The 544,282-nt window shown below is 40.4% G+C and overlaps 33 protein-coding genes, 2 long non-coding RNA genes, 2 other non-coding genes and 1 pseudogene across 70 annotated transcripts; 16 read left to right on the top strand and 22 right to left on the bottom strand.

The window, feature by feature from the left end:
* The first annotated feature begins 45,447 nt into the window (after window positions 1–45,447).
* On the top strand, window positions 45,448–47,149 carry LOC123989019. Of its 2 annotated transcripts, none has more exons than XR_006830403.1 (3): window positions 45,448–45,689; window positions 46,874–46,960; window positions 47,066–47,149. It is a non-coding gene; the product is annotated as an uncharacterized LOC123989019 (long non-coding RNA). The 2 variants fall into 2 exon arrangements; XR_006830400.1 differs by having other exon boundaries at window positions 45,448–45,863.
* A 13,840-nt stretch (window positions 47,150–60,989) lies between these two features.
* On the bottom strand, window positions 60,990–66,752 carry LOC114872043 (protein suppressor of forked). Its single transcript, XM_029178789.2, has 13 exons — window positions 66,565–66,752; window positions 66,258–66,449; window positions 66,037–66,069; window positions 64,413–64,510; window positions 64,181–64,334; window positions 63,864–64,097; window positions 63,409–63,792; window positions 63,091–63,337; window positions 62,940–63,009; window positions 62,764–62,860; window positions 62,432–62,690; window positions 62,223–62,357; window positions 60,990–62,132 (listed from the first exon to the last, which is right to left on the bottom strand). Exons 1-13 carry the CDS (start codon window positions 66,586–66,588, stop codon window positions 61,918–61,920), a joined length of 2,142 nt encoding a protein of 713 aa, XP_029034622.1. The 5' UTR covers window positions 66,589–66,752; the 3' UTR covers window positions 60,990–61,917.
* A 355-nt stretch (window positions 66,753–67,107) lies between these two features.
* Trnan-guu lies at window positions 67,108–67,181 on the bottom strand. The gene has a single exon. It is a non-coding gene; the product is annotated as a tRNA-Asn (tRNA).
* A 9,171-nt stretch (window positions 67,182–76,352) lies between these two features.
* Window positions 76,353–84,151, top strand: LOC114878913. The gene is made up of 4 exons (XM_029193211.2): window positions 76,353–76,966; window positions 77,116–77,197; window positions 83,694–83,864; window positions 83,934–84,151. Exons 2-4 carry the CDS (start codon window positions 77,191–77,193, stop codon window positions 84,092–84,094), a joined length of 339 nt encoding a protein of 112 aa, XP_029049044.1. The 5' UTR covers window positions 76,353–76,966; window positions 77,116–77,190; the 3' UTR covers window positions 84,095–84,151.
* Window positions 84,152–88,373: 4,222 nt separating this feature from the next.
* On the bottom strand, window positions 88,374–333,762 carry LOC114878768 (Krueppel-like factor 5). 3 transcript variants are annotated; one of them, XM_029192933.2, is made up of 7 exons: window positions 331,381–333,762; window positions 320,028–320,601; window positions 254,451–254,540; window positions 231,825–231,990; window positions 107,563–107,860; window positions 105,309–105,511; window positions 88,374–94,255 (listed from the first exon to the last, which is right to left on the bottom strand). In XM_029192933.2, exons 2-7 carry the CDS (start codon window positions 320,037–320,039, stop codon window positions 94,083–94,085), a joined length of 942 nt encoding a protein of 313 aa, XP_029048766.1. In that variant the 5' UTR covers window positions 320,040–320,601; window positions 331,381–333,762; the 3' UTR covers window positions 88,374–94,082. The 3 variants fall into 3 exon arrangements, with proteins under 3 accessions (XP_029048766.1, XP_029048757.1, XP_029048776.1); XM_029192924.2 differs by lacking the exons at window positions 320,028–320,601; window positions 331,381–333,762 and adding an exon at window positions 238,797–239,130 and having other exon boundaries at window positions 254,451–254,526; XM_029192943.2 differs by lacking the exons at window positions 254,451–254,540; window positions 320,028–320,601; window positions 331,381–333,762 and adding an exon at window positions 232,270–232,560.
* Window positions 97,573–98,371, top strand: LOC114878783. Its single transcript, XM_029192955.2, has 2 exons — window positions 97,573–97,985; window positions 98,074–98,371. The coding sequence occupies exons 1-2, from the start codon at window positions 97,883–97,885 to the stop codon at window positions 98,256–98,258; spliced, it is 288 nt and encodes a 95-aa protein (XP_029048788.1). The 5' UTR covers window positions 97,573–97,882; the 3' UTR covers window positions 98,259–98,371.
* A 784-nt stretch (window positions 333,763–334,546) lies between the features above and the next one.
* On the bottom strand, window positions 334,547–339,985 carry LOC114878999 (fatty acyl-CoA reductase wat-like). Its single transcript, XM_029193449.2, has 9 exons — window positions 339,879–339,985; window positions 339,220–339,399; window positions 336,750–336,843; window positions 336,432–336,677; window positions 336,219–336,364; window positions 335,835–336,134; window positions 335,240–335,521; window positions 334,921–335,178; window positions 334,547–334,839 (listed from the first exon to the last, which is right to left on the bottom strand). The coding sequence occupies exons 2-9, from the start codon at window positions 339,384–339,386 to the stop codon at window positions 334,731–334,733; spliced, it is 1,602 nt and encodes a 533-aa protein (XP_029049282.1). The 5' UTR covers window positions 339,387–339,399; window positions 339,879–339,985; the 3' UTR covers window positions 334,547–334,730.
* Window positions 339,986–341,548: 1,563 nt separating this feature from the next.
* LOC114878984 (WASH complex subunit 2A) lies at window positions 341,549–349,553 on the bottom strand. Its single transcript, XM_046289809.1, is given in 13 exon segments — window positions 341,549–343,184; window positions 343,337–343,458; window positions 343,565–344,078; window positions 344,080–345,073; window positions 346,894–347,216; window positions 347,295–347,593; window positions 347,668–347,853; window positions 347,920–348,049; window positions 348,133–348,454; window positions 348,525–348,685; window positions 348,759–348,947; window positions 349,053–349,181; window positions 349,393–349,553. Coding segments are annotated over 13 exon segments (4,863 nt in total). The 5' UTR covers window positions 349,396–349,553; the 3' UTR covers window positions 341,549–341,693.
* Window positions 345,440–346,487, top strand: LOC114879131. The gene is made up of 3 exons (XM_029193741.2): window positions 345,440–345,759; window positions 346,088–346,190; window positions 346,277–346,487. The coding sequence occupies exons 1-3, from the start codon at window positions 345,699–345,701 to the stop codon at window positions 346,380–346,382; spliced, it is 270 nt and encodes an 89-aa protein (XP_029049574.1). The 5' UTR covers window positions 345,440–345,698; the 3' UTR covers window positions 346,383–346,487.
* A 989-nt stretch (window positions 349,554–350,542) lies between the features above and the next one.
* On the top strand, window positions 350,543–354,082 carry LOC114879107 (YY1-associated factor 2). Of its 3 annotated transcripts, XR_003789853.2 has the most exons (4): window positions 350,543–351,170; window positions 351,258–351,732; window positions 351,854–352,247; window positions 352,317–354,082. XR_003789853.2 is itself a non-coding variant. In XM_046289609.1 (3 exons), the coding sequence occupies exons 2-3, from the start codon at window positions 351,556–351,558 to the stop codon at window positions 352,190–352,192; spliced, it is 516 nt and encodes a 171-aa protein (XP_046145565.1). In that variant the 5' UTR covers window positions 350,543–351,016; window positions 351,258–351,555; the 3' UTR covers window positions 352,193–354,082. The 3 variants fall into 3 exon arrangements, 2 of the variants coding, with proteins under 2 accessions (XP_046145565.1, XP_029049522.1); XM_046289609.1 differs by having other exon boundaries at window positions 350,543–351,016; window positions 351,854–354,082; XM_029193689.2 differs by having other exon boundaries at window positions 351,854–354,082.
* A 190-nt stretch (window positions 354,083–354,272) lies between these two features.
* LOC123988832 (periodic tryptophan protein 1 homolog) lies at window positions 354,273–356,839 on the bottom strand. Its single transcript, XM_046289580.1, has 11 exons — window positions 356,617–356,839; window positions 356,427–356,485; window positions 356,235–356,350; window positions 355,981–356,157; window positions 355,804–355,911; window positions 355,565–355,739; window positions 355,333–355,491; window positions 355,146–355,254; window positions 354,988–355,078; window positions 354,680–354,916; window positions 354,273–354,573 (listed from the first exon to the last, which is right to left on the bottom strand). The coding sequence occupies exons 1-11, from the start codon at window positions 356,677–356,679 to the stop codon at window positions 354,401–354,403; spliced, it is 1,467 nt and encodes a 488-aa protein (XP_046145536.1). The 5' UTR covers window positions 356,680–356,839; the 3' UTR covers window positions 354,273–354,400.
* Window positions 356,840–356,888: 49 nt separating this feature from the next.
* On the top strand, window positions 356,889–357,847 carry LOC114879124 (ragulator complex protein LAMTOR3-A). Its single transcript, XM_029193729.2, has 3 exons — window positions 356,889–357,033; window positions 357,229–357,456; window positions 357,552–357,847. The coding sequence occupies exons 1-3, from the start codon at window positions 357,025–357,027 to the stop codon at window positions 357,687–357,689; spliced, it is 375 nt and encodes a 124-aa protein (XP_029049562.1). The 5' UTR covers window positions 356,889–357,024; the 3' UTR covers window positions 357,690–357,847.
* Window positions 357,848–357,891: 44 nt separating this feature from the next.
* On the bottom strand, window positions 357,892–359,819 carry LOC114879102 (glyoxylate reductase/hydroxypyruvate reductase-like; the record flags this gene model as incomplete). Its single annotated transcript, XM_029193675.2, is given in 7 exon segments — window positions 357,892–358,388; window positions 358,587–358,740; window positions 358,742–358,878; window positions 358,944–359,107; window positions 359,182–359,371; window positions 359,521–359,648; window positions 359,731–359,819. Coding segments are annotated over 7 exon segments (978 nt in total), but the record flags the coding sequence as incomplete, so codon positions are not given.
* A 788-nt stretch (window positions 359,820–360,607) lies between these two features.
* On the bottom strand, window positions 360,608–373,091 carry LOC114879096 (protein roadkill-like). Of its 4 annotated transcripts, XM_046289595.1 has the most exons (10): window positions 373,013–373,091; window positions 365,577–365,784; window positions 364,962–365,260; window positions 364,600–364,848; window positions 364,052–364,199; window positions 363,714–363,974; window positions 361,198–361,372; window positions 361,059–361,070; window positions 360,937–360,957; window positions 360,608–360,770 (listed from the first exon to the last, which is right to left on the bottom strand). In XM_046289595.1, exons 1-7 carry the CDS (start codon window positions 373,013–373,015, stop codon window positions 361,338–361,340), a joined length of 1,203 nt encoding a protein of 400 aa, XP_046145551.1. In that variant the 5' UTR covers window positions 373,016–373,091; the 3' UTR covers window positions 360,608–360,770; window positions 360,937–360,957; window positions 361,059–361,070; window positions 361,198–361,337. The 4 variants fall into 4 exon arrangements, with proteins under 4 accessions (XP_046145551.1, XP_046145549.1, XP_046145544.1 ...); XM_046289593.1 differs by having other exon boundaries at window positions 360,873–361,070; XM_046289588.1 differs by having other exon boundaries at window positions 360,937–361,070.
* On the top strand, window positions 361,336–371,924 carry LOC114879093 (tudor and KH domain-containing protein homolog). The gene is made up of 8 exons (XM_029193645.2): window positions 361,336–362,252; window positions 362,328–362,736; window positions 362,808–363,020; window positions 363,096–363,259; window positions 363,335–363,555; window positions 369,114–369,291; window positions 369,430–369,705; window positions 370,083–371,924. Exons 1-8 carry the CDS (start codon window positions 362,157–362,159, stop codon window positions 370,329–370,331), a joined length of 1,806 nt encoding a protein of 601 aa, XP_029049478.2. The 5' UTR covers window positions 361,336–362,156; the 3' UTR covers window positions 370,332–371,924.
* On the top strand, window positions 372,161–375,128 carry LOC114879113. Of its 2 annotated transcripts, XM_029193716.2 has the most exons (3): window positions 372,161–372,270; window positions 373,574–373,741; window positions 374,494–375,128. In XM_029193716.2, the coding sequence occupies exons 2-3, from the start codon at window positions 373,625–373,627 to the stop codon at window positions 374,794–374,796; spliced, it is 420 nt and encodes a 139-aa protein (XP_029049549.1). In that variant the 5' UTR covers window positions 372,161–372,270; window positions 373,574–373,624; the 3' UTR covers window positions 374,797–375,128. The 2 variants fall into 2 exon arrangements, with proteins under 2 accessions (XP_029049549.1, XP_029049540.1); XM_029193707.2 differs by lacking the exon at window positions 372,161–372,270 and having other exon boundaries at window positions 373,278–373,741.
* Window positions 375,129–375,482: 354 nt separating this feature from the next.
* On the bottom strand, window positions 375,483–395,993 carry LOC114879026. 8 transcript variants are annotated; one of them, XR_003789846.2, is made up of 9 exons: window positions 388,265–389,832; window positions 386,809–387,047; window positions 385,454–386,374; window positions 384,166–384,517; window positions 383,091–383,496; window positions 382,437–382,708; window positions 382,114–382,298; window positions 380,581–380,818; window positions 375,483–377,343 (listed from the first exon to the last, which is right to left on the bottom strand). XR_003789846.2 is itself a non-coding variant. In XM_029193542.2 (9 exons), exons 2-9 carry the CDS (start codon window positions 388,364–388,366, stop codon window positions 380,755–380,757), a joined length of 2,541 nt encoding a protein of 846 aa, XP_029049375.1. In that variant the 5' UTR covers window positions 388,367–388,645; window positions 395,906–395,993; the 3' UTR covers window positions 375,483–380,754. The 8 variants fall into 8 exon arrangements, 7 of the variants coding, with proteins under 7 accessions (XP_029049375.1, XP_029049347.1, XP_029049330.1 ...); XM_029193542.2 differs by adding an exon at window positions 395,906–395,993 and having other exon boundaries at window positions 375,483–380,818; window positions 388,265–388,645; XM_029193514.2 differs by adding an exon at window positions 393,886–394,005 and having other exon boundaries at window positions 375,483–380,818; window positions 388,265–388,645.
* On the top strand, window positions 389,978–395,543 carry LOC114879018 (Golgi apparatus protein 1). Its single transcript, XM_029193486.2, has 13 exons — window positions 389,978–390,487; window positions 390,586–391,566; window positions 391,668–391,769; window positions 391,844–392,128; window positions 392,209–392,378; window positions 392,463–392,580; window positions 392,676–392,872; window positions 392,956–393,175; window positions 393,256–393,582; window positions 393,657–393,836; window positions 394,305–394,533; window positions 394,607–394,713; window positions 394,785–395,543. Exons 1-13 carry the CDS (start codon window positions 390,164–390,166, stop codon window positions 394,947–394,949), a joined length of 3,405 nt encoding a protein of 1,134 aa, XP_029049319.2. The 5' UTR covers window positions 389,978–390,163; the 3' UTR covers window positions 394,950–395,543.
* A 104-nt stretch (window positions 395,994–396,097) lies between the features above and the next one.
* LOC114879068 (carboxy-terminal domain RNA polymerase II polypeptide A small phosphatase 1) lies at window positions 396,098–403,255 on the top strand. 2 transcript variants are annotated; one of them, XM_046289605.1, is made up of 5 exons: window positions 396,098–396,934; window positions 397,059–397,157; window positions 397,868–398,301; window positions 398,384–398,569; window positions 398,652–403,255. In XM_046289605.1, the coding sequence occupies exons 2-5, from the start codon at window positions 397,088–397,090 to the stop codon at window positions 398,841–398,843; spliced, it is 882 nt and encodes a 293-aa protein (XP_046145561.1). In that variant the 5' UTR covers window positions 396,098–396,934; window positions 397,059–397,087; the 3' UTR covers window positions 398,844–403,255. The 2 variants fall into 2 exon arrangements, with proteins under 2 accessions (XP_046145561.1, XP_046145557.1); XM_046289601.1 differs by having other exon boundaries at window positions 396,100–397,157.
* A 548-nt stretch (window positions 403,256–403,803) lies between these two features.
* Window positions 403,804–407,190, top strand: LOC114879063 (DNA-directed RNA polymerases I and III subunit RPAC1). Its single transcript, XM_029193577.2, has 7 exons — window positions 403,804–405,715; window positions 405,790–405,846; window positions 405,921–406,111; window positions 406,183–406,367; window positions 406,445–406,633; window positions 406,720–406,968; window positions 407,051–407,190. Exons 1-7 carry the CDS (start codon window positions 405,632–405,634, stop codon window positions 407,164–407,166), a joined length of 1,071 nt encoding a protein of 356 aa, XP_029049410.2. The 5' UTR covers window positions 403,804–405,631; the 3' UTR covers window positions 407,167–407,190.
* A 461-nt stretch (window positions 407,191–407,651) lies between these two features.
* Window positions 407,652–409,128, top strand: LOC114879075 (GILT-like protein 1). Its single transcript, XM_029193601.2, has 4 exons — window positions 407,652–407,923; window positions 408,283–408,476; window positions 408,561–408,881; window positions 408,979–409,128. Exons 1-4 carry the CDS (start codon window positions 407,809–407,811, stop codon window positions 409,066–409,068), a joined length of 720 nt encoding a protein of 239 aa, XP_029049434.1. The 5' UTR covers window positions 407,652–407,808; the 3' UTR covers window positions 409,069–409,128.
* Window positions 409,129–411,471: 2,343 nt separating this feature from the next.
* On the bottom strand, window positions 411,472–415,653 carry LOC114879079 (calmodulin). The gene is made up of 4 exons (XM_029193623.2): window positions 415,421–415,653; window positions 413,182–413,356; window positions 412,723–412,965; window positions 411,472–412,576 (listed from the first exon to the last, which is right to left on the bottom strand). Exons 1-4 carry the CDS (start codon window positions 415,421–415,423, stop codon window positions 412,548–412,550), a joined length of 450 nt encoding a protein of 149 aa, XP_029049456.1. The 5' UTR covers window positions 415,424–415,653; the 3' UTR covers window positions 411,472–412,547.
* A 3,958-nt stretch (window positions 415,654–419,611) lies between these two features.
* On the bottom strand, window positions 419,612–424,798 carry LOC114879269 (tetratricopeptide repeat protein 7B). Of its 3 annotated transcripts, XM_029194049.2 has the most exons (15): window positions 424,516–424,798; window positions 424,065–424,216; window positions 423,834–424,002; window positions 423,338–423,400; window positions 422,810–422,992; window positions 422,380–422,509; window positions 422,112–422,248; window positions 421,788–422,026; window positions 421,478–421,666; window positions 421,213–421,391; window positions 420,702–421,141; window positions 420,393–420,631; window positions 420,206–420,310; window positions 420,043–420,134; window positions 419,612–419,970 (listed from the first exon to the last, which is right to left on the bottom strand). In XM_029194049.2, the coding sequence occupies exons 1-15, from the start codon at window positions 424,637–424,639 to the stop codon at window positions 419,838–419,840; spliced, it is 2,574 nt and encodes an 857-aa protein (XP_029049882.1). In that variant the 5' UTR covers window positions 424,640–424,798; the 3' UTR covers window positions 419,612–419,837. The 3 variants fall into 3 exon arrangements, with proteins under 3 accessions (XP_029049882.1, XP_029049892.1, XP_029049900.1); XM_029194059.2 differs by lacking the exon at window positions 423,338–423,400 and having other exon boundaries at window positions 424,516–424,797; XM_029194067.2 differs by lacking the exons at window positions 424,065–424,216; window positions 424,516–424,798 and adding an exon at window positions 423,496–423,556 and having other exon boundaries at window positions 423,834–423,992.
* A 147-nt stretch (window positions 424,799–424,945) lies between these two features.
* On the bottom strand, window positions 424,946–428,090 carry LOC114879293 (KICSTOR complex protein kaptin-like). 3 transcript variants are annotated; one of them, XM_029194091.2, is made up of 9 exons: window positions 427,807–427,954; window positions 427,597–427,604; window positions 427,278–427,487; window positions 426,935–427,200; window positions 426,634–426,800; window positions 426,397–426,569; window positions 426,250–426,325; window positions 425,890–426,181; window positions 425,007–425,822 (listed from the first exon to the last, which is right to left on the bottom strand). In XM_029194091.2, the coding sequence occupies exons 1-9, from the start codon at window positions 427,911–427,913 to the stop codon at window positions 425,751–425,753; spliced, it is 1,371 nt and encodes a 456-aa protein (XP_029049924.1). In that variant the 5' UTR covers window positions 427,914–427,954; the 3' UTR covers window positions 425,007–425,750. The 3 variants fall into 3 exon arrangements, with proteins under 3 accessions (XP_029049934.1, XP_029049924.1, XP_029049944.1); XM_029194101.2 differs by lacking the exons at window positions 427,597–427,604; window positions 427,807–427,954 and adding an exon at window positions 427,961–428,090 and having other exon boundaries at window positions 424,946–425,822; XM_029194111.2 differs by lacking the exon at window positions 427,597–427,604.
* A 14-nt stretch (window positions 428,091–428,104) lies between these two features.
* Window positions 428,105–434,444, top strand: LOC114879285 (heparan-alpha-glucosaminide N-acetyltransferase-like). Its single transcript, XM_046290182.1, has 15 exons — window positions 428,105–428,265; window positions 428,500–428,668; window positions 428,993–429,215; window positions 429,322–429,357; window positions 431,519–431,646; window positions 431,928–432,061; window positions 432,135–432,250; window positions 432,480–432,645; window positions 432,717–432,921; window positions 432,982–433,143; window positions 433,203–433,324; window positions 433,392–433,552; window positions 433,615–433,789; window positions 433,857–433,969; window positions 434,194–434,444. The coding sequence occupies exons 4-15, from the start codon at window positions 429,354–429,356 to the stop codon at window positions 434,373–434,375; spliced, it is 1,668 nt and encodes a 555-aa protein (XP_046146138.1). The 5' UTR covers window positions 428,105–428,265; window positions 428,500–428,668; window positions 428,993–429,215; window positions 429,322–429,353; the 3' UTR covers window positions 434,376–434,444.
* Window positions 434,445–434,553: 109 nt separating this feature from the next.
* Window positions 434,554–449,489, bottom strand: LOC114879305 (annotated as a pseudogene).
* Window positions 449,490–450,156: 667 nt separating this feature from the next.
* LOC114879013 (DNA ligase 1) lies at window positions 450,157–452,954 on the bottom strand. Its single transcript, XM_029193476.2, has 2 exons — window positions 452,838–452,954; window positions 450,157–452,750 (listed from the first exon to the last, which is right to left on the bottom strand). The coding sequence occupies exons 1-2, from the start codon at window positions 452,883–452,885 to the stop codon at window positions 450,495–450,497; spliced, it is 2,304 nt and encodes a 767-aa protein (XP_029049309.2). The 5' UTR covers window positions 452,886–452,954; the 3' UTR covers window positions 450,157–450,494.
* Window positions 452,955–453,933: 979 nt separating this feature from the next.
* LOC114879006 (ionotropic receptor 25a) lies at window positions 453,934–459,340 on the bottom strand. 2 transcript variants are annotated; one of them, XM_046290071.1, is made up of 16 exons: window positions 458,715–459,340; window positions 457,775–457,927; window positions 457,412–457,615; window positions 457,169–457,335; window positions 456,907–457,098; window positions 456,655–456,825; window positions 456,370–456,567; window positions 456,075–456,296; window positions 455,853–455,952; window positions 455,615–455,792; window positions 455,352–455,535; window positions 455,159–455,280; window positions 454,941–455,088; window positions 454,617–454,786; window positions 454,433–454,554; window positions 453,934–454,348 (listed from the first exon to the last, which is right to left on the bottom strand). In XM_046290071.1, exons 1-16 carry the CDS (start codon window positions 458,797–458,799, stop codon window positions 454,071–454,073), a joined length of 2,694 nt encoding a protein of 897 aa, XP_046146027.1. In that variant the 5' UTR covers window positions 458,800–459,340; the 3' UTR covers window positions 453,934–454,070. The 2 variants fall into 2 exon arrangements, with proteins under 2 accessions (XP_046146027.1, XP_046146028.1); XM_046290072.1 differs by lacking the exon at window positions 458,715–459,340 and having other exon boundaries at window positions 457,412–457,595; window positions 457,775–457,921.
* A 1,015-nt stretch (window positions 459,341–460,355) lies between these two features.
* Window positions 460,356–462,283, bottom strand: LOC114879228. The gene is made up of 2 exons (XR_003789880.1): window positions 462,195–462,283; window positions 460,356–460,780 (listed from the first exon to the last, which is right to left on the bottom strand). It is a non-coding gene; the product is annotated as an uncharacterized LOC114879228 (long non-coding RNA).
* Window positions 461,463–500,756, top strand: LOC114879158. 4 transcript variants are annotated; one of them, XR_003789866.2, is made up of 8 exons: window positions 461,471–463,577; window positions 490,304–491,014; window positions 493,389–493,560; window positions 497,331–497,392; window positions 497,464–497,596; window positions 497,839–497,947; window positions 498,117–498,644; window positions 499,023–500,756. XR_003789866.2 is itself a non-coding variant. In XM_029193817.2 (7 exons), exons 1-7 carry the CDS (start codon window positions 463,484–463,486, stop codon window positions 498,213–498,215), a joined length of 1,350 nt encoding a protein of 449 aa, XP_029049650.1. In that variant the 5' UTR covers window positions 461,463–463,483; the 3' UTR covers window positions 498,216–500,756. The 4 variants fall into 4 exon arrangements, 2 of the variants coding, with proteins under 2 accessions (XP_029049650.1, XP_029049634.1); XR_003789865.2 differs by having other exon boundaries at window positions 498,117–498,948; XM_029193817.2 differs by having other exon boundaries at window positions 461,463–463,547; window positions 498,117–500,756.
* Window positions 500,757–503,078: 2,322 nt separating this feature from the next.
* On the bottom strand, window positions 503,079–509,454 carry LOC114879138. The gene is made up of 14 exons (XM_029193751.2): window positions 509,365–509,454; window positions 508,976–509,046; window positions 508,763–508,901; window positions 508,501–508,678; window positions 508,342–508,443; window positions 507,992–508,261; window positions 505,301–507,919; window positions 505,111–505,225; window positions 504,835–505,042; window positions 504,575–504,758; window positions 504,331–504,489; window positions 504,113–504,265; window positions 503,953–504,048; window positions 503,079–503,866 (listed from the first exon to the last, which is right to left on the bottom strand). The coding sequence occupies exons 1-14, from the start codon at window positions 509,407–509,409 to the stop codon at window positions 503,667–503,669; spliced, it is 4,539 nt and encodes a 1,512-aa protein (XP_029049584.2). The 5' UTR covers window positions 509,410–509,454; the 3' UTR covers window positions 503,079–503,666.
* Window positions 509,455–509,568: 114 nt separating this feature from the next.
* LOC114879174 (protein AAR2 homolog) lies at window positions 509,569–511,367 on the top strand. Its single transcript, XM_029193828.2, has 5 exons — window positions 509,569–510,053; window positions 510,123–510,238; window positions 510,304–510,457; window positions 510,530–510,805; window positions 510,880–511,367. The coding sequence occupies exons 1-5, from the start codon at window positions 509,863–509,865 to the stop codon at window positions 511,286–511,288; spliced, it is 1,146 nt and encodes a 381-aa protein (XP_029049661.2). The 5' UTR covers window positions 509,569–509,862; the 3' UTR covers window positions 511,289–511,367.
* Window positions 511,368–511,396: 29 nt separating this feature from the next.
* Window positions 511,397–513,968, bottom strand: LOC114879193 (apidaecins type 73-like). Of its 2 annotated transcripts, XM_029193884.2 has the most exons (15): window positions 513,866–513,968; window positions 513,655–513,760; window positions 513,475–513,558; window positions 513,322–513,402; window positions 513,154–513,234; window positions 512,986–513,066; window positions 512,818–512,898; window positions 512,650–512,730; window positions 512,483–512,563; window positions 512,315–512,395; window positions 512,147–512,227; window positions 511,979–512,059; window positions 511,811–511,891; window positions 511,643–511,723; window positions 511,397–511,566 (listed from the first exon to the last, which is right to left on the bottom strand). In XM_029193884.2, the coding sequence occupies exons 2-15, from the start codon at window positions 513,739–513,741 to the stop codon at window positions 511,555–511,557; spliced, it is 1,074 nt and encodes a 357-aa protein (XP_029049717.1). In that variant the 5' UTR covers window positions 513,742–513,760; window positions 513,866–513,968; the 3' UTR covers window positions 511,397–511,554. The 2 variants fall into 2 exon arrangements, with proteins under 2 accessions (XP_029049717.1, XP_046146029.1); XM_046290073.1 differs by lacking the exon at window positions 512,147–512,227.
* Window positions 513,969–514,336: 368 nt separating this feature from the next.
* LOC114879204 (mitochondrial import inner membrane translocase subunit Tim17-B) lies at window positions 514,337–518,467 on the top strand. 4 transcript variants are annotated; one of them, XM_029193927.2, is made up of 3 exons: window positions 516,959–517,248; window positions 517,562–517,696; window positions 517,789–518,467. In XM_029193927.2, exon 3 carries the CDS (start codon window positions 517,804–517,806, stop codon window positions 518,290–518,292), a length of 489 nt encoding a protein of 162 aa, XP_029049760.1. In that variant the 5' UTR covers window positions 516,959–517,248; window positions 517,562–517,696; window positions 517,789–517,803; the 3' UTR covers window positions 518,293–518,467. The 4 variants fall into 4 exon arrangements, with proteins under 4 accessions (XP_029049777.1, XP_029049760.1, XP_029049770.1 ...); XM_029193937.2 differs by having other exon boundaries at window positions 517,775–518,467; XM_029193944.2 differs by lacking the exons at window positions 516,959–517,248; window positions 517,562–517,696 and adding an exon at window positions 514,337–514,777.
* Trnav-aac lies at window positions 514,700–514,772 on the bottom strand. Its single transcript has one exon. It is a non-coding gene; the product is annotated as a tRNA-Val (tRNA).
* Window positions 514,990–516,856, bottom strand: LOC114879179 (tropomyosin). 4 transcript variants are annotated; one of them, XM_029193861.2, is made up of 5 exons: window positions 516,607–516,856; window positions 516,033–516,399; window positions 515,744–515,962; window positions 515,359–515,670; window positions 514,990–515,287 (listed from the first exon to the last, which is right to left on the bottom strand). In XM_029193861.2, the coding sequence occupies exons 2-5, from the start codon at window positions 516,354–516,356 to the stop codon at window positions 515,060–515,062; spliced, it is 1,083 nt and encodes a 360-aa protein (XP_029049694.2). In that variant the 5' UTR covers window positions 516,357–516,399; window positions 516,607–516,856; the 3' UTR covers window positions 514,990–515,059. The 4 variants fall into 4 exon arrangements, with proteins under 4 accessions (XP_029049694.2, XP_029049685.2, XP_029049676.2 ...); XM_029193852.2 differs by having other exon boundaries at window positions 516,033–516,362; XM_029193843.2 differs by lacking the exon at window positions 516,607–516,856 and adding an exon at window positions 516,494–516,583 and having other exon boundaries at window positions 516,033–516,362.
* Window positions 518,468–518,529: 62 nt separating the features above from the next.
* On the bottom strand, window positions 518,530–519,076 carry LOC114879224. The gene is made up of 2 exons (XM_029193954.2): window positions 518,942–519,076; window positions 518,530–518,869 (listed from the first exon to the last, which is right to left on the bottom strand). Exons 1-2 carry the CDS (start codon window positions 519,074–519,076, stop codon window positions 518,690–518,692), a joined length of 315 nt encoding a protein of 104 aa, XP_029049787.1. The 3' UTR covers window positions 518,530–518,689.
* LOC114879145 (homeobox protein Hox-B1a) lies at window positions 519,005–532,666 on the bottom strand. Of its 2 annotated transcripts, none has more exons than XM_029193780.2 (2): window positions 531,143–532,666; window positions 519,005–521,314 (listed from the first exon to the last, which is right to left on the bottom strand). In XM_029193780.2, the coding sequence occupies exons 1-2, from the start codon at window positions 532,095–532,097 to the stop codon at window positions 520,821–520,823; spliced, it is 1,449 nt and encodes a 482-aa protein (XP_029049613.1). In that variant the 5' UTR covers window positions 532,098–532,666; the 3' UTR covers window positions 519,005–520,820. The 2 variants fall into 2 exon arrangements, with proteins under 2 accessions (XP_029049613.1, XP_029049622.1); XM_029193789.2 differs by having other exon boundaries at window positions 519,005–521,311.
* Between the last annotated feature and the right edge of the window lie 11,616 nt (window positions 532,667–544,282).

Raw genomic sequence — 544,282 nt, 5'->3', positions numbered from 1 at the left:
TAGAATAAACTGGTTTTGCGTATAACGGGTAAATAATTGCACGGTTTTTGTTGGTTCTGAGAAAGAACTAATCCTTTCACAGTTGCGTAGTTAACAGACGTACGTTTCTTACAATCTACCAGTGAAAACTTTTGATTTAAAGAAATAAAGGTTAGTAAACACGCTTTAATGACTGCTCGTTAACCAAGCGTTAAACAATACCGTATTATTATTACCGTTATTGCATTCGATTCATAACCATACTTTTACCTCTTATACGAGCAATCGTATATTATTGTTGTCAACATAATGCAAGTTAGAGAACACTTTTTAAAGGTTAAAAATGGCGGACACATTCAAATCATTGTTATAGAGGGCTCCACATTGTGAGATGAAAAGTAAAAAATTTCTGAAATTCGTTTGTTCAGTGAATTATATTAAAATCAATATTAATCAATATTTAAATATTTCCATAGTAACCAGAAGTAGGTTCTTTGTAGATATGTATTTACATATCATGAAAGGCATAGTTTTCTATTGATACACTGTGTCATACTTTCATTGACCTTTGTATCTACACTATAATTTGTATTTCATATGCAATTAAAAACAGTTATTTCTTAACAAAAATAAGAAGACATAGATCTAATTTTCTTTTCAATGTACATATGTAGGTCGCGAATAAATTAATTTAATTATTATCTAATTCTATTAGTACTATAATTAGTAGAACTAATTTCCTAAAAAGTGGTACAAGAAACTATATTTTGTCCATTAAATTATACATCACTAAGCTATACAGGTGTAACTTATTATTATACTAACTAGAAATATCGCGATAAAAGACTTGTACTCACGAAACAGGAAGAGTTATTAATTATAACAATCAGAAAAACTTAAGAGATTACTTCACGGTTCACGGATTACAGATAGTCCGAGAAGTAGGTATAACAATATAAGAAAAGAAACTAAAGATACGTCGGAATAAGTAGAACCGTGCACAGGTGTTTCGACGTATGTAGGTTCGTAGAACGTTAGCTTTTTATTACAAGTAACTTTTCTAACTCGTCGGGTGGTGTTGAGGTCATCGCTGTCCAGCACGAATATTACATTAATTTTGTAAAGTAGCAAACGGAAGGTTGAAATTAAAAAATGGAACAATTGTGTGAATAATTATAATTATGCATAGCGTGCCTAGCTACCTACGTATTTCTTTGCGGTATTTAACATGTTAAGTCGATAAAAATATCGCGCTCATAAATAATTAATCGCTATCGAAGGAATAACGACTTTATGGTCCACAGTGGAGGCTTGCGAAGAAATTATCACAGCGTAAAATCGAAGGAAAGAGGCTAAACCTACGCGATAAGAGGTTTACTTACAAAGGTAGAGCGATACCGTGGAACGAGCGGCACGGTTTACACCAGATGCAGCCTCGAAGCGTGCAAGTGTACCACCATGTGCATTATGACAATGCTTTCCTATCGATGTTTACTCGGCGATAACGTTGCTGGGTCTTACGAGTACGATTCAACACGATGGCGTACGTGACCGATATGTCGAAGGTGTGCCACCGTCTGGGTCCAAGGGAAGCTGCAACAGCATATAATACCAAAGGAGACGTACTAAGGACCACAGTTACGGAATTTATCAAGTAAGATAGTACCTACTTGCACTTTACTCTATGCATGTTATTCCAATGAGAATAGAGGAAACGGTGAAACCTAGCCGTATGTATTCCCTTAACGGAGCCACTTAAAAGTTTTATGTTCTTCTTTACAATGAGTTTTAGCACGAAATGTAAATTCATTTCCTTTTTTCGATAAAGTTTCCACTTTGGATAGGTGGTACGATTTAAAGTTTCACGACAGCCGCGTTTCTATGAGAGCGTGTACGTAGCAAAAATTTTCCATCGAAATTTTATTTCGAGTTTTCCTCTTTCTCTGGGTATCTAATTGGTCCGCGGCAGTTATTGCATTCTATGTTTAGCTGGCTAACGATCGATAAGAATCGATGCTGCTTTAGTCGACCAACTCGGTTAACCGTTATAAACTTTTTACTTATGTTTCTCTTTCGAAAGGTAAAATTAGGTTTATCGTACGACATGCTTAGTTCAAACGAATGGTGGTTGCGCGAATATTATCGTTTAAGTGTATAAGTTAGGGATAGCGAGATCTTTAAAACGAAGTTCTAGTTTGCGGTCAAACGATCTCCATACCAGACCACTTGTTTCTGTATTATGATAAAGAAACATTTCTACGAATTCGGTTAATTGAATTGGCGGATCTACGCATAATCGTGTTATCAGAAGGCGGTCGAATTCTCTGCTACTGTTCAAAATAGTCGCTTGTTTTGATTAATAATTTCTTAGAAAGGTTTGTAAGTAATGGATATCGGCACAAGGTACGCCTAATCAAAGGCAACCTAAATTACATCGGTGTACTGATGTTCATCCTTCGTGATAAATGCAGTAGAACATGATTCGAACTCACTAATTTTCTCTTTGATTAATCACCGGTAACTGTTACGGGTAAAATATGGACTAAGAAACGAGCAAGGTATCTAACCATTGGATACTCGAATCTATATCAAAAGCTTCCAGATTACGACTTATTCGTGAAAAATCCCGAGGCTAGAAATTTTCGCATATCAATCCTCCTATTAACATCGAACTTGTTATTACCGTAATCAACCAGAAGCATTCAATCAATCCGGATTCAAGTCACGTGAATGCTCGCCTAGTATTTTGATCGGTCGCTGAATCCTTTCAATTCATCCAGTCAAAGCAAATATTTATTTAATATCAAAACTGCTTTTGTTACGAACGTACGTTTACATAAACACAATGACCAAATGATATTTTTTATTTAATTAAACCATGCGGTTGCTGAAGCGTGATTAGAATCAATATCAGTTTCAATAACCGAGTTGCAAAATACACAAAGAACAGGGAAAATAAATTTACACGGTTGTTCGTTGATCGATCGAATTTGGTTATTCTATTCGCAACTTTTTTTCTACCATGCATATTTCTCGTTACGCGCGCTTGTATCGGCTTCGGTTACACGGCCGATAGCAAAGTTATTTTCGCGGTAAAAAACCGTAAAAGCTTAAAAATTATGTGTTGCGAGCTGTTGACAATTTTACAACCGCGTTTTAAAAGCTATGTACTCGCGTACACAGACATAGACGCATGCACGTGTAGGTCGTTGTGCATTGGTTTTAAAAAGTCATTGGAGCGAGGATTAAGGCAGTAAAAAAGTTGCAAGAAAATATCTTACCCTTTGTTATAGGTATTGTTGCCCGTAAACATCGGTACTTATAAAATACATTGTTTTCGACCATCGAAGTTAAGTTCTTATACGAAGCAGGTTCTTGTGAAAAACATCTTCGTTAAGTTTGTTTAATCAATATTAATGAATTCAACAAGAAGTATTTGATACTATGAATGGTTTCTAGAATCTTAATCTCATTGAATTTTAATACTTTCTATATTTGTCTTCTGAATCAGCTCCTGCTTGACATGGATTTATATAATCGTACTAAAAATATTAACGTTAAACGTCGTGTCGGGGAACATTGCGCAAAAATAGATTAACTGTTTCCAGGTTGTCGTGCTAACTGGATTGTTGTGATCCTCTTAACGTTGTAGGTAATTTAAAAGTGGTAGATAGCGATTTACTGAAACGCAGCTATCGAACTTTGATTCGTTTCGTTGCTTACAATTGAGGGAAAATTTAATTACTTTTCACTATTTTTTGGAAAGCACTAAATAATTTAAAATGTAACTTCTCTAACGTGTGGGAAATAAAGATTGAAAAGCGATTTGCAAGCTTTAAATAAGATACATGTGAAAATGTATCCTTCGTATAATGAATGCGGTATTTAATGCGTATCGGATACATCAATGACGGAAAAATAATGAGGAAACACGGATTGATAAAAATCGAGCTGTTCCACCACCAAATAAATTCCTGCTACAACGCTTCTGTCGCGTTTTAATTTAAATCCAATTAAATATCGGATATACATGAATTACAAGCGTACATTAATACGCGTTCATTTAAAATTTTCGCATGGATATTTTAATCTCGCGTGTCTCTTCAATTTAATCTCTTGTTCGTTCAATTTATATCCTGGTGATGATAATATTTTAAAAAATTGCTGGTCATTGCAATGATCGAGCAAAATGTATTTCTTTAAAACACCTTAAAATATTTCGTGTCATATTTTTTATTTAACCTATTGTCATGAACAAGCGTGAGAAAGGAAGGTTTAAATAAAAGCTGTCTATTCTTCAATGACAAACACTTAGTCGAACGTTTTGTACGAGGGAGTCGATGAATTTACCAGTGCAGTTACATCAGTGTTCCGGTTTGTACGCGAAAAGGCATTTAATATTGCTACAAATATTTCCCTGGCGTACACATAAATCGTGGATTGCTGCCCTGTGAGTTGGTAACGCCGGACGTAGGTATTAAAATATCCCGCATACCCATCGTGCAGGTGTATATATTACTTCGAAACTCGGCTCACAGTTTCCTACGGATTGAACGTACCCGGTATTCGTCGGGAAATTGGATACACGCAGAAGGAAAGAAAGCAACATAATTCAAGAATGCGACTCTTGCCGCGTTAACCGTGTTCCTTTCTTGGTACAAGCACAGCCGAATTCTCCGTTGAGTTCCACAAATTTCACCTGAAATCGTCGGCCAGTCCATCGGGATTGGAAAGCATAATTAGCTCGCGTGTCGGTACTAAATTAAACGTATAAATCATGGAAGAATCGATCCAACCCGTTCGCCTGTAATCTCCGATGATTAAGAACCAGCTATACGTACCGATTACGAGGGGATTCTCGCGTTCGCTACCTATCATTTCCGACTGTTTATTGTCTGTAAGCCAACAATCGGATAAACCGATGGAAAGTGTGTCACGATGTTTGCACCGTGAATCGGTGAAATAATTCGGGAATTCGTTCGAAACGAAACGCGACGATCGGAATGGTAATGAAAGGACGAAGACGAGATTCGAAGCAACGCGTTGTGATTACCTTTGAAAACTCGCGAACTGTTAATTATTTGTGATTAGTTGACCGGTGGCATATTTGATTCACGCGGCCGCGGACAGTGAATTAGAGTAGGTGGTGAATGTCGCGCGGAGATTGAATTTCGATGACAAGCGTAAAATATGAATTAACTGGCAGTGTATTGCTGTTTTGTTACGTAATAGTTTAGTACTTCGATGCTGGTATGTAGAAATTGGAAGCAATCGTGGAATAATTGCGCGTAATGGTATCGCGAAAATGTTAACGATTCAGTGAACATGGTGGCGCGTTTGCACATCGTCGAAACTGTCCGATGAAACGAGTACCATGATTATCAGCGTCAGAGTATGGTTCACGAGGGTCGGACAACAAGTGAAATACATTTGAAAATACATCGAGTTAATTTTAACGGATGGTTTCACGTTTTCAATTCATGGTTGAAGAGATAAATCGAAATCGCCACTAAGAACGTTACGAACGGCTGGGAAACTTACGCGTCAGAACAGACGCAGCAAAACGCAAAGCTAGATCTGCGGAAAATTAACTGCACTCAGTTTAAAAGGGTACTCGTACAGCGACGAACGATCGATTTGCTTCCCTATATCGCATACGCGCGTAATCGCGTTTGCATTCTGTACTTTGATACAGAGCGCTCGTAAAATCCTCTTTCGAATGTTCAATGAACGATGCTATTACACTACGAGCCGACGATCTCGTTTCTCAAACGTGCGCAAAATTGTTACAGTTTTCACCTGTGCGTGGACAAATTTCGCCGCCTCGTGGAAATACCGAATTCCTATTCGCGACACGCGCGGAATATACGTTCGTGAACAATGCGAAACGATAAAATTTGTTTGTCTGCCCTTCTCCACGTATTTCCATGATCCATCGAAAGTTCATTTAACGGAGCGAACGAGGAAGACGAAGAAATCGAAGAGCACGTATCGCGGCTAAGTTAGCAACAACTTTAGGATCGAATAGTATGACTCACATAGGAATCGTGAAATCGAGACTATGTATCGATGAAATTACCACCGCGAGGGATGCCAAAATGTTTCAGCTGCTGTTTCGTAGCGAATCAAAGTTTCAGAGAGATTCAATTTCACGGGGAGCAGGAGAATCTACTTGAAACGGGTGCACGAACCAAGGGGGGAGGGAAAGGAACTTACTTCTTCGAAAGAAAAGTTGCTCTAATTCGTAGGAAAAGATTAGCGAGCAACGAGTAATCTGATTACTCTACTTTAAAATCCCGCCTTGTTTCCTCTGCTGCTGTCTCTGTTAATGACCAGGATGCAGTAATTACTAAGCAGAGTGTCGGCTTGCAATCGTTCTACAGTTAATACGAGACGCAAGGAAATCCGTTTGTATTTTCCAAGCGGCGGAATCGAATAACGATACTCTTCTCGTTAAGCTTTAAATGCTTGCTCTTTTATCTTTCAGTTATGCCGTATCGATGAGCTAAAATTGTTTCCACCGTTTTGATGTTATCTGTGCGGATAATGAAGCGGAACGGTTGGTAGGAATCCGCTGAAGGATCGTAACAATTGTAAATGATCCGGTCAGCGAAAATCTGTTCAAACACGAAATATTCAGAATAATTATTACAGAACATCAGAAGCTCCGTTAATAGTTCGATGTTTCTGGTCTGTAAAAACATTGTACTTTGCACTTTGCACGAGTGTTATATTTTATGGATTTCGAAGCGACAGTTTCAGACTTTCCTTGTTTCGAAATCGGTTGTTTAATATTCAACAACCTGATGTAAGCAGCTGTTGGAAATGATTTGTAAACTATACTAGTGTCGACAATCGTCTGTGTAATTTTGATCGGTTACCTGGCCGAAACGCGATGGATTCCAGTCACGTAACAATACGAATCAATAAGCTTAGACTTCGAACCTGACAAATACACGCTAACGATTCTTAAATAACAGAATGGAAAATAAGTAACCGTTTGTGCGAGAAGTATATTATATATTTTTCGGGGCTTGCGAAAGAAAGCTTACCGTCTACAGAGCGATACAATGTATAATTCATACAATACGATCTTATAAGGAAGCCGATAATTGGATGTATGAAGGCCCTATTGAATTCCATGTGCTGGTGCGTCTGGCTTCGATTTTCAATACTTGGTTTTGACAGGCACTTGCTTCTCACGACACAATACCTCACGTATATACGCATAATATGATCAATTGGAATCAAATCGAATTCCACCGTGTATTTTATTTTCCCTCGGTCCGGTCTGCTTTTTCGAATCTGTTATCCGTAAAGCGTCTATCATGATTAGTTGGAATATTCAAGATTTGGTTATAATCGCTTACGAATCAGATCGATTCCAAGAATTCCACGAATCCGTATTTATTTCGTGAATCAAGTAGCAGGGATCAGTTTAATTCGGTCGAGGTCGGAAAAGCGGATATCGTCGGTAATTGACGGTTTCCGATTCCAGTTACGTTTGATCGCGTGCATCACGTTATCTTCGTTATTTTTGAAGACATCAGTTGCATTACAGCATGCGGAAATGTAGCAGCAAAGTCGATGAAACGCTGTGTTTAGTAAAATCGATCGAAACGCCGTATTAACAACGCGTCAGCAACGTCACAAAATTAAAATCGACAGCTGCGGTTTGCTTTCAGCGTCAAGATTGAAACGTTAATAGACGTAAAAATCCTCTAGGAAGTGCTGGATTAAAGCGGGAAGACCAAAAGAACGGCGGACGGGAAAAGCAGGCCGGCATGCATGGCAACTTTTCGTGATGGTCTTAATTAAGCGAAATTGTAATACGACGTGATGCACCCCAAAAAGAATCATATGTAACGTAAATTAAAGGACCGTGGGTGAAATTATTTTAAAAGAATCTCCACTGATATTGCGCACGAAAAATTCAAAATTATCATTAAGATATATATTTTTATTTATTAAAGAATTTTAGCAAATTGGCCTCGGATATTTAAAGGAAATCAAATCGTTTAATTCGAACGTACACCGAGGTTATTTCAATAAGGAATACTAGAATCGATGAGTTCCGTTTTCATTGCAGATTTTATAGGCTAAATTCCTTTCATTCGCTTCTGGCAAATGTTTGTCGATTGAATCGATAAGATTGTTGATTTAAAAATTAACGGAAATATTGGAAGGAAGGCACTGGTGTTCATTAGTCGAGGCGAAGCGTCACGGCGTTTCCTTCGTTTTCATCGACAACTGTGAACGACTAATAAGCCGCTTCGAACGAATCGAACTGGAACTCTATCGATAGCGCAACCTCAGGTGCGTTATTACTTTTCGAAGCGCCATTGAATAAATCCATGGCCCACTTTTATTGTACGCCGTGTACTCGTCGACTTTCACAGATCGACAAACAGTAGATAACGGTACGATATAAAAATCGATCGTATATTCTTCGAGTTAATTGAAAATTATTTATGCGCCTGTGACTTCGATTCTGCCGTTTAAATATAACCAGCGGTATTATCCCCCGTTCTAGATACCAAGTACTTACTTGATGATTCTGAACATATTTTTTCAAGTTTCACGTTAAAAAAACGTTACCAAAACTTTTTAAGAGATGAGCCTTGTCGAATGAAAAGTAGAAAGAAAAGAGATAAATAAAGTAAATTTCTGCTTTCGTCTGTGACAACAACGACCGAGTTTCTTGACACCGGAAATACGAGCAGCAGACGGTGTCTCTCAAATTTAATATCATTTTCATTTCGTGAAATGAAACTTTCGGTATCTCTAGTATGTTTCTTTGTTTTTGGACATTGCACTGTTCGACCACTGCCGCATACTCTCCTGTGACTTTCCTTACATTTAATCTTTATTTAATTTTTTTTTTTTTTATTTCATCATGGACTCAATTGATCAAAAATAAACGCGTAATCTATAGGATAAAGCAATTTATATAAATAGCTTTCATGTTTCTTTCTCAGAAAGCTCTATTATTCACGTTTGCCTTATTTTAACTTTACTGAACGGATAAAGAACATATTTTAATAATGAAAAAAGTAAGGAAAGATTTGGTAGACTGGCGCAATGAACGCCACCAGACGCGGTTCGATCGCGCGGAATTTCGAGAGAAAAGCAGCACGTTGAAGCGGAAACGTATAAGCTCGGTAAACGAAAAGGCAACGGAAAGAAGGTGGCAAGAAGCACCATCGATTCCTCGGTAGTACATCCGTGTAATCCGGGCTATCCGCGAGTCGACTTTTTATTGCCAGTTCGACTAATTTATCTCTCTAAGCCCTGGTGGCGTCTCATACATAAATCCTACTGACCATCTCTGCGCCACCCTCGTGTTCCTGCGATGGTCATCCCGTACACCGGCTGAATCGCGTCGGCATCCACTTGTCCCTCCCTACCTCTTGGTAAATTAGAGAAACCCTTCTAAATGTGGTTGGACCTTGCAAAAAACCAGAACGATTCTCAGGCATACTGTAAGAGGCAACTTTAACCCCTTGGGACGTTTAATTTTCTTACGTCGTACACTTGGTCCATCTTGAAATATCGAAATTACTTACGTTTCTAATTAATGGAAAATTTTCGTGTCTGATGTAAAGAAATTCGTGTTTAAAGTGTTGCATTAGATCGATAAAAATTTGTAGAAAATAAGTGTCGGTATTTTCCGTATGCATCAAGGTTGCATCGTGCGGCCTGATTTCCGCTGCAGCGATGGTTGCGGCAAGAGCATTAAAATCCAAAACGGAAGCGGCCGAGTGAAATGTAATGAGAACATTATGGCATGGCAGGTAGGCTTTTAAGTGCCCACCCCTTCTATCCAGCGATGCTTAACTTTGCGTCGCGAAATGTCCTCTCTCTATGCGGATGTTCTGAATTCTGTCAGTCGACTATAATTCCATTACTCAACGAAATCGAGCGCGCGTAATGCGGCTGTATTCCGAGTTTTGCGAAAGGATTAATAAGTTCCGGTGCAATGCCATATGCAATCGGAGTTTGCGTTATCCTTGGCGGGTAGCTTAGTTTCGTCTAAATGATCGCACCTGAAGCTGCAGCCTCAAGTATAGAATGACTATGAAGTAAACATAATCTGTAAGGTATTACAAAATATTTTCATGAAAATCGTAGCAGATACTGGTCTTATTCTTCCTCTAAATTAAATTCCATTTCGATCGTTCCACTTTAATTTCAGTTACAGAACCAGTTCGTTAATTCATATCATTCAAGGTTAACGCGTGAATATATTAATTAACGAATATCGATCATTCTTTCAATGCGGGCTGGTATTCTATCTATCTTAAAACATAAGGGTGTAATAACTCATCGCGAAACCCCGTGGTATAGATAGTTTTTCTGAATCAGCTTTATATTATATACTGACCTATATGTTTCCTCGGTGTCGTATATAGATGGTGCTTTTTTCATGTACATCGAACGTCGTTAGATAATCGGTGTCCCTGCCAGACCCTCATCAATCACTAATATCAGCGGCCAAAACTCATCCCATCATAACCGTGTGCGCGAACAAACTGCAAAACGATTTATCCCCAGTCTGTACAGCGCAAAATCTGATAATATTTCCCTCCGTTATCAGATTTATTTTCTACTGTAATAATGATTGCGGTCGGTTAACGGTGTATTCCAGAATAAAAATAGGAATTGAAAAAAAGTAACAGCTAAGTTCTCTTCGCAAAGCACCGTTCTGAAATTGATACAAAGATAGGCGGGAATTCAATGCTTTTGCATTAAAGCGTGTATCAGAAAGGTTCGTTTAGAAATTAGAGCAGGCTATAATTTGCTGAACAAATTATCGTGCTCGATAGTAAGTCGATGAACTGTTCTCTTTTCAAGCAGTTTCATAGAACAAGCACCGGATATGTTATAAACGTAACAGCTGATAACGCGTACCTCATTGGTGCTTAGAGAAAATGGAGTAACTACCTCGCTTGATAGCGCCTTCCACATGCCGTTCTTTCTTAATTTCATACCGGGTCTTATCTTAGCCCACTGTTACTCGCTACTCGCCTCGTTCCTTTTTCTTTTCTTCTCGAATTATAAAACGTAAGATACCGTAGAGTCAGTCTGGCAGCAGCGTTCGACGCTGAGGAGCCCCTTTTTTAAGTGGCCCTCGCTAGTTATCTCCAACAGAGTACAGCTTTGCATAACGATTATTACTTTCTTCCGGGCTAAGCTTTGACCGACTCCGTGGAGTTCCTATTTTTTCCACGTGTCATTGTCGAGGTTAATCTTAAATAAATTAATCATCCGACCGTCGAATTATTAAAACATATTCACTTGATGTAAAACGCAGATCGTAGGTGCTGGAAAATCAGCACATTTTCTGCTTTATCATCAAAATTTATCTATTCAGAGCATTGGCTAATATTGCCACCCCGTGTGCTTTTTTATGATAAAATTAGACGTTAGCCTAACAAACAAATTAACCAACTATAATATCGAGTAGGCGGTAGTTAAATACCGCGATTTAGGGTAAGCGTTATAGGAAGGTTCACGCGATTTCTGCACGAATCGACTTTCCGAACTCGAAAGCGAAACTACGTGCAAATTAAAAGCCAGTCGTATAATTCTCCATTATAATTTTCAATTATTCTGTGCTATGTTTCAACGTTCCGATCAGTGGATTTGTTAATTGAAGCATATTGTAATAAAACATAGAGAGAATCGTACGACTGATTATTTAAATGGACACGAGCGCGACACTGGGCAAGGCATTTCAATATGCATTAGAATCGTATTGATTTCAAGTCACAATATTTATATATCGTCTCTTCCGTACCCCAGATTGATCGCTTTTTAAACATTTGTCATGAACAATCAAAACGTATCCTACCAACGATGTTGCCGATCGATCAACGTTTCAAGCAAACAATTTTCTCTATTCGTTGATTGATTTCGATGCAAAACATTTTTCAATTTTCGGCAATGTAATTATGAAAAGTATGTGTAACAACAGTTTTAAATTATTATATTTATCCACTGGATTGCATAGAGGCGTTTATTATACCAGAAATGGATGATATTCGAATAGGTGGTTGTCGATGTTTTCGCAATTACGGGGATCACTTAACGAGTGTAGAGAAGCAAGAAAATCGCACGTCGAAAATAATAGGCGTACCTCGATCGATGCTTCGCGTGTAGCTTTTAAAACAATCCACAGAGCAGCTTCGTTTCGATGCGAACTATGGCTGGTGTTTCAGGATCGATAGTCAATTTTGCGATCAGCCACAAAGCTCGTGCTAAAATAGATCCTCGTTTCACCGATGAAACTTTCCATTAGCTTTCTCGTTTTAAATTACAACACGACTTGGCTGTACCTGGATCGATGGTATCAGACTTCCCGAGGATAAAAAAATGTCTTGTCTCCCGTCTATTTAACACCGTCTATTTCAATCAACTGATCCGTAATTTAAATCGCGATGTCTCCAGAAGTCATTCGCGTTCGTAAATATTATCAAATATTAAACGATAAGTTGGAATAAAGATTAGACAAAATCGAATGAAGCGTATTTATTTTGTTCGTTTGAGGAGATTTATTTATTCGACACTAATGACGAAAGCACCTATAAAAGGGACACGTATTTCGATTTAGCGTACCACCGCTGCCGCTTATAAATCAAACGTTTGACGCTCTTTCGAGGCTTTTTCTCGGTCTCGTTTCCTGTTCCGCGCCAACTTTCATTCACGTTCAGTATATATAAACCAAGACGCGCGTGTGGACGTTTATCATGGGCGACTTGTCGTCTTTCTTTTCACTTTTGCCCCCGCAAAAGCGGCCAAACTTCGTGCCAGCAAAACACTGGCTTCCTTGAAAAGTAAACCGTTGACCTATGAAATACAGAAATCTTCTATAAGGAAGAGCAGTTTATATCCCCCCACCTCTCATGCTTGGAGATTTATACCTATATAATTTTGTCCAAACTGCCACTGCGATTAATCAAATAAAACATTCCGAATGCTATTGGGTATTATTATCGAGTACCTCGAGGGATAATGTTTAAGTACAACGATGTATAAGTTGAGAAGGAAACGTTAGTCGGTCATCGGTGAAACGTGCAATTGCAGATGTCAGGATCTGTTCAGTGTTGCTACTTAAGATACTAGTCTCTTCCGGATCAGTGGGCAAGCAGGTAGAGAGAAAGAGATCAATCTTCGACGTGCCGCACCTCGAAATGGATATTACCCTGGTTTCACGGGCCCGACGGAGACACCGATCCGATACGGAAGAGTTACGAGCGACTCTCACGGGGAAGCTATGGTTTCACGTGATACCTTAAAGTTTAATCTCGATACGGTGTACGTCACCATGTAGTAGCTTGAGCCGAAAAACCAGGGCACTCGAGTATGTACTTCTCGAAAATTATTAGCCGTTTTCAGCTTGACAAAGATTATTGATAGAATATCAGATAACATCGCAAACCAGAAATAACTATTAATTAAAATTCTGACCCAGCGTGTCGTTTATAAAATGCTGTCGTCTGACGAGGGTTGATGTCTATAATAATTTAAAATCACAATTCGTCACTTCAGATTTGGTTATTTTTACTGCAACGGCCAACGTATTATATTTGGTGTCTTCAAAGAATATATTCTTAAAATAAAAGACTATCACTGACTCGTTTATGTTAAAATAGAGAGAAACATGGGTTTCGAGTTTCAGTTTCTCGTTGCATGTGTTGCTCGAAATTCTCTGCCCTTCTCGAAGATTGACCGCGTCGTGTACTCGGTTTCGCGTGTAGCCACGAAAGCGTATAATTCGAAGTGGCAATTTACGAAAATAATGCAACGGCGTAAGTGAATCGCGCCAACGGCGGAGCGTAATAATTCATTGGAGTTTAAGTGCAGTGGAACACCGACAGAAACGACGGATTCTGTCGTATCAAGATTGCGGTTTCCACCTTCGCCTCGCAGTGATCTGCATCGCTTAACCGTAGTAGCACGGCCGCAATGCCATTCCCGCGACGCGACGCATGAATCTTTAAAAATTCTACCAACAGCGGCAAAGTTGGAGCGTGCAGCGAAAAAAAAAAAAAAGAAAAACAGACTCCTAGTCGGACGAAATCCTATTTAACGACGTATTTTTAACACGTTTCCACGCTGGCAAACACGTCCAAGCTGGTTGGCGAAGCTCAGCGCGGCTGTAACACGCTCAGAGGATAAGCAAATCTATTTTTCGTAACTCAGCTGTGTAGCTGACATGGGAGTATAATGCGATTCAAAATGAGGAAATTATGCAAAAGATTATAACCAGGGTATATTCTGTCAGCTCCGCGAATACTTTGAGTCTGTTCATTACGCTTTAATCATATTCTGTTTAATGGAATTAATTGAATATTATTTTTAAATTTTTGGGAATTTTTAACGAAATAGTTTAGAAATAATACGTGCGGAATAGTATTTGTTAGAATTCCATTCATCAATGTTCAGTGAAAGGTAGGAGAATGTCATATTTAACGCGCAAGTAGTATAAGTCAGGCATTGGTCAGACGGCGCAGCAGGGAAGACAATTGATTTGCTTTCAATAGAAATTTCTGTGACTCCCTTGAGAAATCTTTCATTAACATATCAAAGAGTGGTCTGTTTATTGTAAAAAAATTATACCAATGCGTATTACTTTAACATAAAAATTCGTGCTTGATTAATTTGCCGCTGAATTAATTCATTTTTCAATAATTACATGTTACCCGTTCCGAGTAGTATTGGACGGTTCTTTGAATTTTTTATTACAATCGTTATTTCCACGGCTGGATCTATTAAAAATTTTTACGAGTACCGTTAATTACACATACTCCTGGAGGTAATGATAATATTCGCGTGTGTAATTTTAATCGAAGCGCAAAAGCTGTGACCGTGTAACCGAAATAATGCGATAACTATCGAAGAGCGCGCATTACTCGGATAGCTAATGAAATTTTCTCCCTGGAACATTGACGCTATTCACTTTGAGGTAAATCGGAATTAAAACACCGTCGCGTTACATTCAGGAAAATGGTCTGCAATCGCGATGATAACGCGGCTACACAGCAATAACGATATTGAATCGCTGGCTCGCGCTATTGGATACCTTTTCATTAAAAATTACAATCAACCTTAATTTTTGGCAAATTTCAATTAAACGCTACAGGGAATCACAAAACAGATTAAATTTATTTTGACAAATAAATTCGAAGGGCTATAACTTTGAAATAAAATCCGTGTACTAAAATCGCGATACGTAGTTCTGTTTCTCAAGAATTTGAATTCTTAGCTTCGAAGATGCCAGTCTCTAACCACTATAACTGGGAAATCAATTGCAGTCGCGACCAATACTGCTAGTTATTTCCTCGCAGAAGCGTCAGGCCGTCCAACGAACAATAGCGAGCATCGATCGATCGGTAAGAGCCAATCGACTGGCATCACGACCGCGCGGCATTACACGTTCCGTAATATTTTCAGAATGATATACTTTCGTAGTCGACCGCTCGATCTCCACGTCGAATTGTAAGCTATGATAGTACGGAAACGGATGAGATATTTTGCATTTTATGCGTCTCTGCTATCGCGATGCATTTACCTAGCTAGCCTGCATCATTGCAGACACTCGTACAGCATGTGACACAAGGAATTTCGCTTGCAATATTTCTAAAAGCGCACTCCACTGGATTGTGGATAACGTATTTACATTTTCATAAAGCAGTCTTGTTTTGCTCGCGGACTGTCGACCATGTTCCCACGAAACTTACGCCTAACATATTACGGTTATTCCGCGCGTACCACGACACTTAATATCCTGCTTTAAAACTTGCAATTTGACAAGGGATAAACATATTTCACGAGTTCATAACGTTGCCCGCGATGAACTAGTAAATAGATAGTAGGATTCGAAGAAGCACCAGCTTTTTCTGTTGATTAAGAATAACTGCTCTTCTTCGACGATACCTTACCGTTTCTTAAATTTAGCTGGTACTGTACACGAAACATGGTCGCGTTTGTGTTATTTTATATCGCGCCGTGTTTTTCTTTTATTTTCAAAAATATGACGATGATACATTGTTGGTTTACAAGGCAGTAATTTAAATAATCTCTTCTATCATACAGATACCGTAGAGTACCGGTGTAGTTGTGTTTTATAAAAGTATCCTAGAATTTTGTTCAAACACTTTTGTCATGGTATAAAAATGATTGTTCTTGGACGAATGTATACTTATGCTGTTTCGTGTAAACTTCTCCATATATTTGACGATGTTTCTTTGCATCGATGGTAACGCTTTCTGAACGAGAGAACGTAGCTCGAATTTGTGGACGGTTAAGACAATACAACGAAGTCGCTTCTGGGAATGTTTGGGCTTAAAGCTCGGGGAAAAAGCAGCGGAACAATAAACTCCTTTCCTTCTTGTTTCCCTCGAAAGCTTACGGTTTGACTTTCGCGCTACCTGCTCTATAAAGCTCTGTGGCAGACTAAGTGTTTTACTCTGTTATCCTCTTACTTCCTGCACAGCTGTTTCCATGCTCTCCTGGCCATCATGAAACGTCATTTTAACCGCGATATTTTCACGTCGTTTTTTCAAACCGTGCATTACCCCATCTCGGAAAGGTAAACTATATATTCTAGGAACGTTCAGTGAAATTCATAGCGCGGTTCCAGCGTCGCAATGTTTTATTTCACCGACTGGTTTCAACAGAACTAATCGTCGGATCGTTTGCTCGCAGATTTCATAAACTCCTGCTAATGGCATCGATATGTTTGCAAAAGCAAATTCATGGTTTCGCTCGCGAATTCGAATCGACTAAAATCCCGGGCAAAAGTTCCCGGGAAAACTTTGAAGAGCCACTCAATGGGTTGACGAAACGAAGTATAAAAGTGAGCGTATCGCTTTACAGTGCTCTCCTCGTGCGGGATGGAAAGGCAGTAGGTGATCTCGTACTTTTAAACACTTTTGGAGACATGATTTACCCGCTGGCACAGCATTTAACGTGCTTGTATTCTGCAGCTTACACACACCGAAATATTTACGTCTTTTGAAGTGGTCGAAAAATGTTCTATACGCTTGGTAATTAGCAACGACGCGGCTGGTAAAACGGCTAATAGGAAACCAGTCGTTGCTTCTACCAACGAGAAAAATATATATTTTACTTCGCAGGGTTTGACCTTAATTATAGTGTAACTGCAAAAAGAATTTTCTATGCAAATACTGATTTAAAATGTAAAATGGAAACTTCAAAAGTTGCTTTGGTAATTTGTAAGTTTCAGTACCATTAATTAAGAGGAAAATTGATGAGAATAGTTTGCTGTTCTCCGGATTCTCCTTTAAACTTTTAATTCTTGAAATACTTGACGAATTTTTCATTCAAGTTTTTATAAAGCCTGAGATATTCAGATACACAAGAGCGCGAAGGTATTTAAGCGGAAACTAAAATCGACATCAATTATTTTACCTAGATTTTCGACTTATTTTTCTTCGAAGAATTACTTTTTTTACGGCTGTATCGCGATTACTACCGGACCCTGTATCTCTCTGTCGCATTCTCCTCGACGATTCTTCGTTGCATTCGCGTCTCCGCTTGGTGCACACTTTCACGTTGTGCCGGGCTTTCGAGTGCGGGTGCTTCACTTTTAAAGGGGAAATGCCGGCGTACGTGTGCCGTTGGTCACGGGAATAGTAGCTGGCTGGTGTATAGCCAACGGCGAAATAGAACGGATACACAGGAGAGTACACGCATGGAAATAGCAGCCAGCCGCATTTGCATCCTCAAATCCGTGGTGAGCCCATCCCGTTGCCGAGGACGCGCGTTGACACGATGTAGACTGACTTTACTCGAGATAAGTAGACAAATACTAGTTGTATCCGGCTTCTCCTGTACATACGTGTACATACGTACTCGCGTTTCTACAGAAGATCGCGGGACTACATCTATATCGATTGCCGTGTCTCAGAATGCTCGTAACCCTGTTCCAACGAATTAGCACATTCACGCTCCTACAGCTTTGTGAATACCTTAGACGCTGATTAGAGTAACGCAGCTGCGCGCAGTTAAATACGAGACCGCTTTAATTATACGACGCTTCGAATTTTACTCGCAAATCCAGTTTCGTCTTATCGATGCTACTCCCGAAGAACGTATTTTATTTTGAACCTTCACTTCGGGGTCAGGGTAAATTGATGGAACCAGCGTCTGTTCCTCGCGAGCTTTAATCCATTTTACATACACCGTCCATTTTTCCGTTCCCGTTGGACAACGCATTACACTACATTTAGCAATTACACCCAGATCCGCGGACTGTCTATCGAACTGGAAATGAGAAACGAAGGTAACCGACCTTCTTTCACCGCGCTTGATAGCTGCTGTTTCAAATAATAGCCCTGACCTTTTTTTCCTGTTTTAATGAAAGGAGTATTAATCCTACTTTTTGTGATCAATAATTGAACGCATTCATCGTTACTGACGAATGATCGTAGAATTGCTTGTTTTTCGAAAATTTTATTTTGTACGGTTATTGGAATACGAACAATTAAATGATTGGTTTGTCGGCGTTTAGTGGAGGGGGAAGGTAGTGAGTCTCCCCGGAGGGCCCTTAACTCGGGTCGGCGACCGCCAGGTGGCAGCGGGATTGAGTCTGTTCTCGCTGGCGGTCCTCCGGCATGAGTTCCAAAAAGCGGGGTTGTAGGCGTCTGGGGTCAGGGATCGTCTGTCGTCAGCCCCATTGACGAGTCCGGCAGACGATCCCGAGATGAAACGCCTTTTCCGTCTCCCTACAGGTTACAGTTTTTTTGGCTAACTCGCGCGACACGCGGGTTCAACATTCAAAGGATTAACTGTACCGTCGCGAAACTAGTGTCACGAGTCGTCCACGAAAATCCGTGAAATCGATTTCTGGTATTATACCGTCGCCGAAAAGAATCGAACACCCTCATTGTACGTGGCTGTACTTACACACGCGCACGTACACTCAGGAGACTTGACGAAATTTCAGTGTTCCACGATACGGTGCGGAGTTTTAAGGGAATTTAAAATTCCGCTGACGACGCTACCCTATTCACGTGTACGTTACGTGTGGCTACACGTGCCAGCCACTAGGGTGGGAAATAAGGGACACGGCACACATACATACGCGTTTTGCCGTATTTTAGCACACAACAGAGTTTGATGTCGACCACTGCGAGGGTTATTTCTCGGTCGCCGCCAGCTCTAACTCGTATCTGCTCAATCAATGAGGGTTGGCAGACTGTTACGGGGTTATGAAATACTGGCCAGGGACGTGGTAGTTTTCTAGAACTGCCGAAAATCGAGGAGGAACACGGAGTTCGGGTAGATCTTCCTCTTCCCGTCGAGAATACCGTGATTCTGGCTTCTACATAGCTGGAGCAATTCTTTAAAACGCGCCTTTGGCGATCTATCCTGACGATTCCACGCTTCTCCACCATCTTTCCTATCCGTCTACACTGTAAATTCTACATCACGAATGCTGGTTGCGTAATCAGTCCTAACCAGAGGATTCTCGTTTCCCAGTGACTGGTAAACGTGGCTTTTAGCAATGCTGAGTATCACCGCTTTTGAAACAGAATTTCGTATTAGTAATTCTAACAGGGCTTAAAAAGACGAATTATTATGCATTGAGGGCAAAAGTATCTTGTAACTCTTTTCATGGCCCTAAGTATATTCTTCATGAAACTGTTTATAAAGAGAATCTTAATTAGATGTAGATTTATCGTTTAATATACCTCACAGAAGTGTTGAAGAAGAAGTTTCAGGTACGTATTATGAAAAATTCTGAGTTTGCACCTGTCTGACAAAATAATACGCGTGCTTGGAGGATCTTTGAAGCAGAATAGATTGAATTTTCGAAACAAAGGCGACACCGGCAGCCAAAGTGTTAACTGGGTGAAACGATCAAATCGTATCAATCCCGTTACAGCGCCCGCCTAACACAAAACAATATTCATTTCTCGTGCTCTTTTCTCCCTCATGCTTTTTCCGTGAAACTCGAGAAAAGAGGAAATAGGCAAATCCTGCACCGTCCATACACGCAGATATCCTGCTAACCCATTCGTCCGCAGCGAACCAGAGCGATGTTGATTTTTTTATCTGCTTGAAAAATCGTCCGTTCCCCTTTTGTACAGGTGCAACATTGACACGGCACGGTATATAGCCCAAGCTGTAAGCCGCTTCGTTTTCCCTCGTCTCCATAGCCCTTGCTCTCTCACCTTTCTCTGTTTCTTTGCGCTCCGTTGAATACGAATGTTACGATCGATACTGGTTTCATAAATTAACTGTCTCTCGTCTCAACGTCCGCGCTGTTTCGTTTTACGAAGGTGTATTATTTCTTTCCTCCAGAAGGATTTCATCTCGAAAGGTAACGAGCATCCAGGATGAATCCGCGCGATCGATTCCTCGTTCGAAAGTTTCTCGACGCGGTCCGTGTACTTTAGAAAATAAAACGTGCGAATTTACGGTCGGCCGGCGGGCGAAAAGTTCTCGAGCTTAAGGGCGATTCGTAATTCGAAAACGGCGGTGATGAGAACGCCGAGGAAATGTAATCCGGTCGACTTGGAACTAACGCTATCTTTTGCTCCTCCTTTTATTACGACACCAATATTCCCTGATTTTACAAAAACTTATTTACCAAGCTAGGCGCTTGTTTACGCGTAGATTTGATAGATGTAGGAAATAAAGAATAGTATTTCAATTATAGTTACCCAACAATGGAAAGTTCCATGAAGAATTTTCAGCCTGATAAATCAAATAAATTCGATGCGGGCGTCGAAGGTCGTTATTCTCAATTCGATTCACTGAAATTCGATTCTTCTCGCAATTTTAGCGCGTGTGACAGGGTTTTAATGCGTTGACGTGACGCTGTTTAAACACAGCCGTTCGAACGGGAACATATTTCTCTTTCGTCGCGGGCTGACATTTAACTTGCCAGCGAACGGTCGGCTAAAATCAAGCAAACGTGCCTCTGACAGTTATTTCACGTGGCTTGAAACGAACGCGCACGGTACGTAGGCGATGTGAAATAATTAAAGGGACGATTATTCGGGCTAGAAAGTAAATGGATCGCTGCGGGATCGGTAGAGGCTGTGCGCTAACTTTAGCCACGTTCTATCAACGCGTAAAGTATCGATTCTGTGTTATCAAGTCCCGACGACACCAAGGAACTCGTGCGGATTCCATCTGTAAGTGGAATTGCGACGAGGTCTCGCAAAACTTGCCGGTCTCGCAATAATATTCGAGTTTTCAACTCAATAAGCGCTTGATTAAAATGTGCCCTTGCCCCGGTTTTCTTTCTCGTTTCTTTCCTCCGTCGTTCGGTCGTTGTCGAGCGGTGCCAGTAATTTGAAAATGAGACGCGCCTCCGCGAAACTTTTCAATACGATCCTCCGCGTTTCCCCTCGTTGTTCCTCCGCCGCCTGGTGTTCTTTTACTCTTCTTGCCACCGGTCGTCTCCTCGTTGTTGTTCTTCTTCTCCTCTCCTTCCTTGCTTTCTTCTTCTTCCGCTTCTTGTTTTTCGCTCGGCCTAGCTCGAAAAGTCGAGGAAAGCTAACCGCGCTCTGCCCTTTTCCCCTCTTCCACCCCAGTGTCGCAGGGTTCGCTCGTATAAACACCGTTATATACAGTTTCGTAGGGCGACCATTTAATGAATATTTTCGAGGCTTTGTAATCTCGACGGAAGAGAAATTGCTCGCTCATTGTTTCGCGCTTCTTTCCGTCATTAAGACGACGGAGCGCCGTGAAATTATTGTTCAAAGCCGAGAATTTTGACAGCGCTTCCGGTGTAATCGAGTTCCAGCCGAATCCCGCAACACTTTGACCCGAACGAGAGGACCGATCGCGCGTCGATGTTCCCTCGTTCATTACATCGTAATTGATATTATTTAAGGGGCTGGCGGATAGTTTATAAAACTCGTTGCAAAATGAAATTTCTCGTTGATAAATGAATTTCACCCGGGGAATGCTTTTAGTGGACGTTCGAGAAACGCGATCGTACCGTTGAAACGATCGTCGTTCAACGTTAATTAACTCGTATCTAGGTAAAATGTACCACGCTGAAAACATTATTAGCGCATGGTCTGCGATTGCTTAACGAGCCGTTACCGAACGTTCGTAATTATGACGAGATGTCGAAATCAGAGTAAATAGCGTAGCTGATTACCGGTCGTAACTCGCCGGACCAGTTGAGCATCGGTGGTTATTGCGTTTGACCATTAAAATCGATGCGTTTCCGACACGTTACAATTTTCTTCAATTTAATTTATTAATATCGTCCCGCACGCGGTATTAATTCTATGGGACAGATTTTCCATTCCGTGTTTTCGAGGTGCGAATAAACGGCGGAAATGCTTCTGTCCGTAATTGGCGCGTTTTCTTTTATTTAAATTTTAACTAACGCGATGGAAAACCTATTCAACAAACGACGTAAAAATGCTTAAATCAGCAAAATAATTTCAAGATACGACGATTAATTTGATATTCAAATTCTTGCACTGTGACAGGTTTGAAATAAAAGAACAACGAAAGGACGACCAGTATGAGCATCGTGTTTTTATAGGACTTCCGTGTTGCAGCAGGGAAAGGAAAAGCGAAAAATAAAATAATGCATTACCTAAGTCGTGTACTCTTCTTTTCTCGTCGCTTATTCCACTGTCACGACATAACTCGCGTTTATTACACGCATTGTTGCGTACTATGCAACGCAGCGCGTCTCGAGCCCGTTAAGTGTGCCGTGGTAAATAAAAGCATCCCCTAGAGAATTGTTATGCAAATCTTGTTTAGAGAACACTTATCCGCCGAATGGAAGTCTCTTAAGACGAGAAATGCAGAGACTGACAGAATGGCTTAGAAAGAGAAACTCTTGGACCGATTATAATGAAAGTTACATAGAATCAGTCTTATTAGCTTTTAACTCCAGACGCATAAACGTCGACGTACATATGTACAAGTGAAAGTAGAAAAAGTTTACCCAGAAGTTTATCAAAGGTTAATCTTAATGACGAATGCAACAGGTTCGTATCTGATGAATTTCGCCATTCAACTAAATTAATTCGATGAAAAACCGAAGAAGAGCGTCGGCGAATCGAAGAAGCCGTCGGGATGTTTGCAAATCGGTCGATCGATAGACCTAATTACATCGTCCAGGAAACGATTAATCATTCCACGACGAAGGGAGCATCGCGTGCAAAGCTGTTCGACCGACACGATGCTTTCTCTGTTTTTATTTGTCTTGCCACCATCGAGGTTGAACGGCCGACACTGACGATTGACTTTCAAAAATGTTCCCCATAGAGCGGAACTTACGGCAGGGGGAAACTCTTCTGCCTCGAAGACGATCCATCATGATGGTCTTCCTCGCGACAACTCCTTCTTCCGCCAAGGAGAGCCGAAGCGCGAGCGTAATAAAATCCGAGTCAATTAACGGTACGTCCTAGGATGCCATTAATAATTCTGCAAGCTCCATCGTGCTTCTTGGAATTCAGGCGAGAGACGGTGGATCCAAGAGAATCGAGGAGAGAGTTCGAGAGGGAACGATTAGAGGCGAGAGGGAGGAACGTTCATCCGGCGATGCTGGCTTAACGGACTCCTGGCCTCCGAGTAATAAAATCGCAGGAATCCCTGTTTTCTCCAGGAATGATTCTTAATGAAACGGCACGACAAAAACGCGCTCTTCTCTGCAGGATGTTCTGAAAATAATGGTCATGATTCGGCACATTAAGAACAGATATTTGGAAAATTAACGCGTTGAAATCCTATTCATTAAGGATATGGATAATTAATTCTCCAATTAGAGCTTTTAAGAAATAGCACAATTTCAGCATCTGACTATTTCAGACGCTGTTATCCTCTTAACAAGTTTGTAACAAAAATTAAAAAAATAATTTTTAATGAATTTTGTGATAGGCTCTATCTTTTGCAAGTATTCATCCCAGAGAATCAGCTTTGAGATCCACTTTTAAACATTCTGTACATTGAGTTCGAACTCGAATAATCTCGGTTTAATTTCTGCAATTAATTTTGTGTTGCCACCTGAAACGAGTAGTTACTCTTTCAGTGTACCGTTCCACGGAAATAGAAAGACAACGCGTGCAGTATGGTAGAGAAGGAGCATTTAAAGCCTGGCGAGTTGAAAGAGCTACTCTACTCGCAGTAGAATATGACCGGCATTGATCCGACAGTGGAAGGTCGGCGGACGACGGAATGAAAAAGGAAGGGATAGAAATGTAAGCAAATAGTCGTCTTTCGAAAGGATACCTGTATAAGCTCTTCTCGTGGGCCCTGCAGCCCTTGCAACGTCTTCAGACATTCTCTATGTAAAAAGTAGTCACGAGTCGTTACTCCCCGTGGACTTTCCTAGACCTTTCTTACGTTCATGTGTATACACGTGTACATCAATTCGACCGTGTAACTTTAATACGGTAGAAAAGTATATTTAAACGCTTTGTTATGAAACTAAAGGATTATATAAAGCTGGAAAGGTTTACTATTTTCGGTTTCTCTGTCTCGAAGGAAAAGTATCGATTGCCAGTATTTCGTCGATTAACCGGTCGCTTAGATAGTATCGGTATCACAATTTACTCGTTCGCGTTTACGCGATAAGGGAAATGTTTCCATTTTCCTGTTCCATGGCGTGTCTCGGATCAATAAGAATCGAGGGAACTCGTTCAAGCCGACGATATCGCGGGTTTAATCGCGCGTTACTATCAAGCTGACAGTACTATCGAGAGAGGTTGATTCGAAGGAACGACGCGGAGGGGACATTAATAAATTATCACTGCCACAGTTTCTCGGTGCTGTTTCGTTTTGCACTTGGCCAGGGTCTTTGGGGCGTCCTCCTTTATTACGCGATACATTTTCCGCGATGTCAGCATAAATCCAGAAATATGGTAGCTGCCACACCGTAACCAGTACAACACCGCATACGTCGGCTAAACTACAAGCAACTCCTTCTCCCCGATGTGTATACGTTTTATCTCTTGCTAAATGGTTCTGGTTTCTCTGTTGCGCCTCCATCCGTCTTGACTCCAAAGGAATAGCACCCTTGTGATCTCACTCGACGGATGAACGTTTAGGAGGATATTCGAAAACTGCTACCACTTATTTGTCGAGTAGCTATAAAGAGACATAGGTGAAAGATTCTTATGTAAAATGAAAATGAATTGAATATCGAAGTATTCATGGATCAATGAGAGATCGATCAGTCCGTAGAAGAGTTCGATCGGGTTATCTATGGAGGGAACGTCTTGAAAATGGGGACGCTGACGCAAAACAACGTCAATTAGAGCAGTGGCGCGATGTTGATTGCTTTCACCCGGTGAAGCCGGCCAGTCGCAAAAACCCTTTAATTAATTCTGCTCACGGCACGCAAGAAATAACGTGCCCGGTTACACTGATATTACTAACTTTACGCTCGGTACTCGACGAGTCCGAGCGGGAACGTTTCATTCTCCCTATAAAGAATCGTTCTACAATGAAGAAAATATTTGGTCACCGAGTTATTACGCTCGCGTAACGCTCCAAGTTTTTACAATGGAACGATGGAAATTTTTTGTGGGCTGGAGATGAGTCTGACATAATATTATTAAATCGATGGTACTTAAAGTTGATCGTGGTTCTGTTTCTAGAAATTAAAATAAACTTTGGTTTTTTAATTTTCCGTGATGAGGATAGAAGTTGCAAGTGCAGTTAAAAAAATATTTTTCAAGGAGGTTTCCTGCCATCAGCTATAACTTATGGAAGTAAAGGTTAATAAATCATTTATTAAATTCATGTTCGTTTCTCGCTAAGATATTACTCTTGGCCGGTAGCTCATTTCGTGGTAGACGGCCACCAGTCGCCCCATTACTTCGCCTTGTTCCTCGACGCTGTTGGTGTACGCGGGCCGCTCGGTTGCGGTTTAAAATTGCAAAAATTTTCTTTCCCGTGCCTCGCGCCATCCCCGCACGGTCCGTCAACGTTGAAAAGAAGTGCATCAACTCCGCGGGAGGAACACGAAACCGTCTGACGTGAGAACGCTTTTGTCCGGAACAAAAGCGGTTCTCTAGCTTAGAGCGGAAGTGTTTTCAGCGTAGAGCGAAAAAAGGTTACACGATGCATCCCGACGTTGCCTCGAAGGAGCATTGTCGTTCGTGTTTCGCATCCTTGCATATCCTTGCGACGCTCTCTCGATTTCTTGCCGCATAATCGACGACAAGACAATCTTTTTACCGGTAATTAATTGTTTCTCGACGATTGTAAACGGTGAAAAGCGGGTGGAAAAAGCTTTTGTTCCTTTATTATCGTTAACCGGTGACACTTGTGGGCTTTGATACATAATCCAGGTGTTTGTGTACCGTTTGTGCGAAAATTCCCAGCGAACCTTCACGTTAGAGATGCCTTTCTGAAAGCTCCATGGACGCGTGATCGCTTTCTGAAAGTTTCGTCGTGAAATACGTCGTCTCCTGTGTCCCTTTGCGACCAGCCGAGAGAGATGGTCGGATCCCCGCTCACTTTTCGGACCGAGCACCAGACGATTTTGTCGCGTGGTAATTTCAAAAGAGTCGTACCATTAAATTTTCTCACTTGGATCGGTTGTCATCGGCAACTCCTTGTCAGATTTATAAACTCCAACTTCTCAGACACTGTCGAACTTTTCTTCTCATAAAATTTATATGTTATTGTCGAAAATAATCGATGATTTTTAGTTTAATTCACTAACGTAAGTTAATCTTAAACGCGTCTTATCTTGAAAACTAATTTTAATTTTGTATGACTTAACATGAATAAATGGCTTTTCAAGCTGGTGATCTAAATTACTTGTAAATGCACCTTCAGCAACGTTAATTTCTCTTTCAGAAAAAGGACACAGTACTCAAGAACAGTATGCAAATCGTCAAAGTATCAAATAATTTCTTAAGCACTTAAATCGAATAAATACTAACTAAAATCTCATGTAAAATTGAAAGCAAAATTAGTTGCAATTAGATTCTTTCTTTCGAAACGTGCTTGAGCTCAAGTAACGACGAAAGCCAAGTGTATAATGATCTCGTTACGTTTACACGTTTACATCATAGAAGCTTTTGGTTGCTGTCTCTGAAAGCTTCCTCTCCGTCCTCTTAGTTTCTAAAAACTTTCACACTGAAAGACACCTTTTGCCCCACGCTCCAGTGCTTCATATCGAGGCACTTAATTAAAAGAAAAAAAAAAAGAAGCTCTTTTACCTTGACCAGGTATCGCCACACGCTAAATTAGACATTGACGATCCCTTTAAATTACAAAGGCTTTACGTAATTTATTTACTTTTATCTTACGATTCGAGTTCATCGAATAATTTGATAATACAAAATTTAATGCGATTATCAACGTTCTCCACGGTAGTCAACAGTTTCATTTCTTTTCCTGACCAAATTCGAATCTCGTGGATTCTAAACGTTAGTAACATCGATATTAGATATTCGTTTGGTTGGTTGAACGGTTGCTGGAATTACTGTGGATGGTCTTTAACGATTCCGGTTTATCTGTGGATACAAAATTGGGAAAACGACCACTTAAGCTTCATTGCGAACCACCGTCAGACTGGCGAACGGAATGCTATCCGTGGCGTGTACCAACCAGCATACAAAGTGTAGGAAACATTCGACGATAGTCATGAAAGAAATCGGAATTACGCTATCGCTTTGAATTCGTGTTAATTGCTATATTGTGTCCCAACTCTGTTAAAGTTACTTTTACTGCAAATCAATCGCTTCGTTCCAGTATGTCAGCCACGAAGCGGATGGCGGCCTAGTATTAATATTACAGTAGACCCTCGTTATATTGCCGTGGTAGGGGTAAACATTTTTCAAGCTACCAAACTCTAATTAACTAATCATTTCTATATTTATTATTAGATTGGGCGTCGCAGACTCTCTCCAAAATCACAGATAATATTAATATTACAATAGACTCTCGTTAAATAGTGAGGGTAAATATTTTTCAAGTTTCCAATCTCTAATTATACACTCGAATGACTAAACACAAATCAGTAACTATTTCATTGTTTGTTAAATGATCGCCGAATGTGAAGTGCTGACGGAGCGTTATATTTAATAGCACTATCACCTGATACCTGGTATAACGCGTGTGACGCTCGAATCCTGTGAATCGCAACGAGGAGCACGCCGAGGAAAATCAATCGTGCCACGTTTCCACCGTTTTACAAACAAACCTGTACTAATTGGACAATTTGATTTAATGGAGTCACGTTTACGCGCGCGTGTTCTCGCTATAAATTACGCGGCTACGTTTAATTGCCGGTTCCGGTTTTTCTAACGGTCCCACTGAAGATAACGTCGCGTACCGTTTCAATATTTATCGCCACCGTCGATCCTGTAAATATTAAACAGTTCATCAGTTTGTTCTATACTACCATCCAGGGTCTGCCCAATCAAGGCAGACGTCGCGACGTTTTTCACGCCAGCTTATTCGCAGACGCGTTGATGTAACCGTGGCATCGTTTGGTAAACAACAGCGTAGGAAAATCACGATGAGAAGGAATGATCTCGAGAAGAATTGTTCGATGATCGCGTCATGCTGATGACAAAAACGCTTGAGGAAATTTTTACTGAAAATTCTTCAGCATTTCAACGATCTTAGTTCGAAAACAAAGAAATATATTAGGTAAAAGGGGATATTCGAAAATGATCACTTTTGGTCGGAGTTAAATGGCTAATAAATATGCAAAGGGGTGGAATTTTAATTACGATGTAAATGCTGGTCACTTTATCACGATCCAAGGCAATTCGTCCGCTCTAGCAATATACGAAGCAACCTTCGCAAAAAGTTGGCCGCAGAAGAAACCGGCGTGGCAAGGATCTTGAGACTGTTCTCGAAATCCGTCCGAAACAGTTGGCCCGTGTACACGAAGGAACGCGGAGTCTCGCGCTGATCCAAGCGCGAGCAAGACGAAGAGAGCGCGCGCATGACCGCGCGACCACATAAATCCTCGGCTTTTAAACGGATTTATGAGCCAGAAAGGAAAGTGGAGGCAGGAAAAAGAAACGCCGCGTAGATGGAAAGAAAAACAGGGATAGAGTGTTTGCCGGGAAAGCGGGAATTTTCACCAAGACCCCTTGTCTTCGCGTGGTACCGTGGCAGGCCTCTCGGAATCTGATTAAATTCTGAGATATCTCCTATGGCTTTTCATCGATCGGACCATAATTTTGTCGACGGGGTACCTTACACGATCCGCGATACGTGTGCACGCTCGTGAAAGGGTGCACGACCAGGTGCACCTACACAGAGGGACGCGAAATCGTGTACAGGACACGCTCGGAAGCCTGCAGGCACTGCTTTAACAGCTGGATTACACTGGTTGAGCCAATGATTAATCAAACACTCCAATGTGCAACGTAGTAACAATGCACGGCTCGCCGCTCAGGTGCCATTAGACGTACGGGGTTGCGGCCTCACGGTTAACCTGTGATTAACCATGTATCCGGATAAACACAGACCTGCTGGCCGTGGACCAACTTCAAGACGATTCTGGAATCGAACCCGTTCACGGATTAAAGGGGATGATGTTGTTTCTGGTCAGACGGTTTCTTAGTGCACGCGAGACGCTTGGATAATGAGATGTTTGATGTTGAGGTGTGAACTCCGTTTCAACCTATTAGAATAGATAGAGTGTCTATTGTATTGAAACTAGATTGTGTCTTGTCGAAATTACCCTATTTAACCCTTTAACTGCAGGTATGGTTTATAAACCACATACTAAAATTATAGCCAGAGGCGAGTGTGGTATATAAACAACATGTTAATTTTTGATAATATCAAATAGTGGCTGTGGCTTATATACCACTAAAATGAAAATAAAATAAATGCAATAAAAAAAATATAATGTTAAAAGTGATAATCTCTGCATTATAAATTCATATTCTGAAGAAATCTTGACACGGTGACCCGTCACCTCGACTTTAGTACTCCTCACAAAAGAGCTGGAATCGACTTAGGTGCGTATGTGGCAGTGTTATTTAGTATTCTTGAGGGGTTGACTGGCTCTTAGTCGGAATGTCTTAGGTCGAGTGGAAGCGTGAATAGAAGGCTCTCGGAGAAGCGGGAAGTGGATCGAAGTTTCGGGAACTTTGTGCGGGTGTGTGCGTATAAAAGTGAATGACTTTGGTGACAGGTGTGCACGAAGTTTTGCTGCGGATCTGTGACTAACTGTGGAACAGAATAGAAGCGTGGACGCTTGAAAGAGCTATGGCGCATTGAAGGAAGTCTTATAGAGTTGCAGAAAGTGACCTACTTAAAGTGACTCGCGCATTTAGACCAACACTTAACAGGGTAAAATAATTGTAGGTTATTAAGTTAACCTTTGGGTAATTTGATTGGGTCAAATATGACTAGGCTGGTAGATGTTAAAATTAAACAGTGGAATTTTAGCTTGATTCATTATTTATGTAAATTTGTTGCATATCATGATTACAACACATGTTAAATAGAAATCGTATTCCTAATTGGTATCATGATACACCGGGAATAATTAATCTGTGATGGTCCTCATTAATGTAATTAAATGAGCATATTATTTATGATTACTGTAGGGTTTCAGGATTTGTTAGCGGTGATTAACAACGATATTCACTTATCCATGTAACTTACCTTGAATTTCATTCTCGTGACATTGTATACGCGATGTGAACGCTGAGCTAACACAGGACAGCCGCTCATAAATAACATTATAATAATAACATTGTCTCTGTTTATTATGCACTCATCTGTCGTCTTTTGCCGAGCTACATAATCGACACGCATCGGTACCATTATGTTATTATAACAACGCTTTAGTTGTTCGCGAGATTCATTAACGACAGCCGGGCGTAAACGATTATTATGGAATAACGCGGTAATCTGTGAAGCATGTATTTTATTAAAAAGAGGAAATTACTCTTGCAAACCGCCTTAATCGGGTATTGATTTATTCAGAGCTTCAGATTCGCTGAATAATGTCCTGTTATCGTGAATGTGAAACCTAAATCTAATACTTCGTAAATTGACGTTAATTAGAAGATTAATTAAAACCTCGTTACTTGTCTCGATATTTTTATCCGCTGTATACCGTAATACAATTTTAAATTAATTATCTCCGTATCGAAGCAGTGTATTATTACATTATTATGATGGAAAAGTGAACTCGACGAATGTACAAATCGCGTTATCGTCAACGTGTGTGCACCGTTACCCCAGATTCTGGTCGGTTTAATAAACCACAGTTTCGCGATAGAAGCGTCGCGTCGTTTCGTTCATTGTCGGTGACGTTGGCCTGCATTGCCTTCGACGTCCGGTTTGCGAGGAAATTAGTATTCCGTATCACGGTGTACGAGCGCATTAACCGATTCTATCTTCGTCGGGAGTTTCGTGGACAATGACGGATGACGAGCGTTGCAACGAATTCGTGAACGTTTAACCCTTCGATTAGTGCATGCTACTACGCGAACTATAGTTCTACCCTTTTAGTTAAATAGTTCACTCGTCTCTCAGGCGGAAGAAGCGCTTACCACAACTCGAAGTCAAGTAACGAGACTTGCAATCCTTTTTCCCCCTTTTGTTAATAAAACTCCCATCCCGTGGCCAGTCTCTCGCTTCAGTCGGCTGAATTTTCGCCGAAGGAAGTTCGTTAGCGGAGACCGGCCAGAATTTCATAAAAACTCGTTAAAGAAGAAGAAGAGTGGTAGGGACGTCGAGTGGACAGGGTCGAAATGAAGCACGGTTAGCCCGGCGGAGAGGCTGCGAAAGAAAAGTACCGCTAACTCACCGGTAAACAAGCCATGTTGTTATCGCCGATTACACCAGGGGAATATTTACCGAGATACGCCGGGGTAAGCGCTTATTGCTTGGAAGTAATTCGTTCAGTTTTTATGAATTCCACGGGGAATTGAATAAGGGTTGCTCGATGGGCTGAGGATCGAAGACGTGTCAATTTTCCATGCGATGCTACCATACGGGGGTAAATGTTTTTAAAGAATAACGTTGTGAGAATGGATTGGAAGAACGGTTCGTACAAGACTTAATAACAACTAAAAAATTGAGAGGGATGCTTTTTTTTTTTAATATTCAATTTTTCACGTTATTATTCTTCCATCTACTTTTGTCTATTCTATCGAGTAAGAATTTATATTTTTTACTGTCAATCTTGCAAGTTTCATTATGAAAATTGCGCGATAAGATTAGACAAGAAGGGAAAGAAGGAAACGGTGGATAGAAGGGAGAGGAAGAAACGAACGAGGTAATAAAATTGTATACCATAGAAGCATGTCGGCAATTCGGCCCACTTTTATCGCGGCTCCTTTCCTCGAGCAACTTTCTCGAAACGCGATGAATCAAGTAAAATTATGCCATTGAATCGAGAATGACGTTTGCTTTGCGGGCCGGGTAGTTGCTCGAATTTGCGAAGCAGTATATAAAACCGACAGGATTTTCGGGGCAGAAAGTCGTAAAAACGAACGTGATTCCCGCTCTTTCTTTCCGTCCGAAAGAAAGGTTACCATAAATGTTTCTCCTAAGTTTTCCACTCCCCCGTAGGAAAGTGAAAGCGATAAGCGGCGCGTGGAACTCTCGCGGCGCGCACTATATTCTTCTGAACGACGATTTGTCATCGGGTTTTTGTTGGCGGAGGCTATGAGACGAAGAAAAATGTATGTAAATAGCTCGCGAAGATACAAGCGGTCCGCTTGCAACGTTAAACTAATCTTCGTACCGTGTGCGACGTGATTTATGTTACGTTCCTCGGTAATATTCAAACTATGATGAAAATCTGAGAAACAATGTTGCAAGAAGAATATTGTTATTTATTAGATTTGTTGGATCGTGTATGAAATTTCATCCCTAATAATCCTTCCTGAAAGGAAAGATATGACCTACAATCTATAATATTCAATTCTTTGCAATTTAAATTTATTTTTCAAACATAAGCCCAGTTGAAAGCGTCTACATAAAATATGTGAAAATTGTGAAAATTCTAGGAAAAGAAAAATTTTTATCCTGAAATTTATATTGCTTTGCATGCTAAAGCGCTCGCTGTAATATCGAGTACATTGGATCCATCGGTTAAAGGGAATGTAATATACAGAATTGATGGGTCTCGAAAGGTTAACGCCTTTTGATGTGGATTTATCGAATTGAAAATCCAATGACAGCGAACGATCGTCAATGGTGGACTGAAATTTTCATCGTTTATCTCGAACATTACCCTTATAGCTCAATTAATTGCCACGATCTGCGGATGACGCTGATCTAGCTCGGTAACAATGCCACAGTGTTCATAGTCTATTCGCGATTGTAACGGTGGAGCTACCCCTGACCGGCACTATTTTCCGAACAAAAACAAGACGAATAGGCCAACTATCTAGAGCAGATAGACAGTGAACGGTTTCTGCTGATATACGGGACTGGAATCGAACACCAGCGCAAAAAGTATCCATCTATTGGGTGCACGCGAACGCGGCCTAATTTTCGTCCCCTTTGAATTCCATCCATCGTGATCGAGAACGGCAATCGAACCATGGAACACCAATGCATTTTTTTTGCATTGTCGGAGAATATCACAGACGTTCAGCTGGATAGAACGTTCTTCTCCTGTGCGATTTATCCTTCTGTTTAATCATAAAATAATCGTAATTAATTAAGCGGAATTTTAAGGTAATTTGAAATTTCAATAGCGACGATTATTAAATTCGTCTGAGATCTGAATAAATATAATTAAAAATTTTATTGAATTAAATATCAAGTAGAAATATAATAGGATTCACATACGTATTGTATAATCCTGACAGTCAGATTATCTTCTTTTTTTATTATAATCCTTTCTAATTACTTTCACTTAAATCCTATTATCCAGAGATTTCCGAAAGTTCTTTTTACAGTACGAGCTAGGATTATGAAATAAAATAGCTTCCAGTGAATAATTAATTAATTCGTGAAATTGGGGGAATGCTACATTCGGCTAATTAATTTTTATCTCTTAAATTTAACTCATTTATCAAATAATCGAAGTCTAACCGATCCACGCTTAAGTTTCTCACCTTTGAGCATCAAGTTACTTTGATACGATCTTCCAGTTGGTGGTAAACGAAAACTCTGAGCGGCGAGGAAGTTTGAGAGAAGCGGTGTGTCTTAGAAGGGCTAGTCAGGGCGTAGGGTTGATGGTCAAAGCTTGTATTAATTACAACTGTCAGGATTTTGAGTACACCGACTGGCGTACAAGTTTACTACTACTGGCTGCTCTACCTTGCGAGTTTCATTCTACCTAACAGCGTTTCTCAGCTCGTGTACCGAGTATATTGAACCGAAACTTTTTAATTTGTCGATTCGTTTCGTGTTCATTTCATAAAAAAGCAAGAAATTCAGAGGGGGAATTATTTAACGATAAAAGTTGCATCTCTCTGAAACTAAGAACTGCTTATTTTGCCGTACGGTCAGTTTTTAATATCCACGAAAGCTTTCGGTGAAGTGTAGTTATTTTAATTAATTAATTTTATTCCGTGTACACAGAAAAGAGCAGATAGTTTCCTGTTGATTTTTTTTGCGTTAACTAGCTGTTCTCAATCGTAGCCAGGGCTAGAATCTCTTGTAATTAAAGTTTTTATTGTTTCTGCTGCTGGTCGATATTTTTTTTGCTTTTCTTTTTTTCGGGTAAACTTTTTCGTACCAACCGAGCTGAAATACCCAAATAAAAGTTTAAAGAAAGGCGAACAACGTTCTAAACTGAACTCGTTCGATCCTAATTGAATTTTTAACGCATCAAAGCAATGTTTGATCTCGATCCTACGGTTTCGAACGATTGAAAGTTAAACGAAAGATTAAATGTTTTCAACCTTCAATGATTAAATTTAATAAAATTCAAGAAGTTGCATGTTATCTGTCTATAAATTGATTACTTTCTTCGTACGTTATCAATCAGTTCTCTAAGGAAAAGTGTAATTTCTTGCTGAAGTGTACGGCAAATCTTACAGTTCGTCATTAAAGTGTAATCATGCAGCCAGTTCGTAGACTTGGAATCATTATGCAAGGGAGAGTAATAACAGAGTACGTTACACGGGCCGCAGACAGCGGGGTGCAACTTAGGTGTAGTTATCAGTCATATGCCATACTTTGGCGTCGATATACGCTGTGCAGTGAGACTAATGGCTCGTTGGGGACTTCGGGTATAGCAAGGCAACATCCAGCCTAGTCATACTCCCATTATTTGATGTCAAACATCCGTAATTTTGTCGGATTAATCACTCTGCCTAGAGGAGAAATCAGTCGAAATCTACCATGTTTGCTCTCTCGATAACGACAAGATGATCGAAACGACGAATCATTCATTTCATGACCTAACAAATTATGCCGGTTGATGGGTGTACCTTCGTACATGATAATACGGCATCCATAACAGATATAGCATTTCTTAATTAAACACAGCCAGCTAATGTTAATATTTTTCAGCCGAATATCGAAAATAATATTTGTATTCGGAGAAAGGTTGAACAAGAGGGAACCTTCGAAACGATAAATATTTTCCTAGAGAAGCTTAGAACCGATGTTATATCAACGCATCAATCATGGAAAGCTCTTCGGTATTAAACTGACTAGGATAATCCATTACTCTGTCTAGCCCGCATAATAAAGACTTCATCGCGCTTGCATCTGGCTTCTTGCATGAAATTCCATTATCAGTGTATAGATCAAACACTTGGGAAAATAATGGAAAGGAATCAAAAGCAAGCCGTTCGTTGTCGAATAAGCCTGTTAACGAAATCGCAGCAAGAAAATCATCTGGCAGACGAGTTTTGGGTGTAGATGGGTGGAGCTAGACCCTTCAACCAGGGGGACGAGGTGGAAAACGAGCACGGGTAGTCGAGATTATTCCGTGGCTCTGTGTTCTGGCCTGTAGCAAGTAATACAGCCCGGTGTCAGCCACCCTCGGCGCATAAAGCCGCATATCAACCACCGCAATAAGAAAGCGACGCAACCGGATTTAATATGACGTGTAGCCTGTTATTGCCGCTGCTGTCTTGACTTTCTCTCGTTTCTCTTCGGCTTCTTTCTTTTGCCATTTCGCTAGTCGAGACCCTCAACCCTCTTCGCCCACGCGCAGACACGTGTGTGTACGTGTGAAGCGCAGCAGTGAATCTTGCGGCACGTTCCTTTCTTCTCGGTTTCCTCGCACGAACGCCACGGAATTTCCCCGCTACCATTTCAATATCCCTGGAGTTGCCCACTGCAGACTTTGGATTTTAATAACACCGCGTTTCCGCCCATTACTCCCGTCCGTCCTCTCCTCTTCCGATTTTTATCTCCTGGAAAATCTACCAGGACGATTTGTACCCGCTTGTTCTCAGTTCGAGAAAGCAACAATTTTTTTATGGTTTTACTACAAACGCGTTTAAATAACTTCGTCAGGAGTTGCCTTATTGCGACTTTTATAGTTTTCCGATCGAAGTTCGCGGTTTCTGCTAGGCGTACGCAACCGGATAATGAGTCGAACGCACTGCACGCTAATTAGTTGCATCAACGAAGACCTACATACTTACCAAAATTTGTATACAACCCGTTGCGCCATGTTCGCAAATTAACAGGTCTATAACTGAGCTTGTAATTGAACGGACCTTCAGCCTGTCCGAAATTACACTATTTACAACTCGCTTTCAACTCATATTATAACGTAACGAAGTACTTTAAAACACGAGCAACTCGCATCGATCAGCATAACTACATACTTATATGAAATTAATTCAGACACGAATTATACTCGTGAACGTTTATTCAACTGTGATAAAGAACGTGGTTGGCGACAAAATTAATGTAAAATTTTAGCGTTCGGGAGGAGGGTGTAATACTACTGGAATTTTTATATAGAAAATCTATTGATAAAATCTCGTCGCGTCATATCGAAATAAAGAATGTATAAAGGAGGGACAGTTAAATAAAGAGGTCGAAAATAGCAGGATTCAGTTTCGATAAACCTTGTCAAGTGTTCTAGACAGTCGTTGAATTACGACTACGAACTCGCGTAGAGCTTCGATCGGTCGAGCGAAGAGCGTCGTTATTAAAGCAGCGAACGAGTCGTTGTAAGAACCTACCCGAAATTTCATTATTCGATTAACGCGCCTATTCGTCGATGATTACGCTGGTCGATCGTTTTTTCCGCGAAACTTAACCTTCTTCGAGCAGGAAAATTCGAAGAAGATCAAAAGAAGTTTGATGTCGTTGCGTGAATTAGGAATGTTCCGCCAATTAATGCGTCCGTTAATCGAGATATACGATTCGCCCTAATTACTCGCGGTGATCCATACTTCGATTGCCTAATTGACCGAGCATGACTGATTATAATTAGCTGTCGAGCACAGCATTCCAGATTCCATTCCTGAAACGCTTTCCCTTCGCGATTATTAACGGTGCATCGGTCTGTCTATACTTAATTCGTCTTCTTTTAAATAATCTTGTCGCCAAATTTTCAGACGTTTTTTTCTCCTTCGTTACAGACGTTTCTTTCGTTTCTAGTTGCTTATATCTTGCAATAATTTTTAAGACTTACGATCGTTTGCAAGCTTGCCGGATTCAAGATTGATAAAGGAGCGTTTCGGTCTGTCGAAAGTAACATTTCGGATGGAACTCAAAAGCAATCGAAGTTGGAAAGAAATACAGACTCGAATCGAGTCGAAGGTGGATGCTTCGCTTTCCTCTACTTCTACTTCATCCTTTACTTTCCACGTGTTCGACCACTCAACGATTTATGCGTCGCGCATAAACCATTTACTATGTCGTATCTCGCAAATAAATCAGTGCCAACTGTTGCGGGGCAGGTTAAACGAGCAACGATAAATATGAGATTCAATTCAACTATCGTTCATCGACTTCGGCTTTTGGTGTCCGATATCTTCGAGAAGTAGATCTTCAAAGAAAAATGTGTATTGATTTGAAGGAACTCGTAATCATTGGAAAAAATGTGCAAATGTCTAGAGATTTCGTGTACTATAAATCACGAATGCTTAGTGTTGCAAGAATCTTGCCAGCTCGGTGATGTAAGTTTTGATGCAGGTCACCGCTAAACCGAAGAAACCAGCTGGTCTCATGGAACGTGACGCAGAGGGCACGATACTCTGAAGAAGAAACGGACACAGATAACCCTCTGTACACGTGAGATACAATACAGACTGTTTTAGTTTCGTAGAATTCAAGAGGGACAACAGAATCTGATACTGGCGACTTCGGATTCGTGGATATTGATATCTGTGATTTCAAACTGAAATTTTCATGGATTTCAGCAGATAGGATATAATTTTAAATTCGCGATATTTCAAAATGTAATTAATATTATTTTTGACTAATTTGTACGTTGGATAGAATCAAATATATGAAAAATTCTACAGTTTCTTGTACGATAAACAGTTCTGTCGACACACTGAAAAACAGCTGATCGAAAACGAATCGTGCTAGCAGTAACGTGAAGGTAATCTGCTCGGTAAATCGAGAATATGCGCAAAGTAAAAAGAGAAAATAGTGACAAATTGACCGAAAGTCTGTACCGTGTTTTTACTTTATCAACGTTGTACGACATGCAACTCCCGCGTACAACTCCCTTACTCGCCACGCGACCTGCCCGAGATATGTCCCAAAGAGTTTAATTGAGTAATAAAATTCATTATATTAGACGGTAAGCAGCAATTATAGCGATGCTTAGTGAATTTATACTACTGCAAGATTTAAGTGACCTGAATTTACGATGGTCATCTCAATTTCACCCTGTTGTACTTGCAGCAGTAATAAAGTCGTGAAACTGTTAAAAGTAAGACCATAAAAAAATAGTTGATTCAGTTTCGGAATTTTTTTTATAGACTATTACACCGTGTGCTTCGGATAGAATTGAAGTTTGTTTAGCAATTTTAAAGAAATATTGACTTATAACGTTTCATCGTGTCATAAAATTTATTTATAGAAAGAATATCGACTAGAATTAAATTACATTGTAATATCTAGCATTTCCATCGAACAAAGTTAAACGAACGATTGAACATTGGAACTTTGTTGAAGAAAGAATTGTAAAAATAATTCTTGTAATTCCCACGGTAACCTGGTCCACTTATTCGGATTTAGATAGCATAAAAATTGTTTAAAATAATCTAACGATGAAGGGATTTTGAGAGGAATAGACAGTTTAATTTCACGGATAAGAGTGGAATTTAGTTTCAGAAAACCTCCTCGGGGGCTAATTTCGCGTTACACTAAAGCGCAAGGATAATATGGATAGCGGCAGATAAGGGTAACGTTTTCTTTTCTGTCTTTGAAAATTCAATTATTCTTTTATACCTTCGAGGGTGTAAAAACCAGCGAAATAGGGAATGTAGTAAAACGAAACGTTCTTCGACTAATTTCCCTGCGATCGTTCGTCGAATTTAAATCATCTATAACGTACACTCAGGGGCAACGTAGACTAACATTGATTAAGGGAAGGTAGCCTACCTCCATTCGCTTTCGATCTCGGAAGAAGCCTGAGAAAATCTATGAAGAATTTAACATAGAACTTCCTATTTTCGTAAATAAAATATAGAACAAAAATTAAGTTCAAATTCTGTCTAATTAATGGCACTGAAGACCAAAAATCTAAGATGCAACTAAGTAGAAGTAGTAATTTCAATTTATGAACAGGGGTAAAATTATCGTAACACCGTAAATTCATGGCAACGTAGATCGTCAGATGGCCATGACGTTCGGTTTTAAAATATGTTTCCCGATCTCGATCCTGAAAAGGATGTGCTAAATCATCGCGGGGAAAAATGTCCGATTTTTTCCGCCTGGTGAAATTCCCTTTCGTGCAAACAGACATGGTCAACGGCATTCATTTTTCATCGGGCAAATTAAAATCGAACTGTTTCAATTTCGATCACAAAGTCTTTCGTTCCTCGATTCGGTCGCCAACAGTTTCGATTGAATCGTCGCTGTTGAAGCATTCTAGGTACATTTTACAAAGATTACAAAAAAATTATTTCGCGAAACAATTTTGCGTGCATTCGCGCGGAAAAAGTACGTGGTTGTAAGCGAAGTTGAACGCGTCGAAGTGTTTTCCAAGGGGATGCGTGAGAGTCGCGATGCGTTTCGCTTTTTAAGACTCTAAAACGTGCACTTAAATCAGAAGAACGATTGGAAGCCCATCGTCCTGGTGGAAGCCGATGAAATATACCCGGCAAATGGAAACAAAAGGAGGAACGCGTCGGCGCTTGTGTTTCTCGTTCGACCGATACATTGTGCACCAGGGAAACGCACGATGTGCAGTATATTTTCACTACTGGTTGCATCCATGTTGCACCACCGTTCTATGATATACACACAGTGTGCCTATAGACGTGGAGGCCGTTTCAAACGGGGTCAAACGTCTATGGGATTGAATAATTCACGTGAGAATGAGAAGGTAATGTGGATATAGTTTGGGCTTTGGTTGTATGTTTCTTATGCCAATCGATGGTTGTTCTATTTCGCGCATATCACGGGAAAAGTGGATCATATCATAAATATAAATATAGAAAGAACAATGTACTTTAATTGACGTTTAAATATTCAATATTGATTAAATAATTACGATTCTAATAAATTCATTTGCATTGTGCTAATCGAGTCGTCGAGCTTTTTAATTCGATTTCATTTTATTTGTAACGAGACGTTTGAAAATATATAGAAATCTTCTTTAAATTCATAGGAATATTCATGTTCGAAGCTCGCCATGAAGCTTTTGAATCGGTCTGTAGATTTAGGCCCGCGCAGCTATGTCCGTGCGAACAGACGCGATAATTTAGAGCGGGAAGCGTAGGTGTCTAGATAGATGCGCCGTAGAAATCGACAGGTATGATGAATGCTCAACAGGCGCCACCATACACTGCTAGCAGAGATTATTGCGTATTCCTGTCAAATGCGTCGTCGGTGGTAGCGTAACAGAAGGTGAGGGGAAAGCTCGATGGAACATCTGCATTTTCAGAGACACGGTTACGATGAAAGAGAGCTACGCCGTGTTCTTCTATCTTCTTTTCACCGTTTTATTTTTTTTCTCTTCCCTTTTCTCCCCGTTGTCTGATAGTTCGTCGTGGCAGTTCCCTATGCTCCTTCTTCTACTTCTTCTTCTTCCTCTGCCTCTGCCTTTTTCCAGCGGCGCTCCTTTCTTTTGCATTTTCCTCGACGCTCGACGCCTCTATCGAAATCCTTTTAGCTTCCCCGTTCGAGTGATTCCGGGTTTTAAGCTCGCCGTTCAATCATCCAACACTTCACGTCGCCGGATGACGTTCCCGTGGAAGAAGTCGACGACGGCAACAACGGCGAAAACGTACGGAACGTCGAAGTTCCTTCGATGATTCCCGCGGAGTTGCAGGCAAGCCTCAGCTAGGCCCGACGTGAATTGTTGGAACGAGTTTTGATGGATTATCTGCCTAGGGGGGAACGAAAGTCGGTCGATGCGAATTTATCGCGAGAACCGAAGGAACACCGTGTTCGCGGCTACCGACTGTTCGAATCTTCGTCACGAAGTTGAATCGTTACGTTGATCGCGACCAAGATAAAAGTTTTCCATTTTACTCGACTCGCGGGAGTGCTCTGTGCGTGTCCACGAGAAGTAGGTATTTATCGTACGATTTTCAACCACCCGTTGACCACCTTCGGTGGTCCCTTGTGGCGATCAATGTCACTGTACATACACTGAAAATGCTTTAACGAGTATATAGTTCACCACAAGATCGAAAAAGTTTAACCCTTTGCGGTCGAATACAAGTAGCATCGCAATTCTATTCACTAGGTCGAATGTCGCCGCAAAGGCAGCAAAAAATAATTTCATCACACAATCATTCTTTGATTAGTGATTTAAATTTACATTTACTGAAATCAAAATTAATTTCACTAAAATTTATTTTATAAGCAGATATCGCTTTATACAAAAAAATATATTCGACCCAGGGAGAAAAATTTCTCGACCTCAAAGGGTTAATGTCAAATGCTTCTAAACTTCAAATTGAATCATCATCATTTTTCCTGAAATTTTGCAACATGTTTCGTTCTTGGCTAAAAGGCCCTCGGAAACGTTCGAAGGGTGTCCATCACGATGCACGTATCTCAAGCAGGAAACGCTTCGACGTTGATTCAAATTACCGCCTACCGAAGGGTAAATAATTTATCCGGTCGATGACGCGGCGTCGCGTTCGGTAAATCATTGGGATTGGTACATCAGCCAGGACGGCAGCCTCCGTGCAATATCCATCAGAAGCTAGGCGTTCCTCGAGTTGGCCGAGGACGAGGCGAGGCGAGGCGAGGCCTACAGCGCCGGAAGGAAATCATCAGTACCTGACTCGCAGAGTCGCGGAGCAATGGACAATGAGTTATTACCTTCTGGCCTTGCGATAGTACCGCATGCTAGGCGACCCATTATGTCGTCCACATTGAAACGTCTCCACGAGGTCCGCGTTTACCTACGAAATAACCAAGATCGTCGCGCTTTGTTTCCGCGACGTTGCGTGTCGCGGCTGGACGAGCGTTTCCGGTACCGCAGCGGAATCTCATTGTAACGATAATGCTCGACTTCGTATCGGTACCGACCACTACCCTTTGCTTGTTCCCTTCGGTTCGCTTAATTCCCGCAGGATCCTCGATCCCGCCGCGTTAAGCGATTTACCCTGTTACAAGTTCGGATTATTGCGGCTTAGGGAAATTGCAGCGCGAGCCTTGTCATCGTATCATCGATGATTCGTCCCGCATCGGTGTCCGTTTTCTGAATTTTTGTAGAAACCAGGGTTTTACGTGAATCTCGATATTCAAAATAGCATTAATTTCTGAGAAACGTTATTCAGAATTTGCGATAGTCGTTTTCCATGAACACGTTTCAATTTCGTATAATAGAAGAAGGAGATTTCGCATTACCTATGGAGGATCAGCGGATTTGATGAAATCGCGAGCACGATGGAAATACGAATATGCACTTATGTATGATAGGAAATCGAATGTTTCGATCGTCGAAAGATCCCCGAGCTTATATACTTTTCCCTCATAAAGTATTCTACTTTTCTGCAGCATTTAAATCTTTTCGATTTAACGTCAACCGATTCGAAGCATCAGGTTTATTCAGTCTTGTGTAAATACCGAAGAGGGAACAACTGTTATGCTTGCATTTTACATATGAACCGGTTTATCTTGATCTTTTGTGTAAACTTTTCTTTTATTATCACTGAGATGTTTTTAATAAAAAAAAACTAGTATTTTCGTTATCACTCTTAACATAATAAAATATAATATTAATAAAATTCCTCGATCGTTCGATAAGAATTATATCGAACGTTTCGGGGAAAAAACCTGGTGTGTTTGTTTATGTTACGCTTAGCTTACATAAAACAAAGGATTACGAAACATCGAATGTAATCCAATGATAAAAGGCTCAAAGCCGGTTGAATTATTTCACCTTCTTTTATTACTTTTCAACGTAAAACTTTTTGAAGAAGAGAAACAGAAGAGTGGAAACAGCAGATACGCGTTTTATTTTATTTGGTCACGATTATTACGAACCGAGAGAGAAAGTAACATTTATTTTTCTTTCCAGTTATGTTAGATCTAACGCGAAGTGGCAACGGGCGAAGGTAATTTCCGGCAGCCGAATGGAGTAGATTGGTTTCCTGTTACTGATATTTAAATGGACTGGGTCGCGCCGGAATCGTTCGAAAAATTTATGGTTCCTTCCAGATTCGAATACCGGGACGTAATATCAAGTGTTAAATTCGTAACAGCGTGATCATGAATCAATCTTTAAATTAAGCCAATCGTATTCAGTATTTTTCCTCCCATTTGATACTTTCGTAAATGCGAAAGTTGGAAAAAATTTTCCGCTTTCAGCCGACTTCTCGACATTCCACGCGCACAGTTTAGTTGCAATTACTGTTCCAGCGATGCAAAGCAACCGCCTTTGTCTCGATACGCTCCGAAACAAAAGCAATCGATATCTGGAAAGTTTTCTTCAACTCCTCGTCCCGACTCCAAAGTACGCTTTCGCACCGGTTAGAATTTCATTCACGCTTTCAGCCACTTTAATCGGTCTCATTAACGTCGAGCGTACGCGTACGCGGCTGTTGCGTCGATTTCTGCGTACACGCCAATTGTGCTAATTACTGGTGCATCAACACCGAAACGCTAATCAAATCTTGCACCCTGTTCCGTTCTATCACACGGTTGAAACCGGCGCGTGTAACGCGTCGATGAATTTCTACAGAATTTCGATCACACTAAAATAGACGACGCTCTATTCAAGTACTTATATGTATATGTATTTTCAATTTTTCTCGTTAGAGGGTTGTTGGCACACTTGGAGCCGACATTCGGCCCAGCAACGGTAATAGACGTTCCAGCCTACATTTTCGGGGGTGTTGGGCAGCAACCGGTGTGAATTCGCGTAAATTTGTTGGGGGCGGCAAAAATGGTGGTCGGGCTAGGTTGGGCGGGTGGCGACGAAAGGGAGGAAACGGTGAATCGTGAATAATGCCGCTGGTTTAAACGGTGGCCGTCCGGTCATCAGGGGTGGGCCCCGTTTATGCCGCATCAGAGTTCGCCAAATTTATTCCATTGCTCGGTGGCCGCGTTCGCGCGACTTGCACGATGCCGTGCACCGGCCCTCGTGATGAATGCTCGCATTAAAATTGTCATTGGCGCGCGTTGCCCTGCTGTAAAGTGCACGGTTCGGTGTGCATCGCTATGACCGCTCTTCGCCACCCCTCTCGCTCACTCCCGTTCACCCTACCCCCGGATAATGCGTTCGCCGCTAAATTGTCCGCGGGACCCGTCGTTAAATAGATAATAACAGTTACTATTATTTCGACCACCATGCGAAAGGGTGGCACGCAGCTTGACGCGTCGTTTATGGGAATACCGCGTGTGTTTCGACGGCGGATCCTGTTTGAAGAGTTCTTCTACTTGAAACGAAAGAGCAAATCGAAAAATTCGTCCGTAAGCGATTGAAATTGCACTTTCTGCAATATTTCTCTATTTTTTGAGTAAAAACATTTACTCCGGATAGTTTGATGAAGTATGAGAAAATTTCTGGTGAGGAAAGTGTGATGATAGCGTTTAGGACGATGTGCCTGAACGGTGGCTAAGAATCTGTATCGATGGAGGTTCTTAAGAGCGTGGGGTATTCGATGAGGGAGAGTTTAGGATGGAGTTTAGAGGGTGAAGTTTTAGAGAGCACGGTGAGTGAAGGCAGTATTAGGAGAGTTTAAGTCGAGGGAATGGTACCTACTGTAAACTCTGGCGAGTTTCTGTTTAGTTTATTGTGAAGGGACTTGATCGCAGTGGAACGTGGAATGATAAACTGCGATAGTTGAGCTCATTGTCATAGTATGAACTTTTGTTCTAAGAAGGTCCTTAAAGGTATTATTGTAATCTTCAGCTTTGCTAATCGTCTTAATAAACACATTCGTTAATTCTACTAATTCTAAAATAGAATTGTTTGATTTACAGGTTCGTGCTTAACGAAGACGAGACCCCCTTCCACAACTGGAACTTACTTGTACCAAGCAAATATTTTCAATCCAAAAGAAATCTGATATAAATCAAGAGGAGAAGCTGCAACGACAAGTCGGCGGTTCCGACATGCCCCCATACTCGATTCCACCAAGATCATCTGGAATAATAAATAGACTTCCGAAGTTTCGTTGCAGATTATTGCGAGCGAGTATTCAAGCAGTAATTCAAGTGGAGACGGTCGAGAGGTATGCAGCGAGAAAGAGAGAACGGGAGAGAGTGTCTGAGGGGTGAAAGTTATTGAGCCACGATCGGTTAGAAAATCAGATATGCCAGAGAGTTTCGCTCCTGGGAGGAAGTGGCCCAGCCGGATGTTTACTTGAAACTCCAACCGCATCTACGACGGAGCTAAGTGAAGTAAGGTGGGCCGGAAGCTTCTTAAGTAAAACCATCCCCATCGTTCTCTCTCCTTTCTTCCTCGAATCGAATCAACCCACTCTGGTGGCGCATAAATCCCGCGGATGGCGTCCCGGAGATTTGTTTTCTCGTCGTACTTCACGCCTGGACGAGAATAACGAAGATTAATCCCGATATTCGTCACAGTTCCTACCCTCGAGGATATCCTTACGTTTCGTCGAGTCTGATCCGCGTCCTCGGTACGATGGCTTTTTCAATTTCATTCGCTCCATTAAAACGACAATTTTCCTTCGATCCGGTAATAATCTTTACAGTAAATTTAAAACATTCCTCCAAGTGCTCTGATTTTGAATCGCTATCGTTGAATCAACGTACTTCCTGCCTCGTTACGTGTACGTCTGTACAAGAGACGTTGGTTTGATGGGCGAAGACGAAGACTAGCGTCTTGTAAGCTCGGCGGTTTTCAATTTTACAAGCTACTCGTTATCCGAGGGAAAGGGAAAAAATTTACGGTGCGCCAGTGGTTCCATTGGTCGTGTTCCAACTGGACGGTTTTTGCTGTTTGCACGAAATCCGAGACTGCCGATTACCTTCGCGTTGGACCTCGTCCAACTTCCCATTTTCACCAGTTTAAGGTCCACCGTGCTCATCTGCCGCTGTTTTTCTGGCCGCTTCATGAATTTGCCATCTCCTCGATCTACGAGTGGGCTTTGTAACCGCATTTGCATCTATCGTGCTCAACCGCGTGCACCCGTATAATACTGCGCGTAGACAGACCTGCACTTCTCGTCGGTACATTGAGTCTTCAACTGATTATGGGAATATTTTATTAAGTCGCTTGATGGTTCTCGAGAAGAACGCGAAAGAAGACGGGGCGAAGAGCAATATATTTCAGTTGAAGTGTTTTTAAAATTCTACAGGTTTCTTCTGTATAATTTTTCTGAAAACTTGTTACGAATTTGGCAACACACCTCAGTTGCTTCTTACCTTTTCTTGCGAGCATTTTTATTTGCAGTTGTTCAAGGAAGACGTCGGTGAATCATCGATCAACCGATAACAAGATAATTGATTTAAATTAGAAGAGATCATCTAGGATGTTAAAGTATGTCCTTTTGAATTTATGAAAATTTAAAAGAAAATTGTATGCTCATTGATGAAAGTGTATTGATTTAACTCACTGACGTTTAAACGAACTTCCTATAAATAGGGATGAATGAAGGCTGGAAGAAATAATTCGTAGAAGTTCTTGGACGCCCAGCGTGAATTGTACGTAGCCAGGGGCGAAAACCCACGGCAGCTAGGCATTCCGAGAAGAAAATCCAATAATACACCGGTAAGTAGTAACAATGATTCTCTTTCTGGCCGGCTACGATTGTTTCGATTTCATTGAGGCGTCCATTGAGACGGGGATCGAATGAAACGGGTCATTGGGTTGAAACAAGATTGGGAAACAGTGGAGAAAGGCGGGCTGGATATTTCATTGTGAGCCTCGAAACTTCGCCGGTCCCGTAGAAATTCGTTAATTATCATCGTCCGTGAAACGTCGCTAATTACTCTTCGCTATTGTTCCGCTACAATCCGGCATCGGGTTAGAAAGAAACTGCTGCTGACCCGCGATAGCGTATCTCTGTTCTCTCTTTTCCTCCCCCCGTGATTTTCCTCCATAATCGCCGGCTACATAATTATCTCGTTGCGACGTTTCGCGACACGGAAAAGCGCAGTGTATCCCGTCAGATTTATTTAGCGCTCCCGCCTTATCCAGCATTCTTTTTTAGAAAATCCACAACGAATCCAAGCCGGTACACGCGTTTTCTACCAGCTAATCATTAATTTCTCCCTTGCATCTCGTGTTCGTTTATCGAGACTGTCCGTGTGAATAATGACGTGACGGGACGCGACACGAATGTCAGTGTCTTTGGTGGGCAGGAAGGTAAACGGGGCGAAGAGGGACCGTGAAAAATAGAAGACGGTACTGGTTAAAATGGTCGAGCAACATTATATCGTGCAACACGGGCCGTGACATAAACGCGACTGTCGGTACATCCGATGCTATGTATGCGAGAGGAGGTCTGCTTCGTTGTCGCATGGTAAATTTTTCATTACTCCCTGACGCTTTCTACGTGCGAGAAAATGACGGGGGCACTCGCGTATGAAATTGAAATACGTCTGCCGATCGAACGGCCGATCCATTTTCCCGGCTACGCTCGAGGGCCCGGCCGAGGCGAAGCTTCGCGACGCCGACGCCGAAACCACGTAAAAATGACATTGGATCACTAGCTTCCATTGCATTCGGCATCGACACTTTCCCTGTGCACGCTCTTGGCTAGCCATTCGCGATCTTTCTCGTAGAAAGTGGTTGATATAATTTTATAGAAACTTGTCTTGTGGATAAAATAGAAAAAAAATCGGTTCGAAAGGTCGGTTCGAAAGGTCGGTTCGCGAAAACGTTGCCACGTGCATGCGAGATTAAGTTGTAAAATAAGGTATTTTCTTGAAAAGGGTTTCTCGCTGAAGATTGATATCGCGTTCGGAAGTTTGTTCGAAAGCGTGAACGTGAAGGCTCGACCGTGCCGGCTTCTATTTTCATTCACGTTTCCTGTATTTCGCGCGAAATTGAAACGTCGAAACGTGCGCCGTTCGCCGGATATGATTTATATCGAGCATTTATGGAGTCCGGAGGTTTCTGATCGTTTCTTTACAAGTTGCAGCTTAAAAAAAAAAACGAAGGTAAAGCTTTCTTCGATTCTTTCTTCGATACTTTCGGTTATAACTCGTGCTACCTTGCACTCGTTTTGCTCTCTTTCACGATCTCTCTCTCTTTCATGATTTCGTTTTTGTTTTCCGATTTACATGCTTCTGGTAGAAATCATTTCCTCGAACGTTTTCGAGCGTAGTGGCCAGCATTTCGGAAGAGAGTCCACTGTCTTCGTGGGTTCGACGAGTAAAATCAGGCCACGAACGGTTACGAGCAGATTTCCACGAGATAGTCGGTCGTCCTCCCCTTTTTCCAGCTTTCCTCTTTCGCTCAATTTCATCTAACGGCCTCGCTCGCGTCGAGAATTACTTCCTGGGAATCTTCGAAAATGATGACCCCCACGGAATTCGACTCGGCGAAGCGGTATCGCCCGGATTCTCTTCCACCTTCGTTCGATTAACACGCCGCATTTAATTTCGACCAGGTTTCTCGTTTCTTCCAACCGCCCGGCCGACAGGAAACAGCCGGGAACAATGACAGTTTCGTAGTTTCAGCTACGTTGTTTTGCATTGGAACTCGAAAAACCCGGGCCCTTTCAACGGCCTCGTGTTCCCCATTAATTATTCATATTCAATTAAAAGTTTTTGCTCATGTTCCAAGAGTGCAGGGTAAACGTTTCGATTAACTCCACTACCGGCTAAATAAAAGCCGCCCCCGTTGCTGAAGGGTGCCTTGTGAGCGTATTAAGCCCATTGTACTCGTGCTTGCAGCGAATCGAACGGTAAGAGAGAGAGAAAGAGAGAAAAGAATGGGTATTGCGTAAATACGGGGAACGAGAGTCGTTCAATCGACGTGCCCCATGTTAATCAGATGGAACCGGTCTGTTTGAACGATCAATCTTGTTTGAACGGTAAAAATGGTGCCATTTTGACAGATGATAGATTACGTCAATATCATACAAATTCTAGATCATTAAACTAAACGTCCTTATATAAAATAAATAATGCTATATTTCTAATTTAAAAAAATGAAAATTATTTTGCTCTAAAACCTTGAAAAAATAACATTAGGTTTAATCGTTTAACCTTGAGCAGAACAAATTTCTTCTCTAGACACTTTTCACTAGGAATAAAATAATTACTTGAGATGCTAAGTTATGGTGAGTCATCCTGAACGGTGGACCCTATTTGAGAAAACAGCGATCGCGAAGGGAGGCACGTTTCCATTTTATCTTCTGCCATATCGTTCCAGTCTCGAGAAAGAAGAATGATGCTGAGTAAGAATCACGAAGGGTGGGCGAAACGAAGGGTTAACTCGAAGATACTTCGAAGTTAATTGAATGCTGGATAAACAAGTCTAGCAGTGTCGTCAATAACTCGCTAAACGCTCGGTTCTTTAATTAAAATGTTACTGCCAGGGAGGATCTTGTTTTCTAGCTTCCAAGTTATTTACATTTTCGTCTACGTAAAAGTTTAATCTATTCATGCTTAATTACTGAATACATTTTTCAAATATAAAATAACGTTGAATCTATTCATTCTGGATATTCGTAATTAAAATTTGAACCCAGATATTTAACAGTGTAATTTAATAGCGAATTTCTTCTAATTTAAAGAAGGGGATTAATTTAAGCAAATGAAGATCTCGTATCTTAAGATTCCAATCAAAAAATGAAAAATGAATAAAAACTAAGCTCTCACGTGATCGGGCATAAAATAGCCGAAAGTAAAGGGACGTAAAGTGTGTCGAGCGTGAATCGTGAAACGTTCGAATAAAATTTTACACGCAACCCTCTCCGCACGAAGTTCGAGAGGGCAATCGATTGTCATGGCCGTCTCGAGGAAGGTAAAGAAAACATTGTTCCGAATCCGATGAAGATTCCTCGACTTGGCAACGCCAGCCAACTCGATGGCTGTCCGAAACCGCAAGGGATCGTGGAGCCAGAACGGAAGGAAAATTTGACGTTAGCCGGCGATTCGCATCGATCGCCGTTAGTTAGAAGTTAGTGGAAACCGCAGGGTCAAGCGTCGTCGAGCTTCTCGCTGCAAGTCTTGGCTGCTCTAAGTCAATCGAAAACGACGCTCCTCTATATTATAAACTTTGCATCGTACGGAACGTTGCTTGTCAGATGAAAGAACGATCGCTTCAGGTTGAAACTGTCGAATCGTCGAAAATAACGACGATCTTTAGGAGTTACTATCCGAACATGACAATTTCCAACGAGTTACGAGAGCTTTCAAAAGTTTTCACCAGATTATCGACAGGACTGTAGTTCGTCTATTTATAGTATATCGCTACTGTTCGAATTTTAGAGCTAGTTCAATTTAGATGATAGCGAACTGTGCGCTAAACTGTTTCGCAAAGTTTGTAACCACGATAACGGTATGTCCATCTGGAGAGCGATAAACTGAGATTTATCCTGTAATGGAATGTGCTGGTTCAGATGTGAAAGAAGGAAGAGAATTACAAGAGCAAACGTTTTGTCCGAATCTTCTTAATGAAACTTCTTTTCATATATAAAAATCTCACGGTAGTATCACTATCGACAATAACTGCGATTCGTAAAATGACACCGTTCTTCTCCTCTTTTCTCCTCTATTCCGCTTTTATTTGAAGAAAAAATCTATCCCTTTGGTAAAATCAGAAACGGAAATAAGGAAAACGCGGAGGGTGCTTTCATTAAGGATTGAAGAAAAGAAAACGAAAGAACTGTTTCAGCAGAACGCTAGGCAAACATGGAAAACCTGTAACAGAGACGAGTTGCAAAAGGGGGATGATGGTAAATCGTGCGATTTCCCGGCTCGTCTAACTAGAAAATTTACATAATATTCAGGAATCCATGTTACAAGGTAAAGATGGTAGTTAAACGAAATAGAAGGCTGCATACGTCATTGTCTTGTAACATTCCTTCCAGCCGTTTTATCCCTTTCCCAATTTAATTCTTTATTCCCGCGGCTACACCGCGGTAGACCGGGCCCTTTGTCGCTTTTCACCTTTCCTTTTGCGCTCACACTTTTCATAGTACTCCCACGCGATGCTTTTGTACTATGAGTAATTAAAACATTTTGGCCGGACTATGAGGGCGAGAGTTCTTTGAGTTTTAAACGCAGCAGAAAATTCATCCTTCGCTGCCCTTACCCCGCCTCTTCCTGCATTTTCTCTATGTTCACCATTCGTTCTCTCTTTCTCTCGTTCTTTATATGCGGGTTCATGAAAGGATCCACGCACACTGTACAGAAACAAAACTCTTCGTTGAAATGATAAAAGCAGAGAGTGTCCAGCAGAGAGCTACCGGTTGAGCTTGCGCGCTTTCAACCCCCTGTGTTGCCTTTTTAAGCGTCACTATTTTGTTAAGCAACCGACCACCCTTTGGAAATTGTTGGATTGTTTCTATTGTTTCTACCGTTTCGTCCTCCCCTTCGTTTCTTTCACGCCACTTTTCTCTTGTCCATCGAAAACCGTAGAATTTCAGTTTCCTTGTTTCTGTTCGCTGGTTCAAGCGATTTTCGACGAATCGCTTTTCGATACCGTAATTGAATAATTGAGAGAGCAAAAAAGGTATCGAAAAACATACGTCACTGTTAATTCTATTCGTTGAATTTATACGGTGCGAAAACGTGTTAACGAATTTACCAGGAAATTAAAATCAAAAAGAAGATATACGTTATCGGTTGTTCGGCCGAAACGATAAATCGTGGCGATCCGAAACGTCGGCGCAATAAAAACGCGGACTGTATCGCGGGAAACTGGTCGACAAACCTTTTTCCAGCACATTTTTGAACCCTTTGCTTCCGTAACGAACGCGAACAAAAAGCACAATCGTCCCGGAGCGATGCAAACGGGAAGCGGAGCTCGCAAACAACCTTTGAACGAACGAATTTTGTCCAAGAATTATAATGCGTGCCAACGAAACGATCTCTTGAAAAGCAAAATAAAACAAAAAAAGGAACAAAGAGCCAGAGAAACGCCACGATTTCTTCGCACCGATGCACAGCTTCCAAAGGGATGTTTGACAAGAATAGCGCGTGATCAAGGAAGAAAAAAAAGCACACGCCACCTTGTACGCTTTATTCCCTGAGGGATTGTAGCGACGTAAATAGAAATACGCTGCGAAAACGAATAATTCTCGCTCGATTCGTGTAGTTCGTCACGTAGCAACAGGAACAAGGATGAAACGCAGCCGTCGGAGCTAATTAAAGATTTCCTTGGTTCTCCTGGACGAGCCGCTTTAATTCTCCTGCAAGTATCCTCGGCGAGTTGGTACGATAATACGAAGGGGCGGTTGCAATAGGGCATCTTCGCGGGAAAACAACAAAACACAAGTTGATTAATAGTGGGTGCTGCTCCGTGTAGATCTTAGAATCCTGTGTGTCTGTGTGTACCTCTGTCTTTCTCTCTTTCCTGAAACCACTTGCTTCTTCCTGTCTCCATTCCTTACACCGATCCTTCCTCATCTTTGCTCCTTCTCTACGTTCTACCAAAACTATTTATCATTCGAACGTTTCCGTGTGTTATCAATTTCACCAACTCTAACGACTGAGCACCGGCGGGGCTTCTTAATTTTTTTCGACACCTCCGAGCGTATGTGTAACAAATGGCTCGTGTCTGACACATCACGGACCGATACTACTTGCGCGCTGCTTATGTGCCCGCTCGGTCACTTTTCGTGTCAAACATCTGTAAACACCGAAAAGGTATTTTCAGTATTGTTGAGAATTGTTAATTGTAATAGGAAAATGATACTGCTGGTGCTACTTTAATTTTAAAGACGATATTCTGGTTGTAAATTTATCTCAAGGTGTTAAAAATTTAAGCCGCACGATAAATGTAGATCGTCTTTAATATGATTTAGAATCAAGGAAATAATTTTTAAAAATTAATGACGTTATTCTAATTATGGAAATTTTTGTTATTATTTTGAAAACTGATATTTTAAGTGTAGGCTTGCACGTTTCTAGAATAACATTTGTAATTTTCGTGTTAAAGTTCAATAACGTCATAACTTCAACCTTTCACCGACGGTGTACCGAAAGGTTTTTTTAATTTGTTAGCTGTTTGTATTCGTCTAAGAAATAATCAGTGTCTAACACGAGAAATACTAGCGTACGTTCGTTGTTTCATCGGTAGAGTTTGTGGTTTTCGTGCTGAGGGTCTATGAACTCAGAAAAGATTCGTTCAAGCGAAGAAACGTCGGCTAGGATAAGGAAACAATTTCAAAGGTATTCTGACGTTTGCCACGCTGCCGGCGGTATCCTAGTTTTAAAAGGAAGATACCGAATTGTTACTTCGCCTGGCAGTCTTGACGGTCATAAATTTTAAGGTTCGCGCTTTTCGAAACTTTCTGAAATATTGTGAGAGGTAAGATTTATTCAAATGAATATAGGATTGCGTTTAGTACAGTTTTTTGATTGATACAAATTATTTTACAAATGACTTTTATCATTCATCTTTTAATTTTCGAACGAACTGAAAGTGAAAAATGTAATCAGAAGATAGGGTCAAAGAAATTGCATTTATTTCTTCAGAAATAATAACGTGTGTTTTTATCACGATGATTACATCAGTGCATCTATCATGTACACGCTGTTCCTGTCTGTTCGGTTAGGAAAACGATCGATGTGTAAGAGGAACGGACAAATCCGTCCCTGAATCGCTAGGGAAAAGGGATAATCGTAAAGTAAACTGAATGTATGGCTACTTGCGTCGACAAAACATTTCACGATTTGGTGGAATTCGATAAAGCAAGCGTAGCAGAACGGCAAGGAGGACTTTTCCCGTTGAATTTTCAAGGAATTCTACCTCTGGCCAGCTAAGAACTGTCGTCAAAGTTCGCCCAGTTCTCTGTCCTTCGAGATCTCCTTGATTCTGACTGAATTCTTCGCGGCAAAGATATTCATAGCACGCCGCAATTGGCCAGACCAATTCCATTACTCCCCGAACTGAGGGATTGCCACCAGCCGGAACACCAAAGTATGTAACACTTTTGGAAATTGAAATCTCCCAAACTGGAAGCTACTTTCGAGTTTCGAGCAGTATTTGCTCGCGGACTTCGCCACGGACTTACGTGACTGAAAATCCATCGAAAATCCATTCTTCCCGAGAAACAATCATCCTTAAACCTTCTGATCCGACGCTTTTACAAGCTCGGTACTACCGTCTACAATTTTTAGAATTTTGAGCTGTTTATTTGTAATCATAGTCAACGTTATAGATATTAATTTTCATTAATTGGTAATTCCTTTGACGATTCAACTGCAGAATTTGATCAGGAATTGAAATTCCTGCAAGTGGATAAAAACGGACATCAAACAGCATTGAACAGCGGCATTGTGGGTGTTACCTCAGTCGGAAGACTGGATACCCGGACTTTACGAATACACGAATACGTCGATGAAAGTACGTGTACATGTTCCGCGTGCATTAGGGTGATCGATGATACTCGACGTCGAGCGACCGGCTGGTTGGTCAAGTACATGCATCAGCTGCAATTGCGATTCGGATTTCGATGAACGTTCGACAGTCGACTCGAAATCGTGTAGAAAGAGACGATGCTCAGAGTCATATGACGGATTAACCCTTTAATCACGGTCAGGTTTGACTGAAAATTTTACTCCGTATACGAGATGTCAATTAGCGCTAGTTAATTGAAGTTCTTGGAAAACACAAGGTACCGTACTCTGTCGTTCCATTATAGCCACCCTGTGTTTCGTACGAATTTAAATTTTAAAATCTTCTTTAATATTCTTCACTTTCATGAAATGTATACCGATACAGACAGCCTTTACAATTGGCAATCCACTCCAAATCAAAAAGGCATAAAATCTTAAATTAGTGAGAATAGAGTGTAAGTGTTGCATTCTCGATTCGTGTATAAAATTTATAACTCTCGTTATGCGAGGCAACGGTGCACAGAACGCGAACGGTCGTAATAGGATGCATCTGTTTTCATTCTGTTGCGTTCATCTCGAGTTTACTTCACTTTCTGCTTGAAAATTTATAATAGCCTCGGAAAATATTGAGCTCCGGCGTGTATGCAAGTACACGCGTATCTGTATATTAATGTTACGTTACCACGGTAAAATTTATTCGACATTTGTTCCCTGCCCGAGATTCTACAAATAGGTATATGTTTTATACACACATTTCGTGTGTTCCGAATGGAATTATGTTTATAGTTTAATTACCGTATACCGAACTTATCTTGCATTGTTAATTACCTTAATTATAACTTTACCTTTAGAATGATTATTATTTGTATATAGGAGGGAATTCGATCAATCCTATTAATTTAGTATTAACTTTCAAATGAATTAGGTCGACTATCTTGATTGAGGTATGTAAAAAAAAATAATGGCATCTAGGGATTCATTGTGGTAATTATAATTAAAAATTGAATCGTTCACCCTCTCTCGACGGATCAACTTTCGTTTTATTCATTGGATATCCTCGACTTTTCAATTTTAGAGCATTTCGCAATTAACCATCGCAGAACACATCATCGTTAAGTTTTCCCGTGTGACTCCTGTCTGTCAATTTCTTGGACAAATGCAGGCAGGAAGTGGCGCCAGCGCGACACATTCTCACTACCGACATTCACGACGTTGTCCGTCGAGGTGGATGATCCAATGTGAATTTGGCACGTAAATATTGCTGCTCCACGACAAATGGATACGTAGGCCAGCAGCTCGTCAAGGGAGGATCGTATCATTAATGCGATGGTACGGACCAGGGACATGCCGGGTAATTAATATTAACGGCGCAGGCTTCGGTGTAATTACAATTAAATAACATCCCCGTAATTAACAGTATTGTATCGTGGTGGATAGCTGCATATAAGTCCTCGTTCTTGTTTTGTTGTTGTTGACGATCTCAGTGTTTAGTGGATTTCGATATCTTACGAGCATTTTGAAAATAATATTAGAATGTAAAATTTAACGAATCTGAGATTATTTTATATTTTTTCTAAATTGCTTTAGATAAAATATTAATATTATGTCATTTTTCTGATTAGAATTATAATCCAAATCTATTACTTTGTTTTTAGAGAACTGAAAGCTTTAACCGAAAAGCACAAAATCGTTGCATTTTTGTGTTATATAAGGGGAGAAGGTAAAAGTTCGACACGTCGCGACACAGGGGTGAAATCGTTCGAAAAAATTGTATAAAAGTTCTCGGTACTGGTGGCGCGAGTTTTCAACGGCAGCAAATGCACGCAATTTGAAAATGTAGAAGTTCTTGGTGGCGGTAATGCGTTGCTCGAAAAACTGTAAACACTTAACTCCTTTCAAGGCATAAAAGCACGTGAATTTTTCGCTTTATTCGTTCATCAGTACGAGACTCCCGTCAACAGCTTTCAAAATCGTTAACGTCGTTGTTGCAGTTGCCATTCTCTTCCTTTCAGCCGCTTTATTACTTTTACTGATGGAACTTAATACTTCTAATCAAGAAAACAAAGAAACGTGTGCTCGTATTCATTTTTCTCTCTTTCACTGTAACGTTTACGAGTCGTAGAAAAGAAAAAGAAAAGAATTCTTTAAAGACATAACAAGCATCGCTGTGCTATAATAGCAATAAATTTTTGGAAATCTGTACCCCGAGTTTTCAGCGTATTTCCCGTGGAATATTTTGCAGAAAAGCTTTATTTGTAAAAAGCTTTACGACAAGCCTAAAGGTGTTACGCAACGAAATAGCAGAGAGAAAGAAAGAGGTTTAATTTTGAAAAGAAAAAAGAACCGTGAAATCTGGGACACAGGTTAAATTTTTTGTTACTTGTCCTGAGACTTAAATTACCTTTTTAAAAAGATTCGAAAGATTTTTAAAGTGACTCGACCTATATCCCTCAACGAGATAAAAAGTACGGAAAGGTTGTAAAAAATTCTCCTGTACTGCACGGCACGGACAGATGTAGCTGCGGGAGAAATCCATTACCTTCAGATTGAACAAGAAAATATTTAAATTTAAATGGATCTGAAAAAGGATTGTACAGGGAGAAGGGAAATACTAAGCTTTTTGAAGCAAATGCATTCCACCTTTTATGACAAATTGAAACTTTAATTTTGGACAAAATACTTGAACAATAGTAAGAGCAATAAACAGAGCAATACAAACCTAATCACAGGCTATCAAACGGATCATAGAATCATATTGATGTCAGAATCCAATTGATGTCATAATCCAGTAATTACTCATCTTGGTAAATTGACACGATCACTGTTGATGGCCATTCCATTGGATGGTTTCGCGTGTTAATACATTACACATCTTCTTCTTGGGGCAATTTCAACAGCGGCATGAACGGGCATCCCTCACGAAGTATAACGTGGCGTGACCGCATAAATATCCCGATGAAGGTTTATTACTTCAATAATGCATATCAAAGTCGGGATGAAGGGCATAGGTAACGAGATTCATGAAAGGAAAGGAGAGAAGGTTGTCTGAGGCGAGGCAGTTGAATACATGCTTCTTGTTTAAGCATTTTCCCGGCTCGAAGCAAACCATGACGTCGTTAGAAAGGATGCTTCGAAGAAGATCAAAACCGCAATCCGTTCGTCTTAGAATGCACCATTATCGTGAGACGGGCATAGTTGAGATAGCTATTGTCGCGATAACGATGTCGGTCCTGGATGACGAGTGCCATTGAATCAGATCCTCGATACAGATTCTAATATAGTCACAGGTGAATGCTATTATCCGTCGATACGTCGCTCCAATCTACAATATACATTCACGCACCACGACAGCAACGATGCACCCCCATAAATGAGTTATAACTCTGTTCGGTGAATATTCTTTTTCAATAGGAGATTTCAAGCAATCGTGATTGAAATCGTTTATTTCAACATTTACCTCTGGTGCTGTTAAATTTAAAGGGATCTTTAAATATCGGTGTAGAAATAGTAACATTCGGAGATTGATTACTGATGGATTACTTGGGTATAATTTTAACCGTTTCGCTATTAAAGATAACCCAATCAAATTTAATGATTCATAAATTTAATAGATTAATTCTGCTTCAATTTCTCGAGTGCATTCCTCGTTTCCATTTCAATTATCCTCATATCGTCTTCTTCGCAAATGAAAATTATACCCATCGAGACGAAATCGTTGATTAATTCGTCAAAGCAACATCAAGATTATTCCATCCTGGGAAAGACTGAAAGTGACTCATACCTTCCCTCTTTTTTATCGATTTGCCGAAGAAATTACTCTAACACGGTATCTCGTGATAGTTCGTTCTCGCCAAAGTGAGAGAATTATGCGTTTGCGTTCTATGAAAGGCCAACTAGCAGTTTCAGGAGCTCCTTTCGGCTCTTGTCATTTGTCTTCCTCCGAGATAGAACCAAAGTTTCAAAGAGCTCTCCAAGTTGCATCCCAGGCGGTTACCGGAGAACGTCTCCTTAAATTTTCCCGTTGTAGGAATTAATGGCAAGGAGTAATTTGTAAAATCTTTGTTAACCTCTCGTAAAATCCACCGAAATCTATGTTTAGATAGTTGACTATGGACGAATGGGACTAATCAGGGTGTCATTCCTTTCTACCATAATTAATCCACGATCGATGGGGAATCAATCCTGGTCTGTGTCTACAAAAAATGTTGCATTCAAACCTCGAGAAAACAAAATTTTTATATATTGGAAAAGTAATATCGAGGAATATACCGTAATTACTTTCTACCATAATTAATCCACGATCGACGGGGAATCAATCCTGGTCTGTGTCTACAAAAAATGTTGCATTCAAACCTCGAGAAAACAAAATTTTTATATATTGGAAAAGTAATATCGAGGAATACATAATTATATTATCTCATTCATAATTCAATTTTCTCACAAATGCTAGCGCTATTAGTTTCCTTTTCAAACTACCCGACTTCCGCGTTGCCGTATGCAACTGTACTTGACAGTTGCAGGTTTACCGACCAGGTCAAAGGTTACAAAGGTCTTTCGTAATTAAATACTAGTTCAAAGACCACCACTGTCGCTGTGTTGTGTACACGAAATTTGTTCGCAATTAATTTCTCTGCTTCCGCAATTTTATTACCTGGTTTCGAGTGTCTCTTAATAAATCCCATACGAATTTCTTTCTACTTCTCTTTCATTATTTTATGAAACAATAAATATCCGAATATTATTCAAAATTTTCAAATAATAAAAATTAACTTTTTTTTAGTATACAATTTTTTAAATGCTACTCAAGGAAGCTTTATAGTTTCGTTTCCCTCAATGATCCCAATTTCTGTTGCATAATTGTAACTTACAATTATTAACTTGTTGGCAAGCACATTAATCAATGTAGAACGAGGCACACCGCGGCAAACTATTGTACTTTATGCCACGCATGTGGCTCGTTAAGAACCCGTTAACATAATAGGCTGTAGCTTAGGAAAACAGGTACAGCTATATATTCCAGCAACACACGATACTGAAAATTATATTCAAACAACAAATTTTAATTAAAATGCATAACAGAACAAACTCGTACTCGGGTAGTTTATATTATGCATTTTAATAACTGCATGAACTGTAATATTTTTAAATGAATGTAATATTGAAATGACCAAAGGGAGGTGAAGGCTATAATTATAAATTATACGATCAATTTCTTCGGTAGATGGAAGTGTTTGTGGAAACGATAAAAGGGTTTCAGAATAGGAGATAGCGAAATTATTGGATCGGTAGTGAAACACCTGGATTCACGGGTTCAGGTGGTCTTGAGAATCTCTGCGACCAGTCTTCCGTTTTTCCGTATGGAATCGTCATTTAAAAGGTTTCCAATGAGAAGCAATCTTCCATTATACGCGAAAGCAATCATCGATGTTATCTATTTTTATACAAAATAAATTATTCAATCTGCTTCTCTTTAATTACGCATAGTACTGCATTAAACTGTAAATAAACTTAGCAGAATTTGTATTGATCCATGCAACGTATTAATAGAACAGAGACTATGCAAAATATGTTCGATAACATCGTCATCTTTCTACAAAACACTTACTTAGTCATCGGGAAGGAATGCAGGTAGTTTAGTTGATTTGAGAAATGTACAAGCGCTAGGTATCTCCGCCTAAGACAGATTGGACGAGAACTATGCCACAATTACACACTAAACAGTCAAGAATTTATATCTGTGTAATAGAGATTCCTTCAGATTCCACAGCTTCCAACTGGAAACGCGTAGCAGCGACAGATTATGCTGAAATATCAGCGGTTGTTTTAGGTGGTTAATTAAGACTACATAGAGGAAACTACATCTGACAGAATTACAGCTAAATAGAATTAGTTATAATAAATTAAAAGTTATTTCTTGATATTGTTTCTATTTTTCGAGTTAGATACCAGAATGTATATTTTTTTTTATTCTAACAGTAAGTTTAATTTGAATAGGAATGGGTATAATATCGTGTTCAAGTATACAAAAAAATTGTTGAAACAAAGACTGCAATGGGATGATGACAATTTATTGGTCCTGTACATCGAATTGATATAAATTGATTTAAACATACAGCGCGAAACAATTGTATTCGGATGAATAGCTTTCCAAGCATGTTCGATTCAAATAAATTTTAGAAATGAATTGTTTAATCAATTTGGTATTTTACAAAAATTGTATACAAATGTCGAAAATAAATATATATTGAAATAGAAACTGGAATGAAGAAACCAATTTCCCGAATACATTTGATTCGATACCGTGAATTTAGGTAAATCGTTCTATAAATGAAAAAAAAAAAAAATAAATCGGTTTTTTCTTTTATCGCATAGTGTACATAATAAAAATTCACATAAAACAATAGTGCTAAATAATATTTTATGATACAAATTACTTACAATTATAACAAATTACTTCTGCCCGATAAAAGACGAATATATCTTACCAATCACCTTCGCTTTTGCACCACAATTCTTATAAGGCCTGAGCAACATTTTTTTCAATATACAAATTACCATAAACAATGGTCGCGAAATTAAATCTTGATTTGAAGGTTTCAATACATAGCAAAATAGGTAACGATACAATGATGTTCGATCCATTGGACGTTCCCAATGTTGTCCCCGTCCGGGTCAAATTAGACACTTTCTATATAAATGAACACATTTGAAGAAATATGAAATCAATGGTGTAAGTATAGGATTTCTGAGTACATAGTACTCAAACTATCGTGCACAGTGTCACATAAGGAATTTAGTAGTTGCTTACATATACGTAACGTACGCTTTTAGATAATAATAGGTTTGTCCCGTCAGGAAATATCTCCTTCCGGAACAAACAGAGAAAATGTAAAAATATATGATAACGTGTATCAGATATCTCCAGGATACTTGGAGATGATACGTAACTCTGTTGTCGGGTTATCATTTCTTTGTTCATTTGACTCGTTTCTGTTGTCTTTGGCGGTATATGTCGTTTGCCGGAGGTGGTGGTAGATCTTCTTCCTCGCTATCATCACCTCCTAAACGCGTTCTTCTGCGTTTAGATCCGATACTTATTCCATCGTTACTTTCATCGACGATCCAATGTACGGACTTGGCTAAGTCGAATAATTTTGTGTCGCAACCATTATCTGCTATCGGCAATGGAGCTATACATTAGAAATTTCATAAAACCAATTAGAAACAAATTAAGAAGCTAGAAATTAAAAAACACTTGTTAATATTATTTCTAATTTTACCATGTTCCGGTAGCTGGATCCGATTGAAAACGTCCATAAGTAAGTCAACAGCTACGAATGGTCCTCTGAAACAACCTGGCGGCGGAAGCATGGTACAAAGTTGTGCTGCGGCAGGTGGTAACGGGAAAGTACCACCTGAAGTGAAAACAGGAAATAAATATAATTTTGTTACAAACATTTGTAGAAGTATAGTAGATATCAATACTAACCAGGTACTGGATGCTCTCCGGGTAATGGATTTACTTTTGGCTTATAAGGAATCATTTGCGACAAATCCGGTCTAGGTAAAGACGCGATAGCCTCTTCCGGATCCGGTATCCGCGGTAATGCACCAACTGTACTTCTGGCAACACTAGACACTTCCATATATCCGATGGATCGTAACTCCATTGGTGTACACGGATATAAATCCAGGAACTTATATCTATCTACTAATTGTGCTGTCTCCTTGCCTTCGAACTCTTTGATCTAAAAAATGAAAAGGTTTGAAATATTCTATATTATTAACAACATCGATCTTTTATCGATTTTCTAGTGATACCTTTTCTAAGACTGCGCTACGTCTTTTTTCGACTTTAACAATACTGGCTAGATCTCCGATATTAGACTCAAACTCTAAAAAGCGATTCCATATGTCACTAAAAGAAAAGTTTTTAACATTAGACATGAAAATATATATCTAATCTGTCGGAATGATTAAACGTATCGATTACGTACACTGATTTTTCTGGTTCTAAACTACCAGAAGATAAAACTCTTTCAAACAGAACCCTTGTGTTATTGTCCTCTGCAACATTAAATCCATATTTTGCACAATTAACTTAACTGAATCAAATTAATCGTGGAATTAAATGTTCATTCGTCTCACCGTTCAAATGCGATAAGTAGTCAATATAACAAAGTATATAGTCAGGGTTATCTCCGAACTTTTTTAAACCCAGTTCGAATATGCGGAAAGCAATATTTTTATCTTTAGTACAGTAATATTCCATTAACGCAGCGGCGACGTATACATGATGTTTACATCTCGGATCTTCTCGAGCTCGTTTGAAAACCGTTCTAGCAGATTTTATACCTTCTGCGCGTCTTGCAAATTTCATATATTGTACATAAGCCTACGAAAAATGAACCGATTTAGCAGGGAAATTGAGAGAGGATACGAAAATTAATATCGATAAATACTAACGAGTGTCGGGTCAATATCAGGTATATCAAGGAACTTTTGATATATTTGATGTACTTTCTCGTACTTTACTCTTCCCTCTTCGAAATCCGCGTGTGCAAAATATAATAACATATTTTTCGATAACAATGTACTTGTCGCTCTTTCGAACATAGTAGCAGCTTCGTCGCTTAAATTCTTCGCTGCATTTACATCCCCCTTTTCCGTTAATATTTTCGAGCTAAGTTCTAAGAAGTGTGCGGCTTGATGCCACACCGCCGGGTGATGACCCAAACATAGTAAACATTGTTCTATAGCAAACATTACTCTACGTGCAACTAAAGAAGTATCTTCGGTTCTTAGAGGATTGCTACGTTCCCATGCAATGTACTTTTTCCATAATTCAACCTGACGCAGAAACATTAACGTTTGTATAATTAATCAGATACATTAAATTAATAGTGTAGGAGAAATAGTACTTGTTTCACTTCTTCTGGATGGCCAGTTGGAGGTACGCTCGGTGCACTACGATTCAGTCCTCTTGTTACAGCTTCCAACTCCTTGGCAACCCGTCTTGCGTTCATATAATCTCTGGAACGTTCAATAGCCATCTTTTCTGCAATTATTGGATTAATATTTTGTTCAAATGCCATGTAATCTTTCCACAATTGTTCCATGTTTATCATGGGGTTGACGACACCGCGTTGATATACCTGTAATTTAGCAGTAATAATATAACAATCAAAATAATTGAAAACACGTTTGCATACGATGGAATATACGCGCGATTAATTACCTTCCGAACCGCGCTAATTTTCTGATTCTCGGCGTACGAACCAACAGCTTCGACACTTTTCAAAAACATAACATAATCATTCCATATACTATACGAATGTATATCCATCCCAATTTTATCCAATGCAAAATCATACGCTTGTGCCATTTTTTCCCTACAAATAGTATATCAGTTGATAGTTTAAAGTTGTAACTGCTTGATTAAATATCTGTTCATGGGCCAATATACTTACTTATACGTAGCAAGACTGGCTTTTGTTTCTTTGACATAAGAAAGGTAAAGTTTCCACAACTCAATATTTAAGATTTTCATGAGGCACCTTTGGAAAAGCTGTCAGAGAAAATAAGTATTTTAGAGGCAATGTAAGGAAACAATGTATCATCCACACGAAGCCCACTCAATTGTTGTTACAAAAAAGATTACGTATCTACCACCTTACTTACCCATACAGGCAAGTCTTTTTTTTTTTATACACATATTTGAACATTAATGATAATACCAATAAAAGTCACATTAACATATCAGAAACAGAAAATCAACAATTTATTAAAGCAAATTTTTTGATACAATCACTACTACAATATTGTTTATATATAGTGGGAGAAATAATAATGCACCAGTGCATCAATTGAGAAATGGTTTATTGCTTAAACATATGATTCAGTGTGAATAATTGAGAAATTTTTTGTAGATATGAGATTATAAAGGTAACATAAAATAAACCCCATTGAATCAAACAGTTTATTTATTTTTTGCAAGTGGGGTTAGTAGTATGACAGAATTGACCTATGTGGGATCTAGAAATGAATGATCCCGAAACATGACAAAAAAATTTAGACAGTGTGAAGCAACATAAGGTGATAGAAATAAATTGCGAATTAGTATGAGCACCGTTTATGGCATATTTCATTTTTACTAATTACTATTCAAATACATTAATACATTTAACACTAATTAGTTCTTCTTCACCTTATGCTACCTCTATAGAATTTTCACAATACCTGAGAATACTTCTCAAATACTGTTCAAGGGGAAGGTAAATTATGTAAGTCCCAAAACTTTTTGATGAAACAATGTTTGATAATATCAATTGTCTCAAACTCATTTATATAATATTGAGACAAACATGTGCACCATCAAGATTGTTTCTGTATGCACAGATATAAATATACCTCGCATAAGTCAAACATTTTTACTTTAGATCATGTTCAATAAAATTTCTACACCTTGTGTATGAATTTTATCATATGTCAGATAACATAATTCAAGCACAGTGAAAAGTGTATTGTAGGAAGGAATACAAGGCTGTTGCATTCAGGAAGCTGCCTTCATAAGTTGATTTATGCTAATATCAAATCTATATTAACTCATAGGCTAAGTAGATTATATATTATTTGAAAACATATTGCTCAACAAAGAAAACAACCTCCCAAATATACCAACACACCAATTATTAATTAATGAAAGATATGTTTATGGTGAAATACTGTTTTTATTCACCTTATATAAAATGCAAAGTGCTTAGAGTCACAGTGTATGATAATATTTAATCGCAAATTATTGAGTTAATCTTATTACACTAAAAAATTTTTTAACTACCACTGTTCAATAAGAAATTTTCCTATTTAATATAACGAGCGTTTAATTATAATTGTTCTTGATTAATTAATAAACATGCATATAACTGCAAGTTTGAATTAAAAAAAAATCCACCCAACAATTTTATTGAAAAACCAATAATGAAAATTATGTATACTCAAAACAAACAATTTGAATAATACATTGAACTATAAATTTAATAATATGTAAAATAATGTCATTAAAGTTTGAAACTCAGACAATTAGTATTAACATACCTTTTCCACCTTTTCAAAGTTGCGCATTTTCATCTGAAACAGTCACAAATAGTATAAAATAAAATTTTATTTTCTTCTAATATAGGAATCTATTTAGTTGTATTATTTAATATACAATATTATACATAGTTTAGAACAATTTATTTATAAACTTTTCTGATGGTGTTTCCATTAATATTGTTTATAGCAGATGATGATAAGGAAAGTGGTGATAGTATTACCTCTTGTTCTATATAAATCTTCCAATAACGTCCAGCTGAAGGAAAGACAGAGACAAGCTTCTCAAAAACTGGTCTTACTTCTGTAATAGGTCTGTTCTGTGCTTCTCTGATAAGGATGCTCCATGCTTCCAAATCGTACGGAGATTCGTCCACAGTTTTCTGAGCACGTTGTAACTTCTCATTTCCCCAGTCCTACGAGTAAAAAGAACGCACAATTATTCAACGTAAGCAATTTATACTACGTATTACGCAAAGTGAGGTTATATTAACACAATGCAATTTTCTAGATATTATTAAATCCACTTACGAATTCCGTTTTATCGTCTGTCATTTTCTGATCCTACGGACGATGCTAATGCCCTAAAATAAAAAACTTTTGCTTATCGAAGAGAAAAATGGCTGCAGGAAAGCCCTCAACACCCAACACGCTATAGCTTGTAACCAATACAACTCACAGGGTCGATTACGTTCGATATATCGTTGCGAGAGGGCGCTCGATACATCGAGTCGTCGACTTTCGATAATCGCCATATTAGTATTCAAATTTGAAAGGATCTTCTGTAGGAATGTTTCTCTTTATTTGTAAAATTGCATGTTTAGCGACGTGTAATGTTCAAATATTAAATAATAGTCTTTATTGTTGAATAATAATGTTTATTTTAAATACCATAGAATGTTATTACAGTATGATGTATTACGTAATAAAAACTAGCTACCAGCTACCCGCTATGGGACCAAAAGGGAACAGTTTTCTTCAGTATTTGCATTTATTTAAATTGTTACATATATATTTCTAAACAAGTTTATATTGTACAACATATTTTCTATTATTTATAGACATAAAAAAAACCGCCCCCGGGTGGGCTCGAACCACCAACCTTTCGGTTAACAGCCGAACGCGCTAGCCGATTGCGCCACGGAGGCCGTTGGTAGTAGGTCGTCACTGGATGTTCTTATTTTCCACGATTAAAATTTTAATTATTTTATCATTTAGTACACATTATAATTCTTCCCACTTGTAGTTTGACGGCAGAGGATGGTTATTTTTCCCTAAAATTGCCTATAATAGAATATTTCGTTTTTCAGTGTAAAAGTAACACGTTTATCTAATTAATCACACTTTCTACTAATAAATGTATGTTCCCTTTGCCGATGATAAAAAGAAAGAAAAAATACACCTGTGGCAGTAAAAGTAACACCAAATGCCATAATGTCAGTATGTAAAGAGTATCGCCGGTGCTTCAGGGTCTCTGACACCCCAAGATGATATGAGGTCGGTATTCCCCCTGCAGCTGGGGGGTTTAGAATACAGCCACGGTATCCCCTGCCTGTCGTAAGAGGCGACCAAAAATTATAAATAGTAATTAAATAAATTTGAATAGAATAATCAAACAAAATTTTGCAATATACCCAGGCGAAAATTAAAGAAATAAACAATTTAAATAGATATAACAATCATTTGAATAATAAAAAATTGTAAAATTAAAAATAATAATTAAATAATTTTTAATAGAATAATTAAACAAAATTTTGCAATATACCCACGCGGAAATGTAAAGAAATAAATAATTTAAATAGATATAACAATAATTTGATTAATAAACAATTGTAAAATTAAAAATAATAATTAAAAAATTTTTAATAGAATAATTAAACAAAATTTTGCAATATACCCACGCGGAAATGTAAAGAAATAAATAATTTAAATAGATATAACAATAATTTGATTAATAAACAATTGTAAAATATAAAATAATAATTAAACAAATATTAACAAATATCAGATAGAAATAGTTAAATGTAACCGGCCGCGGAACCAGTGAACCGGAACGTCATGCTCGATGCGCACGCCGGTACACGCGCGACCTGGAGAGAGGTCAAATCTAATCAGTCTTATCGCGACCGCCGAACGATACGGATCGAGCTGTCAAACATATACCGGTACGGGTTGACACCATGGATATTCGTGCATGGATTTATCAGTGTGTTACCACAAGTGTTATTGTGTGTGCCTATGGTGTTTTCTATAGTGTTTCCCATGTATTTTGGAATATTTATACGGATATATTAGTGCATTTTATGGTGTGGTCACCCATGTGTTTTGACATTTTTATACAAGTGCATTAGTGTGCTGTGTGGTGTGGTACCCCATGTACCTGCATGTGCTTTATTGTGTTTTATGGTGTGGTTTCCTATGTGCTTTGGCATATATTCACGGATTTATTAGTGGGTTTTATGGAGTGGTACCCTATGTGTTTTGGCATATTTATACGGATTTATTAGTGGGTTTTATGGAGTGGTACCCTATCTGTTTTACTATAATTTTGCAACTATTTTATGGTGTTATATGGTTTTGATCTTCATGTGTTTTGGGATGTATTTGCATGTGTTTTACCATGTTTTATGGTGTAGTTATTCCCATATAGTTTTGCATGCATATTTTTGAATTATCCTATGTATTAGCATATTAACTACAACAAATTGAAAGAAAACATATATCGTTCAAGAATCGTGATCTTTATGCTTTCAGATGAGTGCTTTGCCAGTGGGGGTACCGTTTCTTTGACGAGCCAACAGACGAGCTATGGATCAATCATGGATCGGCGAGTGCAGTGGTGCAAGTCAACGATCGGTGAGTCGCATGCTTTAAAGTTCCTCCGGTTCCCATCATGTCGTAGGACGAATGGTCCGTAGCGACACGGGAATTGGTTGTAATTTTTATTTTTTGAGCGAGCATAGTGACCCACGAATATCACTGTATCATTTTATACAATGATAATCGTGCAAATTGTTTTTTTGTGTATTTTATGCCTTAGCTCAGGATAGGGTTTTCTTGTACATATTTACATATACATATAGATTTCGAGTTTAAAAATGTAGAGAAGTCGGATGACCCTCCGATTTCACAATACACTTTCTTTTTTATATGTACAAGAATTTATTTCGCGATGAGCAGATTTCAATATCAAAGTAATAAGCATGAATAGTTTTAATTACTCCAACTACTTACTTTGATAAGGAAATCGCTCTTGAAATTGAAACGTTTTTCCGATTTTATTCGTGAAATTGGCATCAGGATAGTATATGGGCTGGCCCCCACAGGGGGGTGGGATTTTCAGATTTATTAGTGTTGCGAAAAATTTACAGCGCGAGGGTAACTATGACAATGCACTGACTAGTATTCGGTGGGAATCCTTTTGGTTTTTAAATTCAATCCAATGTATTATTTATTTAATAAAATTAGTTACAAGAATTCCGCGGCATAAGACCGTGAAACACCATCTCATGGGAGATAAACCCATGCATTACTAGGCCTTTGCAGGCGCAGCTTTAAAATACGGAACATATGAAAATATGTTACCATATTCTAAACTGTAGTCCTTTTGTCTATACTATGGGCGTCCGTCAATCTGACACCGTTGGATGCAACGTGTTGGACGGGCGGGTAGCGCTCTTAGCGAAGGGGTGCATCCTGTCCTGGCGTTACGACGTCCAGGCAGGGTGGGTGGTATGTAGCGTCGAACGCAAGTTCAGGGGGCCTAAGAACCTCCGTTGCCAGCTGATATTAGCAGTGCACCATGTTTTACGTCATAGTTGCCCAATTTTGCTTTTTAGTATTTGCTCTTCAAGCATTGTATAAAGTTCCCCTTTCGAACTTAAAATTCATTCTGTCACATTCACGGTTCTCGACCCTAACCACTCAGCATTCGCACTTCAGCATCACGAACTCTATCACATAATCATTTATCCACCTGCATACCTTTGTGTAGTGAAATATTACCCCGTTAGATATTAATGTACCAGACATGTTTCTAGATCAGGATTTTGTATTTTAATTAGTGTTGCGAAAAATTTCCAACGCGAGAGCAAATATGACTATACACTGACTAGTATTCGGTGGGAATCCTTTTGGTTTTTATTTGATATAGTTAGTTACAAGGATTCCGCGGCATAAGACCGTGAAACACCATCTCATGGGAGATAAACCCATGCATTACTAGGCCTTTGCAGGCGCAGCTTTAGAATACGGAACATATGCAAGTATGTTACCATATTCTAAACTGTAGTCCTTTTGTCTATACTATGGGCGTCCGTCAATCTGACACCGTTGGATGCAACGTGTTGGACGGGCGGGTAGCGCTCTTAGCGAAGGGGTGCATCCTGTCCTGGCGTTACGACGTCCAGGCGGGGTGGGTGGTATGTAACGTCGAGCGCAAGTTCAGGGGGCCTAAGAACCTCCGTTGCCAGCTGATATTAGCAGTGAACGCATGTTTGAGTCATATTTGCTCAATTTTGCTTTTCAATATTTGCTCTTCAAGCATAATTTAAAGCTCCCCTTTAGTCATGTTGCTAGATCAGGATTTTCTATTTTAATTAGTGTTGCGAAAAATAACGCGAGAGTAACAATGACGATGCACTTACTAGTATTCGGTGGGAATCCTTTTTGTTTTTAAACTCAATGTTTTATTTAATTAATCAAATTAGTTACAAGGATTCCGCGGCATAAGACCGTGAACACCATCTCATGGGAGATAAAACCATGCATTACTAGGCCTTTCAAGGCGCAGATTTAGAATGTGGCGGAGTACCAAATCTTCCATTTGATAAACTGCAGCCTTTTGTCTATACTATGGGCGTCCGTCAATCTGACACCGTTGGATGCAACGTGTTGGACGGGCGGGTAGCGCTCTTAGCGAAGGGGTGCACCCTGTTCTAGGCGGGGTGGGTGGTATGTAGCGTCGAGCGCAAGTTCAGGGGGCCTAAGAACCTCCGTTGCCAGCTGATATTAGAAGTGCACCGTTTTTGCGTCATAGTTGCTCTATTTTGCTTTTGAGTATTAGCTCTTCTTTCGTACATGAAATTCATTCTGTCACGTTCATGGTTCTCGACCCTAAACACTCATCATTCACACTTCAGCCTCACGAACTCTATCACATAATCATTTATTCACCCGCATACCCTAGTATAGTGAAATATTAGCCCGTTAGATTTTCTATTTTAATTAGTGTTGCGAAAAATTTCAAACGCGAGAGTAAATATGACAATGCACTGACTAGTATTCGGTGGGAATCCTTTTGGTTTTTAAACTCAATCCAATATATTATTTATTTAATGAAATTAGTTACAAGGATTCCGCGGCATAAGACCGTGAAACACCATCTCATGGGAGACAAACCCATGCATTACTAGGCCTTTGCAGGCGCAGCTTTAGGATACGGAACATATGAAAATATGTTACCATATTCTAAACTGTAGTCCTTTTGTCTATACTATGGGCGTCCGTCAATCTGACACCGTTGGATGCAACGTGTTGGACGGGCGGGTAGCGCTCTTAGCGAAGGGGTGCATCCTGTCCTGGCGTTACGACGTCCAGGCGGGGTGGGTGGTATGTAGCGTCGAGCGCAAGTTCAGGGGGCCTAAGAACCTCCGTTGCCAGCTGATATTAGCAGTGCACCATGTTAGTGTCATAGTTGCTCAATTTTGCTTTTCAGTATTTGCTCTTCAAGCATTGTATAAAGTTCCCTTTTCGAACTTGAAATTCATTCTGTCACGTTCACGGTTCTCGACCTCACGAACTCTGTCTCATAACCATTTATCCACCTGCATACCTTTGTGTAGTGAAATATTACCCCGTTAGATATTAATGTACCAGACATGTTTCTAGATTAGAATTTTCTATTTTAATTAGTGTTGCGAAAAATTTCCAACGCGAAAGTAAATATGACTATACACTGACTAGTATTCGGTGGGAATCCTTTTGGTTTTTATGTGATAAAATTAGTTACAAGGATTCCGCGGCATAAGACCGTGAACACCACCTCATGGGAGATAAAACCATGCATTACTAGGCCTTTGCAGGCACAGCCATAGAGTACGGGACATTTAAGTATGTCGCACTCCATACGCTAAGCTGTCTTAAAGTCCTTTTGCCTATACTATTAGCGTCCACCACTCGGACACGTTGGATGCAACGTGTTCGATGGGTGGGTAGCGCTATTAGCGAAGGGGTGCATCCTGCCTTAATGGCCAAGTGCCATTACGGCCAGGTGCCTTAAACAGGCGGGATGGGTGGTATGTAGCGTCTGGCGTATGAACTAGGGGGCCTAAGAACCTTCGTTGCCAGCTGATATTAGCAGTGGACGCATGTGGAGTCATATTTGCTTAATTTTGCTTTTTAATATTTGCTCTTCAAGCATAATTTAAAGCTCCCCTTTAGTCATGTTGCTAGATCAGTATTTTCTATTTTAATTAGTGTTGCGAAAAATAACGCGAGAGTAAATATGACGATGCACTTACGAGTATAGGGTGGGAATCCTTTTGGTTTTGAAAGTCAATTTTTTATTTAGTTAATCAAAGTAGTTACAAGGATTCCGCGGCATAAGACCGTGAAACCATCTCATGGGAGATAAAACCATGCATTACTAGGCCTTTGCAGGCGCAGCTTTAGAATGTGGCGCACGACCATATGTTACATATTGTAAACTGCAGCCTTTTGTCTATACTATGGGCGTCCGTCAATCTGACACGTTGGATGCAACGTGTTGGACGGGCGGGTAGCGCTCTTAGCGAAGGGGTGCATCCTATCCTAGGCGGGGTGGGTGGTGGTAGCGTCGAACGCAAGTTCAGGGGGCCTAAGAACCTCCCTTGCCAGCCCTATATTAGAAGTGCACCATGTTAGCGTCATACTTGCTCTATTTTGCTTTTCAGTATTTGCTCTTCAAGCATTGTAGAAAGCTCTTCGTTCATACTTCAACTTCATTCTGTCACGTTCACGATTCTCGACTCTAAACATTCATCATTCACACTTCAGCCTCACGAACTCTATCACATAATCATTTATCCACCCGCATACCCCAGTATAGTGAAATATTAGCCCGTTCGATGTTTATGTACTAGTCATGTTTTTAGATCAGGATTTTCTATTTTAATTAGAGTTGCGAAAAATTTCCAACGCGTGAGTAAATATGACAATGCACTGACTAGTATTCGGTGGGAATCCTTTGGTTTTTAAACTCAATCCAATATTTTATTTATTTAATCAAATTAGTTACAAGGATTCCGCGGCATAAGACCGTGAAACACCATCTCATGGGAGACAAACCCATGCATTACTAGGCCTTTGCAGGCGCAGCTTTAGAATACGGAACATATGCAAGTATGTTACCATATTCTAAACTGTAGTCCTTTTGTCTATACTATGGGCGTCCGTCAATCTGACACCGTTGGATGCAACGTGTTGGACGGGCGGGTAGCGCTCTTAGCGAAGGGGTGCATCCTGTCCTGGCGTTACGACGTCCAGGCGGGGTGGGTGGTATGTAGCGTCTGGCGTATGAACTAGGGGGCCTAAGAACCTCCGTTGCCAGCTGATATTAGCAGTGCACCATGTTTTGTGTCATAGTTGCTCAATTTTGCTTTTCTGTATTTGCTCTTCAAGCTTTATATTTGCAAAGTCGAGTCACTTTTATTAAAATAGTCTAGTTTATTTCCTCGCTATCTTCTCCATTCGCTCTCGTCTTCGACTGACCTCACACCGCGTTACACATTTCCTTTTACCCCCAATCACTCTGTCTTTCTTTCGCGGTCATCCTCCAAGCTATCCGACAATATACTCCACCCCCCTGGGGGGGCCAGCCCATATACTAAATCGAAGCCGTGAAATTTCGCCGATATTCTTACTTTTAATAAAGTGAGAATATCATCTTTAGTTTTTGCTAATTATACGTTTTAGCTTAGGCATTTCAGCACACATGAAGAAAACTGGTAGGTGAAAATACCTTTGGCCTTGTTCATTTTTATGCCCAAAGCTCATTCGGGTACTTAGATGTACTCGCGTGGGCGGAGGGCGGTGGACAAGGTTTAGTTTTAAGTGTAATACATTTTGGCGACTGACAAATGTAGTGAACCAATAGTGAACCACGATACAAGTTCCACATGTGTGTGTGTGGTTAGGATGTGGGATTTGTATCCTTTATTAACAATCTTAACTTACTATAACATTACAAAATACTTATCAAGAATAAATTGAAAAATTTTTACATTAGATAATTCAATAGAATACGAAAATGAAATGTATTACTTTAGCATAATGTTCACTATTATTTGTCAGTCGATTTCAGCAAAAAGGTATGATTTTATTAGAGTGTGAAAGTTGAATTGAACTCGGGTGTCGGAGGCGTCCCGGGACGTTCTCCCTAGGTGTAGGCATTTTTGCACCCGGGTGGTTGTATGAGAACCGTGGAGTGAATTTTTGTGAGAATGATTTTTGCCCTTTTTTAAATATAGCGATAGGCAGGCAGGTAGTTTACTTCTGGTGTGATTGAGTTTAGTTTATAAGTAGGCAGGGCCAGAGCAAGCTTTCATGTTTCTCTTCGTATTCTCCTCTAATACGTGAGAAGCTTGTATCTGGGGTTGGGAAACCAAAAATCAAGAGAAAAGATGAAAATGCAATTTAATTAATTTATCAATTAATTAATTTAGCATTCTCTCTTGATTTTTTCAAGGCCAAGCCTTATTAGTTTTTAAGTCGTAGTCGTGGTACTAGACCCGATTACAAAAATGAAGTATTAAAGTGAAAGTGCTGTGAAATGAAGTGAAGTGAAATTAAAAAGTGTTTTGTGCTTGGACATTTGCAAAAATTGTGCAGGTATGCGAGTAGCGATTCAAGGGATCGTTGCTCGTTTACGTGTTACGTTTTTACAAATGTCTGAACAAACGTAAAATTTTCGCGAGTGATTTTTGTGAGGCTATTGCCGAAGAAAGAAGAGGCTATATGCTGAAGAGCCCCGGCAAAACTTGCCCAGAAGAGGGGAACTACTAATGGCACTCCATCTTCGGATGGACAGTCATTCTGTCACTATGCTCGCTAATTTGTTTTTTCATTTTTTAGTTTTTTTTTGTATGATCCTTTTGCACATATCGTCGAGAACATATTAAATTCGAAATTTTACGAGTTCAACAGCCAGCTCATTGATTGGTCAACTTGCGTTTTTATTTCCCCTATTTCCTTTTTCTTTATTACTTTATTGAAATAAATTATTCTTTTCTCATTGATTTGCCCATCTATTATATTTCATGTTCACATTTTAAATAGGTTCAATTTATTTAAAACATAGCCTCGGTGAGTTCTCATTTTATTAAATATCTCTGAGATTGTAATGGTAATTATATTTTCTGTTCTCTACATTTTTCATTTCAATTGTAATAGAAATTATGATGTTAATTATATTTTCTATTTCAGCATTTTATTGTTGAATTGTTATTTTGTTAATTGTTACAGAAATTATGATGTCAATCATATTTTCTATTTCAGCATTTTATTTCAGCATTTTATTTCAGCATTTTATTTCAGCATTTTATTTCAGCATTTTATTTCAGCATTTTATTTCAGCATTTTATTTCAGCATTTTATTTCAGCATTTTATTTCAGCATTTTATTTCAGCATTTTATTTCAGCATTTTATTGAATTGTTATTTTCTCAATTGTTTCTAATATTAGGATGTTAATTATATTTTCTATTTCAGCATTTTATTGAATTGTTATTTTCTCAATTGTTTCTAATATTAGGATGTTAATTATATTTTCTATTTCAGCATTTTATTTCAGCATTTTATTGAATTGTTATTTTCTCAATTGTTTCTAATATTAGGATGTTAATTATATTTTCTATTTCAGCATTTTATTGTTGAATTGTTATTTTGTTAATTTTTACAGAAATTATGATGTTAATTATATTTTCTATTTCAGCATTTTATTTCAGCATTTTATTGAATTGTTATTTTCTCAATTGTTTCTGATATTAGGATGTTAATTCTATTTTCTATTTCAAGATTGTATTGTTTAAATTTTTATTTTATGTTGTCTGTTTCGAATGGTTTCATGTTATTGTATATCTAATCCTAATAATTATGTTTTCCGTTACAGCATTTTATTGTTAAATTATTATTATTTTCTCAATTGTTTCTGATATTAGGATGTTAATTTTATTTTCGATTTCAAGATTGTATTGTTTAAATTTTTATTTTATGTTGTCTGCTTTGAATGGTTTCACGTTCTTATGATTTTAGGGTGGGTCACTAACGTAGCCACCTCCACGTGGTGTGACCCGGTAATTGATATCGTTTTCTAAAGATAACTTTTAGAAAGCGATATCAAGCTAAGAGCTACTATAAAAAGATTTATATATTTTTTAATTGGGAAACAATAGTTTAAATTCAGAAAAGTATTTTCGGGATTGCAATATTACTATATAGAACGTATAACTATAGTAATTTATAGTACCTGAAAAAGGAACTTGTATGATTTTTGACTAATTACAAATGACTAATTACCTCCTTCTTTTCGAAGTCGGTTAAAAATAAAATAAAAAGAAAATCACAAAATATGGAATTTAGAAAGAACGAAGTTGTTTGGTACGCAATGGTAGAAAGAAATCAACCCTGGCGAAGATATTTCAAGCAGAAACGTTGTACATTGGAAAGGCCATGACTTTATCCATAACTCTGGTCAGACACCAGATCTCGCTCTTGTCCACAGAACACATAATTTCTGCTTTTCATTTGATAGAAATTCACTACGTTGACTAACAAATATTTTTCTTATAACAATTTTCGAGAGGAATTCATTATTGAATGAAAGTAAAAATTTGCATAAATGGAGGGTGGATGGGATGAGGTAGGGTGGGTCTCCAAACCACAGCAACCTCCTCGTGGTGAGAACTGGGCAATCGTTATTATTTGATGACTAATTAATAACTGTATCATTATTTCTATGGTACATTTATTAATTATACAACAAATAATACGAGCGAATTGGCTTTATGCTTTCTTTTCTATTTAATCTCTGTTATATATTTTTCAGGAACTATGCCTTTCAGATTCTGAAGTGTATCACATTGCAACTACAATTTTACGGAACGAAAATTAATAATAATGAATGCATGGTCAGTATTGTTTAATTATATACTTATACATATAGCTATCGTAGCATACGCGTATCATTTAGGTGTATGCGAAAGGTGACGTAGTATAGCATGCCGTTAGTTGATAGCATGCGATAATATTTTCGATGAAACATTGACTGTTTTACCGACGCGGAAGTTCGGCCGAAGTCGGTATGCAGAGAGCGCCATCGGTGCATCGGGGTCCCTGACACCCCAAGCCATCAGTTATTGCACCATCTATATAAAAGCGGCGCAAACTATTCGTTAACTTACCGACTGTCGAAAGTTCAGTCGATAAGTCGATAATTTGTTGAGTAGTTTCCACCGCTTTTGTATAGGTGGCGCGGTGGTTGAACTTTAAAAATACTTCTCAAAATATAAGTTTGTCAAATAATTATTCTAATAATTTTTCGGTCCTGTTTATAAATAATACGCGGAATTTCAGACGAAACAGTGTTATATTAGATGATCTGAAACACTTGACCGGTAGTGTATATCAAAGGATTGCAATCTAGTTGATCCTATCCATCATTTCCCAATTGAATTTCGCTTGAGATTCGATCCGAACAATCGAATGAGGACGTTTCGATTTTCAAGCATAAATAAGTATAAGAATTGAATTCCACTACGGCTGTGGTATCGGTCACGATCGAATCAAATTTGCTGTGACGAGTTCGTCGATCAGCCCCGGGCGCAAATTCAGCATCGATGTCAGGCGAACACCTACCTTCTGGATACTGTTATATCATAGAATCTTGAATGGACGCTGAAGGGATTTCTCATCATTTTGTTCAGAATATAATGATCTCGGTGGTATGAGAAAATTGATTGAACTTCGATCGTTGCGCACTTGACCCAGCACAGTCGTGAGAAATGTGCGAGATAAAATTTCCTTAACGGACAAAAAAGAATGCTATTGATAATGCATTGTTCGATAGCATCGTATCTGCTATCAGGTATGATTGATCATGGGAGTCGAAAACAATCAGTGCATGATAACAAAGAAAAAGAGTATTGATTTATTTTCTTTTTGTCAATGAAAACAATCGATACATCAACTGGTCTACGTTCGATCCCGTGCGGAGATTCATTATACACCGGGTCCCGAAGTAGGAACAGATCGATTAACGCGTCAATTTGCATTTAAGCGTAACTAACTTAATGCATACAGGCTGCAGATGCATACATGCAAAGTAACCTGTGCCTTACAAATGATGGCTCGGTCTGAGAGTACCATTTGTTACTCATGCTACGAACAAATTTCTGTTTTGCATAATGGAACAGATAGAGTAGGTACTTCTCCAAGAGTTTCGTTCGATTTCATTAGCGATCTATCAATTTTCCTATTCTCTTAGCAAATTTCAAAGATCTCTTCATTTACCGAGACTCATCTACAATTCTACACTGTACAGTAACAAGGGCATAGGATTATTTTTAATCGGTAACCTTGAATTCGTTTCTTTAATGTATTACAGACAGAAAGCAAAGTGAAATGAAAGAAAATATTGAACCCTGAATTAAGACAGTGACCGACGAAGGCAACGAGGTGTCGATAATGAATCTCAGCGTTAATTAGCCCCCGAAGGTGAGGCGATAGATAGCCGGTCGTGGCATACCGATATCTTCTTCTTAGTCTCTCACACACGTCGCTAAGTAAAGCCTAACTGAAACGTCACGCCACTTGTTACTCGTTAGTGTGCACGATGCCATCTTTACTGCTGGCCACTCGGTCGGGTTACTCCTACGGCAGCCGCATCGATACCAGCACACTCGTGTAATTAACAATGTTCCCCGCCTTTGTCCGGCCTTGGTCAGCTCGAGTTTCTTAGACGGATTTCGTCGAAGATCTGACTTATTGCTTTTGCTTTTAAACGGATCTGCTAAGTATCGTCTAACTAAGTATCACCTTCGTTCACATTCTGTTTTTAACCCCTTATCTTATCGTTTCCTTGGCAGGTGTGAATCGAAGAAATTAATGCTAAGTCGAGGTTTTTGATTTTTCAAAGAATCTCCTAATTCTTGGGGGAATTAGATGGAATTAGGGAAACTGTCTCGTAGAAGAAACTCGTATAGCGTTAAATTGCATCAAGCGGAGTTAGTTTGTCCTGTAAGAAGGAGCGTTGGTCCAATCTTGAAGGTATCTTTCGAGCGTGGACAGAGAGTGCTTCCATTACGCTGGGCGGTGGTCCCTCGTTATATCCGGGACAGGCAAGTCCGTAGCTGCTCATCTGATAGTCCGAGGATTTATGGCGGCCCTGATGGTTCATTTAACGCTGACATGACTGGACAGGGGCGGGTCGAAACGCTTTTACGTACGTGTGCGCGTCCACTAACGCGACAATACGGAAATATCTTGTTAAAAACAGGTTGAGTAACGCTATAGATTGGCCGATTTAACTGCATACGCATCCATCAAGTGCATCAATTGGGAAATAAGCCTAAACTACGCCTCGAAAAACCTTTATTAAATAGTTGCCGTTCGCTAATCGGATAGGGGAACGTTCCTTTTCAGCGAGGGAAATATTCGCGTGAATTCATGAATATCTGTGTTTCTGGTTAAATCTAGAAGGTAAAATCTCTGGTCTACAATATATAATTTATATACAATAAGTTTTATCGTGAATTTTTGTCATTTATAAAAATTGAAATAGACTAAATGGGAAAAAAGGAAGCAAAATACGAAATTAAAACAGTACATATAATTAAAATTTGGATATATCTATCTTATTCCTCGTTTCACACTTTCAATGACGAAATTCAATATGGAAATGCATTCACGTAAATTACGCCTGGCGAATAATAAAACTCGTGAAATACACATGTTCGTGGTCGAAGCATAGCAGCAATAAAATGTAACTTATAAAGATCCAGGTTTGATAAACATGGAACTAGCATAATACGTAATTTTTTAATCACATTACACACTACTTTAACTAATCACGTAGTTAATAAAGAAATTTCGCAAATTGCCGATGTTCTACTAGCTGATTATTGAATTTGACGAGGAGTCGTATAAACCGCGGGGCGCGCAGTCGGTGGCCGCAAACGACCAATAAAACATAATCTATGCTTCGTCCACAATACTGCCAGCACTTTCTTGCTCGTTTCACTGTTAACTTATTCGGTACAGACTTTGCTTCGAGATTGAGTCGTAAGATGGACAGTTGAAGTCGATTTGTACAAGAAGTTTCGAAAGAGGAACTTTGGAATTGCTTTCTTTTTATTAACTGTACGATAATTAAAAATAATTTATTTTCTCCTCTTCTATTCTTCATTTTTCAATATGGAAACGTGTAAAAGGTATCATTATTTCTTAATTTATATTCATCAAGAAGTCTCCTCTGTCAGCTTCATAAATCTAATATCTGAATAGATTCGTTCCACGATCTTACCAATGGTAATATTCAAGGCGTACTTTCGATCCAACGAAACGTCAAACACCTCGACATTTTACAGAACACATTGAAGCGGTGCAAGATTCTACGAAACCTTGATATTCTCTGTCGTGCGCTAAGTAACTGGTTAAGGTAAAGCTAATAATCGCAGACGCTAGACGCTCCTGTATACCTTTCTACAACCGATTTACGAGAGCTGCATCATTGTGCAATTGAATTCGTTCGTGATCAACCTTGGCTACCGGTACAATTCTCCTTTATTCGCTTATCGTTTTCGTACCTTGTAAAAAAAAAAATAAAAAAAGCAAAATAGATTTCATCAGTATCGAAGCTCTTCCTTCTCCGGGACGTATCTTAGACGTTTCTAATTTGCATAAACACTTCTCCATAGAAAGTAAATTATCCGCAAGAAAGATTGGACGATCTTAAGCAAGCGTTATGCAAGAATTTCAGGGCGATGGAGGAAGAGAGAAAGAAACGCGACCGAAAGTTCAGTCGGACTATTAAAAGTGCGTGGAGGCGATGGTTAATTCTACAGCTGTCGGGTAACGCGAAATAAATATAAATACGTGAGCAGCTAAGAAAGTCTGGCACGATAGAAAAATATGAACGTTCGCGGAGCACAGCTCCCTTTCGTCGTTCGCCTAAGAGGGAACTGCGAAATGCGTAAAGAACATTTTATGGCGTTGAGTTTCTTGCATGTGCGTATGTATGCAACCCGCTGCACACCGCTGCCGTGGGAAACGTGACACGAAGGCTCGCTCCTAAACCTGAAAAGCTGTTTCGAGACCGTAGATAGAGGTCGACGGTAGCCGTACCGGCAGCTCGACTTACTCGTTGCCGAAAGAAAAAAGGATTAAAAGAAGGAAAGGGATCTTTGATGGTCGGCCAATAAATTACTCATTTGTTTGTCATCAAACATGACCGAAACGTCATCGAAACGTTCGGCGATCGTTTACGAACAGATCGCGATCGAGGAATTCACCGAATGCCTGTTGAATATTTGAGGTAGATGTCTTTTCCAGAGAACATTTCAACGTTGCTTCGAAGCGGACGAAGATTGATGCTTATTGATGATTAAATAAACGATGATACTGCTTCTGAGATGGCAGAACCTTGTTTGTTTCAACGAAATTTTAATCAATGTCTCAATAATTCAACTTACACTAAATTTAAGTTACTATTATTAGAATTAGTACTCAGATACTGTTGTATTTTATTGGGAAGGTAGTGGGAAGGTGGAATGAACAATGCTATTGGTATTAAGATCACAGAACCTTATTTATTTCAACGAAATTTTAATCAATGTCTCAATAATTCAACTTACACTAAATTTAAGTTACTATTATTAGAATTAGTACTCAGATACTGTTGTATTTTATTGGGAAGGTAGTGGGAAGGTGGAATGAACAATGCTATTGGTATTAAGATCACAGAACCTTGTTTATTTCAACGAAATTTTAATTAATGTCTAATTAATTTACCTTACAGTAAATCTAAGTTACTATTAGTAAAATTAGTACTCTTTTGTATTTTAGTAAGGAGTCTGTTCTTTCTACTCTTGATATTTATTTGCATAGTTGCATTTTGCCAATTGACAAATGCTCATTTTATTTATTTCAATAATTTCTGGGAAAGCGTGGAACCTTGCCCCACCTTTACCTCTACCTACTCCAATACGTAACAGAACATTCATTCTCATCGCGGGATTCAAGTTTGTCGTTGTTTCTCGCAACGTGGTCGTCGCGAAATGATCAGCTTCCTCGTAAAGATCCGGAGATATGACATGCGTTACAGGCTAACGCGGACTTTCTGCGATGCAGTTTCGCAGAAATGCAAGCGCGCGTGTCTGCTTACCTGCACCGACGTACTCGACGATCTTTTGTTTCGCAAAGTCGCCTCGTTATCCGCGAGTTGCGAGCCCGGTACCATTGTATCAAACTCGCAAATACGGTGGCCAGGTTTCTATCGCGTCCCGGCGATGATTCCGTTTCGTAAAAGAAACGTCAGCCTTCCCTTATTCATCCGAGATCCATGCCGAGATTGAGTTACTTCTGTTTCTAGCCACGGGAACCGGTAGGGTAATTTTCACCGTGAAAACATCATTTCTTCGGTGCAATTCACTTCGACTACAGTGAGATCGAATCACGGTGTCACCATAAATGGTATTAGTATGCCGTTAGATAAACGAAAGCCTTTATGCAAATTCATTCAAAAGTTATATTCGATCGTATTGCGTGCACTTGTGAGTTTTGAAATATTAAAATCAAATTTTAAAATACTTAAAATAAATTCTAATTTCATTGCATTCAATGAAATTTTGTGTAATGTCAATTTAGTCTCGTGGAAGGGACATGAAATCTCAATTTACCAAGTCCAGAATAATCCTGCGTTCTGTATACTTCCACCGGTACCACACGCTTGTTAAAACGCGTCAAATTAAATCTATTAATCGTAGCAAGCACCAGTCCCTTTTACGAGCCGCGGACGTTTTCGTAATTCACTTTCTAATGGCCGGCTAAAATTATATCGTCACATTTACCACGGTAACGGTCCCGCACCGTGTACTACTCAGTCCCTTACACGTACACTGTCAAATAAGCTTACTACGAATGTGCACACGAGGCATGATTTATAATCACGAGTGTCGCAAAAAGATGTCTTGATTTTGCTCACGCATATCACAGAGCAACGGTGTTGGACCTCTTCAGTTCTTTTTTCTATGCTGACGTTCTCCTTCATGATGTTTCACAAAATTTACTTAATATTAAACGGAATTTTTTAATTTTTCGCGGCCAAGATGTATTGCTTTTTGACTTCATTGTTAGTTCTTAATTGGTGAGTTTAAACGTCTTCTTAGCATGTCTGGAAGTACAATTGCAAAATGACACGAGGTCCCGACGTTTCTAAATGAAACGTCTCTATAAGCAAAGATACAAATATATTTGCACCTCGCACCCACTAATGATGACAAATATGTATCCACACGAGCTGGTCGACGCGATTAATAACGAGCGCGGACACACCGGGCCATTCGTTACATACAACTTTACGCAAACGTATATTTCAGCGTAACGGTAATCACGTTGGCTTTATTGCAGGTATACCTTTGCCCAGGATTGGTGAACAATTTTTCGCGTTATCGTCCGGATGTCTATACAGGAAAAATTCAATGCGGTTGATAAACGAGCTGTGCTATGGTTTATATGTTCAAGAATATCCAAACACATCTATCCGAAGAGCAGGATTAAAAATCTCCTGTCTACTCACAGGTATGAAATAAAAATTCTATTTTATTGACATTTTTCATAGATTTTAACCATCTATCGTTATCATTACAGATTCAACAAGACTCAACGTGCCTTTGTTCTCGAGGAGTTATGATTTTGAGTCCCAGACGCTTCCAAGCACAGTTAGATCTGCATGTACAAAACACAATCAGTATGACAATCGTGCCTGTTTTACCAATTCGTCTTTTACCCCACCTTGCACAGCCTATTGAAGAGACATAATTTTTACTCCCCCTGACCCTATTTTTTATAAATTAATTAAAATTAGTACAAGACAAACTTGTATTCGCTTAATGTGTCTTGGTGAATAAATCATTTTAAAAAAGCAACTGAATTATTATTTAATTTACCCAATTTCTGTTCTGTACGTAATTTCTTTCCTGAGTTCTTTATTTAATTTACTTAAATTCTTCTCTTATTTTATTTATTCAATGTACTTTGCTTTCCTTCCCAGTTATTTATATAAAGAACTGTTTGATCTTTAATAAATTATTAACATAGTACACATGAAAATCAATCTTAAAATGACCTAGAACGAGGTGTGACTTCCACAGTCTTATACCAACAGCCGAGGGATGCGGATCAACTTGTCAAACATATATCTCTAATTTCTTTTCGGAGTTTATTTAATTTACTTTATTTATTTCCTTTTCTTATTACATAAGCTTATCAAGAGGGAATAACCCTCTTCTGGGTATTAGCCGACCATCCCTTTTATTTTACTTTCACCAGTTATTTATTATTTTATCTCTCTTTATAGGCCCACACTTTTCAGTTATTAATTACTTTATCCTTCTTTATGAGCCAAGACCCACGCTTCCTAATTATTTATTATCCTGTTCCTCTTTATGGACCAAGAGCTCTCTTCAGGGTTATTTATTTTTTAATTCTTTTCATAAGCCTCGCGGGGTCTACCCCTGAACCACTGTATCCCCGTATCCCTTATAGCACTTAATTTCTCATATCACACGCTCCCTCACATCTCCGTATCTCTTACATCCCTGCATCCCTTATGTTCCTACATCTCTTATATCCTTGCATTCTTTATTCCACCACATCCCTTACATTTATGCATTCCTTACATTCCTGCACCTCCTCTTGCATACCTGCATCACTTTCATCCTTGTATCCCTGCAGCCCTTACATCCCTTACATTTATTTTCTGCACCACAGAGCGAACAAAATCGTGCAAAATTTAGTTCTAATTTTCGCCACCAGAGGGCGCTGATTCGACCTGAAAATTTTAGTTCGCATTTTTGCCGCCAGAGGGCCAAAAATGTAACAATGTTTAGTTCCTTTTTCCGCCACCAGAGGGCGCTGATTCGACATCGAAAATTTAGTTCACTTTTTTGCTGCTAGAGGGCCAAAATTTTTGCATGATTTAGTTCCTTTTTTCGAAACCAGATGGCGCTGATTCGAGGTCGAGAATTTAGTTCACATTTTTGCCGCTAGAGGGCCAAAATTTTTGCATGATTTAGTTCCTTTTTCCGAAACCAGATGGCGCTGATTCGAGGTCGAGAATTTAGTTCACATTTTTGCCGCTAGAGGGCCAAAATTTTTGCATGATTTAGTTCCTTTTTCCGAAACCAGATGGCGCTGATTCGAGGTCGAGAATTTAGTTCACATTTTTGCCGCTAGAGGGCCAAAATTTTTGCATGATTTAGTTCCTTTTTCCGAAACCAGATGGCGCTGATTCGAGATCGAGAATTTAGTTCACATTTTTGCCGCTAGAGGGCCAAAATTTTTGCAAGATTTAGTTCCTTTTTCCGCCGCTAGAGGGCGCAAAATTTCGCACGTCAAAACAGCGCCCCCTGGCGGTAAAAAAAGGAATTAAATTTGTAGAAAATCGCAGGCCTTATCGCCGCAAAAGTTCCAACTCAGGGAGGTACTGGGATGTTTGGAATGCAGGAATATAAGTGATCCAAGGATGTAAGGGATGCAGGGATGTAAGGGCTGCAGAGATGAGAGGGATGGAGGAATATAAAGAAAGCAGGGATTTGGGAAATGCGGAGATGTAAGGGATGCAGGGATGTATGGAATGCAGACGTGTAAAGGATGCAGGGATGTAAGGGATGGAAAGATGTGAGGGCTGCAGGTATGTAAGAAATGCAGCGATGTAAAGGATACAGGGATATAAGGGATGCTGGGATGTAAGTGATGCAGGGATGTAAGAGATGCAGAGATGTAAATGAAGCTGAGATGCAAAGAGTTATGTGATGTAAGGAATACAGAGATGTAAGCGGTGCAGTGGTAGGTATGCGTAGATATCAAGGATGCAGGGATATAAGGAATGGAGGGATGAAACGAATGCGAGAAGTAAAAGGGATGGTGGATAAAATAGGAAGCATTTGGAAAGGATGGTCCCATCGAGGCTTACAAAGAGGGTGTAAAATAATAAATAAAAGAATAGTGGGCGAGGTACAGAGCACAAATAAAATCATCACTTTAATCTCTAATGTGTTTATTCAATAAGCTAAGAAAATAAATACAGCAAATTAAATAAACACGGAAAATAAAATAAAGGTATATGTATGTTTACCGGTAGATCAGCACCCCTCGGCAATCGCTATAAGACTGAGGGGGTTTCACTTTGCTCTACGATTGACGATCCGCGTCCAAAGGCGCCCGGAGCCCCCACTCCTAACGCCAGCAATCCTGATGGAGAAGCCATCATATTTAGTGTTAAGGGAAGGGTTGGATCAACCTCCCCTTGCTGCTCCTTTCTTTGATGTCGAAGTAATGTACTATTACCATCAACATGCGTTAGACTGTTGCAGTGCGAGATGTTTCACATTTTTATACTAGGATACAACAGACGTTCATTCTGAAGGGCCAAATTCAAAACCCCTTGGAAACAAAAGTAAAGGATAGTTATACCTACTCTTTGACAGAGGCATGCCTAGTCTCGTTGGATCTGTAGACACCGATGCAGATATCGTTGTTTCGAAAGTCCCCGTGCGAATGCGTTTTCCTCGGGATCTCGTTATTGTTCCGAACAAGCTCCCTTCACCGTTTTCAATTAACGATATGATCTATATAAACGGTCGCACGCTCGCCGCGCGAACGCGATTTTGTTTGAAATTGCAACGAGGGACTGTGAGCGTTCAGTTTTTATTTGTTAAGTGATTTTCTTGACGAGAACGGAATTTATGATTAACTCTTTGACGGCTGCTGTCATGTAACCGCGATTATGATGCTTGATTTTTCACGCCATTATTCACTCCTTTATCTTTATCTATACTGTCAGACAGTAATCACTAGACTGCGGATATTTATGCAAATAGTTTCACAATACATTGTCTTCTAAATAGGCGTTGAAAAGTATTTTATTATGTAAATTTTTAACTGAACATTATCGTAACTTTACACGGTGTAATTAATTGTAAATTGTATCAGAAAAATGTCTAAATTACACGCTATATAATAAAATATATCTCCGTCTCTTCACTTACCTCGATACTCCATCCTCGTACGCGTAGTAACTCCTTAATTGTCCACACTTGGTAAAGAGCTATTCATTAACTATTAAGCGTCTTTTGCCTCTTCGCGAAGCGTACCGCTCTTCAATTTCTTCTATCGACAAATACCATCAATCGGAAGACACGTGGCCGCGATGCGAATGCCTTGATCGCAAGTACGAGTTTCTTATCGTTCCTGCCATAAAGCAACCGGATCCAATGATGTTTTTGTCAAGCTCGCCCAGAAGGTTGGCAGCGTTTACTTAATTCTAAAGGAACTTCGTAAAGAACCAGCACGTAGCGATCGAGCATTCGTTATCCTCGGCTGATTTTTATTCGCGATACGACAAACGTTTTGCAAAAGAACGATGACAATGAAATGATGGGAATCAATTATACCGTAGGACAGTTCGTTCGACACGCTTTTATTTAGCGATGATCGTTCTGGACGGCGGGGCATCAACGTGAAATGGACGTCACGTCGTCGTTGATATCCTCGCGATTCCACCGGTTCCGGAGAATTCCGGAGCGGAGTGGAATCGAGGACGGTATTCAGCTTAAGTTATGACCTCGGTGTATAGCGGACTACAAATTCTCGGTCGGGTATACGGTAGGATTTGTACTTACCTAGTACGGAGAGTACTGGCTACAAGTTAGAGGAATACCAGTGTGCAGAAATCTTGTTGCCAGACGGGACAAATACGCGGACCGGGCAGAGATATTGGCGTCTCGGGGTGCTACACTCTGGAAAATAGCCTAATGATCGTATTGTGACTGGCCTAGCTTGTCACAAAACATCTGCGAGACTTGCACGGTCGCGGCTTTATTTATCGTCTCGGGGCCGTCTAACTACCGTGTAACGGGTTAAACGTTAACGAGGATGCAGATGCATTTATATGGGAACAGGATCGGTAACGTTCTTGCTAAAGGTTATACCTGCGATCGGTTATTATCCTCATCAACGTCGATCAATTTTTAAGGATAAGTTTGAAATATGGAATTGTACTTTGGATAATCAAAGAGAATCCTTAGATTGTTTTTACGATTTTAATGTCGTAACCCTGCCAAATACAATAATAATAGTAATAGTAGCAATTATAATAAGAATCGTAATAATGATAATGATAATAGGATTATCTAAAATATGTAACCATCATTTCGATAATAAGATTATCGAGAGGCGCGATATTGTACCGTACAGGACGAACGTGACGCGTCGCGTGTTTCATTCGCGACTCGACAATAATTAATTAATTAAACGTACACGATTCGGGTCGCGGATCGCCCTTACGATACAACAATTTTACTTCCACAGTTAGGAATCGCGAAGTACACAATATTAAATATTCGCTCAACCGTACCGTCGCGAAACGTGATTGAATTTTTAGGACTTTCTCGCGGCGGAACGCGACTCTTTGAGACGCGTCCTCGCCCCGATAACGTTGTATAAATATATATATTTATATATATATATATATATATATGTATAGAATTTCGTGCACGTTAATATATTTCGCTATTATTCGGCAATTAGTTTCCTCATCTTTCACGGTATACAATAATTACACGCTCTTCGTTTCGGTTCACATCGCAATAAATAAATTATCCAAATCAAGGACATCGATATATCGACATAACAGTAATAAGATTACAACCACATTTACAATATATATTCTATATTTTATCTATATATGTATAGATAGATTTTTTATTTATATATATAATATATATATTTACCTTTTTTTTTTTATCTTTTAATGCACTAACAAAACCTCCCCTGGCGACGTGCGCGATACGAAATAGCGGCCGTCCTCAAGCGACGCGATTAATGTAATAATTAGAAAGTACAAAGTTGTAATAATGCCTTCGTTTATACAGTGAGTCGTAGTATTAATATATTATTATATTACGCGGTTCTACGCGACATGTACAATTCTATTCCTTATTAAATAATAGTTGGCGGCGCGCGACACCAAAACAACGTCCCTTTCTCAGCCTATTGACACGACAGTCGAATTTTTCAGCGCACGTTCTCGTCCAATGAAAACACGCCGAGTCGACGCGAGCCACCAACACGAATTTTGGCTAGAATAACCCTTTCGTGTTCCCATTCGACGCGACGCGTCGCACCTGCTCTGTAGGAACCTGAAAGCGATGTTCGATGCTTCTCGTTTCACTCGCGACAAAGAAATTGGATCTGGTGAAAATCTGTCGGAGAAAGGGCACGTCGCGCGCCTCGCATTGTATAAATCCGTGCGAGATCCGAGAGAGAATTACTGGCCCCCATTGATTACATTATTGCGAGATAATTATGCTACGCTGATCCGTTGCTTCTTCATCAGTGATGATTAACGGATAATTTTACATACTATGTACAGTAATTTTATTGCTCCACTAGTATCTACCTTACGATCTAGTAGGTTCCGTTTCTTTTTTTCTTTTTATATTTTTTATTTCAGTGTATTCACGAGAAATTTTCCGTGTTAGAGTCGATAATCACCGGTTCGTTCGGCTCGCCTGGTTTCGCGTTCAAGGAGATCCTTGGACCACGTAAAACACCTTCCTTCGTAAACAATCTCGCTTATTAAGTAACTAAGAAAATTAACGAACCAGTGGAAATTTTCTATTCGATATTGCATGGTCCACTGTCTCCCAGAAGCAAACACCTTGCACACATTCCGCAACGACAACTTTTGCCTTCCTGCGTTAATGGATCTTTAAGAATCGACCTCGTATATTGTCCACGTTGATGTACAATCAGGCGCAACTTAGGTTTCTCTTGATTAACGCTCTCTTTAGGTTCTCCCAAGATTTTCTCCTCGATCAAGAGAAACCTACGTTGCAGCCGAGTGTACACGTACGCACGTCGAATTGAACGTGCGAAAGCACCAAGGAAGATTGAGCACCGCGCGTGATCGCATATTAAAATTGTAATTTAGTTGTGGTTTGCTTGATCAGGTATACGTGTGAGTTACTGATGTGAGCATGTGTGAGTGTGTGTGTGTGTGTATTGTGTATCTTTACTGGCCCTCGAAACGAAAAATCATCGCTACTTTGACGGACTGACGCATCAGCTTCGTCTTCGAATTACGAATAAATGAAATTCTTTTCGTGCGAAGGAAATCAAGGATTCGATCACGAATTCAAATGCAACATCCGAAATTGAAAATAACGAAGATATAAGGTGAATATTTTTGAAAAAGAATCATGCAAATTTCCCACCGACCTGTTCGCGTTTTCTTCCCATCTCGAACTGTCATTTTATCCAAAGTGTGTCAACCAAGTGTCCGACGGTCGGACGAAAGCGTCCGTTCTGTCGTAGAAGGTGATTTCGATCCGAATGCGGAACCTCGATTAGTTGCTTGTCAGTTGACGTCCGTTAAGGCACTTGAAATGCTAATTTTCCTAGGTGGGGCCTTCATAGAAAATCGGTCGCGTTCGGCTCGAGCCCCTTTATACGCGTGCTTTCCTGTTTCCTCGACGGTTAGCCTTCTATGGAAAATTGAATGGGTTCGCATTAACATGAGATACAAATTGTCCACGCGCCTTTGTCCAACTTTTCGCGAGAGCATTTCCAACTACAAAACGTCTATGCTCGTGGAATGTTCGTGTTAAGTCAGCCTTGAGAAACGTCGATGTTGAGTACACCTAAGTAAATCCTTGATTTTCCATAACTATTTCGATAATTTCACGTACGATGATTGCACGTGATCGACGATACCCTCGGAAGAAAATAGAAAGAAATAAAACTGAAGTTACTCGGGTTCGAAGGAAATGAAATTCCAAGGAAGGATGATGATTCGCGTGGAAGTTTCGTTTTATCGCCGCGTCGACAATTAACCGAAATGAATCGTCCTGAGGTGGAGGTAACGCCGTTGAGATGCATCGTCGAGAGGTGCACGACTCGGCACGAGCTCGGCACGGTGTAGAGAAAGAAAAAAAAAAAATGATAATGATCAAAGAGGGTGTCGGCATGACGTCAGTATACATTTCTCATCGCCCGCGCTGCGCTCAGATTACTGACGGCTGCTCCGGCTGAAGAAATTCCCTACAGGAAAGGTACAACGGTATCAGTCATCAAGATCGTAGAATGGCATCCTGGGTGGCACCTCGTCCATTTTCGGATTGAATTTCGCAGTGACGATCATACGAAAATTATTCATACACACCTAGGGGCGCGGTCGGTCTTTAGAGCCCACACGATATTCGTATATCCCCGGTTCGATTCGTGTCACCGAAGGAATCAATTGACGATCGTTTTGAAAGCAGAAATCGAAGAAAATCGTTGGTACGTGTAGGATGTAAATGACAGAAATCGGAAAATGATTGAATTCGAATGGTTAATTCGTTTCGAACGAACGACGACGTTGGGAGGCGAGAATAACCAAGTATCTCGTGGATACTCGATTTCCACTCGAGTCCCGAGCAAACTAATAAAGCAACAGCTTGATATCTCACTGGTCCTCCGGGCGAGGATTCGAATGGTCGCGTTATGAAACGAGTACAAGCACGAAGATTCGCGTGACTTAAGGCACTAGCAGTATACTTAAGGCCTAACGCAGCATACTCTTCCTTAACGTTAAAAGGCACTATTCCCTATCGAAATACAACACGTAACAAGTATTCATTTATCGATCATCGGCGTTAATCTTACACGTAGAGGTTCCCTTCTTTCTTTAACGAATATAAACTGGCTCTAGCATATACTGGCATCTTAGTTCGATCGATTTAAACTAGCTTCGAAGTAGTTCTCCGTTCCTTCGGCTACCTTCGATCGCGTAGCACGTAAGGTGACAAGAAGAGATAAGAAAATAATAAAACACTGGTTCGAAGAAAACAGGGAAATGTGCTGCACACGTTCTTTACACGGAGACGTCGCGTCTACTCCGGCTTTCTAAATTATTTACAAGCTCGTTCGATTTTCATGAACCTTCTGCTAAAAGATCACGCGAAATTCGATCGTAGCTGTTTACAGAATAAATTTCACGTTGCCACGGTATCTTCCTTTTATTTACTGAATCGTATTTTATAAAAATTACCCTTTTACTGCGTGTTCTTTTACAAATAGCCCCGTCAAGTAACAGCCTGATTTTATTCTACTCGATGCACGAAGTCGATGTCTTTGTTCGATCTCGATATGTCATATACGATTTGTTGCAGTTCTAATTTTAACTATGTAAATCCGCGACGATCGAACAGACGACTCGGTGCATCAGTGATACAAACCGTGATATTACGAACCTTCTTTCTCTTATATACACTTTCAAAAGCACGAGGAACATTGACGCGTTCTACGATTCAGAGAGATTTCTCATTGGCTCGTCCGAGCGTAATTTGTTTTTCCATCGTCCGCGAACTATATCTCGCAGATGCCAAAATAAAATGTGCACGGATCGAGGCTCGAAATGTTTGCCGTTCAATTAACGAGAACATTCGATTCGGCGATAGGTGCAAAAGCGTTTAAAAAATAATTCTTCGATCTACTTTCTTCGTCTTCCTTCAATGTTTGAGCGTAATGGACACCTTATTTGCACCTTCTACTTTGGCACCTTGTGTTTCGTGTGTATCTGCGTGTACGTGTACGAGTGTGGAAAAAAAAGGTTGCTACCTTACTGAACAAGGTACGATCGAAGAATGTTTGCGATCGAGTAAAGAGAAAAAGAAAATTAGAAAAGAAAGCATCGCAATAACGTCGATGATAATATACACGTTTATATTGCTTTATGCACACACGTAATACTGGCTTACAGAGCATCTGATTCCCTGGTTTTCTTTGACAATGAAAAACGTCAATGATTGTCCTTTCCTAAACGCGAAATTCTTTGTGCATAGTCGGATAAAATCGCTATTTAACGCGTTAGAAAAAACTTGTTCGACGATCACGATTTTTTGTTTAGTTTATTTAACTGAGCATGCTAAGTCCCAAGCTCCTTCATCGGAGTTCGATTATTCTCTTTAATTATTAGTCGTTTAATTACCTTAAAGATACTTTACTTCTCTTCCTCCATTTACTGGCTCTATTTCTTCGCAATAGACGATACAATATGGTGCTCTAGACTAGTTGAGCTGGCCTTATTTAATCATACGAAAAAGAAAAAAAAGGATGAAAACAAACTGAAAATACGAACGAGTAAAAATTGGCTATAAATAAAAAAAAAACAAACAAAAATAGAAATAAATGAAAAACAGTTATGCTGAACCTGCAGCAATCGATGTCATCCGCTATACCATTCTTTTCTTCTTTTTCATTTATCGAAGCTAAGCTTCGGTGATGTCTATCACAAGTAACACCAATTCAACAACAAAATAAATAATTTCCCATGGTAAAACATTTCAACAATTCTTACGCTCTATCTCTCCCGGTTCCACGAACCGAAACTTACAAGTAGAAATATCAACAATGTAAAATCGTACCCCGACTGCTGACAGGTTCGCAACTGATCATCCACCAATAATTACAAATGATGCTTTCATCAGACCTCTAAACCTAATGAACGACTCGTTTGCTTCTTCATTTTTTCTCCTAGTATCCGCCCCCGACTCTGTTCGTTCCGCGGAATCGATTCGAGAGTCTCGAAGGCTCTTCAGGTCCCGAATGTAAAAAAAAAAAAAAAGAATCATCGTCATCGTCTACGATCACGACTGCGGGTTCCGATGTTCCTCGGAACCAACGGTTCACCTTTCTTCTTTTCCTTCGTATTCTTCTACGTTCTTCCTGCCTCCAGCTAGACGCGCCTCTTTATCAGTGCCTTTTCATGTGAAGCGACAAATGATCGCTCCGCGAAAACGATCGCTGACAAAGATGGCACTTGAACGGCTTCTGGCCCGTGTGCTTGCGGTAGTGTCGCGTCAGCTCGTCGGAACGCGCGAATTTCCACGTGCAACCCTCCCACGTGCACTGGTACGGTTTCTCACCTGAAACAGACGTGGAGAAAATGATTCAGATTTTTCGAAGATATTTCAATCGGTGTCAAAAATTAGTAATCGTTTCTTGTGTAATTCGCGTTTAATCGCGTCTAGTGTACGCGCGAAACATAAAACCTCTAGTTAGGTTCGCTTTTAGATTTACGACTCGAACCGGTGAATACGTACGCCTGATCCTTTTCATAATCCTCCGCGTAGAAGGGATACTCATTTTCCTGCGCGAATGAAAGTCCACGTCCTTGGACAATTTATAGGGGTATGGGGTTTTATGCGTTTACAAATTTACGATCGAAAGGCGTAATTGAAAAGTGACACCGATCAATTGCCGACCCATTATGCACCTGCTGGCTTTCCAACGTCCTCTTAGGGTCGTTACTTACGAACAATGTTACGTTAATTCAAGGTATCGAAGGAACGAACAACAAATCAGAATGGAGATATTGTAAATATCGATTTCTGGCACAACTGATATCGAAAGTTTTTCTAACACTTATAACTCTTTAATTTCGAAGCGATTATAATAATTTGATCACCGGTTCTAGGTACAATTGAATTGATCTTAATGAAACATTGACAGAGTACGATCAGAGTAAAGATAATATCTTGCGAGCTATTCGAAAGCAGTTCGATACAGGTAGAATTTCCAAGCGTTTAACCGCGTTGACTGGCGCGCGTGTGTCCGTGCGTTTATTCTTGGCTCTTATCGAGTCGAGCCCCTCTTTCGTAAGGACGTCGTGACAGCTGTCGCGCGTTCCAACGACTCTGGATCCCTCAGAAAACTGCCCATCACTCTCTTCTATTGTATGCAAGTCACCGACGTATTCCTCGGGCCCGGTGTTCTGCACGATTCGCCGAAGAAAGAGAACGAGCCTTCTGGCGAGATGGAAGAGTAAAGGCGAATGTTAAGTAGAAAGAGAAGGTACGAGAGAACGAGAGTAAAAGGGTTTGAAGGGGGCTAAAAGCGTAGCCCGTCGTCGAGCTGTCTAGATGTAGAAACAGCCTGGTCACAACTCGATGACGCAATCGCCATCAAGTTCAACAGAGTCGAAGAAGAAGACGAAGACGAGCCAGGGAAATCGCGAGCGACCATCGATCCCATTAACCGAGACCGTGTACACGGGGATAATGGGCGACGACGAACGACAACGTTCGGTTTTATATCGCCTGGAAACCGCTAACACCATACCGGTTTGATCGATCTGTTCGCGCACCTTCAATCAGAGATCATGAATCTTGACAGCGACTAACCAACATCGTCCTGGAAAATCTATCACATTTTTCGTCGCCTTCGAATCGCTATAAATCTGAATTTAAACTTTGCTCGAAGAATTTTAACACTTTTCAATCTCTTAGAATTTGTAATATTAGAATTTATCTATAATGAGTCAAGAAATTTTGAAAATTTTTATAATTATACTCAATTAATCTAGATTATCATGATCTATCTGCAAGAAAGAAACAAAACCACCTGTAATAGAGAAATAAATAAATAATCAGTACAAGTTCGTTCTATGTTCTCTGAAAATTATTGCTTCGCGTGGGTTGGATGTTAGATATCTAAATCGATCGTTTGAACATATCGACGTCTATTGGCGGAATATTATTATGTAATTCGCCAGGAATACGAGGAACTAATGAGCGAAAAAAAAGGCATGCACTCGACCGTTACATAATTGCGAGTAATTAGTCCGTTTACGAGCGACACGAACACGTAACGCGAGTGTAGGTGCATGTGCACGCAATATCGGCCGATGTGCATGCAGCCTCGCGAATACGGCACAACAGGGCATTAATTCTCCCGTTATTAATGCATTTTGATTGGATTTTTACATACCGGCGTTACGTTTATTGCACCATAGATTAACGCCGCGTTACACCGTCCGGCTCCATTAATTAACCGCAACAGCGAGCTTAGCCCCTCATTTGTAACGTCACTCTGATGTCGCGGTGCATATTAATCCCACGTTATATTAAGCCAACGGGATACTCGTCGATCCTCCTTTTTTCCCTTCTCTCTGTTTTTCAGATTTCAGCCCATCTAATAGATTTACTATCTCTCTAAATAATAAATAAATAAATAAAACAATCCTCGCATAAAACACTTAATTTGTTTAGATTATTTTGAAACAAAGAATCTTTTTCGATATAAAGCTAACTCTGGGTGTATTATTCCTCGTTACAGTTTGTGCAAGAGATAAGGAGGTAATAACAAATGCACCTTGCATTCGACCTTCCTCTTTCAAATAAACCCTCACCCAGCCCCAAATCTTCTCATATAAGGACGAATAAAGAAAGTGTGTAGCAATACGTGAAGATCGCTGTATGTATACACGATTCTAAATTCGAATTGATCGGACATATGGAAATTTATCGTACGCGGAAAAATGTGACAGAGATTAAGGAAGGTTATCGATACGGAGGCGATAAAAACATGGATTGAAGTTGTATATAAGGTCAGTCGATCAGTCGGATCGTCAGTGTGAAGAGGTTCAAACAGCAGAAAAGATGTTCATTAAATTCTTTACGTTTCTTTTGCTGCTCGCCATCGTTAGCTCGATGAGCATCGACGTGGACACCGAAAGATCTAACGAAGCTGATTTGTCTCATGGTAAGTATTCTAAATCTAACACTTTGTGGTTCTAATTCGACGAGATTCTTCATAGTCGATAATTTCTTGGTAATTGTTTGTTATAAAGCAAGGAAATGTATACCGGGTGCACATTACTTTGATGGATGCAATTGGTGCAGCTGTCATCAAGCAGGATTAATCGCCTGCAGTATGAAGGCGTGTCTAACATACAATGCCAAAACTGGCAGGTTTGAAGCATCCAAACAGATACCACCCCCAGACGATTTCTGGGAAAAGAATGAATCAGATTAATTACGACTACTTATCGAAATAACGTGTGCTTGAACGTAAAAGAAGAAACTGATTGCAACTTTGTGTATTATTTCATTGATGTATGTAACTAAATTAGAAAAATAAAAAATTTAATGATATTTTTCTAATAATGTCTAAGAAGTTGTATGTCCAAATTTCCAAATAATTCCATTGGGGTAATTAACTAATGATAAGGATGGGTATTTATAATTTCCCTTCTCTCTGTTTTTCAGATTTCAGCCCATCTAATAGATTTACTATCTCTCTAAATAATAAATGAATAAAAAAAAAACAATCAAATCAAAATTAAAAAATCAAACAACCCTCGCATGAAACACTTAATTTGTTTAGATTATTTTGAAACAAAGAATCTTTTTCGATATAAAGCTAACTCTGGGTGTATTATTCCTCGTTACAGTTTGTGCAAGAGATACGGAGGTAATAACAAATGCACCTTGCATTCGACCTTCCTCTTTCAAATAAGCCCTCACCCAGCCCCAAATCTTCTCATATAAGGACGAATAAAGAAAGTGTGTAGCAATACGTGAAGATCGCTGTATACACGATTCTAAATTCGAATTGATCGGACATATGGAAATTTATCGTACGCGGAAAAATGTGACAGAGATTAAGGAAGGTTATCGGTACGGAGGCGAGAAAAACATGGATTGAAGTTGTATATAAGGTCAGTCGATCAGTCGGATCGTCAGTGTGAAGAGGTTCAAACAGCAGAAAAGATGTTCATTAAATTCTTTACGTTTCTTTTGCTGCTCGCCATCGTTAGCTCGATGAGCATCCACACGGGCTACAGAAGATCTTACGAACCTGATTTATCTGAAGGTAAGTATTCTAAATCTGACACTTTGTGGTTCTAATTCGACGAGACTCTTCATAGTCGATAATTTCTTGGTAATTGTTTGTTATAAAGCAAGGAAATGTATACCGGATGCAAATTACTATGATGGATGCAATTGGTGCACCTGTTATGAAGGAGGATTTATCGGCTGCACTCGGAAAGGGTGTCAAACATACAATGCCGAAACTGGCAGGTTTGAAACACCCAAAGAGTTACCACCCCCAGACAATTTCTGGGAAAAGAATGAATCTAATTAATTACGACTACTTATCGAAATAACGTGTGCTTGAACGTAAAAGAAGAAATTGATTGCAACTTTGTGTATTATTTCATTGATGTATGTAACTAAGTTAGAAAAATAAAAAATTTAATGATATTTTTCTAATAATGTCTAAGAAGTTGTATGTCCAGATAATTCCATTGGGGTAATTAACTAATTATAAGGATGGGTATTTAGAATTTCCTTTCTCTTTGTTTTTCAGATTTCAGCCCATCTAATCTAATGGATTTAGATTCATTTCTAACACCCTTTTCACTTTTCCTATTTCCTTATTTACATGTTAACTCTTTGACCGTCGCCTCGTTTTCAATAAAGAACCATCACAGTTTGAAAATTAATAATTTTGTAAAATATAAATTAGATTATAAATTAATCTAATAGAAATATAAATTAATCAACTCATTGAGAAATGAAGAAACGATAAAGGAAAGCGTTCAAAGATGAGTCGAAGGAAATATCGATGTCTTCTGTGTCATTGGACTCGCGATATTTTACGAGCGTACGTTCCTCGTAAAATATCACTGTCGATTGTGTCGACTGCTCTTTTTTATTCGACTCTCGTCCACTTCTCGTTCTCTTATGAATAAATACAGACTGGTTCATGCGTCGAATCGGCATCGAGCGCGTTCAAGCTGTATTTAAATTTCTTTTGTACTTTAGAAAACATGAAACGAGTCGTGTGAGCAGTTTATACGGGAACGTATAAAGTGTATACTTAATTATAGAGGAAACGAGAAATAATTTGTTCTTCGTGGTTAATAATTCTTCTTTCAATAAGTACTGTTAATTTAGTCGACGATCTTTCAACAGGCCTCAACTCTTTCTCACATTCATTACGGGCTAGAACATTCCGCAATTCAATTTCATTCGCAAACACTAATTCTCCAGATATTTTACATAAATGAACACGGTTGTAAAATTCCAATAAAAGTGAAAGAAGACTCGTTCCACTCTAAGAGGATATATCGTTCGACTGTTATTTATATTCTAGAAAGTCTTGCAAGTTTATTTCAGTCTCGAATAAATATTCTTAAATATCGTTAACTAAATTTAGAACGCCCCAATTATCTCGTAATTATCGAATTAAATTTTTTTCATTGATTTTTCTCAATACTTCCCGTACCTTTCGCAATTATCGCGTCAAACGTCTCGGCGAGAAGGTTGCCAGCTCGTATGACGAAGCGTGTCGGTGGCGAGCAGCGAGCTGACAAGCGACGCGAGATAAAAAAAAAGAAAAAAAGATGGAAACGAAGGGAAGAAAAGAGGAAAGAACGAAACTCGCGGCTGCTACAAGCAGCCAGGAGCTGTCCACTCTGCGTGGCGTCTGCCTAATGCGCCCTCGAGCTACTCCCGCGGTGTACGGCTTCTTGTAAATAACAACACTCGTTAGCGGCAAGAAATACTGCGTCCGTGTAATAACCGGCGAACGCGCGATTCAATTTAATCGTGATCATTACAGCCCATTAATTATTTACGCCAGTATTGTGGTTTAATAAAATGTAACACCGGGACGTTACGCGAAGTTTCAATTAACACTTGAACGTCGTGCTGACCAGCACTACAAATTTAATATAATTAAAATAACCTGAAAGAAAATAGTACGTGAATTGAAAAATGAAATGCTATTACTGAAAGATACTTAATTGCTCGATTTATCAATGGGTCGCCAGTAACCTTGGCAAAGATTTCTGAATTCTTACATCGACCATGCTACTTAAGAATTGAACGAATACGTCCGAGTCTGACAGTGACGTTTCTAAACAGTTCTAATTCTCTTTCGAGAAATCTATCCGTTTCCAAGAACAACGTGGAACGAACCTTTAACCTCTGTGTAAGTTCAATTAATATTCCATCGAGAGAACAGCTTCGTAAGGAAACTAATGAATTTTAACGCGTTACCCGCTGAGAAAGCATTGCTGCGTTCTTCGTACAGACAACTCCCTGGAAAACGCATTCATTATAAACTTTCTAATTTCGTGTTCACCGTTATTAGTTTTGTTCCGACAGAGGACACCTGCTTGGATAATGTCTCTCTCGTTTCGTGATGACACTAAGGATCATCGATGAAAGTGTTGAATAGCAATCAATTTCGATAGATCTTGAAGTTGGTTATTTCATGAAGTTTATTAAATAAAGCATAAATCGAAAGTTTATCAATTGAAAATTTCACGTCCTCGAGGCACGAGCATCACCTGTTTCTCCCTTAATAATAGGCAGACGTAATTCGTTTCGCCAATTTTACCTTCTGTCCACCCACAATGCTAACCAGCACGAATTTCTCTTTCCTTTAAAAAGAAAGAAGAGGAAGAAGAGTAAAATAAGAACCGAGAGTAGAACCGATCGCCACGATAATCAGGTTGATATCGATAATCGTGGCAAATTACCCGGTCCGAATGTCGGTCGGCGCAAGCGGAACGAAATAAAAAAAGGAAAAAAGGAATTTAATTTAAAACCGCTGGTCCTCGATAACGAGAATACGGATCATGCTCACCCAGGAAATTGTGATCCAAGAACGAAGATAATCGTAGCCCCCTGTTGGTCGGTGATGCATAAGTGCATTGTTAATGGCAGGTCTGACGGCGGATGCTTGACTTGCACGGAGGGGCGAGGATTCGGTATTATCCTTCGATGCAAGGAACCGATCGACGCTGCTTGCCTAGTTTATACGAAGGTTAATTCGCCTTAATTAATACACGAGATCTCGCCGAACCTCCTACTGTCCATCAAGACTCACGCTAACCTGTCAACCCTATTCCGTGCTGCTTAACGAAAGTGATTCTCTGGAATGCTTAAATTTTCAAGAACAAAGGGTAAAATTAAAGAAACAAATTTCTTTTTTGTAATCCAGAGAAAAATTTATGTAAACGCTGCTGTTGGTTAAGCAAAACTGCTTAACAGCACGGTTTAACCAATAACTCTAGTTAGCACACTTTGGAGTAATAATCGACGGATTAGATGGTTATTAGCGCGGTGTGCAGTATTATCCACGGCATGGATGCAGCAGAGCGCTATTATAAAGAGCTGCGGCTACCATTTACCGTATCCTTGTAATATTTCGCCTCTCTGGCCGTACAATGTAGCTTGGCCGTGTTCGTCGGCGTGTGTTCCGAAGATTCATGGTATCGAAAGCGGTAGCGCGGACCGCTATTACTCCATTATACAGTTTGCGAGCGGCACGATATAAATTCGATGCAAATTCCTACCGTTCGAGCCGTGAGAATCATCAATCATGGTTAGCTGGATGGATTCGCTGTTTTCGTTTCGAAGGTTGTAACGTTTTGAACGATGGTTCTCTATCTGATGGCGCTCCAAGAAAAAAAAACTAAACGACACGTTATGGGCAAAAGACACTAAACGAACTTGACATTTGCTACCAACGTTGAAAATGCTAATAATAAAAGCATCGATAAATTCAATATTACTATCTCTGTAAATAATAAATGAATTAAAAAAAAAAAAATCAGATGATCGATTAGGTTTCTTCCATTAAATCAAACAATCCTCGTATGAAACACTTAATTTGTTTAGATTATTTTGAAACAAAGAAGCTTTTTCGATATATAGCTAAGTCTGTGTGTATTATTCCTCGTTGCAGTTTGTGCAAGAGATACGGAGGTAATAACAAAGGCAAAGTACAATTCCGTATACGCATTTAAATTACTGCATTAGCAGAGTTACTTACGTTCAGAAATTCAAGTTGAACGGCACATTGGTGCATCGTGAATTAGGCTATCGCAAGTTCGAGCTGGTGTAATCAAGCGGAGACAGAATTATTGAAGAAAAGAAAGCCCGTGTCCGCGATAACCTTGATTCTCTACGTCGACCTTTCGTAACGATAGATTACTCGTACGAGACAAATTCCGTCGATTTCGGGAGCATAACGTTCGACTTTGGCGTGGGCACGATTCGCGATTTACGCCGTGAAATCACAGTAATCAATGAATTGGCATTTCCCACATCCAGGGTGCCGGCGTGTACGTTTGCCGTGCTAAGATATCTCGATGGCTGCATAATGCCGCGGTGTTAGAATGATGGATAGACGTAGCTAAGACCGTGCAGGCACAGTCGTTGAAACAATTATTAGAGCGAGTGCCAAGATACGACATAGAACGACCAGCTTGGTATATCAGGTTCTGGCATTTTACTATTGGGTAGATCACGCTACCAGGATTTCGTAAAACCCTGCCCGCGATAATGGCACCCTAATGCGCGAAACGTGTTTCGATTCGCGTCGTCTGGCCGCTTATTTTTTCCTCGCGGAATCCTGCGACGTTCCGGGAAAGAGAATTATACGGCGTCACGACGGGTTCGATGAAAAATTAATGAAGCCCGCTGGAGGAAACTCGGTCAACGCGTTAACGAAGTCGATCTCTGACCTTCGATTAAGAAAGGGAAAAGCGTTCGGAACGAGAACTTTCGTAACATTTGTTTACTAGTAAAAGAAAGTATGTAGCAATACGTGAACATCGCTGTATACACGATTTTATATTCGAATCGATCGGACATATGGAAATTTATTGTACGTGGAATAATGTGACAGAGATTAAGGAAGGTTATCGATACGGAGGCGGTAAAAACATGGATTGAAGTTGTATATAAGGTTAGTCGATCAGTCGGATCAGTCAGTGTGAAGAGGTTCAAACAGCAGAAAAGATGTTCATTAAATTCTTTACGTTTCTTTTGCTGCTCGCCATCGTTAGCTCGATGAGCATCGACATGGGCTACGAAAGATCTAACGAAGCTGATTTATCTCAAGGTAAGTATTCTAAATCTGACACTTTGTGGTTCTAATTCGACGAGACTCTTCATAGTCAATAATTTCTTGGTAATTGTTTGTTATAAAGCAAGGAAATGTATACTGGGTGCATATTTCTTTGATGGATGCAATATGTGCACCTGTCATCAAGGAGGATTTATCGGCTGCACTCTGAAATTGTGTCAAAGATACAATGTCAAAACTGGCAGGTTTGAAACAATAGAAAATTTACTACCTTCAGACGATTTCTGGGAAAAGAATGAATCAGATTAAATACGACTACTTATCGCAATAACGTGTGCTTGAACGTAAAAGAAGAAATTGATTGCAACTTTGTGTATTATTTCATTGATGTATGTAAATAAGTTAGAAAAATAAAAAATTTATTGATATTTTTCTAATAATGTCTAAGAAGTTGTATGTCCAAATTTCCAGATAATTCCATTGGGGTAATTAACTAAGGATAAGGATGGGTATTTAGAATTATTCTCATTTTTGAACTATTTGACTCAATTAAATTTGTATTACCGGTGACCAAAGTGGCGATGAAAGTGTTTTTTGAAAGTACGATTTTTTCCCTAGCACTAGATAAAGGCGGGGGTGGATATTTAGAACCATTCCCATTTCTCAACTATTTGACCCAATTAAATTTGTATTACTGGTGACCATCGTGACAAACCCTTTTTTTTCGAAGTACCATTTTTTTCCCCATTAGAATCCCACGGGCATCGGGGCCAGGTTGAGCACCGCGGTTACACCGTCTTGGTTGAACCATGGACCAGACAAAAGATCCTGGTTCTCACGACCACGCCCTCTCCCCGCCGCCTCTGCACTCTGTAGACGGCGGCAATGCCTTCACGAAGGTACCTATCCACCGGAAATTCTTCAACCAGCGGCTCCTTCAACGCTGTGTACACACATGTGTATTCCCTCACGTGTGTATAGAACGAGGAACGAACGGTGTGTGACCTCTTCCAACTTCTCTCGCGAGACGATAATAAATGGCCGGCTACGAATGTACCAACGAAACGCGGGGGACGTGTCTAAAAAATGCATTCTCGATAGATAGTATTCAACGTACAGCGTCACTTTGGTGTGCTATCGAATTTCTAAGCGGCTTCAGGCCATACGATTCACCATGCGAATGTCGAAGACCCTTGACCCTCTTCTTCTTCTACTCCTCCTGTTGCTTCTTCTTCTTCTTCTTCTTCTTCTTCTTCTACTCCTTCTTCGTGGGTTCCAATTGGTCGGTAGAAAAAGCAGCCTTATGGGACGGATATGCTTGGCATCCGGGGAATGTCGCATGAAAACAGACTCACACCGAATTCTCCGTGAACCGGGAACGGGTATACTGATAAAAAATTCCTCGAATGGCGCGAATTCGTAGCGGTTACCTTCCCGTGATTCCTTGTTTAACGATATTCCCTTCGAATCGGGGTATCTCGACTCGGCAATCAAAGGCGAGCGATGAGTAATGGCTCCCGGTCAACTGGTTGACCCATCCACGGCGACAAGTCGTTTAACTACCGGCGATATTTTACCGCTAAACATAATCGTTATCAGGCCGAATCTCGCCGCGTTATTCGCTAATAATGCTGTCTCCTTCGAGTTAACGTGGGAAGTATGCTTTTAATGACTTTGAATTACATTAAAGCGGGGCCTGAACCGTGGCGAGGAAAAAGGAGAATTTCCTTTTACCATTTGCGTCGGCTCGCAGGGAATATCAGTCGTACTTGCACGACGTTAACCTAAAAGAAACATAGCCGTACGGAATAACAACGGACTATGGATATTGTCTCGGCAATTAATCCCCTCCGCGTGCTCTCTTCCACGAAGTGTAACCAAGTCAAGTTTCTCGTAATTGTGAACTCACCCTGTGCCTCACCTTGGAACGGGAACGTCACCTATGAACCCCGCGTGATCTTTCACCGAGGCGAGAGAAAAAAGGACGATGATCGTGCGTTACACGATGACGAAACCCGCGTTCTACACCGGTGATCAACGACGCCGCGCGTGAATCATCGTCCGGACAATGAAACGTTTAGTACGAAATAAATGTATTGAACGACGAGCGTTGAAGAATTTATGGGAGTACTTTTCAAAATCAAACTTTTTAACAGAGTGAAACTGGAGCACAGAAATTGCCGGTTTCGCTAGATCTGCTGTCTTCTTTTAATTCGCTCCAATTTTCGTAAATGACGAAGGTTTTATTGATGTATCGATGGAAGGAAGTAGTAAAGATAATGATTCATGTTATCAGAGTGAACTTACCAGTGTGGGTTCTCTTGTGCGCCTTCAGGTGGGAGCTCTTCGTGTACACCTTGTCGCAGCCTGCCACGTCGCATCTGTGAACTTTGCGCCGTTTCAATGCGTCGCCGCATTCGCTATCGACCGGTAAACTACCGCCGTTTCCTCCGACACCGGCGTTACCTCTACCACCGATCCCGATTCCGGTCGGACGTTTGTGAAACACTCTGAAATTCCAAAAGAAACATCGTATGAAACACCTTGCCGCTGGCATACCTATGCATTAATTCTAACGATCCAATAACTTCTTCGATCATATTCCATACGGAGCTCGCATCCACGGTGGTACGAACAAAAATCCGACGAACGATTGACCGGAGTGATTTCAATTCAGATATGGATAAGACGTCTTCATCGTTATTTCATCGTTGAAACTGGCGTCTATCGACAAACAATCCTTTTATTTCTCGTTCTTCCACTCGTATCCGGGGAGAATCGACAAATCGCACCAGCCTTTACCATGGATTTATACAGAAAGTTTTTGGCATGAATTATTCATCGATCGATGTATTCCGATGCGTTATGACCGGTTTTGATGAAGAACGAGTGAAATTGCTTGCTGCATAAAACAGGCAGCGAAAGAACGTAGCCGGAGACACGTACTCGAGAAAAAGAATTCATCTATGAATAATACCACGATCGTTGCGGATGGAATGAAAGAAAGAATGAAAGAAAGATGAAAAAAGTGGCGGTCGTTACGTTAATCTGTACAGTTACGTAGGATCTTCTGGTTGTTTACTCGGCATTTTAAAATATCTCATCTTAGATACGGATTTCGCTTGAATCGAGGAAATAAAAGGTACGATCGGACCGTGGTATCCCCGAATGGATCATTGTTTGAAAGACGAAGTGGTAAGCGCGATGTTCGCTGGAAAGTCGAAGAAGGAACTGGAAAGTACATTTGTCGTGAAGTATTGCTGCAAGCTCCAGGCAGTTCCTCCGCAGGGGGGCCCTGACATGCGGGTACCAATGTACATCGGGTGCGTGTACACGTGCGTGGCCCGTTTGCGTGTAGAATCGTCGAACGTATACGTGCACCGTGACGGAAACAGACAACGAACCGGCGGAGATTTATGAGAAACGTGAAGTATAACTATCGGTTAACGGCATTGGGACACGAGAGGACAGGCCTCGATCCGTGGCACTGGTGACGATTTCACGGTGCACGTGATCTACGAACACGAACGGTCTTCGGATGCCATTATTGGCATCGATCGGCCAAAAATGGTAAAGGTAAACGATAGGAATAGAATCGAGCTTGATTGATATTCGAGAATCCCGGAGTCAAGTAGCTTCAATTTCCATCGATAGAAATACGTTTCGAGAATTTGCACGTTTCAAATTGTAGTTCGTTGTAATGGATTTACATGGGCGAGCATATAACTGGTCGTTTAGAAGGTCTAATAAAGTCATTGACACCGAGGCAATAGTCGAGAGGAGGATTGTTAGATAGGAGGGAGCGTTATGTCATCGTCTGTCATCGTGGCAGGAAAAAGAGGAGACCGAGGTGGAAATTATTCAACGCGATCTCGGCTCGCATCTATCTGGCCGCACGGTCGAAAGAAATCGTGACGACGTCGTACGAAATGAGGTTTGTTAGCGTGCACCGGTTGTCACGAGATTACTATGTTTTCCAACGTCTCGACGGCTTTCGGACGAGATCTACCCGAGTTCTCGACAATGTTAAAGACAGTCGCGAGACCGGACGAGAGCAAATTAAACGAGATTTACAGCGGGTGCACGATCTCGTCCTATTAACCCTGTACGTGCATATACATTCGATGAAATATGACGGCACCTAAACATCGCCTCGAAGACCGACTGCCCGCGATATCCTGCTGTTTTCGACCGATTGTAAACCGATAATAATGTCAGACGTCATATGCAAATCCTTTATTAATTTCGTTCGATGGTTTGTCCATCTTCAGATTGGACCATTTAAATTTTGAAGAAAATGGCTCTACAAATTCTCTATTGAAATAAAATGACTAGAATCGGCTTCAGATCGTAAAGAAACCGATTGTTAACGAGTTTCCTGAACGGTGCTATCGTATTCTACGCTCCGGCTAAAACACTTCGCGTGTGTGTTTGCTTTGGGGAGATGAAAAAAATGTCGAGCACGAAGATCTGTGAACCTCGGCCGTATATCTATCGAAAGCGTCTCTAAAATCGCTCCAGTCTCCGGGTAGAGCGATAAGATCGGTAGCAGAGTACTTACAGGGACGTTTCCTTTATCCTCTGCAACGCGAGGAGGGCAGCCGAGGAGGAAACGAAGACGGGATCGAGCGGTTCCATCATGCGGGCCGACGTGTCCCTCTCTCTGTCCCTTTCCCTGTCCCACTGTCTGTCCCTATCTCGATCTCGTTCCTTTTCTCGATCCCATGGCTCCCTCTCCCTGATTCCTGACTCCACGTTCTCCGTGCTCCTCTCTCGCACCCTTTCCCGTTCTCGTTCTCGTTCCCGTTCCCGGTTTCTCTCCCACGCTGTTTCACCGAGCGGTGGCAAAGGCGGTGATACTGAAAGAAAGAAGAAAAAAATATCGGAGGGATATTAATTAGTCGGTTAACAGGTAGAATATTACCGAGCATCGTCCGCGCTTATTATACCGTGCTCGCTTTCGTAATTTCATCGAGCCAGGTGGATCGTTAATCCATTGGCTCGAACGTGCAGATACGCACCGGATAGATCCAGCGATCGAGAGACCGGGTGGAAAATACTCTTGTTAGCGCTACCTGTTAATTACTAGAATTCGTGGAATCGTAGATTATCCGGCTAGTGACATATATGGTCTCCCGTAAAACGCCACCGACTCCGTTGCAGGAAGTTAAAAGCCCGCGACCGATCGTTCGAAACGGCCAGATGCGTCGAATGATCGAAAGGAATAACGAGCCAGACGCGTTATTAACGCTCGCTTTTTACCTGCCGTATTATTCGAACGCGCGATTTACGCCGACGTGCCTTGGCACCTGTGCAACATTGTCGTAAATCTCTCGTTATAAACGCGAGTAATCTACCAGCCGCGAAAGACGTATCTCGAGTTTCCAGAAAATCCCGCTGAAAGTTCAATCGTTTCACAGGCCGGAATCTGGTTTGTAACAAAAGTTTCGCTACTTATAAGTACTTCCTAAAGTGGGTAGACTTCGTTAATCCTGAACTCTACGTGTACCGTTTTACAGATGGTCACGGTCCAGGAATCAGAATAAAAATAAAAATAATAATCGATTACGCCCGCGTTTCGAATCGTGGTACAAAGTTGCAAAGGTTATAGATGAAAAGAAGAAACGTGAATAATCGTGCAGGAAGGAAAGTTATCTTCGGGTAGTTCGAAACAAGTCGTCGCTAAGAAGTCGTCTCGATATCGCGCAGAACACTACAATTTACATCGCAGGGGGGGGAGATTTTTCGACGACCCTTGACTCCGCGGCGACCCGGCTGCAGTGCTGCACGTCGTTGCCCTCCCGCGACCCATGGCCGACAAGCATGTTAAATGTCCGTGACATTACTGTTACTAATTAATACGCCAGGCTGGTCAATAGATTCGCGATCGATCGGCGTTGTAGGCGGGTTTAGAACGGGCGGGAAACATCGAGGCTGGTGGGGTAACTTTTGACCGCGATCGACACTGTACCGTGCATCTTTCATTTGATTATCGAAGCCACCGCCTCGATTGCCTGGTAATCGATGTAAAATCGTAATTTCCAAGGCTTACTTCGTTACGTGGTAATGGCTCCTTTGCGAGTAAATATGTGTAATTAGCATATCGCATGCTGCTTTGTTGTCAAAAGTAGAAGGTCGACTTTTTCGACGAAGGAACAATTTGAAATAAGAACACAACTTCCCCCGCGAATTCATTTTACCCTCTAATAAAAATCAGGTACCGTTCCTCTTTCGTCCCCTTCTCGCGGCGAAGGAAGAACGCGCATGCAGCGCGAAATAACGGGATTAAGAGGTAATCGATTTCGTAGGAGGACACGGTGTTCTTGGCGGAACAAACGCCACGGGAATATTGCGTAACGCGGCGCACGCACGCGAGTCGCTGGGTCGTTGGTCGTGAATCAACGAGCCGGAGATTTATGCAAACGGCTGTTGTGGTTGGCTGGGCGCACGCCACAACGGATCGCGTCCGAGCAAAGATGCATGACTGGAAAACGAACGAACGAAACCGTGTTACCGTGGCCGTGTTTCGTGGATTTGATGGATCGCGGCGGGGATTGATTTTTAATTGAATTCCGGCCTCGTATTTCTGCCGCCGTAAATACCGGATCGACAAGGCACACACGCCGAGCCGAATATCGTCCTCGGTTCGACAATTTTTGCCGAAGTGCTCCTTGAATCTTTTCAGAGAAATCAACCCCTTTAGGTTAATCATTGTAATCGAGCGATGCCCGAGGCAATCGCACGGTGTTCCTTCAAAAAGTTGGCAGACCGTGTTCGGTTGCGAGTTAATAACGATAATTATAACAGTGATCCAGGAACTGTTTTCCCTCTTTTGAGAATTCAATGAAAATTAAAGTCCTCTTTGTAGATACTTATCGCAAAGGACCGTGTTTCCTGTTATCGGGATAGTAATCTTGTGGAGACCGTGCCGGCTGATCGGTCCACTGGTATCGAGGAATCATTATGAATACAGTGAAGATACATTCTAACTACTCGCGGTATTATTAACCGTAATTTCCATGTGTTCGCTGTACTGGGCGGCTTCGCTTAATTAGCCTCAGCTTCGGACACTTTTTCCCCTCTCGTTCTGTACGTCTCGTTAGGGCCATTAACTCTTCCCGTGGCTCTCGACGAGGCCTATGATCTTCCCTATCTAATGGACCACGAAGTCGTCAGAACTTGGAACGCTCTGACAGCTCTCGTCCAACAACTCTTTGACCCCGACTTCGATCCAGGCTCTTCCTTGTTCCCTGTCCTTCGAGCAATCGTAGGATACGAATTATGTGCACGAGATGGTGTTCGCAGAATGCAATTTTGATTTAAAAATAATTCAATCGAAATGCTGTAATATTATTTCGTTTGCTAATTATTTTTTGAAAAGGATTTTCGCTCACTCAAGTTAATCCCGAGTATTATCGGTAATAACGCGGTCTTACGGTGTTTCGACTTCCTGTTCGTTTCCTCTTCCTCCTTGTTTTCCCTTTACTTCCTCTTCGACGTTCCCGGACTCCTTTCTCTCACGCGTACACGTACAGACACTTTCGTGACCCTGCGTGGCACAGTCAGGGGGTAATTGATAATGTTAAACGCCAGGGTTAATCCGATTTATGGGCAGAGTTTGTACCGTGGATTTTTCGAATCTGCCAAATTGAGGGATAATAGGCGGACATTAATGCCTTGCTGCCAGGAATCGAACAGCAACGCGGTTAAGGGAGATACGCAAGTGGAAATCGACGGTTACGTTGCTTCGAGCATCCGGTGGCGAATGAAACATGTTCGATTAATCCGCTGCAACTCGTATATTTGAATCTCCAATACCAGGGGGGGAAATTAATATACCTGCGTGACTCACAGACTTCGCGTAATGAATTTCAACCAGTTCCATTGGACAAACTTCACAGACACGTTTCGAATAAATTTTTGTTCAATAATACATACAGCACACTTCGATATATCATTAACGAATAAAAATTCACAGTGTAACAATCAACTGCGAAACTTATCAATCTTCCCGATCTTTTGATTTATCAATTCGATCCTAGACACTATCAGCAGGAAACATTCCGTAATTATTTACTCGAAGTCAAAGCTACGAGTACATTGGCACAATAGCTGGCTGATTGACAATCATTACACGCGAACCGTCAATTAATCAATATTAATTATGAAAAATCACGGTCGCATTGAAATGATAAGGCGAGCGTGGTCGGCTTGACACGGTCCGGATAATGAATCGTGTTCGTTCGCGGTAACCTGTCGTGCAACATCATCGATTATCATAGGTACATTGTACGATCGTAAGCTCGTGGTCTATGCGAGAAGAAATATGCGACGAACGATGCCTTGAATATGCGTGCACGAGCTAGCCAGGTGGGTGGACGTGCCACCCGCATCGCGGAACTCGTTAGAGCCGCGAGTTTTCAATTAAATTTCCGGCCTCCACGGCGAAATGAAGATTAGCCGATGACCCGTCTTGTACCAATTAATCGTAGATTATGATTTTTCTTCGGATGCCCGTGGTGGTTCAAATTTATCGGCGTACCTTCGCGGCCAGCCAGCCACCCGTCACGATAATACCCTTGAATTATTTCAGCCGCGCCGCTTAAGATGCGTCGAAGTTCGTTTCAAATTAAATTTTATCCGTCCCCGTGTCGAATAGATTCTCGCTGGTAATAGCGCAATTAACTTCGATCCTAGCTAATCGAACGGACTAAGCAGTCGGCGTGTTATTCGAAGTCTAGCAAACATTTGCAGTTAAATTAACAGCGATTCGAGGAATTCACTCGGACAGCGAGTACTTGTACACTCGATGTAAAGCAGACGTTTTTTTAGGAAAAGGATGAGAGAAGGGTTAGGTTATTTCATGTTCAATCGAATCTATGCAAAATTCGATATCTTGTAACTCTGTGCAACAACGGAACCGAGTAAGAACACGAAGGAATGCACAATAAAATCGCGCAAGTACGACGAAGCAACGATTATCTCCTCGCATTAACGTGTCTTTATCATAATTAACCGCCGCCTGGCGCACGCTAATTGACAAAGGCGTGATTATACCACCTCGGTGAAAGTAACGCGGAAACGAAGCTGTGCACGTGCATTCGTATGCACTCGCTGGTCGAGTTTGCAGCGGGGAACACGTGGCGCTCAGTTTCGAAGCATCGCGATCAACGATGAATCTTCACCGACAATATTGATGCTATTAAAAATTTTAATATACCCTAGAGCAATCAACCTGTCTATTGAAGGAAATTAATATTCCTTTTTATACGAAATTATCAGCACAACCTAAGGGGAAAGTTTAACCTGTCCGGGTGTTAAATCGTACGATAAAATTTTGCAACAGCTCGCGGAATTGATACGTAACGAGGAGGTCTTTATTTTATGAAATGCTTCCACGATACGAGAAGCCTCGATCGGTAATCAATGGTGTAAGATGGCCAATCTGCGGCCAGGAACGAGGGCGTCGAATTCGGGGGCATCTTAAAAGGCGATATTACCTCTCGTCAGCTCGTAAAAGGTCTGTTAAATGGCTACATCCCGAAGGTGAGAGCGCGAGAGTCGACCGTTTTGCGAGAAGATCGCTAGTGGCAAGCCTCGAATTGATCCACCTACGCTTCGATCTCTTCGTAACGATCGGCAGGAAACAACAGTGTGGAAAAGGTGAAAAGAACGTGGCCGATGAAGGATGCGAGAAAGCGAGGAAGACGATACGGGACAAAGAAACGAAACACCAGGTCCTTTGTAATTACAGAGGGCTGAAGAAAAAAAGATTTTAGGTAACCGCGTCGATACCTTCCGGGCTGAAAATGAATGATGCGTTTACGATCGAACGGTTCGAAAGCTGCGGTAACATCTTATTCGAACCACCGACCAGTGGGATCTTCCCTGTGATTATCAGACCCGGTAGAACCGGGAGTGAAACTTTCGAGGACCATATATCGCGGTTTCGTAATCGGATGATCGTGAATTTGTGATCTTGCGATCCTTCGATCGAATCATATCGTTGATCCGTTTGAGCATGATCGAAGATGCGCTTGCAACATTCAATTACTTATCGGCACAGTGAACTTACGTATACAAATTTCCTAGTTACTATTTTACATCATTAGCAATATTATTAAAAATAATGTTTTTCTCAGACATGTGTAATTTGAGGTGCCGATGGGTGAGCCCCATATTTTAAAGAATAAAATAGAAGGTATTTAGTTTTTCTTATTACGTTGGAAAAGAACTATGAAAAGATTTAATAGATCCATTAATCACGAGTTTCGTTAAGCAGTTCTAGAGAAGCAGCCTGAAATATCGTCGAAGGGGTACGTCGCGAGGTTGGCGCGCACCGATCGCGAATGAGATCGGTAAAGAATACCGAAGACAGGCTTGACAGTGGGGCTGGCGATCTTTATTGCATTATCGGCAGATCAGTCGATTTCTTCGATCGTTAGGTGAAAATGATCGTTAGCGGCGTAGCATTCACGCCACGCTCTACGATGAATCTTCCTCGTCATCTGGCCGAGACGAGACGTTCGTCGCGGACCTGTCCGTACGCTCCCTCCGCTTCGAAGGTGTATAAATTGTCGAAGCCAGGCGGGACTGGAAGGTGCCGATACTCGATAAATCTATCCGTTCGTGATAGACGAGCCAAGGTGCAGGTTGCCCTGACCGCGCCGTGTGCAGCCGCAATGATGCACCTCTCCAACGGTTAGATGCACATGCACGATGCGTCTCTCGATGCACCTTCACCTGTGATCTCTAGCGGATGAGCCCACTGAACGACAGCGTCTCCTGCTTACCCTCGCGTTCCTCTTCATTCTGCTCCTTTATTCTTCAACCTTCCCCTTCGTGTCCTTTCGTTAATTATCTCGTTTCACCTATTTCAAGCCCATGATTTCTCACTCTCGCGATGTTTCTATATTTTTATTTTAACCCACTATTGTAAACATTTCGTGGGTCTAATAGACAGGACTGACCCGTTCGAGGATTGAAAAGAATTTATTTCAGTCCTTTTTTGGTCATGGTTCATCGTGATCACGATCACAGTGCCTGATTCTTAAAAATGTTCCGCACAAGCAACTTTCGATCGACCATAGATAGATGATAGTAGATTAGAATTGAAGTGGAAGGATGATGGTAATATTTCTATGACATTCAACGATACGATACGATTAGATTGAAGACTGGTCTCATGGGATATTTCTGGACCACAGTATAAAGCATCCAGTGTACATTAACCTCGCGGATGCTAGCGAGCGAAATCGACAATGCATGAAAAACGTGCGTTCTGATCGCATAAAACAGTTCGACTTTCCTCTATGTCGGCGCGTATTAACGCCAGTGCTATCGGCACTGTTCCCTGCGACACAATAGCGCGCCCGGTGACACGCGACAACCGGTCGATCGGTGCTAGCGCCGCTTCGGGACGCAGGAAAAGGTCAGCCACGACGTTCAGCGTCGTTGTCGAGCATTGTCGCAGGTGTTTAACCTTCGCGGCAACGGGCTCAGGTGTGTTTCACCTGCGCTAGCTTGCGAGCACGCGTTCGTACGTACGAGATCCTCGCCGGTCGCTCGATAAATTCCGCGTTTTTTCCATATTCCCTGCTCCTCCTGCACTTCCGACCCGCGAGAGTTCGCATCCTGCGATCATCCTGCGGGACGGATTTTTACTCGTCCTGTCGCTATTTTTTTCCCCGTTCGGTACGGAGGAGAGAGACGGCGATAACTAGGATAATAAATTAACGCACACGACCTTATCGAGCCGTATAATTCATCACGGGCTTACGTGCCAGCTCGTAGGCCGAGGCTAGCCTCACGTGTACGTCTCTCCGTGCCTCGTGTGATCCTGCTTTTGCACATTAACCTCGTAAAACTCTAACGGCGTTCGACCTCTACACCTGTAGGAAGGAACGTTCCTCTGCCCTGGGTGCAATGTGAAAGTTCGGAGCACGAAAGAGAACAAAAAGGAGGGGAGGGAGAGGAAAAAAGTACACTCGTTAACCGAGCGTTATCGTCGGGTCTCGTTAACGATGAACCCGAAGCCTGAATTTCTGGAACTTTTATCGGATTAGAACGTACGATCGGTGAACCCGGTACCGGGCTAGGTTGAACAGGTGATCTCGGATTTCATTGAACACGACGTGGCAAGATCGATGGACGGTTTCAGAGGGCTGTGTGTTGGTTATGCGATTTTGCCCGTGGCTTAATGGATTGGTGGATGTTAAGCGATGAATTATTACCGCGGGCATGAGCACACGTGATATTTAGAATTTTCGTTCCGAGGAGGTTTTTATTGAAACTGATGCTCCGTGTCGTTCCATTTTTCAATTGAACCTCTCCGCTTGATTATATTGGAGAAGAAAATAAGATACGCTCCTTATCGTTTTTCTTATTCTTCTACTTCCTTACAGCTCGACCATTCCATATTTAAATCCTCGAGTTCCCGTTGCCCGAGGATCGTCGCGCGCTTCCTTGAACGATCGAAAAGAATCGTTAAATCGAACAACTTAGTACGCGCCGAGCTTTGACAATCGCACAATGTCTTGATACCTCATCTAAGAAAAGTTCGCAAGACGAAGCGTATTATACAAAGTAAGCGTAACTGGTCGTCGGTGAAACGAAGTAGATACGGTTCATCTTGATCGGACGGCCGAGCAATAACGCCAAAGCGGTATGAAACGGCGTAGGTAACGATTCGAGAGGGAAATAACGAGGTTCTGGGTTAGGTCCACCAATGGACAGCAACTGCCATTATCTCCAAAAATAGAAGTATCCCCGGTACACCGCAATCGCGAATGCGTTCTCTATACCCGAGGTTCATTAAACGTTCACTAAAATATCGATCAACATCGATCGGTTTCCCTATTTACCCGCCGATATCTCGGACGAATTTCTTATTGGAGCTGGCCTGCTCCGAAACGACCACGAGTCCCAGCTCATAATAGCTTCGTTAGAATTAATTAGACAGCTGTTTCCGCGCTTTAATCGGGATACGATTACGCGATCACCGTATCGGTATCGTGTCGCGCTTATAAAGCACGCGAATTTCTGATAATTATGTGGGTGACCTCGGACAGGGTGTCGCGCCGAGCTTGTCTTACTCGCCATTTACGGAGGCAATAAAAAAAGAGAAGAAAAATAAAAAACAGGAAAAATTGCATAATCAATCGTCGTTCGAGCGTTAAGCCGAACGTTAACGAGGCGAGCAATATGAACGGAAGATAATTATTGTTTCCTGTATATAGCGTGTTAACTAAAACTGTCACGAAACATTTCTTCGGGGTATCTTGAGATGTATTCGCTTAATCAATTTCTCTCACCGGTCCAGAGGATACGATCTAATTTTACACCGGTGCTCGTTCTTCAAATAATTGTATGATCGCCAGGGCGTTCAGTAATTTATGCGTACACACGGCGATGCGCGTGTTTACATACACTCATTACTTTGTAATCTGCCGGATTGCTCTAAGGCTCATGCAACGTCTTCTAAATAGAAATTCTGAATAGCAGGATTACGTAATGGTTGCTTGCGTGCTTGACGGGCTTTCAAGCGAACGTGTAATATAGGGTCGAGAAATAATTTAAAGAATATATAATTTGCTCGGACTTAATGAACCTTTCAATCTTTCCGTTCGCATTAACTTTGTTAAAGATTTCATATAATTTGTTTTCTACATTAAGTCAATAAAATGTTAGAGTATAATTGAATAATGGTCAGGAAAAGTGGCCTAGTTTATTTTCCTGTTCTCAAACTACTTGAACGGAAATTCAATTTCTCGAAAGGAAGGTAACAGGTTCGAGCGAAGTGTACCAAAGTATCCATTGGCGAGCGTTTCCTGGTTAAATCGCGGCACGAATAAGAGATCCCATTACACACGGTGCATCAACAAATCACGGGAACCGATAATCCGTTTCGACCTTCGTCCGCAAAGCTGCAAGATTGTTCGAGGCCGTGCACCGAAGCCGTATCTTCGAGCCACGGAATACATTATCCTGAAGATTAGTGTGCGAACGATACAAGAAAAGGCATCCGCAACACCAATGGGGGTCCAAGTGAACGTACCGCGAACACATCTGAACACCTGTACGCGAATACCACGTTGAATTTACGAGTAAACACGCGTGGTTACAAACTTTCGTCATTTTTTGTTGACCATCGATTTTAATGAAACTTATAGAAAATGTAATATACGTCTTCCAAGTAAAGCGTGTTAATATCAGAATTGAATTATGAAAATTGAAATTTGATACGGAGGAAGAAATTTGGAAATTAAGGATCCCATGTAATTAAGTTGGGAATCAATCCATAGGTAACCTGATGCGATTTACGTAAACGATCACCGATAAAGGAATTCGGTTATAATTCCTCGATTTCACCCGTGAAAGTTGAAAATTGTACCCCCGATCAAGCGCGAGAATCATCGTTTTTTCAATCAAAACGTGTCGCAAGAGTTTTTTAAATGAAAATCAGCCGCGCTTGTTGCTTTCCTACCGAATCTCATGAAAGATGTTGCGAAGGGTGTTGAAGTGCAGGGCAAACACTCGTTGGTAAATATCGTAAAGCGCCGTTATGGACCACCATGAACAACTATGGTAAATTCTTAGCCACACCAAGGATAGTAACGTGCGAACCGTCGACGTGGATGATCCTCTAAGCGTCAAAGACATTGTCAACAGAGCAATAGCTTGACAAGTATACACTTCCGGCATGGAGATTTTTACAATTCTTTGCTAATTGTGTTAAACGAGTCATTTTTAAATAAAATATCTATCAATACCTAGAAGTCTCTTCATTCCGATTGCCATTTTCAAATCCTTCTCTAATTTCCTAATAATTTTCAGCTTCCATCAAAATTCACAGCACGAAGGTTAATCAAACGAATAACAGATTCGCAAACAAGAACGTTCGAGCGTGTTGGTTGGAAATAGAATTTCGAGGTCGAGTCATGCAATCCGCGTCACTGCAATTCGCTATTGAACAAACGTCACTAACGAGCTATCAAGCAGGCGTGTCGATGCACCAAACGAGCGAATCGACGCTTTGCTTTAACCGTGTCCCTGCATTAGCATAATTTCAATGCGAAACAGGTGTATTCGATTAGTGAAATAGCTTTAAATGACTCAGCATCCATCGTCTGATTATGAAATTTAAGAAGTCGAATCGGAGAATTGAAAAACCATCGATTTGTACGATAATTAGGCCGCGACTATTATATCGGAGACCTTGAAACCAGGAACAGGCAAACGTCTCTTCGCGGTTCTACCATGCCGCGATCGATCGCGATTGCACAATCGATGACTACAAACGCCTGGGACCTTTTCAATTATTCCTTTTGTCCCGTGTACGCGGTTACGTCCGTTTAGTAATCACGGCTACAATTTTATGTACCGATCGTTGGGGGGAGAAGGGATCTAATAACGGGAACAATAATCGTCGGTCTGAAAGAACAAGTTCGATCCGGCAAGCGGACACTCGATACGACGACATCGAGCACGAGGAACAGGGGGTCGTGACGCGTTAAATGAACTTATCTCTCCGTGGTTCGAGTAAATTAAGTCGGCCTTTAAATTAGCCCGGAGCAAGCGGTATAAATCGGAGCGTGGCAAGAGATTCAAGCGGTAAAGGGTTGGCACAGGCTACGGCAGCAGGATTTCCTTCGATGCCCACGGCATTGCTACAACGGTATCCCTTTCATTGCATCCTCCATTATGCGCCGCTTATAGCGCGTAATCTCGGTCGCATCTCTGATTTCAATCTGACCGCTTACAACGCACAGCGTACGCTCGCGCGCGCCAGACCAATCTACAAATCAGCCTCGTTTCTTTTCTCCCTCGGCTGGAATCTGCGTGAATCGTGAACGCACGCGGCGGATACATAGGTGCACGGGGGTTGCGCAATCCTGAGTCCAGATATCGTACAATCACCCTAGCTCCTTTGCGTTTTACTTTATCTATGTCATCGTCCATGTGGTATTAGGACACTTTTGATTACTTTGTTTACAATTGTTTGGATATTCTGACCATTTCCGAGATAAAACACCCTTCTTCAGATAAAATATCAATTTTTGAACTATTTATCAATATAAATGAAATGACTCTGGACTTCGACTCAAGTACAAAGTAAACTGTTGGATGACCAACGCCGCTAGTCACGACACAATAAAGGATTTTAAATTCTTACCTCCCAAAATTCGAGCACCAAAAATTATCGCAGCAATTGAAGTGGCAAGTGTGCTGATACTCATGGACGGTAGTGTACGTAACTGGCGGAGAATGTGTATAAACAACGGGTCTTGAAATTGTCCGGCGACGACAGATATCGTCGTCTCCTCCCATGGAATCGGCATGTCCACCTATCGTATCGTATTTTTTCAGCGACAGTACCGGCAGATCGACGACGAACGCCTTCGTCCAGCCGGATTTTGTACGGGCATGATCGAGCGGGCAATTCGGTTTAATGGGTAGCGTTTATCTTGAACGGAGTGCATTGAATTACATGGAGTTTCTTCTTTTTCGGCTGGGACAGTTCAAAGGACAGAGGCTGAAATTGTGTCGATGAACAGTTATTCTAAGGAATTCTCATCGTTGACTGACTATGAATTTAATTCCATAAAATAATTAAGAAATGAAAATGCTATAGGAAATACACGATCAGTAATGATGGGAAGATAGTTCTTTCCCGCGGCTTTTAGTATAATATTTGTTAAAAGCAAATCATGTCCGTTGGCGATTCCTCGAATCTAGAAATTCCGTCGTTTTCCCTGGGAACGGAACGTCCGCAACTCCCACGAGACGTTTGCCTTGTATACGATTATCCGTAAATGGTTAAAATATCGAAGTTCCTAACGAAATTAACCTTAGAAGCGCGAAAGAGCTCGTTAGTCCGCCGTATCCATTTATTAAGCGAATTACCTTTGACTGACACGCGAAATTCATTCCGCTCCGCTCGACGATTTTTCTACGCTGTTTTTGTTCCCTTTCAACTTTAAAGCGAACTTTTTCAATGGTTATTTCAGATCGTCCAGACTCGTTAAAGAATACTTCTCGTTGAATTCTTTGTAACCGTAGAATCCGAAGAATAACCAAGCAAACATTCTAAAGTTATTATATATTGAAAGCGTCCGTACACTATTTTAATCCTCGATTGTCAACGAATCGAGATCCTTTGATCTCGAGCCAGCCTCGACTTACCTCTATCAAAGAACCTCATTAAGACCGAGTTATTAAGGCGTTGCGCAACGAAACGATTTTCGACAGTCTTTGTAGAAATAACCGTTGCAGTATTAATGCTTTTTTCATTCCGTCACGTATCCTTGGAGGCAAACAGACACCTTAGATGATGTCTCTTTCGAGCTAAGCGTTAAATTCGTTGGAGAAGTTGCAATTACGAGATTCTACAGGGCTAGACTTTGCTCGAATGACGCAAAGGAGACGATTTTTCAAAGGTATCGTCGTTCCTCGAACTACGAGTGTCCTTCTTCGCTCGGACAAAGAAAGGCCCGGGCTTTAATTACGATTCTGAACGGAGTGACGCGGGATGTCCTTCGTGGATTTTTCACGTGCGACCAGCACAATGATAGGCGGCGCGATAATCATATTGCACAAGAGCCATGTAACGCTCAAGGCTGCGGCGTTACTTTATTTCCAGCCATATTTCCCGTAAAAGGCAATAATCGAGTCCTGTACAATCTCGGCCGCTTCCCACGTTGTAAGATTCATCGAATTCCACGATGCTGATTGCAGGCAAATTTTATGCCAATAACAATTCACGTTCGAGGATTCATTAAATTAACCCCTTAAGAAAGAAATACTTTCAAACAATTAGGTTCGACCAGAAGTATACCCGAGTTCGTGTATAAAAGGAGCATCAAGCAAAACGCTATTAATCATGTGCCATGTTTCCTTTAACGTTAATGGTACGAGGGGTTCATTAAATTTCACGATTTACCCTTGGACGGCGGACCATGGAGAGAGCCACAATTTTAATACAATTTTGTACTTCATTTTCTAAATTTTACACTGTTCCTTTAAAAATTATTCTTCCAGTATATGAAACTTTTTTTTTTAAATTATACGCTTAATTTTAAGTTAATATCCTTGTACATATTTTGTAAGTTTGGGTTACGATTGATTTAAGTTAACGACGGTCCATTCGCTAATGAAGCTCCCGTTAATTGCCTTATTATCCCAATTTCCAGTCGATTGACCAAGGTGTGAAGCGGCAAATTAATTCCTGATCGAACTCATTAATTCGCGATCGTCGATTCCAATTACGAAACACGACGACGAATGAAAAGAAATCCGATCTCCCTTGGTAATATTCTTCGTTGGGATTCGTTTCCTTCGTTATTCGAAAGGGAATCCGACTTCGGCGAGGTCCTTTCCATCATCCCAGCTTTCACGATCGTCCGATCGTTTTCTCGCAGAGAAAATTGAGACGAGGGAGAAAAATCGTACTAAATTTATTGGTAATTGGTATCGATTTACCGTCGATGGGACGGGGGAATCGTTAAAATATTAATTCATCCGTAATGTTGAGACTTCGGTTAGCAGGAACGTTGTACGTGTACAGAACGGTGCGATTCCCTAGACACGATTTGTCAATCCACGTCCATTACATCAGCCGGGGGAGACAGTTTACGATCGTGACGAATGCGATCTCGTAGAAGAAAAGTGTACGACGGGATTGCAAAGAGCTTGCGCAGCCTCTTCGGGAAAGGATCTCGGTGCGGATCGCAAGCGGATCGTCTATGAACGCGCGGCAAAACCGAAACGCCGTTTATAGAAATATTCTTGATCGAGCAGTTTTTAATAATCGCTCGAGTTGACAAAGTTGGATTTTGTACAATCGTCGGGCTTGCACAATCCCCTTTCAATTTATCTCGATCGTGACGAACAGTTTCCCACGATCCGTTGCTGTCCATCCTTTTGATCGCACTATTTTTCATCATCGAATGAAATTGAATGACCGATGACATCATGATAGAAGAGACCGAGGGATTCGTCATTAATACTCGAGGGTCTAAGATGATCTTATCATTCCGATGACCGACGTCACTTCAGTACGTACATTTTCGCATTACCGTCATTTGTTTCGATTTAAGTGGTGAAAGGGTTAAAAGCAAGATTGCATCGGGAGAGGTGTATGTCAAAATCGAGAAAGAACCATCGCAAATGAACGTATCGGTTGAGAAACACTGAGAGTGCTCTACTTTCCGTCTCTCTTCAGCCGCCTTCACGTAGACGGGCTTCTCGAGTCCGTAGATTACGTATGGACACGCATATATCAGAGGGGATGGTAATATGGCTCAACTCCTTCTCGTGTGTTGCTCTTAAAGACTCTCACTTTGAATCATGATTTTTCTATCACTCTACGTAACGACTGAAGGATGGTGCTTTTAGAATCTACTGCAGTGGAGTAACATCTCAACCTCCTGCAATTTTATCTCCATTTTCTTATTTAAAATGGAACTTTCGGACCACAAAATGGACCATAACGAATTTCATTCATCGCTCTAGCGAGTGGCCATCGTGGACCATTGAGTTTCGACTGAAATTCCCGGTTGTTCCGCGGTGTCTCGGACACCTCGTGAAAGGTAATCGCGGGTAAAGGGAGCGGGATAGGTTCCGTCGTTCCATTTTTGCCCGAAACAGATCGACGAGATCGGGGTCCGGCTCTTTCTCTCTCTCCTCTCCTACTCTATCGTTTCTCTGGCCGATTTGCCAATACAGCTCGTTGATATGCAGAAAGCCCATCGTTTGAGCAGCGAGGCAAACGGCAGAGGAGGGCAAGAAGGTTTCAAAACAGGGAACGCAACGTGTACACCGACGCCGACGTCAGGCCAATGATATATGGGAATGGCTTCTGGGATGAAAATGGGGAGATGTATCCGCTCGATTTTCTCGGTGGCGGCTAGTGAGCGGAGAGAGGAACGCGTTCTCGACACGCTCTCGCCAACAGAGTCCTTGAAGACGAACAGAAGGATTTTAAATCCTTCGCTGACGCTCCTAGGAAGAGCGTTCTCGCGGCGGGCGCCTAAGCATACGTTTTAAATGTTATCGTGTCTGTCCATCGGATCCTTCGCGGTTCGTATACGGTAGCGGCGATGAATATAATAACTCATTCCCTATTGTTGAACGCAACGAACGGTGAACATCTGTAATGCCGCGAATCCTTCAACGCAAATGAAAAAAAAAAAAAATAGAAAAAACCTATAGCGATGAGAAAATACAACAACGATTAGAATTTTTCATTTCAATCAGATAACTCGAAGTAATTATTCATTATTAAGTCATCTGAAAAAATTGTGCTCCTTTGGAAATTATTAACAGAATAAAAAGCGTCTCGTGCGTATTTCAAAGCTACGAAGATCTACGCTCTATTGAAAGTTGACCGAATCGAGTGAAACATCGCTGCGAAGTGTCCGATGGGGGCATTCTATGAATTCTCACGGAGACCCGATTTGAAAGTACCAATCTATAGCAGCGGACCAGTGGTACGAGCCGCGAATGAAATCAATGGAGCAAAAGTGTTCTTCGATCTTGGGAAATCGGTTCGACCAGCCGCGAGCAGATACAAGCGCGTTGCAGATGCAAATGCAAGGTGCAAGAAACGCGTGAGCATCGTTCCTTGGCCAACCCCTCTAAATTTTCTTGATTAAAATCTATTTAATGTACGACTGTATGAAATGAGAAAAAATAATACATCTACAATAATTCTTCCAATTATTCGTTGAATTAATCACTGAATACTCAATTACATCATCGGTTGCTGAAAAAACACCTGTCCCAAATTCTACAATGTATCCAAGCACGAGCTGTAAACAACATCGACAGAAAGCATCGATACTTAATCGAACAGGGTTATCGTCGAAGAATTTTTTAAAGTGCTGATCGTTCACGAGTCGGAAAACAGACGGTCGAAGCTATGTGACGCAACGTCGTGGCGAGGAGGCTCGTTCGTTTCGAGCCGCGGGGCTAACCTCGGCTATTATGCAAATTAATGTTAATTAAAATCAAACAGAGATCCTCCCCGTTCGCCGTAGTCTCGAATCGCGCTGCGTGTTTGCGCGTGTAAAGGATCGAGAGAATCGAACGTCAAGGAAAGTAAACGTCGTTCCTGGGATCGTCTTAATTTGTACGAACATTATAGTGCACGAAGATCAAACTAAATAGAAAATTATAATAATTCAATGTTTCATTAACTTTTCCGCTTCCTTATGGTAAAGATGCATCCAAGATGCAAAGGGTTAATTGTTGCTTCGCAAACCCACGGTCTCGACTTTCTTCTTTCTTTTTTCACTAAGAACAATAATGATCGAGCGGATCTAGCGAAATCATCTCGTCCAATGAAATTCCGTTTGTTCTTTGATCGTGGGTGCTCGATCTCCGTTGGAAGATGAATGCAAACTCGCAGGTGATCCGTGCCGTGTCGTGTCGGCGCCGAAGAGAAGAGAGAGGAGGAGCGAGGTAAAAATCGGCGTCGCAATCTACATACATCGCGGGGTCACATTAGAAGTAACGAGAAAGCGGGTCGGGAGCCACGCGCAATTTACGAGCAATAAGCGAGCCTCCAGATCTGTTGGAAGAGCGGAGAGACGTCGTTAGGATTGGAATATGCACGGCCACGACCTCGGGTGAGCCCGCCTAGGTTCACCTTTCCTCGACAACTTCTCATCCGTGCCTCGACCCACTCTCTTCAAGTGCACCTTCACCGATACACGTGCAACGCCGCGCCGTGCCGCGCTCGACTTCTTCAGAGGAAGAGGATGCATCGTAATACTCCGTTGCTCGCGTAGGAGTCGATGTAAATGCGAAGACAAAAGACCTCGTGCGCTACGATGCGATTAATGCGGGCTCCATCGTTGCGCGGAATCTTTCTACCTGTCCCATCGTGTACCGGAAAGTTCTGTTAAGCATTCGCGAACGCTGCTGTTTTCGTATAATTGAATCATACCGCTGCGCTGCCTCGAATGTACACGCTCTCTTCAAGTTTCGATACCAAACAAGAGAAACCGCGATATTCTGCTTTTCCTTTTTTTTGGAATAAGCTTCTTGAAAATCGGTACAGATTTTGCAGAATTCGTTAAATTTCTCAAAGCACATTTTAACGTTAAAACTACCAAATCAGTCAAAATGACTACAGTGAACCGCAAAAGTATTCGTCCACCTTTTAAAACAAAATACCTCGTTTAAAACTGGACCAAATGACTTCAGGTTTCTCGAGAAGCTATAAAAATTAATTTACTAAGATATGTGCCTTTGTCATTTTGAAAAATTAAAATTTACCGAAATCGGGAAAGAAATAGTAAAAGGCAATTTTTTAACTTTTTTGTCTGAACCTGTAACGAAAATTTAAAATATGACATTTTAAATTAGAAATTTTATCAAGGTATTTTCGTTGAAATACCTCGTTGAAACGTTTCGTCATTTATCTATTTAATTTTCTATATTATTTCCAGCTTAAAAATAAGTGTGCATCAAACGTCGGTAGTTCTAGCGTTAATAAACTTCTGATGAGATTTTTAGAATGAAGAAATTTCCAAAAATCGTAGAATTCGAGGATTTTCTCACCTGTTCGCCGAAAGATAGGTCGAAGAAGAGTCGTGTACGTTGGAGAAGCAGGATGATCGGAATCACGGAGAGAAGCGGCATCGCGGTCCACCGAACGGCGACCTCATTGATACACGATGCACCGGAGTTCCTCGTCCCGGTAAAAGATGCACCGAGCATCGTCGAGAAGCTTAGCGGACGAAGCGGTATCCGTGGAACGGCGACATGGAAATAGTCGCGATAAATCGCTCGCCACGAACTATTCCATTATAAAGGAGCATGCCCTCCGCAACATAGCCGACTCGCTCGCGTTGCTTTGTGCACGGCGCACCTACCTGTACGTGCATCGGCTGCCGACACAGCCGGCTACGACTAACGACAATCGCGTCTAAAGGATTTCCCTGAAAGCCACCAGCGAATCTTGACGTGTATCTCTCGAGAGAGAGACGCTTCCTTGAATGAATTTTCTCCGAGCATCGGGGGAGAGGAGGTGGGAGGCGAGAACACCGTTTCCCAATTCCAGGCAAGTTTTATACGAAAACGATTTCTGCCAGCTTCTCGGAACGCTTCTATCGTAACGAGGTGAACAACTACGTTGAATTTTCTCGAGAATTGCGAACGATCGAGCTGAAATTATAATAAATCTATCATAATAAAGATCAAACGATTCAAAAAATGTTTCCTATAAAATTCAAATTGAAATCCTTCGTATCTATAATAATTTTCAAAGTATCGAACGCGTTAGAATTGGAAAATGAAGTTTCTTATTTGATTCAGAGCCATAGATCTCGGCGGACGTATACGCGTAACGCAAGACGAGGGCGCACAGCGTGCGCGAAACGCACGGACTGAATCGCACGGGTACACGCGCATCGAACGAACCAGGCACGCCTGTTATTACACCCGCAGATTGATGGAATCATGCAACCAGTCATTTCGTGGTAGAATCAGTGAGAATTAATACCGGGCTATTAATTTCTCCCCGCTCGCCGATTCGCGTAGCAGAGGATCACGAGCGGAAAAGGCACGCATTCGATCCCTCTACGTGATTTAGACAACGTTTCATTTTTTTCTTTTCTTTTTTTTTTCTTTTTTTTTGTATTCCTTCCCTTCCTCCTCGCTCGTACCGTCTTGAACTCTGTTACCTCAACCGCATCGATCGCTCTCTGATGAGGATCAGTCAGATTCATGAGCGCTTAGTGCGAATTGATGCACGAGCATTAATTACGCGATCGGGTTCTACGTTCCTCGGTCTGGATCGTGGATCCAGCCTGGTGGTGGATCCTTAACCCCCGGGATTCGTGACGATTCATCAAGCATCTCCACGGGAGTGCGTAGCAGAAGAGACGTCGATGGATCATCGTTCGCATTCTTCGATGCGAATATCGCAAACGATGGGAATTAAATGGCTGAGAGCGAGCCTCGAGTTGTCAACTTGCATTGCTTCGCTTTGTAGAATATTTAAAAAAAATACTCTTAAATGTTGATGATACTTGATTGATTAAATTACTTTTGAAATAATGAGCAACGTGTTAAAATGAATTCTTATTTTTAACTCAATACCCGAGGAAATTTAAACAGTTTCGAATTACAGCCCGACGACGTTACACGTGTAATCGATTTATAAATTAAATTGAAAGCTATTCTTGACTCAAGTTTATACTCGATTCTCTCGTAAACTGTCTGAGAAAATTAAAATTCGACGACATTATGACACAAGCGCGAATCTTTCGTATACTCGGAGTAGTCCTCGCTCTCCTAATCGCGTCGGTAATGATACCAGGATTCTCGCGTTTAATATCATTGCTCGTTCAACGACAATAAATATCAGTTTCCAACAGTTGGTCCGTAGCTCGGTTTTCAGTGTAAATGCAAAATCGCGCGTAATTTATGCTGGCAAGCAACACGCTTGGCTGCTCGAACCCCCGCGGCGAACTTGCAACGGCTTCATAAAGCCTGTGCACGATTCGTAGCGAGGTGCAACCACTAACGTGCCACCGCCGTGGTCACCACTCGTTTACACACGCACCCGATAACGTGCGTCTAGAGGACCCGGGGATGCTTGTTTCTCAAACAAACTTGCAGAAGCTTCTATAGTGATAAGGGTAGTTTTCGGGCTACTGATGGTATTCGAATATAAACATACGTACAATAGAATTCTCTTTAAAAATAACCCTGTGATTGTACAATATTAAAGTACTATTAACAAAAGGTTCTGTTGGAATTTCTAAGATAAACCTAGCTGTACAAGCTGAATGTTTCCTACCCGGGACGATCATTGCGACAAAACAATCAAAGGCAAATTTTACGAATATATCGTTGTCAAATAATTTAAGTTGATTCGAGAAAAACTGAGAATACTGCTTTATGACGGTGAGTAAGATTTAGGCCGTTTATTACTCCTCAGTGTACGCCAAAATTTAGTTTATACCTGCCCGTTTTTCTGACACTCATTTCGACTCCCTTATGGTCACCTCCTACTCACAAAATTATAACTAATCCGATCCTTTCTCTTCATTTTCACCTCCCAAATGATCGCTCGAAGCGTGCGAATACTCTCGTTTAATTACACATTCGCGCGCACTGAACAGGTTCATTTGGTAGGATGCGTAAGTACTCGTCGTCCATCTTCTACATCGCGTTACGAAACTCACTCGAATCTCATAAAACCTGTACAATTTCATTCCCAACGATTCGATTCGACGAAACATCGCGACGTATAATCGTAAACTTCAAGGGATCGTCGAAAAGTAACCGTTCACCGACCAATACGTTCGATCGAAGCAAATTTATTCGTACCTTTTAACAACCTATACGCTAGAGACCGAGTTGAAAGCCGAACGGGATGATTGAACAAGACGATTATGTATTATAAATGAAGCGGGACCGATGACTAATCAGCGTGGCGCGTTATATTAATGCGAACATAAGGGGTTCGTTTAATGTTTCTGACCAGAGTGGCGTAGCCGTCCGCGGCGGCATTACACGGTCTAATTGATTCCCAATTTCCTCTATCCGGAGGAATGATAAATTGGGCATAATGGCGCGCATTTTCCGCGAATATACGCAATCATAGTTTCGCGGCCAGTAATGGTCAATTACGGGGAACGTTGGAAAGGTAGCGGACCGTACGGGAACACACCAAATTGAGTGCCTATTGATCAAGAGAGCCTTTCCATCGCTCTCGATGCCTGCCTGCCACTGAATGAAATACTCACCGCGTGTCTAAGTGGAAGACTAATTGCGCGTGTTGTGGACAGGTGGAACCGTCATTCGTCGTGCGTCGGGACGCTAATGAGCGGCTCGAACGGAAATTTAGAGCGCCAACTTCCCTAACCAAGACGCCGTTCGTTTATCAATATTTTTCCCTGACATTTTCGCGGACAACGTTCGATATACCCGATTTTCTCACGATGAAAATTGGATCGTTAGAATTTCTATTTATAGAACGTCCACGCATAGATGTACCGTGAAATCTTATAGAGCAAATAAATTTATAGAGTAGCTAGAAAAATTGTACCTTGAACCGGAAGGGCAGAGTTGATAATAAATTCGTCGGCCATTATTAGCGAGCTCGTGTGTTTCAAAGGCATTGTTTCCTCGTTAACGCGTCGTGACATAGAATTTGTGTTCTCCTCGGGGTTCTCACGTGCGGATAAACGGTGGAACAATCGTACGCGTTGAAATACAACAGGCTGTAACGGGGACGAATCGCATCGGCGGATGCGGTGTAACGTGAAAACAGGAACTCTGGTCGCCAGCCAATAACGCCTCCACGTGGTGGTTCGCTAAATAAGGCAGCCGGTCCAGCTCGAACGTGGGTCGTTCGGTGGTTCTACCGATTTTTCATCGAGCATCGAGATAAAAGTAGAAAATTGCTAGCTCTCCGCGTTACTATCCCCGCATTGTTCCCGTTATTGTGGGAAATCGGTGTCGATCGAATCAATACGAAGTTATTAGGCTTTCCAATGAGAAAGTTTCCCTGCTATTTTCTTCACCGCGAGATTTTCATCGATGAAACAGGAAACGAGAACTTTCAACGAGCTGATTAGTATCTTTAATAATTAGAGCTTCGATGGGTCTGACTACGCGTGTGCATTTTCACTGTGGCAGCTAACGCGTTAAAATTTTCAATTTGCTAATCTAACTGTTGAATTCTTAATTATTTTACGCAAATGCAAACTCACCGATTATCACTGTACCCCAAAGTTTCATCCATTATCAACGAGAACTTACCTGAAACATAAAAAAATTCAATATTAATTATAATCAAACCATGTCCCTTATATTTCATGAATTTTATGCTCGCAAGTGTTTGTCGTAGGAATCTAAAAAAGCGCGGATTTCACGATCAGATAAGGAAAGGGTGAAAGAAGGAACTTCCAACATTGTAATCGGGAAGATATGGTGAAATTTCTAGTCCCACGGGTAAATCAAGCGTTATCGGATTCCCCAAACGATATCGTCCGCGAGTTATATCTATATTGACGATTATAATCGGGTCTGCATCGCGCTCTCCTCGCCTCGTTAGTGCCGAGCATATCGTCTTAACCAACGAGGTGTTTCCTTACTGCCTACCATCCAGATAGAGAATCTTCTTGTTCGGTCACTTGTTCTTCGCCGATTACATCGCTATGTAAATTTATCGTCGCTACGTGTGCGCGACTGCCCTTTTTCCCCTTTCTCGTTACGTGTTCGTTGCACGACCGCGGGGATTACGTTGCCTCTTATTCCTAGCGCAAGGTAACGAACGATCATTTCAACTTCCCTTCGAAAGAAAGCTGCAAATTTCTATTTCAATTTTCATGGAAGTTAGAAGAATCTCAATTTATCAATCATAAACGTTCGCCAAGAACAAACGTCGACCACGAAATCTCTTGTTAGATATTTTTCCCATCAGGAACGACGGACTCCGCGAGGGTGCCCCATTACCCCGACTCCTTGGTGCGGTAATTGCACCAGGGGGCTGGGCAACGTAATCGTCCCGATTAATACTCGATCGATTAATTAAGCCGATCAATAGTTATCATCCGGATGATGAATAGAGATTTGTTATTCGCCGATGAAGGATGTTCAGCCGCCCAACGCCGGTACGTGCGTGTAAACGCGCGAGTTCACCAATCGGCCCATTAATTATGATAATTGATTCGTGTAGTTTGGTGTTCGACCAACGAAATCTCGAGCGATTACGTGCCGTGGTAGAGGAGGCTGGAAATTTGTCGGCTTTTATGAATTTCAATGAAAGGATAATAATTCGAAGGGAATGAGAATCAGTTAACTCAAGGTGGAAATATTCTTTTATACAATGTAGAGTCTTTAAAATTCCTCTTTTTCGAGAGAGAAAAAAGCGTACCATTCGAACGAAGGACACGGAAAAGCAAGGAGGCACGCGGAAAAGAAGCAAGGATACGTCGATTTCAGGACGTTGTAATCAATACGCATCAAGGAGTAGAAAAACGTTACAAAGCGCGGCTCACGGCCGATTACTCGATCTACCAGGTGAATCAACGCTTTAATAAATGATCATTCCTATTATGAGGATGGACAGCGAGCGAATAGCTCGACAGCCTCGATCTTCCGGAAAAGGGAAAGTCGGCCTAGGCCGGATCACCCGTAAAGACGGAGATTCTTCGTGACGGCCTCCAAGAACTTCCATCGTGTCGTACGATCAAATCGACAGTCATACCGGAACACACACACGCTGCCTATCCGACAATTTTTTTTGTTCCATAAGATTTACTGCTCCTTCAATGCCTGGACTCTGAAGAATCTTTCATACATTGTATCATCGTGTTTGAAAAGGTTAAACAAATCGTTGGAATGAATCAGACGTCCAAATAGATTCTTGTCATAATTGTGCTCGATGCTTTTTGTACGAATCTTTGGCATTCGAGAGTTATTACCTTTATGAATTAATAATAACATCGATATATCACACACCGCTACGTCTATTGTAATATTATTTGTCATGATATCTCAAAAACTTTTGATAGTGAACTCTAAGATTATTAATATTCGCAAACAACTCCGTCTCTACTTTTGAACAGAAGTCTAAGTGATTCGAATCGATCATTAAATCCACTATAATCGACGTCAGAATTAGTGATGCATAACACAACGCCTCTTAATCGTTAGTACCTCGTATAAGTGGTACAATATTTAAAAATCACCCCTTATGCCTCTTTTTACCATCTTCATGAATTTATAATTGCCCTTAACGATTCTCGTAAAGATAACTTATAAAATCTATATTATAACCATCGTCGTTATAAAGTAAGCAAAAAGTAAAGGAAAATTGCGAGGAGCCGATGGAAACGTCGAGGGAATTTTAACGTTGACGTCGTAGCACCGATTCTTCGAACTTTAAATAACGAGCCACGGGTTAACTGCGGGACGACGCAAGAAAGGTACGATTAAGGAGTGGACGTACGTCTACATCCATCATCGGCTGTCATTTCGACTGGACGTTGAAAAAATTCAAGGGAACACGACGCTTTTACACCGCGCACTTTATGCTCCCGCGAAGGCAATTAACTTAATTACTGCTTGATACAGCAACGAGCCGTGATTACGGAAGACCAGCTAACTTTACATCCACTCGGTCCCTATGCAAATGAATTTTCCAACTTGTTTCGCAGTTTTAAACTCCGCCACGCGATATTTTTACGTCGGGGACATCGTCGTCAAATTCAGAAATTAAATCTGTTAGAAATTAAGAAATTAATACTCGTCGCTTTCAAGAACGTTATATCAAAATAACGAGAAATCTGCCGTTTTCACGTAATATCGGAATAATAAAATTCATCTTTCTTTAGGTTTTATTTTATCTCTAGTATCATTATCAGCTAAGATCCACGCCTATACAGCTCAGCAAGTATCTCGCGAATAAATCGACGTTTCAACTGAAACGTAGAATCATATTTACGAGCCTGGAATAGCGTCTAATTATAATGTTCAACGGGCAAAGATACGTTTCTACCGAGAGACTTTGCACTGGATAAAAAAGTTCGACGGGGGCGTTGACACCCACACTGGATGGACAATGAAACGTGCAAGAGATCATCGGCTTCCACGCCCAGACAGATATCTTTGCTTTCGTCTCTCTTTGTCTCGGCAACACGCGAGCCTAGTCAATTAAAACCTGCCTGATTTGCACCCATCGAAATATATCTTTTTTTTTTTCACCATTTAAATACCTATCAAAGGAGATCTGATCATTTCAATCAGAATTCATTAAATTATTCTTTTCATTAAATTGTCTTTGTGTAATTTCTATTATAAATAATTATACCTATACTAATTAAAAATCTTGATTCCGTTATCATAATTGCAACAATTAACTCATGGGAAATAGAAAATCTATTCGATCGATGCATACTCTGATTAGACAAAACATTTTCTCGTGAATTGTGACGGAATGGGTGTTACTTTTGCACCGACGTATATCACTAATACGACGTTAATTGCGAGCCAACGATTGTCTCGGCTAATGAGAATCGCATCTTTCCCGCAACTACCATAGGAAGGTGCACCAATTACGATTGTCTCCCGAGTTGCGGTTAACTGATTTGGAAAGATTTATCTTTAATTAGTTCGATTCAAAGCGGGATCGTATTACGCGTATTCTAGAGAAACGAGCAAGGAAACACGGTACCGATAGAAGACTTTCTATGGTTACAGTTATTCCGATCAAAGTTGTATTTTTATTAAAATTCAAAGGTCAAAATCCGGTTCCCCTTAAATTTTGATAACGCATATTGTATCTCGATAAATCTTGAAAACAAAAATCTGAAATCTTTGATATAGAAGGCGAATCCCCGAATTTCACGGACACTTTATGCCACTGCTTTCTAAAGGAGAGTCTTCTTTAATTCAGTCCACCTTCTCCTTCTCCGTAGGCGTCTCACCGGCTCGGTAATTTAAACCTTTAATACTGAATTAATGCACGATATTCATTCGAACTCGGTGCGCATCGAATGATTTATGCTCGCCTCGAGTGAAATACAATCCCTGGAAACAGGGTTTGTCGTGTCGCGGACTTAACGTCACAGAAACGATGATACCGATCCTCGGAAAAGATAAATCTTTCACAAAATATGCCACACGTATTAGAAAGTCGAAGAAGAAGAATCGGGTTTCTTTTCTCTTGCTCAGAAAAGTAGACGTCGTTTCGGTACACATTATCTTGGTCGACGTGGAAAAGAAAAAGGCGTACGAGAGAAAAGGGCAAAGAGATTTGCTCTGGGAAGGAGAAACGTAAAGGACCGTCTGGTAAATGACGGTATCAGAGGAAATCAAATCAGCAGACTCCCGGGGCGAAACGAGCCGTTTCTCTGCACCTCTGACCATCAGCCAGGATCGCGATTTTCATGGCGATGATCACGTACATACGATCGTCGGTTTCTCTCGGGAGAATCGCGTGTTTCATCGCGAAACGACACAAATCATCGCGTTTCCGGGTGGTAATATCAATTTCCACCTTGCGCCATCAAACCGGTGTACTTTTAACCTTTTCCTCCCTGAATATCAATTTTCCTGACCCGATCTTGATGTATCTACTTAAAAATTTGTTCAATTTTAAAATTTAAAACGATTATTTTCTTAGCTTTTTTCCTATTCTGATGATAGGCGATGTTCGGTCAAAGATCACTCGGAAAGGCCGCAAATTTGATTACGAAGAAACCCGGAAAGCATCGCTTAGAGGAACGAACGAGGGACGTTGATGAACAGCCAATCGGAATTTGCACGCTGCTCAAAAGTCGCTGTGTATAATTGCAAAATATACGCGGCTCGCAGCACGTATCCGCGTGCCGCATATTTTCGCGACGAAAGCGATTATTTCTTAATTAGCGAGGCACTCGGCGAGTGCCAGCTGCAACGGAGACAGCTAGATGGACGTCATGATCACTGCGTTAAACGCGTTAAAAGGAGGAACATTAATAGGAAGGGAAAACGAAACAGCGGTGATAAATATGCATCTTCGAAGATTTTTCATTTTTAATCATTTCCTTTACGTCAAGTTTCATGCAGCTTGGAAATAACTAATCGGATAATACGAAGAGATGTCTTCAATCTCTCCGTTAATAGAGACGTTTTGGATAATTTCCTACAATTAGAATACTCTTATACTTTAATGAATTACAAAAATCTACCAGTTTCGATTGAAATTGAAATTTTGCAAAGTAATTCATCCATCGTTCATTGCTTTTACCAAAGAATCCTCTTCGGCGTTGAAATAGCTGACAGCAAACGACTCGCTAGAAAGAATAGATATTGAAGCAAAAGTGGGTAGTCAAAGTGCGCGAGCGAATGGGACTAGATGTAAGATAGGTAAAAAAGCGAAACAGAGGAAGAGGAAAGGATGAAAGAGCCTATGCGAAAGTTTCGAGCAACGTCGTTGGACGCACAGATCGTAAGCCGGGGTCAAAGGGTTAACCTAGTCTGCATGCACGCGGAGTTGGATGAGGCTAAGGTTGGATGGGTATCATCGCTTTTGCCTTTTACAGTCTCTTGAACGCGTGTACATAAAATCTCCGACACCACTTCCAGCACCGACTGCCGCCAATTTTCAAGTAGCTTTATTGTTCTTTCGTTCCTATTGCCTGACGCTCTTTGAAAACGATCGCGCTTTGGCACGAGCTTTTTAACCTGCGAGCATTCCGGGAATAATCTAAGGTTCGAAGCGTACTTTTAGGGAGTTTTATATTTAATTCTGAGATCGAATCGAAATATTCCTAGCTCTGTGATTCAATGAAAAGTAAATCCGAGGTTCGAGAGAAAATCAGTTCCAAAAGAGGCAGGAAATTATCAACATAAAGCATCGAATTATTCAGGCAGATTAATGGAACGGTTCTCCAAAGAAGGAGACGCGTGCTGTTTCGAGAGGCTTGCGCGGCTATTCCTTGAATTTCCATCGCGATTCCTTCTCGCCTCCCTTTCCCGTTTCCACGAGGCTAAAAAGATTCCCGTGCCGATCAAGCTCGCTGGCCGATGGCAAAAGAAAGGACGCGGCGCGGCGGTTTGCAGCGTTGTAGAGGCCGCCGCTCGTTAGCACAGCACGCCGGCAATAAAGCGGCTCCAGCACGTATTATTGTTAAGCGCCTGCTGGAAAACAGCCGGCTAAGAGAACGCGAGAGGAAGGTGTATCTCGTGCTAAAAGTGGATATTAGAAGTCTCGTCGCTTAGAAGGAGAGGCGCGTAATCTCTCCATTCGAGCGTACGTGAGCGTTTCCCTCGTCGGCTTTTCCCACTTTAATGATTTCGCCCGTGATATTTAACGATTTTCAGCGCTACGACCGGCTTGCAAAACAGCCTCAAAACCGAGACAACGTTTATAGCCATCGAGCTTATCTTTCATTATACTGGATGTTCGTGCTTTGATAGTTAGTTTAGGTATCGGGTGAAAATTAGGTGGTAATGAAAGAATTTTAGTGTTGATAATAAACGGAATTTTAAGACCATATGTACTTTTAATTTCAATACCATGTTTATCAGAATAAATTGAAGAATTAATTAACACATTAATTGCCACAGTATTATTATCCATATTTAGTACAATACTTCATTTTTTAAATATAATGCTTCAATTTTCTTTTTCAATATTGTTCTACTGGCTTCATTTCATAATTATTTACATGATCAAATTAAACTTCTCTTGAATATTGATGATCGTCATGGTAGCCAAGATACCAATGGAATTTCAAGACTATACATATATACTTTTAATTTTAATAACATATTTATCAGTATAAATTGGAGAGTTAATTATCATGTTAATTACCCATATTTAATACAACTATAATATCAAATATGATTTTTTCAATATTCTATTTCAATATTGTCCTACTGATTTCATTTCTTAATTAGCTACATGATCAAATTAAAATTGTCTTGAATATTGATGACCATCGTGGTAGCCAAGGTGTTAAACAATTTATGGTACCGGTTCAGTCGATTTCCCACGAACTAAATCTCCAAGTCAGAAAGAAAAAAAAATCGCTAACAAATCGCAGGAAACGAACAACTCCCACCCGCATAGAGGCGTTACTTCCATTTTATCGAACGCATCGCTGTTCCGTGATAAATGATTGCACGTTCGCGGGACAGCTCGCGCGAAATTCCCAAGTGTCAACAAGGCGAAGGAAAACGACGTCTACAGCGAATTACATCGCGTCCTTAAGTGTACCGTGGCTCACGAGATCGAATAGCCCCGCGACACGCAAGCCTCGCCCAGACCGGAAGTCGTGCGTTGTACCACGATAGCGGACAAATAAGCCGTTTAACTCGCTCGGGCCTAGTCAAGACTTTGATTTGCGACGCTTTCCTTTCCTCTCAAATGTACCTTCGTGCCTTCTTCGAGCGGAAGATGATTCGTGGAAAAATTTCAAACAATCGTACGCCGATGGCCGGGCAGGAAAGTCGGTTCGTGTGGTTGCTTAATTATCGTATATCATTACGATAAAACCGCTGGTAACCTGGTGACACGCGAGGCGCAGACGTTTCGTATCGTTTCGAGCGGAAACGCGTTGACGTAGCAGCGTCACAGTCGATAAATATCAAAGCGCGTGCACCACTTTCTCGCGTATCCGCTGCGGAGAAACTCGAGATCGCGCCGCGGTTGAATAATTATTTCGACGGCCACGGGGGATTGCATTTCAACGCGGTACCAGCGTTCGTGAATCTTACTCGTATTCTTATTATTTCTTTCATGACAATTGCTAACGTGCTTCTCCTTACGATGACTTACAAAGACTATCGTTTCAAAACTGCGCATACCTCAATACAAAAATACCCGAAAAATCTCACGAATCGTTAACGAAGAAGCTCCTTGGCATTTATCTGAAACTTCTTAAAAGTCCAAGCGACCTGTACGTGCTCCATCAGCGAATAACGTGAATTGGTCAGATAAGAGGAACGTTCGAGGCATCCTCGATTCGAGCGAATATGAAATTCGTTCTTTATCTATCTCGCGAGCGGCAGCGACGATAAACATTATCGAGGAGCAAAACCGTGTCCACGGATCTGCTTAAATTTCAAGATTCCGCTTTCGCGTCGACGTGGCGGGGATCGGGAAAAAAAAGGAAAGAATCGTCGGGTGCAATTCTTTAAAGTCGCCAGGGACGGCCGAATTCCGCGGAGCTTTCTACCGCGTTACGCTGGCAAAAAATTCCGGACCCAACGCGCTCGATAACCCGGCCCGTTGTAAATTTGTCGCGGAACATGTACGTACACGCTCGTTACGACTGTGTCCCCTTGCGCATACGCGAAAAAGCGGTCTCCTCTTAAATCCTGCGACCCGCTATCAGATACGACGATCGTTTATTCGTCGACGATTATTAGCGCGGGCACCGAAGAAAGCGTTCAAACTGTTGGTTAAACGATCGTTAAAACAAGTACGCCCCACCTCTCTCGATCCGTATAATAAGTTACGAGGAGTATGTTATTTTTGTGAATTAAGCAATTTTAATAATTGATGCTGTTACCGAGCACTCGTGAAATACGGTCATTTCGCAGGTACCTTCCGAGCTGGTCCTACAGCAACGGACACTGTCTCATAAAGCAAATAAAGATGTTTCTAATAATTACACACCTTGCAGCTTCACTGACAAACTACTTTCTTGTGTTTTTTTTTCTTCGTAAGGTACTTACTAATTACGACCGCTTTCTTCGCGACACAGTTACATTGAATTTATTACTTTCTTAATAATTTAACCAGTATTCGTATCACTTTGATCGGTAAGAAATTTTTATATCTATATCATCTACCACTTACAATATTAGATTTTTAATTTCGTCGCTAAATTTCTTATGATTCAACTAATAAATATCCCGATGCAATGATCAAAGAATTCGTAAAGAATCCGGCGTTTCCCGTTTCTAATTTTCCCAACGCACGGTTTCACGGCTCGAAAACAGCACGATATTGCCCCATACGAAACCGCGGCATTATATCATTCGCAATTACGGCCGCGTAATTATAATTCGCCGGTCGGCGAACGGTGGACAGGGTAATAAATTAATGCCCGGACCCGACCGAGCGGGACTGTCGTTTACAAGGTTCAACGATCGTGTCCCGAAACTCAATAATTCCCGATAAGATCTCGCGACTGCGAAAGAGACGCGGCCTCGTCCAGGATGCATGGGGAACAGTAGACGATGGGGCGTAGCTGTCGAAATCGTCGTATGTAATTTGCGGCGAACCTGTACACACAGAAGGCTTTCGATACACGGCGAACGGTCCCGATCGGTGGAATTATACGCTGGAACATCCCCTTCTTTCCTCCTCGTTCCGCCATCGTATCGGATCGTTAAAAGGACAAGACGGGAGTCGAAACAAATTTCTTCGTCGTCCATTTGCGACAATAAATTCGTTCGCGTCGCATAAAGTAAGGCGCGTGTACAAGGGGTGAGGGCGACGTTAAGCGTCGCGCCAGCGAACATATTAAGGGGATCGGTTTTTTTTTTTTAAGACCTCGCGGCGGGCGATCTTTCGCGAGCCACCTTTCCAACGCGCGAATCTTTTCGAACACGCGGTCACCGCGAACCGGTTCACTTAACTGCACCCGTAACACGTATGCGCGCCGGCAAACATCTTATTTATCTGGCATTGCCGGTTAATTGCGCTGCTAACCGCCGATAATATTAATATTTCCCTCCCATTTCTCTGTATCTTTCTCTCTCTCTCTCTCTGAATCTTGCCTCCAATTTAAACGCCCAACCTTTTAGGCTCGCAAGGATTTTCTTGTTAAACCCGAGACCCTGTTTGTAATCAGGATTGTATCTTAAAATTAACTTGTACAACTTAAGATAACAGCATTTTCGGTTGTTTCTTCTTTTGGTATTTTGCTTGGGAGAACAGTGATAAATTTATGAAAGAGCATGGTAAAAAAAAAGAATGTAAGTTATTACAGGAGAAAATTAATGACGTGTCAATATTTCGAAGCTCATCGGTCGGCTAAGCGTGAAGAGGACAATCTTGTAAATTTCTTCATGAACTGAAAACGCGTTCCGCTGTTCGATGTTCCTTTTTTACTTTCTCGGAAGAAAGAGCGGTCCCAGATTACGGATCGACGCGCAGGGAATCATTATTCACGAGAAAAAAGAAACGGTCGATGATAATTGACTTATCGGGACTTCATTTTTTTTACACGGCGAAAATATAGTGCGAGAAACGAGTCACATCGAGGATCCTTTTCTTTTTTCTCTTGTTCGATGGTTGATCGATCGTTATATTCCGTGGGACCGTGCGAATTGCAGTATCGAAGGACGATCCGTGAAATTAGCCCCCCCTCCCCCCGTGTAATGTAAAGATACGACGCGGTTATTTCGTTGCTCAAATTACGCTCTCTCCGTATAGTAATTGTCGATATTACTTTAAAGAGCATCCCGGTCACCGACTTTAATAATCATTCACCGCGACCGTACAGACAGTTAATACGCGACGTAATGTCGTGAAATTAGCTTTGCATTAATGAGCGTCACGGGTTTGCCCTGCGAACACGCACCAACGGAACAGCGCAGAGAAATCGGATGGTAAAATCGGAAGTGTAACGGTGAAAGATCGTGGAATTATTAAAGAGACGTTTAACGCGTTCGCTGTTACAGTGAAAATGACCAGATGTGGCAAATTATGATAACGATTACTACGGATAATAATGTAAAATTAACACGTTCGGTGTCGCGGCGAGAATGGACGTGTGCAATGATATATTGAGAATAATTATTAACATTTTGACAGCCACATGTTTTATGGAATCGTTGGTTCTCATAATTTCACGTTTCTTTTTAAATAAAAACGAATATCATTGAGAAAATTACGTTTAAACGTTTCTGTAATGTACACCACAAAATGGCCAGCTTTCAAATTATAATTAAACAGAAACAGCAGTTCATAGAAGTATCGCTATTGTAGTATTGAAGTACGTGAAAGAAGAACCGAAGATTGTAATGGAGAACTTTAAATCAGTGTAGTTATATATGGACGCACGATGAACTTTTTGATAATGCAAACGTAATTCCCTTTCGCCACGGCTACGCAAGCACCACTGTGCACCAGATCCAATTATACAATCCAAGAAATCAATTAACGTCGAGGAGAAGTAACGAATGCCGATTGCGGGCCGCGACGCCGCTTAGATTCGAATCGCTGATTCATTGCGGAGGCGCTAATTGATAGCAAAACTGTGGAAATGAATAACTGATCGTAATCAGCCTATTGCTACCATCGCATAATTCAATCTATAAACAATCTAACCAATATGTAAACTGATTAATAAGCAAATAAAAAGAATTACATTTAAAAATATATTTGATATCGTTAAGAATCCTAAGTTTCCTTTAAATTACGAAATCTTCCGTTTAATATACAGGAAGATGATTTCACGAATTTAATTTTCGCAATAATATTCTTGTCTCATAGTTTGCTCCATCGATAAGCTCGCGTTCATTTCTCGCGATGAAACGGTACCGGTCTTCAGGTTAAAAGAAACGCGACGAAATAGAATCTATGGAGGCTGTTAACGTTCCTCCTTTTCCGAAACCGGTACTAGAAGCCAGCTTCTGTTGCCGTACAAGACTTGCACCTGTACGCAAATCGGCCCTCTTATCTGTTATATTTCATCTGGTATTTTTCTGCTGGAAAGTCTGCCGTTTCGAAAGACAGGTCAGATCGGAGGGGCAGGCAAACGCGCTCGCGCGCCTCTATGGGACGTGTAAGATCCCGTTTAGCGATAAAACGAAATAACAAGTCGACAGAGAGTGGTAATCCGGTTAATCGATCGCTCGCAGATAATCGATAATGTCGGTAATCCATTCTAGGTGGTCCCAACGAGCACGTTGCGATCCGAGCTAAATGATGCGTGTAATGGCTGTCAACGGGTTGAACGGATTAGATGCCGCACATCTTCATTCGTTATTAATGTCCCCCATTGACTAATTAAAATATCTTTCATCATGAAACATTTTACTCTTCCGAAATAATGATTACAGTGTCTGATATTATTTTCGGAAAATCTAGAATAATTTTCAGGGTTTCTAAGTTTGATACTGTGTTTAAATAATATATCTTTCATTCGATCTGCAAGAACCTATTTAATATCACCTAAACAATAATATGAATTATCCTAAAGACAAGTTGTAAAAAAATCACGAACTAAGGAAGCACCCAAAGAACTCTTAAAGATAGATGTCATTTTCAAAAAGTAAAGAATGAGAATGCGTATCAGGATTTCTAAGTTTGATACTCTGTTTAAATAAAATATCTTTCATTAGATCCGCAAGAGCCTGGCAATATTACCTTAAAGAATAATATGAGTTATCCTAAAGACAAGTCTGCGGATGTAGAAATGCAGAAGGAGGAAGATAAAAGAATCACGAAGCAAAGAGGCACCCAAGGAACCCAGGAGGATATCAGTTGGGAGCCGTTGAAAGCCGAGGGAAGCAAGAACGTATGCCGGTGTACGGATCGGGCCAGTTGCGGCAAGAATCTTCTCTGTTCCGATCGATCGTTAGAGCGAGCCAACCGGCGCGGTTGTGTGCGAAACCGCCTCCGTTTCCCACAAGTGGCGCAGCGTCACACGAGCGGCCCGAAGCTCCTTATGGGGTTGCAGCACGGTCAATTTGCGTCTAGCACAAGTCACAGGGTGCCTTCGTGCGTCCGGAGCCGACGTCATAGCTGGCGCATAGAAATGTCAAGCAGGGTGAAGCGCGCGTAAAATAAGATGTAGCCTCGCTGATAACAAGCCTGCCCCTTTCGCCTCCCTTCGGCCCCGGCACCGACCCCGACCGACGCGATACCCGCAAGAGGAAAGGCAACACGAAAACAGGGATAGCTGCCGTTACGGGGAGGAGTCGAACGAGGGGAAGAGTCGATCTGATAGCGCGGCAAGCCGGGAGAGGAACCGCCACGTCCTTACAGGACCGCTTACACACGGTCTTACACTCTTTCCTACCGTGCTACCGTCTTTTACTCTCGTACAGTCTGTTTCAAATAAACTTCCTGTTCGAGCCTAATTATCAGACCGCGCATGCTTCTGCAAACGCATATTTATAAAAATAGGATCTAAGCAAAAACTTTGTATTTAAAAAGTTAGAAGTTCGTTGGAATTTTTATGTAAAATCTAGAGAAGAGATATTTTTGTTACCCTTTAGGTGAAACTAAAAAATGTTAAATAAATAGTACTTATTAAAATGTTGGTACCTTCATTTACAGTAAACAGACTGTCTTTAACCAATCTCTTCCTCCTCTTCCTCCTGTTGTTTCTTCTGTTCTGCCGTAACGTTCTCTTCGTCGAACAGGGTCGAGCTTGTAAATTTCTGCTCGCCTCTCTGATAAAGGTACAAAAGGGCCGCCGTTTCACCGATGCATTTGCATAATGCGTCGCGAGAGGAAAAGGTGCACGGCGTCGGCGCCGATGTGATGACTGATTTAAGGCGGGCGTACCGAGAGTCGTAATGATTCCTCTGGTTAAATGAAATCGAGAGAAAGCTGTACCGCGACACAGCCTCGAAGCCGATGCAAATTTCAAGCGGCGAGCAAGGCGTGCCTTGATCTTGTCCGTCAGGTATGCTTTGTAATCGTTTCCTGATGTCTTTACCATTGCGTTTCTTTCTCTCTGTTCAGATTCGATTTCCAATCGTCCTTGCACACCCGGTGGATCTACTTTGTTAACCGATAGTTAGCTGTCGCGATAGGTAAGATAGGAAAACAGGGACCATCCGAGCGATCGGCGTGTAGCAAGTTTTTAAAGGTCTTGCCGACGAAACCACCAAGAAGGAGGGACAGCAACTCGGTAATTCAGGCCGAGACGAAGTGGAGAACAGGCAGCGAGGAAAAGAAACGCCAAGCTGGAGGGGGCGAAAAGTTACGGCTGTCAGAGCGTCGGGATCGTTCGAGTGGAAACGGCTCTTCCGTAACAGTCAACCGGGGACTTTCTTCCCCCGATTCCATCGACGATATTCGCCAGTCGCCGCACGTTTCTTCCATTACCGGCACGCCGTAAATAAGATGCGACAACGCTGAGAAATTATCGCGGGCATCGTTCAATCGACGTTCTTTTGCCCCGGTGAAAAGCGACCATTCGGTCGTACATCACGGCCGACGATACTCCGGGCCCGACTTCGTTTGATAACGCTTCACCGTGCTCTTCTTATTTCGTTCTGTATCAAACAACCCGTGCTCCGTTACAAATTGCGAACGCTTATAACGCGTGTCGCTTATACGTCGCGACTTTCAGCGGACCGCAAACACAGAAGTCGCTATCTGACCGTTGATTTATTTCGATCAACGATCCACTTATTATACGGGGATTAATCGATGTTCCTTTTTGCGTTAAATGCGAGATGCTTCTTTAATACCGATTGATGAGCCCTGTTTCGGGTAGGTCTCCTTATTCCTTATCACATCAAAACGATATATGATGGATTTATACGACTTTCAATAAAAAATTATACTAATACCGTTTGATTGAATTATTATACTCGTCTCTGTGATAATTTAGCTAATTGTTGATCCTTTATTTTTTAGGGACAGCATGGTGATTTGAATGCACCTTAAATATTTTGGGATTTTGTTAATACAAAGTTAAGTTTACTATTTCCACTTATTTATATTCTTCTCAGCATTATGCACCCTGCATCCATTTAAACAAAACTGTGAACCTATATGATCGCGAGCAAATACAAGATTCGATATCAAATACTTCGCACCATCCTTGGAATATCAATGGACCGAGTTGCGCATCCTCTCGGAACCAGGATGCAGGTGGTATCTTCGAAACAGGAAAACGTGTCCGGAATCGCTCGGATGCACGTACGGTAAACCAATAGAGGGTTCAAGAATCTCGGATCGTCCGTGGAATATCGATTTTCTGAAGCCCGTGTCTTGTACAATTTGAAACGCAGCCGGGGTCAGACGGGATTACCTCGAAACCGAAAGGGTACGCGTTACACGTCGATCGCGAGAACTTTTCATCTGACCCAGCTGATAATGAATGCCGCGTAACTGGTTACGAATGGTCAAGCACACGTAACTCTTAGCCATTTTTACCCGTATCACGTGTGGTTACGCACTATCGTGCTTTATGATTATTAGAGGGCGTAGCTTGTTTACCATCCAGGCAAGATCCTTCGAGCAGAAAACGTCTGCTAGAAACGAACCGGTCGCGGGTTCCACCGACCGATTAGCACGTTGGAAAAAGGTTTGCAGTTGAATTAACCCTTCCGCGTAGTCCCAGTTGGCTTGACTACGATTCAAACGAATTACGTTTCTTTGCCTGGCCGTGTGCTTTTATTTTTCCCTCCACGTTCGTGGTTTGTATACTTTACGAGCAATTGCGACCAGGTTTCTCGTAATTTCTACACCGACCGATTGAAGAACTCGGTAATTTTATGCGCGTGTAATGTATCGTGCGGTTTTTACATGATTTCTTTCGGTTTTGAGGGACGAGCAAGGGTCGAAACGCTTTGATTCCTTCTTCTGTGCATAACTTTCAGTAATCCCCTTGATTCTGGTTAAATTAAGTAAAGTAAGAATTACGAGGATTCTCGTTATTCGTAAATCAGCTACGGTACCAAGCGCGAACACAATGAATCACCCGGCGGTAGTCGCGGTAGGGAATTATGCAAATAATTAATCCGACACGGCACAGGGGTTGCAGGGAAGGGTTTATCAGAATATGCTCTTAACTGCGGCGACATTTGAATGGGCATGTAAGACAGTCGTAACGTCGAATCGGCCGGCGAAACTGTCGGCGAAGCGGTTCGTGCTCGTAGAAAAGAGAAGGCGAGGGTGTTTTACGAGCAAAAGGGATCCGGTGTGCGTGTATTCTCTCTTTTTCCCCTCTCCCTTTCTTCTCTGTATCGGTTCCCTTCGAGGCTCGTTCCACGGCAGAAGCGGAGGCAATTCTCGTTAGTCGGCTTCTTCCAACTTCACGCACGCATTGTTAGATTAATTAATAGGATATAATGGGCGTTCTCGCCGCGATGCTTGTCTTCTTCCCTTTTCAAAGCCGACCCCGCGACGAACGTTCCCCTTCGGAGAGGGATGGAACTCCGTTCGTTCTGTAAAACGTCGATTCACGGGACCCTCGCTTCCGTTACGTTTCCTTTTTGCTTCTTCCTAGACTTCTACGGAATTCGAATAACCGTGGAAACGGATAGAGCGAGGCTGATTATGGAAATGCAAAGTACACCTTTCGTCCGATGCGAATTAAAATGAGCGTGGAACGATGAGTTAGATTAATCGCTGACCATTACACGATCCTATGTTTAAGTAATCTCAGAGATTGCGTTCTAGGCGAGATTTCACGATGAAATTACTTCTGTGCTCTTCGTTGCAATGATTACTCATTTATAAACAAACATATTATAGTGCCAAACTATTCAATCTTGGAACTTGTAGAAATTACCAGAAATTACTTTACTCTCACTTTTCTATAAAAAAGAATATTGGTCATTTTTTTTACAATTGTATCTCGAGGTGCTTTAGAGTCGGACGTGTGAATCGATCGATCAGGAGAATTATTCGAGCAGAAATCTCGATCAAGAAGGAAGTTTCAACGGGCCAGAGGTAGGGCAATATTTCGTGAAGATTTATTCCGTTCAGGTGGGCTATTGCGGACCATTAAGAGAGGCGAGAAGCCCGGCAAATGATAAATAGTGCGATTACTGGCCGGTCAGCTTGCAAACCTCCTGGCCACCGTATGCGAAACTGTCCAATCATCATCAGTCCAAAGAACCTCTTAAATTATTCTTTTGCGATGGTAATACGACGATACGGACATCTGTCTCTTGTACCGGAAATCGTCGATTTTCGAAAGGCTGTCGAATATCGTTCAGGTCAGAGTACAATTTACGATACCCACAGTGAGCTAATGTGCCTGGTGATGATAATTATTTGTATATTTCAAAAAATCTCCGATTAGTTTTAGTGTCCTTGATAATGGCCACCGTGGGAGGGCTTAACGCTTGTTAGACACCGGATTGTTCGTACCCACGCGAGTTTTGAAACGTAAACCAGAGCGATTTGCAGCGTGCCGGCATAATGAAGGAGGTTGCATGCAAGATCGTATTTATACACCCGGGGCGCTATACATCGCGCGTGCCAGCACTGGCACGAAATGCAACGCTCCGTTGATGGAGGTAGGCCGCATGTAAAACACCGTGTGGGATTTCATGGGATCTCAGGTTCACCTTGCTCGCTGAAACTGTCTCGTTCGTCGGCTTTCCTCCTTACCTTACTCTCTCCTTCGTCCTGCTCTCAGTCTTGTTTCAATGATCTTGATGATTGCATCGACACTTTCAGTAAGCGTTATCCCATTTAGCAATCACCGTGCCTCGCTGCTTCTGAATGTTTTCTTCTTTTAAAATTTACATCTGTAGCTTAAGCACTTTATCTTGATTTTGCAAAGTGTCAACAATTCAACGCGTCATTTATTACAGAGTAATTCGTGATTATTATTAATTGTTAGATCCTTGTGACTCGAGAAATTTCATAATTGCAAGAGGAACCAAGCGTGGAAACACGGGGGATGTATTCTTGACTCGTTTCACTTAAACCTCCGCCAGAGAAAACGGCCAACACTCGTGGCGCATATGTATATTAGATCAGGGATCGTGGTAAACGGGAATGAAACTGGCGATCGAAGATCCATGGAAAGGAGATTGCTTACCTCAATCGAAAACGATACCTACACGGATTACGTACGATCGAGATCGTAACTTCACCCCGAGGACTTTACTCGCATCGGAATCGGATCGTTTCAGAGTTTTCGATACCGTACGGCCTTCTACGCGTATTGAATTACCGTGCGTTTCGCGCTGCGTGTGCAATGAATGTTCGCGTATGAGAAAAATCGTGGAAAGTTATTCGCTTGTTCGATCGCGAGCTTGATAACGAGCTTTCCCTTAACACGTACTTCTAACACGGTGAATTCTTCCAACTCACGATCCACCTGATTCATTAATTAATTAATCCTTGATTACCCGCAAAAATTATTCATTTGTCAATTCGTCATTTGTAAAATTGTAAACAGTTATTTCTTAATTAACGATCAAATCTTGCGATTAGATTCCGAAAAATCGTTCGCGAGTGCAAATAAGCTGATAATAAAGACGTTTGCCGCGACGAGGACACGGTCGATCGCATTGAAATGCTAATATTAACGGCGTTTCAGTTAACAAACTGCGTAATTGTCGTTCCAAGCAGTGTCCGAGGCAATAGAATGTCGGCGCAGGACGTTAAGATTTCCCGAAGATGGCCGTCCTTCCGTCTATGGTTGCATTCGTTGCATGCTTCTTCCTCGAACTATGCAGCAAATCGACGCGATAATATCTGCATGTTCGAACAAGATGGAAATCCTTTGTGATTTCTTTTTTGTCCATATTAACACGGTCATTCGATTGTGTTTCTAATATTTTTCTAATGCTTTCCATGAAACGTACATAGAGCAACGGTAGAATTGTAGAATCGAAGCTGCGGAGCAGACTTTTACGGAAGAACCGCTAATAATCGACAGAAGCAACACGCATCGCGACGCAGCTGCAGCACGGCCGTTAATCATAAAGCGGAAAGAAGCGAGCAACGCGAGTTTCTCGGGATAATAGTACGCTAGAGCCGAACAAGTTGGAACGCAGAGGTGGAAAAGATTGTGGAACAGAAAGGGGCAAAAGGAGAAATACGAAGAGAAAGGGGAGAGTCAGCGTTTACAATCGGATTGTGACGCGTACGTCGAGCACCTGTTTCCATAATTACGATCTCCTTAAGATCCGTATCGAAACCCGCAGCGAGTCGTATTATCGTAGCTGAACACGCCATCCTGTCGAGATATCGACTAGCAAAACGATAGACTCGGTTCATCCAACTCTATTATAATTAATAATAAACTGCTACAATTTTCGATTCTGATTACCAAGCGAGAAGAAAAGAAATTGTAATAAAAGCCAGAAGCTCGGATGAATTTAAATGAGTATCTGGTATTCAATTAGAGATAAACAGATTCTTTCAGAGCGTTGGAATTCGAATGAGAAATGCGAAGACTTTGTATCGTAACATTGAAGCACACTTCCGCAATGGTTCAATAAAATAATTCTTCCAAAGAACAGCATACAATTTCCTAACTAAATTCTCGGAAAACCCTGCATAATTGAAAATGATAGAATCAATTAAGTACCTCATGATTTCTAAACAATATCAGACAGACAGGTGAAGGTCTATCATAAAATTGAAAAATAAATTCCACCTTTAGTTTTAGTCCACTTTCGTCTAATCGTAGGTGAACGTCAGTTATAATGTACAATTATGACAGCGCTCGACACCAATGATTATTAACACCATTCGCAGGCTAGACGAACGATCGAAGGATAAAAGCGAGCAGAAGTTGGCAATCCTTGCTCTGACCAGTCGCCGGTTTCCGTGGCTGTTTTTCCACGAAGCAACGTCGGGATTGCCGGTACGGCAGCGTATCGTTTTCCCAGGCACGATAAAGATCGCGTGAGTTACGTCGGAGGCCGCGTTAACGAACGACCGCGAGGACACGGCTGCATAAGACGGGGGCCGAATTGCATCACCGGTGCAGGGCTCGCGATGACGCGGATGCGTGCGAGCATCGACGCGTTGAATTTCACGACCGGTGCAGCCGTGCTAGCCGAGGAAAGACGAACGATCGTGCGATCGGCGAAGAACTGTTGGAAAATGACGACGTCGAATGGTCTCGTTAGCTGGAAGGACGAGAGCCGAGATGCGATATCTGCCGTTACTTATTGCCCATTGTCCGGCTAGGCCGTTCGCGTCGCGCGACCCTGTCCCTCCTGCGTGAACCGATGCACCGTGAAAAAGCTATTAGCCGCGCGGACCTGCGATTAGAGGCTCCATGATTTTCCACGCAACTGCTTCACGCTGATTTCGCGATCGATGCTGTTTCCGCGTGTAAATTTTCCTGCCAACCGCTTCGCACTCGTTGCTTATCGTGTAAATTTTCTCTATCTAATGCGGAGAACTACCCAAGTGTTACACTCATTTATTAACGAAACTTTGCTAGCTTGTAGAGGTCGTCAAGCTGGACACGCCTATACCCCGTTAATAATTAAAGTTCGACAAAATAGAATATAGAATTTTAGTTTAGTATTATATAGAATTTTAGTTATTCAAAAAGAGACAAATTATCATAAAAAAAAAAAGAAAAAAATAGGAACCTAGGATTTGAACCGAGGACCTTTAGATTGCGAGTCATGTGTATAACCACGGAGCGGATCCATGACTCGCAATATTCAGCTCGACGAGCTCTACAAGCTGGCAAAGTTTCATTAGTAAGTGAGTGTAACACTTGGGTAGTTTTGTAAGATTTTCTTATGGGAGAATGAAAGCGAAGCGGAGCATTTCTCAGAAGATGAAACACCCACAATGATCGAGCCGCGTCGGAGACGAGTCGAAAGAAAACGGGCTCATCGTTGGCCAATATAAATTACACGTAATATCACGTTGCCCGGACAGCATACGCGACCCCGTATGCCGTGCGCAGGATATTTTTCGAAACGCGTGGAATGCAAAACGTTAAAACCGTCCAACAATACCGGACAATAAGCAGACATTGCCGGAAGGCTCAAAAGTTATGCCGAAGTGGGTGTCTCGTGGGTGGGACAGACCCGTAGAGGTATTCAGGCTCGATCAAAAGGAGGAAGAAGAAGAAGAAGAACAAGAGGAGGAGGTGGAGAAGATGAAGGAGGAAGCCAAAGGGCAAAGAGAAAGAGAGGAAGAATATCTTGGTGAAAGAGATCTAACGGATCAGGCTCGAGTACGCAGCGACGATAAGAGCTACGGCGGAAGCTCTCGTTCCTTTGTCGTTGCACGCGTACATACGTAAAGATCAACCACCGTTTCAGGCCCGTTTCCACCGAGCGTAACACCGTTCTTCCATTTAGCTACCCGGAAAAAACGGGAGCGGGTTACTCGGTACGCTTAAACGGGCCGACTCGCTTCTCATTCGCTTCCATCTTGATCTAAGGGAACGGCAGGACAAGATCCAGGAAGATCGCGTGTTCTGTTTGAATTTTCTTAAATCTAACGAATCAATAATTCTATCAACTAGCGCAAAAATATCTCCTGAATTCAGAAGAAATCAGGAAAAAAAGCCTATGATAAATAAGCAGAATTTTTCCTAGACCTCACCTTTTGGTAATTAAAAACTCACCCCCGGTAGTATCTTACATATTGACGTAACAATGTAACCTTTATTCGCGATTACGATCTAAGGACTGCGATTCATCGAAAGAGATTCTGTTAATTTTCTATCCGATTTGGTATTGACGTGGTTTTAATTAAAGATCATCGGGTCGTCAGTGACGGAAAGGTCCTCCAGCAAAGAGAGTAATTAGCGTTCTATGGTGGGAAATACGCGACGTGAGTCGACACATTCCTTCTACATAATATTTTCTTTTTTTTCACTGATAATGCATTGTTGCGGAACAATGAACTGCGAAGGAGTGATTTAGAATCATCCCGTGTGTCTGAGTCATGTGTCGAAAGGCTGCTTATGTCCCTCTCTACACCTGCGCAGATCACTTTCCTTATGCGTTTATAGTAATTATTTAACGGCATTGTGTGGGTCGGCTCATTAATTCCACACGACCTCACAGCTCGTCGATGGTTCGTCGTTAATGACGAAGCCGTGGAAACCGAGCCCGACGCGTTCGAATGCTAAATTGATTCTCGGTAGAGCGGTAAGTATGCAATGAATCTTCGCGTTAATTGTTTCCAATTACTCCGCGCGAAATTCCGTGATCTGGAGTGGCACAATACCCCGTAGAAAGATCCGAGAAGAATATCTTCTTGAAAGTTTGCACGCTCGCGGAGAACGATCTATGCAGATGATTAATTGCGTGCACTTTTCTGACACTTTATCGACTAGCAGGCTATTCGACAGAGTGTTTGATGATAGCGATTATTGAATGAAAATTAATTACCGAACCTTTGATCGTTAATGATCCGTCGTTCGATTAAAACGTTACGAAAGGAGCCTGATCATTTTTGTTGATTATTAACACGTTGATTGTCATTGAATAATTAAGACAAGAAATTGACAGCCTATAATATCGTTACAAAAAAAAAAGAAGAATAATTTCAAATCGAAGGACAACAGTACACCAACCCCGTGTTCTCCAAGCCATCCCCATCGAACTAAAAAAGCCTTTGGTTCGAACAAGGAGGTATCTCAAGTCGGTGATCTCTCAAGTGGATCTAGCCGGTGTTTAAAATTACATTTCCCCTGACTGTTGGATTTCCTATTACCGGCAGGTATCGTCCGTTGTATCGGCTCCCACACGAGCCGATTATTCCGCAATCGGTGAACGAGACGGAGACGACGACGACGACGACGACGACAACAACGACGACGACGACGACGCCTTTCTACACCTGCGCCACCGCGAGCTTATCTCTTCGGTTGCTCTCTATTTCTCCCTTCCTCGGCCTTCGTGTCTTTCCATCGTGGAAACGAAAGGGAAAAAGAGAGAGAGAGAAGAGGCTGCAATGGAAGCGGTGTCGTTTATTCCCATTTAAGTAAAGTCAAGGTGACGGGACCTTGCGCACACAAATCAGTCAACCCTCGTGGCGAAGGCTCTACCGAGGCGTCCAATCCATCTCGGTGAAATCACCCTCTTCTAGCCGGCCGTTCTCGTCCCGATCGTGAGCGTCCTCGTGCACAGTGGTCGGCACCGGCACCGGCACCGGCATCGGCATCGGCGCGGCGGGCACCGTGAGAAAACCGATCGCCGCCACGGTATCGAGCCGCTATGCATAAATACCTGGCCGATGTTTTTTCGTTAGAAACGTTGATCACGGATCGCCGCTCTAACACGGACAATGATCTTGCGTCAGTCACTATTTTTGACTCGCGCCTAGAAACGTTCGAATAGCTTCGATTCCACGACCGATAGCTCCTTTACTTTGATCGTATACATGGGTGCTCCGGTGATCAAGGATACCGCGTACCTGCGCCATTACGTTCATCGTCGGTCGAACAGATTTACTTTTGGACGGATGGTGAAAGACAAAAAGAGATTGATTTAAGAAAATTGTGTTATTGATTCAATTCGTATTTCGTACACGCAGAACATTTAAGCCTAGGGTCAACGGGTTAACAGTCAAAGTGGCACAAATATAAAAAAAAATTGAAGGCGAAGGGGTTAATGATGTATACTAACAGTTCATTAATTTCCTACTATATTTATAATCCCGCTATTAATAATTTCGAAAAGCAAATTGAAACATTAGGCTACAAAATAAGCTCCTCTTATTATAGAATTAAATAGTACTACATTGATTTACGATTTCCAACGTGCCATTCAGAAAACAGGCGCGGGATCAAGGAAAACCGTATCACGATTTATCGAAAAGTGTTACTGGCGATCAACGGGCAGCTTCGAAATGGGATACTCGTGTACCCGCTACTCGTGAAGATAAAAGAACCGTCGGTGAATCTGCTAAAGTAACGTACGGTTCCCGTGAATCTACCGGGGGAGACCAGTTACAGGCTAATTACACTCGTAAAGATTAATTAGATTAACGCTAACCTCTCGACCCGCACCTTCCGTGTGCGGCTCTATCTGACGCTGTTCGTCACCGCGAAAGAGGCTGAGAAAAAAGAGGATGCTTCATAAGTATGCCTTAACTGCAGCCTTAAGTGGTTCGTACGCGATGCGAGCAATAATCGATAACGAAATTGGCGGGAGCAACCGATGGTTGTAAAACAATTACGAAATCGAGATACGACGTTTACCCTTTAACATTTGTTTCCGGTGAAATTTCATTTTGCAAACGGAGCAAATTTCTATTTCTATTGATTAGTGTGAACGCTGTATGCGACAGATATTATTTCCTGAATATGCAAATGTGATGCCATTACAAACCGCACCCGTAGAAACAATACGCGTGAAAGCTTGCTTCTTCTAAGTCGATGGGCCGCGATATCAATTAAAGGAGCGCGACTAACGAGTCCAGCGAAGCGACAAACGCTTTCGCGCGCGACTGATTACAAGCCGCTCGCTAAACCTAATGATAGCTGAGCTACTAATACGACTAATGCAACGTAACGTGCTGAATTACAGGCCTCTCCGTTGCGAATAGGTGTCGTGTGTAACGCAGTGGCATCGCCCGAAGGAACGTCACGGAACGAGGGTAACACGCGAGGAGAAAAGGGGAAAAACGAGGCGAAAGGAAAGATAAAACGACGCGATTTAAACGCTACTCCCTACAGCGAGCTGGTTAGAGAACAGAGAATTTTTAAATAAAAGAATTTTCCAATATCTTTTTTAAATTTTTTCCAAATCAAGGTTTCTTGCTTATCCAAAAACGAGGATAGTTAAAATTATTCAAGACTTTCAAGATTTTTGAATACCGGGAAATTTATAATATTTGAATGATATTCAAAGTACTACTTTCAATCAAATGTGACCAACCCAGCATGACCATCGATGCGTCGTTTCTTTACCATAATGACTCAGGTTGGGCCAGGCCGCCTTAAATACAGTCATTACGTTGGTATTTAGATGACATACCGGCAAATCTATAGGGTAATCGATGCAGTTTCGATTTGTTCGTTCGAGATTGTCGAGATAATTGTGAGCGATCGAGTGTTTATGGGTTGTCAGCACGCGTGCCACCGGTGCAATTTGTAAGCGGAAATTGGTGGGATCGCGTGAAGAGGGAAACGATTTATTAAATTTTCCTGCTGTTATTATTAACACGTATCACGTTACATTGTACGTTTCTTATCGTTGCAATCAATATCAGAAGTTATAAGATACGTATGAAACAACGTATCGATCAGGGAGATTAAATATTATTCATGGTATTTTAGATAAATTAATTATATAGTATTCGTCTGGTTAAATCTATTTCGATATCGTAACGTTCAATTATTCCACGTCAATTAGCGTGATTTAGACGGTAACGACACGGACGATAGACGATGGGAGCCGATACGAAATTTACGACAGGTGTCGACGAGAATGATAGCCTTGATAGAGAATTTGCATTTTCCACCTATACAGAATTTGCATAGCGCTACCGGTGAGTCGAGGTTAATTTGTGATTATCGTCCACAATGTTTTTATTATTGAATATCCAGTGCCAAGGTGACTAATCTATCACAGAAAAGCTAAGAATAGACAAAGATTCACGGATAAATTGTAAGAAACTACTTTCGTTTTTATCTAGGAATATTATTTTACTACTTAGTCCTTAATGGATTAAGAATCAGCAAAGAGAACCAAAACATTGTGAAAATTCTGCACGAAACTTGTTATGCTAATGAACTGTTATATTTCACTAATTAATTCCGCTCCTACGTTCGTGATATCATAAGAACAAATTACAGCCTTTCATCTTAACATCATCCCGATGATTCTGAAAGGTGTTCAAGATAATTGTGCAAATTGCTCCCATCTGCCAGCCAACTTCCGCCGATCGAGAGATCGACATTCGACCTTTTTCGCATGGAAAGTGTCGGGAATGGATAAAACACGGCCTCGTGGACTCGCGTGCGATCTGCCCGTTCGAAAAGCTTCCGCTCGGAACGATGATCGGTAATCGCGGCGTCCGATCGCGCCGCGTGATCGGAATGATAATGAAAAGCGTACGATCGATCGATCGATCGCGGTGACTTCGATACTTTTACCGTGGCCGAGAGCGAGTAAAACGTACACGCAGCCTTGTGCCAATTGCGATCAGCAGTGTGCGCACACGGTCCCCTTTTACATTATGCGTCTGGACGCCACGTCGTCGCGTGAAAACGCTTCCGAACGAAAATATACGGGCGCATGTCGCGTTTCCACGGTGTTTAGACCTTTCAAAGAGAACAAGTAGCTTCTATAGAGGAATATGGAGGAATTCAGAGCGGGAAGCGGAAAGGAGAATCCCATATCGTAATTCAAGAATCTGTTCAAGCGAGGCTGATTATATTTTTTTGCAAAATAATTATATATTAAATTCGAATCAACACGTCTATCAAGCGGTAAGCTTTTCCTTCCGGGTTCTATTTAAAAATAACCGCGATCCAGTCGTAAAGTTAACCCTCATGAAATCGCGAAGAGACGAGTATGGTGGGAATTTACGACCCCACAAACTTACCCCATAAATACGGGAAGATAGTGGCTAGTAGGCAGAAGGATTAGGAAGTTGGTTGCGAAAAGAAATATTAATCGAGCCTTCGACGAATTTAAAGCCGAGAATTCTAAAGCTGGTAATGGCGTTGGTGAACGCGAGCCCGGACACGCGCTAACCCTAAGATAACTATAAAGATAACAAGTTAGGAAGGTCATAGTGCATTAACTGTGGCTTTAATCAATAAACTAATAGTTTTCGCGAGCGTGCCTCGCTACCGTGCGCGGAACTCTCTGACCCCGTCGCGACGGTCGGTCGACGTTTCTGAAAAAGAAAAGGAAACACGACGGGAGACGAGGGAGAAAAAACGTCCGCACCGTTGGGCAATAACCGTAAAACCGGCTTTTAATGTTCCGTACGCGTTGGGCTATCGTGCATCCTGATCGGACATTTTCAGAATCTCTTACCAGAGGTGGACAACTCTACGCGCATCGATGCTTTCGTTTTTCCAAGCTTTTTCTCCACACCCCTTTGATACTATTCGACTTAACGCGTTTCGAGGAAACTCAGGGACATTGGGCGGAAGGGTTGACAGGAATCACGTCATGGACGGAAAATCATCTGGGTCTTGAAGTCAGGAGGGTGAGTTCATTGGGGCATTTCGATAGAGTTGTTGACCGCTATAAAATGATTAACCCTTTTCCTAAAAAAAGAAGAAATATAATGCGTTTCTTAACCTTCGGATGGCGTACGACGAAGAAAGCCCCAAGACCGCACGACGGACCATGACGAGAGCCACAATTCTAATTTAATTTTGTATTTCATATTATTTTCATTTTATAAATTTGATACTTTTCCTGAAACTCTTTCGTTTAAAAATGATGCATTTAATTTTAAGTTAATGCCCGTGTAAATGTTTTGTAAATTTGGGTCACGATTGACCCAGGTACCACTATTCAAGGATTAAATAATAAAATATAACTATCTTTCGTAGCCTGAATACTGTGTGCTCCGAATAGAATTATAGTTTATTATCTAAGAAACGCATTATACAGTCGATAACTACATACATTACCCTGAAGTAGAGTAGAATAGCAGAATTCAAAATTTGTGCATCAGAATCACAAAAACGTGAGATGGGCCATCGAAATTATTAAAATATTCAATAATAAACTGATAGAAATGTTATGAAAAATCTCGATAGATCAATGATTGTTCTCGCGTCGCGATAGTTCGATATGCATATCGAGTAAGCATTATTAACGATGAAAATCCATCAGAAGCGTGTCATTGGCAGAAACTCATTTCAAAAGCACGTTCCCTTCACCGTATCAGAAGTCGGGGCGGCATTCCATCGTTTTCCTTCTGATACCTTTCGAAATCGTTGAACAAAGGCTCGAATTAGAGGCCACAGTCGACATTGAGATTCAACGCGTGGCCCGATTTCCTTGATTAATAAAGTTACTCCGCTCGTTCGCTGTAAAAGGGGGCAAGGATCTATTCGAACGACGCCGGCGACCGTACCGAGAGCTCGACGGAAAGTCAATTTACTCTTCCTTCAGTCGCGAGAGATCGATGGTCGTCCGAGGGCAAGTAATCCTTTAGAAGGTTTTCTTCTCGAAAGATAGGCGGCCAAGAGAAAAAAGGAGAACGAACGAGCGAGAAAGCTAAAGCACAGGGAAGGGACAAAATGAGTAGTCTCGATGACAGGCACGTGGCCTTACAGGGCGGTGGCCACCGCCATTTACATTTACAACACCCGCCACTGCCTTATACGGCTTCTTATCCCGCTCGTTCGATGACATTTCTCTTTTATTCCTTTATTTTCGTGGCCAAGTATATACCACACGAAAGCAGCTCGTGCTTCGAACATCATCGAACCGCGCGGAAGTTTCCGATGATTACGATGACATTGCGATTCGATCGGTTCGATCGTAAATTAACATCTTCCGTATGTCAGAAATATAGATTTCAATCGGAACGAATAAATAATCCAAGTGGCGTTAAATTTCGACGTTAATTCTTTCGACCAATTTCACAATTGGCTAGAAATTTTCTATTTCCAAAGAGTAACATTGCAAGTAAATCAATTTTTACAGGATTTCTAAAGAATACAAAGGTTATCGTCGTGCCACGGGACAAAAGAACAAGAAGCTGTATTATCCGGCCGGATGGCTCTGTGAAAAGGATATTTTTCATTTTTACGAGCGCTCGCAGATACCGTGTACACGCACAATGAAAGCAGCTGCTGGACGTGGCCGGTTAGCAATTATCGAAGAAAAGAGGTAGCAATGCGACGTAAATTTCTCGATGTGTCCCAGCTGGAAGATGCGCTAGTACCGTCCCGATGCATGATCGAATGATAATTAGCCATTAATGACGGCCGGGCCACGTCTGGCCGAGTAATTCGAATCATCTTCCTCAGGCTAGATTGGTAATTAGCCAGGACACGTTCGCCTTATCGAGTTTTAATGTCGTTACCCAGGCCTGATAACCTAGCGAATTGAGAATAACTCCGATAAGTGACGCTTTTTACCGAGACAATTTGCCTTAATGCACGCCGATCGATTTTCATTTTACTGCTCCAGTTAAAAGGGAGAAAGTCGGGAACCTTTCGATCTCTCTTCTTCTACTGATTTAATTCCCCGACTTTTTAACTCGTTCGTCAATCAGAAGAAAGCTTGGTTACTTTAGTTTTATTGCGAGGTCGTCGACTCCGTTCGCTAATTGCTCATGCTAATTGGATATCTTTCGATGAAACTTTGTAATTCTTTTTCAGCGGTCGATGCGAAGGTTTATATCTTCGAAGAGGTCAGTGAGGCAGGCAATTAGCTCTTTGAAGAATCATAACTGTAAATTTTACACGAGTTAACGAGCAATTCTTTTATTACATGGCAAGGTTGACGGTAGCAACTTCTGTTAGATGAAAATAATAGAAGATCCCTGCTTTTCATCACGAAAGTTCAAACTTTAGTGAAACGATTTACTATCGATCGAACGATCATTAAGCATCAGGATTTCGCGTAATCGTTTTGATACTAACGATCGGCCATTATCGTTGCAATCGTTCTCTCGATCGCTTTTCCATCATAATAGAAACTCAGCTATTGTGGATCGAAAACGTTCGTAGCGCGGAATTCTCGCCGCTTATTTATTGCAACGCGTGTAACACACTGCGTGCCGCGTGATTGCGGTTTTACCGGGATATTACACATTTTATGATGTATTAACGGTAGCATGAAATCGGTAATTGCGAGCATTTACCATGTCCAGCCGTCCTAACGAGTTACATATCTTACGAATATTAGACAAGCTGAAAGCAGCTTTGATACATCAATCCTAATGGGGGAAAAATGATAACGATGTAAGGGAAACGACTCCTGGAAGTTCGTATCTCACGCTGATCGCGCTGCTGGAGCCTTCCATAGGTACCGTTCGCTTTACGGCTCGGTCATTTGTTTCGTTTGACGATCTCCACGGCGGATACGAACTTTCGCGGCGTTTAGTAGCAATCGACGTGCCGTGACCATTAATTCGTACGACGTCACTGGACGCACCGGGTTTCGTCAAACGGTCATTTCACGGCTCGTTGCTGAAGCTCGCGAACGCCCCGCGGAAGGGAAAATTTATGTACCGGACGTCTTCGAGATACAGAATTATATATGTGGGAGAATATGCTTCAGCAACCATCCTGATGATACTCCGCTGTGGCTTGATGCGTTGATACAAGCACACGCTTCGTATTCACAGCTGGACGCGTCTTCGAGTTAGACAGATCTCAAATCGCCCTGTGTATCGGGAGATCGTAAGCAACTGCTGAAGGCAAATGACGAACGGGCAAGGAAAATGATTTTTTCATATATTTATTTGCAAAGTATCGCAAGAAACCCTAATTCTCGTTCAATGACCCTTTTCTGAATAGACAAAACCGGGAAACGCGCTCGTCGTAAATTTCAAGGAATCCTCTTACCGCTTTATTCACGATCGCTCGCAATTCGTTTACAGTTACGCAGTGACGTTGTACGGCTATTTTTCTCCGTGGTTTAATTACGAGGCACAAGGTCCCACACGCTAGGAAAGTCGCTTCTTCGCGACCTGCCAGCCAGTCGGTACCGTTACTGAAAATCACGCGTTAAAACTGCAAGAAACCTTGATTGTAAAGTCTGCCGGGCGTAATAAATAATACGTAATTACCGGCGGTGCCAATGGGCCGAGAGTTCCGTCGCGGGGAATAGGAATTACTCGTCAAAGCGGCATTAATTCTTACGCTGGATGCATTTGACACTTCGTGATAGCGGATAATGATGGTAATTACCTGTGTGTATGCGTCCATCGACGTGGACAACGTTATTACGTTCCTTTTGTTATTGCATCTAACGATTTCCAACTAAACTCCTTAATATTCGAATCTTTTTTCAAATTATAATGGAAACGAGGTGAAAAATTAACGCACGGTGGTCCAACTTGTGCAACGAGCAATCGCGACCCTGAAACCGATACCTGAACGCTCGTTGCGGTAACTTCGTTCCACCTGCTGCGGTCGCATAAATTCGAGTGTCGCGAACTGGCAATGGATCGTTCCGCGGGTAATAACACACTCTGCTTCGTTTAGCGTTCCACGGAATTTAAGGGAGGGCAATTTATTGCGATACCCTTTTCCCATTTCGAGCTGAACCAGCGCAGCGCTCGTTAACCCCTTCGTTACCGTGGTCTTTGCACTGCCACTGTACCGGATATTACATTTTCCCGTAGAAAATAACGTCTGACGCTTGATCAAAATAATAATCGAGCGAAAAATATTCTTTCTTTATGATCTTAAATGATTAATGGTAAGAGCGTTCATAATTTATGTTGTTTATGCTACGAATTCCTCGACGCATGCTTCGAATGCTCGTAAATAACGCACATCATCGACTGACGATCGAGTCTGCCTGTTTAATTAAATTAGATAGCGAGGAAACGTTTATGAAATTCCATCGGTCGCCGGTCGGGCAATTATTCAAAAATTTCCTTGGGATACTTATATAAGCCGACAGCAATTATCTAAACGCATTCGTGAGAAAGCGTCAGTTATGCAACTTGTTTATATTTATTACCGATTCCCGTGTCTGCGTGTACGCGTTCCAATGAGTTTTATTTTATTCTAATCCTTTCCTTCTGACATCTCGAACGCAAACGTCCTTTATTACGAAAAATCGTTGCTTAAGCAGGAACTTATCTGTCGCAACAGGACGAGGCATCTCCGGTTATTGCATCGAACACCTGCGTTTTCAATGAACTATTATCGTATAATCGTCAAGTTCGATCAGATACATTGAGATACCTTCGCGAGATACACAGTTGCCTGTTTTTTCGACGCTTTTCCTTACGGTATTCTAATGAACCATTCACGGCGTCGTGGCAACCGGGACGCGACGCGTCGCGTGCAGTCCATTCTCGAGATTGATGGTCGCTCTGTAGCGGAACACGTGGAAAATAATTACGGTTAATGAGACAAATGACTCTTTGCTCGCCTCTCTTGGACACTCGCAACGTAACTTCACGCCGTGTAAACGAACCACGAATGTAACCTCTGTAAAATTATCTGGTTACGGAAGTTTTGCTTGAAACTACATACTTGAGTGTTGTTCACTTAAATAATCCAAATTCTTTTTACTCAATTATATTTTAATTTTAAAAGTCAACGTGTTCCTTTCTAAAGATTTCTTTTCTTACGTTTAGCAATGAGAATAATGAATCATCGATATCTGAATAAACAGCGCTTTTCCTGTCTTCCCACCAAGATCGTATTAATCAAGCGTGTAAGCGGCGTGACTGGCCAGCACAATGGAACGATTAACACGGTGTCACTGCGGCTAATTCCTATCGGTTGTCGCATCGGTAAAATAGCGTGCCGGGTAGGACGTAGGCGATATGGGTTAACGGTGGTCGTGGAAGGTGTTCTAAACGGAACAGGGTACTGGTTTCGCCACGCTGGAAGCTCGAACGAGGACTGTCTGCCGGTTGAACAGGCGGACATTCGACTGGCAGCATGCGCAATCGCAATTTGTCACGTTAAAACGTAAAGGGCCTTATTACGGTCATCCTTCATATGTCACCGTGGCCGTGCTAATAAGACGTTATTAGCGGTAAAAGAGACCTTTTCACGTCGGTGCCGATCGTGGGATGGTTATTATCGATGGACACCGATTCCTCTTGCATTCCCGTGCCCGATGCCCGGGAACGGCGACGTTGATGGATGCCGAACCGTGGCCGAGAGGTAACTGCGAATCGGGAACTCGTCACTTCGCGGCTAATTACGTCGACCGGCGAAAATTTCAGCCCGTGAAAGTGCTGATGTTTCCGCCGGGTGAACGCCCTTAGTACACGTTCGGTCAGTTTTTTGACAGATTAAGGTACTGCAATTCGAGGAGAACGAAATGCGAATTTTCTGTAACTATACGGTCCGTTGAACGTGGCTTATTTGACGCGCAAAGCTTTCGGGATGTAATAAATTTTGTGGACGGTTAATAAATGGAAGAATATTAACAGGTTGATTGCCAGAAATCAACCACGGTTCGTGACGTTTCATTTTTCAATTTAAGCTTTCCATTTGTTGTACCCAATAATAAACTGAAGATGTATCTTATCTATAAATTGATGCATTAGGAGTTTCGATGAAAGTTCAATCAGTCGGACAGAAAGAAACTTGAACATCAGCTGTTTGCTTTTAGTTAAATTATCGAGTAACTCTCCGAACGATCAACTCATCCTAGCTGATGATCCTTTAATTATTTCCACGCGTATCCTCGTCTAAATGAAACTCATCAGAGGAGATAGGTAGAAGGAAACAGAGAGGGAAATGCCTCTAACGAGCATCGTTTCTAACGAATCACGTTGACAGTGATAACCGACTCGAGACGAAGTTTCTCCCGTGGCCTGGCTGTCCGTTCGCAGAATTACGAGGACACACTAATGTCCATAGCGTGATGAAGTCGACGGATCTCACGGTAGTAACCGTAACGAGCAGGACGAACGATGCCAACGAACCTACGAGCTGACCGAACATTGAGCAGCGTAACTACGAGGCATCGTTTGCCTCCCAACGCTCACCTTTCGACCCCACCAAACAGCCCCGATCTCGCCAGATTACCTTTGAAACACCTGTCATCTAACGACCGAACTTTCCGTCTCCCGGCAACGTTATTTATTCCTCCTTGAAACGCGAACAACTTTCTAGCAATTACCGAAGCGTGTATTAAGTGATCGTTGTAAATGTCCTCTTCTCGAGTACTCGACCAGCTTTTTACGAGCTGAAGAATCTTTTAAAAGAACGACCACATAAGCGAATATACCATGTATTACTATGAAAATATTAAAATTTATTACTGAAAACTTTCAGTGCTCACCGCTCACCGAGAATTGTCAATTGCGTATTAAATTTAATATAAAAAATAAGTGCCTTCGTTCAGACTAAGATTTTCTGAAGAACAGAAGGATTAAGGTGGTTAGAAATGTATTTCCAAGGTTTGTCTTTCGTTCCGTCGCAGAGCAAACGAATCCATAGTAGAGTAACGTGTATATCCTTGGCGAGACACGGGACGAATGGTCGCTGGAAGCCGTACGAGCAGAGGTATACCTCGGTTACACAGTGTACGGTGACTAATGAACCTTTACAGTCACCTTTACGTCCTACTACCGGCGCACCGTATCTGGCTGAGTTTATTGCCGATGCTAATTCACGAGTCCGAGCAATTAGAGAGTTCGACGGAAGCGGATCCTTTGAGATCCTCCTTGTACTCCTGTCGCCACCGATTCAAGCCCTGCACGCACCGTTCCACGGTGTCCCATCGATTACTTTCCATACGATGCGCGTTAATAACCAACGCGATCTAAATGTAACAGTGTTCCTGCCTGGTTCGCGGAAAGACGAAAATGGAAGTGACTGTACAGTTTTCACGGGTCGTGACAACGAGAACAAAGGAGAGGAAGAAGAAACAGAGGGTGAAGGATAAAAACCGGTACACCTATACTTCGCCTAATGATGAAGTACTGTTTGTCCTCGGGACCGGTGACGAAGACGAACGGTTCAGGTGAACCAACCAAAAGAAACTCGTTGTCGCCGAAAGGAATATTCATACGGCCGGTCGCGACCGGATCGAGGAATCGTTAATGTGCCCCGAAGCATCGAGAAGCTTTCAACGCCTCGCTAATGAGATTCCAGAGGACGAAGTTCAAGGAATCGACCAACAGTTGAATCGCCAATTTATTGCTCTGCAAAACAGTACCGTGACCATTCTAACCATTTACATTCAGAAGAATTCATTACCAAATTTAACAATTAAATTCCATTCCCTATTTAAAGAAAAATAGAGTCGAAGATAAGCAAAACTGAATCGATGATACCTAAGTATTCTTTACTTAAACATCAGTATGCGACATGGAACGATAATTACACGTCGTATGATCACGAGGCAGGGAAGTATCCCGCACGTTTCTAGAATATTTATGCGAGCATTGGTCGTCGTTAATTAAGGAAAGCGCCGTAAACGTCTCCGTGAAGCAAGATAGAAATAAAAAGAAAAAAAAGGGAAGCGGAGACATCGCGACGTCAGCGGTCACCGGGAGGCCGTGAACCCAGCGTCGGGTCGCCGCTAGGGAAAAAGTTGGTTCGATCGATCTTTTACTAAAATGACCATAGCGGAAGGCTAAGACCGATGCAAGTAAAAGCGATAATGTCTAGTCGATCGGGGCCTCGAGAAACGTAAAAGTACCTCGACTCCCTCCATCGTGTCCGGTGCGCAAACAACCGGACCACGGACTTGCGTAGCTATCGAGAGAGACGCATGCGAGTACACGCAGTCGATACACCAGATAGTGATTGATGATGATTAGCCGGCGATTTGCCGATAAGGGAATGTACCGCGCGCCAAGGTAAGCTCTGTTCGCCGCGCTATGATACAGCCTACGATATTGGGGCCCGCTGTACAATCGTGTAAATTGCTGTACAATGAGCAATTACAATGAGTTACGCAAGCGACTCAGCGCGTTCCTTGCCGATGGCGACGATTGCACTTTTTCTTCTTTTCTAACAGCACTTTGTTCTGGCTGGTGAAAAAGAAGTGGACAATAATTTCTCAGGTGCTTCTGCAAGGACCAATGCTTGCAATTAATTCAATGTACAAAGTATTTCAGAAGTTGTTCGAATAAATTTTCTATCACTTATGATAGATCCTTTTATCCTGTGCACTTTATTTCTATATTTTTCACATTGATTTCTTGTATTTCAACAACAGCATCACCGAAACATGTCTGACTTAACGACGTCATATTCCACTTGCCATCGCGACAGCCAGTTCCTCGAGGTTGCTTTATTTCCCTATTAGGTGGTGGTCGATAGGAAAGTGGAAACATCGAATCGTTCGATTTATCGCGTCGATTTAACGCGAGTTTCCTTCGACAGCTAGTTGCAGGTGCAACGAGAACCAGCGTCGTCTGTGAAGTACGACTCCGATAGGAATCTACCGGCGCGACAATCTTTCGATAACAAGCAGAGACGTCCGTGGAATCGCGAAAGGTCGGTGAACGCGACCAGATCGATCCGCTATCTGTTACCTGTTCGTCGAGATACGATGCGTAGTGATAAGCTGTATTGTTGTCGCGCACGAGTGCACCCTTTCCGACACGTTCGTCGTTCTATAGATTCTGCCAGATCGATACTCCTCTCTATCGAGACAATCCCGATGTAAATCGATTCTTCTTTACATAATATCTTCATATATAGCCTCGGACTATGTTTCTATACTGTTTTTGTTGAACATTTTTATTGTTATTATATATCAATCCCTGCTTTCATTTATTTTTCTTAGAGGAGCCAATCAGTAACTCGTTCTCTTTTTCATGAGAAAAAGTTTGTTAATGATCCGAACAGTTTTATCGGTTCGTCACAGTTGAGCGATTTGATCAACCATTTCTTTATCTTCTCATAATTTCTACTTTAACGATTTGAAACATTAAGAATCGGTCGATTTAACAGAAGAGAAAAAATTGAACGCGCAATCCGATGGTTTGATGGTTTTAATTAATTACTGTTCTCATTATCGCCGCCGACTGTCGTCTTCAATTTATTGGAGTCATTAAATTGTCAAGTCATTATATCCAGCATACAAAACGTAATTAAATACTGAAGCAAAAAAAGGTGCGATACCTCCTTTCCCACGGTTTCTGGAGTATAGATATTTACAAGTCAAATTTCTAGTTCTGCAATTTGTCATTGATTCTTAAACTTCAGCGACTAATGATTATCCATTTGAAAGATCAATCGAAAAATCAGAGCCTGATATAAAATAATATTTCTCAGTACCGATATATCAAGAAATCCCAAGAAAACACCTTCGACGAAGTCGTGTACTCGTTAATCCAAGGCAGTTCGAAATCTTAAATATAAATTCACAATTGACCCGGTTAACCGTAGTATTATCCTGTCCCCGGCGAGACACGCTTAGGAAACCGTGTGACGAGCAGCAACAGGATTCTCCGTGCAAGTTAAATCTTTGTGTAGCAAGCGTTAACCGCTGTGTGGTCCGTGGACCGATCGTTCTGGCCGCTAGTTAGCGTGATTCAGTCGCGGTGCACGCTCACACGCTCACGATGGGCTCCGCAAGGGTTCCAGGGACCGCCACGGTAGTCGATCGGTGATTAGACGGCAGCTTGTTGTTTCCGATCGCCGCTAAATATCTCGACGACGCTCCTCCCGGCATGGATCCTTCTTCGCGCTACGAGGATCCAGCTACATCCTGCTGACGACTGCTCTTTCTCTCACGTGGTGATTCTTCCCGCTCGCGGGATCCTTGAGAAGCACGCCGCTTTACTTTGCGCGCACCGCGCTCGGTGAGAAAGTTTTACGACTCACTCGTGCGAACGCCTCGAAGCCGAGGTCGAATCGCGCCGAGGGAATCTCGAACGCCCATCACTGATCCCATGGGTGTCTTTAACGTTGAATAGCAAAAACAAACATATATCCTTAGAATAGCTCTTTTTCTGTATCATTGTGAAAAATTTCCCTCTGGATTGAATTGATTTTATGTTTAACCCTTTGATTGCTAGGGACGCACATATGCGTCCAAATTAAAGTAATCAATGGATGTTACTAATTACACATCATATGTTACCAGATTATAATAATGTGATAAAGCAATGGGGAAAAAAATGAAAAATAAATTGAGAAAAAAAATGATGTGTTATTGACTTGATTCTTATTTCATACACACAGAACCTTTAATACTTTAATACTTTGAGTGCCATTGATCAACGCAACAAATCATGAATTGTTAAAATTCCAACTTAAAATATGCTCGGTATAAAAATTTGAAGAGCCATTGCAATCTGTATAAAATAAAGAAGGGTTCAAAGAAACAGGTACCAAGTAGGTAGGTTCATGTTATCGAGATAGAGCTACAATCAAGAGAGCCAGCAATCATTCCTTCTATAAGCAGACGCTAAAAATTCGCACCTTTTTATAAGGATACTCGGTATCTAGCTTCCACACAAGCAGGGCTTTCGTATAAATCAAAGGTTCGTTTCGTGGCGAGTCGTTGCACGACCATAGATAGGCATAATATCTTATGTCGAGGTCAAGGCGAATGCGTCAGGCTCGTTTACAGCTCACACACGTGCTGGTATTAAACGCCACGATTCATCAGCCGAAGAAAATAATCTCTATGTACCTCTGCTACGAGATCTTTGGAAAATTCTTATTCCGAACAGCTGGCAAAACCGTTGATTTTTGTTCATCATGGGAAACGATGATGAATTTTTTAAGATCGTATCTTTACGAATACTTTGTTACCACGGTAGAATTGTTAAATGCAATAAAAAATAGTAATTATTTGCGCAAGAATTTTCTGTAAGCAAACCACTAGCTGGAGACATTATTTGTAGTGTAAATCTAGTGTAAAACTCGGTCAGGTTCCTCATTAAAATTTCCTACATCGTTCATTTTAATGACAACGTCGTTCCTGTTCGATTACTCAATGGAGCGTACGTGTTCTCGCGTATACGCATGAAAAACGTGGCTCGTTCAACGAATTCACGGTGTCGCGAACAGGACAAAAGGCACGGCGTGCTCGCGTTTCGAGGGCAGTTCATTAAAATTTATTTATGAATGCCAGGTAAGGGCTCGGCACCGAAGTCCAATGTCTCCATGTCGGCGCGTATTATCATCGCTGCAACGAGTTTTATCGACGCAGAGAGGTGTGTCATTGTGCGTTTCGCGCCGTGCAATTTGCTCCACTTTTTTTTCTCTTCCATTTCTTTCTAATTCGATCGTTCCGTTCTCCGTGCACGTCGACACATCGATCGTGTACAAGCATTAACACGACTGCACCGATTCGTTCGATGATGACGAGGCGAAAGTCGATTGAAAGATTGAGATGACTGATCAGGTGACGATAATTGAGTTATTCGAATAAGCATTGTTAACATATGAAATTAAATAATTGCTTCTCTGTGAAAAGTGACTTCAGCTGATACAATCATTTCTAAATGCCTTCAAAATGTATATGAATAAAAATACCACACAATACTCATCGTGTCTGGAGGGTATACTTGGAATGCAAAGAATTAATAGTTCATTCGAAAATTGAATTGAATTTGATCTTCGTTAACCCAGATATGTCTATCATCCTTTTAGAAAGATGATTGCACAAAAATTTAATTAATACGTTCCATTTAGACTCTAAATAGAGGCAAAAATGACATTATTTAAAAAAAAAAAAAAGAATGATTCGAGTATATCTGGGTTAATGATGCCTGAAAATGTTGGAGAAAGTCTAGTGATATATTGAATAAAATTTTCAATTCTTCTTCTGAAAGGTATAGAGCCGATAATCGGCACACGTTTCATCGCACAAACGAAATCCTTTTTCTCAGTAAAATAACCCGTTTCTGAGCGCAATTAAATCGAATTGTACAACGCAATGACCGATTTAAGCGCGATAGTCGATTTCGTAATTCCTCGAATGACTGAGATCTAATAGTGATGTGAAGAAAACGGGATTAGTGAGTCGGTGAGGGTAATTTGTCACGCGTACATGACGTCGCTCTGCCTTTCAACGCGAGCCCTCGTTATTGGTAACAGAACAATCTGAATACCTGGTGACACGGAGCCGTGTCCTGGTTCGCACGTACGTCACCCACACGTCACGTCCCACGCCTCGTTTGCACGATGTGTCGTCTCTCTTAAGCTGACACTGCTTTTGCCCGGTCCACGAGTAATGACCTACGTCAATTCCTCCAAGTCAAACGGAGAAACTTCCTATTAGCACTTCCTTTCAAACGTTAACCCATTTATATGTCTAATAAAATTAAATTCAGACGCTGAATCAACGGAGGTACCTTTAAAAAAAAAAATCATGCCGCGTGTCCTGCATCTAATTAAATCGATCACACATTGTTCTCGATGTGTCTACCTTCTTCAACAACCAGTATTTTCTCTACATTCCGTCCCGTTGTCACATCAGCGTATAAATCAGGTGTGGTTCGACGTAGATCTATCAAACGACCGACAGGAAGAGAACGGTGCTCTGTGACAGATTAATCTCGAGGTGCAGCGCGTGCACGTTGCAACCTATCGAACTCCAATCCTTCGACGCATAATTCATTATTTTCTCCACTGTCAACGTATACTGTTGTCACGACACATGGGAAATATTCGATATTAAATTGGTGAAAGCATAGTATTAGAAGCAAGTATCGCTAGAATCGTAGATTAGATTTGATATAAATAATAAAATCTGTCTGATGGAAATCTCGGCGAGCTTAACGTGGCAATTAAAGTTTTATTCTAACCTCGTTACTAACGCCAGAGGTATCTTATTCTGTCACGGTAAATTTAACTGCTCATTTTAATTCATCTCCTATCAGGTCGTCTAGTCGTCATTAACACTTAACCGACCGGAAATCTATTAAAAGATCTTTCGATGTAATCAATTCTTGGTTGAATGAATTAATATACCTTCGCTTCCTTCTACTTTTTTCCCTCAATTTAACGCACAATATTAATTTTAATTAATTATTAAATTACCGATGCATCAAATAAAGTTAATTCAAGTGAATCGTTTTCTGTCGCGTTAGATCGCTTTCCATTTCCTCGCGGGCCAGCTCGTTTATTTCGCGACCGGTCCGTCGTTATACAATCGCCTTGGACGGAGCTCGATTTCGTCAAACTGGCAACCGGTTGAAAGCAGAGTCATACGCGAAGCCGATATGGTTAATCGTATCGATGTATGAAGCAATCGCGCCGGCAATGGGCATAATTAGCATTAAATGTGTTATTGCTCATGTTTCGGGTAACCGTGCAGCTGGTACGTTGAAACGTTCACTTTACTGGCAATAAAGTGGCGAGAATCGGCCTCTTATCGATGACCAAAGAATCGCATCTCTACGAGTCGTTAACGTGATGGGATTTTTACAAGCGACCGGAGAACACCGTGAACGAGCACGTGTTGCGTGCAGGATATTTCTGCAATATCCAAGCAATTTGTTTGACGCGATCATTTCCTTCAGCAACCGGAGAAAATTGAAGGAACTCCACGTGTAACTGTTACCCTCGCTGCTTGTTGTAACTCCTTTTTTTTCTTTCTTTTTTTTTTTTTTTTTTTTTTGTTGCACGAAAGCGAGTCGTTAACACGACAGTGATTCTTTTCACTGTGACGAGGGGAAATTGAAATAGACGCGTTGGTAATTTTGTGTGTAATATAAAAAGACAGCGACAGATGTAAATTAGCGCAAGAGTGACACTCGTGTTGCGTTACTCGGATGATTAATGCAGATTGGTTTCAATAATACCGGTGCAATTGGTTCTGCTTAAATTAGTCGTAAGTGAGAGCAAAGAAATATTTCGTTACGAAATTTGTGTGAGAAAAAAAAATGGTTGAAACTCTCGTATCTATACGCGTTGCTTCATAATTGGAGAGTTCTGTTAATTGAAAAATGGTGTATTTTAAAAATGATTCGAAGAAACGATTTAATCTTCGTAGAGAACGTAGCACGTTATGGGAAATTACAATAGTGGAGTACAAACGAATACACTTTTTATTACGACCTGTTATGTAGAACGTTCGAACGACAACGGTGTTATGAATTAAGTAATGCACGTGGGTGACTCGAGTTATGGGAAAGTTACGGTGATTCCGTTCGTTGCCCATTGTGCAAACGTTGATAGCAAACAGAGGAGATTTATTAGCGATCCCGTGGACAGAGACGACACCTCGTTCCCGATTGCGTGCTACCTGTGCACACCTACGTTCGTTATCGAGCATCGAACGCGCGATACATCGAATCGAATTATTTCTCCACCGATAAGGCTAAGCTTAGAAATGGGTCGCGAATCAAGAAAACAGGTACGATTGTTTTTCTGCTCGTTGATTTTTCAGTGTCTAATTACCGGCAACAATGCGTTCACTATGAGATCATGTCCAGATTAACTTTGCCGGTGAATTCTTAACGTTGCTCAATGATTTCGCGATGGTCGTTTCTCAAGCTTTCATGGGTTACTTTATCTATCGTGGGATTCGCACCTTCTAGAAAAATAATTTGATACTTTGTGTCGTATCACGACGATAATTAACACCACTTTTCTAGTAATCTGTTTCTTATCTTTGCTATTTTCTATATCGACGTTGTAGTTCAATTTCCTTTTAGAAAGACTGAAGCGCGAAGTGAAAGTTTGAACAACCAAATCAATTTCTGCTTACTCACCTAAAGTAATTTTATTAGTCTACAATTTTGTAACTATCACTATTTCCTTTTGAAATTTTTTAACTAGATATAATAAGGAAAGGTATTATCATAAGAAGAGATTGCAAAAATTAAATTTTGCTTTTTGAATGACGAAATATTTCCTCGTTTACCCTGCTTATAATTTGATTTCACGTAATAAATATTCACTGATAAATTGCTTGTAAGTACACGAACCGATCATCCGGTAACGCGACTGTGGAGATACAGAAGTACTTGGCGATCATCACACGTGCGGCAGTAACGCGAAATTAATAATCCGTCGTTTCTTATGCCTCGTTATCACGGATCGTCACGTCTTTATAACGCGGCCGGGGCTCGTACGTCAGATGGTATCGTCGTATCTCGTACGGCCTAGCAGCTAGTAAAGTAAGTGCGAGTAAGTATAAACTACCGCGCTCCATCCACCACCCTCGATGTTCCGCCCCAGCGGAGAGATAACATCTTCGTGCACACTCTTCGTCTCTCTCTCTAGCGACCTCTCCCTCCCTTCCACAACCCTTTTGCTCGCCTACCGTCCTCCTCGATCGGCCGGAGGCTTCCCTACGATCGGCTACTTCAGTAGCTGCACCATCTGCCCTCCATAAATCCTCTTACCCGTCTATACTGCACCGATATCCTACCAACCTAACCATGCTTTCTATTCTTTTTTTTTTGTTTCTCTTCATTTTGCATCCGGTCAGTTTCGACAGATTTTCGAGCGAATTTCATTGAATTAGTCGAAGACATTAGCAATAGAATTATTCGTATAAGAAAATTACAATCGCTATTGATTTCATATAAAATAAGTGGTCATTAAAGTGTTAATAAATGCCGGAAATGATACTCCTGTGAATTTATCAGTTTTCTATTCAATTCAAAGTGGCATCGGGGATTCTTGGTATCAGATATTTATATAAATATACTGAAGCACAGGTGTTTCGAATGAATAATTGGAACGCGGGGCATCAAACAAACCGACCCTCGAACTCGTTGATCTACAGAACTCCATAGCGGAACGAGCGTACGAGCCACCGCGTGGGAGAGTAGAGGCCTGTGTCGCTTCTTCTTCTTCTTCTTCTTCTTCTTCTTCTTCTTCTTCTGCTTCTTCCTCTTCTACATCTCCTATGGGAACGAACCTACCGAAGGGATCCGTGCTAGCGCGAACCGCGCGCAATATATTGCCATTTGTTCCGGCCGCTATAAGGCAATATGTTTGTCAGTATCACGGAATCGAAGCCGAACCCTCGAACCTCGACGAGAGAAGCTAGTAGTCTGATCTTGACCGTTATTTCTCGGGTGCATATGGTCTCGGCTGCCGATACCACCTCCCGATATCTTCCCAAACGCGATCCGCTCGACTCTCGATCGTTCTCTTCTCGCAATCGATAAGTCTTACACGAGGAACCCTTCCACTTCTTCTTCTTCCTCGTCTTAGGCTTGTTATTCATTTGTTGCCCGTACATCTTCCGCCAATCGGCGCACCAGCTACACCGAGTTAAGGCTAACGATCTGGCCTCGACTTCTATCGATGCATCGAACGGGCCACGACCGATCGTCGATCGTTATTCAGTCATTGCTGATTGTTGGTTAAATCAAACAAGTACCAAAATTTTTACGAGGTATTATTATGAACATTACGATGAGATACTTTCGATCATTATAAAATATTATTGTAAGATTGATAATGAGTTAAAAAACAAAGGGCAAAGAGCAATGACGAGAAAGAATTAAAAAGTGAAGGACTATCGTCTTACGAAATCAGACATACGATCGCGACCTGTACACTTCTTCCTCACATTTTCATTCCTCTATAAATTTACCCTTTTTACGATTATTTTCAAAGATTTTAAATGCTGAAGAATCTGGAATGTTATTTACTCTTCTTTCGTGAAATACTTTCTAAAAAGAAATTACCTTAAATTATAAAAAGTAACGTATCACATTCTTCGTTCGAAGCTTTATCGCGTCACTTATCCATATGGACAGGGGTTTCGATAAAATACGCGTTTTACACGAAGAAAACATTTTCCTTCGCGACTCGAGCCGAACGTCTCTACTTCCATCCCGGAATCCGACATTTATCAACTGCTCTCCGCGGGGTAGAAACGCCGAAGAAACGAAGATATTAATCGCGTCAGCACGCAGCCCACTATAAATAGCAAAATTATATCGGACGGATCGTAAACAGGTTGTCAGAACGTAGACTGGTGACGATCCAGCCGGGGGGACGATCTTTCATCGATGAAAGATAGCTTCGGACGTACGCGACAACCGCAGAAATCTCGCGTATACCAGCGCACGCTCGTAAGCAACCGGAATTCTTCTGGTTTCTTTCGTGCCAGGCAAAAATCTTGCTAGGACGACTCTTTGTCGACGGGTGAATTATTATGACGTTAACGGGAAACACAGAGTGCGCGGTGTATGCGGGTTTCTTGTTCCTTTTCGATTCTACGCGTTTTCCTGTTACGTTCGATAATCATCGACACGATTGTTCGGATGTGACCGACGTATTAACGACCGCGACGTGGACGAAAGTAGTCTGGCAGCTTTCAGGAAAGCATCCGTCGAACCTGGTGCTGTATTCGTGGACATACCTGCGCCACGATATCATCTACATCGCGTTCTTTGCTTTCGTAAAAGTAATGCTTCCCTCTCGGACGATACTCAAACAGAGAAAATACACTCTACCAACGTAGATCGAAGATAAAAAGCGATTGAATGAAACGGTTTTGAAACAAGACACATCTTTCCGTTTCATTTCGATGCTACGCACCGCAGCATTGTGAATGGAATTCCTCGTTTCTTGAATTTATTGCGGCAAGAAGTATTAGTTAGCATTTTAACGTCTAAGAAAATACATAATTAATAGAAGTGTTATCTTTTCTTTCGATTGCTGATATACGAAGAGTATCGTATAATAAAGAATACATAATACTGTATATTTTATCTCAAACCAATTTCAAACAAAATACTGAAAAATTTACTGTTTTTAGTTGTGCCACATTTCTAGGAAACCAACGATCGTTAAATGATAATTTAATAACAATATTTCTACTTCCTTAAATACCAGTCATTGTAAGAAATTGGTGCTAAATTCAATACCTATTATAAAATCTTATCCTTTATACCATTACCATACCTCTAAACGTCAATAAAAAACAAGGAGCTAAAGAAAAAATAATAAAAAAAGAAAGAACCCGAACTGCAAATATATTCAGAATATAGGCGGTACTGTGCTCTTTACAACGCACTTTGTTGTAAGACGATATCTCAATTGGTTCCCGAGATACAGGACTTTAAAGCGCAGCGCTCAAAATGCGCGGGAAAGCTGAATGGGCGGCCGAAATTCTCGGTATTATCCTGACCTACTTTTTTTCCTGGAAATGCGTACGCGCGATAGTAATAGTAAAAAAGCCCATTGACTGAGCGCAGTTCATTGACCAGCGGGCCACGTGACCAGCTTAGGGTAGATCATGGAGTGCGAGTGCGAGCGAGACAGAACAGTAAATCGGCGAAAATTACGCTTTACTTTACACGACAATATCTCAGCAACCGGAAGTCCTATCGTCGTAAATTAAACACCATTTTGAAGAGGAAGGTTCCCCGCTTCTAACCATGCCAACGAGATCTCTCTACGACACTGTATTTCTTATAACCAAGCGTTACAAAAAAAGGGTAGTTTAATCACGTTCTTATTTGAATTTTGATGTTTCCAGCGATGAAACAATGTACAAATAATGTGTTTAAATAATAAAAATATGTATAATTATACCGTAATAAATATTTAAAAAAAGAAAATGGTGATATGAATGTAAATGTCGATGTTTTATGTAGAATAAATTGGAATAAACTTGGAAATCACTTTATGAGAACGAAATTGTTGAAACGTACTACGCAATGAAATTTGTTAAAATGTAAGATTAACATTAAAACTCAGGTTGAATAAAAACTTCTGGTTATAGATCGTGCCCCTTGTTTATAAACTATAGAACGTAAAATAAAGATCGGCAAACAAATGGAACCAAGAGTGGTCGACGAGTGAATCGTTTCCGGTGCATCGAATCCGCGAGAATAAGTAGAACTGCTATCAGATTCTCGCAACGTATATATACGGTGTACAGTGAAACGAACAGAGGCAGAACCGAGGATCGTGGCTCGCTAATCCGCGGGGGCGAACAAAGATGCACAGATTGGCGCATAGCGAGGCGATTCACGGGACGCCTGCAGGTGAAGCCGATGAAACTGGCGGAAAGAACGAGATCGGTTGCCGATAAACGACGAGGTCGCACAAGAATCCTTAACAAGGACTCAAATGTCACTTCTGGGTCTGACCCTGGAAAACTGCTCTAACGACCCCCGCGATTTTTTACGGTATTTCGATCAAAGGCGAAAGGGAGATTGCACTGTGAATTCTTAGATAATTTCTTGTTTGAACTACTAGCTCAGGGTAAATATAATTTTCACGTCTTTATTCTATTGTTTTGAAATTGTAATGCCTTTCACCGATGATCCCCCACGGCGTAAATATGTTAAACAATTGTATTTATACGTGCCGTACTACATTTTTTGACGAGATGAATAATATATCCTCAAAGTGTTAAAAAATAAACACGTTTCACGTAAAAGACGAAGGAAATTGAGATACCTGTCCTGTACCTGTCCTTCTTGACTCCATATGCAAAAAATGCACCTGTGAATCCTTTGCGTGGACAGCATTTATGCACATGTTCCGAGACGCGTTATCGCGATTTAACAAACGGGGCAGAGACTGAAATTTTTCGGGGACATTGTTCATTTACGTGCACGTGACCAACATCAGACTTTTTTCTCATACCATCAAGATCGAAATGACTCTGTTCCTGGGACATTCCGCTTACAGAACGGGGTGCGTTCGTCCCTTATCTTATACACGTTCCTCGTCTCATAATTTATGGAGATCTCGAATCGTTTTCGCGAAAGAGAAAATTTTCATATGCAGAAGATTTTCAAACACTTACCAAATTTCGCGATAACAAGCTCATTAGTAGTAGGGTGTGTTAAAAACTCACCTGAAACAGAAAAAAATACTCACGTTAGGTCAAATAATATAGAAAATTAATTAGTCAGAATAGAAGGTTAATTAATCAGAGGTACAGTCGATTGAGGAAGTCTAGATTCGAAGCTTAATTAAATAAATTGTTTTCCTAGAATTCTTCAAATTTGTACAGCGTTTGGACTATCTGAAAATGCGAATCCGCGTTTGCGAACTTTACGTTTAAATTACTAGTTAGAACCTGATGTTCCCACGTTTACGCTCCGTGCATGCATGATAACTGTGCTTCAGGATTCATGCAAATACTGGCGTATAAGATATGGTAACGAATTTATCAGAGATCATGGGAAACGGTGCGTTTGAAGCAAAAGAAACGTGGTAACGATCCAGAAAACGAGGAATCCTGAGCTACGCATCATCCGCAAAAAGGTTTAATTATCCCTTGCTTCGAGCTAATCAAATATGGCTTTCATACAACAATATCTACGCTTAAAATTATTACATTACTAATTAAAAAAGGCTATTTAATTCCATAATTTTAACGAAATGGAAGAAAATACTTGAAGTGAAATTCTGCAAATTTTTGGGTTTTATAAAAAAATACCATTGGAACACGTTGAAGGATCCAGCAATGGTCTCACGAGGGTTGAAGCGAAACGAGAAATCGCAGCAACGAGCCTCTGCTGTCCGTCCCATCGTTAGACCAACCACCTAGTCGGTTCGTCCTTTCTCACCCGAGGATGCGGCGGTCTCTCGACGGTCCCTCGCTTACCAATTCCGGTTCCCACGTTTACATTTCGTGCATGCGCAATGGGTATACCGTGTGGCCGGTGTATGTAGCGGTGGTAGCTCGTTAACCGGATAACGGTAGGTCGGCTAGCAGCACGTTGCAAGCGCACAACCACCGAGAGTGCAGGCAGCTAGAGCTGTCCGGTAAGAGGAGGTTCGGTGGGGGACGTCTGAGCGTGGCTTTACAGGGTACTACAAGGTACCCGGGAACGTCAGCCGCATATAGTAATCCCGGTGGAAGCCCTTAGGCTCATAGCAGAGGCTACGTTAACGTGTCTATTTGAGATATCAGCGATCGGCTAGTACACGGCTGCTGCACGACGCGACGAACTCGGCTTCCACTCGTCCGCGTTTGCAAACCGCACGTCGGATGCGAGCTCAACACGCCTTAGACCAAGCGGATGGACCGTCGTTCACGGCAAGAGAGAACGGGGGTTGAGTAATTGACGGACGTCGTTGTGGACACGGACGTCGCGGTTTCAAGTTCCTTCGAACAGGCGACGGAACTTGGAGTTTGTTTCCAGTAAAGCATCGGTGTTAGGGAAAGTTTGAAGGGTATCGTTACCGAGGGACTGGTGTGGAGATTTAGGATAGAGTTTATGGTCGATAAACCTTGGACTAATGCATTTGGAAACGAACTTTCCATGCCTAAGTTCTATATTTGGAGATTCTTCATCTTTGCAACATTTTGCACTGGTATCCTTGAAGAAGAGTTCCTGAGTAATTTTTAGCCAACGCTCAACAAGTGCAAGATACTCGTCTGCCGTGCGAATAAATTCAAGGAAAACGAGGGCGGGGCGCTGTGTAATTCCTTCTAGCCGAGCGGGGAATTACGCGGTGTCTCTCACGAGTTACGGATCGTCGTTACCCGCGACGATAAATCCACTAGATAGCCTGGCAAAGTATACGTCGCGCGAGCCTCGGCAGAATCGAATGCGTTTCAGCGGAGGGGAAAGGAAAAAGCCTTCAAAGTTACACCTGTAATCTAATCAAGTATAAAGTCATTTACGACGTCGAACAATTTAGCCGGACAGAAAGAGACGAACCGAGACAGGCTCGCATTAAATGAATAATGAACGTTGAATAGCACGCTTCGTCCAGCAGACGTTTTCCTAAGGGTACTAATTAACGCTGTGCCACTGTATTACGTGCAAGAAACGGCGCCGTTAAGACCGCCGTGGCCTCAGGTGGCTCATTTCAATTTTTCTCTTCCTCCAGCCAAGTTAAATCACGATTGGTTCACCGTGAAAAATATGGCACGCAGTCGCGCTCCGCTGAACAAGACGACGAATTAATCGATAAATAATTGCGTGAACGTTTATGCAATAAGCGCGAGCAACAGGAAGAGGTAAGAGTAGAAGGGGGAAAATCAACGATCGCAAACCACCGATCAGACATCCCCTATAATTATTTCTAGACTGTTTCCCTCGATAAATGGAGTCACGAGAATCACCGTGTTCCTTGCTAAAGTCTACAAACTCCTTTTCACTCGGCAAATCACCGGTTAGAAGCGATAATCAGCGCAAAGGGGTTGAAATACTATGTTACGTTTTAGCACATTGAATACCGTGGGAGCCGTTCACGACTGCCACCACAAATTTACTACAATCGAATAATTCTAAAAAGAATTCTGTAATTTATAATTCCATGAAATTCGGTATTCAAAGATTCTTTTTGAAGAAAATTAAACGTTTATCCCAGAAAACGAGTCGAAGTCGAGTGAAATTTTATCTAATTCCTTTTGATAAAAGTGCCAATGAATTAAAGGCGCTCGTACGTGGTTCAAGTGAGCGAGCAAGCTCTTTAGAAATTATCTGTTTATACGCCAGTTTGCATTAACGCATTTTTCCAACGGTAATCCATGTACTTACATCGGCTCGACGATAATCCTATTCATTCGCGGCTCCATTTGCGCGACTGTGCACGCGAGTTAAGATCTCCGGGTTAACTCGTGGCCATTGTCTACGGAATTTTTACGCGGTTCGAGCAAGCGGTATCGCAATTACCGGTTCACGCCCCGCAAACTTGCAGCTCGCTTCTGTAATCGGTGGCTTTAATTACCACGTAATTGCTCGGCCCTCGGGCGAACTGCTGCGTTTTCCGGGCTTCTATTAAACGCTCACAAAAATGCCCGCTTATTTCCTCGTTAAATAAATTTCTCTGGCTACGTATTCGATTCAAAAAACAACGTGATACAAATCGCAAATTGATTATAGAAACATTGGAGGTCGCTGTCAGCTGATACTTAAGCGGAACTGGTGTCGAAACGAGGATCATTGCGCAAGAATCGACTCGGCTCGTGTCAAGGCGCATCAATATTCGTCATCCCTTACTTTCAAACTGACGTGTAATCGCGCGTATTCATCGACAATGAAGTTATCGGCACCGATTGCTCATCTCGATCGTATCTCTCTCCCCGGGGCAGAGCGTGACGGGTGTGCTAAGAAAATTTTAATTAGTCTCGGCACGAATTTTTTCGCGAATAAATCAATAACGCGTACAAGCGAGACCGGGACGAGGATGCATTCGAGTATAGAAGGCTATCAGAATTTATGGGTAGAGTCGATTGAAATGTTCCAGCGCGTTAGCGATGAATGCACGCGTTCAAACTGCGCCCATGAGAGAAGCGTACAGTAATCTCGTAAAAGGTTACGACATCGTAATTATAACCGCCTTGATTATTACGTAATTGCGTGCCGTACACAGGTGAACCTTTCAAAGAACACCGGCTCGAAAAGAAATGCCAAGGAACGGTGAAAGAAGAATAAAAAGAACGAATCGTATTGAAACGACCGATACAAAGGTGGTCAGCTTATAACGAACCTACGTCGCTCACCGTTTTAACGATATTAATAATCCGCCAAGTATATCTCAATACGGTGTACGTAGTTATACATAAAACATGCGGCTCGTATATCACGTCAATTAAAACAGAAAATACCCAGTGTCATAAGCGAACCTCCGTCCAGCTTCAATTATCGACCCGGTTGCGCTCGAACAATTATCCACCACGGAAGCTGGTCCCCCAATAATAACGGCTCGCGTTACAATAATAACCGTTATAAATAATTATCCACTGGTCGAGGAAGTTTCTCGTAAATCTGTCCTGCGGATCTGTACCACTTACCTCGGCTAAATAAATAAATAAATATAACGGCGATATTTACGAGACACGCGTTGCAATCGATACTCTCCTTACGAGCGTTCGCGTTCAAATTGTATCCTACCGATTGATACAAAATCGCGACAAAGTGAACGTTTCACGCCACGCTCAACTGACATTAATTAAACGACGCGTCAACGCCGCGGGGATTACCATTTTAATGGATAGTCTCAATTAACGAGTGAACACCAATTTAAAGGCGGACGATTAAGCCGGCTGACGGTGTTGAGTCTCGCGATACGCTGGCACGCGATCCTTGCACCGTATACGAAGCTGGTCACGCCTCTGTCGAGAACGATTTCCACGATGTTGAGGAACGTTCAGTGAAAATTAGAACGCGTTAGGATTTCAATTTCACATCCCCCGCCGCTGTGAAAAAATGAATATTTGTAAAAGTGGAGAATCTTCGAATTCAACTATCAACCACGTTGCTCGAATCAGGGATAATCAATGAATTATATTTCAATGACAGACGCGATTCGCGGACGAAATTACACGAGCATTACGTATAAGAAATCTCCATCTCCGGTTCCCTCTCGATCTTCCCCAATCTACGTTTCCTGTTCCTCAGCTTCGAAAGATCTTTCGTCTCCGTACGGACGTCTCAATCGCGAGCCATCAGCGGGATATTTTACTCAAGCGTTCGCCATTATCGAATATCTTCCTTCCCCATAACCCTCTCATTCTGCCTGTCCGTTCGCCTCCACCCCTTCCTTTCTCGCCGACTAACGATCGTCAATCCGTTTACATCCGTACGAGCAAAGACGAGAGTGGTCGACGTGTTATCCGCACGTGTGGCTTCGTTCGCTGCTTTGCAACCTGTCTACCAACAGTAATCACCTGCCACTCCGCTCTTCCTATCCGGTCGAAGGAAAAAAAAAATTTACCAATCGCCATCAATCATGGAGAATTAGAGAAAACGGCTGATCTACGCGCACGTTACCCCCCCGTGTCAGTCCCACTATGCCTTTCCTCTCTTTCGATCGTCTCTATATTTTCGCCTCCTCTACTCTATCGCGGTTCGTCGTCTTTTACCAATTCGCCGTCTTGATACCTCTTCTCGTCGAGGTATTTTTCGCCTCTCCGCGTTCGCGGCTACGCCGAGGTCGTCCCTCGTGTGTCGTGACTTGCTCCGCCGTCAAGATTTCCTCGTTATTGCCGTTAAACGCGATACCCTACGACCGCCAGGAAACATCGGAATCTCATTCGATAACTCGTTACGAAGTCTACGTACACGCGGCGTTTGTACACCCGAGCCAACTCGGCGATAACTCGACGATGTTAGGGCACGTTTGAATGGAAGAACGATGCTGCGACCAGATCTATACGTGGACGATGAAAACTTTTCGCGATACCCTTCGTGGTATCAACTTTCGTTAAAATAAAGAATGATTGTATCGATTTAACATAGTTAATAAAGCGAAATATAAGTGAAGGCCAAAGCGAGCATTAAACCAGATACCTAGAACAATAGATTTTTCCTCTCGGTTTCATTTATGGCATCGAATTAAGGGCGATAAATTATTAATTGTAGGAAAGGTATCGGTTCACCTGCGAGCGTGGGAACGTTGCAACGGCCTTGGAGAACCTCCGCGAGTGACGGCCTGTAAAAACGCTAATGATATCTGATTGCTCCCTATTCACGATGATACCTGGCTGCACGCCGCTCGTGCAGAACCCGCTTTGAGTTCCTCGACCACGCTTATCTACGCCTTATCATCGCGCCTCGCCTCGTCAAACGGCGCTGCTCCCATTAGAATCTCGCGCCAACCGTCCCGACAAATGTCATAACGTCTCGCCGTTCTGGCTGACGGCGATCGAGACTCGATTACGCTTGATAAGCTCGCTAATTTTCCAAGCCAACCACTTTGATATATCGTACCGGCCAGGATAATTGAGGCGTTCGTACGGCAGGGATTTTCTCCTCGATCGGCTACGAGTTTCCCGAGCGCATTATCGCCGCGTGTGAACTGGGAATGGCAGGTTCGCGCGAAACACCTCGCCGCCCGTAATGAGTCGGCGTCTGTAAAAGGCTTATTCCACTTTTCAGGCTGGTTCCCTTCGTGGCCGGCGCGTCGCGTCCCTGCGCTTCCCGCATCGACGCGCCGTGCCGTTTAGGTCATTTACAGAAGAACCATAACTTTTTACACTTTTCCCGATCCGGCGGCTAGAAAGCGCGTGAAAGAGTTGTTACGCCGCGGACTCAGGACTCGCGATAATGATCGACCCGTTTCGGTAATCTACGGCTGTTAACGTGAATTAAAATCGGAATCGGTTAAGGAAGATCGTGTTCGAACGACTCGCTTGAAACGTGTGCTGCAAAAATGCGATGGATACGACAGTGTCTCGGTTGCTTTTCGTATTTAGCGATTGGAATGCAAGGTTCAAGTGAAACATTGAAATAATTGAACGTATCTTGTCGTAGATGCAAACGGTTTTAAGAGAAAAATGTATCGGAGTAAACGAAAAGTTGGTCGCAAAACTTCCTGGCTGCTGCATCGGGTATCTCGATCGTGACGCGTCGGGGAGAGGAAGATTGCGGCAACGGATCGTCCCGTCGCGTCGCGGATAAAACAATAGTCGTAAGCTCCTGTCAGACCGGCCAAAGGGACGGAAAGAGGCAAGAGGAGGTGGCAGAGGAAAGGGGAGAACAGACTGGCCGACTGGTTGTGGGAGGAAACCAGCAAACTCATTCCCAGCCGTGGAGGACCTCGACATTTCCCGTCATGGTACCCCTGTCTATTCGTCCGAAACGTTTCGATCGCGATACTCCAGAAAGAGAGGAAAGATTAATCGTCTCTCGAGCCTCTCTCTTTCTTTTCCTTTCATCGTTTTGTTTCCTTCTCCCTCTATCGTGGCTCGCTTCGACAAATGATACTCCGTCGGACGATTGCGCGAGGCGAGCCTGTCAGTTAAATTATTATTGCGTTTTACTCGTTGCGCGACTACGCAATCACGGAGACTTTGTAATACGATCGAGCGAAGGTATCGTCGCCTCTCGTAATTATGTGCCAATCGTGATCGACCGATCTACACCCTGACTTCGAGGATACCACGGAACGTCCGTTCCGATCGGCCATGCTACCTCGCGGATTAACCCTTTTGCGCAAGCTGTCATTTCTGCGCGACGCTGACAGGCCGCCCGATGAAACCGCGTGGGTGTTCCTGACGCTCGATAACAGTGCCGGTTGATATTTTACGCTGAGAACGCGCCACGTTTGTCCTTTGTACGGTTCGAGTGCTTACCGACAGCTACGAGTGATTCTCGTGACAGATCGTGTGCGACTTGAATGAAAAATTCATCGAAAGTTGACGGGAGTAGAAAACCGAGTCATTTGACAATATTAAAATAGTATTCAACGTCGAAGAGACATTAAGATTTTCATTTCATTGATTTATCTAGTGAACAGCACTCAAATTTTTACCGTGTCAATCGACGCGACAAGATCTTTGCAACAATTCTAATTCATTCCGTATTGAATGCGCTCCTCGCAATTACGCTATTTGGCTAACGAGAAAATATCTTAGGAATCAGGAAGCGAGATTCGCGACGAGCGTTACGTAAAGAAGGTACCAAGCGTAGACAGCGTATTCCGTGCATAATCGTCGATAAAAAATGTATGAATGCAAGTTTGATTACTATTGTTCACCCGAGCATCAAGGATCGAACGCAAGTACTTCGCAAGAATTTATGCGAGTGACTTGCTCGCCAGCTGAAGAAAAGTTGACTTGTCTTCCTCGTCTGACAAGAATCAATGGACAGACGTCGATGACATGCTCGATCCGAAAGCGCTCTATGGAATGTGCCGTAACGTTCAAGATTCATCAAAGTTAATCGTGTGGCCAGCAAACTCCGAATATCTTCGTGACAGCTTTATTTTCGCATACCTCCAGCAACGACTTCTTAAAAGACCTATTTTCTCTCCAAACGGATCTCTCTCTATCTCGTCAAAAATCAATTTAAACTCCGACCGTAATCGCAAAAATTTTCGGTGGTCAAAAATAATAAACGGAAAGATAAAAAAGAGGATGATCCTCGTAGAATACCGCCGAAAGGGTTTAACCTGAACGGTACAAGTCTGACGTAGACGTTTTCGACGAGACGTAGCCTGGTCACGTGCTTGCATTAATTCGTTATTTACTTGAAATATACGGATCTTCTGCCGCTTCGGGCACAACCCAGCGTAAACGACGGACATTGGCTCTACTCGAGAACGTTTAACCTTAATGACGCGTCTTTAACGACGTACAACGGTTCGGGCCGAGATGTTCTACGCTCTTGGCACCGCTGCATCGTTTCCCACGAGCCTATCTACAGAATCTCTCTGGACCACGGCACGATCTCTTAATTGTTGCCTCGCTGTACATCATACACGGTGTCCTGCGCCACGAGAATCAACCACGGACTCGACTTTAAACGAGATTCAGTTGTTCCATCGTATCGTATCGTATCGTCCTTTTCCGTCAGAAATTTTTCAAAATTGTTTTGAATATTTTCTTAACAATTGGTGCATTCAATTTATTACACCTCTTACGAAAGACTATCTACGTATAGCGAATTATTTGTATATGCAGAGAAAAGTTACTTGTTAGAATACGTATATATCCAGTACCGCAGATCGAAGTATCAAACCTCGTGGAAAATGTTGAAGGACATTGAAAGGAGTACCAGTAATGGAACGATAATTTACGAGTCTATGATGAAGGATGATTCATGTCTCGATGAAATATGTCCGAGTGCGTTTCATGATTCACTCGTTCAGCTGATCCGAAATGCTATCCTTTAAATCAAGCCTCTTAACAAGATTAGGTAAGAGCCGTCATTGTGTACACCCCGGTACGATTTCCTTAAAAATGGCACCGAGAAATCAAGAACCGCGTTCAATTTCAATTACATTCAAGAAATCAGCTTATTCTCGAAGCATCGAACGCGTTGGAAAGAAAAATGTTCCAACCTAACGAATCCTCTCTCGACAAGGTAAGTTCCCTTTAACTGGAGGAACATCCATCAGTTCGGGCTGATATATCCTCGAATTGGCAAGGATCGTCGGAGGGATTTTGCAACCTTCAGAGGGATCGTTTGCGACGAGCGTCGATAACAGGGGGTACGGGAGATGCAAATGCGGCGCGGAAGCAACACCGTGTCTGAGATCGCGTTCGGGGATTGGTCGGTCGCGGTTTTTTTTCTTTCGCGATGCGGTTGATGCAAAAGGAGCACGGTCGGCTCGGATTGGCCGGTCGTGTGCCGCGGTTCGCCGCGACTTTTCCGATTAGAAATCAACCTTACACTGGATGCCCCTCTACTTAGGAGGAGCCTGTCGAAGTAGGTCATCCTATCTTGCCTTGGACTAGCGGTAAAATAGCCTCTCTCTCGTCCGAGTGGGGGTGGCGTGGAGGGGTCTGCTACGTCGGTTCGGTCTGCTTTTACCTATCTCGTAGGTTTCTTTCTTTCTTGCTCCTCCTCTCCGCGTTTCTTTTCTTCTCGATCGAACGGTTCGTCGCCGTTTTCGCGGCTAGAGAGGGAATAAAAGAAGCGGGTTCCTGACGAGGATCCTTTGGGTGTAAGAGAAAGAAGGAAGAGACAGAGGGAGATCGTTAACGGACGACATGGAAGGGGTCGTATACCACCACCTGCCAGGTAAATCCTGGATCGGAAAGACCTCTCCACGTGCCACGATTCGCCGATTGGATCCCCGCCAATCCTGTTTCGCCCGATACCGCCGTGCCAAGTAATCAAGCTGGTGGCGATATACCGCGGCTACATGGAAATCCTGCCTCGATGCTCGTTAACATTTCCACTTCTTGCAAGGATTTTCTATACCAGGATCGCGCGGTTTTGCTAACACCAGACCACCGGGGATCGCCTCCTAGCGTGATACGGTTTTAGGTGGTCGATCGCGGTGGTAACGACTTTGATCCGTTGCTGACGCGGATAAAAACTGACTCGATCCTCTACGACTTTAACTTTAATTGGATAATTTCCACTTGGATTTTGCTACGTTTCACGGATGATTTTGATGGAGCGATTCGAGCTCGCTTCGATTGAAAAAATGAAGACGATGGTGTTTTGCTTTAGACAGAGTCGTTAATTGCTTGGAACTGAAAGAACTAGTTCCATCGTTTCATTTGTTATACCTACTATTTCAAACTTTCATATTGCGCTTGGTAGATTCTTTTTTGAATACGCATTGCTTGATAATAGTAATCAAATGTACTTGCATTCAAACGGTTTCAGTGCGTTAGTCCATAATCGATTGCGAACGCTTTCGCGCAATTATATCTGACAAGTTCGAACAAGATTAGAAAAGAAACTTCTATCAAATGTTATTCAACGGAGAAATTGCATCTTGAATTGAAAGATATCACTTTGCTAGTCGTTATTCTATCACCATCGGATCAAAGCATCAAACGAAGATAGATCAAATTAGCTAATTAGAAACTTGTGTATTCGAATTAATTACCGAGAAACGTATCGAGAATAATCTGTCGATGGGATTCGTTTCACTGATTTCACAGTCACCCAGCTGGCAGATTCATCCCGAGAGCAGGGTCGCCAGCTCTAAATAATAACCCATCTAGGAGAAATGTGTTTTATTGGGGTCATACGGCGCGCTGAAAGTCAGTCGGTTAACGTTAACGCTTCGAGAATCCCCTGTCCCGTTAATCACGAGTTCCAATATTTCTCAATGTCTTAATGAGAAGAAGCATTATCGCGCGGCCTGATGCGGCGCGGGTTGTGAAGTCGCGTATATAGATCGCGTGCTCGCGTGCTATCATAGTCTGGCACGGTATCTAAATATCTCTTCTGAAGGGAGGACACGGACTTCGTGATACCCATCGATGATCCCCCGACCTCTCGTGTAACGATAACACCGTGGGCGCAGTTTATATTTGCTGATTTGTCGGCTGATTCGCGTTTTTGAAGACACCGACGCATGATTAATCGACGTCTTAGATGACACAAGCGGGTGAAAGTAAATTTCATAAAATAGAAAAACAATTTTCCATTTCACTCACTCAGTCATCCGGCAAATCAACTCATGAATACTGCGAACGACAGAAAAAATTGCAAACTCAGGACTTTCAATTGAGAGCGACGATTATCACGAAACAACGTGAAAACATCTCGACTTTTCGAAGAATCAACCTCGTACATAATTAAAGTTTCAATTCATTAAGTTTCTTAAATCTAAGAACAAGGGACGTTTTTTTCGCATTTACGTTAACGTAGCTTCGAATAAAGCAAAAACGCGACGTCGCTTGTGGCTGCATTGTATAATACAATTATTTGCGCAATACGTACGCTTAACAGGACCAGGTCTGATTGAAACGTTAACCCTTAATTAACGACGGAATCTGCCGGCTAGCTCTTCTGCATAACGGTCCGCGGACGCTTAAATAAGCACGTTTAATTGCTTCTTAATTATAATCATCAATTGCGCGCACGTTATGGCGTAGCCAGCTCGGTATCTCGTGCCTTCACAATCGTTCCATTGGATTACCCAACGTCGGTTATACATCCTAGGTGGGCGGGTGTCTTGTCACTATGGAAGTTATTAAGCGCGAGAGCGGCAAGCTTTTTCGCATTTCTTTCGTTCTTTCGGTAACGTTCAAGAGACAGGCGGACGAAGAGAGATTACGCGGCTGGCTGGCGTTCATTAATTAACGAGTTACCAGAGAAGAGGCCGGGGAAAATTTACATCGACGCTGGGAAATGGAAATACTCGGTGGTCCGACGATCTTCGATGTAACGTGGAATGTAATTGATTGCCACGGGTTGAACGTTAAACGCTCTAGTCTTTTTATTTCTAACCGTTATACAAATGTGTATAAGTTTGTTATGTCTCATCTAAATTTTTATCTTTTAACGAGTCACCAACTTTCCCTGTTACCCACTTTGGGTCCTTCACCTTTCAACTCTCCTTTCTTTTCTCCTAATTAGTTTTAATTTTATCACGCACACATCATTTTGTAACAACACCACATTTATAATAAATTTTAATTGCATATAATAATTAAGTGATACCCCATTTTCTGCATTAAATCATATCTACAGCATGAGGAATCAAGAATAATAAAGAATTCATTTTTATACCTAACGATACATGAAAAGTAGTTCGAGAAATCACGAGCTCGACTCGATTTCATTTGAAGCACGTCCGTGATCATCCAACAGGTAACACAATACCCTGGCCACCGATTCCTTGGTGAAAATAAAAGTCTCGAAGAAAGCAGGTAAAAAAGCAGGTGTGTGCGTCTAGCGAGTTGCACGCGCAGAACGAGTGTGTGCCGAACCGGTTTTAATTGCGATAACGATCAAGGGATGACGGGGACTATTGTAACACCGAGTCGCGACTACGAACGGACACGCGCGTTACGCGCCGAGTTACAGCACCGTTCTGTGACGTCCCGTACGGTTCCAGTTTCCAGGATCAGATACCAAATGCGGTGTAACCGATCCAGCGGCCGAGCCTCTTCGATTTAGTCCCGCGGCTCATTTGAATTTCGCCGTCTAGGCGTATCTCTACGCGTAATCTTTACCCGGCTACGTTCCTCCTCCTCCTCATCCCTCTTTCGTCTTCGTCCGCAACGAGTTTCCCTTCGTGTCTTTCCTCCTTCGCCTCTCTCGACCGCCCAGTCTCTATTTCCAGCTATAGACTTAACCTCGCGACCGATGATCCTGCCGGGATAAGGATTCACCTCGGTCGCGACATAATCGTAGGGACAGAACGCTGACATTCCATGGAACTTCCTGATCGCAACCGCCTCGTTTCCTGATAAAAGTCGCGCGTTCGCCTCCTTTATATCCTCCCCCGCGATGCCCGACGTCGTCCCGTTAACCCGACGTTTCCTGGGATGCTCCCTTATCGTTACGACCTTCGCATGAATTTCGATTCCACCAGCGACACGTGTGTACGCCTTCTGGTATAATATCCACTAATGTCAGGAAACGATAGCATCGCTTTGGATTTACATGCTTATGCGCGTCGAGCGGCGACAAACGGAGCGAGTGGGATCAAGAATGATCCTTGATCGTTCGCAGGAACATATCTGGCGTTTTACAACTGTTCGTTCGAAGATTCTTTGAGAATCTTGTGAGATAACACTGGTAGCGAAGGTGTTGATTAATTTTTAATTAAACGTGTCACCTCGTGCTCCCAAATGAACAAATTACCAAATTATCAAGCGACGAATTTTATAAAACAGGAGTACACGATATAGGTAAAGTAAAAATCCACGAGCCACTCCTATGAATGAACAGAATTCAATTTGAATCGCAGTCGGAAGAGCCGTCATTAACTCGGCGACGATGAAGCAGCAGCCTCGCGATTCGCGACGGTGCATCGCGGTTACGACGTCGCAGCGGGTAAAACGAGAAGCCGATGGCTACGCGTGGAAGAAGTACAGAAGGGAAGAGAGCAGTCGGTCATTACCGAAGGTACAACACCTAGCATGACTTATGGGGGAGTCCAGGTTAAGAACGCTCGCGGGCAAGATAGTCGCGAGGATAGGATCTAAAGAACGGACTCACGCGATGCATAATTCTTGCGTTCGACTCGAACAAACTGCCTCTTGTATCGCTACTAATTGTAATAAAGAAACCGTGAACAAGGTTACACCTATTCCTGTTAATCTTTAAGGAACGATACTCGTTCGAAATTTGCGAATAATCGAAGTAAAAAACAAGAGCGACCACCCGCGTGTTTGTTCGTAACACCTTCAACGACAAGCGGAAGAAACGTATTATTATTCCGTGATTAATCAAGTTTTCTTACGTGGTCGGTAGCGAAATGTTCTTCTTGCGTGGCAGCAGAGCAAACACCGCGGCGAGCTATCGACGCAAGAATATGATGCATGGGGCGCCATGCGGCGTCAAGCGTTTCTTGCCAACCTCCTGGCTAATGTCTGGAAACCTATTACAGGCGGTGCGTGTACCGTGAACACGGATTCCGCGTGCTTACAGGCGAAAGAAACGGTTCACTTTTTACCCAATCTTACCTATGATTCTTGCATCAGATGAACAACTTTCTGATCATTAAAATAACAAGAAAGCTAATCATTTTATTTTCCATGCCCGTTCTAAGATCCTATTCGCGGTATCAATCATCCAGACAGATTAAATTTAATTTGATAAACGCTGCGATTCCCTCGGGGAATGTCTAATAAAAGTACATCTTCGAAATACTAAATATAGACAAATTATCTTTCTTCTAACTGTTCAATAAATTGCAATATACGTGCGAACCATGGATAACAAATATTTCCCATTAATAATCATCAAATTGTCCTGAAAACTCGTTGATTAGATACGGACAAGTTTAGTAATTAATTGCCCCTTCGAATGAGTCGGCAGCGAACACGGTTTCGAGACGACGGGATTTACTGGTCGAAGGGTCGATAGGGAGGAGAAAGAAGAAAAATGCTATTCGATATGACACGGAAGACACTGAAGGGTAGAAGGGAATAAAGAGGGACAGAGTACACCGACGACACTATATCAATGTAATTGACGTAAAGCTGTGCCGTTGTCGACGACCTTTCACCGCCAACCATATCTACCGTTATCGTCTTCCGTGGTTCCTGCCCGAGAGATGCTTTTCCTGAAACCGTACAGTACCCGCGACGCCGATCGCCTCGATCATCTCGAAGACGCGACGCACGATGTCCGATCCTCGACTATCCTCGACGATCTTTCGTCGCTTATTTTGCGACCAACCGATCCCAGATTAAATCTCATTACGACAGGTGGGAAGGATTCGATAAAAATCAGTATCCTGGAGATGACTATCTATCCTTCACCCTTTTGTCGCTCCAAGATGATTAATAGAAAATTTCAAAAATAAATGCGATTCAAGTTCACACGATATTATTAATAAAAAGTATCGCGAAACGCAGATCGTAAAGAAGCTTACGACGGCTCGTTACTCGCGTAACCTATTAGAGAATATGAAAAATCTTCGAGCGAAACTTTACGATCGTAGGTTTCGAACGTGGTTGACAGCGGTCGTCGTTACAGTTTCATTGACGCCATTTCGAAATACACCGGCGTACATGTATAATTGGCCCCCCGTCGGGTACGAAATTTTATACGAATGCGTGTGGTACATGCTCGCCGTGTATGGTCAGCGCGTTTTCCTCGTCAGCTTCGCGGCTGAGCCGCGCCTAAACGCGATCCAGCTCCTCGATAGCGTATTGAACGACGCGTTTCAGCCACGTGTACTCTCCGGCAACTGGTAATTCTTATATGCAAACGAGTACTCCGTTAACCTATCCGCAGATCACACAAATCGTACATTGTTTCGCTCGAAACGCAACTCGAACAATTTCATTTCGCGCTTGTAAATGATACGATCTCGGATCTCGAGCAAACTGGAGCGATCTTGTGCAAGGATTCTTGCTTTTCGAAATCGTAAACCTCGTTCAGACCTACGCACAATTATTCAGAAAATTTATTTTGTTTATAAAATATCAGAATGCGGGAGAATGAAAGTTGCAGCGTCGATGGTAAGGCATACGCGACGCAGCGCGACGCAACGCGCCGGGATGCAGGCAGCGTTACTTTGTCGGCGCGATAACCATTGGCCATTGAATTTATTCCAGGAAGGATAACTCGAAGTTAGAACGGAAGAAGGGAGCGATAAGATCTAGCCGGCATCGGGCCAAAGTAGCCCTTCGTGGTACCACGATAACAGATACGAGTCTCAGATAGGCAACGGCGGGTGACAAATAGCGAGTGCTACGTGCAACCCGAGTTGCAAGCTGCTATTTTTTTCTTTGCTTTCCTTTTTTTTTTTATCTAGATAGCAATTCTCCACTGTCCTGTCTCGATGATAAACCGTTGCTAAACTCTCCGCAATTCCCGCTTCGTAGATGCAGCGGATCGCGTTGGGAGTTATATTATCCTCGTGGAATTATAATTACGTGCCGGAATGCGATCCCCGCGATTATTTCGCGATTATTGAGTCGGACAACGTTAACGAGGCTATTGGAAAAGTTGCATCGTTGCTATTATTAATCTCTTAATCAAATATACTTTAAACTCGCAATAGAATTACGTGAATAGTATTGAAAGCTGCTGTAGACTTTAAAGTTAAAATGTCCTTTGAACTTCGTACCGAATTTTTATTTTAATATTTGTTGTATTATCTGTTGATATAATCTTTTAGAAACTGCATATTAACCCTTTGAGCTTGATTTGTTTTTAAGATTATTGCACGTTAACTTGTATTGATTTTAAGTCAAATTAAGTAAATAATGTATAACGGTTATATCTAATGTTTTATTATTATTATTTTTTACAATAAAATTTATTATGTCATCTCCAGCGTGACATACGAGTTCTATAACAAATTTGTATTGTCATCCCCATCATTACATAGCAGTTGAAAGGGTTAAAATGGTAAGGAAGAATTTTGATGGCCGTTTCTACTGTGTCTGATTCTGATACTGCTTGTCCACTACTACTTTCTCCGAGTGGCGTGCACCGGATCCCATAAGTAGTAGAAGATCGCGCGAATCAGACACGTGTTTGCCACGAATCTGTTCCTCGCTTCGCGGTAAGAAATATTATCAATTCACTTCCGTTGCTTAATTTTGTACCAAATTATGGTACAATAAACGTTAGTAAACAAAAGAACAGAACACAAGAGACACGCTTACGATCCCGTGCGATGATAAACAGAGAAATTCGTCAGAATGCTCGCGGAGTATCGCAACGTCACGTCACGACGCGTGTCTAAAAAGCAAGCCAGCAGCTTTGGCTCGTCAGCGTGGACGCGCGACCGACAGGTGACACTTGTTACACGATTTTAATACAAAGCGGCCGCCCTCTTTGAATTTCATAGTAGTCGCCGCCACTGTCTCCGTTCCTCTTTCGATCCTCTTTCGATCCTCTCTCGCGTGCATGTAAATTCCCGACGGACTCTAGCTGCAATCGAAGGCATGTCATCGAACGAGTGCGCGTCGCGAATCGTGCATCCGCTTACGAATACGCGATGCGATGGAACGTGATCGCGTCTCAAAGAAACTCGTTCATCTCTGAAATTAGATCGGCTTCTGTTTCGCGGAGCTATACGTGGCTCGCGTCGAAGAAGAAAACAGAATTTATGGAGAGAAATGTAAGTGGCACTTCAAAGTCGTAACTAGGCTAATTTCAAGGCAATCTAAAAATTTCACTTCTGACCTGAAGTACTTCGTCTACAATTGATAGATCCGAAGTAGAATTGAAATTTCGCTTGGTTGGAGTAGCGAGGAAAATAGAGGCACGAGTCGAATAACAGAGCCGCATAGTTAGTGGCACGAGTTAACATTTGACGCAGAAGGAATACTAAGGTTCTGCATGCGACTGCTTCTTCTCTTTCCTTCTCCGTTCTAACCACGGGAATTCAATGCACGCTTCTTTCTCATTCGAATAGATCCCTTCTCCTCGTTTTCTCCTTTCTCCTTCTCGCTCCGTGTTCGCGGTGCGTTCGGCATTTCGCATGGAAAGGCATCGGAGCATTCGTTCGTTCGCAGAGTCTCTAGTTGATTTACTTCGTTATGCGAACGATGTCACAGAACGCGTGTCCCGACGAGGGGCCGCCGCGGCGAGCCAACTACGGGGACCCGCGAGATTGCGGATAACGAATAGGTAACGATCGGATTGTGTTTCCAGAGATGAGGGCCAATTATGGGTATAACGTCTGCCGCACGAGCTTCGCTGATCTTTGCCCGTTAGCGGTACACCCACGCGTGCGGAGTGAAATCCACCGGGTATCGGGATACCCTGTTCCCGAGGGGGGATGCTTGTATCAGGCAATGATCGATCGATCGTTTGCTCGAGCTTCTCTGCACCGATCACGGGAATTAGTGCTAATCGTTTAGTGCTCGATTCAATTCAAGATTCCCTCTATAGAATCTACCAGCACTCGCATTCTCTTCTTGCAGTTCGATGAAATCAAAGATTCGGGGATGTGCGAGGATACATACGTACCACCGAATATGGTGCTTGAATAAGCAAAGCGGAAAGCGGATCATCGATACCCAAACCTACCCAATTATACAGGATTAAACTCCGCGCATAGTTCGATTTCAACCTCGACTTCAATTCCGCCAAGTCCTTTCAACTACTTCGAGAAACTTTCAATCTATCTTCAGTCTGGTCTTTTTCAACCCCTATCCCCTATATCTCGAGCCAAGAATTATTTTCAGCTAGAAGCTCGACAAATGGCATGGAAGCTCGCAAAAGGCATCGCCGAAATGGAGGAAACGAGCAAACAAGTGTCCGTCGCCCACGAAACGCGTATTGTGCCGACAAATGGAATGAGCCTGGGTGCAGCTGGTGCGCACGGTTTCCTTTCTCGTCTCTTTGTTCGACTCTCGATTCTTTCGTCTATCCGTCTCGATTCATCCCTCTCTAGCTAGCTGGACTCTCTCCTGGCGCGGATCGTGGTTGCGCAAGCCAGAAGATGCGCGAACGAGTCGAGGAGCGGCCTGAACCGTGCGGTGCATCCGTGCCAACGGCGTGCTCGCGTGCCGTAAATTTCGAGCTCGTGCGCGATGCTACGGCGTACGTGTGCCCCGAGTGTGGCACGAAGTGTGCCAGATCGTATGCGAGAGGATCGGTGAAGATCGGCAGGAGGATGCTCGAAGCAACCGATCCATTTCGCCCGCTTCGACTATCCCCGCCTGGCCACGCTTCTTGTTCTGCTCGACATTTAATCCTTGGTAAAGGCGAGACGCGTGTAAGGACGCAAAGCCTTGCGTCGATATGTATGGGTGAACGGCTCTTCGAGCCTCTTAACGGGAGCCCCAACATCGAGATTGTCACGCCACGCTGAGATCTCGTCACGATCGACCCGGAGACATCCTTCCTACCCTTTTCTTCCACACGGCATACCTTCGTATCTACTCTGTTCCGCGATCGCGAATTAATTTCGTCGTGTTTTCTATCGCGAGCACGAATTTCACTTCGATCGTGGCTCTATGCTCTATTGTGTTCCAACAGATTCCTTCCTTCTGACAATTTTTAAATCTTTCAGAATTTAAAAATATTAAAAATGTCTTTAGATAGGATTCTATATTTGTCTGAATTAACTGAGAAGGTTCATGCTGTGCGTCTCTATAGAAAATTACACCGAGCCTGCGATCGACAACCACCAGATGCTACCGATTAATTAATAATTATGAATTATGAGTGCATTAATAACGCCTACGCGAACAGTGTCACTCGTGTCCCGGGCTTTGTCCGCGATCACAACGCGCGATTAATCATATCGCTATAATCGATACCTAACAATGCGTATGCAATCAATTATTCTTTCAGTACTTCGCAAAAATTTCAAACAAGTATGTATAATGATAAAATAACCTCATCAAATCTTTATATAAAAATATCTGAAAAGAATTAAAATTTCAACGGTATCCATATTTATTCTCTTCAATCACGTTTCAAAGATTTTATCGGTTAACGCGATATCTTGTCTCCAACAAATATCAGCAACATAGTTCCAAAAATACCCGCTCGAAAAGGGGACAGTTTCATCCCGAAAGGTATTTCTAGCCTACCTGTAGTATTCCGGTTCATCCGGTGTACCGAATGCTCGAAGAAATCGATTCGTCGAACGACCGTGTCGAAGGGTCGTCGAGGTGGATTGGAACGGGTCTTGTCGGTCGTTTCACAATGGAGCGAATCGAACGCGTGCCGTCCTAAGACAGAACCTAGGGAACATCTGCACACTGGGATTTCAATGCACGGTACACGCCGAGGAAATAATCGGTTGCCTACGAGTGTCGCTATTTGCCTCTGCGAACACTTTGATCGACAATTCAAAGTCTACCACAGAGAGATCTTTGCTTGTTAGGCAATACCGAATACTGAATTTTTCTTTGAAATTTCATTGAATCTTTCCGAAGCTATCAACGACGTATTATTTCATGAATTTTCTTCGGGACAGAGAATATTCGAAGAATAGTAGCCAGAGGATAGACATTCACGGACATTCGATGCGCGTTCAATCTCGAGTCGGAGGCGGCAAGCAACGCGGAGGAGGTGCTCCGAGTTCCTGGTTCACCTGTATACCTCATCCGAGGCTCACCTGAGGCTCACCTGGCCGTGTTGCCACTCCCGTGGCTTCGGCACCACCTCCGCGACATGCCGCCTTTTCACTCGTGGCGGCGTTATTATCAAAGGTCAGCCGGGAGGTCGTTCGGACCGAATTACCATAGTATAGGTCATGGAAGATACATAGTCGGCAGGAACACTAGACGACAGTGGTCTATGTGCAATCAAACGGTGCGTAATTTAGCGCAATTTTCTTCTTGCCAACATCTAAGATGCCTCTAAGATCATTGTAAGATAAATAAAGAAGATATTGATCGTGAAATAAATTGACCTTCAATTGTGAAGAAGATTTTGAATTTTCAAGTAACCCGACCTAAACAATTACCTATCTTTAGACGTTAATATAAGTCAACGTTTCCCCTTTCCAATTTAATAGTTCCACGATTCGAGTTACCGCAATGCGGCCACCAGCCAAGCGTCCAAAGTTAACCTACCGAAGCAATATCCACCCTTAAGGCTTCGCCAAATATAACAGTTGCGCATTGCAGTTAAGCGTGCAGCAGATTTCGTACCAAACTGCTTAAAATTTATACTATAATTCTCTATTATAATCGAGAACGTCTTGTCGCAACTGAAGGATTAATATCACACCCTTCGACCTACAGTGCTTTGAATAAAAATAAATATAAAGAAATCGGTCGCTTCGAAGGTACGTCAGCGCGATAGTCGTGCGTGCCTATCCAGCAATTACAGTTTAGAATTCTCGAACTCTGGGGCTAGAAGTTCAGAGTTCACCCGCGGCACAATGAACCGTTCATCGATGCCTGGAGGCGATCTTCGTCGTGTTCCCCTCTCGTGTTCCAAGTAACGGCGCGTCAATGGAGCTGTTGTAACCTCGCGGGATCGGGATTCTCCGGGTGAAAGAAAAAAAAACGATGGATAGAAGGAAAAGGGTTCCACGGTGCAGGACGTAAGGCCGGGTAGGGATCGTAGACGCTAATGGAAGTCGATTCCCACCCGCTGCGCGTCACACTGCATCGAAACCGTGTTACGCGAAATTCTATTCATAACTATATTTGTAATCAGACCGGTGTTCTATTGTGGACCAGTGACGAAGCATCGGTGCAGTATACCCCCCGCGGGCACTGCGCTGAATTACCTCTAACACCGAGTACACTCGGTGCTATTAGCTCTGCTTTCAACTAAGCGACTCTGTGTGGGCAGCTGAATCCCTTTCGAACGTCAAACTTATGAATTTGACGCTAGAGATTACGAATATTGCGTTACATTGTTAGAGAAAGCTGATGCTTCGGTATTGTGATGCTTTTTAGCTCGCTTTGTATCAGCAAAAGCGATTTCTCCAACATCTGCCTGTACAAACTCTATGTAATTTTGCGCTTTAACTCCAGGAAATTAACGACAGAAGAGCTGAAACACATTTACCGCGAGACAAAATTATAATCAAAAGTGTCCAGTCCGTAACACGGTGTCTTTAAACCTTCCTTTTCACGACATCGCTGCAATTTTGTTATGCTTGTATTACCATCTCGACAACATGGTCAACCTATGAGACCAGTTGGCTGTTGCAAATATCAAGGTCTATGTTCCACCACTTAACCTGTTAATAATAGAACACCGTAAGCAAACCGTAGCAAGATCAATACCGAAGGAAGTGATACAGTAAAACCTGGATAAATGCAACCAACATTGGGACCCAGTGGTTGCATTTATCCAAGCGAGGTGTCGAATCTCGGTTTACACGCGACGACCAGCCAAGCGTGAACGTAGAAAGAGACAGACAGTGGCGGAAAGAGAGAGGTCCGATGATCAAAGGAAAGAGCCGAAACGTATCGGTGTGACTAATACTAATTGAAGTATAAAACTTTTTTATTTTTGACTTTTTTTTATTGAAACTTTTACTAACGCATTGGTGAAATTTTTCTGATTAAAATGGTACCAAACACGATATAGTTTCAATTATAATTACTTGCTAAAATTGATGTTAAAGGTTGGCGAAAAGCAACAGAGATCGAAATCAAAACCAGTCGCGGTGTTGGCTCTGGTTTCAAAGGTTTCATTTATCCAAGCACGGTGGCGATTCTGGGCATTTAATGTTGCATTTATCCAAGCGAGGTGTCGATTCTGGGCATTTAATGTTGCATTTATCCAAGCGAGGTGTCGATTCCGGGCATTTAATGTTGCATTTATCCAAGCGAGGTGTCGATTCTGCGTCTGTACACATGTTTTCTATTCAGCCGACATGCCGACTCTGTGTCCGTACACATGTTTTCTATTCAGCCGACATGCCCATTCTGTGTCCGTACACATCTTTTGTATTCAGCCGACATCATTTATATTCAGACGTGGTGTCAATTCTATGTTGTTTATTCTATTACTATTGTTTATAAATATAATTCAAACTATATCATGTTTGGTGTCATTTTAATCAGAAAAATCTCACAAATGCGTTAGTAAAAGTTTCATTAAGAAAAAGTTAAAAATAAAAAAGTTTTATCGTTCAATTAGTATTAGTCACACCGATATTACGGTCGGATCATATTACACGATTTCCTCGTCGAGCGGCTCGGTTCGCCTAGGGGGATCCCCCCAAGTGGAGGGGATAGCGATGTTGCACTTATCCAAGCATTCTTTCGTTGCATTTATCCAGGTTTTACTGTAGTATTCTTCCACGGGATTTAATATCTTTTTGAGAATCGTTGGTACGCGTGCAGGCGAGGACGACAAGGCGGAGATTGCGGAATCGGTTAGAATGCAGATCCACCGTCACCATAGTTGTTTCTACGTGCCGACAACCTGCAACGTTCAACGTAGAGGCTCGCATTTCTGGTTTTACTTGCTTTTACACCCATGCAACGTGCTGCATTATACGCCACAGTCATCGTTCGAAACTCCCCTCCTTTTCTCACCCATATGTACCTTTTTCTCCTCCTCCACCGCCGCCTACTTTTACCCCTTGCCCTCTCTTTCTCACTCCTCGTCTACCATCTCCCTCTCTTTCGCGAGACGGCCTGTCGTTTCGCAAGGATGCACGTATCGCTTTATCTCGGGCTGCATTTAATTCACGTAGGTAGGGACTAGGAAGAAGAGCACGTGCATAACCCAGTCACTTTCAAAGGTTGGGCGTTCGAACGAACGGTTTGCGAAACGCAGGAGCATGCCAGCTTCTCCCCTTTTGCCGGGCTTTTTTTCACGCTCCCCACCTGGTACGAGCGTACACGCGTCCAGGATGCCTCGTAAATCGCCATCGAGTTAAGTAATTCCAGGTTCGAAAGTCCGCCGCGACGCGACGTGATGCAATTTTGACGAGCTTCGAGTCTTTACGTGCTTCTCGCTTCGGTTCGCTTTTATCGAAGAAACTGGCGATCTTCCTTCAGGAAGAAAAAGCTGAAAGACCTTTCTAAACGTTGGTACCTCCGTCGCGATCTCCCTTAACAATCATCTTCACGTCCTTCGCACAGTCCTAATCATCTACTAGTCAATCGTGACTATTTTCTCTTTATTCCCTTCATCTTTAACCTTCGAACGCAAAGCCCCGCGAATTCCATGTTTACGCGTGCAAATATCCTTGTGCTTGGCAATGCTTTCGGTCACACTCGATCAAATGCCGGGCAACAAGAGTAAGGCAGAGTTGCCAAGTGGAATAGAAACGCATCTGGAAGGATGGGACGAGATAGCATTGTACCACGGCCTCGATGGAGGATGCCATAGGTGTAGGAGGATGAGTTGTGCTTCATTGTCGGGGCGGTATACGATTAGAATACATTAGAAAACCTCTTCCTTCCCCGCGATCGTTTCTCGAACGTTTGGTCGAGCCGCGTTAGAAAGAGGGACAACCGAGCACGAGGGCAGAAAAGGTGGAGCGGGATTGATCGTTCATGATTCTCGATGATTAAATGTTCGCGGAACCGTTGAATTATGTTGTGAACGTAGCTGGACTTACGAGGGGCGTGATCGATCGTGGACCGAGATGCTAACTAGCCACAGCTGGGACAACGCTTTATTAAATAGCTGGCGCGTTATCATTTCCGCGTCATGGTTCGAGCGGTATTCCGGCCGCGTAGGAGCGTATTGTTTCGAATCTGCGCGATCGATGCGTTTTATATGTTGCGATGAAAAGTAAAATAGCAATAATGTTGGCTGGTTAACACTTTGAACGGCGTCGTAAAGAAGAAAGTGCAAGAATTATTTAAAATAGCAGAGCAATGAAAGGGATGGAAAGAATTTTACTTAACGAATACCGAACAATTTTCTCCGCATTCGAACCAAGACGATATTTCACGCGAGCCGAAAGCGTGCAAAGCGTAGAGGAACATTCGCGTGTGCTCGTTGTACTCGCACCGTTTCTTGCACGAGTACAAATTGCAGCCGCGTTAAGGTAGCACCGATTTCTCTCACGAACGATACCCAAGATCTGTTCCTCGATCTTTCACGGTTGACCAAGTGGAGGCGTTAATTAAGATATACCCTGGGCTGGATATCGGCCAGCCGGTAAATAAGGCGAGGTCGATCGATCCGATCGAACGAACCGATGCCGTCTTTGATTTAATTAAATCGAATTAAATAGGTAGCATAATGCCAGGGATCAAGAAATATCATTAAAACGATCTAACACGATACAATCATACTCGAAACATACTACTCAACGAGTATCTTTAATTCATACCGTGTTTCGTTATATCAATAAATTTGCTTGATATTTTTATGAATCTACAGAAATGGAGATATAGGATAAGAATAAACGGTAATAACGGGATAATAAACGGTAATTCTATTCGGAAAAACGTTACGAAACATATTCAAGAACATAAATATAAAGATCAGCATGTATAAAAATAAAATATTTTCCAAAAATCAGAAGACACTCTGAAGAAATTGTAAATAATATAAGATACTTTCACACACAAAATACGTGTGTTAATTTTACGGTACGTTTCAAAAGAAGAGTGTAAGTGCATTATCTGCATCCCATTGCATCAATCGTAGGATAATGTTAACGACAATTTCTCGAAGTTTCGTTTGTAACTTTAGCAGAAGTTTCACTTGTCGCGATGTTGTACGATCGATGAGCGCGTTGGAAGCCATAAATCTAAGCGGTTAAAGCGATTCATTGGAGGAAATAAAATTTGTCATAGGCACCCTTCGTCGTGGCTGTTCACGGTCGGGCGATCGACGCGTAGGACGCTGAATTTACACCGGCTGCTTGCATTCTCTGCTTCGGCTCGATTTACGATTATAGTGCAACGAGTTAATGGGAATTAAGAATCGTCCAACGTGTTGCTGGCCTGGTCGGGATTCGAGGGGACTGCTTTTCGCGTGAAACGAGGAGCGTTTTATGGGCGAAACAGTTCGAATTCTTGGTGCACTGCAACCAAGTTTAATTCTTACACATCGCGACACGAGAGACTTTAAATTATCCTAAAGAGAAACCACTCTGTTTAAACTTAACTTTCTGACTCTCTCTTGTAAATTGACAAATGTTTCTCCATTTCAATTGGCTTTCAGTTTAATCGCATGTCACGAAAGGATACGATAATTAAATAATTCATACGATCCCATGGGATGAAACAATAAGAAACGATCGAACGAGAAGCGTGCGGTTTCGCGAGTTCCCGTAGAAGTTCGAGAGTCCTTAGCCAGAGGATTCGAATTAACTCGACAAAGTATCGGCAGGTAGTCCTTAATTAGCAGAACTAATTGCGCGCTGGCTTCGCATGCAGAAAAGGTTACGCGTCGTGATTTATTGACCCCTCCCGCCACTGTCCTAATTAAGTGCAAGCGAACGCTATTGTAACCAGCAGCGAGCAGAAACAATTACCGATCCGGTGGACGAGGACGACGAAAAAACCGCCATGTTCACGGCCACCGAACCGACGAAGAAGAGGAATCCAATCGAGTCAAAGGTTCGTTAACCCGTTTTGTCCTCGGTTAGGTCCGCGTACGATACATTTGCCTCTTTAGGAAGGATCCGCGAGGCCGTTTCGCCAAACGACCAGATCGTATTTCACCAAACACCTTTGGCCACCGCGACAACGCTAACTCGAACCGGAAATACACCCTAACCAACGTCCCCCGCACCCACGAACAATTACACCGAGTAATCGTGAAGATTAATTTCTTGCCACGATGAAAGGATTCGATTCGAAACTGGTTCGCGTTCCGTAATTGAATCAAAAGAAAAACGCTCCAACGGATCAGGCACGGAACCCTTTCGCAATTCCAATCACGGCTAAAAGCCGAGCGGAAGAGATACCCGGTCGTTTCGCGCAAACTCGTACACCAGGTCATTAGCTAAGCGAAGTGTAACGAGCCTTCTCTCGCGCTACGTGATCTCGAAAATTAAGATTCGTACAAGCGAACCGCCACGATTATCCTTCTTTCCCTTTCTCTGGACATTTTCTACCGAATGATTATGAAACAGCTGATCGTCATACTTTGAAGATATATCGCAATTCTCCTCTGTTTTCTAACTCTTCCATTTATGAAAGATCAGATTGTCAATTACCTGTTGAAATTTTTTAATATAATCAAAAATTAATTCAGAAATACCATCCCTTTGGTTGCAGATTATTTTCAGTCCCACCCTATATACACGTACAAGTAGAACAATTGCGCGGCAGCTCGATGGCTACCGTGCTGATCGATTGGATTTCTCTGTCGGTGCGGAATCGCGTTGTTCTCCGAGATCGATCTTGCCTCGGAATATGTTCGATATGATTGCGGCCGACGGACCGGAAGGCGAACGAACATTGCACACGATCGCAATGTGGCACACAATTAAACGCAGTCCACCGCAAGCAGCCGGGTTTCATGCGGTCGAAAGTCCGTCGGCGAGTTATTACGATTCTCCATCAACGGTGCCGACAAGCCATTATGTAACAGCGCGGTGATCGATCTTAACAGCGAGATAATGGATCGCGGTTCAGTTCCGTATTTTAGAGAACCAACCGCGTGCGGCCCACACTTGCACCTCGGAATCTGGATCCATGCCTCGAGAAGGGAGGATCGTTTCGAAAGCAGATCGAATTGCCACGTTCGTGATCGAGATTCAACGTATCGAGCACCATGAATCAGATGGAACGTTAACCCTTTCGCACCCACCGATGAGATATTAATATTTATACAGATACATGTTGCATTGTCATATTACATTCGATTACTGTTCATTTATCTATCAATAAAAGCACATCTTACAAACTTTAACTCATTTCTGTGCAATCAATCGAATCACGCGTCATCTTTCATGCTCTTCGATCGCCATTTCATTTCACGACAGTTTATCACTTCTAATAGACAGATAATCTACGATTTTTTTCTTTCTTGTAAAAAATAAAAGAGCCATACGAAGTCGTACGTCCCCGCATTAATCACCGTTTAGATTAATAATTATCGATGTAACGTATTCCCCGTTCCCATTGATTTATACAATAATTACCAGTCTTATCGGGGTACCACTCTGCAAAATGTTAACGTTACCGTTCCATCGCCTTGAAATGCTAATGCGCCTGTTCACATGTACCGTATCGATAGCAGTAATCTTTATTGCCGTCACTGTAGAATATTGAAATATCTACCACATGAATCTATCGCCCATCAGATGTCTAATGCGGGAATGGCATTCATACGTACAATTAAATACCGATTAAGTAATTAAGATCGAATCGCTTAATTGGATATACCGTGGCACGGTTAATCAAACCGTGTCCCAGGCTCTTTGTGCGCGGACAAAGCGACCGTGTTTCCTACCGTTCCTCGATCGATCTGGTAAACGGAGCAAATCAACTATGACTATGCTTGCGACTCTTTCTATTATCATTAGAAATCTCAAACACCTCCGGGCATTTGATATCTAGGAATCCAACGATTCGTGATCAACTTCTGAGGACAATGCAAGACGAAAGAAGGTAACTCGATCGACGACTGTTCGACAATGATTTTTCGGATCAGAAGGCAAAAGGGTCTGGAAAATTTATCCAGGACACAAGCTCGTAATAATTCCTTGTTGATCGTGACTGTGTAAACAATACGAGGCAGCGTGGTATACGCGAACGTTGGCAAACTCTCTGTTGCCCAACGGCACGAGTCTCCCCATGAGACTCGTCCTCCCGTAACCATTCGTCCCATAAAGCCAAGATTTCGCAAGCTTTTCAACTCCTCTCTCGTCTCGTAAAAGCGGCGACAAGATAGGATCGCGAACGCGTCAGGTGCACCACTCTCTATCCTAACAGCTACACCTAGACGCGAGGCGCACGATCATAGATCCGATTTATATTTGCATGAAATTTATCCAGACCCGAGGCTGACATGTGTTCACAGGATTATCGTGTCTCATCAGGGTATATATGGTCGATGTGTCAGCCTCCAGCGATCGAACAAACACGATCCAGAGATATAGGGTGTATTTCAGAAAGATCTAACCCTACTGTTCTACGATCTATAACCCGAAATGCAAATTATGTTTTCAACAGTGTTCAATATTCGTTGTTTGATTCGAATCCTGAAACTATCTGGCAAGCTTGTATCTACTTTTACAGATAAAATGTAATCTTGAACACGTCAAACGTATTCAATTTATAAGTTTATAACAAGTAGTAATTTATAACGCAATTTCAGTTGAAACGAAGTTTAGATTTACAACCCATCATCGTGCTTAACGAGATCCTAACAGTTCTTGAATGCCTCACGAATTCCTCCAATTAAGCGAACATTATGATCTCTCACTTTCGATTTCCCTGCTTTCCATAACATTTCTCTTCTAGTCCCATAATTATTGGAAGCGGAATATTACGACAGCCGGTTATTGCGCTACACGCGCAATGATATTACATAAAGTTGCATTGAATTTCCCTGAAATTCAGTAGACAAACCAAATAAACCACCTTCGTTCTCGAATTTCGTTTAACCGGAGGTCGTCGGTAAAATAAAAATCTGACCAATTTTCTGGGCGCGTTTCACGCGGAAACGCGAGCCAACTGTAGTAATTGACTTTTACTTCTGACTACGGCAACAGTTTTATTCCGGAAACACCTGTGTCCATTCCAGCGATCGATTGCGCAAGCACCGACAAACCTGAAGCTGACTTTTGTCGATCGCGAACGGAGAGCCGTCCGATTTTTTCTCTCCAGGAGTATGCAGATCGTTGGTTAACGAGCAATCGAATTTGGCAATAGTTTCACCCTGCAGAATTTGAAAAAAAGATAACCCGGTCGGTGTTACGTAAAACGCGTCGATGGCGCTCGTCTGTCCCTCGATTTAGGGCGATTTAGACGCCCGAATGCAAACGGAGGTGAACGTGGACGCAGGTGCGCCTTAGCCTCGAGATCGTTACCTTTTGCCGGTGTGCGTTGCCGAGCGAGAACGGCCGGCACATGCTAACGATTATTTTCCAACGATCCAGATCCAATTCCCTTTGATTTTTCCCGCGTCCAACGATCGTTGGCCGAAGGTCGAGGCGGGGTACCAGCTTTCTTGCTCTCGATGGGTGGTGGTGGCAACGCAATTACGACCGTATCGGGTGCGTACCCTTGGCACTGCCGCGAAAGGTGCGACCGAGACAAATCTCGCCTTGCGTTTGGTAATTGCATTGCTTTGTCACAGAATCGTGCTCGATTGAGCGGAAATTCCTTAGAAATTCTCGCTCTTTCAAAATTGCTCATCGGGGTATAAATAGAATTCTACAAACTCGAACGTGTGCCATTTAACTGGTGGGTAATAAATTTTTCAAACGTTCGTCAACTTTGAAATTCGTTTCAACCCCCTTACTCCGTCCTCTAGATATTCCGTAGTCCAGATACGATCAGGCATGAGTCTCGCGTCTCATTACAGCGAGCCACACCAACAAACTACCGCGAGAAGCGAATAAAACGACGCGAGGAATCGGAAGCCACACGGAACGACGATTCCCCGACAACTCGGCGGGAGTTGATTTATAAAGAGTGCACCGGGAGAGTGCTGGTAGCTGGTGGAGCTCGCTGATGCAGCGTTAATTTCAAAGAAGTCGCGGCGGCAAGCATTAGGAGCGTCATCCAGTAGTTCAGTCAATGCAAGAGGATGCGCCTTGCTTCTTCGTCGGCGTCGCTAATAATATTTACCGTCCTACCAGCGAAATGGTAGACAGGCACACACCACGCCGGCTAATGATGCAGCTACCGACGCCACCGTAACCTTGTAATTACGTTTCTATTCTATTATGCGTCGGCTATTGTACGCGAAATTCCTTTTTTTCTTCTCTCCAAGGAATGTAATTAATCCTTTCGGTCTAGAGAAATTTGTAAGAAAATATAACGAAATAAAATAAATTCTAACCAAGTCTCTTTTGATACATCGATCCATCGTCTCCCATTACAAGTTATTTTATAAGAATCGAACAGGTATTATAGAATCACCTGTTACACGGTAAATTGATCCTAGAGTTCGATTAAAACTTGATTGCGCGTAAAGTCAATTATTAGCTCGTGCAATTTCTCGGTAGCAACCGATTGACGAAATACGTCTGTGTTACGGACATTCCAGTCAGCTACTGTAATGATACGTTCATTTAGAACGGTGAAGTTGCTGCTTCTCCTTTTTTTACCTCCTCCTTAATGATCCGCTATTCGACGTTTCGTTTAATGGAACTGTTTGAGGGGACTAAGGTGATTAGTGCCGTCTGAAGTTTTGTTGAGATTCTTTGGCGGCTTGGATTAAATTGACGCGATGAAACGACGAATAATACGGAACCTGATAGAATCGTCTTTCGTAAGAAATCTTCTTGTTCGTAGATTACATTGTACGCAGTGTACTGTTCATACCGGCCAAGTGAATACCGGTTATTTCTGATCTTTTAACGAAGCCAAGGTACTTATAATCTACTAATCAAGGAACAAACGTATTATCACCTTCGAGCTTCAACGATCATTGAAAATTGACCAAGTAACACGCGAGAGACTTAGGTTTTATTAACTCTCGCGTAATCCTAACATAAGTGACGGTAGCTGGGACACCTAACTTTAAGTGTCAAAGCGTGTTCCTCGAAGTTCCTTCTTGTAACATACGCGTTCTTAGATTCGCGAATAAAAAATTACACAGAGCGTAAGCGAAACGTGATTCATTTTCCGTTATCTACGCGAGTTAAAGATCAAAGATGTTGCTGTCGAGTAGACTCGCGTCTCGGCTTCAAGCCCGTATCTAAATCACGGTTACAACGTCAACGCGCGTTTCCCGAAACATAGAACGACCACCTAAGCACCGTGCGCTAGCAGCCAGCGAGTAAACGCAGTTTGTTAAGCAAGATCCCTCGGGTCGCGGAGGAGTGTAATCGCGGAGGCGAGGGAGAGCCGCGTATCCGCGAATCAAATATACGCAGAGATACGCGCTCGTACACGAGCTGGTACACCAGCCGTGGCGTTCATTAACATGCATTCACGCCGCAATATTTATCGTTGCTGCATGCTGCTTGCAACTCGTGCCTCTGCAGCGGTGTCTACGCGTCCCGAGGGACGCGTCCACCGCATTCAAGATGTTAGATAAACTCTGGACGAAACGCGGAGGCCACGCACCCGTGGAAACCAGCGTACCTACATCCATGGTGGTTGATACGTTTCATCGGCAACGAGATTCTGTCGTCGAACTGATCGCAGATTCCGTTGTATTCCGTTTCGAAATGCAAAAAACTAAATGGAATCGAGAAAAATTAGAAAACTAATTAATGTATTAAATGCAGGAGAAAGCCTGCGTACACTACCCGTGGAATGTTTTCTGACGAATACATTAGTCAAGCTTAATTCAGAAATAATTACTGATTGACAGCAAGCAATATAGCAATAGCGGAGAGGTCTGAGAGAGCAGTGGTATCGAATCGTTGATTAAGCAACAATCAAGAGCAACGATGAATTAAGCGAGCAAGTAGCGGTATAAAGTCTTGATTAAGACGATCGTCATCGATCGCCTGGAGGCTGATTGTACGATGGTTTCACACGCGTAGTTTCAGCCGCGGCACGAAAACGAGGTTTCAGGTAAACGTGCACGCGGACGATTAATCAAAGCGATATTAAGGCCGCGGTATCGTCTAAGCTCGATTCCTTGCTTGAATAACCGGTCCACTCGAGACTTGGCGCCAACCACGCCGGAATATGTATCTTGCCCATTGAATGCGAGTAGCACCGAGATCACGACCTCTATATTAAGACGAAAGATCGATTTAAAGGTTGCGAAACGTTTCTTGCATATCTCGCACGCACAATCAGACTCCGACACCTTTCGAACTAACGAGTAGCGCATTGGGTGTGTCCAAACAGAAGTAGACACGAGCTTGACGTCGAACGTGAAACAATTGTCAATGACTTCATTGCATAGAAAGCAATGTTCTTTTAACTAGTCGTGTGGATTAAAACGTGCTAATTATAATACGGTAGATATAGAAATACTAAAAAGTACAAATGATCAAAAAATTCTTCACCCGTTTTCTTATCACTTTGGAGAAATTGAATTGTAGCACCTTATAGGGACACGGAGAAGGGAAAGCAAACAAGATACGAGCTGCAAGGGGCAAACCAGGACGTATATGCTAATCGGCCGACCGTGTCAAGATTCTTTCCGGTATGGTGAACCAGTCTACCCCGGTTTAGGGTGAACGAGCGGAATAGGAAAACGCAGATGCACGCGGTGTACCTTTAAAAGGCACGGTTTCCTGTTTTCTCCTACCTTCTTCAAGGGCTATGAACTCTCGTGTCGGATTAAAATAATAAACGTTAGCGTGGATAAAATTACTGAAATACCTGAAATACCTACACTTTGATCGATTCAACTCTAATCATCTTTTATTACCCAAAACGACACGTGTATTCAAGGATACCGATAGCGAAACTATAAAGCACTCGAGGCACCTTGCAAACACGTCTTCAACGTGCGAATCTACGAATGCAAATCGAGTCGAGCCAGTTCGAGCGTGCAATTGTGCCGAAGCACGCGAAGCGTACACGGTTTCCAATGCGCGATCTTACAGAGTAGCCTGCTGTAGAATCGGAAAATATGTCGTCTTGGAGAAGTATTTATCGGTAACTGTCATCTATGAAAGTGGTGCACTTGCCGCGTCATTCGGATGGGGTGTATTTCGCGATGATCGAATTAATTAAGTGTAATTAATGCGGTAATAGGGCTTACGTTCAGACGATTCGTGCGAATCGCTGCACATCAACTAGAAATAAACATACGTTATCAAATACGGACAAACCTTTCCAGAGTGATTACGAAGAAATTACGGGTAATCATCGGGGAATGAGGGTTTGCCTATCTCCCATGAATACATTAATAACATCATTTCTTCCGTAGAATCGACGTTGCGTTCGTAGTGATTACCGTACGTGCCAAAATGCGGCTTTACGTTTCCACTGAAGTTAGAATGACGCTCGAAAGCTGGCTGTTCTATTGCTCTCCAGGTGTCTATGATCATCTAACCGATGGTACTGTTTAATTTCGGGTCATGACTTCGGCGTAGCGTAGGAAGAAACGCGATGATCGTCGATTTCACTTCGTGAGCAACATTTTGGAGGAACGGGAAAACATCGTTTTCCAAAGAGCAAAATTCATATGAAAAGAAAAAGAAATGCATTCAATGTTAATATTATTGACTCTGGCTAATTGCAGAATGCACTTTCATCTTCCACTATCGTTCAATTATGCGGTGCATAAATCCCTTCACTTCTCAACTCATCAACAGAAATGATACGAATGTAAATTAATTCACTCGTTTGTTCGCAAACAAAAAGTGAAGTTAATACGATCTTCGTGCAATCTATATATCAACAACAACCATTCATTATACTCCCATTAACACGTTCAACCTGGCGTGACCCATAGATGGGTCATAAGCAGTATTTATCAGCGCCTGTATGAAAATGTGCCTGGGGTTGAATGCATAGATGAACATACATTATTTATCTTCGAGTCCCATCGCATACTTTGCGTTAAGGAATCCATGTAAGTTCAAGATGCAGTTAATAAACTGCAACTGATTCTTACTAGAGTTGCACAAGAAGAGTACGTGATTCGCATAATCGACAGAGCACGCCAATGCGCTTAAAGACAAGGATCATTTACATTATTACTCATAAAAAAGTGCATAATCCTTTCTTTTTTTTTTGTTAGTCAATCTTGAATACGAATGGTGTTTACTTCTAAATAGATCATATTTTATAAAGTGTAATCAATTGAAAAAAAAATGATAATTTTTCAATTATTTATGACAATTTTGGTAAAGAGAAAAATGTGGAATCTCTAAACGGGAGCTATTTACCACACAGCCAAGAGATGGGTACTTGGATACACGAGCGTGGAGAGGTATTTTGATTGGCCAGATTATCGTGGAAATTTACGTTACTGCGAAATGGAACGCGACAGCGGTGCAAAAACGACGTCTTCATCGCCGACACCGTTCACGCGGACGATAATTATCCGGCCACGGAGTCAGGTAGCCAGGGAGGATGCAACAGTACGTCGTGCGGATGCAAATAAAGGTGATCTACAACGGTGCAATCTCGCGGTGGGTAGCTTACGACGGTGGCAATCAGCCTTCGGACTCGCAATAGAAATCGTGAATTCTATCGTGCGAATGAAAGTCCAAGGATCAACTTCGGAGATGTCCCGTTTTAATCGCGCGTATTTTTAATTATCCAGCTGATCAATTCAAGCTACTTAAGAACCTTTCACGATAGTTACTTCCACACTCAATAAACAAGAGGAATAAATAAAATAGCAGGGTATGCAAGGAAAAGCGGCGTCTCGCGTTAGACTATCCTACCAATAATTCGATAAGGACGATGAGAAAAAATGCTCGGTGACACCGGTACTTCGTTACACGACCGACCAGTCATACCAGTCTTGACCCCTGAGGAACCGCTTCGAAACCTTTCCCAGCACACCTGGGGAAACGTTACCTTCCTCAACGTCCGTGCATCGACGAAACGATTTACACTGCCTCCTCCCATCCTGTCTTGGTCCCCCCTTTCACCTCCCTTTCCGGCCACCCCTTGTTATCGATCTCGTACGCGTCTGTCCGACAGGTCGCGGGACGTGTAGCAAGCACACGTTCGTGCCTGCAACACGACGCACGCGCCGTGTTCCCGTAATGACAGAGCACCGTTTCGACCCGGTAAAAGTGTCAATTCCAAAGAGCTGACGCGCGTTTGCTTTCGATCCTCGGACTTCCTTCGGCAGGAGGCGGCTTCGAACCCGCGTGACGCGAGAGAATTGGCCGACGTAAAGATCTACGCGACGTACCTATACCGACGTACATCGAGTATGTACGTAGCTGAAAACGGGTACGTAATCAGGCGTAATTAGCCTGTTGTGCCGTGGTAAAAGGCAGCGTCGGAAGAGAGAGGAATAGGTGAGTGACCCTTCGCCTCGGGCGGGGTTCACCGTGGGGTCTTCGGTAGGGGTCGAAAGGGGTCTCTTACGGTCTCCGTCTTTTCCTGTCCGCCTCACCTCCTCAGCTGCGTATACCTTTCTAGCTTCGGGATTCTATCCCTCTTTCCCTCGCTGCCTTTGTCCCCTCCTATCGCCCAACGATACCTACGTACATGCATCTTTTTTGCGTTTTCTCTTGCCCCGAGGGCAACGGCCTCGGTCAAAGCGGTACCGTCGCTATCTACACACCGGGCTACTTATATCGAAAAGATAGCCAAAAGTAATTCTTTTATTTTCATTTTTACATTGATTTAATACACTGTCCGATTATCTGTAGTTGGAATAATAAATTAATGATTCTTGATTAAAGTTTGCTGGTTAATATCCTTGATAATCTGTAATATCCTCTGGCGCATTAAATATGGTTATTTCTACTGTGGCGAGCAACGCTTTAAAACTACTTTGATGTCTGTGTACCATGGATTCCCTAAGATCGTGTATAATTTACGAGTTTTCCCTTCGAACGTTTATTTCTCGTTATCTCCGCGTGACCTTTGGTCCTTTTCACCCGTCGAGGCCAGTGGCCCTACAATCAGTTGGAAAGGCCACCGTTAGAACCGCGAATTTTTCGACGATCGATCGTGGAAACTTCTTCATAGGTGGCCGATGCGAATTATCACGCGACCAATGACCGACGATCCGTCCTTTCTGCACGCGATCTCGTAGGATTCGATGCTTGGTACCACGACATTCGTTATATCATGAAATTTGTTGCTTGAACTTTGCTGAACTTGTAATTGACGTTATCTTTGATCGTCGATAAATTTCATGGTAGTCCCGTGTGCGTCTTCGATTTAAACGAAATTCGAACACGAAACATTTGTAGTATTTATATTTTTCTAATTATATATTTAGCTAAGACAACGATAATTAAAATTTTATTTTAGACCTTTTTTCATTTTTATTTGCTAACCCTTAAATTATCTTCTCGAAATGCATTTGCTTGCCAAAATTGCATTTCACAATGCAAGCTCGCGAATACGATGACAGAATCAGGAGAATCGTGTTGCATCCTCGGCCTTCGTTGTTACTTGGCCGGTTTCAGGCCGGGGCGGAATGTATTAGTGTCAATTAAGTGATAATAAGTCTGGCAGGGAACGCGATATCTTTTTCTTCCACGTTCGAATCGACTCAACTTAATGACGCTGCATCCTGCTACTTGATCGTCGCATCCTGGCTAGTTCATTAGTCACGATTGCTCAATAACAACGGGAGCGGAATTGTTACACCGTCGGTGAACTTATAAATCACATGATCCACGACGTGATAAAGCGTAATGATCCCGCGAGAGAGTATTCGCGCTAATTCGACGGACTTGCCTCGCGGGTCAGAGCAATCGCCTCCGTAATGCGTGCACCAGCAATGACTTGTGACTTTCCGTCGCTATTTATGCTGATTATTCATGAATATTCATACTACGCCATTGTATTAGATTATTGCATGTCAAATAGCTCAGTTTGAAATGTAAAATATGTCTAGTGTGATTTGACGACGTAAGAGTATGCAAAATAATATTGAAATTAAAGCATCAAATTTATCGCAGACTGCTTAAAAGATTTTTTATTTTTTATTTATGAATAGCTTCTATTTTTAACGCGTTCGATCGTTTCTTTGGCTGCTTGATTTATCGTCTGACTATTTCCAATTTATTGAATTTCGTTTTATAAGTTCATTATGTGCAAGGTAATCAATCGTCGGGGAAAACATTGTGGGAAATTAAGTTGTGTCTGTGATGGTATTGAGACATGATTAGATTCGCTAGGTATGGTAATATTATTAGTGGTTGGCTTTCATTCGGTATTCAAGTAATTTTCCGCAACTCTTGATTGACAAAAATAATTTTCAATCAATCTAAGAGAATTAATCAAACTGTACGTTAACATGATGATCGTAATCAATTGGATGAATCCAAACAAATATCAAGTGAAAAATTTAATTATAAATATTTGAAGGAAGCAACAAGAAGCTAAAACATTTCGATCTATATTAATCACCATTTCTCACTATATTAAAAGTGAGAAATTGATGTCTGATATGAATGAAATTTAATTCGCGCGTACTGAAACGCGTTCGTCGTGAAACTTCGTGGGAAGTACACGCACCCCGTAAAGATAGTACACACCAGTGCGACGGTAATCGCAAGGTCCTCGTAATGATAACTATCTGACGTAATTGTGAATTCGTCACGGCGTCGATAAAGGTTGTTCGCGAGTCATTATTCCGATTTCCCATTAGCCGCGCGCCTAAGTATCGATGCATCTCTGTGCTTTGTGACGCAGCTGCGCTCGACGGAAGAGGAAACGATTAATTTGCAAGAATTAGCCAGCCGTTTCGTACCTACCTCGACGACACTAATCGTGCTTAGTTCAAACACCGATTCAGCATGGCTCTGGCAAGTTAACACGTTACCTACACCTCGCTAATCAAATGGATAAATACTATCACTTAATAACCTAGAAAACGTAACCTTCCAATTTGTTAATTACTGTCTTATCCTACAAGAAATAAAAGAATTTATTTCTACGATATCTCCTCGTTCATAATTCACCAGAGTGCACCCTCCTACCAATTTGAAAAGAATCGTTTTATCCGTAAAATGCACGGCTGTCAAGCGGGGAAGAAGTTTCGATCGTAGCTGGATAATGCGTCAATTAACATCGATCAGAAGTGCGCATCACCCTCGCGAGATTCCCATGGCGGTCGACGGTGTAGCGTTAATCGTTTGGCTGGTTGGCGATAAGGTGAAGTAGGAAGGATACAGAGCCAGCTAGTAACGAGGGGTCCGTGATCCTGGCGGGCAGAGTGGTAGGAGGGAACATCTATGGGAAACTGAGGATCGTGGCCGTATGTAGATGGCCACGGGAGGCGTTAAGAGGCCTAGGTACGTGGCCACGCCACGAGGGTCGCTCACGAAGAAGGTGGTCTATTAGTTCTGTAACCTTCTCGAGCAGTCGAGAAGGCGCACCATATCTGCGATCACCACCGATAAGATACGAGACGTAACAGGAAGTCCGTGCTATTCTCACCCGAATACAAGCGTTTCGTTTTAGTAGTCCCTTACCGGGCGTGCGCCGCTCTCCGTGTCGAACAACGAGTCGACATTACGTCCCTCGAGAAAAACTCGACACGTTAAGTTCGCCGGTGGGGTTTGGAAAAATTTATGAAAATTTATCGCTCGCGGATGTTTCCTCGGACGTTTGAAAGTTTTCGAGAGGATACGATATTCAATGAAAGGCCTTTCGCAACTCCGAATGATAGATGCTCGTCTCGTGTTCGAGATTAGGCGTGCATCGGGGAGTCGTCTGATAGATGCAACGTCAGAGAAACGCGTGTTTAACTCGCGTTTCAAGCTCGCCGATCTCTCCTCGCGATGTCCCAAATGGCCTCGGATCATCGTCGACGATAAGATGGCACGCACGATAACGCATCGCTTTATAAGGTGTTCCGTTTGTGAACGGGCGCGCGCTGTACGAGCGGTTGCATCGGTCAGTCCGCGGGGTTCAGCGTGGCATTAACTTTGATGCAATTGAATGCAGCGGCGATTCCGCGGGGCCAGTTCCGGTTCGAACGAGCCGTCCGGCATCGCTTCGTGCCGCGAGATCGAAGGATATATACCCTCCTCGATGGCGGAATCCTCGCGTCTGAATAATGCTAATGTCGTCGAGGAAGATGTCTGTCTAGCTCGACCATCCGCCAGACAAGTTTGAGGAAACTCGACGAGATAAGAGCTGGGAGACTGGCGTACCGCTGCCATTTTACTGACATCTCGTATGCTTTCCCTCCCTTCCCCAACCCCCCCCCCCCCATATTATCCGTTAGAATATCGATTCTGCCCCTTTACATTTTCACCGTTCTTCATCCTCTAGCTGAGTCTAGCTACTCAATCCGAATCATATCTGAATTTCTGATCTCGCATCCTTGGCACGGTTCGCGCAGCTGCCTCCTATCTTACCTAAAATCCTCGACAACAAATCACTACCTCTCCACTTCCGAACATTCGGCTTTTCTCTTTCGCGAAAAGTCTTCCGCGTCCGTAGAAAATCGACTAACTTTGTCGAATACTCGAGAGCGAAAGAAGCCAACTTGAAAACTGAAATGGCACAACTTCTCTTTCCTAATAATAACCTAGGGGGTAGGTAGATTCTCCGTGGACATCCTTTTCCCCCCTTTACCATTATTCCGCAACGTTCGCGAATGCAGAAGAGGATCGTGGCTCGTGAAGCTCGAATAGTTGGCGTATATCCTGCTACTTGGATACTTCTGGTGTTCGCGAAGCCACGTAGAATTCGTGTCGATTCTACCGAGGAAACGGATGCTCCTCGGCCGAAAGGACCTCGGTACGGCACGACAAGGGGGATGGTTGGGGCTCGGGGGAGGACAGGAGGCACACGGCCCACGCCAGGGATTCCACGGATGCAAATTCGCTTGAGCTATCGCCGGATCGTGAGCCTCTTCCTGCGGATCGGAAGGGAAAAGACAACGAGGAACGAATATAAGTACCGAGAGTGCGGAGGATCGCGAGGACCGTGTACGTGCAGCCCAGCCAGACGACCGGCTAAGTTCCTGGCAGACGTGCAGTACTGCTGCCGTTTCGAACGTTCGTGTGGGTCTTATCCGGTACTGGACGGTCCCGTTTGTGTGCAGACACCGTTGCACTTGCACCACGACCCGCCACGGCACACCGTCGCGGATGCATGATGTATATCCGCCACCGGGTTGTGCAGTGGCGAATATGCAAAACCGGTGGCGTGGCCGGGCAGGGTCAAGTCGACCCTGCGCTGCTGCCCCTTTTCTTTGCCCGGCGCTCGTGTTCGCCCAACGATCCAGTCAATACGAGCAGAGCGCTCGTAAATCATACGTTATATTTCGCTCTGCTTGCTTGGCCAGGCTGTCGCGTTCCTTCGCGGCTCATTAAACTCTTCAACGCGCGCTCGGATATCTGCATCGAATTCTTTACCTCAAAATTTTGAAATAATTATAAAAATTACGACGATCAAAATAACTGTATCTCTTCGGTACGTTGCATGTCCAAGTAACATTTCACTATTCAAATTGCGTGACTTCGTCGAAGATACGCCGCGTGACCGATGATTTTTCATTCGAATTTTTCCGTGGGGAAATTAGATACAAACTGTGATTGAACGGATATTTGAATTGCTATTGATTGTTACTGGCTATCTTCTGTATGATTAGTATGCAGAGTCGATTTGCGAACGATTTGCTTGAATCGGTGGCGGTTCACTGTTGTCCGCAACTGGCCAGCCACGATGCATCACGTCGGTGAACAGATGTTACAGGTGTTGTAAGTACTATTTCCAGGTACCGTTTTTCTATTACTCTGTCTTACAGAGTTGCATTCTGTTCCGTGTTTAAAGCTCCTCTGCATCTTTTAAGCTGCTATTTTTCGCGTTAATCTATCTGGGATTTAAAATACATCTGGTGCTCGTTAGAGAACGAGAACAATGTCATCCATTTTGGATAACACCGATTGAATCGTGAGACGTTTGTATCGATTTACGGTTCGTTGCACCCGCGACGTGTAATTTTACGAGAATCCTCGAGAAAATGATATGGCTCGGTGGCTGGCAAAAAGATAAGCGTGCAATTAAAGCACAGACGCAATCATGACAATCGGAGCGAGGAGATATCAATCTTTCAAAGAGAATTCGTAATCACAAGTGTGGCTCCATTAAGCGAGATCGATCTACCGTTACGAACGTACAGCAAGGGTAAATGATGCATGGGAAAATGATTACAACGCCGACATCGATTGCGGATAATGGCTCCCAAGGAGAAAAGCGACGTTTTCCCTTGGAAACGTGCCAGAAAGTGGAAAGGGTCGAAGAAAGAAGGCAAGGGGGACAATGATTGTTTGAAATAGAGCTGCTTTACGATCACCTCATATTCACAGAATTTGAAATGAGAAATCGAAGGAACGCCAAGGGATGTTCTAACAGTATATGTTCTTGCAATATAAGATTAAATTGAAAGATTATCATCCTGTATCAAGAATTAATTTATTTTGGTTCTAACAAACTGCTACTAATTTAATATCCATCCGTGTCGACGACGGTGGTGGCCGTTTTAATAAAGTAATTTATTACTTGCACCGGATTTTTACGCCTCTCGATAGTCGCTCGCTGATTTACGCTAATGACCAACGCGACCAGGTTTTGTTAACACGTCAGTGGCACCAATCACACGGCTCGAAGCATTATAAATACAGATTCTGACATGTCGTTAAAACAGCAACGTGATTTCGATGCCGAAGCCGATCAAAAGCAACGAAACGAAGGAATAATGTATGCGCTTCACTTCGGCCTTCAATTTCGTTTCTTTATCTAATTACTTTATCCTCGATGATAATCTTAACAATAATTACAGTCCTTTGTGGCTCGTACTCGAAAGAATCTGTCGAGAAAAAGGTGGTCCCGAAACTGTATAGGTACGACCGGACGACGTACATATTTCATGCAATCTTTCAGCTGTTCGCGAGTTAATCGACTTTTTTTCACGCGTCTTTCGTTAAATTTTTGCGCTCGTTGATTTACGATCGATATTTTTTATCTCCTGCCTTTCACGTTCCTTCTTTCTCGTATCTGCTTTTTTTTTGTTTTCTCTCTTTTTTCGGCTGGCATCATCACGAAGCAACGGTAGTCAACCGGCTGCCAGATTTCTACGTACGTACGCCGGTATTTATTTCTGCATAATATGCGTCTGCCACGGGTAGAATTATGGACGTGCGCCTGCAGGGACACACGACGGATAAGATCTTCACGGTACCCAGCGAGTACTTTCTTTTTCTCTGCCCGCTCGAGGCTACGCGTACAATATAAATTAACGATCGAGCGATGATTAACATTACGCGACGCGATCAGCATACGGGATGCTGAAGCTCCGCCGCGAAGACGCGGCCACCTTTATCGTATGCAACGATGAGAAACCGCGCACCAATGAATTGCAAATCATCGACTTCGTTCCTTTTGGTATAGACATCGAAACGAGTTAATGATCGACCGTATAGTCGATTAATAAATACCATCTAAGCAAAGACACCTTATGCTATTTCTTTGCTACATTCATCGAGAATTCTTGTCCCGTCGGAACAATTCTACGCATCTACGTATTTCGATCGACGATCAGCGCCGAGTTAGCCAAAAAGAGCACCGTAAACAGCCGGTCGAATGGGATCGCGGATGATATAGGCGACCCCTGGAAATCGCAGCCGATCGAAGTGAAATCGGCGGGTATCTGGTACAGGTGTGCGAGGATTCAGGTGCAACGTCGATACGCGGAACGGCCGGAGGGTTGCTGAGAAAGCATTCCAACACGAGTGCAGAACGAAGCCGTAATGATAGCGAAGTAGAAGAGGTCGAAAGGAAGAGATCGGTGCCGAACGGAGGTCGAGCACGGTTGCACTCTATCCACGGCCACGACGGCCAGGCCGTCGACTTGGACGGTTTCAGCAATCTCCATGCCAGTTATCCACTTGCGAGAGCTGTTGCACTCGCTCGTGTACCCGGCTACTGCTACTGGGTCAAGCGTCGTTGCCTGCGGGGGCCACGGGAATCTCGCGGTGCATCGGGATGCACCAGTTTCGTACGGGGAAAATAATTACAGTCTGCGTGCCTGATCGGACGCGTACCAACACCGTCCACTTTCCACTTACGCTCGTACCAATGTTAAGGAATGATTGATACTCATTGCCGACAAGTTTCTTTAAGACCAGGTGACAAATGATCGAACATTAACGTTTTCTTCGTCTTCCTTTTGCTCTTTTCTTTTCTTTTTTTCTTTTTTTCAATGGACACGAAAACGATTCGTTAAGCTTACTTTGGCTGCAGGTGAAAATGTACCCGGAGCGAGACACGGTCTCGATTCATTTTTCTTTCGATCAGAAATATTGCGCAAACTCGCTCGGTTCGTCGAGAAAAATTTCTATAGGAGAATCGACTGAATTGGCTCGGTATTTTTCAATCATTTTAATTAAGAGGAACGGTATTCCCGTATTTAGTACGAAAGTGTCGATACAGCTGTTCAATCGAATATTCCGAATTCTATGCCGGTAATCGTCCTGTTAATCGGGGAACACGGGTTAACTCGTGATTTCAATGAAATGATTAAAGAGCAACGAACTTTGTTTCGAAGAATTCCGTCGACTGGAAGCCGAAAGGCATACCCGACCGCATTTCGTGGTAAATTAATACGAAATTCGAAGCTTCGATAATCGAAGCGGTTTAATTCTCTCCCGACGATCACACCTCGATACCGAAATAATTCCCATGCCCGTTTCCCTAGCGGCGAACACCCTTTAACCGACCAATTACCGCAAAAACTTCAATCGAAATACACGTAGCCGAACGTTATTACATCGTACAACCCTTTCTTTTTCATTTTTTGGTATCCTGTTCAGACGTAACGCGCGCATGCGCGTGTTAAATAACTCAACGTGGTAGAAAAAGGTTCCGTACGTGACAGAGAGGAACATCATTACCATCCAGCAAGGAAATTATACTTTCCGAAACGGCCCGGTTGATCTTTCTCACCTCGCGCGTTCATATTTTTCAAAGTCCTGACAGAACGGCGACGAAGCGTGCGTTGTCAGATCGCCAATTTTCCGCGGCTTTAGCGAGCTTTAATGCACGCTGCGAGTAGGTGCCAGCGGATACGAAACGGGCCCGTTCAGCTTGTCTGCCACGTCCTACACGGTTAGCAGCACCGGCAATACACCGCGATAATACGTTTATTACGATAGGCAATTTACGATACACCGTGCAGGCCCGTTCGTGCCTCTTTCCTTTCGACCCGGGTCCACAAGGATCGCTGAATATATACATAACGTCGATCACCGAGGTCCTTCTCCGTTCGCGCTAATGCAACGTGTCGACGCACTTGCAGCGGAATCGACGCGACCGCATACGCAACGTCATTACACGCCAGTTTAACGCCTTAGCTCGCGCCCTCCCTGATTATGATCTCACGTGCACGTCGGACATACAGCTGGACGAACACGATCGGCTAACGATTGCTCTCACGCCAGTCCGCGCCTCTACGATTGAATTAGAAGACGCGTTTCATCGTCGATACTTGATGCCCGCTCGCGGCGGATTACGCGGAGCGAGCGTTGAAAATCTTGACTTCGTTGCGGTTCAGCCGTGACGCGAGACCGACTTCGTTATTGAAAATCAAGAGACGTGAAAGCGTCTTGGTGTCGAGCTGTTGAGAAAGCTGTCTTTAGAGTAGGTATTATTTCTAGTGAAATCTCGCCAGACTAAACTTGAGAAAAATTTGTCAGAAGTCTGATCTATGATTGAGCTGAACTACTGATCATAAAACAGAAGAGCGAAGGATAACGTCAATCGATCATTTCCAATCATAATTTCTTCGAATCATCCGACGTTACAGATACCCAAAATAAAAGATACTAATTCACGAACGAGCTACCAGCAATCAAACGGAAATTCTTGACCCCGGTGCCTCGATCGTACAAGTCGAACGATCGAGCTGAAAGTAAGGCGGAACGCGAGCGCGAACGGGCTGCCGCGTGCGATACAAATTGACAAGGATCTAGCGCGGCTAACCTTGAGCCGGCAGCATTATTTATCGAATTAAGCGCCGGCAAGAGAGTAGGTAGACGGCCGGGACGTAGCGTCCAGACGAGAAAACGGTCCGAGGCCGAGGCTGGAAGGTGGATGCTGGTGCTAGTGGGGGCGTGCGATAGTTCAAGTCGTGAGCGGGCAGCCCCGCCCGACACGACCGAGGAGCATCTCCGTTCTGACCCCCGCTGACTTAGTCGAGGGCTCCTTCCACCGACACCCCGCCACCCTATCCGCGGTCCCACGAGATCCACAGACGACCTCCGTCTTTTTCCCTCTTGCTCCCAGTATCCCTCTCGAATCGATTCCTTTACTCTATCTCCTTCTTAACTATTAACATTGGACTCTGTTGCCTTAGTCTCGCTTCCTCTTCGCGGTCGCCCGAGCCACCCCACCCTGAGGCTGAGCGCAACGCCAAGGGCACCATGTGATCAGGGACCGTTCTGAGCAGGCCTCACGGGCCCCTTGTCTTATGGAGGGGATTCATCGCGAACACTACTCTTTTCCACCTCTCTTCAGGTTCGAATAACGCGAAGATGTACGAAAGAGGGGAAAGAGGAAGGGGAAGAACGAAGGAGAAGAAGAAGAAGAAGAAGAAGAAGAAGGCAGTGATAAGTGTGGGAAGGGCAGGTTGCATAAGGTCTAATATTATGCAAGCGCACACAGGCCTGAATGCGTTAGATCCCTTCAGTCCGACCCCCCTCTCCGCGTTACATCGTGATACTCTACACGGCGTACACGCAGAACATAAGGCCCCGGGTACAAGGGAACGGTTCTCCTGAACGTCAAGGTTCAGGGTTTGCGCGTGCACGTATATACGGAATCGCGAGACCGTGTTGGCACTACCTCCTCCCTCTCTCTTTTCTCTCTGTGTTTGCATTCGTGTGTATACCTTTACCCTGGCTGCATAGAAATCGCAGGAGCGTTGAACCCAGGAAGTGGCCATGAAATAGTCATTCCTGAAAGGTTAACTCTCCTACCGCATCTCGCGGGGCTCTCAGGTCGAGTCTCAAAGTCCGGAAAGTCCGGCGAGGACCAAACGGAGAGACGGATGCGAGATGCGAGGGGGTCGATCGAGTGGATGAGAAACGAACGAAAGGAAAACGAGGGAGGAGAAGAAACGTCGGGATCGCCGGTGTTCCTTTTAACTGATCAATCCTCCGGCGTCTAACGGTCTTTGGCACGAGTCAAAGGACGTAACGACTCTCCGAAGAAGATATAAAAGTCTGCCTCGATTCGCAACTCGTCGCGTCCATAAACGTTTAACGTTTCTCTCTTTCAGGTCCGTCATCTATCAATTTTTGCCCGCCAGCTCTCGATAGCGAGAGGAACAAAGTAAATCAATAATTCCGTTCCCACGGGCGAACTACGAACTATTATCGATCGACTCTCGAACAGAGAGAGGTCAGAGATCGAACGAAACGTCGAACGTGTCAAAATTTGATCGGACCTTACACACAGTTCGACCGACACCGGACGAAGAAGACCGGTCGCGTATAGTTCGACCGTTCGTCTCTCTTTCGTTCTCTCTAGCCGCTTCTCTCTCCTCCCCTCTCTCGATGCACGATGTGGCTACGTCGAGTACCTACGGAAGAGTAGTACCGGGGTACCCTGCAGGCCACGAAGGTCACAGGGCTAAGGCACTTCTCACGCCCCCGCCATGTCGGAGAGGAGCACCCCACTTAGACCGACTGTACATACCTTAACGCGGCCGATTAGTATACGTGCTTAATTACCGGTAACGTGCGTGCACCACGCCGGGTATCGATCATGCCGTGCCAGCCGGCCCGGAATCATGAAAAAGGGTTGGACGTCACTGACGCTTCCTGGATTACATTTTAAGAAGCATGATTCCGCGCCTACCCTTTTTTTCTTACGATTAACTTCACTCGCGAGAAATTGCACCAAGTATCTATACCGATCTTAACGAGAATTTTCGAACAGACAAACTCTTTCTGAAAAATAATTTTCACAGAAGCACATATTACTTTGCAAATATTTCAATTAGCATAATAATTGGCGAGGAGTGCTATTTATAAAAGATTTTTATTATTCGACGCAATTCGAGCGCATCGAAGAAACCAACGCCTCGGTGCCTCCATTAAAGCTTAATCGAGATATACTGATTCGACGTACACCTGATCTAGTGTTCAAAGATCAACGATCTTGGTGACTGGCTTCGATCCTCGAAATGTCAGCCGGCTATCGCTCCTCTAATAGAACGAGCAGAGGCGACTCGAGGCGGCCACGGTACAAGAGGACATAATGTCAAGGGAACCATCGCGCCATTGTACCGCGCGCTCAGAGAAAAAGAAAAATGATGAATGGTTCCGGGTTGAGGATGGACGCGTTGCCGTCTCCTTCTCTGGACAGTTTTCGGTTCATCCTCGTTCCATCGCGGATGCGTAGGCACACGAATGTCTGCAAACTATCTCTAGCTAAGCAACGCGCGCGCCTTTCGATTCTGTTAATCAATCGAGCTAAGCCTTTCTACATCCGGGGGCACGTCAAGGATTTTAACGATCCTCCATGGTACCTGTTATATCCTCGGACCACGCTAACCTCTCTATTTGGTTGGCTAATTTAATCCAAGATTCGGCCCCTCGATTATACTTAATTTCTTTGAAAGTATGTCGCTACTGTTTACAGTCCGCGTTTTTTATCGAGTAAGATACATTCCCGATGAAAGGTGAGCGGTTCGACTCGACTCGTAAAGGTTCTTTTATATTATCCATCGAGAGGAGGAACGTTTATGGAACGTGTTAAGTAAAATCTAAAATCTAACATCTTGTATAAATTATGACCGTTCGTCGCGACGCGATAAGGTGTGTACAGTACGCTATCGTGCTGTTTGATGACCGCTTCACGAAGAGGAGGAAGAAGAGGATAGGAAGAAATTGACTCGACAAAGTAGAAAGCGGTCGTGAAGATTGCTCTTTGGTAGAGACGCGTTTCCATCGTCGCGGCTTACACAAGCTGACGGGTTTAGGTACTCGAAAAAGAGTTAGGAAAGGCGGCGAAGGAAGAAGGTGGTGGAGGAGTAGGAGGTCGGACACGAAGAAGGAACGGTACCGACCGTTTACACCGTGACGAGGACGAAAACGTGGCGCAACGGAACGTTGGCGTTATGTAAAAGCGTAAAACGACTTAAAGATTCGCCTCACGCTTTGCTCCTCTTCTCTCGACGCGAAGACCAACTTCTTCCATGCTCTTACAATATTTCTCTTTCTCTCTCTAGTTCCCCGCGCCTCTAACATTCGTTCGTCTATTCGTCCCTGGACGTTTTTCGAATTCTCTTTTTTAACCCACGTCCCTCGAACGAGACGCGCGTTGCATCAGCATATTAATTAAAAACGAGCCGTTAAATATTTTTATCGTATAACGTCATGCTGATTGTAAAGTGCTAATAAATTAGCCAGAGGCGCATACGGACCAGTCGTAACCAAGGTAAATATTTATTACGTGTAATATGCTTTTTGCCGAATGCCAGAGCAAACGTATGATTAATCGTCTAGAATCATCGGCGTGTATCTTGCACGGGATCAAAGCGTCAAGTAAAAAGTGCAGGCTTCGCATTAAAGGAGTCAAGGTGAGCCTGATGGTTATCGATTCGGAAAGAACAACAACAGGTGTCTGATTCGGTAACGACCTGGACAATTACAACTAACTTTCGTTTAATACAGTTATTATAAACGTTATGTCATTTTAGAAAAGAAAAGTAGGTAGGAGAAATGATCAGTTCTAGAAATAAGTAAAATAAATGAAATGTTTGAAAATTAATTAAAAATTATTAAAATTATATAGAACGAAGAAATAAATAGCCTTATAGGGACACTGCATCGTTTCGATATTGTTCGGTTTTAGAATGATCAAACGAAAACCAATCAAATGAATATAAATATCTATCTATTACGTTCGTATATCTATTTTATGCATCTGCTTATGGGTTCGATCGATTTACAGCCGGCCATAAATCAAAGCGACGTAAGCCACGTTAACAACGATTTATTTCAACTGGGCCGAACTTTATCGACGCCTACGAGGATTTCACCTGTACAGGTAGATTCTTCGGTATAAAAGCTTGGAGGAAGAAAAATTCCAAACAGATTTATTAACTCGACGCGTGCGTTCATTATCAACGACAAGTACTCGCAACAGTAAATTCATTCGACGAATGTTTCGAATACCGTGTTCTCCACCGAGTGGAGGTGAATTATCGTTGGTACCGCGATGAAAACAGCATAAAATGCACTTTTATGGTCCCCGTTTGTGGTCCAACTAAAAAGGCATCAAACCTGAATCGAAAGAATTAAATCTTTATCATTTTTCACTTTGGCAGTTAATTTAATCCCTTGCTTCATACTTCCTTAATACTTTTAGTATGGTTGAATTTTGAGCTTAAGGATCGTTGAATGTTATGCATGCATGATATTTCATTTTTCTTTATTTGTTTTAAAATTAAAGCAATAAATATTTAGCTCCGACTGATGCAAGGGGTTAAAATAGAAACTTACACGAGTATTTAGAGCCTTGCCTCGCACCTAACTCTAATTAACGAACGAACTCGTAAGAAGACGATGCTGGAGGAGCGAGGACAAAAGATTTGCGAGAAGAGAGGAGGAAAAGAAGAAGAATAAGAAAGAGAACAGAGGCCTTTATTCGACTTATCTGTTGACAGTGTCGAAACGTTAGGGTCGCGGCTCCGTTCTGCTCGGCTCGACACAACGCGCAATCACTTACAGCCACTCTGATTCGAAGTATCGGCCGCAGAGAACGGCGATAATCGGTGTGTGTTCGTGGAACACTGAATCGATCGTTTGTGTGGAGTCGCGGCGTATATATACGCGTACCCCACGAAGAATCTAAGATGCTATCGTGAAATGCTTGGAGCGCGATATGACCACCGCCTATTGCTACTCGTCTTACCGTCCACTCTCTCTTTCGCTCCGGCAAACGCTTCCCTCTCGCCATCATCCTTTTGCCATTCAACGCGGATTTATCTCGATCGACGGAACATGCCCGCAGCCTGCTCTCTACCTTCGATAAGACCCCATAAACGTCGCCTTAATTGCTGCTAATAAAACTGCGACACTTCGGTGTTCGCCACGGTCTGCCATTCGGATTTCGCGAAAAACTGTTTGCGCGGGCCAAAAATAAAAATCCTGTGTCGAGGGACGGTAGTAAAATCGAGAGATACCGTGAAGTAGCTTCAGATCCGTACGGGTAATGATCGCGCGCGATCGAGTGCCTTTCCGTTCTTGTATCGACGATAATTGCCTTTCGATCTTAAGACCATTTTCAGAGCTACCATTATCCCAGTGTAAACCCCGATAAACTTTCCTTTGAAAAGAGCTTTTTAATAGATCTATAGAAGGTATTAGTGAATTATAAATTGATAGAAATCATTGAATGAAACTAAACATCTTAAATGTTGCACGGTGGAACCGGATATTCCGGTGGATATAATTATTTTTGCGAATCGCGAAACAAGGATCTGTTCCTGTTTGATATTCGTTTCACGCCGGTGATAAATCTTGTCACGTTAAGGACTACATTCGGACAAACTGATTATCCGTGACGTTTACAAGCTCTTATCATCGAATCTGTTACCGGTCGCCGATTATCGTTTCACCATTCGCCGAAGGTACTTATATCGCGATGCTCGGAACATGCTAGTAGCGGTCCCAGTGTGCACGATAAGAGAGCGTTATGATAACAAGCGGTTATTTGCTGGAGCAACACACGATCCCACGTTGCTACTATGCAACTTGCACGTGCTTCGTCTCTCTGTTTAATTTCTGATCCGCTGCAAAGTCTGTCGCGATTCCCTTATCAGTTCAAACAATTGCCGCGCAACGAGAGGCTGATACCGATAACGATTATTTTGATAATTAGAAGGCGCAGTGGGCGAGTCCCTTGCATCGCTGCCCGCGCAGCACACTTCTCAGAGACAAAAAAATTATACCGGACCGTTAATACGGTTACGCATTATCTAGATTGCTACCCGTCGACTTCCGCCGGCCGAGAAACAACACGAGTAATTAATCAAAGACAATCAAACTCTGGGAGCGTCGGTTCAGGCCGACTCCCAACAAACGAAACGCTATCCGTCATCTTCTCTCCGTTAAAAGCAAGGGAAAAAAAAGAGAGAGAGAGAGAGAGAGAGAGAGACGAGAGAAGAGGGAGAAGAAGCACGTTGCACAGGTATTCCTCTCCCGGATGTGAATTATACGAAAAGCTCTGACGGCGTGCCTCACGAACCGACCACTTTCTCCGGGAATCTTTCACGAGATATCGATCTGTGCTTTCGAACAACAAAATCCACTCGGGCTGTGATAATTTCGAACGACAAACGGCATTGAACGGCGAGACGCTTTGTCCCCAGGCTCGCTCCGACAGGTGCTTTGTTTAATTATTCGCCGAGGTAGACGACAAAGCCGCCTCACTCGACTACACCTCGCAATTACGCTAATAATATTCATTGCCGTGGAATCGCGCAATTGTCGTTGCCCCTGGTGTGCAGATGGGGACGAGCTTTGAATCGTTTATTGTGATTTCAAATTGCGATAAACGTAGCTGTTAATAACGCGAACAAAAGAAGCGGGTCAATTTTTAATTTAACTGTAATTTATACGTTAACCCTTTGCAGACGATCGACGTACATGTGTCCAAACATAATTGTTATAGTAATTTATAATTCTGTACTTGTGGTGTTAGATTCTTGACACAAAATACAGCTATGAATGCAGCCAATAAAAATTTATAATACATGTTTTGAAGGATGGAATTATTACTTCTTTTATTTTAAATTAATAATACTAATAATACCATCCTCAAAGGGTTAAATTAGCAGAGATTCGGCTTCGCCATTCCAAATTTAAAAGCAACAGCAGACATGATACGAGTAACCGAGAATCGAGTCCCATATTAATTGCGATCGGCACGGAATGCAAATGACCAACGACCTTCGGCAAATTTCTAATTTCACCGCGACTCTATATGCGAGGAGTACCACCGAGTCGGCGAATCACTTTCGCACGTTGGCCCTTTTACCGAATCATTGCACGCCCCAACGTGGACAGACGTTTACGTACGCAAACAAGTGACGTCAGTTTCGGGATCCGTGGGACATCGGTGTATCCGTGGATCGAACACGTGACAAGTTTCCTTTATAACGCGAGACACGTTTCGAAAAGGGAGTCAAAGGGGCACCGATGAAAGCTGGGACGCGTAACAACGAAGCAACGTTAATGCGCGATGATCGTCAACTTTTACGTGATCTTACCAGGTAACCCGCTAGAAAGCCGACTGTTAATGACTCCACGACCATAACGTAGAAAAAGAAAAAAAAAATTGAGAAGAACAGTGTAAATTCCTCTTTTAGAATTCGACGTCCTTAATTGCCGTTTTTCGTGCAACGAACCTCTGCCGTGGCATTAAAGATAACATTTATAAAGAGTCAAAAGTTTATACCGAGAGAAGATACAACTCTTGCGCGTATGAGAAACCTTTGATTGTTCGTTTTATGAAGCGATCAACCGCGTGATTTATCGCCGTCCATCATCGAAAACAGAAGCTCCTAATTGCCATTTTTATTCGTCGAATCATCCACAAGTTTCTCACGAACGTGTCGCAACGATTCGTCTCGTTCTTTCGAAATTTCGCATCACTGCTCCGGATTCTTTCTAGCTTTGAAAAAGTTCCTTGTTCGCGCTCGAAATGTCAAGAGGCATGTTTAGAAAGGTATTCAAAATAGACCGTGAGATTCAGCAGGGATCGAGTCGCGTTTTACAATGTCAGAGAGAAATCATAGTAACCCTGATCGCTCCGTGTAATTTTAATCCACCTTTGTTGGGACACTTTTGAAACACATTTGAAATACATTTCGTGCAAGAATTTTTATTTTTCGTTGCGTCAACATGCCTCCGGATATCCCGAACGCGGTCGAGCCGCTGAATGTGCAACGAGAACCAAGTCGAAACGCGTATATGGTGTCCACGCACGATCGGAATTTTCCGATAGCCAGCGAGTAACGATTTATGGACACGAGCTGGTTATACGTGGCTTCGAGTTTGGGCTTAAAATATATCAACAATATCAGTTATAAAACAGTAGAACCTCGGAGGCAACAACGGTGCTACAGCATTGAAAAGTTTCACCCTCTCTTGCAGGGGCGGAATTTAATACTAAGACATAAGCTTGGTATTGATTTTCTGTATTAGGTAATTATATCAGTTAACCCTGGCCTTTGTTGACCCAACATAATAAATATGATAATACCCCACCATCATTGAACGAGTCGAGACATTTTCACCCTTAAGAGAAGTTTCTCCTTCGCACTTGGCTATCGTATTCGATCCAACGCAAGTTTTTAATATTTAGAGATGGTCAAAGAGCGTCGAACAAATTGCCTATTCCCTATCAGTGCAGTGCAATTTGCAAGAGAAAAGTATTCCCGTCGTTTCCGAGCGACGAACACAGCGACGAGAGCGTTGACTATAAGACAACGATGCCCTGGGGCAAGGACTACGGGTTGCGACCCCAATCGCATTCGGACTCCGCTTTGCGCAGGTGTGCGTGGTCATTAATCCAGAAATGGAAGTGAATGCGGGACCAAATGTTAGCCAGGAGCGCGGACCACGCGTTACTCGCTTGTCTCTTTCACCTCTTCCTTTTCCTCGATTTCTTTCTTTTATCCCTCGGCTGTGATTCAGGTAAATAAAAAAGAGGCGTGGCCCGTGCCCCCGACCGAGCAATTTCGCGGTTCCAACTCTTTAAGTGTACCCACGTTGTACGCCACTTTACGCGACGAACGACTTTTTACCTGACAGTCGCCTATATGAAACTGGTACCTCTCTGAACGGCCATTAAGCTCGCTTAGGATCGTTTCAGGGACCAACGACTTCTTACCCGGCGGTGTTTCGCTTCAACCATCAGATATCGTACGAAGCTAAACGTAATTTCATTTTCCGCGAGAAATTCGAGATATATACTCGGATGAATTAGATACCGAGTATAGCGCGATGCGTGGGGAATTGATTTTCCAAATTTTTCACGCTCATGAAACGGCGGAAGGAGTGTATACTGTAACTTTAACTACTTTAATCCGAGTAATTTCAGTAAGGAAATGGAAGATCGTCTGAAAGGGAAACTCTGTTAAAGGAAATGATAGAAAACAATTTACCGGTAAATCGATCGTCGCGGCTAATCGTTTACGTTCGCGCTGCGCAAGGACGCAGTGTATCGGCTCCGTAGCCTTGGCTCGTTCGTAAAAGCCGCGTCGCTTTTCCATAGAATGGCCCGAGTCGGTGGGCTCGTCCGCGAACGGTATGCAGAAAAAATGCAACATAATTAACCCATAAAGCAACGCAATCGCCGGAGATCTCCACGGTTTACCCATAAGCGAGAGCTTGACCACTTTCGAGCCACGCTATTCAACGCGTATACACGGTTGCACGCACACTAGAGTGAATCGACCACGCGCTCCTAGAGACAGGGAATAGACGATAGGCGGTTTCCTTCGCCTTCGGTTCGTAATGTAGATTCTACGGTGTTGCGAACGTTGGAATTTTAAACACGCCTCACCGACCGGCATTTATTGCAACCAGGCGTTAACTGCGCTAAAAGATCTACCGGTGGTGGAGAACCGCGTTCGAGATACGTCCAGTATGTTAATCGAATTGCCTGTTCCTTCGGCTAATTGTTATACGAACGCTCCTGTTTTATGCCTCTCTTTCATTCAAACTCTTTCTGGTTATGGAGTTTAGAGTATGGTTAACACGTTGAATACTGACCGTGAATCTTAATGTATCAGTAAAAAGCATTGAAATGAAATAAAGTGTAATATTTGTAAAATTTTTTGATTTTATCAACTATAATTGATTAAACGTATTATGATTTATGATATAACAAAAATTGAATTTCAGTGCTGTAAGCAAATTATACGAAATTAGCATTTAACGTGTTAACCGAACAGAGATGCCGAAGAATAAATTCGAAACCTACTGGGACGAGTTAGTTGTCTTAACGCAAATTACCTACGCGTTACGCGTCAGTCTAACGAGCTTTTAATCGCTTGATTGCCTTATGGTTTCATATACCAACGGTTAATAAATGGATGAATATTAATAGGTAAGCAAGAGGAGGTTTCTATGTTTGTAGAAACTTCTTTAGGAGTTGGTAAACGTAACGTAACTCTCCTGCTACGCGAAGATCGTATCGTTGTCCACTCATTAAATTTCGCTTTAGATCAATTACGAGATACGCTGACACTTTAACATCCGAATTTTCGTCCGGTAATTGACGAGTACATGCATGCATCATTAAATTTCGTTCACTCACCGATGGAGATGGAGAACGGAGGAGGCGTGGGCGTCGTCGAAGGCGAAGGGATTTTTCTAGAGGCGGCAGTAATTATAGCTGCTGGACTATACCGAGGCACCTGTAACACCACAGGAGTTTTCACGGACAGGTCCACTGGTTCCAGCTGCACCGGCGGTCCTGACGCCTGAAATATAAACAAATATCATGGTTAAAATGAAATCAAATAAATAAATAAATTTTTTATCATTCAAATACAAATTAATAATACTTCTATAATTGGCTGTGTAATAGCCAATATAAAAATTCTTTAAAATAGTTTAAATCCTTTCTAAAGATCATGCAACGTTAAAAAATGATTTGGAAAGATCCCAGGTCCTACGATCGAAGCTATCGCGACCATACGATCGAACAACCGATCTGAAATGCCCACGAGTGCAGCCGATAAATCGATAGCCAAACGTACCAGCTTCATACCTGGCTTATCTGCAGCCGTGCTCGATGCTAGTAGCAAGCCCAAGGGCAATTAGCATAACTAGCGTTGCCACTGACATGGACTAATCACGACGAGTTCCCACGAGACCCGAATGACCCGAGTCTGTCGACTGTCTGTGCGATTATCAACGCTGTATCACTTCCTCGATCCGTATTGTTTAATATATGCAACGAAAACGCAATAAAATGCACTTTACAATTTTCCGAATCACGATACAAAGGGAAATAAGTCCAACCACGACGCGAGTCGCCGAAATACTGAGGCAATATGTTCGATGGTGTCTTTCAAGAGGGTCGAACGATAACAACATTCCGGTCTCGCGATTGATCCTAATCCTCGCGTTTATGTTTACACCGCCGGTACCGTAAGCCGAGGCAAGCTCGAAGCCTAGCTCAAACAAAAGATTTTCACGATACGCTTTCATGGAATTTCAAAATTTTTTTCTTTTGTTTCGAGATAAGATTTCAAGAGCGAGGTTGGCAGAGTAATTTAAAGGAGCGTAATTTCACATTTTTCTAATATTCGGATAATTATACGATCATAGTCGGTGTTGGCCTGTCGCTTGCGCTTAATTACTTGTATATTTCCATCCGTTTGAGAAGATTTATGACCATGGCACACGCGAAAACAACATCGAAACGTAAGGAATTTTATTCTAATTTTCACTCGTGTTGATTGCGATCCTGATGTTGCAGATTAATAAACCTCCGGATTAAGACTCAAGTGAAATAAAATGAGGTTATCATTAAAAATAAAAACTCGATACAATTCGCATACATAAGAATAGAGAAAGTTTTAATTTTTCAAGTCTTTCAAGTCCACCTGTGTATTTGTCACCTGCGTGATTCGATTATAAGGCAACGGGGTTAAAACGATTCATTAATTCAACTAACGCCTGCCGTACTAGTCTTTCACCCTGTGATAAAAAGCAGATACGAAAAGCTAGGCGACGCGAAACACTGAAAAGGATGATACTGATCCGCTATCAGTCGTTTCAATGCAACCTGTTTCGGCGAGCAAGAAGAAGCCGTCGTACGCGCGAGCGACAACGAAAAACAGCCATTTTGTATTCTACGTGGACGCGCGAGGAGTCGTGCCGGTATCGGATTTACAAAACAGTCGGACGGAAGATCAGATTTACAATGGCGCGGCGTTGCTTCGACCACCGAGACCGATTGTTTCCACGTAATGTCTTGACGAAACGTGGGAATGTTCGAGCATATATCGACGATGAAAAACAACCGCCCCCGCGATACAACTATCATGGCACCAACGAACGAACGGTATCGGTTCGTGGTACACGATACCATAGCTAATAACGACTTCTTCGAGACGACCGTGTCGTATAACTGTGTGAAACGACGGTAACGCGAACAGCACGTAAACAATGCGACTTTGCTTGTTACTACACATTCAAAAACACCAACTTACTGTAAAGAGTCCGACATCGGTTCCTCCGATTCCTCTCCTTCAAAGCTGGCACCCTCTAGCCAACACCTTGCAACACGACATTGACCTATTCCAAATCTCTATCATCAAACTAAAACACTCCATATACGCAGCACTGTTATAAACTTTTCCGGACATTATGTAATAACACAAGACGGAAACTGATATATTGCGACTATAGCACGCGATCTCTAGAGTGAACATAGCAACACACTGCATACTTATTTTACTCCGTTTACTACGCACCACTAGCGCCACCATAAAACTATGCGAGTACTACTCCCGCAATTTCCCGCGTATGAATATGCATATGTATAAGTTTAAATATGTCACACATAATTTTACTTCTCGGAAGATTTACAATGTTCATTATCGCCTATGTCGAATAAGTAAATAAATTGTGAAACTATTCCTTAGTCATTTTGATAGGGAAAATGGTATATCTATTCCCTTGATTAATAATAAATATCTGTAATTTCAGATGTTACGAAGAGAATACTACATTTTAATTTATATAGCCTGGATTTTACAAATGATAGAAATTAATATTGTATTCGATAATAGGGGGCTGTCTGATACCTTGATTCTCTACCCTATTTTCTAAAAGCCTACACACGTTATATATCTTACATTTTACCTTGATGTTAAATTACAGTACAAAGTTTCAAAACAACCCAACAGCTGTTTCAGACAGCAGGTACAAATTGAACGGTGGTCTATAATGTTAAAAGCAGTTTGTTTATGATAATAGTTGGACATTCGTAACCGCGAATCGTGTCTAAAACAGGAGGAACTTGCGAAACGGAACGGTGAATCGATCCAAAAAGAGATACTCGTCACGCGAGACACGCCCATGCCAGCGTTCCCGTTTTCAGGAAACTCGTCGTTACGTGCATTTGTTATTCATGACCAGGGACGTGGGTCTAGCCTGTAGTTTCGGCCACGACAATGAAATCGTAATGCCATACACGTCGCGAAGCACCGAGACATCGGTGTCTTTGCAATTCTATGCTTCTAATTAAGGAACCGACTAATCGATGTTGACACTCGACAGAGAAACGCTTTCGATATAAACAATACCTATTTTTGCAAATTAAATTTAAGATTCGACCATTGTTGATAATAAAAAGAAACGTGAAAATTTGTAATTTGAATATATAACATTTTTTCTCTAATTAAATTTGACTTTACAAATGATCCACCGCAATTATGAATTGTATTCATACTAGATAAGTATTAAAAAAAATTGTTTAACATAATTTGTCCCCTGCAGAACACGATACTTTGATCTCCTATGGAAAAAAGAGCGAAACGAAGGTGATCGAACAACTTCGTGGATGAAATCAAACGACGTATTAAATTCGCGATGACTAATGAAAGACCGGGTAAACTGTTCTTAATGATGCCAGTACGCTCGAGATATATAAGGAACGTACATATGTACCAGCTTATATACTGTATATTATACGTACATATATTCCCACAGTAGCGACTGGTAATGAGAATATAACGTTCATCAATCATTCGTTAGGCAATCCGCGACCGAACGACTCCCTCTGGAATTAATTTAATTACTACAAATGTTTCGCGATAAAAATGGCCGACGATCAATACGTTGTCAGCTTTAACTTGTACCATGTATAATTGTTCCCGGTTCATGTGCAAATTTATGCAAACCAACACCTATGATCGAACGTTCGGTCGGTTTCGAAAAGAAAGAAGAAAAAAAATCGGAGTAGTGCAGCGTGGCATCGTAAAGCGTTATTAGATCGGTTAAACGTAATTAAGAAAATTTAATATGGATAATGACCTCTAATAAATGTAATAATATGTTAGCAGCCGGTGATCGATAACTTTTAATGAGCCGTCATCTTAGGAAATTGATACCCAGGTTCTTTCATTTGTCAGCCGTGTGTTGAAGAAAAAAAAAAAAAGCGGGAAGAAACACTGAACGAATATTATCTCGAAGGCAGCAGCTAGCTGCGAGTCAGCCAGGTAATTAAGCGTTACACAACCTGGAGAAATATGTACCAGTCTGCTTGCGATCGACCAAAATTTCTGCTCTGCATTTCAAAATTAAACTCTCTATAAAAAATATGAACAATACCTTTGCGAATCCTCGTGGCTAACTTTTGACCTCAAATTATTTTTTTACGTAGCATTCATCAGTCTTAAAATTGGTTCGCTGGTAGACTCGTTAATTACAATTTATTGATTGATATTTTTTCACAATATCTCTCTGTACGAGGGTTGTTTAATAATTGCTGTTAAGAACGATGTAAGTCTACCATTATGGGTACTTTTCGTTCAGTCATCATGATCGGTACCAAACAGATAATTACCCAAGAAGAACATAGATAGCGAGCCTAGATAGAGCCTCTAATCACTCTATTCAACTACGTCATAGGGTATTTGCATGTTCGATCCTGATAGACCCTCCGTGCACTTCGACCCTTCGCAATTTTATAGAACGTTGATTAGAATCGCAGATGCAAGATCCGCGAGGAAAATCGATGCATCGAAGGATAACGTTATAGGAAAGAATGCTTTGAAACGCGAACGTCTAAGGCTAAGTTCGATGAATAAATTAGCCGAAGAGTCCTGGCCCTTCCCGAGGATCACAGGCGAACGTGTACACAACGATCGGCTTACGGCTGTCTTTGAAATTATCGGCAAGATCTATCGTGGTCGAAGTAACTACAAGTTATTACGAAGATAAGCCTATTATATATTATACACGGTTTTCTTTTTATTGCGATCCTCTTGCGGTACGCGCCGCGCTTGTGCAAGTTCAACGCGCGCCAGATTAGGTTAACAGCCGATGTAGACATTACCGGAGATAGGGTGTTTATAGGGCAATTTTGGAGACGGTAAATTAGTCTTAATCTTCAGTGTCGAACGATGTTTTCCTCGTCGCTTTTTATTCTTTGCAAACATTTTCCGAGTAGCTAAGTTAGAACAGTTGAAACATTAATTCTCCAAGACCTACAGCATCAATTCACACTCGTAACGTGATACCATCGCATTAAACCATCTCAAGAATCAGCAGTGTCATCATTAATTATTCTTGAGACCGAGGAAAAGTCTCTAATTAAAATTAAAACTTTCATCAACTGGAAAATAAATGAATTTCAAACACCTAACTAATGAATCTTCGTTTCAAAATCATTGAAGTCTTACATATTATCGAAATTTATTTTTCACGAATAAAGGAATTTATTCAGAGGTACATTTATCATACGAGCTTGATATTTCGTCAAATGCGTTCGGTACAATTATCGACCGGACGAAAACATGGTCGATCGAGTTATGCAAAAGAGATACGTATTCCGGCATCTTTTTGCAGGAACGAGCATAGGTGATCCAAAGGCAGGTACGTGTCTGAACGGCAGAACTGTCTTCATTAACGTTCTGCGCGTAGTGGCGGCGAGAGAGCAAGCGGATAAATCAGTTCGCTCGCCGTTGTAAGTCGTTCGGGGCTAATCGAGGCTGACCAAATTAACCGGCGGCGCATGGTGCACGGACCCGCGGAACGCGGTATTATCCTTATTTACCGAGTGGCCATGCACCGTGGCCACCTTCTCTCTCCGATTCTTTGCATCGACCCTTTCACGAAGCCTGCCGAACATAATTCTCGATAAGGATTTATACCTTCCATTCACAACGAAATTCGCTGGCTCGTTTGTAGCCGCGAATTATTCCACTTCACCGCCGAACAAATTGTTCCAGCCATTGTTGTGCCACGCCGGACGAAGTAGAAGTCATCGAAAGCTTTTTAATTTGTTCTTTTTTCTTAAATACAGAAATTTCTCCTTGAATGTTTGAGTGAAAATAAGGAAACCGTACCTTCTTTCTAAAATTCTGTTCGCGGATTCTCAAGGAAACATCTCAGCTGCGTGCTGCATTTCGACGACGCGAGAGAGCAAATTAGAGGCGCGTTTCTGCGAAGCGGAATCGTACGTCCTCGGGTGGATCGTTACAACGGGGACCTTTTTACGAAACTGTCAATCGTGATCGAACGCGGAACCACGTCGTACGGCTCAATTCGAACAGCGGGAATGTTTATGACACTGGTCGTTGGTCACCTTATTTGGGAGCAGCGACGTCTCGTTAAGTGACACGGACGAAATAAAATCGAACAACGTCCACGAAGGAAGCGCTAATTCGATCCACCCTGGACCATCGATTCCATAGCGAACGGTACCTTCATCTCACTTTCGCGTTACTCGCTTCAACGTTCATTTACTTTTTTACCGCGACATCTGCGCCCTGGTTCCACTGTTCTTCAGCATCGAATTCAATTAACCGGACTCGTTGAAGCTTCCACGGTGGTCATCGGCAACCGTGAATACGATTCGTGAAACGCGTTTGCGAAAATTGATCCGCGAACTCTGGGCAACTTTCATCCTCTATGCGAATCTTACGCAACGGATCACATATATATATATATTTATTCCTCGCTATGGAGATGGACTTTCTACCTTTCACCATACTATTCGTAATAAATAATTTATTCCCGTGGAGATAGACTCTCACGCGGTCGATCGTAGAACGATCCACGGCCTCCTAAAAATAATCCAAGGATCTGGGAACCAGCTAGTGTCCCTCGAAACGCGGCTCGCTCCGTGATACTCTGTTCACGTCCGCGAGTGAGGCAAGACGCGTTCTGTTGGACGACCACGTCAAAGAAAGAAGCAACACCGTGTGTACCAGAGAAAGGAGAAAAATAACGGGGATAAAAAATCCTGGGCACGTTTCGCGATACCAGACACGCCTCGTGACATCATCGCTTGATCTCCGGTTCCATGGGGACAAAATCGGAGAAGAGACGGTGAAACGCGGACGAGCAACGAAACGTTTATGGTGTACGGGATGAAAAATGGAACGGAGGAGGATGGAGATTAAACGAGCTCGAACGGTGTTAAAAATGAAAAAAAAATTCGAATAAATATTACAGCTGATTTGTTACCTATGTTAATCTTGTAACTTTTGATTTGAAATAAAATACCAGAGAGTCTCTGTTATCTTTGAGAAACCAAAGTACTTACTTTTCTATCCATCCACCTTTTCACCCTTTCATGTTTTGTCCTTTCCCGATGCGTCTCCTCTCGCGGAATCCGCTGGCTTATCGCGCGTTCCTCGTAAAGATGCCATTGATTATACGCACCGTCCGCGCGCTGAGATATTACGCCTAGTGTGAATATACCGTGCAATAAAGATGCCTGTGCGCGCTGAAGCGAGCTCGCGCGAGTGCATACGCGTGCACATCGGCTGTGAATCGTCTGTGAGCTGGTATGTGCACCGCTTGCGGCGTGTTGGTGAAAGTCGCGGTTGTTTAGATCGATGCAGTCGGCTAATTGCAACGGGACCACCATTGTCCCGCTGGAAAAAGAAGAGACAATACGCTACGGATTCCTCTTTGTCTTAACGTATAAAGCGAGTATATACCTCTTCAAAAATTAACTATTAATTGCAAAAACCATTTTTCTTGATCATTTCAAAGGGGAGTAATAAACAACGCTTCACACCTTAGCCTAGTTTCAAATTAGAAGAATCACTTGGTATTCCACTATTTCATTCCCGCTAATTGACCCGGCAAGTTCAAACTGCCCCCTTCGGGGCACCTTTTCTATCTCGTTCGTAGCGTGAAAGTGTTTAGCGGCATTTCTCCGAGACCCTATACGTCGTCTCCTAATTACACCGAATTCTAAATGAGCTGCTGCACTCGGTAATTACTGTTACCGTCTGCCCATAAGCGTGATCATCATCGTCGAAGATTTCTACTTTGTACTCCGAGAGGGTTCGACTTTCGAGGTGGGAGGGCAGATCGGCTTAGAGAAGAGGCCAGGTAAATGCAGTTTCGCCATCTCGGTTTTGCCATTCGTCTAGTCGCTTAAAGATGTCATTGATTAAACGAGCAGGAAGCACCGAACGGTATACTTTGTGCGCGCGTTCCTCACCCACACAGGTTCGCATCCAGCGACGGCCTTCGTGTGGGCAACGCATTATGGCGTGGCAAGCCATGAATACCCATGGACCACGGCTCCTAAGAGATGCGGCTGGGCGTGTACCGAGCCCTTTTATGTACCACGATACTTTGTACCATGCCAGATTCATCCGTAGAAAGGAAGGATAAGAGAGAGAGTTACTTCAGCCTCGCGGAACATCTTTCGATTCTACTTGTGTAACGCTAAAAGGTTCGAGAATACTCCTCGCGATGAAATGTCACGTGGTACGAAAGGGTTAGAGAGGATAATCATGCTCGAATATCGAGGAAAAATTTTAAGAATCCTTCGTATTGTTCCGGGTTTCGAAAGCTCGGGAATAAATGTCTATTTCAATTTGGTAAACTGCAATTTCATAAAATTAATGCGGTATCAACGCCAGCAGGATGCCACGTTCCGTTTCAATCAAACGGAAACATTCAAGCAGAATTAATAACGCGATTAATCTTTCGCTGGCTATTATTTTTCTTTCCGTCCATTCCGTGCACCCTACCGTGTACCATCGTACAAATGTGCAATTTGAAAATAGCACGCAAGAAGCTCGATTCGATCGGAGCGAAGCGTCCGTGATAAGCCAGACGTCGAACTCAATTTCGCTCGCTCCTCTATTAACCTAAGTACATGAATCTAGTGTCTCGTGTTGATCGAACAGAAGCCTTTAAGAAAATAAGTCACGCACGAAGGCACTTCATAAGCATAATGCACCGAACGCTACGGTGCAGCAAATAAGAGCGAAAGAAGAAAAGAGAGAAAGAGAGAGAAAGAGAGAGAAAGAGAGCCATCGATATACTCGAACGATCAGCTACCAGCGTTTATGAAACTCTTCCCTGCGGTGGCACTAATTCAACGAGAATTTAATTCCCGTCGAGATACCCGCCGCGAACTTCATTACCCTACGACTAATTATTCCTTCATTAACGGTACACTTCATGGTTTATTGATTTCGAGCCGACTAGACGTGCTAAAACATCGATTTCTTATTAGAGACGAAAGTCTTGTTTCTATGTTTAGAAACATTTTCTCCTTTCCTCTTTGATCGATTCGATACGACGACGAATCCGATTGCAAGTCATTCGATTTACCGTTGAAGGGCGGTCCTCCTGGTGATAGTGGATATTGGCGATCGATCAAGTAATCAATAACCGACACCAGCAGCTCTATCCCCAGCAAATTGTAAATTCTCCATGAAATTAGGCGAACCGTGCGCTACTTTCTCCTATAAGCTTTTAGATCTATGTACGTGCGTACTATAGACAGGTACTAATCCAATTTACTTGAAATTTTTGAAGATGGAAAGGAAGAAGATCATGGTTATTTAAGAATGTTTCCCTTGAACGATGTTGCGTGTATAGAGCTTCGTGCGAGAATGTATCGTATGCATTTGCAAAAGAAATTACGTCGATCCGTTTGATTGCCACGTCAGGGACACCAGTGTATCGCGTTGATAAATCGTCACGGGATAGATGATCTACCAGACCAATTTCCCTCGCCAAGATGATTAAATGAGTTTTTTTCGATAGAAAATAATTCGCTTCACAATTTCGACCCGTCTTTCGTGTCGTATAATATTAAATTTGTAAAACAAATGTTCCCTTCACTTCTGAGAGCACGAAACAGTGTCGGGAGACAGGCGTTATAAATACTAAATTAATAATAAAATCCTTCGAAGGCGGACAGCTAAGCACCGCAAATGGCCACTTTTATCGATGCCTCTATACAAAAAGAGAACGCTGGTGATCGATGGTTCTCTAGTCGTCCGACGCGCCTTTTCTTTCTTTTTTTTTTTCTTCTTCACCTGCATGCAAATTGCCCGTCCGTCCACGGCGCTTAATCAAGACGCAAGCATCGCGGGGACAATAATGTTGTTACGCGTGGATACCGTAACCGGGCATCGACAATGCGAGAGATAAGTGGTCACGCAACCGGTTGATTAATTACTCGCGACCGAAACTCACGTTCGTTCGGGCCTCGATGGGACAGGATTAGGCGTTTCTGAATTACCGTCCAATTATCGTCGGCCAGCTTCTGACGAGCATCGTCACGAAACGCGGCGAGCCAGCGTGTAATCGCTAATTGGAGACGGCTAATCGAAAGTCGAACAAGATTACGCCCCTAAAAGTAACGTAATTACGCGTCCCGGTGTATCGTGCACGGCGTACAAACGCGAGAGAAGAAAAAACCAGGGCAAAAAGTACACGTTCAAAGATCCTGGAGTGTAACTTTAGATCGAAAGTCTGATCGGTGTACGGGGACACCGTCGAATGGGCCTTCTCCGACGATGGAAGTAGGTCAAGAAACAAGTAGAGTAAGCGTACCAAAGATGAAACTAGCTTAATGGCGAAGAATAAAAAACAAGGAAAAATTAAATTTTATTCCACGTGTAAATTCCAGAGATAAGCTGAAATATTCAAGAGAATCCTCTTCTACGTTCGAATGTACCGTATGGTTTACTAACGAACGATGTCCAGTTACAGGAAGTAGCGAACCTGTTCGATTGAACAAAAATCTGTGTCGCGATGAAAAGAATCGGGAAACAGTGATCGTCGTGGGAGGAGGAGCAGGTTGATGGAAAGAAGAATAAACGAATTACAAGAGTTAGAGGGATGAAATAGTGGCGAAACGGGAATCATCGATTGGCTACCGGCACGTTTTACGGCGAACGTGGAAGCGTTGCTTTTTCCAAACGGTATCGGCATCGGCATCGAAACTAATGGGCGGAATATAGATATGGCGCCGGTGTATCAGACGTTGGCCGACGATATGCCGAAGAAAAGCCGATTAAAACGGGCAACGAGCGGTGTTTTTCAGCGTCGGTGCCGGTGCCGCGTAGAAAGAGTTGGGATCCTCTATAAGGAAGCACGGGCCTCGACGCCAAGCGGACAATGAGCGTGTGCCGCACTGGAAATGACATTTCACCGGCTACGAGCGAGATCGAAGGAGCGTCGATCGAGGCTACCAGCGAGGGAACGAGACGACGACACGCCAATAAGAAGTATCGGCTCGTTATTGCTACCTGGCGAACGAGGATGTTTAAAGATCGTGACTTCTGTCGGCCGCCGACAGCTTTACGAATCTCTAACCTGCGAATTTCCGCGATGCGCACCGCGGACACTCTTCGCTTCTTGTAACTTAGAAATTTACCTCGCTCCTTGCCTATTTATATAAATTCAACGAGCGAGAATCTTTGAAGCGAACCGTACGCCGCTCACGGCTATCAGGTGCCGTTTCTTTCCACGCGGAATAAAGACATTACGGTTTACCCCCGGACCGCGGATCCTGGACAGAGATGCAATTTTAATTTAATCTTGCATTTCTTATTATTTTCATTTCCGAAATTTTATATTGCGGAATATACGGAACTCTTTTGTTCAACCCTTAGACGACGGACCAAAGAGAGAGCCAGTTTTAATTTAATCTTGCGTTCCATATTATTTTCTATATTCAATACGTATTCACAAATTCAAATGAATAATAAACAGAAAATGTAAATCAAGGTTCTCTTAATTGCATCACCTAAATTTGATTACTTGAATTGTATCATGAACGAAGCATTAGTAATCAAAGGCTAATTAACTCATGCTTAATCAATAACCGGCGACATAAAAAAACATGTTAAATTATGCTTTGAAGTAGCAGCCAGACAACTGAAAGTAACAATACTGTCCTCGTGCGTACTCCTTATTTGTCCACGATGATGATTCCTCCTGCGAACACATTGCTCCTAACAATTTCAAACGCCATGGATCCAGACCACGCACCATAGACGAATAATAGAAGCTAACGATTACTCTATCCAAGAATTCAATTATAATCCGGTAGTCCTCTATCGCGTTGATCAATCAAACGTTAATTAAGTCAGGTCCAAGATCGGTAGGATCTTGTTATAGTGGTACCTACGCGTTAGGCATCTGGATACAAGTGTCTAGTCGATTTTTTACGATAAATCAACCTAACGAGAAAACATTTCAACCTTTCTCACGTGATCGACCAATAAGGTCGAACGAGGATCGAATATTAAACCTCGTTTCTTCGCTGCTGAATTCACGGATAATCACCAAGATTAATTCGATAACAGAGGCAACAGCAACGATACATCGGTTCTATTTACGTTGTTCTAGGTAAATCGACTCGAATGAAAGTCCAGCATAATGCAAGGCTGCTGGTCAACCGATAATCATGTACTGTTTATTCAAATGAATTCCACACCGACTGGACTTGGTTCAATATTTATCCTATCCCGGCTCGATTGTCGCCGAAGTAATAATCACATCGTTATGATACGACAACTAGATCTGATCTATTACCAATATTATTCTTAGAATACGTATCACGGTAGCTAGTATCGAATTCCGACCAAACTATGTATGACTGAAAACCTTTCGTTTATCATCGATAGCATGCTATCGCTCATAATTACACTTACGAAAAAATAAAAGAACAATAACATTTAGAATAATCGTGGAATAAGGGCGGAATGCGCGGTTCGCTATGGTCGGGGTCCGTTTCCATTTTATTTACGAGGCAGGCAACAACGCTTCGGAAACGTTTCAACGAACGAACGGTTCACCGTCGTAACAGTATTCGCTGGTACAAATTAAGTGCCTTTCTTCCGATAATAAACGTCCGTGGGTAATTTAAAGATTTAGAAATTGTGCCGCTACCGCGAACAGGATTGAACGAACAACGTCGTCCTCTCTTCCGATGGATTCATCTCGACCGTAATTCGCGTGTCGTCTGCTTCCTAGCTTGCTTATTTCTCGTCGCGTTCCATTAGCGAGCAGGGTCCCTCGTGCCCCACAGCGAAACTCATCGCAAACACGCGTTCTATGTGCACTGCTGACGTCCGGATGAAGCATCGTCGTGCCGACATAATTAAACGCTCCGAGATTGTTATCCGATATTGCCAATAACCAGTGTAGATCCGATACGACACTGACAAATAACCGTATTGATTCGTTCCTGCCTGCGCACCGAGCACGCTTTCGATTCTCGATTAATTAACGAGGATTTCGAGAATCTCGCCGAGGATTCCACGGTGTCCGTCGAATTGTATCGACGACGACAACGTGGAAATCGTTCCCTTCGATCGAACCTTTCCTACACGAGCAGATCGCTCGGACGTCGAACTATTTCACCGTGAGATAGGATCTACGGAAATGCCGAGAGGGAGCACGGCCTATCTTCGGTTACGATTCTCACTGGAATCAGTCAGTGCTCACGGTTGGCACGAAGTCGGATTCTAGATATCACGGTTCGTTATCTCATCTAACTTCGCGGTGGTCGATCGTTACGTGATCATTACCCGGTCACCGGGTCATTGCCAGGATCGCTTAGATCCCAATGATAGCGTTGCGATCGGGGCTCAATTAAAAGCGTAGCACAGCAACGGCAGCCTCCATTCAACGGAGAAAGAAAGAGAAAATTAGCTGCTTCGGTGCAGTATCGCTTGCATGGTACAGTGATTCCGCGGAATTAACTCGATCATGAATTTTAACCCTACGGAAATCGAGGTATTAAAATTCACCCCGATTATCCCTTTTCAGAAGGAATATACACCAGTTTGAAAATATTTATAGAAAGATTCCGTATATACGTGTTTGTAGGATTAGCTACGATCTGCGCATGGTTAAAGCAGTCGCGATAGCGGTGATCAATACCAGTCGTTCGCTTTCTCGACGATCGAACGGAGACACACGCGACAATTTTCGTAGCCGCGACAAGTGAGCTGAGAATACTAGCTACACGTCGCGTCGAGAGGATTATGAAAAATAGAAAGCACCGTGATTTCTCCAAATAGAAACGCCATTTAGGCTGGCCTCGTTCGAAGATCGCGCGAAAACGGTTGATTAACGAAAACGTTCGATAGAATGGCGACGCGCGAAGCGGGATTCGTACGTTCTCGTGGTTGCTCGAAAAATCAGCGGGCAAATATTTAACGAGCCGGTCTGTTAGGTCGAGTGGAAACGAAAACACCGGACTTCCCCGCTCGATATCCGTCTATTTCACGGCGCGTCCAGAACTGTCAATCACCTAATTTGGGGATCGTTCGTCGAAGAAACGGCCACGGGATCGCGTAATTGCAGGCTTGTCGATTCACCGGGCCCAGTCGAGGTCGAATAAACACACGGGAATCACATCCGTGTCCACAGATACATTTAATCCAATGATGGTATTTAATTACAGACCATCATCCTTCTCGGTGATTAATCGATCGACGGAAAGGTGCCACGGCCGGGAGGATTTCGGTTCGACGCTACATGGAACTTGCAATTAACGCGATGAATCGGTACGCTGTAATTCGAAAGGCAACTCGCACAATGCTGTACGACATCATAATCGCTGGCGGATTTCACCTCGCTCCTGTTTAGCGTCCGAACCAAACCTGTTTTAGACCGAACGATTTTTTAAACGCTGGGAAAATATAGGAACCTCGCTTTTTCTTGGATTATCGACAAATCTTTTACAGAAATTCGTAACAATTATCGTCTCTCTTCGATGGTGTACTAACGAGAGTATAAATAAGACGATTTCTAGCAGAGGCAGTGATACTTTATAGAAAGACAAACGAAGCCTAGAAACGGGAAGCCCGATGCTAATCGTGGTCCAGGAGTTGCTGAACCGAACAAGGCGAGGCGTCGTGACGTGTGTTTACGACGCAGGGGGCAGCAATTCGATCAGTACGAGTTATAGGCGATGGACAATAAATCATGTCTGACTCGTCCAGTCGCGATCCGAATCGGGATGGCAAGGTACTACATCCATTATAGAAGGGGAAAAGTAATTTTGGAGGAAGATAAAGACGTCGGCAAGACGCGGGCAAATTGTCGCCGACAACGAACGCGCGAACGAAACTAGTTTCGCTTAATTGACGGCCTCCTCCTCGTCGATGACGTAAAACGAAATTTTCAGTGTAAATTATAGAACCGGTTCCGTTACTTTTTCTTTTCCTTTCCTCTCTTGATTTTCGAGCTAGAAGGACTGGTTCGATCGATTGTGGATAACCCGAAATGAAATCGAAATAAATTTTTACTTTACAACTTTTATCGTTAGAAATTTTATCAGTAGGACAATTAATAAATTATTATTTTACACCGCTTAACTGTCCTACAAATATAATAAATCGAGCTGTAGGAGTCGCAGCATAACAGCTATGCTCAATCGTCGCCTCCTCGTCTTCTCCTTTGCGAGGAGAACAAGGGAGAATATTTTTCCTTGTTTTTCAAAAAGATGCCACAGAAAGCGAGCGATCGTGTTAATAAATGAATTATTATTTTACACCGCTTAATCGGTGGGTCATCGATGGGCCACGCATAAAATGATATAAAATCGCATGGCTGTTAACCAAGAAGCGCTACGTCTCGCGACGTTATCGTCGATCACTTATTGACTTAGTCGTACCGTAAACTCGATTTACAGCTAGAGTGGACGAGTACGCCTCCGTACGCTATGATCGTGTGTGCACACGTTTGAAGAAAGAATATTTTGTCACGACCGATCGTTACCGCGGCAATCGACAAGCCTTAGGCGAACAGGACGTGTTTGTCTGTGGATAGCGGTGAATCGGCAATCACGTAGTACTTTTTTCCCTGCCAACGATGGTCCGTGACGCAACGCCGCGATGGCACATCGTCAATTGACCCCGACCAGCCGTCCAGCATCTCGAAACGGAACAAGTGAAATCAAGCAGACGTGGCCGGCGTTTGCATATCGGCTCCTTTCTCTAGCAAACGTCTAATTCGCGCGTTCGATGGAATTCATACAACGATCGGTACGGTATGATTTAGCTAGGAAAGGCAATAAAAGCCACGGCGTGGCGCGGCGTGGCGGCAATGGAAGAGGACAACGCTCGCGGCTTAAACCGGGTACGGTACTCCAACAACGATCAACGCCACGGTGGCAGATGTTACGACTGTGAGCTAGCCTGCGAGCGACTGACTCGACATATTTCGTAAGAGAGGAAAAAATGACGCGTTTTATGCGCCACCTTCCTCTTCCTCGTGGCAACGAGTACTTACCACGCTAACCGGGACAAATGGTGGCCGAGGGATCTTCAGGAAACGGATTGAACGCCTCGCTCGTCGACCAGATGCGGTTCGCCTCAAGTGCACCAATCGAATTTACCGGTCGTCCTTTGAGAAAAAACCGCGCACCGACGACGCGACGTCTCGAAACGCATCGACGCGTCGCGTCGGTTTGAAAACACCCTTGGTACACTGGAATCTTTACGATGGGAATGGACTTATTATGTTCTACTCTAACACGATTTATTCTCTTTCTCATCATGAAAAAAAGCCAATTTAGTCTCTCAGACTCTATTCACGTTTCACAGACTTCGACTGAATCACAATTATAAAACGTGTAACATGTTCATTGATAATGCACAAAAAATCCTACAAAAATAAACACGAGAACAGATAAGATTGCGCGTTCTATTTCTCTTCGGCTCGTAATAACTCATAAAGCAAAGTGTATCTGGAACACCTTATGCATATATAACTGGAACTGGCAAGTTCCAGATTTATCCTTCAGAAATTTGCGGCAGAATTTTAGACATCTGAAACTTAATCTATTATACAAGATGGACCGATAAAAATTAACTTGTTACATATCTTCCAAATTGTAAGAACTGAAGAAAAAACTATCGCGTAGGGTTGTTTTGAATTTCTGAAGATCAATCTTTGAATAAGGAAATGATAAGTTTAACGATGGATCGAAGGACGAAGCTGGTGCGTGAATTCACGAGCACGATGGGCGAGGAAAGTAGAGGCGATCGTGGTCAGGGCAAACACAGGGGATCCGCGATCATCCACGTGCAGGTATGCGCGCGAGCAGCAAAGATCATCATCGATCGAGAATCCGTGGGCCGCGTGTGAATCGTCGGAGTTATGCCTTCGACAAAAGCCACCGGAGTGGCTCGACAAAGCAATTCCGTCTGTGGAGGCACAATCGAACGAGAGACGCGCCTCGTTCCGACGTGTTTCGCAGAGGTGCCCTCCTCCTCTCGTAAAGTGGGCAACACGCGTTCAGCTGGAGCGCGAGCGAGCTCGCCAACGTCCGTGAGAAAGAAACCAAGCAACTGAAATGGCCGTGTTTATACGTGCGTTAAAATCAGCAAATATATGCGACGACTCAACCACCTACTATTCGCGTGCGAATCTCAAAATAAGTATCCATTCGTCCAGCCGATGAGGTTCGATTATTTATCGAACTATTGAATGTAGAAGAAAACGTTTGATTTAGAATACTGTGATGAAGGAAATAAATTCATTGAAAGATTGATACGATGTCGATTTTAATGCAACTTCGATGCACTATAGAAGTCCATAAATTTTAATCAAGGATATTATTTAATCAATTTCAATAATTAACCATACAAATTTAATCGTAAACCTGTGTACGGGAACGCAAACATGTACACTATGACAAACACGTCGATGTGGCCACACCTCGCCGCGGCAGGCTGGTCGACATGTAAATTTGTAGATGTAAAACTCTCAACCGCGAGCCACGCGAAACGATAAAGAATGCGTTGGTGAAGCCAGAGTGGCGTCACGAGAGGAGACACGGTTCTCTGATAGCCAGTTGCTCGATTAAAATGCCATTGGTGAAAACCTCGACCAGGTGGATCTCCAAACCCGTGTCCAGCTAGTGAATTCGGTTCCAAAATATCTAATATTTGACTAACGTTTTAGAAAGTCATAGCAAGGAATATACACCTGATTAGAATTTTTGACGAATTAATTAATTATTTTTCCCTGATCGACAAATCAATATAATTAACGAGGAGTACTCAAATATATCTTCGACTTGGAAAACTGAAAGCAAGAGGTAATCGGAGATTAGAAACTTCGTCCGATTAGAATTTTTGATTAATTAATTAATCCTCTTCGACCGACAGATGGATATAATTAAGGAGGAGTATTCAAATGTATCTTCAATTTGAAAAACTGAAGGCAAGAGATAATCGGAGATTAGAAACTTCGTCGGATTAGAATTTCAGATGTCGGTTTACAGGAGGATTCACGTTTAACGCGTCCGTCGAACATATTACTCTTCCCGTTATCGCGGTCGGCATGCTGGCAGGACCTTCCAAGCAGGATGATGCATCGTGCGCATCATGCAAACGCTTTCCAAGCTCGCCAACCTCCCCGCGCCCTGGCAATCGCATAGACAAGTGCCGACAATAGATATTCCGCAACGCCCACGTTAGCGGGAGACAAAGGCCTGAATGGCCGGCAGATGCACGCTCTGCGCCGACGTCGTAATGCAACGACGTCCGTCGATTTAGAACGCAACGATGCGCCCGTACGTACGTACCTATGTCCATACCGTGTGTACGTTCGTTTATTCGTTCTTCGTGACGAAGGTGCGGTACGTAACAGCACGAACGCGAATCGTACACCGTCCCCTGCGTCTCCGCGTTCTCCACGGCGCGCCGTGTGCGTCAACCAGCTTGCACGTACGTACGCTCGAGGTTACGTAATTCGGAGAAGAGCACGCGGCTGGAGGAGCGACCGGTGACGACACCTTCGTCGGAGAGAAGAGAAAGAGATCCGGGAGTGTCCACTTCACGGAGGTAGACCACAGCCCAGCCCACGTTCCATGATCGACCGACGTTTCTGCGATCGGAGATTCTCTTTCTGTTAAACGGAAATTATTTTTACTCCATTCTAATTAGAGATCGAGGATCATCGGACAAACGAAAGCGCGCGACAAAGGATTTTCGGAGGAAAAAGCGAATCAATTTCTAGATTTTATAGAGCTTTGGAATGAAATCGATGAATTTCTTACACCGCAATGACAACTAGCAGTCGGTGCAGTTCATAAATGGAACGAAGCAGCTTCTCGACGCTCCCGCGAATTGTTTACGAGCTATAAACGCGATGGAATGGTTGGTTTCTCCGATGATTTCGAAAAAATTCAAACGATCGACCTGATAACAGCGAACGAAGTACGGTTCTGGCTATGGAAACGGCCAGCTCGTCCAGGAGAATCGCGTGGGCGGCTATTTGCCTATTTACCCACATCCGATGGGAAATCGAAATTAGAAATCAGAGAGATGTAGGTGCTGATTTCTAGTATCCATCCAACCACGTGAAATCATGCTCATCGTCGCATCATAAATTCTATTCGACCAGCAACAACGGACGATGACGACTTTTGCGCCTGTCCCAGTTTCCATATTTCTGCTCGATTCTGCACTCCATCTGCATCGCTATTAACACGATTGCGTGACTGGTATTTGCAATAAAATTTCGATTCATCGATTCCGTACGAAGGAATTCATTGGGGTACAAATGAAACATAGACAATTCAAATTCAAATTTGAATTTCGATGAAAGAAAAAACAACCCAACTCGCATTCCATTAGATGAAGCAAACGCAAGAAATTATTATTTCATAAGCTGTCTACCAAAAATCCCAAAGTACCTAAACAGGAAAGACATTCGAAAAAGGCGAAACATTCTCCAGCTAAACGTACCTGTTTACCCAACCGGCTAAGTCATTAAATCACTCGAATCCAGCAATATATTCGAGCATCGAGGATATCTCTAACGAGCCTGTCTCCATCGTCCGGCTCGCATCGAGCAGGAAAATCCGACAAGCAATCAAACGACGAAAGATTCCACGGTTAGCGCAAGGAAGGGGGCGGCTAGGTAGCATCGAAGCACGATGACCACGATGGAATCCACGACTATCGGAAGCGATCACGAAATCTTCGGGCAATAATTCAGCCCCTGGCCCCTCGCCACCTCCTGTCCTACCGTTCGACAACGATGTTCTCGTAGACTTCGGCAGAGGAGCACGCTGCCGTCGCCGCATCGTTGAACAGTTAATGCTCGCATAATACGTGCACGGCAGAACGGCCGGAACCAGGGGGGACGGGTATTGTTACTAGTTTAGGTACCGTTATTTTCTTGCAGTTGACAGAAATTCCTTAAAGTACAAAGGTGAGCCTGCTATCGACGAATCTACCGGGTTTCACGGGAAAAACCGCGGATCTTGACCCCTCACGAAGCCACCTACAACGTGCCCATGATTTCAATGTATGGAATTTCCTTAAGCGGCTCCCGGTAAACTGATTTGCATTGTTTATACTCGAAGAAGGGGATAATTTACGTAATTCGTGATGTTTCGCGATACAAACGATCAACGATTACTGTCAGAGGATCGACACGTCGCGTAAAAAAAAAAAGAAAGCGAAACGTTCCCGCGGTCTAAATTTCCCAGACCCGAGGCGTCTAATTACCAGACGGCGATGGCGGAAAGGAATTAAAACGTAAACGTCAAACGCGAAAAAGATGGGTAACAAGGTAGCAATGTATCTCTGCTGGGCCGCGAACTCTTTACACACAATTACGTGTACCAGGTGAACCGAGAGAGAGAAATATTACGTCGTGGCCGGTGCATAGAGTATGCAGTTACCGGTAGTCGCGGTAATATCGCATCGCGAACAGCCGCCAGAGAAGAAGAGGATGGTCGAGATTAGTTCCGATTGCTCGTGCACCGCGGAGTTATAGAAGGGTTGCCCGCCTCGGCCAGCCATCGATCCCGGCTACCGGCTTCTGCCCGTTAATGAGTCATGTTTAATTGGCGTGGGAAGCCAGTGGCTACGTCCACGTAACGGAATTGAACTGTACCCGATGCAACAGTGGCTTGCTTGCAACGTAAATATACCACCGGCTGTCCGCCACAGATCGACCTTACATGCATCTGGACACTGGATGGCAAATAATCGAACGAAAGAAATCTTAACGAGAGGTGTCTCGATAAGAGTCTGAAGAATAAAAATATTTAAATCGCGACGCAGTTTCGCAAGTGGTAAGAACGTTCTTATTCCAGACACGGCCGAACTGGAAGCCGCTTTTCGAAAGAATCCACAGCTCTACGGCTACCTTGACGACAGTCAGGCATTCAGCATCAAATCGCGATTTCTCAGACGGCAAGGATTTAACGCGGCCGTGTTCACCGATGCAACTACAACGGGTACGAAGCAGAAACGTTGTGACGCGCGCGGCAGATGGTACGCGACGGACAGGCCATTTCAAAGGATTACTGTTACGCACGAGTTCCTAGAGACTGCTGTCAGGCCAGGCCTAACTACACCGGTATGCAAATAAACGACATCGGTCGGGACGCGTTAAAAAACGCACAATAAGCTTGCAACGCGCGCCACCGAGCATTGTCTCCAGTCTAATCACGACTGCGGTGCATTTACGAGCCACCGGTTAGACGGACGTAGCCTCCGAACGGAGAGACTACCTTTTTCCGAGAGGCGGTTCTCGTATTCTTTGCGTTACCGTGCCACGTAGGAATATGTATCGCGAATACCAACATCAGTCACACCCATCGGAGAGCCCGACCCTGTGGGTGGCGCTACGTACCCGTGAATAAGTCCTAGGAATCGCTTGTAAACTCATCCATCCGCTCAGAATATTCGCCAAAGAACAATACCTTCTTTCTCCTCTTTCCTTTATTTCGTAAACTTGCAAAGCAATTTCCAAACGAGAAGGATCATCATTTAAAAGCTTAACGTTCGAAGTTCAGCTTTCAAGTCTTTAAACGGATCGGCAAAAAGGAAAGTATAAGAACGACGAATGAAATAGTCGCAAGAAAGTGTCAAGGTATCCAGTAGCCAGGTTCATTGGCGTACTTCGAGATCCATGTACGATCGCATAGCTAAATCGACACCTCGCCATGGAGTCGGCGCTAATCGTCTCTCCCCGTGTGACGTGCCGACATACCGTGGTTCTTGCTAACAACCCTGACGCTCCCTATTAGTAGCCCCATATATATAAGTGTATAAGGAACACTGACGCGTCCGCGCAGCCGGCTGGCATCACGATTCGGGTGCCATCACGTACCGCACGGAATCGAGCGGGTTTCCATTCGCGGCCAATCGACACGAGCTTCCATTCGGATCGATATCGATCGCTGATCGTGATCGCGAGCGGTAAACAAATGGAGATACCCTTGCAAATAGACGCGTCGCGAGAGGGAAAAAATCGGATAGACACTTTGCGAAATGGTTTCAATGAAATGGAGTTCGATCTAAACGGATGGGAATAAGATCGCCATCTCTTTCATGTTCGAAGCATCTTGAAATGCTTGGAAATCTTTTTTTAATATTCCACTTTTACTTTATAAAGGAATTTTGTAATGTTTTTAACCTAAGTTTCTCTCGTCTTTAAATAAATAATTCATTAACGTATTAGTATTGAATTCGAATCTCCTATGATTTCTAGATAGATTACAGATTATTCAGCTCCTACCGTGACAAGCTTGAGACGATCGAGCATTATTATTAAAGCTGCAGACCCTTCTTAGCGAACCGATACCAGACGCAACGGAAACCGGTCTTTAATGTGTACACCAATTAGATTTGTAACCCAGAATTCAAACTCAAATCTACCGTTTATCAGATCACTGTTCTGTCAATCAAGCTGTTCGAGTCATCGCATTCCTCCTCTCTAACGTCTGAGCGTCACCTATCGGTCTAACGTATGTAGATAAACATTTGTACGCAAATGGTGCTCTGTTCGCATGCAAGTACATTGCAAGTGCATTCGTGTTGAATACGTCGTAATCTGTCTACAAATATTACCTTTATTCTGTTGATAAGATGGTTAACAGTTTTTATAAACGACTATAGAATTTACAGAAAAATTGAGAAAAATAGAAGAAAATCTGACATACCTCCCTAGACGTTGGTGCCCCCAGGAAGCAGGGGCTGTCCGGGCGGCGGGGCGCACTGGCCCACCGCTTGCTCGAGAGCTCGCTCTCATCCTGAAACAATAAACGTGACCTGTAATTAGACAAGACGAAGGTAAAGGTGATAGGCGGCCAGGCTTGATGAGCGCTATTATAGCAATCGTAATGGACCCCTTGGAAACCAAATTGCTGTTCGCAGAAAATTAGCGAGAACAATGGAAGGGGGACGTCAGCGGGTAAACTTTAGTTGCACCGTGTTGTTCGCAAAAATTCAAGGATCCATTTCGATTCTGCTAACGCAACACCTAGCCGTGTTAAAGAAGAATGCATTACGTCATGTTGAATAAAAAAAGCACGCAAAGAATGTGAATAAAATATGATTTAATTGGCGTTTTAAAGAGCGACGGTCAATCGAATGGATCGAACAGAGTAAAATTTGAAATTGCATCGAATTTATTCGCGTATAAATTTTCAACTTTCGCTGCACTGCGTTTTCTGATAAGGATGGCATAAAAATTGCAACGTATATCCCGTGTCGTTTTACGACCACGATATTCCGCGCTTTTTTCCCCCCGCTCGTCGACGCCACTCGCGCTGTGTGGCCATACGAATAAACGCACTCACTCGCGGCAGGAAAGTACGAGCGAGCGTTGAATCGAGCGCAATTTTCCGGCGGCGCCGACGCGAATCGATGCGACTGCAAACGGCTCGTAGAATTGCATTTCGCGACACGATTAAGCCAACGCTCATACGACCGGCACGGCCGGGAAACAGCAGGGGCGCTCTAATGGATCAATTACACCAGTCATTTGGAGTGAAACGAAAGAAATGGTCGCCGAGAAATGGTGGTTGGCTCGAAGGTACGCTGCAGTGGAATAATTAAGATCGCATCGCGCTGCGGTGTCAACGTAAATCGTTTCCTCCGCGAGAACTCGCGAAGGATTTTCATAGAATTCGCGAGGAAATAAAATATATATATATGTTACCGGCAATGTATAAAAAGCAGGCATTTGTATAGAACGCCTAGTCTATACGACGTTTGTCTTTCTTTCAAAAATAAAACTTGAAAAGGGAATCATGAAAAGGTGTTCGTTAAAAATACGTAAATGAAAAAAGAAAATACCACGTGACATTAGAAACGTCATTAGCTGGAGTATTTTATACATTTGATATTTCATAGAATGCCTAGGAAATGTGTGAAATATTGATCTGCTAATGTACATTCTCACTCGAAAGTGTTTCTAAGAAAATAAAGATTTATTTTTTATATAATATCACTATTTTTTGCTCGTGCTATCAGTTACGTGATATCGCAAGTATCGCTGTAATTTCCAATCAATTACATCGACTAACAAGAATATTACAGTCTTATGTAAGCAGAATTTAAAGACTCATAGTAGTGTACTCCATCGAGCAGTGAACTTGCAGAATCAACAAGAGATTGCTTTATTAAGAAAATTCAAGTGTTTTCAATTCGATTGAAGCAAACGTAATACAAGCTAATGTCTCGGTACGAGACAAAACCATAAAATATTGTCAGGTGTCGCAACCGCAATAAAGTCTAGCAAGAAACACGTCACGCTCCGCCTTCTTTGTGCAATCACTTCGATAATGCTCAATTAATGAGCATTATCTTCGATTCGAGACGTCAAGTTTACGATCACCTCTCGCCACTATGGACCGATCCCCGCTGACGATCGTAAAATTAACGAGAAACGATCCAGAGGCGTCGTTAACAGGGTGAAAATCCATTGCCTACGTTCATTATCTTTGCCCATATTCTGGCAGCTTGATGCGTTATTATCCTCGCGTTATTATTACATATTGCATTATTACGCAGCCAGTTGCAACAAGTATTACCGATGTTACGTTTACTTTCGCTAGATTTCTCCTATTTCCCGTAATACCTCGAGATTACCGTTGAAATTGAATCGGCTCCTTTGGACACGGAGCCCCGAGCGATAACGAGCCCAAACATAGGTGTGTTTCCCGTCCAAATACATCAATTGTAGCTGAGATCAATTTGCTTTTTAGCTTTAGAAATGAAGAAAATAATTTTATATCGAAAAACCAGTGATTGCTTTATATCCTATCATAAGCCTTTTTCTAATTTAATAAAGACCATGCATTTTGTAATAGTTTGTTTATAAAGATGTCACGATTTTTACCCCGGAATCACGTAAACGTAAAACAGAGCGAAGGCGAACTCGTTGCTTTCGCAACGATAAAGTAATTCTACGAGCTACAAGGTAGAATCGCAGTTCGATGGCAAGGCACTCGTGCGAGCGGGTGCGATTAAATGCAAATGAGAAAGCGATAAAAATAGCCGGTTCGACAGGAAAATTCCTAATTAACGAGCGGTGGAACGGACGAGCTGCCTCTTAATTATTATCAGCGAACGTGGATGCTCGATCTACATTTATGAACTCGGGCATAAACGCGAGCCGATCGAATCGGTGTACAGTCTACACGATACGGAGGCGTGCACGCATGCTTCTCCTCGGCCTTCCTCTCGTTCCCACGCCGTCTTTAACTCGCTAATGGATTAGAGAGCTTTCAAAAGCTCCGTCAACTCGGGTAAAAGTCTTCTACTCGTGTCTAATCCATTCGGTTCATCGCGTTACGCCAATCGTCCGGACGATAAATTACAAAACTTTCGGTCATAAAAACAACGATATGGAAAGTGATTTGCGCCGCAAGCAGATAGATGTACGCCGCGTCTCCTCCCCGACAGCCAACCGGGCCCGGCTTTGGAATAATGTATGAAATCATCGACGAATGCGAGCGCGTCCGCTTGCGCCCATTCTCCATATGCAGCTTGTAGCTGTAAGGAGGTGAAACGCTTACGTAACACGGGGCATTAGCGGAATATTTATAACGTTAATCGTCGAACCGGGCTGATTACGCGCTCGATGCACGTTGCGATCGAAAGGACAATCCCCGTTAATCCGATCTCGCCCCCAATCTTCGCACGTTTCTTCGAACCAGCGTTTTGACGATTTTCCATCGTTCGAGACGTGTTCGTATCCGATACCCTTCACGTTTGGACGAGATTTAACTCGATACCTTACCATAAACGTCAATCCGCTGTCGAATATTAAGAGGAAGAATCTGTTTATCGCCTGGGTGGCATTTTTCATGAAAAAGAAATAGGTTGTTCTACACTTGCATAGCTAACGAACGCAGAAGTTCCAATAAGAAGCTCTTCAATCGCAACGATTTATACCGGATACTGGTAATATCCCGAACAGAAATATGGAATGCGAGAGGCTACCGTGCAGCAACGCTCGGGTCATTCAATGAAGGAAAACAATGGGGGGCTTGATTTATGGGGGCATTACCGACAACCCACGTACATGCTTAGATCTACATATTATACCAATATTCTCGATGTTTACTGGCCGAGCATTACCGCTATCCGCGCACACGATGTGATTCACGTGAGTCTCCTCGCTACATCTTCCGCAACAGTCGACCACCGCGGTGTCTCTCAGAAGTATTCGAGCTTTTTAATAATTCCATGGCGGTAACTTCAATGAGAATTTTAAGAGATTAATTCTTTTTGCATGAAAAATACATTTAGTTTACTGTATATTAAAAAAAAAAAAAAAGAAAAAGAAATGAAATATTTTCAATTATTCGTGGAATGAACGAAGATAATATCTTGCATCCGGCTGCGATATAAAGACAAGATAATAAGTCATACGTGAAAGAAAAAGACGATCGGCACGCACCACGGGGAAACCATAAACATTGTGGCATTGCTTCGGCACGTTGTTGCATCGAACCGTTGAGTCATTGGCAAGCCGGGTTGCTCGTAAAAGGAAGAAAAAGGAACGGAAGTGAAGCAGGTCCTTGGGACGTAAATCACAGGATGCGGTAAACGCACTAAGGAGGATATAATGATGACATATATCATCGTACTAATAGTAGGACCGCGATACGATCACGCTGGGCGATGGTCGCTAAGAAATGGCCAGAAACTGCCCCCCAACCGAGTCCAACCGACCGACCATTTCGTACGCTTATAATCGACCCACTCGCCCGGATAATTGCATTCGTTAAAATAACTTCACGTAACTATAGTCCTTGTCCCTTGCGATACTCGAATTTTTCTTTTATTCTTCTCCGTGACCCGAAATCGACGATAAAACTTGTAATTATCCGTCGTAAACATCGTACAAATTTAAGTAAATTAATGAATATTTTAGTGTAATAGATGCAAATTTCTTTGTTAGTGCAATCACAAAGAGCAGCAGATGGGAAAGGAGTTCAAGTTGGAAAAATCTGCATATGCAAACTCGCGGTTATCTCAGAGGAATCTGAGGGTGTTGCGTACATCTAGGCTCGTTCGTTTTACGCTCATTTCGAGCACGAGCACCGTGGAAGAGGACGAACAGGTAATTAGCGACGCTCGAGCAAAGAGCACGCGTGCCGGGGCAACTTAATTACGAATTTCGAAAGACGAAGCTCGCGAGCCGTGGCGAAGGGAAAGGTAATTAATTTGGGGGAAAAAAGGCTTGGTCGCGTAGTCAACTACTTAACACCCCACTATCTGGCTAAAAATGAAAAGTAACTAGTTTCAAATAGTTGTAATGTTAATTGCGGTTTCAATCTCTCACATTTCATTTTGTTTCGTAGTAAGTTTATCAATGAAAAAATTGAGAAAAGAAAGACAAACTATCACCAGTGTGTTACACCAGCGGCTTTTAATTTTCTCCGCGAAACAGTTCCCGTATTTTTTCAGCCACAGCCCCCGGTGAAAGTCTCCGCAGCCTCCTATTTGCTGGCACGAAAGCGAGGGAGAGCAACCACGAAGCCGACAGGTCGACAGAACCGCTCCTACGTGTACTCCGCAAATCTTTGCGCCTGCACGTAACGCAAATCATGCGGCAGAAGTGTGGCACGTGTTGTCAGCGTACCAGCGGATCGTAAGTGTAATGGAAGCTGCCTGGTGCGATTACATAACGACGAGATTTCAGTTTAAATATGGAAACTGTCAATCTCCCCACCCTATTCCTCCTCTATACGCTGTAATTAATAGTAATCGCGCTCTTTTTCTCGTTTTAATCGTTGAATTTATTCCGACAACCAATCAACACACCCCTCTTTGAAAATAAAAAAATTTAATTAAAAATCACTTATTCATATTATGTGTATTTTTCTTGTAAAAGAAAACAAGAGTTTGTAGCTAAGTTTAAACGCTTTGAGATGAAATGCAATAAAATTGCGATGCCAAATTCTTCTCTTCTTTCGTTAATTCTAAATTATCTAGCATTGCTTAAAAACATATCCTGCGTGTGGCGAGGTCGTCGACCTTTTGGTAGGAAAGATTTTCTCGTGTATTTTTCGTAAGTCCGACGACGAGGTGTAGAAGCGAATGCCAATCGATGTAGAATCGCGCGAGCGAGAGCGATCGCGGCGGATCATGCAAGTAGAACACGGCACGTGTTGTCAGACCCGGTGTGTACGTGACCGTAGGTGTGTTAAGCTGCACGAGTTTCCTTCGATTACACCAGCGGAACGTGCTCGAAATGAATGTTAAAATCACGATCGAGTTCGTGTTAAATGCGAACGGATCGTAACTCGATCATTCGATATCGCATCCTCGAGATTGCTCATCCAGGACGGCATTGAGACATCGTTTGCTGTGTCTAGAAAATTCTTAATCTTCTACAATTATAAACTATACTAATTAAGTCAATATCACAGAATTTAATGAAGTAAATTGAATACGATCGGAATCCTTTCAGTAGTACAACCAAATAATACCGCGGACTACTCATAAAGAATTTCTATATCTGTAGAATATCGCGTATGAATAATTAATTAATCTCTGATACAATCTTTATGACCATAAATAATCTTCAGAGTAAAGTAATTATACGAATAACGTTTAGCTGCAACAAATTAGAAAATCGATCGATATAATTTTACCGTCAATGAAATCAATTTTCTTCTTCATCGAGCGCGTTACGAGTTTAATCTCACTTTACGATGTCATTTAGGTAGAGTTTCGGGATCCCTGGACGGTGAAACATCACCGTACGCCATCACCGAATCGTTCGCCGACGAAAGAAGCATACTAAAGTTTGAGGCTCGTTACGGTTCGCCATAACATCGTTTTAACTTTCGTTCGGCGAACGAAGAAAGGAGACGATACGATCGCGATGATCGTACATAAAGATCACTGGCGCCATTCCGTTGATGCGAAGACCGTGAATCACACGAGATATTTTAGCGGATACCTGGGTAATCACAATGTACTCCTCATAATTTATTACTAATATCGGCTATTAAAGTCCTTAAAAATCTTCAATGCTTTCCTTAACCGTTCGATACCGTGTGTTTTACGAGTGCATCGCGTAAACGTTACTTTTTTATTAAATTTTTTCTTTTCTTTCTCTTTTATATCTTCCCGTATATTGTAATTATAGACCACACGAAGATACTCCCAGGTTTAACCGGCATCGCGCGTTTTCGCCGCGTTACAAGTTACCCATAAAACAATGCACACCCACCGCGAAGCGTTGGTGTAACAATGTCTTGGCGCCACAAAGGTACAATGATATATCTGTGAGCCGAGGTCGGTTACTTAAACTTCATTGAAACCGCGAACAACAATGACTTTCTCCGCGAATCGAAAGGAGGAAGTCAAACCCGACGCCGCGCCGTTACAACTATTCGCTGTGAGCTCGTGACGCTTCTGTACCATCGACCTGACCAAGAAAAATCAATTATTTATTTCGCGCAGACTAAACAACCTGGCCGACGTGGATGGTGAAAGGACGAGACCGCTTCGAACCTTCTTTTTCCTAGGGGATGACTTTCGATCGATGGAAATGCCGATCCTGCCGGATCGGAGAGAATCGTAAAATCAACGACTCGCCCAGCTTTGCTCGACCTCACCGATGCATATACTATTTATATTAAAAAGGTTACCACGTTCTACCCACCGCAACGAAGATAGTTAATGGCTTCATATAAGCTTTGATTTATATCGAGCTCCCCGTTTTCTTACTTCCTTCGATCGCTACGTTGAATTTTGTAATTCGATCCCAGTCGAGTATCAGAGCTAACCCTTTACTACGAAAGCATTTGCATGTTCGACGATTGAAATTATACAAATTTAAAATTGAATGATTCGTAATGAAATAATGGAAGAATGAAGAGTGTTTTGCCTGATGAGAACTGAGCCACTTGTGCATTCGTTTAACCGGTACCATAACCGATCTGTCATCGATCGAGTTGTCATTTGCTCGAGTATTTCAGCCCTCGAGCCCTGGGAAGGTGAGCCAAGGTACCGGCACGAGCCTACTCACGTTACGACACGTGGCCGGTAGGCTTGATAATTTATTATTGCTGAAGAAATGGAAGCCGCCGATCTATTAGCACGTTCGACAATAACAGCACCGGCCGTAAGTAACCTAAGTGGTTAAGTAACGTCAATGCGGCTTACCAACCGCCTACGCCAACTTCTTGCAGATATATGCCTCCTTGGTTGATGTGGCTGCTCGCGATCGTTCGGCTCTCTACACAACCGATATCGATCGCAACGAAACAAAGACTTTATACGGAACGAGCTCGTGCCAGCGAAGAAAAACACGGAAAATGATCAATTCCTGGAATACCCGAGGTCAAGCGACTTCCTGGATCTATCATCGTTACTACGACCATATGGTACTTTCGTGGTTCATTCGTTCCGTGCATTAGATCCAATTTGCTAATGACTGCTATAGAATAGACGTTATAGAGTATGCGAAGTAACGGAAAATAAAAAATGAAAAATGTCTACGACGTATACCCTATGTAATGATTAACCCTTTTCCTAAGAAAATAGAAAATATGATATAATAAACTATAATTCTGCTTGGAAGAAAAGGTGTTCGAGCTACGAAAGATAATTATGTTTTATTAATTAACCTTAAGATTAAATGTATAATTTTGGAATAAAAGAGTTTCGTGTATTGGAAAAATTATTTTTAAAGGAACAGTTCAGAAACTAAAGTTAAAGATTTTTAAGAAACAGTTAAAGAAACATAATTTTAGTTCTCTCCATGGTTCACCCTCTTGAGGAGTTTCTCCATGGTCCGTTATTCGAGGGTTAAGAGACGCATTACTTTATGTTTCTTACTTTTTTAGGAAAAACTTCAATCATTATATAGGAATCAATATCTGTATACGTTACTCTACTACAAGTTCGAAAACACCCTATTTCGCAGACGCAAATGGTTAATGAAGACCTTAGAAACCTCTGTTACACGGATTTAGAAATCGCGTCTAGACTGTTATCCTGTAAAAAGTATACCGTATACATCAACATACGTGATACCTGAAGTAACAAATTAATGATTTAAAAGAAAGTAGAACCCGTAGCTACCTTCTGCAGTCATTCGACTACACTTTATGGAAACTAGTCCTCCTCCGAGCGTACGTATCGCCGTATACTTCATGTAAATCTGGAAAAAAATCAAGCTAATCCCGGTACAAAGGCCGAGAACGCAGATGTACGTTTAGGGAGGCTTAAGATTATTCATTTATGTGCATCGTTTCGCCGGTACAAACGCGGCCGCTACCTTCTGATCTACGTAGACTCGTCTGCGTGCTTTCCGAGCATTTACGTGATTGTCATACCGCCTCTTCTCCCCGTTGAAAGTCTGAAAGCTGGCCAAGTAACTAGCGTGGAACCTGGCTACCAGAGACTCTGCTCTTTTCTCTCTCGTCAACAGTTGAGAGAAAGATCGTCGACTTATCAGTGGAGAAATTTTCTCCGGGATTCCCGAGGAGAGTAGGTAGTAAAATCATAAGCGGAAACGTAAAGGTGCGTAAATCGTTCATTTTTATTCGTTCCTTGGCCACTCTCCGGCTCTCTCGGAAGATTTACACGAAGCGCAAGTCCGGACGAGGGATTTCTCGTTGGAAACGAACAGACACGAGAGTACAGGTCCGAATGCAGAATCGCAGATGTCGCGGGACCAGCTCTCACGTTCGAAAGGAGAGACGAACGTCAACGGCGGGAAAGAGAAGCGTACGCGGGCTTTAACAGCGACGCCGTCCAGCCGCAAATGCGATTCGCCTCGGCGCGACGAACGTTTTGTCGCCGGTGATTGGCGTTTGAAAGAACAACCACGTACAATGCAATTACCTTGGCCTTAACCGCCTCGACCGACCGATAGGATTCGATCTGTGCACCGGATAAATACGCGTGCATCGCGAGCTGGTCAACGCATGCTGGCACCGTTCCCGCTATTCGATGCACGCTCCACTTTCTTTTTTATTTCTTGCACCCTCCAAGTAAGCAGCTCCCCCTTCTAAAGCTCCTCTCTTTTGGAATTCCTAATGAAATTAACGTGGCGAAGATTCGTGACCGTCTAGGTAAATCCTTTCAACTACCGAAGAAATAAACATTTAAATCTTATTTCTACCATGTAATTTGAGATACATACTAACAAAAATTACCAACGCAACTACACTGAACTGTACACCAATACATTGTACTCATAGATCTGTGTTTTGAAATAAAAGTGTGAAATTCTAAAAAGTCTTGTATCGACACTCTTCCTTTTGTATAGCAAGGAAGTAACGAATCCCCCTTTTCGTCTATTTCTTTGCAGGACCCTTAACGAGCCGTGAGATCGCATCTCGTTAAAGGATCATAGGTCATCCCCTCCGACTCCCTTCTTCCTTTCGCGCCAGCTACATAGTCTTAAGTAAAGAAAAAAAAAAAGAAACATGGCAAACATACAATTAAAAGGATTTCCAAAAATCTATTTAAAATTTACCTGCGAGCAAACACTCTGGATGAGATTCATTTTTCGCAGAAGCAGTAAGCATAATCTCTCGTTTCGAACGATAAAGAGATGGTTCAACCTTTTAAGGTACATTTGATGCCCATACCACCGGATCATCCGGATCCGAGAGCGTGGGTGTTATTGCCTTTAATGCCGAATCAAGGCTCGTAAAGAGGTACCCTCGCCTCTCGATACCATGTCGTTTATTACCCGAAAGTGGCGGGTCGGGTATCGTAATCATCGAATACATTCAATTTTTCGTAATGCCACACCGTCGATTACCGCGAATCTAATTAGCCCGATCGGTTCTACACGGAGCAGCTGCCGACCTCCCGTGACCCTGCTCGCGCTCAAAGTTATAAAATTCAACGATATTTCCTCGATTAAATTCGTCGAGATCCTCCCTGATAATATCTACCGTTAGCAAATAACTGTACGGTTTACTTAACAGAGAGGAAAATGATGATGATCGAACGGAGTTGATTCGCGACAACTAAACTACCGATCATCTCGATCATCCTTCTTCAGGATTAATTCCGTTCGTTACGAGTGGATACGATCGGTAGACTGTCGATGATTTTACGAGCCAAGTGAAAAGCAATCCAGAGATGGAAGAACAAGAGTGTACTGTCTATTGTGAGCTAGCCTCGGTGTCCAATCGAACAAAAGAGGAAAAGATGGCGAGAAAGAAAGAAAAGAGAGAAAGCCGAGGAAAGGAGACAAGGGAGCCTCGGTTCGGTGAGATTTACGGGTTGCCTCGTAACGAAGGCGACTCATCAGCATCGGTAATGGCGGCATTAAGCTCTCGAGCCTTTTGTGTCCCGTAAGATATTCCTGGACTTCTGACCGGATACTCAGCGACTTCGGATCTCGTCGCGAACGGTCAATCAATTTAATTACTCGTTCGAGCCAGTCGGATCGCAGAGTCGAACGTTTATCAGAATGCCATTCGCGGCGCATAGAGAAAGAGAAAGAGAGTTATTTCTCGAGTGACTTGTCTACCCTAATAGCACTAAATCTCGCTTAAGTGGCTGACTAGAAAATCGCGCGTAAGAAGGACCGGCGACCGGTCTAAATCGCGCAGACTTCGCAGAACCATCGATTGAATAAATAAAACAACGATGGAATCGTGCATGCGCCAGCGGCGCTCGTTTGTAACCAATGAAGATGGATGATTCGAAACAAGGATCCTCGCCAGGCTGCTTCCGTTTCGCGGTCTATACGTTTTCAGACGTGTAAAATTGATCGACGAGCGAATAAACAGCGCCGGGAAACGACGTTTTATGGAACGATCGTAAAATGATCGAGGATCCGATGATAAAAATAGTAATTAGATACTGAAACACTCTTTAAAAGGAAAATCCTGGCTCGCATGGGAAATCGGTTTCACTTTTCGATAATCAACTCTAAAGTCTTTTTAATTACCCACCTCGACGCGTAACGAATCGAACGATTAGAAAAATCCTACACCAATATCCGTCGATGTATTCGATGATTTATGAATTACGAGAACGATAATTACGGAAATATTCTGCTCGAGGTATGAACTTGTTTTACGAGTGTCTCAGTGCCGACAAAAATGCGACAAGATGTAAATCGGTGCGAACCTGCAACTCTTCCTTGTAACTTTAACGACTGTTGTGCAACGAGAAGCGATACAAAAAGAAAAAATGATACATACGTAATCAATTCGTCAGACGTGTTCTCACAAGTGTTGAAAAATGAACTTCGGTTGACGGTAGCCGGGTTTACGGTCGTTCGGAGGAAAAAGAGATTGCGTAGATGCAATTTCCTACGGGTCACGGCGTGCATCGTGCTTTCAATTCTTAGAAATATCAATTATGTAAGCGTGAGAGAGTTTAGCTGAAATGTGAGTGTGGTCTTTTGAAAGGAGATATCTTTGCTACGGTTGAGTAGCTGTTTATGACTGATTGTATGCGCGCGATGTGCCAATCTGATAGTACAAATGGCTGATGTCGTCGATTCACGTCTAGTTTCAGACATCTCGGAATTGAACGTTTCATGTGCAATAACTTGCAACTATATAAATTAAACGTAGAAAATTTTGAATGATGAACGAAATGGGTATGCAAACGTGCCACTGACCGTCGAGGAATTAGAGGAGGACACGAGTTCGCGAACACACGTCACGATCGCGATGCACAGATATGGTAAACGAGCTTATTATAGCAGTCAATTGCGGCATTGTTCGCGCGGATCTAACGACGCTTCATTTGCATAACGCGTATCGTGTCCCCGCGAGGCTCGTACGCTTCTTATGTAAGATTAAGCTTTTTCGCGCCAACGAACCGGGCGTAATTGAACGCGAAAGGAAGCGATCGTAACCGTACGGTTATTGATTTTCGTTCAGCCACGCCTTAAAAAATAAAGATCATTAAAACGTTAGCCGGTGCGCGAAACCGGACACCGGAATCGCTGGAATCCGTGGGTCGCTCGGGTCCCCCGTGATGTCTCTCTGCATATAATTAAGCGCACACTGACGCATTGCCGTCTCCCGCGATTTTAAACACGCGCGTTCCGTTTAACGCGCACGCTCGCCAATCAGCAGGCACAATAACGCGAGGCGAAGAATGTAATTGCATCGTGATTTAACGAACGGGTCGAGGTGGGGCGGCCGTAAAGTACTTTTAAGTACGTTGAAGGATTATCGCGAAAGTGAGTTTAAGCGAACTCGCCGGTATAAATTTGATTATATCCGTTGGAATGCCGGAGCTTTTAAGGTGTCTCGTGATGGACACCTTAAAAAAGAGAAAGAAAAAAAAAAAACGAATTTAATTGTCTCCGACGACGATGTCCATCCGCGACACAAGAGGGATTTTCCGCGTCCGCCTCATTCGATTTCTCCTCTTTTCCATATGCTAACCGGTTTCGATAGACGTCAGGCAAATTCGTATAATCATGATCATCCTTTCCTGATACGAAGAAACATCGCCGCCACCGGCAGAATCATCGTTTAAAGCCCCGTTTATCCGGTCGTCGTCGAAAGTACTACTACTCGACGAGCCGATGAAATTTTCCGCTGAAAGTTGAATTTATCTTGAACCAACGTTACCCGACACGTGTTCCGAATTCCTGACAATCCTGGCCGGATTTCGAAAGGAACTTTGCCTTCTTCTCGACGATTTCGATAAACGATTTCAGCTAAGAGATGCGCCTACGTTGAACGAGGCTGGAGGGAAGCTTTGATGGACCCCGATATCGTTCGATTTCACGTTCGAGCGAGGCCGCGTAATAAATATTCACCAGGCTTCCGCCGTGGATTGTCGCGGAATACCGACCACTGGGATGGGACGTTGTAACGCGGCTGAGTTTCATAAACAACCGCGATGTACCGGCAGGTTGGTTAGTTATGATCCTCGGAGGCTGGTGGCTAGGCGCGCTGCAGCCCGTCGGCGAAGAACGAAAGACGGATGGCATACTGGCTCGAGAAGAAGAAGAAGAACCCGAGAGGAAGGCGTAGGCCTTCTTGTTGCGCGACCTTTTGAAATTTTCTTGCGGTGTATATGCTTGTGGCGTGTTTACACGCTCGGCCAACACCTGCGCACCTCGCGATCACGTTACGGGCCGCGTACAGGTTTAAGATTTCCACCGATACCTGTCTTCGATTCTACCATTTTCCTAGGACCAGTATTTTCGAGGTCGTTTCTCAGCTGTTTCGCGACAAGATACGCGTTTCTTCGAATAAAAATAAGGAAAAAATATTTTGCAAAATTTCATTACAAAAGGTTTTATCGCGAAAGATAAAACGTTTGGAGAATAATAAAAGAAATGCATCGTTTAATCAAGAGCGCACGAGTTTACGACACTTCGAAACGTGACGTTCGCCGCGCTCGTACAAATGCAACTCGACGCACCGAGCAAGAGGAGCAAAAACACTGCAACAACAACCGTGAACAGCAGGAGAGCGAACAACAGAAGCGCGTTAATTAAACGCTAGCGATTAGTTAGCGGCAGTTAATTATATAGATTAATATGCAAATGAATTTCCTCTCTCTTTCCCACCGGGTAGCTGGTACGGGTGAAGGTAGACGGTGCAACGAGACCCGTAATCCTGATTGCATTACGCGCTCCAGACTGCATCGGCCACTCGGTTTTCCTACGTTACGCACCACGTGACTTTTACCTCGAATCTAATCGAGATACCTGTAATTAATCGCGAGAAATCCCTCGATTAAACGAGCCCCGTGGCTGGCTATTTGAATCGTAAAAGCTTGCATCGAAATTCCATCAACGTTAGTGTTTAGCATGGTATTGCCAGCATTAATTTCATTACACCTAACCGAGCGCTACTGCGCTTATTTATTCTAAATTATTAACGAATTCGAAATGTAAAGTTACGCGTATGGTCAACGGGTATGAGCAAAAATTGACTTAATACACCGAGGATCCAACGCTTCCCTTGTTTTCGCTGAGCACAGAGGGGAAATATATTACGGTCGCTTCGATTTCTTGCTCTTTAGACAAGAGAAAGAAATCTTTATGAGCGTGGTCGAGACAAACGGAAGGCGTCCCTGCTATTTCTGCGACTTTTGCCTGCATTCCGTCGCCATCGGAATGCCAGTTTCGAAACGAGCCACTTCTTTTCGAGTGGCCAGCAGAAAAACGGATCGACGGCATCGAGCTACCACGAAATGGTATTACAACGACGCGTGTGCGGCTAGCCATCACCACCGGTTTTTCTTTCGCCACGAGAAAATTCTAAGCGACCAGCTACCACCACCGCCACCGGGGAGAATGGAAATTTGCAAGTGTTTCAAACCTGTCGCGAATAAGGGAGCGCTCGATGTCGTAGTTCATGCATTAACGAAATCACGAATTCGATGGTGATATTGACAAATCGGACAGCTGTTTACCGTAAATTGGCTTAACGTCGTCGCGTCAAGCCCATTAATTATCCCTAATGAAAACCAATTAGAACTTCTCGATACGCGACAGGACGGGTCCATTAACCGTTGCAAGAGCGGGTTGGCTACTTTCAGACGCAACGTCGCGCAAAAACGTGCCGGTGCGTTAATCGAACCGCAGAAAATCACGGAAAACCAGATTTCACGCGTTTACCGTATCCGGCTTATAATGCGTACGCAAAACTAGCGCATCGTTATTCGAAACGGGTTGAAGCATATTTATTAATTTCATATAGAGTTCATTATAATAAAATATAATTATTAACGTATGAATGCTACTATCATCAACCTTGAAGAAATACGTTTCAGTGAAGTTTACTTATCGCAGTGTACTTACACGGGTAACATCTACATTTCATGAAATCTTTATTTTTTTTCTTTTCTAAAGAATAATATGGAAAAAAGTTAAACGTCAAAATCGCGATTACACGAGAAGGTGTTAAAATAAAGTTATCTCAAATCCATTGGTAGTTTCCAAATTTAGTCACACCTCGCTACCGAGTGAAATATTACCGAGCGTGAACGTATGAATGGAAACGTTAAGGTGGCACGTATTCGTCAACGTTTCAAATTCCAAACTATTGTACAGCGTTAAAAGGATGCGGCAGCAGGTGAAGGAGCAAAAGACGGTGGTAAGCTTCGACGACAGGTAGACGCGTCGGTGTCCGATCTTATAAACTGAGAGCCCTGGGAAGATGGGCCTAACGCCTTCGTGTATCTCATGTAACTAACATTAGATGCATAATGCATGTATAGGTGGCCGAGCTAGGTGTCGCAGCGACAAGCCTCTACGACTCTCGACGCCCCTCGCGTTGCATCGTGCCAACACCAGCATCTCGAACGTTGCAGTTCGACCAATATGCACCGGCGACCGTGTACCCGCGATACGGATTTTAAAATACAATCGCCTGTAGCTTTCTAGGTTCTGCAATACTCGGACGGTACGAGGGAAAACTGAATTACGATCATTGAAAGGGTAATCGAGATCGTAAACTGGAAAGCGAAGATCGAAATTCTCTCGGTGAAAATCAATTTTCACCGGCTCTGAAAGAGAAACTGTCGATCGTACGAGTATAAAACTGAATGCAAACAGTGTTCAATTTAGAGGATGAAAATTAGAACAAAGCAAAGCTGCGAGATTTAAATCAATTCTTTAACAAGATCGAAAGAGACTATGCAAAGCAACGGAATGTACTTGGAAAGTTGTTAGATAGAAGTACACGTGAGCAGCGGCAACGAACAGGTATACGGGGGATGCAACAGAAGCAGCGAGCAGTGCCGATAAGGTTTTTCATCGGACACAAAACAGTGTGTACCTGGTAGCTGGATCGTCCACGTGAGATCTTGGTCGATACAGCGTTGTAAACCATTGTAATGGTAATATGCGGCGCGCGCGGCCACCGATACACATCACCAGCCCGAGCCACGACCGTTTTACCCGCGAAAGTGTCCCCGCGGTGTAATCGCGGCCGACCGCGTGTAAGGCGCCTGTACATCGAACACGGTGTTCCTTCTCCGATCGTTCCTGTACAGTAAAGGAAGTCAGGAAACGTGCGACAACGCCGAGACGTCGGGTTGAAGTTCCTACCGTACTCGAAAGCGATTTTCCGTCTGTGAACGGTGCCAGTCACCGCAAACGAACAGAAACGGGACATAAATCACTGGCTGGCCACGAAGCAATCATATTTCACTCGTGAGCTACGGTGGCGCATTGCTAACAAGCTGGCTACGCGTTACCGGCAATTACAAGCTTGCGCACAGTCCACGCAACGAACGAAGATGGTTCCGCGTGTACCGTTCCCGTCCCGGTGATTCTAAATCGATTTGTCAGGACACGTCGGACACGAGGCTGGCGGGAAACATTAAGGACGCGAGTCCACGGCAACAATCGCGAACGATGCACGGGACCGGAAGCGTAGAAGCCGAGTTGTACGCCGCGCTGCGTACACCGAACATCGGACAAGATGCAGAAGCAACCGCGAGTCGGGGCACGCTTTCCACGGCTTAGGACAGCTAACAACTCCGCTGCCCCATTGTGGACGGGTCCAACCCGGTGACTTTTACAAAGTGGACGCATAACAAATGCCCGGCACGCATACATTAGCCCGCATTAATACCTGCTTGGATTTATTAATGCCCATATTATATTCATGCGTTGCTACGAGTTACGGCGCGATGCATTGCGCCGGGGCATGCGCCAAGCACCGATGATATATTCACCGTCGCGCTTACTCCATTGTTCCTACCCTTGCCAGCTTACTTTTCTCTCTTCCGCCTAAGCTTCCTAACCGTCTATCCTTCTCCGTCTACCCGCATACCCCTCTCGCCACTTTATTCCTTCGCATGAACCCTTTCAAGATCGTTCCTACATACGTACGAACCGTACGCTCGTTGTACCTCGCGATCGCAATAAGTCTGCGGTTGACTACCGTTCGGCTTTACCGCCGGACCGCCTTTCGCCTCGTGAAATTGCTATCGGGAGATAGAACTCCGGACTAGGTGTTCAGATAAGAATGGAACGATAAAACCAGTCCGGGGTTCCGTGTGTAAACGGTGGACATTTCAGATTCAACTTCGAGCACGAGAACCCGGTGTCGCCTGTGACGTGGTCAATATTTAACTCGCCGATAATATCGTGTTTCCTATCGTGTGTTACCTATTATTTGTGTCATGTTAAATTAATTAATAAACACGTTTATTCGAACGTTATTTGACACCTGGTTTTGTTACTTTGTCCTCTCGCGTCGTATCGAACAATCGTTTGGTAACTGCAGAATTGGCGATAATTTTCACGGTACGATAGAGGTAAGGTGAATCGGCAATGACCGAGAATTATCTCCGACTGATGAAAGTTTATTGTTAAAGGGATATACGCCTACGTGGAAGCGAGCGTTTCCAACGTACACCGGTATCACGCGGACAGGATGCGCGAAACGAGCCTTAAAATTGAATAGGCTTTTAACAGCGCGAGGAAAAGCACGAAGACATTAAACGGTGGTTGTAAAATTTCAATATTCGCCAGAGAATGAAACGGTAAATACATCCGCTCATTTTTCTGCTTATTTTCTCCTGCGCCGCGTCGGGCGCATCCGAGTGAGAGACTTTCTCGTCATTCTCGTTACAAGCCTAAACCACGGTTCGGCAGGCTACTTAAGTGGTGAGTAAAGAGGCGAGAAAAAGCATCATATCGAAAGAAGGAGAATTCGACAGCAGACTTTCACGGCGCGTTTCTTTCCGCGGCGCCGACGGTACGAACTTTTTTGGAAACGGAACGAATCCTTGATTCTCTGTAACGGCGAATTTTTTTTTTTCCAATCTTCGCAAACTTCTTTGCATCCAGCATCGCCAGGAATTATATAACGACAAGTTTCTGCTTTACGGCATTTACCGTGAGAAACTAAACGATTAATTGCAATAGTATTCACCATTCACGGTGATTGTCGCAACGAGAAGTTCTATAATTTACAGTGAGCCTTTATTGCAACCTTTTCAATAAATTTTTAACTTCCTGACAGCTATTAGAAAACGAAATGCATCGCGATTGCAGGTGCTTTTAGACACCTGCTATTTCTACCGTGTCTGGAATTTCTATCTTTTTTTATTTTCTTCAAATAATTTTATCGAATCAACCTTAAGCCCCGAGTTTTCTTATTTAACAGCCACTCTCGAAGTGGATCATCGGCGCAGTCGTGAGCACAGCAGCCCGAAGCGTGCGCATTTCTACGTATGCATTTCCTCGTACAAGCGGCGGCCTTGTTAACCATAGTCTATAGGTCCGCCCAGGCATGGTGCACCGTGGGATCCGCGATGCATAAGGACAAGCGCCACGAACTTGCACTTTAGCGTACGACGTCTCACGACCGATAACAAACGCACCACGTCCCGCTCGAGCGTGTACCTGATGACCGGCGCTGTGCAAGCAAGCGGATCCAGCAGTCCAACAAATATAAATGCACTTACTACCTGGCGGACGGAGCGGAGCTTTAAAGGTGGCAATTCAATGGGCATCCGCGCGTCGACGGAAGAGGGAGAAACGAACGCGTTCGAGCAAAGACGATGGAAAAGCGTGGCGAGCGTGCGCGGATCAATAAGAATGGTCGAACGACGGAGGACATATAGAGAGAGAACTGATGCATGGATCCGAGCAGCGCACTGGACACCGACGACATGGCAGTTTCGCTAGCCACGTCGATACTCGTTAACTGTAACACCACCACAGTCACCACTTCCACTTCGGTCTCTACAATCGTCCTCCTGGGTATCTATTGGCGCTTTCTAAATGCGCGGTAGAGGATTTCATTTACGATCGCGTTTTAATGTTTGTAGAAGAATTCGAAGGAAATTCATTATCTGGAGTAATCATTGAGATATCGATACACTCTCGTATTCGCGTGTCAGTCGCTGCGACTGATTATGCTCATTGATAAATACGCACATTTCGTTCGCATATGTGCACAATATGTTGTTAAAGAAAATATAATCGTAATTAAATATAAATAAGAAACTTCGAAGTTGGTAATGAAGAAGTTAACAGGTTCGTTACCACTTGTTCTTTATCAGTTTATGATAACGTATTGTAAACAGGAGTGTTGTTGGGCTGAAAACAATAAAATAGATGTAGGATGTCCTTCATCTAGAGATAATTATTGCCCCACGTCAATGAAGAACATATTCTAACAAAAAACACCTTGGGCTGCGGTGCAAGATTTTCTTCTCAGATCCTAGTAGCTAACGTGTTAATTAAGAAGAATTTAGAGGGCGTACACATACGCCTTTCGTACGTATTGATGGATATGCGAGGGCGTATATGGTACGCCTTTCGTAGCGAAAGAGTTAAAACTCGATTCTGAAAACGAAAAGCAGGTTTATCCATGAATATCCGTGATATCGACGTCATCAAGGCCATATGGAGACAACCCAAGAGACGCGTCACGGCTGACTATTATTCGAGAGCGCACGTGCTGTTGAATCTCATTGGTGGCCGACATAGGCGTCGCTCGGACGTGCTTCACATTCGTGATACGTCATCGTTGTTCTTATCCTTAACTCGATGCCCGATCGAAAGATCAAATCGGTGAAATTTAAATCGATTCCTCGGACGTAGATCTGCAAGTCGATAGCGTCCTCGAGGAGACTCGTACGTTGTTTTACAAACATCTCGGGGCTATTCGTTTCACAGTCCGATACCGTCAAATTGTCCTAGGTGTTCATATGCAAGAAATTGTTCGCTAACGAGCAAACATTGTTACCAATTAACTACTGTGGCGACATGCCAAAATGTCTGTGAACGTTTTAGAAACCGTATTCGCGTATCGCATAAACGAGTTCCAGTTTAGAACACGACGACAAGTCGAGTCGCATTCCACTCGTCAACGAAAACAAGTTACGTGTCACCGTACGGCGAGCTCGGTTACATTTTAACTTTCGAACTGATCTTCCTCAAGGGAAGCACAGCCCGTGTAATTCGCTTTTATGGATAATCGTTATTGTAGCGGAAAACATTCCGAGTTCCTGTCTGATGGACGTTTTATTGCAAACCGTACCGAACACCAACCGGACAGTAGAACCTAACTAGTCGGGCACACGGTTAAGACACAAACTATCACTTCGCTTCCCTCCCCTTCCAAACATAATTGTCATATTCTTGATACAAAACACGGCTATAAACGTAGACAGTAAAGAATCATACTATATGCTTTGAAGGATAGAATCATTACTTCCTTTAATTTAAATTAATAACCTACTCTGTGCAATTTTAAAAATGCTCCGTCCCAAATATTAGTCCTATTTACGCTAACGCCAATGTGTCATCCATTGCCAATTGGGTGGAGGAAACCTTGTCTTCGAACGAGGCAACGCGAGAAGTGCTTTTCTCAACAAGCAGATAAACATAGGTGAATAATAAATAGAATAAAAAAAGATGAAGAAGGGGGCGCAAATAAGGCGACTGAACGGCGTTAACTAACGCCTGCTTCGGATCTTAACGACCGCGAGGAAGGTGTACCATTTTATCAGTCTAATACACAGAGGTACCTACTTAGCGGCACACCGTTGCGTACCATTAATCGACGATAAAGCGAGTCTCGAATGGCGAGGATCGTGCCAATAAAGTGGCCAAAGTTACAGCACAGTTGGCGTCCGTGTACGCGAAGCGGCAACAAGCCGCGGAAGGGGAGAAAAAGCCTATCATTATTAACGCGTTAGCATAAATCCGTAGTAGAGCTGGTTCCCACGGCGAGGTGGCAAAAACGTTTGTCCACTGGGCGTAAGTGGCTTCGGGGTTGACAATGACCGCCGTCATGGGCCGAAGAAGCCGTAAGCCGTAAAGGCTCGTTGAACACGAGGACGTGCCACCGCGGAAACTAAACCTCCACCGTCGTGGAACGGACTTACGATACGTCCCCGGAACTGCGATAAATGCGACAAAAAGGGAACTCGTCGGCCACCGGTGCAGCGTCTCGGCAAAAGCTACGGCCAAGTGAAAAATGCCAGTCCGCAGGAAAAACGAGACTCGAAACAGGCTTCCTGATACTTTGTCGTTCGTCGTCGATCTCTTTGCCGGCAACCACCAGACGAGCGCCTTATTTTGATTCTCTACCGGATACTTGATTTCCTATCGATCACCTTCTTTATGAGCCACTCTTACGCAACTGATATACGATTATATCAAACAGCTTCAATAACGTGCAAATATGAACAGTCGAGTCTTTGACGTTAGATTTATAAAGTCAAAGGGACTGATACGTATATTCTTAGAAAAATTATGGTACATTGTAATAATAATAAATGACGGTGCTTTGGAAATATGCGTGCAATTAAAATGTTCGTCAAGTTTATGAAGTTGACGAAGAAGAACTGTTAGACAGAGTTCGAGAGGTCGACTGGAAACAATTAGAAAGTCTCGATTAAATTTTAATCATCCCGCGAGCGGTAATGAATTGCATAATTGATTGTGAGAGACGTTTGCGAGGAACCTGTTGCCGTCGGGGAACACGTGTACGTTAATTGAAATTAGCGGAACACCGCGTTAGAAAATCATTCAACAATGTTCCGTGTGTACCGTTCGACGTTGAAAGTGATTTAGAAACGGATTACGTCTTCATACGTGGTTAACGAATAAGAATAAGGAATCGGAGCCGGCGATTCGCTCGAGCAAACGAAGAAATATGAAGTGATAACTGGTCTTCGATCAGGGTGAAAAATCGATTTTGCAACGACGACCGGATGATGGAATCTGATGAACCCGGCCGGACAGAAAGCAGCCACCGTGTCATATTAGCGTATTCCTGGACAATTTGTAACGCCATCTTGGATCCCGTCCGTGCGTAACAATGTAACCAGAAGCCCAGGAACGGGGAAAATAAATGATCGTCTAGACCTTCATAAATCAATCATCGCGAAAAGAGCCGCATCGCCGCGAGGATGACACGCGCGAAAGGGAGTAACCGAGTCGGTGCGATACGGACAGCTGCAAGACGAACGAGGAATCGAGCGTTTAACCACGGTGAATGAAAGAACGCTCGGGAAATCGTCGAGGATAGGGGATATAAATTAAAAGAAAACTAACTACGAACACGTCGTGTCGCTTCTGTTGAACGTTCTCCAGCAAGAACGAATAAATCTCGCGAGGATACCGGAGGAGGCGAAAAAAGAATATCCTTGAAAATCTGCTCGCGCGAGAGAAAGAGAGAAACGGTCATTATTTGATGCGGCTCGTTTAAATACGCGCGACATCTCGTCCGTCCCCGGTGAGTACGAGCAAATTCAAAGAAAACCGACGAAACGGACGTCGAGAAGCCAGCAGAGATGGGTGCTTGCCAGAGGCAAAAGGACTTGGACAAGAAACGTCGCGGTTCCCGATTGTCCCGGTTGATTCCTTCTTCTTCGCGCGGCGTGTTTAGGAGCTGTTGGAACGCGATCCATCGAATCCTCGGGCAGGATGGAAAAAGCATACCGAGCAATTTGTGACGACGCCGAGGTGCCGCCGCCACCGCCATGCTGAACACGACACGTCCGTGTGCGTTTATGTGCACGGACGTATATATCTTTATACGTGTATAGAAATATACCTCGTGGATGGCGGCAGCGGCGGCGGCATTCGGTCATAGCAAAGACACGGGGGCTCCAAGGATCGCCAGGATTGCTTTCATTAGCTGTAATGCCTAGATAATTCGATAAAACTGAAAAATTCCGATGTCGCGTAAAGGAGTGATACATGGTACCCCGTGTCCCGTTCGTCCGTCCATTTAAGGCCAGCCTGCATCCGCGCCACCCCCTCCTCTCGAATTTGTGTATTTAAACTACCATTACTCGTTTCTTGCCCTCGAGGATACCCGCTCGGACACCGAGACTTTGACTTCGCTTTCGAATACCTTCCCGGACATGTGGCTTGTGTTCTTTCAAGATTTACGATACCCATTGCTAACTGGTAGCAATGTCGATTGATAGCAGATAACGACGCGAACATTCGCATTGATGAAGACCTCTGCCGAGAGAAATTAAATCAGAAACCGAACGCGCACGATAAGCGGCGGAGATTCAATTTATACCTGTTGCCATAAATTTCGACGGGAATTAACGAAGCGGCAGAGGAAAATCAATAAAGTCGTGCAAAAAGTCGAAGGTGCCCAACAAAAATATAAAATACGAGCCTCGTGATTTCGGCTCGTCCTGGTTGAACGAACGGTCGTCGTTAGTCAACGAAAACGGCACGCTCCGACAGCCGGATACGAAAAACACGATAAATTCTGCGTTACACGTAGGCGTGCCCGCCTTCCGCTCTGCCAGCAACACGAGAATCGCGCCACCGTTAAATTACGACGACGAGTTCGGCTCTCTCCTTAAGTAAAGTGCAGCTTACCTGTCCTACCTTAGCCCCGTCCTTCGCGGTTACCCGCTACACGGGCTTTCGTGCATTTCAGACGGTCACCGTTGCCGCCTTACAAAATCTTCTGTCCATCAATAACCATCGGCTAGTCGTCGTCGTCGTCGGCCAACGAATGACTCAACCGAACGATCCCCGTTCGCGTGTGCACGAAAATATATCGGTCAAGTGGCGAACAACTGAATTCATTAATAACGTTCAACGGGTCGTGCCTCAACAACAAGAAGAACTCTATCGTAGAACAATGATTCTTTTAGAAGCGAGCGTTGCTTGTTGTACATTACGCGGGTCAGTCAAATGTGAACCGGATTTGTTTTGTAACAACTGAACACGCGAATTTGTGTCGTTGCGATATTCTAAGAAATTAGGGAGCCTCGCAATCGCCCCGTTAACCCTTTTTGCCTCGGTGAGCGGTTCAATCGTGACCCAGATCTCCGAAAATTAAACGCTCAAATTTTTAAACGAAAGGCTATTATGTATATTCGAAGGATAGTATCTAAATTATCTAATATTTTGTCTCGTTAGAAATCACGGACACGAACCAGGATGCTTGATTATTAATAAGCAGATTTGTTTGAATAAATTGAGATTAATTAATTAGCGATTGTAAACTGATTTCCTGAAACGAACACCTGATCGTTAATACTGACAAGAATGAACCAGCGTTAACATTCGGAGCACATTCGCATGAATCTTTCGCAAAATCACCGGCAAGTAATGGAAACACGATTACAATACAATTACACGACAGTACCACTGTTCTATTCATTACGGTTTTGTAAATGTACCAGCTACGATTTGTAAGGCAAATCTCGTTGAGTTTATTCGTTCCAGATAACTATCTCAGGCGATATTAATTTATCAGAGAAACAATGTGTGCATAGAACAGCGACTATCTGAGAATCTTTTAAGAAAATTGAATTCAACATGAGCGATTTAAAAAATTTCTCTTCTCTGTGTTACAATGATGGTAAATACAGAAAGAGAAAGAATACTGTATAAAAATCTGAGCGAACGTAGTTTCTACTATTTGAAATCTACGATTTTTCTTTAAAATTCTCGAAGCGTGGATTCGCGATAGGTAGCGTCTCGACGACGATGTTTCAGCGACTCCACCCCGTCGTGTATGTACCTCGGTTTATCTTCGGATCGTCCGAGCGTTAATGAAGCGAATCGGCGTGCTTCTAACCGAACACAGTCGAGTTGTGCAGCGCGTCGTGCGCGACGCTCACTTGCTCGACATTCCATACAAATGTTCCAGTCGATCAGATTACTCGTCGCCCTGGCTGATTTCACCTTTTCCCTCCTTTTTTCCGCTCGTATTCATTTTTTCACCATCGAGAAACAGCGATGCCTGTGCAATTTCGTCGCGCAACGATCCGCGATCGACCATCCGAACGCTGTGTCTCGATCACGATCCTCGATCGTGACTTTCCAGCTACCGTTTAACGATAACTACTGCCACGCCTCGTAAGAGCTCGACGAAAGAAAGCATCATCGTGGAACGAATCTATTTCCTCTGAATCTTACAAACTCTAAAGGATTTCGTGTCCTCGACAGTGTTTAACCCTTTCAGTGCCGACCGAAAGAACTACCTAATCGAAGAATATCGAACCAATTTGATGTAATTTAGTATGTTTTGAGAAAAAAATCGTAAAAAAAGGAAGAATGATTTTTACAAAATTCAAAAAGGAACAAAAGTAGAATAAATGAATGCCAATGAAAGACAAAATTTTCTTGCGACGCGAATAGTAAGACGTCAAAAGTAGCTAATAACAAAACATATATGTATCGTTCTCCGGCACTAAAAGGGTTAAAAATGCTGTTTCCACGAAATTATTTCAATTTTGACTTCAAAGAGACCGTTGAAACGCGTATTCGGGCAAGAAGGTTGCACTGCGATTGCATCTGGAACTTGGCAACAAGTTTAAGACGAGTGTGCTGAAAAGAGTGGCCAGTGGATCGGTACGAATTGAGAAAGAAAACAATTAATGCTGCTCGCATTGTGATCCAAAGATCCGAAGAGGGAAACGCGAGTCGGCAGGGTTAAACGAGCTACCCGATCGCGGATGCTACGCACGCTTCGATCGCGATTCTCGGTCGAGCCTTAAATTACTCTCGCGCCTCGGCCGACGGTTGCGCCTCTTAAAAGGTTCGTACGGAACATTCGTTTCGTTCGAGACGCTTATCGGCACGTAAGTACATGCTGTTACGTCCAATTCGGTCGCGAGGAATGCTGATACGCGCGCGATACCGGTGTCCACCGGTGTACGCGGCAAAAATGTGCAAAAATTCGATGGTACACGAAGAGAAGAGGGACGGTGGAACGCGTGTAACGCGTCGTGTAACGATGAAAAATTCCGCGCACACGTGTCGTAAATCGAGGATCGTTTCGAAAAGTGTTATTACATCGGTACACGAGGATCGACCGGTTACGTTCAACGATCCCTCATTTCCATACGAAACCATGAGAATTTCGCAACAATCGGCAAATATATCATTACCCTTGGCCGGCGATCGAGCTGACGAAGGAAGAGGATGCTTCCAAGGATCGGGGAATTAATTGGAGGGTGTCGATTTTATGGATAGACACGGCAACTACTATACTAGCCGGTAATTTCACGAACGAGCCAGGCTAGGAGGACGAAGCGGTGGGGGCACGGTGTGGGAACCTTAAGTAATTTATAGGATGTTGTAACGGGATTTTTACAACATTGGACATTGCAGCATGGGAACGGTAGACCGGCAAAAAACTGGGGCTACGATCGAGGCCGCGGCTTTAACCGCGTACGCCCACTAACGCTAGACAACCATTGTCTTGCGAGCTTAAAAACCTAGTCTCGTTTAAGCGGAGACCCGTCTCTTCCCACCGTAAATCTCACGGATCATCCTAACTGACGGTTCACGGTAAACAGCGACTACCTCGGAACCGCCTGTACACGCGACGATCGCGCCTTACTACGCGTGTCCGCTTCCTCTCTAACCTCCTATGCATCTTCCACCAGACTCTTAATTGTATCTCAACCCGCTCGGTATATTTCAAGAATTACGACTACCATTAAAACTCCTGTGTACTCCTTCCCGAGATACCTAGTCGCAATAATTACCAGCACGGTAGAAACTTAGCGTCCCGTAGCTTTTAACAGGACGATAATTATACGCGCGCGGACGCTTTTAATCGGTTAATCGTCCGGGGAGCGTGGATTCGCGGTGGCAACACGCGCCATTCGGCCGCGAAAAAGAAGAGAAGCGTCCTACGGTCAGAATTCACACTCACGCCGGCTAATGAGCGAACACGGCTACGCGTCAGATGTCCCTTCATTTTCTTCTTTTCGTCGCTGCCATTGAACGACATACAGAGGCGACGTTCGTGCGATGTCATAATGGCCAGCGGAATGAATGACATCGCTTGGAAAAATACGCCTCGTGCCGTGAATGCGTTCCACGAAGAAAAGAATTGGAATAGAAAAAGAAGAAGAAAAGGTTTCGAGTCATCCGAAAGTCTAGCCTACCCTTGATTGCCCAATTTCTTAATCGGCTTCTGGGAATCGAGGTCCGCGATGCCGTTTAACTATAATCGGATTACAGGATAGAAATGGCGGCAGGTGAGCGTAAAGGCAGGGCCCCAAGCTTTCATGGGAATATAATACTATAATCGACGAAAGGAGTGGTCCTTCCTTTTCGTCTTACTCTCTTCCTTTCGATCTCTCGCGAGATTTTCGGTCGAACGGCTTCCGCCGTGAAATCGCCGGCAATGTTTGCCGATTCGACGCGTGCCGATTTTCAAAGCGGAAGGAATCGATACCGGCAAAACAATCGGTCGCCCACGTCGGAGCCGATGTCGGAAATTGTAACGAGAAATCGTTTCATTACCGGCTCAATTTAGTCGGCTCCAGTTTTTATTACATTTTCAACTACAGCCACGTTTATGGGTGTACCGATTGAGAAACTTGCAAGTATCGATCTCCGATTCGATACAGAACGGCCATAAATAATAGCGATTCTTGACGAAATATGCCAGAGCAACGATCACCGACGGAGGGCTAAGTGGTCGTGAGAACTTTTCACTCTCTGAGGAAATATACTCGCTCGATTTGCTCGTTAAATAACTTCCACTCGAGAGCAAACAAATTGTAAAAATGTATACACGCGCATTAACCGTGGAGAATTTGTAAGAATAAAAGTGAGATAAAAGTGAGAAATATCGATGTTTAAATTTTACACGAAACGGTAGAAACACCTTTCGTGTACACATCTGACAAAGACAAATTTACAACGCGCCTTGTAAAACGTAAAATTAATGAAAGCAAGATACAGAGGTATGAGAAAGAAAAAAAAAGAAAATCAGAGCGTAAATAAAAACGATTTCGGTGCCACTGTCCCGGATGAACACTGTCCGAAGTTAATGAATCATAAAGACGTAAAAGATCGTTCTCGTAAAGATCGGTACAATGCCATTAACACCGTTCGTAATTAATGCACATCCAGCATATCACCGTTGTAACATTCGACGGCCCCCGAGTACCTCGGAGAAGCGGTTTCTCCTCTGCACCGCAGAACGACTTCGATCTTTTCCCTTAATTAAAAATAACGATTGCTCGTTCGAGATGCGCTCTCACAGTTGGCGGCGTCGAAACGGGATTGGCACGGGCATAATCATAATTTCCCTTCATTCCATATTTTTTTCTCTTTTTCTCTCTCACCTGAGAATCCCGCGGTAACTAGCACACCGAGTTATGCGATTCCCTTACAGATGTTCAAGGCTGTGCCTGTCACCTTTAACGTCCATACACTGTTGAGCCTTCGAGTGGCAGAAAACTCATTAACCCTTTTGCTCCGAAGGAAAATAAAAAAATTTGTTAAATTTTCTTACCGCGGTGAGTTGTATCGCAAAGTTTCTACCGAAATTTCTCTGAAAAATGTAAAAAAATTCCACGAATTCTTGAAAACTCGTTACAGACATAATTTAACTCCCTTTTTCCCTGGTTATTTACCAGTTTCTGAAGTATCGTTCTCCCACGCCGTATAACTAACGCAGCGGCGTGCACAAGTGCGGCGAGGACGATTTATCGAGCTAATTTTGGGACAATGGCGGAGAGAATGAAGGGAGAACAGAGGGGGAGGATGAGAAACCGGTGGAACGAAAAGAGGTTGAGGATGCACAACAGGTTACGTACCGGCTACGGTACGGACGGTAGTTAACGGTGCGAATTGCTTGCCATATACGTATCCTGTCACGGTTATGTTGGCCCGGCTAATGCCATCCCGTAGCCTCGCGTACGGTTTACACAGCCGTAAATATACCAAGGGACTAATGTGGTGCAACTTTACGTCGCTGGTTACACGATCATCCCCCACCGTATCGGTCGCGGCACAGCACCGTCGCCGTATGTGGGTACACGAGTCCGTTCGAGAGAAGGCCTGCTCGTTCGTGTACGCCGGATCAATTAGGAATTTAAATTTCCGCCGTTCGAGTCGTCCGCGTTTGGACATCAAAGGAATTTTTCAAGTGGGAATTACACGAGCCCGTATCGTGCACCGTTTTCCAAAGGTTACCAATGACACGGGGGCCGAAGTTAGAGCGTGCTCGAGAAACGATCGCACAAACGTCGCGTTCCTTGAATTTTTATTATAAACATCGGTGTTGTCGTGTAACCAAAAGTGGTAACTTGTAAGGAGGTTTAACGAACGATCCTCTGTAAGAGGAATTCTATCCTCCATTCTGGTCGCGTGACGAGTTAGAAAATCTGTCGATGCTGACACGATCACCAACGATCCGATTCGATTCGAACCGATGAACAGAATCGACCTTCGTCGATTTCGCTAACACGCCGAGAGCATCGATAATACTTCCGCGTTTGTTTCGGATACGCGTCGGGTAAATCCACGATCGGCTCAATTATTGTTATTTATTTCAATAGGAATGCCCGCTAATGGCCGACCTTATTCCCGTTCGTAGCCGGTAGTTGGTGCATTTGCATGCAATTTACTTAAATCAGCGGTCGAGCCGTGCCCGCGACAACGCCACGTTCACCGATCGCATAAACCACCACGGAACCGTTCTGACTTCTTCGAAGGTGTAGGTTGCTGTATCGAATGTCGGGCTGCCGCTGCAGTTGCTCGCTGCCGTGGCTTGGGATCTGCACGGTGACAGGATCGGTCAGATCTCGTACCGATACGGTGGTACTCTCGTTTCAAAGCAATTACGCATAAATTTTCATGCCATGGCTACGACCTTTCCACCGTGGCTGAGTTAACAACTACCAACGATCTTGCGAGCTCGCTTGCCTATTCTCAGTCGTACCCGGTGAAAGATAAAAATCCATCGCCACGGATACCCGGTAAACGCGTTAATAATCGTTTCCCTTCTTTTACCAACCGACTCTCCGCTCTAATCCTTCTTAAACGACCGAATAATTTTCCCCGTGGAAAGCGGACGATGCAACGGCATTCTTCCAGCTAACACTGTTAATCCTTCGAGTAGAAATCGAAGCTCGCCGGACAAACTCCTGTCACGTTCGCGACTCTTGTACACGCCGCTGATCGAGGCTGCAAATTATTCCTCCGCTTGCACAACCCATTCAGGAATTCGCGCGTCATAGATTGACCATCTTCGGGTAAATTAACGTCGTCTTCGAGGAATCGACGTATCCCGGCGTCGCGTGAAAGTGGCATAAGTTACAGCGTCTTCGAGCAAGTCACGTTCCACTGACCCTGGCTGCTTGATGAACACGTCTCTCAACGATTTTACCAAAACAGGACTATGTACCCGTAACTGCGTTAATCGATTACCCGGCACGTCACGGTAAAAAGCTTCTTTGCTATATTTGCCTCGGTCGCGCGCAATGTTATCGTCCCAGAGATCTCAATTAAATTTCGTACAGTACCTTAGGTTGAACGTACAGAAAGGAATAGATGGAACGTGAAGTTTGAAAACAAGTAATCCTTAACGATTCGCCTCGGCGTTAAACGACGTTGAAAACCATCATTTACAAATAATCAAGCAGCTGTAGACAGACACGACGGTGCTTTCGGCGACGGGCGGGATAGGTGTTCGTCAAACACAACGTTTCGCCTAAGAGGAAGACATTGTCCATGGGTTAATCCCGTGGTCGCGTCATTCTTCTGCAAGTCACTGATAGGTTACGGCTGATTGCGGTAATCTTCGCGTCGATGTTCCGTAAAACAATGGTAAAAATCGTGGAAACGCGAGGCATTTCTAAGTAACGGTATGCTAAGTACAGGCTTTAATGCACTCGGGAAACTATAATCGCTTGGAAGTCTCAGGACGTCGCGACGCGACGTCAGCTCGAACGCTGGGGAGCTTCGAAAGCTTGAATTTTATCGCTCGGTCGAAGCTTCGGTGACTCAAAGTTTATGGATCAGTGTGTTGGAAAGATAGCTCGTTGCCTTGGTGGTTAGAAAGCTGATTAGAATATCAGAACGGAGACAGGAGCGTTAGACTTCTGGATTCGATTCAAAGTTGTACACGATAGCGAGTAGTCAGATACCGACATCAAAGAGATAGTAAACATTGCGGTTCTTGAGTCTTGTTTGGTCGAGTGTGACAAGCTAATGGTGTCCTTGCTCGATCGAGGCCCCGATTGAAAATACCACACCAGTGTCTACCAAATCGGACCAAAGTGAGCGGACAGCATAGTCCCAGATGCAAGTGACACGCGGCCGATTGCCGAGCGAGAGGAGAAGGCGAATGTCGAAGGGGAGGTGTTGGCTTTCGAACCGAACCTAAGCACGTGAACGTTCCACCTAGCGCAACACAGAAAACCATAAAACCAGCTATGGTAGCGGTGCGCGAACGAACGACCATCGTAAAGTCGTCTGGTTTTGTCTCGCGAAATCAGCTAAATATGCCTGACAGACATTCGCCGGAAGATATTTCAATGAACGCACCTGCGATTTCTGTCTCGTTGAAAAAGATAAGGCGCGTATCCCTGAACAAACGCGACGCGATTCGGCGTCGTTCACTGAAATATCAATAAAAAGAGCGATAATCGTGACGGAAACAACGAGAAAATCCCCGAATTCAATAAAATCTTCTAGTAGGCTTGCAAGAATACTACAGATAATAATGGAGGACCAAATAGTCTTCGCAGTATCCGCGGATTCACGTGTCTGCCGGGTTTCCATCGCGAATACGCGTGTCGTTAAGCCGTCACGGGTTCGCAAGGTGTTCTCGAGAAATGCACGTTTTTTCTCGATTACCCGCGAAATTACGGCGGGCAAACGAGGCATAAAAAATAATAAAAATCTCTCCTGGCGCCTCTGTTTATGATATCGAACGAGGTAATCGCGGAGAGTGTTTGTGCGAGGCTGTTCAGACTCGTTAATGAGCTAAACTCGTAAATAACTTCGATTCAGTCAACCAGGAAACGATTCGTACTTGTTGCTTTATCGTTAATCGTAATGCTCGTGTCCAAAGTGTTGTTATTAAATGTTTTTCGTTTCATTCGAAGAGAAAACGCGAAATCAACGTTCGAAGTTTCACGCTTGTCCGATGCGACGCTTCGAGAATGATAATATGCATCACTGATTGGCATCGCGGCTTGTACCTTCGGCGAACATCCCTACATATTCGAACTGCAAGGGTATCCTACGGACCTGACGACTTTGTTAGCGCACCCTGATGTAGATAGAGCACCCTCCCTGTTACGCTGTTCACCATTTGAATAGTAGAACGTAGCCGGCTGTAGGTTAGCGTGCTATCGATGCCGGTGTACAACATCGAGGTAGGCAGCGTAAGCGCCGTGAAGAAGTCCCTGCTTTCCGTGAAACACCTTCGTGAAACGTACGACGTTACTCGAGAAACAGGCTCCAGTGGCTCCGATACTCGACGATGCACCAGCAGCGAGTACCAGAAAGATGTACGACGAATGCTGGATTCCAAGGTGGACAGCAAACACCGGGGACGTTAACGCGCGGCACTGAGTTTTCATTCTTAAGAAATTTCACCTGAACCGATCGTTAAATTTCTTCTATCCTTTTCTTATAAACGAAGCATCATTTCGTACGATTAAAAGCGCACTCGAGAAATAAATTTTTCTAACGACAAATCGATGATCGTAAATCGCAATTCGGATAAGAAAGTTCGAAACACGGGACGAGCAAGTGAAACCGCTACCCGCTGAGAAGGATTAACGGTTCGCAACGAATCATCCCCAAAGTTGGAAAGTACGAGTAGCGGTGGCCGAGAGGAGACGAAGACAAAGCGGGACAACGGTAATTTGCATTAACGACCATATTCGATCGGAAGATTAACCGCGGCAATGAAACGCAGGAACAGCTGAGGTCTACGCGAGGCAGGTGAAACGTGGACGATCGAACACGTAGTAGACGCGGGACGCCAAGGTGCGGCGTTCTCGATCGATCCGCGATGCACCTTACGACCTCTGGTCGACGCATATGCCATATGCATTACCGTTGCACCGGCCTTTAACGTTGACTCGAATCACCAGCGGCAAGGATAATTTCGCGCGGACGGAAATTCTGCGGGCTGTACGACCTCTAAGAGAGATTGAAAGAAGATTTAATAAGCCCTGCCCCGCTCGTGCATCGTGTCGTCTATCCAAGTACATCGCGCTTCGTGTATGTACGTATCAAGACCTCGGATAGCAGGAAAAAAGGAAAAACGAACGAAAGGTTACGCCAAGATGAATGCGTAATTCCAGTAATTTTCTCCGACCTACCGTGTGTACTCGCAACAACGACGATATAAAAATGCTTAAACGTTCGCGTTTTTACGCGAAGGAAAATTCTTTCCAAGCCTGACCCTCCGCGACACGATTCGAATGATTTTCCTGGAAAATCATTACGAAGACGAATCTATTCTGCATAATCAGCTGTTGATTAATAGCTACGAGAGAGGATGCTTTCTGCGACATTCGCAATTATAATCGGATACCTGTACTCGACGCTACCGGTCGGACAACAGAGAGACTCATTCACCGTGATTGTTAATCATCGGGAACAACAAAATGTACTGTTAACCGTGAGAGAGAGAAAAAAAAACAGTTTCCACTTGAAAGACACGCGAGATTGGACTGACCGTCTGGGTGAAAAGCTACTCGAAGGAGCTGCAAGTGACGAGGAATAATTACCGATTCATTCATCGATCATTTAACAGACGTATTATCGAATTGTACGTCTAACCGTGTACGAATATCCGGTAAGCCGAGCGTAACTTCATCGATGAATTACGTTGTATCAGTCAGTTAATGACTAGAGCTGAACTGTCAGATGCTAATAAAAGCGATAACCACCTCTGCCCTTTGAGCAGAGCGCGGATAAGAAGTTGCAGGTGTGCTATAATTTAACCTAGCCACCACGCATCGTGCTTTCACCCGTGATATCCATAAATAATATTTGTTCGAGAACCTGATGGTTTATTACGTATTCCACGAGATACGCCACGTTACCGCAAACTACGATACCGTTTAGCGTACTTTAACGACCGATTTAACGATAGAAGCAAGTACACACGCGGTACAGGAGGTCGAGACACGTTATCCTTAGGACGTATCTAGATTTACAGAGCATTAAGACGTCTACTGAAAAGCTTTCTGGTTTTTCTCTTTCCATTTTTCTTGAACTTTCGTCATTCGCCAGAGGGTTTCCTTTAACGAAGCATAATCGTTAAGACCGATTCCAACTGAATCCAGCAGGAATTTCTGTAGACAAGAATTATCAGACTAGGAAGAACGAGCGTGAGCCATGTTTTTTTTCCTGGTTAATTTGAGTAACTAGCGGATACCGGGAAACAAAGAGGGACGAGAAGAAATCTTGATGAGCGGGCGTGGCGACCGGTGCCGGACAGTTTTACAAAGATCCTCTCCACTCTCGTCCTCGATTCTGTGTCGACAAAGAACGGTAGCAGCGGGTACGTTAAGGAAACGGCGTGAATCAACACCGCTGGTAGACTCGCCTAAGCCTGGAAACCAGTTGATGGATCCGATCCATTTTTAACGAAATCTCGGGCAAAAAGGTTAAACGGTGGACGGTGAAGCGCACGGTCGACGGGGAAAATTAAATTAATTATAAATCGTGGATCCAGCATGAAATTCCAGCGACCAGTTTTTACGTAGCCGAGTTCTCTGCCTATGAGAATTACCGGCATGGTTCCGACGGTACTGCTCGACCAATGACCGGATCCCCGCCACGATACGCCGTCGACCACATAATTCGTGTATCCCACGAATTCTGCCGTCTCCTTCTATTTGTATGTTAATACGCTGCCAGAAGAAAGGAATTAGCGATTCTGCAAACGCCGTTAAGGCGACGAAGCTTACTCCGCGGAACGTTCGTTCACACGCTTGCTCTTTCTCTCTTTCGGCCTTTTTGCCTCGACGAATTCAATTATCCCGCATTATGGATGCTGAATTTCCTCGTCCCCCGATGTACCACAGAATTTTCTTATAACCTTGCCGAGAGGTTCGCGACAGTGAGCTACCTTGAAAATCGTGGACCAAGATGGAGCTCGCACGACCTCGATGCTCTAACCAGCCAAGCTTATTACTTCGCGAACCACAAAGAGGCTAAAGAAAGAGGAACAGAGATATCCTCTGGTGAATACGAGTCTACGTGGACGCATTAGTCTGGAAGAGATTAGGTAGAGCTCCCATCGGGTGGACAAACCGTTCAGGGAGCAATGCATCTTACTTTACCGATGAGCTTAAGTACTTTGCAAAGTAGGTTCGAATATTGGTCGAGGAGATTGAAAATTTCTCAAACTTAAACGATTGCATTAAGCTTAAATCCCATTACTAATTACACCTACCATTATGGAACGTACCATTTGTTACTCGAACACAATGCGGTTCGAGGTTATTAAACTAATTACACCTGTATTTCGTGCAATTTTTCTGCGCACAAAGGACGCTGGACAAAGATTCAGCGAATGGTTAAAGAAACGTAATTGCATGATAAATGGTCGCTACCAGTCGAAGATTAATATCGTGCACGCGTAATATTTATAAGAAGCGAGAATAACGGATAAATCTTGATTGCCTCGACGAAAGAAAAGGTATAAAATAATGGTATCGTAATGAAATCTTCATCGGCCATTACCACGTCGTGCACGCGAGTCAAGTGTAATGGTTTCTCTTCATAGTTCCCGATCCTTCTCCCGTTGGAGAAACGAATAATAAAATTATCACTGCGTGAAGAGGGATTAAGATTTAACGGGTAGACGAAAAATGACGGAACGGGCTACTGTCCCGATCGAGTTCCGTTATCATTAATTGCGTTTATTACGGCGGCATCGCGTCAAACGTTCGAGCGCAAAAGTGCGGATAAAAGCGCACCTGCTTCGACAGTTAGCACCGTCGAGATCCTACACACCGTATACACCGACACTCTAATTGCGTTCTCGAGTTTCTAGCACGACTTCCCGAAGATGTAGCGCGCCTTGCTACAGCCTGTTTACCCTGTAAGCTATACGCAGAAGGGTTACAGACAGCTACGTTAATTTGCCAGCAATAAATGTAGCACGTGCTCTTAAACGATTTTTCCAGCTACTCGGTGTCGCTTTCTGATCGACTAGACAAATTATTTAATTAACGAGTCATCTTGACCTCGGTGCGATTTTTCAGCTGAATTACATATACGTGGCACAAAATATTTAAGCCCTGAATTGTCATTTTAATTCTAATTACAATACACATATTGAATTGAGAATTTCTAAAGAAAAACTATGTACTTATCATTGGCGTTTCTGACACGACAAACGCAAGCACGTGTATTCATTCGACACTCGAGGCAAAAGAATCACAAACGCCTTCTTCTTCTCGAGTAAAATAGAATATTTAAGTAGACGTTCAAAGCGCGTATAATAGTAGACATCTTGGACGGTACTGTTATTCAAATGGACTCGTATCGTCAGATATTGAAAAGCAAACGCTCGAAGAGGTGCACAGGTGATCTTTCTGTACGCTTTTGTACCAGTGCACGCCCACGACAGGTTGTTTCAAAATATTATCATTAATACTAGCCATATTTTCTTGTAAATATGAATAAATATGAAAAACAATTTTTCAAAAGGCAAAGCTGAGATTTATGTAATTTTTAAAAATTGAATACGAAAGTAGGGATAAATACCTGCGTTTAATTACTTACTGCCAAAACTGCCACGATCGAAATGAGTGACAGAATTTAAACCGCCTTATCTTTCGATCGAACCCAACGACAAGTGAATGGCATTAAGACTATAACCGAAACCAGCGACGATACCTTCCAGCTGATGTATATTTCGAAAGAAACGCAAGACTTGGATAAAGCACAAATCCCACGCGATTATTTTTATACCGTGTACCTGTCAAAACGGGCGTCGGTTAACGCTTGTTCCTCGACACGAAACAAACGTCTCGAATAATCGAGCGGGGAATAAGCTAACCGTTTTCTTGTAACATCCACGAAGTACAAGACTACGATATAAAGAGAACGTCAGTTTAAAATGATCCATCTTGGTCTGCGTAGCTTCGTGTTCATCCTTGCAGAAAAAAGAAAAGTCTACCAAAGAAAGATATTGATTTTATGAAAGGAAATCGAAGTTATCTAAAGAAATACGAACGTAAAATTCGATCGATGTACAAACCACTCATGGATAGATTTCTAGAATCGATAAACGATACATTCATAAATCATTAACCGGCGAATATCGACAGCGATCCGCAAATAGACGCAGTCGTCTCGCGGTTTCGTCCCGTGATTGCACGAGTAACAGCTTTCCATCGATCGCTGAAGATTCGCCCACATCGCCCTTTGAATCAATTATGTACGATTTATATTTATGCGCGAACGAGGGAGGAGGAAGGGTAGACAGCCGGGGCGGAGAAGTTGAGAGGTAACGAGAGCATATACGTACCGATGAACAGATGGCGAAGGTTGAAGGCAGAGAGAATGAGACGGTGAGGAAGGGAGAAAAGATGGTGAAAGAGTAAAAAGGGCGTAAGAAAGAGAAAAGAGAAGCTGCACACGAGCTCGTTTGCGAAGGTACGCATCTCGAGGCAAATAAATCAAGGCTGCACCCAGATTTCAAAGCGTAAGATTACAAAAATTAATCGACCTGACGTACGTTGCGATAAAAAAAGACGCCCTCTGCCCCCTTCTCTCTTCCTTTCGTTCCCTCCTTCTCTTCCCAAAGGTGTACCTACCGGCAGGGCTAACCGCATGCCGGTTTTCGTTCACGGATACGTAACGATCAGGCGACGGACAGCTGGTGGTGGGGAGGGTTTATATCAATTACACCGATCGTGGCCATAAAATTTCGATGAACAAGCCCGGGATGTCGTTAATTACACTGCACGCTCCTTAAACCTGCAAATAAGTTTGGTGGGGAGGGAGATCGCAATCGGGGCTGCTTCGATAATCTGTTCGATTAACAAGAAGAAGAGAAAACCCGGAGCAGGAGGCAAACTTTGTTGGACGAGATCGGGCACGATCGATGTATCGTCACTTTCGTCGAATATTTATCATTCCGTTAACGTATTCAGACGTGGAATCGAGATAACGGCGAGGATCGTGAGATTCGAAGCGACAGAAAATCGTATCGACTCGTACGAAGGCACCGATTTAACGAACATACTGTACACGTCCCTGAGAGTTATTCTGTTACGCTGCTCGATCATAATAATTATCAATAATCCCTCGCATTTAGGCGTAATCACGGCGTAGCGTATCCTTGGTCCGTCGTTCCGACACGGGGAACGAACGCTCGTCGGGTAACGCGAATCCGCGCGTAACGAGATTCAGCATCGCGTACGGGACTTAAGCCGACTTACAGTGTTTGATTTAACGTGCCAGCTTGGACGAGAACGAAACAGGAAGATAATAATTTGATGATTTATGCCCGGTCTTCGTAAATGTATCCTGCCCGGTAGTACGTTATTTTCAAGAACGACGAGGTGGTAAAAGGAGGCCTACCGCTTACCTCTTCATGCTCGATGGAAGGTCAATTTTATAAATAATACGTTTTACGATACGGAAATGGAATGAGCGTTTCTTCTTTTCTTTTTCTTTTTGCTTCTTCCGCGGCAATTACGCAAGGGATCATACCGAAATTAGCCGAAACATCACGACGTCATATTTCACGAACTTTTTTAATTTAACGAGTACCTCCCAATACGAAGATCAGCCTCGAGTCGTTTAACGATGTTAAACCGCGAGAGAAAAAGAATCGACGGTTCGGATAGAAAGAGAAACACTGTCCTACCAAAGATTTACGTACCGTGGCGGAATAACCGACAAGTCGGCTCTTTCTCGAAGTCGTTCAATAAATATTGCACGCTGATCGACTTCGTATCGTTAGCTTCTCTTCGACACGCTTAATTAGCTCGTCGTCGATGATCCCTTGCGATTCAGCCACGCGCTTGTGAATCACGTAACAATTCGATACGACCGAGATGCAACTAACTTACGAGCCGATCGAGAGATTCGTTAACGATCCTTGAACCATTTTTGGGATAACTCCTATGAAAGACACCCGATTTTTCTTTACAAATATCATGACTTACGATTATTGGGATGCATCTCGAAAATATCAAACAAATTACTAATGCAAGCGAATATGAATACACAAAATTGATGAGGGAGAAGTTGAAATTAATTAATACGTTCAATACCATGGAAATCACTGGTGATCGGAACTACAAATTATTTTTAATAAAATTGCTATTGCAAATGGAAAGCTTGAAATTAGAAATTTGCTAAATGTTCCTGCGAAAATGTTCAGTTTACGGTGTAATTACCTAGTACCTAGTCCCAAAAGAAAAACCAGTCGCATTAAACGCGTTAAAATCGAAGAGTCATTAAAGCATCACCATCGTGTGCACGCATTTTTATTGGACGTTATAAAAGAAAAAAATGGGCACCGCGTTTCATACGAGACAAGTATGTATTCCGCGACGGTGGCAGACAACGAGAGCATAAAAGTGCGCCTCGATAAATCTGTTAGGAACGTTACGGTAGCGAACGTCTCTCGCTCTCTGCTCTTTGCTTACTCCAAAACACGTATGTACGCTGACGAACACACGTGCATACGGGTGTACGTACTGGGTGTACACGACACGTTGTCCCACTGATATTAACGCGATACGACGAAGGCGGTGCATATACATATATTCTTTCGAAGTGGCTCGAGCGTGTCACGTATATACACGGGGAACGCAATGCCGTTAAAGATTTAAGCAGCGGACTCAAAGCCCTCTTTTCGATTAAACGATAAAAGGGAAAATAAATGCGAGGCGTGCGTTGCACACGAGGACCTTTTATCGCTTACAAGACCAACCGAATCCCTCGACCGTCGTTGATTCCGCGAGATTTCGTTTTGCGCGGGTGTTAAGGTCGCACGCGACTCGTTACGACCACGAAAATTCCAACGGAGTTGCACACGTCCGATGGGATCATTTTTAATTCCACCGGAAGAAAGATCTATTAAATTCGATCTGCTCAAATATTTAACCCTTTTAATTGCATATGTAATCATCGAGCATTGAACGGTAGTAGAGTTTCTTAAAAAGTATCGCGATTAAACGTTTACTTTCGAAACACGATAAGAAATAAAGAAAGAAGCACGAACGATGCTAATTATCCCACGGTGAAGATCTTAATGCCGCCAAGCATGAAAGATAAAAAGAATCCGACCGGCTGTCGTGACTCCGCGCGGTCGTACGCAAACCAGTCACATATTTGTACAATTAATACGCGCGAGAGTACCGTAAAACGTGGAGCCAATCGGTCGGCATGTGAAGGTATTAAACGAAGAAGCTTCGCGTCGACACAACTGTCCGCGTAGGTGTTAAACGCAAGCACAGACTGTGCGACCATTCCGAGAAGCGGCCTCGAAATCGTATTAATCACCGAGAAACATAATCGCTGGAAATTCGTCTGATCAGTCAAAATTGCCAATTGCCTAATACGATATAGATAGAAATAAGGTAAAAGTAAAATAATGAAGCATCGAATTCACGAATGAGAACCGAAGTATTAAAGGGTTAACATCGTCTGGCGATATCAACGTACCAATACAATCGTACAAATACAACCGTGTACATCTTACGGCTCGGGTATACCTGAGTTTTAGATACCGGTTTTAAAGGCGTTTTAAACCTGCAAACATTTCAAGGCCGGCACCAACATGGTTCCCCGAGTGCCGTTTTAAAGTGTCGGAAAGTCCATCGGACGCATACGTCAGCCGAGGTGTATGTGGGTCAACCGTACCGAAAATTAATAAGAGATGCTTGTTAGCAACGGTGAGAAAAAGATCTCGCTAGCAATAACCCTCTCCCGATCGGCCTGACTGCCCCTACCGGATCTTATATCCATGCAAATTGATTGTTATTGCCCATTACGCTCACGGTGCAGCGTCGTCAGGCTCGAAATTACATTGACTTTTGCCGCGTTTTACAAACGACCGTTCGTTAACCGCACACGTGAAACAGCCGTAACTCGTCGCCGGATTAATTACGAATATGACGATGTCGAGAGTTTAACTGTAACGCTGTTGCACCGTACAGTGTGAACCGATCTCATTATGCGCGTTACGTGCCATTATGTCGGACGATATTTGTATTATGCAGGCTCGCTTTGAGCCTGTCGCATGGGTGCGGTTGCACGCTTACGTATCCGACAACTATTCATATCAAATCGCCGATCAAATCGCGTCGATACGTTTCGACGATCCGCCAAATTATCGACTTATTATTTTTCCATTTACGCCTACGATAGCCTGATCTACAAATTCGTAAAAACGTTTATATTATATTTAATGCAACTGCCCGCTACGTTTATCTATCCAGTGCGATCGAAAAACAATCGTCGACGCAAAGTCACTGGTTCTCCAGGGAACCGAGAGGAAAATGGCAGCTAATAGTGAAACGATTTCCCTGGATACGAGAAGAAACGCGATACGATACCGATCGATCGTCCGACTTGAGCCGGGTTTGGCAGCGGTCGTTATTCAAATTGAACAATGCGCTTTTTTCCAGCGTTCCCCGGCGCGCATTGCGACGGATTAAAGGAAAAAGAGATAAAACCTGCTGGAGGATCCTTGCGATCGATCAATCGTTGGATCGGTTAGCGGTCAACGATGGACGGCGTGCCGGTACCGATGCACTCGTGGTGCAATAAAATTAGTAGGCTTGCACCGAAGGAACAAAGGCCCGAGGAAAAAGTACTTTATTATGGTTCGCGCATGAGCAACGCTGCCGTTAATTATCGCACGACTAATTGATGTTCCGCAACTTTGATAAACGCCGCCTTCTGCTACCTTAACGAGTTCCCAGTTAACAGAAGCCTATCCAATGATTTTAAGCCGCGAGACAAATGTACCTTGAATAAAAATTAAGAAGATAAATAATGATTTATCTTCCTATCGCGTCCACCCTGATACAGTTTACAGAACGACAGCGACGATTCTCGAAGTAAACACGGAAGTTTCGAGCGGGAATTTTTCGAAAATCCTAGGAAAAATGATTCGACCGATAGGTAACGGTAACCGGGAATTTTTTCCTTCCGCTTTTAACGTATTCCAGCGTACAAAGCGGCTGGAATTCAAGCGTGACTCTATAGACAGAGAGTTAATATAAAAGCGTTCACGCACACGCGGTAGCTTGTATACAATTCAATCGGTCGCGAGGCGTGCACACGCGTAAACCTGGTCGCGTGCTTGTGTACGAGCGGCGGGCAATCGGGGCACGAGGCTTATTTCGAAACTTCGTACAAACGTTTGTTTATACCCACATTCTCGGCGGAGACTGATAAATTAATCTCTCATGCTAATACATCGAGCCGGCTGACACAATCCGTGCCTCGAAAGCGCTGCGATTTCGTATCCCGGTGATCCACGCATTAATTCTCCATCGTTTCCGGATTTCATTTGCCGGAGGTCGACTTAGAAAACGCACGCGTTCATAGATTACGGCGACGAACGAAAGAAAAAGAAAAAGAATTACGTGTTCGCATTTATTTGCATCCAGCTAAACCATTATGCGATACGGTTGTTCCCCCGTACGCGATGCCGAGATATTTTAATATTAATCCACGAATATAACATGGAATACTACTTTCCTAAGTACCCACGAACGCTATCTTTTACGACCTCGAAGATAAACACGCGTTCAATCGAACGAATAAACTTGGATTCATTTCAGCTCCCTATACGATCAAGGGAGAAAAAAGTAAAACAGAGCGTCTATAATTTACTTCTTTCATTACCGAACGTTGCTAATTAATTCCCTTATAATTTAAGTTTACGTCCACCGGACATTAGTTTCGATCGTTAAAGCTACTAATCGCGGCTAATTTTTATTCCACCAAGAGGAATATTTCTGAAACTTTACTGAGCAAAAGTGGCCGTTGAAAATGAGATAGCTTCGGACTGAAGTATCGCGGAATTGTTAATAAATTTACGAACAAACGTGTAACGGTAAACGGTTACTCGTGTATCTTTCCGTTTGCAACAATTCCTGTCCGGAGATCTAATCGCTAACGATAGTTTAGGTCTAATGTCAAGGGCACGTCGGTTCAGTGTGAAACGTTATAAACGGCTTTCCACGAGCAGCGGCGTGCCGAGAAGACGGCAGAGTGGTCGGAAAAGGAAAAGTTGGACGATAAACGAACTGATGGACTTTCCCATGCTCCACCTCCACGGGAGAGCCGTAAACGTCTTGTCTCTCGATTTAAATGACCCGGCATCCACTGGGTTGGGCAGATCCAACAGTCGTGGCCATTGCCGCGCCCTCCTGCGTCTTTACGTGTTACACGCGTCGCACAGACGCGGAATATGACGGATTTGCATGTTCCCCCTTTCATATTTTAACTATTATACAATTTGCCACGTTATGCTCGTGATAATCGTAGGTTTTTACAACGAAATATTAATAAAACAATAGTAGTATTCGAGTACTCGATCGAGTGTCTTTTAAAACTAGGCTTGTTAGTTCCATTCGCTTCCCGATACGCTCGATTAACTATCATTGGTTATGTCACTTATACCGCGATAAAACAAATGGAAAATTAGAAACAATACTTCATTTTCTGCCTACGGAAGATAAGACGGGTTAAATGTTAATGCCGTGTCGACGAATGTCATCGTTACGTAATCACGAACAGAGTTGTAGCACAGCGATAAGAGTAATTATTACGTAGCTGAGAGTAAAATGCATCGAACACGTGAGGATGGTTAACCGTTTAACAGTAAATACCGAGTTAATCATGACCCAGATCATAAATATACAGGAGCAGTAATTAAAGAAATAATATGATATTATAAAACTAGTTTGGAACTGTAGAATTATTTAAAAAGAAAATTTGCAAATCAAATGAATCCTTGAAATTGATATTCAACTACGTGCTTCGCTACGCATCTAAAATAATAATAATTTCCTGAAGCATACTTATAGTTAAGGAAAGAGACTATATTAAATGAAACTAAAGGGCTCACCACTACACCATAGTATTATAATACATTCCTGTTACATTCTCTTTATCGTAAGCACAGTGCAGGAGGTAGAGAGTACGAGAGACTTTTACGAGGGGCAATGAATGTCCGTACGGTGAAATTCCATGAAGTTCGCCCATATATTATAGGAAACTTATTAGAATTAATTAACTTTTCACCCGTACACCGTATTACTTATTAACCTCGACGATTTGCTTGGTCGTTGACGTCGACGTCGCAACGTTTCCATTTACAGGCGGTCGTGAAGTTCCCTTAAAACGATCCGAGGAAAGACTTTGATAAAAATTCAAATAAAAATATGATTGATTCGTTACCTAACTAGGTATCGAATGGGAGCTCAAATTGAAAAACAGAATCATGATACTCTAAATAATTAGGCACAGTCGTGTTTTACCCTCATTTGAGGTTTCAAATGTTTCACAAGAAAAATAAAAAGTATTTCTTCCAATGATGATCCCTTTCGATGATCAAGGATCGAGGAAGATCGGGAAGAAAGAAAAGAGAAAAGAACCGACGAAGAAACGTCAGAGCTGCTCGAGAAGAAGGGAACACCGAGAACGGGTAGACGAACGAAAGGTAGGAGAATGGTGAAGAGGTAGGAGGGAAGGTGAGGTCGAGGTGATTCGCGGCGTGGAGAGGCGAGGTGAGCGCGGACCCACCTGCAATTATCCGGTCTAATGAGCAAACAGTCTGCTCTACCCCTCTCTTTCTCTCGAGTTCCCTTGTTCCTCTCGTTTCTCTCGATTCTACTCGCTAGACGGCCCATCAGAAACGCGTGTGTACTTGACTCTGTTCTACCGGCAACCTTCCACGGTCGTATCCTCCTCCGCCTCTTCCTCTTTTACATTTTCCCTCTCAACCTTCACCTCCACCACCGCTTACCGCCGAGTCCGATGCGGGTTAACGAAGATTATTAAATTAGTACCTCTCACGAGCAGTTTTTCCATCCGGGCAAACGTGCCAGTGGCCCGGTCGCTCCCATCGATAGCCAACTGGTTCGTTAACGTCGAGACGTTACTTGTTCCAAAGGATTTTTACGAAGGAAAAATGGACCTCGAATCACGATGGAACGGAGAAAAGAGAGTAACGAGAAATACAAGATGGAACTATCCCGTGGGTTGCCATGAACGCCGAGAAATCGTGCGATCGCCGCGAGATTTATAAGCATTTCGAGCCGGGTCAAAGAGCGGATTTATCGGGTGACACGTGGAGGGCGTACGTTGACCCTGATTTTTCGATTTCAGAAATAGAAATGATTCGGCATAATCGAATCGGGAGGAAGAGGACAGAGGTAAAAGTGGATGACTCAGCTAGTGGAGGAATTAGAAGAGACACTGGTTTCGAATGGAAAAAAGATACATGGTCGAAGTGGACGTGTCTTGGCACTATTTAGATAAAACATCTCGAAAGACTCTTTCTCTAACGATCTAAATAAATACATACGGTGAATCAAGATCAGTTTAATATAATTTCATATGAATCTTATGCAATTTGTTGATTTTCAACTTAATAGACAGCTGTCTGAAAGTGAACCCATCATCTTGTCCGAAAATATTTGCTCGCGTTTTCGAGCCGTCCAACGGAGAACATGAGATTTCTCGGACGAACACCCTCCGTCCTTCGGCGTACGAAATGGTCTCTTAGAGAGGAAGACGGCGATCAAGGCGTCGTTCAAGCAGGATGCACTCATCCTACCTGGACTGCCCGCCACGCCCGCCATTCACCTTCAACTTGGTCTCTCTCTGTCGCGGAACAAACGCGTGTGTTGTAACCGAGCCACACGGACGATTCACGCGCAGAAGGTGTACGCTGGAAAGCGGTGCAGAAAATAGCGAATCGTGGAGAGGAGAATACCAGAATTGAAACCAGTTCCGACAAATTGTCTCGGTACGGCGAAAACTGATTGCTCTTCAGGAACGACAGAAAATTATATCAATAGGAAAAAAGTTCTCGCAAGATGATCGCTTTCTTCGTCCTGCTACCTAGTATTCTTAAAACGATGATAATTTATCTGAACAGGTGTTGGAATAAATTTCGAAAAGATACGCGAAGAATTTGAAATTCTGACCGTAGAGCTACTGTTTTCAACGCTTAACGGACCCGGCTTGACTTCATTCCATAATTCTGCAATCTGTAATTGCCATAATCAAGCGAACGCTCGTAATCGGGATCGATCGTAAAGGAACTGAGAGGAATACGCAAGATGATCCATACCGTGCCCGTTTAGGTATGCCGAAGCCATCCTCGTTATTTTTTAATCTATGTGTTTTCTTTCGACGAAATTTGGTAGTGTCGATTAATTTCCTGTACGATCCTCCTTACTGTGAAATTGTGCGCAACAACGCAAATCAAGATTACTGTCATCAGAGGATAATTAATAATTATGAGCAAGGAATTACGAGGACACACGATCAAGATGAATTCTTGTGGATCTTCGACACGAATAAACGGTTGCACGCGAATTATATTTTTCATGCCTAAAATTCGATACTTATACGGAATTTCGAGTGTAATTTCTCGGGAAACACAAGGCTCCACGATCGTACGTTGGTTGATTACAGTGGTTAACCGATGGACCGTAATCACCAGCGATTAAGGAAGCAGAGATCTATAATATATAGAATATTGCAGCCTATATATTGTGTCATAATTAATAATCTCTCTGCACCTCCTTCGTACGGTAATTCCCCACCAATCTGCATCTGCTTGCGACCAAATAACTCCCTATATAAAACACTTTACTACTTGACTCTTCAATTGGAAACCGCAAAGCCGCAACAATCGTGTCCCGAAGAAATTTCACTGTCCACCAAGTGGAGCGTGAATGTTCGAATCGAGAGAAAAACTACCTCGACTGTCTCACCGGTATGAAACTCGACTTTTCGTCATGATCCCGGGCACTGTCGAGAAGCAGGAAATTTTCAAATAATCTAAAAAGTTTCTGCATCGTGCGAACGCAGCAGCTACGTTCGCGCTAAATGAATCCGCGCGAACGCTTTCTTTCGCGTAAAAAAAATGAAGAAACGAGAGCACAATGACACCGCATTACACCAGCCGCCGCCGCCGCCGCCGCAGGTCTGATAAGGCTATGTTTAAACACGATGGAACCTTCGTTGGTTGCAGCTGCGGAAATGTACGTTGAAACGAGGTGAAGGCTACCGCGTGCAGATACACGCGGGTATTAAGGCACATACACGTAGAAACGGTGTAACGCTTGCAGCGTTAGGTCGCTTAAAGAAGCTACGACGATGCTTAACAGTGCATAAGTAAGTAACTAACAAGCGGGTTGCATAACATTCCGGTCGTCGTCGCCGCCGCGGACCGATGTGCACTTGGAACTCGGGGAGTTCGTGTAAAACGTTCGGCTCCCCCGGCAACAGCAACACGACATCGGCTACCTATCATCGATTGCGTTAACCTTAAGGCGATACCGACTTCCATACGTACGTTTGTTCCACATGCGAACCGCCACTGCCAGAGATATCGTGCGTACGAGACTATGTACACACTCGAGCGTTTCTGCACTGACAGCGATACGTTACACCGATATACGCTCGGTTTTTCTCCACGCGGGTGGGTTTCTTCGAGGAAATTATATAACATTAACCCTTTACCAGATGAAACGCTTTTGAACTCGAAATTTCAAATAAATAAATAAATAAGATTCAAGATTTTCTAGATACTTGTTACTTTGAAATTTGCTTTCATGCTTTATTTTTATTTAAAAGCGTCACGCTGATTAGCTCGGTAATTCTGGTGTTAAAATGCAAATCTACTTGCGCCAAGTTTCGCCCCGGACAGAAATAATAATAGCTAGGTAGAATCGCGATCTACTCTTAAAGCTTTACTACATCCACTTATTCGTTTCCACGAAAGCAAGCGGCGCGTGTTTCCCGCAACAGGTGAACGAACCATCATCGAGCAATTCGCGAGTACGATAAAAAGGAGAAAAAAAAAAAGACTTTCTAAGGAATCAGCGACACCCGGTATGTAGGCGAACCACGCGACGTATCGTGCGACACAGGAGAAGGGCGTGCCTGCAGTCGTTGCACACTGCGCAGTTTGTTGCACGCGCTGCAATCGTCTGTATGCACCGAGATGTGAGAGTTGCACGAGCCACGTACGTACACGTGAACGCACATGCGTACGCACACAAGGACGGATCGTACGGAGCCGGCGAGGAAACGAGAACTTTTACGCGACATTTCAGCGGGAAACGCGGAAAATGCAGCCGAAACCCGATGCAATATGAGTCGAGCCAACAGAGGCGGGTGTATGCACACGACAAGATTGCACATACGTTTAGATGGGTGTTGTCTTTCGTGAAATTTATGTTCGACGATGTTATTGAACGAGGAATTTGCTACGGTTGTTTGTATCGACCACTGGAAAATATATTGCAGGAAGCTTAAACCGCGATTGCATTGCGAGGAATGATTAAATGATCGCATTTTTAGACAGATCAAAAGTGAGGTATACGATCGCGATGTAAGTTGCGAATCTCGAGAATGTATATATGAATAAAATTAGAAAACCTATACAGAATTCATCCAATTAACTGTTCTACAGCTATTAATATGTTTACACCGTTTACTCTATCTGTATTTTGATAAATAACACACTAATGACTTCGGAATACTAAAGATCTTAGTAAACGATAAAGTCATTTACGTAAGTGTTCCTGTAATTATTTTGAATAAGCGTGATACATTCGGTATGAGTTATTCAATGATTACACTTCATTTTGATTAAACTCTCTTGGTACACCTAACGTTGGAGTAGGAATTAACGTTAGAGGAGTTTCAAACTTCCCATTCAATCGAAAGGATTAACCAGGAATGCGGTAAATGAACGACTATCTTTCAGCTGGCTATAGGATGGAATCTCAAAGTTATTTATCATTCGTGTTCCTTGAAACGATGCTCGATTCAGATTTTCCAACGGCTACCGATAAGATGACACGAGAACATTTTTCATCGTACTCGGGGCAAAATGCCAACTTGTTTACGCCACTGAACGTAGGAAAATTTAGAGGAGAAGCGTAGAAAGATGGTCTCTGATAGAAACTCGAAGATGCTTGAAAATGATTTAACCCTTTGGAAATAATAAATTCATTTATGCGTTCTGAGAAAATGCATGTTGGCAGAGATAAATAAAAAATTGAAAGACACGAAAGAGATGCTTTCTAATTAATTTCTAATTATACTATATAGAATGACAATTATTAATAGTACACGTCCAGCAATTTTCACCCCGCGCATCCTTATTATTTCGTCCAAAGCAACCACTCTCCGAAGTGACTCGCCACCCATAGATTATGATTAGTCACGCGTGACAGATTTATCAAGTTAACTCGGTTGTAACCAATCTGTAATTTTCTTACCGATCACAATTATCTTTTTATGCGGCAATGGTCGGCTACGAGCGAGCCTACGACCACGGTATCGTTCTCGTTTCACGAGTTAACGCGGGTGTGTCCGGAAAACGATTAAGAAAAGCGAATCGAAACACGGTGTATCGAACATTTCACTCGATGATACACTACAAATTTACAAGAATCCGATGTAATTCGAATTTTCTACGATGATTTACTCTTTCTGTAAACATCGTCGAGGAAGCGTTTGTTGGTCAAATCAAAAAAGACTCTTTCGCAAAGGTGCGGAAATAAGAATAAGGTGTCAAAGGGATCTTCCATCAAGTTAATAAATTTTATCTGACGCTATAAAAGATCTGAATGGTCGTATAACGATTCGATGCAGCTACGAATCACACCGTGGATGACGTCCCTGCCGTAGTCGAGGAGCACGGAGCGTGTCGGTGGCAAGGGTCCCCCTACTTCCGGCGAACCATATCCGGCAGAACGCCCACCTATATCTCGCTCCGCCAGACCGTGCACACTCCCTACTGTTACAATCTACTCTATCGTCGTTCAATTGTGATAGATGTTCTAGCCAGACGAAATTGTTCGAATCGTTGGTGAACGATAAAAATCCATCGAGAGATGAATTTAATGAATTCATTTGATACTTTCTCGTCAGATATAAAAAAGAATAAAAATAAGTTACAGATTCGATAAAATATGCAACTGTCAAAGTGTTAATATTTTCATCTGCCAACTCAATTTGAACCTCGTAATTTATTCACGCTTTGAAATGTATTCGTCAGGAAGTGTCCATTAAAATGTGTGCAGGATACATGAATCATTTTATAATTTCATTTATTCCCCGTGTACAATCGTATCAAACATCTTGTTCAACTAGGAAAATAAACTTTTTATAATACAATAATCCTACCGTATTGTTATGCAAATATTTACACCATGAATATTCCAAGAAGTCTGATTTCTCGAACACGATGCATCATTCTTAATAAATTAACACGGTTACACAAGTAACTAGAACAACGTGAATATAGATAAATCGATGAAATTTATGAAATCTCCGGTGTTTGCTGGTGTTTGATTTCAATCGAGTGTCCCCTCGCCAAAACACGCGCGCATCCCCAAAAACGCGTGGGTGGAATAATTTATGCTAACCCGTGAATTTGTCGAAATTCAGCCTGTACTCTTATTATCGCTCAAGACATCCAACAAGGGTTTGCTTTAAATAAGATCTCGTTTCGGACGAGAACGAGTGATTCACGAATTAGATATTTATAAGCAATCTTCGAATCCAAGAACGATTCGATCGAGATGTAAACAGTTTCGCAGCGAAGAGGCAAGAAACGCAGTCTCGACGACAAAAACGATATTACGAAAGTGCAAAAAGATCGTGTGCACCGCGGCACATGCCTCGGTGCACATAATGCTGGCAAAAACTTGTAACGTCTGTTCTCAGTCGTCATCTGCCGATTCGATCGCATCCGTCTAGCCGCTACGACCGTCCAGCTTGGAATCTTGAATAAAAATCCTCGAGGATACAAACAAGAACGTCTAAACGGGCCGTTCCGTGACGCTGACGCGAGGAAAATCAATTAAAATTCTTTAGAGAAAATCATTGTCCACCTAAAATGTTGGATTTTATTTTGATTTTGTCGAACGACCTAATACTAGAAGAGTTGTATATTTATCGCAGCCACATATTCCGTTATCGTAATTAACTTGGCTCACCAAGTAATCCGACGCGCGGCAGTGTATGCAAGATACACACGGTTCACTGTGAGCAATTTTATCCAACCACGTGGGTGTCCATGTGGACCCGCGCGAAGGACTCGCGCGATACATGACGCAACCGGCGAAGTAACCGATAAACCTGATAAACGATAAAGAACCTTTCAACCCTGCTCCAATCGCACGCATTAACACTACAAGCTCCTACGAACCTAAGACCTTCTACCTAATAAATTCGATGCTATTTATCATCTCGATGACATTGTTTCTCAACCATCCAATTGACATATTCCATAAATGCCCATTGTAATTTAAATATCGTGAAAGAATGGGTAACTTAATCCTCGTGCGAGCAACTAATCCAGGTACCATTGAATTTTTATTCTGAAAATATAAATCGATGCGATAATATCTAGATTTATTCGAAATTTGATAAGTGTCCTACATGGAAGGAAGAGATTCAACGGAAACTACTTTGAACGAGTTTAGACGGAGCGTTCAGTAGTATTCTCAGGCACCGGTACAAGTAGCAACAACCGATAAATGCCCTTATCGTATTTCTACTCTTGCAGAGGGTCAGCGTTCTGCTATCTGTTAATCATTTCGGGTTGCATGTGCAAGTGGTTCTCGAGTTTCCAATTACACGTAACAAGGACCGGTTGCTTGAACGATACGCTATATCAGCGGGGACAATAAACTATGAACAGGCATCAGCGAAATGTTTGAACGGATACAAAAATGATTGGATGACGTTGCGGAGAAGAATATACCGTTCGAGGATCGTTTAATTACTCATTGACCTAGCTTCGTACTCCTTTATCGTTCGAATAAATTTGAGACTTTCAGCTTCCGTCGTACGTGACTCGGCGGAAAAATCAATCATCCTGTGTCTAACTAGGTACGGTCGACAGGAACCGGTGTGTACACGAGTTTATTAATCGATGAAAATTACAAGCGTACGCTACCGTGTTCACAATGAACCGATAGACTAGACGTCCCCAAGACACCCGAGAGTTAGCCGTACACCAGACTCGAAGCAACTTGTAGCCAATGTACATTAACCATTTGTCATGCTTCGTTACTGCGTACTCGAGCATCGAAGTGACTTCATAAACTCACAGGAGAACACCTGCGGCGCATGAGAACGCTCGCATACCTTTTATCCAAGTGTCAACCTACCTGTTACCCAAACAATTCGACGGGGTACAAACATTACCCCGTTAGCGAGCTTTCTAAACAAATCGACAGCCGACTCGATTGAGATTCCTCGCGTTAACGCGTTCGTACCTGTCGCCATGATATTCTACGACGAGTTTAACGAATTCTAGTGGTAAATAACGGGGGATTCGAAATTTCCAGAGCTATGTTTAATCTTTTACTTTCCTGACACCCCGATTACACGACACCTTCGATTTCAGACCATAAATATATTTCTACAGTAAGGACAGGGTACGATGTCACTTGCAGTGCACAACAAGGAAGTCGGGAAAATATTTGAAAACGTGCTAAGTGAATCTATTCCTGCTGTACGAACGAATCGTAACAATTTGATGGAACTCTAGAGATGGAAACAGCAATATATGGTCTCGACAAACATCGCGTAGTCGGCAATAAAACGGGCGTGAAATAATGTCTGTCACTCGAATTGCAAAACATATGTAACTTTGGTGGCGAGCATCATTGCTCGTAAAATGCCACCGCGAGATATTGTTCATCCGTATATAGTTTGGATCGCGTTCTCATCTTATTGAAACTGACTTTCGACAAAGATACGTCACCGCGAAATGATCGTTCTGGGTGTGAAATTAATGTGAATTCGGCCGAATGCAAATAAAATCAAATATTGAATGTGAATTTGACCGAATATCGGGTGTAAAATTAAACGACGCAGAAATAGTGAAAAGTGAAACGGTTGCTGCATAAATTGCAAACACTTTATATAGCGGATAAAAGGATTTCATGACGACAGCGTTCACACCCACCGAAATTCAAGAATAAAATTCGGACCAACGAGTAACGATGCTGCACGCGAGACATAAAAGGAACAACAATTATTCAACGTTGCCGCAAGGAAGTCACCCACCAGGACCTCATGCTGAGGCGATCACGTTCCATGGACCGGTCCAACCATACCATATCATGGAATCCCGTAACTACGACGAGTCTCAGGCATACTGAACGAGATTGAAATTTCCTCGAGCAATTGAATTATCAATTGTTCGAATATTTTTTCTAGCGTTAACTATAAATGAATATTCAGAATAATAAAGTCTTCTTTCATTATAATTTCTTTTTCGCGTAATATCTATGTTTTGAATCAAGTTCCAAAGAAATTTTAAGATAAATTCTGACCCTTTCATGAATGATAACACAATCACGTATGCTTGAATTGCTTAAAAGTCACCCGAGCAAACAATTATACATTTAATGATAAGTGACGATTTTAATTATCAAGCGACACGTAGCGCGCCAGATAGCGCGTATGAACATCTATACGCGGGAAATTAATAACTCATTATCCAGCGGAGATAGAAGGCGAGAGTTCTCGGCACGAGGTGTAACCGCTACCTACGATACGCGAGGAATGCATTTGCAATTCGTTTCTTGATAATTATGAACAGACCTATCCTGCATGTACGTACGCTTCTTACGCAGGATTCCTCTTGCGTAATGATCGTTTTATTGAAACGCGATACGAACGCGCGTTCCTCGCGTACACCGCGGCGGTAAGTTGAAAATTCTTGAAAAGAGCGAAATTGAAAGTGACACGAGAATTATATGGAGGTGTGCGATTGAACGAGCCCCGAGAGCCATGGGAAGAAATGCATTGAAATATTAATCGATCGGATCCGTACAAACGGTTGCCTTTTTTTATCAGACCGATCGTAGGCGATTGTACGAACGGTAAAGGAACGAATGCAACACCGAAGGAGCGATAAATCGCGCGAATGAATCTTGCGAATTAATTCCTACGATAGCGAAGGCAAATGCAGTCGCCAACAGAGCCGGCATTAATTCCGAGCTAATAAACCTTAATGACGGCCAACGTGCGTGTAGAAAGCTCGCTAATGACCCTCCAATGATACAATTTTCTTGTAATTACTACCGATCTCTTACTTTTTATTTCTCTTCGCGCGTCTCGATTAATTCTAGACTACTATCTCCTGGTGATTGTGTAAATAATGATTGAGAGTAAAAGGTGGATATCAGAGTACACCGATGATCGGTGTCTCAAATAGTTAATAGATGAGAAATGAAAATTAATTGGTTGTGTTATTAATAATTGATATCTTGGATGTAATCGGATTATGCGGAATAAAGTACAATTACCTATTCGATGAAAAATGAGCGACAACCGTTTCGAGATCAATGATAATCGAAGTTTCAACAATTAACTCGGCCTTTCGTAAGATAATCATCGGGGAGAGATTACTGGTAGTAAAGGGTTTGATTGATCATTAATAAAACATTAATACCCAAGTTTAAATCGAAACCATATTCGGCTGATACAGTATTTATATCGTGCTTTCTCCGGGCCGATCACGAAGAATTCTTCATCGTAGCTGGATAATTATTCATGCAATAACTCATGTCGTGAGACGATCGATAACTCATATACACGCCGTCTCGCAAGCTGTAAATTACGTTATTAGCGTTTTAATTGCATGGTTATCGATTTATTCTGATACACGCAGCATCGATTTGCAATTTACAGAGGACGCGAATGACCTTTTCTATAGCGGTATTAACGCGGGACAACTAACCGGCAATAAGATATTGCGATCGACAGGCTATTCACGAAAAATGGCACGCCTATTTGGCACGGTTAAGCAGTTGCCGTGAAATGTCAACTTACTGCAAGAAATCCATAAGCTCGATTGGATACGGTACCGTTTTACAACTTTATATGCCAACCGTTAACTCTTTGCCGGAGAAGAGAAAAAAAGATTCGCACTTCTTTCCCATACACCAACACTTTCGCCGACTCCGTTACAACTTGTCTTCTAAAAAAACGATTATAAACTTCGATGCGAATGGTCTTTAAACTTCTTAACTCTCGTGTTCACACGAATTTGCATTTATACAGCATTGTATCGATATACAGGGTGATTCCATAAGAACTCCCATAGAGAACCTTTCAATTTCAATAAAATACCGAAAGGGTTAAAAAGAAAAATGTTTGCTAATGATTAAAAAAGAATAAAATAAAATATATGCAGAGAAATGAAAATGTTTCTCTCGCATCCTAACTGTTCCTCGCGTCATTCGACAAAGGCAACAATCTTCACTGGTATTTTCTTTCCTTTTGTTGGTGTATCAGTGGCTGAACTACCTCGGCCCATTTGTCCGTTTTGGGCGGCAACGTGCGGAAGAAATCTTTCCGGTTTTGGTGGTGTAAACCGGTTCCACCTTCTCTTTTTGATTTTTTTCGTTTCACCCACCGCGTTGATGCACCGCGACACGAGACCCTCGCGAACCTTTTAGCTTTTATTTATCAATGCACCCATGCACGTATGCGTGCGACTCTAGAGAGATTACAGAATTCGATGATCTTGCAGCACGAAACGTTCCTTGTCGTTCCCTTGCGTATATGCGTGACAGTGTGAAATGGTATTTTGAATCAACGTATGAAAGGGTTGATATTAACAAGGGGTAGTAATCCACTGAAGAGTTAAAAATATATGATTTTAAAACAGTCTCGTCGCTTTTTGAAACAATGCAGGTAAAATGTAATGAACGTCAGGGGGTCAGCGAAAACAACATGGTTTCGCGGCGAGCAGAAACGCTTTTCATTAGCACTAGCCGAGAGTTCAGCCGAGTTAATTTGCCCTCTAAATAGATCGCCGGCTATGCACGAAACCCGTCATTAGCGTACGCCGAACAAAGAGGAACGTAGAAATTAAGAAGGTAACAGAGACGGTGAACGCGTTATACAGACCCCTCTGCTAGAAGCGCATAATCAAGGTGGCCGTTTCGTGGCGGACTACTTTAACGTTTCCTGTTACGATTATACCAGCTCGGTTATTGTTTCTCCATTAGATACGTACTTAAAGAGACTGAAAGAGACTGGCCGAGCCGAGGGTGTTCGGTCGCGTTTTTCCATCGGCAACGAGCGTCGAGGAAATTTACCGGGAAACGGAATGCGCTTCCTTCTGCCGCGAATGCTGATAATTAGAGGATAATAACGCGATAAACACGAGCCTCCGGTACGATTGCACACACGGAAAGGTGCACGATCCTCCGAGCTGCGCTTCGAGTTAAATTAAAACACACTCGGACGATCTAAGGAGACGCGTACCATAATCGTGGCTATAAGTTAACGCGTTAATTAGCCGAATTAATGATTCCGATCGTTCCGCGATAAAATTTCACGCGCCGGATGGCACGAGTCTTCCGTGAACGTTGCTGGATATCTCGGCACGCAAGAATTGACCCTCGATACTTAACAAATAGAAAATTGAATAATTTCGAAAGTGAAGATAAAATAAACTGAAAGATGAAATTGAAATTGTCCCGAGCGATCGATGTTCCGTTAACGTTTAATGTTTCTGGACATATACGTAGAGAAAGACACGGATTCCGGCGATCCATCGCCGAGAGCTGCGCTAGGCAGTGACGGATGACGACAGAGTCGATAAAATCGTTTCTTACGAACGGATCGGACCGGACCGGTCGTGTGATCGGTGTCAACCGAGTAAATTGACGTCGATACGCCTACTTATCGAATTGCAGACGACACGAACAGAATCGATGGAACGTAGCCGGCCGAGTCGCGAGCTTATGACAACGGTCGCATTTTCATGAAACGATGGGTTACGACGGATCGGCAGCGCCGATAAAATGTCCACGACCATATCCGTTCGCTAACATGCCGTTTAGAGGATCGATCCTTCGATCTTCACAAAGGGTACCGGCAAAAAACCGACTACTTTTCCGAAGGTACATGCCTCGAGATATTCGCGAGACACGAACTTAACGCGATTGCAGGAGCCAACGACAAAGTGGCCTCGTCGTTCGTTCTTTTAAGTAGATTCTCGTGGAAAATGATGAAGCTATAACAAATCGATTCGATGGTTGCAAGAAAACTTTGTAGCTAGATCCTACGGAATGGGGAAACTTTGTTCTCCACGCTTCGAACGAGAATTATTGCCACACGATAACGACGTAAAATGTATGCGGTGTTCCTTATCTCGCGACAGTCTAAATAATGCAGATAAGCGGAGGATAATTACACAGCCAGGAAAACAGAAACAATATCGTTCCACAGGTATCATTCGTACACAGCAATTAAAGGCGTACGTACAGTAGCCGGTTGATAATTTCCTGACGTCTAATTCTCTACCCACTTACCTGGATAGTTAATGAACGTAAGAAATAAACGAACTGTGAAGAATGCACTATGTCATTGATACTCGATAATACCGCATTTCATCCTTAATTCTTCATCTAGAAAATGTATTGCGGTATAGATTGCACGAGAAAGCATTCGTACAGTGTTATAAAATGATGCTAATTATCTTATCTCGCTTGATCTCACTTAGTCTACTCAAACACGAGTTTCTTCGATCATAAATCACTGTGCATATACTACACAATTTTCCTTTCTATATCGAACCAGGATACGTTTCGTTACACTTGTTGAAAGCGTTTAAAAGTGTCTCTAATTTCGTTCGATTTTTCAACAAGCAGACACGTGTACCAAAGATTTAGCGACGAAATTTAACGGTTAAGTAGACCGTGAACGCGTTATTTATCGTCGACAGTAGCGGTACATCAATCGCGAATCGACTTATGGATGCAACAGCGACGGAATCGTAAAAGCCCCGCGAATAACGCGATTTAGAGCAGAAAGCGTTCGAAGAGAAATCATGGAAAGAAATGATCATTTCGCAAGATGTCAATGATTTTCCCAATAGAACCAACAGAAGGTGGAAAACGGAACGATAAGGAAGTCGAGTGACAAATTCAACGGGGGTTTAATTAAAACCGTAAAGAAATCATTGTTGTATAACGATAAACCGTGGGATTTCAGAAAAGGATGAAAAAGAAAAAAGGAGCGGAGCCACGGTTGCTGGACCGTTTGGAAAGGCGAATCGATACAAAACTGACGAAACGTGCGTTCACGCTAAAATGCACTTGTATTAACGTGAAAGCGAATCGATTGGCGGATCGATTCAAAAAATTTCGCACCTTTTTAGCCTTCCACAGATTTACGCCCGACTTTAAATCTTCTCTTTGAACGAGAGAGTGCAACTCCATCGACTTTAATGGCAGCCCGGGTGACGTTAACGATTCTTAAATTAAAAAGTAACCATTTTACAGGGTGAAAGAAAAAAAACGTTCCTTCGTATAAAATTCATCGCGGTTCATTGTTCTCGTTGTCTTTTTTTGTTTTTTTTTTTATATATCATCGGAATACGCTGTCGGTGAAACAAAATACGAGATAATATACACTGCTCGTGAAACCAAAAAATGATGCACGATCGTAAATTTCTACATCGATAAATATTTTTTGCGGGCATCCTTTGTTGCAAAATTCGTACTTGCCGACCACGCGGCCTTACACGCCCGATTATTTACGACTTTTCTTCGAGCGCACTTTCACGTAAGCGGTGGCTTATTGTCAGGAAGAGGAGAACGTGGACGTCGAAACGAATTTTTAGAACGCTAGTCGTAATTAGACTTTTATTTTAAAATTGAAATTTCGACTTGGCTTCGTCTTGAGAATCCTTAGAAGCTGTTTTTCGTTTCTACAGCGACGATCGATGCATCGTTTTATCGATTTCTTTGCAATTTCCAACTCTAACGCGTTATAAATTGTCCAGTGAAAGTTATACACGGTAGAGTATGATGCTACCATTATCCTTTTCCATGAATGTTTTACGACTGCGCGGACGAAGGGAAAACGTGTATCGTACGCCATAAACAGCGACACGAGTTACGATTCTTTTCACAAAGCCACGGAGTATCTCTTCGCGATCAATACTTGCAATGTGCGTTTCAAGTGCTTTCCTTTGTTGCACATGAAAACCTTCCGAGACAGAAAATGTCGTATACATCGTAGGGATACGATATCGAGTGAAACAGTGCGTTTCTTCGATGTATACTCCGAGGAATCTCTTTTAATGAGCAAATCAATGAAACGACGATAAACAAGCGTTTACGATCGTGAATATTCATTATCAATGAATTTACACATGCTTCTCGATAGCTAACAGATAATTCATGGAAGAAATATCATCTGTGACTAATCGTCACAGCGGGAGTATCGCGGGATCGTAAGAAATAAGCGACAGTACTCTGAGTAAGACATTCTTATAATGATCGTATCTACTTGTAACAGTGATCGATAACAAAAGAGAATTCTGCAATCTGCCAACCTTTTTCTTACTCCAATATGATGTATGTCAATATGAACGTTAAGATCCAGTCATACATCATTATCAATAATTGAATTTTTAAACGATATCGCAAACCCTTACGTAGACACTCAGGAATTTTCAGAAATCCTCAGAGAAATATACTTGCAATTAGTAGTTACTAAATTAACGATTTCTGTAAACATATTGCAGCCACAAAACATGGTAATCTACCTAATGGGATCGAACGGATGTGACCGTCATAGTAAATTTGTCTACGATATATCTACTTGACATAAATGAAACGTATTCAATTACAGTTACATACATCCGCCTTGGCTTTGAGAAATTTTGGAATATTAATAGCTCCGCTCGTCATATCCCAAAAATGACGATCAGAATCGTTTTATCTATCAAGGGATTAACAAGGTGTTAACATTCGTTTCAAGTGCAATGACTGGAAAGCAATTTGATGTACATATTGTCGGGTTTTCTTCTTTTTTTTTTTTAAACGAACGCTTAGCTAAACATCAGATAAAGAAATTCCAATTATAGATTTCATGAATATGCAAACGATTCTCATCATTGAGCAACGTATTATCGATTCAATCACCTCCTTCGCAGCTACGCGCATGGTATCGTGAATTTCATCAATAATTTCAAGAATTCCGTGGAAACCTGTCCCCGAATGTGTTTAATCGAATCGAGCCGTACGATTTACCCGCGAGTATTTCAACCGATAGCCGCGTTACAGCGAATGTTGCACTCGTTGTGCAATAACCAACACGTGCCATGTCTTAAATATAGCACAAACGTTATTCCTTCTCCCTCGTACGTGTTCGCGAGTTGCATGCTTCGGATCAAAGAGAGAATAAACGCGGACCTCCTAAAGTACGGTAACAAACGCGTTGTTGTCGCGCCACTTCCGTGAATGCTTACTAATTGGGCAGCGGGGTTATTTAAAGTATCATCCAAAAAAGATTCGAATTCGTTATTTCCCGCTGTACGAACGTCTCATTCGCTCTGCTAAAATTCCGCGTCATCGAAATTTACGTCCTCGATAGGATCGCTTCGTCAGAATTCACCTCCTCGCCGTTACGTAAACGCTTCTGTTCCTTTTTTTCTTATTACATTTGTCGCATCGTCTTTCGCGATTACGATAATGCACCGGCAGGCACGACCGACGTTTCTCAGCACGCGCGTGTTACAAGAAATCCTCAACGAGAACAAGACCGTGAATTCCTGAAAATACAATCCGACGAGAATGAACGTACGCTTCGCGTCATTCCTTTCGAGGGACGCAATTAAAGTCATTGAAACAACAATCGTGCAATCTCAGGTCTTCTGAATTTATGGTAAATTTTGTAAATCGAACAAAAAAAAATATATCAATTGAAAAGGATGTAATTAAAATTAATTTTATTGAAAAAAACATATATTAATGAAGGTTTGAGAAGGCTATAATTAAAATTAATTTTATCGACCATTAATTGTTCCATAAAAGTTCATTCCAATTTCATAACAGGAACGTGAGATGCAACTTAATCAAGGCCACAGAATTTTAATTCGAAACGGAAAGCGATGATCGTGAATAAAAATCATTGAAGTTTAAATGAAATCGACAAAGGGTATCAGTGTCCGATGCACCCGGAAAAGAATTCGAAGGCTGTGCCGAAATTTCGTTTGGCACGTGTAAGTGAGCTCGGAAGAGATATAATCCATGACGAGCGTGTATATTTCGTACCACGCCTTGGCAAGCGACATTCATTTATTTCGGACGCCAACTTTAAATCCATCGGAACAATTAACAGGCACGGTACCGGTGCACGCGTATCGCGTGGGTGTCGCGTTCAAAATTCACCGAACGATCTTCTTGTAACCCGTGAGTCTCGCGCGCGACAGATAAGAGAAAGACAAGAATTGCTCGAATAAAAATAAAGCTACGTGTACGAACGGTTCGAGCAACTGTGTAAAATCAATTTAAAGCGTCAAGGACGATATTAACGATCTACGTAATTGATTTCTAAGAATTTTTATGAAAGTTGCAAAAAAAAATGCTTGCAACTTAATGATACCTAAAACTTGCAATTAAAAGTATCTGAAAATTCGATAAAGGGATTGCAAAATTTGTACACTTCTAAAAATCGCTAAAAGGTCGAAGTGACTATAACAGCAATCCCTTCGTTTCTAACTTTTACGATTAGTAGTATCATTAATAAACCTCGAAAAATAAACTATGGGCAAGAATTAAACCCATATCCTCGCCGTTTATGAGCGGTCGTTAAAAGTTTCGAGCCACGCCTTGCGTCGTCGTTCAACGAAAGCTTAGAGTTTACGATTTTCGAGGGACAAAAGATTCGGTATAAGACGAATGGAAATTAGGTACATTACCGGGTATATTTGAGCCCGCGGAACAAATGGCATTCAACGTATCGTCTTTGACAAGAAGCATGTATCACTTTCACGAGGACTGCGAACCGTATGGCGGGTGATGAATCGTGCCACGGTGTTCTTTCATTTTTCAAACTCCATAGAGCACCGTGTACGTCGGCGGGTTACGTTTGCTCGAGCCTCGTCGTCGAGAGAAAAATCTATCGGCTAGAAATGCGTGTTGCGAACGTTAAGCGGCCTCCACCCTATACCGGAATTTATTCGAAAGACATTCCCGGCTATTAAGTATGTCCCGCTGCTTGCTCGTGATATATGACCGATAAACGTTCATTTGTGACGAGAAAGATTTTTATTGACTTCCACGATGACGCGTAGCCGAGTAATATCGATATTTATGGGACTATTTGAAACCCGCACTCTCTGCCACGGATGCAAATAATCTTTAATGTTGCATTATTCAAACGTTATTGGCGTCAGTGTGATTTTAGTGCACGAAACGTCGTCGCTACTTTGTCGTGTAAATAATTAACTGCAACTATGTAATATCGTATAAAATTATACAATGACTTTCAGAAAACTGACACGGATACTACTGCGCTAAAATTCCAGGAAAACATTAAATCGCAAAGGAATATCGGGTAAGGTCACGAGGAATGATAACCGTACCACGTGTCCGGTTATGCACGTCACGATGCAAATGCGTATAAAACCGTCTACGTATATGAGAACGTAAACGAACAAACGAACAGAATCACGAATTGAATTCCAAGAGGGTTCGCGAGAGGTTAGCATGCATACTTAATGTTATGCATCACGGTGAATATTATTGATGCGTCTCGCGAATGCAACCGTGATGCACGTCCGAACGATGGCCTCTATTAAATTCGGCTCGACGCTAAATATGCTGATTCGTCGCTGCAGGTGGCGGTGGTGGTGGTGGTGGTTGTTGAGTTAATGGCGAGGCCGTTCGTAGCGGAGAAGGTGAGCAAGGGGCCGACGACCGATTTTCACGGGACAACCGATAGGGGCACACGTGCTGGAGGAACGGGTTCCACAGGAGGGAATTTTTTTCACCGCCAGGACCCGGGTGGATGCGATCGCTGATTCGTCGCACTTGCGAAAAGAACGCGCATATTTATCGTGGTCGTTAATAATGCACCGTCAAGAAAAAGGTCGTGAAGAATTTGTTCGACCGGTACACGCCGCTTTCTGGCTTCGATCTTTGCCCGATTGTCGCGCGGCCTCGTGATTAACGCGATTGTATCGCAAACACATTTTACTGTGAAATTGCATGAAAATTTAACTGGGTGTAAATAATAATGATATCTCAACGCTGACGAGATTTCGAGAAGGCTGACCGTGCCGAAACGAAAATAATTTATAAATCATAATGTTTAATGTAAATCTAGTAGAGAGGAAAATATTTGCGAGGATGATTAAATATGCGAATTTTATAAGGAAAATAATTCACGCGGGATTTCTAACGCGTCGAAGCTAATCTTTCTCACGAAACGTCGGGTGTCGTATATTAAAGAAGGTAAAGAAGATTCGACGCAAACGGAAGCTCCTCGAGTAATCTCGCAGGTGCACGATGAAATTTTCGTCCGTAAATTGAGCAGACCGAGCGACAACGCGCAATTAAATAAATACTCGTAAGATAAACTTGCTTACTTCCTACTAAAGAATGTTTATTCGAAGGGGGTCGAGGTGCAATCCGGCGAAATTCACGGTACGACCGTTTGTATACCGGTTTGTCGAGTTTCCCGACGACGTTAATTTCTTCAGTTTTATTCCCCGCCCCCTATTTTCGAAATGAACCATCGAGATATCTAAACGTCCGCACTTTGGATAAAGGATCACGTTCCCAAAATTCACTTTATCGAAATATATTGCCGTTGCCCGTGATTGCGATCCTTTAAAGATACATTTTCACGTGACAGTAAATCGCAACGTTTAATGCCATAACACTAATTGTCGCGTTGTCGTGACATTGGACATCATGTAGGGGTGTCCTTCCAAGAACCAAAGGATCCGATCGATTTGCGAAGAATTTAAAAATAAATTTTCTATCCTTAATGACAAGAAAATGATCGCAAGGATACGTCGAGCGCAGATCAGTCGTACATCCTTTCGCCATTGATTATCCTTTTTTCACGACATATACGTTCAACTGGTTTACGAAGGCAGGTCGGACTTTTTCCTCGTGTTTTGCCCGTCCGATACACCATGGACGATCGCGAATAAGCGAAGAGAGGAAGAAAAAGTAGAGGAGAAGCGGAGAGTAGGAGGAAGAGAATGGAGAAGAGGAAGAAGAGGAGGGTTAACGCACTCGCCACACCCTGCTTTAAAGATTGTAAACGATTATTAATGCTCCATCGTGGTTGACCCGTAACCCGGCGGTGGATCCCTCTTTCTATCCCTCTTCTTTTCTAAATCCTCCACGCTCGTCTCTTTCTCCACCCTCGAAATATCCGAGCAAAAGTAACGAGACCGAGTGGCATAACCAGGAGAAATCGAACCGATCGGAATACCCGCTGCCGGCCCTTATCCAACGCTTTTCTTAATTAGCCAACTCCATTACCGTGTATAACTCGAAAGTTATGTTCCGTTATGGTAACCAATTTGCGTATTCTATATTGGCCGCATTAATGTTCCGACCGTGGTTAAAAGGCGGCACGAATTTAGGAATTTAAGTTGATCACTCTTGTAAAACTTCCACTGATTAAATATAATGTACAGAAAATAAAAACATATTTAATCGATCTTTGGATCTTTAACTTTTGTTCCATAGATGGAGTCATTATTTCTGAATTGATTTTATAAAATTTATATATTACAGCATCTTTCGAGGATACTCCGAAGGATCGAAGTAACAATTTGCGGCAAAGAAATACAAAATATATTAACATCGAAAATGTTACGACCACAAGACAGAAATTCAAGAAAGCGTGAATATTTATGCGATATGAATACTTTAAATTTCGTTAAACCAGGTTTATCGAAATGGTTATGGTAATGTCCACTCTGAGTATCACATCGGAGTTACGATAAAGAGAAGGATGCTAATAAATTGCAAAGAGATGGAAGTTTATAATACGTTCGGTAGTCCTTGTTGATCGATATTTACGAGACAGTTTCGGTTCTTCGGATCCGCCATTATCGGATGTTACGTTTAAGCCCGCGCGCTTGATAATCGAATGATTCGCGATATGAAACGATACGACTCGCATAAAGATAACGTTTCGGCGCATCGAAGAAGCGTCGATGTCGCATTATGCAAATTGCACGTGACACGTGCTATATATTTAGTGAAACTTGCGGCATCCGCGGTGATGAAAGAAACTTTTGCATATAAAACCGCATCGGCCGCGACGGGTCCGCTCGTCAATTCGTAATTGACCGGCCGACAAGGAGAAAGAAGATAAAAACGAGGAGAAATCAGGTGTAAAAATATCACCGATACGTTTGGGTGAGATTTTTCGCAACGGATTTCCTTGTGTTGCCGCAATTCTTGTATCGAAATAACATCAGAAAATCTCAAAGAAGAAAAATCACGCAAAATAGAAAGAAAAATAAAAAGTGTAGAGACAGATAACCATATTGGAATTGATAGAAATAGATACAATGACTCACCATGAAAACCATGAACCTTGATTGCAGGTTGGCGCTCTCGATGTAAGTCAGCGTTTCCAGCCGCCGTGCTCGCCGTGTGTTCACTTCCTTTCTCCGTTTCGATCGTTTTCCTGGGATATTAATTCACTTCACAGCCGAGAAATCGATCGGTCAGTCCACTTCGATGATCACTACTCAATTGCACTGTCCAATTTATGAATATACCCCTCGAAGGAACACGCGGTCACCTAAGGGATCATCCGAAACGGAACCGAGGTCTGCGAGATAATTGTGCTCGTTCGATAAAAAGTACGATGCAAAAATAATTGCTTGCTACACGATCCTTATTGCTTCTCGATTATACACGCGTGTAACGTATCTCTATACGGATACATGGGTACGGTATTATCTATCACGTCTAAGTTGTCTAACGACGATTATCCAAATGTGTATTTCCTCCTGTCGTTATATATTAATTAAACTATCTAAGTAACTTATTAATTGGCTATCGGTGGCGACAGATACAGATACTGGCTCTCTACTGGCATCTGATTGGCATACTGGCATGAATACTGGCCCGTTCGGCGTACGTCACCTGCAACATACAAACGTACGTATCTGCATTAGAAATTAGTCAGCACGATTGCGGGAAACTTAACCAGTAACGGCGAGGTTTTATCATAATTCTACTCGTAGCTCGACCCTGCTAAATTAAAATCCTGGAACGGAGTAAAAGCAAGTAATCGTTCCACATTCTAAATGGTCTCGTTCGATGTACACGAGTTGCATGTTCAGCATGTTCCAAAGACAACATTTCTTTCCATTCAATTCGAATCAGTTTTCAATGATTGCAACTTATATACTTTAGACATTCAAACTACTACAATTTACGTTTCGATTCGGAGCTTGTAAGTTAAAAAAAGAAATGAAATCGAACAAAAATTACGCAATCGAATCGGCGGAAAGGCATTGATCGGTATCAGAAAAAACGTAACAGATTGAAGATAATAAGGAGCAAATGGCATCATTTTATCGGGCGCGGTCGACAGTACCTGGCCAGGCCCATGACGCACCCGGTCTTTATTTAAATCGTTCGATCCGTCACGCTATAATCGATTAACGCTAACAGCGAGGGAAATGGAGTCGAGAGTGGCACCGAGATGCACGATTTCTCGCTACCGCGTCCTTCGCCAACACCTCTTGTCTTCTTAATCGACCAACTTGTAATCTAATCAACGGCTAAACATTTCGTTCGTTAATCGAGTTCGCCGAGCACGCGTTAGTTTAGATCGTTATCGAGGATATTACGGGAGAATTTCAATTTCATCCAACCTTCGTGCTTCTCCTTTTACTGTTTGATTGTCGTTAACTATGCCTAGCAATTTCAACAGAGATACTTCGCTAACGCACGAACGCTAATAATAGAGAAAAAGAATGGCGTTTGAAGCGAATTGCGAGGTTAGACCGTATTACAGTTTCTAATTTTACTTTCTGTTAAAGTCGCCCGGAGGGAACGACCCGTGTTTAACGGTGAATTCCAGATCCGGTACCGGTAATGTAGTACAAACATTTCGTACACAATGTGTGTAAAAAAGCGCATTGGTATTCGCACTTTCGTTAGTGCACTTTCACGGCGACTTCGTAACGGTAGCCCTTGCACTCCTGCCACTGCACATGCACCGGCTATGCAGTTCTCTACGAGTCGTACGCAAAGTAGCATAGAATCTTTACGTTTTCTCGAGCAACAGAAAAAAAGGAGCTGATTACAAGTTACAGTGGTACCTCGAGTACGACCTTAATCCGACGATGTTTAGTCTTATACCGAATAGGACGTATACCAAACCAACCTTTCCCTTACTTTTATGATGAGTCAGTTAATAATACATCAACTCCGAATATAATTGATTATTAATTTAATTTTTTCTCTGAGATAATTATCTACAAATGACGCAAAATTCACAGAAAAAATTTGTCACGTCCAAACTGGACGTGTTCCAAAGCAGACGTATACCGGGGTACCACTGTATAGACATTGCTGTCGAATGTAAGTTTCAGTGAAATGTAACAATGTATGGTAACTTTAAAAATATTTCTATACCATGATACACCGAGTTAAGCAGCGACAACGTATTTGCACTGTCGTTGAAATATCAGAGGTTGAAATACGCGAGCACAATTTAGAAAGAATGTAAAATTAACTGGTATCTAGAATGCAGGAGATACGTTTCCTGCTGTGCGAACTTCTGTTCAAACGTTACTTCGCACGTGTTAGAGAAGTTCTAATGAACCGTCATAAAAAACTGCAACAGGACTGTTCCGCAGGAAAGTTCTCTTACTAAGTTTGACTTCAAGCTATGCGTCTAACGTCAATGAACTACAAATGGTGGAAGAAATTATGAGAATTATAGTTATGCAACTTCGTTTTGCGCTATCCGTTACAAATTATGTTTTTCCATCTAATCAAATATGTTCCCGGGGATTCCAGCTAATCTTCCAGCTGCATGCAACGAGACGAATGAAGATTATCGATCAAACGATCGATCGCTGTCAGCTCGTTCGATCGCGAAACAAACATTCTGACGATGTTACCGATAAGTCAGAGGCGTTCACGGTAATCGAGTCATCGATCTCGATTCGAAATCATCGCGAATTCGTATCGCTGTTTTAAAACGCGAACTTCTTCGCAGACTGAACTATCCACGGTCTGCGTTCATAGTTTCTACTTTTAAGAACGTGATTGCACCGTCGTGGCACTCCAACTCTTAATTGAAAGGTTACGAAACCTCGCGTTTAACGAATAAACGCTCGCTGTCCGAGTCGAGAGCAGAACCTATCTACAGAATACTAGATCATCTATTATATCTCTTTCAGCAGATATGACTGTGCATAATCGCGATACATGGAAACTGGGATACATCAAACGACGCGTAAGACTCGACTTTTACATAATTTCGCGTTACGTAATTCGACGCCTTTTGTTCGAACCCATCGAATCAAGCTTTTAATTTAACTGAGATTTTTGTCCAGTCGAGTCTATAAAACGATTCAAAGTTCTTGCAGACAGATCGATCGAATAGAAATCATCGAGTTCATAGTATTATGATGCATTTCCGTGTATTTATGTAGCCGGGAACCTACACGTAGCAGACCATGTGTACGGTTTATGAATGGAACAGCACGCGTGCGCGACCACTGGAACAGTTCGAGCCGGCAGCGAAAGTGACCTGCTCTAACTTGAGTACCTGTTCCAACGCAGAACGTGTATAAGCTAGCGTTTTACACGCACACGCTAGGGCCTTCGTAAGAACTGCCTCGGATAATTGCATCGAGTAGCTAACCGCTCGATGGACCCGAGAGTGCACCGCTGGCTGCAAGTGTGAAATGCACCGCGGGGTGCCATGAATGGTAGTCCCCATAGTTTCAGCAATTTCAAATGGGAAAACTGGTAATTTATAAGTAGATTTTTGTCCACGGAATGTCACTCGGAATCGACATGCCTACCGATCGTTTTACGCTGCTGGTCGCTGTAATTTCTAGTTAATAAGTGTCTGAATCTGTACACCGTCCACGGAAAGTTTCAAAAGGTATCTAAAGTTTCGATTCAGAAAAATTGATCTTATTTCAGAGAACCGTGACGAGATGCATTAAAATGATTTTTATACCGATCGTTATTATGTCTGGATGCGCCTGTAATAATCATACCCATCGTTTCTAATAACGAGTAGAAAGTTGCGTTGATAAATTTTAACGTTAATAAGGGAACACGGGAAGAGATATACGACTTTCTCGTTCACGATGCCAACATTAAGTTATTATTTAAAATTAAATGAAACGTTGGAATACAATTACTCGATACAAGAGACTCGAGGTGAACTTGAAACTTTCCTATGCAACATCGAGGAGATGCATGTTGCACTATGACGCGAAACAGAGAAACTTTCCCCTGTTTGATCAGAAACAACAGAAAAGACAATTAAACGCTTCATCGACACTGTCTCCTATAAATGTATCTTGAACTTTCATAGCAGCTTTATAGACACACGATTTCATTATTACTTCTTTTTATTTGTTCAGCCTCTCGGATACATTGCCGTGCCCTGTCATGTCGAAATAGATATCTGCATGAAACTCGGCCAGTCGTACTACCGGTGCAAATAATTGTGTTATACCGGGACACGTTAGATAATGATCACTACAGATCGCTCGTATCCGCGTGTGAACGAAAGCACATGTACCATTGCCAGGACATTTCCTTATCTGGCCTTCCCTCCTTTCGCCTTGAAAACTACCGTAGTACATAGTACGCTCGTATAGTTATCCGAGACAAATGCCAGACATAGCTGTATCACTTGCGAGTTCAGTTCCAGGCATTAAAATGCGAAAAGATATGCAGGAAGCGTGTATTATGCACATATGTACAGTGGGTCACAAAATTATTCGCTCACCGTTGAAAACAGAATACCTCGTTTAAAATTGGACCAAATAACTTGAGATTTCTTGAGAAGCTATACAAATTAATTTACTAAGATATGTGCCTTTGTCGTTTTAAAAAATTAAAATTTGCCGAAATTTTGTGACCCACTGTACATAAGAATAATCGTACGTGCGATCATTTTTGCCATTTAATTCGCAATACTGCCCAACGATGCAACATAGACATTATTACATTTTTTAAATAGCGAAGCCTGATGCCCAACACCCTTTCTATCACTTCTCAAGCATCGATATTATTAAATTATACTAATTGCCAATCAAGAATAGGCTGTCGGTTCATCACTGCCTTAGAAAGTGTAACAGAATCTCTTATTAAAGAATCCAATTATATTAACGCGTTATGTTCGACATGATGCGTGTAATTAAGTTTACAAGGATGTACGAAAAAGAAAGCTCAGGTGAAAAAGCATTTGCTGAAATCATAATCATCGATGTTCCGACCTATTTAATCCCGCAAATAATCGCGTCGTTTCCACGCGAAACGAACAAGGTTTGTCATCTGTCGTGCTCCTGTTCTGTTAACATTAATATTATATCCGTGACACGTCTACTTTGCACGAAATCGTCCTAATAATGTTAGAACAACCGTACGGTGTCGATGCACGACGTGCATTAATAAACTCGGTTCGTGGCTGAGCGCGCGCTATGCATTGACATTAATTTGAAATCTGTTCGACCAGCAGATCTTATCGATTTATTTCGAAAGCGTATCGTGTTTTAACGTACGCCCGAACTTGGCGACATTCTGACGTATGTATGTGACACGTACCGCGACACACGCTTTTGCATTTATGTTTACATTTGTATACTTTCCTGTACTTCAAATAGGAACGCAACGAATCTACCGTATCTATGTATGTATCTTCGTGATTTATTGAGTTCATTGAATATTTATGACGCGTGGATGCAATTATTTTGCAATGATTTTATATTTTAAGCGACGGAAATGCAAGAAACGAAAATGATTCAGTGGAAGTTTTAATTTTAGCAATGAAATAAACTATTTAAGATAACGCTAAATTTAATTTATTTTTTCTGACGAACTGCCAGGTATGAAACTTTCACAAAACGCCGTTCTTTCATTCCATTATATTAAAATAGCCGTCTGATCCTTGATACACGCGTGTGAACGCATTAGCGGCTTATAAACGCGGTTTCTAATACGCGGCGTATAATAACGCGTTAATAGGAATGCATCAAGCCCAGAATACCGTGTCAAGCATATAAATATAGGCATAGTTGCAATATGCACACATGCACCTATATCAGAACGTACCGCAAAAGAAATTCTCATTCTGTCACGTGTTAATGTAGATCACGTACGTACGTGTACCTCTCCCTCCTATCAGATTTTATCGCCCGATGTGAAAGAATGAAAATTAACGAGCTGATTTAGGTCCCGAATTATAGGATATCCAGTTGAAAGACCTCCATACACCAATATTATTCTATTACCCATTGTTTTTTTTTTTCTCTATAATATAAAATATCTTCGAAGCGATATTATTAGAAAGCACGCTTTTCCTTTGAAAATCCTTTCCGCGCTAGTTTTCCTGATCGAGTGAAAGGAAGCTGGTAGCAAATGGAGAAGTTTTCCTCGAATGAACGAATTCGTGTAACCGGCTTTTGTTAAGCCAGATGCAACGTCTCATTAGGCGTAATCCAAGAGTCTTTTAAGCGCAACGTTCGTGCTAGCAATAGAACGTTAGAGTATCAATTATGACGGGACGTGCATCAATTGAGACGAAACATTTCAACGGTTTTTATCGAGCTTCTCATTATCGACAGCCACTTGCTTCTCTACTATCTTCGGCCTCTCTTACTGCTGGCCATCGTTTGTAAGCATTCATTTAATTTTACCGCCCGACCTATTGACGTTTTTACTATTACCGGAGTGCAACGCTCGATCCACTAAACCGTACAGCACAAAACGTCCCGGTAGTACGAAGTTGAAGTTTCGTGTAATTTAAATCTTACAACGATAATCATACACGTGATTGCGAATGGTAAACCCGGACTAATGAGACGTCAAAGCGAACAGGTAATTATTAACTTTTCTTTCGTGATTGACCTATTAAACGATTTAAATAAATACCATCACCGTAAGTAATCTAGCCATCCTTCCAGAAATGAATATTAATTATTCTTTCGTTCCTTTTATTATACAATACTAGCCACGACCGAGGTACATTTTCTATGCAAGTTTAACCATCCGCCGTGTGCGCGCTCACGCTTCGTATCGTCGTCGTCGTACGCTTTGAAATCCTCGACTTATCGTATTATCTCGTAATCCTCGGTTGAAAGTCCGACGAAACGATAATAATGAAACAACAAGCAGCGAAACTAGCGTTCAGACTACCAACACGGAACAGCAATAACTACAACGTCTCGTGTCTTTTACTGCTCTGCACTAAAACCAACTTTCGTACGCATTCGTTGCACCGAGACAGTAAATAGGAAACGCGGTTTAAAGCTTCCGAGTGAAATGATAGTTTATCAATATCAATACCTCGACGGTTATCTTTGCATTATTGTTCTTTATTTCAATGGAACTGAACCGCGCGGTGCTAAATAACACTAAACCAGTGCGGGTTATTCATAGTAATTTTCAATTAAGAGTGAACATAAAATAACGAGACGAAGATAAACGATTTTATTAATGAACAAAAGAATCAGACGGCGGTGTTGCAAGAGAAAAGAGACGAAACTAATACACGGATTAGTCATTCGAATTAATCAGCGAGACTCTCATTGAGTAACAATATTGTTCTTTTGGAACACGTAGCTAAAGCTTTTCCTACCTGTTACTCTATAAAAACTTTCCATACTTTGTGTTTGAATTTTTTTTTATTAATGTTACAGTGTGTTTAGAACACAGAATATTCATTAACTCTCAATTAGAGAGAAGTTGTTACGCACACATCTTATTTATTCTATAACAAAAGGTAAAACTAGACTCAGATGCATTTCCTGATAAGTTCTTATTAGTAATTCAAATAGCTTACGCTGGAAATAATTTCAAGAGAAACCGTATACGCTTTTTAATATTCACTAACGATTTTGTTAACAAAGCACCTATTATAATATCTCATTAAATATTGTTACACTGACAATGAGATATATCATCATTGAATAACAATTAATTAATATTACCGGCCATTTGCATCGTTTAGTAATTTCGACTGTTCAATTATTTTCAGAGAGAGAGATGAAACACAAGGAAGAGAAAAATTAATCCACACTATACAACGATTTTAATATCATCGTCACCGCCCTTTCCCCTCGAAAGGGTGAGAGAAGTTACGTGGGGACGTGGTATTGAACGGTAGCCGTCAGCGTGCGATCCCATTAGCCCGTATTGTATGCTAATGAGCGGTTGTCGCCTGTGATCCATACTTATATATCGCGTTATATCGCCGCCAGCGGTTCTCCATTTTTCAATCGCTGACAGTGTGCATTCTCGCGAGAAATCGCGCGTTGCATCGATGCACCGCCTGCATCATCGTTGCACCTCGAAATTTTGCATCCCAAATATCGATACAGAAATGGCGGAATTATTATATACAATCAACAGAAAGAAAAAAAGTGTAATTATTTGTAAAATTTCCGTTAATAATCGCACGTCTTCGATTACAATGTGGTGCATTTTAAGTAGCCCTAAAACGCAACTAGTTCTTAATGCCGACGTAAGCACAGATTAATGGGTGCGTAAATTTTTTATGTGCCATTAAAAGTGATCGTGAAAAGGATCGTACGAACGCGGTTGTTTCGCGCTTGCGTTGGCGTCCGAAGGCATTCGAACCGAAGCCTGAACGCAATGATGTTCCGTGCAAAAGACTGAAACGAGTGCAATTAACGTTACGAGTAGCGGCGGGTCATTATCCGACTGAATCCAGCCTCGTCTCAAAACCGCAAATTACCCGCGGCAACATACACGCCTGCGTTTGACACACATCGACAATGCACACAAGCGAATCGAGAATAAGTTCGAGTATCGTGGTACAAGATGAATTAGATATCAACAATTAAGAACACGAATGTGTACGCATACATTATCGAGGCTCGTTTGGAAGAAAGGGAAGAAGAAAAATATTCATGTGCATGGAAATTAATTAATTATCACGAAGAAACGAGGCGCTAGACTTACATTCATGCAACGTATTAAGACATAAACCTGGTGTAACGTTAAACACCGCCAATGAAGGACGAACAAGAATATAAAAGTGTTCATTAAAACGTGTTGCAATTTATATCTGTGTTTTCGAAATTTATCGATAAAATAATCTGTGTCTAACTGTATCCGCCTTGTTCAAGGATTAATTATTGCTCATTAAGATATACCAATAGCACGACATCGATATCGATAGCATACGAAATGGAAGAAAGTCGCGTTACCATATCAACAGGAGTAACGACGTATCTAACGTAAGTACCTTTCAATTAATTCCCATACGTTCTTCTGTGGACAACGATGCGAGATAATCATGTCAATAATCATCGGAACAAGTTATACGGCACGTGTTGCCGTGATCGCGCGTTCGTAGGCGATTAAAACGTCTCGTTGTACGTCGGAAGTCGAGCGAAGACAAAATCAGGGACGTCTAGGCGTTGTCGCTTGGCTAGCCGAGCCCCGATACACAAACCGTGTCGACATAATTATGCTACGCGCCGTCAGGTAGATGAAGCCGATACGAACGTGGGACCGTTTAAGCGCCTTTACAAGCATAAATAATCCTATTAAACGTGTCACTGGCTGTGTCAACAATCTGACAGCGAACAAGATAGAAACTTAGCAGAAGGTAGGAACGGTTAGGCGTGTTCCCCCGGTGTACCCCGGTACACCCATCATTCGGTCGTTCGAAGTGAACCAAGTCAAGGGAGAATCGTTTCAACCCCACGAGGAAAAATAATTCCGTCTAAAGTGCATCGTGTTTAAACATCGTGCAACACGATGGATATTTATCCACCGTATTTTTTAAACAGCTCTAGCTAACATAACGAACGTCGTTCTATGAAAAGGGTACGAGACGTCGAAGTCCTTCGAGAAATACACGTTACGTCTTATTTCACAGTTTCGTCTTCTTACATTTCTATTTTCCACCTGAAATTTTTCTATCCGTACCCGGTAATAGATTTAGATTTTATGTATTACCCGTTGAATATCAACCATCAATTGTAACAGACATTAAAAATACACGATTACAGTGAACAGTTATCTCGTAGTTGAACAGCTGTTTATTCATTTAGATGCCTCGAGCTACTTCACCTTTCTCGATGTGTATGTAAATATAAGTGTACACGAGACGCGCGAGGTTCGAGTGTCATCAAGACGTCCGTAAACTTAAAGGGGAAACGTGAGTTTCGCTTCGGGAATCGTATACTGTATAAAACACATCGAACAACTTTACACGAGAAACAAGTTAACCCTTTGGGGACGAAGCATTCTTCAGCTTGCATAGAGTATTATTAATTTAAAGTAAATGAAATAATAATTCCATTCTTTCAAGCGTATATTATAAATCTTTATTACCTGCTTTTATACCTGTGTTTTGCATCAAGAATGTGTAAACACACATGTGCATCGATCGTCCGCAAAGGGTTGTACGAAATAATAGAATTACGAATGTAATCGACTAAAATATAAATAAATAAAGATTCTAAAAATTTGGAATTGACTACGAATTTCTGGATACGCTTCGACGAAGCTTCGTCGCAAGTCTCGTTGGCGAACCCTCGTAAACCTGACAATTACACGAACTCATACCGTGAAGCATGAGTCGCAAATGAAATAACCACCAGCGGCTAATAACCGTCTTCTCTGTCCCTTTGTGTTTTATTCTACCCATCGCTCTATGTGTTCTCTCTAACGCCGTGTAATTGCGACAAAATGTTACCCATTCGGTGCAGAACCGAGAACAAACCAAATTAGGAACGTGCGACCGCAAATTAAGATGCGCTGTTCGTTTCTCGTATACCTGTTCATTCTATACAATTCCCTTTTGTTTATTTACGCGAACATGTATAAGCAGTCTTGTAATACAAATGAAAAAGTAATTAATGAATTAAAATTGTTAAAGGTGTGAAAAATCTCGATGGAGTCCAGTTTATTGCACCTCGAGGCGTAAGATCCCAAGAGTGTGTTACAAAACAGAGAATCCTCTTTTGGCTGTGCACTCTCGAGGATAGCATACGTTTAACTCATTTCTTACGGTAAGTCCCAATTGGGGATTTAGCTACTTAGCAAAATAACGATCAGAGTTAATTTCGTGCTAGAACACACCTTTCTACGAGGATATTCCCTAAATCTCACGCGTTTAGAGGGAGTTTCAACATCAACTATTTTCAAAAGCGCGCACCACAGTATATTAATATTTATAATACATAATCATGAAACGGTGTTAATTAACCGGTTTGTTCTGACATTTATGATAGAGGCTGTTGCCACGAAGAACTTTACGAAGAAATAACCACGCCAGAAATACAACCCAGCTTGCATTCCTCTGTGACATAGAGCGGGGGAGGACAGACGCAAACAGGAGGTAAAGATCGATAGAGGTTCGACGACTCGACAACTAACTGCTGTCTATATTCCACGCGATGTACTTGTTTATCGACGGAAAAAGTACGATTATTTTCCACAGATATTTATTTCGATATCATTTATCCTCTTTATGTTACGAAATTTCATGTTTCATGTGGTTCCATACGGAACGATTTTGAATTGGAACAGAAATGGCGGGAAAAAAGTAAAATGGCGTCATCTAAACGCGATTGACTTTTTCAAATTTAGATGTACGTATAATACTCCACGCGTGGAAAATTATATTATTTCTTTTCTCTTATATTGCAAAGAATATAATTAATGTGATATTGTACTCACCAAATTTTCTATCGAGATGATCGGAGAAACGACGTTCCTTTCAGACAACTTAATCCGAATAATGACGTTGCTGGCATCGGTTATCACAGAGTTTCCGTGTGAACGAGAATATATTTCAGGCTGTCATCGTAGCTGGCTGACTCGCAATCGTTGAAAGCACACCACGAAATGACAATCACTTTTAACGATGGTTCGTTGAAAACAGTGTCACTTCGCGTATTGACAGTCTGGTTAATGCAGTCGAACGATACGTCACAGGTAGAAACGATTGTCAAAGCGTGTTCATACAGAGGAAACATTCACATTCTGCAATCCCCATTGTCGAATCAGTTGAAATTTCGTTTCAACAAAAACTATTAATCACTACAATCACTGTTTTCGAACCGAACGTGCTCCGTTCCCGATTTCGTACAAACGCGGATCGCGCGGCCATCGTCTACTGATGTCTAGCGTCACCTAACTCAAAACGATATCGATGTATCGATATTTTTTCGAAAACTCACCACGACTCCATCTTGTGATTAATCGATCTATGACTGTTGCGTTGCATCTTTAAAGGGGTTAGGTACGCTGCCAATTTAATTTGAATAATTAAATCAGGTCTGATTCTTTGAATTAATTGATTACCTCGGAAGGACGAGAAAGATACTCCAATAAATCTCCAACAGATTAGTTTCCATGAATGATCGTTTCTTCACATGTTTATTTAATTTCTTTTATAGCGTGTTGTTGATGGTCGCCAGAGGTCAGTGACGCCCGCTAAATCATCTGTTGGTACTATCGCGAGCATAACGTACAATAAACCGCTACTTCCAAAAACGATGCCTCTTGTATTATATGTCTAATAATGAAGGTTAGGAGTGCTGTTTCTCAGATATTTATCATGCGTGTTTCTTTTATGTTTCGATAAACACTTTTCCGAACGAAGCTTGATAACGTGTAACGATGAAAATATTTTGGTGTTTCAAAAATTGTGCTTTACAGTAGCCGATCGAACAAGGTATGAGAACAAATATTTAACTCCACTGTCGATGGACACTCCAGGGTTGATTTTCGTTTCTGGACGGTTCAGTTTAAAATGTATGACGTAAATGGCGGCAAGGTCTCAATAGTCGCATGCGATGGTACCCGATAAGTATACCAAAGAGACTACAATAGATTATTCTCCTCTCGCTAGTGGCACACTATGGACTTTATCTTTCTTGAATCATGCTCGGTTTCAATGCGTCTGTCATCGATAACACGAACGTCAATGCATCGTTCCAGTATCGTCTCCAACGATTAAGATCACCATCGCGACGCGGTGAATACGATCGACGAGCTTGTCTCTGTACACCGTTGAGAATTCTCCAGAGTCCGCCGCGTGTCGTTCGAAAGTAGACGGATTACCGACGTTCACGAAACTGTTCGTTTGGTCATCACCATGCCGTGACGCGAAATAGGAGCGAACTGCGCGGAACGCGTGCAGACAGAACGCACTAAACGACAAATGGACGGAGCCGCTGTTGGCTGACTGCCGACGGTCGAACACGCTCGAGTCCCAACGATCAGCTGATCGGCACGCGCGCTACTATGGTAACCAACGTCAGCGGGCTCCGGTAGGGTTGCACGCGCACACACACACAAGTTTTGGAGGGCGCCCCTTACGGTAGCCTCGAGACTCCGATAACGTATACGTGCATCGTGCGTGCGCACACACGTGGTTAGAAGATTTGCGCCCGCGCGTCTGCGTGTGTGGGTGTGCGGGTACGATACCGTATTATCCGTAGATGACAAAACACGACGACAACGGCGACGATGACAGAAAGAGGCAAAGGTCGAATGAAAAAAAAAAAAACTTCCTTTCGCCTTCTCTGTTTTCCTTATTTCCTTTTTTTCTATCTCGCTTTTTCTTTTCTTTATTTAATTGCAATTGACTACGCGACACGCAACGTCACTGCAGACTTGAATACTATGACCGTGTGCAAGTCGCAAGGTAATTCAAAATACTGCCGTGACTCGTCACAAAATCGACTACGGTGACCGTATCTGACAGGAAGGAAAATCACGAGGTAATCGTGGCGCGAGCGGCAACGTACGCCATCCACTCGTGTCGGCAGTCGGGCGTGCACTGCCTTCCTGAGTCGCCGGTTGGTTCTCGATCCTCGACTCTGTTCGCTCGACTCGCTCGCCTGTTCGCGGCCTCCATCCCCGTATCGCACTACGGCTACGATCATCGGTGGTATATACACGATGCTTGCACGGAACTTACCCGTTTCTTTTCGCAATCCATCTCCTCGGATACATCCTTATCATTAGCAACCTTATTATCATCATTTGATCTTGATCTATATAATTTATGGATAATACGATCGATGCTAGAGGAAGAATCTTTCGAATCTATCGCAAAAAGTTCAGATTTGTTGCCATTAAAAAACACGATTCAGATCTTGATGCTTTAAATTAAAAAATTTTAAATCATTCTAGGATTATATTCTTCGTTACTTTTACTGTAATTATAAAAAAAAAGATTACAGTATGACATAGGGCAATTAACGCATCCTTTATCTATAGTAAATAATAGTAGAATAAATAAATAAATTTGTACAATTGAAATGGATTAAGTACGTAAACAGACTCATAGTCCAATACTATTAATAATAAGAAATAAAAATAGATATACAAAAGTTTGATTTTCATGCTTCAAAATTATTTTATATATGTCTATTAAAACAATTTAAATTCTATGATTTCTCTATGAGACAAAAGTTACAAACCACCTGTAAAAAATTTTAAACGTTATTAATTCAAAGATTAATAGTTACATGCGAAAAAACATGATTTAAAAATATTTAAATGATATTCTTGATCACCACGTAATCTGTTATTTAAATTCTTGATCAATTTTAAGTATTTACATTTCATAAAGCACATAAAAATTAAGTAACTTTGAGTTGTTAATGTAATAAATGAATCACTGACAGCTAAATATGTATTTGACATTAAAAATATTAAATTAAATATGAAACACATTTTATGAATAACTTGCCATTTTTTTACAATTGTAGATAATATATAATAGCTACAATAACAAAATGTAATTTAAAATAGTTAAACAACTTTTAAGGAATATGAATTTAATTTGATTTTAATTTTATATATTATTAGGGAATAAAATAAAAGAAAATTGACAAAGTATACGTATTTATTCAAAAAACGAACATATAGATCTGTGGCGACATCTATCAGCACCATAGCAAACTAGATTCATCTAATCAATAGTAGATATTTGCAATACATACAAGAAAAAATTATTACCACAATACTTTATTGTTTAGAAAATAAAATTACAAAACTAATATTACCAATCGTTAATGTGCCAAAGGGCAGAATGACCAAAGGTAACTGATGAAAGAAAACAGTATCCATAAACTTAACAAGATTATTGATGTTAGGAGTGTATAATGAATCTTGCGCAACCTAAAATGGATTTATTACGGATAATGATCATGTCATAAATATATAATTTTAATATTACTAACTTTTTAAGAAGTTACATACCTACTATACGCAGCTCGACTCTCGTCTAGATTGTCGAGTGGATCATTTAACATGAATACACGTAGACCTCGTACGTGTATATAAAAGTACGCATCCCAATCTAGTTCTCCTATATCAAAGAAAAAGTTTTTTCGATCAACAGAATTCATTTTGTTCCAAAGTTTTAAAACATTTTCATTTCGGAAATTCCATTCCCTTGTTGAGAAGTAATGTATTACATTACTAAATTTGTGTATTTTTCTATATGCATCCATCAATCTATAAATACATTTTAATTAGTATTATTGTACTAGTTCTATTATATGTATAAAACACTCACATAGGTTTTCTACCAATAAGATAAGCTGCTGTATCAACAATAACTGCTGGTACTAGATGGAATAAGAAGACACAAATATTATGCATAAATAAATAACTATTGAGTATGAATGCATAATACCACACAACTCTTTTACTAGGTACTTCAAAAGCATAATTTTCATTTTTCTTCATAAATTCACCCCAAGTAATTGGATTCTGACAAGAAGATATAGAATTATAAATAGGTACTTTCTCCTCATCAGGTATAATGGAATCTGGACTTGCTTTTATTGGACGTTTTCTGTAAAAATCAAATAATGTTTTTATATTTAAAAGCAATTATTTACTAATGCAAATTTTTCTTAATTGGTACTTCAGATTTTTAAGATTATGCTTTTCAGATTTTTAAGATTTTTAAGATAATGTTGTAATTAAACAACATTGCTCAATTTGCTTGTTCTTAGTAACAAAGCTTGATAAAGCAAATAATACATATATAAGCTAATAAGCTTATATAATGTAAATCTCAAATGAAAAGACCATAAAAACCTAAAGAACTTTAGTCTTGAAATCTCTTAGCTTAAATATCAGAATTGCAATTAAAACTCCATTACCTGGTACCCACATCCCAAGCAGCAGATATAATGGTGGCAACAACATAATCTGCTGGTATAATGTCTGCCACTTTTTCTTTACGACAGTGTAACGTATGCAATAGACCTAAACCAGCTCCCAAAACAACACCTGTTGCCCCATATAAATTGTTTGTCCACCCAGAAATTGGTTCCGTATAGGTTGATGTAACAATAGAAGGTCGCACAATACAAACTGGAAGATCATTGCTATACTTTAACACAGCATTCTCTCCTATTGCTTTAGTGAATACATATGTATTAGGCCATTTGTCAAGCAATCTATAAACAAAAAATATTTTTTTTCATGATTAATTTTCTTATCTGCAATATTAAAATCAGTAAGTTTATTGGAATGATACCTACATGGGAGTAGTACGTGTTATCATATCATCATCCAAAATATCCATCAGTGACACTAACTTATCAGCATCAATGGTATAACTGTAATGTTTCTCATCAATAAAATCACGTATGCAGTGTGCATATGCAGTTGATATATGTACAAATGCCTGTAAATAGAAGCATTAATATTCATCTATATTTTCAGTTAAATATCTTCAAAAATATTCAATCCACCTTGAAAGAGGGTATTTGTTTTACAAATGTCAGTAAGAATTTCGCGGTTTGCACGTTGATCGCCGTTATTACACGAAGTTTCGCTTCGAATCGAACAAGTGCCGCAACATTGAAAACTATGTTTGTATTCATTAACATTTGTTTAATTTCCGGTGACCAGCCATATTCAGGTTTCGATCCATCACCTTCCACTAGCACCACTTTACTTAGGAAGTTCGGTTGTTCTTTCTTCAATCTATCATAGATCTGAAAACAATACAATAATAAAATGCATTACTGTTCAATTACACATTTTATTATTACGTCTACATTACTCACAATATCATCAAAGTTTTCCTTAATCCGTTCTGATGAACTTTTCTCTTTTTTCGGTCTTACTACCAGATACAATTTGGAAATATTTGGGCAACATCTGTAATTGTGTATACAATGAAACCCACTGACCTACACTTAATGCACTCGTAAATGTTTAAATTTCCTGTTTATTTACATTTTTAATTATATTACCTAAATGAATTATTAAATAGCATCGATCACGAAGAAATTATAATAGTGTATCAATTAACTTATGAATCAGACATATTATTGTTTGATATGTAATTAAACTACAGTAGGTACTTTCTTAAGCGTATTTTGCTTTCAATAATTTCAATCTATTTCTTTTGTGATTTGTGCATTTTCTTCCGTTTATCGTTTATGGTACGATAAATTATTTTTCTTAGAATTCAATTTCGAATTCTGATTTGCCATTCTTTAAAATTGTATGGTCACCGTAGGTGTGCATTAATTCATTTAAATCGTAGACGCATCAATCGGTGGTGTATAAACACCGGATGTACTTTTGAACCGTTCAATGATCGTAACACTGACATGGCATTGCAAATTTTTGGAGGATATGACGCGTTGATACTAATGTATGAACTAACGACATAATTACAAAATAAAAACTAGTTCTCAAGATAAACCATTGTATCCTATGTAATCATATTATAACTCTCATAATGCAAATGAATATTAATGGAAAATAATGTGACTATTAACTGAAAAATACCTTAAATTAATACCTTAAACGCCGCAGTGGCGATAAAAAATGCTATTATTTCATCTTCCAATTTAAATTTCGCATTTACTCTCTTATGAAATTGATATAATAATACTATGTAGTTAGAATTTATAACACTTACAAGGAAGGGTTTTTAGGTGTCCGCCTCCGATTGTTTTGATTTTTGGATATGTTTTAAAGGACCGAAAAATAAGGTATACGTATTTTTTGATTTTTGCCCGTTTTCATATTTAGGGGGTGAAACGACCCCCCAATGTTTCGGCTACAATAGGCTATCTCGGAAACTATCATAGATAGAAGAAAAGTTTCGTGGTTTTTTATGAACATTTAACAGCTGGTCATAAATTTTGTAAAAAATAATTTGTTTATAACATTATTTTAAAAGTAATCACAATTTACATAATAACAAAAAAGAACATAAATTTGTTTCTGAATCCATTGACGTATTATATGATATGATTGCCTTTTACATTTTTGCACATTTTAAAATTAAATATGTATCGCGCACATACGCCGGGTCACGGTCATATCAGATATAGATGTACGATTAATATCCATTACGATATCTAGCGTTTACCATGTATACTAGGCATTAATACAGTTATTTAAAGCTTACAATATTAATAAAAATTATATTAGTACATTAGTACATGAGTGGCAGAACTTCTCAAGAAAGTGCAAAATGCACGAATGATGGTTTGAAGAACTATATGTACACATATGATTAATATCGATTTAATTGACCGTGCGTCATAGATGGTATGATCGCTAATCGATGTATGTGCGCGATGCATATTATATGATATTAAAATATGCAAAAATATAAGAGGCAAACGTAACATATACGTCAATGGATTCAGAAAAAAGTTTGTTCTTTTTTGTTATTATGTAAATTGTGATTACTTTTAAAATAGTATTACAAACAAATTTTTAGTTATAAACAAATTATTTTTTACAAAATTTATGACCAGCTGTTATATTATTCCTTCGAAAGTTTTCTTCTATCTATGATAGTTTCCGAGATAGCCTATTGTAGCCGAAACTTTAGGGGGTCGTTTCACCCCCTAAATATGAAAACGGGCAAAAATGAACAAATACGTATACCTTATTTTTCGGCCCTTTAAAACATATCCAACAATCAAAACAATCGGAGGCGGACACCTAAAAACCCTTCCTTGTTAGTATTACTAATAATAATACTACTTAAAATTTATTTTTATTTTCCTCCTCAATTATTAAATTATATGAAATTTGTGGTGGCGACCACCGCTGACTTTTACGGCGCGGCGCGGCGTTCAATGTGTGTACATTACAAAATATTAATCCTCAAACGGTAGAGCTCTGAAACAGCAACGATTTGAATTTAATTTTTAATTTAATTTTCCAGTAACTAACATTTTTTTCTTTGAAAATTTGAAGGTATAATTTTAATCGAAGCACTGAGTCGTGTGTGACCTGACTCTACCGTACGAGACTTGACCATTTCCGGAACTCTAATACAGTATGCGAAAACAATAATAATTTATTCACGCAATGTACAATATTCAACTAGTGCCAATCAGTAAACGTATCGACAAAATTAATTCATGAGCTGCTAATGTCACCTAATGATATCTTGAAATTTTCATTACAAAATTGTAACATTTTTAAATTCATTTTCAACTTAATGACGATAGTAAATGTGGTAATGTATAGTAATTTAAAGTACGTTATTGCAAATATTACCTGAGTAACTTTTCGACGAGTAACTTCCCCAGGAAACCTGTCCCTCCCGTTACCAAAATATTAGCTTGATCGAAAAAGGATATGATTTCACTTTTTTCGGTCGATTCTGGTGGTTCAGACATATCCAGTATATCGTGTACGTACGAGTCACAGCTTCCTGTTGTCATCTTGATAGTGAACCTGTTTAGTTTGAATAATATGTGTAATTCAATAAAAAAATAGTCATTTAACATATAATTAAGAAATATTTAAATTATTTCACACAATCGACAAGTTTTATCGTAATATATTCAATCTGCTTTTAAATTTACATTTTTATCAAATTGTCATACTTCTACACTGTTAAACATAATGAAGTAAAACAAAACCAAAGAAATAAAAGAAACCAAAGAATAAAAAAATCCAATATGGAAAAACCCCTCTCTATAACTATGATAGATTTTAATTAAAAAAAAAAATTAGATTTTACTATAATATTATAACTTGATATTGTTTAAAATATATTATATTTTTTGAAAAACGTTGAAATGTTTATTTTTTAATCGGTGAATATGACATCACTTAAGAATGTAAAATTAAAATTTTCAAGGAACTTGGAATGTTGATAAAATTATTAAATTAACAGAACATAGGTCAAACATTGTTTTTATATCGCTTACCAAGTACTAGTTGATAGTCCAGTTAACAAATTCGATGTGAATTCACCGACGGATGGATGTCAATTGCAACGTATTCCGACTCCGTTAGTATACCTTTAAAGAGGTACACATTTCCTCAAACGCACACTATGTATCATAATATATGTAAAGCTGACCTTTATGCAGATTAACTTTTTCTCAAGTACAATAAATCTATTCCTGATGTGTATTTCAATGAATTTGATAATAATTAGAATATAACAGAACTACTAAAAGAAAGGAATAAGTAAGAGAAGAGAAAGTTGATTCAAACATTAATTTACATTTTCTGTTGTGTTAATCGAATAAAAATATATAATTCGTGGTAAAATTTGCAATTTATTGTTAATGAATGGAAGGATCAACGTGCATATTCTGAAATTTACTTTACAATGTAAAGAAAACAATTCGTTGTTATTAATTATTGATACTGCTCTGGGTATTGCAATCTGTTAAAACGAAGTTTAGTTAAAATAGAATTCATTAAAATTCAATAAAACAAGAATGATGTTGCATAATACATTTTGAGGTCACTTTGATTTATGTCCAGTTCGGATAATTTTCATTTGCTAAGTACAGTTTACGTAATTAAAGTTTTCTCACAACGTTTTGTCAGTGACAATTGGAATTGCTAAACACGATTGTTAGTGTCATAAATACAGTTTATTCTATCAATTTATTTGTACTACTACATGCTTTGTGAACAAGATACAATATATACAATACATCATGGAATGACATATACATTATAAACTATACATATATAGAATGAACTACACATAAATTACACAAAACAGAATAATTTTCAACATACGTGTAAATCACTGGTTGCAGCTAAATTATGCAAACTTGTTAAATATTACAAGTCTATGGTAATAAATGAAACAGTTATTAATTGCTATCTTATTTATTTTATTGTTCGTTGTTCTTGGCATCCCATAAAAATCTTTTTACCGTGGCTTTGCTATATTTATCTATCGATCTCTGTTCAAGAGAATTTTCGTGGAAAAATACTGTAAAACATTTTTGGTGAAATATTCTTATAAATCATAATGTATTATTTAATTTTCGTTTTTACGTAAAAAATAAACAACAAGAAACATAATTTGTTACACCACTAAATTTTTTTCATTATTGCACAGTGCTCGTACTCTCATACTATTCAACGCCCAGCGTTCTTCTTTTTTTATAATTTATACACAATTAACACGATGCACTTGCATTTCAATGACTACTTCAATAAATATACAATTCGTGAAATTTATATACAGGGTGTTCGACAACAGGTGGGCAAAATTTTAAGGGGTGATTCTAGGGATCAAAATAAGACGAAACTCAAGAGTAACGAAATAGAGTTTGCGGTTTTATTTTCCAGTAATTAACGTTTAAGAATTCGAGTAAAAAGCGCCTGAAACCTGCAATCCGCCCAGCACCGGTGACTGAACGTCAGGTCAGCAGGGGTCGGTACAGTCATAACCAAGAATCGTTGAATAGTAGAAACTTAGAAGAATCGTTGAATAGTTCGGTGGTCGGTACTGAGCGGATTGCAGGTTTCTGACGCTTTTTACTCGAATTTTTAAACGTTAATAACTGGAAAACAAAGCCATAAACGCTATTTCGTTATTCTTGATTTTCGTCTTATTTTGATCCCTAGAATCACCCCTTAAAATATTGCACACCTGTTGTCGAACACCCTGTATATTCAATTTTTAATACATTATAATTTAAATCGAATCGAGAAACTTAAAAATTAAGGAACAAATATAAATATAAATATATAGAATCTATTAAAAACGATTAATCATCCTGTAAAATACTTAAAGGGTCATCGCCGATCTTTTCAGCGGTTTTCTTTAAATCTTTTGTGACCGATTTTTTAATAGTTGAGCGCGTCGCCGTAGACTTTACGTAGGTTTCAGTCGTTGATTTTTTACCAAAAATATTATCATTGTCGTCGTCGTCATCATCAGAGGGAAATAATGATTTCGATGTGACGACCTTCTTCGGTACAGTTTTGCTTGCAAAGATATCATCTTCCCCGCTTGACTGATCGGCAAAAATATCTGTAATGTGCGAAGTCTTCACAGGCTCGACGATACTCGCGAAAATCTCATTTTTGTTCGACTGTTCCTGAACACTTCCGGAGTCTGACTTTTGTGTCTGCTCCGATGACTCGGAAAATAAATTGGTATCGTTGTCGTCGTCGTCGAATAAACTTAGTTTCTTCCCAGATTGCTGTACGGCTGGCTTTCTTATGGATTCACTTTTAACCGACGATTTCTTTACAACAGGACCAAATAAACTATCATCTTCGTCATCCTGCTCGTCATCATCGAACAGACTAATCTTCGTATCCTTCAAAGGCTTCTTTAAAGGTTTAGTTAGAGGTGTAGAAAATAAATCACCACCCATGTCGTCGGAAAATAAATCCAGGACTGACTTTTTCGTGGTTTGCTCTTCGGTTGACTTTTTACCTCGGCTAGAAAACAGGCTGTCATCCTCGGAAAACAATAGATTTTTGCCCTTTTCTGGTGATGGTGTTTTCGTAACGAAAGCAAACAATTGGCTGGGATCTTTCAACGGATCGTGAGTGCTGTCTCGTAATGGATCAACTACATCATTCAATTCGTCTTTGGCTTCAGTGTTCTCTTCTTTGAATTCTTCCTCATTCTTGTGTGGAACCGTAATTTTTCCATTAGAGTCATTATTAGGTTCATCCAATACATTGTTCTCTTCTGTCTTTTGTGTATTTTCCTCTATCCCTCCATCTGTACCGTTAATCTGTTTGATATGTGTATCTTTTAATGGTTTAAAACTCGTAGACATCCTTTCAGAAATGACTTGCTCTACCGGCGAAAGAATAGGGGCTCTACCGAACAGCGTATCCTCTCTTTGTGGATCTTCAGGCAAATCTGGTGGTACATCGAACAGGTCTTCCTCGTCGGTAGATGGTGATAGCAAAGTGTTCTTATTAGCACTCATTGAACTTTCCTTACTTAAACTACCAAGTTCAGATTTATCGTCCGCGGTTAAGAAAATATTAGCATCGGTGGTTCGGTGAAGATTATCAGAAATCAAACGATCGGAACTCGTGGCGACAGTATGTGAAACTGTATGCGAAACTGGGTCTTTATTAAAAATATTCTGAGACGGGTTACCATGACTGTCATGTTGCGAGTTGCTCTCCGAGGCATCTACAGTATCGAAATCGATTCCGATTTGTGTTAAGGCTGACTTACGTGCATATCTGCTCTGAGGTCGACGTTTTGCTTGTATTCTGACTCGCGTCTGGAAAGAGATAAACGTAATATACTGTTAATACCTTATTTATCCCTCGCACATGAAATGATTTACAATGAATAATCGGTACCTTAAAAGGTTCAACAAAAAGGTTTCGTAACGGTAAGATAGTAATATACAAAATTTAGTTTTATAATTACCTTCGAAGCGGTAGTAGATAGCGTTTCTACTTGAACAGGCTCATCAAAACTAATAGCACTTTCTACGTTGCTTTCCCCTGAAATCGTCGACTGTAAGGATTGTTTCTGAGTAGTACTATCCTCTATAACAAAACATAAAATGATTCGTTTATTTTTATTTATATCGATATCAATAAATAATACTATTAGAACTTGAAACAGACAAATAATGTAAATGATATACGTTACCAGATGCACTTAATGAACTATGACCTTGTATACTAATGCATCCGCCGTCATCGCTGTCTCTATCTGCTGTACTATCTTCTTCGTCCGTTTTCTCTTCGCTTCTTCGCCATAAAGGTGGTACGTCCATAGGTGAAAGTATCTTTAAATCACCCATTTTTCCCATCAAGTTCTTTATCTTACCGGAAACCGTTCGTTTCGTTCCCTGATCGTTCTCCTCGGGCGGAGATGACGAAGCAACTGTTTGAATGTCTAATGATTTCGGAGGACTCTTCTTCGTCTCGTTTTCAATATCTTCTGCGACACTAGGTTCCGCAGAAGAAACTCTATGTACATCTTTATCATTCTTTTGTTCTACTTTGTTCGACGTTGTATCAAAGACGCTCGGTTCTTCAGCCTTTGCAAATATATTAGATTCATCTAACGTTTTGATCTCGTTAGCTGAAGTCTCTTTTGTATCATCTATTGTTTCTGATTTTGATCGTACACTCTCTTTTTTTCGTTTCTTCCTTAATCACGCTCTTAGTAGACTTTGTACTAAACAGATCATCGTAATCGTCATCTTCGAAGACCAATCCGTGTGTTCCGATAGTGTTGGAGAACAAACTGTTACCCGACAGAACATTCTTATCCATTTTTTCACTCGAAAGAGTGGATACATCTTGCTCGACGTTATCTGTACCCGATGCAGTCGTTCCTATAGAAGATTTGTCGTTTGCCTGTTTCTTAGCAGAGAACAATTCATCTTCCTCCTTATGCTCTTTCTCCTTCTTCTTCTTCTCATCATCATCATCCTTCAAGATACGAGATTCGCTTTTGGCTTCATTTTTAACAGGCTTCGTGCCAAATAAATCCGCGTCATCGATGTCCTCATCATCATCGAACAGGCTGATCTTCTTCGGTACTCCAACGCTTTGATTCCTCTCCATCGTGTTACTTTTTACTATCGTGTCTTTGGCGTTGCTCGCAAAGAGGCCATCGTTCGATATGTCCGGAATTTTCCAACTGGAAATATTGTTTTCCGGTTTGGCCGGTGATTTTGACGCTATACCAAAGATATCGATGTCCGGCGAGTCTTTGTTACCGAATATGTCGATTTCTTCGTCGAAGAGACCTTTTCGAGGAGTAGTTTTCGCCTTTTCAGGATGTTGTACACCGGACGTGAAGAAATCGCTGCTCTTTTGAGATCTAGAACCCGAACTGGTCGTTGAGAATAATTCGTCACCGGAATCGGAGTCGTCGAAGAGGGAAGACACCTTCGACTTTGCTAGCTTAGAATCCGCTTTCGGTAACGGAGGTGGACCAAACAGATCTTCGTTTTCGAACACATCATCCTGTTCCGTAGATAGAACGTTCTCGTTTGATTCTCTCTGCGACTGATTGTTCGTCGAATTCGGGGTAACACTGATCGGGTTGCGAGTTTGTGCTGAGAATAGACTGTCGCTGACTACCCTTTCACGATAGATCTCCTCCGATTTTAAACGGGTCGATGTCATCTGCGGTGAATTAATACTGAAACAAATAAGAAGAATAAATTTTCTTATTTTTATGTTTTTTAATTTTATAAACAATACCACGCACGCTTTAAAAATAGTACCACCAATGCGACCTAAGCGTGATGAAGCGCTCTCTTTAAAAAAGACCGCCGTAGAGCTTATGAAATATATTTTTTTAAATCTCTGGTCTTCCCGCTCATCTTTAGATGGCGCCAACATGGCTGTTTTCAAAGCGCGCACTGATTTATCAATTGAAACAGATAAAAATAACTTTTGCGCAATATTTTCAGTTTATTAAATTAATTACTCTACAGTCACATAAACATTTTGATGAAACAAAAATAACAATTGCAAAAAAGTGACCATCATTTTTTAACTTTGAACGTTCTTTAAAGTAGAATTTAATATTCAAAAAGATATTTTCAAAAAGGATTACCTTGAACTCGTTTCAAATATTTGATTTGTAAGAAGATCATAATATTTTGAATATACAGAGAGTTACTGAGGCTACAATACGAATGATTGCGTAAAGGTCAGCGCAGATAAGAAGGGACAAAGGGGATATAAAAGAGAAATTCGAATGCCGATACGACAGTATTTTTAGTAAGTCGAACCATTTAAATCTAATCGTTTACTGAAAGATGAAGACCATCATATTGGTGTCACTTTTAATGGCAATATGCTTGCTTTCGGAAGTGCGAGGTACGTGAATTCCTTTTAATGTATCAGAAAATAATTATAAAACATAAGCACCATCACTGAACGTACCATAAGTGCAAAATAACAGATTGAAAGTGTAAAATGCAATTTATGATAGAGCGTAATCTGAATTGAAACAGGCGAACCGTTGCATCCAATTAATTCTCACGAGACTCATTAAGATAATTTCATTTCAATTTTGTTATTATTCACAAATAAGATTAATATCCAAGGAATGGTATTCCGTATAATGTTTAATAAGTAAGGATAGAATTTAAGAGAACCGAAATTTCGAAGAATCATATTGTATAAATATATTTTTGCTAAGCAGGAACTTGTAAAGGATATGGAGATAAAGATCTCAGTGTTGGAACACACTATATTAACTGCACTGACGTTTCATGCCACCCAGATGGAAGTATAACGATGATTGGGTAAGTCTTGTGACACAAATAACGTGTTTTTACTTGCAATATTTGTTAGATAAACTAGATAGATTAGATATGATTAAATGTTTTAGATGTGCACCGTACCGATGCCAAGAAGGAAAACAAATCGGATATCGGCAAACGGATTTAAGCAAACCTTATCCGGAATGCTGTGAAGGACCTATTTGTGCGGATTAAAGTTAATAACTGAAACTAATAAATACTCGATATAAGAGAAAAATGTTAAAGAATGTTATGTATGGATTAATGAAATTAAATAAATACAAAATATAAATTGTAAAATGATGTCGCACTTACTTTGCATGGTATAATTAAGAGCAGATGCGGGTAAAAATAATATTATAATAAAAAACATATGCGTCCGGGAGATACTGTTTCAGGATGAGATAATAGTAAACTGTAGGAGATTGCTTTGCAGCTTGTGTTTCTCAACGATACAATCACTACAACGCAATGAAGGATGACTAATGTTTGGATCATCAATTCAATGACATTTTCAGTGTCTGACACGCGTCCCCGTTCTTATACTTGCAAAAGGCAAGCATAGCAAGAAGTTTAATTTATTCAGTTAACTTATTGTAAAGTCCCGTCGCCAAAGTGATGCAATTTCTATTTATATTAACAATGTATTTTTATCTATATTAAAAATGAAATAAATAATCATAATAATGAAAATTTTAAAACTTACCCTATGCTCGAACCAACTGTGTTATTAATACTCAATGACGGATTCGATATTCCACTACTATAGTTGCTTTCATTGGGGACGGCTAAATTTACTGCGTTATTCCTTGCTATCTCAATAGAATCTCGTTCACTAACATTATCATTCGACACAATATTTCGCGAACGATCATTCGCAGATTCGTTATTTGTACTGCTTCCATAAGTCGTTGGCGTATTAGTACCGGAAGATCCAGACGACTGGGTCCGCGAAATCCTACTCGATAATTTGTTTTCAACATCTGCAGTTAAAATATTTCCCAGTATCGAGATTCCTCCTACAGGTTTCTGAATCAAAAAACATATTAATCTTTCGATCCTACTAAAAATTGTCGTCAACTGTAGCATTATTTGATGTAATCTTACTTTTTTATTTTGTGGTTGATTTTTAGATGATCCAAAGAGATCGCCCATATCTTCATCATCGCTAAACAGATTAGTAGTATTTACATCAGTGTCCGGCGTACTTGTAGCCATGTGAGTTGGTGCCACAATGTCTAAAAATTTCTTTTGCGCATTTTCTTTATCTGCCAAGACATTACTGTTGCTTAAGTGTTTATTTTTTGTAATTGTTTTCACTGTATTCTTTGATGAAAATATATCATCGGAATCTTCGGAATCAGCATCAGCAAACAAATCATCAATTGCTGATTTTGGTTTAGTAGCTAGAGATACAGAATTTTGGTAAAGCGTTTATAATATATTAAACTATACAAGATTTAAGTGGGATAATACCTACAAATTGTACTAATTGGAGGTGGTACATCAATGCTAGCTGGTATGATATTCTTATAAGGTTTGATCGGTTTTTCCTTCCACAGATTTTCCGAAGATTGGTCATTCACAAACTTTTTACTCTCACTAAGTATATTTTTCGATTTATCAATTGAAACATTTTCATCTTCTTCCGGTGCAAATAGATCCTCTGAAATAAACGTAATAACCATTAAATATTGATGAGATATAAAAATTATTCCATTCATGTGAATACCTTTAAATCGATTTATCGACGGTTCACTCTTTTCGTCCATAACAGTTGGTTTTTGAGCTTGTCGAACGGTACCTAATCGTTTAGCTAATTCTTCTGCAAAATTTGGTGCTGAATCATTTGATAATGATACCTAAAGAAATAATATGAATTTTTTGTAGCATTACAATGTACAATATGAAATAAAAGTATAGATGTTAGGCAAGTTGTACAAACCTTTGGTACACTGTTATCAGGAGTAACTGATTCAGAAATAGAATCTATATTATTTTGACTGACTACATCCATTTTGTCATTATCCATGTATGTTTCATTCAAAGAAGGTAATAATCCAACTAGGTTTGATTTAGGATCCAGATTAAGATTCTTGAATGCTGCAGTATCATCAGCCTCACTATCTGATTCCTCCTCATCTACTTGCTCTGATTCACTGCTACTACTACTTTCTAAACCAATTTTACTTGAATTTTTCCATTTTTCAGAGCCAATGACATAAGGTAAAGGTCGATCTTGGTATGGATTATTTGGTCCCACAACACTAAAATGAAATTACTAATAATTGAATGAATTGTTTTTATAACAAAAAATTATGTAGCAGATATATTTACCTTAGTACTACTTTATTGTCTTCGTCTTCTTCTTCTTCACTATCACTATCAACAAACTCCATTTCTTTATATTTTTCATTCATTATGTTCAGTCCTTGTTTTATACTATCGCTAACAGTGGCTATTAACTCTGCAGCTACTAAATCCTGATCTTTACATTCCTATATATAATGTAATAGTTCCACATATTAATAATCAAAATTATTAATTTGATATTATACAATCTTTATCTACCTGTACTGATGTCTCTACTTTCTTTTCAATCTCTATATCATCTTCTTGTACACGGCTCTCAATAAATTGAGTATTGGCTAAAGCTAATGATCTATTAGTAACATTATCTATAAATATTGTTGTTTCATGTAACTGAGTTGTCAGTGAATCCAAGGTCTCCTCAACTTTGTTAGCTTTTGATACCAAATTCTGTAAAGAAGTATTATAAATAAGTATGAATCTTATACATATATGTACATATCTTTTTACTATATTGGTTGCAAAAGAAACCTGCATTATAAATTTAAATCATACTTCAGAAAATTGCTGAAGATGTTTGAGAAGTCCTGCATCACCTGCTAAACTCCATTCTCTTCTCTTTTTTCGCATTTCTTCTGTAGTCCATGGATGATCCCATGATTTATCCATTTCATCTGATATATCCTGATAATACAATTTTTTCTTATTTTTACTTTAAATTATTCAATATATTCTATTTATATTTCACAGGTTCAATGTAAACAGAAATGTATTCTATAATAATAAATTTCGATATGGAGAAAGTATCATTAATCTGTATTATTGTTTATATTTGTTAACCTTCAAAGAATATTTAAAGTAACCGTTAGTATCAGTGTACAGTCATAAAACATACCATACCACCCAGCCCAATTTGATATAACAAACTGTTGCTTCTCTTCGCAATTACATTTACATATGTTTTGTTATATTTTTATCAAACTTAGTGAAAGAAGAAAAAACCCCCACGTAGCACTTAGGACTATCAGCTACAGTGTCCAGCACTGTCACATCTACCAGTGACTATAGATGTAGAAGACTGGACATGCCTTTGCTTTTGAGGGGTCATGATTTAGGGGGTCCCAGATATCCCCTGAACGTCAACTTATCGACTGCCAAATAGTTGATCGATAAGTTGACCATTTGTCGATAAGTTGGTAATTAACTTCTGATAGTTGCCGATAGGTAGCGCTAGTGATCCCCGCTTTCAGAAGCAAATAAAGTAAATTAAATAAACTCCAGAAAAAGATCAGAGGACAATTATTATACTGACTGTGCCCTCTTCATACGGACCTGATTTCATCCAGGGGTGTCAGAAACACCGCTGCGCCAATGCCGCCCTATGAATACCGACCTGATATCATCTTCGGGTGTTAGGGATCCCGAAATACCCGTGATTCTGCATACCGACGTTAGGCGTCCGGGTTGTCAGGGACCCGGATACATCAGTGGCGCTCTCTGCGAAACACCTCGGGGTATCGGAGACCCCGAAGCACGGGATATCCGAGGGGTGTTAGGACCCCGAAGTACCCGTGATTCAGCACCTACATAAAACTGGCCCGAAGGAATAATAAAATATGATTATTTTTAATTTTTTTTAGTGTATTTCTTGATTAAGGAGTCAGATCGTACCCATCACTACCCCGAACAAGTGAGTTTCACGATTTGTTCAGTTTCAGGTCTTATATTTCGCTACTTGCTTCGGGGTCCCTGACACCCCGGTGGCATAATATCCGTATGCAGCGTCACCGGTACCTCGGGGTCTCAGATACAAATTATTGAAACGAATGATTTACATAGAAGTTCTACAAATATAGAATTTCATAACAACGTTGTAATAATTAATCTTTTTTTATTTATCAGAACTTTGTTTAAACAAATGTACTTTATTAAAATGAATACAAATTTCTATATTTACTGAAACAAATATAAAAAAAAGGGTTTTTCTATTGTAATGTACAGCACTGCTATGTGCAATGTTGCCAAACCGAACAGTATTTTGGTCCGTATTCAACATTCCGCTGTTCGACCGATAGAGGAACAGCGCTGTAGATAGATTGTTTGTCAATATATTTGAGTTAGTTGATTTTTAATGGCTTTTTATGTGTAATGTAATCATTTCACAATGACCCAAAACATAAAAAAAGTATCCTGATTGTATATGTGTCAGAGTATTTAGTGCATATGTATAGAATATACTGACAATACTGTCAAAGAGAACGTCGTATATGTGCAATAATGATACTTTTATATGCAAGTGAGGAATTCCATCTGTTTCATTAAAGAAAATAATATTTGGAATGTTTGTTGTATTAGCAGAATTTAAACTTTGTTAAATCAATTCCTTTGAATCATACTTTATCATGGTTGTTTAATATGAATACCAGTTTTCCAATTAATAAACTAAAAATTTATAATAAAACAAAAAAGACAGATAACCCTTAGTACAAGAAAAGTTCCAACATTGGCACTTTTAGTTGGTATGTCTATAAAATAAATAATACCTTACATTAAGAAACAGAAAATTGAAATAAGTATATATTTCTGTAATTAATTGATTCAATTGTTGGAAACAGTGTATGTATAAGTACATACACATAGGTACAATTACCTGTCAAGTAACAACAAGTAATGGTATATTTAACACTACAAAAATATATTATAAATTATTTATTGCTCTTTATTGCTATGCTATAGTAATTTATATTTTGTTTGTTTTAGATACATTATAGAAAATGTATACCAGAATGACACAACAAAGAGATATAGGTGGTTTGTATTGTAAAGATGAATACATTCAACAATTGTGTATCCTGTTTAGTTGATGCACAAAATATTGTCTTAGACAATTGCAGATTATTTTTATTCAATATCTTTGTTGTTGCTCTTTTGGAGCATTCTGATTGTCATAAAGTATTCAGTGTTCATAAAATCTCTTTTAATGAGGCTGAAGGCACATATAGGAAGGCGAACTCTCTTTTGAGAAGGTACAGTGTTTTAAAACTGACTTTCATGAACAATGAACCATTCGGGAAGTGGAAAACGTCAGGCGAAGGTTTTGGAAGAAAACTATTGGGACTGTAGTGTCTGCACATATAGAAATACCGCAGAAGCATTTAAGTGCCTCATGTGTGACGTCCGAAAAGGAACTTCTACGCGGAAACCCCGCATAAATCCCCAACTTGTGGCACAACAGGTTATAATGTTATAAAATTTTGGTATAATATGTTCTTAATATATTATGACAATATTAACACATATTAAGAGTATAATGTAAATTAAGGAATATAATTATATTAACAGCACTTTATATGTAGGTTGCACAGCAACAATATGTACCACTTTTGAAACCAGGAAAGAAGGAGGGTGGAAGTGGAGGTAGTACAACGAGTAGTGGTAAAGAAAAAGACCGTAAATTGGATAAGCCACGACGCAAAAATAGGCATCCGCCTCGTCTTAAAAATATAGATCGTAGTACGGCTCAAACCAATGAAGTGACAGTAAATAATGTTACTGTCGTTATTACAGAATATAAGCCCAAAGTAAAAAAAAGTTCAGATCAGTCTGGTTTATCTAGCAGTGCTTCTTCTGAAAATGGAAGCCAACATGATTCTAATCAAGATTCTAGAAGTCTGGATATAGGAACGGATGCTTAGCTCAATGCTATATCACATATGTGTATGAATTAATCTAATTAATATATTGCATAATGTATGTCAATCTCCATGGACTGTGCTCCATCCTGTAGACAAAAACAACCATTTTGTCTATATGTTACAGGTTATATAACATTCAATGAGGTCAGATTGTTTTATGCTATCAGTGGAATCATTGAATTATGTCTTCAATACAATATAAGAAATATGTCTTGCACCATTGTTTCATACTGATGTCAAAATTGTCTATTTCATTATAATAATCTACTTCGTACATGAAATGTCAACTGAACTTAGTTGTACTTAATGTTATTTATTTTATAGTTTGACAGTATTCTAAATTAATTTTTAATATTTGATTAAATATTTTAGATAATTTTACTAGTGTCATTTCGGATATTATTCTATTTATTTATTGATTGTAATGAATGCATTATATGCATTAACACGGTAAATGTAATTTGATAATCTGTTGTTGACATAACAATGCCCACATGACTTTCATTGAATCTATAACACCACTGCCAGAAAGCATGTTGTAACATTGTTAATTAGAATATTTTAATGAACTCATTTATGTATAATACGAAATATTTAACTTGTTTATTTAATAATTACTAGAATGGAGAATTACGAAACTGGCATTGGTACGTACATACCTATATCCCATTCCAAATTATTTATAAATTCGATCTGTTCTAACCTTTATACTTTCATAGTAATTAATTTCATTGATGAAAAAATTTTTAATTTATATATAGATATATACAGAAGATTATGTAATTAAAACGCGTAACATAGTACGTAATATAAAAAGGAATAAGTGACATACGGTTTTACATATTTTAAGTAGATTTGAATTTATAACAAAAGATTTTTGTTAACTTTGATTGCTCATTATCATAAAACACAGGTGTAATTTTTATGTACTTCTTTATTGCCCATACTTTAATAATACTAGAATATATAGATTCAATATACTGTTAAAAGAAAATAATGTTTGACCAATCTATTAAATAATAATTTTCTTAAGTAGTGAAATTAAAAAAAAAATATTTTTTTTATTATACTATAATAGAGCTAGAATGCTGCTACAGCTAGCTCATATTAGTTACTGCCTGATCACTTGTAACTGTGATTTATAATTTTTTCCTTGTATTTATTTTTAAATATTTTACGTTACCAGGTAATAAATAGCATTACCGAATTGAATCACACAAAATTTGTTGTGAGTGTAAGGACCATAAATAACAGAATTATTTTGTAACTGCATGAAAATGTAAAATGTTATATGTACAACCAATTCTTTTTAAATTCGTGTAAAATATTTGTATGCTAGTTAGATTGAAATATAAAAAATAACTTGTCATTGCAATTACTATTGTTTATCATAAACATGAAAGTAAATAATACTTTTACAGACATTTATACATACAACTATTGCATTATATAGGTAATAAAGAATTATGTAATCATGCAATGTTAAAGAGAAATTATAATAACGATACCTGAAATTCTTATAGTTGCCATTGGTAAATTGTTCTCCATAAATGTCACCAATTTTATAAATTTTATAAAATGAACGTCAAATTTACATTGAATAGAAAATAATTCTAACTTTTTGCGTTTATCATTGAACATGCGAAACACTACTTTTGTTCTGGTATCATAATTTACTTTTGCCGAAAACAAAAAATTTTCGTGAAAAATGTTTTACATGATATTCATAATTTATTATTAATTTTACAACTTATACGGTACACGGTATATTTTGAAAATCCGAACTTCTTACTATGACACATATTTTATAATCACTGATTCGAAATATACTTTTTAAATAATTTAATTTTTTGTAATTTTATGATATTGAATATATAAATAAAAAATTTTTACCAATTGTCTTCAATGTATAAAAGAAGTGTTAAAATTATATTGAATTTGTGTGTGTTGTAAATGATTAGAACAAAATTGCTATGTTGTACAGACTGTAAAACTTTCGAGAACTATTGTTGAAATTAACATTATATTATTGCAAAGAAAAATAAACTACATGTTTTAAGAAGAAAGAATAAAATTATAATTTAATCATCCAAGTATATTCCTTTTTAATGTTTTATTTATACCATAACAATATACAAGTATCAAAATACGGGTACTGTACCTTTAATTTGCAGTCTTTACAAAATTCATCATTGAGATTTTACTGTTTTATGTACTGCCCTTCTTGTGTTTAGGTAATGTTTTTGGTCCACGCGCGTTAAGCATCATTGAATCCATATTTTCAGTTACGTCCACCATTTCTTCTGTATCATCTTGTGGACTGGTATTGTGATTATTCGCTCTTTGTGCAGTATCTATTCTAGATTGAAATCTTTCGCGTACTGTATAGAAATAAAATTATATATTTTGTTTAAATATTACAAATAAAAATACAACATATAAATCATATCTAATTATACGAAAATGTAAAATTTGGTGTAAATATACCTTCTGGTATATCCAAGAAATTAAATACTTTATAGTTGCATGATTTACTGTCTCCGCCAGCAGCAAATACAAACGGGTTATCTGGATTTGGTGCAAGACATAGTAAGGCACCAAGATTACTTTTCTTTTCTAAAATTAACTGTGGTTCCGCAGTATTAATAATATCCCATACTTTTATAATACCGTCATTTGCCGACGTAACAAGAAGACCAGGACATGATGAGCTAAGAGATAAACCTAAAATCACAATGTAGAAATTATACCCTGTGTTACTTTAATTATTTTATTTAAGTCTCACCAACATTTACCTGTAACTTCGCTTGTGTGAGCTTCTATACTCCAAATCGGTTTATCTTCTCTAATATCAGCATAGTGTAAGTATCCATTAGCAGTACTTACCTGAAATGAGTGTAACACGTTTATATATGTATACCTCGTATTACATATAAATATTGAATGTACCTACTATACAGTAATTTGAATCAAAATGATTCCACAACACTCTTTCTACTTCTCCTGATACTTCCCAACACTTCACAATTGTTTGATATCTGCAGTCAAATGATCTCACTACCCTAGATACAAAATTAAATAGAAATATTTGAAAAATATCTGAGAAATATTTCTAATTAATTCAAAATTAATAGACATACTTATCTGCACAACCTGTCAATAGCTGATGTGTTTCTGTTGGATGCCACTGTATTGACTGAACTTTTTCATTAAAAGAAGCAAACTTATTGACAGGTGTTCCATTCTCTAAATCCCATAGTAGAACTGTTTCATCAGCTGACCCACTAGCAAGAACATGTCTGAAAAGGTTGATAGTGTTAGGTTTAATGATAAACATACAATATTTAATTTTAATTGTATTATATCACTGACACATAATTTTCATTCCATGCCAAATCTAATACAGCATCCTTGTGTCCAATACGTTTTTGATTTTTCTTTTTACTTGGTTTTCTACCAAGTTTATAAGCTGGTTCTAAGCAATCTATTAAATCCAAATCCCATACATCTATTACAGAAGTCATATTTCCAATTGCACATAAATTACCTGGAAAAAAACAATGGCATTTGTATTTGAAACTTATTATTTCATAAATATTATTTTTACTTACTTAGTTTTGAATCTGCAGGATCATAATTAAGCCATTCTATACACAATGGGAATGATGGCAACAATATGTCATGATGACAATAAAACGAACCTTCAGCTTCGTTATAAACTGAAAAGACAAATAAATCATTTGTAAAAATATAAGTTTGTTCATCAAAAAGTAAAAATTTATACAAACCAAATATTTCTAAAATGCTAGCATCTCCATCAACACGTCCTACTAATACAAGATTGTCATCACTTTTAATAGCATCATCTTCTTTTTCAGAATCATCATCTTCCCCTGTCACTAAGGGATCTTTACCATCTTCTCCAAAAGATGCAATATTTTTAATACTGCAATGTATGTTACTGGCTGCATATAAAAATGAATATTTTAAGAAAAAATTTATCTCTTATTATTAATATAACATATTAAATTATTTATCATACATTCTTCATCATATTTGTCAAAGTTATATTCATCAGTTACATCAAGCTCGGATTCTATTTCAATTTTCTTTTCTTTAGTGTTATCCTGTTCTCCATCTGAATCATTTTCAGCATCTCTAAGAAAACAGAAATGTTTTAATAATTGTAAAATGATTTTTCTATTAACTAATCACAAATTATTATAATACCTACTGTAATTCAAATTGTGTTTGTTTTATGATCAGTTCCAACTCTTGTGGTGTCAATTGAACCTAAAAGATCCAGAACAAAGATTCAATATGTTATATGAAACAATAATTGTTAGGCTTATATTAAGATGAATTAAAAGCAAAAAGTTGACTCAAATCTGAATTGAATTTTGAATTTTATGTTAATAATTAACCTTTTGAGGGGTTGTAGACGCAACACCTTTTTTTACCCAAACTGTACACGGTATTACATTCATTTTTTATGTTTATATATTTACATTAAGAATTATAATACAAATATTTACAATTTCGTATAATAATGTTGAATATTAAGATCAATATAGAAATCCACGTGGTACATTTGCATCTCACATTGCACGTGGAGATGACTCAGATACAAAAGGACAGAACGTGCCTTTGTTACCGAAGGGGTTATGATTTTAACGATCCAGATTACGATGCATGCGCCTTCTATGTACGCCTACCGCATGACAGTCTGTCAAAAGTAGTATTTTGTAATCTTAATATTTAAGATTTATTAAATTTATATACATTTATAAAGTTCAGCCGAAATTTGGTATCTATAATTAGGGATATTAGAAATGACTGCGGTAAGTTGAGAAATTATGTTACGTTTGCTTTTAAAATGGTATGACTTGAATATTTTCAGGTTATAACTGATTTAAATGTCCTAAGATAGATACACAATTTTTGTATCAATAGATCTTTATTTTATTAAAAAGAAATATATAACATAATAATTTAATAAAAGTACGTTATTTATTTTTTAATTTTTATTATTTCAGGAATTAAAAAAGTTTCTTTATGGGCTTCTAAGTAGCGTAGAAGGACTTCACAGTATATTGATAACAGATAGGGATGGAGTACCTGTTATTTCTGTTGCTGATGAGAAAGCACCAGAATTAGCCATGAGAGCAAGTTTCTTGTCTACATTTGGAATGGCTACAGACCAAGGAAGTAAATTAGGGCTTGGAAAAAATAAAACTATTATATGCATGTATAGTAGTTATCAGGTAACAAAACATTACATGTTGATTGTACAATATGTTATTACATTTTTGTATTACATTACCTTTTTCTCTTATAACATATGTAACTTGTTTCACAGGTCGTTCAAATGAACAAGTTACCTTTAGTTATTAGTTTTATTGCTAGTCATAACTGTAATACAGGTCATATTTTATCTCTGGAAAGTAAAATTGATCCCATCCTAAGCAATTTAAAAAATGCAGTAGTGGAAGCCTGATGGTTACCTGTTGTGCATTACGGGTGATAAATACCAAATGTTTACAGTTAAATTTGGTAAACACTTGTAATGAACACAAATATTACAAATAATGCTAGAGACTTTATTACATTATTGTTTGTCTAATTTACAAAAAATATTCAAATTACAATTTTTTATATTTGTATTTCCTTTCATTACCATTTTTATATATTTTAAATAGCTATTTGAAAAGAAGAAAGTATCTGAAATATTTTATAACAGAATAATGTAAGAGATGGAGGAAAGATTTTAAAGACTTTACAAATTTTTGTAATAAATAGAAAACAGTTTCTATTGTACATCATCAAAGAAACATTTCAATACTTTGCAATATGTAATTTATATTAAAACTTAGAGTATAAATGTTTAAAGAAAAGTTATTCAAATTTTACATGTGTAAATAGTATAAATCTATGTAAAAAAAGGGTGATATTAAAGTATGTGTTATATGTGGTTATATCAGTAAATATTCTTAAACATATAAAAGTACATCATTTCAAATGAACATGTGGTATCAAACTATATAACAAAACTTTATGTTTCAAACATGTAAACTTGTTAATTATAATTCATACACTAATGGCTTACCCTCTAACCCATTGAGAATGTTTTGTGCTGCAGTAATTGACATATCAGTCCTAGTTTTCACAGTAGCACTGCCCATATGTGGTATGATCACTGCAGTACATTATATACATATTAATGTACATAAAATTTTGCTAAATATTTCTATGATTAAACAATAAGCAAATACTATGTATAATTGTAGAATATAATTTCTAATAATAAAATATTAATCAAAGTTAGAAATAGTAATTTATTATTACCCGACATGTTTGTAATGTTAAATGTTTTTATATAATAAATGATACTAACCAGCATTAGGAAGTTTCAGAAGTTCGTGGTCAGGAGGTAGTGGTTCAGGGTCCGTAACATCTAGTCCGGCCGCAAAAATAGTTTTATTACGAAGTGCTTTAACCAGAGCTTCCGTATTTACAACCTTTCCACGACCAACGTTTACAAATACTGCCGTTTTTTTTCATTTGACCGAAAGTATTGTCGTTAAACAATCCCCTTGTTTCATTAGTTAACGGTATAGCAACGATTACAAAGTCACTTTGTTCAAGAAGCTCATCAAGGGATACAAAATGGGCGCCAAGTTCATCCCCTACTCAGAATTTAAATATTTAATAAAACTCTATTAAATTATTAATGCGTTTTATTTTACCGTACCTGCTTTTTTACGAGAATGACCTGTATAAACAAAACGACCCACATCAAATCCTTTTAATTGTTTGACAATAGCTTGCCCAATATTGCCCAAACCAACGATACCAACAGTTGATCCTTGTAAACCGTGACCGAGCAACCATTGCAGATGACTGTCCACTTGACCTCTACATTTATGAAAAATTTAGATTCAAAGCTTTTAAGCTTTTTAATGGAAAATTTGAAGTCTCTTTCTAGTTACTGTTCAAGTTTCAGACGTCCTTCATGAGTTCGTCTCGATGCGCCTAACGCCAAGAATACAGCAATTTCTGCAACTGCAGCCGATAAAACTACAGGTGTATTACCGACTTTAATACCTCTTCTTTTAATTTCGGGAACGTCCAAATGATCGTAACCAGCTGACATCGTTGAAACTACTTTCAAGTTTGGTCCTGTTATATATTTTAACAAATAAATGTATGATTAAATATGGTATTCTATCAGCTAATCAAATTTCAAACTTCAAATTGCTTGACCATGTCTTTTTATTTAAAAATTTGAAATTCTATAAAAGTATAGCTTACTACTGTTACATATTTACCTGCAATATTAAGAAATTCACTATTTACATTAATGTGACTTGCAATAAATACCGCATCGTGTCCTGGTAGAGCTTGTAGCACATCTTCGCGTTTAGTCTTATAAGTTTGAATGATTGTGACGTCGCATCTTAATAGAAAAGAATGTTTAAATATTAGAATAATTTAAAATTAAATTTATCTTAATTTTGTTATAAAAACAATTTGCTTACTTTGTACGTAAAAGATCTATACCAGCAGAAGGCACATCGTTACTAGTGACTAATACACGTGGTTTCATTGTAGCGTTTCTGTGTCGTGATTACTTTGTAAAGTGATTAACCCGGGATATTCCCCGCATTATATAAGCGCAAGATCTGATTATACGCGCAAGCGCGATCTGACATAAAGATAACAAATGATATTGTTTTTTGTAACTCGCGTGTAATAGCTATACCTATACGTCTATAATCTATAAACTTACAGACTTTTTAGTGGATACAATTACATAGACAGAAATAAAGTTAACATCATTAAAATGAAAGTATTTATTTTGCAGTTACTAAATGTGTATTATTTTTGTAATTTTGTAATTCTTATAAAGAAGTGATAAGAATTGAAGTAGTAGGCATCAAAAAGTAGTACGCCTATTTGTATCAAGCTACTTTACTACTTCCTTCGTTATATACGTCCCTGTTCAGTACAGACGCTACTTTCTTTCAATGATAGACAAGTTAGCACATATCTGACATGTAGTTGAGATAATTTACACATCAATCATTGTCAATAAAAATATCAATATGTCAAGATAGTAGCATAACTGCATTTTTATCATAGAATAATCGATGTTCTTGTACTGTACGTAGATTAGATTAATGTTCTTATTGTTAAACGTTTTGTCTATTCATATCATTAATATTCTTGATTACTGTAAAATAAAATGCTATATTACTGTAAAATTGAAAACTATAATTGAATTAAAAATGCATCTAATATTTTTAACAATCAAATAAACTGTGTATTGTATTTATCTGAAATGTATAGTTACGTATTAACAAATTAAATCCCAACTCCTTCGGTGATTCCAAAACGTGTAGTAACAGGGAAACATGTAACAGAGATATATCGTACGTGTTTATTTCCCGAGAATATAAGTATCATTCCTGCTTCTTTTCATATGCACATAACAAAGTGCATAAAAATGATCGTAGACGTAACATGTATAACATCGTTATTGTATATAGTTCAGTATATTACATACAATGATCCTCATCTGCAACGAATTCAAGGAAATTTCTAGTTAATATAGCAAAATGTGATTGAAACTATATTTGAGGTGTTGCATACGTGTATTATCCGTTCACAATAAATGTACCTTCTAAAATTTTTGTAACAGGAAACTATAATATACGGAGGTAAAATTATAACTACATACTCACTTATTGACTACCTATGTCATTCTAGGAGAACAATGTGTAAGCAAGAATTACTATCTTCTATAGTAGGAAAGCATAACGTACTTTAAACTTTATGCATTCAACGAAGTTTTATAAGTACTTACGTACGCATATAACTGTAATTTATAATTTAATGGTTAATATACTTAGAAGTTATAGTAGAATAATATAAATTATAAACGCATGGCGAATTTTTATTTATAGTAGATAATAAAAAGAATTTAGATTGCATTCGATATTTACATTTTAATAATCAAGTAGAATTTTAAATTGCACATTTCAGGTAACAGGAAAGTTAAGATATTGTTTTTAATCATCAACCACGATATCCTGTTATGATCATCATTTTCGTCCATTAATTTCCTTCATAACAATTACCTAGTTTAAAGATTAAATTGTATGAAAACAAAGTTTATACCTATTTAAAACATAAATAATGTAATTTTTTAATCGATGTTATCAAGTTTGATTAAATATTACTGTTCACGGTACCTGAGAGACTAAAGTATGTATGTTTTAACGAAGCTGGTAATTGAACGTATAACATACTTAAACTTTCAATGCTGTACACAATATTTATATTATGTTACTTGTGTTCCTGTATAGAATAAAAAAATTGTATTGCATCTTAATTTGTACTGTAAATGTTACATTTAAATCATCTGTCACGTTCTAATCTTGGTGTCTACGTCATGACCCCTTTTGATGGTATTACCAATATAACAAATAAGGCTAATACGATTTTTTAATTTATATTACATGTTATGATATTTTGTTTACAAGATCAACATATGACAAAGATCAATGTAAAATAAAGGCTTTATTACAATGTATCATATAAACACCTTATATTTGTATTTTTTTAAACGAGTTTCAATTTTACCGTTGGTAGCAATACTGTTTTAAAAATACAATTTCCGATCTGAACTCGAAAACCTCTCGATATTTACAGACAGACGAAACCGGTTAATAGAACTTTACTTAAAACAATTTGAATGTGTACTTAAACTTGCACTAACGCTTTATAGTATTTTTTTATAACTTATATACATAATAAATGGTTTTTATAAGAAGTACTTCGAGGTTATGAAGTATTACATTCATAACAAATCCGAAGCATGTTCCACGTTTAAATTAGAATCAGCATATACGAAAGTAGATAATACGAAACTAATAATATATTTAAAATATTAAAATATAAAATGAAGTGGGTACCACGATACTTTACAGGACCAATTTTACTTGGTTTATCCTTAACAAGTGTTAGCATTGCTGTAATATATGTATTATATAAAAAGGTAAGATCAAATCATCGATAAGTTTATTTACTTATAGATGTATGCACTTCTACTTTAATTAATTTAATTAAACAGGATGAAGACGATGCACAGTCTAGAAGAAACAATGTTGAAGTTTCAAGACGAGTTACAATAGAATGTAAAGTACCTAAACAACATGTACCTGCTGTTATTGGAAGAGGTGGTTCAATGATACAAGATGTACAAAATAAAACAGGAACACAAATACATTTTAAGAAAGAGGATGTTGAATGTTCTGAACGTATTTGCATCATAAGAGGAAGCCATGAAGCTACCCAATTGGCTGAAAAGATGATAAAGTCCATAATTGAAAATCAACCAATAATTGAAATATATGAAATGTATGTACCACAGAAGGCATGTGGAAGGATAATAGGAAAAGGTGGAGAAGTTATACAACATATTCAGATAAGTTCCGGTGCAAAGATCATTGTTGAAAGTGGCTATGATCCCTATAATCCAAGTATGTTACTTTTTTGCACAAATGTTTCTAATTGTGTCTTTTTTTTCATAACTAATACTAGTCTATTACAGATGTTGAAAGAAGGATCATTATAAAGGGAACAAGCGAACAAATTGCTGCAGCTTTGTCGCAAATTGAAGACAAAGTTCGGGAGGAAAAAGAGACACGTGCAAAAATAGAGGCTTCTTCTGCAACAAGATTGCCTAGAGGTAGATTGTCTCCACGCAACACCACTGTTAGTACAGCTGAACAATCACAAACACCTGAACCTTTATCATTGCAAAGTATGCAGTGCATCTAATTCAAACAATACAATAATGAATGTCAATTGGTTTAAACTAATTATATGTTATTTTTAGCTACTGATGGAGTAATGGAAGTGTATGTATCAGCAGCAAAAAATCCTGCTCAATTTTGGATTCAAGTTGTCGGTCCTGGAACTATAGCTTTAGACGAATTAGTTTCTAAAATGACTGTATATTACAATGATGAAGAAAATCAGCAAGTACATGCATTACAAAATGTAAATATATAACCATATATTGGACTCTTGAAATAACATTTTGGTTAGTTATTTTGATTATGTTATTTGTTTTAGGTAACATTTGGCCAAATGGTGGCTGCGAAGTTTAGTTTTGACAAACAGTGGTACCGAGCCGAAATTATTTCTGCGCCTGAAAATGGTGAATGTGAAGTATATTTTGTGGACTATGGAGATCATGAAGTGGTTCAATTGGACTCTATATTACAACTTCGAACCGACTTTTTAAGCTTACGGTTACAGGCAATTGAGTGCTCCTTATCCAACATTAAGCCACGGTAAGTGACTTAATGTTCTTATCTTCTATTTTCATTTAAGTTCATTGATCAAATATTTCTGTTTTACGCATATAAAATTCTTAGCAATATATTATGGAAATTTACAATGAACTATTAATTTGTTTAGATTTATTTAAAAAAAGGGTAAAGTTAATTACTTAATTCACTATCGTCCATATTACTCGATCTTGAACTGCCAATACCAGCTTCGCAAACTTCATTGAACAATTCTGGATTCACTTGTTCCATCATTTTCCATGCTAAACTTTTATTCAGCATTGTTATGTTTTCCTCGCAGTATGCTAAACTTGCTCTCTTCAGTGCATCACAGTCAAATTGATCAGCAACCAGAAGCCTGCTTGCTATGTTTTCGGGTGTTATCGTTTCGATAAGATTCCTCTCGCAAAGTTCTTTCAATCCTAGAAAACAATTATAAATCATTTTATAGTTGATATTATATTTCCGTTTAATCGTTCAATTTTATAACTCATGGTACCTTGTAAACAAAAATGGTCAGCAAGAGATAAAAGTTGAGAAGCCAAATTATCAAGATTGTCCACATGATCAGTGTATATGTATCTTAACAATTCTTCTACCACCTCTTTATTAAGATGCAACAATTCCAGGGAGTATGTGTAGTCATCCTAAATTATTTCAAATACATGATATTGTAATAAAGTTGTTACTTAGAAAATCTAATAAAATAAAGGGCAAATACTCACTCTTGAAATTAGCAAACTCGGTTAGGAAAAAACATCACTCATAAATTACATACATTCCTGTGATATAATGCAGGATTATGTTAGCTTAGTATACAAAATTATTAATAATTACATAATTTATTATTGTATAGAAAATCAAAAATAATGTTTAATTAATATCAATCTATTCTATAACATTGTCGATAGAGAACATTTTGTTTTTTTATAAGCCAAATCAAATTCAAATAACAAAGACATTCATTTGTTAGTGTGTTTGTTCAACATAAAAGAGATTATTTTGAGCATTCTGTAACACAGGTGCAGAGTAACGCCTGGCACGTACACTAAAACATTTGTTTTCTTTAGAAATCACGTTTCCTACATGTGATTCTGGCGTATCCGATATTTTATCTTCTGCGGTATCCGTATTTTTCTGTTCATCGGATTTCCTTAAGGGCGACATCATTTCAGCCAGAATGTGACTACGAGCAGCTAATATACTACTGTGAACTGGAATCTCTGTGATATTTAAACCTCCACATGATAATTTGGTATCAGCACTATATGGGTGCTTGAGTAGTCTAGCCATATCCTGTAGCACATTAATTTTACAACTAATTATATTTTAATTTATAGATAAATTCCGAAGTTCTAGAATTCTAAAATACGGGACCTGGCCCATCCCAGAATATTTGAAGTACTTGCCTGGGATAAGTTATGTTTTTCGCTTTCGTATTGGATTATTTGTATCTTCACCATTAACAGAATTTCACCGTTCTTATTTAAATGCCTATCGACGATGGATAAATCTCTGTAGCCCAAGGAAATAATATCTAAACAGGATTTTAACTCGAGTACTGTCCTGCTAACGTGACAATACTCCCAATATTTAACGTCGGCATTGAAAACTGCAAATTGAAATCGTATCTTTGCTTGTTCCGCTTCATCTACGGTGCAGTTCAACATGTTCAGGCACAATACCACTGGATTTATCATTCTTTTCCCTGTCACCAAACATCGCACCATTCTTTCGTTTAATAAAATCGATATTGATCATTGTTTCAGACGAAGATGAAATATAGGAATATGCATTGAATTGTGAACTGGCCAATGTTTAATCAAATTGATGATTCATTTAAGTATTATTAAACAAATTTAGTTGTTAGATAATCTAAGAACCTTGAAACATAGGTAAGCATATTTGTGACTAAGAAATAATTTTTTATTTGAAATTATTGAAGTTGTAATCATTAGAAATTTATAATTGCATGGTGATAGTGAGACAGCAGTAATGATGATGATAAGAATCGTTTTCCTTACCGTCAGGATTCTTCCAAAACCGGATAGAAAGATTCCAAGTACTATGAATTCCATTTACATTTACGTCGAATGACGGGCTATCGATAAAGCTCTTCTTCGAAATGGATTTTTTATAATTCGGTACAGGCCATGTGTATTTGAACACCACGTCTGAAACTGTTGGTACTAGTAGCTCCATTTTATACTTCTCTCGTATAAATAACAAAGCCTATAACATCAATTTATTATTAAATGAACTATTGTATTCCAAAAATTTGCTTTTCGTCAAATTCTTTTTTGAAGCATTCCAATTAAAAGTACCAGTTTTAATGGCAGTGCCGCGCACAAAGCTGCAGTGATATTTTTTTTTCTTTTACTATGCTGTAGCAGCACTTTTCGTGCATTTTATTTTGGCCGTTTCGCAATTCACTTTCGATTCTTTCGCATCCGTCTGTCTAGCGGCAAATGTAATTCTCGTGGTGCAGTGTAATTGCAGCGTGCAGTCACGATAAAGCTTTGAGAAAGTGCGCAAAACGTTTTGCCGATTGTTAAACTCTCGCGTTGCACATGCACAAAGTTTTAGGTATAAATCGCAGGTTCAACGGTAGTACACGAATGTCTGGCGCAATGCCAGTTTCAGATCTTAATTTATCTTTATTTAATACTGCATTTTGGAATATGAAAGACTTTTGTTTAAGCATTCGATCATCAATGATATTTTATCTTTAAATTTAAAAAAAATTCGAAGTTCATGGACAGCTTGTGTAAAATTTCAAAGACGAATAGAAATGAGTAATTTTCTCAATTTCAGTACACATTAATAATCCTATGAGATATTCAAAATCATGAATAAATTCATTGTGAATAATAGTCCGTTGAAATTGCTGGGTGAATTTAATCGAGACTTTTGAATGCACAATTTCAATTGAAGCGTGTTTTCCAGTCGACGAAAATCAGATATAAGCAATCATTTTATTTAATCTATTACTGTAATTTAGAATCGAGGGAAAAGTACAAATAAAAATTGAAGTAATAATTTGAAATATTTGAAAATTTCAAATATCTATTATCATTCAGAAATGAAATGAGCCTGGTATAGTGTCATGAGTATGATTAGAATGGGGATAGATTCCTGTCGGTAGTCGAATGCGAATTTAATCAATTTGACCGAATAGCATGGCTCGCATCGCGTGCCTCGAAACAGCTAATCATCGGTGCAACCTCGAAGATAATGCACACATGATGGTTTTTGAGTTGGAATTACCACGGTACCTAAGGTCTTCGGTTACACGCGACACAACGAGGGCAAAACCGATGAGTACCTCGTTGCCAGAAACCCGCAGACCACTCCTAAACGCTTTCTATTTTCGTTACAGTTGGTTCCTCGTTGTTTCTATGCTTCTGTCAACTTTGATTTTTCAAAGTGCAAAGCACCTTTTGTTTTTCCATTATCAAACATCTCAACTTATCATATCATTCTTATTTCATTTCATTTTGATTTCTTATGCGTTTTAGTGCTCTTTTTCATTTAATTTTTTTACTGTTTTAGGCTTTCAAAAGGTCTAAAAATATTATAGGATACTTATCAAACTCTCCACTACATCATACATCAAAGATTCATTACACAAGGGTTGAAACTTTGTTTCATAAAAACAAAAATTTAGAGGGAAGTAAACTTCAGATCATCTGTGGAGAGTTAATCTACCTAAAATATATGGAGACATAGTAAACTGAATGTTTGTAAAGTTTAGAAACTAAAAATATCATCATAACTCTATAAATAAGTGATAAAACTTTTATGGAAATTTACATAATACACAAGTATGAGTGAGAGAACAGTGAAGGTGACAAAAGGTCTCTTTGCAACAACAAGAAGCACAATGAAACCATTAGCTTTAATAGCAAATTAACAAATGAAATAATCACATTGAATGGTGCTTAATTGATGATAACGATGACCAAGACCATTACAAATACAAATCTATTAAGATCCTTCATTTCTAATTGTAGAGGTACTTGTATTATTCAACTTTAAAATTTATTATTTATAATATGATAGGCAGAACATTGGCGACAACAGCAAGCTTAGCAAAATTCCTCTTTGACATTCAAACTCCGCCACTTGACACTGTTTCACATCAAAAAGAGCATGAGAACACACATTTACCAAGTAAATGTGTACTTACGTGAATATAACGTCTGTAATAACGTTCATTAATGCATCGAACTCAACAATATTTCTTGTTAATAAAAAAAACCACACGAATTCAATGTTTTGCACTGTGCATTTAATGTTTCATGTGTGTTCACAACACAAAGTAAAGGAAAAAGAAAATTATAATTTTAATTCACTGTTGTTTATAATTACAATAGTAATTTTTTGCCCCGATTGATTAATTATCAATGAATTAATATTTTGTTATTATGCTGTCACAGTGAGAATTGTATTCAAATGTAGTAGATAATACCACTGATACTTGTGCTTTCTATTGTCTCTTATGTCTCTTTGTCTTTTTTTAACGAGGATATTGTTCACCACGAGGATCGTGAAACGACTGAGACACTCTGTCCATTACTGAAAGTCCTATGCTCATCTTCCACTTCATCTTCTCGCACGTGTACACTTGTGCTGTGCCGTTTATAAATGGAACAAGACGCCCCGAAACTGCTTAAGCCTTGGTAAATGGGGGTGCTTCACGCACATGTTCTTTGTTTCGTGTTACGATACCTCTGTTACCCTCAAATTCGACTTTGAAACAGGGTTAATGGTAATTGCAGAGAGGAAGAATTATATGAAAGGTGGATAACTGAGGCGAGAACAAAGTGACTTGAAAATCCAATCTAAAGTCTAGATTAAAGATTAAAATAATGATTCTACAAAAAAATGTTAAGACAGTACTTAAGTACTTAAAGTACTAAGCATTGCATGATACTTCATTTGATACCATACAATTTTTTTCTATCTTCTATTATTTTAAAATTCTGCTCAGTTGCATAGAACACCCTGTATGCACTATTTCTGAGATTCTTCTTGAAGTTATATTGCATAAATATTCACGTTTTGTTTATCTGGCTCAATCATCTGGTTACAGTAACTGGTGTAAAATTAGTATGAGGAAAATTACCAAAGTTTAATACAACATTCCTTGAATACCATTCGATGCCTTGAATCCAATTCAAGAATTGAATGTTCCATGACACTGTAGGTATAAGGTGACTTGATAAAAAATTTGTTATTCTAGAATGTTATTTATATATTTAACGAAGTATATTAATGTCTTAAATTGATGAGACGAAATGACATTTCTGGGCATGCGATTGTCTTCCTGTTGCCAAATCACCGACATGTTTATTACGATAAATTTTGTAGTAACTTCGCAATACGAGGATTTACCACGGCCAATATCTGGTTGGAAAATTCACCAATGATACTTGGTTTAAGCAACAAATATATTGCTAAGAAGATATAAATCATTCACAGTTAGAGATTACGTGGAAGAGTTAAATATAGAAGAAGTAATTTTTAATATTGCATGTTTCTTATTTTCTATGATTCAGAGGCAACGAGTGGAGCAGCGAGGCTTGCGAGAGATTCGAAGAACTCACTTGGCTAGCTGAGTGGAAAATGTTGATAGCTGAAATCAAAAGTTACAAAGAACGAGCTGTTAGCTATGGGAAATCTAGACGTGAAGGATTACCAATCCCTTATGTTGATCTTTATGACAGAAACAATAAGGTAAGTAAACTGAGTATTAAGTTATACATTATTTCATTTGTTATATAAACTATATAAAATTGAATTTCATTTCTCTTCTCCATTATGAAATCGTATTATACTTTTGTATAATAATTTTCATATATCTGATTCAAATAGAACATCAATATCGGTCAACAATTGATAAACGAAGGTTTTGCTGAGCCAGAAGAAGCACTATTATCGGCAGCTTCTTCAACACTGTCGTTATCTAATGAAAGCCACGAGATCACTGGTATCTCAAGCCCTGTATCAACTTCACCGTTGGCAAAACGAACACTGAGCCCAGAAACACCTGCAAACACTTCGCTTAAATTGGATTCGACCATCGAGTTTACAGACTCATCCATCATCGATCTTCAAACACCCAACGAAATTGATCTTACAACACCACAGGTGAGACTTCGTATTCATACTGTGATATCTGGATTAATAAGACCGATTTCTAATTAGACAAGTAGAACTTCTAATAACATGGGTGATTCCTATAGAAATTTAAGCATCACCCACATATGACAATCAATACATTAAAATAGGACACTCTGTATACAGAAACATTGTAAAATCAATTTTACCTATAAATTCCTCGAGTTCACAGACATAGTTCGAACAAGAAATAAGATTTCTTCCATGTAATAGCGAAACGGGATCGAACGTATAATAGAAAGTCCATCGACATCCGTTTTTCCGTCTCGCCACGGAAAGCACGCTTGCTTGCGGTTAACCGTTAACACAACCGGGTCATTAGTATCCTCTGTATCGATTTCTTTCAGAGACGACATGGCGTGCCGATCGATGAAATTGATCTCGTCACACCGGTGAAGGATGAGACGGATCGGTTCATCGAGAACGAGAGGAAACTACGTCGAGAGGACGGGGGCGGTGATTATCTACGAAACGGAAATAGTAATCAACACGACAAATCTGAGGTGCAGTTGAAAATTGAAAAAGCATCGCGATTCGCTCCGGCTGGATACGAGAGTGATCTATCCAATGACTCGGACGAACTGGAATTGGGGTAAATAAATCAAAAGAAAAAAGTTAGATACCTTAATGAAGATCTGTGAACCATTTCCTTTAGCTTTATAGACAGTCTAGATAAGCCATATAGAATTAGTTTGTTCCGTCGAAATAACGTAGAATTTATAAATAAGAAAATCCTATGTGCTTTGCGTTATTGGCAATTGTTTTTGTCTATATCAAAACGTTCCATGCTACGTGAAAGTTTCAAAGTAAATTCAATTATATTTCTACATTGCTTCACTGTTAAATAATATTTTTTTTTTATTTCTGATCAAATGGTATGGGATACCGGTGACCCACGTAGCATAGAATGTTTCAAATTCCAACTTTGTACACTAACGCTTTTTACCTTGATAAGACCGTTTGTAATACATCCGTAATTTATAGTAGATTATGGAAATACATATATATTATACAATTTATATTCTATTCAAGATTAATTGTTGGTTTTAAGTCATTTGGAAATTGAACATTACCTGATGTTCAACTGTTTTACATGTTTTATCTTCTGTAAAAATAAAACATGGTAAAAGAGATGACTCCTTTTGATATGGCGGGAGAAATGCCTTTGAATAGGCAATTGATTTTGAACAGGTTATAATGATGCGTTTATAATGTTTATACAAGTGATTTTTATTAATCACACGCGTTTTTTATCACACAATTTTTTATTATATAAGGATCGTGAATTGATACTGAATTTCTATAAAGTGATACAGATAAAGATTGACTATATTACTGAAGACAGAAGAGCTGTTAATGAACTGTGCTATGATTAATACAACTTTGATAATATGAAGTTTCTTCCAACTGTTAGATACTATCAAACTATAAAACAACTTGTTCTGCATTCTGGGCGAATATTAAAGAGCGTCCAACGAAACAACGGCCTTGATAACAGTTAAGACATATTAAGAACAATTGCGACACGAAGCACAGTAAAATCCAACAAATTTTCCTAATATGTACTTCCAAGTAGTCACGTAGTGCTACTGTTTAAGTCGTGCCTTGTTTTCTTCGTAACACATTCATTATAAAGTATGCTCAAGATTAACACGTTGACTGCATTTGGGTCACCGGTAGCCCACGCCTAAAATTTATATAATGGAATAATTAATAAAAGAAAAAAAAACAGGCGAACTTTGTGTAATAAAAGTAAAAATAGTAATTAAAGCATAATTGTATTAGACATGGCTATTTTCTATTTTTGTACCAGTCAACGTGTTATAAAAAAGAGTGCGCGTAAATTGTTTCGCGCATAATTGCTTTCATTGAAACATAGCGTGTAAAAAGAGAATGTAAGTATTACGACGCAAAGAGTTAAAGAAGACCTACTACTGGTCGTATATTTTTATAAAACGATACGAGAATAATATTAATTGATTGTAACCGAAGAGAAAGAGAGACGATTTGTTAATTAATTCGAGAAAGATAAAAAACATTTCTGTTAATGTATTTACTTAACGTTAAACGAAACTCGTTGTTGTTTCTTTTAGTTTATCATTTTGTTTTCAAGTTATCTTATTTCCTTTAATGGTAAAATGTACAATAAGAACTGAATATTCTAACGAATAAAATGATCGTTCTCTGAAGTTATTTATCTGTGCACCTCTAACGGCACCCTAAATCGTTTCCTTTCACTCGATCCATCGCGCTGCTTTCTCGGATACCAGATCAACGATTTTTCGGGGCTTCTTGTCCACGAGTAAAAGTCGGAACAGCGGAGACAACCGCAAAAAACAGAGGACAAAGCCCTCGGTGAAGAGGAATAGTAGTGGTAGTAAGAGGAACAAGCGATATCGGAAGTTACCGCAGTGGAACAGTGAGTACAACTTGCTTGCCTGACCAACAACCCGATCCATATCTGTTTCCCTTTTGCGGTCCTGTGTCTACTGTGATTAGTTATTGGTTTTTATTCCAATAGGTTTTATATCTACGGTGAATGACTATTAGATTCATGTTATAACTTCCTACTTCATTAGCAAAACAGTTCTTTCAATTTCGTTACCTAACTTAAAAAATACATAGTTCATATTTGATTCTCTAATACTCGAATGTGTTCTGAGCTTCTAGAATTCTAGACCATTTTATAAATCAAAGTTTATGCGACGTACTAAAATAATGCTGAATGAAACGGGTTGAATTTTTAAACTTGTATACAGCTGTCAAAATAAAAAAAGTCGATCAGCGTCATCTAGCGGACAATACTCGCGGCTGATCTTTTGGTACCAGGATACATAATTGAATGCGAAGAGGTATCCGAGAATTGTACGACAAGGACAGAGCACTGCGCAACAAGGACAGACATATGCTCCCGAAAACAAAATGGCGACATTTTCGAAAACTCACTTCGTCAAGAATGAAAATTAATTTCTTTCCCCCTGCGTATAATTTATACGCTTCCGCGATTACTTATTAAAATAAAGCAATATTAAATTGTTCACATATAGCTTTTGTAGACATTTTACGCTAAATTATATACAGAACAAATATAGAGACGAAGGCACGGATACGGCTGTGACGTTATTGACATTTTTGACTATTTGTTAATTAATTCTAATTAATTTATGGTATTTTATGATTGGGAAATGAAGGCTAGTTCAATCACTACTTTCTCAACATCAAATGTCACACGAGTCCTGAATTACTAATCAATAGCAAATAGAATATTTATAAATACCATACTTGGAAGTTTCTACGAACATAGAATTTGATTCTGTGAAATTATTACACTACACAAATTGTACACAGAAAATAAGTAATTAGTCGTTTCAATATGTTAATAATTGTTCGGGATGACGCCGTTCTGATTTGGGTGTGGCTATGTCTTCCTTTGTCGCACACTTCTGCGCTACTTCTTCGCGTCCTACTATCCTGATACTAAAAGAGCAGTCGCGAGCATCGCTCGCTAGATGGCACTGATCAAAATTTGATTTACCCGCGAAATACGAGCGCCAAAATTTGAACTCGTACAAGTAAAAAGTTCTAACTCTATGTTCTAGTTCAACTAATGTTTAAACTTTAATTGAAAGCTCTTTAGACAGCAATATAAATTGAAAAAGTATTCCTTTTAAACTACGAAATAAAGCATTCTCAATACTAATTGTATTTGAACGTAAAACAAACACAAACAATCGTCAAACTGAATTTTCTTACTTCCTAAACGAATACGAAAAACGAGTTGATTTTTGTGTTATTCGCCGCAACAATCATTCTGGAATAAAGTAAATATTGGTTATAGAAGCACTCCAAATAATTGCTATTGCTCGGTGGTGTTCAGAGATCGGGGAAAATGAGAAAGCTGTGGCCGAGCGAAACGTATAAAACGATGTTAACTCGACCTCTCTCTTCAGTTCGACTAATATCTAAACTGTCAACAACAACGAGCAGACCGGAGATGAATAATTCGGTAAATTTATATTTCTCTTACAATTAAACCTTTCAATGTCATCTGTTATTCGGTACGTGTTTCTGAACCATCTTTGTGTTAGAACAGTGAAGATGTTTCAAGTCTTCTGAAGAGATGGTTTATTTTTTTAATTGTCCTATTGTCACTGTGTTTTTGTTTTCTTTCTTAATTTCATACGATTGAATTAATACAAAAGATATATCAAACGATCGACGTTTTCGAAACAATAGGACGCGCTCTAATTGATCCCATTAGTCGAACTGTTAATCACCGGAAGAACTTATTAGGTCGATGATACTTTGTCTTTAAATTGCGAGTACCAGTTAATTGGTTGGTCGTAAACTAAGTAATAACCGATAAAACGAACCCGATCGATTGAACGATTAATCCGACAGGAATAAGAAAATTTTTATTTCCAAATAAGAAATTGTAGAATCGTAAAAACATATTTGATCTATAATTTTATAATTAAACAAATAAATAGGACGAAGGTAAATTAAAATTTTTCTGTTAAATTTGTTCAAGGGTGGGTCTTTGTAATTGCCATCCGTTACCTTGACCTTTTTCACGTATCTCTCGGGTCTGATATTAAATAATTACGCATTCGTGCTTGAAGTGGCTCGTCGAAAGCTGCATCGTTACTCGAATCGAAGGAAAGAAAATTATACACTGAGTAAATTCGTTTTGCTACTTCGTTTGCATTCATGATTACTAGATAGTATTTAACGATACTATTCATTATATTATTTCAGATAGTAACATTGCTTCTGTTGTGCGGCGTTTATGGTGTTTCGGCGGGTCGTCGTTACATCGCCATACCAATCGATGGTCTCGACGTGATCGAACTGAGCCCAGTAACATTACCTGTACCCAGAATCACTCGACAAACCGAGGCATATGTACCCGTAGAAGTTCCTAGTGTTTCTCAGGAAGAGTTGAAGAATCCTCGAGCGGAAAGGTCCGCCGCTCATATCCTAGATTACGTGGATTTCGGTGGACAAACTAATTCCAATGGAGCTTTCAGTTGGTACGCTGATTATCCAGCTCATCATTGATGAATCGAATGAATATCAGATTATGGATATTAGGAACGATCCATTAATTCCAATTTTGAAGATTAAGGAATGTTATACGTATTCTGAATTGTTGGATCGTTGAAATGTTGGTCAAGGATTGTTAATTAAAATGATTAATACGTTAATTGCCATATTTAAAAATGACTGCAAAGTTTAGCAGATTTCCGATATTCAAATTTTCTATATATATTTCAATAAATAAAAAATGTTCAGCTAGCTTGTTAATGGTATTCTTGTAAGAATTGTTAAAATGAAATACTTGTTAAAATGTATACATTGTTACGATTGTTTTCAATTATTGTTATAATAAAGTTGATTAATTTTAAACGTTTCTTTCATTGTGTTATCAACGAAAGTCTAACAATTGCAATTTTAATGTTCCGAGTATTAATTTAATAATAAAAATGTAACAAATATTCAGAACAATACGCAAATTACGCGCATGCAATACCGTCCTCATAATCAATATACTCACCTAGAATACCACCAATTCAACCAGATACATTTGCATAGTTTGAATAATGCAATTGCACTGTACCGAATACAATTCAATACAACAAATAAATCCACAGTGAATCGGATATGCCAAAATCCGCTCCACATCCGGTTCTTGTCTGCTTTCGTAACAAAATACAGAAAAGAAGGAACCGAGCGTATAATAGGTATTCAGAGTAATAATAGTTTTATTTTTCCGGTATATCATACCCATCGTTACAATACAATAAATAGCGAGAGAACGACAGTGTCTTTGTGTCTCTGTTTTTTTTTTGTTTGTTTTTTTAAGTTAATATCTATAATTTTAGGTACAACGATAACAATCTCGTCGAGGCGAGCATCATTCCTATCCATGGCGGAATTAAATTTAACGAGCCAACGATTTTCACGAATCACGAATCCTTTAAGTACCTTCAATATCTGAGCCATCTCGAGCCGGCAACAAACGGTGAGAAACGATAGGATCGATTGGAACGCTCGTTATTATTCTCGTCACGCTCTTCCTTTCGGTTTCCTCGTTCTTTTCACGCTCGTTTAACGCAAATTTTCACGAAATTCACGAAACACGCAACAATCATTCTCCGTCATTAACGATTGATTGATCGGAATGGTATGTTCTAATTAACGAAATCGATTTAGCGTATATCGCTGTCTTTCTATGATAGAAAGTATTATATTTTAGGAACTGAAGAGATTGAAAAATATTGTCTGTAAATTTTCTTGCAACTTGTCTCTTGAACAGCGTGAATGATTCTTTGGGATCTAAAATATAGCAAACGATAGATAACTCCTCTTTTATCGAACAGGTCGAGCTTACAAAGATCAGAATTGAGCTATGAATGTATAACACGGAAAACCACAGAAACCTAAATTACAAAAACAGGAAATATCTTCGGTAAAATATGATCGTTTCGATGCTCATTCTTTCAGATAATTACTCGTATCCTGTTCCGCGCTATAAGTCCTCCGTGCAAATACAATCATAGCCACAACAGATTTATACATTGACGATCGTTGAAACATTCATTACTTCTTCAGCTTCAGGAATATTTCTTACGGCGTTCAGGTAAATCGTTTCGCGCGAAAAAAAAAAAATATGTTTGTCGCTGATCATGGCGTTACGTAAACGTATCGTGGCATAGAAACGTTTTTATATTTCATCTACGAAATCACTTCCTTTTCCATTCGATACGTTGAATGCCGAAGAGAAAATGCTTCTGAACATTCCCCTATATTTTTAATATTAAAAGCCGACGATAGCCCGCGTTAAATTTAAGCTTTCAAATTAATATTTTATCTCTCAACGACATTCAACACGTCAAACCGCACTTCCATTTAATAATCGCTCGCTGAAAAGAAAAATGCATCTGAAAATACGATAAAAATGGAGAATCTATCCTATAGATTGTTATGGAAAATATGCAACGCAGTCGAAACATTGGTCCATTTGTACGAATTTGTAGAAATGAAAGTGAATGCCCTTAAGAAATCATCCGATAACCATGGATAAAAATACAATAAATTAAGATTGGTCCGTTTAATAATGAAAATTGAAGGATATTGCATAGCCATTTTTGCAGCATATCGTGATATTTATTTCTGGATCGACCAGAAACTTGGGAACGAGGATAAAGAAGTATCCGAAGCACAATTGCGAGCGTAATGCATTGTACTGAATGTATAATATAACAAGAGCTATAAGCGTACGATGGTCGAACATGTTACTGTTGTACTTAAATGGCATTAAATACGGCACCGAGGCACGTGTGTTCCTCTCGCAGCAATCAGCATAAACGTATTAGGTGTGTCGTGGGATCAGATTAAAAAGTCGCTTAGGTAATACAGAAATTTTCAATAGAATATATGTAATTTTTCAACTTTTCAGACATTTCGATCCTCTTTTCGAACAAAAGATATTACGTCCTGGTAGATGGTATCGTTTCGTATATCCTAACTAAATTTACCCGTAGTCACGCGAGATAAGTATTGTATATCCACGAAGTTGTTGGCCGACGTTAGAAACCGTGGCAGCTGTTGGGAGAATAAAAAAGATTGAACGGAATTAATTGCACGGCTCTTTGCTTCGTAGATAATAATGCCAAATGATAAAGCTACACCATATCATGATCGTTCCCACAAATTTATACATTCTAATCTTTTCTGTATTTAAGTTTAATTCTTCAGCTTTGCTGCTTTGATAAAAATTAAAAAGTTTATGAAACATGTTATAGTTTTCATTCTTTTTGCTATTGACACATCTGATTACACTTATTTCTAGACACACGTACCTAAACGAATTCGACCCACAAAAAACGAACGTGATCCAGGTACAACCGTTTGCTAAGATTAGCTAAAAGCGTGGAACCGATTTTGCGTATTATTAATACCTATCGTAATAATCAATGGAAAATGATACGAGTAGAAAATTATTCTTATTACTTCTATAAAATCGTAACATCGTTAACTTTGTGAACTGCAACGATCTACACCTATCGGCTGTAAGCGAACAGCAATATAATTGCGATTTAAAATTAACGCAGAGTTTAAACGATACGCTTAAATCCCGATATATGGAACACATTGAAAACATAATAAATCTATTTATTTAATTTTTGTAATTTTTATTTTGTCAAGTACATACTTAAATCGAAAAACGGAGTTCAGGATAAAAAATCATTAATTAAGCTGTCCAGATTTCGGGATTTAACGCGGGATAAAGATGCAGGTACTAGACACTATGCTTAAGAAGCAATCTCAACGTCGATGATCTTTCGCACCAACTAGTGATTTTCGTCGTTTCACGCACCAATCATTCTACGATAAACGTGACTCTCCTTTTTTCTCTCTCTCTCTCTCTCATAGTACATAAATGCAATTCCAGTTGAGTAACTTGCATTTCCTGGGAATCGAGACGCTAATGGTAGATTACAGGCGACGTTCGTCCTTGATTCTACCGCGGTTATTACCTCAAATTATGACAGGCTCAGAAGTTTCTCCATACTTTCTATGCATATGCAATGAATCGCATATGCTAAGCGAGCAAACCGTCGCGATATAAAAATAACTTTTCGTTTTCCGAGCTTCCAGATCGATCAAGGGTGCGAGCGAAATTTGTGGAAAATATATCCTACCTCGAGTTTACTAAAATCCATCTTTCATACGAAATTAAAATAATTCTTACGAGATTCCAATAATCAACAATCCAGCTCTAGCGATCAAAACTCCATCGTGTTTTTATCTATTCTTCATCATCAATTATCCCGGTTAGATTTACAGAAAATGTTTGCAAATCAACCTCGACATCCATACCCCGGGTTCTCGATATAACAATTTATTCATCGACGAGCGAACGACACATGGTATTAGACGCCGTTTGACCTCTTTTAAGAAGACGAAGACGCTTGGATTTAACCCTAACAACTAGAACTCTGTTTAGTTAACTTACAGCGTGGATTCTTAAAACTGTACTGCAACACGCTTATCATGCCGTTAAGAAGTTATGTTGCACAAAGAGATACAGACACGAATACAGACACGCGTTTAAATATGTATGTTCTTTCCACAGCGAGTAACGTATACACAGCTCGAATTGTACATAATGTCCTTATAGCCTCTTAAATCCTTTTAATTCTGTCTGACGATAATGTACACGCGTTAATTCTATTATAATAGAACTCCATTTATCTCGTTACACAGTTCAGTAAGTTCAGTTAACGCCATTAGTACGTGTGCCATCATAAGATGACAAACCTGTAAGCCGAAGGGCGTTATAGAACAACACGTTTTGTCGATCGTTATAAGGCTCTCAGCTTCAATTAACGATCTTCCTACCAAATATTTGTCATTCCGTCATTCTTCACTTATTTCCCAAAAGTTTTAAATAAATAAAGTTTTATTAGATCTTAGGACGCGTGTAAATTTCTACGAGTTTCGATACTCGTTTTATCACTGACGAAGCGTTATCAGGAGGTGACACTTCGTAGCTAGAGTCGCAACGAGGGAATCGATATTGTCGCTTTCAGTAACACGTTCACCGTGACAGAATCTGATTGTAATGCATGCTATAGACAACGAGACGATTCTGTTCTATACAGCGAATCGAAGGCTGATACAATATCGTTTCACGAGAAACTTTGTTTAACTAGTAAACTGAACTTTAAGGAGAGACACGACGATGTTCCTCGAGTGCTTTTTAACTGATATCGTCAGAAGGAACTTTGATATAGTTTATATTTTAAATCACATTTAATTGGTTGCTTTCTATATCTTTTCTGAAAAAATATTATCCTTTTATGCATTTCTAGACAAAATTTTAATTAATAATTCATATAAAAAATATTCAAAATGTGCTATGTTATGAGCGCTTATTATATCTGATTTAAATGTAAAAATGTAAGAAAAATAAATAAAATCTGAATCTAATTTGTACGATGATCCTGATATAAAAACCATGAAAAACTTTTCTAAAAATAGGCAGAACACGTTATTAATTCAGTGCAGAAAATAGACTATCAAATATAATTGAATATCTCAAATGTTTAAAATTGTAAAAAATACGTTCTTCCAAAAAACTACCTTTGTAAACATGACAAAAATAAACAAAAATATAATAAATATAAAAAATTCTCTTCACTGAAATCTGTCTACTTCAAACTCTATCAAAAAATATATATTTTCAGCATTGTTAAGTCGAACACTAAAGACTCTCCAGTATACTACTACTACAATTAAAAGAACGCTTGCAGCGTGTTTTTCTTCTTACAGCCTGAAGAATGTTACAAAAATAGTTCCGCATAAGCTTGTAGTCTTTTTGCAATGTATCACAAAAGGAAAAGACGATTAATTGACAATAGCGAATCCTTCATTGCGATCGTTATTCTACGTCTAGTTTCATGAAATCTTCTCTTCACTCGCTCTTTAAATTTGTCAACCAACAGAGATCCATCGATATGATTTTGTGCATTTATTCGAGCGATACAACATCCGCTCGAGCAATAATAATACTGATTACCCATTTTTCAGGTGGACATCTTTTGCAGAGATCAACTAGATTCCTAGAGGTACGTTCTACGATATATTCTTTTACAATTTTCTAATTAATTAGAATTTATAAACGAGCACTGTTTCAAAGTGAACTTAAGAAAGATCAATAGAAGAAACTGTGAATTAATAATAATTAAATGATATAGTTTTTCATTTAAGAACAATAAAGAACATATCCTCTTTTTCTGGTATTTTAGAAACGTCTGTTTCTGCAGAAGAACTTACCCCCTCTTCGGTGTTGAGTGCTGTTTCCTGGCTCGTTAAGGTGGTAAAGAAATGTCACGTACCCATTGAAATCTTCCAAGAGATCGCGTATAATGTACGTGTCACCGTTTCAATTCACATGGTGTACTGAGACAGTAGAATTCGAGGAGTTGTCAGGTTTCTTGGTGGTTCGGGTCAAGTGGTGCACCAGGCGAGGATCACCTTCTTGAACGGTACGAAAATTGCGCGATCAGGGTCGCTGAAACAGAAAATACCGAACAGAAAGAATTAGCTCGGTAGGAAGTTTTATATTTTCCAGAGAAATGAAAATCAATCGGTTGTAACGAGAGAACTGACTGCACGAGCCAATAAGTCATTTGCATTTTCCTTGTACTTCAACTTTAAGAAGGTGTACTTGAATTTTTATCACCCAATACATCTTCAGAAACGAGAAAGAGTCACGCGATTGAAGCGTGTCTTGTTTCCAATGGAATATTTCAAAAAATAGTGCGATGAAAGGAGTAAACGATTACACAAGTCTTTGCAGAAGATACGGAATTCTTCCTGTCTTTCGTGAAATATTTGGAATTTAAAATATTCTATAGCGTGTTTTGCATGATTGAGTGTCTCGTTGATGAAGTACATTCAATCAATTAAGTGTTCTGCCTTAATTGCCAGTATTCGATAATAGATAATATGTATAATATCTTATGCTAAATATTTTAACATTTTTCTTGAAGCATCATGCGAAAATGTAATTATGAAAATAGGTCGGTATGCTCGTGGAAATAATTATTTCCTAATCCTTCAACTTTTATGCATTTTTACAGCGAACAATTTAAAGAATGTTATTCAACAAAAATTAAGGGCTAGCTCTGTATTGTTTTCTAAAATTGGCCCTACACTGAATTGCCTTTACGCTTTTCACAGGTGCGCATATGCAAGCGTGTGTGTAATGTCGAAGAGTTTATCACGAACAGAATTGCTTTTGTCACGCAGTTCGTACAAGTCGGCTTGTTACTTTGAAAACACGTTGCAATTACGAAATTAAATAGTAATACAGCTTTGATTTAGAAAAGGCTCTCGCTCCGTTTGTATAACGGTGATTTAATTAAAAGAACTCTTTGAGGATATCCCGACAAGTCGTTTTGTCAGAAAAGTAAATATTTACCGTGATATTTGAAGCAAGTGCATCAATCGTAAGTGTTAATATCGTTCTATTTTCAAGATTCTATCGCTATATCGTTAACATTATTTTCACTGCGGTAACAATGCAGAATTGCAACAAAGCTAGACTGTTAATGAGAACTGCTAACTGCGAAAACGAGAGCAACGCTCGTTCGATAAAAGGCCTGGTTATTGTTCCAGTGAAGCAACCAGGCTTGTTTCATGGAAGTCGGTTCGCTTTACGCATGAAGAAAGGCTTATACGTAACATTAAAATTTACCAAGGAAGGATACTTGATACATTGCCAGCAGTGCTCTTTACATGCTATAAGTTATGAGACCATTTCTTGATTCAAAGGAATGAAATATAAATAAAAAAGAAACTCACCAATCGAAGAATCTTCTGCCATGAAAAGTGCCATCAGAGGAGCCGTTCAGATGTGGCAACTCAACGCCTACATGAGTCTCCTCGCGACCTGGTACAGGTCCCACGTATCTGACTCGACCTTGCAGAACTTTGCCTTCCGGCGATATAACCTTCACCAGATGATCCGGCTTGAGATCCCTCGGTATCTGCGAAAATAATAGTCGGAGTACATAAACAACCGCTCGTTTAAAATGAAATAAGAGACTTCTAGTTATTGTACTTGTCAATTAAGTTAAGTGTTGGATATACGACTGAACTATTATGATCTTTGCCTAGATAATTACCTTTGGCAGGTACGGTCTAGCATCCTGTGGCGGGTGCCAGTCGCGAATAAGATCAGGCTCGGAATAACGTCGGGTGCGTCTCCTCCTAGCCGTCTGTTTATTCCAATAGTCCGAACTAACGCCACTGCTGGAGATCGTCAACATTGAATCGATGCTTCGTCGCAAATAATCCTCAGCCTCGTCTATCAACGATTCGGTCGAATCGCCGCTGTTTTCACCGGTCGCCAAATCCGACCGTAAATTCGGCAAGCTACCACGTGTCATTGGGCAATCTGGAAACAAAACGTGTCCTCGACTAAATTAAACAGAAAAAAAAAATGAAATCTTAAATAATTAATTTTATAAATCTACACCATTCCTCAACGTAAATTAACAAATTTAATTAAAGAATACCCTTCGTTAAACCGAAACACAATGACAATAAGTAAGGTATATCATTTACGATTGAATTACTCGCTGTATCCTCTAAGGTTACAGAAACCTGAATCTATAATACGACTCCATTCGATACAAGGTTGCACCACATGTTAATTTAAAACGATCGGATTTGTAATTCAATTAATCGTAATCAACGTAGTTCCTTAAATTACCATGAGACCGACATCTATCGCATTTCTATTCCAGTGTTTGATTTATCCAGCGAAAGAATTATACCTTGGAAAGTGACCTTTGATCGGGTTCTCTTGGGAACGCTCTTGGAAGTCTTCGAGGTGGTGGCAGGTGGATGCACATGCGTAGGTGAAGATGGCATCGAGGACCAAGTTGGTCTCGGTGTAGAAGTAGCTACTGGTACCCTCCAGGTATCAAAGGATGCCGCTGTTGCCCTCCAAGAGTGTCTTCGCGATGGACCTCCGACTACTTCCAATCCTGGTGATGGAATCGAAGTCAAAGAGCCACGATATCTCGACGAATAGAAGTCTGTGGAAAGACGGCAATCGCAAGGACTCGGAAGTCCTGTACCAGGATTGCAACGAGGCCAAAATCCAGCTGGGGATCCTAGGGACTCGCGGCGATGAACGTCTGGGGTTCGGAGACCGCAACCTCGTGTACTGAAACAAGTCTGAAATAAAAGTAATAATAAAAATAAATGTTGAATGTTTATTTCAATTAGAAATTCTTGTACAACTTCTATAGTTAGACTCGTTAACATAGTACATATTCCATATGATACTAACATTTCATAAAAATCAGCGCGTATCATCGTGTTGGCATCGCAACTTCCTATCATTGAACGGAATAACAGGATGATTAATATAAACGTTGCAGGAAAATGATACATTATCGGAATCGAACGCACGCATTTGCAGACATAACAGGCGCGGAGAACCGGTAGTATAGCAAAGAAACGAAACGAAGGCGGCAATTAGTCATCCGAGTTGACGAAGAGACCGTAGAATTACGACGAACACCAAAGTGAATCGCATTAACGCCAGTCGTCCGACCTTCTCCCACACGAATGAACCATTTCCGTGGACATGCATATGCACACACACGAATAAAAGTGAAGTTATACGTTTCAGAAACAGACTCCTATGGACGCTCTAATTGTCTTTTGCGTAATGGGAGGTCATTTAAAAGGTTTCCAGCTAGTTTACTGTCTACATTGTCTATACGCTTTATACGGACATTGTTTTGATTTACAATAAAATGTGAACAACTTTATATTATAATTTTAAAAAAGTACCGAAAGTTCCATTAATTTTTCTAAATCCAATGATTCTGATTCTACCTGTGCGTGTGGATCGTGACAAAGATGATCAGCGCTTCTGGACAATTCTGGCACCATGCTGGTGAAACTGATGTCCGACAGCATCACTCTCCTAGCTTCCCGGGTCTTATCGGACAACCTGAGTCTTCCTGGTACACCGGTTGGCAGAGCAAATTTACTGGGTAACGTGGTGAATGTATGAGCCACTTTGTGCGCAAGATAACTCTCGGACCTCCAATGAGCCGGAAGCGCGGAAATGTCTGTTTGAGCACCGGATTCCCGTCTTGCACCGCTAATTCTGTCCATCACCGGTCTCAATGGAGCTGAGCTCTTTCGACGACCGCCAGCCAAAGCTTCTCGATGAATTATCGGTCTGAAAATATCAACAATCGTATATTTAATAATCCTAAGATAATACGAAACAGATGATTTGCTTAACACCTCCATCAGTGCGGTCGTTTGCGTGCTAAAAGCTAGTATACGTTAAACTTGCAGTAATGGCATTCCCTATGAAATTACGTAGAACTTTGAGTAATTAACGGCTCACCATTGGCCCCTGAATGCAATTAGAGACCAGACCATGAACAGTGACCTACCAGTCTGATCTAATTTATCAACAAATTCATGAATCCCTCAAATTCATGATAATATTGCGATAATTTTGAATGAAATTTATCTCATTTCAATATTAATTTCAATTATAAAGTCATAGAATGTAACAGAGAATAAAGCATGTAAATGAACAGAACGCCTCCAACAATTTACAACGTAATTAAATTATACACACGCCTACACTTATTAATCTACAGGGAACTTAATTAAACTATTATTTCATTTTATGTTTATGCATATCAGGGAGTTTCGCATCTGGCGAGTTGTAGGATGTTAAAAAAAGAGGTAAGTGAAAACGTTTTATAGCTGTTAAGTACTCAGCAGCTAATTAAAGTACTTTCAGTGAATACATGCATATATTGGCGTGAGAGCCTTTCATTGCGGAATGAAGGGCTCTATGCTATGTAAAAATCTCCAGAACTGTTCAAGCAAACTTTCCTTGTTAGATCATTATATTTCCTCTTCAAATCATTTTACCTTTTTTGTATATTATTTTATTTATAATAGAAAGTACTATCTTCAAAATAATATACTTTCAATCTCTGGGAATTAATCAATTTAATTAACATCTATTAGCCATATAGATGCTGAAAAATAAAATAAAAACGTTCTTTTTAAAATATAAAAGCTGAGTGCATCAGAAGCGAGTGAAAGAAATCGATACGCTATCGTGCAACACTAAAAAGGTGGCCATTACCTGTAGGCGGTGGGTGGCGCGGCCAAAGTGTTCCTTCTGACAGCGTGTCTGGTGGCATGGTCCGACTCTTCGACAACTCCACACTTACTGATGTCAGTTTCAACCAGTACCGAACATTGCGACCACATTTTGTTCAATCTAGAGCTAGAACTCTCGTCGAATCTATCAACGCTTTCCTCGCGATCGATGCTTGAACTCTGAGAAGAGACTGCCTCCTCAACCGAGCTTGTTTTCTCGCCATTGCAAACCAAAGTTTCACCTTCAGCTGATTTCGTGTATTTCAACATGACCGGTTGACCGGTAGTCGCAGGCTGTGGCCAGGATTCAGCCTCCGTTATGGAGACGAGATCCTCTTGAAGACCAAGGTCGCGACAAGTGTCATCAGTGGTGAATATCAGCTCTATATCGTCAAGCTCTTCAGACTCGTTCTCAGACTGATCGTTAGGCTTTGGTTGATCGGTGGATTGTCGTTGCTGCTGCAGCTGACCATCAGGATTATCACTGAACACCGAATTGTCACCATCGGAAACAGACTTCAGACTCAGATCCTCCAAATCCTTGTCCGGTATATCCAGATGATCACCGCGAGCTTCTTCCTCTTCAACGTCTTTGCACTGTCTATTACCCGAGGTCGAGGCGAGCTCGTTAAGGATACTGCTATCCGCAACATCGACCAAACTGCCACCAGGTATTCGTGTCAATGTTTTAAGAGCAGTTGTGTCTTTAGACATTGCGCACTTCTGATCCATGGATCCTTCGTCGCTTTTCGATGTTTTCTCAACCGAATCAATGTTCTCGTCGTCGTTGTTACTGCTGCTGGTAACCCGTGCTCCGATGATCAGCTTAGACGCCTCTGACACGTCTTCCGCGACGACTTTGTCCCTGGACGCGTCCATGAATACGCCTGCTTGCTCTGACAGACTGATACGGTTTACAGGGTGAGAATGGCAACGAGAATGCAACCGCGTGTGCACGTTACACGTAGTTATTAATAGGTGCATCAAGAACGGGATGCGTTCCTTTTAATTAACGCTAACGCCACGAAGCTTCTCTATTTAGCGGTACACTACTAATACCACTTCAATAGTTACTGAATTATCTTTATATTTCATGTTTGACTGATATCAATGAGAATAATATTAGTAAAAGTGAAACAAATACAAAATTATTTTAAGCTCTGAAGGACCTAGCATTCGCTGCATTTAATTTGTTATTGAGTTTAATCTAAAATATAAATGGATTTTTCTTTGTGAGGATGCATATACTGGTGGTAAAGGAGAGTCGGAACGTCACAAAGAAAAGTGAAGCGAACAAACGAACTCTTAATTGCTGACAGAGACGAGTTCAAGACTCACTCTTTAGTATCCTCTACTGCAAGTGGAAAAAGACGAGATTGGGCTGGCGGGCTTGTGGCAGCATCAGTGGAAAACTCACTATTCCTGCTTAGGATCTTTCGCCTAAGGACGTGATTCTCGAGAGCGAGCCTCTCCACGACGTCAACGTAGCTTTCGCCAGAAAAATCACCGACACTTTCCTTAAGACGGCGAAGCTCTTCCCGTGAGGAATCCAGTGCGGAACGCAGTGATATCACAGTCTGAGAAACCATATAATTATTTATAAAAATATTCCAAAGAATCGAAGAACAATATTGTATCAGATTAATTGAAATAATGAACAAGTATCGCATAACGTTTATTTAGAAAAAATTTAGCAGGTAATCAATTATCTCTTTAATTTGATTCGCTAAACATATGTAATCTGTTCTTGATTTTCTCTCGCACATTCTCTCTGTACAAATATCGAACGTTCCCGCTATTAATTTCATCTGAAGAGTTGCGAAAGTCTCTAAACAGCCGATACTCTCTTGTCTTTTTGTAATTACGAGGATAAGTGTCCTGTCTCGTCCTCTTCGATTATTCAAACGGAATATTCGTGTCATAAATCTGGAAATCGCCTGTAATATCCGTGATTACAAAGTTAATAACACTGTTTCGAGATAAACCAGCAATTTATACGATAGATTTACTATACATCACCTGGTGGAATGGGAATTTAAGCGAAAGCTTAATTGTAGATTAAACGTACATGGTAAACATTTGCAAAAGTGTAAGATAATTGCTATATAAAATAACTGCTTTTAGATATTGAAAAAATTAATTTCGAAGAAGATCAGAAAGCGGGCTGAATTTTTTTTTTAATATTTACAATATTAATATTCTTGAAGTACCGCATCGATGTTGCATCGTTAAATTTGTTTAATAATAACATATACTCCTTAATTCGATCGACCTTGAATTTGCTCAAAAGAAAGTAGTATCATGAACCATTTAAGGTCAAGGGATCACGAGGGTAGAGAGTACGAAGAAGAATGAATAGCATCGATGTATATGAAATCGATGGTTGAAGGATGTATAAAATCACCTGCTCTCCTTCCCCGCACACTGTCGCCTAACCAACCAATCACGCGTATTCTTTCAATACATTTCATCCAACCAATCACTCTTTTCAATTTTATCCTAAAAGAGAAAAATAACAATTTGAAATTCTTATTTCACGATGCAATAAATGAAATATCAAATTAAAAATGTATAATTAAATTCACGAATACGCGAACACCGATCGTCAAAGTGTTAATGTTAATAATACGCATAAGATTATGATAAATGTGAGTTCGTGCCATGTACAATTTAAATATTTGTTCTAGAGGAATTGTCTAAAAGTTAGGAAATGAAAATAAAAAATAACTTGAAAATTAAATTTAAATCGTTGTCTAAGCAGTTCATCGTTTGAAAGTTAATATTTAATTCAAACCTGATGCAAGGCTCTCACGACGTCCAATCCGGGGATTCCCGGGGATGGCAGGGTAAGCTGCAGCCCCTGATGGTGAGACTGTCGACCAGCTTCAGCTTCCATACCTCCTCCTCCCCGCCCGATATTTCTAACGAGATCTCACCACCGCCACAGGTCATGCCGAAACTTCTTTCTCTTTATCTGTTTGACCACTTCACTTACGATTTCACTAATTCTAATCGATCACCGTTGCCGCTCTCGTTATCGCACTCACTGAACAATGATTGATTCTTCCATACACTTGAACCAGTCGTCACGAAAGATTTCAATTCGTAACAATAGTTAGAGCTTACTTTTTACGTGAGCACTAGGAGCACCTTAGAGCAACACTATAAATGAAACCTAAAAATGTTAGGATAGTTAATATATATTTCACCTGTCACTTTGATACGTTCTTTAAAATAGGAATTATGTCGATGAAAGAAAAAACAGTTGTTTCGGAGAAAATAATAAATGGATGTAAAGTAGTCATTATAAAGGGGTATCACGTGTTTATTATCGGGTGGAATGACTTTTATTTGATATTTAAGTCGAACATCTTCTACGCGTTACTTTTGATTACTAAATAAAATAAAGAAGTACAAATTTATTAGACTGTATGTAGAAATGCAGAATTAAAAAACCGATCATTAACATTAAAAAAGTTAACTGTTGAAACTATATTTGTAAGATAAATAATAATCGAATAGAAGATTAATGGAAACTTACTTTCTACGTCGATTTTTATCGTCGTACCAAGATCGTTATAAGAATGAAATGTTAATTCAGAAACTATTATTTTTCTTTAGAAAATGACGCCGTGGGTACTGCGCGTAATACCATACGGATTGATTTACTTTTACACACGCACTTTATCGTTCACGGTGAGGTGAGGATACACTTACTGACGAGAACAACATTTACGACGGTGGTTGAACAGAGTTTTCCAGTAAGCAGTCATTGTTAGAACTATTAAACGATACTAATCGATATGCAACAGCCAAACGATTTATAGACAACATTTAAGCATAATCTCTAAACGTTTAAAATCTATTTAACTCTATGTAATTATACTTCCTCAAATACCGATTATCCTTTAATCCGTAGCTTTCTTTTAGTATACACAATTCATAAAAAATTGTTTAATCAAATGGCTTAAATTAAACAAATTGTTCACTTATATTTTATAGTTAATCCTTTAAAAAATTATTTTCCTTTTTTTAAGTACGACGCGGCAGAGTAATTTTCATACGAATGTCAACAATATAGCTCGAGCTGTCACTTGCTCTTTAATGCAGACGACGGGATAGAAATACAACCCAATTATCAGGCTGGCCAACATTACGACTGCTCCCATGATAAGGGGCATCTTCACCAAGAGATAAATTTCACGAAATAATAATTTTATTTTTTTCTCAGCACACAAATACTTTTTAATTATTCCTTCTTACCATAGATGAATTTAATTTGTAGTCGTATATAAACATCAGTAAATGCTATACGAGTATAAGATAATCTGAAATTCACTCCTACTCTTTAATTTGCTCTATTATTTTGCAAATTATTGCATATTATTAATATTTTATAAATAATTTCGTTATTGTTCATTTATAAATCAACCCTTATAATGTTATTTGAAAATCATGTTGTATATATATAGGAATAGGTAATACGTGTATATATAGAGCAATCTCTCCGCGCAAAGTTCGGTTTTAAGCGATTATACACATGTTCCCTGTTATTTGTGACGTTGACATTGCAAAGTAAATAATTCCAACTGAAAAAACAGTAAGGAAAAACATTTATTAAAAACGCAATAAGGACGTAATGAGTTCAGTAGAAAATAAATTTTAATGGAAGGAACAATCCTACTTTGCGAGGATGGAGTATAGGACAAGTTTAAAAAGCACTCTTTTTGTAATTTTTATACATATATCTGTTTTAAATTGTACTCATTTATCGAAAACATATTTTAACGATGTATCAACTAACAATGGTGAAATTGTACCACGAATTAGCTGGGTATTCAGCAATTCTGTTGACAATTCCGTTAGGGTTAAGAGAGCAATTATAGACAATTTACCCGAAGACAGTTTATTAAGGTCTATGAATATTAAGTGTCGAAAAAATTTATACGGTCTCTGTAATCATATAGGTGGAAATAGTGATGAATTAATGCTACTAGAATGTATTCAGAACCTTAAGGTATAACTTGCAATCGCTTATGTTTAATGAAACTGATATCAAATAATGAGGAAGTACCATTTAAAACAAATTAACTTATAATTTATTTTGTTTTACAGCCAAATGAAGTGTCTGGCATTGATGATGAATGCCGTCAAGCAATTTGGGATTATATCTTAAATATTACCAATAATTTAAACATAGAACGTCTAGCTAAAAAGACTTGCGGCAAAGAGTTAGATTCGTTAGACTGTTCTGCTTCTGGTGACAAACATGGGGCATATTTATCTTGCTTAATTGATCAGAGAGAAAAAGTAAAAAATCCACAATGTATTGCATATATTCAACGATTAGAATGGATAGCATTTAGTGATTTCAGAATTATAACACCATTTTCTTCAGACTGTGCAAATGATATTAGAAAATTCAAATGTGATCAAGTACAACCGTACAGAGACATATCCCAAGGACAAATATTGGCTTGCTTGCAAGAACATGTTAATGAACTTCAGCTTCAATGTAAAAGACATATACTTCATGTATCTGAAATACAAGCTGAAAATATCAATTTAGACAGACAGCTATATTTAGCTTGCGAAGAAGATAGAGCCAAATTTTGTCCAGGCATTAGACCAGGTAGCGGTCAAGTGTATAAATGTTTAATGCAACATAAAACAGATAGATCTATGACAACCATGTGTCAAGAACAGCTCACAAGGAGAGGAAAATTAATAGCATCTGATTATAGAGTTAGTAAAGGATTAGTGAAAGCTTGCAAAGATGATATTAAAATTAATCATTGTAGAAGGTCTGTGTTTGAAGATAAAAATATAAGACTTGCACAAATTTTACTTTGTTTGGAATCAGCAGCCAAAAATGGCAGTAAAATTGATAGAGATTGTCAGGCTGAAATGTTTGATCACAGAAAACTTTTAATGGAAGATTATAGACTATCACCTGAAATAGTTGATGGATGTGCCAATGATATAACAACATTCTGTAACAGTCTTGAAATTGGTGGTGCAACAATTCATTGCTTAATGGAACACACTAGACCCAAGAAAAAAAAATCTAGAGTATCCAGCAGATGTCAAAGAGCGGTAATGAAATATCTATGTACATAATAGTAATCATAAATATAATATAGATATTAATTCAATGTTCAAAGCATAGATGTTCAATACTTGTTCTATATTAACAGTTAGAAGAACTAATTATGGAGGCTGATGCAGGAGAAGATTGGAGAATTGATCCTGTTTTACGAGAACAATGTCAACCAGTTGTTAATTTAGCTTGCAGAGATGTAAGAACCAATTAATTGTAAAATGAAAAAAAAAAAAATAACCGAGGTTTATATGTAATTCAATTGAAATGTAGGTACGCGGAGGTGATGCCACAGTTATATCTTGTTTAATGGATCAGCTTGGTACAGACAGAATGACAGAAGCTTGTGAAACTGCATTAGTGCAAATACAGTATTTTGTAGCTAGAGATTTTAAATTGGACCCTCAATTGTACAGAGCATGTAAATTCGACGCAACACGATTATGTCATGCGAGAAATGCATGGGCAACTGATGGAAAACAAATGGATCCAGAACGAGGACCTCTTGTTTTACCATGTTTATATAGGCATGCATATCATCCTCAGAAAAATATGACTGTAAACATTTATAATATTTCTACCTTAAACAACCCAAACATATCCGTTGCAAACAACCATTTATTTTTTAATTATTTTAGTTAAGAACAGAATGTCTTGAAGAAATCAGACGTGTTATGAGACAAAGAGCAGTAAATGTTGATTTGCAACCGGAGATTGAAGAAGTATGTCTTAATGAATTAGCATCATTTTGTTACGACAAAACAGCAAAAGGAGAAGAAATACTGTGCCTTCAGGACAATTTAGATCGGTAATCATTTCTGCGATCCGCACACTTCATGTATTTGCACTTATTTTGCTCTTTATATTTTTAATTCGTTTGCTTAATTCGTAGTTTGAACAAAAATTGCAAACTAGCAGTCGGCAATTTTACAGAAGAACAAGCCGAACGTGTTGAATTAAATCCTATCATTTCGGCCACGTGTCAACATATCATGGAACGTCATTGCGAGGTCAATACAGTTTTCAATATAAATTTATTTAAATATTATATAATATTCCTAATAAAAATATCTGCATTTGTTCATAATATAAAAAAAATTAACAGGAAGTATTAAAATATGGCAAAGATGAAGGTGATATGATGGAGTGTTTAATAGAACACAAAAATGATCTAGATGTGCGGTCTGATTACAAATGTAAAGCGGCAGTGGAACATTTTCAACTAATATCGTTAAAAAACTATCACTTCACATATAAATTTAAAGAAGCCTGTAGACCTTCTGTCAAGAGATGGTGCCCAAAGTAAGTTTTTTAATGTAATGTAATATATTCATGGTGCAAGATATTTAGTATAAACAGTTTATATACATGCATGTACTATTTAGATCTAAAACTAAAGCAGATGTAATAGTGTGTTTGAGCGCGATAGTACAAGAAGATATAATGAAAGATACTCAGCATCGTATACCAAAAGAATGTAGACAACAGCTGAGAGCACAGCTTTATCAACAAAGAGAAAATATTCAGTTTGACCCCATCTTACAATCACAATGTACAGCTGATATTAAACAGTACTGTTTTAATGTTGAACCAGGAAATTCACAGGTATTGCATATACATACTTCGTATGCCGAACGTTCCCTCAATTTTTATATAGGTATTAGTAAAAATTATAATTATTTTAGATTCTTGAATGCTTAGCAGCACATAAATCAAAATTGTCAGATGCGTGTCATAAGCAGCTATTTAAAGTAAGAAAACAAGAATTTCAGGACAGTTCAAGTGATTTTGCTTTGTTAAATACTTGTAGAGTTATGGTAAGACAATTTTGCCATGACGTTAGTCGTTCACAAGCATTAGATTGTTTAAAAAAATATAAGGATGATCCAACATTTGATGAGAAATGTAAAAATATCGTTATTCGAAGAATGATTGAACAAAATACAGACTATAGATTTAATAGTGCATTACAAGCAGCATGTTCTTATGATATTAATAAGCATTGTAAAGAGGTAAGTCAAAAAAAAAAACGTACAGAATTTTCACTGCATTTCTAAATATGTTTTGAATATATATTTATTTTTAGGTTTTATTGAATCAACCTACCGATAAAGAATTGGAAGGAAAAGTAATAAGGTGTTTAAAAATTAAATTCCGGGAGTCAAAACTCACTATAAAATGTGAACATCAGATGACTAATATACTTAGAGAAGCAGCTCTAAACTATCATTTAAATCCATTACTAGCTACAATGTGTGCGCATGAGGTATCACTTTTAAAACAATTTTTAAATAGTAAAAAATTTTCCTAAATACCTTGTATTCGGCTACAGGTGGGCATCCTTGAAAGAGATGATACGCGGGATGATTTTGAACAACTTTTTCCTTTACCAAAATATTCGTTAAGACCTACTTTATGAGTTATTAATGAAAAACACCTACCAATTAGAGCGCACATAGCATACGGGAGAACCGAACTCGACCGTGACCGCGAACAAATTATTCGGCGCCGCGTCGCGCTCGGTTCGTAGCTGACACTCCCGTCGCCGAGTCTGCGCACTATGCACGCTCTGATTGCTCGGTGTTTTTCATTAATTATTCAAAAACTAAGCCTTAATGAGCATTTTGGTAAAGAGAAGAGTTGTTCAGAATTTTTCCAGCTACCACCCCTTCAAAGGATCTGTAGCTGAACACCCTATATATTTATGTTAATATTCATTATTTGTTCGGAACAGATTGAAACAATTTGTAGAGCAGATGAAAATGATCCTGGAGCTGTAGAAGAATGTTTGAAAATGGAATTTAATGCTGGTAATAGAGATATGAAAGAAGAATGTCGTCTTGAAATTGCTGATTTAATAGAGCAAACAAGAGCAGATATCAATGTGGATCCTTTATTACAAAAAGCCTGTGCTGTGGATGTCAGTAAATACTGCAGTGATGTTCCTCAAGGCGCAGGAAGACGTGCGTTAAATATTTATTAATGGATCTGTTAATAATTTATAACCATGTAAATCAAAGTATTCTTCCTTTTTAGATATCATGTGTCTGCAAAATGTGTTGGAAGATAGTAACAAATCTTTACAACCTGATTGCTATAAAATGTTAACCACAAGAATTGAAATGTTTAGAAATGCAGCCAAGGTAATATGCTTTAGCATTATAATTATATATTCTAAGTATAGTATGATTTATATGGATAAATTTATTTCCAGTTAATTGCACCAAATTCAATACAAGAACTTTATTCAACTGTAAACCGATCTCCTGCAAGACGATACTTTATGATAGTCGCGCTAACAATGATTGGTATCATTTTCATTATTGGTTTATTCTGTGGTAGAGTGACGAGACGAACAATGATCATGAAAAATAAGTGATAAATTATTGTGAGAACAGTCCGTCCTCAAAAATTTTCAATCGTTGTAGTTGAAATAAACATCGAAGACAAAGAATATAAGTGATTGAAATGGTGACCTTTCTGCAGAACATCAAATTATGCAGAAGTTAATAGAATAAAAATAATAACTTTTTATATTTTTTTTTATCGTATATAAACATATAAAAAAATAATATTTACATATTACATGTCCATGATTCTACGATTTATCATTAAAACGTATTATCACAAATGTAAAAACTGTAAAAGTTGAATGAATGAATTGTATGATGAACTGAAAGTGATCTGAAGTTGAGATAGATTTTAATAAAAAAAAATATATATATAAAATACATTATACAAATAGATATATATATATTATAAAATAATAAATTGAAAGAAGAAATGAAATTTTATGTCAATATTCTACACATTTGTGATATATAACGAAAATTTGGAAAAAAAAGAATGTTCACATTTTGTTTAAGTCAAAACATATTATCTGGGCACAAATTACTTTGGTCTTCCATATTAAAACATTAGAATGTGTGTACATTAGATGCTGTTAATTAATAAACTGGGATGAATACATATATAATATGCACATGATACAAACCAACAATATTACATGTTTCTTCAACAAAATTTATGCTCAATTTATAATAATTAATACTATTTAAACTTTCTATTCAATATGTTATCATTGTACTATGAAACATAAGACCAAATAATATATTATACAGAATATGTTATTGATAAAATATCAAGGTAAAAATACTAAGTTGTAGCTATATTGTTGTTAGTTATAAAAAGTAATAAATTTTCTTTTTAACCTTATTGCAGGCAAAAAGTTGAATCAAAGTTATTAAGTTTTCAGTATTGAAATTTATATTGGAAGATAATTTAAAAAGATTTATCTCTATAGTAGCAATTACTATTAACGAACTTCATCCATACCTCAAAAGGAATAAAGCGAAAGCCACGGAGATCTTGTTTTACTTTTATGGTTCTAATTTTTGGGTTTGAACACTGCGCGCAACGGTCGCATCCGCGCTTTGACTAAAGATCGCAAGGAGACGCGACAGTCGCATGCAGCGTAAGATCCAGCAAAACATTGTTTGCAACGTTGTTTGCGTCGAATGAACAAAATTATATCTATGGTGAGTGCGCGATAAATATACATTGTTTAATCGTGTGTGTCAAGTGCACATCCTTACGGTTGCTACAAAATATTTATAAAATCAGTATTGTTACTGATTTGAGTATCATCAGATACATACATTATCTTGTTTGAACAATAATATCAAGTTCATTACCGAAAGATTGATGCGCGGTGCTGATCGAAGGACACCGTCGTCAACCTTCCAAACGCATTTAAAGAGCACAACAGGTACAACAAATATTGAATCGCAATGAACTGCGCAACGACATAGGTGTGGCGCGCAAAAGAGAGAGCGTACATGCACGTATCAGGAGTACATACGTGCAAGTGCTTCCTTGGAATGAAGGCACCAAAGAATTGGATTAACTTTCCCCAGTTACATTTCTGTTTAAAAAATCAATTGATCGTTTTGATGTAGTGTCAAGTGTGATCCCGATACTACGAAATTAATTGTTTATATCGAAAGTGAGTAAATAACTTGTTTTTTTTTAGAAAAGAGAGAATAAATTTTCGTGTTAATCTCCCGAATTAAATATCTTTGGTGTTGAATACACCGTGTGGGTGCGTGTGCGTGAGCGTACTCGTGCCCGTGCCTGCGCCTATGCGTCTCCGTTCGCCGAGTTGTGGTGATCTTCGTAGAGGTGGCGGCGGTAGCGACGGCAAAGGAGACAGTGAAGGTGGTGGTGGCGGCGGCGGCGACAGCAGTAACAGCAGCAGTAAAGGTGGCGGTGGTGAAGGAGACGGTGAAGGTGGCGGTGGCGGAGGCGGTGGCGGCGGTGGCCGCGACAACGTTTGGAGGGAGAAATTTCGTACATCGTGACTGAGTGAGTGAGTTGGTGCGTGTGCGTGCTACCGCGCGTATACGCTCTCTCATTCTCGGGATCGTGTGCGCGCGTATTGTATATATGTATATTGTTGCGCGCGCGCATTAACGGAATTCACGATCAGACACGCAGGGACTCTCAACAAATGTTTAAATGGACGCATCGTCCATTATCACCCAAGTGTCGCGGGATGACGAGCTAGGCCAGTTTAATAATGGGAAAGGTAGGTGTCTGTGACGAATATGGCTTGCCGCCTTACATTTTTTTTTTTACGTTTTTCTTCCAGATGCTGGGTGGAATCTGCACCTGTTACGGGACTACACCGCACTCCTCCTCACCTTACCTCACCTAACTTCACCTCTCACCCTGTTCCCCTCTCCTACTATTCGTCTATGCTTCGTTTCCGACGTCTCTTTTCCTCTCGCCCTCGTTTTTGCCTGGCCTGGCCTCGCCTCGCCTCGTCTCGTTTTGCTTCGCCTCTCCTCATCAAATCGTGTCTCTACCCCTCTCTGTTCTTTTCTTTCACCCAAGTTTCGCGTGTAACTTATTTCATCGTGTTGTACTATATCTTGTTGCCGTTTTAATTCATTTACCTCTCTTCGTTCATATAATGTTCAATATTGTCAAACACTCCAAACAATGCTATGAAACAAAGGCAATATTTCTTTTCTATGACTTTGAACTGTCAAAATATGTTTACATAAATACTTTAATAAATTAGTAACTTCGAATCATATGAACAATCATAATAACAATCTATATGAACAACCCTTTTCTATATTTTGAATCAATTGTATACCATTGTAGTGTTTTTATATTTTTATATAAACATGTTTCTATTTGTACAAATTGTAATAATATTTGTGGTTTTTGTTTGTATAATGTATTTTCTAAAACATGTATATTTATGGAATGTATGTTTTCATAATGTAGCCCAGTTACCACAAGAGAATGAAGTGGCCAACAACAGTCCAGCAAGTGGCAAAAAGCCAAGAGGGCGTGGACTTCTGCGATCTCTACTTTGTTGCCTTGGTAGAGGACGTGGAAGCAGTTCAAAAAGTTCAAAAACAAGCTCGTTACAAGGCGATGGACGTGGTTCACCACCACCAGGGACTGGATCCCCACGGTTCCTTCTCCCACCTGTCAGACATCAGGATATGCACAAAAAGTGCATGGTGATTGATTTGGATGAGACACTAGTGCATAGTTCTTTCAAACCAATCAACAATGCCGATTTTGTTGTTCCTGTAGAGATTGATGGGACAGTGCATCAAGTGTATGTTTTAAAGAGGCCTTATGTGGATGAATTCTTACAGAGAATGGGCGAACTGTACGAATGTGTATTATTCACAGCAAGTTTGGCTAAGGTATATTATAAATATTTCTTTATTATTAACAATTTTATGTTTAAAACTTGACTTCAATTTCCATAACTTTTGGTGCTTACAGTATGCTGATCCAGTAGCAGATTTGCTTGACAGATGGGGAGTGTTCAGAGCAAGACTGTTTAGAGAATCTTGTGTTTTTCACAGAGGAAATTATGTTAAAGATTTAAATAAGTTAGGGCGAGATTTACAACAAATTATTATTGTTGATAATAGTCCTGCAAGTTATATTTTCCATCCAGATAATGCAGTAAGATTTACCAAACATATACATATAAAAACTAAGGTGAAGGAAGTTAAATGGACATATTTTAAAATAAGTTTATTTACAGGTGCCAGTGGCATCATGGTTTGATGATATGACAGATTCAGAATTATTAGACTTAATTCCATTCTTTGAGAAACTCAGTAATGTGGAAAATATTTATACAGTCTTGTGCAATAGTAATCACCCTTATAATCAAGTACCAACAGCTGTACAGAATAGTCCAAGTCCAGGGTCGGGTTCACTTGGTGCTTCCTAGCCCTACCTAAATTCTGGCCAAATAGCCAGTATTGTCATCGCTCAATGCACTCTGAGGAGAATTCTGACTGGAATATTTCATATTACCCGTTTGTTATGTGGCAGTGGAAAACTAAGTGTGGCCCACTAAACGTTGAATGCAACATTTATTTGTCGAGGAATCATTCAAAGAGGAGGTGAAAATCCCAAGTCCTCCTGTGCACCATTTGTTTTGATGCGATATAAACACCAGCTGTTTCATTGTTGGCTTGAGTTCTCTTTTCTGATAAAGAGTAATACAGAATACTGTTCACAGTATGCCAGATGTAATGAACTGAAAATATTGATCTAATAATTAACATACAGGTAATTGGAAAAAGAATCACAAACAGCTCAATTGGTAATAACTCTTCCAATCACACTGAACTGGAATAAACTTTAAATGTAAATTATTGATAACATAATGAAATCCATGTGCGTGTTTCCGTGCTTGGTGTACTTAAGAAAAGGAACAAATGGCAATGGTAATGTGAAACGTGACATAAATTTTAAATTGGGTAAGTTCACAGATTTGTGCTTACATATAATTTTAATTGAAATAGAGTACCTTAAGAATGAATTACATGAGATAAAATATATACATATAACAAGTCGGAGTGTTAAGTGGTATAAAGGGAAGTAATACCTGATCACATAGAGTCTTTTGATGGGCCATTTTATCTTTCTTCTTTTATATTCCATTTATTTACTATAAATTCGTTTGCTTTTATTAACATGAAATTTCAATGAATTCTTCTAACATAAAAAATACTAAGCAATATGATAATTAGTTTTCGTATAAATTTTATGAGGCTAATAATTCCAAATAATTACAGAAATTAGTGCATTTGTAAACGTTTTTTATCGATTATAATTAAGATTGAAACATCATTTTTATTACCAAATGAAGAAAATATATATTAGATCTAATGATGTAAAATAATTATGAAAATATAAGAAATATTAGTCAACTAATTTTTTTAACATTTTTGTACCGAAAAAGAAATATTTTCAACAAATAGGATTTGAAATATGACAATATTGAAACGTTAACAAATCATTTAAATAAATGAAATAAAAAGAAAAAATAATGTTGTGTTTTCATCTTTTGATGGCATTTTAATTTTCTTTTAAAGCAAACTCAGAAAATAATAATATGGATATTACATAAAAAAAATTTCAGCATATTTAAGAATTTGGTAAATGCATATCATTCTCTCCCTCCAGATAATTTTATGAATAACGGAGCATTATGTTAATCCAATAATCATTATAATATCATTAATAAATTAGAATTATTTAGATATAATTCATCAAGAATAAGTAAAAAAAAATAACTTTATATGTACATGTAAATACGTTTACTAATAGATAGCTGTCAACTTTATACGCTTAATTCATGCATAACAAATGTACAAATTGCATTATACTTCCATACTCAATCCAATTGTCGTTATTCGTGCTTTTTATTTTATTAGTATTGTTACTAATGCATTATTACTAATGGTGTAGTGAATTGAATTTTATTATCGCAATTCATTTAGTTTCAGATACCATATTTTACTATAAATATTATATATTAATTATTATTTAGATGTTTAAATGAACTAAGAACAGGGATAGTTAAATAGATATATTTTCAGATGAATTCTCTGTTCGTATAACTCACTTGCAGCTATTGATGTTTATCCAATTATAATATTGACATATTTTCGTTATATCTTTTACATAATGCAATGTCAGGATCAGTAAATTAAATTATAGCTTTTGCCTTGATATTTCAATATGCATTTCCCATCTTAATAAATGGAAAAGCCCAGCTTGATAAAAACTAATTCTTTTACATTCTATATTTTAGTCAAGATAAAATAGGTATTATAATACATGCATTTGCTAAACTCTGCAGTAGATTCATTTGCATCAAATTAACATCCATTTGAATAAACTATTATTTAACATAATAATAACAAGATCTAGTATATTATAATAGTACTTCATTATTAAATATGAACTTTTCTTGCTTACTTATATAATATTTGTTATTTATCGTGTTATTTATCATTGAACCGAAAAATAAATCTACAGTTCTGTAAGTTATGATTTCAGGAAAGGAAAGGGCTAGGGTATACAGAGATAAGAATATTATATAACAATAAGTCTTATACATATTGCATAATATTAAATGGCTTCCAACTTCATGTTTTATCAATTTTTTGTTAGTTATTTTAAATGGATCACCGTTACAGAGATCATGTCCTACCTTTATAAAAAGAGCCGATTGAGGTAATAATTTTTTACATGAAATCATTTGAACATACGATGAGACGAATTAATTATACAAGCTAATCATAAAGCTGTATATAAATGTTGAAAGTTTATATGTAGAATTTAACGATTTATAATTTAGAATTGTATTAGCTATCACTATATTTACGTTAATTAATGATATTTAAGAATCAACATGTTATGAAATGTTTGTACTTAGTAAACGTACCTCGCCAATCAGTGCTTGATAAAACTCGAAATCTCTAGATATATTTGATTTAATGAATTCTTTTTGTTTAAGCTAAATGTAGTGGCCGTACTTTTACTTCAACCATGTGTTTCTAATGAATGTATCGAGCAGAATTATTTTAAGGAAGAAAGAATGCGAAACAGATTCAAATGAAGCTATAGATAATGGCGTATTTGCAAGATGATATTAACAAAAATAATTGTAGTCATTTTCGTTTGTACAATTGCCCATCGAAATGACTCTACGAGCTGTGGTGCACCTTCTCCGGAAATACGTACACGACTACCGAATAAAACGAAAGGAATTCTCTATTTTCAATCTGACACTCGTTAGCTTTTTATCTGCAATGTCTTTTACAATGTTCTTCGTGTCTGCCACTTGAGAACTGTCGTAAATATCATACACGACGTAAACGAGCGATTACAATGCGAAATATACAGTCATGTGGCAAAGTCCTAAAATCATCTTTTTAGTTTTTTTTTATCGCAGGAACGTTTATCACTGATAGTGCACGATAAAGAACTTAGAACATGGAAATGTATCGTTAAATGATATTACTTTTCGGTCGGGAAGATCCGAGGAAAACCGAGGAGAGGCGTGTAATGCCCCACGTTGATGTTGTATCCGACTCAAGATATCTTTCGGATTCAACATTACATCGTCGTTGCATCAAATGCCTGAAAAACATCATGTTCACCGTGTCGTGCTTCCGTGATTTATTAGTATTAACAAACCAGTGTATCGCTTTTATCATACACATACTATCTATCTGGACGTTTCAGAAGCGTCCATAATATCTGGTAACATATACATGCGTTTCTTTTGCCGTGTTTTTAATCTTTCCGAGCATTTTGTTTTGTTTCCTTTTTTTTTTCTTTTTTAATTATTACTATTTACTATTAATATTATTATGGAGTTGTAACATGATTGTAGATGCGCCGTAGCAGAACTCCCGAGGATGAGCTCGAACACACATAATTCGTTTAGATATATTATGAAAAATTGTACGCCGAGAAAAATGTTAGCGCGAAGACGTGGCGCAAACGATCGTGATAGGTAATTAGGTATATATACATATATATAAATATTATATAAATACGTAGGTAGATCAATTTGAAGAATGGATGAAATTTTGTAGAGACTCAACGGTGTCCATTGTGCGTATACACACATGGTATGTCTGTGTGTATGTAATACAATGCGAAAGTACAAGAGTTATATTAATTTGCGATGCGAAAATATAAATGGATTATCTTCGATTAAATTACTTAAGCGACGTGTACTCTTCTACGATCGATGATTTGTAATCATGTGTTTGATTGAAGCTTATTTTTATACGTTTGCATTACGATCAGTCTATGGTATACGCGTTAATCAAATGCGGAATTATTTAACGATTCAAGGTGAAGGAAACGCCGGTGTTACTCTAATTGGTAGTTATACATGAATATTATTAGTAGTTTTATTCTGTTTGAACCGGAGACCGCTGTTTGGTGATAATGATCGTGTTGCAATCGTAATGATCATGTCGCTAACATTTTTCTCAGTACGGGAATCGTTATTCGAAGCAGCCTTGCTGTGTATCACGAGCCGAGCAAATATGTATAGGACGTACATATAAATATATACCTTCGAGAAAAGGAAAAAAGGAGAATGCATGCATGTGCGTGCGTACTTTGTATGTGTGTATGTATGCTAGAGATATAATTGCGGGTGTGATGATAGTTTAAAAAAAAACAAACAAAAATATGAAAACAAAGTGGTTAAAAAGCCGTTCGCCGAGCGACCGGATTGCAGAATCGAAATTGAAACTTTTTATATACAACTACTTTAAGAGAGGAATAAAAACGGGAATAAAGAAGATGAAACTTGAAACTCCAGTTACTGCGTTCAGAACAATTAATTTATTGCACTATTATTATTACATGCATTGTACAAAATTTATCAAGAAGAAAACGAAGTGGAATTATTAGGGTTCAAAAATGTCCCGTTGAGAGTGTGAACAGTGGAATGAATAAAGAGAGAAAATAAATAGAATGAAAGGTACGAGTGTGCATGTAAGGAACAAAAAAAGAAGAAGAAACAATTAACGATATTGCCTTGATTTGTAAATAAAAACTTAATTACTTCCACTAATGAAACCTTCTATGCAGATACTGAGTGGGCTGCAATTTCGCCCATCCGGGCTCACCCCCTTCTATTTCATATGTTTTTTACTAAAGCCGCGGCTGATTTTAACAGCGAACATATTTTGTACAGTAACGAGACGTGTATATGTATATATATATACATGTTTATTTATATAATATTATAAATAAATATATGTATATATAGTATATAGAAGATGGAGGTGAGCTCTATGCGTTATACCAGAAAAATCAATTAGACTGTAATATCTCCCGCCCCTCTGACATGTCCAGTTTGCTCTGTGATTCTGTGTTTAATAAAAAAAAAAAGTAAAAAATATATATATGTATGTATATATATGTACATTCACGTGCACACTAGGCTTCCCCTGGTGTAGAGAATTAGTTCCTTATTTTTTTTTTTATTTTTATGTAGAGAAAATCTTTGAAAGTCATCCCAAGCTGTTAAAGGGGTAGGAGTTATACATATGTATACACCGAAACCTGCATGGTGGCCTACCTCAGGCGCGTAGGGTGATCCCCAAGCATCATCCCCTTTATGAATGATTGTGAGGGAAACTTAAAGTGCACGTAATTCTACATATATGAATGTTTGCATGAACACCCCGTATGAAAGTGTTTTACAGTTTACAGATTACTGTATATTACTGTATATTAGAAGGATTGATATATTACTCGTTTCTAATATCAGTTACTATTATTAATAGATTTGATGATCATTTTATTGTGATCACGTTCGTTTAAAAATCAAAAGTTGATTCTATGCATTAAAAAGGGGCATGAAGATAATTGATAGCTGCTTTTAGAAAGGCAAAGTGCTTAGCGCTATTTTGTTACGATTTCATGAAATACATAATCGTAGGTAAATGACTCAGCGTGATAATGTTTAATAACTTTGTATTATCAGGAAGAATTAATTACGTGAAACTGCATTTTTTTAGACAAAATTGGCAAACGTTTTCTAATAATTAATATACACCCGTGTTTATACAGGATGACACCATGGTATTTAGGTCAACCAGCTCGATAGCATGCGGTTAATCTCGATATTGAATTTTCCTGAACATTTCATTACGAAGAAAAATGCCATGACTGACGTACGAGGCACCAAAAACCTAAAAAACAATTCGGTAGTAACATTTGAAAGAAAAGTATCCATAGTATTTTACAAATTTAAGAAACCTGAAGGTGAATTTAGACATTTTACGTATGAACACTTATGTGTTTGAATATACATAAATTTTAATTGATTTTATTATAAAAACGGTTTTGGTTATCTGGAAACTTATTTGATAGACCGGATAATTGAAATAATGTTTTTTAATTGTAGTTGGTTTTGGGTTCTTATTTATCATTCTCAGTAAACTTATGCGCGAAATAAAATATATTCAAACAACATCTTGTATCTTTTCATTATTTACGCATTTGTTAATATAAAATGTTTGACATTTGTACAATATAGAAAAAAGAATATGGTGCACGTTATAAATATGTTAGCATCAACTATATTTTGTAAAATGTCAAAATACAAATATATCTTGTGCTTTCAATAAACGGGTACATAAATAAGGCTGTGCTGGTATTATAGAACATTGCTAAAATAAGAAGCTAATTGATTCGAGATCAATTACACACAAAAATATACTTCTAAAAAAAAGAATTATGCTATGCTGAATTTTTTATTATATTTATTTTGTTGAAGCAACATCAAAATTTGTCCAATTACCAATAAAAAGTATATAATTGTATTTTTATATCTTCCTATGAATCATTTGTTCAAAAATTTTAAGGTGATGCGAGCGTGGAGGCCGAACTCCGAATTCTTGCGTCGGTAAAACAGCCTATGTTTGGAAACTGATTCAAACGCCACCTCAGTTATTGCATCCAACAAACGGCGTGCTATACAGCGTTCACATAATAAATACCAAAGAAAAAACTGAATAATATATTTTTTTGCTTCCATACAATACCCATTTTGTTTTAAGCTTTAATTATTTGTAATGAACTAATGAATAAAGAGAAATATTAATTTGATATGTACCTAAGTAGTTCTCCATGACGTGTATGATGTCACCAAAGGCTTTATTATGAAGCCTTCATCTGGCAACGATGCCGCGTTGTGATAATAAACCTCTTACTATGGAGGAAAACCAAAAATCTCGTGTTATTCTTGAAGAATACGGTATACCTAATGTAAGAATGTAGGGAATACATTTAGGATATATTTGATTGAAAACATAAATGATGAATGTTAATTTTGTTTGTAGGCTTCTGAATATACCAATTATCAGTCACAAGACTGGAATTTACATAATTTTAAAAAGGTAAGGTTTTTATTTTAGTTGTTCTTTTATTTTTTATTTAAATATTCAATTCATCATGATTATATTATTTTCAGGAATTTAAGATAGAAGTTGTCAGAGAATCTGAAGATGAAAGAGAGTTAGAGTTTGATTTAATTGGTTATCCTGTTGGTTTAGCTAATGCTTTCCGTAGGGTTCTTTTAAGTGAGGTACCAAGCATGGCTATAGAAAAAGTTTATATTGTAAATAATACAAGTTTAATTCAAGATGAAGTTCTTGCCCATAGGTAAAAATTATTTATATTTAAAAGTTAAATTTTAATCTTTTATCCTAAAGAAAGATAATTTCATTTTGCAGATTGGGTCTGATACCACTTCAAGCTGATCCAAGGTTATTTGAATATCCTTCATCTACTGCTAAGGATGAAGATGAAGTTAGTGATCAAGATACACTAAGATATGAACTTAAAGTAACTTGCTCTTGGAATACCCAAGCTCCCAAAGATGCTCGAAGGACAACTGATATGTACAAAAACAGTAATGGTAGATGTTTAATAAAGTTTCAAAGTTATTACATGTTAAAAGATATTTCAGAAATATAAGCAACTACATCTTTATAGTGTATAGCAAAGATATTAAATGGGTTCCAATTGGACGCCAAGCAGAACTGTATCCACGAGGAGGAGAGCAATTAGGGGTTTTAGAAAATGATATTTTAATATGTAAAATGCGACCAGGTCAAGAAATCCACGCTTTTATGCACGCAATTAAAGGAATTGGGAAAGATCATGCTAAATTTTCTCCTGTAGGTAAGTATTACACAACTGTGAAATACTGATATAATAAATATATTGATCAGTATAATTATTTACTTACTTAAGTTTATTTAATTTAGCTACAGCATCATATAGATTACTACCAGATATACAATTAATAAAGCCAGTTAGAGGAGAAATGGCGGATCGTTTAAAAAATTGCTTCAGTATTGGTGTTATAGAAGTAATTGAACAAAAACCAGGTGATCCAGAGTCTCGTGAAGCGAGAGTGAAAAACCCTCGTTATGATAGTTGTTCTAGAAACGTATTTCAACACGAAGATCTTAAAGGATGTGTACGATTAAGTAGAGTACGAAATCATATTATATGTAAGTAAATAATGTTTTTCTTAATTTGATTAATGAAACATTGTGTATCTTCAATTTAATGGCATTTTTCTTGTGTTTGCAGTTACTGTTGAATCTGTAGGAACATTACCTCCAGCCATATTATTTACAGAAGGAGTTAAAATTCTTAAAGGAAAATGTAAAACATTTTTAGAAGAACTTGAAAATATTGGAAAATAAATATACATACTTTTTTACTAACAATATTTCAAAAGCTGCTATTAATATTTCCACTAATTTAAAATAAAGATACTTTGTTTTAAATAATTTTTAATGTTTATCAAAAATTGTTTATTAATTTTTATTTTACTTTTTTAAACCTAAAGTAAAAAAATTAAGGAAAATAGTTTTAAGTATTTCAGTATTATTATTACAATTAAAAAGTACAAATTACAGTGTATAATAAGTATAATAAACTCATTTTTAGATGTTAAAAATGCTATATAAGTATATGGTTTTAACTTTTCATTAATGTTAAAGTTATTCTGTAGTTTTATGAATATTATAACCACTTTTTAATACTTTGTAAAGTTTCAATATTTAAGAACGTTTTAATAATTTTATGAAACATTAAAATTTTTTTTAATTCAATTGGTGTTTAAATATGAATTAATTTCGTATTTTTTAAAATTTAGTCATAGATTTTTCTCTGTTTCAAAAGAAGAAAGTACAGATTTCAGAGTAGGTAAGAGAAAATGATGTTGACGCATTAGTTCTGCGATGTGACACGGCTGGAGATATCTCTTATTCGTTTGAAATTGTTACATCATAAGCAAAATTTATTCCGCACTATTTTAGCTTTTACAATTACGATTAAAGATAATGGGATTTGGAAATTTTCGATGGAGGATATTGTTTATTATTATATCAGTTTTACTGCTTTGGCAGCTGACAAAAGTGTGGTTGGGTTTTACGCAAAGAAAATCTGGCATAGAAGGTAAAAAACATACACGCCTATTTGTAAAGCAGGTTGAATTTTGATTTTGCAATTTCTTTTTTTAATTGCTATACATTCAATTTTATGGTCTAATAATATCATTGAGAATGAAATAGTTTATTAACTCTTGATTGCAAATTTGGATACTCTATAAATATTTATAAATTTTTATAGTTTATAACTAATCATAAAGGAAATCATGAATGTGAAATTATTATTGTTCTGTAAAGTTGCAGATTTCATGTAATATGTAATATTGAATGTTGATACCTAGTAAGAAAAAAATAATAAATAAAATCTGTTATTTATAATCTTACAATTTTCTTGATTTTCTCGAATATCTGCTAAGTTTTGTATAGCACAGCTTCAGGACAACCATTTGGCAATATTAAGCCAAAAAGATGACTGGAGTAAACAAAAGATTCGCATAGCTGTATACTATGAAGCACTATGCCCAGATTCACGGAGTTTCTTCATCAAACAATTACTGCCAACATATCACCGACTTCCAGATAGCATACAAGTGCAATTAATACCTTATGGGAAAGCTACAGTAAGGCATTTAATATTTCAGTATTCTTTATATCAAGAAGAGGGTTATTTTAAACAGTAATTTTAAGATTACAAATTTTTGCAGACAATAAATACAAAAGATGGCTATGAATTCATATGTCAGCATGGTCCTATCGAATGTGAAGCAAATATAATCCATGCATGTTCAATAGATGTATTAAAAAATTCTTCCATTCAATTAGAGTACTTATCTTGCATGATTAAGAACAATATAGAACCAGTAATTATCATGGAAAGTTGTGCAAAGAAAATGAATATAGATTATAAGGATATTTTCAAATGCTCTGTTGAAGCGAAAGGTAAAGAACTTTTAGCCAGATATGGAGAGCTGACAAAAGCCTTAACACCAAAAGTTTCTTTTATACCAACTGTTACACTTGATGGGGTAAGTTCATCATTTCTGCTATTCAAAACAAAATGTTAATATTTTTAAATGTTCAAAACCTGTATTAATATATATTGTAATATATATATATTTTTAGAAGTCTGAAAATCAAGCAAGGATACTAAAAAATTTGTTACAAGAAGTGTGCCTACATTTTAAAGTTATGCCAAAAGGTTGTACAGTGTAAAATATTTATAAAACATATCTTCCAATAGATGTGCTCAAAATATAATATTTTTTACATTAATTTTGTATGCATTTAATAACAATAATTAAAATTTCTTAAAGAATGAATTAACAAAATTAAATAAATTGTATTATAAGTGCACCTATTACATGCTAACGTACAGTATTTAAATATTTAAATTCAATTACACTAATACAATTATCAAATTGTTAAGATATAAAAAAATATAAAAAGTGTAAGATTAAGAAAGCATAAAGATTCGTTCTTGTACATGCATTCTTGTGAACTAACTCTACCCAAATATTGATTTTCTTAGAGAAACCTATTCTAGAAAATCAAAATAATTTTTCTAAATTTTTTAAATTAAAGCACCGTGTAGAGGATTTTTAATGTTAACATTTATGATTATGATTTTTAATAAATTTAAAATATTGGCAATTGCTCATAATAATTGTACGTATTACGCGAGTTACCCGTACAGAATATAGTTGATAATTTGTCTTTACTAAAGTAATTAAGAATCAATTGATCATTTAATATATGGGAACAATTTATTAACTTAATATCAACACTTTATACAAACTGTATCGCTTCGTCACGCACGATAGGTGAAGTATGCCTTTGATATGGCGGAGAATCATATCTCACATACAATAGAAATAATGAACGTACATATTTCAAGTACAGGAGAAAGAAATGTATAGAATTTGTTTTTTAGCCGAATGGATTATTACATTTATTGGAATTACTTTTCAAAGATAAACATCAAAAATAAATAATTTCTTATTCGCGTCACGACGGAGCTTCATAAACATCGCATTTGAATATTTTTATATATTTTTCAAGGGAAAGATTGAGAACAAGAGTTACTCTCGAATAGAATTTTCAACTATTTTTTATTTGCAATAAACGAACGTCTCGAGAAACGATCTTTAAAGAAACGAGACCACGATGATGTTTTTTAGCGATATATCTCAAGCTACAGTTTTCTTCTTGAGACGTAAAATACTGACTTTATTTTTCAAACTCAATATCGACTCTCGGCGCTCGTTATTAAACAACTCTCGTTAAATCACTTTTCTTTTAAATACGGGAAAATGATAAATTTAGACTACGTAGAACTTTGCGACACGAATATAAAATTAATATTAAATATTGGAATATATTCTTTTTTAACTTAGACTTAAACACTAACTGTCAACGATCGATGAAACGAGCAATAATTTGTTTAAGCAGTTTAAATAGGGATGTTCTTCGAGTAAAATCTATATCACCATTTACAAAAGGACTTTGTTGTCGCGATTTCTCTTTCTTCTTCATAATTTTTTTTTTTTGCATTTTTACAAAGTGAGAACATTTTCGCCGTAAATCACTAAATTTTAACTTCTGTGTTCACAATAACGATAACAGCTATCAGAACGATCGCAAGTGAAGTAAAATAGTTAAGAATTTTTTTTCATTATTTTACGATTCATATGCCTTATAATATTTCTATAAAAGGCTTTCGAATCGATGAAACTTTTTGTTTAAGATATGTTAACGCGAATCTTTGTTGACAGTGAATTTATACATATACATTTGTCGGCAAACTATTTCTAGATGCCATTCGAAAAATGACGATGAGATAAAAACGGCTGAAACGAGAGGTCCATTGGTTAATGAAGGAAACGAATTGAGTAGTTGTGACCTAAAAATGAGGATACATTTATTTTGTCTTTTTATGATCAATGCGATCTAGGTCACCAGAAATACAAGTACTTCTCATTTTGTTCACTTCAATATTAAATAATAAAGGACTGTGGAGGAATTCTTTCTTCTTTTCTTCCTTTTTTCGTAAATTAGTTTTATATATATATATATATATGCATATATATATATATGTATATATAATATATATTACATATATATTATGACTGAACCACCGACACGCATGTGTTGCCACCGTTCGGTGTTTGTTCTTTTACTCTTAGTTCTTAAGTAACATTATCGTACGAATCGCACAAAATCACACCAGTTTCTCCGGTTCTAGTTGCTCCGCTTGCGAGACTGGCACGCACCCCTGGGCGAAGGAAAATATAGTGCACCGATCACTGTGATTTGCCTCCTTTTTTTTTTTTAAATCCCTCTTCCCTATTTCTCTGTGATTTCTTTAGATTTCAACAAAAGTGGTGTCGACGTTGTGTAACGCGCGCACGCGTTTTAAGGCTTTCTCAGTAGAGACAAGATACAAACTTAGATGTGTTCTTATGAAGAAGAAGGCTATAATGAAATTGAATACAGAACGCACTTGGTGAAATGTGTTATGTTATTTTTTCTTTTTTTTCTTTTTTTTTTTGGTATGTGTTTTTGTGTAATATTGTGTCATGTACATAGGTTGAAAGAAGACATAATAAATCCCACAAATCATGAAGAAAGAAATTTTACTAAGAATTCAATATGATTCAATTTCGTAAACCTTTTAAGATTCTACGCGAACATAAGTTTAAGATTGCACTACGCATCTCTTAATTTTTCGTGGTTTCAATTTTTTTTTTTATCATTATACACTTTTATTCCTGATTTTTCGGTTATTAGAAGAATTAAATTATTCGTTACAACGTAATATAGAATGTACGAAGTCATCGATAAGCCAAAGATTGAACTCTGGAAAAAACGATGCCAAATCTCGAATTTTCTTTGGCAAAACAAAACAAACGCTCGACATGTACGTTACTGATAAAGTTTTCTCTACGGCAAGCGCTGTATCGATGACATTCATTACGAGTACGTTTCTAGATATAAACAGAATAAATTTTCAATTCACCTAAACGAATTTATATAATGTACTATAGCAGCACGTAAAGATCTTTCCTTTCTTTTAATACTTTTCCATTTTCCTACTCGTCGATTCAATTTTTGTTATTAGTGATTTATTGAAAAAGGAAAGAAATATGCGAAATAATTTTTAGATTTATGCAAAGAAGAAACAGGAAAAGGCTGAAAAGAGAGGAAAGCAAGATAACGTACTGTGAATGTACTTTTTATCATCAACAAACATGCGCGTCTGTTTTTTATATATATATATATCTAACACTTTTTAATTATATTCTTTTATATGGAAATAAATCATCTCTTGTATATATACGAGTATGTTGTATGTGTATGTGCTGCATATTTGTGTTCGTGCCTGTGTAACTGTACTTTTATGTTCATGTTGTCTGTGGTTAAGTATTTAGTGTATTTAGAGATAATGATTTTAGTGGTATAACTCTTTAATTAAACAATTGCCCTGTATTACTTATCGTTAATGATGTTTAACGCATGTCGGACGTTGACTTTTTTCGCGTTTTATAGACATCTTTGCGTCCAGATATAAGATTTTTTTTCACGTTCTGGTCAATTCGCATTTTGTTAACATTATTTTTTTCTTTGTTTCTTGATTTATTTTAATACGTCAACACCACTCCAAGTTGCAAGTTTTTCCATTACACATGTTGCATTCACTTTGATGTCATCATTGTGACAAATTCTGAACAAATAAAAATAATATTTATAAATTCTTATTATAATTGATCTATTAAAATAAGAAATTATGCTAAGTATTAAACAAACAAAATTTAAAAGGCAAAAAATGTATGATAAGAATAAAATTAATATCAAATTTTAGTATACAACCTTCATAATTCACTTGGCCATCACCATCAATGTCAGCCTCCCGAATCATCTCATCTACTTCCTCATCAGTGAGTTTCTCGCCAAGATTTGTCATAACATGTCTGAGTTCCGCTGCAGATATGAAACCATTTCCATCCTTATCAAATACTCTGAAGGCCTCCCTAATTTCCTCCTCACTGTCAGTATCCTTCATTTTGCGAGCCATCATGGTTAAGAATTCCGGAAAATCGATTGTGCCATTACCTACAATTCCAAGTATTTTTAATTTCGATTTTTTCTGAAATCAGATTTTTTCCAATATCTTTAATAACAAATTACTAAGAATCACATGCAAAATGTTATTCTCTCATTATGCAAATATATTAACCATGTTATATGAAGTATGATGAAACTTGCATAACAAACAATAACAAAACACTGTAAATAAAGTGATCATAATAGAGAATTAAAAAGAAATACCATCTGCATCCACTTCATTGATCATATCCTGAAGCTCTGCTTCTGTAGGATTTTGACCTAGCGATCGCATAACTGTACCCAACTCTTTGGTTGTAATGGTACCATCTCCATCTTTGTCAAATAGCGAAAATGCTTCCTTAAATTCTGCAATTTGCTCTTCTGTGAGTTGATCAGCCTTTAAACAAAAAAAAAGGTTCATTTCAGAATAATCAATATACTTAACATATTACATACAACTATATTTATTATCTTTAGCATAATCATAAATTCCAATTTAGTTGTTTAAATCAATTAAATTAAACCATATCGTGTACTTCGGTACATCATAAGAAATAATTTAACATGTTACAATTTTATTTTATGAAATTCCTATATGATTAATTATTTATGTTACATAAATACTAAACATCATTTAATACAGCTAAATAATAATAATTAATTATCATGTAAAATTGTTTCAAATCTACTATAACTTCTAGAATGAAACATCTCGCAATATAGGTCAAATGTACATATGTAGTTTGCACTGCATACTCTCCTTTCTTCTATATACTTTATACAAAAATATCAATTGAGCATTTAGATCTATATTAAAAACAAATGTCTATGAAAAAACTGTATATATAATTGGTACAAATGCATCTTGCGTATATTTTTCAACATTACAAATAGAAATCGTATAATCGTATTTTATTAAAAAATATATATATTTATTTATTTTACCATAATCCAAGATTTACTTATATAAATTCATTTAATTCTGACGTATTAAAAATATAAATTATAAAGTTTAATCGTAAAAGTACAATAATATTTTAGGTTATACTGCAGAAAAATCGTCAAGTACTTTTAAACTCGCAATAGAATAATTGAAAATACAATTTTCAGATTTTTAGTGTATAAGATATACAATCTTTCCACGTAACCCGAATCTTGGGAACTAAAATCGTAGTTTAAAATTAAAAAAAGTATTTATATATTTCGCAGTTGTTTCCATAATTCTCGTGTACAAAAATACAATATGGTATCAGATTATTTCGAATTGTGTGAAAAATCGGTGTTTATGAAAACTAATCGAAGGTTGGGTGTGGGAATGTATAAGGGCTACGGGAAATTGGTGCATCGGCGAGAGACCGCGAAAATCAATAGTGAGGTATACCGTGTAACGGCTGAGTGTCGAATACTATACGCTATATTATTAGGAACAATGAGTATAAAAAAAGATAAAATTTTGATAAATAAATGTATAATATTTCCTCTGAAGTATTTTAGTTTTAATGTTTCATGAAATTTAATATGTTACTTAGAAGCTTAAAATAAGATAAAGTTTCAATTTTTAATATGTTCACTGATTTCGGATACATAAGTACACGCTAAGCCGTTTACTAAATATGTATAAGAAGCAATGAACAAATTCAATTTTTACATTATTGCTGTTCATTTGATGTATTTAAGATATTTCATAGAATTGGTATAGTTTTATTAAAAATTACCTTAACACGGTTTCTTTGAACGAAAACTTAAGTTTGATATCATTGATTAAATGTAAGTTAAAAATGAAATTATAAAATATCCAGTGAGACATATGATAGCTATTATCTCGTAACGGATTTAATAATCTAAAGATAAAGCATTTGAAACCGATAAAACTCGTGAATTCAGGATTTCAAAAGTCTCTTAACGCAATTCAATACTTGAACTTACCGTTATACGCTAACATCAATACATACTTGACAACGTATTACAGGCGACATCGAATCTTGAAAGTTTTCACTGTAACTATGATGAAGTTTGAGTGAAACATTGGAAAATCTTTATTCCTTTTATCTAATCCTTCGATGTTTCCGCAAATTTGATCAAGCAACTCTTTCGGTTCGTAGCATATCAAAGGATTGGGAAAAACATACGTATAGCTGGTGCTGGAGGAGGAATGGATCGATAGTCGGTCCATCTCCGCATACCGGCCATTACGAATGTAATATCACAATAGTGCGTAGGTATAAAAGATATGTAGGATAAAATAGAAAATGTCATATGATTGAGAAGGAAATGTATCGATGTTAGGAAATAGATGGAAAAAATAGGTTTTCGGTAAATGCGTATCGGTCAGTTGCACGTGCACTCGGCGCGTCAATGCGGCAAACGAATGTTAAGGCGAGGGCGAGAGCGAGGGGCCGCTGCCGAGCGACGTCCGCATAGGCACAGGCACACGCACCAGAAAAAGAGAATTCAGACTTACCATTTTGGCTCGTTTTTACGTTTTGGTACGCTCGACGATTTCAAATATCGCTTAGGCACTAGACACAAAGGATACTTGATTCACAATCTCCGGCCAACGTGGAAGGTAAACTTGTGTGCACGAAAGCGCGGACAGACACGCAATACGACACGGCCGACGAGAAACACACTCCGAACAGCAATGGAGTCCTCCGTTCTCTCTCGATGTACGAGCCTCTCTGCCGCTTGTCTCGGTCAAGTATCACTACGCCGCCCCTAACGGACTATACGACGGCGCTTCGCGATTGGTCAGACGACAAGGCGGGGGTTAAGGGGAGTTCACGCGGCGATGCGCTGAGCCGTTTCCTACGCGATCGACAGATAGTTCCGTGCGGCTTCTCCTCTGTGAAAACCCTGAAAAAAACGAGTTGTTTTTAATTGGACAAATGGGAAGAAGTAGGAACGACACGACATCCGATGTACAGAATGGTCGTCATGGACAACCGTGTAAATCCGCTTTACATGCGGGGTGGGTGCGGTCGTGTTTACAGGACAAGTCCGGGCGAACTAACCAGGCCTGTGATTGGCCAACGCGCACCTGCAATGCGTCAGGCAGCCGCGCGGACTGTGCCGCCGCCGGCTACCGGGTCAAAGCCGGGCTTCCCTGCGAGAGATGGCTCGAATGCAATGAGTGCGTTTTTCGGGTGCGTTTAGCCCTACATCTCTCTTTCTCTATTCCTCACCTATCCCTCTTCTTCTCTACCATTCCTCTCCTTATTCTTCTCCTTTACTATCTACCTTTCTTATTACCCTACCTTCTCTTGCTTTCTCTCTTCTTCTCTTTACCTTCGCTTTCGTATCATTTCTATCGTTAGTCCCCCTGTTTAAGTTTTATATCATTAACTAAGACTGCTTCAGCAGTGACCCTTTAGCTATGCAACCAAGAATCATTTTTATAATTCTCAATCGATTATAGATTTCAATTATCGTTTAAATGAAGCAGTAGTTGAATGAAAAACAGGAGAACTCTGAGGTGTTTAAGAGCTTTGAGGTGCAGCTTTCTCGACTCCGTTTTGTACCTCGTCCTCTGGACGATATTAGGTCACGATGGGTTAATGCTTACCGACTATATGAAACGTTTTAAAACGCTTTTCAGTATCTTTGGAATGATGTAAACGAATGATAGAATTATGAATCCGTGATATTCAAGTAAAATGAAACCGAAATGAATATGTTGTTACCAATAATTTCTTATACCTTAATTTGCTTTTAGAAACAATGAAAAATAATTATGTCTGCCTCGTTCACGAGTACCTACACCTGAATAATGATTTCAGTAAAGAAATAGAATTGAATCGAATTTGACTGATAATTATCATCGAGATGTGTAATCAAGCATGACTAAGGATATAGATAAAATTTTTTAATGAATTTTGTATTAGTCATATCGGTTGTAGGAATGACTAGTATCTTAGAAAAACGATGACACAAAATAAAATCCGAACGCGTTACTAAATGAATAACAATTCGATTCACAAGTTTACGTTGGTTGATTATTTCAAATGCGATCATTGCATGACGCGCGACACAAAAATGTGAATGACGAGTCTATGATTTCCTGTACAGAAAGAAAGGAAACATTAAAGGTTGTCTAAGTAATCTTCATTCCTGGAAACGAAAAATGTTCCGTTTCAGAATAATAATTATTGTACTGTAATTAAAGAATTAAATCCAGCTTTACCTTTGTATTTACAATTATATCAATCGCATTTTCATTTATCTTATCATTCGTCTCATCGCAATCGTGTCTGGAAGTAATTAAAAAAGAAATAAAAAAAATGAAATTCATTTCTAAGATTAAAAGTACAATTTTAATCATAGCAACACATTTTACCAAAAACGTATCTAAATAGAAAAAAGGCAGATTTGTTGCGTGCTCTGCGGTTACACATAGGTATTAACCCCTTCAGTATGCAACACGACGCGTGCCTCGCGTTGGAAGAAGCATTGTATAATTTATAACGGTAAAAATAAATTAATTTATGGTGAGTCGTTTATCCGTAATCTGAAACGTTTTTACAATTTCTTTCATTACTTTCTGAATTCATTGATAAAAGTAATGTAATGTAATGCGCGGTACAATGTAAATAAGAAATTTTAGTCAACTAAGCGACTCGATTAGATGTATCCGATTCATTAACTTATTTGAAATCATGATGTCGGATAAGTATTGATATTCGTAAACTTTATTCGTATCTAATAGATAATTAACAGTTTCGCTGATGGCCGTGACCGATATGCGGTAACGGCGTCGCACGATGTTCGCGATATCAATAATAAGTGATGAGCATGCGTGCGGCAAAAAAGAACGTTCACGTATGAAGGTTCCTAACGGAAGCGACCGTTCCTCCAGACCAATTTTTTGAAAGTATACCAAGGTCATCTTGAATTTATCAAAAGAGGCTGCATCACAAAGATGTACATCGTCGTGTGTCCACTAATGTGACTACGTGTAAGCTATGCGGTAAAATGCCTTAGTAGAAAATATTCAAATTTTCAATCTCTCGAATCTTCTAAACAACGCTGTGCAATAATTCAAATATTCTTTGCCAAGAATATCAGTTACCATCTGAAAACTGTATTTAAATTATTATAAGTAAATTTGTACCTATCCGTAAAAAATTTATAAAAAGAGAAACTTAATATTGATATACTTAAGTCTATAAATCTTGTATTTTGAGATAAGAAAATCAATATATGTTTGTTTTATTCTTTGAAATAGAATACCATTCACCTGAAATTAATTACATCTTGTAACGTCCTTTATACTATATTTCAAAAGATAATGAGTTGGTGGACTAATTTTCTGTGCTGTCTTAACTATACAAAACAGAAGAATTATATATTACTATTTATAACATACACTTTACCAATCGTAATCGAAGGGGTTGTAATTAAAAGTGGTTGAATTTCTAACTTAATGTGTCTGTTATATTCCATACTATGTATTACATCTCTTTGTTGTTCCAGTTATATCGTAGCCCTATAATCTTCGGTAGGTTCTATTCGACCAGTATGAAAAGAAAAAAAAAAGGGTAAGATGATATAATAGTTGGTCGATTGTATTACGCATAGCCGTAAGCTCTGCAGATGCGTGATGCGCTAAACGTGACGCGGTACGAAGTGCCGCAGGTAAACCTGGTGCGAATCTGTTTTCGGGCATCGTTACTGGGAAAAATCGATGCTCTGACTGATAGAAGGTAGAAAATATGTATTCATGACGCAGTCTCTCATAGATCCGGCTTACTTTTAAGTATGCTTTTCGAAAAAGTTCTTTGGATAGGTTGCAGTGAGCCTGCGCGCCAATAAACGCGCAATGCGACACGCGATAGAGTAGGATAGGGTGACTCCGTAATCTCGTTAAAAAGAGAAGGAATGGGGGGATATGGAGAAGCGCACAGCAGCGTTCACGATTAACGGTAAAGAAGGGAAATTAATAAGTGTCACGGTAAAAAAATGTTAATTTTGTACCTTGTGTTCATCGATACATTACTTAATTGGTATTAATTTAACAAGAAATAAAGGCGCTGAAAAGCTTACTGTGCAATCAAGGAACGATGTAATTTTGAATCAATTTCCTTTTTATAAATATCTGATATGAATGAGCGTGTTCTTTTTATTATATTTGAATAGAACTTAATTTGATTTAATTGATACATTTCTTTTATTATTGGCAAAGTATAAAATTTTATATATATTATATTTTTTACATGTACCGTGATATTGACTCGGAATTAATTGTTTCAAGAATTTCTATTCTTAATATTACGTGAAAATAAGTAATAATATATAAATTTATGTATTGTAGAAACTTGTTTAAATTGCATCATAATTTAGTAATCGTTATTAATTTAATATATCATCCTGTGTCATTTTACTTTCATCTTCATCATCGTTAAAAATGTTAATAGAAGTACATTGAAATTTTAATTACTCAATCAATACCTAATATAAAAATACTTTTACTATAATAAACACATGTACGGATATAATTTATAAAAAGTAAAATAATTTAGCATTAACTTTTAAGACAACGGTTTAAATATGTCAATAAAAGTAAGTTAAAATACATAATTGAACTTCTAAAGTAATGTGTTTCTAATAAAATAAAAGATTATATAAAATCAAATATTTAAGAAAAATTATTGAAGTATTGTTTGGTCTCATAGCTTTTTCTTTATTAGAATTTCTTACAGTGATCTTTCTTAAATTATTTGTACAGTTCTAATATATTTTTAATTAATCCATTTATTTATACAATAATGTAACAGTGTAGAGATAAGCAGGTACTATTACCCACAAGGGTAAAGAAATTTCAATGTTGCAGAATAAACTGTGACTTTTTTGAACGTCCTTTTTTAAATATTTATAGTTTTGAATCATTCAAAGGTTACTGGTATTGAGAGAACTGGTAATATTGGATTTGTGGTTTCTACTTCCAATGCTGTTGCCATACAATCACTTGCTGCTTCTACTTCACCTAAGGATTCCAACACCTTTCCCAAATTATACCTATACAAATTATAATTAATTCACTTTGTACGATATAAAAATTGTTTAAAAGTTAAAATATTATATTTATACCATGTCTGATGAGAATTCGGATCGATTTTTGCAGCATCTCTTAACGTCTTTTCGGCCAACCTCTGACTTCCCAAATAGTGATAAATTAGACCCTAATAATATAAATACTTCTTAAATAACTGTGCACTACATAATTCAAAAAACTATCCCAAATAAATGTTACCAAATGTTGTAAACTCTTTATGTGTGAAGGATTAATCGAAACTGCATTCTGATAACATTGCTTTGCTTCCATATATTCCAGTTTATATTCATGTAAGAGACCCCGCTAAAATGAAATTTCAATACCGTTATATAAAATGTAAAACACGTTGAACTTTTTTCTGTTTGTACAAACAGTATAAACTTACTGTGTACATAATATGATGACTCAATGGAAAAATATTTGTAGCTTCTTGTAAAGAAAGAACTGCACCGTTTGGTTGATCTAAAACTAGATATACTTCAGTGAGCAATAACCACACTTGTAATTGTAGCAGCCACGCTCTTTGTGGTCCTGGTTTTGGCGTGAAAGAGCTAAGTGAAGATGCAACTTCAGAGAGCGCTTGTTCTACTCTTGAAGCAGCCAATGATTGTGCATGCACGGAGCCTATTTGAAATGCTACTGTTTATAACGATTACTTATAAAATAGAGATTGAGAAAGATACTGGATACGTACTGGAATCTTTGTCAGACATTTCAGAAGCATAAAGCTGAAAGACACTTCTGGTTTCACTACGTTTCTCACTATGCTGTTCATTGCAATTAGTATTTGTTTGGTCTTCGTACAAATTTTTCCAAAGTAAAAGCATATGTCTTATGGTAAACAATGCTTGCTCACCACCGATGCTTCGTAATTCAAGGTGCGCTTTTACATAAAGGAAATTCAAGTTATCCGGATATTCTTCTAATACACTGTTAACTAAATGCAATGCTTCTGAATATTGTTTATGAGCTGACAGTAATAATACCAATAAATGCAATGACGGAATGTGTTCTGCTCGAAGATTTAATGCAATTTTTACATGAATCATTGCATCATTAATTTGTCTATTAATAGCATATTCGTGGGCCAAATAATATTCAGCCAAATGATCATTTGGATCACATTGTTGTGCCCTATTAAAATAAATGCATAAAATTATAACATTCAATTTATATCTTATTATAATTTTTATACGCATACGCACTTCTGAAAACATTCTAGAGCTGTTTTAGTATGGTACGTTTTATCCATTTTTACTATAGTATTTGTAGCAAGAATACTATGACCAATTCCAATATAAAGATGACATCTGGACTGCATCCCTTGTGAATTTTTTGTTTCTCTTTGGAGCGCCTTTTGACTCCATTCAATGCCTTCTCTTACCTGTTCCATGTGTCATTTCATAATAAGAGTACTTTTATTTATCCGAATATGTATTATTTTATGCGATATGTGCATCTATATCTTACCATATTTAATTGTTCGTAACATAGTCTTGCAATTAAAAGACAAGGCATTACTTTTTGTGGTGTTAACCTTGCTACCACTCTTAAAACCCTATATGCATGCATGTATCTTCCCATACTAATTAAACACAGTGCGCATTGAGTCCAAACATGTGCTTCCTCATGAGAGAATTTCATTGCTCTTTCAAATGACTATTAGAATGTAAAATTAATTCTATATTTATATTACTTAACATAATGTTATAAATAATGAATAACATAAGAATATTCAATTAAAAAATAAATACTGAACAATTTATATAATCATATCAACCTCATATAGTAAATCCACTTGACTCCACCTCACAACAACTACTGTGAGAAGATCGTATACCGCTGTGGCATTTTCAAAAGCATGTATTCTTGCTTCTTTGAATTCTGGGGACTGACTAAGTACAGCATCTCTAACTGCCATAGCTTCACTTATCAATAACAGTAAGATTGTTTCTTCATATTCGTTTCTTGGTATAAACATATTAGGACCTAAATACTTTTTTGGTTTCCATGGTGAATCTAAAAAGTCACTTAAATTATAATTTGGTGCTTTATTTTCAAGTTATATTTTATTATAACAGCAATATTTTATGAATAATATCACCAGTTGTATCACTTGACGGTTCTGGAGGTTTATATTCGGCACCGCTTATTCCTCGAACTAAAACCTCTGCCAATTGCCTTGTTAACATAACCCTGAGACTTTGAGTTGCAGTAGACTCCACAGCAGATAAAACTTCCCTTATAAGTGATTTAATTTGATAAACATAATTTTCTTGGATAAATCAAAGATTAAATTACTTAAGTATTTTTAAAATTATATTTATTATTGTTACCTTGCTTTTATATATATCCAGAAAAAAGTTATTTACCTATAACGGTTTATAGCACCTTGAATATTACCAGTTTGAATGTATAATATGGGTGCCCTTTGTAGCGTGGTTTCCAAAATTGGTCCAATATGTTTTGTAGAACAAAATGAAGACTGAGAAGAATTTGTACCTGTTGATCAAATGATATTAACGTATTAACAACAAAACTCAAATTTCAAGTTTTGTCACATTTCACCAACAACCCTATAAAATCACCTGAAAAAGAATAAAAATAATGTCGTTAATATTATACATGTATTTTCTATGTTCAGTATGTTATAATATTAGCCACTACCATTTTTTATTCATTTATTCACTGGAAGTTACTGCTAATTATCATAATCTTATTCATACTGACATTAATTATGGAATAAAGATCAATTAGCATTATATGATAGAAAACAATGTGCTGAAAATCAATTTACGTCACCTGCATTGTTACTATTCACGATAGACGTGCCATTTTGATGTTGCATTGCAAGTTTGTCTTGTTCCTGTAAATACACTAACGTCAAGTCCCCAGCAATTTCATAGCACTTGATGATTTGTTCTTGCCATTCTGCTATTTTGTATTTTGACTTGGAATATGGTGGTAACTTTTCCAGACAAAGACCTATCATCAGATAAAAGAAATACCAGATAAAATAAAGATTAATATAAATTACTCAAAAAACATAGTATGTGTCTCCATTTGATGAAGATAGCAAATTGTAAATATAATTGAAATAAATATTTCGTAATTTTATTAATTGAATTTGTATTACACATATACAGTACAAATTAAAGCAAAGCATAATAGAGCAAAATAATTCAGTACTTTATTTATACATATTACATTAAGATATTTTTTTTCATTATAACTTAACATTTTAATAGCTGACAGAAGCGAATTTAAAAAGAATGGGATACACTTACACATTGCAAAAGAAAGCAAAATAAAATGAAGCAAAATACAAACCTTTAATTGCGTACGACTCGGCTATAATGCGCAGTCTTCGGCAGGATAAATGTTTCTCTGTGTCTAAAGTAAACAATCTTTCTTTCTCTAAGTTGAATATTGATTATAATACTATATAGATAGCAAACATTCTCAAAACTTATCATGCTTATAAATACCAGTTTGTAGATTTGATGCTACCTCAGACTGGTGTATGAGAAGATTTATACTTAGTATGGACTGCCAATAAAAAAAAATAGTATGCAGTCCTTAAAATTTTTTTACTACAATATCTACATTGAGTGTAACATTTTCAAATTTGGCACAAATTTAATATTCTAAAGTACTAAACTATCAGAAAAATAACTGTTAAGTGAAATATGTAAAACACCAAAACTATAGTAAATATAAACCATTCCTTTATTTAAATGGCAGGCTGTTATATGTGATATGAAGAATAATGCACTAGTATGTACTAGCAATGTACTATATAATTTAAATAATTTCTGATGCAAACCTTTAATTGCATATGATTCTGCAATAATGCGTAGACTTCTACAAGGTAATGGTTTTTCTGTAAGGGCATGCAACTCAGCTTGTTGATAATGATTCAGAGCTTCTTCATACATTCCCATGGCATAATGTACTTTTCCAAGTAATAAATGTGCATCCAACACAACTAAAGCCTAAAATTTGAAATATAATATAACAATTAAGTAAGTTTCTGAAACAGAGCATATTAGATTACCTGTTTGTCTTTTTCATTTGCTGCCAAAAGTAAATATCTTCTAGTTTCTGCCAGTCCATTTCTTGCTTTTCCAATATTCGCATCTACAGGTGGAGTTTGTTCCAAAAAACTTTCTAATCTACCTTCACCGCATAAAAAATTTGCTAAACATTCTGAAATTAAAGTTATTCAATAAAATATAATAAAGTGTATTAACCAAGTCAAGATAGTTCTGTAAACTAAAATATGTGAATTGACATATTTGACAGTAATTATATTTGACCTTTATTCGTGTAATCTCTGACATGACTTATCATTTTTTTTTTCTTTTTTATATAAACAGGTTATGAAACAGCAGGCAGATATGACATTTGATTTTTACAGAATTTCTTTAAAGATTTTAATAAAATGAAAAACATTAAAGCATGCAAAAATCATAAGTAAAAATTTTCAATATAAAACCACTGTATACCATTGCTTGGATATTGTGTTTTTAGATGTTCCGCCAATTCTATAACCTTTTTCCAATTTCCCTCTTCACGGTTTTTATCGATTTCTGATTCAATTCGTAGGGTGTGTCCTTTTTTACTTGTCATTCTAATTCACATAGAAAAAAGGGTAAAACGAGCTGTTGGATCCTTTTGTAACGTTAGTTAAGATGTAATGTAATATATTGATCATCAGTGTTGTTTCGAGCGTAAGCACCACCTAAACGTATACGTATGACAGTCTTCCTTCCACCTCGAGCACGTGCCAGACTATTTTGAACCATCTGTTACGTCATTGATTCTACGAATTCTAGATACGATGGATCATGAAGCATACTAACTGAAGAACCAACGGAATTGCGCATTTGTTGAATTGTTAATGCGCAGAATTATTGGATAAAATATTATGTTTCTGGACAAATTACATTTCTGTGCAAGTAATTAATTGTTAGCAGTTTTTAGAGTGATCGTTCCTCTAAGTTCGACTCGTCAACCCTATAATCATTTATAATTAATCAATTTAAAATGGCAATTATTGTATATAAATTTAAAGTTTAAATCTTAATGAAGATAATTATGTACGCGCTTCATTAATATTCTTAATAAAAAATGACAGAATGCCAACAACCTCGAATACATAGAAGGAATGACTTTCGAATCGAGCTCATTATGCATTTTACTGGTTAATTAACGAACCGACTCGCTTTAGCGACTATTTATCTATCTAATGGTTTCCCTGTAAGGGCAGATAAGGTGGCGTTCTCCAGGAACATTTGGTTCCTTTTCGTCCAACGAGCTCTATCGTCCACGGAGCGACTATTTAACTGACTTATTATTTCCCTCAAAGCAGGAAGGGATGCATTTACGCATTTCTTTTTTGTTCTGCGAGGGTGGAGTATTTTATGAATTTTGTGTTTCTATCTGCCTACTGAATGTTATCGTCCCTGTAGCGACTATTTATTGGAGAAAATTTTGTTCTTTCTCGAATACAAAACTGTCTCCTGTGAATTAGACATAATGCCTGCTGGCTCGAGTGTCATACTCAGCGGTAGAGACTGGAGACACTTTCCTCTTCGCTGGCTTAGACCGCAATTTTGCCTAGAGGGACGCCGACCGTGATCGAGGCTGTACATACAATGTAATCTTTATATACAAAAATTTGTTTATATTAATTCTAAATAATAACATCTATTTAGATCTTCCCTGACAACATTTAAAATTATGTTCTATTGTCTTTAAGCATTTTTCGATATCGTTTTTTCCATTTGTCCTTTACGTCCATAATATTGTGCTGCAATTTATAATTTCATTTTAATTACGTTAATCTGAATATAATGAATATAAACAAGCATTACAACCTGTAGTATATGAACTCCACGTTGTGTAAGAACAATAAGTTCTTTCATTCCATCATTGGTAATATCCATGTAACATATAGAATGCACCGGTGCATCGAATAATTTTCTAATGATCAGTTCCCATGTATTATTTATAAAACAGAATATTAAAACCTCTTGACCATAGGTTCCTAAGAGAATTTCGTTCCGACCATCCATATTTATATCAGCTGTACAGGAGCATAAAATGCAATCAGATGTTTCACTACCATTTAATGTTATATCCTCATCCATTCCATTATTTAAAACGTCCCTAATTAAATTTAAATGAGTTATACATATATAACAATGATACATATAATAATAGTTTTATACACTTACATGAAAACAACTGCATTACTTGTATTTACAATAAGAACATTTAATTTTGTTTCATTACTTAAAGAACATTTGGGACCTACAATAAATAAGAAAATTGATCAATTTTGTAATCTCTTTAAGAATGTATGTTAATTTATTGATATTTACCTCTAGAATTAAGAAAGGAAGGTTTTGTGATATTGTTTTGTTGTGGAAATATACATACACTGGAAATAGGCCTGTCATACCTTAATTTCCAAGCTTTACAGATTTTCAATTCCAAAACATTAACTATAGCTACTATAACTAAACCACATTCACAACCAATTACAGTCAGTCTCCTAAATAATTTGATATAATTAATAACAATAATTTGTATATTTGTGTATAACTGTAATATCATACCAATTATAATTATCATAATAGTAGATATTAATCCATATTGCAATTCCTTGGATATCATGCAATTCAGGGAAATATTTTTCAATTGATGATTCACTATAACCATGATTTAATTTATCTTCTCTGATCATATGAATCTTATAATCACTACCAGATAATAACCAAACAACCTAAAATCTTAGGAAATGTTATATTAACACTTTAAATTTATATAATAATAAATAATATTATTTCTTTGAACATTCCTTAAACAATATTATTGTGTAAGTGGTATTAAAAAGTTACTGTTATGCTAAAAAATTACCTCGCTATGAGAATTCTGTTGTGGTAATATAGTATGATACAAATGATAAGGTGTGTATGGTAATTCTACCGTAAGACAATTTTGAGCTATGGCTTCAATTGAACTCCCTTCATCTCCTTCTCCGTCTATTGCACCTTCTGTATATATATTTAAATACCTTTCTACAGATGTATCTGTACTTGCTTTTAAAATAGTTATTCCTATTACAAATCCATCACCACTGTCAGACTTATTATATGCATCAATGGATATAATTTCTGTACCACCTAATGAAAAATAATTATTATTTACAAAATGAAAGACTTTGTTCTTTAATGATAAAGTAATATATAAGATTACAAACTGGGAATGTATGTAAAGAGTAGCTCCTTAACCAATGGTTTTAAATGTAGATTTGGCATTAAATGATATTCACAAGAGTATATTTTTCTTTTTAAAGAGGCCACTAACACTTTATTGTAGCCACTATTAGAACACAGTTTTGTCATGGAATAAATGTTTCCTTGAGATGTTAAAGGAAACCAGTGTGCATCTGTCAAATTATTCATGATTCCTTCACAACAGAAACAGTTAACCTCTGGTTATACCTTATGATTTAACTTTAGTCATGTCATTTATATTATATTTAAAATAAACAAGGTAAAATCAAATCAAATATTTACCGAAAACTCTAAGAATTGAAACAAAGAAAAGATTTTTAATTTTTCATTTATATTTCATACTAAATTCATTTGATAAACTAAACCTTAAGGTTAGGAATGCAACATTTATTTTATTTACATATGTAAATATAGGATTTATATTATAAAACTATGTTTTGAAACAAATTTGAGTTATTTTTTAAAAATAAGTAAAAATAATATGCTAATTACATTTTTAAACAAACATTAGTCATCAAGTATATAGAAATATATAATAAGTGCTTCCCACACATGTGGTCAGTACGCATTGGCATTGGTATGCATTGATAACTTATCATGTATATGTATGTAAATATGTGTGTTGGTCCCTTTTTTTAGTTCATACCTTGATAAAAGTTATAAAAACTTTTTTGAAAAAAGAATTTCTTTTGACACCGTAGTAGAAAAATGTTTTCGTTGAAAACTTTACCGACAGTCTCTAGAACAGACCACAAATTTAGTTCCTCGTTTTTTCTGTAGGGCACAGTTCATTCGTTTAGAATGCTCGACAGCGCAATCATTCGCAGCTCGTCTACTTATGTGATTAAATTGTGTATTAGGTATCAAAAATACAAGAAACAGAAGACAAAGTTGAAGAGAACACATCAGTCATGACTTCTGACATTATTTCCATATTGTCTTCAGAAATGCGTAAGCTGAAAATTTATATCCTATTTTGTCAATATAGATACGAATTAAAATAACATATTTCTCATTTATTCTGCTTTTATGATGATAATTTATTAAATACCATTAATATCTTATGTATTTTTCTATGTTATTTCTTATATTTCGATGCTTTAAAGTGAAAAAAGTAATCTTAACCTTATTTCAATATGGTGTTGATAGTTTTCAACGAATCTTTCCGTTTTTTTAATGTTAAAGTTTCAAAGCAATTCGAAGTTTCTAACAATGCTTGTGATTGGTCATTCCATTATGGCGTCCTCCTATTTAGACCAATCAGATTCATCGTTGAAGGGTGCGTTGCGTGAAGTGTGGTGGAGTGCAACAGTCCTCTTCGAAGCTTTGTCCGTTTGACACGTGTCCGCAACAGGTAAGATTAAATTATCTTCAAATATTAAATTAAATTGCCGATCGGATGTTAAAAATACAAAAAACAGAAAGAAACATCGAAGACAAGTCTGAATTCTTGATCTTTGACATTAATTTGGCGTTTTCTTCAAAAATACGCAAGTTGAAAATTTTTGCTCTCGCCGCGAATGCACAATAAGAGTGGAACAGCTGAATCTGAATTATTTTCTTTTATATCGTTAAGTTCCTGAACATTATTGTATGTTCTTAGTACTGTTTTACACAATTTGCTGTTTTTAATTTAATAATATTCTTTCTTGAGCATCGTAATATTATTCCTGTTTAGACCCGTTCGTGTATGTAAACTGACTGAGTTCCATCGAAGTATCGCAGTGAAGTTGGCGCACAAATATTCACGCCGCGTCGGTGAGCCGGCCGATAGCGGAATTTACCGAAGAATGCCGAAGCGGTGCCGACCGGTCTTCGTCGGGAAGGTAGGTCTCGCCATTTCTCTCGCGAACGTCGAAGTGACAAGACGTGTTCAGAGCATCCTTCTGTATAAGTAATAAGTGAGCATTGTATCTATTAAAATATTTTGCATAAATTATAGTTCGATTGTTTATTATTGTTGATTACATTTTATGTACATAAATTCGTATTTCTTTTTTGTTACAGATATTTGATGGATATTGAAAGGACGCCATGATATGGGTTTGAAATAGAATTTCGTAAAAATTTATTGTTTTAATTTATTCTAATCAATTATTAACATTTATTATTACTTGTCTTTTATTGAGTCGTTGTTAATTGTAAGCATTTTTGATAATTACTTGCTACCAAAGTCAAGAAAGAAAAGATTAGAGACATTTTTTTTCTTTAACCAATTCATAGAAAAAGAATAATTAATTTTTCATTTTATTAAATAATTTCGTCCAGTATTTTAATACATTTGTTTTAAACTAGAACAAAATTGAAATAATTATGTATTCTACTGCAAATGATTGCTTCTCTTCTGCAATTATTAATTATTTTAAACAATCTATTTTTGTTAAATCGTAGTAATTATATTATAATATCCAGTTTTCGATGCAAGTTTAAATTCAAATAGAATCACGTTTTTAAATCACATGCTGTTTGAGCATGATTAATTCTTGGATTTTGCTTATTGAAAAGAATTAGATAATTTATAAATTACTACGTAATAGAATTTCCAACAATTTATAATATATTCAGTTTCTGTCGATCAAACATGGGCTGTTTTACCGATGTGGAATACGGAGTTCGGCATCAACGCTTGTCTCAAGGACACCACCGATCTCTGATTTTATTCTATATAAACACTTACAGTGAGCACTGTAATCGGCTTGCATGGTCAAAATTGATAATCTAGATTTTGAGTTAAAATGTCAGAAAAATCCCGATCAATCGTTTAATAGCGGAGCTTCGCTCCAATTAACTGTGATTTTGGAGAGGTCGTACGATTTCCAGTGTAATGATAATAGTAGAAATTGTAAATGATTAGTTAATTAGAGTTTGGAAGCTTGAAAAATGTTTACCCCTACCACGGCAATATAACGAGAGTCTATTGCAATACATATTAATACTAGGCGGCCATCCGCTTCTTGGCTGACATACTGGAGCGAAGTGATTGATTTGCTGTGAAAGCAACTTTAACAGAGTTGGGACAAGATATAGCAATTAAAAGTAGTGTTTAATTGTTGATAATAATGTAAACAACCCAAGTTTTAATTTACGGAACACGGATTCAAAGCTCGCGCGATAGCGTAATTCCGATTTCTCGGAAGCTGTCCGCTTAGTGGACAGGTAAAAAAATTTCTGTTGAATGCCAGGTGAAATGTCAGTCGATGCACCCACGTGATTCCGCGTTGACTCGGTTAGCCGGCTGTTCTCGTGTACGCGATACTAAAAAGCTGTTCGTGCCACTTGACGCATTCGTATCTGTCGGTCGCGGTGTTGATTAAATGGTGCCGAACAATATTCGATCCCGCGCAATCGAGCAAACACCGTTAGATCGTGATCGTCGACGAAACGTTCACGCGGTCATCGCGAAAAGTCGTCCGGGAGTTCGAGGAACGCGAAATACTAGGTACCATCTTCTGGAAAAACGACGATTGTTCTTTGCTTTTTGTACCGTGACGATTGTTCCATTTCTTTTCTGTTTCTTGCACCCATCGTCAAGGTGCACACTCGTAAAACATGCAGGAGGAACGAAAATTCCGAATATCATTAAACTGACTATTTCTGTTGTGACAGTCACAGTATTATGTTTGTGTAGACGCGGATCCAACAGTTTGTTGTCAATTTCAATGATATATATTTTTACTGTGTTTTTTTACTCGATGACCTTGGAAGACCTTGATACGATAGGATGTTTGCTTCGTTTTAATGCGCGATGCAACATTAGATGAAGGACAGTGTGCGGTGTTCTCCTGAGAGAAAGTAGGATTGGACTCGAGCCTCCCGAAATGTTTTCGTGAACAAATTATGAACTCTAAAATATGCCATTTTAATCTGACACCGATGATCAATTTATTTACAAAATTTGTGTTTCAAATATCGGAATAATTAAGACAGGTAAATGAAAGACTCCGTTAGAGAGGAAACATTTCTTACTACTATGTTCCACGAAGCGAAGATGCATTTAGCATAAATTCAATTTTGAGCGTTCTACTTTCTCTCTGTTCGTTGCACACGGTTCGATATAAACATTTCTCTGAAATTACGGATGCCTGTTGAGTTTCTCAGCGACGCGGCGAGGCGCGGAGCGGTGTCACGATTCCTCGCGCGACTTTCGAAGCGTGCCACCTAACCGCTTCTCGTTTTTTGCTTCTTGCGTTCACTTTGCTTGCAGCAGAGACGATGGACGAGTGGTTCTGCGATCGCGAGACCCTCAAGTACGATGAAGCTTGTATCAATCTACGAACCGACCACGAAGATTCCAACGTCTGGCTCTATTTGCTTTCGACCGATTGCGCCTTGGTAAGTCATACAAGGATACGCTTTTTGCACTTATACTTTGTCACGTGTTTCGCATGCCTTTACTTTTCTATCCATCAAGTTACTTAAATTCGTTAATCGCAGGTACGTCTTTGTATCAGCATGAATGGTGAAGTGAATACGACCGCGTGTAGCAAGACATTTTAATTTTTAAATAAGGAATTTTCTTATTTACATAATTAGAAACACTCGTAATTCATTTATCGAGTATCAGTTATTAAATCAAACGACAAGAGTAAAATTGATTAATACATATGTTGCAGTGTCCGTATACCAGAATCAAGCAAATTATAGCGAATTCTACCTCCAGTGTAATAATCGATACAGTCAGACCTACAACGTTTAGGATATTCGATGCCGTAGATCCTGATGAATTCGTAACTGCTAAAAATACGAGGTACATCTTATTGACAAAGAGAGGAATTTTACAGTTTGGTATTGTTTAACATTCGCGTGTTTCCACGTTTCAGTAACGTGATCTGTGAGTTAACACCGAATTTGGGACAATTCGGTGTGTACGAGTTGACGGTCCAAAATCGAAGTTGCGATATAAAGGTTTTGAACGAACCAACTTCTCCTTACACAGGTGAGGTCTGATGGATTTAAAAAAATAACAATAGATAACCATTACTTGTTTTCCATTTTCATCGTACAGTCGGTTCACAGGTTAATAAGCTATGTTTACCAGAGATATTGATAACGAGTATCTTGAGCAATCTCGGTTTTTTAATTAATTTTATCAGGATTCGAAGATCGTGTCTCGGTTTTGATTCAAACCGAGATATACCTTTTTATCCAAGTGTAATTTTTTTCAGAAGTTTTCGTTATTTTGGGAGTTTTGGTGCTCGTTCTGTTTGGCCTGTCCGGTTTGAAGTCATTATGGCACGCTTGCAGAAAGAAATGTACGCGACGTCAGGTGGACGATACTGCGATGAGGCAACCTGTGAAACGTCGAGTGAAAGCAATCGACACTGTTCGGGGGTACGATCCATGAAAATCCACTCACATGTTCGAAACGATGATATTAAACATAATAAAAATCAATGTTACAGGGCTAGCACTCTATTAATGATATTCGTTAACGATGGATCCGGTGGTTATAGAACTTTGGGCCATGCCACTTGGAATGGCTTACTCTTAGGGGATTTAGTGTTCCCTTGTTTTATATGGATCATGGGGGTATGCATCCCCATAGCGTTGGGCAGTCAGTTAAAGCGAATGGTGCCGAAACATGTCATACTATACGGTATCGTTAAGGTAATTTATCGAATTACCGCAATTATAGCGTTTTCTACTGTCATTTGATATTTTCAACAGAGAAGTATTCTCCTGTTCTTAATCGGAGTATCTCTAAACACGGTGAGCACCGGTCCTCAGCTGGAAAACATCCGGATATTCGGTGTTCTTCAACGTTTCGGTGTAACTTACTTCATGGTTTCTCTGACGTACCTTTTCTTGATGCTCAAAAGACCAACAAAGGTACAGCTAAGCTCTCGAATTTTTCATGAATCAATACTATATTCATTATTTCTTCGTAGTCTCCGATGTTACGAGATGTGCAAGATTTTTTCCTCTTACTACCTCAATGCTGTGTGATGGCAGTCATCGTGGCTGTTCATTGCATCGTCACATTTTGCTTACCTGTTCCTGGCTGTCCCACGTATGTACGTATAATTCGATGAATGATTTTTACGTAGCAACAGAATCGTTAAAGGGTGTGTTGATAGTGGATATCTGGGTCCTGGTGGTCTTCACGATGATGCAAAATATTTTGACTGCGTTGGAGGAGCAGCCGGTTATATCGATAGATTGGTACTCAAGGAACAACATTTACATCATTCGATGACTGTTTATCAGTCGGGACCATTTGATCCAGAAGGGATTTTGGGTATGTTATTTATGATAATACGAAAATGGAACTGTTACAATTGTATACGAAAATTTGTCAAGGTTGTCTCACATCGACGTTCCACGTTTTCCTCGGTCTACATGCTGGTATAATTATGATGTCTTACAAAGACTGGAAAGAACGTGTTGTGAGATGGTTGGCGTGGGCTGCGTTTTTCGGCTGCATCGGATGCGCTCTCCACTTCACCAACGTGATTCCCGTCAATAAAAAGTTATGGTGCGTCATTCCAGAAAAGGATATTCCTTGGTTACTTATCGACTGGTTTTATTTTTACATTGCACAGGTCGCTGTCGTTCGTGTTCGTAACGACATCCTTCGCTCTCGCTTTCCTCTCCGCCTGTTATTTGCTCGTGGACGTGCTTAAGGTGTGGAACGGAGGCCCTTTCCGAATCCCTGGTATGTAAAACTTTCACGCGGAGCTTGTGCAACGCGATTGCTGAACAGATTTCACGTCGAGACAAATATTTATGAGACATTTATAGTACTGACCCTCCTTGTTGCTGCAGATGTCGAATTAAAAGAGACAGACATTCTTCGGCGAATACAAAAATTTTCAAATTCTCGAGAAGAAAGGTGGAAATTGTATAAAATCTAATGAAAATCTAATGTTTATTCGATAGGTATGAACGGTTTGTTGCTGTATGTTGGCCACATGACATGTTATCAAAATTTCCCTTTCCATTGGAGCATCGGAAGCATGAACAGTCGAGGTCTACGTTTATGCGAAGCGATTTGGGGAGTTGCATTGTGGACTATCATTGCATACATTATGCACAAGAAGCGAACTTACATCAGTCTTTGAAATTCTATTCCTTATATAGAAAGTGTATTTTATAAATAAAACATTGAAATTGTTATTCCCTTCCATACACGTACAGATGCTTACCTTGGTGAATTTTAATAAATAATTTTCTAAAAAAAGAAAAAAAAGAAATGTGGAGATGACGAAAGCTCGACGAATAAAAATGAAGATTGCGACGAACTTTACAAATAATTTATTGTACACAACTTACATAAATAGCACAATGACAGATCGAGGTAACGCGAGACAGTATCGATAAAAGTACACGTTTTTTCAATCGATTATTTCACATCGATTCTATTCTTCTCGAACGAATCAGAGCTTCGAACTTTAACGATTTTCATCCTTTTACAAATGTGCACACACCGTGGGATCGTTAGAATGGAGTAATGAAGAAAAGAGAAATAAAAGAAGAGGGTATAGAAGAAGAAGAAAGGGTGAAACCTATCGGGGCGACAAATACGATCGGTTTACGAGAAGGATTTTCTACGGATCGCGGTCGTAAACAAAATAAAAAATAAACGAAAAGAAAAAGGAGGAAAGAGAAGAAAACACACTAGCAACGCCATGTTTCTTAAGGAGGTACCCGTGTTCGCTCAGTAATCCGTTGCATCGGGACCTGAAAATCGAAAGAAACAATTTTGTTAACATACATTAATATACAGATTGTATAATTCTCGTGAAAAGGAAAAAGAAAAGAAAAATTGTGCTCCTACGAATTACAATAAAATACTGGCGAGCATGTCAAGACGCTTAAATTCTGCTACGCTACAACTTCTCTAACGAGCAATCTCATTCTTCAACGAAAAATAATTATCGTGTATTTAATTAACAATATAACTATTTATTTGATAGTGAATCACGATTTACTGTTGAACTGGCAATAAATGAAACATTAGTGCAAATGCATTGTACATGCAGAAACGCATAACAATATTCATATGGTTGCTGTAAATAACAATAAAATGTTGATTAATCGTCTCGTAAATAAAGCATGCATACTTGATGAGCTAATCTGTTCGTTGATAATAAAATTTAATTAGGAAACGAGTAGCAACGTAAAACCACACTGCAAACGCTGAGATTTAAGCAACTTGGGTCACATACATCCTTCGCTTCGAATTTCTTACACCTGAAATGAAATACCAGTTAAAAAAACCCTTTCGTTGGTTTTGTTACCGGCGAATGGTGGAGAAGAAAAGGGATCGATTTCGAACAAAACACATCAAGCGTTAATCGGTTCAGGAAGGAACACAAACTCGTGTCTCGTCGGTTCGACGTCGGACGCTGGTTAGTAACAAACCTCAGCAAAGGCACAAGAAAGAAAGAAAACAAAAAAAAAAAAGAGAAGAAAATATAGAATTTCGAGTCATGGCTGACAGGATCGACACATTCGCGGTGTAGATATTCAAATGAGAAAAAAAAATCAAGAAAAATGATCTCACGTGATCGGTGCCCTGTTCAGAGCGACGCAAACAAAAGACACGAAGAAAAATAAGAAGTGTGAAGGTATGGGTGCAAATGAGAGTGAAAAATTGCGCAAGAAATACTCTCGATAGCTTCTTTTGCGAATTTTCCTTTCAAGTGTACACTACCCTCAGAGAGAAAGAAAAAAAGAAGTAGAAGTAGAAAAAAAGTAAACAAAAAGTAAAGAGAAGAAATGATAATGAACCAGAAAAAAAAAAAAAATATATATATATATATAAAAAGAAAATAAAGTGCGAACAGATGAATATATGGAAACGATATGTACCGATAGAAAAAAAAACCACGTAGCCTGTAGCCTCCCGGGCATAGTCAGCCCAGTCTTGGAAATCTAGAGAAAAGTTGCGCGAGGCTCGTCCGTGGACCGGTTGCTCGCGGCCAAACGCGGCCTCATTCTGCCCCGGGCCATCAGCAATGGTCGGATTTTAGGTTCACGTATGGGGATGGATTCGAAGGTAGAGGGTTATCGGTCGCGTTGTTCGTTCGTAACACCTGGGGTACGCTCTTGGTGCTTTTGATCCGTGGACATAGTACATTCACCCTATAAGACCACAATGGTCTCCTGCTTTCGAGGACTTTGAAGGCCAACGACGGCATCACGTCAGAGTGGTCAGAGTTTATGGGTGTCTTGGACGTCTTCCAGGCCTGATAGTAAGGGTCCTCCTTGCAAGAGACGCGTTCCTGTCGAGTCAAAGGATGACCATGACCATTTTGATCTGGTACCCTGGAGTTTTCGGTATCGTGGAGCCTTCGCCAGGATTGCTCGCAGATGGGCGAGTATTCTGGCGAAGTGACGCCACTGGAATAGTTGGAACAGTAGTTCTCGTCATAGTTGAAGGTGTTGTTCAGAGGCAGGCTCAGGTACTTTCTTCTGCAAGGGGTGTCGTCGCTCTTCTCTGTACCCTCCGGAAGGATCGAGTCGTCGTTTAAAAGTCTAAAGAGCCTTGAATGCGTTTGAGTCCTCTGGTATTTTCTCATGTTCCTGGAGGAGGTGCATTCTGAATCGGTGTCCACTTCGGAGATCATGCGACTCATATCCGAAGTGACGCCACTGTCCTCGTCGTCGGTCTCCTCTCTAGAGTTCTGTACGCTTAGGAGGTGCTTCACTTCTTTACCCTTCTCTTCTACATCCTCTTCGTTCTTATGACTATCTGGAACATTAGAATTGTCTTCTGTAGGAACTTCGTTCTGTTCCATGTCCAGATTTGTACTTTGAGAGTTGATAGTTTCTTTACTGGGGTCTTCAGTCCAATTGCAATCAGAGACTATCACTTCTGGTTTCAAGATATTCCTGTTGAAATCGTGAGTCTCTCGACAGGTTTCTTCGATATAAGAAGGATTGTCTTCCTTGTTCGAAGGTTCCTCATCATTGTTCGTGTTATTTACTCGTTCTTCCCGTTCCTTGCTAGATCTATCTTCTTCTTTCTTCAAGGATGCTTTCTTAGGTTTGATTGTGAACTCTGTCTCCACCGTCTCCTCGCAGTTAATTCTATTAAACCTCGTCGGAATCTTCCTCAAGGTGAAGTTCACGTGAGGCACTACAGGGTCATCGTTTTTTTCCACCTTATTCCCATTCGTCCTTTCATTCATATTACTCTTCGCTCTTCGTTTGCTCTCGGAACTATCCCTTTTAACAGTGAAATCCGCACTAGTGTCATTGTTCACCAGAAAATTTGCCGAAACCTCATTAATTTTATCTGTATGATTTTTGTGTTCTTGGGTCTTCGAACTACGACCTTCGTCCTTGCAGGGCCTCTCAGGCTTGATCATGCTGTCTCCAACAATCACTGTAGTCACATCCTCGTTATTCTCCGAGACTGAGAACTTGAACCTCAACGGTAGACTGACACTCACTGTCGTGGTGTCAGCTTCGTCAGGAGGGTCATCCGTGGCCTCGAAAGGTGTTACACCCTCCGGAGGCCGAGGACTCACCGAATCAGGTCGTTCCACATCCTCATAGATCACACTCAGTTTATGAGGAAATGCGTTGGTACCAGTTTCTTCAAGGTCTCCTTCAAGCTGTCCATCATCAGAGTCGCAATCAGTGTTGTTCCTGGACTCAACTTCCTGAACATGATTATTACATTCTTTGTCAGGACAGTTCGTCGGGTTCTTGTCATCATCGAACCTGCCATGGGGATTCAGTCCGGTCGAGTAGGCCAGATAAGAATCAGAATCATCGCTATCCGAGGACGTGTCATTAGCATTATTATCGCTACTGCTTTTGGTAGACTCTACAATGGATTCGTTGTCGGACTGCGAGTCACTGGTGTCACTGGAATCGCTGGTGTCGATGTAGGTGTAGTTAGGTACACTGACGTTCAGGCTACCATTGGTGCAAGCTTTCTCTGAACGATCAGATTGATTTGCATCTGGTTCTGAAACAACCATAACTTCAGGAATCTCTTCTTCGTCGGTGATGTTCATAGCTGTGGTGCAGTCGCTGTCCTTGCTATTGCTACTCGGGCTTCTAGACACGTGCTTCTCGTCCCACTGAGGCGGACCCCTTAGGTCCTCGGTGTCCTTCGAAATTGCTCCTTCGTGAGTCTCGTTATCAGGAATATTCAATTGTGGATCAATTTTAGGTACCGCTACACCGTTCTCGTAATTGAGATTACAGTTGTTGGTCGGTGGAGACACAGGTACCACATAGGACGCGTAAACACTAGGGTACCCGTTCTTGGCGGCATTGACAGAGTCATAATAGCCCGGATAATTTTGATTGTAAATGGGAAAGTATACGTAAGCTGTATTGTCTGAATGATAAGGAAATGATTCGTTGGCGACAGCTGGATAAGGGAGAGGATAGTAACCCCACCAACCATTGTCCGGGGACCAAAATGGAGGGGGACAAGGAGGAAGGTACAAACCCCCCTGCTGATTGCCCGGCACGTTATTCTCTGTTTGGCAGGTGTAATCTGCTTGACGATTTTCTTGCGTGGCTACAACAAACAGCACAATGCATTCAGACAAAGAAGTTCAACTGTTCCTATTTGGGGTGTGGTGTGGTCTTGCGTTTCTCCTTTTTCGCTCTAGATGTTCTCTCCGACACTTTTGTCCGCTCCTCGCCTCTCGCGATAGAAGAACGCAGGATAGACATTTGCTTCTTCGTTTTAGAAATTTGTAAAAATACATTTTTATTATGCTACGAAGAAAATAAGTCGATAATTTGAGGTGGTATCAGACAAGCTAACTTCGGATAAGATAAGAAGTGTAATGCTCCGAGAAACATGTGTACCAGAATTCTCGATCAAACAAGAAACTCTTTAAACAATTCTTAAGTGATAAATAAGGAATTTCAATGGATTTGTTTGATCACGTGTAACGTGTTTTTTGATTCGCAAATGTCTAAACGCGAACGATCTTCCTTTGATTGTCGACAAAATCGACGGACAAGCGAGGTGGCACGAAATCGGAGCGTCTGAGTGAGGGCAAGGATAAGCATCTGACGCGTGTTCGGTCGGCTACGAGAAAGAAAACGTGTGATCCTGTGTTCAAAGGAAATCATCGAAAATTTCGTGAACGCAAAACCAGCTCGTCGATCAAGTCGACTCGAATACGGCGTTCCTTCGTGTATAAGCGACGATTACGTTCGAGAAGGAAAACATGCTCTTAATATTCTGGACGGAGGAATCATTCGTTTATTTCTTATCGTGATTGCGATCTTTTCTTTAATCTATCTTGAAAATACACCTGTGCGTGACAATTAGAGAAGGGACATCTAGGATGGAAGGAAATTTATTTACAGCAATAAATCTTTGATAACATAGGGATAGAGGAAGTTATATTTGTTTAAAAATGACAAATGTTTGAAATGTCTCAGAATCAGTAATTTATTGTTAGTAAGGTCACAAGTACATTGGCTAGGTAATATAAGGTAATAATTGTACAGGGTATATTTTATCAAGATAGATGAGAAAGCTCGAAGTCTCGTCTCGACGATCTCCAGTATCAGAGTCCAAAATATTCGTGTCCGGATACATGCAAGTGATCACTTGTAATTACAATAAATCCCAGCGAGAAGTAACACGTGAAATCAATTAATAGAACATGCAACATTCCCGTTAAAGTACCCAGTCCATAGCTTGCCATACTTTCGTATTAATTTCTATCAACTATGTATAAACGACGTTGCTCTCTAATGTATCAAGTCATTCGTATCGATAACAAATAGATAATCAAAGGGACTGTACTACGATTACCATTTAATCGATGAAAATAGATCAATGATTCACCTACCATGCAGTATCGTCCAATTGTTCGGACAATTTTCATGATCGTTCGTTTCGATTAAAGTGTGATTGATTTTGAAGAGGAGAAAAATTTCGACACGTTGATTAATTGTCAGGATATCGAGGAATTTTCGTTATTCCTGTGAACACAGGATTCGGGAATGTATCCAGCGACGGCACGCAATAAATTCTGATTACTTCGGTTTAATAATCATTCATTAGAATGTAAGACGCTTGTCACTGAACATTAATGTACAAAAGGTGAATAGAAGCTTCTTGCGATTAATCTTATGAACGAGTAGCGTGTTCCTGCATGAATGATGACGTGTGTATACGTTGAAGAGATCGTACGAGATCTCGAGGATTCCACGGTGAGCTTATGTCTCGCTCATCGATACTCACCGACGCTTTCCGGTGCCGTCATGGCTTGCAATATCCTGAAGGATCTCGAGGGAATCGCGCTGCCCATGTATTTCTTTGGCTCCGGTACTTGTTGCTCGCTCGGTGGTAGGTTTGCTTGGGTTTCTTCTACACAAGTCATGGAAATTCTTTATTTCTGCAAATTTTATGTTACACTATAGGGAAAGAATGCTTACCAAAAGTCTTTGAGTTCCTGTTCTGCTTCTTGTTTATGGCGGACTGTGCTCGTGGTGCTGCAACAGAGACATTAATTGTAACTGGTAAGAATTTACAGACCTACGCTTCTCCTTATTTCTTTCTCAAGTGCTTGCAACAATATGTTACAGCAAGATTTACCAGTGTTCATAACAGCGGCATCACCGGAATCCGTCATAGTTTGCAGGAAGCGGAAAGCACGAGAGGGTATCGCCGCTCCGCGATATCTAGGATCCTCCTCGTTATGAAGAGAAGATTCATTGTCGACTGAAGAGAGTACAAAAATGATAAGATGAGTTTAATACCAAAATACTTTATTTTCTGAAATATCATACCTTGTTCTTTGAATTTATTCATCAAAATTCTATCATCATCGGACAGCTGGAGCTTGCGAACTTGTTCTGTGTCCACATCATTCGAGTCCGTGTCAGTGATCTTTTGGAGAACACGGAACGACCGAGACTGAACTGGACCGGAATCTGGTTGTTGAATCTGTACTGGACCACGTTGCGGTATCCTGTTAAAAATCAACCAAAAGAGTAAAACAATTTGTCCACACTTTCCTCTAAGAACAACTTACACTTTCACAGTCTGATTCTCAATATTCGGTGTGTTATTCCTGACTATTGGTTGCGGGTAGGAGGTGTTCGAGACAGGTCCTCCAACAGGCTTCCTCTCGCTGCCTTCCACCATCATAGGTATGATGAAGGTACCACCTGAGGATGGTTGAGGCTGAGGTGATTGCACTTGATTCTGAACTTGGTTTTGAACAGGACCACCCCATCGTTGCTGATGATGTGGAGTGGGTTGCTTGAACTGATGGTGACCCGATTCATGTTTCACGTCGAACACGGATGGTCTATCCTCGATCTGAACATTCACAGTGGAAGAAATGGTAAAAAATAATTCTGTCTAATTACTAAATTAATCAACAATAAACTTACGCGGATAGGTATCACTCGTTCCTGCAAATTTGCTTGCGGACTGGTCTGTTGCGTTAGTGGAGGACTAGAATACGGACGTTTCTGTTGCTGCTGATTAAATTGTTGAGGCTGTTGCTGCTGCTGCTGCTGCGGCCTTTGCTGAATCGGCTGTTGTTTCTGCTGAGTTTGTTGCCACTGCACTGGCTGCTGCTGGGGCTGTGTTTGTTGAACCGACGCGTATACCGGCGGTGACGTCGGACTCTCGGGCGACGAGCTCTGCTTATTCACGCTCGAACGTTTCGCCCACTCGGGCAATTCTTCCTGCGGTTTGTTCTTATTCTGGAGCCAAGGTGTCGGTGCTTTAGTCAGGGTCACTTGGGTCGGCGTGCTCGGACTTTCGGGTGAACTCGGTTGAGTGTTGGTCGCCGCGTTCGGTGTAGCTTTGGTATCTACTTTGGTCACGACTTTTATTGGCTCTGCTGGTTTCTCTGGAGCTGGTTAAAATGTTTTTCGAATTAAAATATTTTGAATATCCTAAGTTAAAAGGTTTTTGCCCTGATTTTACTTACTGATAGGGGGAGTCTTATTCGCGGGAAGCGTAGGGGGAGTCCTGTTCGCAGGAGGCGTCGGCGGTGTCCTGTTGATCGGTGGTTGGATTGGAATATTAGTCGGGAATACAGGGATCGCTACTTGGGGCTGAACGAACAAATTCGCCCCGGTATTTGGCGCTGGTGTCGGCTTCGGTTCGAGTGCTGACTTCGGCGGACCTTCGATACCTTCGTCGTTTGCGTTCTTCGCCACTCTGCGTGCCATTCGTGGACTTCGAATCTGAGATAGATCCAGCTTGCCACCCATTCCTGGTGTGTACGTGAACGGCTTCTTATCTTTCGTCAGCATCGCGTTTTGGATGGCTGCTGGTGGCTCGTAAGCATCGTTACTAGCTATCTGTGGCCGTTTTATCGTTGGTGCCTATAATTAAACACAGCTGTTAAACGTACCTCCACGACAATTTGTTTCGTCGTATCATAAACTTCCACATTGTAAAAATGTCGAACGCTTGTTGGACTGTCGTTTAACCGTTTGAATGTTGAAGCCGCGTACATTTATCCATAAATCAAACTTACTTTCCATCGCAGATAGAAAAATAAAAGGATTCCGTTAAGTTAGAGAAAAAATTTTCTCGATAAACAACTTTTATCCTGACTCAACTCGCGATCTCTATCATATTTCTCTCCCATCCCAATTTCTTTTTCTCTTTCTCACCATCATGAATCTTCACAGACACTTTCAACAAAGAAGAATCTTTGAAAGACAGACGCGACGCGATTCAAGAGACAAAAGCGTACATTCCTTTCGTTCAAATTCAGTGGCGAGTCATTTCGCCGAAGGCAACGACACTCGCTCGACGAGTTATGAAGGCAAACTGACGAAGCAAGGCTTACCTCGACGGTGTTGATCCTCATGGCCGGCACCTGACCAGGTACTGGAGGCGGTGGTGGTGGTGGTGGAGGCGCGGGACAAAGTCCTGGAACGATTAGCGATTTAGTGGAATGCTAACGAGAGGGCCAGCTATGCGAATTCTGCACATCGTTTTCGTTGCACTTTCGCACGTGGCTCGCCGGAAACCTAACAGTGTTTGCCGAAGACTTACACACCGTCGTCCTTGGATCTTTTATCTTTCGAATAAAAATATCCCTCCACAACAACGAAGTTTGCCAAAATATTACCGCGATTAAGGAACGACGTTAAAAGATAAGTATCTGCGATCAGTTTTGACATTTTTTGGTTCCTCAAATTTTATTACAAAATAAGTGTCGCATTTTACGTGTGCTCGTAATGAAATCCATAAATAATTGTTTGCTTTGGCACTAATGTACGTACCTGTCACCAGACCGTCCGAATTCCTGAAAAGAGAAACACTCGGTCATTTACGGATATACTGTTGGAAGGGTCATTAACCCTTTGCAGTTTGACACTAATTGTAAACCACATCAAAGTAAAACGTGACTGCAAAGGATTAACGAAATTTGAGGAATTTTGAAACAGGATATACAACAAAAAAAGTTGCCAAATCAATATATTCTAAATTCTAGTCTTCTAAACCGCTGAACTATGATTTGCAATCCCATAAACATAGATATCCTTGGATCATCTTCAAACACCTCGAAAGTTTACAAACTTTGTATTCAAATTTTCGGAAAGATCTTCAAGCATTCCTATACAAGTTAACGATGATTATATCAATCATAGAAATTGATTCTCGCATAAATGTACAGGGAAAATATTTCACGAGATTCGTATAAGGTTTGAGCAAGACATTCTTGTCTTATCGGTGTGGAAGGCAATTGCTCGAACGTTGAGTCACGTTGCAATATAAGTGTCGATATTTTAGTGCAGCTACGTGCACCACATAATATTTGCAAACGCACTGACCACTGTCAAAACGGGTCATTTCGGTCACTTTCCAATTGCGTAGGTGTTAACGTTCCAACTCGCAGATAATTCCTTAGCACCGAGTACAATTGCATTACGCTTATTTATGGAAGAGCAGAATTCATAAATTTTGTTCGATGGAAATAGATTTAAAAATTGATGTCCTTAAAGAACGTTTAACTTTCATTTCAGCCGCAACGAAGAAAATGAAGGCGAAAGTGAGGCGTGTTTTATCGATGAATCCTCTAACGAAGAATCTCACCGCACCAGCTGACACAACAACGAGTAACGAGTCCCGAAATACCTGAATCGAAGTGTATTTTCTGAATTCCACGTGCGCGATGTACTCGAGACGATTTATCTGCTTCCCTGAGACACGACGTCGTTCGATCGACTGAACTTGCTTTTGGAATTATCAAGGAACGATTAATGGAAACCTACATATGTACATATATTGTCGCGACCACGAGTTTTATCTTCCGATGACTCGACTCGCTTCATTACCTAATCCTTTTAAGGAAGTCCGTTCGTGGTCGGAAGGTTGCCTCGCTTAATTACTTTAAGAACCGAACTGGTAACCGCAAATGAGTCTTGATAATCTCATTTAATTGCTAGAAAGTCCACTTCAGAATCGAAATTCCTTATCAATTTTATAATATAAATTTTTTCATTTAGAACAGAAAATAGAGGTGGAATTGATAACTGCCCTCGAACGTGGAGAAATCGTAACACGATCGCTCGGTCAGTCATTTCTGACGAGACGCAACACGCTTGCTAGGCGAAAAATGGTCGGCAATCATTTCGCTGATGATATTGCGTGTATGATGTTTCTCTATTTAAAGAGACGATATTTTTACAACGGTTTCAAGGAGCGGTTAGCTACTCGCTATCTACCTAATATCGATACTCCTCTATTTTTATTATTACCACTGTCAGTGATCTGTCTTCGTACATTATAACGCTTATTTCATTTCTACAAGGTGACTGAACCTTCTGAAACCTAAGATTAATCGTCTCATTCGACTGTACTGAAAAAACAACTGGCAAGTTAAACAGTCAGTTCCGATCTTACTGTGCTCAATTCACAAAAAATAGACGATGATCGTTTGTCAAAAACATTTTGCTAAACACTGAAAATTTTCGATTTTAATTTTATTTTGCAAATTTGTGGATTCGCAGTGCGTGCAAAAATTCGTCTCTTTTAATAAGAGAATTTTGGAGAACGCTTCAAAACAACGGCGGTTTTATTTTATTTACATATCTCTACGACTTGATTCAAGGAAAATTCACGAATTTCCCAAGTAATCGTCCAATTTTATCATGGTCGACGATATTTTTACCAACAATCGTAAGGGGACTCGCAGACGTCTAAATCTTCATTCAATTCGTTCCTAATTTTAACATTGAATCAAACCGATGACATCATTGTTATCGATAAAGCAACGGTGAATCGTAATTCACCATGACTGGTCGACTTTCTTGGAAAAGCCATCGAACATTTCCGCGGCACGATTTCTAACTGAAAAACGATGATCGAACGACGAGATACCCCGCTGGAAAAAAATAAACGCCGAGCAATAGAATTTGCTGCTCGACGAATCGGCTCTGGCTCACATTTTTACACGTGTCACGTATAATGGTGATTCGTGCCTCCTTGGTGGTCGAGGACAGGTCTTGTTTCTACTTTTAACACTGCCTCGGTAAAAATGGACAGGCGTAGTCAGACATGTTAAAATTGTAATTATTATGAATTTGGACAATTCCTTTTCAAATTGGAGCTTTCAATTTGTTATCTTATTCATAGGATGCAGGGCAAAATAAATTAGTATAGTTAGTTTTTTTGGGTTGTAATTTCTCATATGGGAAATCGAAAGAGATACCTATGTGTTAATTTTCATGATACAAAGATCCTAATGTAACATCAGAATATCAATAAGAAGCGATTGGATAGAAATCGGTCGGAGACGAATCCGATCCCCGGGAAAAGGCGAACTTTCTCGGAAAAGCTCGGTCATGGCGAATCGAAGGCGCGATGTCGCGAAGCTCGGAACCCAGCCAACAACAGGCCGTGGTGCGTACAAGTGTATTTAGGTAGATACGCGAGGTGTAGTTAAATTTAGAGCGGGCCGACCTGCGCTTTACCGTGCTGTACAAAATGCTTCCGATTATTTTATTTTTAGGGCTTCGACGCCGCGTCGCGGTTTCGTCTCGGGAAGCTGAAGACACCTGACGGTGTCCGATCAATGCGATCCGCCAATTTGCAAAATGATCAACTTCTTAATGGAAACCTTGATTTTAAAATCGTTAATCCCTTATGGCTGATTAAATTCGATAAAGATATGACGGAGAATGGATCAGCTAAAGAAATCGAATCGGAAATGGTACCGTTCAGCGATGGAGAACGAATCTGCATAGAGTTGTCGAGGCGAGAGCAGACGGTTCGGCAAAAAGAAACTCGATTGTCGTCTGGTCGAAGGAGAAAGCAATGTATGCGCAAAAAGGGTCCACTGGTGTTCGCGAATGGTGAATGGACCGGTTGTGGAGCTCGCGAACGAATCTCGGGCACCGGACCCTGATGGCTATTAGAATGAGCAGGCTCTGTGAACGTTTGTTCGAGTTGTACGTTGAAAACGCGATGCGCACGATAGACGCACCGTTAAAAATACATCGCATGGCCAGTTGGACGTGGCACGTGGCAATGAACAATTTTCTTATACCTTCTCGATCGAAGGGTCGTTCACACCTGCGAATTTTCCTGATGACTAGGTCCACTCGAGATGCTCCTAGTCATACTGCAATAGGCACCTCTTTTCTTTTCATTTTTTCAAACGTCTATTGTATTAGATGAATAGTATAAGATACCTATGATAGGTTGTAATGGCGGGGCTAGAGCAAGACACGGAGACGTTCAAAATTGGATAATTCGTAGGCGTAGACCTAGAAACACACGGTGTATTTCCATCGCGACTCTGTCGTTCGAAAAAGCATCGACGAACACGATCGTCTGTGGAGGGAATTTTATTGGGATGGAAATGTCCAGTGACAGAATTGTTGATGAATACGTGAATGATGGCGAACTAATCCTGTATTAGATTTCCATGAAACATTGCTGATTTTGATATAAGGAAAATTTCAGATATTTTGGTAGAAAAATTATTTTCTTATTAGCAAGTGTCTTCATACCACTAGACTGCTCTATAACCGCTCTATGTTTCCAAAGGAAAATTATAAGCACGTTTGATCAACGTCCAAGCTACAAATATGAAAATTCGTTCCAAGCGAGACGTCCAAGACTGGATCGAGCGTAGGCGTTGTTTCGAGAGGAACGTGGCCAACATCAGATTATATTTTCGCGCAAAAATCAACATAATACAAAGAGAATGATATTTTTAAATATTCAGCAAATGGAAATGAAGATGGAGAGACAGAAAATGTAGCAAAGGTCGATGGTTGCTTATTTTGAACATTATAGAAGGGTACAGTTTGAAGTAAAAAATAAGGGCGATAATCGAACAGCGTTTCGATGCATCGATTATTTCATCGAGCCGCTAAGCGAGATTACTCATCCGTGTGGATATAGAAACCCGTCGTGGGTGGTGACTATAAACACGCTTCTGAACTTCCCCTGCTTCGATGCGTCGACTTAGTTTCATGCTTCTTTCTGAAATAACTTGTTTGCTCTATTGTATATTTGCTTCGACTTCATTTTGGAAAATTTCGAGTAGTTATAGCTAACTTCGTCTGGCTGAAAGATTTCTAAGAATTTTGGTGCAGAAGTTTAGTCTCTATTTTACAAAATTTCAGGGGTTGTGATTAATTTTATTCGCAAAATCGTAACGTAGAATCGCAATTGATTCAGAGATCGCTCGCTCGCCTAAGCAGAATGAAAGGATACAAATCATTAGATAGATTAATCAAGATGGAAAGCTACGAGCAATCTGACTACGTTGGTTAGCTCGATGAATGCTCTTCGGTGTTTTCCTTTTCGACGAGAAAATATAGGTCGACGAGTTGTTTCTCGGAATCGTCCGCAAGGCCCCCGTTAAAACTGCCATCTTCAAAGAACAAGTTCCAGGCGTTTGACCATTCTCGATCGGCTCGAGACTCGTCAACGTCAGATTTTGAACGACGCGAAGATAAATCTAATATTCTTCGGTCTTTGAGTTAGGAATCTAACACTTTATAGTTGGAACGGGGAGCACCTTACTCTTATTGCTTCGAAATAATCACTTTTGGCACTCGATCGTGTTTACTGATTCACTATTTATGTAATTTTAAATGGCTTGAAATAAACGTATGGACATAGAGCTGAATCCATTGTGAACGTATTACCAGAGATTTTCAACGCGATTTTCTAAATTTAGTTAACTTGCAATTACTTGGTTGGTTATCAAATTTCTTCAGACGCGTCAAGAAGATGAATAATAAGGGTTCTGGTACGTAGACACCATGAACGCGAAAGATCCCGACCTTTCTCAATCCCCTGACGCTATTTTCGTGCAACCTGGAAGCAGGGAATTCGAATGCCCAGATTGCTGGGTCACCATGATCCCTCGGCGTTCACGCACCCGAGTCAAAGATGCTTCCGTCAGCAAAACATTGCAATCTAGAAACCTTCTTCCTAGGTTAAGAATCTGAAACGAAACTACATCGTTTTGTATTGACGTGATGTTTCAGACTGGAATATCAATTGAAGTTTCGAAAGAATGAATTAACCTTCGTTGCTCCAAATAAAAATTCCTCTAGCAGTTAAAGAGACAGCAGTTTCTTCTATCATAATCCACACGATCCATACTGAGACAGTGTTTGGGATTCAAATCTCATAGACAAAAAAACCTATAACCAAATTCGGTTCCATCTACTTCATCATCCCTGACAACCTAAGACCTTAGATAACACTCTCCTCAGGTTAAAATGATCTTCTAGACAATTCTACCCTAAATCTTAACTGAACTTTCAAAGAAATAAGTTATACTTTGATCCTCTAAGACAAAATTCTAAAGACAGTCAGCCTGGTAGGCCAAGACTTAAGAAAAGATCATCTCTTCAGACTAGAAATCTCAGTCCAAGTTGTTCGAAACGATATGAAACAGCTAGCTGAAGGTACGAAGGATGTTTAGACGATCCAGCATCCGGTTGTTATGTTTGATAGGTAGATGAAAATCCAATCTTACCCTAGGAACGTGGAGGTGCTCATGTCGGATAACGTTTGGTATCCGCTGGACGATACGAAATCCGGTGTCCCGGGTAAGCTCGCGCCGCCTCGTGCCGCTTTCCACCAGCCGATAGGAACCGGTTCTCTCTGGTCGTGCTTGTTCCTCGGAGGTCCGTGATCGTACCAGGAGGTGGAAGGTGACGGATATGGAAAGGGACGAGCAGCACCGATGCCGACACTAGCGCGCGCTCGCTGCTACTGCGGCCAAACCATCAGCCGACTCGCGGGTCACGCTCCTATTCCGCCGCCATTCCTCTTTCTCGCTGCTTCCTTGCTGATGGCGCGTACGGACGAAACGTACTCGCGTCCATTGTTATTAATCGTCACTTAAACCTGATCGAAATAACTCCACACGAATCGCAATTCAAGTTTTTATCGTTGGAATAACATCTTGTATAAAATGTGAGGAAGCAGATGTTGATTCTTCAGCATTTCATCGGTTCGATTATAGAAAGCAAGATCGGTTCCAGTCGAAAGATGATTCAAAGGGGATAATGTAATCGGTTAACGCAGCAGGTGGTTTCACAGCCGACAAACAAATCTGCGGTAAAAACTGATGTTTCCTGATCTGGATCAAACAATTTTGTCGGGATCGTGACGTTTCTTTGCTCGCTGTAGTTGAACCATGACGAAAAGCTACGTCAGATCAGCTTCAGAAATAAACGACAGGGCGTATCATTCTAACGCGTCTGTTTTCATCTCACGAGAAATCTCTCGACTCCTTTCTCCTCCAAGGAGAAATTGTATTTAGTTAGAATTTAATTACAAACCATTCGACAATTGAACGTCACTTAAACACTAAATAACGACGAACGTTGTTTTTACAATGAAAACGCGTCTAATTTATTCTAATGATATGCAGATACGAGTTTCGTACAAGAACTCGATTAACAAGCTTCGTTTCTAACGCTACAAGCAATTGAGTTAACCCTTTGTAATCGGAAGCGATTAAAGTGAAAGTCAACATTCGTCTGATTAAACCATTTCTCTGCGACTGAGCCGGTAATATTAAGATTCTTTACTGATCTTGTTACTGTATTTTTATTTACAGGAACAAGGATTTAGATATCGGATATCTGAAGGAAATAGCCTTTTTATTCACAGTGACAAGTAACAAATTTTTTATAATAAATAAATATCGATCTTAAACAACGAGTTTACTCAAAGAACAATTTCCGACTGCAAAGGATTGAAAAGATAAACCACAAAGTCGCCCCTAAACAACATCCGAGACTACAATTTTATCAAATTCTTCTTCGTGTTCAGAAGTGGCCAGCATGTAAGCTGGAAGCGTGAATCCAAGGACCTTATCGAACACAGGTTTAGTTTCAGCAACGTATTCGTAAGCTTCGGCTTCCTTCGGCTTCTCAGCCTTTTCAGAACTCGCTGCTTCAGGCTTCCTCCTGTTCACTTCGATATTTTCACTAGCAGAAACTTCTGGTTCCACAGGAACATCCTCAGGGATCGACCTTGGTACCTTTCTGTTAGGTTCCACTTCAGTCTCATCGATCTTGTCTTCAGCTATATCACCGTCGGTGATAAAAGCGCATTCCTCCTTCCGGAATCCTTTGTCATCGACGCATTGATAACAGGTCATTTTATTACGCATCAATTTCTTGCAGTTCGAGCGATCTTCCTTCTGAAACTCTTGCAAGAACTTTTGGATCTCCGCCTTCCTCTTAAACGCATCAGAGAAATCAACTTCGGCCTTCTTCGGGGTCGACCGCGACGTCGATTCCTTCTTCTCTTCAATTTTCGATTCGGCATCAGATGTTGAATAGTCTCTGGCGTCTCTCTCCGAAGGTTTCTCATCCCCGAAGAAACCGAAACTTTGATCTTTGTAAGGTGAATGGGATTCCTTCTTCTCTGAACCATCATAAGACTTGTCCTCCGTCTCTGTAGGAGTTTTAAACGACTTGGACTTGCTGTAAGAGTAGTTCTTGTCGCTTGGTTGCTGCTCGTACGAGCACTGTTCAGAATTGCTGCCAGTCTTCGGGTCCTTGCATACCTTGCAGCTCAACGAGCCCTTCTGCACTCTTTTGCAGTAGCTCGGTTCGATCCTTTCAGCGATTTTCTCAGATTCCGATTTAGATCTTTCGTATCCTGCGAGAGGGTCCTCATCTTCGGAAGTGGATTTGGAAGTCTCCGATGCTGCTGGATGGTAGATATACTCTGGTTTGTCGTCCTTGAAGTACGAACTCTCAGGAATGGAGTAGTCTCTTTTGTACTCCTCATCAGCCTCCTTCGTCAGTTTCTCAGAATATTTATCGTCTTTGTAGCCAGAATCATCAGTTTTTCTCGTTTGTTTCTCAGAGGGTTTATCATCTTTGTAACTGGAGTCACCGTCGGATGATGATGATGATGATGATTTTCTGGGATAACCAAAGCTCTTTGAGCTGCTATACTTGTACACCTTGTCGTCTGGCTGATAGGTGTAAGAACATTTCTCATAGTTACCACCTGTTTCAGGGTCTTTGCAGATGGTGCAGGTCTTCGAGTCTTTTTCCACCTCTCTACAATTATCGGGAGTCTTTTTATACCCGTCAGACAGTTTCTCTGATTCCTTTTTGTGATCAAAACTAGTGCGTTCTCTGACTGGCTTGCTTTCCGACTCTTCATCACGATCCTCCGCCTCTTCCTTTTCTTTAGGGTTCTTGAAGGAGCTCGATTTAGTAAAGGCATACCTCTTCTCGTTAGGCTGGCGAACGTAAGAACACTGCTCGTATTTAGCGTTGCTCTTGGTGTTCTTGCAGACCATGCAGACCATGGAATCCTTAAAGACCTTTTCGCATTTCTCATCCTTGTTCTTGTATTCGGCTGGTACACCTTCCGAAGCGTCAGAGAAGAACTTCTCGTTGAATCTGTAAGGATTGTCGTGTCCCTTGTAATCATCCGATCCTCTGAAGCTATAAGAACCTTCATCAGAGTTGGATCTTCTGCTTCTAAACTCTGAAGGATCATCGACGACCTCTTCTTGGTTGCTGGAGTCGGCTGATGGTTTAGAAACGTAGGAACACTGTTCGTAAGTGGCTCCACTTTTAGGATTCTTGCATTTGTAACAGACCATGCTATTTTTGTTTCCATCTTTGCTTGGTTTTTTAGTTTTAATTTCTTGACAGTAGGGAATACCAGACTTCATCACGATGTCCTTGTATTTTTGAGAATCTTTCTCGGTGATCGTGTAAAATGGAGATATTATCTTTTTAAAGTGCTTGTCCTCGAGAGGTACTCGTTTACTGGATGAAGCTGAGAACCATTCTTTATTGGGTCTATCGTAAGATTCGGAGGATTCGAATGTTTCTCGTTTTCCTGATTCTGGGAAATGAACGTACGATGGCGAGTACTCGGAGGAAGCAAAGTCTTGAGTTTCTATGTCACTTGCCCATGGCTCGTGCTGGGACAGAGATTTGAAGCGGTTCTCGTAGAACATGGCATTCACTGAGACCCAGAGGATCGTTAATGACACGTAGATCTGTGAAAAAAAATTGACCAAGGCCAATGATGGAAGATGTTGAAAGTTTGTAGAAATTGAATGCAATCGTGTTAAAAGAAAAATTACCAGAAACAGCTTGCTACAGCGAGGACGATCTAGCTCGTAGGAGGGCATGGTGGATCACTTATTCCGTTTCCGGTTCCGGTTCGACGAGCCACATCACTTTCCCACGAAATGATCTCGTCGTGGCTCGGATACCCTTTATATCGACTTGTCGATTCGAAAACACCCGCCCCACCTTTGTCACCAGCGAACGCAAACTGATCTGAAGTCGATCAGAAAAGATTTGAATCAGTCAGCGTAAAACAGCTCGTTGTTTGCTCGCCCGTGACCATTTCAAAGAAACCTCAATTTTTACCTCGTTAACAGCAAAAAAGAAAATATCAATTTCATACCGATCATACAAAGAAGATGATTTCTTTGATCGGCGACAAACTGCAATTCTTCTCAATGCTCTCTGTTCGTCTTCTTTCTTTCTCGTTTTCTTTTTGGTACACTTTGTCTGTTCACTGAAACGTATAATTGTTTTTTTCCAAAAGAAAGTATTCTTTTGGCTTATTCGACACGCGTAATTGGAGGACAGTTTGGTAGGTGGGTATAAGGCAGGTTTCGTGGTTCGGTGGAGAACGATTGGAAAGGTGATCTCTGAATCCGTCACTGCGACGAAACCGAACGAACGAATTGGAACGATACAGCCGACTGATTGCTAACTGCTCACTTTCATTTATGCAACTCCGTTACCGCGATCGGCGAAAAAAAGCCGCGGCAGGACAATAACCCGTGGACACGAGCGATCTTTCATGGAGAAATTCTGAGCTGGAAAAGTATTTCTTCGAGAAAAATTCACATTGAAATAAAAACTATGATAAATATTAGACGTCAACACCAAATTTCGTCTAAGCCAAATCTTTTTACTGTTTCAAGTTTCCAAAAAATTCAAAAAATCTAAAATACTTCCCAAACCTTCGGAAAACAAAATTTAACAGAAAGCCTCGCGATCGAAAAATGAATAATTCACAAGAATCTTACTGATTAATAGAATAAGAAAGAGGTATACATCGTTTCGATCCGATTCAATTTACGAGTCTTTTCAGCGTCTGCAAGAAGCGTGAAAAATTGGTAAATCGTGCGATGAAAATTGTGAAAAAGTAAAAGACACTGGTAACTGTAAATAATCGCTATAAACTTTATTTCCACTCTCGTTACACTGCATTTATTATCAAATTGTTCGTCTCGAATAAGCAACGGTAGTCAGATTACTATAGTGAAATTAATATTCTGATGGGGAAAAATGTTGTTTTACTCTTTAAAAGAGAAATTCCGTGGATATACAGAGATGTGAGACACTCGAGGAGCATTGATCTGTTTCTCGAACAGCATAGTGTTAGGGGCAGGTTTCATCTGCAATTTCGATGCTAGTTTCTGGATCATGATCTTGTCGTTATCAATGGTGTTCACCTTCTTCTTATTTTTTCGTTTGTCCTTTTGTGGGTTGCGTTTGCGGTAGTAGAGTATCTCTCCAGCTAACGTGATCATCGCTAAAGCGAGTCCGAATAGAGTTGCAATGAATACTCCACCTAAATATTATTGTATATTATTTGAAAATTATCATTTGCCAATATTTTACTCATTCAGAATTCTACAGTTTATTAACAGTTTACCCAAACTTTCCAACGTTATTCCCTCATTGTCATCAGAATTCATGCACTGTGCTTTCAAAGACTGATTCCAATACTTCGATGACAACGTTTCAAAGTACCTGTCCTTCTGTAGATCAAGAATTCTAGAATAATAAAAATCTGTTTAAAAAATGATGGTTTCACAGAGGTGATTCGAATCGAGTACCTTCTGCTTATCTCCTCTTGCAGGTGACTTCCTTGTTGGACAGCAATTGCATAAGGTTGTTCTGCGAACACATCTCCAACCTCTGTCAAATTGCAGTTTCTCGTTGCTTCATAGCGGATCTCCGACGAGTCGTGGATAAAAGCGAATTCTGCGTTCTCGCTTTCTATCACCTGCAACAGAACAAAAACACTGTCATCGGTGATTTTCTGGACGTGATTGATCGGTTCGATGACGATTTCCCTACTCTTACTCTGGAGTTTATTTATGCGCAATAAACTATGTAATGAATTACACGAGTATTATAATTCGAAAGGTTGAAAGTACCTTTCGAAAGCCTTCCTCGGAACTTTTCACTGGGCCCACTTGCGTTATCGCTTGCAGAATGTGGCCATATTGTTCTTTGATAGGGTAGTCCCATACTCTGTATTCCACTTGATCGCTCGTACTGTTCAATGTAATTTCCTTCCATACACTGTGACAGAGTTGAAAAATAATAATAATAAAATTAGATACCGAATATTGATATCGAACCGCAGACTTACGTGTACAATTTGTCTTCAGCATTCTTCATGTTCATGAAATATTGATGCACACTAGAATTGGCCAGAACAGTGTAATTAATTCTTGATTGCCTGGCCAATTGCTCCAACGATTGAACTGGGGACTATATTAACGAAAAAGATTAACTTTCAGTTTCAATGTTTCTAGAACGAACGTGATGGAAAATGAAGGAACCTGCATTCGTTCCACGGTGAGGAAAGCTGCCAAATTAGCAGTGAAGGTGGCAAGCATTAGGACGACGAACAGCCAGTAGGCTGCCACGAGAGTTCTGCTTGATAGTGCCTTGGGTGCTTCACCCCCACCCTGAGGAGTGAAGGAGGTCAGGGCGAACCAAAAGCTCTCCTTCAATGTAAATTCTCTACAAAAGGTTGTAATTACTATAGGAATTGCTGCATTGACTTTCCTTGAACTGATCGATTAATTAATTAATTTCTCACCTACAGGGGTATGGATACAAACGTTTGTTATTTCTAGCACTGTAAGGAGAATATTTATCGAGTATCCAAATCATGATTCCAGTTAACGTTAGCGCACCCACGATGCTAAGCCAGACTTCAACCTTAAGGACCGTCATGAATTTGAACAAGGAAGGTTTGCGAACTGGTTTTCTCATTACTAAAACAATTACGCGGTATTAATTATCTGAAGAAACTATTGTAAAGGAAAATTTCTCACCGATTAGTATACCAGACTGTTCGAAGTAGGGAGCCACGAAATCGATAACTTCCTCGCGTTCTGATGTCATCGTCAGTGCGGCAATTACGATGTCAGTTTCCTGTAAAATATAACACAATGACTCACATATTCGGCTGCTAAATTATATTTCCTTGGAATTCGAAATCAGGTGAGCAAATATGTGAATCACTGAATCACTTTCACCGAAAAAATAATATTTACCCCTTTAGCAAGGTCACCAATCAAGCCGTTCCATTGCCCATTAGGCAACTTCTTTCCAAATTGTCGATCTTGAGGTACGACTAAGTCATAATCGAACTGCATTTCTTCGGAGAGTTTCTTCACGAAGTCTATACAATAACCTTCCCATATTTCATTTCCATTTTCATCTTTCAGCACCTGTCCGGTTGCAGGGTCCACTTTGGCCACCGTCCAAGGTACTAACTAATACAATTTGACCACTGAATTTTTTAAACAAAATTAACTAATATTTAATTGAGTAAGAAAAATATGTTACAGGATTAGTTCCAATTCGGAAAAATCTTCTGGCAGGTTCGATCTTTCTTCCTTCAGCTTCTTTAATCTTAGTATGTCTCGACCATGTAGCCAAAGGCTCCATGACCCCGTTATTAAGAGTTTCGAATTCTATTTCTGCTTTGTACGTGATCATTGCTTTCTCTGACCAATACTCGAAAGTGTCATTGCCTCCTAGTCTCTAATATTATAATTTATTTCTTGGTACACCTCCTTACATCAATTATTATTGTACACAAGTAATAATTATAATTTCTATAGAACTCACAGCCAGTATGTTTTTGTTAAAAGCCTCAGAGGTAATGTTCGAAGCGGTTTGACTGGAGTTTGGAGAGGAACATCGTCCAGTTTTTGGCTCCACACTGATCCCTGATTTTTGTAGTTCACTCATTAAACTCACTACTAGGCCTACCAGTCGTTTAAAGTAGTTCGAAAATATCTATACGAGTTTCAAAAGAAATTCAATTCAGTTCTATTAGTCTAACATTTAAGGATTAAAGAATATTTAAATTGAAAGTACCGCAACATCGGTGGGACAATTGCAGGAAGATTCACCCATCAGACGACAGCAAACATTCTTCTTCATCGTCAGAACAGTGATCGATGTGTTTAATTGTAAATCTCCATTGATATATCTAAAGTCTTTGTAATTATTGTCCGTGAACACTAAGTTCCAGATCCCATCTCGTTTTACCAATCCTCCTTGAATGGCCTATGATTATTAACACACGATGAGAATAATTAACAGATTCGTTGATTTCTGCTGATTTTCGACCACTTACTGTTCGAAATAGGTCCTCCATTTTCGATGTACTCGCATAAATCGCATAATAAGATGGCGAAGGTCTCATGCTCCGTATCTTCGAAACCGTTTTTTCCGTGAATTCATCGATCACCACCAATCTGATTATCGAATTTCCAATCAAATAATACAGACTCTGATTCAACTCTGCAATAAATCAAAACATCGTGTTTCGTTAGCAAACGTTTTGCTAGAAGTTCATTGAATACTAATGTCAAGGTACCCCTTTCATCTTCGAAGATCAAGCCCACGTCCGTGGCATTCTTCAACATTAAAAGATCATCGATCGCTTGCACATACGGATTTATACTGCTATCGCCCCGTTTGTATATTATTCCATTCTTGTCGGCCATGTTTCGTAGCTTTTCCCAGCCGGTCCAAGTCATGTCGAGTACGATACTGATTCCCTTAAATAAGGCAGCACATACTGCAAGTTGATTTTAACGAGACAAGAATAAGAACAAGGTATAATTACAGCTGGCTGGTTCAGGAGTAAAAAGAATATAAATATTATGTTTTATATAGGGTGCAAGATTTGTCTGATTTCTTAATTGAAAGAATCGAAAGCTGTGAAAATTTCTTTAACCTCTCTCAAAACTGGCCTCCAAGTTTGTTCGATCAATTTGGACAGTGGAAATCTCAACGGTGATGACATCCTCCCCAAAGTTCTTCTCAGCTTGAGGCGCAGCCTCGTTCAGTAGGCCCAGAATCTGCGTGTCGGCTTCCTCTAACACTATTACTGTATGACACAATAGAGTATAGAAATATAGGAAAGGTATTTTATACCCAAGAGAAAAAGTATAATATCGTGCAGAGGTTGTATTTATTTACAATCATATCTCACTTATTAAATTGAATATTATAGGTATAATATTTGCAAATAATTACTAATGTCGTGACAGTATTATCGATATTTTTTACACGTGATGCAACACCTGGCTACTTTGGAATACGTAGTTTTATAGAACATGCGGCCTCGTCACCCTACTATTAGATGTAATCAGGAACTAATAATCTAAACGTTGCACGTTCCTAATGCTCTAGGGGAATACGTAAATTATATGGAAAGACAACATTTTATTCTTTTTCTTTTACTTTATTTTTTTACGTGATGTAATGTACGATTTTTTTCTGTGGTAATTGCTTTTATTGAAAAATGTTACTTTATATGTCAAGGACCGGAAATGGTCGAACGAATCGACAACGAAGATGCGGAAGGTTTTAGACTGACGTTTATCGAGTAAATAATTCAATGATAATACGGCTGGTTTTCGTATCAGTGTATTGGGAACGGATAAATTTTTCATGCCAGTCAATCAATGTTTAAGGTATCGATCGATTCAATTGTCATTGGATTTTTTAATACTTAGTTCGGTACATTTCAAATTTCTGTAACGATAGTCGTATTTGAAACCTTCATTTTCTTCTATCTCTTTAATTACTCTGAGAATTGTAATTTGCTAATTTGCTAATTTGACTGACACGATTATAATTATTTTTACAGGTATAATTATACGGAAACTTACGCATGGTCATTGATGTCTGACACAAAGAAAATCCAAGGAAGGAGGCGTAGAAGAAGGCACTCGCGAGCAACAGGGAGGTCGACATAGCGGAGAACCGTGTCCGGTGCCGAATGAACGAACAACAATTGTTTGCCGCGAAAACAGGCGAGGAATCCAGAGGACATCGTCGACGACATCGACAAACGACGCCTGCGCCGATGAATACGACGTCTGCTGATGAATATTCTACGATCGTCTATCAAATTATGATCCTTTGCGCGAAGATATCCCTTTAACTACGTGGACGGTAGGGACCAACCACGATATGATATCCTGACACGTTAACTTACGTTTCGTTCCTCTCAACTAAGCATCGATTTATCGCTAAACCTATCAGTTGTCAACGATTATCATTCTGAATGTACGCGAAGGACCACGTCTACAAGTTGCAAGCATTGTTAGCGAAGAAAGGTATAAAACCTATTTCCAACCTATTAACTATTCTCTCGTGACAATAAATGATCGATACGACGCATGCTATTGATTAACCGTACGTGACGTAAAACGCAAGTAATGCCGGTGATCACGAAAACACCAATCTTCTAATCGATCATTGATTGCTTTGAGGTTTCAGCTGACCATGGACAGAAGAGCGCATCGCATTTTCCGCCATTCGATTCGTGAAATTCGATTGCTAACGTGGCCGCGTCGCTATTTTCACGATCGGTGAACGATAAAGTTCCCTTTGACCGCGTCCAGACAAATCGCTTCAACGAATAACGAAAAAGAAGATGATAGAATCTCTTTCTCGATCGTTGAATCCAGCCAGGACGAACGACCGTGGCGAGCATCACGTTTTCCCATTATCAATCCTGATCATGGTCTAAGGTTGATTAATTTCCATGGTTGAGGAAACCTGTGAATCGACGATGCGCGGTTACAAAGGATCGCCACGCAAGGAAATCGAGATTGCTTCGCAGATGTTCCTTTCTGAGGCAGGTGAAGCGAAATGCTTCAATAATCTCGCACTATTTTTAAATATAACGTCGAATGTCCTTTATACGTGTGCAATCTCGAGGAACATTGCCACCGCATAAAATTTCTCATTGTTTCTCTTCCTTCCTTTTATTGAATGTTTCTGATACAAAGTGCTCACAATCCATATCATTCTTAGCTATGTTTGAATTTATTATCACGATCTTCGACATTGATTACATAAATTTTCAAGCAATTATATCAAGACGCTGAATTTGAGAATTTAGCGGACCGCTATGGTCCCCATAATTTAAAGAAAGATTCAAAATAACGAGAACAATAATCAAGCGCCACCTTCTACTTATATGACGAACTATTTGGCTGTAAATATTCCTACATTACCGTCAGATGTCGCACCATGTACTGGAAGCATACCTTAAGATACTTCCGATTACCATTTCTCTTATTTTATGTTATGAATCAGCGCATCTCCTTACGTCACTGCTTGATTCTGCATAACACAATTGCAGATCTTAATCATCAAATAAATAACAAATTATACAATTGAAGGAGCTTGATAAAAGGAGTCGATAAAATAGAAAATGACAATATCGTCATACGTAAACGCATCTATTAATTGTTGGTTCATCATTGAAAATAGGAAGCTGTACTTGATCGTAATCATAATCATAATCATCTAATATTTATTTCACAATTGTCTTACAAAGAATGTGTTACAAGGATGGTATAAAAAAGTGAATAGATAAACAGGAAACACCCCAGCCTTGAGATGTTTAATTTGAATCGGCATAACTGTATCCACAAATTCGACCCCTTTCAACGATTCAAGCACGAATGGACCGTAAAGAGATGTTTGAAAAATACGCGTAGAATGGCGGTTAAAGCGGCAACATTTTTACCGCCGCTGTATCGTGTCGAAGGGTATCGGTATATTTTTCTTGCATAATTTAGTTCACCAGACGCTGCAGTTCTTTTTAATCGACGCCAATTTTTAGCCTAAAATACTGCTCCAGTTTCACGAAACGCGTGGAACATGCAACGATTCAATCCCTTCGTGTTTCGAGGCAATGGAACTTCGTCTTGATAAAACCCTATAAAGATTTGGTAACGAAATAAAAGGGAACAGATTATTAACCAGAATCATAATTTTTTATGGCGCCGGATGAAATATCAGATTTGACCATAATGCATGACTAAGATAAAGGAAAAAGAAATTAGGACAAGGCGAGATAAAATATGCACGAAAGAGTTGGCTCCATTACAATAGGAAATCGTATTTGCATAAATAGTGCAACGATGGGAATGCGTTTACGCGAACGCGGTTGATACACCGTTTAACTACCGTTACGGGACACACGGTTCGGTCGGTTGAATGAAGCAACGAGAAAGAAGAAAGAGGAAAGAAAATATGCGCAGAAGCGCATGCACTAGAAACGAAATGCACGCGTCAAAACGTATTACAATTTCACGCACGAAAAGTTACACGAAAAGGTTCGTGGAACGCGATCCGGCACAACGGATCGCGAAGGGACGAAGGCGCGGTTGAATCGTGGACAAGTGTTTTCCTCCAGGAATCAAAGTCCATCCTTTTATCTATTACGATTTTACCAACGTTTCACGGTATCGTCACGAATTCGGGAAAGTGTATAAAAAAAAAGCCATCAGATAAATCGTACGGTGAAGGAAGAAAGGAAGAGAGAATGGAATTTTATTCAAGAAGCGCTCTAATGCGGGAAGTAGAGGCTCGGTGATTTCCGGATGCAATCGGCTGTTTCCGGCACGGCCGCCCTCCCGAACTAAACCATTCATTCGACGGAGCGAGAAGTTTCAGTGAGAAGAGGAGCGTGATAGGAAGGTGGTAGGTGCAAACGAGAGTTCCGTGGAAAAAGGATGGAGAAAGTGAGTTAGCTAGCGAGCGAGTGAATGAGAGAAGCGACAGAGGAAGGGCAAGAGGAAAGGAGAAGGAAAGCGGCGTGGCAAAGGGAGGGAGGCAAAGAGGAGAGAATACACGAGAGGTAGGCTCGGCCGATTCGAGAAGGCTGGCAGGCTGTTAGACAAGAGTAAGAAAGCGAGGGAGCATATTGGATGGCAGGCAGACTGGCCGGTCGTACTGTATAGTTAACAGAGCTCCCAAGTAAATCGGCAGCAGATGTGGCCAGTTAGCTCGGTGCTGTGTTCTCGTTCGGATCACAGAGTCGTATGGATTTCGATGCACCGAACGAATTGCCAGTCGATAGCAGCGACAACGATCGGTCGCCGATACCGGAGTAAAGCTTGATAGGCTTCGAAGCCGCGGTGACAAGTCGTGGCGAGGCAGGATAAAGCGTTGATCGCGAAGGCACCGACACGACGTTACGGGCAAACGACAGGAACAGGAACAGGAACAGCAACAGCAATAGCAACAGAGCACGGTTGTCCCAGGACGATAGCAAGAGAGAAGAGGAGAAGAAATCGAATGGAACAGTCGGTCGCGCGCCAGCACCAAGAACGCAGTGACCGTCGTACCTGTCCGTCGGTGGCCGAAGACTTGCCCGACTTGCCCGATCGAGACTCGGGTAGTGATGTGGCAACGTTGCTGGTGGCTCGCGAGCGGAGGAGTCAGTCGTCGCTCGGCTGTTCCATGTTAGTTTGTGTCTGACAGTGCAGTGTCGTTGCCATATAATCGCGAGGGCCCGTCAGGGCCCACGAGTTACGCGAATAACAACCGCGATTCTTAAACGCGGTCACGATGACATATTTAAGAAGATTAGGAACGATCAGTACGACGAGTATCGCAGGTATAATCGACGCAGAGACACACAGTACGTTGATACGATAGGCCGTTCGCATTTGTTGTATCGTTGTAAAAAATAGCCCATGGGAGAGAAGAGAGTTTAAGAGGATTTTGTCGCGTTCATTCGCGGGATGGTAACGGTGACGAAGAAGCGTAATCGCGCGGTGTGCCGCGTTTATTCGAACTCGTCGCCGCGACGCGACGGTTTCACAATTTGCAAGCTAGATAAAAAGGAGAGGCTTTCTTTTTCGAACAGCAGTTCCTAAATAATGTGCGCGCATTCTACGCGTACTACTCGAACGTCGAGAAACGAATGAGTGCGTGAGTCGTGACAACATCGTGTCGGAGTGTACGGAGAGAGAATCTGTCTTTCTCCTATCCGTGTAGAGGCCGTGGTTGGACTTTACGCCGCCGTACACGCTTCTCTCCTCCTCCTCCTCCTCCCTCCCCCCTTCTCTCACCGGTTGAGGACTATTTCTTTCTCCCTCTCTCCCCCTGAAGGCCAATTTATCTATCCCGTCGGCCGTACGTCTGTCGCAGTCTACCATTCCGTCTGTGAGCTAGCAGAGTTTTCACTGGCGCGACACACGGCACGCGCGCACGTACGACACGTAAACGAAACCGACTGTCGAGCTACGCGAATCGGGAGTGTCAAAGATCCGAGGAAAAATCACGGGCATGGGAACAGTGTGTGCCGTGGACTGAAAAAACAGTGCGCGACCATCCCGCGTTACCGTCCGAAGGATCTTGCATTTTCATCCGGTGTGCTCGTGTGTGTCCCTTAACACCAAACGAGGAAGAGAGGTTAAGTTAGGCTAGGACTCGCGTCACCCCCCGGCAGTCACTTATCCTTGTCTAGCTCGTTTCTTCTCCCACCTCTCTTTCTCTTTCTCGCTCTTTCTCTGCTGCAAACACGAAGAGGAACGCAACACGAAAGCCAGAGATCGACTACAGACACACACACACACTACCGCAACGCATACACTCGCAGGACAATTGGGGAAAGAGGAGGAAAACACAAATGCCGATCGCCGGTGGAATTCTGGTCGCTGGAACCGCGGCTCATTGCCTGTCTTCCGCCGCTGGTATGCTTCGATTCCTCGCTAGACTTTCAGGTTAGCATGCAAAATCATCATCTCTTATCCGTTGACAAAACTCGAAACACGCGGGCGTCGTCGAGCTTTTTCTATTCGCTGGAAAAAGGGAGAAACGAGAAAGCGTGACATCGTGTACTGTCAGAGGTAGAATTGTTAACAGAGAATTCTCTTATTGCCCGAATTGTAATTTGACGGATCGAACGAACGGAACGTGTCTCTGTTCATATTCGTTTCTCAATTGTTTCACGCGACATTTCGTTCATCTCCATTTTTCTACTGATAGGCCAATGCCTTCTCTAGAGTATCGACGACGCGCGGCGTTGACCTTTTTTTCTTCCGTCCCCGCAAAATTTTCTCGCTATTAGCTTCGGTCGCGTCTAGCCGCGTCGCCGGATCCGCCGCCGGGGAATCCGTGCGGTTTCGATTCCCAGACTTTCGAGTCAGTGCACCGCTACTGCTAGCTGTTAAATGGAAGCGTACAGCGAACGACGTAGACAGAATAAGAGGAACAAAAACGAGAGACGGCCTCTAACGCGGGTATTATACGAGTTCGCCTGTATTCCGTGTGTAGAGGATTGACGTATCGACTCGGATTTCCATCGTGTCGCGTAAAAATTAACATTCCCTCGCTTCCCCTCTTTAATCCGTATCTTCGATCCTTGTCATCGGCTAAACCGGCACCCCTTCTTTTTTTTCAGACTGATACACTTTTCTTTTTCTTTAGCAATTTTCCGTCCTAGATCGATGGTTTTTCTTTTAATACAGTGAAAGCGATCGTGAAATATGTAGGTTATTTTCTCTGTCACAGATGCACTTCTCGCGAGTACATTTTCCTATTAGCATCGGATGTAGTCAATAGCCGCGCTTTCTTATTAACCTTATCTCGGGATGGTTCTTGGCAAACAGGAAGGAAGTATGTATTAAAGAATTCTTGATTATCGGATCGATTAGTCATTCGCGTCGATTACACATGGAATTACACGGTGACAAAAATCAGTCATGATTTCTAAGGAAACACCGACGAATTCGATCAAGTCTTATCCGACACCGGTTTCTTCATTTCTTTAATGAAAATTGTCCAAGACACCCGATACTTAAGACGAATTTTAGATGCAACCTTGATCGCGTTGCACTTTTATCGAGACGTGGAATGAAATTTAACACGGTATTGTAATCCGTTGGTAAAAAGAGAAAAATTTCGTGGTTGAAGCAACGGTGATGGTAATTATTTGAAATGACGGCAATCCGTGACCACGTAGCGCGAATCAGTGTACTCTCTTGACACGTCGCAACACCGATTCTTCTCACACCGGTGTTAATTAACGTCCAAATGATCGCTATTGTCGTTGCTTTCGCAACAAGCGCTGCGAAACGAGCTTCGTCCGAGGAGACGAATCAACCGACTTTGTTTCAACTAAATTATGTCTGGTTTTAATGAATTTATTCTTGAATTATTTTCAACGGATGTTGCAAAAAATTTTGTGTAAAATTAAAACTGGTTAATTTAATTAAGGGAATAGGCAATTTGCTGGTTATCGAGTTTCCATACACGCTCGACTCTTTGCTTTACTAAATACTCAGCAGGTAGTAGAAAGCAACGCGGGTAATAACAGTGATAATAACACTAATCGGTGAGATTACTTAGTAGCTGAACGCCTGCTTCGAACGACCGCGAGTAAAGCTAGCTTAAATCGTTTCGGTCGTTCGATTAATCGTTCCCATTTAACACGGTGTCGTTTCTACGATCCTATCCTTTTCTTGAAATTGCTTTTTGCAGTGCCAAACCACAGATACGTAATCGTATAATTGTATTATTAATTAAAGAGCAGAGAGACTAGTTTCGCGTTGATTGAACGAACAAGGAGAACCTCTCATTCTCTGTTCTAGATTAATTGATCGACCAATGAATGAGTAACCTCTACGCAAAAATCAGCCGCGAATACATCAAAATATAAATAGAAGTGTCTGAGAGGTGCGTAGACGCCACGATACAAACGTACACAGAAACACGCATGGATAACAGAGAATTTACTAACGGCGCTCGTGGAACACGGAGGGTCGGAGTCGCGATCGGTAGACGATGACAAAAATATTTCTAACAAATGCTTCTTGTACGCTGTAGAGTTTCAGGTGTGGTCTCGATGAATTTTTTTATTTTTTGTATCATACGTAAAAATAACGACGTACCTCGAATTCAGTTCGATTATTCTCTCGAGCCGCTCACCTATCGAGCTGTTTAATTTTCCAACTCGATAAACTCGACACATAACACATCGCGGCTAATTAACCGACTGCCATGTATAATTCATGTGCTATTTGCTAATGGGGACAGAAATATAGTCGAACGGTTTATGCCACGAAATTTCATGCACCGTTCTGTGCATTGTTTCAATAAAAGCTCACCTGTCTGCAGCCGTTCGACCGGAACCATGAATCATATCGACGAAACGTGAGCATTTCCGTGATTTCACGCTAATCGACGAGCGATTTGATCTACCGAGATACGGGAGTTATGAATCAAACAGGCGCGTCGCGACGCCTCGAATCGAGTACCGTAATTAGAAATGTAAAAGAAATTGAATAGCACTGCTAACAATATAGAATGGAAAATTCATCCTTAATTTTTAAAGCACAGTGCGATGATTGTTTCGAAGAAAATTTGTCGTATTTTCACGAATTTCCACGTTGACCGTTGCTTCTTTGATGATCCTACGCCCGATATTCCGCCCAGACGGCGGATACGTAAACCTCCACGAAAATAAATTTTGCGGAGTATTGCCGGTTCATTCTAAGGCGCATAGAATGATAGCTATTTCCGTTAAGGAGAAAAAAACCGGTGGGACACTGTCTGTCTCCGTGGTTTCTAAAGATAAAGCGTCTTCTGCAAGCGATTTAACAAGAAAATCAGTCTGCTCCCTATGCATCTCTTCGCGATCCTTATTCGAATCGATCCGATTTTCTTCTCGACAAAAATAACAAAGAATCGACCAGGGAATAGAGTGGATGGAAAAAAAAAAGAACATATGATTGTTCGGTTCCATTCGGAAACTATCGAAGGCTAGAAAATAGCAAACGCGGATGTTGACTCATTGCCACTCTCACTTTTTGCCGCAATTTGCATCGGATCTCTTCCACATAACATATTCGCTCGCTCGACGGACGTAGAAAAAAATGCAAAGCAAGCGTATATACATCCATAAAAAATTTGGAGTTTCCAATATTTTTGAGCGAACCTACATTTATTTTTACATTTACAAAATTATACTGCATTCAGTTCTTATTGGAAATAACAGGAAAATGATTATTTTTATTGGATTAAATAAGAGATTGAGTATGAAACATGTAGGTTGCCACGTACACTGTGCAAAAATCCATGGGAATCGTGCAGCTATGTCGTTGGAATTTCACCGTTTAATAAAAGTCATCCTGTGCGCTGGTATCCGGCAGCGGTGTGCTGCATTCAGTCGTCGACCGAACGGTTACCGATGCCCATTCAATACTCTTCATTGGAAAACTCTCAATCACTTTAATAACGTTTAGAATATCAAACAGTATTGATTATTCGAAGTGAAAAATTCTTGAAATTAAATTTCAAATCGAAAAAATCAATATAATTGGCTTTGTTTTCGATTTGGAAAATCAGGAAAAAATAGTTGGAAACAGTTTGTAAGAAAACATTAAAAGGCGACCGATTCGTCCATCTCTCCGACAATGATGTTTCTGCTTCTCTCTTGGAAGTCGGTGCACAATACCGATGTAACGCCTATTTCTAAATAGACGAACCGGGCGTGGGACTGTCGATACAACAATGAGTACCGTTATTATTAGGTTTCCTGGACAAACAACGGCCACCAGTCGGATCGTAGCCTGAACCTCTTTCGCGTTAAATCGCTCGATTCGTTTGTGTTTGCGACAGGCTTATTGCACGGCGAACCTTCGCTTCTTGTTTGTCAAAGTTTCCACCGGGGTTCCTTAGGTCGAAGATTTCCGAAACAGGTGGTCACGAAACTCGAAATGGGATGCCTTAGGTAGAAACCTTGCCATTGTGCTTTGATTCGGTGTTGTCATAATTAACGTCTTCGTGGTTGGGACAAAAAAAAATGACGAAAGATTTATTTTTTTATTATCTACGTTGAAAAGGAAAGCGTGAAATTTTCCTGACAATAGAAAAAAAAAAGAAAATTCCTATGATTTCGCTTGACATGGAACGCGTGTTAATTGTTACACGGCTTCCGATCGCCAGTTTTCTACTCGTTCTCCATTGTTCTGGTATTCACGAGGTGAAAGGGCGATTTTGGCGTCCGTTAACGAGGATACTACTTCTATGACTATGCTGGACATGCGTCCGGGTATATCGTGTCCGATCTGGGATGGTGAAAATCGTCGGTAGACTGCGTCGCATACGCGACTGTCTACCTGCTTGCCAAACAGCAGGTCGTAAAATCTTGGTGAAAACCGTGTTAAGGTTTGCTTGTCTGGATGACTTGTAGATTTTCTGAAGTTAAAACGAAGTCAGAATTAATTTTCGAAGTTAATAAACAGACTAAAATAATTATTACATGATGTATAGCAGAAGGGTGAATTTTTAATTTGTAAAAGTAACGCTGCAAATGAATTCAGTTTCAACTTTGTACATTTTATCAAGTTGTTCAAATCGGAAGAGAACATTCTTCGTGGACAATCTTCCATGAATATTAACGCTTCCTCTTCGACGATTTTGCCGCAGCTCTTCGATTTACGTCCGGTGTGGCACGTGAAAGGACGATCAATTATTCGGGCGCGCGACACAAATGTTATTCGGTGCATCGTGTGGCAATTTACCACCTGTGTCTAACCATTCTCGTTCTTTCCTAGATTACCTTTCCTGGACACCTGTGAGTTTTCTATCACTCATTAGGCTCGTTTTCTTCCTCTATATAATTACTCGGGATGCAAAATGATATGAAAGTTTAATGGACGCGAGGATTAAATTTGAATTTTCATTTAATAAGTATCCTATGCAATTAAATTTGCGCCTAGGATACACACCTGGACCTCGAAAGGTCAACATTTAATCACGAAGGATTAACATTTAAAATCGCGACAATTAGAGAGACTAGTTTCTTCTAAACGATCAAATAAACGCTCACTTTAACGCTAAAGTATAGAGGTAGCTGTTCGATTCCCAACGGCATGGCAGGTGAAAGGACGATCGATCACTGCAGCTTAGTCACGAGGTGCTGCTAATGATTATCGATTAGACATCGATAACGTACCGCCATCTTATCAACATCACTATCTAGACAAAGTTTTGCAACCGCTTTTGCTAATTTCTATCGCTCTTTGAAACTAACTTTCTCTGTTATCAAAGGTCAAGAAATTTAACAGATCGAATTCTATTCTTCCTTCAATTCGATATTATATCATTGTACTCCGTATTGAATTGAATCTGGTGTTGAAGCGTTATCACAGCTCACTGCATCAGGAGCAGTAGGCCGCTGCATTGCGACCACTGCAGCACTGCTCCGAGGGGTATAAAAGCGGCGGGTGGTTGCGGAAGCGTCCGGCTTTCGTGGAAATAAAGTTTCGTGCAGCAGTGCATCGGCGAGGTTAAGAGCGGCGATATATCGTCGCGGCCTGATTTCAACGCGGCACGAAAACTGCCGTTTTCTAAGCCAGACCGCTTCCTCTCGGTAGGAAATCTGTTCTTTCTGTCACCTCCCCTTCCACCTTCTCCCACGCGCGTTTACATTGATTCTACAGGGTGTTGCTGAATTATTATGCTTGGTGTATCAATATTTATAACAACGATTTGTTGGACAGTCTTTTAATAGGTATATATTAATTATACAACAGGGACGTAGAGTATATTCAACTTGTTTCCACGAATTCTGCTATGCTGACCAACTATAATTTAGCAACACTCTCTATATAACGGCGCTTCTATGCAACCGCGTGCATACGAACACCTGCAGCGCGAAGTTATGCAAATTCAGATGGTTTTGTGTGGAAAGTCGGTGTGTGTCTTTGGTTCGATGCCAGCGGACGATCCGATCGGCGGCGGCCCATCGAAGCACGGGGCACGAACGAGCCCCCGTTTCATTTTTTTCTCCTACCAAAACGGCCCCGCTAATGCTAAATTACCTTTCGCGATCACGAAAGCCTCTGTGTCCGAACGGCCATGCCGCGCCATACAACGCCGTATAACGCCATTATCGAGCGTTCTTCGGCTACGTACGATCTCTTTGACTCACGGTGGGCCAACCATTATTACCGAGGTGATAAATTGTCCAGAAAATTATGCCCCTGAGCACGTGAAAATTTGCTGTAATTTACCGTACGAGTTAGACATCCTTCTCTTTCGAATGATCGATCTTTTCAACGGGTCTAGTCGCGAGTTTCGTGTCTCGTGTTCGCATGTATGTGTAAAATAGCTGTTTGGCGGAGATTTGAATGCGCTTTTGTCGGTGGATAATTTTGCATCACGCGAATTGGATTTAGAGATTGCGTTAGTTTTTATTATATCTATTTCTAAAAATAGAATGGTACGTGATGGTAGGCTGGAACGCGAGCGACAGATCGTCGATCGTTGTTCGCGATAGGCTCTCGTGGAATGTTAGCAGAATGAATTTGCATGGAGTGTGCATTCGCTTTCCCCGGTCGAATCGCGGGGCCCTAGATGCGCAGTCTGTGAAAAATTCACTGAAACGGCCTTCAGAATGCATCGACGTGCAATCTAGCCGATGAGTTTCTCGTGATTTTTTTAATTTCGTAGCTAAAACACGCATCGCGCGATGTGTAGCTGCACTCTGGGGTTCAAGGTGCAGAAGGGACGGACGGGTTCCATTGCACCCGAGAGAACCATGCTAATTAAGCCGTTTCCAGCACGTCTAATTGCATCATGCTGGGCTAATGAGACGATGCTTTACCTGACAGCTGATGTGCCCGAAATTTCGTTCCGAAAAAGTCTTAAACAATGAAGACTTTTGTAAGAGAGGATGCCATTGCAATTTCTCGAGTTACCTATCTAAATAAATTAAATCTTCAAAATCTCTAGTTCCATTAATAACGAAATCTTCCACTATCTGCAGTGTTTCAAAAATAATTAAATTCAAAGATTGAAATTGCGTGTACCGGCGCGTAGTCATGGAGAAATGGTCGGCAAACGTGTGCTCGGGGCTTAAGTGCACATGTAAGATCCTGATAAGGGGCAATTATCTGTCGAAATGATAAGAACGAGCGCGTAATAATGCTGCACGGTTCGTAGCAGAACGTTTAATGAGTTACTAACGACCCGAACTCCGTTTCGTGCGGAAATTAATAAGCCAGTATCGATACGTTTCTCGGAGATTACGGTGCTTAATGAGATTACAACGCGAGCCGGTCGCATGATCGAGATCGAGGATTTCGCAGGGTCGAGGGAAAAGGGCTGGCTTCGACCGCCTGCTTGGGATAATTACGTCGGCGGTTTCTTTTGTTGACTTTTAAAATTGGGAACCTCGGGAACGTGTATATGCTGTCTGGAACCACCTATTCTTTCGATGGTTAACGTGATTGAGTTGCTTCGAAAGATGATCGTTCATTTTCAAAGAAACTTTTACGGTATAATAAAAATCCGAAAAATTCATCGATCGAACGATCAAGTTTGCCGTGTATCGTTCGATCTTCGAACGGATCGGCACGATGATCGTCGACGTAGGTTGAAACCGACTCGATGAGAGTGTCAGTGCCCTTATTTTCCCCGGTTTTAAGTAGCATTCTATTTACGCCCCGGCGGGCAGTTTTTAGTTGCCACGTGTCCCTGTATAGGTGAAGCGCGTGAAACAGAAGGATAAGGCGAGAAGACGGACAGACATACGGTAAGAGAGTAACAGCTTGAAAGAAGGAATACGGGAGCGAGAGAGAAAGGAGACGGATAACTCTTACGAGCGTCTCGCGTCTACGAGCGTATCCCGCCTTGCCGGCGCGTATCCAGGAAGTGACGTCAGCCGACGACGTTCTTATGAATTAATTTGCGGAAATCAAGCCTCCCACCTACCCCTTTCTCCCTGTCTCGCCGCGTACAGATCCTAATCCTTACGGTTGCGCAATCCTAATATCGCCTACACGGCAAACGGTGCACGCTGTTAAACGCTTTTCTAGTCTCGGATAAATAGCTGTCGGATAGAATCGTTCGTTTGTCTTTGCCTTCTTTTTTTCCACAATTGTTTATCGGACAATTTTTTTTTTCAAAAAATTGCAGCATCGCCTAGGCTTCCTCTACGAATCGTCCGGAAAAAAGATTTTACATGACAAATGTTGACCGAGTCGGTCGCGATGAGAAGCTCCAAGTTCTCAACGTCGATGACTGTGTGTTCACCCACGTAGCTTACCGATGAACAATGCCTGAAACACGACGGCATCCGCGATCATCCTGCCGGTCGCTATTTTAGGAACATTACCGAACACCACGCGTGGACCTCGCTATCCGAAAATCCTGATCCCAGAGATGCCTCTGCTCGTTCAAGTTACTGGTCATCGCTCCGTTAGTGAATCGATAGCTTGTTCGAGAGCAGAGGTTGACGTTCGCTAGTCACTCCTACGCTCGCGTTCCTCCTCGAAGCACCGATCAACGCGACGTGCCAACGCGAGAAACGTGCAATTAGTAGATCTAGTCCTTCCACTGCGTCGATCTTCGTCGGCAATTGAAACTTCCACAGTGGTGTCTTTAAATTTCGAACGAAACGAGCTACTCCTAAGGACACCCACGTGCCTGAATCCCTGCACCAAAGTGCGCAACGGTTTACCCGTTGGACACCTACGTCCATCGGGATCTTTACGTTCCACGATCCATTCGTTGGACACCTACGTCCTACAACTGGAACGATCTACTCTGCTTCGACGCGTTTAAATCTGCTTGCAAAATCGAAGGAGCGGTCTATTATCGAGCTGAAAGGCTGCTCGTTGTCGAGTTTTTAGCATGGTCGTGGTACGATCCGATTCCATTCAACGATACTATGCCAGGCAAACGGGCCAGCACCAGCTGGGTCAATGGGTGCCGTCTCTGCTCGGATATAGATATTTTGTCCGGCGCATAACAAGCCGCTTGACGTGCAAAGATGGCCCTTAGCGCTCGGCCAAAGGGATGCCAATGCAGTTTAGGATAACATGACGAAGATCGGTAGCATGAGGCAGACGGAGAACACGGAACAGAGGAGGAGAGCCAGGTGTTTCGTGGGGTACCATAGAACGGAACCACCCCCTGCCTATGTTCTCTCCTTGCCAAGAGAGACCGCACGTTCCCTTTACTAATACTGGGTGTCTCGTGCAAATGGTTCCAGTTGGAACTCTGAAACGTTGGAAGATGGAGCAGAATTGCTTTATTAGATAAAATTAAACAGCGTTAGGTGGAGCATAACGTGACGAGGTGTCGGCTTTGTAAATGAAGTCATTTCAATGATTTTCAGGTCATCTTCGTAGCTTGGCCCAATTGCACGAGACACTCTGTATACCTTTTGCTTCTGCTTCCTCTACGCACCCTTTTTCCCTCCTTTCTCCCTTCTTTCTCCTTGGCGCGTCTCTCTTCCGTACCCTCTTGTCCCCTTTGCGTCGACCGCCCACCCTATGCCTCTCTCTCTCGCTCTCTAGTTTCGACTGCTGCTCGTTATACCGGGTGTCGCGTGGCGAATCGCGCCCTTCTGCCGGGTAAACAGGACAGAATAGACTGTTTGCTCGTCGTTTCGTCTCGAGGTTGCTCGCTCTCTATCTTGGTGGTCGCGTTTTTATTCAGCTTCGTTCAGAAGGGAAACGAACACCTTCGCCTGCAGGTCCGTGCGCGACTCTATGGGAAGTTGAGGTATTCGAACACCTCATCAATGGGAGGTTAGCTTGAGAAATCTTTAAATTCTCACTTGAATGTCGTTGAACATCCTTTGTAGAGGGACCATACCGAGACGAAAGGACCCTCTGTTGCCTAATTTCTCGCGATTCTGAACGGTTAGATTAACAAAACGTATCTTCTGAAGTATCTTCTTTACGAGTCTATGACTGTAGCTCCCGTGTGACCCACTCAAATTCGAACGAGTTTCTCAATCTTCAATAGTTAAAAATAGTTTTGATAAACGAAATACTGTCTTTTGAAATGTCGGCTTATTTTCTTGAAAGAATGCACCGGTTCATAAGGAGGGTCCGATGTCCGTTTCAGTAACCGGTGCACGAAGTGAGCCGTGTTGTATGTAGCCCGAGCCAGGGCTGTTATTGATCAGCGGATAGCTCGAACGGCGATCGAAGCGTGGAACAAGCACGCTCGAACAAGCAACAAAGGCGAAATCGATATTCGCTGGTGTGGCTGTGGCGCGCGATCGATCGAAGCCACCCGGTATAGGAAACGGAGCGACGAACACCCAGGAGTAGAGTCCTAGTGCCTCGAGCCCTGTAATATTATACCGGCGGACTCCCATGTGCACCACCGGTTTGCGTTTCTGCCTGCGTGCGTAAGAGATAGCAATGCACTCATCCTCGACTTTGACTTGGTTCGCGTCGTGGCTCGTTTCTCCTCCCCCAGCTTCCTTTTCGTCAACCTACTAATAAAGATCGTCACCGACGAATTCAATTTTTTTTTTTTATCGCTACCAAGTAGTATTTGCTTGCATCGATTCATCTCGATTCCGCTCTCGCCTCGTTTGATCCTCTCCAGATCGCTCCGGCTGCTCCGAAATTCGATCGGCGGAGAGGCTCGTGGCATCAGGCGACACCAAACGGCGCTGGTTAAATTGCCGGTGAAATTAGCATGCCTAGCGGCACACGTCCGATCAACGATGATATCATCCTGTTTTATTGCAAGCGCCTGACCTATTGCACCTTGGCGCCGTTATTGTCCAGACCCCGTTTAACCGAGCAATTTGCACCTCCTTTACGCCTTCAAATATGACGAATAGCGTCTTCCGATCGATGCGCAATTATCCAGCCATCGATGCCTTTTCGAGCTGATTCGCGTTTAACGTAATTATCGGCCACGTTCGTCGGTTACACGCGTAAGCGGATTAAATCCCGATTGATCGCGCTCGAACGAGCCTCGTTACCGATCAAAAGCGACTCGGTGCTTAATTACTATTTGTTACCCGCTTCTGATTATCCCTCTCTGCTTGCTGTAATAATTTCCTTTTTTCTTCTACGAAAGGGATTCAGCTTGTTAATTTTCGAGATAAATTGAATCGAATTGAATTAGATTGTCGTTTTGCATGGAAGATAAGCTTTTATCGCATCGCACAAGCGCGAAGAAGCCATTCATATGCCTTCGAGTTAACACCTTTCCCATCAAACGCAGCGTCCCCTTCGGGAACAAGGTATTTCGGGCTTTCCTGCGGCTTACAGAAGCGTAGATAAACGTTATCTCGTATCGAGTGTCTTTAAATCCGTAGTCGAGCGAGGCCAATTCGAGGACGAGAAATCGCGAGAGATTCTTGATTCCTATAATCGCTCGATTATAGCGGTGCGGATCGATGATGGGCACATTGGATAATTGAGGATGGTTTTCTTATCGCGTATCCCTGCTCCGTTCATCGATGTCCCATTTCCGACTACATATCTCCCCTGTCTCATTTAATCCAGTAATTTTCCACGGGTTTGGAAAACCAACGGTTATCGTTATCATCCTATTCTAATCGCGAATAGAATCTTTCGAACCTCTGGTCGTAAATGTCCATTTATTCTCCGTGAAATGCGCTGTTCCATGGTGTTTGATTTATCATCGTTTTATCGCTTGTATGGACTAGGAAAAATGCAACTAATTTTAGAATTTGTTGCTACCAAGGGTAATTACAGTTGCCCGTTTTATAAGGAACGATTTTAACGTTATTCGTGGAAGAATGTGAAATATACTGGTACAAATCCGATGTCTACAATTCATGTCGGAATCTCCGGCGGCAAAAGGGTTAAAGCCGCCCAGCGATGCGTTCTCGCTTCGAGTATAAATATCAGCCGGCTATTCCGGTTAACGCAAACTGCAATTGTGGCAACGGTCATTTACGGCCGTCGAATTCTTCCGTCTGCGGTAGAGGATATCCGTCGCGTCGTCGAAACAAGACAAACTTTTCGACTCTAAAGCGACGACGTTTATATTCGTGGCAACTTTTCGTCGGTCGATTTTCAAATTAGACTTTCTTTTTTGCTTTTTCACGCGTTAATAAGAAAGTAGCTGATGGATCGGAAAAATCGCGAGATGATAAAAATGGGCGAGGTCCGAAGAAGGCTATCGATGCCGGTTCCTCGCAGTGGCCGCTAGAAAATTCCAACATTCTTCAGGCTTCCATATCCATTTCGAGTTTAGCGAGAATCGATATTTGGCGTGTGGCCTTCGTGGCCTGGCCAGGGTGTAGGTACGCGTGTGGTTACACTCTTCTTCGTTCTCGTGCACGTTGGATTTTGTTTCTTCGTATCCTACGTGCTCGTAAAACGCGAGGATTAATTTACTGCTACGTACGGCTCGTTACTTGGGAATTTGCTAATCGACTTTCCTCCTTTTTCCGTTTTACGTAAAGTCGAGTTTACACGTTCGTGCAATTTGCACCGACCGAAACGATCGAACCAAATTGATAAATTTTCCGGTCAATATCTTCTCCACTTTTCTCTTCTACATTGTCGGTTGCAATTTACCTCTGCCCTTCGTTTACGTTACGGAGCAGCAGAAACGGTGTGCGTGCAACGACAGAGCCAGTTCGTAAATTTTCCTTATCTAAGGGCAAAAATCTGTCGTGCCTATGGCTAATGTAGACATATTTTTATTATTCACCGTGAGCCACGCCGTTGGACAGGGACGAGGTAGTTTAACGGTGGTTGCGTGAACGTCCAGTTCAAAGAAGGATGGATAGTTCATAGATTTCGGTGATCGATAATTTTGAATTTCAAAGAGAAGCGATGCGGTGTTAAGCGCATGAAAATGCATTAGATTTATGAGTCCTTAGATCAGATTCGGTGATTGCACTTTACCTTCGCTCGCGTCTATCGAATTTAATTTTTCATCAAGCTAATAAACTCTTCCTGCCTTTTCTTTTAAAGTTCTGACTTTGGATTACAAATTCTTCCATTTCCATGAACTGATTCGAAACGCGATGCCAGATTATTTTCTATTTTCTATTCGAATCAGCCGGTGCATCGTGAAGCGTCCGGAAACACGGTCGTTGCAACGGCACTGCACTGCACGGCAATTTACCTACCAGCGGCGTTAGAAGTCTGCGGTGTTTGTTTTGGCGTCTGGCGGTAAAAATGCCCGGATTTCGGGCAGCATCGATCGTGCTGGTGTGCACTGTAGCTTCCACGAGGGCAGACTGCTGCGCTGGCTCCTTCATCTCGTTACATTTATAGACTTACAGAGAAGACTTTCGTACTTTCGAGACACACCAGTCGAGACGCGTCTCGTGCACGTTGCGACGCGACTTTACATATTAGTCATCCATATTTCCGATTAACGAAACGACTGCGCGTAGACGCGACACTGGGGCACACTGTGGTCCACTAAAAATAACTAGGAATATAGTAAAACCACCGGCGAGTTCGGCGACAGGTATCCCCGGCTGCACACCTATTAACGCAAACTGGGTCAATGGCGTTTCTGCTTGTTTGATTTATGAGCCTGCGGCTTCTGATCGGACTCGGGGATACCCCGTGTGGTTATGCTGACCACCCAACGACAGAACCGATGGGGTGCGAACCCTTTCGACTGAACAGGTTCATTTTACGATTAAAGATCGCATTTCGCCCTTTCGTTGCGTTACTTCAAATTTTCTTGAATTTCTTTTTCGACAGACCCCCCATTGCGCTCGATGCATTAAATTAGAAGTTTAACTATTTATGAGACGCGCATCAGGCCGAACGAGAATCCGATTAAGCCGCATCTATCGAGGGAATTAATCTCGAGACGGTTCTTGGATTAATATACTAATCGGTGGCACACGCGCGCGCGGATACGAGAAGAAGGCAGACGTTTTAACAAGCTCGTCCTCGGTGAGTCATTGTCAGTCACGGCATACAAAGCATCCTTAGCTCGTGTAACGAAGAGACCGAGACTGGTCTGTCTCTTGGACGGAATCGACCGGTTGATCATCGATCGAGGGAAGATTAAGCTCGATAGCACAGGGTGAACGGTCCTCATGAATATTAACCCCAGAAAGTACATATAAGCCGTGGAGAGAATCCTTATCGATGTGTATCTTATAATTCCTTCGCAATGACCCGTCCCCATCGGACGATAATGTTAATAACATAGTCGAGGAAATTATGGTTTCGCTTTTCGATTGTCGCGAGCAGAGAATAGACGATAGCGACGATACCGAGTTTGCATCCATTTACCATAAATTATTCTATTCGCATACGTACGATGTTCTTAAGGGACTAAGATCCTTTCTCTGGCGTCGGCTGTAGACAATACTTTTAACCGGACTTCCAAGAACCTCGTAGACTTGTCTCGATCCACGGTAATTTTCACTGATCTTGTTCAGAAAAGACGATTCGCGTTTGGTTAGAGGGTAGCAAAAAACTTTGGTCAAGGATCGCGGTAGGTATGAAAAGTGTGTTTCGAAAAAGCTCGCGAAAGAGAGAAAGAGAGAAAAGGGGAGCAAGATGGATCCTCTTAAGGACCCTAATCTCTTAAAGACAAGGCAGATTATTCCGCCTCGTTCCGCTCGCTCCAAAGAGTCAAGAGTCGCGGTGGCTCCCTTTAATTTTCCCGCCGTCCAATTATCTCGGCATGGCCGCCACCCCTCGCTGCTAATATCCATCGACCGATCGAAAGTTTCAACGACTTCTCCGACCAGTTTCGATGCTTCTTTTTCCACGCTTAAATCAAGATGAATCTATGTTCTTAAGTATACACCGTATAACATACCCACTGCTCTACCTTAAATCCCACCCTCCCACGGTAGGTACACCGTCCTCGTGGGCCTCTTGTCGGTCGTTTTCAATTAATTGGATTCCAACTACCAGGAGGGCCTGCTACAAGCACCCTCGACAGATTACGTTATTATGGTACAATTATTTCAACGAGAATCGTGGAAATTTACTTTCCTTAACCGGCTGTCCAGGTACCGCCTGGTTTTTCAACGAAGACTGCTGCTCGTTAGAGCACTGTCCAGAGATGAGCAGTTGGAAGGAATGCGGTTCTATTTTCTTTTTTCTTCTTTTAAAGTTTATTCTACATTTTCAACTTATCAACGCTGTGTCGTTTCTACCAACCGTACTGTTAGTTTCATCGTCGAGACGTTAGGTTCTTTCGAGGACAACAACAAAAAAATAGAGAAAACGATTCTTCTTTGGCTTTCCCTATGCATGCGTTACAACTACGAGAGCAAGTGAATGGAGAAAGAAGGGAAGGAGAGTCGATCGGTGCATCGTGATTGTCGGTCCCCACGATTAGCAAGAGAAAAGCACGAAAAGTAGATTAAGGCTATTGAATTGGGTTACTCGCACAATGAGGAATAATAAAGCAGCCACGGTGTACAAAACTGGCCGGACTCTGGCAATCGGCAAATGAAACGGAATAAGAGGATTGGCTGGTCGGTAGTCATCCTGAACAAGATTGGTCAGACTGTAGGGGGTGGCCCTGTGGGGACAAGGGTAGCCCCTAAACGAGATGAGATGGGAAGAAATAAGGAAGATTGCTTTCCTTTCTTTTTCTCTCTCTTACTTTTTTTTTCTATACGCCTCTTCTTTTACCTTTGGTTTCTCTCTCTTGCCCCCCTCACCCCCCCTGGTTCTCTTTCTTCTTTGAGTTGTGTGTCCTGCTGGTATGGCATTGTCGCGGGCCCACCACCGTGGAACGGGATGGCGAAGCATAATGCGGTCGTTTGTCAGTTTGCTAGGTCCGTTCGTCTTTGGTTGCGCGATTAGCCGTAGCTTCGAGCCGAGCAAACAACGCCGCCCTTCCACGTGATTTTTCCCTCGACCAATTATTTATCGACGCGACCCTTAACCCACTTGCCTTGATTGACGAGGCTTTTGTACGCTTGTTAATCTTCCATTGCGAGTCACGTCGCGTTTTCATCAGGGCGATTCGACCGAGGTGACAGAAATAATAATTGTCAAAACAATTTAGCCGTGATAAAAATTATTAAAAGTCGTGCACGGACACGTTTACCAGCGGCACACTGTGCGTACCTTGGATCGAGGAGCCTCGGGTGGCTCGTCAATTTTGCGGCGAAAATTGATCGAGAAATACAACGTGCCCTACCGCCTGCTCCCGGTATGCTTGACAAAAAACCATAATCGTGTGCCGCAGGAGGAACCATCTGCGGCTTCGAAAATCATGATGCGGACCATGTGCCGCCTGCCAACGATACCCTTCCAACCATAAGGGCTCCTCCGTAACCTAGCTGCTCTCGTATATTCGACACACCGTGGAACACGTACGTGTAAACGTATATGTATACGCACGATGCTTCGGCCAGAAGGGTCAGCTCTTTCGATGCCTTTCAAACCGCGACGAAAAATTGGCGATAATCCTATTTCGTTTTTTACCGCCGCGTCGATCGTTCGTCTGCTTAAACGGCGATCTGAACGTTTCTCATCGATCTTAGGTGAAGTAATTTTCAAGTATATTGGAACAATTTTTCGGAAGGAACTCGATTTTATTCGGAAAAGAATAAAATTTGCATGAGACCCTTATCGCGATTCAACAAAAGAACAGTGTTCTCGTACACCTTACAAATAGCAAATTGTAGGAGACAGGTGCGTTGCGTGGCGCTTTTCTATCCTTGAGCCACGAGATAAGCCGATAGCTTATCGTAGAGATTTAACAGAACGGATACAGGCTAGAAACGGCAAACAAGATAACCCGAATGCCTCCTCGAGGCGTTTGCTCGAAATTGCCGTTTCCTCTTCGTGAAAACCGAGTTTGCCTTTCAATCTAGTACCGTTGCGCACCGGCTCAGCGTGTTACTAATTAACCCATTTGCATCCTTTTCGTTAATTAAGAGAGCCAGTCAGGAGACGTGTACGATATTGTAGTTTCGAATCGGTGATCGTGCTCACAGGAATTTCGTGTCACCGGGCAGTTTAGTCGCGACAGTGGTGTACACATTTTAGTCTGGGAACACGGCCTCCACGCTGGTATTCTTAATTATGAGTCGATCGAAGCCGAAGCCGACACGAAACCGACCTCTCCGCGAAGATAAGCTTGGATTTTTTATGAGATTACCCTCGTAGTGATCGTTTCGGAGTTAAAGGTGACAGAGGAAAGGTGTCTGGTTAGGGAAGAGAACGAATTCTTCGAATTCCATTCCTTTTTCGGTGTTCGTTTGATTTGAACCGTTTCAGTGTAAGAGAGGAAATGAAGAGATAGGTGTAAAACACCTTACATAAGATCGGCAAGATCTCATCGAACCAATTCGACATCCGTTAGAAAGTTTCTCTAATCATCGTTAGAAAACGCGAAGAGAGTCCTTTTCAGGCGAGAGATAAGAGTCCCGATGGTGGTTAGTTGCCGTAGCCGTTCATTATGTCGCAATTCGAAAGAGGCCAGAGAAATTAATACGGCATGAAAGAGGGGCGCCTACAAGCAACCATCTCTATTGTTTCCATGGGTGCTGGCAGGAATTCTTTTGGTTTTTCAGAAACTCATTGTCTCCGCACGAAACAGAGAATCCGTTTTTCCACGGACAATAACGCTGTAGCTTTTTTCTTTTTCTTTCTCCTGTTATTGCCATCGACGCAAAGTCCTAACCCATTGATGGAAATCACGGATTCCGCAAACGGCTCTCGCTCCATACTAATCAAGTTCGTCGAAAAAACCTGGATACAATACCAAGCGTATTTTGTCGCCCTACTTTCCGCTGCGCCGAGACGATTGTCGTTTTGTAATATCTGTTGCCGAATATTTGAATCGTGGGTAGGGTCTCTATTTTTGTAGGCTGACGCCTCGTGTATCACCGTGTGACAAGAAAAAGGATGTTAACGTGTCATCGATTCTACTTACGTCATCGCCGATAGGCGACGATGACTCTGTCTATCCTGATTTCTACTCAAACTTGACTAGAGTCTTCACTTCCGTTCCGTGTCACTGGCTGATTGCGGTCACCAGTGCTTTGTAACCATTTTCTTTTCGATGACGTACGTACACGTCGAAAGGATCGAGGACGGTTTTCATGATTAGTGTAAAAAATATATTACACCTTCTTCAACAACTTGTATTATTTGCAGAAGCAAGGCCTCGATTGCTTCAGCACAATAAATAAGTCCTTTTACTCTCGTTCGACGTACCACTACGACAGTGTACGTATGGAAGCCTTATTGTTTCCCTTGAACTCGAGAAGGGCGCATTAGTCTCGCTCCTATTTTTCGCAGGAAACTATCATTCTTCGTGCTGTTTAATCATAAATTTTGTCATCTAAATAATTATGACTTCAAACCAATAATAATAAATGTCTGTACAAGATACACAGGGTGAGTCATCTGTTGTGTCGTATGTATAAATAACATAGCACACACCTGGTGCGTCGTTGGTCTCGAACGCGTTAAATAAAAAAATACAAATTGCCCCTACGGTATATCTAACTCGAATTAATTAATCTATGAAAAGTAAGATGTTCGTTCCGCGAATCCAAGGAAGTTATCGAAATCAGAGGATAAGTTCGTCGAAAAGATGGGCAGAGGCAGGGACACCCGGAAGCCTTATTATTCCGTTGGAGTGGCCGATGCCTGGAGCCCTTCGGCACGCATTAGTTGCCCGCCTCGAATTCGGGCTACGTATCGTAGTGGCACGACGAGAAGCGACATCGGGCGCGTGTCCAGGCGCAAACGAGCGAGCGTTGCGAAAAACAGGTAATGGCGTTTAAGTGCATTCGGCAGCTGCACGCCATGAATACCCTGTGCACGAGGTGAAGAACATGTGCGAGCCCGTCTTCTTTGGACCCATGCCCGCACACACGAACGGGCCCAGCCTTTGGCCATAGGGCTCCTCGAGCCCTATCAAGTGGAAAAGATACGTCCTGCTCGTCTATCCGGCCCAGTATTATGCTATCGAGAGCTCCAAGTTTTTTTATCTCTTCATCGATCGACCTATGCTCAGCACACACATACACGTTTCTACCCGTCTCTCTTCTTCTTACACCTTCCCTTCTCATTCTGATCAACGCGTTGCGACCCTTCATCCCTTCTGGCGAGCCACCTAGCTGCTGCATCTTCGTATGCTCAAGAGACGTATAATGTTTCCGTCTCTTTTGTGTCCAGCTCACGGAAACTTTCGAATATGAGTGCAGTTGGGTTTCTCGTTTAATTTCATTTAAGGAACATATTGAATCGGATAGACACGTATTCAATAGGAAAGCAATCGTATAAGTTACCAGAGTGGGGGAATTTCTGTGAAATAGGGACTGTTGGTACAGGGAATTGAACTCGAGCCTCCTGAATTCCTTTCATTAAATTCGGGGTCCTGAACGTACAATGGGAAATATATACATAGCAGCAAATTGCTAATTTATGAAACGAATTTGAATATACCAGATCAGACCACCCTTCGGCTCATTAATTTTCAATGGATTTGACTTGAGATTAATTTGACGGGTTCAACGACTAGTTTAGACTCGTTCAAATCCTTTCTTTTTTTTTTTATAGAACCGGCTTGCGTTTGATGTTTCATTGGAATTTGATTAGAGGGTGCTAGGAAAACACAGACGATTCTTAATGGGACGATAAATGTCCTCTTTGGTTCGTTGGCCGCAAACGATGTTTTCTTTTTTTTTTCCTCTCTACATCAACGCGCCACAGACCCTTCTTCAACCCTCTCTCGACGCGTCCCTTTTTCTTCTTTATATCTCTCTAGTGGGCCACCTCGTTGATCTTCCTACGGTGAAGAGGCGTGTAAAGCATCCCCTCTTAGGGATAATCTGCGTGATGTATCAGGCTTATCCTATCATCGTCCATAGAACGTGCATCAAACTCGTATCTTCGATATTAATTGAATCTCAAGTGGATTAATTCAATTTTTCTTTAATATACAGGGTGTCCGCGATAAATTATACTAAGAATATTTGATAAAATCTTTTCACGATTATTTTTTCAAGTACTTTCTTGTAACCGAGGGGGATCCTTCACTTCTTTCCACTTGATACACAGATCTTCTTAAGCTTTTCTATAGCAGGCCACCTCGTTGATGTCCTTAAGGACAAGGATCCTCGGGACACCTTGAATCGTTGGTGGTCGTTGCCCAAGGGAGCAGTATCGTTTTCAATATCCGTTCAGTTTTCGATACTGGTGCATTAAATTTTGCGTAGTCTTTCGAAAGGGAAAATAAAAATTTGGAGAATTAAAGGCTCCGAAAAGTTCTCGAATCCCTGATTGCTCATAAATAGTTAATTGCTTATGAAATTAATAACCCAATTCGACTGGTATAATAAGTAGGAAGATAGGAATCGATTTAAAAATTGAGTAGGGTGTAGGTTTCCTGAAAGATCGTAATCGGCGTACAGAAATTATGACGGACGCGTTGAAAGCTCGTGCCACGGCGTGAAAATTAGTATAATAAACGAGGATACTGATGAGGCTGCCATCGATTTCTGTCGATGGTATCGTGGCGTCTCGGATCCATCCGCCATCTGTCCGAGCCGGCTGTTCCCTTCTCGTTTTCGTATATGAAGAATAGCCATAACCAGTTGGTTATATCTCCTTTAGATTGCTTAATCGTGTTTGTCCTTATTTCGTATAAGTTGAAAAAATAACGTCCGAACGATGTCCATGGGAAGAAACTAAGAAACAGAATGAAGAAATCGAGGGATGGTGGTGGTATGGGGTGAAGGAGATTTCGAAGCAAAGCGAGAACGGAGCAGCTGCTTGTCTGCTCACCCCCAAAGACGACGGACGAATGCAAATCGGGCCGCGATTCCGTTCAACGTTCCTCCAACATACATACTACTACTCGTCCTTGCCACGTCCGTAAAGATAATGCAGTCGGCAGAGAGCGAAAGAACGGACGTGGAACACAGAGGGACCGAGAGAGGATAATTAAAAAGCACCACTCGAGGGTATTTAAGCATCGACGACGTTCCTCCCGGTCGACAGCTGAGGGCATCCCGAGACAAGAGGTGCTTGTACGCCCTCTTGAAACGCTCTTCTCGTAGTGCCGCATCATCGAGCCTGTTCAGACACGCGAATGCTTAATTGCACCGATGCTTAATTGTGTCTAGCGTCGGATTCCAAGCAATTTCCGACTCGCGCCAGCCCTTGCGCTCTAGAGTTATTCGGTTAATTAGCTTGTTGGCCGGGCGAAGCATTCTATGAATTTGCGATTTACGAGCAACGAAAATGAAGAAGAGAGATCCATCCCGTTCGGGAGTTACAGAAAGTCAAGAGAAAACGAGTAACGATAGAGAAAAGGAAGAAATAGGGAAGAGGGATAGAATAGAAGGGAGAAATGGGGTCTCCTTGAGCCCTCGCTCCAAAGGGGAGCGAAATTTTGAAAACAGGTTATGGAGGCAAGAGGCGCGTGCCTGCCGACGTGTCCCACGAGTTCGGCAGCTGCGACCGTCTGAATGGGACGTGCCCCAAGCATGTGCGATCCACGCTTTTCTACGGGGGCATATGCGTGTATGGCTCCATGAACCGGTGGCTCGAGCCAAATCCTACGAAAGATTATGAAAATATACACGATTTCTTTCTCTCCCGTCTGCTCCTTTCGTTTCGCCGGCTATGCATTGTGCGTACTGCACAGGACGTATCGAAGATCGTGGTCCAGCTGAAAGTGAGCCAATTCCTTATGCAAAAATACGAAGCTTTGCTTTTGTGGAAAGTTACCTTCGAACCACTTCAATCGTTCAAATGCAATCAGGAATCTCGATAGTTGCGATGGTAAAATGACGTGGCAGGATCTCTATTGCTACCAAGCAAACATTCGTTCACCACGGGACACACAGGGGAGCAGTTATCCCTAGAGATTCCAATTTCGATTGCTTTATTCAATAGGAGAATCGATTGAAAGCGTGCAACTCTCAAAGATGCCACCTAGAGATTCTGTTGCCACCCTCGCGACCTAACCAGCTGCCCTGAACGTTACATAGAATTAAACTACCCTGAGAAGAATTTCAATTTTCCCTTTTGCCTTGGAAAATCTAAAAACATCTAATATCTAGCTCTTTATAAGTAAAAAAGGAGTTTATCGACCCCTGCTCCAGAACATGTTATGAAGAAAGAAGAAAACAGCCCTTGTAGTTGACGAGTGAACGCGTCTGCACGACGAGCCCCTAATTTGTTAAGCGATTCATAGATTCAGAGGCGCGGTCTACTGAAAAGAGAATCCGATCTGGCTCGATCGAAAAGAAGAGGACCAACCCTCTTGCAGAGCGGACAAAATGTATCGAGACAGCTAGCTCGGCAACGATTCTCGAATTATAACAAGAAATTTTGGGCGTGTCTCTGGTCACGTGCCTCCTAAAAGCTGCAACCTTAGGGGAGAGAAAGAGAAAAAGAATTTTCCGATGGAGAGATGCCTGCTGCTGCTGCTGCTGGTCCTTCCGGGACCGGTCTGGTATCAGCTGCGCCTCGTTTAAACACGGAAATTCATAAGTCCGAGTTGTATGTTGCGCGAGTGTTTGAAAAAACCCTCCTGTCTATGCTGGAGGGAATAAGAGGGAAATATCGTGTCTGGGCCAGTCTCGAATCCCTCTAGTCCCTGGTAATCTCCACCCCCGACTGTTGAATTCGAAACAGCTTGGCCAGAACTAGAACCCTTCGATCAATTTTTTTTCTCCGTTGCTTTATCTGATGGAATGAAAATTACTGTTGGTTAATTTTGGTAGAGTCTTTTTTTTTTTTTTTATAGAAACAGTCAAGGTTAGTGTGCGAGTGGTAGAGTACTGATCACCTCCAACACGCATTCGATAGAAATTAGCGATCAGTGAAAATTTTTGCGATGGCAATTGAATACCCTGGAATTAGCTATCTGTCGCTTGGATGACAGGATGGATATCGTTTCTAGAACGTCGTAATATGTATACATGTATAAATCCTTTCCATAGAACGAAAGCGGATACGCGTTTACGCAACTAGTATATCCTTGCAAACAATGCTCCACGCTGATTTTCCTTTTTTTTTTGTATGTGCACCAATGAATATGTCTGTCTATCTGATTTACGAGTTACCCGTCGTCGCGACGCCAGGCTTGTTTATAAAAAGAACCGTAATTACGCGGTTTACATAACGAGCGTGAGATACGAATCGATATTCCCTCGATATTTGAATCCATTAAGTAGCAAATGTTTATTTAACTTCATTTTGATAAGCTTTGTTCATGTTTACCATTAATTATAACATATACACTTATCAAGTGACGTCCGGTTAATTTTTCTCGCTGGAACTCGCCGCGAGTGCACGCGTACTCGACACTGTCCTCGAGTCGTCAGTTTGTGGTATTAACGCATTGCAGACCGGTGACGACACGATTTGTCGCGTTTATTGACACTTCGCTGCTCTCTGCTAGGGCGAGTAAATCAATTTTTCGATAAAATATTATTCGTAACTCGAATTTTCTATCGAACCAATTCTTTAGCCACGAAAAAAATGATGATACTTCAAATTCAACGAGGTAGATATCATTGTTTGTCGTGATAAGATTATAAATGTATGACATAAATCCTCTTAAAACAATAGAAGTACTTTTTGAGATTGGAATGTAAGGAAAGTCGTTTTAGAAATCCAAGCAAAATCAGTTTATTTCTTCGCAATTTTCATCTCCAAATAGGATACAAATGTCAAACATGGTTGCATTCGGTGAGCGCGATCTGCGAACGGTTCAAGAATGTCGCTGATGGAAACATTGCTGTCAGTCTGTGTCCTTTGCGGGCGTTGAAGTCACTAACCCATTGAGAGTGCATAACGAGTCTGACTAGTGACGTGTACTACTTACACAGCTGCTCAGTCTTAAAAACTCTTGTTACACGTAACAAAATTTTGTAATTTTACACACGTAATATTACTAACATCTGTCATAAAATGTTTAGTTTGAAAATGAAAAATTTTCAAAGAGTCCAAGAGATGAGATTCGTTTTAGCTAGGTGACAAAGACAGCTGCATCGCAGCGGCCGGTGACTTAAAGTACGGCCCACGTGGTCTGCTCTTTATAATTGATCATTTCCCTCGTCGACGCGTCGTTAAATGCTTCCAGCCCGCTCTGCTCTTCGTCTTCCTGACGAGATCGTACTCGCCACGAATCGCGAACCGCCTTGAATTTAGGTTATTTTCTAATTGCACGCACTTTACCGTAACTTCCGTTCACCATGATCCATCGTCATCAGAATTTTTTTCAAACATATCATTGTGAAACACAACAGAATTTAATTACTCCATCATTTAACAGTCTTTTCATCCTATTGAAAAAGAAGGCGTGTTTTTTTCTTTTTTTCAATCTTTTGTGATACTTTCTATTCCTTTGACTTTTATTCCCGGGCGGAACAATCAAAATTCCAGATTCACGTTCAAAGACACCGTGCAATGAATAGATCCATAGAGAAACGCATTCCGTGCCCTACATAGGATTGTATATAAACCGGAATAATCAAAGTCTAGCACTCGTTATTATGCAAATCGAAGGTACACGATTTCTTTGAGGTCCGCGCTCGTCAAAAGGACTTGGCCGTTAATTCCCGTTGCTGGTGTTCTCGAGATACACGACGCGGACAGGTGTGAATGTTTCAACGACGATTGACGTCATATTTGACGCAAAGCGTCGAGGTTTTGTGCGCCACGTCTAATATGCTAATCGAACGAGATCACCGACTCTCCAGTTCCGTGAAAATTGCTGTACTTAACGCTGCTAATTTCCCAGTAGAACGTTGTACACGTCCGTTCGATGAATCATGACACGTTATTACGTGGATATCTTTGTTAACCCTTTCACGGAAATGACGTCTGCAGTGGTAGAATTTTCAAGCGAATAATTGTATCGACCTTGAATCGATAACAAATTAATAAATGATCAAAATTGCTTTGATAAACGTGTGAAAGGGTTAAATGAGTTTGAAAACCCTGAGAGTAATATGAACGCCAATTAACCCGATCCTTGTCGCCAACGATATCGTGCACTGCTTACGACACGGCTATTAGTGGGACAAGGTCGTTGTGAAATCTGGAATGTCTTCTGAAAAACAATTCCGGTTGAGATTCTATCTGTCGACGCGATCGGGACTCGCGCTCGAGATCGAGTTCTCGATGAACACGAAGAATCTTTATCTTCAAGATTCATTTTCAAACAGGTATATCCATTCTATCAGAGTTTCATTTTTTTTCTTTTTCTGAAGCGAGCAATTTGTCAAGGAAACTTGTACGAATAAAATGATATCTTTTATTGTAAGGCTACCATGTCACGTTATCTTTACGCGACCTGTGTTTTATGAGCAATCTACGTTGTTATGGTTGTCGGCGCGATCAGCGGTTTAATTTCCTTGCTTTTAACCCTTTCGCTGTCGCACCTGCTGCGCGATAATAATCGTTGGGATTAATTTTCTTTAAAGCAGAAATAATAAAAGCATTGTTAGTACAATGATACTTGCGTGTATCTTCCCCCTTTTTTTTTTAATTAAAATCCAGTTTATAAATTGTTGATTTTGTTGACACGTTAAAACGTTGAAAAATATCGCGAAAAGCGGAAACGAGCACTAGATAGAAGCAAGCTGGAACCTGATCCAATCAGGAGGAATAATCGACGCCGGTAGGCAGATGGTTTTAAAGGACCCGTGGCTGAAAACAATTTCTTCTCGTGGCAAATATTTTACCTCCAAACATAACCGGCACAATGCCACGGCTTCTCTAGCCGTGCCAGGGACACGCACAATGCTTTTGCGGGACTAACAAGGAAAAGCTTGCATTTTGTGGAAACGCTGCCCTGTGTTGGTCCTTTGCACACAAAAGTATCGCGTTCGCGTGGCTGTATTCTGGTTTACATACCACCCACTAGTGTACAGAAAGGCGACAAGCCTCGAAGCTGTGCTGCTATCCTTCGAACAATATTTACCCCTCGACATTTAGATGTTCCACCAGCCTCCTTTCCCGACGTCTCTTCCGTTGTTGGAAAGCATATTGCCCAGCTTTATCTGCCGATTAATCATTTCCGTGCACATTTTATAAAATACCGCAGTGAAAACGCCTGTCAGTAGTAAGACGCGTAATAGAATGTTGTTAATTATTTCCCCTCGGGTTACTCGGTCATGATGGATTTGCGATTCCAGCCATCGGTGACCCTCATGGCGTACAACGTGTTAACGAGGAGCGACGTTGGTCGCTTGGAAATAGAACGTGTATCGAGGTCGAGGAAATTTGTGAAAATTAATCGCGTGCATAGGAAACGTTAACAGACGTAATTTGTTATGTACACCGAGAAAGATATATACATATTCAGCATAAAGTATCCGTGTCGAATTAATATCGTTCAGTATCACGAAGGGTTAATCGGGGGATATTTTAGTGTCGCAATGTATGTAGAGTACGGAGCTTTCGATTCTAAAAACCATTCTCGAAAATATCAAATATTTAATAAGTTACGCTAATTTTAACAATAACAGGGGGTGGGGGGGTTAATCTCTGAAATTTCACGCTTCCCTAATGCAACGGGCCAGGATTTACTCGGGACCAAGGATGGTATTATTCGGTTGCGTAGGGTCGCGCGTGGCCGGTTGCCACGGTGTGTTTAACTACCCCCGGTTCTGTAGTAGACGTCTGGGTATGTGTGCGTGGATCAGCCGGCTAGATCAAGTAGAGACCGGCCGAGATAAAACACACTGTAAACGGGCGACCGGTCGGATATTTGGTTACAGGGAGGCGGCGGCACGTGCGGCGAAGTTGTGGGCCAGGTGGTGGAGCTCGTGCCGTTGAAGAAACAGTAGAAGCAGCGGGGGTGGGAGACGAGGTGGCCGACGAGGGACGTGGTGAAGGAAGGGGAGTAGTCGGATGCGAAGCTGTAGGAGCAGCGAGCACGATCGAGGAGGTTAGTTCACCGGTGGCGGATGGCGAGGTCTGCTGCGGCGACAGCAGTACCACCAACTACCACCACCGTCGTCATCACCTCCATCATATCCACCGTCGCCATAGTCATCATCGTCACCAGTGTCAGCAGCGTCACCGATGTCACCAACGAAGGGACAGTGTCGCTAGCACCGAGCTCGTCGTCGACGAGGAAGCCGACGATGAGGTTACCTGCCAGGATCAAACTGCCACCGATGCTGCTGCTGCTGCTGCTTCTGCTTCTGCCGCTGCCGCTCATCCGTCTCATCGAGACATCCACCAGTTCCATCACCTTCATCATCATCCTCATCTGCGTGATCTTCATCAACGGTTACAGGACGATAGAACGCATCGCGATCGCGAGGATACGAACGATCGTATCGTTCGGACTAGCGAGCACCACTCGGATGGTAGGACCACCACCGACAACCCTGCCACCGTCACTGCCATGACGAGAGGATGCAGGATCCCGCCCTACCTCGCCACTTTACTCATCCTCTCCTACACTCTCTTCGGTATAGCAGGTCAGTGACAAATTTTATTTTTATTTTTTACTTTATATACATTTTACTCGTTCGTTAACACATTGACGGCCGTCAGCTGCGTGGAACCTACAACCTACGTGATATTATGTGATAGAGTTGTACTTGAAAGGTGAAAGGCTACATGTATGTGACACCGGCCGTCAAAGTGCAAGTGCATGCGGATTAGTGAGCTACCCCGTCTGTGAATACTATTCTTCGTAATAGTCCACTAATCCTTTCGTTATGTCTTACTCGAACGGCGAACGTAGGTCTGGGTTAAATACTATTCAACCTTATTCATGCACTATTCGCTATTCAAAAGATCGCTATTGTAAAGTTCAATTTAGACAGGGCCGGCCCTGGGCCTAGACAGACTAGGCGGTCACCTAGGGCCCCCCAAGGTCCAGGGCTCCCATAAGACCGGTAAGTATTATTGATATATGCACGCCATTTTAAATTTATAAGTACGATCCATATGCACCCACGTCACAAGAAAGGTTAAATGGTTTGGCTTTGTTATCCATTGAAAAAGGCTTCTTAATTGACGATTTTGCGTCTAAGAATGTTAATTTTATCAATTTTATTTGAGGTACTTTTTTTATGTCATATATGTATAGAGATCCGTTTTCGGAGCTCGCATCGGACCCTCGAAATCTCGGGGCCGGCCCTGAATTTAGAAAAAAAAGTAGCATTATAAAATTGTTACCATATGATTTCGTTTCTCTTTCGCGTGTAAAGTAAATACTTATATTATTGCTACTTCGTTCGCTTCTCTTTTCAAGCGATCCCATTGTCCACACTCACAAAAAGTTGATCTCAATCGAACGGGGGCGACGACAGATTGCAACACGTGCCGCGTTCTGCAACCCTGATGTTCCTTCAGCAATTATATACGTACCGAGCAAATTACTCCAATTCGAACACGCATGGCATTGTGTACACGCACGAAAGGGGTTGTAACAAATTGTGGCAAATTGACGGGTATTACGGTGCAACTTGCAACAGTGTTTACGAGAATCTAAACGAGACTCCTTCTTACACAAAAACGATATCCTTTTGTGCAAAGTACAAATACCGGTTGTATTATTTCTTTCTCTTTGTTGGACACGATACAAGATAGAGGGACATTTTATTTCACCATTGTTGCCCGCTTTGTACGTAAAGTATTAAGAAACGATCGATAGCTATATTTGGGTAACGTATGAATTTTCACTGGAACTTGCTGCCCATTTAAATTGATGAAAAATAAAATTTCAGTTACGAAATTTTCGGAGTTTACGGAGTCGATTAAACTTAGCAGTGAAAATGTTAATGGCGAAACGGGCGCGATATTGTCTGGCCTCGGTCTGCATCGTCGAGCCGTACGGCAGATTGCAAAATTATAACAGGTGACAGATAGAGCGTGGCTTGCACGGGCGGATGCAATGTGCAGCAGCGGTCTTCTCGTGCACAAGAACACTCGAGAAGCTCATGCCTCCTACTTTCTCTCTCTTTCTTTCTCGCCGACTAGCAGCACGTTCGCGTGGCATGTGCAAATATTTCAAAGTTTTAGAATTGATCGATGGAATGTCGGGTTAAGCGACGGATTTCGAGTGCCGGGCATTCTTTCGACCCTTTTTGCCCTCTTTGCGTATACACGCAAAGTTCTGTTGCACGCGAACCTACGGAACCCTCGATCGAATATGCAAAAGGAACTTGCACGAGTAATAAAAAGTGCCATTTCTAAATTTTCTTGCAAATGTTTAAAAATAAATGATGAATCGCGAGTAGAATGTCCTAATGAAAGAAGAGGACAGTTTTGACATTTCCTAGTAGAAGAAATAAATTATGCTTGAAACGTTGAAACGTGTCCGGAGTAATTAATCATATTATGTAAATAAAGGAAAATACGTAAGACGATGACGAAGGAACAAGGGGGTAGGAAAAGAATGGCTGTAGAGTTAAGTTTTTAGAGCAGAAGGGAGGATCGAGCACGAGCACTTAGGGCCAGCCCTAAAATACGGCCGTCCTTTGTGTTTGGTAAACCTGGAAGCCGTCGGAATTTCTAAAGCACCCATTCTCCCTCGTGGCCCTTTAATGGGATAAATGATGCTTGGCCTTTAGTCGTTACACAGCTTAATCGAGCAAATTTGCCGTTCGACCGCTTTCTCGCCGAGCTTTTTATCGATCCGCCCTTAAACAAGACGATCATGATTTCACGTGGACAAAGGGCTCCTTTTCATCGATAAATTGATCTGGTTTCGTGAAATCGTGTCAAAATATTTGTCCTTGTACGACGATCAATCGAGTAAACGGCTCGCGAAAGGTCGACGTTATTTGATTTCTAATTTACTTTTTACATGGAACTTTAATAAATATTAATGATTTGTTACAGACGCCTGTTCATCCCGGTCGACGCCGAAACCACGGCCACCGACGCCGACGCCTCGACCAAATATCACATTCCACATGTACACGTGTCCACCGGATTATGCGGAATGGTACTGCTTGAACGGTGCCACATGTTTCACGGTCAAAATCGTCGATTCCCTCCTTTACAATTGTTTGTAAGTACCACTTATTCGTTTTTCAAAACACTTTGCCGACAATTAAAGTGAAGTACATTTCGATGTTGCTCCACTAGATAAGCATCGAACTTCAATCCCTTTCGATCCGAGCGTCGTTCAGGTATTCCTTTTTATACCTGTTTTCGACTCGTAATTTCGTATTTTCGAAAGGGCCACGCGATCGTGACTCCGCAAGATTTACGACCACGTATAGTCATCCATTTGCCTTGATTTTCTCGTCAACAACACCGCCTTACCCATGCTCTAACTCGGTACCTTACTTTGAGGATCCTTATCAAGTTTTCACTATTTCTTGCAAAAAAGAGGCCCGCTTATCGTGTATCGTTTAAAGTTCTACGCGATAAGGAATCGTTTCGAAAGTCTAACGACGATCGCTTTTGTTCCTGGGAAGAAAATTGTCTCGTACGGTGTAGAATGATTGCGACACGTTCCTATAATGCGTGGAATTTCAGCGGTGTTCGAGAAGACGCTTGGAATGTTACGTAATGAGAGACACACCCTTTGTAAATACGAGTCGAGTCACTCCTACATCGAACAAAAATATCGTTCACGCAAGTTGTAGCACAAAGATCGTATCAAGGTAACAATTTCTTCAATTAAGTATGGTACCTTAGAAAAATTTATAAAAAATACTTTGTATCACGTGTTACGAATATTTGACTTAGCGGAAAGGGTTAACGCGTCCTATAAAGAACGTGGAAAGTGTTGAGAAGAGGTAATTTAAAGCCAGAGGCGAATTCCCGCGGAATGGTCGTCCTCGTTTCGAAGGTGAAACTGTTGATAAATTCGTCCAGGTGAGCAGGCTTGACCAGACACGATTTACCGCGTTCCTTTGCACCTGTGCGGTCGGTAGACGGCTCGAAACGACCGAGACGAATTCTCAGAATCTCGAAATGTTCCCGACGAATGCCCGGCCGCGTGTACAAGTGAAAAGGATTTCTCATGGACTGGTAGGCGAGAAGGTTAACACGGGACCATCCGTGAGTTCTTTTTTTTTTTTCTTGCTCACGCGCACCCTTCGTCACCCCTATTCGCCCGTTGGGGTTGAATCGCTGACACCGTGGTCTGGAACAATCGTGAACGATTCGAGGTCGAAAAAAAGGGACCGTCTCTAAGGTGTCCTCGTTTCGATCCCACCGAACGCTAATCCTCGCTTGCGTGCCGACCACACGTAACACGAAATTCCTACGGGAATCTCATGCTGGACCACCTTCGGCTCACGATTGTACGAATCCCTTTTCTTCCTCTGTCGTGATCATGGACCGACACGTATCCACGTTTTCACGATTTTACGAGATACCAGGCCGTTGCTGGCCTTCGTGGAAAGATAACTCAGGGATGGTATTGTACAATTGATGATTCCTTTGGAAACGATGGCTGATTCCAGTTACTTTTTCATTCCATCTTTTCGCTCGTGACTGTCAACGATAAAGTTGCTAAGAAAATAGGACGATCTTGGGTCGCGTGTTTTTAGCGGCTCGAAGAGGAAAAGATTTCGTTGCCACACGAAACGGGAAGTGGATGTATTTTCGTGAGATTGGTCGAAATTTATGGTCGTGCGATAGGTATCAAGGTAGCATTTACTCGTTTACCTTCGAACGATCTTCAGGCCGATTCACGGTTGTTAGATTAGATTTGAAGTAAGTCCTCGTTAACCCTTGTGTGGGTAGTCAGAATTTTGCGATATTTTCATTAAAAAAAAAAAACGTGAAATGACCGCCAAAAGTTTGATAATTTCTATTTTTAGTCCGCTGGTGTCTTCATACAGGAAACATTTATCTAATCGATCGATTTCCTGAAGACAGAGACTTTGAATCATGATTTGATCGAGCCTGAAAATCCAGAATGTTTCACAACGCGTTGTCGGTTTAGCAATTATTAACACATTCGCTGCCACTAAAGATACTATCGTTTAATGATCAATTCAAACTGCTGCCTCATGCTATTAGTACAATATTAATTCTTGAACAGTTGAGACAATCGAGGAGTTAATACTGATATCAATATTTATTTTGATTTATTTCATTCTCTTGATAAATTGTCATCAGCCGTTCATGCGTTCCCTTTCTTTTCTCGTTTCAATTACTTTGTTACATTAAATTTGCGATGCAAGTAATCGGTAACCTTCGAGACGCGTTTAAAAATCGTTTTATTCACGATTGACGCGTTCGTGAAAGGAATTGGAAGAAATATATCAAGGAGGAGACTGATTTGTCCGGCGAGTAGATCGCATGTGCTACTTTTTCCTCGTTCGCGCTCCCATAACTTCCGCGGAACGAATAAGGAGGATTCCATGAAGCGGACGGAGAAAATTCCTGTGGTGGAAAGTGCTGGATAATAAAACGTTTCCACTTTCTTGCGAGGACGGTGTTTGCTAACGAGATCACCGAGCTGAGGCCGTTCGAACGATTAACAGGCGTTCCGATAACGATCGACAAACCGCGAAAAGTAGCATTTTAACGAATGTTCTGCATCATTTGCACCGATCGGCCAGTGTATCTCCGGGAATGACGTCAAATGTGAGAAACATCGAGGAAAAAGTAGATTTACGTGATCCGGACGCGCGCAAATCTCTTCTGATCGTCGACACACCGGTTATAATTAAGTTCAGGACAGCTTGGGAAATCTACTCGAAGGCCGTTGATTAGATCGATAAACGGTGCCCTGAATTGTAAGTCGTTCGTGTAAATCATTGCAACACATGTATATATCGGTTAAATTCTTATTTTTTCGCTTTCGTTTCTTTTCATCATTTCTTCGCTTTGATGAAAGTACAATAAGGTTGCCTTGGTGGTAACAGGACATTGTACAAGCACGACAAATCGTTCCTTCATCCAGTTGATAGAAACGCGTGAGCGTGCATGCGAGGCCTTGATCACGTTGCCTTCAAGTTTGCGGGACGAATATCGATCGACAGTCACCGATATCGATGATAAATGCTTTCCGGACACTTTTGCCAGCATTCGAGGCATGCCTGTTGCGAAAAGAGACTACGTCCTCTCTTCTAGGATCAGCGTCGTATTAGCGTCGCGATGCGTGGGAGTAACGGAAGCGTTGCTCAAGTACTCGGTTCCGCGGTGGAAAAGAAGCGAACGAGCTGAGACGAAAAACGACCGAGACCCTTGCATCAGTGAAAGACAATTGACCGTGACTAAAGTCTGTCGGAGTGATCTCGTTATTTGGGAATAATGATTTCGATTTCAAAGAAAAAAAAGAATCACCTGATGGTTTCAATTAAGGAACCCTTTAATAAAAATCATTAAATTTCTTAAAAATTAATCGTATCGAACAGTCGAATTTCCGTTTGGAGTTAATCGAACTCGAACAGTGCACTTAATGATACATTCGGCTAATTATTCCGCTCGAAGGGCGAATCATCAACGAAAGCACCGTTCGATCAAATCGACCGTGAGAATTCTTTTAATCATCGATATAATTACGAAGCCTGCAAATCGAAATGTTTGTAAGTGTACCTTTTCTTCTTCTCTCCCTCCGCTTCTTCTTCTTCTTCTTCTTCTTCGTTAATAATGAAGCATACTAATTAGGCGGTTCGAACGATAGCGTACCTATCTGATTAATGTCCGATACTAAAAGCGGTTCGTGGTTAAAGAATACGTTTTATGGCTTCCTGGATTTCTTGCCGCGTTTTACGGAAGTGCCGCGGCGGAACTATAAAGTCGACGTGCGTTACAATAGTTATCCATGATGCAGACACCGTCTGATCCAAGTTTTTTCATTTTCTTTTTCAGATGCGCCAACGGTTATATCGGGCAAAGATGCGAGTTTAAGGATTTAGATGGTTCCTATTTACGTAAGTATCTGTTTCTTCAAATTTTACAAGTAAGTTTTTCCAGTAGCTAAGAATCAGATGTTACGTTACAGCTTCCCGGCAACGTGTAATGTTGGAGACAGCAAGCATCGCCGGCGGTGCCACGATAGCAGTATTCCTTGTCGTTATCATTTGCATAGCGGCTTACATCCACTGTAAGCGAAAGCAAAAGGAATTGCGGTCGAGGTGTGTATTTTCTTCTCTTTACTTATCTCTTTGCGTTGCCTCCTTGATCGATGGAACTTCGTAATTGTCCTGCAGTAAGCTGTACAAAGTTTATTTTTCAAAATAATTACTCGCAGCGTGCGTATCGCAGAAGGTGTATTAGAAATGTAAAAGCAAGTTGGTACGAAGTCACCTGTCACTATGTTTTTATGGTGCTTGATATACAAACAATTTCACATTCGACGTTATTTCTATGCCAACAGTAACTGCGTCGACACGGTGGATGGTCCTGGCCGAGATCCGGAGCTGAGGCCGTTTAGCAACCGCAACCGCTCCCTCATGATCTTCATGACCAAGAATCCTAATAGCTCGGTAAGGAAAGAATAGTTGCATACTATTTTACGTCATTCAAAGTATTCCTCTTTTTTTCCAATAAAATATACACATGTTGAAATAATTTTCTTTCCAAAAGTTATCGGAACGATATTGTACAAACGAAAGAGTGAAATGAAATAAACGGTGAAATGGTGAATGTTCTCAGGCGGCGATAGAGCAGACGAGAATGCCCGGATGGAACTGCCCGGAAGTGGAGTCTATGAGAATGGCGTCCATCAGCGAAGGCAAGCGTTCGAATCAATAATAGCCAATCTCTCTGTCGTGCCTAATTCCTACGACACGAAACCCGAGGCGTCCACCGTAGATCACCGAGACACGACGCGACTCGACTCGTCGACGGAAGGAGGAATCACTTTCACCGGGCTGCTGTTTTCTGTCTCCGTCCATGGGACATGGGTTCTCCCTGTTGGCGTACGAATTATTCCGTGAACGCATTCGATGATTGTGACAACATCTCCTCCTCTTCGTCATCTATTTTCATTTCGTGCCTGTATATAAAACAAGCTCGAATACGCTCGTTCCTGATGCTTCGAAACGCCAGCTTTACACGAAGGGAAGCAAAATTTTGAAAGGAATGCAATCAATTGGATTTGAATAGAAGAATCGATATGTGGATTGGGATCCCCAGACCGATGAATCCGTGAGAAATCAGACGTACAGGATTAAAAAGGAAGTACGTAGCGCAACTTTAAATAGCTGGACTTTGCAGAAGAACAAAGGACGAGAAAGTAGAAGAAAGAAGGGAATGCTTAAAAATAAAACCCTGCTGAATAGATGGCTCGATAGAGAGAGCATTAGCGCGAAAGTAACGGAGATTTAAAAAAGATTTAAAAATACCATTTAGTAATTGTTCCTATCGGTGACTAGTTTAGAGCAGACAATAATAACCAGAGAGAAAACTAATTGCAGATGTTAGCGTGAGTTAAGACAAATCTACGAGTTAAGTTATTCGACGATATCTTCGAAGATGAGCTTTCGTAACTATCTGTTTTTCTTCTATTTATTTTACTATTTTCTTTTTGTGTATACCACTTTTTTCCGTTTCTTCTAGTTTCACCTTCCTCAGCCTGATCGATTCATGGAAGTTTCGAGATTCCTCGTTAATCAACGGCATTCAATCGTAAAAAATAGAACCTTATCGAAAATGCTAGTAACGCTTTGAAATATCTCAATCGTTGAGTGCGTTTGCGATAAATTTTGTTTTTTTTTTTTCTCTTCAACGCGTCCATCAAAATCAGGAAGAGTATTTACTCTTCGACGAGAAACTCGTTCAATCTTCCTCGCAGTTTCTGTTAATTACTTTTCTTTCGCTGTCCATTGTGCCAGTTTCTACTCTGTCGCGACAATAATTCGTGTTTCGTTAACGTTGATTCGCAGGACACAACTTGCCCTTCCAAGTGTTTCGTTGTAAATGTATGTAAAACGCGTACATAGTTTATTTAATATACAGACGTAATTATTTATTTCGTTTAAGCATACGTGTTTCGTTCGCACAATATACCGTCGTTTAATTTATTATCGAATTCGAACGTGTCGTTAGGCCTCGGTGGGAGTCGGTTCGTTAATTGTTCGTCGATGAAGAGAAAAACGATCGACTAAATTCTAAATAAAAATGAGAGGTGTCGATGGCGACGGTGTGGTTGGTCGTGGTCGATTTCTCGAATTTCGATGGTCGCATTCGTCGCGTGGCAAAAACTTCTCTCCCTCTGTCTCGTTTGTAAATAGTAAATTAATCCGTGTGCAGGGCCGGCCGATTCGTGTTCGTCCGTTAAATTTATCTGACGAGTAATTAGGACGTTGTAGCGGACAAACTACAATCATGACGACGCTTGACAATTAAGCCGCGTGACACCGCGTTTGCCACTCGCAGTGACCTTTGACAAATAAATTTATCGGGATCCGAGTCGGCCGGGGATGGCAGGGTCGATTGCTCGCGCGGCGAAAATAACCCGAGAGACCCGAATTATCGATCGCGACTTTCAGAAATTCCTTAGGGGTCCTCCTGAACCCATTACCGCGTCGCGACGCCCGTCACCGAACGCTGCTGAAAAGATATATTAGCTCCTCCCGTAAGTAATGTCGTCGCTCATCTTGAACAAAATATCTTGAATTTTGTAACTTCTTCCCTCGCAGTTCTTTGTTCTGATCGTTATTGAATTATTTAATTGAAAAAAGGCATAGCAAAACTGAGAATGAAAATTTGTTGAAAAATTATGTACATATGAGTAACTAAAAATAATAGCAAGTTGATTGGTTCACTTTGAGAAAACGGTATTATTTAAAGGGATGACCTAACAGTATATATAAATATATATATATATTTAGGGCATCGTCTAACTGATGGTGCAGATAGAAAAATGGTGATACTTTATGCAAGAGTAATTTGAAAATAAAAAAGTTACATTTTACATTTCCAATTTACTTTTGCACAAGGAATTGCCTCCTTTCCACTCGTACCATCAGTTACACGACAGCCTGTATCTAAACGTTCTTTAAGAAACTGTCCTGTATTCCGATGGCGATTTGTATATTTTGTAGATACCGTGGAGTAGTGAGAAAGCTTCCAAACGCTTGAAAAAGAATCGTCTATAATATTACTTTCTCTCGAACGTGTCGTGAGCCGACGACAACGACGCTTTGTGGTTTCTTTGCTCGGTCGGCAGCTTGCGTTTTTCTCCTTTCGTTTCGAAGTTGTTTCTGTCGGGCCTGCCTACTGAAGGAGATCGAAATCGAAGCAACAGAAAATAAAATTAAAAAAAAAAAAAAAAGAACTAAGGAGATCGAAAGAGTAGAAATAGAAAACGAGACACACGCAAGACAGGTTCCGACGTGAAAGGGAACTCTAGGTGGCCTAAAAGTGTATCACGGAGACGAAATTGGTATCGTGACCGTGTATATAATTTATAAATAGTCCTAATTAACGTGGAGAACGTAACTCTAATTTAATTTTTCCTATACCCTCCAACCCACCCCCTCGAATCATACTTCTCACATGCTTTGTACTTGGTTCCTAATTTATTCTTATTTTCATTGATTATTAATTATTACACGATTTAATTATTAATTACTAATTACGATCATTAGTTACGATCGTTTAATTATTCTCTCTCTCTTTTTTTTTTTATTATTATTATCGATCACAGATTAATGTGTTTATTCCTAATGCTATCGCGTTATTTTGGTTAACGATATCGATTTAAGGACACACACACACTTTATTATTTATGAGAAAAACGAGAAAAAAGCACGCAATGTCTCACGCGCAGAGCCATCGTATACTCTGGCACCTCTGTTGTTCTCCAATCGGTTGAAAAGCCATTCTGTTTTAAGTTCGTCCGGCTAACAGACATGTATTTGTTAGATTGAAAGGAATACTTCAACCAGTTCGCGTAATTGCTCCTGGCGAATGATAGATTTCCTTTTTTTTTTTTTTTGAATAGAATTACAAAACATATCGAGGATAAAGAGCAGTTACTCGAGCAACAAATGGCTGATTGTGGAACAAAAAGGGCCTTATAAAAAATTTCGTACGAAAAGAAAGTCATAGGTAGGACTGCGAGTGTGTCAGCTTGTGACGTTAATATTGCCGCGCGATCGAGTGATTGCCCGAGGCACGATTCTTTGGACTTAAGAAGTTTCTCCGATTTCCATTAAATCAATAAATTAAGAATAACTTTTTTTTCTCGTTTCTTCCGAAAATTACAAATGAAAAGAAGAGGAGAAACGATTGATCCAAAGGATCGTCGTCGAGAGCAATGACTCGGGATCGCGATCTAAGGGACCGTTTAAACGTAGACAGTGGTGGCATTTTAATACATCAGACAGCGCCGTGGTCGTGCATCGCGCGAAGGCCAAGACGAAGAAGAGAACCGAAGAGAGGGAAAGAACAAGGAAAAGGCAGACACGAGAGGGATGTGTTTTATCGGTCGATCGATAGAAGAAGAGTAAAGACGAAAGAAATTGTAATAATTTTTTCCTATTTTTTATGTTATTAGGGTGGTGGTCGTCTCATCGCGATCTATCCTTGAAGAAAGATCTCACGTCGAGGTTGGCCATCGTCGATCGGTCAATCGGTCAATCGGAACGATTCGAAAACACCGAATCACGGGAATTCACGGTGGAATTCAGGATCGTTCCGATCGGCTTCGTGACCGCTTTCCCTTTCTCTTCTTTCCTTTGTTTTCTCTTGTTTGCTTCTTGTTTTTCCGTATCTGTTTCTTCATATTATGTTTTGTTTCGTTTTAATTTCCGGACGGAAATCATCGCGCCCGGAGACACGCGAATGGTCTCCAAAAACGAAATTTTCTCGTGAATTGCGTGCGCTATTATGACGGCGGATGGTAGGTACCCCCGTTCGACATACCAAATCCGTACTCTCTCTCTGTCGCGGTATGCTGTTCGTTGTAAATGTACCAAAGACAATGTCGATTAACTGACAAATAAGTAGTTTATTTAACAAAGAAGGAAGAAGGACGTGAAAACGAAAATCGAATGAGGGCGCGTTTGCGCGCGTGCGCAGGCGCGCGCCAACGTTCCCTCCCTATAAAAGGGGAACGCGAACGATAAACGCGGGACAGTACGAAAGTTTATCTATCCAAAGGAAGCTGCTAAAGTGTCATTTAGCTAGACGAGATTGATCATTGGATCCGCAATGTTGTATCGAAACATTGTTATTATTTTTGTAAAGAAACCATGTAAATGTATTAACTTAGCGTGCTCTGCGTATGGAAGCTTACGGTATGTTGATTATTATTATTGCTATTATTATCTATTTTTATTATTATTATTATTATTATCTATTATTATTATTATTATTATTATTATATTGAAAGGAATAAAAACTTGTAATCTTGTTTCCCGAAACGTTTAAGCAGCACGTATATTGAGATCATAGGTTACTACTTGTACCCTTCGGTTATAATGTTTAAGACATTGTGCCACCTATTTTCCGTGTCCCTTTCCTTCGGTGATTATACGTAAAGAAAAGATTATTAACAAAAAAATGTAACATTTAAACGTTTCTTGTTTGTTTTGCCCGCGTTAACACTTAGGAATACCTTGCAACATTTGGGGCGGGTGAAGAGAAAGATTTAAAAAACAAACGAAAATAAAAAATCAATTTTCATTTTATTGTATAACAAAACGAATTGTTTCATCTTTTCATCTTTTTTTTTTATAAAAAATTAAAAGTAAAAAACATTTACATAAGGATATAAACACAAAGTTTTGTTAGTACATGTTACAAAGCATGTTTCTTTGGTTTATCAAATTTGTTCCTCTTCTATACACAAAACCTTCAACATTATTAACTTGATTGATTTGAGGATACTTTGATAGTTATTATATTTACACACGTAATACAATGTTTGTTGGATCTTCCGAAAAGATTATTCTCTTATACATATAGTGTTATTATACACTATACTAAATGTAAAAAAGTAAAGGAACTAAACGTGTTGTATGTAAAAATAACGAGAGAAAGAACACTATTTTTTTTGCTTTCAAACATTGAAAATCATAAGGAATACTTCATCCAACAAATGGCAAAAATTAAATACACTTGATTTAACGAAGAAAGTTAACAAAAAGTATTTGAATCGTTAAATAGTATAAATTAATAAATATCACAAAATTAATATTGCCTATGGTTTTAAAAAAATACACATTACGTTTAATATCCCCCACGCTTTCCAAACTAGAGTTTATTCTTTCTTAAGTATTTGTTCCAGAAGGCTAAGCTACGCTGATTGAATAAACCATTGAACTGTTCTTCAGTTCGATCGCAAAGAGGCTTAGCTGGCTTCCACGTTAACGTATTTTCCACTACCTTGTCAAATTTGTGCCTAGATAAACTTAACAATGCTGAGATAACACCCTCGTTTAGTTCACTTGATTCTGATAAAAAATAACACAGATAAAATGTTAAATATCAATAGTAAGGTATAGAACATAAAAGAATAGAATATATAAAATAAAAGTACCTTCGCTACCAGCCTTGATTAAATCACATAGTTGTTCTACAGTTTCACTGACTGAATTATCTTTATCTTCTAGTGGAAATACACGCATAAGATTACCTGTAATTACAAATATGAAATTAGGAATATTATAATTAACAATACAATATAACAATCAATTTACCAAGCAAACAGAGTCCTCTATACACGCTTGGAAGTTTGTTATTAATAATCATTGGCAATAATGCGCTTCGAATGATATTCTTATACGCCCATGTTGTACCTTCCCTCTTTCCAAGAAGTATAAGAGCGGTCTCAACTTCGACGTGAGATTTTTCTATAATATAAATTCGATCAAATTAATGAAAAAAACATTCAATGAATGGAATAGTATTTACATACCTTGAAGTGTTGTTAATAATTCATTCAATAAATCTTTTGACAACGTATCTGAAGGATATTTATAAAATACTGATACCAAGTTCTTTAAAGCGTTAAGCTTAGGATAGTCTGTACCTTGTTGCCTCATAATGAAATGTGCCATGCATTTTGGTAACAATTCTGTATAGTGAAATAAAATTTGATTATTAGTTTATCTAATTAATTTCATATCAACTTAATAAATTGTAGAAAACGCTATACGTACGGTTACTTGTTTCGTTATTTGGAAACACTTCAGGCCAACATGTGAATACTGTATATAAAACAAGTATAGCATTAAGTCCCAAACAGTACAAGGCATCGCAACAAAATATCCTTACTTTTTCTCTATCTTTTTTAATTCGCGCTAAAATCGTATACATCCTAGCGAATGATTCTATAGCCGTTTTCTAAACATACAAAAACAATTAAGGTCAATTATGTTACTATATTTTATGAGATGTATTAAAATAGGGGAACTCATACCGTTACCACAGTATCAGAGTTAAGCCTGAATAATTTGTACTCGATACCAGCTAGTACCAATTGAAAAATCATTGGATCCCATTCTTCTAAGTCTACTAACAATGTCACTACTTTTTGTTGGTTTTTTGTCATTAATGGCGCTGGTGGTGTATGAGTTTTATCTAATGGTTGGCCTTCCGATATTGTAGATAAAAATTCTACAATTTCTCTGAAATTATATCATATGTTAGCCATACGTTTATTTTTATCATATTAAGTTATGATTTTGATACCAACTTTGCTATGATACGGGAACTGCCTACAAATTTCAATTTGTCTATTACATCACAATGCACTGAGATCCCCCAATCGTTATCTATAAGCCTTTGCAATTGTCTCTTAACGAATTTATCTGAAATAATATCAATAAATTTATAATTGATTCTTGGTTTTTGTGTAAAAAATCAGCTGAAGGTAGTAGTCTTACCTGTTAGCATACGAATGGCTGAAAGTTCCTTATTTTGATTATAAATCTTTTGAGATTTATTTTTATTAATATACTGTCGTAATTTCTGAAGTGGATCGATTGACTGCACTTTAATAAACTTACATTGTTTATTAGACTTTTTCTTTTTAGTACTGATATTTTTCTTTACCCGTTGAGTATTTTTTTCTTTCATAATACTGTCTTGAACATTAATGGAACATTCTTCTGTTACATCTTCATTACAGGTATCAGCATCACTTTTAGGAGTAGGAACATCTAAAATCTTCATAGAATCGCCACTTTCGTTCAGAGTAGAATGTAAATCAAATTCATTACATGATTTTTCCTTAAAATTTTGACAACCATTAAGATCTTGTTGAAATAGTATACTTGTTTGCTCGTTTATGCATTCACTTTCTTGAACTGAGTTTTCAATTTTCTGTTCCAATGATTGAAAAACCTCGCATTGATTGTTTGATTCGACCTCTGTTTCCATTGTCTCATTTACAGAGTCCTTAATATCAGATTCAATAATAGTATTAGAATGATCGCACTTATACACGCCTTCAAGATCATTAACATACGATTCATCGGTAATATTGGAATGATTGTAGTTATGTATGCCTATGTTTGATGAATTTTTAATTTCTGATTCACTCGATACATTTTTAATATCAGGAGTAATTGTTTCATCTTTGTTACTTTCTACAGAATCTTCTATACTAGAATTTATTATATTTACAGAAGTTGATTTCAATTGCTTTGTTCCATCATCGTTTGTCTCCTGCAATTCATTATTGGTTTCACTCAATTCATTCAAAGTGATATCATACTTTTGCATTTTTGTTTGATCTGCTGTTGTGTTTGGGACTTCATTATTAGCAGAAATAGTTTGTAGTTCTATCTTTCTCTCTTCTATATTTTTTACCAGACATTTTTTGACTTGTAAAGAACTGTTTGGTGAGCTCGTGTGATCTGTTGTACTTTTAGGTACATGTGCGATGCGAGGTCTTTTTTTAGGAACATAATCCTCTGTTTTAGTAATACTTGTATCATGATCTAAATTTGTCTGTTCTTTTGAACTACGAGAATCTTCATCTTTATGATTCAGTGCATCTTGATGATTAGAAATATTTTGAGATGTATTGTTTATACATTTACTATTTTTTCTCAAACTTCTTAGCTTTTTCAGTAATTTTGTTCGTTTATTACAATTTTTTTGTTCTTGAAATTCGTTTATCTTTCTTTTCCTTTTTCTAACAGAACTAGTTGCAGTAGAAGTACAAGCATTGTCCTGGGCTATTACATCATCATGTGCTGCTTCTGTTATTTCTTTGTCTTCTATATTTTCATTACATTTATTTGGTTGTGATGGTGGTTTTAAACCAGTATTTGTTTCTGTCAGCTCATTAAATTTTGTTAAATGTAATACTGTTTTTATCGAAGGTCTATTTGAAAGCTTAGATTTCACAACGGGTTTAATATTTTTATTAGGATGTGATCTATTCTCTATGGAAGACTTAATTTTTGTTGTATTTTCATACTCTGCCGAATCTAAAAATGTGTTTGTGTCAGCTTCAAGTGTCATCAATTTACTGGATTCCACAGAGTCTGATAATATCCCTGAGTCAGTTTCACCTCCCATCGATTTACTAAATTCAACGGAATCTCGTATTGTTTCTATAGTTTCAGCTTCATCTAGGTCTGTAGAATGAGTAGAACTCGTGGTTGCTTTCAAGTCATTATTAGATATTATAATTGACTTAGACGTTTCTGTACATGGCGAATTTTTAGATTCTATATTAGAATTTGTTTTACTAATAGTGGTATTTCCAAACACATCAGTGTATGAATTTGTATCGGAATCGCTGTTGGAATTTTCTAAATCTTCGCTATTATTTGATGAAATATCAACCTTGCTGAAAAGAGAATATCGACCTTTTCGCTTTTTAAGCCTTTTTCTAGAAGGACTTTGCTTAACTTTCTTTGCGGCTGATTCAACTTTCCAAGAGTTAGTGTGCGTATTTTGTAACCTTTTCTTAGGTGTTAGTCGAATCATTTTATGGTTATTTAACTTTTTACTATTACGCTTATGCGTATCAAAACGTTCTTTTTTCTTATCTTTGTTTTCATACAAATCTGTCATTCTTTTCCACATTTCCATGAAATTAAATTGCATAGAGCTGTTCATATCATACGTACAGGTAGTTGGGTGCTGATGTTGGCAGCAACTATTAGATCGTTTTGATTTTACCTTACTTAACATCTCTAACTTTGTTTCTAGAGTATCAATCTTTTTGTGTAAAGAAGAAATAATTGACAATGAAGATGCCACTGCTGCTATACTTTCAGATTGATTATTCTGATTAATTGCATTTAAATTTGTCAATGGCACGGAAATTACTGGCGTTGATCCTATATAAGTACCTGGAGACATTAAATTGGGTAGCGGCGGCATAAAGTTATTACAGTAATTGGGAGGATTCGATGAAACTGGCGTTGATGGGGTTAATAAATTTTGGGGAATAAAATTTGAATGATTGTTTTGGTTGTGCAAATGAGGAGATGTGTCCGGCAGCGTCGGTACATTTTCAGGTTTATAATTATTACTGTTGATTTCTGAAAGCAAACAGTATTAAATTGTATTTTTTCATGTACAGATATGTATACGCGAATAGTTTAATATCTTACCGCGTGATCTTCCTAAAGGAGTCGATACTTTTTTCGGAGATGAAATTTTTTCAATAAGTTTTGGACATGAATTTGTCATAATTTTACATATTTTTTCATGTGGAGGAGGTTCTAAAAGAACTTCGCATTTACCACAGAATACAGGATACACATCTTCTTTAACATTGTACGTTTCATTGGTAACGACACATTTCTCGGCAGTTTTTGGTTTTTGCCGTATTTCATCACGAGTTAACTCTGTATTGATTCCAATCTCTTTTACTTTTGGTTCTATAAACAAAATAAAATTATTTGCAAAATTAAAACTATTCAAAATACCATACTTCCTTTCTATAATTGTATTAACTTACTATTATCATGTTCTGTAGGGATTTTCTTCTCTATCTTCTTGATTTTTGTATCATACGATTTTTTTAAAGTTTTTAATTCTTGTTCTAATTCTTTGACTTTTTCTGCAATAAAAAATTGAATTTAATAATTACTTATGATAAATACATTACGTGATTTACCTTGAAGTGAAGACTTTTCTAAATCATATTGTATAATTTTATCATCTTCAGTCTTTTTTAAATCCTCTATTTTGCATATTAATTGTTGTATATGTTGCTGATCTGCAGCTGTTTTTATCTTCTGTTCATTTGATTGTTCTGTTAGAGATTCAATATTCTTTTTATATTTTGTATTTAGCTAAAAGAGAAACATTAACTTAAAATGGAATGGAGATAGTATTATAAAAGAAATATGCATACACTATCTACTTTTTTTACTTACAAGCTCTAATTTAATAACTTTTGCTAATGTAGAATTATAATTATAAGTTGCTTTATTTGCTACTTTAGTTGTTGTATCTAGTTCTGTTTTCAAACGTTCACATTCTTTCTGCTTATCATTATACTTCCTAGTTAATTCACTGAAACAAATTGATTTATTAAAATTAGTTAATTGATACATGTACAAAGGAAATCTTTATTTTGGAATACTTACTCAGTTCCAAAAATTTTTTTCTTTAACAACAAATAGGATTGTGTTAATTTCTCTTTGCTAGAGAGATCCTCCTAAAATGAAACCAATATTTAGATTTAGAGTTTTTAAAAATTAAAACTTACGAAGGCGGGTTTATTGGCAACCTCCATTTGTAACACTGAAGAATGACTGATAGTTTATTTATAATATACTAAATTATAACAGTTGTTCGATATTATATAATTGTATACTAATAATATTAAAGAACGGTCATCTATTTATGTTATTAGGATTATCTTTTCCTTAAGTAATAATATTGAATTTACAGGTAGTATAACCTCAAGCTAACCTAAATGTCTGATCCAACAAAATTTTATTCATAGAAAAATCTTTCGAAATAAAATACCCACTTGAACGATTTCACTTGCTTTTATATCTGGAAGATTATTATCCATTTTGAATCAAATGACAAATAGTATTGCTTATTTTAGACTTGTTTGTATTTTCGAATGCCGAGCATAAAACACGTTTATGCGGCATTCAATTTTGATGTTTACAGTTCCGGTTAGGTACCTAAGGTTAAGTTAGATAATTCTATAGTATATATATTCTGGTATATTTCTCCAAGTGAACAGGAACACTATAGTAGCGAAAAAACGTATTTATTATTTTGACATCTCATTATATCTGGAAAAACAACAGAATTCAAACTTCAAATAGTTATAAAGTATTAATGAAATGTTACTTCACAGAAAGTTACAATAGATTGTACGAATGAACTTTCCATAACATCTCTTTTTATTTTGATTAACCTTTTATTGTTTACTTTTATATAAAAAAATAATATTATGTAATATGTTTTTATAATTGGGTTTTACAATAAAAGTAGTGAATTTCATTAATTAATCATGGCAAGTGAAAGTAGTATAGAAATGGATCAAGCTTTAGCACAAAGACTTTTAGTTGAAGGTGCTGTTTTAGTTGTATTAAATGTACCAATCGATACAGAATTTGGAATTGATTTAAAATCATGGAATACAGCAGATCATTTTAAAGGTATAAAAATGGTCCCACCAGGATTTCACTATGTACATTACAGGTAATTTAATTGTATTTCATAATTTATTACTATTAATGTAATATTTACATTTATATATTTCTGTTAAAGTGCTGTGAATGAATTTGGAGAAGCAACACCTAAAATTGGTTTTCTTCATATATTTAAGAAATCTGAATTTTTAGTCAAACAGTGGGATGCAAAACAAGAGGAACTTAGTTCAGAAGGTATAATATTTAATACACGAATAAATGAGATAATTCTTTCATGGGGTTGTATCTTTTACATAAAGATGTACCAGAAGAAACAGTTGAAAGGTTGAAGGATAATTTAAAAGACTTGGACAGATTTCTGGGATGTTATCCTTATGATGTATGGAAACAATGGAAGGAGTTAACAAATCATATTACTTCTGCTGTTGTGGAACGTTGTTCACCCATATGTGGGTATGTACAAAAATTATATAAGTCTTATTTATGTTTGTTTTGTTATTTACAAAGTCACACATGTTGTTTCAGCTTTGTGAGATCTGCTTTGGAGTTAGAACACTGTAGTGATGCCTTAAGGCCAAGAGGTGGAACATCAAGTCCAAAAAGAAGAAGAACAGGTGGACTTACTATAGAAGAAAAGGAAAAGGAGCTACTTCCTGATATGAAACCTAGGCCAGGTACAGAGCTTAGATTATCAGAAATACCTGATAAACATTATCCTGATGGAGCATCACCAACTGAAATCACAAAGTACTGTCTTGATGCTAGTTATGCATTGGACAGTGTTCTTAATAAATTAGCACTGTAGGTGATCATTTAAGAGAGATGTTTCATATTCTTATATTATTTTGTTATTCTGTACAGTAATTTGTTTTCAGTCCGATGGAAATTATTGGCGAAATGCAATTGGCATTTGTTTGCTTTTTGGTTGGCCAAAGCCTCGACGCTTTCGAACATTGGAAGAAACTCGTATCTCTTATTTGCGGAGCTGATTGTGCAATATCACAGCGCCGCTCTATTTATTTCGAATTTATGAAATCGCTGGAAATTCAGTTAACCCATGTACCTGAAGATATATTGTGTGACATTGTAGTTAACAATAATTTTATTTATCAAAGCCTTCGAAAACTTTTTGCAAATATTGAGATCAATTCTGAGTTGGACGGACGATTAAAGTCTTACGCATCTCGATTTCGTGAACGATTACAGACAAAGTTCTTGTGGGATTTTTCTAACTTGCAAGATGAAGCTGAAGATGACGCACCGGTTATTGTATCTTTAGAATAAAAAACTATACTTTTAATCTAATTTATATAACACGATGTACTGGTCTCTTGTAAATAAATGTAATTTTAATATTAGTTAACTAAGAGTGGTAAATCAAAAATTCTTACATTTAATGATAATATCAATTTTATTCGGAAATTAGATGAGAACAAATATTTAAGTGAGTATCAGGATAGCATTTACATTTTAAGAGTATTTTTATCAAATTAAGTTACAATTTCATATAGGTGTCCTTTAAGTATGCTTTAGCTAGGTTTGGATCCTCCTTAACGAAGGCGCTAAAACAAATAATATAAACATTTCACATAGAATTAATTACATTTTATAATAAAATTAAAATATATTAATAATTACCGGATGTGGTGGACGAGGTGGAGGAACATATACTGGTCTGCTAGCAGGTTCAGGTTCCGGATCGGCTTCACGCCTCAGACGCTAAGATAAGTTAACAAAATATTTAATATAGCATTCAGTTAATGTTAATTTTAATCAATTTAATTGATATTATAATTAATAATTTACCGGATGTGGTGGACGAGGTGGAGGAACATATACTGGTCTGCTAGCAGGTTCAGGTTCCGGATCGGCTTCACGCCTCAGACGCTAAAGTAAGTTAACAAAATATTTAATATAGCGTTTAGTTAATGTTAATTTTAATCAATTTAATTGATTTTATAATTAATAATTTACCGGATGTGGTGGGCGAGGTGGAGGAACATATACTGGTCTGCTAGCAGGTTCAGGTTCCGGATCGGCTTCACGCCTCAGACGCTAAAGTAAGTTAACAAAATATTTAATATAGCGTTTAGTTAATGTTAATTTTAATCAATTTAATTGATTTTATAATTAATAATTTACCGGATGTGGTGGGCGAGGTGGAGGAACATATACTGGTCTGCTAGCAGGTTCAGGTTCCGGATCGGCTTCACGCCTCAGACGCTGAAATAAGTTAACAAAATATCTAATATAGCGTTTAGTTAATGTTAATTTTAATCGCTTTAATTGATATTATAATTAATAATTTACCGGATGTGGTGGACGAGGTGGAGGAACATATACTGGTCTGCTAGCAGGTTCAGGTTCCGGATCGGCTTCACGCCTCAGACGCTGAAATAAGTTAACAAAATATTTAATATAGCGTTTAGTTAATGTTAATTTTAATCAAATTAATTGATATTTTAATTAATAATTTACCGGGTGTGGTGGACGAGGTGGAGGAACATATACTGGTCTGCTAGCAGGTTCAGGTTCCGGATCAGCTTCACGCCTCAGACGCTAAAGTAAGTTAACAAAATATTTAATATAGCGTTTAGTTAATGTTAATTTAATCAAATTAATTGATATTTTAATTAATAATTTACCGGATGTGGTGGACGAGGTGGAGGAACATATACTGGTCTGCTAGCAGGTTCAGGTTCCGGATCAGCTTCACGCCTCAGACGCTAAAGTAAGTTAACAAAATATTTAATATAGCGTTTAGTTAATGTTAATTTTAATCAAATTAATTGATATTTTAATTAATAATTTACCGGGTGTGGTGGACGAGGTGGAGGAACATATACTGGTCTGCTAGCAGGTTCAGGTTCCGGATCGGCTTCACGCCTCAGACGCTGAAATAAGTTAACAAAATATTTAATATAGCGTTTAGTTAATGTTAATTTTAATCAATTTAATTGATATTATAATTAATAATTTACCGGATGTGGTGGACGAGGTGGAGGAACATATACTGGTCTGCTAGCAGGTTCAGGTTCCGGATCGGCTTCACGCCTCAGACGCTGAAATAAGTTAACAAAATATTTAATATAGCGTTTAGTTAATGTTAATTTTAATCAAATTAATTGATATTTTAATTAATAATTTACCGGGTGTGGTGGACGAGGTGGAGGAACATATACTGGTCTGCTAGCAGGTTCAGGTTCCGGATCAGCTTCACGCCTCAGACGCTAAAGTAAGTTAACAAAATATTTAATATAGCGTTTAGTTAATGTTAATTTTAATCAAATTAATTGATATTTTAATTAATAATTTACCGGATGTGGTGGACGAGGTGGAGGAACATATACTGGTCTGCTAGCAGGTTCAGGTTCCGGATCGGCTTCACGTCTCAGACGCTAAGATAAGTTAACAAAATATTTAATATAGCGTTTTAATCAATTTAATTGATATTATGATTAATAATTTACCGGATGTGGTTGAGGAGGAGGTCGAGGAATATATAATGGCTTGGTCCCAGGTTCAGGTTCCGGTTTGGCTTCACGAGGTACCCGCTGGAATGAAAACAGTCACTAGTGATTAGTTGTATGTTTCCTACTATGAGTTTTAATTACTGTTTTAAACTATATTGAATATTAATTTCGTTATACCAGGTAGGATGATTCAAGTGCCTCTTCCCCAAGTACTGTGGTTGCAAAAGCAATCCCCAGAATTGTCAAGATAAAAATAGTCTTCATTGTTAAAGTGTCTTCGCACCTATATAATAATTTATTAATTAATTTATTAATAGTTGAATAAGACATGTAATAAACTGAGCAATTTTGACTCGAATAATTAGTTTAATATATAATTGTATCTTACCAGTAATTGTCAGGCTGTGGACAGTTTCGTTGGTTGAAGAAGACTGATGTCTAATGCACTGAACTGCATCGTATTTATACAAAGTGTGTAAGGCAAAAATATGCGCGTGAAAGTTCAAGGGTGCGTGGTACATTATTCGGGAATCACCGGCTATGCGGCACTCATGTATGATAACAGACATTTTTTTTTGCGATTTTCCTCCATTCTCTGTTCGTCCAGTATTATCTCCTTTACATTCTTCTGTTTTCTTTATCAATAATACACAATATATGTGCTCAATTATCATTATCTATTTTTTTTTTATTACATTATATAATCATTGAAATTTCCAGAGAAATTAATCTTTTATTTTCGAAACAAAAGCCTTTTATTTATGAATTGATTTTATGAAATTTGGAAGTAATATATTTCTAACAATTTTTATTGCCGACAATGAAGAAAATGTTAAATTGTTAATTAAAAAAATAAGTCGCTTATGACCTAAATTACGAGCAGTGTTTGCTTAGTTCAACAGTCGATCGGGAATCACCGCGACGGTATCTTAATGCTAATAGATAAACACAAGGTTTTCCTTATTGGATATCTTCTTACAGTGTACATAATTTTTAAAAACAATGATGTTCATTGTTTATGCACATTATTCATAGTCTTCATTACTCATGACAACTCGTTTATTTCCATTCATTTGAACGTTGTTCTTTCTAAAGACTGTATCCTACGAACCTTTCAAGTTATAAGATAAACGCATTTTAATTATATTAGAGTATTATTGAATAATTGCGAATTACTTTGTTAAATTACTAACACTGTTTTCTTTTTTAGGTGGAAAAAAAATGTTTCCGCCCGGGATCGAACCGGGGACCTTCCGCGTGTTAGGCGGATGTGATAACCACTACACCACGGAAACCGATGGTAAGAAACTTTTCATAATTTCTAGATTCATTAGTTTTAAATAATTTAACAAAATATTCTCTTTACATGAAATTTTTATATAAAAATTTGCAATTAGTTACCCTTCAGCTACCCTTAAATGAAAAAAGTCAGCTACTTATACTAATTACGAATGTTAATCATTACATCTATTAACCGTAGGTATTTCATCATAAAACAGAAACCAACATCAGTTATTTCTCAACATCCTTTATTTTGTAAAAATTAAAACAATTACAAAATAATTGAACTTAAAGTGCATAATTATTTAGGAACTGATTGTGCGTTATTTTCAAGGGCCCGTTTCTCCTCTGATAATAACGTGACCTTCTCCTCGTATTTCTCTCGTAAATCACGGAAAAGACCCAGCTGTGTCTCGTATTCTGTTTTCAAATCTGCGTTCAATTTCACTGCCGCGTCCATTTTATTGATCATCGTGTTATATCGGTCACGTTCTTCGTTAATTCGAACTTCCATATCATCCACCTCAGCCTACATAACATTTCAACATTCAATTACACGTGTATGCAGCATTTCAAATTCTCAAGAAGTTAAAAGTTTACCTGTAGATGCTTAACTTCCATGTTGCGTATCTGCAACAGACTCCTAGTCAATGACTCCACTTCCTTCAATGAAGCAACCTGGCTGTTCAAGGCGCTAATTTGCTTCTCCTGGTTAGCAACCACGCGAATACGATCCTCTAATTGTAACGAAGTTTGGATCAGTTTATTTTTCAATTGATCCACCATTCGTCGTAACATCACCTCGTCCCCTTCGCCCTTCATCAAAGCATCATAGGATGCTTGCAACAAAGCCAACTTCTTCTCGGTGCCTTTTAATTTCTTCTGATAAGAATCTCGTTCCTCAGAGGCTTTCTATGAGCGCATTCAAAAATTGAGAATCTCTATCAAATGATCTAGAGAAAATTACGTAGTTACGTATTCTTACTTGGAACTCTTCCTTTAATTTCGATACCGCGAGTTCATCCTCATTCTCTTTCTTATCTCCCGTTGGCGATTTTTCGTCCGATTGCGATGTCTGATTATTTACAGTCGCAACTACAATTTCTTCTTGCGTTTTTTGAGTATTGGCATTTTCATCGCGTTGCGGAAGAGCGCAAGTGTCTCCGGCGCCGATTGTTTGCTGTTGAACCTCGGGGACAGTTGGCTATAAGAACATGAGACGTTAAGAAAACGTGGGTAAAATTATAACATGTTATAAATTCATTACGCATTACCAATTGCTGGATTTGAGAAATTTCTGAAGTCAGAACTTTCTCCGCCGTTTCTCCTGTAGATTCATTCGCAGTTTCAGGAACAGCCTTTGAATTTTCATTAGAAATCTCTGCTTCTTTCGTAGCCACTTCTATAGCTTGATCGTTCGTGTTACTTGGAGCCGTAGATTCAGTGCATCGCTTGTCTGCATTTGGTTCCTCCACCGCGGGAAGAGCTGCATTCTCAGCGGGTGCGTTTTTCGTATTGTCGTTTTGATCAGATTTCATTAACTCAAACGCGAGGGACTCTTGATTGACGGCTGGTTGGAGCGGCTCGTTGTTTGACATTTTTATCTGCAAGAAGTGTCACTTTTACATATTGCACGCGCAGCTAGAACAGAAGAAAATCGAATTTGTTTCTTAATCATTTTCACCGCCTACGATTGCGATGCGATCAAATTTTTCGAGCGCACGATTTTACGAACCATTGCATTCTATTTGTAACAATTTGTAATGTTATGCAGGATATTTAATTCATTTCTGGTTAAGAACAGTTTAGTTTGAAACTTTAGTTTGATGAGAACAATTATAATATTACCGAAAGTTAGTAGAAGCAATGACACGCTTCTAGAAAAATGATGTTCCCGTCAACTACGATTGTTACTTTCACCCAAAACGACTGGATATCCACGACTAACCAAAAGTATGATGTATTTTTGGACATTCTCCGCTGATTCTATTTTAAACTATCTTAAATGTGCGCCAGTCTATAGTCCAGCCGGTTGCAGGCCGTATCGCATATTTAAATCGAGTTACTTAACATAAAAATGTTCGATCAACCTTTTGTTTAGGGTGTAAAAATTGAATCGATTATGTAATCGTATATATATCAAATTATATTATAAATAATAGACGTAATTGTATGGTAATTTTTATTTAGAAGCATCGTGCAATGTGGGACGGAATTGAGGCATCGTTTATATATACGGAGGAATTCAAATGTAATCATGAATATTTTTAAAGGGAAATAAATTGATAAATCATTAAATAAAAAATATCTAAACTGCCGTGGAAAAAAAATTGGATATTATATCCCATTAACATTAGTCGTTTGGTTTTTATACGATTACAAAAAATTGCATTTATAAGGCGATTCATTAACGTAGTTACAGTCACTACAGTGTCGTGCACGGGGCATCTTTCTTCCTCGGCAGTGGAAGTATTTAAAACGAATTTTATGGTAAATACGAAATGAACCTTCAATTTTCATAATGAGAATAATTATCTGAACGGATGATTAACAGTTATTAGAATTGTTATACGCGTGTTAATAAAGCGTGCACGAGAATTAAGTACATAACCTCGTCCTATAATATATATTATTTTTCATATCTGTTTTTTATAAATCCCTTGAAGACGTATACGAATGTTATTTTTACGTAACACGTTCGAATGAGTAAATTGTGTACAAAAATAAAATTAAACAAATAGTACTATCGGCTTAAACTTCAAAAGTGTTGGTGTTAAAGGTTATTTTTTGGTAATCTTTTCAGTATAGATTGTATCGAGCGAAATGCGGAATATAAGTTTACGAATTTAAACCATGTGTACAATTTCGATAAATTAAAAAGTACTTAATATTTTGTCCTATTTTAAAATTAATGAGAATCATATATTAACATATAAATGTAAGTCATAAAGTAGCATAGAAAATAAAGAAATGTTAATAATAAAATGTATTAAAATGTTATGTTGTTTGAATTTAGTGTTTCTTTTATAGAATATCAATTGAGGAATGGAAGAGTACGCGAGAGAACCATGCCCCTGGCGTATAGTAGATGACTGTGGTGGTGCATTTACAATGGGTGCCATTGGTGGTGCTGTATTTCAAAGTATTAAAGGTTTTCGTAATGCACCCAGTGGAATAAACAAAAGGCTTCTGGGAAGTCTAATGGCTATTAAACAAAGATCCCCAATTATTGCTGGAAACTTTGCATTATGGGGAGGTATGTTTTCAACAATAGATTGTACATTGGTTCATCTTAGGAAAAAAGAAGATCCTTGGAACTCTATAATTAGTGGAGCAGCAACTGGTGGAATATTAGCAGCAAGAAATGGTTTACCAGCCATGGCTGGTAGTGCAATTATTGGAGGAGTGTTGTTGGCTTTAATAGAAGGTGTTGGAATATTTATCACACGTTTATCTGCGGATCAGTTTAAACCTCCATCTTTCACAGAAGACCCAACGCATCTGGGGCAAGCATCTCAGGGTCATCCATCATAAAACATTTATAAATACTTAGACACATTTCAAATTACACTCAAATAATTAAGTACAAATGTTTCATATTGTTTGAAACAATAGTAGTTGGAAGTTATCATATTGCCAGTGCATCAAATTTGTATAGACAATTCAACTCCTTGATTTAAGAAATAATAATAGTTTGGTTTTTATTTAATGTTGTTTCTGTATTTTATTGAACTGTTAAAGGATAAGACAGTTAGCATAAAGATAGCGATATATGAATAAGAAATATATTTATAAAAATAAACTGACAATTTACGAATTTTAGTTTTACTTTTTATAAAAAAGTAAGCTTAACAAAGTAATTAAACTATATCATAACTAATATGTACATAATTTATATTCCTTTTAGGTTATAAGATTCACTTAACTATTGTTAAATGTCATCTTCATCTTCCATTTCTTCCTCGTAATGCTTGAAAGTTGTGGCTACAGATAAATCCAGAGAGTTATTTGTGAGATCTTCTTGATTATCATCTACTGATTTGTGTGACATGGGTTGTTCTGCACCTCTCAAAGATTTATTCATTAATCCCAGTAAGTGAAGCTGTTCCACCTTGAAAATTTTGTTACAAAATATTGTTGTATATAACAAAAAATGTAAACTACAAATTACAGATATATTTACTTGTAATCCATGTATCTGCTTATCAATCTTTATCAGCATATTTTGAAGAAGCTCTTTTTCTTCTTTCAAATCACGTTGGTAAGCAAGTAATTCGTTGGTATTTACTCTTGCACTGTATTTTTCTATATTTTCCATTTTTCAATCCTGTTTTCCTATTTATTGATACAACCTACATTAAAGCAGACTGCGTAAATCGCATTCAATCTTTGTATTACAATGTTTTCAGGTGCCTTTTTGTTGTAGATAACACGCATAGAGTTTATAGAACTTATAATTACGAATCATATGGAATGTCAATATATTATATTCATAAATTCATGAAAATTTATTTGTAATGTTTCACAATACAACACATCTGAACGTCGCTCTTAAGATTCTGATCCTACACTGCTACCAACTCACAAATTTAGTATGAGAAAATGGCGATATTAGGAAAAACAGGAAATACTTCGTCATTCACCATAGTAACGCCCACAAGGAGGGGCGGGATATAGCCATCTTTCCCAAGGAAGTCCACCATATTGGATACTGTAAGATATTTAAAAGGTTGGTCAACCTGAGTTTCGAATATTCAAGAAAAGTTTATAAACGTGCCGAGGAACGCAACATTTTGAGAAACAGATTATAGACTGTTAATATTAAATAGACAGGTAAAGTGCATGTTTATTCTAATTTTATTCTTTCACTTCTAAATTATCTCATTTCGGAATTTCAATGGGATTTATGAGTTCTCTTTGCAGAGTGATATAATACTTTATTCTTTCTACAGGATTCTATGTAGTACTACAGAATAATCACAATTTATTATATTTGAATTCATTTAGGTACAGAATTTTTTTAATGAATCTCAATATAATCCATAGAACTATAAGATTACATTATTTTGTTAACTTTCAAGTGATGGAATTAAATTAGATAGAATCAATATAAGTCTTGCTACCATTTTGAAAGGATTTCATTATACAGTTATCCTTCTGTTCTTGCATTTTGATTGTATATTTTTCTGCTGTGTGTTTTTTTTATAATATTTTACTGTATAATGATGAATATTTCATTGATGCAAGATTTATATTAGATTTTATGTACATATACATACAGATTGGGAGCACAACTGCTGTTATCATGCTATCATTATATGATGGTTGAAATTCTCAAAAATATGAAATTTATGATGTAGTTTTACATTGATTCATATGTTTACATCGAATGATTAGTTAGATTTTTTTAACTATTTAGTTTCTATCAGAGATATTAGATTCAATTCTGAACTTGTTAGATATAAAAAAAGAATAGTAAGCAAAACAATGATCAGAAACCATCGGAATGACAAAGGTGATAACATTAAACAATAATTGTCCTCACCAAAAAGAAGATTAATCTCTAGATGCTAATAAGGAGCATCCTAAAATAGTATTTTCACAATCTTTGTACATAATAAGTGTTGATTAATCATTGGTATTTATACTTATACATATAAATATTGTTATACCATTTACAAAAACGAATGTATACGGTAATCCTCTAGGATTAATTTCAATTTCATTTAATTTAAAATTTAAAAAAAAGATAATAAATAGTTTACATAAGAATCGGTACACACGTTGTCGAATTTCTCTATGCTATTATCTATTAATTTTGATAATTCATCCGAAGATTATGTTAGATATATCATTACAACAATTCTCTTTCGATCAAATTTCTATTTTACATTTATTTTTGGGATAGGAATCAGTGTTTGCTGCTGCAGCAAGAAAATTGGTTTCGAATTACCATCCGAGTTGCGCGAATTAAAATAAGATTATTCTTTTTTTTTTATTGTTCACCAATCATCGTTAAGTCGCGGACCGTAAATTCGTTCGTTGCTGCAGCAAGGGACGCGTCAATCTTTCGACGAAGAGGGTGGTGATTCCCGGCTATTGTCGTTTGTAAAATTAGATAAACCAAGACCACTGCTCGCTTCGTGAGTCGAAGAATTGGTAGGTGAATTGCTGCTACTCCTGGCACCGCCGAGTGGCGCCACAGTAGTGTTCTCACTTGGTATAAGACCCTCCTTCATTCTCTTCTTCTGTTTCATCCTTCTGTTTTGGAACCAAATTTTCACTTGCGTTTCGTTCAATTGTAACGCTGATGCGATCTCGATGCGCCTCGCTCGAGTCAGGTACTTATTAAAATGAAATTCTTTTTCTAGTTCGGTGAGCTGTTTGTTGGTGAAGTTGGTTCTTCCGGTGTTGTTGAAGCCACCTGCGATGCCGACCAGAGGTCCACCGGTAAGACAGCTCACTGGTCCATTTGCGGTGTTTGTATACGCAGATGCGTTCCCGCCACCGATACTGCTGCCACCATAGTCTCCCACGCTTGAATTTGACTTTGCTGCTGTAACAGATTTCCATTTCCATTTTATTCAAAGATTTACACAAGGTATCTTATTCCATTAAGTTCTCTTTCGTTTATTAATATGATCGATACAACAGAAATGATGACCGTCGCAATGTTGCAGAGGAAGAAATGAAAGACAAAAGTGCAAGGGACGTAATATTCACGAAATATGCAGTCATCAAATCGTACTTCGCAAACCTGCCTGCGAAACAGCAATTGTTTCAACATAAAAGAAATGTAAGAATACTAAATGTTTCATTTACACTAATATATCGAGCAAAGGGAGATCTGTTTGACTTATACTCTTCTCGATCTTAATTACGGAACGTCAGTGTCCTACGTACGTGTCCAACGTGTCCACGAAAGAGTTAAAGCCAATATACGAGGAGTTAAGCTCAAGTTTAATCCATCGACCGACAGTCGTCTGTTGTCCAACACAGCTGGTCAGTGTCCTAAGAAATCAACCTGTCCAGCCTACACAGAAGACCGATAGGGTTGACCCTCAAAATCTGGATCAAATTGCATCAGCTGTTGCCGGATGTCAAAGGTAAGTCATTACGTCATTTTATTTCGCCCGTATTTATCGTACGACCATCGTGGTCCATTCTGAAAACTGCATCATAACCAATCGTTCGACGATTCTACAAACGCTAGAATTTTTAACGTAAACGTGAAAACGGGTAATCGGGTACTTGGTTATTAACCTGAGAGTTAATATCGGTATAATCTTCATTAACACGGTACACTTGAAGATAATGTAACGTGGTATGATAAGGGCGAAGAGAAGCGTTGCGTTTCAATGAAAAAAGGTGACGTCGTTTACGCATTATGGAAATTAGATTGTTATTTAATCTACCGGTATGTGGAAATCAATTTACTTAATGGCAAAGGGTGGACGAAACTGTCAAGCCACCGCCTTAGAGCCACATCTTCTTTTTTTCTTGTTCTTCTTCTTTTACCCTTGTTTGCCTGTATCATTTTTCGCCTTCGTTACGCAATTTTTTTTCATTATAGTCTGTCTGTTAATAATAGGCAATATGGTATGTATGTCTTGGCTGATTTATTTCGTACATGAAACAAACCTTAGGCCACTGGATTTTCCGAATAATCCGTAAACATCAGTCACTTAAGTAACGTGTCTCGAACTTGGCCAACGGCCATTAAGCTTACGCATCTTCAAGCCGAATAATCGAGTTGGACAAGTTCTATTAGTCACCGGCCAACGTGATACGATGAAATGTTTTCCGTTTTCGTGACTCATTCATCAATTTAATACCTTAACTGGAGGACAGAGTCTGTGGTCGTTGATTTTCTATACGCCAGTCTGTTGGATTTCGGTAGCTATAGAAATCTTTGTACCTTTAAGATATGGGGACCAAAAATCTCTCTAGAAATATTCAGAAATTTATACTAAATCTCCTCGATATAAGAAATTTTAATAATTTCAATTCAAATAATAACAAGACACTTTACAAAGCTCTCAAGCATAATAATTCTCTCAGTAATCTTTGTTTCAACACAAAAAAAGCGATATAAAATTATACAAGCCATTAGTTTCATAGAATATGAGTCTGCCAAGGTGTTAAGAAACCTATGCATAATATCTCCATGTAAATAGCAACAAATGTATTGAAAACAAGATTTTCAGTAGTATAAAAAAAATGCATATTTTTAAAGAAATTATTTACATATTTTCCAAAGACCGGTCAGAAAGTCAATCGACCAAGCGCAGTTAAGCACGCTGTTAAACATGAATGTAATTCTCTAACACTTGCACGAGCATACGGGTATAAACTAAGCTTCGTGCACGTGTGTTACGTGAACACATAGGTAACACCTAGCCAGCGTGGTTTCGATGCATGCATGCCAGTCCGGCTTCGTTCAAAGGCCCCCGATTAAATCTCACCTGGCTTAATATTATTATTTTACGTGGCGCCTGCGAGTGAAAACGACTGAAACTAGTGAACGTTGGCTTGTCGAGGAAATTGGAAAGAGAGGGGAAGAAGTTGGTAGAGATAATGTTCGTGGATAAACGTGAACAGAATTCACTATGTGAAACGTTCTTCCTTGAGCAAATTTCATTGATAGAATGCAGTTTTCTGCGGATCATTTGTTACAGTTTTTCTATAAGTCTGAATGATTCCTTATCTTATGAATTTTTGGCAATTGAGTTAATTATTCACTGTTGCAATATTAACTGACTTCAAATCATGGGGGTAAGTTGGGTAGGTTAAGGGTGTTTGAATCTTCCTAGCATGGTTACTAGCAATAAACTAATCCGTCGATCCTGCTGGATCATCTGCCCGCAGATTGTGTAAGGACCCTCTATTTTAGAGGAGCATTACGCAATTCAAATATTATTCAAAGGCTAAAAGCCAGGGTGCAGGGTGTAGGGTGCAGATGACGTAAGGAAACAGGGGTTGAAGTGTGTGCGTGCGAATCAGCTACGAGCTACTGTAGGTATTACGTTACCGGAAAGATGGGCCTCGATAGGGGTACTAGTTTCCTTCCTCTTTCGATTTTCCTAATCGTCAACGACTCTCTTGTATAGAAAATGGGTAAACTAAGACACCCATTAATTTTAGGTGATTTTACATTAAAAATTAGAGCAGTGGCTTCCAAAAATAAATTTTTCTTTTTTACTACCTGAGTAGAATAGGTCCACCTTTCATCGAGAAAAAAGCTAGTCAGGATCCAGCTGTATTTGAAGCTATCTGATTTCCACATCCGATTACACGGTACAACGCCAACCTATCGAGCTTCTTTTGGATAAATATTTGATTTACAAATGCATACAATTTCGCTCTTCCCCATTCTAATCTTAAATCAAAGACTATAATCCCTCGCTAAGACTCCTGATGGAACGTTTATGTCGTTCCAGCTATTCTTTTTTCTTTTTCAAACCTTAAGCTTGAAATTGATATGTCGTAAGTGGCATTTTGCGATCATTCGGTATGCAACAATCTAATAACAACCTCATAACTTGTCTAGTTTATTATCTTCGGGTTATAAGAATTTTCTTTTTATTCAAAAACGATCTGTAATACCACGAGTCATATTTATCTGTATCTACTTATAATAAAATGGATTGATTATTGGTTAATAATCTCTGTTGAATGGTCATAAGGAATATCGAAACGTTTAACGAGCCTCGTAAAACCGTTATTGTTGCTCGAACGGCATCAATAACGTTATCGTGTTTCACTGTTACGCGCGTTCTTCGTAATAAAGTTCTCGTGCCCGTTGACGTTAGCTGCCAACTAAATTCTGCTACACCTGAAATGAATCGAACGCGAATCGAACCTGTTCCACTACGGATAAACACGCGGTACCTTCCATATCTAGGCGTACAAATATTATCTGACGTTGGTTCGATCGTGTGATAAGACAATTCCTGTTTTACTTTCTTTTCGCCAGGTGTTATCAATATATAGATAAGGGTCCTATTCTTTTTCAATCGAACTTGTTCTCCTTTGAAGCTGTTTTGGACAGTGACGGGGCAAAAGTTGATATTCTTTGTTTAGAAATGAGCTTTGTTCCGAGGAGAAGTGACAAAATGGTTCTACTGACACAATTTCCTTTCGTACGATCCCCTTTCATCAGGTGCTACATTAGCCACGTTGATTCTACCATCGTGATAAGGAATATTCTGAGTCACAGTCTCCTGTAAACAACAGACCAGGAAGAATGCGATTCCAATCGAGTCGATTTAAGCGATTATACACAATTGATTATAACCGCCAAACATCGTTAAAAAGTACTTCTTTTTTTTTTTTTTATTGTCACCAGTTCATTTGTGGACACCTTTTCCTTTGTTTCATTCGTTTGGATTTTTGGTCAGGTTGGAATCTGAATTTCTTAACATGATCCACGTTACCAAACGATTGCGTGCAGTCAACTTTATTTATGGCCTCGAGGTCAGTCGATTTGGAGTATTAAGAGTAACATTTTTATTGGCCTTGCTTCTTAGTCCTTTACATTTTGCATTAATCGATTCAGAGATCCTTATAATGCACTGTAATTTTATATGATGAATAACTGATCAATTTTTTGTGCTTCGCGATTTTCAAATTTCCAAGTAGCTCCCTCCACTCTGTACCAACGTTCCTCAATCATAAATTTGACGTAAACTCAGAGCAATCATCCCCTACCATCGTATATCTACTGATGGTATGCAATGAAAATCAGGGTGGTGAAGCATACACCCTCGAAGCGTTTCAAGGCGAGCGTTTTTTCAGCTCTCGAAGCTGAAGAGTGTTGGGTATAGTTGTAGACGGTCGTCGTGGTCGTCGGTGAAGTGGCGCGGAAATGAAAATCACCGTGAGTGAGACACGTGGACAGGGTTGGTGATTGTCAGAGCCAGAAGGGGGTGAGGGTATGCGCTTAGCTGGTGGTAGTCAGGGCGAGGCCGCGGCCGCGGCCACGGGAGCGAGAGGGAGAGTCAGTTACTTAGGCAGGCGGCAAAGCAGGGTTGTTGCGGGAGTTGCGGGATCCGGGGTTGCCAGGTTCGGCGGGTGGCAGCCCGGGTGGAAACACGCGAACGATCCTCTGATCCCCTCGCGAGATATCGGCCACTCACTCACGCGTCCGCCGACGGCCCTAGCCGCGTCGTAACACGCTGCCCTGCCTGACTGCTTGCCTGCCTGCTTGCTTGCTTTGCTTTCCTTGCTTGCTTGCTTGCCTTTGCTTGCTTGCTCGGCCAGTTGCTTCGTTCTACCTACGCTCAGAAACCGACCTACCTACCTACCTACCTACCTCTTTCCTTCTTTTCACTTCGGCCCTTCAATCTTTTGCTTTCTTCTTAAGACTCGTTACTTTCTTCGTTTTACTCGTTGATCCGCTCATTTTCACCTCGATATTTCTTCTTTCCTCCCGAGTTAAAATTTGATCGGTTCAGTGTCGTGGGTTTTCGCGTGGGTCACACGACCGTTTAAGAATGACGTCCGTTGCGACGGACGGTCCATTTACATATCGACGGGCCAAGCATAGGCCGAGCTTGAAACCACTGCACTGTCGAGGCACTGGTTAATTTCCTGCTGTATAATTCCCTGTTAGGAACGCCCCGTGTTCACACGCATCTTACTCTGTCGTCTAGATAATCAATGAATGTGTAGTTTTGTCGTATGGAATATGCCAACTTTTTATCCCCATACAGTGCCATAGTATTTCAAAATCTTGAGAGAAAGAAAATATTCTCTGCAAGCATAACAAAAATAATGAGAAAAATCATCTGGAAATACAAGCTGGTAGAAATAATACGAGCTGTACTCACGTGAGATAAACGGAAGCAAAGAGCTAGACAGAATACAGAAGAAACAAAGAAAGCAGTACAGATACGGCATCGACGGACAAGTTTCTCGCGTGCAACAAGTCTAGACAACGTCAAATGTCTAAACGACATTAAATAAACTTGAGATTAGAAATGTACAGGAAGAGATCGAGAAACAGGAAACGCGAATGCACCAAGTGGAATTAAAAGGGTGGAAGATAAAATAGAAAGGATAGACCGGGATACTAAAAGGAACAAGGAGAATATGAATGAAAACAAGAAGAGAATTCATGTTATTCTATCTTGAACGAAGATTGCTGAAAGAGAAGCGAGGATAATGGAAAGAAAAATAAACAAATTATTTTGTATCATTCAATCAAGTGGAGGGAAAAATTATTGCACAATCTTCCGCAGTCTAATTATAAATTTTTAAACTTAGCGAGAGAAACAGGATAAAATATTAAAAAATCTTCTTAATTAACAAAATTTGTCAATCAATTAAATTCACTGTAATCATCTAGTATTAAGAAGAAATACGTAAAGACATCGTGAAACGTCTCTCACGAAGGGTTGCTCATTTGTTCCGGCCTTTTTTCCTTTCGCAATCTAGCCAATCCTGCTATTGATTACAAGAGAGAAGAAATCGAGTCCTGTATGATAAATCGGGAGGGTTGACACTGTTGTGAAGGTTTTTTCTTCTCTCTTCTTTTCTACTCTGACCCTACGAAGGGTGGTCCGCATCCCCATAGAGACCCTCTTCTATTCCGAATCCCGTGGAACACATTATGGAGGCAGCAAGGGAAAAAGCAAAGCTATTGTGCGCCTCTGACCAACCAAAAAACTTAACCAACCAAAATCTACCGAAATCTCCCCACTCCTCTGCTCCGCCCATCTTGTTATTTCGATTGAATCAGCCTCCATCGGTTTCGGGGGTTGCTTGCGCAGTTTCTCTCGCAATCGAAGGAGATTATTGAATTTGATACTGATTTTATGATAATATTGATATAATTTCATCTGATCAGAGTGTTGATTAGAAATAGAGAAGCTTTGGTGGGGATAATTAATCTTCCGATAATGGACCACTATAAAAGATAGATAATTTTTATCAATTATTCATTTAACAAGAATGTCATTGAGTAGTTTGAAAGGGAACACGAGAATGGAACAGTATTATCTGAACAGTATGAAAAGCGAGAGGAAAGGCAATAGGTTTCCCCTAACCACGATGCTAATTTGCCTAACAGCTCGAGGCAATCGGTGGGTTCCGAGAGCGACTGTAAAGCCTAGTCGTTGAATGAAGCTTGTCAGGATTACCAGCGTTTCGCTTAATAGCTCATTATAATCGAATTAATAACGACGGCCGAGAAGTCGCTGGGGTGACGCTTATTACTTCGAGACATGCAAACGAAACTGTACCACCCTCGTTCAACCCTTTCTTTTCTACCTATATCTTTCACCCCGATTTTCACGCGTTAATGAAATCCAGATTTCTTCGGCGTCACTCATTTTTACGAAATAATTCTAAATTCTTCTTAATGAGGTTCATAAAGTGTGGCCAATTAGTTGATTAGTTATGAAATAAAAATATAAAGCTTTGAATCAAGGCTAGAATTTGTTCTCAAATTTTTATTTAATTTATAGAACACTGCAAACATTGTGTACCAGTTTATAAATTTTATGTTAATAGAATCTTGCAGCTGATGCAATGTTTATCTGCAGGTGATATTTACATATAAAATGACTTTATGTTTTTGCAATTGGTTCGATCAGCGTGAAAACCCGCTTAGACGTCAATGAAATTCCATTAATCTCGAAGCGATAGCAATTTATGCTTATTCATGAAATTTTCAATAGAAAAACAAAACGTTCTGCTGTTAATTACGGTACTTTACTTTTTATACCGGAAGAAATGTTTTTTCACCCCTAATTGACATTCGTAGTTAAATGTAAATTGTTCGGTGTTCAGCAATTGTGTAGCAATGCATTGCGATATTTTTAATCGCAAGTTCAAGAAAATCCATTTCTCACTTTGTTTAATAATTAGGTAATTGAATAATCTTAAAATGTCTTCAATTTCTATGGTTATAGTGTGTTAATATATTATAATTTGAAAGTATGAGTGTTTTAAGGATTTTTTAACCGACTAAATATATATTTTTTTCTGACACGTTATTTCAACATCTTTACACGAATTTCAAAAGTACATACAACACTTTTAATTGAAGCTCTATGGACGCTTTGTAAATTATCGCTCGTTTTTCGAAATAATCAGATAACCCGAGTGCAAGAATTTCGTTGTTAATCGAGAATCTTATCGCGGCTTTCCAATATCGTTGTAGCTACCATTCAATTCAACTTACACGATAAATCGTGTATTTGTAAACGGGAATTTTTTTTCCAGGTATTTGTAAACAATTGTGGAAATTAATGCAACAGCGATTAAATGTTTAACAACGATCAGTGTGCTGAACGTTTCGACGCAATAAAGAAACGAAATCCTTCGTGCTTTCTGTAATAAATAACAATTTTTTATTATTTATATTGCTTCCAAGTTATAATAAAATCTGTGATTTCATAACAAATTTATGATTCCTAGATTTGTATAATGAATATTTTATTTAAAACAGCGAGTAAGTAAAATTTTGGAAAACATTTTGAGATTGAATCGGACAGTTAATTAATTTGCTAATCAATTTCTAACTTGCTAATTCCTCTGTCATAAGAGAATCGTTTTTTCTCGAAAACTATTAATTAAAAATGATTGAATCAAAACGAGGTAATCTGTCTTAGGTAATCTGAAAATAGATGTAAATTTTCTAATAACTATACAATTAAATTCATGGTTTCTTTATAGATTTATAATTACAATTTAAATAATCTTTAGATAATGAGTCAAGTTAAGCGTTCTGAAACATTTATGATTAATACTAACGACACTTATACGCGTCGTGCACACCTTCAGTTTTATTCGACGCAACCGATGACACACCAGGTGCGTCCTATCCTATCTACCGAAACCGGTGACGCACCACGTGTGTCCTACGCTATTTATCCAGTACAACCAATGCATATTCAAAGCTTGAAAACAAATTCTAGTTTTTGAAAATTGCTTTATACCAAAATCCCAGTTATATTTTGAGAAATAGATTCTTTCATCTAGAATATTGCATTCAAATTACATATCGATAGGTTTAAAGCAAGCTGGATAAGATCTGTATCCGATGGGAAATAATCCGAGAGCGGTTTGTAGGCGAAAGATAGTCGTCGAGCGGTTTGCGAGCGGTTTGCGAGCGGTTGATTTATGGTCGCGGGGCAACGATATTCTCGTAAAACCTCGAGTATCTTCTGTTACGCTGGTTTCGTGTGCATAATCTTATCAGGCTCGTTTACGACTGTCGCATAAGCGTAAATAGCCGTCTAAATAACTCACGGGCGGAACAGTATAAATAACGATAAATTTTCGTTGTATCTGGGGAAAAGTTTGTTATCAACCGGTGTATCGAATCTTGATTTGTACACGGCTTAACGAAGACCGTGTAGGCGTTTCTTCTCCCCATGCAAACATTATTTGAACAGTGTACTTCTATTTGAACTGCACATCTATGTCTATGCTACCGTTTTTCCTTTACCTTGTTCACAATTTCTAGATGAAGATAATACTTCTGTAACGATCTTAAATCATATTCTTATTACAAAGGGGTGGTAATTTTATTTCATCGTGTCGTAAGTCCTTTGAGAAAATTACTTTTCTGGATAGGTCTACAAATTTTTGATAAGAAAAACGGTGAGAAGTGAATGTACGTTACAAAGACAACGAAGGGGTTGGTGTTGATCGGTAGAAAAGCACGTGGAAGATTAACGATGTCTGTCGAACCGGAATTACGTGTCACGTTTTATTAATCTTGTTACGCGTAGTTTGCGTTTCAAAGGCACTAGGTCGTCGGACAACAAGTACGTCACATTTTACTTGTCCGTCAATCTTAATTGAATTCACCACCCAAGTGAAAACTAACCGAGAGCTTCGATTGACCGCTCGCCGTGGCGTATTCAATGTACCAACTTATGTAAAGCATGCTCAACGAGCCACAATTGGGTCGTGTCGCGACGCTTAAACGCGACGAATTGTTCTTCTAAGAACTCGCCACTGGCTAATATCAATCGACTCCAGAATTTCATAAAAAGCAAAACAACACATTTTGTCATTAGAAGATTTTATTGTATCATGGAGGAAGAGAATAATCTACGTAGGATTAGAAAGGTGTTGATGTTAAATTTGAAACATCAGAGAAGAGAATAACGGAGAAGATTGACTCGTCGAAGGTGAGGCATCAATCGGTACACGTAAAGGGTCTATGCTGGCCCGGTTCCGATCGACCATTAATTCACTGAGAGATAGCGATCGAAGGAAAGAGCGGACAGGCACGGCTCTCCTCCGTCAATTCCGTCTAAAATAGTCGACCGATAAACAGAAGCTAACGAGCTGCTACCGGATCGCCCCCACGGTATACTAATTTCACGCTAGTTGGACCCTACGTTGTAATAAACAATCTACATACCGACAGGTTTCGGCACGTTTCTCTTCACCTGCATCCACTTGTAGGTGGGTACGTGTGGTTGTTGTTGTTGCTGCTGTTGCGGCAGTGGTGGGTGGTGTCCGTGGGGATGCTGTTGGTGATGATGCCCGTGTGCATGCTGGTGCGGATGTTGGGGATGTCCCGATTGCTGGAGAACGTGATAAGCCGTTGGGTCAGGGTTTTCCTCCTTGTAGTGACCGGTCGTGTGTGCCGTGTAGTCGTTCTGTCGGATTTGAGGGTGATAGTGGAGCGGGTCCTCCGTGGTTGGCAGTTGATGAAGATAGTTGGTGGTACCAGCGACTGGTAGCTGGTAGTCGGGCTCGTGATGATGATGGTGATGGTGGTGGTGATGACTAGAAGACTGATGATGCAACTGTTGCTCGTGTTCCGTTCTGTGGGCAGGAGGGACCATCGAGGTCTGGTGGAGACCGCTAGTCGAGCCAGGATGATGGTGATGGTGGTGCTCGTCTCTGTAAGCCGCCTGTTGGACGTGGTAACTCTGGTGAGGATCCACCGATCCGTGGGATCCATTTGGGTGTTGGTGTTGTTGGCCTGTGGGATAGCCCGAAGACGAAGAGGTCGCGTAGTCCAGATTCGTGTAGCTCAGACCATTCTCCGACGAGATGATCGCGGTCGTGGTTCCATCCTCGTGTAAAACGCCGGCCGACGGGGAGTAGAACCCTTGCGGTGGAGTTCCAGAAGAGGCTGCCGATTCCGCGGCTAGGAAACTCTCCGAGGAAGAGGAGGAATAGGGGGAGACGGCTGTCTGAGGGAAATAATGAGCCGGAGCGAGTTCCGGCGAGGGTGGTACCGGCACGTGTCCTCCGACGGACACGGGCTGATGATGATGATGATTCCCTTGGCCCGAGCACACGTAGTTAGGGTATGAGTCAGGCTTGCCGTAAGTTCCGTACATGCCCATGTCCATCATCATCATCCTCGTAACGGTGAGGCGAATACATCAATTGGCCACCTGCTGCTGACCATCAGCGTGTCTTTCACAGTGTGCACTGTTTTTTACCGGCAGCAGAAGAAGGGAGGGCACAGTCTGCGAGCAAGATCGATCGAGGAAACGGTTTACATCGTGATCACTCGCTACCACTTGGTGACCTGCACTTTTCGACGACCTTTCAACAAAAGGACCTCGCCAGAGGCTGCGAACGAAGTAGCACAGATATCACAGACTGACACACTCGGCAAACTCTTTCATTCCTCGATAACAGATGATTGACAGATAAAGAGTCCCGGATGCACGATGTTGCGATAAGGTACTCCACTTTTAGAAGAAGGTACTGATTACCATAGCATTCCAACGCGAAGTAATCAACGTGTAAGAGTAATCGATGCTCTTTTGGAAGATGAAAGAAAATAGAGCCAGATCAGGTTAGACGTAAACGCCAGCGATCCCGAGGCAGGTCCGCGGCGCGGCAGTGGACGCGCGGGAACGCACTGTTATTCGCGAAAATAATGAAAAGAGCGGACGCGTAGACGTCGATCCGGTCGACGAGGGTCGCTGAAGTGGACTGGCTAGGTAGAGTAGACTGGTGGAAGGCGGTACGGTCGAAGGCTGCACGCAGGTGAGACCGGAGCCGCAGGGGTCTGGTGTGTCCAGTTTATCTTTCTCTCTTTCTCTCCAGTACGATCTCTTTCTCACCCATTCTGTGTTCCCGCAAAAGCATTGCTCTACGTACGCCTAGCCAGCCGAAGGTGCTGCCTTCTCCAAAGTGGGCGTGTTCTCGATATTGGCCACGTGAACGTTCCTGGGCGGAGTCAGCCAATCCTGGCCGAGCCTGCGCGTCCGGCGCCCGTAGCCTCATGATGGATCACCGAGCTAAATTTTTATTTTTCCTTCCTTCCTTTTTATCTGGCACGCTGCAGTTGACACTTATCGTGGCGGGTAGAGGTAGTCGAGTATTATATCTCGGTGCCCACCTTCCAGGATACCCGGCCGGCCCCTCGCCTCCGTCTTCCTCTCAGCTCCTTCTTTCATCTGCCTCCTCCGGCACCGCTGTTGCATCCTCATCTCTCTCGCTCCTTTCCAACTGGTCAGTCTTCTTCTGTGTACACGCGTGTCCCACCTGTCTCTGGACACAACGTCCCGACATCCTGCGCTTTTATTAACGCCTGACGGCTGATGGGTTAATTACGGGACCGCGAGGTCTGCGTTGCGTCCTCTGCGTCGGGTGTCACTCGAAATCTTGCTCGGTTCGCTTCAATTTCGACCAAATTAGGAGTTCAATTACATTTACGACCAGAGTGATACGAAAGTAAGAGGTTGAAAATTTGATTGTGTCAATTAGATCAGGATGACTGGTGAATCTCTTAGATAGATTGTTAGATCGATTAGAATTGCTTCGGTTACAATTGATCGGTGGAGGAAATTTTTGTCACATTACGTAATGGCGGATCGGGGGAGCGACGATTATCTTAGAGGGCCGGATTCGCAGGAACCGACAGAGGAGGAGGCACGAAAGACGCGTGACGGGCCCATGGGACGTCTGGTAGTACCCCATGTGGGTTCAGTGACAGGATGACACATTCCGCCGTGAAAGTTTTAGGAGAGCGGTCCCGTATCAGCAGTTCAGTCAGGAGAGCTTATATCGAGGGCGCCACCTGCGGCCACCCGCGACATCCGTTCTGTCCCGGCCATCAGATCAGGAAATCTTCATCTTGATCGAACTTCCATGACGTCTCATAGTTCTGATTCTCACTGTCGGCCGATCTTTTTCACCTGAACGCCCTCGTACACCCGTCCTTTCGTTTGTTTCATTGCTCCATACCAGTTATGTCGCATTTCATGGGTGTTAATAATGTTTCTGGTTAATTGGCAATTGGCTTAATTGTCGTCAATGTTGCTTTCGCTATTTTCCATTCTATTTCTTCATTTATCTATTTAAAATCCCACGTAACTCAGTAGAATCGATCTGAACTTACCGTTCAGCCCGTACTTTGAAGTAAAGTGGTCAAAGGTTTAACTCTTAAGGCTGGTGGCTCGATAGTTGTTCGATGAGGCGTGTGATTTCCTCGTCGAAACGGCTCGAGCGAGTTTTAATGGAATTTTCCAGGATCAGACGGCAAATTCGAGTTTAGCCGAGTCTAATGTCCGGATAAATATCAGCAGCCGGCTTTTCTTTTATCCTTCTGCCGTGGACACGCGTAAACTTCGCGACGGCTAATCCTCTTAAACAATTACAAACCAGTCGATCGGTCTGGTACCTATCTTGTCGTGGCGCCACGCTGAGTTTTGACGTGGGATGAGGCACCTGCATTGTCATGCTAAGCCGCAGTCGCCTTGCTGCAGTTCCCTTTTATCTGCCACCAACAACACATCCCACCGTCTTCCATCCTCCTTCTTCCAGCTTGTGAACTTCTCAAGCGTAAGACACGAGTCAACATTTTTCTTCGTGAGAATTTTACCTCGTTCCGAGGTTACAAAATATATTTCAGAATGTTACGATTAAAATTAGGCAATCATTGTTTCAACGAATGATTTTCATTTAATATCGTATAGCGGTCATTGCATTTGAGCTCACAGTTGAAAGAAGACGTTTCATTTCGTTTCAAGAACTGAAAAGAACAATTGCGACGGGTCAGTAGAGCGACACGTTTTGAAGCGTCGATCCTTTTGTCAGTCAAAAACATTCAGTCACAACAATCCAGCGGGTGGTTCCTCGATGGACAGACAGCTGTCTATTGAGAGGAAAACTAGCTTTTCGTGAGAGGTTTGTCTTCATAAAGGCAAGATACAAGGCTATTATTCTGAATATAATCTCTTTATTCTGGAAACTCTGGAAGTCAGGAAGCCGTGTTAAACACAAAGAGGAACGGTAGGTTCGATGGGCGGAATTTTTGACGAGATGCTTGCTGTTCCCTCGAGAAACTAAGATCTTCCTTGCTCCGCCCGAGAATTTTTCTGCGAGAACCCGTTATTTGGTTCATGTTTTGGTCTACGTGTTTATTAAAAGTGTACCATGGATTTGGGAAAAAGTCGAATTATCAAAGCATTCGATTCGAAAATGACTCTTTGCGAGCCACTTCTTTTTTTCCACGTTTCAACGCTTCGATCCAGATGTTTCTCGATAGTTCTGTGTTTGATTCTCTCATCGAAAAGTGGAAAGGTTTTTCCATGGTACGAGAGAGATCGGAATTCGACTGGTATCAGATTGCAAGCAGGGAAATCTCAACGCGAATGGCATCGGTTGATCGATCTTCCGTCCCGAATTTTCCATAATTCCGCCCATTTTCGAAATGGCGCCGTCCTTTTTGTATGCCGCTCGCACGAAATCGTAGCGGGGACATGGGAAAGCCAGCACAATGGAGTCATCGATCATTCGGTATGAGAGTTGCTCGATTGCTGTTCTAACTGTGCGGCCTCTTGTTGCCAGTGAGCAGGAACGCGAGCGTAATCGAGCGTATTTACCGATACTTCGTTGCGAATTCTCTCTCCTCTCCTTCTTTGTCGAGGCTGAATTGAAAAAGGGACGAATATGTTTGATTTGCAATTCTTTTTTGCATACAATATTTTCGATTAAAATATCATTGAATTTCATCCAGGTGACAATTTTACTTATTATTAGCGATTCAGGAAAAAGGTGGTAGTGAAATTGTGTCGCAAAGTGTAGAAAGGAGACACGAAATCAAACGACGAAACATTTCGATCGTACAGTGACTTGGCAATGCTTGATATGCCATTTCATTCAACCTGACTCACGGTTGCCTCGTTCTACGCGTCGATCGTATCGTTGTAAATATTGAATAAATGTAATTAGCCATCGGCGGTGGAAAGGGTGCGTGCAAACGGTAGCCAATGTTCGACTAGCACGATTCCAATCCGATTACAGTTTCTTCGTTCGTGTACGGCATTTCGATAGCAAATTGCCTTTTTCCAGATCGAAGATAATAACCTCTGCGAGTAAGTTTTTCGAGCGAAGCTTGAAAAGAAACTCGAATTACTTTCGCGTGCCGTCGAAGAAACCGCGTGCACTCACACGTTATCAGGTTTTAACACCTTGACTCACAGTTCTCTTTTTTCTTACTTTTAGAGAAACATGAAAATGACGAGGTAATTTAGCTTGAAATCCTTTCTGTGTTTTATTTTTACCTTCTGAATGGTTAATATCTTCCAGTAATTATTTAAGTTGGTGTTTCTCGTTTTCGCTTTTAAAGTAATTAATTTCACATAAAATTAATTTCCTCGTCACGATTAGAATAAATACAGTAGTAGAACGGAATTTAGTTCATGCATGAAGTACTGACATTTTAAAATTCAATGACGGAGGGCTGTTTCCCGTGGTACGAGGGGTGCGCGCTCGATTTGCCCTATGACGCACGAGTATCATAGCCTGGCCAAGGAGAGCGTGTATCCACAGTAATAAAGTTAGCGCGGTATATAATTATGACAGGCTCGTTACCAGCACGTCGCAACGGGATATGAAGTGTTAATGAATGGACGCGTCGAACCAAGGGGTGGCTGGTACCGTCGTGTAATTTTCGTTCGCCCGTAAACAAGCTTCGAGTATACATTCTCAGTTGCTTCTGTTGCTCGAGATCTAATAAATATTGCATTTTAAGTTTTTCCTTAATTCTTCCTTTATTGTTTTACATATTACAAAAATTCTTAAGCAAAGGTAAAAATATATTAACCTCTTTAAATAATCTTTTCATCCAAAATATCGGTATTTCGTCGATGATCTTTCGAAAGGTTCGCGGTTTCTTCTAGAAAGGTGTTGGTAGTATCGGTCAGAGACGAGATAAGGGCAAGTGCGCAGTGTCTCCGATAAAGACCGATTTTAATTTAATCTAACCAAGTTAAGCTTTCTTAATTCTTTCGATCGATAATAGATGCTGAGATCCTCGCAATGTTTGCAGATAACAGATAACCTTATCTTTGTCTTGTTGTAATCTTCGCTAATCCGTCAGTTTCGTGTTCCTTATGATTGTCGCATAGATAACGGGATCAGAGTTCCTCGATGCATCATGCACTCGTTGCAGTTAAATTTTGGTGCAATTAAATTTCAAAGTATTTGAAATTATAGGATCGAGACTTAATGGAATTCATAATTATCAAAGGGCAAACTTTGTTGACCATTTCGCGTACGCGTCTGCATCTGTCTCACTATCTTTGAAAAGAGAATCGCAAACTCAGACTTCTAAAAATGATTCTCATGGACCGCCATGAAAGATAACAGAGTCGGACACGGTTCTTTCCCAAGAAAGGACGAGTGGTCGTTTGGACGAGGTGGATCCTCGGATGATCATTGATGGGGGACGCGGACGGGGGTGGGTAAAGTTAGATTTCCGCGTCATTACACAGGCGTGGCGTTGGTCGCCGAGTTAATTGAATGCAGCGTGTGTTGACAGGTAGGCATATTGGCAGGCAGACACGGGAACCGAGAGAAAGAGACGGAGACAGAGTCAGAGAGCTTCGAAGAGGACGGGGCCGGCTGACCAAGGTTTGTGTCAGATGCGGTTGCGATATCGGGCCCGCGTCCGTGCCTCTTCGAAGCCGTGTACCTGTCATTTTCGGTGACCGTGTCATTCAGCCCGTTCGTTCTTCCTTTCACGGATCCCTTTTCTTCTAACTAGCCACGTAGCCGGCTACGGGATCGCCGATACGGGACGGCACGCATCCGGTCGACCCGATATACCGGACTAGACTCGCGTCCGAGATAACGTTCGGATACCTGAACTCGATCTACATGCGTGAACCAACGATATTCAGTGTTTGCCATCCCAACATCCGACCAATAGATCCATTGATTCTGAGAAAAAATCGAGGTCCTTGAATTAGATTTACGAACAATAGAATTTGGAAGAAAATCTAAAGCAATCTACCAGTAATGGGTAATTAGATTTTTAGACAATAGGGATTTGATGAGCGGTAGAATCTGAAGGATGGAATATCTTCAAGTTCCGAATACAATCGGTAATTAAACCGTTTGTCAATAATTTCGTAACATCTCTCGCGTCACGTTCCAATAATTGATAATTGAGCACTTTGACCGGTATTCTTTACAAGGTTAGGTCAGTGTTGAAGCAAATACGACAGAAATTTCTGTGATACGAACACAAGGTCTCTAACCAGTTATCAATTCTTTGTTCGTCAATTGGCAGACTTTTGATATAAATTCATGCAAGCTGCATTGTTTTCGACACCGATGAAAATGATATCCTATCATTTTATCTCGTACAGTAACTTGTTTTTGCAAGTTGCAACAATGATATATGTATTTACAGGCGTTAACACTGTACACTCGTCACATTTGAAAGACACTGTAGATAAATGGAATAAAAGGAAAGGAGAAGACGATAATGAAAGAGACATTTCGAGAAGTCAACGACAACGAGACGATCGGCGAACTGACCTCGGTTTCGTTTCCAGATGATTATCTAGGATGTTAATTAATCCCACTTGACGATATACGGGGAAGGTGCACATGCCACTGACAAAGATAATGATCCGGTTTTAGACCTCAAACTTGGTTCATTTTTTGAGAGTCATTCGGGTGATCGGTGTACATGGTCGCTTTCTAGCTGCCAGACGTTCTTCGAACGCTATCAACGTCCAACTTCGATGAATTATTTCAGATTAATACAGTAGTAGTAATCATTACTGAGTCTGTCAATGCTTTACAAATATTCTTGTCATCTCCTTAATTAATGTATAGGGTGTCTCGTATTATGCATTGCTATAATACCTATACAGTGACTTTACGTTCAGAAATAAGTGAAAAATAATTTAGTCCTTCTTTAAATTATGGGGGTTGTAGTTAGCTTAATTAGAAAATTGTTCAGGAAGGAATGTATTTCACTGGGTTCGCCTGTGGTTATTTCTATGTTTGAAATATGGATGCTTAATGCTGTAGTCTTGTCCGAAATTCTTCAGTTCCGTGGGCACGTTAGGCCAGGTAGAGGGGAACTCTCTTGAGACTTCCTCCGACCGGAGGTACCTACATGATCCTACACTTTGTGCGACCTCTTGTCACGTCCCTAAGGATTCGTATTCCTAGTCACGCGTTTAATCCCTCGAAACATGCAACCGACTCGCAGTCCTTTGAGGCCGGGGACCAAAGATACAACAAGGAACGTCTGTGACCGCCAACATTCTAGGTAAAAGAAAAAAAAAAGGATGTGGAACATCAAAGTACACGTAGTTTTCTTTCAAGGACTATAAAAAGCTCATATTTAAACTTTCCATGCCGAGGATATATTATACATCGCTCTGTTTTCTTTCTTCAAGAACTTCAAAGTTCAAGAACCCAACTTAGATAGTAGTACCTGAACTTTATAGGAGGTCTTACCTCATCTTCAGAAGAAATCAAACTCTCCTCCATCTGTGGACTTGAACTTTTCATATAAAGAATATACTGTTTCTTCAAGAACTATAAGCTACCTAAACTTACATAGAATATTCGTACTTCAACGCATCACTAATCAAAGATCTCTATCTTCATCTTCTGTTAAAGTCCAGTTCATTAAAACCATTCGATCCACGCTAGAGTACACAAACACACTTCAGCCTCAAGTTTAAAACTTAGAAAGCAACATTACAAAATGTTTCTCGTTCCGAGCGTGCGAACATAGCGAGGAAAGCCTCGGGTTAGAGTATCCTTGTCGCTTTGGTCACATCGAGAAGAGTCAGTGGCGGTGAACACACGTCGTCGAGCGAGTGGAGGTGAACAGGTTGTCAATGGGAATTTCTGGACGGTCCTGCGTGGACGTCTGGTTCTGTAGGCCTCGGGATCAGGGGTGTATCCTTGGGGACAGATGCGTCACCGCGAACAACGCGAGCGGATGCCCGTGTCGCCGTCGCGTCTGCCAGCGTTCGCAGTATTTTCGTCCTTCTTCATCATCCGATCTTGCTGTTACTGTTCCCTTTGCCCAATTAGCATCTATCCGTTTCCTCGCGTATCTACGTATCGCGATTCACTGCTCGTTCGCTGCTCTTTTTCTACCTCCAATCGATACCCTCTTTTCTCCACCTCCCGTTGCTTTCATGCATCAGTTGCCGCTGCTTTTAGAGGCATTTTAGAGCTGTAACATCGAGAGGTTTCTTTTTACCATTTGTACTTTGAATGTCACGCGTGTCTTCGACGTACGTCTTGCTTGATTCGAACACCATCGACTAATAGATATTCCTCTCCGGTTGGCCCAGTTATTGATCACATCGTCGAATATTTGTCCGCGTTCTCTCGCGAACTGTAATAACGTTTCCTCCCCGTCTTCCTGTTTGTCCGTGCATTTCCTCTCTCTCGAGCATCGTATCGCTAGACTCGCATATTTCGCCGCCACGCGGACCGGGATAGGAGGAGAAGAGTGGTAGCCGATCCATCAAAACTGTGTGTCAGTAGCCATTAGCACGCTCCCAACGGCGCAGCATCGGCTGTACACACCCTGGATCCGCTGAATGCTCCCGGGCTTACCGTACTTTGCACCTACTTGCTCGCGGAAAAATTTCCTTCCCCGCTGGAGATCGAATTCTGAGACTTCGGATTGAATTCTCTTCTTTTCAGATCTTAACCACTACATTTTATCTAGTTCGAAACATGAGATCTTCTGTCCACGTTCAATACATGGCAAAGTAATTTTCTTTCACTGGATATAATTAATTTTGTCGTCAAAGTGTTAATCAACATCCATCTTCGAATTATATAAAGTAGACGACGCTTGTACTTTTGGAACAACGTGAAGTAGAATCGAAATAGGGTAGGATTTGAGAAATAAAGCGTTCGTGTGGCGATGTGCTCGATGGTTGGAGCAACAGAAGCAATAGCAGCAACAGCCATTCCGTCGGCAGGGACGGCAGGAGCAACGGCAGCATTTGCGGACGGTCGGCGATCATCCATCACGAAGGTGTCAGCCTCCCTCCTCGGCCAGAAACAACTAGCTATGACATTCTTCGCGCTGCCACTGCTTCCTTTTTGCCTTTACCATTCTGTACGTCCGTCTATCCGTTCGTTTTTCTTCCTCTCTTTTACTTCGATATCCTTCCTCGAAGCTTTTCCTCTTTCTGAAAGAACGCCACGGATAAACGCTAAAGAAGTTGGAACTTGAAATGGCTCTTGCGAAGATTAAATAAGAAACTGGTCTGATATTTCTTAGGCGTTGATTGAATGTTCGGATATATTAATTCCGATTAAACAGACAATTTTTAACGTAACGGCGCTTATATTTCACTGAAATGTTTTATGAAAGGATTCGAGAAATGTTAGCGGGCAAAAAAACACGGAAGATCAGGAGCAAACGGCACGCTAGTCGTGTTTCCTTGCCAGACGAGGGTTAAGGAACGGTAATGTTTTAATTAAGACAAACGCGGTCGTTGGTAAATATGTTAACGACCGGTGTCCGACAATGAGAATCAATCATGCCACTTACGCGTGTCGGCTGATCGGTAGGCGATAAACCACGAGACTTGTAACAAACGCGTTGCGCCTGCAACGATAACTTTTATTTATTATGTGTCGCCGGAATTTCATTCGGTTATTACAGTTACGGAATATATAATATCTGACTGGTTGCCTCGTAGTTTGAAGATGATAATTAGAATGAAAATTAGGAAAGTTGACATAGTTGGATAGAGAGGTTGGTTAGCCAGACGAGCAAGGGTGGCTGGAAGAAGTCGGCGGATTTAGGTGTAAGTTGAGAAAAGGGGCTGTTGACAACGAACGGCAGTTGTGAAGTTTTTCGGGGAACGTGGGCATGGCTATAGGGTAACGTACAATTCTATTTGTTGGATGATTGTACCGCTGCGAAATCAAGTCTGACGAAGATCGATCGGACAGCATTTCGGGCGTCAACACACAGGATCGTTGGTTCCCCTGTTCAACCCCACTAAGGTCGGCTGTGCCGTCACTCTCTTGCAGATGCTGCCAATCCTGGCTAAAGTTTCTATTAAGAAATTCTATTTAATGAAAACGTGCGTCTCGTATACGCGACGGTCGCGAAGAAAACGGCACAATGCTATATTGATTCGAACCTTGAAATTGGAAAGCAAAGAAAATCGGGGTGAAACGTTATTTGCACTTCAATAGATACTGGAATTTTAGTTTGACCACTCAATCATTTTTTTTTCTTGACCCTTTGTGGACGATTAAACCGTATCACGATAACTTATGAATAAATATTTCAAGGAAGCAGAACGATTTAGTCAGAATTGATGCATGATTCAGCAGCTAAGATTTCAAATGACAAGAAAATCTATTTATCTTATCACTTATCATTGGATGTAGAATTTGATTAAAAACGAGGCGTTACGGGAACACTAGAGCCCCCTTACCATTTTCGTGTCGTATTCTACTGTATCAACTGTGATTGGAAATTCATTACAGCGCTATTGCTGGTAGGAATTAAAATAAAAAATAAGGGTACATAATCACTTACTATTAGAAGATAACTCTTTTATCGCATGAAGGTAATAGAGTAATTCTTTTTTATCGACAGAAAATAATTATCTACTATAGAAAAAGAGGTAGTCTGTCTTGTCTTCAGGGAACAGTGTAGAAATTGTCTGATCTTTTGTAGGTATAACAGGAATCTACATCACTTTTTATCGACGTTAAAATGAATAAAGACTATACTGATAAAATTACTAGACGAGTCTGAAACGAGTATCATAGATGGAGTTTAACCAAGGTTGCTTCTGCACTGTGCTAGGGAACGAAACAGTTGTTGTCCCTAGTTTTGGGGGTGGTATCTACTGTCAGATGCTCCGCCTATAAATCAACCGAGCTCATGGGGGCAGACAAGCGGACGCCATGTTAACATACATAAACAAACCTCGCTCGCCCTAACTGATAAACGGCGAAAGCTACGGTGCAACAAGCGATCGTGTTCAAAGACTAGCGCGTTCGTTATACACAAAATGCGAGCACAAAAAAAAAATCTTTTATACCCCACGCATTATTATTTTCCTGTCAGATTGTTAATTTATGAAGTGTGCAAATAAAAGTAGACTGCACGCTGGTTCCAAGTATCAAGAAGAAAAATCGAGGAAAAAAATGGTCTGGTCAAGAATAATTAATAAATGTCAATCAGAGTTCCGTAGAATCGAAGGTGTTGGAGGGATGAGGCACCAGCTAAAATGATTTCATGCCTGTCTTATGAACAATCTAATGTTACCCGACCCGATGGACAAAGATCATAGAACGGCTAATGGTCGAAAGACCCGGTTTCGTCTCGAAGACCCCGAGACTAATCAGCGCGAGCATTAATCATCCCCGTGGATCCTCGACCCAATTTTCGTAAGGTCAAGTCGCAATGGAGACGTTGATTGGATTCCACGTCAGGCCACAAGTAAACACCTTTTCCGTTCTTTCCTCGTGTACCACGTTTCGGCTCGTTTTATTGAAACGGTCAAGAGGTTTTTTTTCCGACTGCTCTTGTCACTTTAACAAATAGTTGCTCCATGGATGTAAATCATAATTGAATTCTAGTTTAGAGAGACAAGTGTATAATTAGCTCTCTTGGTACCGACCACGTGAAACCCATTTTGGCAATATAGTACATTGTAATAGTAAATTTTTTTATAGGCAATTCAAAGGATACCGAGGTTCTTCAAAAATAGATTTTTGATATTAATCTTCGCCAGTTGATCGGCGAAATAAATTAATTTTAACTCTGACAGCATTCGTTTAATTCAATTTTATAAAAGCATTTTAATTTTTTTGTTTTTTTCAATGTTCCATAAGATTAGGAGTATGGTCAACTAAATTTTTCGCGACGATAAAATCAAGGAACTGGTGATATTTTTAATGCGGTTCGTTGAAAAAATATTGCCAAGTAATTGTAAACCACAGCCTCCCGGTGGCGTGGACCGTTTATCATCGTCTCTATAGGTCGTCGAGCCGAGGTTCGGGGGTTCACCGTGCTAAGAGTTAAAACCTCAGCATGACTGGTGGCCTCGGTAGCCGATAGACGTGTCATTTACGCGTCTACGAATCAATAGCCGCTTCACTTTACACCCACCTTGCATCATTAGTCATTTTATAGGGCCGTTATACAGTGTGCCCTCTTTACATAACCCACCAACACTCCTCGTCTATCTCTTTGATTATTGAAAACCGTACAGTTACGTAGCCTCTTCGAATCCCACGCATTAATTGCTACATTGAAAATAGTAGTGAA

This window comes from Osmia bicornis, chromosome 2 (assembly GCF_907164935.1).
Source record: "Osmia bicornis bicornis chromosome 2, iOsmBic2.1, whole genome shotgun sequence".
Classification (NCBI taxonomy): domain Eukaryota; kingdom Metazoa; phylum Arthropoda; class Insecta; order Hymenoptera; family Megachilidae; genus Osmia; species Osmia bicornis.
The sequence above is the reverse complement of the archived record's forward strand: the minus strand, read 5'-3'. Positions and strand labels throughout refer to the sequence as shown.

Excerpts from the sequence above, each read along its gene's own strand:
- LOC114872043 (XM_029178789.2), bottom strand. The coding sequence starts at position 66,588 with ATGACAGACGATAAAACGGAATTC. Across the intron at positions 63,338-63,408 it reads CTGATATTGACCCGACACTC|GCTTATGTACAATATATGAA; the intron begins GTTAGTATTTAT and ends CATTTTTCGTAG. Across the intron at positions 62,133-62,222 it reads GATCCAGCTACCGGAACATG|CTCCATTGCCGATAGCAGAT; the intron begins GTAAAATTAGAA and ends TCTAATGTATAG.
- LOC114878913 (XM_029193211.2), top strand. Across the intron at positions 83,865-83,933 it reads AATCTCCTGTCTACTCACAG|ATTCAACAAGACTCAACGTG; the intron begins GTATGAAATAAA and ends TTATCATTACAG.
- LOC114878783 (XM_029192955.2), top strand. The coding sequence starts at position 97,883 with ATGTTCATTAAATTCTTTACGTTTCTTTTGCTGCTCGCCATCGTTAGC. Across the intron at positions 97,986-98,073 it reads CGAACCTGATTTATCTGAAG|CAAGGAAATGTATACCGGAT; the intron begins GTAAGTATTCTA and ends TTTGTTATAAAG.
- LOC114878768 (XM_029192924.2), bottom strand. The coding sequence starts at position 239,123 with ATGGTGGTCCCGTTGCAATTAGCCGACTGCATCGATCTAAACAACCGC. Across the intron at positions 107,861-231,824 it reads TCCGTTCTCCATCTCCATCG|TATCACCGCCTTTGCCACCG; the intron begins GTGAGTGAACGA and ends TCTTTCTTTCAG. Across the intron at positions 105,512-107,562 it reads AGGATAAAGGAAACGTCCCT|AGTGTTTCACAAACGTCCGA; the intron begins GTAAGTACTCTG and ends TTGGAATTTCAG.
- LOC114878999 (XM_029193449.2), bottom strand. The coding sequence starts at position 339,386 with ATGACAACAGGAAGCTGTGACTCGTACGTACACGATATACTGGATATG. Across the intron at positions 336,678-336,749 it reads AGGAAAACTTTGATGATATT|ATCTATGATAGATTGAAGAA; the intron begins GTGAGTAATGTA and ends TATTGTTTTCAG. Across the intron at positions 335,179-335,239 it reads CTTATTGGTAGAAAACCTAT|ATTGATGGATGCATATAGAA; the intron begins GTGAGTGTTTTA and ends ATGTATTTATAG.
- LOC114879131 (XM_029193741.2), top strand. The coding sequence starts at position 345,699 with ATGAAGACCATCATATTGGTGTCACTTTTAATGGCAATATGCTTGCTT. Across the intron at positions 345,760-346,087 it reads CTTGCTTTCGGAAGTGCGAG|GAACTTGTAAAGGATATGGA; the intron begins GTACGTGAATTC and ends TTTGCTAAGCAG. Across the intron at positions 346,191-346,276 it reads GGAAGTATAACGATGATTGG|ATGTGCACCGTACCGATGCC; the intron begins GTAAGTCTTGTG and ends TAAATGTTTTAG.
- LOC114879107 (XM_046289609.1), top strand. The coding sequence starts at position 351,556 with ATGAACCATTCGGGAAGTGGAAAACGTCAGGCGAAGGTTTTGGAAGAA. Across the intron at positions 351,733-351,853 it reads CCCAACTTGTGGCACAACAG|GTTGCACAGCAACAATATGT; the intron begins GTTATAATGTTA and ends CTTTATATGTAG.
- LOC123988832 (XM_046289580.1), bottom strand. The coding sequence starts at position 356,679 with ATGAATGTAATACCGTGTACAGTTTGGGTAAAAAAAGGTGTTGCGTCT. Across the intron at positions 356,351-356,426 it reads CAAACACAATTTGAATTACA|AGATGCTGAAAATGATTCAG; the intron begins GTAGGTATTATA and ends CTGTTTTCTTAG. Across the intron at positions 355,079-355,145 it reads TTGATTCAAATTACTGTATA|GTAAGTACTGCTAATGGATA; the intron begins GTAGGTACATTC and ends CACTCATTTCAG.
- LOC114879124 (XM_029193729.2), top strand. Across the intron at positions 357,457-357,551 it reads GCATGTATAGTAGTTATCAG|GTCGTTCAAATGAACAAGTT; the intron begins GTAACAAAACAT and ends CTTGTTTCACAG.
- LOC114879093 (XM_029193645.2), top strand. The coding sequence starts at position 362,157 with ATGAAGTGGGTACCACGATACTTTACAGGACCAATTTTACTTGGTTTA. Across the intron at positions 362,737-362,807 it reads CTATGATCCCTATAATCCAA|ATGTTGAAAGAAGGATCATT; the intron begins GTATGTTACTTT and ends AGTCTATTACAG. Across the intron at positions 369,706-370,082 it reads TTGATCTTACAACACCACAG|AGACGACATGGCGTGCCGAT; the intron begins GTGAGACTTCGT and ends GATTTCTTTCAG.
- LOC114879096 (XM_029193660.2), bottom strand. Across the intron at positions 364,849-364,961 it reads AAAAACATAACTTATCCCAG|GATATGGCTAGACTACTCAA; the intron begins GCAAGTACTTCA and ends AATGTGCTACAG. Across the intron at positions 363,975-364,051 it reads TGACCATTTTTGTTTACAAG|GATTGAAAGAACTTTGCGAG; the intron begins GTACCATGAGTT and ends ATTGTTTTCTAG.
- LOC114879113 (XM_029193716.2), top strand. The coding sequence starts at position 373,625 with ATGAGAAAGCTGTGGCCGAGCGAAACGTATAAAACGATGTTAACTCGA. Across the intron at positions 373,742-374,493 it reads GACCGGAGATGAATAATTCG|ATAGTAACATTGCTTCTGTT; the intron begins GTAAATTTATAT and ends ATATTATTTCAG.
- LOC114879026 (XM_029193542.2), bottom strand. The coding sequence starts at position 388,366 with ATGGAAGCTGAAGCTGGTCGACAGTCTCACCATCAGGGGCTGCAGCTT. Across the intron at positions 383,497-384,165 it reads GTCACGATCCACACGCACAG|ACTTGTTTCAGTACACGAGG; the intron begins GTAGAATCAGAA and ends CTTTTATTTCAG. Across the intron at positions 382,299-382,436 it reads CTAGACCGTACCTGCCAAAG|ATACCGAGGGATCTCAAGCC; the intron begins GTAATTATCTAG and ends TTATTTTCGCAG.
- LOC114879018 (XM_029193486.2), top strand. The coding sequence starts at position 390,164 with ATGGAGTATAGGACAAGTTTAAAAAGCACTCTTTTTGTAATTTTTATA. Across the intron at positions 390,488-390,585 it reads AATGTATTCAGAACCTTAAG|CCAAATGAAGTGTCTGGCAT; the intron begins GTATAACTTGCA and ends TTTGTTTTACAG. Across the intron at positions 393,176-393,255 it reads TTGAACCAGGAAATTCACAG|ATTCTTGAATGCTTAGCAGC; the intron begins GTATTGCATATA and ends TAATTATTTTAG.
- LOC114879068 (XM_046289605.1), top strand. The coding sequence starts at position 397,088 with ATGGACGCATCGTCCATTATCACCCAAGTGTCGCGGGATGACGAGCTA. Across the intron at positions 397,158-397,867 it reads CCAGTTTAATAATGGGAAAG|CCCAGTTACCACAAGAGAAT; the intron begins GTAGGTGTCTGT and ends TTCATAATGTAG. Across the intron at positions 398,302-398,383 it reads TCACAGCAAGTTTGGCTAAG|TATGCTGATCCAGTAGCAGA; the intron begins GTATATTATAAA and ends TGGTGCTTACAG.
- LOC114879063 (XM_029193577.2), top strand. The coding sequence starts at position 405,632 with ATGCCGCGTTGTGATAATAAACCTCTTACTATGGAGGAAAACCAAAAA. Across the intron at positions 405,847-405,920 it reads ATTTACATAATTTTAAAAAG|GAATTTAAGATAGAAGTTGT; the intron begins GTAAGGTTTTTA and ends TATTATTTTCAG. Across the intron at positions 406,112-406,182 it reads GATGAAGTTCTTGCCCATAG|ATTGGGTCTGATACCACTTC; the intron begins GTAAAAATTATT and ends TTCATTTTGCAG.
- LOC114879075 (XM_029193601.2), top strand. The coding sequence starts at position 407,809 with ATGGGATTTGGAAATTTTCGATGGAGGATATTGTTTATTATTATATCA. Across the intron at positions 407,924-408,282 it reads AAGAAAATCTGGCATAGAAG|CACAGCTTCAGGACAACCAT; the intron begins GTAAAAAACATA and ends AGTTTTGTATAG. Across the intron at positions 408,882-408,978 it reads CAACTGTTACACTTGATGGG|AAGTCTGAAAATCAAGCAAG; the intron begins GTAAGTTCATCA and ends ATATATTTTTAG.
- LOC114879079 (XM_029193623.2), bottom strand. Across the intron at positions 412,966-413,181 it reads CAATGAAGTGGATGCAGATG|GTAATGGCACAATCGATTTT; the intron begins GTATTTCTTTTT and ends TTGGAATTGTAG. Across the intron at positions 412,577-412,722 it reads TGGCCAAGTGAATTATGAAG|AATTTGTCACAATGATGACA; the intron begins GTTGTATACTAA and ends TTATTTGTTCAG.
- LOC114879269 (XM_029194049.2), bottom strand. The coding sequence starts at position 424,639 with ATGACAAGTAAAAAAGGACACACCCTACGAATTGAATCAGAAATCGAT. Across the intron at positions 421,667-421,787 it reads AAGTGGATTTACTATATGAG|TCATTTGAAAGAGCAATGAA; the intron begins GTTGATATGATT and ends ACATTCTAATAG. Across the intron at positions 420,632-420,701 it reads AATGTCTGACAAAGATTCCA|GCTCCGTGCATGCACAATCA; the intron begins GTACGTATCCAG and ends CATTTCAAATAG.
- LOC114879293 (XM_029194091.2), bottom strand. The coding sequence starts at position 427,913 with ATGATAAGTTATCAATGCATACCAATGCCAATGCGTACTGACCACATG. Across the intron at positions 427,201-427,277 it reads ACTCTTTACATACATTCCCA|GTGGTACAGAAATTATATCC; the intron begins GTTTGTAATCTT and ends ATTTTTCATTAG. Across the intron at positions 426,801-426,934 it reads AACAGAATTCTCATAGCGAG|GTTGTTTGGTTATTATCTGG; the intron begins GTAATTTTTTAG and ends CTAAGATTTTAG.
- LOC114879285 (XM_046290182.1), top strand. Across the intron at positions 431,647-431,927 it reads TTTCGACCGATTGCGCCTTG|TGTCCGTATACCAGAATCAA; the intron begins GTAAGTCATACA and ends CATATGTTGCAG. Across the intron at positions 432,646-432,716 it reads GCAATCGACACTGTTCGGGG|GGCTAGCACTCTATTAATGA; the intron begins GTACGATCCATG and ends TCAATGTTACAG.
- LOC114879013 (XM_029193476.2), bottom strand. The coding sequence starts at position 452,885 with ATGCCCTCCTACGAGCTAGATCGTCCTCGCTGTAGCAAGCTGTTTCTG. Across the intron at positions 452,751-452,837 it reads GCTGTAGCAAGCTGTTTCTG|ATCTACGTGTCATTAACGAT; the intron begins GTAATTTTTCTT and ends TTTTTTTCACAG.
- LOC114879006 (XM_046290071.1), bottom strand. The coding sequence starts at position 458,799 with ATGTCGACCTCCCTGTTGCTCGCGAGTGCCTTCTTCTACGCCTCCTTC. Across the intron at positions 457,336-457,411 it reads GATCTTCGAAGATGAAAGGG|AGTTGAATCAGAGTCTGTAT; the intron begins GTACCTTGACAT and ends GATTTATTGCAG. Across the intron at positions 455,536-455,614 it reads TTGTATCCATACCCCTGTAG|AGAATTTACATTGAAGGAGA; the intron begins GTGAGAAATTAA and ends AACCTTTTGTAG.
- LOC114879158 (XM_029193801.2), top strand. The coding sequence starts at position 463,484 with ATGCCGATCGCCGGTGGAATTCTGGTCGCTGGAACCGCGGCTCATTGC. Across the intron at positions 463,578-490,303 it reads ATTCCTCGCTAGACTTTCAG|GGAGGCGGCGGCACGTGCGG; the intron begins GTTAGCATGCAA and ends ATTTGGTTACAG. Across the intron at positions 491,015-493,388 it reads CACTCTCTTCGGTATAGCAG|ACGCCTGTTCATCCCGGTCG; the intron begins GTCAGTGACAAA and ends GATTTGTTACAG.
- LOC114879138 (XM_029193751.2), bottom strand. The coding sequence starts at position 509,409 with ATGGATAATAATCTTCCAGATATAAAAGCAAGTGAAATCGTTCAA. Across the intron at positions 507,920-507,991 it reads TCCTTTAGGAAGATCACGCG|AAATCAACAGTAATAATTAT; the intron begins GTAAGATATTAA and ends GTTTGCTTTCAG. Across the intron at positions 505,226-505,300 it reads AGCCATTCGTATGCTAACAG|ATAAATTCGTTAAGAGACAA; the intron begins GTAAGACTACTA and ends ATATTATTTCAG.
- LOC114879174 (XM_029193828.2), top strand. The coding sequence starts at position 509,863 with ATGGCAAGTGAAAGTAGTATAGAAATGGATCAAGCTTTAGCACAAAGA. Across the intron at positions 510,054-510,122 it reads TTTCACTATGTACATTACAG|TGCTGTGAATGAATTTGGAG; the intron begins GTAATTTAATTG and ends TTTCTGTTAAAG. Across the intron at positions 510,458-510,529 it reads CGTTGTTCACCCATATGTGG|CTTTGTGAGATCTGCTTTGG; the intron begins GTATGTACAAAA and ends ATGTTGTTTCAG.
- LOC114879193 (XM_029193884.2), bottom strand. The coding sequence starts at position 513,741 with ATGAAGACTATTTTTATCTTGACAATTCTGGGGATTGCTTTTGCAACC. Across the intron at positions 513,559-513,654 it reads CACTTGAATCATCCTACCTG|CGGGTACCTCGTGAAGCCAA; the intron begins GTATAACGAAAT and ends TTTTCATTCCAG. Across the intron at positions 511,892-511,978 it reads CACCTCGCCCACCACATCCG|CGTCTGAGGCGTGAAGCCGA; the intron begins GTAAATTATTAA and ends AACTTACTTTAG.
- LOC114879179 (XM_029193843.2), bottom strand. Across the intron at positions 515,671-515,743 it reads AATTAAAGGAAGAGTTCCAA|AAAGCCTCTGAGGAACGAGA; the intron begins GTAAGAATACGT and ends ATGCGCTCATAG. Across the intron at positions 515,288-515,358 it reads TGGAAGTTAAGCATCTACAG|GCTGAGGTGGATGATATGGA; the intron begins GTAAACTTTTAA and ends AATGTTATGTAG.
- LOC114879204 (XM_029193944.2), top strand. The coding sequence starts at position 517,804 with ATGGAAGAGTACGCGAGAGAACCATGCCCCTGGCGTATAGTAGATGAC.
- LOC114879224 (XM_029193954.2), bottom strand. The coding sequence starts at position 519,076 with ATGGAAAATATAGAAAAATACAGTGCAAGAGTAAATACCAACGAATTA. Across the intron at positions 518,870-518,941 it reads AGCAGATACATGGATTACAA|GTGGAACAGCTTCACTTACT; the intron begins GTAAATATATCT and ends AAAATTTTCAAG.
- LOC114879145 (XM_029193780.2), bottom strand. The coding sequence starts at position 532,097 with ATGATGATGATGGACATGGGCATGTACGGAACTTACGGCAAGCCTGAC. Across the intron at positions 521,315-531,142 it reads AAACGTGCCGAAACCTGTCG|CAGCAAAGTCAAATTCAAGC; the intron begins GTATGTAGATTG and ends AATCTGTTACAG.